The following is a 501,131-nucleotide window of genomic DNA, read 5'->3' on the forward strand; positions in this document are numbered from 1 at the left end:
TAAGCATTCTAAGACTCTTTTTAGTTTTTTCTGAAACAAGCCTTTGATGCATCTTTACGTGTTCCAGTAGAACTGCTACAATAACTGGTGCAAAAAGTCAGTCGATCAATCAATAACTCAGTTGGCAAAGAAATAACTAGGCCTATGTATAAACAAATGAGGGGCATGGATAGAGCGAAACATGGTTTGCTTTGATTTTTAAAGAATTATCAGTTGTTGTTGTTGCTGCTGCTGCTGCTGCTGCTGCTGCTACTATGCAGAAGGTTGTTCTTTCTGTGACTCACTGACGGTGAGTGGAGAAGAAATTATGCATACTGTATATACATCATATATCAGCTTTCTACACGATGTGCAGAGCCACGAGCTTGGCGACATCAGACAGGAACATTTTCTGATCTAATGACTCAGAGGATGATGACTATCGTATCAAAAGTACCAAGTTCGGGTTGAGGACAGTAACCACTACTGATGCTTCCCCTGATCAGCTCTATGTCAGAGGTGAGGCAGAGGTAGGGATGTCAGATGTAGGTGTAAAGACCAGCGGGTTTTTCCTATTTTTGCATATGCCCTGATAAATTGCCATTCTCATTACACCAGAACTGTTGATTTGTTTACTAGGAAAATCAACAGTGTATTTTAAACACCTACTTATGTCAGTGCCTTTATCACACTGGTCCACTTCACAATTGTGGGGTTGAGAAGAATGATTCAAGTCGTCAACTGTGAATTACCTAGGTATGTAACTTCTTGATCACTGGTTCGTAATCTATAGTGTTTAATATGATAAGTCAATTAATATAGACGCTCAGTAGATTCTTTTAGATACCTTCCTTTCATCATTTTACAACCTCATAGAATTCACTTGGAGATAAGGATAGCAAAAAAAAAAATTGATTAAAAGTCTAAATTAAACAAATTGTTTTCACAGCTAATACTGTAAAACTATGGTTCTGAACTGAGCTAAGACAGATTTGTGAGCACTGTGTGAGTGAGAGTGTCACATAAGAGACATTGTTTAGCTTTGACCATACATTGCAATAATTACCTCATCTGCTCTACTTTGCAGCTTTTTGTCACAGCAAAGAAGCCATATATAACACCCTGCTAATTAATAAATATGCATTCATATGTGTATGTATATGTACGTATGACTGAAACATTTATGTCAAAACATTTGCCAATTGAATTATATTTCTGTGTAGGACAAAACACCACAAGTGACACATTCCCTTTTCTGCACTAATCCTGCATCTCTGACTCTAAGAGGTGACGGATGATGGATGAATGGATGAGCCTTCACTTTAACAGAAACCAGCAGAGTGAGTCACAAACACAAAGAGCCACACCACCGGTTTTACACTAAGTCTGATCGATTATTTTTTCTGTTGCTATGGGACACTGTTCAAATAATGAACTATCCATTCAGCAGGACTGTTTGTTTACCTCATACAGTAGTACAGATGTTACGTTGCGACTGATATTTCTTGACTAACAATTTGACAGTTGAACTGTGGGTTTTGTGTGTTTTACATTCTTTTTATTTTACTCAGGTGCAGTGATGTCGTCCAATCAGACACCTCATGATGATTCTGTGTGTTACATTTACATGAAAAATGTCGTCCCAGTCCTCTACTTTCTGATGTTTCCCATTGCTCTGTTGCTGAATAGTGTTGCGGCCTGGGTGTCTCTGCATCTCAAGTCCACTTCCACGTTTGTGGTGTACTTGAAAAACCTAGTTGCTGCTGACTTTACTTTGACCATAATCATTCCCATCAAAGTTGCCAGTGACTTGTCAGGAGGAGCTTCTCCTGTATTATTTGAACTCACGTGCAATTTTTTCGGAATCATCTTCTACAGCACCCAGTACACGTGTATCACTTTGTTGGGCCTCATCAGTCTGGACCGTTTCATCAAGATCATGCTTCCTCAGAGCAAGTTGCTCGGTCAGAATCTGACTTTTGCCAAAGTGCTGTGTGGCTCAGTCTGGGTATTACTGTTTGGAGGCTCAGCTTTACCAAATATTTTAGGTAAGCAATCGGTAGCCAATATGACAAACCCCACCTCATGTATGAAATTTAAAGGACCAGCTGGACTTCAGGTCCATAGCGCAGTTGTGATTTTCCTGAACGTTCTCTTCTGGCTCGTCAGCGTGGTTGTTGCAGTTTGTTACATTTGCATTGTAAACAAGGTCATTCAGTCTTTTCGAAACTCCGGCAGCAATAACAATCAGGGAAATCGGAAGATAAAGCTACATGTCTTTCTGGTTGTCATTGTGTTTTTTGTATTGTTCACACCCTACCACATCATCAGGATCCCATACACTTTTCAACAAGTGACAAATACCAAAACTACTTGCCCTTACACAAAGGGTAAGTTCAGCAAGGAGTTAAGCCTGTGGCTCGTCAGCACAAATATCTGCGTGGACCCACTTCTCTATGTGTTTTTGTGTCGAGAGTTCAAGGAGAAACTGGTGTCGATGGTGAAAAGAATTCCTGTCATATTTAAAGTAGCTCCAGCAGCCAAGGCAGCTGCTGCTCCCACACGGAGTGAGTGACTGAGGTCAAGAAGTTGATACAAGGAGTGAGCTCAGATGGTCCTGCAGAATTTGTAGAGTCAGATAGATTATTATTATGTACTTTTTATCATTTATCACACTTGTACTCTTGTTGAGGTTTGCTGTGTTGTTTAGTGGAAATAGAATAAGAATAGGAGACAAACAAGAAGGTGATAGTGTTCGTAGTGAGAATATCTGTTGTTTATGTTAAGGAAACACACTTTCACAGTCACTGTGGAAGATAATAGGAGGCAAGTGGAGAGATGTAAATGACGCTGCCATGCAAAACTATTTTAAGTATCTATAGTTAACATTTGCATCACCCACTGAAGTCCTATGTTTGTGGCAGCAGTAAAATCGCTCCATCAGCAGATGTTCAATGTGTCTCATGCCAACAACTTGTGGCATGCTAATCTGATAAACTGCGAAGTCTGATCGACTATGCTGATATATTTTTACTGTATTCATTTGTGTTTATCTGAAATGTTCAAAGCTGTAAACCAAGTAAAGTTGTGATCAAACCTATAATAAACTCTTAATTTGAAGCATTATTCTTCTTTGTTTTGTATAACCTTTGAAATTAATCTATAGCTCGAAGTCACTTGTTCCTCTAATTCCAGTTGAGCAAGCAGTTTTTTAACCAGCAAGCAGCCACCGATGGATCTGATGAGCTTGTTAAACACACCACTGCTGGCAAATGTGGTCATGTGGGGTTTATATCCTGATACAATGAAATGTAACAGAAACTAAAAATGAAGTGGTTTTCTTTTTCACATTAAATTTGAAATTATTTACTCAGGCCACAGACCCATGCACGTGCTTGCTGAAAAAAGAGAAGAAGAAGAAAAACACAAGTCTCTGTGTCATTTACAGTAAAACACATTCTGATTAAACAGCAAGAACAATTTCTAAGTTCACTTCTCTGGCAACTTTTCCACTCATCTGTCACAATCCCTGGCTCAGATCCAAACAATATGACACAGGAAATCATGTTGTGTTCTCAGAAGGCACTATTTTTAGCAGGGGAGTACAAAAGGGAATAAAACTGAGAAAAACAGATATGAGTAGAAGGGAATATAGTGGTAACAGATTAACCATCACAAACATAGGCTACAAAAGAAGGCCTACATCTACCAATAACACAAAAACTCTTGCACAGAGTTGATTCCTCTGTCGTGGCCAAGTTTGCATATTATGTGAGAGGAGGTTAAGGGGAAATATAAAACCACTGTCATGAGAAGTGTGTTCTATTCTCATTCACTGAAACCCACAGTTGCGTGTAATTTTCTAACTGTTGCTGTAAACATGATGAGAAAAAAAAGAAGAAAAAAACACCGACAGATAGAGGTGGCAAATGAGCTGCAGGGTGTGAGCGCGGAGCAGCGGGGTGCAGGAGGTCGAGATGTGCGTATAGAAACGAGCCCATGGCTTTGGTGTTGGCCTGTCAAAAGCCACAGCGACTGACGCACGGCCAGCGGAGGCAGGAGGACTGGCACGGAGCAGAACAAGGCTCTCTGCAGACAATTGGAACAGGAAGCGAGGAAGGAACGGGTCTTTCACCCCGGAGGAAGACTGGCAAACTCATTGGGATTGTGACAAGACAGCCACACAGTAGCTCCAGAGACCACCCATTGTAAGAGCATCAAACGCACACACACTTAAGAGGGAGAGAGAGAGAAAGGCAGAGAGAGAGACACACACACACACAGAGAAAGAGAGAGAGAGAGGCAGCCACACACACAGAGAGAGAGAGAAAGAGAGAGAGAGAGAGAGACTAGAACCTCCTTTAGGTCAGAGTTGGTGGCTACTTCTTTAAAGACTTTAACTGAATTCAGGAGCTTCTCAATTTTGTGTTTTCTTTTGTTTCATTTTCTTCCTGTGGTTAAAAGGGAGGAAGGGGAATTGAGTATTTCAAACCTTCCTTTTTTAAATAGGGCAGTTTTTCTTTGCTTTATTCTTTATTCTATACAGGCAGAGACATACGGACGCAACAAGAAGGTAGGACTCAATTATTTGCTCACATCACATTAACACATCACTTAGTCTAATCTGTATAATGACATAGTTTTTAGCAATAGTTGTCACTACCAGTAACTTAATTAACTTCACTATGCAGACTGAAACAGACCAAGGCTTCAGAGTATAGCATATGCTAGTTTCCATAGCACCTGCTTCCGGCCTCAGTGTTATTCTAAGCTGTTCAAGATTTCAATGTAAAGAGAGGCAGACAGATATACTCTCAGACAGGAGCTGCATTCAGAGCAGCATTGAGTTGTTGGATGTCGTCATTGCTGTATATTAAGTCTGTCCTGTTTAACGTGTGAACTGACTGTGAGAAAGGTCAGTTTAACTGAATGACCCTGTGTCTAAATGCTGTAAAAAAAAAAAAAAAAAAAAAAAAATTGAACAGTTACACCATAGTGTTTGCATAAGAAGAGGGTTTTTATATTGGTGACACCAAAGTGGCGTAAAGCGGTATTTTACGTATTGAATTGAAAGACAGGCAGGTACTTTTTCCTTCTGACTTAATTTTGACACAGGTTATATGAAAGAACTATTAAATAATTCAAGTGGCTCAGCTACTGTCCAATGGAGGAATTTCTGGGAAAGACAGAAAATAATTACAACAGACACAGTGTTACAATATTTATCTTCTCTTTTTGTTCTGAAAACAACACATTTATACAGTATGTTCCTACTTTGAATAATGTAGTGATTATTTTCTCTGATCTGTCTCCCCTGTCCCTCCACCAAAGGTCCACCAAACATCAGAAAGATGAACACCACCCTGTCCAACTCCTCCGTCAAGTGTGTTCAGGACACCAGCATAACATCCGTGGTCTTTCCTTGTCTGTACAGCATCCTCTTTATAGCTGCCCTCATACTTAATTCCATGGCAGCATGGATTTTCTTCAACATCCCCAGCACCTCAACATTTGTGGTCTTTCTAAAAAATGTGGTAAGGAATGAAGCCTTTATTAAAAAAAAAAATTGCCGTTTTTGTAAATCAACCAAATGAAAAAACAAACCAACCTGATCCTTCAACGGCAGGTGGTGGCTGACCTGCTGATGACCTTGACCGTCCCTGTGAGAGTCTTAAGTGATGCGGGAGTGGGTTCCTCGTATTTGCGAGCCTTCCACTGTCGATACTCAGCAGTTCTCTTCTACATCACCATGTACATCAGCATCCTCTTGCTCGGCCTCATCAGCCTGGACCGCTACCTTAAAATAGTCAGGCCTTTTGGGAAGTGTGCCTTACAGCGGGTCCGTGTTGGCCAGGTGCTGAGTGCATCTGTCTGGGTGGTAATGTTATCTTTAGCACTGCCTAATGTCATTCTGAGTGATAAGCCACTGCGGGTCATTGGAGGCAAACTGAAGTGCTCCTCCATGAAGGGCAATGCCGGCCTCTTATGGCATGAAGGATTCAACTACTTCTGTCAGGTAGCTATTCCTTTCTCGTAACTATTATGTCTTGCCTGAGTGAGATGAGAGGATCAATACCATTCTCATACCTGCACATTTAACATGAAACTGGAGCTGGTGGCTGGTGAGATAAGGTTATCTTACTGTAAGTACTGGGCACAGTCTTGCTCTGTTCAAAAGCCTGTCAGCTCCTTAAAGGGATAGTAGCATTTTTTAAAAGTGTGGTTGTATGATCTACAAATAGCCCCTAAGTACTTTAATTGCAGTAGAAGACTCTCTACACTCCTCCCGTTAGCAACGCCAGCCCATAGCCCTACCCAGAGATTTACAACATACATTGTTGTGAATGGACCCAAAGAAATGGCCTATTTTCGTGGCCTAAAAGAGGTTTTACCTGAAAAAAAAAACACATTTCCATTGTTCACTATAATACAATTTTTTCCAGCCCCTCAAAGTGCAGGAAAAACGCAGTTATTATTTGGAGCTAACCAACTGCTGATCGGCGGACGCTAACCCTGGGCCGGAGGGATACGTGAGTTGGTTAGGTCCAAATAAAAACTGCGTTTTTCCTGCACTTTGAGGGGCTGGAAAAAATTATATTATAGTGAACAATGGAACTGTGTATTTTTTTTTTCAGGTAAAACCTCTTTTAGGCCACGAAAATAGGCCATTTCTTTGGGTCCATTCACAACAATGTATGTTGTAAATCTCTGGGCAGGGCTATAGGCTGGCGTTGCTAACGGGAGGAGTGTAGAGAGTCTTCTACTGCAATTAAAGTACTTAGGGGCTATTTGTAGATCATACAACCCCACTTTTAAAAAATGCTACTATCCCTTTAATGAACATCTTACATGAGATTTGTCTAGTCTTGTACTTTTTGTGACAAAAACCACAACTAGTCATTTTTACTCTGATTTATTTACACATGGATTAGGCAAATAATAAGATATAGTTTAAAAGATATAGTCAAACATTTTCAGTGTACAGACACAAGAGTGGTCTCAATCTTCTCATCTAACTCTCAGCTGGAAAGCAAATAAGTATATTTCACAATGAGCTGAAGTTTTCCTTTAATATATTGACATTGTGATACCTGCACATTTGCAGAAGAGACCACAGTTGAGAAAGCCAGTGCAAAAGTCTTTGCCGTGCTTAATGTTTTGTTGATGTACATCTGCAGGTTGTTTTTTGGGGCACCCTGGCCTTGATGGTGGTTTGCTACACGTTCATCAGCAAGAAGGTGTATGAGTCATACAAAGCCTCAAAGAGCAGATCTCAAGCAGCCAGTCGTCAGACAAAGGCAAAGGTCTTTGTGGTGGTGGGGGTGTTTTTCATCTGCTTTGCCCCATTTCACTTTGCTCGTATTCCCTACACCCTGACCCAGACCCGTAGCAATGCAAGTCACTGCCAAGCGCTCTTCATTGCCAAGGAAATCACCTTGTGGCTATCGGCCACCAATATATGCCTGGATCCGCTCATCTACGTGTTCCTGTGCAAGGTGTTTCGGAAAAGACTGACGGCTGCGCTCTGCCGTAACCCACTCCACAAAGGTACCATGGAATCTCCCACGGCAACATCAACTCAGCTGGAGATGTCACAAATTGTCCACAGCAACAAACTGTGAAATAAGGAGATGCCACAGGAACACAATGGACAGTGCACAATGGGACACACTTTATAACTGTAGCAGTCAAGGCAAGACAAGACACTGCCTGAAAGAATGCGTGGTTTCACTTGTAAATATCATTTATCTTGATCAGAAAGGTTGTAAAAATTCTCAAATGAAATGGAAATCTCTTAAAAGAACTATTCTGTGTATTCTGTGGAAGTCGAAACGTGTCTGTCACTGGATTATGACGTTCCATTCCAGCAGTGAATACAGTTTTTGGTACAGGACTAACCAAGCACTTCTTGTGCCTTCTTTGCCAAGTCATCCAACGCATTTCCCTAATTGTGCTCATTGTCATTTCCTGCTTCCTCCTCTCTAATCTTGCTCACACTGCACTTTCCCTTCACAAATCTTTGGCTAAAGGGTAAACATTTTGACAGCACATTTGATTACACAGCAAACAAAATGTGACCAGGGACTGAATGATAACAAAATCAGCAGGGAACAAAAGACTGCAGTAACTATCTTATTAGAACTGTACATTTTGTGCAATATTAATAACAATGATAATAATATTAATAAACATCAATATTTTTCATACTACACTCGCATAGTGTTTGTTAGTTTTGTGCTGGAAACTATATATTATAGGTCACCAAAAACAGCCCATATTACGGTGTTCAGAGATGCTTCAAGATTTGATTGAGGGGGAGGGAAGTGAAATTGCAAACATGGTGAGATAGCATTTGAAATGACATCTAAGACGTCAACATGAAAGCAAATGTTTGCATGTAACCACATTTGAGCTAAAGTGACTGCAAGAAAGGCAGCCAATAAGAGTGGAGGATAAAAAATTGTTGCCTTATCACAACACAGATACTGTACAGTTCTCGAGCATGCACTGATAATTATGTCATTTTTATTTGAAATGTTGAACCACTTGCGGTAGTTTCTCTTGTCCTTATCACACACTTGTATTGTTCTAAGCCACTTGTAGTGATCAATATCTGAGGAACTTTTGGTTATTTTCAAGCTGAAGCAACTGTGCAAAAACTAACTGCAGACTCATAGTGCTCTGCTGGAGATCAGGTATCTGATAACACTGACTTTATGCCATATTTAACAAGGAACCGCAGGTTGCAAGTAGAGCATACAGCTCTTGACAATATTGCAGTGGTGTTTGAACAAGAGGAGAACAAACAATTGGGGCCAAAAGGTCTGAGACCACTTAACCATAAACCTAAATGAGAAAATGGTCTCAGACTTTTGGACCTCATTGTTCATAAAACTGAAATAAATTCACTGCAGCATTAAAGGACAGCAGCTTTCAGAGTATTCACACATTGAATAATGACATAAAACTAACAAAAAATAAGAAACTATTAACAAATAAACCAAAATTTTGCAACCACACGACCAGCAATAGTGCAACCAGTCTTCTTCCCCATACTGTACTCTTCATAGAAATGGAATAAATTCACTGCAACACCAGAAGACAGGCTTCAGAATATTCACAAACTGGTTCTGCAGCAGGATTAATGTCACCTCCCACCTGATTTACAATCGTGTCTGCATGTGGGTCTGATTAATGTAATAATGAAATATGATCTTCCTCCATCCCACATTCTGTCGCCTGCGACAGAGGATGATATTTGGGCAGGAAATTAATGAGCTACAGAGCGGTCGGAGCGGTGACTGCAGCCAGGGTATGGACCGTTCGTCACCCTCAGATTAAATCCTTTGGCAGGTGACCCCGCAGTAGTGAATTATGAGAAATTCTAAATGACATTCATGGAAATTAAATAAACCCTGGAGATAGTGTTGCCTAGCAGTAGCCTATGCACAGACACAAGCCAGGGGCAAAAAAGAGCCAGATAAATAGGGGGCAGGCAGATACTATGTGGAGGACCTGATGAAACATGGTGGTACAGCTTACATGTCAGAGAAACCTGTCAAGTCTACACGTCAGTGAAGCCCATCAGCAGTGGTCCATAAACTGTCATGTCAAGATGACCCAGCTGCTTCTATGCAGCTTATTAGAGCTTTAGACTTAAGCTGTAGGTCTGACGGGTCATTCAGACACATTGTCCAAGTGGTCACTGAAAGAAAAAGGACGGGGCTGAACAAGCTTACCTAACTGGCTGAAAAGAGGATACATTAGACTCATCCAAATCTTAAGTGTTAACGCATGCATGCTACAAACAGAGCTGGAGAAACAACAAAGGCAGCAATAACTTTGTAATGCATGTGAGAGCAGTGGGGAGAAAAGCCAGTTCAGAGAACGAATCTGCAATAATCAACACTGGCCACTAGGGGGCAAAAGAACACCCATAGAAAAAAACTGACAGACACATTCACAGGCTTATAGAGTGATATGACTTCTTACACCTTGAAAATGCAGAGCAACATCATCTTACCATGGGAAACGCCTTTCAGTCTATATGACAAATCCAAATGTAATCCATGTGCTCCATGTTTGTTGCCTGGCAGGAGTGGGCTCAGAGATTACTGAACATGTCTGCTTATTTCTACTGAATAGAAGATAATGACACTGCACCATACAGTAATGTACGGGCTGTCAGACAAAACTAAATATTAAACTTTAAAATGAAGGTACAGTAGGCCTAACTAAAAGTCAAAACTAGAGTAAAATACTCAGTAGGCTAAATGTATTATAGGCTATAGGCTATGTGACATTTCTTTGTAGGTTATATCCCACATAAACATATTCTGTGTAGCCTTATTCTTTAGCCTATTTTAAACCTCTGGACTTTATACAAACCAGAAAGTCAGTAACCATAGCTACTACTACCCACTATTGACAGACATTGCGACAATACCAGACAGGCCTCAAGCTGTCATTTCACTTTACCACAGCCTAGACCCATTTTTAATAACCAGTAGCCTACTTTTAACCCTTTTTTAAAACTCTTCACACAGTTACCACAACAACAGCCTGTGTGGGCTATAGCTACAACACACGTCTTGTTCTTTTGAAACAAAATACATAGGCTACATTTTACACATTTAAAATTTGTTTTAATTTATTTTACAGACAAGCTCAACTAAGATAAAAACATTAGCTAGATGTTAACTGCTAAATTTCCAATTGCTTTATAGCCTACTGTTTGTCAAAACAGAAAACCTCATAATCAAAGCCAAATGTAAAGGCTAAGGCTGAAGTGAACAGCACAGCAGTTTACTTGAAACAAATTTGTGACCTGTATTTTGTTTCATTGCTTTTGAAAAACAGTTGACTGAGCTCATGCAAATACATCAATCACAGCTGGTATCTATACATCTAGGAAACAGGTGCTCAGGTTCTTTCAGTCACATGACCTAGCTATTTGGGCTGATCTTGTGGAAGAAAAAAAGATAGAAAGACAAGAGAGAGAGAAACAGAAGACCTGGCAGATTAGCAGTGACTTTGTATTTTTCATTTTGTAAATTGCATTTTCACATTATCTGTGAATGACCAGCATGAAGATTCTTCTTTTTCTGCAGTAATCTTTAGTTACCTTACTGTAGACAGAGTAATTAACTAACCCTGGCCAAATGAAGATGTTAGATTAGCTACTCAGATAGATACCAATAAAACACTTGGTTTAATTTTTTTGAGTTTCTTGTCGAGCGCGCTCCCGCGAAGTGTTTGAACTTCTCGGCGTGAACGCGCTGACTTCATCACGGCTGGGCGGGGCGACAACGCTACGAGCCTTGTGCTGCATTCAAGTTTTATAGTTTAAACCAGATTTCTAGCTATTTCGAGCGGGTAAACATGTTCATCAACATAGTATACTTTGTATTTCAAGTCTAAACATAGGCTAGGCTACTGGGAATTTGTGACATCGAAAATTTCTCCCATTCTGTTGAAAAATACCACTGACATGTCAAGAAACTGTTAGCAGCCTACGTCTAATGTAAATACTCGATTAATCTGCTTTCACATAACAAACGAACTGCGCAAACACAATAATATTACGTTCATTTGGGCTATTTATCTGGTGTAACTAACACTACTAGCACCTATACAGTCTAATATGACTAGCACCGGACACCATTAATAAATACACGAGCACCGAAATAACTGCTGTATTAAAAACTTTCCCATTCTGCCGGCGAGCCCTGAACGCAGCACGCCGCCACATGACGTGCCTGGCGGGTCATATGATCTATCGCCTACGTCTTCCTTGTTGCCGTCAACTTTTCCCACCACCGCTGCTCCCAAACAAACGAACATGGCGGCGGACTATGAGGAGCGGCGGAGCCTGCTGGGAGATGACGACGAGGGGTCGTTCGCCGGCCGACAAGGAGCGAGGGGACCCGGCAGACCCATGCCGGCCATCTGCGACCCCAGCCGGGCCCACCACCGAGTGGTTGTCCTGATGTTCATGTGCTTCCTGGGGTTCGGTGAGCAGTAAAACAAAACAAAAAAAAATCCCTTAGAACTGGTGTGTTATTGTGAAGATTTGGCTGAAAATGTAGCTACAACCTCCCTGAGAGAAAGCTTGTACTTTCCCCCCCCGTGGCTCTTATAACATTAACGAAATGGAGAAGCGTTATGTTAATGTTTATGTCTGTTATGTTAATGTAGATTATATTTTATTCCAGGAAGCTACTTCTGTTATGACAACCCGGCTGCTCTTCAAACTCAAGTTCTCCAGGTAATTCATCCTCTACAAATGCAAAGTTGTACACCAGGGCATTGTAGCTACAATCAGTGCAGCAGTTCACGGTAATGTCAGCCTGAGAAATAAGTCCCTACTTAGTGCATTGTGTCACATAAAAGACAGATAACACTTCTGTATTCTGTGGAGCATTGGTGCATCAAGTAAAATCTACATATTCAAATTACCCTGCATAGACTTCACCCTGAGTTTCACATCTAGATTTTAAGGTAGAACTGACGCAGATAAAGTGATAAACAAGAGTCACAGTGGTTCCTTCCCCCTGTCTGTACCAGGACCTGAACCTGAACACTGCAAAGTTCATGCAGCTCTATGCCTGGTACTCCTGGCCCAACGTGGTCCTCTGCTTCTTTGGGGGCTTCCTGCTCGACAGGGTCTTTGGCATCAGGTACAAAGGCCAATAAGTCATGTGTGTTTATTGTGTGTGTTTGCCATAAGTGAAAGTGAAAGAATGAGAGAGGGTGTTGTTGTCATTTTGATCAGTGTCGACTTTCTTTGTCTTTATAGGCTGGGGACCATCATATTTTCCCTTTTTGTCTGTATTGGACAGGTGGGTTTACACTGAAATCTGCTTGTGAGAGATATTCAAAGAATAAAAGAGAACCAAAATGTATCTTTTGTTTCTTAAATAATCTTAAGTATATTATAACAGACCAAAATAAGATTGTTTTCTTTTGTGTGTTTTATTTTTCCACCTCTACTCAGGTAATATTTGCCACTGGAGCTCTGATGAACCGCTTCTGGCTGATGGAATGTGGACGATTTGTATTTGGGTAAAAAAACAAAGCATTTAATTTTCTTGCCCCACATACTGTATTTTTCACACTCTCAGTCTCCAAAACTCTCCTTAACAAACAAAAATAGAGCCCTGTGGGTTTCTTTTTAAACCGTAGTTTATAATCTAAGATTCGTTGATCTTGTTCAGTCACATAGTTTACCATCTACGCCTTTGTTGTTTTTCTTTTCCTGGCTAGTATTGGAGGAGAGTCCTTGGCTGTGGCCCAGAACACATATGCAGTAAACTGGTTCAAAGGGAAGGAGCTCAATCTGGTGTTTGGCCTTCAGCTGAGCATGGCTCGCCTGGTGAGGACACCGCCACAGGAACATTGATTTATACTTTCTTTCAAAAGCCATGTTAATGTTTCATAATTGATGTTATTGATGCAGAGAATTGAAGTGAACTCCCTCTCCTTTCATTTCCTCTCGTCTCAAGGGCAGCACAGTGAACATGAACATTATGGGCTGGGTGTACAACGAAGTCTCAACCCTTGTCAGCACTGGATACACCACACTAGGCATATCTCTCATGATAGGTAATAAATATCAGACACTGGCGAGTGTTAAAACTTAAGACTCTGGTTACATGTGCAAGAGATACTAGATCCTCCCGGTGTAACTCATGATCTCAGATAACACAGCAGACAGAGAGAAGTGAGATGGAGAACTAAAAGTGCTGCTGCTACAGATGAATCATATGTGTCGGGAGAAGTGTCAGTTCTTGTATTGTCCTGCTGTTTCAGAGATCAAGTTAAAAGTGCTTCTGCTTCTGCAGTCGTGAGATTTCTCTTTGAGTCAGTCTCCTTTTCCACTCTCAGTTAGATTAAATAAAATCAATTCAAGGAAACACAAGTCAATAGGTAGTCGACAGGGATCCTAATTTGATTTTTTTGTAGAGTCTTATAACCAATTACTGATTCTTAGATTTTTCTTTATTTTTTTGTCTTGTTGTTTTTATTCAAGTATTTAAGATTCTTTTTTTTTTTCTTCTTTAGCTGCTGTAACCTGCCTGTTTTCTCTAATCTGTGCCTTGGTGTTGGGATTTCTGGACAAAAGGGCAGAGAGGATTCTCCACAAAGAACAAGGCAAAACAGGTAATGTATTGCAAGAGTGTGTTTGTGTGTTTTTGTTTTTGTTATCTTTTGTTTTTCCTCTTTGACCCAACACTCATCAATACCTATTCGAATGCCTCCTCAGTCAGTGTGGACTGTCAGGCCACGTTTTGTTTTTGTTGTTATCTACCTATAATTGACATCCTGGCTGGACACTTCATTGGCTTCAGCACTTTCTCTGCTGTGGTGAGGTTTCTCTCCGGGCACAGGGAAGGTTCAGTTCGATATGTGACACATCACTGAGTTTTCCCTTCGCAACCCACAGCCAGACAATTCCCTGTTTTGCTTTTGCAGTTGTTTAAAGCAAATGATGTTCTCAGGCTCATCTTTGTGCGTCTCTGTCTGTTAATCGCTCATATTAGGAGAGGTGATCAAGCTGACAGATGTAAAAGATTTCCCCGCCTCCCTGTGGCTCATCTTCATCATTTGTGTCGGCTACTATGTCGCCATTTTCCCCTTTATTGGACTGGCACAGTGAGTACTGAATCAGCTTTCTATCTCTCTCCCTCTCACTTACTTCCCCCTTCTCTCTGTCTTTCTTTCATTTGGTCAGTGAGTACTGCATTAGCACTCACTCACTCCCTCACTCACTCACTCATGTATTTTTAGACCGTCTTTATGCATGAAGGCCGATTAATACTGTATACGTTTTATATATTTCAAATACACAGATAATACTTGTACTTTGTGGGTGTCTTTAAGAAATATACTTTTAAAGTTGTATGCTTGTACAGGTTTCTTACCAGTGCTTAAAACAGCAGCACTCAACTACAAACCCACTTGTTACTGCTTTACAATTGATCACTAACATACAGCTTAATTTTTCATAAGGATCAGTAATTTAAAATACTAACCACTGATGGCAAACTTCACTCAAACAGGAACAAATAGGATTTTTATCTGCAGATAAATAAATCCATGGTATGATGAATAGACAGCAGAATGTTTGTGGGATTGATTCAACATAAACCACAGTGCCCATGTTCATGTAAAGAAGGAACATGTCACCCAGTGTAAATTGATTTGGTATTAATAGTTCATGGACAATCTGTTTGCATGTACGTGTTAATAGGATCAGTGCATTGCAGATTTTTTTTGATGGGATTTGTTTGACAATAAAACAATATAGAATCATTTCTATATTTGGCAGCTTCCAGTGACACCAATTACCAACAGGATTATCTCATTCTGTACAAACACAACCATATTCCATCGGAGGAAATGGGAAAAATGCTTTGATCACACACAGATTTTAACCACAGGCATTTCATGCTTAAAGGGATAGTTCAACATTTTGGCCCATTGCCATAATCGCTATAGTCATTGCAGTAGGTTCGTTACCTTTATTTGTCGGTGTAAGTTTAGTTTAGTATGTTTATTTCTGTCTCATAAAAACAAATACAATAGACAAATATAAAGGTATAAATACAAAACAAAACAAATCAGAACAAAAACACAACAAGCAAAACAATTTACTTTGACCGAAAAGGTGTAGGCTGAAGCATCAGCTTATTTTGCCTACCCTTCTTAAATTAACATTTTCCGTTCACTCAATTTAAAAATTTTTTTACAGAGCAACAACAAAAAGAAAAAACCCCTGCATATTCTACATACTATATACTAGGTATTTTTAGAACGGCGGAGCGGAGCAGCAGGCTGCTCAGGGCTACGCTATGGAGGCTAAGGGAATTTCTTGGTTTCCCTCATCAAACTCATCAAATACACAACCCAACAACTCCAAAATGCTGTCGTGGACAAGTTGTGAGCTGCACAATCACCACGCTATGAGATAATAACGGAATGATACGAGACGGAGCTGTTTTAGAGGTAAATTCATGCAAAACCGCTGATGCGTGTTGCGTTCAGGGACAGTTTTTCAGCAAGCAGACTCTGTATTTACCTCGAAAACGGCTCAGTTTCGTAACGTTCCATTATTATCTCATAGCGTGGTGATTGTGCAGCTCACAACTTGTCCACGAAAGCGTTTTGGAGTTTTGGGATTTTGTATTTGATGAGTTTGATGAGGGAAACCAAGAAATTCCTTTAGCCTCCATAGCGTAGCTCTGAGCAGCCTGCTGCTCCGCTCCACCGTTCTAAAAATAGCTTACACCGACAAATAAAGTTAACGAACCTACTGCTATGACTATAGCGATTATGGCAATGGGCCAATTTGCCAAAAGGTTGAACTATCCCTTTAATTTTCTGATACAGAAACTGCACGTGTGGTTGTACCTGATTTAAAAAAAATTAAAAATAAAATAAAATCTGGATCACAACCGTCTAAACAAGATGCTAGTTGTGTTAAACCAATTATGTTGTGATTCTGCTACAGTCAGATTGCTTGGTATGAATCAGAAAAAGGCACCTCCATTAGATTAGTACAATGCTTGTCGAAGGAAAGATTCAACAGTGCAGCTTCACAATGCTGCGCTATCATCAAACCACAAAGGCAGGAAGGAAAAGAAAGTGGCTTGACAAACAGGTTTGCAGTGAAAGAAACCAATTGAACCCATCACAACCTGTATTTCTTTCACAGAACGGCACTCTGGAATCACTTAGCAACTGACGTGTTATTTCCACAGAGGGTCAGCGCTTACAGAGCAAATAGTTGTTATGCACATGTGGCAGAAAACAATATAATACTGAGAGCCACCTGCCGCAGGAGTTGATGCGATTTTTTTTCCTTCCTCCATCAGCATAAAGGCTGAGCAGCCTTCTGTACTGCGAGCCCATCGTCTTGTCTTTTTATTTACAGGGTGTTCTTCATTGAAAAATTCAACTTTTCCCCGGCTGAAGCCAGAGCTGTCAACAGGTAAATCAGATCAGGTCTAATAGGCCATCAAGACCAATGTACCTTAAGGCGCTAACACCATTACACTCCACTGTTGCTGATGTATCTTGCATTTCCTTTGTGTGCTGTATTTTTCTTATTCCAATGGATCATTGGCCAAATTACATTTCCTCTGCAGCCACAGTGGAATTTAATAGCTGAGAAATGTTCAAGTACCTGAAGCTGGGAACACAATAAAACAAATAACCTGTCACCACATATGTAAAGACTGGCTTTCACAGAGTGGTTGTCTCAAACTACAAAATAACACTCGGATGTTTGCAAGTCCTAATTATAAAGATACGACACACACCTTCATGCTGTTCTCTCTCTCTCTCCCAGCATTGTGTACATCATCTCAGCCCCCGCATCTCCAGTTCTGGGATTTATGGTTGATAGGACGGGGAGGAACGTAGTTTGGGTAATAATTGCCGTGGTAACCACGCTTGCCTCTCACATAATGCTGGCCTTCACCTTCTGGAACCCGTGGATCGCCATGGTAATGCTCCCAACAAGCTTTTGTACTATTCTCCCTAAGTTTTTGTGCAGTGTTGTTGTGCAGCACATTGATAAACCATCTTAAATGAATGTGTGAATGAAATGTGACGTTACAGTCCAGTATCTGGGATTCTGTGTCTGTACGGTGACTGGTGTTCAGGGTAGGAAGGTACAGTGAGTTCCTGTGGCTGTGGATACATACGAACTGAATTCAGAGTTATTGTTCCTTTTTTTCAGTCTTATTGTTGTAAACACTTCTTCAGAAACCAAATTTGTTTTGATGCACCACCAGCCAAAAAGTTAGCATACTGTAGAAAGTAATTAAAATGACGTAATTTCTGCAAGTTGCTGAAACTTGAGCACTCCTCTGAAACATACCTAATGTTCATGACTAAATAAAGAACAGTAAGATTTTTAGTCATTATTTATATTTATATAAGAACTGAACACTTAAAGCTCAGTTGATATGCATCAGCATCACTTGACCAAACACCGGTGATCAGACAGTTTAATTTGAACTAAATCCTGATCATTGCATAGATGTAGATGGCAGTTTTTTTCTAACTAAACCACACCCACTTCAAAAAAGTAAGAAGAGCTCAGAGGAGAGAAAAAAAGCAGAAACCTCCCAGATTTATTGATTAAAGGTATAAATGAAGGATCCTGTTAGCATAGTTCCTTGAGTTCCACAGTAGCGTGTCAAATGCATATTCTCATACAATAAAAAAAAAAAAATGGTATATTTCAGGGATGCAAACAGCGCGCCGAAAAGCGAAACTCGCTTTTTTCATGACCAATTAGGTGACTTGTGTGAATCGTTCAGATCCGAAGAGTTTTTGTTTTTGGGAGGGGGGGGGGGGGGGGGGTCTCAGCGTCTCAGCTGGGGTCAGTAAAATGTTTTTCTAACAGGCTGACAGTGACAATCACGTGAAACTGAGGCGAACTCATTCATGGTTGTCTCTGGTTATAGCACATTATATAGGCCTATATGTCCATTACACACTTTTAGGCCTTAAAATGTCTTAAATTTGTTGAATTATTGTGTTCAAGACTTAAATAAGACAGCTCTTAAATTTTCGTATGCCCACCATGGGCGAGCATTTCGCTCGCATTTGCCCCTAAAAAAAACAAAACATGTGTGAACCAGGAAAATCACAAAAAAGAAAGAGCACAACCTGCGATTGGTCAAAAACTACAAATCCCACAATCCTCTGGCCTCAACAATAACAGTAGTTAGTGTAAGTAAGGGAGAGTGGAGCTGTCGGTGAAAAGAGGAAACAACGCCACGTCTGGTCCTGTTCTATGTTGTTGGTTCACACCGTCACCGTTTATTCGTTACGTCCGCGGTGTAAAAGGCCGTGACGCAAAGACGCGATTAGGCGCGAGACGCGGTAGACGCGACTTTTTTTTTTTGCGACGCAATACACCCGATTCTTTTATGGCGACGGGACCCTCGCGTCTTCGTCTATTTCATCGTGTTTGGTGGGAAGACCCAAAGGGGCTTCCCACTCAAACACGAGGAACGCTTTTTTTTCGCGCGAGCTTTTACGCGCAACCAAACGCGAGATACGCGAGATAAGCGAATTAGCGCTCGTTTTCACTCGTTTCAAAAAAAATTCACGAGCCCGCCCATTTTCACTACAACAATTTTTTTTTTTTTTTTTTCAAAGGAGGTTAAATCGAAAGCAACTGGACTTAGTTATTTAGGCTACTTATTATAACTAAGTCCAGTTGCTTTCGATTTAACCTCCTTTGAAAAAAAAGTCTAGGAAGACGTTTCACCTCTCATCCAAGAGGCTTCATCAGTTCATGTAGCATCTGACCAGGCTGGGACTGGTCCAACTATCTGGTGTGGAGACTCAGTATAAGTCCAGTTGCTTTCGATTTAACCTCCTTTGAAATACTATGACCTGGACAAATGAGAATATGCACAGGCCTACAACAACATTTCTGCTCTCACCAACCATGGTAACGACGCACAGTATACTGTTATGAGACACATTATGCATCCCAACTGTCTTTTTTTTAGAGGATTTTTTTTTTTTTTTAACCAAGAATGCGCCCAAAAAAATCATGATCCAGGGGCCAAAATTCGAAACAAATATATATATTTTTTAATCATTCTCATTATTCTCCTGATGTCGGTTTAATGTAAACAGATTGCGCTGATATGCGTCATGTGACAGCGGGGCAGAGCTGCAGCTGCTGTGCTGTGATGGACCTGATCAGACTGGTGGTGGTCCACAGTCAATCAGTCCCAGAGCCTTCCTATTCACCTCCAATGTAGACGCGACGTGCGCGCTCGGTACCCAAAGCGGCGCGTATCCGCGTGCATTCGGTGCGACGGCGCCGCCGTTTTCCCCCCCGTGCATGTCCGTTGCTGTGTCAGGCAGGTGTCTCCCACGGAGCTCTGCCCCGTTTCAGAGGTGAAGGAGAGACGTCGCCTCCGCGATGTAGAATGTGTTCAATTAAAGTGAAACTAACACATTATATCGGCCTATATGTCCATTACACACTGAATGGGATGTTAAATCCCATGTCTTTATTTCTTCAGTTTATTTTAATAGTAATAATTATGACTAACATTCAGTGAAGACCTAAAAATCAGTATCTCCAAATATTGCAATGGTTTTTATTTTTTTAAAGCATTTTTAATATAGAAATGTTGGCCTTCTGAAAACTGTCCATCTATATGCACTCAATACTTGGTTGGGGTTGAACTACTGGAAATAGACTTTTCTGTGATATTGTTAATGGTGAGCCCCCCCCCACCCCCACGACAATTCCTCTCTTTTTTGGTCCTGACCCGTTTGCATCCCTGATATTTAACCTAGGAAATCTGTGAAGAGGCTTGGGACATGTCAAGTAACAGCATGTGTTTTCTTGCTTGTTTTGCAGTCCCTGCTGGGCGTCTCCTACTCTTTACTGGCCTGTGCACTGTGGCCCATGGTGGCGTTTGTCGTGCCTGAGCATCAGCTGGGGACGGCCTATGGCTTGTATGTACTCAAACTGATGTTGATTGTCAAACTGTTTTTCTGGTTGTGGAGGTTGTTGTGTTTTCTCCTTTGCAAAAACCGATGTCCATCCTTTGCCTTGGGTCTACAGCATGCAGTCCATCCAGAACCTGGGACTTGCTCTTATTGCCATGGCAGCAGGATCCATCCTTGACAGCAAAGGATACCTGGTTTTGGAAGTGTTTTTCTGCGCCTGCATTTGCAGTCAGTATATATATTCTGTTTTGTCTATGTTAATGTGTTTTTTGGTGTCTTAGGCCGATGTTAGATACTGTGGAGTGACATTGTTTTGGATTTCCAACATTGTTTTCCTTCTGTTTTCTTTGCAGTTGCACTGATAGCGGTGGTGATGTTGTACTTTGTGGATTATCTCAGAGGTAAGTAAAGACTCTCTCACTCCTCTTCTTTCCCTCTCTCCATATTATCTTAGATAATACCCCCCCCCCCAGCCTTCCCCTCTTCTCCATTTTCTCATGTGGCATTCTTCACTTTACTTTGTCGCTGTGAAGCACACCCCCTCTCCTTTCCGCCAGACTCACTCACTCCTTCTTAATCTCTCCATCTCCCTCTCTCCTGCTCCAGGAGGAGATCTGAACCTGTCAGCCGCAGCCAGAGCCAGACTCCAGAAAGAAGCCACTTCGGATGCAGAGTGAGTAGCTTTGACCCTCCATTACTGCTTTTCCCACCCACTCACCCAACAATTAGACAAGCATCTCAGAAACATAATGAACAACCCACTCATGTAGTGAAGGGACACAGGCATATTTTGGATAGAAACACTCGCAGGAGCTCCGGTGCTAATTTACTGGATGTGAGCATAGTGTGTGTTTTCAGTGTGATAGTTCCAGTGCATGTTGATGTTTACCTTTAGTGACTCACAGATCATGTTGTTATGAATATACACTTGGAGCCCATTTTTCTACACTCCCACCACCTACCACATGACTCTTGTCCTACATATACCTGTAAATCAACAGCTCCTAGTTGTAATATTTTACAAGGGTCAGGAGAGTGAAGAGGTGATGAGTCATATTACAATCTATTTACTGATTAATTGAGGTTTGATGTAGTGGTTGTTACATAAGTAAGTTAAGTACAGTGTGTTGAATACCACTGTCAATGTTCACGTCGTCTTCCAAACACTCAAATTCAGAGATCAGTAGATTTTTGTTCTGGCCTATTTCTGCTTCTCCTGGACTTATAACAAACAAATTATAAACATTAGTGATGTGGGAGTAAATACATCAGTGCTGCAGACAGTTTAATTTTGCTGTCATAAATGTACTTCTCTTCTTGGATGACAGTGACATGCTCATCCAGAGCAATTTTGTGGAACTAGAACAGAATTCTTCTGAAAAAGTCAAACTTGACCACAGCATGGAGGAAATGGTTTCTGTATCGGCTCACAAAACCGAGAACATTTATTTAGGTCACAGCTTTCGTTTGCATATATATACTGACTGGGCTGTGTCAATAGCACACCACCTGTGGTTGCTTTATTTAGTCTGTGCTGTCTTAAAACAAACCTCACGCCTGCTTCTCTCTCTCTCTCTGTGGATCTCCATCTCTCTGTTATCTGTCTCTGGCTTCATCTATATACATTATAGTATATATTTATATATTGTGGCTTTTGCTGACTTGACTAATATTTTCCGGTCCATGCCTGTAATTGATATTTTCCAGATGATGATGATGATGATGAGGGGAACACACACATGGTCCTGGGCTTCAGAGCCAGCATGCTGCACTGTCCACCCCAAATGTGTCAATCAACTGCCACGGGGCGGGACTGCGCTACTGACTCCGCCCAGTGCTGTCATCTGTGGCTCTTCCCACCAGAACTGACTGTCTGGCCCTGGCTATTACATCATCCAGTAGTAATAGCTGATGTCCTCATACTGACTTTTACATGCTAATGAAACACATAATATAGGGTTCCTATATTAATCATTTTGTTTTATATGTGTACATATTGGATATATGTGTATATTTTTAATGTTTTTTTGTATGTTTCTTTTTACAAATTATTTCCAGCAGGACTCTGTTACCTTATTACACCTCAGCAGTACATATAAGTACATATCATTTGCCAACCAAACCTTTCCTCACTGGACTCTCCTCTGGCAGAGCGACTTCATGTTCAGTTTTAATCATATGCGTCATTGACCTTTTATGGTGGATAACCTTTTAAAAAAGAGCATAGCTCTTTAGTGTTTGAACTTTTATTGCTTAAATCTTTTATTTCTTAATTCCTTTATCTGCTCTTCTCTGGTTTCAGAAGTTCATAAAAATTTATTTTCTGTTGCATCATCAAACGGTACAATTACTAAAATGATAAGAAAGATAAGAAAAGTGAGAGGCACACCTTGGTGCATTTATCCATGTAATGTTATGCACAGTACCAACTTTTTGCAAACTGTTTTATTAATGTGACCTTTTAAAAAATCAGTTTTGTAGATCACGTGTTGCTCGTTTATCAAGCTCAGGTAATTAACTTGTTGTAAGCACTGACCCGACGTTGTTGCTTGCTTCGTCTGAGCAGCACAACAAAATGCTCATGTACTCTGCTTAACTCTCACCATACTGTGGAAAGAGATTTGTTCTCCCTGTGTTGTTGTCAGGCATGCACACTGTGGATGATTAACATTCACTACCTCAGTTGGGCAAATGAGTCCCAATCAAATTCTTAACAACCCAGTCAACACATGTAAGAGATAACGGTCAGTAGCATAATGGTAACTGTCATGTGCACACTGACGTGACGTGATCAATGTGTCGTGGCCAGAAACAAGCTGCTCTCTTCAGCTGTCACTCATTTGCGCTGTGATGTTGTGACAGGCTCAGCAGTGCAGTCTTTTTGTCTAATGGACAATATTTGTGTTAATTTGCCAAATGTTAACTGTTATTGATCTATGTAAAAGAACTGATATGATTGAGACGTTGCAGAAGATCCACTGTACCATCAAATGTCAGTGACGTTTGAAGGAAAGTCTCTTAAAAGAAATTATTTTGTTGAACCAAATTACATTTGTTCATGGAACAATTACATTTAATTAAATGCAAACTTTTTGAAAGCACTTGAATTTTCTTTTTTGTCATTGTACCACTTTGTTTCTGCAGTAGTTTTTTTTTTTCCCAACACCAGTAACTCATCCCACAGCTACAGGCTGTAGATGATTAATCCTGTTGGTAATATTTACATAATTGTGCTCATGTCGGTCTTGGCTGCAGAGATGATAAAGATGGCCACATTATTATTCCTGCAGGATTAAAAGGCGGCCCAGTAGGCCAACAGAGGGTGAGCTTGCTAGGCTTGCACCCATGTCTGCTTTCGGCCTTCGCAACCGCTACCTCTCCAGGCTGGGCGCACAGGTATGCACACACACACACACACACACACCGCACAATGATTAAACATAATTCAAACAGAAATCCATTTATTTATGAGTTAAGCCTCTAACCTTGATGCAGGCAATACATTTGTTTTGTTTTTTTAATGGAATGCCAGGAGGGCTGGTTCTTCTGCTATAACACCAATTAAACACAAGTTACTCTCCTTCTAAAGCTACGCTCCCTTTTTCCTCTTTACTCAATCTGTCATGTCCTCTCTGCTCTCAGCTCCCAGACCACTGCTCTACCCATCTGTCATCGCTTGCCCACAGGAGTGTACTGAAATGATGCCCTTCACTCGGCTGCATCCTGCTCCTCCACGTTTAAAGGGCTCCAGACAAGTATGCACTAAAAAAAAAACAAAGGATGCTCACAAGGTGTCCTCTTCTCTAACAAGATGTTGTTGCACTTTTTCTTTTTTTTTTTCTTTTTTTTTACCTCCAAGGTATTTTTAACCTTCACATGACTGACTTGTTATTCTGGGTGTTTACATGGGTTCTGGGTTCTGACTTTAATTATTATCACAAAGAGATGTTATTTCAGAGAAGTTGTTTTCTATTTGCCCCACTGTTGGGAGAATTACTATGTTTCCTCGCCAGGGAAATAGTGTTATAAACTTGGCTTGGTGCTTTATGGTGCCTGGATACTGTTTTAGTGTCTGTTTTAGAGACTCAACCATCTGTAAACGACAGAGGGCAGTAATTCCCACAAATGTTTAATATCACCTCTACCCACATTATCACTGTTTTTTTAATAACCACCTCCAGCAACCCTCAGTATGTGCAGTATCATTCCGTTTTCTTACTTTGGCTGATGCTCCAGGTTTTTATATGAAGCTGCTAGAATAACTTCTGAAGAGCTGCCTCAGAGTCAGGATTTTGTGTGACCTGTTGAATGTTACCAAATGCATATATTTTTTATATATATATTTAAACCAATAAAATTAGTTATTAAATTGGTTCAGTCTTTACTCTTATTGCTGTCTATATAAGCTATATAGACTGATGGGTCCTCAGTTGGATGTCCTCTCCGCATCCACCAGACACACGCAGGGCTGCACCCTCTTCCTCCTGCACAGCCAGGCCCGGAGCTCCTGGCGGTGCCGGTGAGAGCCCAAAAAGTAGAGGAGGGGATTTGCGCAGCAGTTGAAACTCACAACCGGTTTCCATACTTTATAGGAGATCATGACCACGTTCAGGAGGTGACACCGTCCGGGTACGTAGACCCGCACAAACAAGTAGACGGTGCGAGCGATGTGATAAGGCACGAAACACACCACAAACATGAGACACACAACTATGAGTGTGTACAGGGTCTTTTTACGCACACGAGCTGTCCTGGCGTTGGAGATGCTGCCCGCGACCCTGCAGTAAAGCGTCCTCATCATGGAGCAGTAACAGGTGACCACGACTAGGAACGGGACCAGAAACCCCACTACGGCCAAAAAGAGTCCGTAAGGGAAGTACACATTAAACTGCTTCGGGTCGGTCATCTCAAAACACACCGTCATGTTATTGATCACACCCGTGTGCGCAAAGACCAGTGTGGGTAAAATCTCCGCAGTGGCCAGGATCCAAACCGAGCCCGACGTGAAGAGGGCGAGTTTTTTGGTCCTGAGGCGCACGGCGGCGATGGGGAAACACAACCCGACGAAGCGGTGCACGCTGATGCAGCTGAGGAACATCATGCTGCAGTGGAGGTTGACGAAGAAGAAGAATCTGACGGTTTTGCAGATGATGTTGCCGAAGGGCCACAGGTCTCCCATGGCGTTGCTGATGATGAGAGGGGGCAAGGCCAGCACGTAGAGCAGATCCGCCACCGCCAGGTTGGCCATGTAGATCACCGTGCTGCTCCAGCGGCGCGTCCGAGCGCACAGGCACCACACCAGGGCGCCGTTCAGAGTCAGGCCCAGCACGAACACAAGGCCGTAGGACGCAGGTAGAAGGATCCTCTTGTAGTAGTTAGTTACTGGACAGATGTGGAAGTCCTCCATTCAAATCAACTTCAACGGTTTGCAAACGTACAGACTTATCTATACCTGATGGATGAAAGTTTCCTAAAACCTCACCTTGCCAGGTGCTGCTGTGTAAGGGATGACGTGTGCACCAGATGACCAGATGCAAGGTGTTTGTTCAACATCTACCTCCTGTCTCCTGCCCACACCTACTGTGTCATGTAAACCCAATTGACAATGCCATATCTAGGATATGAGCAAATAGATTTGGCACACAAGTGAAGCATATGAAAGCCCTGGTACAATCTATGGGTACAATGGGCTGAGATAGGCCGCTGTACGACTGTCCTTCCCCAGAGAGAAGGCGTGTAGATAATCACCTAATGCTGTGATTAAAGCAGATCGCCAACTTAAATGACATCGTCAACACACACACACACACACACACACACACACACACACACACACACACACACACACACTAGCTAGAGCGCAGTATTAAAAAAAAAAAAAAAAAAGACGCACACACAGCCGGGATACACGGGCGCGCGCACACGCTCAGCATCCCATTGGCTGGCGAGAATTTTCCAAGTCTGGTCTCTCTCCGTCTGCTGTAAGTGTTCACTTCATCTCTGTCTGACCGCGGAGGAAGAGGGACACAGAGACACAGAGAGCTCATCATGCTGAGGAACGGCTCGTACAGGTTAGTGCCACATCCACGCTCGTCTCCATAACATGCAAAAAGGGGGGGGGGGGGGTAAAACACTGAGGACGCACGGTGAGCCTCCCCACGCAGGCTGCCTCTACATGCACTGATGAGTGATAAAATAAATAATAAAAAAAAAGAAAATCCTGCATAACGGTGCTACTCTCTGCAGCATGCAGGGCAGAGAACAGGAGAGGACAGGCTGTTCAACAACACAGTCGCATCTTCAGAGCACATTTCCAGATTTTGGGCGAGTTTTGTGTGTGTGTGTTAACTTGAGCGGTGTCCTTTTCCCAGAAGCATGTACCAGGGAGAGGAGGCGAGGCTGCGCAGCGGGGGTCTGGCTGTGGCTCGGGAGAGGAAACACCTTGCTCTGTGCATTAATAACCAGGTAAGAGGAGGGGAGAGGGGCAACATACAATAGAGTCTGTCAGAGTTGTGCTGCATGTCATGAGTGTGAACTGGATTGAACACATCCCTCCACCTCTCTGCTGGTAGATGTCGGTGTCTTGTCTGCTGGTGAGGCAGCAGAACAGTTCAGCAATGATGTAATTCACTTTCTGATCTTTTTTTTTTTTTTTTTCTAGGAGCAGGAAGTTGACGCTTGTGCTGCTCAGTATAGCAAAGAGTGTTTAGAGAAAGTATAAGAGCAGATCTCATACTGTGCATGGATCTGTTGTGAGCGGCAGAATGACGGTGTTTAGGAAACCTTTCCTCAGTGCATCAGTGCATCAGCACCGTGGACAGAGAAAGCTGCTGTTACCATTTTGGTGAACGACAGTAAATCAGCTCCTCATGCATGTTCAACTTCACTGCTCTGATTTCTGCTTTCCTTCATCACTTGTGAAGTGTTCAAATGTCAGAATTCGGTTTGGTTTGGGGAAGTTTGCTTGAGTATATTTCTTTCTTCTTCTTCTTCTTCTTCTTCTTCTTCTTGTGGTCAAGGCAGCAGCTGAAAAGGTCTCATTAATATTATAGCACAATAAAACACCTCTCAATGACTTCATTTGCAGCAGGGAATTGATGATGAGATGAGATGAGATATGAGAAAAAAAGATGCATAAATAAAATTTCCATGCAGCAGCAGCAGCAGATAAAGAAAATGTTAAGACATTTTTATTTCAGAGAACAACACAGTGCACGTAACATACTGTATTATATACAAAACTTTAATTAGAATGGGACCAAAAGTACTTGATACCCAGTAAAGTATAGATAGTGGTGATGGTATAAAAAAAAAAAGTGACTAACAAATGACAGAACATGACAGATTCTCCTAGACAAATAACCGAGTCCAGTTGCATTCGATTTAAAATTTCCTTGAGATAACTATGACCTGGACAAATGAGAATATTCACAGGCTTAAATGACAGAACAGTGTTCAGTATTAAAGTATATAGTGGTTCTAGTGAAGGCTGAGCTGAGGGGGGTGTGCCCTCCTCTTCCTTCTGGAGTTGAGAGCAGAGCTTATGTAGCTTATAGCTGGAGAAAATAAATACACTCTGACAGTTGGTTGTTGTAATTGAATTAATTATGTAAATGAGTTTTGCTTGCTTTTAGCCGAAGTATGAAGTGTTTTTCCCTCTATGCTCCTCAGTGAGTGTATAGGTGCCCATGCAGGCTCACCTGGATTTATTGAGCTTCTGAATATTTAATGCCAGTGATGTGGCGTTGCGCATTATTGTCAGCAGCTAGGGGATATTGAGCGCGTGAGCTCTGAAAGCACTGTTTCCATCGCAGCTTTTGACTTACTCTGCAATATATTATAATGCTGCGCCTCCCCTCCAACACATAACCACACAATCACACACTCCTGTTCGCTGCATGTTCTTCTCAACTTTCTCATTTTGACTCCAGATCTGTTCCAATCCGTTTCCACCTGACAGCTGAGTTTCATCATCCCTATCCACGTAAAAATGACATTTCCAAATTGATCATGCTGAACTGTCTTGTCTCATCAGAGGAGCTTCACATGCATGTCCATAGACTTGGCAGAGGAGGACACCAAGAAGCTTGTTAAAGGACCAAAAACCAGTAATTGGTGTGTGAAATATGAGTGAGAAATAGAAATGCGGGTTATTGGATATGGAGGCTGCTCCACTTTGGCTATGTCTGTGTGAGTGATTCAGATTCATTGCCGAGGCATGAACCCCCTGAGAAACGCATTAATCTATCCAGCTATTACCCTGTAATCAATGGGACAGCGGGATTTTACGGCCACGGGCCCATGTTGTTAACCATTTCACACAGAGCTTATTTAAACAGCATGCCAAAGGGAGGGGGGGAGGCTAAAGTGTGTGTGTGTGTGTGGGGGGGGGGGTCACATTTAATGGTGTTAAGCATGAAATACACAGCACAGGTGACATTGTTGACACAGCACTTGCAGCTGGAATCATGAAATCATCCATCAACATCATGCATGACGCCCCCTTGTTGCTCCTAATTAAACAGACATGTAATGAGGGGGGAAAAAAATCCCATGATGCCACCTTCTTAATGAACTTGTGTTTTTGTGCACGGGGCAGCATCAGTTCGCCAGTATAAACTGTAGGAGTCCTGGATGCAGCGTTCTCTAATATGCAGGAGGATGTACTGTACATAGTAGGGGAGCGTGGCGGTGCCAGGGAAGGGTGTCATATTTCAGAAGTGCATTATCGTCTGTCCCCCGCAGTGGGACAGAGCTGTGCTGAGTGCTGTTTGCACCAGCTCACTCAAACGCATCCCGCGATTGAGTCATAATAACCAAGAGCGTAGATGAGCCTGCACGCTGACAGAGCGGTCTCTGCCATATGATGAAGAAATATATAGCCTATACCCTGTGCTCGGGTTCATTGCCACATTAAAAACACAATGTATTTTTTATTTTCTATCTTTCTTTTTTTATAGATAATATGCACCATAACACCTTCAAATTGTCCGCAAAGCTGCAAGACACACACACACACACACACACACACACACACACACACACACACACACACACACACACACACACACACACACACACACACACACACACACACACTCCCCTGACAGTTCTGTAGTCATTTTCCATCCATTCCCATCACCATGTCTTAGAAGGCTGGTTGGGTCTAAATGAGTGAGCCTAGTCTTTGATCACTGTAAAAAGAAAACCCCCTCACCCATATCTGTGTGCGAGTGTGTGAACATGCTCTCACTCCCTTCCTCCCCATATGTTAACCAGAGCGGCTCTCTGCTAGTTAATAGCAGCAGAGGGGGGACTAGTCCCAACTGCTCCATTTTGCATTTTGATAGACTTTGTGATCACTCTCACACCTCCTTCATCTCTAGTTGTCAAATCTCATCCACCTCCGTACCTCTCGGGATGTCTTCTTCTTCTCCTCCTCCTCCATTTTAGAATAACCTTGTGCCCTCCTCATCATACATCCTAGATCTGCTTTTTCCAACCTCCTTAAGTGTTCATATAAAAGGCTCAAAACACAATAGGTATTCTCTATGTATTAGTGCGATAGTGATTTATTTATCAGATAGCAGCAGAAGAAAGATCCCTAATGATGATGGTAATGAATCAGTCATTATTGATAGAGCAGAAATGCCAAGCATGTGCATGTTCCAGCTTCTCATATATCAAGATTTGCTTCAATTCTCTAATTTTATAGCATCATCGTGTGAATATTGTACAAGCACTATATCTTTTAGATTTTCTAGAATATGGTCAATTAAAATATTCATTGTTAATGAAAAAAATTAAAAGAGCAGCCCCTGTTAAATGCTGTTAAATGAGTGTTCTGTTTTGTTCTTGTTCTTTATATAAAACCTGTATATGGCTCTAAAAGAAATGGGTCTGTCTGTGTTTGATGAACTGTTTAATTATAGATATGGAATTAACCTCACATCTGTATGGTAAGCCTCCTTGGTGTCGCTGTTCCTTTATCCGTGCCATATAGGTCAGTTTACGGCATCTGCTCCAGCCATGGATTGATGGCTGTGTAACTGCAGAGTCCTGGGGACTGTGTGAACGTATTAGGTCTCTACACACTGTTATCTGATCAGTATGAAACTGCTGTCTCACTCTGAATCCAGTCAATGCAAGTTTATCATTTTGATTCTTATGCCCTCCAAACATGAGTGTCTATTTTCTGTCTCTGTCTCGCTTTAGTTAACTTTGTCTCTCCTCGAATAGGATTTAAAGGTTTGAGTAAAGTATCATAAACTCCACCCTGAATCCATTTCCCTTAGTAGAAGGCACTTGTTTCACCCCCGTAGCCATGAGAGGAAATAGAATTTCAGATCATGTAATCACATGAACACATCAGTAACACCGACATCTCACAGTGGATTTCTCTTACACTCAGGAACTCAGGCGAAAGAGTAAATGTTGACTTCCATATTACTCCTTGCACGCACTGCACATGTAAATTGATTTCCGATGTTGCAATTCACGAGCATCTCCACTGGTACGGCCCTTCTCCTGATTGGACATTTCCCCTGGCTGATCGGCAAGTCAGGCTGCCGCTAAACAGCCAATAGTCTGATGCAGATGTTTCAGCGCATCACCACACTGCAATCAAATCCCCTGAGATCAGATTGCTTTGTGCATGTGTGTGTATATGTGATTGTGTATGTCAGTATGTGTGCATTCAGGTGTGTGTGGGGGGGTTTTTCTCACCGAAAGAGAGAGAGACCACACTAATCTGAAGGCCACAAAGAGCTGACCATCTTTCACACACCGGAGGGAATAAGCTTTTTTGTCTTGGTGTGTGTGCCTGTGTTTCAGTGTGGACCTTCAGCTCTGCCTGCCATCGATCTCTGTGATAGAACTAGGACTCTGAGAAATTATGATTTTAATAACTCATCAATTAAAGGGAAGCAGACTTTCTGCTATGTGCTGCTGTTTTCTCGCCCCCTTCCTTGCTCTTTATCTCGCTTCCCTCATTTTTCAGTGACATAATTCTTATTACAGTCTACCCTCACCTTCCCTGGCTTTTCACTTTATTGATTGCCCTTATTTTGATATTGAAAATAATGTGGTTAATCTGTTTACATGTCCAGCAGAGAGGTGCTCTGATAATATCCCTGGCTTTTATGCAATCATGTATTCAGCTATTGATTTAAGAGATTATCCTCTAACCTATAGCCTACAAGTAATGTGTTTCTCGTGTCATCAGCACCAGCTACCTTGGTATTTCTATTGCTCTCATAACTTTAGTACATTTGATCCAGTCCAGAGGCCCAAGATTTTACAGTTGGTTGTAAACACCCAAGTCGCTGTAAAAAACAAAACATGACCGACACAAGGTGAGCATCAAGAAAGTACTACAGACTTTGAAAACTTAAAGTAACATTACCATGTTACATTTTATTTTACTGTTATTAATGTTTTATTCACAGTATTAATGCTCTAAATTCTCAATCATATAGCTAGTGTTACTAGACAATTTAATCATGATACTCTCATGAAGATGAATTGCTCCAGCTTTAGATGAGACATTTCTGCCGTTTTACACACACTCTCAATTTATATTTCAGCATATAAAACTTTTGTCTTGAAAATATATTTTAATAACTTTTTTTTTTTTTTTTACACTTTAGCTCAAGTGTGAGAATGCAGTGTATACTTAATACAGCACAGCACTTGTTGATACAGTTACAATTTAAATCCTTATTGGCCTTTTGCCTGGCATCCTGAGCACTTAATCCCTACTGGCTTTGCTGTGAGGAACAGAAAGAACATTGGGAACTGTTCAACTAATACAGTTTTAGAACTTGTAGCAAAACATATATTACATAAGCTCATATGCTTTTTGGTGTTATACAAACATACACACACACCTGATATTATACAATGGATGGTGACGATTATGCGATTCCATAATATATTTAATTAAGTCTCATAAAATTTTAGAGTCGGTTTGTGTGATAATGTTTGAATTGGGGCTTGCGGATGAGTGGAGCAGTTGGAGAAAGTCACTAAAACAGTTCAAACATTTGCTTATTCTATTTATAGGATCTATCTCATCTAGAGACAGTGGTGATATTTGAAAATGTAAGTTTTTCTGCATTTTATGCCTAAGCCAAGGGCAACGTACTCCGCTGATTTCGAGTTGCGTGTCTGTCCACCTGACACAAATAAATCAAATATTCACTCTTTATTTAGCTCATATTTGGTCTTGTCCAACTCTTGAGGGAAATATGTGGTTCTTTAGCTGCCAAATGCTCTGCTATATTCACCAGCTGTTTGCTTTTTTTTCTGAACCAAGTTTACAGTGGTTTCATCATAGCTTTTTCCCTTAAAACAGCTGTTTGCTGCAGCTGGAAGTGCAGGACGATGAGAGCAGTGAGACCAGAGCAACAACAGTGAAGTTCTGTGCCATGAAACAAAAACAATCCAATGAAATTAAAAACACTAAAAAAAAAATGCTTTATTGAGCTGAGAAGAACTATAGGGTCGTGCGATAAATCTGTCTGTTCACTGGCACGAGGGTCGCCTTTCTCATTGCATGTAGTCATTATCCTCTGCGTCATACTGATCGGTGAGCTTAATGCATCCTCACACAGTCCAAAGCTCATGGACTCAAACCTGAACAAATACTCACAGCTTAAACCCTGTTGGCTAATGCAGAGATGTCTGAACACTAAAGATGGAGCTGCTTTGCTGCTCTGGGAGCACATCCATCTGCCCGGTCCCATTGAGCTTCATGGCATTGGCCCCTGAGCTGCATGAGATGGGCCTCACCCCCTGGCATGCAGCCGGTGTCTGGCTGTTTGGCACCTGCAGAGCACACGTGCTGTTCTGCATCAGCAATAGCACATCATGTTGTTGTTGTTTTTTTCCCTTGCCTCTCTGTGTTAATGGTTATTTATGCCCATGTTAACAGACCCAGACATACTGCTGCTCTTGAGGTTAATAAACAGAAAACAGAAACAAATGATAAAATAAGCAGTTTTCCTCTGTTTTGGCCCAGTTGTGCAGCTTACAGTATGCCAGACGTGCGTGGGTGGAGAAGCAGTTACACATACAGTGTGCGAAATGCTACAGGTTTATTATTGTATCTTATCGAAGCACAATATCATCCTGTATCGTATCCTTTGCACAAAAAAAAAGACCTTGTTTACATATCAACACTATTTACCACACAGGAGGAGAAGAGATATCATCGCTACTGCAACCACAGTGGAGGGCAAGCAGTTCCCAAAGTGGAGAGGTAAGCCACTTCACAGTGTCCCTGCTGTTCCATAAAAAACTTTATTTTATGCACAGTACTCAATCTCCAATGAGAGGGGATACTGTCCTATAATGTAAAGCCCCCTGTCCTTAACCATAACAGTGGCTTATTTTCTATTAGAAAGTCCTGACTGTTGCACAGAAACTCCAAGTGCTGTAATAAATGTATAAATTAATACATGGATGCAAGTTGCCATCAGCGTTTGCTTACCTCATATTTCTGTTGTTCTGTCCTTTCTTGCTACTGTTGTATAGAAACCCTCCTAGGAGTGAGGAGGAAGATGATAATAGCCCTCATCGCCGTGAGCAACAGCAGCATCTGGAAATGAAGGCTATTGTGTGAGTATCAGTTGTGGTTTATTTGTGTATATGGCTTTTTTTTATCTGTTGATTTTTAATGAGTTTTACACTGAGTGTCACCAATGTTACCCATGACCTTAAAAGTGCATTATGTTTGTTGTGTAGGACTGATCAATGTACACTTGGCTTTCTTTAATTCAATCTAACCTGTGATTAGGTTTCAGAATCAGGGTCATAGTTTATTTTGAGAGCATGAACTCTCGTAGACTGCCACCTAACGTCATTTTCTTAAACATGATGGACCAAAGGTTTTCTAGGTGTAAGACGGAAGGACAGCTCTCGCCTCAGGCTTTCACTTCCTTGAAAGTCGAGGGTGGAGAAGCAAAAGCCAATGTTACTGTGTTGAGGTAGCCTAACATGATTGGGGTTTGTAAAGGTGTGATGGATAAAAAAAAATCCTGGATGTCACACAAATTGCAGAAAAGCTTTGAAAGAGGGTGAATGGAGAGATAGAAGAAGCAATGTGAGCACAGAAGTGGAGGAAAAATAGGGATGGAGGAAGGAGTGGGGGGTGGGGGTATTGGTTTTAGTTTTGGAGCTAGGAGTTATGGCGTAATTCAATTTGTTCCATTTGGCTCAGCTGTCTCTCTGCTCCGCTGGAGGTAAGTGTGTTTCTCCATCGGGTAATTGATCCTACTTTCCATCCCTGGACCTTGGCTTTGGGGTGACTAGCCTACAGGGATGAAAGAGGGTGGAAAGTGAGAGACAGAAGATGGTCTGTGGAGGTAACAGGGCTGGGAAGATGTCGAGAAAATACTGTACCTATGTGTTATGTCTACAAGGGGGAAAAATGTCAAAATTGACTCAAAATAGTGGGGGAAAATGAGAAGTGGGATAAGGAAATAAATCCCAAAGTGTTAGGCTACACTTGTTGGTGTTGTAGAGTCTTTACCTGTAAGTTAGGGCAATAGTTTTGAATTATTTAAATCCAAATTATTACATTTGTTTGGTATAGTGTAGGCCTGTCTATGCATTGCACCCAAAAGGCCCTCAGCAATTTGGTAAAATAAATGAGAAGAGCCAGCCTACGCCGTCTCAATATTAGAAATTCTCTGGTACCGCTTAATGTTGGGACAACCCATCTGACTGGGGGAGGGGGAGGGTCCATGGATAAAAGGTTCAGACCCCCCCCCCCCCCCAAAAAAAAAAAAAAAAATGGACGCTTCCAACCGTGTAACACAGGTGTAGTGAAGTAACGTTAGGCTAATCAAAAAAGACGGAGAGAGGATAAAGTAGTGTCCTATTCTTAACACAAACTAAATGAAAAACAGAGAATTTGGAGCAAGAAATGTCAGGGAAAAATAGATAAAAAACCGCGAGGCTGAAGCGGCAAAATGTTAAACTTTACCAATATAGTAGAAAACAACGTTTTATATAGCTAGCCTAACGTTATAAACAACGTTATATAGATGCTAGCAGCTAGTGTTAGCTCGACGTTAGCTGCATGAACATCATCCACCGGCGCCAAGTGAGGAGAAGACAAGCTGCTGGATGAAGATGTAGAGACCGGTAGAGACACAGGTGGATGTAGCCGAGGGCCTGGGGCAGGAGGGGCAGGCTGACGGGCTCCCGGCCACAGTAACATGTAGGCTAGTGGCGGTGTTAACGGAGCTGGTGGGAGCCTGCACTGTGAGTTTGCCTAAAGTTATTTTGCATGCCCTAAAAATCACAGTTGGATTAAGTTTTAAAGACAGTCCAAACTAAAGCACTACTGCGTCCAGTGCAAGTCCGTGCAAACACTTTCTTGATCTGCTGAAGTCCAAAGTGGAACCACCAGAGCCCAGAAAGACACTGATGTGAACTGCAACTGCTGAGTGTGTTTGGACTTTTATTATGGAGATGGGGTTGGTAGTTATTAACGTACAACGATGTTACTGATGTGCCCATTTTATCCACTCATGATCATCCCAGGATCCAGCGTGCCTGGCGTGCAAGCATGTCCCACAGAGGGACCTGGCAGGAGCAAGACAAGAGCCTCACCAGCAGCCATCAGGATGAGAAGGTGCCACCAGAGAGCCACCAGGACCCTGTGTTGACTGCCAGTATTTCAACGGTAAGACTGAAGAATATTAATTGGAAAACCATATGGTGTGACGTGAGAATGAGAATCTAGAAACCTTTAAATGATCTGCTTTCTACTGTAAGTTATCAGCTTTGATCTGTTGTTTCCGCTCAGACCCCTAAAAGGAGTGGATGAATGGATGCATGGATGGGTAGAGTAATAAAGAAGAGAGCAAAGTAATGAGGGAGGGGTGTTTACCTCTAGTGTCATCTGGGGGACGGCGGGGGTCGTATTGGTGGAGACGGATAGGATGCCAGCTGGCACTGTGCCCAGATCTGTAATTAGCCATTAATTAGGTAAATTTTCAAAGCTGGTTGATTGATTAATGAAGTGCCTCTGCCCTTGTCGCCCCTCTTCTCACCCCCCTACCCCTCTCCTCACCAATTCACTCTCCCGAGGGAGCGCAGGGGAGAATTAAACAGTGCTTACAGGGCATGGCAGCCAAACAAAAGCCAGAGGAAAAAACAAACAAACAGTACAAGTAGCAAATAAACAGTGAGAGGAGAAGCAAGAAAGAATCAAAAAGTCAGGGGGGGAGGAGGAGGCAGTGACAAGGAGATGAATGCAGAGATGCGAAAAAGATGCCTTTAAACCGCCTCAAGTTCTCAGTGACAGACAAGGCACAAACATACACACATGGACAGTCTGCTCTGCTGGTTTCCCATGGATGGATACAGTCTGTGTTGGCTCTCACAGTGTAGTAATCACACAAGCTACCAGCACAAGCCTGCCTACGCTTCTTTGCAGAAACCCAGCACAGAAAGATATGATGTCATGTCTGCATACTGACTAGTGTGTGTATGTGTGGGTGCGTGTGTGTGGAATATTTTTTCCCCCCTCTCTTTTTAAGAAGTGCTACAGGAAAGCAAGACTCCCTTAGCAAACAGATGGGCTGGAGTCCTGGTGAGACTCTGTCAGTGTGTGTGCGTGTGTGCTGTGTTTTTAGGTTGTTTGTTCTGCTTGAAAGAGTTTGTTGTTCATTAGCACAGCAGCAAATGTCTTCCTAATTAGGAAGTTAGTGTAACCTAAAAACCAAGATGACAAAGAGCCCTCCCTCAATCTCTTCTCTCTTACTTTCCTTTTTCAACACTACTTTTATTGAGAACATAATTTTGCAATCTTGAGACAATGTGGAGAATTCATAAGTTTATTTCTATCTCCCTCCCATCCAACGCTTCTCATGCAGTGGCTGCTTAAGATAATACTATTTTCTACACAAAACAAATGACACACTGTTATAGAAGAAACTTATAGTTATCATAAGGAGCTATATGTGAGACTGTGGCCAAAATTGTTGCTGCAGTCAAATTCAAAACACTGCAGCGTGTTGTTTCCCCTCCTCTCGTCCTCAGACTCGGGGTTGCCAGATAACCATGCGCTAACCTCTGCTTTTCTCGCTCACACAGTCAGACTCAATGTAAAGATGACCATGCCTCTTTAAAACATGTTAGACTGCAGTAGTTACTACCTGCGGTCAGAGGGAAGGATATCTGTTATCATAGTAAATATATCTCCTATGTGTTCGCGTTTCTGTAGTTTGAGCAGGTTCTTGATGAACGTTTAGCTTTTTACTCTGTTTTATTGCTCTGTAGTAACTACGAGTAACTACGAGCGGAGGTCACGTCAACCCAGGTGATCTGCAGGTTATTGTTTCACTTCACCGCTCCAACGCTACGCCCCATGTGTGTGTCAGCATATGAGACGTGTTACCGCAGAATAAACGACACAAGCCGCTCCGTGTTTCCACAGTCGGAATTTTCTCAGTCTGAGTTTTCTCCTCCTCTTCCTGACCGTCGGATCACAACACATGACGACCCAAGACAGGCAAACTGACCGGGCGGGACTCGTCTCATGAACCGCTCCACACATTCACCGTCACTTTATTTACCATTGGCTCCATTTCCTCCCTCTTTTCCAACTTTCACTTTGTAATTCTTCACTTTAAGCTTTAGCTGTTGCAGCTCTACCAATATCTGCTCTGGACAGGAGGCGGCCTATCAGACGGAGTGACAAGCCGCTTATTTCTCCCGTGTGATATCAAAGAAATTTGACCATAGCCGATAATTAAAATCAATAATTTTTTTTATTGCGATTCAAATTGGAGATCGCTTTATCTCACAGCCGTAGCTGCAGCTCAGTAGCTTAACTGGCAACCCGGAGGCCGAAATGCTACCAACGCTGTGATGGGGAGAGAGCGGTGGGTGGCGCCACATGCCAAGACACAAAACCAGAACATAAACATGATTTGCAGGCTACAAATACAATTTTTAAATGCGAATATCCTGGCTGTACTATTGTTGTCAGTTAAATCAGTATATTACAAATTAACATGATTCCTTAGTCTCTGGTGTCAAATTGAGTGATTTTATGATTACTTGCTGTACATTTCTTCCATACAGTTCCTTTAAAATAATTTACATCTCCATTAGCTACAGCAATGTGCTACTTGCACAGTATGGCACCGGAATAATTGTAAACGCTGATGTGAATACTTCTTCCATAGATTTACACCTGCAGAGCTGTAGCCACCAGTGTAATGTTAATACTTCGTATATCTCATCATCTCCTTGTTTGCCGCAGCACATCCCTCTTAGTTTGTCCATGATCTGAAAGCACCTGTCTCTATAGTCGGTGTTGTTTTCTGGCACTGACTTGAAATATAATGTCAGCGAATAAAAGTCTCTTGTGTGCAGTAAATGCCTCAGATTACATGTTCGACTCTAACGTGATTGGCTGCTGTTTGTTCTGCAAGATGCGCACATTACAGTAGTGATGTGCAGCTCAGCTCTGATGACATCCAAATCTACATATATGCATGATTAATCCATCAGCCACCCACGCAAACAAATTATTCTCCTCAATTTGAAGACCTGCTCCCCATCACACCTTAGCGTTTTTCTCAGTGGGATGTTATGCATGATGTAAATATACTGCACTAAAGGAGGCTTGTTTCAAATAAACATTTATTTAAACTAAAAGTTTAACTTAAACTGTTTTAGGTAAAATGAAAATGGCAAACTATACAAGTTCAGCAGTTGAAACACAGTTGAATAAGTGCATGACTTAAAGCGAAGCTTAAAACCTGTTGACATTTTAGAGATTGTAATGAATCTTTTTCCCATACATTATATTTTATTTCACCCTTATCCTAGTCTTGTTTGAGATCAGTGCTGGACAGTGACTCCCCAGCATCACTCAACCTTTTTGCCTTTTCTCTCCTCCTCTCTGTCAGTCATGCTCTCTCTCTTTTTCTTTCTTCTCTTTCTTGCTGCCGTCGTCTGTCCTCATTCGCACTGTATCGCTCTTCTGTGGCCGTTGAGCTCTCTGAAGGACAGACATTCATCAGAGTAAGGCCAGGGTGCCACATTATGTCGTGTGTGTGTGTGTGTGTGCTCATGTGAGTTCATGTGAAGGACCTTGCAACAGCCTGAAGGGGATGGTGAGGTGTGGAGGGGGTTCAAACATACTTCATGCATATTTCATGGAACTCTGATATTGAACACTACACACACACTCACAGAGAAGCATAGGTAAGACGCTGCAGCACACACTGAGGTTTTTCAGCCTCATCTGCTCCAACCCAGAAAAACATACTCAAACACACGCATACCATCTCATAATAATTCAACTCTGTTCAAATCAATGTCAGGTTGTCTCCTCCGTCTGTTTGTGTGCATCTTTCATACAGTGCAGTGGCATCCCTAGTAAGGGTTGGCTCAAGCCTGCAGTAACCTTAGACCTGAATGTATTATTTATACACCGAGGGGCCAGGCCCTACATGTCCTGCACTGGTCATTCCAAGCTCGTTGATAGTAAATCAATAGCTCTGACTGTTCTGACACTGCTGCTGCGTGTTGCCTGATCTGCTGGGGTTGCTGTGTAGATGACTATGCTGGAGGCCTGGTGTGGAGCCATTTCAAGACTATGTGAGCATTTATTTATTAGTTGCAATGTTTTAACTCCTGACAAAGTCATAATCAATAATGTTAGAAAAACCCCTCAGGTGATTCTGTGATATGAAACAGTTTATACTCAAAGGAGTGGTTTACAATTTTGGGATATGAAGATTAATATGGCTGTTACATCTGTGTGTTCAATGTGATGCTGACAGCCAGGAGACTGTTAGCTTAGCTTTGCAGGGATACAGTGGGAAATTGCTAGCTCGGCTCTGTGGAAAGGTATCAAAATCTGACTACAGGACCTCTGCAGCTCACTTACTGATTTGTTTAAACTGTACGAAAGCTATAAATTGGCTTTAGATGGTGGGGTGATTCCTAATATCTCTTGGCTGTAGCTTTATACTTAGCATGCCGATGTGAGAGTCTTGTAATCTAACTCTCCATTTATCTTCCTTTTTTACAACTTAAAATACTGACATTCACCAAAATACTTGTTTCAGACAAGAAGCTTAAAGGCAGTACTTGTCGTAGCATAAGTCGTATATCTAAATTAGCTTCAGGGTAAACTTAACCTTCCGCATATCCACTTATCCAGATGAATTTGAGGAAGATAACCAATAACTGACTGGCTGCAGCTTTGAATACGAATAAGGTCTTGGACACAGTAGAGAACGTAAATCAGTGAGCTCTAACAGATGAAAACCTGCAGGCTTTTCTAGATGTAAGGTTGACTTAAAGCAGATATCAGTGGAATGTTTTTGTTAATATAAGTCCTAAATAGTCCTATTTTCCGTCAGCAATCACTTACATGAAGTATTTCAGCCTAAACACGAGTCTCTCCGTCACTCTGCTCTGCTGTAACCCGAGGAGAAAATTTTCCTTGTGGGATACAAGTGTTATCCAATGAGGAGAGAGAACGGCATGAAGGGCTGTGTGTGCAGCCAAGGGATGCGCGTGAATGTGGTGACGTAGCACGAGGACCAATTGATGCCTGACAAGGGCGGGGGCTGCTAACTCATGGTGCGTTCAAAGAAACTCGTACTTTGTGTTTTTCCTTCCTGTGAAGTCATACCAGTTCGATCTGGTACGAGTTCACGGGTCGGAAGTTACGAGTGGCCGTTATAGGGAACTTTCACAGACAACAGGATGGTAAAAACACGAGCTACGGGTTACCTGGAACGCTACCAAGTCGTAGTTGTGACTTGAAGCTGTAACTTACGGTTTCAAAAGCCTGCCTTGAACGCAGCATTAGCCGAAACGGCCGTGAAGCTGATATCTGCTTTAATGGTGCTTTTTATTAACAGAATTGTAGATCATTGTTTGCATAGTTTTCTCTGTAGCTTAGTAAGTCTGTTGTTTTATAGTGTGAGCTGACTTAAGAGTATTAAAATTAATTTACATGTGAGTGGCCGTGTGTGCTGACTTTGTTGCTTCAGTGGACAGTGATTCACAGCTGGGTGTGGTCCTCTGGGACGCTGGTGATGAGTTTTGAACCAATCAAAGCTAAAGGAGATGAGCATGGCAATGAAATGCCTCAGTGCTGAGCCCAGCATTACTAAAAACTAATACTGTTGCTATGGGCTGCCTGATCACAAATGATGATTGATCATTTCAGAGATGGATAGTAAAGAGAGGGACTGCCAGTAGAGGAGGAAGAAAAAGGGGGAAACAAAGTTGAACGTGAAATCTAGATGAAAACACATTACATCATCTATGGTTGCGCTGTGCTAAAACAAGTTTGTGTGTTTGTGGCTGCGCTTTTTTTTTTTTGCTAACAGTGTTTGTGGACATTGATCTGTTCCTATCTCTGTGACATGTTTGCACATTTCTTCCCTCCTTTTCTGGGGCCCAGGCGGAGAGAAAGTGTTAGCGTAAGCATTTCTGCTGCCTGCGTGGGAGATCATTCTCTCATCTCTCACCGCCAAGAATCTCACAAAGCGAAGTGACGGCTTCATCCATGCCTCCACCTCTACCCCCCCTTAAATCCTTTTCCCACCCTCACTCTGTGTCATCCCACGCTTTCCCTCCCACTGCCTCTTGATGCACATACGCGGGATCCACTTTCACAAACACACACCAGTCCCCCCGTTTCTGCAGACAGATGCTAACAGATTACTTGTTTTATTGGTGTCAGTTGGTGTCTCATTTGAAATGAATTTATATACCTCTGCCCCGGAGTTGACATCGATCGGGCTTAACTCATTTAATAGCCATGACATTTGCCTATTAGCTTATTTACTGTCAAAACAGGCCCAGGCTCAGCTGGCTTCCTGAGAGACGATAACTCTCACATTTGTATCCGTTAGAGAAGAAAATGTGATTGCTTGTGCAAAATGTAAACGCTAGAGGAAAATACAGACATAGACTCACTCATACTAAAATTAACACCCATACATAAACACACATTTACTTTTTACTGTACGTTTCCAAAGGCCATTTCCTAGGCTGCTTGAACCCTGCAGGTTTACATTATACATATACCTTTGATACTCAGCTTTTTGTCTTGGTAAATGTACAAACTTGCACAGTAATTGTTGTTCATTGCTTATGTCATCCCCTCTCAGATTTTCAGTTTCTCCACTCGCTTGTTTGACTTTGTTAGATCTCTTCCCAAACAGTGATTGGTCAGTCATAGCTAAGCATTTTCTTTATAGCCTTTTCAGAAAGAAATAGTGACAAATAATATTAATAGCTTGCATTTCATCTCCATTCTGTGAGACATTTATAGGTTTACTCCAAAAATAAAAACCCTTTTTGAAACCTAGAACCTAGAAATCTTCTGTCTGGCTTGTCCAAGTAGGTAAACAACCAAACAGTGAATCAGCCTCAGCCTGTGAGGACGAGAATGTATACGGTGTATATACAAAGAAAGAGAAGAAGTGGTCACAAATTTAAGTAGTGATTGATATCTGGTTAAAGATTGATTGGTGTATAAAGCATGATTATTGAACAAAAGCATCACAATATTTCTCACGCTACCTTTCTGAGATTCAGAAATGTATTTAGATTTTTTTTTAGCATTTTAGAATCTACATAAATATATATATCCATTGAAGCACACAACCTCATGCCTAGAAAGTGATACTCCAAAATAGCCACTGATTTTGAAAAATCCCATTGTGAAGATATCTTGGAGATCTATCATGGTAGAGAGTGAAAATGAGAATAGGAGAGCGCCGATGTCTACAGGAGGTGGAGAGATAACGATGGATGGCTGGATGGAAAGCTGAAAATAGGAGGTGGGAGAATAGAGAGAAGTCGTGGTGGATTTTGGAGATTATGAGGATAATAACTCTGCATTAGAGCCTCCATGAACCTACATTTGTGTGGGTGTGAGATCGAAAGTATGCACAGGCACTGGTATGTTTGTCTCATTTCTTCTTCATCACAGTCTCTGCCCAAACTGTCCAAAGACTAATGTTGACTATTATGTGTGTACCTGCAAAGATGCACACACTTACACGCTCACATCAGCTCATGTACACAAATATAAACACACTAACAGTCTTCAGAGACACATTAAGAGCATCTTATGACCCCTCTGGAAAAAAAATCAATAAAAGCTGTTACACAAATGGAGAAGAGCTGACAAGTGAAAAAGAGCAGAGGGCAAGATGGATCTTGATCAAGATACAGGGGGGAGATGGGGAGAATGTGGAGTGAAAAGGGAGTGAGCATTTCAGCTCATCTTAGTCTTTTCACTTCATGTCATTTACTGTTGTTTTTGTGAGCCACCTGATTGGATATTTACAGCAGGCTGCGTGTGTGATGAGAGGGAGAGGGTTTGCAGCTGGTGTATGGGGATTTGATTGGATGCTGTAGCTCACCGCAAACTCCCTCTGAGCTTTTAATTGGTTATTTATTGAGAAAACATGCCATTTAGCTGACATTACTTAAACTAAACAAGCATATAGCAGCATGCAGACATGGATGTGACACACATATATACACACAGACACTATAGCAAAACATAAATCTGCTGGAAGCGTCTTCCAAACCATCTGCAGCAGTAATAACAATCTGGTACCGTAGGCTATATGCTCGACTCCTCTATTACAGCTTCGTTGCGCGCACACACACTCCCCCCCCCAGTTATCTCTCTTCTTACTCTCTCTCCATTCTGCAGCCCCCATTTCTTTTAGTCTCCTCATCCTTTCTTCCACTATCTCTTTCAGCCTCCCTCGTTCACACCCTCACTTACTCCCTTCCTCTTACACACAGGGCTCGTCCCAGTCTTTAGCCCATCTCATACGCAGAGTGGCTCAGTCCTCATGGCCAGTGAGTCTGCCATAATGAGATCCCTGGAGGAGAGAGGAGTAGCGTAAAGAGAGGAGAGGAGTTGGGGGTTGATCTCCTTTCTGACCTGGCTCAGATAGTACACCCCTGGAACTGTTCACCCCACCCCCCCCCCCCCCCCCCTCTCCTCCTGTTCATCAGCCATCTACCATTACTGTCCATTAACCAGATCAGAGACATTGTAATCCTTCTCCGACAGCATCCCTGCTGTGTGGACTTGGTGGTGGTGAAGATGGGAGTTGGTAGCTATCATCAGAGGAGAGGGAATCAGTGTTGTAGAGTAAAATCAAAAGCGTGCATACAGTATGCAGGAAGAGGGTGGGGACAGCAGTGGAGGAAGGGAGAAAATCAAGTCCAAGTTATGAATTGCATGTTGTATTTCATATACTGTGCAGCCAGTCCTTACTGTCCTCTCCTCTGATCTGATCATGGGCACCGAGCTTGTCACTTTACCACAAGCCCTGGAGAGATGCAGCAGGAGAACACAATTTCAACACTAGTGTTTTCTTGACCTTAAATTTGATTCAATAATAACATGTGGTATGCTTTTTAGTTTCAGTAAAGGACACCAGCAGATTAACCACCAACTACAGAGAAAGAAGCAATTAGTTGTTGTTGGCTGAAGATATTAGGCACCTCTCTGATATCTTCCAAGCTGTCACAGTGTGACGCTCCTTATCCTGTGCAGAACTGAACAGAAAGGCAAACAACTTATCAATAGTCAAACAATGTGTTACACTTTAGGCAGAGTTGGATAAAAGGGATTATTAATGAAATGTTTTTTGCCATTTAAAGGTATGTTGTTTTTGTGATGGTTTCACATGATGATGCATAGTTTTCTTTATTTATTCTATCAAGCAATCTATTAAGCAAACACATTGTGATGCACGTTCATGGTCTTGAAAGTGATTATACTAAAAAAGCATGCAAATGAGTATTTCAGTACCCAACGCGTGATGGTGTGTCAGCTGCAGGATGCCTTGCTGTAGCAACCCATTGATCTTTTTTTGTTTTGCTCAGTGTGTGGCTACGTGTTTATTTCTTTGTTGTTTTCTAAATATATTTGACACAGGAATTACACAATACAGTTGCAAATTCCTGCATCATTTTATTGGACTGAAGTAACAGTAGATTTGTGAGGCAGCAGGTCTTGGCATGAGCTCCTCAGAGTTTGCTTTGAGATCTGGCTCGTAGCTGCAGGGCTCAGTCGATTCTCAGTCAATGTTTTCCAAACCAATATCTCATATTGAAAACTGACCTTGTGAGAATTAGGCTGGCTTCTGCAGAGCTGACCTTTAGCCACTCATCCACGTTTTGTATGTGCGTGTGTGCTCTTGTATTGAAGTGTGAATTTGTAACATTGGATAGGAGCGCTACGTACGCCAGTGGAGGCTGTGGAGATGTCCTGTGGGTGGATTTCTCACAGGCCCGTTTGATCTCTGTCTGCCCTTTCTCATGTCTTTTTGATCTATGAGTCAGGGATGAAGGGAGGAGGTGTTGCTCTCTAGTTTGATGCACATAATGAATATCTACCCTTTACTGCTTCACAAAGAAAAGAAAACAACACATTAAAGGAGTGAAGATGGCTGCATTCCAGGTCTGTCTCTAATGCAGTCCATGTGTACATGTTAGCAACTAAAAACTGTGTTACAGCTGTCAGATGTGAGTTTGCTTTTAGTGTGCTGGAGAATCTTCTCAGCCAAGAGCCTTTGCTTTGAAGTTGTGCCTTTTGTCTGTAATAGATTGTTGAATCTTTGAAGCCACTGCGAAAGCTCTTGTATTTGCATGCGTTTACGTCAGCTGTAGAGGCCGGGGACCATATATGCAAGTGTTTGTGTGTGTCACGTGCACCCATGTACAGAGCACCTGTCTTGGTGCCCCTTGAGCAGTTTAAACACTGGCCCAATATGAGACCTTATAATCTTCTAGCAACACCATGGCAACAGTGCTTAGGATGTCCTTATTTGCTTATGCTCTCCAACCTGTCAATCACAATACAAAGTACATATTGTATTGTATTGTATTGTAAAGTGTATATTGTAAAGTTTCAGCCAGAAAGATGCCGGTCTCTGTTTTGTAGCCTTGTTTGCCCAAAGCACTGCAATGTTCTCTCAGAGCGTTTCTAAAAGTTTTCAAAGCTGTGGTAAATCTCACATCAACTCACAGCCATGTTGAGTTTAGATTAAAATGTGTTCTCTCTCTTGTCTGGTTATGATATACTCCATGCTTTTCTTTATGTTGTTCTTGTGCAGATTTTAGCATAAGACCTACATTCACCTTAATTTCACCATAATTTGTTTGTTTGCTTGTTTATTTCCTTAGTTTTACATGACACAAGGACTAGACAGGTTTGGGGAAATTAAGAGAGATTATTTCCTGCTGTCTGGCGTGAGCTAGACAAGCTGCAGGATCTTTCAAAATCTTGCAAATGCTAAAGACGTTGTTGTTATTGCCTTCTTGTTCTTTGTCATGAATCATCGAGCCTTGCCTTTTCAGCCTGGGTTTGTTTATTCTCTTCTTTTTGACATACCAGAATCTCCTCTTTTTCTCATAGCCTGCCTTTTTAGTCGCTCTCCTCTCATCTTAGGCCTTGTCCACACGTAAACGGAGCTTCACCCGAAACAATCTTTTTTTTTTTTTGTTTCGAGAAATATATGCGTACACATGGATCCACTGAAAATGGCGCCAGGCCTGTGTGGAGCGTGTGTGGCGCTGTGGCGCTGCTATGAACCAAAAACAGAGAAGAAGTCTGGCTGTCTACATGAAAATACTAGGGCGGTGTTTTCAGATTTTCCTATTTCCAAAAAATACCATTTTCACCCCCCCCAAAATGCTGAAACGATAAAAAAAAACTTATGTGGATTCATTAAAGCTGTATCTGTGTGGAAGGGCTCTTAATGTTTACGATCATGCTGATTATCCATACTGGTCTGCTTTGTTTCTCTCCACACATGCCATCTATTGCATATCTTTCTGCCCTGGAAGAGGGAGCCCTCCTCTGTTGTTCTTCCTGAGGTTTCCCTCAGAGAGAGGGCGATATCTTGAAACTACACAGTTTGATTAGATGGGAATAGCCAGGCATTAATAACCTGGAAAGAATGAGACAGGGACAGGCCAAAACACATACTGCCATGAAGCCCATATGCTGTTCACCCTCTCAAGACCTTGAGACTCAGGATGATTTGTGCTTGGCTACTCAATGTTTAACCTATAACGTCTTTACGTCTTGAGAAAAGGTGCAAGACATCAAACTGCTCCCCAGGTCTGATTGCATCACCTTTGAGAAGCCAAAGGTATTCAAGAGGGGAGTCAGTGCCCTCAGTTGGGTTCAAAAGAGCACAAGGGAAAATCAGCAGGATGGAGAGTTCTTCTCCACACCACAGTCAGTAAGTTGACTGGAAGGCATGCCCAGCTGGGCAAAGAGAGCCAGAACATGCTGGTGGGATTATACATTACATCTAGGATGGGAATTTGTTGTGATTGCCCAGAGGCACAGGAGGAAGTGGCTAGGTAGAAACGTTGTCTGGGCTACTTTTTCTTCGCCTTCTACCTACCTCTTCTACCATCACCCTAATTCACAGTATTGTAACTAGGGCTGAAATGACCTCTTGGATTATTCAAATAATTTGATTTCTTGAACTGAAGCTTCATTTCATTAATTTCATTAACATTATATAACATGCTTGGTTTTTGTTTCACATGGATCTTTATTGTTGACGCACCACCTTGTCAGAATTCACTGGAGCGATATTTGAGATGGAGCAAAGTCAGTCAACAGATTGACAGTCAGTCAATGTCAAAGGTGTGGGACCATTTCAAGTTGCATCCACTGTAAAATGGACCTCACATACCATAACAGCGTATCCTCAGAGAACCACCCAGTCTAAGTCCACTGAGCAGAGCGACACAATGTAAGGCAGCATAACATAACGCACAAACATGTTCATTTAATGTGATTGCTAATCAAGATGAATGCTAATAACGTATGATAATTGTGGCTATTTGTAATGCTAGCATAACGTAATTTTATTCGTGTTTGGTTGTGAGTTGGCCTAATTGTTGGCCTAACACTCACTCACTCACTCACTCACTCACTCACTCACTCACTCACTCACTCACTCACTCACTCACTCACTCACTCACTCACTCACTCACTCACTCACTCACTCTCCCTAGTGATGGCATCAAAATATCGGGTGGTTTGTAAGAGTAAAGAATGGAAATGCACTGCAATATTATACATATATGATATTTGTTAGGCATATCAATCACAATAATCGATCATTCATTTTCAGAGAGATGTCTTTTTTGTCATTTTTACTATTACTATTTAATAAGGACAAAGACCTTATTTGATTACTCGATGAATCGATGGAATATTCGATTACAAAAATAATCAATAGTTGCACCCTAATTGCAACAAGTCAATTTTGAACCATGTAATTGTCACCAAATGTCTTCAATAAATCATCCTGATCTCCCCATGTGACCCTTCACAAGGCAATTTAGAAAAGCCTGATCAGTAATGGCAAACAGGAAACACTCTTGGTCTGTAGCCACTGTTTATTGTCAATGACTACTCATGAGTTAGTGTTCACTGCAAACATAATGGTGCTTGTGTGTGTGTGTGTGAGGGGGAGAGGTTTACGATACTGTTTACAGTAAAACATTTAGTTTCAAGAATGATATCATGCACCAACACCAAATGTTCCTCCTCCTACACTCATTTTGTTGATGCTATTTCCTGCCACAGAGGGAGCAGAGAATGAGAGGGAAGAATTAGTGTCAAACTCAAAATACAAAGACAGTGATAGGAGTGGCGCAACAAGGAAGAGACAAATTATTTTTGTGGTCGCTACAATGACAGCTGAAAGATGAGATCTAATCTCCGTCTCTTCCTTTTTATTAAGAAAACCAATATTCTACATCATCTTAATATAAAACACAATACATTTTTATGGTATTATACATTTTGATAAGAATATAAGTGTGGTTTGAACTACCAAAACATCTTTATATAGTTTTTGCAGCTGTCTCTGAGTCTGATGACGGCCAGGTCAATTATAGGTAAAGGCTGTCCACACTAAGGGAGATAATCAGTTCCCTCTCCTCCCCTTGATTTTTTTTCAGCAGTGGTGTTGTTGTTGTTGTGTCCATGGGGATACAACTCTTGCCTGTATTCCTGTGAGTCAGAATAACTTCAAATTAAATGACCACACTCCTCTTGCTCCTCTTCACCTGTCCTCCTTGCTGCTCTCTTGCCTCCTTTCTTCTTTTCCTTTAGATGGGCAACATGTAACCAGCATTTTATTTCATTTCATTTTATTTATTCCATAAATGGACCTCCCGTTCCATATGGACATTTGTACAGTAAGATTCAAAAGAAACTCATTAGCAACTCATTAGCTTAAAAGACTAATGTACGCCCCTAATTAGCTTTGCTAACCTCAGCTTCTCCATGGTCACCATTCTCCCCTCTCTTCCTAACCAATCAGTTTAATAGACACATTTGGAAATTGAAGTGTAATTGACTTTTAAGATGTAGGCTATTGGCGCACAAATGTGTAATATGCAAAAGCAATGATTGTACTGTCACTGATGAAGAAATGTCTCAGACTTTCAGGGTAAACTTGCTTTAAACAACTGGTGCATGAACTGAAAGAAAGAGGAGAAAACATATGGCTCAACAAAAGAAAGTTCGAAGTCACCAAGAATCACCAAGAAACACCAAAGATGAATTCACAGTGCTGATAAGAGGAAGTTCTCAGCTGACTGACACCTGTCTCACAGTGGTGCAGAGAAGCATCACAGCATGGCTGACGCAGTGGGAAAAGGGACACTGTGACCTGCCCAACTTTGAAGCAGCAAAACTACTGCAACTGCGAGCAGTTTGTGCTCGAAGTCAGGGCACAGAGATTGATTCTGTAGCTGCAGAAGGCTCATGAATATTTGGGCAGTGCACAGGCAACCTCCAGATCAATGTGATCAACACTGAGGATGCTGAGCAAGAGCAGAATGAGATCTGGTTCTAAGTGTAAAGTTGGAGCAGGAACAAATAAGTGACCAGCATGACGAGGCAGCAGAGAGGCAGGGCACCGTCATTGTTGTATCAGAGCTCCGAGTGCAGCAGCAACAGGACCAGAGGGTGGAGGATGACAAAGTTCTCCTGTGTGAAATACGGCACATCAAAGAAACTTAGTGCTCAGAAGCCCCTCGGAATAAAAAATTAGACAGTGGCCCTGGAAGTGGGCTGAGATTCACCAAAAAAAAACTTTGCTGTGGAAGAGGCACAATAAAAAGTAGGTCAACCAGAGAAAGATCTGCTGAAGATGAAAGAGGAGGCGCAGGAGGAGACAGAAAAGGCAAGCCCTCCTATATTGTTCAGCTGGAGGCTGGAAAAGGTGTAAGGTGCTAAAGTTACAGAAAGCAGAGGATCAGCTGCAGGTCCCACTGAACCAGTGGCAGGAGAGGAGGGCTTTTATCAGGAAGCAACTGAAGGACTCCAGTGAATCCTTGAGTGCAAAATGAAATATTGGACAGAAAGCCCAAAAAGAGGAAAGGCCAAGCTCCTCACATATACTTTGGTTTCAAACAGTAACAGTTTAATGGAGGGGGATCTTGCATAAAACCAGGTGCATCATGTGAAATTAATTAATTTAGGGCACGATCAGTCAGTGCTGAAATCAGCAGACTAAAACGCTCTGGTATTTCAGAGAAAAATATATTCACTGGCTTCTGATATCACTATCTTTGCAGTGATATTGCTGTTCCCTTAGCATTTTGTCTGCTCATCACAAACCAATGGTAGTCCTGATGACCCATTTTAAGTTACAGCCTCTGAAAAATTAGCTGAGGATTTCTCTGTGAATTTAGCGTTTTTCATACTTTGACAGTATTTACAGTAAGTAGACTTGTTTAAATAGACTTGCTTTCTGGTCAAACAAAACACAGAAATCTCAACTACAGCATGATATATTTAATATTTCAAGGACATTTTAATAATAATTCATCCTGATTCAAACAGCAAAGTTAACAATGTCAAATCCCACCAAACTACGAAAGATGAAAAATTAGGTATAATCATTGAAAATGACATGAATTGCAGTTATTTGTTTTATTTCAAATGAGCAAAGTTGGTCTTCCACCACTGTAATTCTTCAAAAAAAAAGTTCAATTTAAAAATTGTCCAAATTATTATTCTCAAGTAAAATGTCTGAGGACTTATGACTGCCATGACTGATTATTTTTTAAGATGAAAGGTTTTAAATGTTTTTTGAGTAACTTTGCAGTTGTATGTTTGAATGCTCTTTAATATAAAGTTATACACAGAAATTGTTCTTTCTCAGATGTGATGTGGTATTACTTTATTTCAAACTCAATCACCCTAGATTTAGTTTTCTACTGCTGGGTTTTGGGGATTCTTGGGGATTTTTAAGAGCCTAAGATAAAGTCTGCACATTGATTGTTTTGTCTGTCCAAAATATTTGACTTTCTTTCCTTGATTGATGACTTACATAAGGCAATAATGAGACTGTCTATTAATTTTGTGTCAAGCAACTCATAGATTAATTGATTTGTAGCTTCAGCGTTGGTGAACACAGATACTGTACACCAACACTGAGATCTGATAGGAATCTATAATGTACAGTGAGCAGGGTTATGTATTGCATATGCATTTAAGAGCAAGAGAAAGTTGAATATCATGCAGGGTCGCCACTTTTTCTGCAGTTATTGTTTAAGCACAAAAAATGAACATGATACATAATTATATGTATTCAGGGGGAAGTTGGCTTCGAGTCAGAAGAGACTTGGTTGGCAGAAGGGTGAGGAGATAAAACGCTTAGGTGAAGAATGGGGATATGAATCTGTAAAACTGTAATATGTAGCTTTCAGGAAGAAAAATGAGTCATAAAATAATTTCATTATATCCAATTTACAGCCACATAGAAGCTTTTAAATGAGACAACAATGAGTGTGTGTTATCCATATTAAATACAGTAGGACAGTAGCACTATTACAGCATAGCAGCTAATTACTAACCCCAGATGGCATTCTGGAGAGCCAATTTTTCCTCAGGATAAGTTTTATTTACTCTGCAGTAAATACAGTCAGTTGACTTCCAGAAGTTTCTCCTAATACATTTTTCTCCTTTTTAATTGGTGCAGTGGCTAACTACCGTAAATTCCGGACTATAAGCCGCTACTTTTTTCACATGCTTTGAACCCTGCGGCCTATACAACGATGCGGCTAATTTATAGATTTTTATTGGCTAACAGCCTCCAGGGGGCACTCTAGCAGTGAGACAGACACTTGGGGAAAGATTATGCACCGAAGAAGACAGCAGTTTTGAGTTTTGGTGTAGTGTTTTATTTTCTAACCAGGCATGATACTGTCGTGTTGGTGCTGTGTTGATGCCGTACTGCCAATTTTCAGGCACAGTTTGAAAGAAAGCATGTTTTAAAGGGGAACTAAGCAGGATTTCTCCCGTGGCTCTGCTACATTTTTACCTTAATTAAAAAGCTCTGGAGTAATTGTGATTGTTAACTACATGACTTGTGACTAACGAGCGAGAACGGAGGCTCACTGCCTTCACCTGGCGTCTCACGGCTGAAAACCAACCTTGCAACATCAGTACAGTACCGGGTCGCCGCCCGGTGTCCCAGCTCTCGTCTCTGCACACCGCGACACAAACGCGCTCCGTAACCCGTAAGTTTTTGTTCACGACGGTCAAGACTACACAAACACACGCCTCAACATCTTATATGTTATGTAACGTTGTCCACCGCTGCATTTATTGATTTTTCGCCAGTTTCGTTGTCAACAAATGCACATGGACGAGAGGAGCGTAACCAAAACAGCGGAAAAGCGAGCGGACTTGCATAGTTCCACAAATCTTCCATGTACTGTCTTTCTGTGTAAATATCTCATGTTACAACATGAAAACCTCCACTTATATTCAAGTGCGGCCTATATATATGTACAAAATTTACTTTCTTTTAACGTTTAGGTGGTGTGGCTTATATTCAGGTGCGCTCAATAGTCCGGAAATTACGGTACTCTACTGGTGACTGCACAGGTCCATTTACAAGGCAGAGCAAGAATTCCTGGGCTCATAAGTTCAGTTTTAATTATCTCTCAATTCACAATCTCTGCATCTTTTTACATCTCTTCCTCTCTGTTCTCTCACACTCCTATGTGTCGACTGTTGATTGCCTTGTCTGTCACCCCAAAAATACTTCTCTCTTTGGTGCGTAAGGAGTATAAATATCCATTTTCTTTTAGCCTCAGTCTTTCTTCCTGGTCCCTTGTTTGGCTGACATGAAATCAGGGAAAGTGCACCACAGTTAGCCGTAAAAGGAGATAGACTACTGTTGTTTGTAAAAAAGTGACACCTGCTTTTACAAAAAGACTGAAAGATCCATACCCGAAGAATGTTTCATGTTTAAGAAGTGGTTATCTAATACACAGTATGTGGCTCCTCAGATAACTTTGAGAACATTTGGAAGCCATTCATGGACTACATTAGAAATAGGCCTTAATACCCCTCTTTTCATAATGCACCCCAGATGTTGAGCTGTTAACTTCTCTTGAAAAAATAAAAAACAATACAAATATAAAAAACAAACCATGTCTACCAGCTCTTACTGCTTCTCTCTCTCTCTCTCTCTCTCTCTCTCTCTCTCTCTCTCTCTCTCTCTCTCTCTCTCTCTCTCTCTCTCTCTCTCTCTCTCTCTCTCTCTCTCTCTCTCTCCTCCAATTTATACCTAATTTCCCCTCCTCTCTCCACACTTCAACCAAAAAAGTATGAGGCCTCATTAAATCATTTCTGGCGCCTTGTGCACCATTCACAGTGGCACTGCTGGACAAGGTCAGAATACTGATATATGGAGCAACCACAGACAGACAGACATATCTTTTGCATGGTATAGAGCTCGGACATTATGAGATAAGGACGATTTTGTGTGTTGAACTAGAGTCTGAATGTCAATGCTGCTTTGTCTCCACCAGAAAATGCACTAATTACCTCCTTGCTACCTGTGATGAGGTGTGTGTGTGTGTGATCTCCTAAAATATTAAATTTCCATCCACTAGAATTCTTCAAAGAGCACCTCTGATAAAAAGTAAAGGTTTGTAACCAGGTCAACACATCATGGCTGTCATGCATTTTCACCTTGGATCTGCAGTTTGTGAGGAGCATACCTTTGTGGAATGAGCAGCACAGCTACAGTATAAACAAAATTATATACAACCAAACTTTTTTGAGGAGTTTAGTATTTTTACATATAGTTAGAAACCTGTCTGGAATTTAAAGACTTGGATACTCCACAGTGTCTCAACACCTCAAATGAGACTGAAGCTTCAAGATTAGTCCTAAAGATAAAACAAGTGACATTAAGGATAGGGAGGGTACAGGTAGCTTTATATGAACTCATTATCAGTTGCTACAGAGATTATCAGTCGGTACAGAGCTTGTTCTGCTGCATCTCAAAGTCTGACCTTAAAGGAATAGTCCATAGTTTTGGGAAATATGCTTATTCATGTTATATCTTATTCAGTCTGTACAAAGCCAAGGCTAACTGTGCTGGCAGTAGTTTTACATTTAGTATCAACCTCGTCTAGCAGGCAGGCGAATACTGTAGGCACATTTCTCCAAAAGCAAAAATATCATGGCTTCAGCTGAGCTCCTTTGTGATAATAGTGAGTCAATAAACAGGGAAACAGACCACTCTCATCTACATCAATGGCCAGCAGACAGCATGAATGAAGAGCATCAGAAAACATTTCTGTAATTTCTCCTGTCTGTATAGCCAAACACACTTGAGCTAAATCAAGATAATTCGGTAGCCTGTTGGAAGGAGCTCGCCTGTATCAGTGACAGGAGGGCTTTTGGCTGTAGTAGCATGTTGTAATGGTTATATTTAGCTCCTTATCTCCCAGACGGCTCTCTGAGCACACAGTCGCCTGGCACAACAGACTATTCTGGTGAGAACTGTGGAAACGGGGAACACTTAATGCCGCTCTGGCCCAGACAAAACCGTAGCCTCAGTAATAATCTTGTGTTTGGACATGAAAAATTTGCTCTGCATTTCTTGCCATTGTGTGTATAATGACTTGCTTTTCACAGTCGTCAGTTTTATTTGACTCCAGCCACACTGGGAGCACAGGAAATATATATTTCCCCAATTTTCCCTCATTTCTCCTCTTCCATCACTTTTTCAGTACCTTTGTGTTTTCTCCTCACCTGTATTGTCTCTTTACCGTCTCTCATTCTCTCCCACAGCTCGTTTCCCTCAGTAATCTGTCTGGCAGAATAAGAGTTGGAAAGAGCGTATGCGTTTTTTTGTGACAGTGTGTGATGTTCCCACTGATCCCTCCGAGTGTTTGAAGCTGCATTACATCAGACTCTCCATCCTGCCTCCAAAGCCCGTCTGTCATTGTGTAGCCTATCTGTGTGTGTGCGCAGGAATACTGTTGAGCTGAGGCACTGATGTTCCCATACATCACACATCTTGTATAAATACGAGAAACACACGCAAGAATTTTTACTTACCCACAGGATTGCACATAGGCAAAACACATGCATGAATGCATGGCCACTGCTTACAGGTACTGTATGCGCGCAGTGCTCAGGAGGATATCAGTTTACTGCTGCTGCTAAAATACTGGGGCTTTCTCCTCTGCATTATAGATGAGGAAGCTGCGAACAGCTTGTTTGCTTTCTAAATTAAGTTTTTCTCTCCTCTCTCTCTCTCTCTCTCTCTCTGTGAGAGTTGTTGCACGATGGCTCTTTACACCTCAAGACGAGCCAAGTCTGTGCATGTCAGGGTGTGTTTGTGTTTTCCTTCATGTTTACACATGCGTCCACAAGTGAAAGGAGGCTCTCTGCTGGTATTTGGTGTGAGCAGCTCTCATCTTTAATGCATGCTGCCCTGTGTATATGGAAGCAACACCCTCTAAGCTTGAGGCTTTCCTGCTGGTTAGCCTCTAGCAAATCTTAGCTAGTCACTAAGTACACACGCAAAATTCCCATGTAAGACTCTGCAGTGCACAGGTGAGCACCGAACTGTTGTGAAGATACAATAGACTGTATTGAAGTCAGTGGTCCGATTGGAGACACAAAGGTCTTTAAAGGGAAACATACGTAGGTGAGGACACCTTGACATGGCTCTAAGCTTTCACACTGAAATCTGTTGGTTCATCATCAAATATTAGGTCCACCCGGGATCATCCCCGGCAATCAGAAATCTAGCGTTCAGCGATCCCTTCAGGACCCTAGTAAGGTAGTGTCAACAACACTCTGTCCACAATCCACGACCCTGCTCTCTGACATTTTGTAGATCACAAGATGTCGCACAAAGATAAAGAAAACAAGGAGTGGAAAGTGGGTAACAAAGAGTGTTTTTGTTTTTTGTCAGAAACAATGATCGGAGACATGTGCATGTTTCCTTTTATGTCCCTGTTTTGTTTTTTTCAAGCAGAAAACTATTTGCTGAAATTACAAGATCAGATACAACAACAGCAGAGCCATCTGAATGACATTTATTAACAATAAATTAAATGCTGCAAGTTTTCTGTTACTCAAAATATGTTTTCCCCTTGCACTCATATAGTCAAACAGACACATGCATGGTGGGATTATCTTGTCTCAACTCAGTTACTCGATGTCTATTGAATCCAGTAGTGGCTCCAGTCTGGGTCAGTTGAATTGCACAAAAGACAACTAAACTTTTATTAAAATTAAATCTAACCGGCACAAGCTCAGTTGGAGACATCTTGGAAGTGCATGCAACAGGCTGCTGGAAAATTAAACTGGATCTCTTAACCTGATTTTCTACATAAACTGTGGCGTATACAGTCTACAAACTCAGACAGATTTTGTCCCTCATTTATTACTGACAGAGAGATTAGTATGGGTCAGAGGCGATTGCTGTAAAGCTGTGTACACACCAAATTTGTGGCGCGATGAAATTACATACAAAGTCAATGGAATGACGCAACAACCCGTTTGATGGCGCAGCGGACCTGTAGCACGACAGAGTTTCCTTTCTCGTAGCATCACAGTGCATTAAACCTGCAGCGCAACTAGACGGTCATTGGATAAACGCTGCAATTTTGTCCCACCCATGGACACTCGGCGTCTCTGGGAGCAGTGGGGCTTAGGCATGATGATTGGAGGATCTGTCTAAAGTCCTGGTAGCTATTCTGAAACATAGACTGGCACCGTTGTGGAGTCGAAAGACAAACTTCAGCTCTTTTCTTGGTATTTGCTTGGCCATACAACGCATTTCCATTGTACGTACTGTATCATACACTGTAAATAAAATGCAATTATAGAATTTTCTTGTTTTGGTTTAACATAATTCTGACATTTCCTTGTTCAAGTTTAATACAGTTTCGTTAGTTAGTTTGTTCATTCATTCACACTGTAGGCTAAGTCGGTGGTGGTGACGTATTACTAAATGGACATTTTTGCCGAAAATGAGCTTCTCCTCTTTAAAAGACCAGCAGCCACTGGTATGGGTAGATTGGTGTGGTGTTTCCGTCAGCCTCTCTGTCTACTGACTCTCATCTGTGTCACCCTACTCAGCCCTTACTGAGGTCTGTGTGGGTGGATCAGCGGTTCGCACACCTCCTTGTATAACCTCTAGCCAGGCTGGACCCTGATGCTCCTTCCAGTTCCCTCTGGCTTAATTTCTCTGGTTAGGCTTTGACTGTGCTGTGTTGGAGGCCATTGATTCACCGATAAGCAAAGAGGAGGGCTGAGGGAAAACAACTGCTGTTACTTCACAGTTGCGAAGAGAGGTCCAAAAGTCTAAGACCATTATCCTGTGGTCTTTGACTGCTGGATCCCTCTGTGTCTGCTTGGGTTTTCCAATAAAGACTTGTTTGTTGATCTGCTACACCACAAACACAAATCAGCGCTTTTCCTGTCTGCTCGACTGGGTGGCAGTGATTGTGCTGTGAATGTCTCTGGGCTTGTCTCTATCATGAGTTGAGGTTGATCTCTAACCTTGACTGCGCCCACACACACACACACACACAAGCATAACATGGTCTATGGGATCCAGAGAACATTATTATGGTGTGTGATATGTCTCTCTTGGAGGACTTCTCTCTTGCCCCAGACACCCTATTCCCAGTCAGGCACCCCGACTACCCTGAATGTCAAGGAGAAATGACTTATCAGTCTCCTATCCATCTCTTTGTCTCCCTCTCTCACCCTCATTCCCTTGTTCATGCTGTCCATCACCCTGGCCCCCAGGAGGGCAGCTAGCCAGAGGTCAGACGTGCCTCTTCTCCTTTTCACTTCCTATACAACTTTCTGCCCCCCCCTGCCCAGTGGGCCAGAGGGGCACTGACTGACATTTATCTTCACGGGAATGGAGTATGCTTTCAGACTGGGAAATGGCTTTTTGTCCATGCATTTGTGGTGTGTGTGTGTGTGTGTGTTTAAATGAAGATGGTCACTTTAGCAGAGTTTAATCATTTCTGCAGCTTGTGCACTAATGGTCGGAAAATGTCAAACCCTGTAGCCTCTAAAGCGTAATCGGGAAACACAAATCAGTATCCATTGTGAAAAATCTACCAAAGATCAGAGTTGTACTTTTAGTGTTTCTTGAACAAACATAGCTTTAAATGTGCTGTGACTTTGAAGAGGCAAAACTCTCAAAGGTGGATATTTCAGGAATATACTCCTGTGTGATTATTTTGTAATATTTCAAGGTCATGTGTGTACTTTGTAATTTGGGTGAATTGACCCCTCTATAATCACTCCAGCAGGAGCAACGTTAATTCTGGTCTTGCAGCTTGTTTGATTGATTGGAACAGATGTATTGTGAAGCATGAAACTCGAATCTGTCACAGGATGCAAATAATCATTTTCACACATTGTTTAGCTTCAAGATGATGGAGCCAGAAACAGTTTATGCCCAAATAAATATCCACAGGGTGAAGTTTTGGGGTTATCAAAAAGCTGTTAGAATTTCATTCACAGCAATTTAGAGTCTGCACATCTATTATTTGCTGTAAAGCACGAAAGTTCATTCCTGACCTTGGCAATAGTTTGTCTAAAACAACATCCCAGCTCAAGGTCGACTCGTTTCTTTCTTTTACTAGTCAAGCACTGTGTGCCTTGCTTGTCCTGACCGCACGATACTGGCTCCTAGTTAAAAAAAAAGTTAGTCTGGAGCCCTGGTTGCAAGCTCAGTGAACACTGTCAAAAAGAATAGTTTCCCAACAATTAGGGTTTTGATACTTGTTAGGCTGTTGAACAGTTATTTCCATTATCAATGATATAGTAATATTATCAATGTGATTTACTACATTAGAAAACATCATATAACATCATTTTGCCTTTTTCTTCTTGTTTCTTTTCCAACTAATGGGCAACATTTTACCTTTTGACTTAGTCATTCACATAATAAATGATCAAATGATTTTTACAGCTGTTGCCAGCTAATTTCTATAATTAACGAATCATTTCACCTCTCCTTGGAGAGAGCACAAGAGAGATTTGGCCAGTATGAAAACAGACCAAGACAGAGATGGGCACTTTATTTGACCCTTGTTAAATCCTCATTTACTAATTTAAAAAGAAAACTAGTAAACCTTGCAGCCTCATGCAGATTGCCTGCTGAATGCTGAAATGTCATTGTCCACAAAGCGTCTCAAATCGAGCATGTTTGATGGGAGACTCCCTCCAGATGCAGTCACGTCACTTTTCAGCAGTAAGGTCATAGACCCTCTCACAGCAGGGAGGCAACAAAGGCCTGCCTGCATGTTTGTTATTTGACCTGAGTCGCTCTGGGGGAAAAAAAAAACTCTCTCTAACTGTGTTGGTGGTCTTGATTATATCCCATAGTTGCCTGTTACCTGTATCCTAATGTGTGTAAACTAAGTTCAGTAATGTGGGGCAGAGCTTGGCCACGCTGCGATAACACAATGACGATTTATCTACTCAAAGGTTACCCACAGTGCTGCTCTCAGACCAGCAGATGGTAAAGTTGCTCATCTACTGCACATTTAACTGCTGCAACACACACAGAAACACACCACAGTTGCTGCCCTTTTTCTCGGGGGGGGGGTTGTGTTATGGGCTGATTGAGATTCTGGACCAAGCGCTGCACTCATTGCTTTTATCAGTGGACTTTTATCCCCCCCCCCCCCCCCCCCCCCCTTCTCCACACCCTCCATCCTCCCACCTCAACCCAGCAGTCAGATATCACAGCACTGCCCCTGAGCCCTGCAAGCTGCCGGGGTGGCCAGCTGCTCACTCTGGTCTCCACCCACACCACGTCCACTAGTATCATCAAATGAAGCATCTCACCATTGGGGATGAATTATGTGACGTGACGGACAGTATGGAACAGAAGCCGAAGCCGCAGCACCTGTTCATGTGAATTCTGGTTCTTGTTTGCAGGCAGGTGTGTATGTTCAACCTAGTTAAAGGGGACGATGAGAGTGATATTGTTCCGGCTTTGTTTACAATAGCGATAGAGTCAGGATGGCTTTATCAGAGAGCTGTTCTGCAGGCAGCTCATGTCTGAGGGCCGTTTAATTAGATCTGGCCAATTTTCTCACTTGCCCTCCCTCCGCCGCTACATTTTCTATCCTTTTGCATCTCTCGATCTCTTATCTCTCTCACAGTCATTCGCAATAAGCATGCATTGACAGGCCATTTTCAGCGGCTGCCTCTCAGAGATGACCCTTGTAGCTGGTTTAGCGTTTGAGTGCGGCTGAAGCGGAATGTGTTATTACATATGCCTGTAATGTGTAAATATGGCAGCTGCATAAAGGTGGGTGATATAAAGGGCTACCGATTGGTTAAAGAGACTAATATGTAAAACGGGTCACGTCAACAAGGACGTGGGCGTGTCAGTGCAAGTGTGTGTGTGTGTGTGTTTGAATATTTGCTGACATAGGCTCTGTGCCCTCTAGCTGTTCTCTCTGCTTACCCAACTCTTATTAAAGCAGTAAATATGGCTGGAACATAAATTTGACGTCATGATTTAATTCCACTCTCTCTCGCTCTCTCTGGGTCGATGTGTTTGAGTGCGTGCCGATGATCATTAATATGGCATTAATGTTGCCTTCTAATTACAAGAAGCCAAGAATTGCTGGTGGGCAAAGTTTGATGCATTCTATATCAGGGTGCTGCTTGCTCTTTTGAAATATGCCCACCTTTCCTTTCCTCATCAATCTCGTTTAGAGGTGGTGATATATTGTAGCTTGTGTGAGTTTTTATGAGGGTGTGTAATTGGAGTTTTATGTAGATGTTCTTTGGCTGTTAAAGAGCCAAACACGCTCCAGGTGTTGCTGTGCCCTCTGCTCCCATCTGAAAGGTGCTTTGGAAGGCTGCAACGCAATGCGATACAACAGGATATACACACTCAGGAGATGCAGAAGGAATGCGCCGCATAATCAAGCACACAGCCCTTGATTTGTTGGCTCTGTTGCAAAAGATGGGACCACAACCCATAAAAAACTGACGGATTTGTTGTAAAGATAATTAATTCCCTCTTTAATTTAGAGTTTGGCTCATAACCGCTTCAAGTAAAATCCACATCGCATGCACCTTCCTCACGACATGTTTATGACTCTGAAGAAGAAAACTTTTAATTTATGTTGTAATTTAGTTCATTTTAATTTCTGTGCCATGCCAGACAATTACAAAGTTGACTTTATACCCAATATAATACAGAACGGCATCTTCTGGGGAAATAAATTAAAATAGAAAGGTGTGAATTATACAATGCCTTTACTTTTACGTACAAAGTTTTAACAAAATTATTCACCAGATCGAGTGTACTTCAAAAGACTTGAGCAGGTTATGTGGGTGTGTCAGCCAGGGACACTGATGAATGATGCTCTCAGTCTGAATCAGTGCAGGATCCAGTGTTCTGTGACTGGGAGCTAAAAGACACTATATTTCTATATCTATGCTTTTTTGGTTTTGTATGTGAACCACCAAATTAACCCCCATTAACATACTATATGTTTTCTTTTACAGCACTGCTGTATTTGATTAATTGCATACTCTTCTAAGCTCAAGAAAGTTCCCAATTATTACTTGTACATGTAGAATGAAATGTATTTAATACATGCAAATGTTATGTGCACAATATGGCCAGTAAGGGAAGTAAGCAATTACTAACATTAATGAACCAGTGTTAAGGTTCTCCACATAAGAGCTTGTGATACAAATCCTCTCTTGAAATGAATTCTTGTGATGGCTCAGTGAGAAGCCACTTTGGTCCCGACAAGTATTTACTCCAACATTTATGAGCCCATTAAAATCATATCAAGCTACAGATCTGTCATGAATAACACTACTCTCTTAATTCAGCCAGCATCCCAGCACTCTTTATTAGTGGTAATGGTGCAAGACACGAGAGGAGATGGGACTGGAAAGGGGATATAAGGTGAGTGGGCTGGGAGATGAGAGAGGGAGGAGGGTGGGAGTGACACAGAGACTTTATATTGAGATTGGCTTTAATGTTATAACTAATGCATTCAGAAAATATTCAGACCTCTTCATTTATTTCACATTATGTGATATTAGAGCCTTATGTGCTTAAATTGCTGACATTTCTGCAGTCAGTATCCCATAACCACCACTACCGTATTTTCCCGACGCCCCTTTTTTTAGTAGTTTGGCTGGCCATGTGACCTATATTCAGAAGCAACTAGTATATCAAACATATACGCTATGTCATCTATGACCACAAGAGGGCAGGGAGGCTTTTATTTCTAAATCCCTCCTCATTCAGTAGCTCATCTTCATCTTCCTCACGTGCTGTTCTCTTTGCTTACTCCCATTCAAGTCAATTCAGAGTATTTTCACAGCGTGTTCTGCGGTCCATCTTCGGTCTCTTCTCCGGTCCCGCCCGGGCTCCGGGCTCCGGACACAGAGACCCTGGTCCGACAGTGCAAGGCTGTCCCTCTCTGGATGAGGTCGGCTTCACTCCCGTCAGTCTTCACAGACAGTGAAGTTAAATGTTTCAAAAATAAATGCGATTTATAGACCGATGTAGGGCTGGGCGATATATCGATATAAAAAATATATCGATATATTTTTTAATGGGATATGGAATTTGACCATATCGCATATATCGATATAGTTCAAATTTGCGCTGTGATCCTTGCTCCATTCAGGCTGCTGATCTGGAGCTCCCTGCACTGCTCGCCGCGCTCCGCTACGCCCCTCCTCTAACTATTTTATTCATGCTTATCAGACCGCTGCTTCACCAGCTGACTGAGAGGAACGCACCGAGTCCACGTCGACCTCGTTGCCGTTAACGAGCCGAGCCGCGGCTCTAGAGGCTCAGTCAGCTGCTGTAGCACGGCTGTTAGCCGTTAGCTGTTATTAGCCGTTAGCCATTAGCACGTCGTCCCCTGCAGCAGCGTCAGAGCTCCAGACCTCTGTGAGCCGCGGTGCTTTCACCAGGTTCAGCTCGTAAGGTTCGCGTTTACCCCATGGATCTATGATAATATAATACATCCATGGTTTACACACGTTTGTTTTCACTCTGGTCCAAACCGTGGGTCCGTGAGTGTCACGTGACGTTTCCATGACGACTGACCGGAAAAGACGTGGGGCACGTCACGTGACTCCAGGTTAAAAAAAAAAAAATCTCTGAGAAATAACAGAGACACAAGGCAGTTGTTGTTTTTTAGTTTTTAGTGCAGACAATTGATAGTTTTTTTTTTATTTCAAGAGTGCCTTTCTATAAGACTCTGCTATAGCTGGTGTTTATGTTACAGAAATGTCTTATAATAAATTATACATGATAATGACAATATTTTCAAATTTCCAGCCAACTTTTAACATTGATCTTAGAAGAGGCCTTATGGAATCACGCCTTCTAAAATCCATTACTCCATTACTTTGATTTCAAAAAGGTACTCTTGTCAGGCAGTATTTATGTTTATATTTTGTTATTTGAGCAACTGAACATTTATTCATGAACCAGATGAAGAAACCTGTTTATTATTTATTCATTTGATTTTGCAACTGTTCAGTGAAATAGCCGGTTTCAATACTAAAACTATACAATACAAACTACCTGTGACTTGTCATATTTGGCTTTAACTTTGACTGAACATTTGCTCTCACTTTGCGGAAAAATATCGGGATATATATCGTATATCGATATTCAGACAAAATATATCGGGATATGACTTTTGGTCCATATCGCCCAGCCCTAGACCGATGCGACTTATACATGTTTTTTTCCTCTTCATGACGTATTTTTTGACAGATGCAACTAATACTCCTATACATAGTCTGGAAAATACAATTTAGCACGTACTGTATGACCTGGACACATCCTCTTCCTCTGTTTCTGTACTAACATTAGAACCTGTATATGTCCTTCAGGGATGGAATGATTCGCAAAATCCATGGTTCGATTCCTTTCACAGTTTTGTGATCCCAGTGTTTGTGTTTTTTTGTTTGTTTGTTTTTTTCTGTTTTTTTAAACCAAAAAACAAACAAACAAAAAAACAGCACCCATATGCTATTAGCTGCCTCCATTTTTTAAGCATACTGTTGTCATGGTTACATATTGCTCTAGTACTGAATCCAAAATGCTCTCACACAGCAACCTGCTTTGCCTCTCTGTCTTTTTCTCTTTTTCTCTTGTCTTTTCCACAACTGACCTACTGTGTTTGACACTTAACCCATTTGCCTCAGAGTCACATAAAAATCAACTATGGGCTACTGGTGCAAGGTTTTACTTTTGAGGACCCACATACCCTGGACCGAGACAAGCGAACCGAACGCCACAGAGTTTTTCATGGACTGTTCCACCCTAATGTCCATGTCAAACACACATACTCGTTCACAGACATCATAGAGTTTCCTTGTCAAATAGATGTGGGGAAGGTTTCTCTCGCTTGTGAAGGATCCATTTGGGGCAGTACAGAGATGAAATGGGATGAAATAATATAAAAGAAAGAACATTTTGCTTCTCTATAACCCTACTCCTTCTTTTGCTTTAGTCTGAGATGGAAGGAGACATTGAAAGAGAGTGAGAGTGAGAAGGGCCAAGAGGGTAAAAGCTGAGCACCTCAGGGCTGCAGACATAGTTTTTATTACACAGCTGATAGTAGGAACAGATTGACTTTTCTGTGAATTGTTCAGTTGAATATGATCCTATACGATGGAAATAAGACCGTCCAGCTTCAACACAAAGGACAAAGGGTTAGAATGACTTTCTGTTGAGGTTACCTTGTAAATTAATGTAACACATGTCGGTTTTCCTTTGTATTGTTGAATATTCCCTTTTGAGTTATTGCCTTTTCTCCTTATCTGTCTTCTTTTCTTCTTTTCTGCTTATGCTCATGACTTCTAATTTCCCCTCCCCCTCTCTCCTTACCTCTCCTCCATCCTTGTCCTGCGGTTACCTGGGAAACCTGACTACCTTTCCTTCAAGAGTGAGAGTAACTTTCTCTTCCTTTGGGCTTGATGCAAAAGTAAAAAAAGTCCTGTTTTTGACTGAAACTCAACATGTTCTTGATCCTACCTACCTTTTGTCATACTTCTTACAAGTCACTTATTTGGCTTGCAAGGGTGTTTTTTAGTCTGTCCTTCAGTTTCATACCTTGCATTGTGTGTCTGTCAAAATATCAGCTGTGAATGTGTGATTTATCTATGATCTAATCATTGAGATAACACAGGTGCAGAGGCGTGATAAACACTTGTCCATTAAGCCCTTATTCAACATTCACCTCCATAAATAACATCCATGCTGGACTGGACGACAGGACTCTACCAAACCCGCTCTGCTTATTTTCTTATGCTTCAAATCCCACGGGTTTATTCTGAATTTGGAAAGTCTGCTTTAAGATTTTGTGCACTAATTGCATGGAATTATCTTCAAAATATACTCAAGATTGATACTCTAACCACTCCTGGACATTTTAAGACTTAGCTCTCAAACCATTTCACTTTAGTGTGCAACTCTTTTGCTGAGTACTGAGTATTGTCTTCTACTTCTACAGTTTTAATTCATTTTTTAAAATCTTGTTTTATTTGCATATTTCTTTGTATCTCGTCATCATTGCAAATGAGTTAAACCTCTATGATTTTTGAGGCTTGAATAAAGCGGTTTGTCAGCAACTAGTGGTAAAACCGATTTTTCTTGATAATATAGAGCTATTTCATGAATGTACTGTACTACTTTGCAACTTCAGTTTCCAAGTAATGGTCTTCCTTGGCCATTAGTCTACTAGCACAGCTAGTACCACAGCTTGCTTTCTCTGGTTGTAGACTTCAAAAACCACATGCACACTCTGCAGTGCCCCTTACTGAGTCATACACAGTAAGGAAGTGAGAAACTATGAGTAGATACTCACATAAATGAACACATTAAGGTTGCATTTAAAGAGCATGGAGACAGGAAGTTGCAGTTTAAAGACCTGGAGGAACTAAAGTGCCATCAAACACCTGTCGGCAATTAAACCCACAGTAAGCACAAGCTGATGCACCCTGTGTTTACTACTTGTGCTTATTTTAATTTGTACATAATCTCATGCATGACTACTAATTCACCACCATTTACTGCACACCTTGAGCAGCAGTGGTGAGGCAGGTTTATCGCCCCAGTGTGTGCTAACTGAGCCCTGTCACACACTCCCACAGTGAGGTGAAACACTTTTCACTGCTCGCTGCCTTTCTTCCCCGTGCTCCTCGGGCTGCATGACCATCCAGGTGGGACAGCACGCAGAGAATACTGAAACCCCAAAGATGCGGTTGTCCGTGCAGGTTTGCTTGTATGCTTGACTGTCCATTTTCTGGTGTATGTGTGTATGCACATGCGGGGTGTGTGTGTGTGTGTGTGTGTGTGTGTGTGTGTGTGTCTGTAGCAGCATGATTTTATACCCGTGGAGTGTGTCCAAAAGCTGAAACATTGCTGCAGGCAAGCTTTCTCAATCCAGCCCCCCCGTCACAAGGCCTTCCCCCTCTCAGAGTGATATCTATGATTCGTTTTAGTACAGACATGGTATTTCTTTCCTTCTTTTTTTAATGGAGGTGATATCATCTATAGTTTTGCCTTGCAACACGTTAGCCCACCTATATTGCTGCGCCTGGTTGTCCTATTGCCCGTCATGTCGCAGCCACTGCCTCATTAACTCCATTATCAAGTTGCATGACTAATAGACTAATATTACACCGATAACAATCCTGTTTGTGGCGGTAATTGTATGAGGCAATTTCCATCCGTATTAGCCCATCTCTCCTGAACTGATAAGAAGCAGAGGAACCTTCCCATTAACAGGCTAGAATTAGTCATTCGATCAACAAATCTCAGGTATCATGGTTGTCACTCCTAGTGGATGTCAGAAATATGTTGGTGCAGATGTGAAGTGTCTGTAAACTGGTGGCAGCTATACAGTATTGTCTCAGTCGCAGTTTTAGGAGAATTGACAAATTATGCAATAAAAAAATAAAAAATAAACACGCAGGCATCTGTCAGTGACATGGTTGAGGAATTGAGACTTTTTTTTCTTAATAGCAACAAGACGCATACATTTCCTTTCCTTTACATTTTTTCCCTTTTACAGCTGCACATAATCTCTTATATTCATGAATTGTCTAAGAAAACAGAATACATAACTATATACATTTTTTTTTTAAAAACCCAAAAAGTAACATCTTAAGTTTGGAAGTTTAAGACCTCAGTCCACCTTAGGTGATTGTTAAGTTTTAGGTCTAATTCCAGGGCGTTTTTTTTTTTTTGGCATGCCATATACATTTTATATTATTTTGTCAAGGGGAAATGTTGGTCTGGTATTTTCACAGGCAGCATCTGAAATAAATAGAGTAGTCCAGGCAGCACACTCATATGGACACTTCCAAGGGCCATCTTTTCAAATCATTACTAATATGCCGGATTATTTTATTGTAATTTAGTTAGAGATAGGGGTAAATAAATACTTCTTCTTCTTTAAGCCATCTGAATCTGCTCTGTAGCTTAACAACCAGTGTTGCTACAAAAGATAATAATAAATATTCATCAGAGCAGCTGTAAGATGAATCTGTCTTAAATAGCTGGTTGGAAGGTGTATTGAAGACATCCCATCAGGCAATCAAACATGTATTGTGGTAAACACAAACACACACACACAGATGATGGAAACATGTTTACTTGGACACCTGAAATGGTAGATATTAAAATCAAATTGTGCACCCGCATATTTTTTATTGTGTGTTTACAATGTTCTTCAGTATATCCACACACACACACACATTCATACATGCTGCTCAATCATTTGTGGAGATAAGCTGCAGGGCTTATCATTAAGGAGCACAGGCTGAGACACGGCAGCCAAGTAACCTGGCTGCTCCCTAAAGACGAAACAATAATGACATTCACAGAGCACACATGGGCCCATAGATATGTATGCCCTTCACCGCAAACACAATGAAGCATACAGTGTGGACAGACATGTCCACTGCATTAGGATAATGACCCATTCACTAACACAGTCAAATGTACATCTCCAATCCAGCGTCATACTCTTGTTCAGGATTTATCTAAATTGCAGCAGCACATGTTCCAAGAATCTCCTGCATTGGCTTCAGCGCCTGAGAGGAACGCACCGAGTCCACGTCGACCTCGTTGCCGTTAACGAGCCGAGCCGCGGCTCTAGAGGCTCAGTCAGCTGCTGTAGCACGGCTGTTAGCCGTTAGCTGTTATTAGCCGTTAGCCATTAGCACGTCGTCCCCTGCAGCAGCGTCAGAGCTCCAGACCTCTGTGAGCCGCGGTGCTTTCACCAGGTTCAGCTCGTAAGGTTCGCGTTTACCCCATGGATCTATGATAATATAATACATCCATGGTTTACACACGTTTGTTTTCACTCTGGTCCAAACCGTGGGTCCGTGAGTGTCACGTGACGTTTCCATGACGACTGACCGGAAAAGACGTGGGGCACGTCACGTGACTCCAGGTTAAAAAAAAAAAAATCTCTGAGAAATAACAGAGACACAAGGCAGTTGTTGTTTTTTAGTTTTTAGTGCAGACAATTGATAGTTTTTTTTTTATTTCAAGAGTGCCTTTCTATAAGACTCTGCTATAGCTGGTGTTTATGTTACAGAAATGTCTTATAATAAATTATACATGATAATGACAATATTTTCAAATTTCCAGCCAACTTTTAACATTGATCTTAGAAGAGGCCTTATGGAATCACGCCTTCTAAAATCCATTACTCCATTACTTTGATTTCAAAAAGGTACTCTTGTCAGGCAGTATTTATGTTTATATTTTGTTATTTGAGCAACTGAACATTTATTCATGAACCAGATGAAGAAACCTGTTTATTATTTATTCATTTGATTTTGCAACTGTTCAGTGAAATAGCCGGTTTCAATACTAAAACTATACAATACAAACTACCTGTGACTTGTCATATTTGGCTTTAACTTTGACTGAACATTTGCTCTCACTTTGCGGAAAAATATCGGGATATATATCGTATATCGATATTCAGACAAAATATATCGGGATATGACTTTTGGTCCATATCGCCCAGCCCTAGACCGATGCGACTTATACATGTTTTTTTCCTCTTCATGACGTATTTTTTGACAGATGCAACTAATACTCCTATACATAGTCTGGAAAATACAATTTAGCACGTACTGTATGACCTGGACACATCCTCTTCCTCTGTTTCTGTACTAACATTAGAACCTGTATATGTCCTTCAGGGATGGAATGATTCGCAAAATCCATGGTTCGATTCCTTTCACAGTTTTGTGATCCCAGTGTTTGTGTTTTTTTGTTTGTTTGTTTTTTTCTGTTTTTTTAAACCAAAAAACAAACAAACAAAAAAACAGCACCCATATGCTATTAGCTGCCTCCATTTTTTAAGCATACTGTTGTCATGGTTACATATTGCTCTAGTACTGAATCCAAAATGCTCTCACACAGCAACCTGCTTTGCCTCTCTGTCTTTTTCTCTTTTTCTCTTGTCTTTTCCACAACTGACCTACTGTGTTTGACACTTAACCCATTTGCCTCAGAGTCACATAAAAATCAACTATGGGCTACTGGTGCAAGGTTTTACTTTTGAGGACCCACATACCCTGGACCGAGACAAGCGAACCGAACGCCACAGAGTTTTTCATGGACTGTTCCACCCTAATGTCCATGTCAAACACACATACTCGTTCACAGACATCATAGAGTTTCCTTGTCAAATAGATGTGGGGAAGGTTTCTCTCGCTTGTGAAGGATCCATTTGGGGCAGTACAGAGATGAAATGGGATGAAATAATATAAAAGAAAGAACATTTTGCTTCTCTATAACCCTACTCCTTCTTTTGCTTTAGTCTGAGATGGAAGGAGACATTGAAAGAGAGTGAGAGTGAGAAGGGCCAAGAGGGTAAAAGCTGAGCACCTCAGGGCTGCAGACATAGTTTTTATTACACAGCTGATAGTAGGAACAGATTGACTTTTCTGTGAATTGTTCAGTTGAATATGATCCTATACGATGGAAATAAGACCGTCCAGCTTCAACACAAAGGACAAAGGGTTAGAATGACTTTCTGTTGAGGTTACCTTGTAAATTAATGTAACACATGTCGGTTTTCCTTTGTATTGTTGAATATTCCCTTTTGAGTTATTGCCTTTTCTCCTTATCTGTCTTCTTTTCTTCTTTTCTGCTTATGCTCATGACTTCTAATTTCCCCTCCCCCTCTCTCCTTACCTCTCCTCCATCCTTGTCCTGCGGTTACCTGGGAAACCTGACTACCTTTCCTTCAAGAGTGAGAGTAACTTTCTCTTCCTTTGGGCTTGATGCAAAAGTAAAAAAAGTCCTGTTTTTGACTGAAACTCAACATGTTCTTGATCCTACCTACCTTTTGTCATACTTCTTACAAGTCACTTATTTGGCTTGCAAGGGTGTTTTTTAGTCTGTCCTTCAGTTTCATACCTTGCATTGTGTGTCTGTCAAAATATCAGCTGTGAATGTGTGATTTATCTATGATCTAATCATTGAGATAACACAGGTGCAGAGGCGTGATAAACACTTGTCCATTAAGCCCTTATTCAACATTCACCTCCATAAATAACATCCATGCTGGACTGGACGACAGGACTCTACCAAACCCGCTCTGCTTATTTTCTTATGCTTCAAATCCCACGGGTTTATTCTGAATTTGGAAAGTCTGCTTTAAGATTTTGTGCACTAATTGCATGGAATTATCTTCAAAATATACTCAAGATTGATACTCTAACCACTCCTGGACATTTTAAGACTTAGCTCTCAAACCATTTCACTTTAGTGTGCAACTCTTTTGCTGAGTACTGAGTATTGTCTTCTACTTCTACAGTTTTAATTCATTTTTTAAAATCTTGTTTTATTTGCATATTTCTTTGTATCTCGTCATCATTGCAAATGAGTTAAACCTCTATGATTTTTGAGGCTTGAATAAAGCGGTTTGTCAGCAACTAGTGGTAAAACCGATTTTTCTTGATAATATAGAGCTATTTCATGAATGTACTGTACTACTTTGCAACTTCAGTTTCCAAGTAATGGTCTTCCTTGGCCATTAGTCTACTAGCACAGCTAGTACCACAGCTTGCTTTCTCTGGTTGTAGACTTCAAAAACCACATGCACACTCTGCAGTGCCCCTTACTGAGTCATACACAGTAAGGAAGTGAGAAACTATGAGTAGATACTCACATAAATGAACACATTAAGGTTGCATTTAAAGAGCATGGAGACAGGAAGTTGCAGTTTAAAGACCTGGAGGAACTAAAGTGCCATCAAACACCTGTCGGCAATTAAACCCACAGTAAGCACAAGCTGATGCACCCTGTGTTTACTACTTGTGCTTATTTTAATTTGTACATAATCTCATGCATGACTACTAATTCACCACCATTTACTGCACACCTTGAGCAGCAGTGGTGAGGCAGGTTTATCGCCCCAGTGTGTGCTAACTGAGCCCTGTCACACACTCCCACAGTGAGGTGAAACACTTTTCACTGCTCGCTGCCTTTCTTCCCCGTGCTCCTCGGGCTGCATGACCATCCAGGTGGGACAGCACGCAGAGAATACTGAAACCCCAAAGATGCGGTTGTCCGTGCAGGTTTGCTTGTATGCTTGACTGTCCATTTTCTGGTGTATGTGTGTATGCACATGCGGGGTGTGTGTGTGTGTGTGTGTGTGTGTGTGTGTGTGTGTCTGTAGCAGCATGATTTTATACCCGTGGAGTGTGTCCAAAAGCTGAAACATTGCTGCAGGCAAGCTTTCTCAATCCAGCCCCCCCGTCACAAGGCCTTCCCCCTCTCAGAGTGATATCTATGATTCGTTTTAGTACAGACATGGTATTTCTTTCCTTCTTTTTTTAATGGAGGTGATATCATCTATAGTTTTGCCTTGCAACACGTTAGCCCACCTATATTGCTGCGCCTGGTTGTCCTATTGCCCGTCATGTCGCAGCCACTGCCTCATTAACTCCATTATCAAGTTGCATGACTAATAGACTAATATTACACCGATAACAATCCTGTTTGTGGCGGTAATTGTATGAGGCAATTTCCATCCGTATTAGCCCATCTCTCCTGAACTGATAAGAAGCAGAGGAACCTTCCCATTAACAGGCTAGAATTAGTCATTCGATCAACAAATCTCAGGTATCATGGTTGTCACTCCTAGTGGATGTCAGAAATATGTTGGTGCAGATGTGAAGTGTCTGTAAACTGGTGGCAGCTATACAGTATTGTCTCAGTCGCAGTTTTAGGAGAATTGACAAATTATGCAATAAAAAAATAAAAAATAAACACGCAGGCATCTGTCAGTGACATGGTTGAGGAATTGAGACTTTTTTTTCTTAATAGCAACAAGACGCATACATTTCCTTTCCTTTACATTTTTTCCCTTTTACAGCTGCACATAATCTCTTATATTCATGAATTGTCTAAGAAAACAGAATACATAACTATATACATTTTTTTTTTAAAAACCCAAAAAGTAACATCTTAAGTTTGGAAGTTTAAGACCTCAGTCCACCTTAGGTGATTGTTAAGTTTTAGGTCTAATTCCAGGGCGTTTTTTTTTTTTTGGCATGCCATATACATTTTATATTATTTTGTCAAGGGGAAATGTTGGTCTGGTATTTTCACAGGCAGCATCTGAAATAAATAGAGTAGTCCAGGCAGCACACTCATATGGACACTTCCAAGGGCCATCTTTTCAAATCATTACTAATATGCCGGATTATTTTATTGTAATTTAGTTAGAGATAGGGGTAAATAAATACTTCTTCTTCTTTAAGCCATCTGAATCTGCTCTGTAGCTTAACAACCAGTGTTGCTACAAAAGATAATAATAAATATTCATCAGAGCAGCTGTAAGATGAATCTGTCTTAAATAGCTGGTTGGAAGGTGTATTGAAGACATCCCATCAGGCAATCAAACATGTATTGTGGTAAACACAAACACACACACACAGATGATGGAAACATGTTTACTTGGACACCTGAAATGGTAGATATTAAAATCAAATTGTGCACCCGCATATTTTTTATTGTGTGTTTACAATGTTCTTCAGTATATCCACACACACACACACATTCATACATGCTGCTCAATCATTTGTGGAGATAAGCTGCAGGGCTTATCATTAAGGAGCACAGGCTGAGACACGGCAGCCAAGTAACCTGGCTGCTCCCTAAAGACGAAACAATAATGACATTCACAGAGCACACATGGGCCCATAGATATGTATGCCCTTCACCGCAAACACAATGAAGCATACAGTGTGGACAGACATGTCCACTGCATTAGGATAATGACCCATTCACTAACACAGTCAAATGTACATCTCCAATCCAGCGTCATACTCTTGTTCAGGATTTATCTAAATTGCAGCAGCACATGTTCCAAGAATCTCCTGCATTGGCTTCAGCGCTCCTCTGGCTGTGTTGCTGCCAGTGCTCCTTGGAATATTGAAATATTCACCAATGTAGCAACGACACCAGAGATTATATTCTTCATTGAGAGGCAGCTGAGCGTGAGCCTCGTACAACATTGCAGGTGGTGTTGGCAGAGTGCCTACTATCATAATGGAGAGAGGTTGTGAAGGTGAGCTGGGTTACACTGAGTTCAGAATTAAAGGGCTCTTGCAGGCGTTTGCATAAATCCACCCCCCTCACTTCCATCCCCGTGTCGGTCCCCAGTCATAAATTCTGAAGATTCTGTGAGCACAGTCCTTCTACCCATGAACCTGCATAAATCTTGACGCTACATGCAGCACTTCTAAATATAGGTGATTGTTCTGAGGGCTCTGTACTGAACCTGTATCACTTGCTGTATAGTGTATATGATCTGATCCTATTCACCGAAGCAGGCAAGCAGATAAATGGTTTTCTGAACTTATGCGGCATGAATAATCATACATCATGACCTCGTGCAGACATAGTGGCAGCATATAAAACGCATGTCAGATCATAATACACATGTAGTACAGCATTGCATATAAATTCTACCATTCCTCTGATTATTCGAACAACACAGTCCTATCTCATGGTTGCCTGTAAGACAGAAAACGAGGGACAATTTACTCATGCACTTATTTAAATCCCAATTCTACACAAACCACGTGTTTTCCCTCTGTTCCATCATGTCCCACTTTAGTTAACTTTCACATAATTACAGTATATCACAGTTGTAGAGTACGTAGCATATAGGACAGTGTAAAGCATGAATAGATTAACTAGAATTGTCTCATATTTGTACCATCAGATTAGCCTTGAAACAAAAATCCCCATCAGGATAGGACCAATCAACACGGAGGTAATTAATATTCATTCACAGCAACTAATCAGACGCAAGACTACACAGTTGTGCACACGCCAACTCCATGGTTGTCACATAACACACACACAAACACACAGACACACCACTCTCACTTGATCATCACGTTGAGCTCTTTTGGCTGGTGCAGCCTCATAGAAGGTTGTTTCCCAGAGCACTGAGCTCTCAGTTTAGCTACAACGGAGACACACACGTGGAAGACTGGCACTGACACATGGCACACAGGCTCCACTGGAGCTCTGATAGTGTGTGTGTGTGTGTGCGTCCCTGCCTACACCAGTGAGTTGCCGAGTGCAAAGATGTCATACTGGGAGCAAGATGGGCTTTTCAGCGGCTGTGATGTGGCCCATTGCACATCCCCTCTTCACTCAACCAGTTCATCCCTTCCCTCTCCATCCATCTTTTCTTGTTTCCTCTTCTTTCATTTACTGTCCCTACTTTCACCCTCTCTACTTTCTTACCTTTTTTGTTCCATTATCTTTTTCACAGTCTTTCCCATTCTCCTGTTCTTACCTATATATGAGATCTTTTGTGTCTTTTTTCTATATTCAGTCTTTCTGATAGTTCACTATAGTACTTATACAGTATATTTCATTATACTTTGCGCTCCCCAGGCTCCTCTTTGTACCTTCACTTCTTTTCTTCTCCTTTTCTTACAAGCTCCAGTCTCTTTCCTGGAGGGTCACTCTCTCTCTCTCTCTCTCTGCTTTGTGTCCTACCTTCCCCCTCTTTTTGGTTTTGAGCCATTGCTGTAACCACTTATCACTTGACTCTTCTCCTTTCTCCATCCCCAGCCATGAGGACATGAACCCAGCTGCATAACAATGGGCTCCTATCAAAAGGCAGGGCCATCAGATAGAGGAAAAATATTCTCTTACCTCAGTTTTGAGCTGTTAGTTTTTTCATGATTACAAAATTACAGATACAGCATAACTGCAGTAAATCACAGTAAGTTTGTGTAAAAAAATACAGTATAAACCACAACCAGATTACAGACAGTGATGTGAGTTTCCCCATCTCCAAACCTATGACACTGTCACACATTTTTCTTCTACATTTCAGAAAATGGGATCGTGTCAAGATGACTTTGTATTCAAGTAACATGAGTGAATTGTCTAATTTTTGTTCCTTGAAACCTGTAGATGATCAGGTTGGACCCAGCGCTACAGTAAGAGAATACTTATAGTGAATGAATGCCATGTTAATGAAAACAATGTATTTCAATACAAAGACTCCAGCTAATGCTTTTATCATTGATTGTTTTACCCATTTGTTTTTTGATGAATCAATTATACATACATTTAATGAGTAACAAACCAAATCCCCAAATGTTCTATTTTTTTTTTTGGAAGCAGAGAGCAGCAAGTTTTTGCTCATTATATGATGCATATATTTACATGTTGATTTAGCTCATTATAACTTATCAATTAGGTGACTAATCATTTAATTGCTAGTACATACTGTATGCACTTTCCACCGTCACTTGTAACAAATCACAAAGCACTTTAAGGACTTCACAGTAATTCAGACCATTAACTCCTACTATGTTTGGCTTTACATTCTCCACATCCCTTTTGTGTTTTGTTTTATGTCCGCCCCCTCCCACCTGTCCCTTTGTGTGTTGTCTAAGTGACTTCATGGCTCTGCTTTAATCTCCTCCTGCCCTGAGCATCAGTCAGTCACCGGCAGTCCAACCTGCCACCTGTGTCCATTTCCGTCACCACACCGTGTTACACTTTCCCCCTCAGCTGGTCCTTCATCTCTCCTCCCATCTCACCCCATCCCCCTACTCTGTCTCACCGCAGTCTCCTGTCCTACTTCCTGATTTTATATTTCTTGTTCACATTCATCTCAGGTGCTCAGGAGGAGGAGGAGGAGGTGGAGGAGGGTGTTTTGGCTTTAAGTAGCTTATTTGTTTTCTGGTAATTTGTTTGACCTTTGCATAGCCCTGCCTTCCAACTTATCTGATTTGTGAAAGCCTCAACATTGAGCATAGAGGTGGGTATTTGACTGCTGACTGCTCCATCCATAAGACATTATTAATAGTTTGAATTAGCCGCAAGATTGAAAAATTATCTATTTCATATGAACTTGACCTTGAAATTAGGCTAATGTGATGTGGAGGGTAAAAATGGTGCAGACAGAGAGGAAAAAACACTATCCATCACAGGGGGTGGGTAGAAATAGCAGCAGAGTTGTTTGGGGTGAAAAGAATGATGGGTGGAGAGACGTGAAGCAAGAGGGATGAGGGAAGGAGGGCAGGCAGACAGGTGGGAAGACAAAGAGGTCTGGTGATGGGCAGAGGGCAATCTGTGGGAAGAGACAGACAAGGGGAGAGGGAGAAAGAGATTGCTGTTTTAAGGAGATTAGCTCCCAGATAAAGTGTGTGAGACAGAAAGCATGAGAGAGTGAGGGACGATGGGGGGGGAGAGTCACAGCTGTAAGGGAGGGAAAAGAGAAAATGCAAGTGTGTGAAGAGGCCGTAAATGCTTACAGGGTTTGTTTTAGCCCCGTCTGATTGACGAGGTTGTTTGCTGGCTGTAATGTCCACGGCGTAGAAAGTCCTGATCAATTGAATGTCACTCGCGGGTGAAGATTCACCGCAGGGATGTTAGAGGCCACGTCTTCTCACTTTGTACCCTAACATCAACCAGCAACCAAATGATGCAAGTCAGCGTGTGTGTTTTCTGACCGAAAGATCACAGCATCTTGATTTACGGGACTGTTCCATCTTTAATTATGGTGCATGTGCACAGGTGCATGTTGGAGTTGTGGTTGGGTGAAACCTGACCTGTTTATGAGGCACCATAACACAGGATTTATATAAAGGGATAAACGAAAAGCCAACAGGAATGAGGATGAGGCGGGTGCTGGCAAGATGGATGGAGAGATGAAGCGCTCGAAAAAAAAGAGGGGGTCAGTAATCATGCTGAACTGCACTTTCAAACATTACAATTTCAAACAAAACTCAATATTTACTGTGTGTACCCACCGCTCGATACAGCTGAGTATAAACAAATGCAGATTTCATTCTGTGCCAGTTTTTTCGATACACTTATTCTCAGAGAAATAAATGGATCAGGGGAGAAATCCATTTTACTACCACACCCCTCGCAGCTTATCGCCATCAGAGTTGTTTTTAGTTTTTCTTTACTTTAGCAGCAGGTTTGTCCTCCAAAGACAGCTGCCTTCTCATTTGATATCGGCCAAAATCAATTCCTTGCGTGAAATCCTCAAGTCCCACACAAATACCAGCCTTGACAAGCTGCTGTTTCTATCTGTTGTTTTTACCCTTTATTTTACCCGTAGGGCATTATAGGATTACACCTGTTAACGGCATGTTATAAACAAACTTGACCTCACTTATCCAAACTGAACATCTTCCCTCAATGTACCTTAGACTGTTTTCCAGCTTTGTTTTTAGCCCCCCCCCCCCACACACACACACACACACACACCCCCGCCCGTATATCTTCCCTCAGCCATCCTGTTGTTTTCGTCGGCTTTCGAGAGTTGCTATAGCTACTGATCCAAGAGAAAAGGGCTACTGTTGTGAAGCAACAGGGGGGCTGTGAGGCTGAGATTTAAATGAATGCCAGGCTAGGACCTGCTGGAGTGCCAGATGTGGTACACAAGCTTAAGGCACACATTAACACATACAAACAAACTTACACACACACACACACACTCTCAGGAAAGTCTTTGGGAGGAGAGGACAGCTTGTGGAAATCCAGATAAGTATTGCACAGTTTAGGGACCTGAGACAACCAGGACACACTTCATCCATATGTATGTATACTTTACACATATGTCTATACATGATACTGTATGGCCAAGCCCGTGTGTTGGTGGGTGTAAAAGGAAAAGCTTTACTGATCTTGTATTTACCATTTGAATTATTCATTCTGGCAGCATAACTCTCTTTCATCCTCCTCTGGCCAATTCCTCCCCTCAGTCTCCTCTGCCCTTTCAGTTTGACTAAACACAACACTTTTTCATGTCCATTCCTCCCTCCTGCCCGTCTCCTGTCCCTACCCTATCCTGTCTTCCCTCCCTCCTTTTCACATATTCTTTTTTTTTTATCATCCCTCTGTCCACTTCTGCTTCCACTATCTAACCCTTTCAGCTCCTCATTTTCACCCCTCTTTCTATGGTCCACTGCTCCCTATACTTTTTTCTTTCCCTCTCTTTAATTCAGATTTTCATCACACTTTGTTCCCTCTGTCTCGCTCAGACTCCCTTTCATTTTATGTCTTTTGATGACAATCTTTGTTTTTCACTTCCCCATCTTTGTCTCACCCTGTCTCCGTCTCTCTGCACTGCCTCCGTCGCTCTCTGCTTCCCTGACTCGCTGACTCTCCTCTATTGCTTCTCCTCTATTAGTATTCCCCCAGGGTGGCTAGACTTGACAATGTGCTGTGTGTCACCTCGCCAAAAAAACCAAACAATACAAAAAAAAAAACTGAATTTCTGAAGAAACCCAGATGTGTCGCTCCATGTGAGGTGAAGGTGGATTAAGGACAAAAAGAGAGAGAGAAGGGGGCTGGGGGGGGGGTTGATTGAACCAGAAAAATAGACGAGGCTTTATATTTGGTTGTTCATGGATGGTACGGAGAAGCGGGCAGACAGACAAACTGACCTGGAACATGCTGACTGCACGTGTGGAGTGAATAACTGCTCATTTTCTCTGCTCCCCATAAAACTGTCCCTGCTGCCGCTGAGGTGTGCTGTGAATGTATGTGTCTCCGTGCTCCTGCACATCTGTGTGTGGATGCGTTTGGAGAACATGTTACTGCCCCGTGCGTTTGCTTGTGTTTCTGAGTACGTGTACTTTTGTGACCTTTTGTATGCCTTTTAAAGGGACATTTTGTAGCATTTTCAGTTGTTTATTGGCCAAAATCGATGTCTGCATTCATATATATGTCGTCATAGTTGTATTTTGACTTCCGCCAATTATCTGACTAATTCTCATAAGCGAAGAATTCCAGATCTGTTTGTACATGGGGCGGGTAAGTCGAGTGGGGAGCTCCATGATGGTCTGCATTCTTGAAGCTACTGCCGCCAGCAAGGGACATACAGTATAGCATGACCAGGGAATAGCTCCGCCTTCAGTGTTTAGAGAGCCAATAGGGGCTTCGCTACTACCGCGGTTTAGTTAGATGTGGTCCGTTACCATAGGCAGCATAACCGTATAGAAGAAGTAGAACTTGCTGCCTCGTTAGTACAGGATTGACGGAATAAGAGTTGCATACCCGCTTCCTCCGTCAGTAGTTTTCTTTCTATCCACCTTTTCCCTGACATCGCATTCTTAGCCATGATTTGTAGTGAAACCGGTTATACTCCTCCGGTTGAACTGTATGTTTACGTGGTTTCAGTAGCTTTTATAGTCGCTGTAAACAGTGGCTTTCAGTCACGGTAAACACCGGCACCTTATAGTCACGGTAATTGATGGCTTTTAAAGCCTACACTTGGTAAGTAAAATTATAAAGGTTTGAGGTTTTTTTTTTTTTTTTTAGAAGAAAAAGACTGTAATTAAAGCCCTTAAGTGACAGTACATTTGCTGTACAGTTAATGTTTCTGTTACAACCATGCTAGCTGTCTGTGTATGTGCCAGTGCATGGTGCTTTGTCAGACCCAGTTTTCTCATTAGAGCAGTACTGATGGTACAGAATGAGCAGGTGCACTAATGGTGAGCATTTTCCACTACATTCCTTCTCTTTGTGCCAAACAGTAGTTGGCAGTTATAACCCTGGACAGTCCTGTCATTTCACAGGGTATTCATGAAATGCACAAGCAGCCGTGAATATGAAATGCATGTATTATTCACTGTGACTGTGATCCAGTCCTGTACTTGATTTGAACCTCATGCCTGTCTCTCTACAGTAAAACACTGGTGGCAGGCTCACTCCTTTTTCATTTGCTGCAGAAATATACCGGTAGTCTGTGTGCTGCTAGAGGGAGGTCCTTTTCTCTACTGCTTTTCTTATAGGCACCCACACATACATTATACTAATGCACAATCTCACACACACACACATGCAGACACTCAGAGTGCATGCAGCAGTCAGCAGTCCTCCTCTGTGTCTCACAAACATCTAGCAGCATGCACTCAAGGTCTCGCTCCTCATAGGGGATAAGGTGTGTGTGTGTGTGTGTGTAAGTTAGAGTATGATATAGAGGGAATGTGTGTTATGTGACGTAACCGGAGCATTGGCTAGCGATGGTGAGGAGGAGAATGAGGGAGGGAGTGAGGGATGGAGGCGAGAGATGAAAGGCGAAGATAAATAGAGGATGGACAGAAAACACAGGACATAAAAGCAGAGCATCGTCACACACCTTCTCTCCTGGGGCCAAAAGATCACTCCATCTTCCTCTGTGGTACTTGAAAGACACACAGCGTGACCACGCGGCAGGTCCCTCACAGGTACACACACACACACACACACACACAATAATGCATCTCCAAACAGTCACACATAGAAGCATCAAAAACACAGACCACCCACAGTTTCACAGTTTCACCCCCCCCACACGCCGGTAGACCAAGATCACAATCATCAGTGTGTGTGTCACACTTGCCGGGGCTTTTTAGAAGGTTTTCCAACTTTAACATTGTTAGTGATGTCATGTATCGTGATGTGATGTGATGGATCTGACAGCACGGCTTCCAGCGGGAGAGCTTAACCCAGCAGGAAGTTAACATGACTGGAAAGACAGAAAACAATGAGACGGTGAAAGTGCAGTAGTTGTGGGTGTTTGTGTCCTGCAATAAGGTGCCCTCCTACACATAACAGCACTCGCACACGCACACGCACGCACGCACGCACACACACACACACACACACACACACACACACACACACACACACACACACACACACACACACACACACACACACACACACACACACACACACACACACACACTGACCTTCAGTGGGTACCTTGGTAGACAGGTGGTGGTGCCATTGCCTGTTGCTAAGCAATTACCAAGTCCATTACCCCTGCAACATGCCCGTAATGTGTTTTTTTTCCCTCTGTGTGTGTGTGTGTGTGTGTGTGTGAGCAAGCTTTCATTAAACCCACCATAGTGAATAAAACACAAGCAACAACTCAACCTCTCAGTGTTTTCTTGCTCACCGACCCTTTTTGCCCTCAGCACATTGTCTTTAACCTAAGCTTCAGTGATGCCTTTGTGCTGGAATGTAAAGCTATCAGACATCTAAAAAGCCTATCATAAATATATCCAAGAAGCAAGTCAAAGTCAAATTCAATAGTTCAAACCAGGTTTTGACAGACACTGAAGAGCTCCAGGTGCATTAAAACCTGGAAAAACAAAGACAGATGGCTGTCAGGTTTGCGATCTGTATAAGTAGAGACTTATATGTGTGTATAACTGTCAATGAACGTTAGGTTTGGTCACAAATTTGGGTAAAGTAAAAGTTCAAATGCAAAGACATAACAGGGTTGCTTGCTTACACAATTTGAAACAGCAGTTGTTTTTCTGATCAGTAATCTAAAGTAATCAGTAAACCCAGCAGTGCAACTTTCGCTTTAATTTGTGACGTTTCTGAACAAATGGTGAATTTAAATCCAAATTTCACCCAGAAATGAGTCTGCTTTGGGCTTTCTGAAAGAAATATTTGTCTCTTTAGCTGCGAAATGCTCGACTGTATTCACCAGCTGTTTGTCTTTGGTGCTGGTCAGGTTGTGTTCAGTTATTTTATTTTATGCAGGAAACAGTTGTCTGCTGCATCTGAAGGTGAAATAATCATTTGAATGACAAAATGGACTACAGGGCTGCAGAGTCAGGCGATGATGAATCACAGTGGGTTTGTAACTGACTGAAACCATTCACCTTCCCTGTTGTAATTTGACCCTATATACAAACATTTATTACATGTACTGTAGCTTTAAGGCTCTGATATTTTCACGTTTCCTCTGTGGAAGCGTACTGCTATAATGTTTAAGGGTATTTTATTTTTATGTATTTGTAAGAGCAAGCAAATTAAGAGATGGGATTTATTGTTGCATGCCTGCATCAATGTTCAGAACATTACGACGGTAGGCACACAACATAAGTGTGTGTGTGTGTGTGGGGGGGTCATGTCCCCGCATTCTTGACACACACAGCTTGATCTACAGCACACCAGCTAAATGCAGCAGCGTGCCTCGGCTGTAAATATTCGGCAAGCTATTAGAAAAGGTTGGACAACTGTAGCTGGTGAGAACGCTGTGCGGCTCTCAGGCACGTGGACGACGCGCACCACCTTGATTTTGTGCATTCACACTCACAGGTACATAGACAGATGGTCAGATGAACAGACACAAGCTGTTACACCCCCACCCCCACCCCCCCCCCCCTCTCTCTTTTTCTCTCAGCCAGGAGACAGAGTGGATGAGGTTTGATAGCCACTTGGAGTCAGACACCCTCCCCTAATTGTCAGCCTATTGCGGGAACCCACTTTTCCCCCCTAATGCAGAAATGATTGATACTCTGATGTGATTACCTCTTCCTGGTATTCTAAAAAAAAAAAAAAAAAAACGTTGAGGGGAAAAGAGAGCACTCGCCTCATGTGAATGCTGCCTCCTGCCCTCCTCCCTCATTCTGTTTTCACATTTATTTCAACTCTGCTCATTCTGTTGAGGGTAATTAAAGTTGACCTTCACCTGCACAAACTCATGGACGTGATTGGGTGCACAAAACGACAGCGTGCACGCACAAATCAGGAACAATCAAGAGAAAAATATACATTTATAAACTCACATAGTAATCTCAAGTAATTATAGTTTAATTTGGTAACAATTACAGACTGTGTTGAGTGGTAGAGTCTTTCCAGTAATTAGCTGAGTGATGAGCTGGTTGCTATATAGCCCTACTATCCTATTCCTAACTCCATCCCACTGTTTATTCTGCTCTTTTTTTGTTTTGTTCCATTGATCCTTCATCTCAAGTATGCAAAGACACTCATTCATAAGATCTGACAGTGTTGACATTAGATGACAAGTTGTTTGGTTTCCCTAATCATCTGCCATGATTCCAGTTTACTAGATCTGAAAAGATGAGAAGATAAAAAGACAGTTTTGGGAGTGCAACACGAGCAATGCGGAAAGCACTGCTCCATGGGGCTTTAAATCAGTTTCTGTTCATGAATAAATAAGGTGTTATACTTCTTCAGGTTATCTGATTAGTTTTTGAGCGTCTGGTGTTTCCAGACTCAACAAAGTAAGCCTTTCCCTGATACCAATCAAAGCTAGACGTAATTTGTAGAGCATTATATTTTTACCAGGTAATTGAGGCAATAGTTCAACTTTTTTTCTTGTTTGCTTTCTTGCCAAGACTTAAATGGAAACATCGATCGCACCCTCATGTCTGTACCTAAGTTTTAGTGCTCAGCTAAGGTAGGTACCTGCCGGCTGTAGCTTCATATTAAGTGTATGAGAACTGTGTTGCTCTTCTCAAGAAACGGTTTGAAAGAAAATGAAGAAGCTCATGCTGCCAATATTCCTTTAAAGGTAATTCCAGTGTTCATCTGTTACTGCAGCTTTAACTAGAATACATTTCCAAATTTCCAATCCGGAGGGGTTAGATGTGACAGCTCCTGTCTCTCTTATGTTTTTGTGGATGTATGTATGTGACTTTGGTGTCACATACAAATTGGGCTCGTTTCTTATTCTTCACTGTTCTTTTTACACCTCTGTTTCTCAGAACTTCATGTCACAGCTCGTCTTTGTGATTGCTAGCTCCTCTTTTGCCTCTTCTCTCCTGCTTCGCTGTCCTCTTCTCTCTCTCTCTCTCCACTCCCTCTCTTTGAGTAGTGGCCAATGCTGGTGGAAAGGGGATTTATGGTGCGTGGCTGTAGGCTCTAAATGGGATGTTTTATTCAGTGGTGGGAGGAAGTCGCTTCCTTTTCCTACTCCTCTCCACGAGCCTTTTATTATAATACAGGCACATGTACTGTACATGCATACACACATAACGTGAAAGGAAAATTTACAGACCAGCACCACCACTTCCTTCCCCATTTGGGGTTGACATTAGACAGGCAGAGATAGAGGGACTGACAGGGATGCACGGAGTGGCAGCACACGTGCAACTGACAGAGTCAAACACAGGGGGAAGAATAATGACAACTTCTGTTGTTACCGTGGAGCTCACTACTCTGTGCGTTAGAGCGTGTTGAAAGTCAAGGTCACCTCAGTGGGCTGCATTTCTCTCTGTTGTCAGCTCACATACGCAGAAAGTTGCGAGCAGCAGAAATGGAAATGTACCTGTCTGTTTGACTGTCTCTGTGTCCGTCTGTCTTTCAGTTCTGTTGGCTTGCATCTCCAAATCTGTTGGTTCAACAAAGTTAAAATGCAAGCTTGCGGATATGTATGTTTGTGGATGCATAGAATGAGCATTGTAGCTACTTGGTTTGTGTGTGTGTGTGTTTGTTTCATGCCGGTGTGAATAATGCAGGGAAAATAATTGTGAATATTCATTAGGGTTGTACCAGTGACAGTTACCCATGTACCTGTCATTCAGAGTCTCATGTGGATAAAGCACACACACACACACACACACGCACGCACACACATGCACACACACACACAATGGACTGATGATGATGTGCTGTGTACTGCTTCTACGTTGGGATAGTTGTACACTTTTTATTTTAAATCCACACTATGCATTCATGTTTATGCCAGCCTGTGTGCTGGTGGTGGCCGTGGGGTTTCTGATTTATTTATTGCATCTGTCCCTAACAGTCATCATGTAAGCAGGATAGACTCCAGCCTGTCTCCTCTGTGTGTGTTTGCAACCTGAGGTAGATGTCTTGTGGCCAGGGGTGTGTGAGAGTTTTTTTCTTGGGGGGCCAGGTGGGGGCGCAGACTGTAGAAGGGTGGTATAGTGACATTATAATTAAAAAAGAAAGAAAAGAAAAGCTGTACAGTCTTATGCCACATTTCCAGCTACCAGCTGGACTTGACTCAACTCATTTTTGCGTTTCCATTAGGTAAAAGTACCTGGTACTATTTTTTAGTACCTCCTAGACGTGAAAACACTGCAGATCATCTATGCACATCAATGCACGGCATGCACAAATATTCTGCACAGCTACAGTAAAAGCTGTTTTAATTCCCGTGGTAGGGCTGTTAATATGTCACTTTGTTAAGTTTTAATTTCAAATCTCGCGGGTTGTTTTAGTGGAAGTTTATTGGTTGGAACCATAACCACTGTTAGCCGTTGTTGCTGGCTGGACCAGGTGTGCTACGGTCAAGTTCCTACCATATAAATCGCCCCAAAATGACTCTTGCCATTTGAAATAGTCCTCAAACATATTTATACATCTTAGGATTGCTGTAACGTTTGTTTTTTTTCCACTTTTACAAGCGCAGGCTAATAAATCGCATAGACTTAAAATCATTATGCTACGGTAGTGCGCTGTGTTTAGCCCAAATAATTTGTCTAATAAGAATATATTTTTATTTGATTAACTGATTGACAGCTCTGTTGGGGGAGGCCAGGCAGGGTTGCCAATCATATTCCAGGGTGCCCCCCCCACCTCCCCCGGTGGCCACACCCCTGCTTGTGGTGGAGCTCCCAAACTCTCGGCTTTAATTCCAGCACAGGTCCTGCTGGAGAGACAGGTTCGCTAAACATGACTTATCCCTCACCTGAGTCCCCTGAGAAAGGACACTAATTCTAGGCACTAGGCGTGCTCTCACACACACACACACACACACACACACACACACACACACACACACACACACACACACACACACACACACACACACACACACACACACACACACACACACACACACACATATCGCTGGAACTAATTTCAACTTCATTCTCCCTCTGCGATCCGGACAGCAAAGACAAGTCATGCAATAGCTCAGTGTGGAGCCGTAAACAAAGCGGGTGAAATGATGCTTGGAGAGCACACAACTCTCCCTGAGCTCCCCAAGAGTATTCAGACAGTTTTCAGTTTCCATGAGATTGGCTTCGGGTGATGGCCACTCACTAGAAGAAGAGACAGGGAAATATCAAATTGGGGACCCACACTGAGAAGGGAATATGTGTTTGTGTTTAACATTACCATTCCTCAGTCTGTCATTGAGGCACAGAGTAAGCAGATGGGTTACAGAAGGAATCACTACTGTAGGTGTATTTCCTACAGCATGTACTGTAGGTATTTAAAGGGATAGTTCAACATTTTGGCAAATTGGCCCATTGCCATAATCCCTCTAGTCATAGCAGTAGGTTCGTTAATTCGTTTAATTGTCGGTGCAAGTTACTTTTAGAACGGCAGAGCAGATAGCTGCTCAGAGCTACGCTATACGGAGGCTAATGGGATTTCTTGGTTTCCCTCATCAAACTCATTGAATACACAATCCAACGCTCTCATGGACAAGTTGTGACCTGCACATTCACCACGCTATGAGATAATAACGGAACATTACGAGACAGAGTTGTTTTCGGAGACTGCTTGCTGAAAAACTGTCCCTGAAGGCATCAGCGGTTTTGCATGAATTTACCTCGAAAACAACTTAGTCTCGTAACGTTCTGTTATTATCTCATAGCGTGGTGTGCAGGTCACAACTTGTCCACGAGAGCAGATTATGAGAATGGGCCAGTTTGCCAAAATGTTGAACTATCCCTTTAATAATGTGCATTACCTGGTAAAAAAAAAAAAAAAAAACATAGAATGCCATATTTTTTTCTGAAATAATGAGAAGAAGGAGAAAGCATCAAAGAGAGAGTGAACAAAACAAGTGACTTTCGTAGGAAAAGCTGAGAAGATAGAGAGAAAGGATAATTGGATGAAAGCAGAGGTACTGTATGGGATCTCTGTCTTTCTTTCTAAACTCTAGAGTTAACCTTTGGTGGAGAAACAACATTTTATGATCCAACTACACATATAACTGCCTTTATGCCTTTTGAAGTCCACATGTCCTTCAATGTCTTTGTGCATTTCCATCTCTGTTTTCCATATGTCCTCTATTACCAGTTCCCTCAACAGTGTTTGTGTCTACCGTATGTACACGGATGCATTTGCATGTTCATTTCTTTGTGAGTGTGTATGCCTTTTCGGGCATTGTCACAGCTTGTTTTGTAGTGATAAATCTAGCTCAATGTTGCCGTTGGGTCGGATAGCAGAGACAGTCCCACTATTAAAGCTACTAGCTGCTACTATTCTTAGCTCAGGCAATCACACCACCCTCATTATTACTCAATAGGGTGGAGGCATGCAACTCATCATCTCTCATCATCTGTACAGCCCCTGGCAATAAAAGTCTTTTCACACACACACACACACACACACACACACACACACACACACACACACACACACACACACACACACACACACACACACACACACTGCTCAATTGCTTATTATCTTCTATTGTATTTGATGTGTCCTTGTATTGTTACAGAAATGGAATAAGTGGAGGAGAGGAGAGGACATAAGAGGTTTATCAATACCAACTGCAACTCCAGTTTTATAGCTGATAAGACTTTTTAGTTCTCACACTCAACAGTGGAAAATTATTGTAGATTTAAGATACTCTGGCTGATACTGGCTGTATTAATCACCTGCTGTGAGGGAGGATGTCTGGGGATTAGTGAACATGATTGAAAATACAGGCTCTGTTGATGTTATAGAAGAACTGAGGGTGAAAATGTAGTAGTCATCTACTGATGGCCCTGTGGCCAGCAGGGGTTTCAGCAAACAAATTGCAAGTCCGTAATTTTGTTTGGTCATAGGCAAATTTCATCATGTTTTTACATTTGCATGTAGGATTTGCAATGGAACCTGAACTGGTCCCTACAGTAGATTGAAATGGCTTCCCTTGCACTTTGATATCACCATGTGGATTTTCATTTGAATAGTGTGTTGTTGAACTATGAAAACTACAACTATCTATAACACACATATTATTGTTAGTTTAGTTTAGTTTATTGTTTTATTGTACGTGGACAGTCCCAATTAATCAACTGCATTAAATACAGTAAAAAGGGCAGCTTTAGCCAGCATGGCTAATATCCTGCTGTAGTCCCCGGCCAGATGACAATGGGCATAAAAGATTTTAAAAAAATATTTTGTCCAAATCACTGACTCAAATAACTGATGTATTAAAGTGAACAAAACTACTTAGTTTGTATGATGATTTGTATGTGTGAAGAGTTTTATCACCTCATAATGCTATTTAATGCACCAAATGCACTGTGAAGAGGATTAAATCATTAAATCCACAATTGTTTTGTTAAACAGCCATTTCTTATTTAAACAAGTTGCTTGTTTCTTTCATGTTCTTCTTTCATACAATGAAAATATAGTTTTTTCAGTCTTGCAGTTGTCTTGAAAATAATATAATGGCCCCTAACCTTTAACCTCATTATAAGAAAAAAGACAATTGAATGATGTGCAGACCTGTGACATGACATCACCGACAGCTTCAGAAAACCATGTGTGCTGGGGGTGCTGCTGCATTTAAGTGTGGTGATCTGTAGCAATGATGCACCACTTTTTACCCACCCCCTACTATCTGAGCTTGGCACTGCAGGATTCAGATAGCAACACTTTTGAGATTAAAAACCCAAAGATCTTTGGATTTATCTAAGTATTGCAGAGATACGGAATCAGAATAGAGATAATGAGAGAGCGAGTCGGGAGATACGAGCGCTCAGAGCTCAGCCTCCTCCCTCCTCCTCCCTGCCCCCCACTGCCATGCCCGCGTGTATGTGGGTGTGTTGGACGGGCAGAATGGCTTGTTTATGGGCAGATTAATTGCTTTTATGGCCTTGTTTCTGCCCGTGAAGAGTGCTGGGTGTTTTAATGAACACCCATGCTGCCTGCCTCTCCGCCTGCCTTGCCATTCCTGCTGCTGCTTTTTAGAGCATAGCCAAGCTTTAGCTAGAGCCTGCCACAGCTAATGCCTAACGCTCACTACATGCCCCTGCACAGGTGACTAATTTCATTGGTGTGTGTGTGTGTGTGTAGCCTTTCTAAGAGGCCCAGCACAGGTGGGTGGTTACACCCAAGGCCCACAGGGCTGAGGGCGGCCAGCAGTTAACTGGACCGTGACTTTAATCATTTCCTGCTGACTTGAGGAGATGTGAGCCAGGCTTTCTAGAGTGTTAAGCCACAGTCAGAGATGCAAAGACTCTTCAAAAGACTTTCAAAGAAGGAAATAGAGTGATAGCTTTGAGAGGAGACCGTTTAGTAGAGAGGTTGAAGGAATTAAGACTAAGTAAGCACTTTTCACATGGCAGCTTTACATGGATCAATTAAAAATCTAGAACAACCCCCCACCCCTCTCTTGTTCCCCATGCCTTCCTTTATACTTCATCACCTGTAATTATGCATTACTTGTCTCTCCCTCTTTTCGACCCCTGCTCTCTCTTTTTCTTCATCACTATTCCTGTCTTCCTCTCTCCGGCCTCCTCTCTTCCCCTCTCATTAATCAGGTCTGCAGGTTTCCTCTTTCTTCTGGCTTTCTACTTCATTAAGCCTGAAACAGCTATGGACCACTGCTAATGGACAGTCTTAGCTCTAACTCACAGCTCAACCCTGGCTATAATTGTGTGTGTGTCTGTGTGTGTGTAGGATGGTGACTCAGTGTTTGTGAGTACGCTGTGAACCTCTGCAATACATTGTACAGCAAAAAGGTGTTCTGTTTAGTTCATTGTGTATGTGGTTTTACAAAGGTGAAGGAAAAACCAGATGGTGTAAAGAAGCAACCATCAAATCACAATGACCATCACTCTAGTTAATACATCTTCTAAAGGTTTGGGCCACCAGTTTAATGCATTGAAATGAAAATGAATATGCACTGTTCCTTTCAGGGAGCTTTGATATGGTGACATCATCTGGGTATCTCAGCTTTGGCTTGGAGATTACAAATTTCAAACAAGAAATTTAAAGTTAATGAAACTAGAATTTAAAAGAGCTGGGCTCATACAAGTCATATCATATCATCGTATCATATACCGTATATATATCCTATACATCAAGTATCTAACTAGGAACACTAGCAAGCAATAGCAAGTTGAAATATGGAGAGCATCCTGTATTTTTGGAGCCTGACTGATAATATGACTTAAAGGTCAGAATGAGACGGCCTCCACTTTCTTGGTTTGACAGCTCTTCCTCCAATGATAAGTTGGTAATGAAAGACTTGAAGCCAAACGGCATCTTTGAGCGATATTTAGTTTAGTTTTACATCCAATTTAAAGGCTTCTCTTCGGTAAGGGTCCGAGTCCTTTGACTGAGAGATCTGAAAACTGATTTACAAGAACTGGGGCAGCATGAAATAAACTTGAATACACTTTAGAGGTCTTTAGTGAACTTGTTCAGAAGCAAAATAAAGTTCTAAATAGGATCATATCACCTTAACTAAAACCTCCCCAGGGAGCTCGTATACCTTACTCTGCATCTCTTTTACTGCTCTTTCCACTACTGCTTTTACAATCGTATTAAGCAACAATGCCGATCCCCCTATTTGTCCATAATGCCCAATAAAAGAGACTTTATGGTTGCATACATTTACCTGCAGTTCTTTGCATATATATTGCTATCCAACCAGCGGTGTAGTCGTTAGTACAGTGATGTTCTGCTTGGCTGCCGTGGAGGACAGGTAGTATTGAGTGGTGTTGTAAAAGGAGCTTCTTTACTGTGTGTTTGCTCTGGCATGTTAACGGCTGGCTTTACAGCTCTGATTATGCCCCCTAGGGAGAGGGAGTGCTAACTACACACGGAAAATGCTGCAGGCAAAAAGGACAAGAGGAAGTGGTAGTATACATTTCCTCGGGGTGTGAATATCTTTGCAGCGAAACTCAAAAATATAGCTCAGGGTTTTTCCTGCATAGAGAATTTGATGGCGGCCGCCACCGCTAAATTCCTCACCACCACCAGCTCACAAGTCCGTTTTTTTTCTTCATCAGGCTTATTATGCATTTATTTTGAAAAGACAGCTGGAGAGAGAAGGGGGGGGGATGAGAGGGGGGGATTGATACGCAGCAAAGGGACTATTGGGGGAAATCGAACCCAGGGTCGCTGCAGCGTGCTCTACCAACACTCTCGGCTCTATTATGGAGTTTCCATCGAGTGTTTCAGTGATGGTGAGCGGCCTGACACTGCTTCATTATTACCGTCGCTGCTTTAGAGTCACCTGTTACCATTACCATAGCAATGAGCTAATGTGTACTTTTTAGTTTATAATCTCCTCTCCTGTTTTCATTAAACACACCTGGAGATGGTGCTGTAACCCAGCTACGCAGCTGTTAGGTGTTTGCCTCTCACTCATATCGTCCCGGGATGTTTCAGCGTCCCACATCCTTGAGTTTTACAGCTGCATCTTAATAAACTAGAATAACATGGAAAAGCCTATTTCCAGTAATTGAGGTCAAATAGCCCCAACCAAGTATTGGGTGCATATGGAAATATTTTTCGGAAGGCCAACATTTCCATATTAAAAATGTTTTTTATTAATTTGTCTTTTTTGTAATATTACATTTTTTTGAGATACTGGATTACATTAAATATAAGCCATTAGAAATAAAATAAATTACATAAATAAAGATATTAAAAGTTGTTCCATTACCACCACCACCTAAATTTCATCCAGGAAAAACCCTTGTCATGAACACTTTCTCTCCTAATGCAAAGGAAATTGAATTGATTTCTGGATGCCATCTTGATAATGACTTTTTTGTAATGATCTGTTTTCATGGCCGCGCTGCCTTCTTGTACTGAACGTCCTGTTGTCCGTCCTTATTATGCTTGTCACTAACACAGATTCCTGTGGCATGATTGGAATTGAAATAAAATACAAATACACTGGAGCAGCAAACTCCCTGCAGGTTACGATAGAAGGCATAGTTTCTAATTTAGTATAACCACAAAGACAACAGACAGGCATGAGTGACAGCTGTTTGCACTTGTAGTTTAATTCATTCATTATTTTTTTACTATCAACAACTATGTGGAATTAATGAGGCACACACACACACACACATACACAGTGGACCAGTATCTGCTCCAGCCACACAGATGCTCATTCTGTTGCCTGGACAACCAAGGGACTCTGCAATATGTGTGTGTGAGTCTAGGTGTCCTAGTGCTGGCATTGCCCACAGACTGGCTGGTCTCCATGAAGCTCACCCCCTCCTCTGAATATACTGAGTTACCGTGGGGTCTTAGAGGAACTGTTAACTGTTGTGTATACTGAGGCAACATAGCCTACAGAAAAACACAAGACTTCCTGAAATGTTCAATTCCCTTAACCCCCGTTGTCCAGCTACATTGTTGTGGCCATCAATATGCCATTTATTGGTTATTATCATTGTTTGTTTCACATTGGGGTGAGTTGTTGTTGTGGCTCTGTATTAGTTTGTGTGATTGTCTTTAGGTTTGTTCCTGCTCCATTTCCTCTTTCTCAGTATGCAGCTCTTCTCCTCTCTGTCTCTGTCACCGTCAGTCATTAGCCTAACTCTCAGAGCAGAAAGATAGACTGTGTGCTTGTGTGTATGTGTGCGTGAGTGTGAGAGAGAGACAGACAGTATGTCTGAAACTCTGTGTGTGTGTGTACAACAGAGTGCAACAGAGAGAGAGGATGCCAGGCAGCTCTGATTGCAGGGTCAGTCAGGGACGACATTGCCAGCGTCTGGATGCTGAATCCCAGTGGACACTGGCAAATCTACTCTCACACACACAGACACACACAGACACACACACACACACACACACACAGGTGCCAGAAGATACAGCGTCTGGCCAGGAATGGCTACAGATAACAGCACCTGTCCTCGGTTTTTGCTATCGCTCCAACACACATGCACACACACAGACACACACAGACACACACACACAAAAAAACACGGTGCACTGACAGGTTATGTGCCCCTGTGGCAGAGTAGAGCGATGACGATGTGAGTGTGATGGCAGAGATGGCGGCGGGTGGCTGGCGAGGCCAAAGGACCCCGGGGAGGCTTGACTGATAGAGGCTGCCTCAGAGTCCTCTGGGTCGCCTGTGTGCGAGAGAGAGAGAGAGAGAGGGGGTGTGGGTCGATGTAGTGTGGCAGATGGTATGATGGTGTTTAAAGCAGTTAGGTTAGCATCAGATGAGGGCCGGGTCATGGCAGGTCTTTGGCTGAGAGGTGACAGGAATAACTCGTAGCCTCAAGGTCATGCCAACAGTAGGTGATGAATACCTGGTCACGCTGAACCAGAAAGCAACAGTGAACTGTAACTAAGCTCCTTTCTCTTAAGCACTGTGCCTCAGTACACACACTTATTGTACTGCACCATATTCTATCATTATACTGTACAATTATTTCAATTTTATTCCATACTCTTCCTTTACTACATGTCAGAGGGCGTATATAGTGTGTAGGCTATATATATATATACAGTATATACAGTATATATATATATATTGTATATGTGTACATGTATATTAGTGCTGTCAATCAATTAAAATATTTAATCGCGATTAATCTCATGAATGTCATAGTTAACTCGCGATTAATTGCACATTTTTATCTATTCTATTTTTTTTTTTTTTTTAAAGCAGAAGTGAGTGATATATTTGTGTTAATATAAGTCTTAAATAGTTATATCTTCCGACAGCAATCACTTACATAGAGTGTTTGGACTGAAACACGGGTCTGTCAGTCACTCTGCTCTGCTCTGAGCCGAAGAGAAAACATTTATCGTATCCTACAGTTTTTATCCAATGAGGAGAGAGAACGGCATGCAGGGCTGTGTGTGCAGCCAAGGAACGCCGTGAATGTGGTGACGTAGCGACGAGGACTGTTATGGTGCGTTCAAGGAAACTCGTATTTTTCCGACCGTGAAGTGGTACCAGTTCGATCTGGTACGAGTTCACCGGTCGGAAGTTACGAGTGGCCGTTATAGTGACTTTCACCGGTAAAACAGGTCGGAAAAACACGAGTGGGTTGCCTGGAACGCTACAAAGTCGTAAGTTGTGACTTGAAGCTGTAATTTACGATTTCAAAAGCCTGCCTGGAACGCAGCATTAGCGAAAACGTCCGGATCACTCACTTCTGCTTTAAGTATATTTTTTTGGCGTTTTTGCCTTTATTTGACAGCACATAGTGAGATAGACAGAAAAGGGGGGGGCAGAGAGAGGGGGAATGACATGCAGGAAAGGTCTGCCCGACGCGGGATTCGAACCGGGGACGCCTGCGTTGAGGACTGTAGCCTCTACATGGGGCGGCCGCCTTAACCACTGCACCACGCACCGCCCCATTTTTATCTATTCTAAATGTCCCTTGAGTTATCATACTCTTATCAACATGGAAAAGTGGATAGGCTTGCTTTGTGCAAATGTTTTTTATTGAACAACATGTAGTTTTATATTTCACACTAACATTCTCACTTTGAGCAGTCATCCACATTTGAAACAAAATCTATCAATTGTGTGTGTGTGTGTGTGTGTGTGTGTGTGTGTGTGTGTGTGTGTGTGTGTGTGTGTGTGTGTGTGTGTGTGTTCATCTCTTGCTCTCTATTAGATAAATAGCTCGAATTGACGATTCTGCCCCTCAGCTGTGTGTGTTGTTTATGTGTATGTATTGTAGCTCATACAACCCCACTTAAAAAAAGCTGAACCATCCCTTTAATACTTGAAAGTAACATTTTCCCTTAAGGACTGTCACATACACTCCATGGCCAGTTTATTAGGTTTAAAAAAAACAAAAACTAATGCAGTCTAAAACAACACCCTAAAGTAAATTCTACACTGTTACACGTTTTCACATAATGTACCCATTATTGTGTTGATATGATCCAACAGCACCACAGACTACAGCCTCCAAAATAACCACACATTTTCAACACACCATTATACACGAGTTAATGTTTGGTAACTGTGCATTTACATTGTGGCGCTGCTACTTTGAGTAAGAGATTTGAAATTCCTTCACTGCTGCAAAAAAAAGAGGCTTGTACAGTATTGTTCATGGTTGCATAGCATGAATATGAGTGCAAATGTGCAGTACTCACACTATCCATTTAAAATTTTATTATGCATCATGTTGATGTGTGATATTTGCATACGATCACCTTTAATTGAATGCATTGTAAGCTGAACCTGCAATATCTGCTCGTGTGATTTCAAGCCATTAGAAAAAGTACATTATAAAGGCTTAGTACAGAGACATATTTATCTTTAATTCTTAGCAGCAAATAGATGTTTACACCTGCTTTGTCAATGGGTTATTTGATTTAAGACGTTGCATACACACAAATGATGTAATTTAGTTTTCTTATGTGCGTATATTTTTATTGTTTTAATTTCATGGCTGTCTGTCCCTTTGTCTTCATTTAATTTTGATGAAAAGTCCGACTTTGTACATTGTTGCATGATGTTGGTCTTCACCGTGCAGATTAGGTACAATTATCTAGTGTCTAGCAATGCATACTGTGTGTGTATGTGTGTGTGTACCATATGAATGTCTATGTGTGCAGCTTTCGGAAGAGCGTGTACCAGAGTTAATTGAGTTCAACAGGAAAACAAACACAGCTGGCCAATGTTCTACAGTGCTGGAAGACGACAGAGTGACGACCAGGAAGCCGTTGCCAGCACTTCACATCAGGAAGCTCATCAAGTATTGAAGAGGAAAACCCACCCAGACTGAGAGACTGTGCAAGGCAAACAAGAAAAGATGAGACAAAAGTAGAAGACACAAGTGGAAGTGGAGGAACACCATCACATTATATTGCGACTGTTACATTGAGGGAAGAGGAGGAGAAGATAGTGACCTTAGAAGAGCAACAGAGTTGATAATATAGTGCACCGATGAGGGAAATAGATTATGACTGTGTTTTTATAGGCTCTTTAGATGTGTGTACGTGTGTGCATTCGTCTCCTCTCTTTGTCTGTCACTCTGTCCCCAGAGCTGAGTTAAGGGGGCATTTAGAGGAGCAGGAGAGCTATTTAAATCATGTGTGTGAGTGTTAATATGTGTGTGTGAATCAGTTGGAGGTGCAAGGGACAGATTTACACCCCATGTACAGGAGAGATGAAGGCCATTTCCCAGGCAGGCCATTTCTCTCTTTTCTGTGTTTCTCTGGCTGGCTGGCATTGGTCCAGTTTAATTTCTTCAGAGCCCACAGGCTTGTTCTTTCACCTCCATATCCCCTCTTCTCACCGCCAACGATGAACCTACTTTCATATTTTCTCTCTCTCTCTCTCTTTTTTTTTTTTAAAACTTCCTCACTGACTCTAAGCAGGATCACTCTCTGCCTCTGCCAAGTGCTGTGTCTTTATCTTCCCCCTGCCCTTTGTCCCCTACAGCTGAGGTATCTCACCTCTCAGGACGTCAATCATCCAGCCCCTCCCTCCCTCTATCTCCTACGCCGTCTCTTCCCCGTAACACAGCTATTTTCTTGTTGTTTGAACCTTCCTAACCTCCCTAACCTCCCTTCACAAGCCAGATGAGTCTTCTGACTTGACTCTCCAGTGAGAAACATTTTGCAGCACCTAGTCACCTAGCATCGATCAAAGCTAGTCACATGACAAATTAATTACCGTTTGTACAGTATGTGACCTGAACACTATTTACAGTGCAGCCACTCTGAGCTAAATATATTTATCTTTTTATACAACGTAGGTGACCACCACTGATAAATCTGCATTCAGAATGATACTCTGTTTCTTATTCGTTGTTGTGTCCAGCTGTTGTTTTCATTTAGAAAAACGTCAAAGATCATCCCAAATGATAAAAAACCTAGTTTTTTTCTTTCATAGTTTGTTGCTTCTTTCCACACAAGTCAGGTCAGGTCATTTTTTTTTAAAGTCCTATGATGGAAAGTGTGATGTGCTGCCTGGTTTTAAAATGTAACAAGACAGTAAGACAGCAGGGACACACCACACACATCTTTAAGACAATAAACGCCGTGAAAACAATAACACTTCTAAAAACAATATTAAAACAATAAGCAGTATAACAACCACGGGATTATATGCCAAATGTTGGCACACAGTACAAATAAAAGGCGGAGGGAGCGGCTGTTAATGTACATGAGCTATCCCATTTATAGTGTATCAATAGTAATACAATACAAAGAGTGGTTTTGTCCCCAGAGCAGGTGATCTATAGCTGTGGCCTAAAGGCAAGAGCTCATATTCTTTGTTCAGTCTGCGCAGTATGGGATGGCTTTGGCCTCCCCGAAGACCTGCTGGTTGTAAATCCTAAACTGCTTGCAACATCAACAGCCCTGTCAAGCTTCTACCTAGTGCCCATGTGTTCAGCCATCAGTATAAAAGAATAAAATGATTTCTATCAAATATAGGGACAGACAGGGCAGCAAAGATACGAACAAATTGATTTGAAAAATTCTCCACCAGAGTAAAGGACACGTTGAATTTATACATTTCTATCAACATACAATATATTGGGTAGTAAACACTGTCTTGGAGGCTATGAGACTGATTTCATACTCAGCCATTTCTTGATATTTTCAATTGAGTGACATGAAACTTAAAACAAAAAAGATGTTAGCAGGACCCCGCATGCACAGCAGAAATGGCAGTTGGCAGAAACCTTTTCATGGATTCCCACAGGAGTTGCATAAGAGCAAGGGCAGCGGCCAGGAGACCAGCGGTCTCTCTTCCCCGGCCTGCAGGCCCTTGAACCTAGCACCTGACCTGCTGCTTCCTTGCCTTAGATAATGAAGAAAACCTCCCAAACAACTAATCCAGGGGACACAGGGTTGATGGAGTAGAGAGGCAGAGACAGAGAAAAGGCTCTTGTGGTCTGTATCTGGCTGTCAGTAGCTCTATTTCCTCAGCTGTGAGACGTGCTGTGGGTTCAAGGTCCCATCTCCATCTGAGCCTCTATCTTCTTCCTTCTGATCTGTCTGACTCCCATAAATCCACCAAAACACATATTTGCACGCACATACACAGTCTCACACACACACATATACATACACCAATCAATATGAGCCTGCTTGGCACTGCCAAAGCCCAAAATGACTATAGATTTTCTGTCAACTCTTCCACTAAATTATGCAAACCTCTGGTTTATGTTCCGGTACTTTTTTTTGTGGTGTTCCTATACTCCAGACACGGGACAGTGTTTTCCACTGAGGTAGAGAGGGAAGGATATAGGTGTGAATAGCTGAGGAAAAGGCTTTTTAACTGGACCAAATACATTGTCCTTGACAGCAAATTTTTGTTTGGTATTCAGTGGTTGCAAAATGTGTACTGCTATAGATTTTGAAATCAATACCTTGTATTAATACGATTGTAAATGTCTTGCTGAAGTCAAGTTTTTTTTTTTTTTCAAAGTGATGAATAATGTGCTTTGGATATCACTGATGGAGCATTAAGTCTTAAATGCATTCATTTGTTATTTGTAAGGTGATATATTAGACAGTCCATACTGTGTTATGGCCTTCAGCCATAACTTGTGTTAAGGGAACAAGTAGAGAGGCCAGGATGCACAGTAAATGGAGATGTTGTGTGAGGTGTACATGAATGTATGCATTTTCTTTGTGTGTGTGCTGACTTGAAAGTCTGTTTGTGTGTTTGTGAGGTGGGCTAATAGGTTGTCTGGCCAGACCTGTGACAGAGTCATCAGTAACTCTAAGGGGAAATTGAAATGATCAGCTCATTCAATCTCCCAGCAACTCCATTACCCAGAATCACACACACACACACAGACATCTCCTCCCCTTGTTTATACTTGGCTTATCTCTCCATCATTGTCACTTGCATCGCCTTTCTCTTGTCTCTCACTACCCAAGCCTTTCTTCTGCATCTCTCTGCCTTCAAGTTATTTTAGTGTCTTTTAAGTTCATTCCTCTTTCTCGATTTCTCTCACTTTTGCTCTCTTTTTTCATCGCCACAGCCTCACTGCTGTCTGTCTCAAAATTCCCAAATGGGGCCTTTTTAAGTCTGTTTTAAAAGTGTCTGACTGGATGTGTATGTGTGAGGGGTAGAGGACTGTAATGGAGAGACAGCTGTCTGTCTTGGATAGCATTAGGATGGATTTGTGGAAAGCTGAGGTGACATTGACTCTTAAAGTAGAGGAAAATCTGGGGAGGTGTTGTACTGAATTCACAGCCAAGCCACAGTAATGTTTGCACAGATCCTCTTCCCATCAGAGAGGAATGGAGAGAGGAAAGACAAAAAGACAGACAGAGATGAAAAACAGCTCCTTGAAGCAATCATTGATCACTAGTCAAAGTCCTTGATTCTGTCTAATGAGCTGCTTGTTCCTTCTGGGAGGCAGAGTAATGAGAAAAACAACACTGCCTGCTACAGTGAAAATGGGCAAACGGCCAAACAAAATAGACCTTAATATCAAAAAAGAAATGATCCTGTTGTGACTTTGTGTTGGACTGAAAATTCACTGAGGCGCTGTTTAAACGCACACATACATACACACACACACTATTTGCTGCTATATGCGGCATGCGGCTCTTGGCCAATAAGAATGTTTCTCTCCAACTTAAATAAAAAGAGACAGAGACAGAGCTCCATGGATGTGGCTGCACAGCTGTAGCAACTGTGTTTTATAATGGCAAGAAAAAAAAGTCGATCATCCTTTCAGTCGCCAATAGATGATCGCGTTGCACTCAGATCTTATCAGATAACGGTTACTAATCGGTTAACAAGCGTCGGTTATTGGTCAGAAAAAACAAAACAAAATGTGCATCCCTACACGGAACCAATTATCTAGTGGTGGGGGGAAGAAGGGGGTAAACGATCTGCACTGCACACTTCTGCGCCTTTCTGTCTGATACTGTATGTGACACATCGTTAGCACATTTCAAAGCTTCAAAGCTTCAGCACAGTTCAGCATGCTCCATTGAAACATAATAAACATAATAAAATAAAAACAGCAATAAGATAAAAAAAAAAAAAAAAAACTTTTCCCACATTATGTTTTTTGGATGCTGTTGCAAATGTTTATTTGATACTGTATATCAGTGAGTGAGTGAAATAACATGGCCACACTGGTCTTAGAGAGTAGGCTACTTGTAGTGTGATGTGAATCTGGCCGAGCAACATGTGTATGTGTTGACAAAGACTGGCCTGTAGTCTTGGGAGCTTAAAAAGAAACTTAACCCAAAATTGATAATTCACCAATTTTCTATTCACCGTCATAACCAAGGAAGGGGTTTGGAGAACTGTCGGAGTCATCAAAACGCTTTTGGAGTTCCAAGGGGGGTCCGGCTGGCAACGGATTTCCATATAATGGTGGCGGATAGTGTTCCCTTATGTCGTCCAAAACACAACATTAATTTGATCTCTGTTTTTAGCTTTTTTGTAGTAGTAGCTCCCAGTGACTGTGCAAGATGCGCGAGATTTGCTGCAAGATGTTCTTCTGTGTTTACATCATACATCCAGTGGTTTACAATGACGAACAAACATCTTGCAGCAAATCATCAACAGATCCACTGGGAGCTACTACTACAACAAGGCTAAAAACAGAGATGACATTTTTTTTTTTTCCAAACAACTTTTTCATGGCTTCAGGACCTTTGGCTCAGTATGGACAAGCAGTATGGAGGTATTTGGATGTTTCCAAACCCTTCCTTGGCATGACAGTGAGTAGAAAATTGGTGAATTATCGATTTTGGGTGAAGTAACCCTTTAAGCCCATTTCTGTCAATCTCCTGTTTGGTGTATATTGTTAATATTTCTCATTCTGTGTGTGTGTATACGTAGCCTATATAAGGTAGAGAGAGGGTGTGTGCGTGTATAATGTGGCTCTTTGTAGAACCACAATAAAAATTCTGGCTCCAGGTCCGTGGCTGGTTGGCCAACCCCGATATACAGTATGTGCCATTCGGGAAAGCATATACATTGCTATATAATGAATATTAACCATGCAATATATTTCTTACTGTGAATTTCATTATAAGCCAATTTGCCATCAAACAGATGCAGTATATCCTTCATGCATACTTCATTACACAGTAATGGGACGATCAAACAAAAAGTAAAAAGTGTGGATTTTTGCTCATTTCACTGTGCGCGCGCACACACACACACACACACATGCACCAACATGTGTAGCTGGTAGCTGCTCAGTGCCCTGATGTGACCCTCTTGGCTCATCAGGAAGAACTGCTCCACTTAAACTTTGTTGCTCCCTTGTAATTGAATTAGTCTGCTCAATTATGTAGAGGCAGGCCTGTCCTCATTACACAGCACTATTAAAGCACAAGGATGGAGCTGAGGGGAGGAGAGCAGCAGGTGATGAACAGAGAATGGAGCTTGGGAGTCGTTTTAATGAAAGTGTAAAGTTTCACCGCTCTAATCTTGAATGTGTCTGCCACATCTGTACATCTGTACAACACCTGCACCTTGGTTCATGAATTATGGTCCTGCTGTACAGTATCTCCTCTGCCTTCCCTGTCTCTCTCTGTTTGACTCCTCTCTTTGACTCTGTCTGTGCTTCGGGGGCCAAATGCCTGGAAAAAGGCTGATGCAGCAATTTGGCAGAGTTTTTCCAAAGCTTGCTTCACTAACTTCACAAGAAAACATCTAACTGAGCCAAAATGCTGTCAAACCACTTGCTGTAGGGGTCCCTGAGCTCAGCACAATGATCACACATCTGACAAATACTCACTCCTATTTGCACACACACATATACACTGTAGGGATTTCCTTTTTCTGCAGAAGCTTCTTTGTGTCTGCATAGCATAGACTGTATGAAGATGGTCGTAGCCTCCGTCACGTTAACCATAGGTTTCTTTACTGCGCTTTTGACGCTGTGACTTTGGTAGGCTACAGGTCAGTTTGTGGTAAGCATGAGTCATATCAAAAGCCACCCACTGTACAGTTGCTATACAGGGAGAAATCCTTTGAGAAGCTGTACTGTATGTTACCTGGCTTAATTTTTCAGACCCGCAGGTTGACGGGTAGTCAAAGCCATGCATCTGAGATGTCAGCTGCCTTCTTACGTCTGTCACTTTGTCTCTCCCCCCCTCTGTCTCTCTCACACAGGACCAGCTGAAGGGCCTCCAGAGTGGCTTCAAGCACACTCATGATGCAGGTTTCCAGTTGCAGAGGTACGTTCACATACTTACATAGAAACAGACTCAAATAAACACAAAACAGAGACAGAATGAGCTGCAGAGTCCTGTGCTGCTGTAAAAACCCATTTCCCTGCAGATGGGACCAAGCCATTGCTGTTTAATTACCGATAACCCTGACTGAGATTGGACCTGTGTGTGTGTGTGTGTGTGTGTGTGTGTGTGTGTGTGTGTGTGTGTGTGTGTGTGTGTGTGTGTGTGTGTGTGTGTGTGTGTGTGTGTGTGTGTGTGTGTGTGTGTGTGTCCTCTGCATGTCCCCTACACCCCTTCCCTTTCTCTCCTGGCTCAGTAATCATCTGACCATGGACCTAGATAACAACATCAATATCAACATGCCGCCCTTTGAGAACAAGGTGTTGATGTAAGTATATATTTTATCTGTGGTTGAAAAAAAAAAAAGCAATTGTGGACTTTAATTCTGATTACAGAGTACGACACGTGAAACTGAAAACTAACTCCCTGGGTACTTTGTATAGTTCTTATCTTTTTTCCAAGCTTTGTTGTTCCCAACTTGGGATTCAGGACCATAAGGACACAAGATGATAAACACAGAATCTATTAAACAAATTTCCTTTCATATATATTACTGTATATATTTTCTACTTTTCCGGAAAGAGAGTGATATGAAGGTCTCAGTATTAAAATGGAAAATTCCTCTGGAGGTGCTTATAAGTGTAACTTTGTCACAAGTACACATAGTTTTATTTTAAAAACTTATTGTAAGAACGTTCTGTGTTTTAAAGAAAATTCACCTCATGACTGATTCTCAAGTGAACCGACCTGCCGCAGTGTTACCCTCATGCATTATGCTCACAAAGTCTCTTCCTGTATCTATGTGATGTCTCTTCTTTAATAGCATTCAGAGAGCCTGGCGTGACTTCCTCCAGAGACAGGAAGCAGAGAAGAGAAGCCCCTCCCCACCCTCCCTCTCCTCCTCTGACAAAATGAGCATGTCAATCAGCATGACAACCCTGTCAGATGGCAGCACCCCAGTAAGTCTCGTCTATGTTGAACATCACAATCAAAGCATTCGGACAACACTATCACACTGACGGTGTTGCGGGGGGGGTTGTGTGTCTTTGCTCAGACAGTTGAACAGATAATGTTTTAATTTATCTTTTTTAATTAAAAAATCTTTTGTGTGCACAGACTTGTGCTAAGTGCATGTTATATGAAGATATTGCTGTTGTGGTGTCCAGGGTTTTGTGCAGCCCTATGTAGTGAATCTAGTATGGTTGACATGGTCTGGTTCCTGTCCAGAAGGGGGCAGTATCTCTCAGCTAATTTCCTCAGTATGCAGACTCACAGCCAGCCTCCTCTTTGGGAGCAAAGAGTAAATATACAAGGATTTGGTGTGACACACACACACATACACTCTCTCTCAGCAACCCACAGAGAATTAAAACCAGTGGAACAGCCATTCTCATTTAGCACATCTTCCCTTCATTTAACCAGACCACAGTAAATCCCCAGGATTTTCTCTCCTGCGTCTGTTCTGGTCATTATAATTCTATACTGACATCGAATGCAGCCTTCAGGCTGAATAGCAAGTGTGTGTGTACACTTCTCTACTAATCTCTGAGCCTGAAGTCAACAGGCAGGTTAAATCACAGAGACGGCAGGGAGAGCTGTGTGTATGAGCACACTTAGGTGGTACTTGTCCACTCAATCACTTCAGAGGAAAGCTTTTACAGTGAAGAAGACTGTTTGATTTGGATTCCTGTGGATAAAAGAGGGCAGATACTGTAGGATGTCAGCGAAGAGAACTCGGAGCAGCAGAGACACTGGAATGAATGTGCTCCCTCCATTAGGTTATAGCAGCACATGATGTGAGCAGCTGACTGCCAGTATTCAGGCCAAGAAGGCTGTAGATAAAGTCATCAAAGCAACCTATACGTTTACGCACGCACACGCACACACCACACACACACACACACACAGAGTAAACATTGGTTGTGTTTGATATCCTTTGGGATAGCCAGGAAATGCTTAGCTCAGTGACTCAGACCTGCTGACAAGGGCAGATGATCATCACTGAGAGAAAGAGCGTGTGTGTGTGTTGGTGTGTGTATTATGAGCGTGCGTGTGTGTGTGTGTGTGTGCGTGTGTGTGTGCGTGCGCTGAGACCCTAAGGTCAACGGAGATAGAGGAGAGTGGTAGAGAGGAAAGGCAGATGAAAAACAGATGTTGGTTCACCGGTTGAATGTGCTGATACTGTAGATATATTCCCCTCAGTGGGTGAGAGAGGTTCAACTTCTCCTCTCATATGAAATCATAGCTTTTTTTTTTTTTTTTTTAAACCTGATTGAGAGCAACAGTCCACATGAAATCTGTTTGACCACCTTAACTCTGTCTTTCTTCACACGCTGACTCTCTGTGCCCTTTTCTCTCTTCATTTGATTGTTCTTTCTTTGCAATGCTTTTTTTTTTTTGCTGGATGTGACAGCTCCGCCCTGTTTGAATTTCTAACAGTTTCATTTCTGTCGACCCAGCGAAACATTTTCAATCTGCACCGGTCTCTATACATTCATGGATGCATGCACCAACACACACACACACACACACAAGAATGCCATGGAGTCTTATTTTCCTGAGACACAGTGATGTGGAAGTCATCTCTAAAGTGATTGAATTTGTAACCTTTGTGCCTATAACATCAGTCTGTGAGAAACATTGCTGTGTGTGTAGTGTAGTGTATGCCAAACCAGGTCTTTATGCGTTTCTATTCAAAAGCTTACTTTTTCTTATCATGTGGAATGAGTGTAATGTTCTTCACAGTGTGTGACTGAGATATAGTTGATGCGACTCTTTACTGTGTAAATTATCTTTCACACTGTAATTTAGCTTACTCATTGCCATGGCAATCCTGCAAAAGAGAGCAGCTCTGGATATCTCTCTTTATGATCGATCCCTCTGCTCCATAGCAACACCATAGAGGCAGGCAGAAATTATAGGTTTCATTAAAGAGGAACCTAACAAAACTCGGCCTTTTATGCCCAGATATGAATCAGCTGTCCAAATTTTATTGTTTCATAATACTGTACCATGTCAACCCCCCACCTCCTGACCACCTACAAGTACACACACAAAAGCACAAAAACAAAGGAGAACGAGCGCACGCACACACACACACACACACACACACACGCACAGGGACAGGCGCATGGACACACAGACCACTGCAGCTTCAATTTCAGACTGTCTAGATGATAGATGTCTTTTTATAACCAGACATCAATCAATACTGTTTGGGGACCAGCTGAATGTTTTTCTTTCTAAATTACTTGAGAAATGAGAACGAAAACAAACACCTACTGTAGAAAATCTCAACATGTGAAAAGTGTTTTTTAATGTTATTATTATTGTTAAAACTTTGAGATGTTTTCTTGCCTTGCATCTCTGCTCACTGGCAGTCGGTCTTGGCTGGTTGGGAGCTGTTCATTGCGTTGGGTGCTGATTTATGATCTATGATGCAGTTGCTGAGTCTCCACACTAGAGGGAGACCCAGTATCACAGTGGTGTTTTTTTTTCTTCTTCTTCTTCTTTTCTTTTTTTTTTATCTCTTCCTGGGGAGTGATTGTAGCTGTTGTGGTAAACAAACATTGACATTTTGGTGAACAACTCCCATGTGAAATACCTAGTCGTGTGTCACCCACTGTGTTTATGTGAAAATAATACAGGGCACAGATTTATCATATTGTCCTGTATCATTTCGCAAAAGTAATTCCACCCAATTGATGTACAGAGTATGTTGGAGACTAGTACAAAGCATACATGTGCTGTGAATGTGTGTACTATGTTTGTGTTTGCTGGTGAAGGGCACACAGGGGCAGGGTGGTCCATCTGGCCTGCTTAGGTGCAGTGAGACTGGGCCAAGCAGAGCAGGACTCCCTTCCCCATCTGCCAGCTGTCTTGCCTACCCGTCTCTGCCCTCTCCATCGGCGCTATCTTAACATCCCCTCCTCTTTGTCACGTCATCGTTTATTTTTGCCTTTCCTTTCCATATTTAATGTCTTTCTCTTTTTCTCATCTAACATCTTTATGCTTCTCTCTCAGTGCCTCTCCGCATCTCCTTCACTCTGGCTCTCTGTTTCTGTCTCCCGTTTCTTTATCACTTACTCACCCACCTCCTGTTCTCTTGGCTTTATCAGGTCATGCAGCTGCAGCAGCTAAGGATGGCTGACAGGAGAGACAAAAAGGAGGTTAGGTGGAGTTCTGGGAATTTTAATAGAGTTCCTCTTTGTCTATTCCTCATGTACAGCACAAGTACATCAAGCATTAGTTGACTCAACAGAGATAAAAGACATTAAGCAACGTCACACTGCCTATTTAGATCTGCTGTTTAACCTCTGAGTCTGCTTGGAGTTGTCCTGAAATAACCCACTGACTTTTTCGTAACTGACTCATATTTGTCATCGCACAAAGCAAGCATTAGAGCTTCAGCAGATTACTGAGCCAACAGGCTGCACAGACTGTGCCCTGCAAAGCATTTAACCCCTCACATTCTTTTTCAGCCATTTAATCTAATGCAGGGTACAAATTGTTGCCCTGTCACTGAACTCATGTAATTTTAATCCTCTACGTCTCTTCTATTCACTGCACAAGCCAACCTTTCATTACTATAGATGGAAGAAAGCAGGAAAGGTCACATATTGTGAATAGTTATCATAGTAAGGCTTCAGCATTGTTATTGTATAAATGGCTCTCCCTTGGGCTCAGCATGCCCCCATGCCCCCATTCTACTGTACATTAAGCTCATGCTGTACCGTTCATTGATAGATACACAAAGGCAGCCTCTCAACCTCCAATTAGTCAACCACTGGAAAGGAAATTCATTCAATGTCTCTCTCTTCTTAAGGTAAAATCACAAAGTATATTAAAAGAATGATTCTTAAGCATCATCAGTGTTAAAGGGATATTTCAACATTTTGGCAAATTTGCCTATTTCCATAATCCCTATAGTCATAGCAGTAGGTTCCTTATCTTTAATTGTTGGTGCATGTTGTTTTGAGATCGCCGGGGGAGAGGCGGATGTCCTCGGTATTTCCACGTTTCCCTCATCAAACAAAATGCACAATCCAACAACTCCCAAACACTCTAGTGAACAAGTTGTGATGTGCACATTCACCACGCTATGAAAAAATAGTTTTCGAGGCAAATGCATAACCGAAACTACATTTCAGACAGGGCTGCTGGGCGGAGTGATTTCAAAAGCACGTAGTTCTGAGTATTTGCTTCATGTGTCGTAATGTTACATAATTATACGTTATTATTTCATAGCGTGGTGAATGTGCAGGTCACAACTTGTCCACGAGAGTGTTTTGGAGTTATTGTGTATTTAGTTTGATGAGGGAAACGTGGAAATACCTTGCAGCTCGTGTCTTTCCCCCGCTGATCTGAAAACAGCTTACACTAACCTACTCCTAAGACGAATTTGCCAAAATGTGAAATATATAAAACAAAGTCACATCAGTTTTCTTTGTATCGGCTAAAAATCACATATTTCCCTCACAGAGTATTACAGTCTGCAACATGCAGTCCTCAATGCATAGACCCTCATTTAGGAAAGGAAACTCTCCCCAAAAAGCCCTTAATGGGCAAAAGACCAACTCCAAAGCAAATTTAATTTTCTTTAGTGTAGAAAATGTTCTAGTAAATCAGTAGCAGTGCACAGATCATCACTATTAAAGCCGTTTTAAGAATGTCAATTGAGATAAGTATGCAATGCAGCAGATGCTTAGCAAGTGAATAGCCAACAGCCCGTTGATGCTGCAGGTAATGTAGACACAGATTTGTATAAACCTTTAGATTCCTAGACACAAGGACATGTCTCTGCTGCGCCCTCAACATTGTATCAATGACCCCAAGATTATCCTTAATAATTACAATGCTACAGTAGCTAGCTATTAAATCATGTATTGCATGTTGCCACAATTCCAAGCGATGGCAGTAACCTCTCCCACATCTCCTTTTACTGTGGACCAGGACATCCCTGTGATGATTTATGGTAATTATGCAAATGCAACATAAGGCTTTGGAAATTAATGCTATCCCCCCACCCGTCTCTTCGTCACCAGAGGATGGGTGTAGCTGAAGCCAGTGCTTTTACAATCCTGTTACTGTAATACCACGGGCGATACAAAAAGCCTAGGTCAGGCGATTAAGGATTCCCTTGAATTAGCTTGGGTTTATGGAAGCCTCATGGATGCAATTCATGTGTTTAATCATTTTTCTTCATTCATTAGGTGCAAATTGATTGAAAAGACAGCTTACACATGGATTTATACTCTTCCTTATTCCTCAGGAGTGATGCCGGCTCTGCTTTTGTAGGCTGCAGATTTTATTGACATAATCCCTCTTGTCGCAATCTCTCACCCAGATTAGTTGTACTGTATGGTGGCAGTGCAGGTGTGGGTGTGCTGGGTCTCCACTGTGTCTCAGGTGGGCCGGGAAGAGTGACAGCCCTGCAGGATGTAGGAGGACTGCTGTGACACACCAGCCAAGGTATTGATTGACAGAATCATTAGTGACCCCTCACTACTCCATCCCCACCTTAGGTGGAGAGAGTCAGCCTCTAGATCTGGAAGATACAGTTTAATTCCTCTTGTGGCTGCAACCAACCAACCAACAGATAGAAAACTAATATTAGCTTTTTTCTGTCTATGCACCTCAGCTCTAGGTTTCTTTTTAAATGCTTCAAGCACGCTGCAGCCATCTGAAGGACATTCATATGACTCTTGTAATTATGTATTAGGGAGACAGCGCCGTCGTTGCAATAATGTCTGATGGGGGGCAGCGGAGTCTGACTCTCAGCTAATCACCTGCCAGCGCCATGTCAAGTCCAACATGAGCCCTCTCACACCTGGGACAAGTCATGTCATACACTCTCTGTGGTGTGTCATACACATTATAGCCATGTGACATGCTGGGCGTGTGTGTGATGGAGAAGTTGAGGGTGGAAGTGAATGCACGTTGAGTCTTAATTAGTCAGACTGTTGAGCATTGTCTCTGTCATACGTGAGCTTCACAGAAAAGCTAGAAAATTCAATATCGCATCAATTTGTTTTGCTTTGGACTCCGCATTATGGCAAGCCACACAAGGACAGTTGTTTATAAATCACAGCTTGAGAGTGACATCATGTTGCATTTGTATCAGCTTGTAAAATCCACAGGGGGTCACTGTTCTGCTTTGTTGGGACAGACCAACCAAATAGCAGGGAGTTGTCCTGCTCTAGTAAAACCCTGGGTCAGAAAGCCAGGCTGTGTTCTGGTGGGGGATGAGGGATGGGGGGGGGGTGCTTCTCTGCATCTTTACTGGAGATAAACAACATAATTATTCTGGATTATTCTGGTCTGTCATTTTCAGAAATTTGCACCAAATAGTTGGAACTGCAGGGACTCTTGTTGATGTTGTTGTGAAGAGGACACTTTCAGTCAGCAAACGAGCCACTCTCTGTCTCTCTAGTCAAGGGCCTCTTCTTTCAAAGATAATAACCCATTATCAGCATATTTGTAATTAAAAAGAGAGGTGAGCTGCTGCTTTGTATTATAGTTGCTTATCTATCTTCCTTTCTCTCCCTCTCCCACTGATTCTCTTTTCTATCTTTCGTCCTTTGCCTCTTCTCCTTGAGCCTTTTAATTTCATGACACTTCAATTAAATATTAACGTCTTTCAGTATTACGTCAGACTTGTGAACAAGCTGCTGGGTTTTTCCAGCCTGCCTTCTATATATAAATTTCCTCCTTCCCCTTTTCTTCAATTTCAGTTTCACTGTGCTTTGCTGTTTTGATTTGTAAATACAATTTGTGCTGCCAAAATGAAGACACACAGAGAATGATGCTAATGATAATAATCTTCTAACTGTAAACAATACTGCCGCAAACCCTTCGGGGACTAGAAGCAGGGTTTTATTCCCTGCATTGCTCTCCAGTGACAGTGATATCATACCACGACATACAATATGTCTCATCAATTGTGCTTCATACAGTCTTACTGCAAGTCACTTATGTAAAACCTGAAGGAAGAAGAGTGGGCCACTGTTGTGCACATCTGGTTGATGTAAAGGTATTTTTTTCTGGTAACAGTCCTCAGTTTATGCCTTCCAACCCTCCACACCGACTATTTACAAACATAAAGGAAGCTTTTCATTGGTATGGGATCATCCTATGGTCCAATACTATTACTTCAAATCTGCTCTCATTTAAATTTCCTCTTTTCATCCTGTGCCTTCTGGGTTAAGGTACTCTCTCTTTCTCTGTCTCTCCCTCCTCCCTCTTTGTCTCATACCGAGAGAGCCTTTTTCTCCTCTTCGATCCCTCAACCGCCACCACATTATCTCATTGATCCGTGCTCACCCAGCAACATGGCCATAATTGATCATTAATGTCTGATTGGGGACAGGGGTGATGTGAAAAGCAGCAGACTGGATATAATTACGAATCATATTTGCTGTGGAATCTGTTGGTTGTGGCTTTTCAGAGGTAATCAAGATCAGATTAGCCACATGCTACCAAGCATCATACTTAAGTCTGAAGATATTATGTATGTAAGATTTCTGAGCTAAAAGTGGATCAATCTGCTGATGGACTCGAGACACAATTTGCTAATGAACTTACAGTGGATTTCTCATTTGGTAATATAGTGGAAAACTCATTTTAGTCACCATAGGCACATTCTATCTGTTCTGTCTTTGTATTTTAACATAAATAATTAAAGGGACAACGAGGAGTTTCTATTCGGTTATAAAAAAGTCTCACGTTAAAGCAGAAGTAAGTGATATATTTGTGTTGATATAAGTCTTAAATAGTTATATCTTCCGACAGCAATCACTTACATAGAGTGTTTGGACTGAAACACGGGTCTGTCAGTCACTCTGCTCTGCTCTGAGTTGAGGAGAAAACATTTATCGTATCCTACAGTTTTTATCCAATGAGGAGAGAGAACGGCATGCAGGGCTGTGTGTGCAGCCAAGGAACGCCGTGAATGTGGTGACGTAGGGACGAGGACTGTTATGGTGCGTTCAAGGAAACTCGTGTTTTTCCGACCTGTGAAGTTGTACCAGTTTAATCTGGTACGAGTTCACGGGTCGGAAGTTACGAGTGGCCGTTATAGTGACTTTCACCGGTAAAACAGGTCGGAAAAACACGAGTGGGTTGCCTGGAACGCTACAAAGTCGTAAGTTGTGACTTGAAGCTGTAATTTACGGTTTCAAAAGCCTGCCTGGAACGCAGCATTAGCGAAAACGACCGGATCGCTTACTTCTGCTTTAATGTGGATGAATCTCCGCTACCCACACTTGTTAATGGGCCCATTTTCGATAAATATATCGTTCTGTCTCTATCGTTATTTTGTTATTATTAGTGGTGGCGGAGATGCTGGTCGAGCCGACCAGCGTTTTTTACTTTCGGTTTCGCAACGAGTCATGAGAATAACGCAGCTGAATCGCCGTTTATGGTGGGAACTACGACGGTATCTGAACCTCTTTGAACCTCTGACTTTAATTCTTGATGAATGAAAACATGAGTCCGTCTTGCGCCGGTCAAAATAATTTTACGGTGCGCGCGGAGGCTCATAAATGTAGTGTGAAAACGCTTTGCTTTTCCAAAACTCCTCGTTGTCCCTTTAAGTTGCAACAACAGAGCTGATAGTCATGCACTCCATTGAGCGCCACTTTTCTAAAAGGTGTTTTCAGTATTCATCACAAAACACCTACATGTAGATGTCTCATTTTCAAACCAAACATGATATTTACCACACCAGGTGCCACCTAATTCCAAAATCTAACAACAAACACTCTGCTGTAGCTTGTGCCATATTTGTGTTTGTGGATTGAAGAAACATTTTAATATCGTACAGTACCTGAGCAGAGTCAGGGGTACAAACTGCTTCTTGTTCCTGTAAAGGTGCTGCTTTCCCATACCGTGTGCTTAATGTTTTATTAATAGGTGGATGCTCAAGCTCCCAGCATCACACATACACTCAGGTATTCACACACTCACATTCATACACAGGCACATAGGCGGGGAAGAGGTAGGGGAAAGTGTGTTCCCTTTAATTTGTATGCAACAAGATTTTGCACATACTGCATACCTCAAGAGCTGTGAGATGTGTGGGCGCTGGTGCGTGCGTGTGTGTGTGTGAGTGTGACACTGGGTGCAAAGGAACGGCCTGCAGCACTGTGCATATCCAGCCTCATTTACCAGATCCCACTCTTCCATTATCTGCAGGATCATTATCCTCTCTCCTCTCTGCCCTCGCTCCCTCACTTCTACCGGGACTCAAGGTGGCACACCAAAATATCAACACACACATCTCACTCACACTCATTGAGAATGCTCATCATTATTCTGCACTTCTTGTACACATAAATCCCCCCCAAAAAAATAGGTAGATAAAAATAGTTACTGCTGAGTGTGTATGAGCACAGATTGGTGCAAAGTTTGCCACAGTTTTCCTGTGGCATGTTTTTAAAAAAATGACAAAATGAGGTTAGTGTGCATGCCCGTGTGTCTGCGTGTCATCCTGTCTGGCATGCCACCGTCACTCATATATCAGTGTGCATCAGTGTAGAAGGGTGTGGAGATGGAGAGATGGATACCTAATAGGAGATTAAGGTTTCAAAGTGCCACCAGTGGAATACCACTCACTCATTGTCTTCTTTCCTGAGCGTTTCTACCGCACATTTGAACCTAACAGAAAGCTGTTGGTCTTGAACAGCAAGGTCATATATACGTTTTAATGGCTGAACACATCTGTCAATGTCCACAGCTGGGGAAAACTGGAAATGGAGCATTAACCACTCCCCAGCTCGCTGTCCCATCACCATGATAATTACTTTGAACAGTGACGAAAAATAGATTAGCCCAAACCATTTCACTACTGCTCCCGTGTGTTTCACTTGTGAAGTAATTCCTCCTTCACTTGTGCAGCTACACCACTACATTTCCCTCTTTCTTGTCAAGATAGTCAAAACGAGAGTCTTCTCCCACTCTGTTTCTGTGATTTTTCACTGCCTGTCTGTACTCCCAAGAAGATCACCATGTTGTTATTCAACTTGAACAATCCCACTGCTTATCCAGCCCTGTGAGATCCTTCTAATAGTCACAGAGGCTGCTGAGGTGTGGAACAGTATGGTTACACTAAACCGACTCTGGAAATATAAAAGACTTCACGCATACTCGCCGCCGATTGTTGTGTATGTGTCTGCATGTGTATGAGGACGTGTGTGTGCTCTCTCAGATGTGACCATCGAAGCTATGGTTTTTATTAAAATACTGAACATGCAGTCTGTTTGAGAAGGAGAGAGCGAGAAAGGGGGTTTTGTTTCTCGGTTTATTGGTTTGGCATTTAGAGACTGTAGAAATCCCGGGAAGAAGATTGGAGAGAAATGTATTGAACAGAAAAAAAGGGGGGGTAGAAAGAGCCTATTCTCTTTCCCAGTGAGTGGCCGGCTCTCCAGAGAGAAACAAACTGATTTGTGATTAATGAAAAGATGGAGAAGAGACTCCCTCTCCCTCTCTTTCTTCCTCCCCTCTTCCGTCTCCTCCTCTAACCTAACTTTCTCACCAGGAAAATTCATCTCGGTAATGATGTCTGTGTGTAGGGAATGATCAGGGAGCAGATAAAAGAGAGGAGTCAGCCAATAAAAGGAACACAGAAACATTCTACAATATTATCATCACACAGCCACTCTGTGGGCAAATGGAGATAACACGTTATCATGAAGTAAACACCTGACCTCTCTCCAAGCACAAAGTCATAAACCCTGCTCCTCTGTAACTTTCTCTCCACTTTAATAACAACTATGCATAATTGTTGTGACCAATTTAGCAAAGCGGTAACAAATGAGTGAGTGAGAAAAAAGCCCTGCAGGCTCTGTGCCTGAACGCAGGCAAGTGATGACGCAGCACAAAGTGTCAGTGTTGATAGAATTAAAAAGGCGGTTAAAGGAGACATACAGATGGAGGGAACGAGGGAGATCCAGAGTTGTGGAGCTCCTTCATGCCTCATTAGCTCAGTAAACCGATATCAGCTGCTCCGTCCTTATCACCACCTCTTCTGCTGTATACTGTAGCACAACACTCATCCCTGCACTCACTGATATTAAAGGGCATCACCGTGGCCTCCCTTTTCAGCCGGTGACATACAGAAAGGACAAGGTGAACAAGGGACGTGGCTGACACCCAGTGAACTTTGTTTTTAAGCCACGATCACAGGAGAATAAGCATCGGAGTGTAGCAGGGGGATAAAAAAAAAAGTGAAATGGAAGACATGAGGTATGTTAGAGATGGAGCAGGGGTGAGCAAAAGTATCATCACAGAGCCACCTGGAAGATCAGAAGCCACGATGCAACAGCGCACCTGCCTATCACGAGGGAGACTTTGCAGCGGCTGCAGAACAAGCAGTCATTCACACGACATTACGCAGAGAGAGCAAACTGTTTTCAGTGTGTCAAGAGTGGGGACAGGGTACCGGAGGCATGAAAGGAAAGATGGTAATTAGGAAGAGGAACAGCGTTGCTCTTGAAATGCAGGATGTCGAGGAGACAAGCGCTGATTTTACGCATACGGCCACTGAGAGTTAAGGTGAAAGGAAGTGTCATGCAGGGGTGAGGCAGTGGCAGCAGAGTCACAGAAGGGTAGGGGAAAGGAGGGAGGAAAAAAATAAATTAAACAGGATAAACCAAGAAGAGAATAAAATGAGATGAAACAGGTTCAGAGGGGGGCCACCAGGGGTTCCTCGAGGGTCCTTAGGTAATTTGTGGGAAGATGAGAACAAATGCAAATAACAAAATAAAATAAAATAATTGTATTTTGGGCATTATTATAAAATCTTATTTATGCTAATTTAACATATTGAAACCTTATTTGCCATGCTCATCTTTCTAAGACAATGGGGCCAGAAGCTAATGCTATTGGGGGGGGGGGCTTGCCAAGGAAAAGTTTTGGAGCCCCTGGGTTAAGAGGTAATAAGAAGGTGCATCAATTAATTTAATTCACAGGACAGCTTAAATGCCTTCCTCATTTCCATCAGAAACAATCGTGCCTTCAGACCCAGTGAAGAGATTCCTCAAGTTTTTCATAGATCTGCCTAAGGGTCTCCTCCCAGTCAGCCATGCCCAGAATACCTCAGTAGGTCAACTCCTCAGGACCATCCATAATGGCTACCCCAAATCGCCCAATTCCACTTGTGGACCAGGAACAAAGACTTCCTGGGTTTTCAAGCTTTTTTATTCTGTCGCATCAAGATCTTGCTCGAGAGGAACAAGTCCCTTCATGTTTTTTCACTTTCACTTTCTTTGAGTTTAACCCGGAGTTCATGGCTGTTGGCAAAGACAGGGACAAGTATTTAAACTGTAAAACAAGCTTTTCTTTGCTTTTAAGCACCATCTTCTTCACAGCAGGCTGATGTGTTTGCTCACAAAACTGCAGCTGCTGTATCTAAGCAGCAATCACTCCGTTTCAATCACTCACAGCCTATCCTCCAGATTTTATGCGCAGCTGTTGTATTAGACTACATCATTTTAGCTAGGTGTGCCCAATAAATGGCAGCTGCATGTGGAGTGTGTGTGTGTAGAGATTGTCAGAGTTGAGTCGAGTATAATCTATTTTAACATTATCAAGTATTCAGGCTGTGCTTGGTTGTGTATTCAGTAGTATAGTGAATGTTGCCTCAAAAACAGATGTGTACCATCATTCTACGGTGAATGACAGCAGACTTACTGTCCCCGACTACGATGTCTGCACATTCACATCAACAGGAAACGATTCATGCAGGATTCATAGAGCAAACAGAGGATGCCTGACAGCTTTGATATGACAACACTTTTCCCCCACAAGTAGAGCTCCACGCTCTCAAAATCAGTCATTCGCTAAGTTCATGAACTCTGAGAAAACTAGAAAGCAAGAGAGAGAAAAAGGCGATGCGAGAGAGGTGCAGCATGTGGGAGAAGAGCGTACGAGAGAGAAGACAGCGAATGTGAGGAAAAGAAGGCGCTCATTCCTCTACAGCTCTTCAGTGGCTTCTCAATCTGGCACAACTCTTCAGTGGCTTCCCACTCCTGCAGGGAGAACAGAGGTTTTGCTGAGAAAGGAGATCAGTTCACTATTAAGACAAAGGCATTTAAACTACTTTGTAGTAAGCAGATCTCCCCTGGGAAAGGCAGAGGTAGAAAGTTCAGCAGGTACAAGCAAGGAGAAGCTAAGTAGTTCAGTAACAATGAAGTTTTCAAGTTCCAGTAATGTTTTATTAATTGCAATTCTGGAAATGAACGTCTTGCCAGACATGGCTTCTATAGGTTCCTCTCTGTCCTACATTTGTGTCATTAATTCATTGTGTCCGTCTCTGTGCATACCAGCTGTTTTACTCTTCATGTGGATAAATATTTCAGTGGATGATTTCCATTCTCCAGTAGGCAGCTGTCTCTTTGCCATAAAGGCTGGAATATGGAAATGACCTTTCTGGCACAGTAAATGTAGTCAAATCACACAACATCAATCACAATATGTATCTAATACACTTCTATACCACCATCCCTTATTTGCATATGTTTCAGAGTCTTTTACAAATTTAATATTGTGCTCTTACAAGTACCATTTTGAATGGAGGAACGCTCTCTGCATGCATAATGCAGCACAAAGATCCTTATTTAAAGCAGCTGTGTTGAGTTTCCAGTGCAATTCCACGCTGCTCAGCGAATGGAGGTGGCAGAGTAGGCACAGCTACCATATTTCAGTCAACAGCCGTAATTAAATGACAAATGACTAAGCAGGCACTAATTTGTTGAACAGGAGTTGATTTGATGTATAACTGGGCGTAAGAAGATATTCATGATACAAACATGGTGCAGCAGGAGCGTCTGCTGGGAGCCATAAATAGTGAAATATGATGAAATCACATTAAGGATATCCTATTCTAGTCGAGTGCATTCAAATCAAGATTGATTTATGTTAACATTAGATGCCTTTTTAGTAATAATATGAGATATCCCAATTCTGCCCTCACAATATATGATGTGAATGTAGTAAATTAGAAACGCAAGGTGTAGATAAATACACATGTAACATACAGTGTACTTGATCATATATTGATATGAAAAACCTCATCTCACTGGATTAAATGCATTCAGACTCAACTTTATTTAATTAAAGGTGTAGGGATCAGATAAATCATAACTTCCTTTGGACGTCTATTCCTGTCCTATAAGATACAGAGATCAATTTAACAATGACAATTATCTTAAATATGTGGGAGAGAGCTGAAAAACAAAAGCACAGAAAAAGAAAATACAATACAAATAGTCAAGCAGTATTTGAATTTATGTGGCCTGTTGTAGAGTTTATGAATGTAGATTTTTTTCTTTCTTTGCTTTCAATCTTGTGTGCATTGTTGGAAAGCTGAATTGATAGCTGGGTGAACTGTGGTGTCTCGGTGTTATGAGTCTGATGTGACACAGGGAGTAAAGATTGTTGATCATTTTTTATTGAATTGTCTTTTATTGTTTTTCATCTCGGATCAAATTTATCCAAGATTTGAGAAACTATGGGCAACTACAAGCTGAGACAAATTAAAAGAGTTTGACCAAAGCAAACTTTACTGTGTGAAGTGGACACATATTCCATCTCACTTGGCCTTTAAAGTCCTCTGAGTGGTGTGTGTGTGTGTGTGTGCGAGCATGTCTGTGCGTGCACAAACACTGTTTTACTCTGTGTGAACGCTTGTAGGCTATATGTGCTACTTAGTTGAACTCACTGGACCATGCCTCCATATGTCTGGCCTCCGTGCAGCCAGTGTTTTTGAGCGGTGCACTAAGATGAGCTAATTCGCTTCTCACCCAGGCACGAAAGCACAGTTTGTTCTGTCAAGCACTCTATTCTCTCCCTGCCATGATGGACTGGACTCCGTATGCGGGTGTGAAAAAAGTGAAAACATAGCCAATGACATTGAATGGTATGCAGTGTTGATGATATACACAAAAAATCAGCTTCAAATAATATAATATATATATAAATACCAGGGTTTATCATAGAGAAGAATAAAATGTCTTATCCCCAAATATCATAGCTGTTTGTTCTCATCTTGTGCTGCTTTGTAGAAGCTGAGGCTACAGTACTTATCTGTAGTTTAGCACAGTCCATCAACTGAAACAGAGAAATGAAGCAGCGATGTCTGTGTGGATACTTTAGTAACACAGATGTTCACGCAACAAACTCACAGAAAATGGGAAGAAAGTCATGGAGTCTGTGATGAATTACTTCACAGTGTATGAATCTGCTTACAGAGATGAAAACAACTGGACCCGGGGGGGGGACAACACATTCTGCATGTTTTCCCACCCGACCTCAAAATCACTTCCGTGTAGTAGTTCCAGCACAAGTGAGAAGGGTGGAGAGAAACTGTGAGTTATGGAATCTGTAATAAATAGTCTCTGTGACACCACTAGCTGCCAGATTGCATAGCCTAGCTCAATCCATCACTAAAGGGACAATTTTGACTCTTCAGCCACATCTGAAACATGAAAATCACAGCGACTCTGTCCTGTTTTAATACTGAGGCCATCAATTCACTGGCCCCTATCTCACTGCGGCCTTAATTACATGCTATCTCCTGTGCTATCTGCCCTCCCGTTCGAGCCTGATCATCATTCAGTATAAGTTGAGTGAGATGAGCCCATTCTAATTAAATAAGAAAGAGGGAGACGGAGGGAGATTACAATACCAATGTGTGCAATATGAGCTGGGTGTAATAATGTCTACATTCGGCTGTCAGTGGATTTATGAACTGCTTAGATGTGAAGTCACACAGCCGTTATATAAGATGGCTGACAAAAGATATAAAGGCAGCCTTAACAGAGACATCTGCACCTGTTTGTTCAGTGATTAAAAACTGAAATATGGCAATATTTCATGCTTCAAACAACATAATGGAGTACATCTATAAATTATTTATATGTTCACCTTTCACCACTCAGAAAACAAAAACACGTGATGTATGGTTGCACATGCCTGATCACAGCAAAAGCTTTTTATGTTAATAATGAGGTTTGGAGAACTGCATATTTTAGCAGTGAATATTCAGCTTGTCTTGCTTTACCTCACCGTTCTGTAACGCTTCCTCTGCACAGTCACACGGAGAAATGAAAGACTTAACAAATTCCACTGCCTTTGTTGTCAACCTAACAATGTGACATATAATTGGTGTAATTGATCAAATAAAATGAATGTTCTGGTGCAGCATGATGTGTTGTGCTTAGATCAGTGTCAGACTAAACTAAACTTTAAAGGGACAATGAGGAGTTTTGGAAAAGCGAAGCGTTTTCACACTACATTTATGAGCCTCCGCGCACCGTGAAATTCTTTGACCGGCGCAAGACAGACTCATGTTTTCATTCATCAAGAATTAAAGTCAGAGGTCCGAAGACGATCACATACCGTTGTATTTCCAACCATAAACGGCGATTCGGCGGCGTTATTCTCATGACTCGCCGCAAAACTGAAAGTAAGGAAATGCTGGTCGGCTCGCCCAGCATTTCCGCCACTACTAATAATAACAAAATAACGATAGAGACAATACGATATATTTATGGAAAATGGGCCCATCAACAAGTGTGGGTAACGTAGATTCATTCACATTAATATGAGACTTTTTTATTGTCGCAGAATTTTTTGTTCTGCCGCTGGAGAAACTCCTCGTTGTCCCTTAACTGCATCTATTTGACCATAGTAGAAAGCAGGCACCTGCAGAGTAAGGAAATAGCTCTGTTTTTGTGTGAGTGCTGCCGGAAATTCCCGGAAACAGCTAACTCATGGTCTCAAACAGTAAATATCTATTATCCCTGGCACTTTCAAGAGCCTCTGTCCAGCTCTAACCCCCTGCCTCCAACCAATCAGTTTTCCTCCATTTGGCATCTGTGTGTGTTGGGGTGTGTGTGTGTGTGCGTGCGCAAGTGTAGGTGGTCCCTGCTTGAAGGCATACTGTAGGTCCCAATTCTTCAGTGTTATCTCTTTAACAGAGCATGGAGCATCCTGCAGAGCTGATCAGCTCTCTCGCAGTGGGACGCACTCTCACACACACACACATACTTGTTTTTGCTACACTGTGAGGACCTCGAAAACTTACCTGACATCTTTGGCCCTGTGGGGCAACACAAATCATTTTAAGGCAAAAATAATAGTCACAGTCAATCCTTTGGTTTTTTTGGAGCACTTTGAAGCACTTCTGACAAAAAATCACCAAAATTGGGGAGCTGTTTTTAGCTCGCTCGGTTGAGCAGGCGCCCCATACGCAGAGGCTATAATCTTCGCCACAGCTGGCCCCGGTTTGAATCCCCCGGTGTGCCCTTTGCTGCATGTCATTCCACCTCTCTCTGCCTCCCCATTTCCTGTCTCTACTGTCCTGTAAATTAAAGGTAAAAAGCCCACCCAAAAACAAACACCAAAATTCCCAACTTTTTTCGAGTTTATTTTTTCTGTTCTCATGGGGACACTTCTTCAGTGTGATACCACAAACCATCACCAGGTGTCATTCTTTCAAATTTAAAAGTTTAGGTCCAGGTAGTGTCATTCCAGGGCCAACCCCGATGGTGCGTGTCTCCACTGCAGGAACCTTCCCCATCGGGCCGCCTGGGGGTAGGTACTCAGATCGGCCCTGAAAATGTCCCGGTGGGGCTTGAGATTTACAGTACTGTGCTGATTGGTAGGGCTGCGTACCGAACTTCGGTTCTTTTGTGGCACCGACCGAAACGCTTCGGTAGTACCGAGTATCAAAACATGCCTCGTTTTTCGGTGCCAAGTTTCGGTACCCAGAGGTTAATCGTGATCAAGATCTGATAATGCTGCCCGTGATCAGCTGTAACATTACGTAGTTGGAGCATGCAGGGTGAACGTCCTCTTCTACCGGCACATGTCTTTTACGTCCTGTCCAGGGCGTCCGGGTTTGTTTGTTTGTTCATTAAAATGTCCGGTTTTCATTGTTTTTCATGTGCTTAAATTGACTGGCGCTTTGCACAGAATGCTCCGGTATTTCGTTGACGTTCATTGACGTAATTCCCGAGAGGCTGCCTCTCTGTGCGGCTCTGCGACGCGCACATACAGATTATGATCTCGGCAACTTCATGTATGTTATCAGTCCCTCTTGCCTCTTTCTGTCGCCTCTGTATGTGCGGCTCCGCGACGCGCACAGAGGGAGCAGACATCGGAGCAGCGTTGCCTCTCCTCGCAAAATTCTGGGGCGCAAGTGTAGCTGTACACAGGGGCGGACTGGACATCTCTGTGTTCTGGAGGATCACAACACGGCCGGCGGCCACCACGTGACCGTTTTTTTTTTTTTTTTTTTTTTTAAATAGGCCTACCTGACAGTAATGTTTAGGGGAGACCAGGAACAGTTGTAACACTTTTTGCATTTTCCCTCAACAAATCAGAAACCTTTAGCCTATTTAAAAACCTTAATATGTCAACTACAAAAAAAAATGTATGAAAGTGGTTTTAAGTAATATTTTCAGGTTGCAAAATTCATCTAAATAAAGTGACTGCAATGTAGTTTGTACCCTTAGAAATGGCGTTATGAGGCATTTGCCGGTGGAGACCTCTTTTTTTGGTCCCCATGGTGAAACAGGTCCATACTGATGGGTGGGTATTCAGGTTGAAGTCCCCACGGGAATAGAAAAACAAGTGTGCACACACACACACACACACACACACACACACACACACACACACACACACACACACACACACACACACACACACACACACACACACACACACACACATTCACGCACCAGTCAGAGACCCTCAGTGCTTTGCTTTTCTCCCAGAGCAAATTGAAGAGCTGCAGGTATCCTTTAGGGGAAACCAGGTGGAAAGCAGGGATTAGAGTGAGGAAAAGTCTTGAAAGCTTTTGTGAATGCAGCTTTATTGAATGCAAGGTTTTCCTTTTCCTTTAAAAAAAAAAAAGAAAGAAAAAAAATTAATATCGCTGATGCACATTCCTCCACCTATGTCCCCTCCATTCCAGCACATTGCATCCTGGATGTAATCCCAACCAAGGTCACCAACCTGTATAAAGGCTGTTGTGATTTAATCTGACCTGCAATTTGTCCCAGTTCATACCACACATCACATGATTGAGGCTTGACTTCTAGGGTGAGGTCAAAAGTCAAACCACTAAGTCCTTGACCCCCCCAACACCCTTTCATTGATTTAACAGAGCCCTATGTGGATGACCTTGGAGGGAATAGCAGGGGAGATTTATGAGTTTTTCTTCCTTGCAGGTAATATGGGTTTAAGTGCAGTGAGATACACAGCAGTAATTCTCCCAGGGATGCACTACACTATCATCTCAGGTCAAATCTTTTATTTCAGTTTGCTTTAGCTTCTTTTCATTTCATTCAAACTACACCTATCACCTCATGTCCACCTCCATCCACCCTACCGCCTCCTCTGCTCCCCCGGGGTTTGTTCTCTGAGCTCAAGACAGACGACCATCACAGCTCTGCCATAGACAGTTTCACACAAAACACTGGCTTGTGACTTCACAGTGCTGAAATCAACTCAGATAAGAGGATTATGGGACCGAGGACAACTGAACAGAACATTTAGTGTCAGTGCCCAGAAAGAGCCAGATCAGCAGCTAAGGGTTATTAAGCAGATCCCAGACTTGGAGACTCGCTCTGTCTTTCATTTGCTGTTTCCCTCTTCTCCCATTTTCTTCTTTTGCATTTTCTTCCTGCAACTTTCCCATTTCCGCTTAACTTTTTGAGCTTTATCTTAACACAAATTTTTGTATCCTCAGTTTATTCTGCATTTTTGGACCTTTTCAGTTTTTTCTTCCTCTTCTGTTGTTCTCAATCACTCGTCAATGTGGCAGCATGGGAATAATATTGATGTTACATCATAAACTTGCGGTAATATTGTATCTGTGTGTCCATGTGTATGTGTGTTATAATTTTTATGAGGTGAGTTTAAAACCATAAAAATATCTCTTTTTCTGCGTGAATGTGTTTGGAATGGCTTGCCATCATAAAAGTATAAAAAGAAGAGGTAATGTAAAAAAAAAAGTTAAAACTTAATTGCACCGTATCTAAAAGGAGCGGGCAAAGTGATGATGCCCCAAGGACCGCCCAATACAAGAGAAGATAATTAGTCAGAGAAAGACAGAAAGACAGGCGCCACCTTTTCCCCCTTGTGGAGCATCAGTCATAGAGCCTGGATATAGCTCCAGGTTTTGTTGTAAAACCATGAAGGCCAAACAAACCAAGATGGGGTTTTGGGATTATCAAAACTTTCTTGTTTTCCATTTGAGATGTAATGTTTGATACTCCACAGTCAACTTGATGCTGATGCTCAGAGTGACGTTTAACGCCAGTTGGTCTAAAGGAACCAGCGTAATGTTGAATGCTGGCCTCACTGCTTCTTGTTTTCAGTTTTTGTTTGTTTAAGCAAAAATCATCACTGCACAGCATGGTTGTGATGCAGTCATTTGTTCTACCCACTAGAAATATTTGATTACAGATTCATAAAAATGACCTTTTGCTTGTCAAGAGAAGATCAAGCATGAATGCTGCATCAGCAGTGCACTACTGTACCTGTAATGCACAGTACATCCATACATTCCCAAGAAATCAAGCATGAAATTACCACAAAATGAACATGATTGTCATGGATATTTAACCTCAATACCTTTTTGACTTAACAATGAAATGTGTAGCTGGCTTATGGAAAACGGTAAATTACCATTTGCCTCAAATAGTCTTAGTTACATACAAGGGCTGCACAATTTTTTTTTTTCCCTTTGAAAATATAAATATAATTGATCATGTGATTCTTTTTATGGGGTCTTGTAACAAACAAACATGTACCTATACATCTTGTGATTTGTTTGCCAGGTCATCAACAACACTCAGGCTGCTAACAATGTACAACAATGTTGTGACACATTTCACCTTTTGTAAATTAAATAATAATAATAATAAAGATGAGTAAGCTACATCCACAACATTTTATGAAATGACAGAAGAATTAATCAGTAAATTCAAACAACATCCAGCGCCACTGCGCTGTTCGTTTGCCAAGCAGCAGGTTGACTGTCACAACAGGTACAGTAGGAGTGATGTAAGCATCTAATTATGAAAATATACTAGTCAAGGTCCTCGGGCAACTGCTACAGTAAGTCACTACACTAGTCATTGTGCTTTGGTCTGTGTGCAACTTTCTAAGTAGCCTTTTACTGACCAGGCATTTGCTGTGAAGAGATGTGCAGTTGTGACACAGACTTCTTTGTTCGCATATTAGTGTATCAGTGCAGTCTCATTTAGCTTAGTGCTCAGTCTTCAGAGAGACTCCGGAAAACACAACTATTTGCCAAGCCAGCAACCTCCAGTCCTCTGTCACAGGGACGTGCACATGACTATAGAGGGGCAGGGGCTCAACATCAGAAAAGGGCAGTGTACAATTTTTTCAGGCCTTAATATCAAAATTAATTAATTAAAATAAATTACAGTTACTATTTAGTCGGTAGAGAAAGCCTGCACGCCTTCAGGACTGCAGTCAACATGCTGAACCAATTTCCCAACTTCCCGAAACAGAGTCATGACTTCTGAACTGGCTAAGGCTAATATGGTATTGGGTGCACATTAACATGGCTTGCAGAAAAAAAAAAAAAAAAAAGTAGGCTAAGCCTACAGGCTACACACACAAAACCAAGAAATGACTACTGTGACTGCTACTGTGCATATTTACCAACAGCAGCAATATTTACCAACAGCAAAGTCACAATTACCAGTAACTCAACATCTGGAAACAAATTCAAATAGTCAGTGAAATCAAGCTGAGTGAGTGATTCCTCCTGTTGCTGTTGTTCACTACATTCAGGTGATGTTAGACAGAGGACGGGGTGGGGCTTAACTCTTAACAAGCAGTCAGCTAAACAAACACAAATGGGCGCTTTTCTTAAATATGACTCATATTAAGCTCGTTGAATAAGTGGAGGGCGACTTGTCAGAACCGACAAGGAAGTGATGTTGGTGGATTTATAACTCACGAGATTCGACACAAGTCGCTCCACTGTCACGTCTCATATATGTGCGGGTTATCGATGAGGCAGCAGCTTCTCTCTCTCTCTCTCTCTCTGGACGTGCTGGACGTGCATGTGAGGGAGCGCGCACCGCGGGGCAGCCCCAGCCCCCCGCCCCTCAGTGAGGGACAGAGCGGAGCAGCAGCGGACAACACACACACCAACGTACATACACAATACCGTGTGTATTACAAGGAAAAGCGTACGGTAGATAACCGTGGCATTTTTACAGCGCGGTTGTTTACATCCTCATGCACAACAGGAATGCATTCATTGAAAAAAAAAAAAAACATAAAAAAGGGCACTTTTTAATACGAGGCAAAAAGGGCAGGGGCTCAAGCACCCTTTGGGCCCTATGTGTGCACGTGCCTGCTCTGTCATGCTGATGACAACAACACATTTACTTAAGTACTTTAAAAACAGAGACAAATCTAAAAAACAGAGCTGGGAAACCAACCAGACAGTAGATAGAAATAGTTTGTTATTTGTAAAGAAGAAAGAGGGAGATCGATGAGAGGATACAGCCAGATATGGCCAACTATATGCACAGGAGAAGAGAGGAAGGGTCAAGTTTATCAAGAGATGAGGAAACGTCTGCTCCAGTCTCTCATGTTTGATGTTAACCAACCATGCAGACAAATAACCTTTTTCACAGATAGAATGTTTGATTTTGCACATACACACCCACACAATTACAAAGCACTCAGTAAGCATTTTAAAATCAAAGCCCTAATCTGTAGCTTGTGATGTTTTTTTTGTGATGCATTGCTTTGAACACATTGCAAGCATACAATGCATCTTTAAGCAAAGCTTTCCAAAATCAAAACCTTGTGCTGTCTTGTCTATGGTGTTTTTTGCATTTACAAAAGCTACAGTCATTTCGTAGCTCTCAGTCAGACCCCGACAAAGCATTTACTCACCCAGCAGGAGGGAGAAGGTATTCATTCCCTATTCCAGTGGCATTGTGTGACTCCAATCATCTTTCTCTTGTACCACATCTCTGTAATTTAGACAAGAAATAAGGAATTTAGAGGAAGTCCAATAAACTGTTCTGTTCAGGTGTTAAAGCCTAACACGTGGCACTTCATGTGCACTGAAGTGGACTGTGTGGTGAAGTGATGTTCTTCATCTTCACTTAGCATTGGGGTTTAATGTTAACCAGCGCTGTTGTAAGGTCCTGTGCCCTCAATATGTTAGTCTTGTTGACAGTCATGTAGGCACAATCCTCCTTTTATCTTCCGGCCCGTCATGTGAAGTGATATTCCCACAACAATAAAATATAAAAAGCTTTTCTAAACGGAAAAATGTCATCTAAGGGCAGAAAATTATTTTCTGATTTTTCTATCTCCTCAGCCTAAGAAAACCAATTTCGTTTTTATTGTCATATTTCCAGCAAATGTATTGAGTTTTTCTCTCTGTGAAAAGTTCTAATCCCTATTGCTACAGGCAGAAAAATAAATGAGTCAGGGAGAGGTCAACAGACACACACACACGCAAAGATAAAGGCACCCACATAAACTAGCTTTCTGCCTCATCTACATACTTGCACACTGACTCAACATACATGTGCTGCAGCCTGCATACATGACATGTAAATGTATGCAGACCATCTCCCAATCCATAAGTGGTAACTGCAAAAATTAATCACCGCGGTACTAAGAAGCCCACCGCGGACACACTGGCAATAGGCAACGTGGGCAAATGCCGCAACAGTCGCCTGATGATCCGGCCGCTCAGCCACAAATAAATAAATAAAGGGGATGATCACAACGGCACAGTGTGTAGTGTCAACACAGCAGCGACATGCAGTCATGCACCCTCACAGTCCTGCTCTTGGCACATCCGACCCACAGGTGCTCCAACACAGCCCAACCGAGAGAGAGAGGAACAACCCCGACCCCGCTGTTGGCCGGGCCGAGTCAAAATCCATGGCTGCTTTTTATTCCCAGTCCATCCCTGATTTAGTGCAACAAACGCACCACCTGAAAGAGTTTTCAGTGCTGCTGAAACTATTGTTACCCCTCTCCGATCCTCTCTGAAACCACATAAGGTGAATATGTTGGTTGGACATAGCCTAAATCATAGGCTATTTTCTCTATAGGGTCAAGAAGAATTTTTTTTGTGTGTAAATGTGAAATTATCTAATGCCTCGTTGTACGTCTCATTTTTGTAGTGTCTTTAAAAAAAAACAACGAAACATTGCAATGAGATTAGTAATTTAGTAATTACCAAACAAATTTGCTAAATAGATAAAAAAAAATGAAAGGGGGTGGTGCTATAATACCGCCGCGTTATAGAGCTGACTCACCGCAAGGGGGAATTCCTAACCACGACAGCCCTATATACTGTACGTACACGGTAACCAGTACATACACACAAATATGAAGATTTCTGCACATACTGTAGTGGGGCAGCAACTGACAGTTATTTTCATCATCATTTCATTTGTTGACAATTTTAACTTAATTGGTTATTCTCTTAAATGTCAAGTAAGGCTAAACAAAAGTAAGATGCTGCAGCCATGCAACTCTGACGCTGTAGAGGCACATGCTAAATCTGTACGATACTATGCCCACAGTGACACCGCCGTCATTATAATGTTAATGACGAAGTTAATGTTCAGTAACCCTGTTCACGAGTTTAGCACATAGACTGTAAAAAACATGGACATAGCATCCATGACGTCTAGGGCTGACCCAAAGAAATTGAAGCTTCGTTCGTTGCCATGGTAATCGATCATGAAGTCCGTGATCGATTGTTTGTTTTTTTTCTTCCCTTTTTTCCTTTTTGACACCGGTTCTCATCGGCAATTGTTACATTAAAATGAGTAGGCGACTTGGCATCCTGGAAACCTGCCTGATTTTGGAGATATGCAGTGTTTGTTCAAGGTGCTACAGTTCAAACTGCAGGTGCCACTAGAAGGAAGTTGGACACCAAGTCCTTACAGTTCAACCACTGTAGAACATGAATTTCTGTACAGAATTTATTGCAACCATATGTTTTTGGTCACGTGACTCACTCTGCTTTTTTGGAACTCTGTTATCCAGTTGATATCTCAGTGTTTACATGTATCTATTCCATTGTCACCTAGTATGTCAAAGCAAGTATATAGATCTTGCTATGTTGGCAGCCAGGAAATGTATAACTTGGAAATTGATAAATTAGAAAGAATCCGAACCCCCAGTAATAGTCCATACTGGTGGAATGAACTCTCAAGCTATCTTACAGTGGTCAGTATATACTGTATTACAGGAGTAAAGGCAGCTCCTCAGACTTCTCATATAGAATTTGACTTAAACAGTGCTCTGGGTTATTTCCCACTTTTTTTGTTTGTTTCATTTGTTTCTTATTTTTGTTTTGTTGTCAGTGTCTGTTGTGTTTCGAGGGTAGATATTTGGATATTATTTTGGTTCTCTGATTGCTGTGAAAGGGGCCAGCCCCCATTTAGGATTGGAAAAAAGATACATTATGAAGTGTTTCGTTTTTCTAACAATTTTTTCTAGGTTATCAAGCTTGTTTTATTGTGTGTTTTGTTTGATTTATTCTGTGTGGGAACATGAGATGTGGGGGTTTGAGTTCTGTGTATATACTTCGTAATCAAATATGAAAAAATATAATATAAAATATAATACAATTTACATTTCAGTCTGAGTTTAAGTGATGCTGATTGACAAATGCAGCCATCCCTACATCCATGCTGCAAGCATTGTTTAAAATTCCATCACAGTTTCCCACAGACTAACATATTGCTTTTTTGTCCAAACTGTCTAAAAATCTTAAAAAAAATAAAAATAAAAATAAAATCTATTTATATGTGGGAAAAATAATGATAGGTTAGAGGCTGCACATATACACAACTATGGGCTGGAAACAAAAAATAACTCCTAATGATGTGGTGTAAGACATAGTGTTGTGTGAAAACACTGAATTCTGTAGAACAAGTAGAGTACCGAGGCACCGACATGCTCGCTGGAGCAGACATCAACACTGCTCCAGTCTTACTTTAGTAATATGTGTGTGCAGACGTGAATCATCAAACAGTGGCGGCCCCGGCTGATTGTGGTGCCGGGGGAAATCATGCTGAACGGCACCCAGCAGGGACCCTTCCATTCCATTAGCTAAAGTACAGGTAGATCAGCCCTGCCTGTCTGACCCCCACCGTCACGTCCAGAGTGGCAAACGTCTATGTCCATATTTGCAGACAGGTGTGTGTGTGCATGCTCCTTTGATGGCTGCGTAGTGTGAATACTGGCACAGCTATGGTCACGCTATCTTGCTTGCACACACCTACCTGATATGTGGCCATTAATCATTGAGTAGACCCTATAAATATCTCCTAAAGGGATTTCTCCTGTGTGAGTGTGCGTGGCTGTAATCAAGCAAAAGAGGCAGCCCTTTGGTCCTTCCTCTCCTCTTTTCTTCTTCATCTTCCCTCCTTTGTTGTAGAGGAGAGATGAGGCTGTTATTGAGGCTTTTGCCCATATCTGTCCTTGCCTCCTCTCTCTGATGAACACTCCCTCAGACGTGGAAAAGAATACTTTGATTGAAGGTGACAGCTGCCAATAGTCATGGATTTCCCCTCCTTTGCAAGCGCGCGCGTGTGTCTGTGTGCATTTTTACACAGTCGTGCATGATTGTATGTTTGCGCTCGCCTGCATGCATGTCTCCCTGTGCTTGTCCATATGCTTGAACGTGGTCGGGTCCATCTGTCAGCCAGGTTTCAGTCATTAGGATTGCATCCAAGTCACACCAAGCTGAACCGCTCATCTCTCATTTAGCCTGACGGACACCCGCTCAGGGAACCACGGAGGGGAGACACGTCCCGCTCCGACTGTCCTTCTCACTCACTCACCGTGTTTGTTTAAGCGTGCATGACTATACGTGCTTGTCCCTGAATTGCTGAAGGGCACTGAATGCATTAAAATGAATAAATTATTTAGATGTCCATTGTTAGCGTAACAGCAAAGAGCATGAAACTTAAAATTGAACGGATAAGTTATTCCAGCTGAGCCTGGTTGATACCATCCAGTGTCATTACTGTCTGGTCTGCCCATACCACTCAGCTCATGTTCTATGACTGTATGGTATAATGAGCTGTGGGCGTAATTACACGAAAACGATTAGAGACAGAATAGGTCACCTGTACATCTCGTGGAATGGCAGCAGTAATAAAGCAGCTTAGGGAACAACCACCACTAAGCCACTTTCAAAATGTTACCTGGCTTTAAGCCTGATATTTAACAGCTGTAGTATAATAGAAAGGGTCATTTTAAATTCCTGCCTAGAGTTGGTTTTGAAAATTAAGTGGAAATATCTTTTTTTTATACTGTAGCTTCATCAAGTAAATGAATGAAGCGTGAATTTTCCCTTTGAGAAGAATGTCTGCAAGCATCAGCCTTAAAGGAACAAGTTAACATTTTCAGAAATACGTATGCTCAGAGTTGAATTGAACTGCAGATAAGGAGATTGTCCCCACTTGTGTGTCTGTCCATTATACATACAGTACATGCAGGACAGGCTAGTATAGTGTTAGCTCAACTTATATACTGTAGCTTAATTTATCAGACTGGAAACAGGGAAACAGACAGCAGCAAGCAAGCAAGAAAATGTCTCACAAGAAACCCCTGTAATAAACGTTTCATACACCTTATTGTCATCATACATCTAACTAAATAAATAAAAAAAATACCATATTTCCCAACGGGTCGCTTTCCCTTCAAGATGTTTTTGGGAAACGATGGCATTGGTATTTACTAACTGCTACTGTACCTTCCTAGATTGACTCTGAAAACATGAATGGGCTCAGTCCATCACCACAGCCTCCTCTGTGTGATATCCTGCCCATATCAGAGACAGCACAAAGCAAAACAATGGCTGCAGGCTGATCTGACATCAGCATAATTCATGAAAGCTCTGCAGACATATCAGTGTCAGGCATATGCCGATGCTGTTTAATTACTCGACAGAGATAATCCACAGGTAATTACTCCTTTTTATTAATTTCTATTTTTAATGTCCCCATATCCATTCATTTACTTTGTTGCAGCTGCTGAGGGGCTGTGATGGAAGACATTATTTATTTAGAGAGCTTCATTTCAACTTTTGTGTTTTCTCATTGCATGGAGAGGAGCCATTAGACTGATGTAAATAATATGGTAATTTGGCAAAACCTCAGACTTCAATATATTTTATATCCAGATGCAATAATGTTGGCACTGTGCCTCAAGCAATTATGCATCAACACTACACACAGCCAAGTCTTGGTTCCACATAATAAACTCCGTAGTGTATTCCTATTCTTTTTCTTCTCTTACCTTCAGATGTCTCAGTCTCTGTGTTCTCAGCTGAAAAACATTTTTCCAGCCATGTGAGATCAGCGGTTTGAAGCTTTTTGGAGCCTGACCTTCTCATTCTTTAGCAGGGGTCTATTATTATAAAGTATTTTACCAAGGTACCAAGTGGGGGCAAAGACTGAACCACATGGTCACCAAAGAAAATTATCAAGACAAGACAATGGCAGAGTGGCACAGAATGGAGGAAAGTTAGGAAACAAAGACAAGAAAGTATGTTAGGAAAGAATAGGTTGTGGAGAAGTGCGGGAGAGCAAGGTCATTATGTTTCACCACAGAGTACCTGGCTCGGACATCATTCTCCCGCTTCCAACACTCGAATCAGACTATAAACATGCTAACAAAGTTCGTAAAAAGCCGATATAACTCACGATTTGTGTCAGGGCAGGCTCAGGATCACAGGGTTTCCCCACAAACTTGGTGTCGTTACATTCAGAAAAGTCCAGTAAATCCAATCCAGTAAAGTATTTAGTCCAAAACACACGGTTGTACCGGTAGATAACCTCATCCCGCTGCTGCATCTTATGAAATTACGCATTGTATATCCAGTAAAATCCGTTTATTTCTCCTCATAAGTCCGGCGTTTACATGAAAACAATGTTTATTTCACTTTTCAAAATGGCGCTGCCCTCTGACCTTTCGATTGACAGCTCACTCGACCAATCACAAGCTCCCTGTCCCCGGCTGCCGCCTGCAATAGCGAATGAGTGGCTGTGTCTCATGAGGAACATCCCCTCCGACAGCGCTGAATGGCTTCAGCCAATAGGAACCGATCCCGATGGAAACTGTAGCATTGAATAGCCAATGAGATTACGAAACGAACGATGTGCTGCATTCACGGTCCCTGGGAAAAGGCAGCACTGCCATCTTCATGCGTAACTTTGCAAAAGCTGCACTTTGGCGCATGTATTGTTTCTCAATGGCAACTTTAGGAAAACGCCTAGATATACACTTAGAAAAACATGTGTAAAATACTCATTTTTAGCAGGATTGTTATCAAATTTGAACTGGGGCCAGGTAAGGCTTCATGCTGTAGTCCCATTGTGTTTTCCAGCTAAAATTCTCAGCCATACTCATCTTCAGGCATCTGATTGCAACAAAAAAAATTCAGGCGAGAATAAAAACATTCTAATTCAGTGTGCTCCCACTTAGATTACTCAATGATAGTAGCACTTATAGTGATTATTTCAGTTTGGGGGAAAAACTTCAGAGTGATACCTTTCAAAAGAGACCAAGCCCATCCATATTCTCCAAACAGTTCAAGAACAGCATTCAATTTACTTTGGGTACGCCTTGGAAAGGCGAATATTACAGAATTTTAAGCCCTCCAAAAACAGATCCTTGCTGATGGGAGGGCAGCGCTCGGCTAAGACCTTCAGTGCCTCCCGCTGGTCCAGTTTCCCTGGATGGGCAGTGGATCAGTGCAACTGCCGCACTCATGTGTCTGAGGGGCTGGGACCTGCTTTGTCAAGTTGAGGGAGCTCCAGCTGTTCTGTTGCTATAAGGAACTCAGGGCACATCCTTTACCAGGATAAAATGAGCTCGCCCGGAGAGAACAAGAGCTGGAGGATTTATAGCAGGCATTTTCAGCACAAGCCAAATGGTTCTGTGATGCAATCAGGCCTACCAATAGGAAGAGACACAGCTCCTCGATGCTTTTTGTCTGACACATACCCGTGCATACAGTGCACATAAAGATATCCACAGAGACCTATTTGCCTCAGGTGAGCATACAAGCACACACTCCCTACACATAAGCACAGATAGCTCACTGTATCTCCCTTATACACTTTCTCCAATTAAGCTTGCACTTCCTTTTTACGTTTATAAATAAACACAGTGTACATGTGTCAACAAAATATGGAAAATACAATACAAGTGTTGCCAGCACAAACCAGCACCATGTCAGCTTTGTTTTGTTTTTTTTGGAGTATCAAACATTTCTAGGGCTGTCCTGATTGTCATATTTTGATAATCGAATATTCGCGGACATAAAATCGATCAAAATCGAAGCTTCGACAGCAATCGTAACATCCGTAGCGGAAATAATGAAAGTTATGGCAAACAAACATTGCATCTCCAAAATCAGGCAGGTTTTGTAACCTTGAAGTGGAAGGCATCTGAACCCCCATCAACAGTCCATTGGTGGAATGAACTTTCAAGCTATCGTTCTTTAGATAGTATATATTACAGGAGTAAAAACAGATCCTCAGACTGGAGTGTCTTGGGCCAATATAGGGCATAGTGGAGATGGTATGATCAGTGTGTAATGATATGTGTTATTGTTCTGTTGTATTGTGTGTGGGTAATCCCCACCTTTTTTGATTTTTTTTTTTGATTTTTGATTTTATTTTAGTTATGTTTCGCTGCTGGTGCTTGTTTGTTTTGTTTTGTTGTCATTGTCTGTGTGTTTGGAGGGTATATGACTGGTTGTTGTTGTTTTTTTGTTGTTTGTTTGTTTGTTTTGTTTGTTTTGTGAGGGAACCAGGCCCATTTGGGATTGAATGACTGTGATATGAAGTGCTGTATTACATGAGATTTGGTGATCTGAGTTCCTGTCCTGTGGTTGAAAATGAAAAAATATTTTTTTAAAAATTAAAAAAAAAATTAAAAAAAATCAGGCAGGTTTCCAGGATGCCAAGTAGCCTACTCATTTTAATGTAGCAATTGCCGATGAGAACCGGTGTCAAAAAGGAAAAAAGAAAAAAATCGATCACGGACTTCATGATCGATTACCATGGCAACGAAACATTTCCTCTTCTTGCATCATAAAGTTTTTCAAGGTGTGCGGGAAACTCAACCATGACTAAGCTCTTTGTTGATTACTCATCATAATCATCCCCACTGCCCACCCAGATTTTTTTTTCCCTCTCTCCATAAATCAGTGGGTCTGCAGTAATGTGATAGCCTAATCATTGGCTCTTCTTTCATTGCCCTGCCTGTACCCTCAAAATGAATTCTAAGGCAGATGAATTTGATCACAGAAATGCACAGTTAATTTGAGATTTCTTCAATGTGCTGAGCTCTCCCAGCTGAGAAATGGGAGTGTACTCTATCGTGTGCATGTGTGTGAGAGAGAGAGGGAGAGCGAGAGGCAGAGATAGCGTTCATATCAAGCAACAATGTGTGGAGACAGAAAGTTTTGTTGCTAGGATGCACATCTCTCTCAGAAGGAAATGAAATCTGGATGACGGCACAGCAGCAATCAATTAATCCTACATGATGTCAGGAGAGAGTCATGCACTCACACGCATACACGCCAGCACACACAGATAAATGGCAGCGATATGGCACTTTCTCACACTGTCCTTTGTGCAGTTAGGCAACTGAGAGTGGAGCAGTTAACAGTTTCTATTTATACCCCTGACCTTTGCTACTGAACGTTTCCAAAGCTGTGTGTGTGTGTATTTTCATTCATGCACTGCTTTTTTTTGTCTTTCTTTCTTTTGGCCTTTTCCAGATCTGTGCCTGGACACAATGCTGTCTCTGTCACATTATCATGATGGGGCATTGAGTGTAGAGGGAGAATGATAATTTAAGCGATGTAAGCATAAAGCTGCAACATTGTAAAAAAAAAAGAAAGGGGTCTGAATACTTTCTGAACGCATTCCACACAGGAGCAACATCAAGCCAGAAAAACTGCAGGAGAGAACACCCACACAGTAACACAATTAGTGTTGAGTTTATGCAGTAAGTTATTGGCCTTATTGAACCACAGAACAGAATGAATCTAAAAGCCAGATGGTTCTAGTGGCTTGTGAATAATGATTCTCCCTGCTAGGTAATTTGATTTATCATTGCATACTTTTAGCTAGAGTCTACTTTTTCTTCATTTGTGAATTGATTCCCAAGGTTGAGAGATGGAGGGATGATCGTACTCTGGGGCTTGTTTGAACTCTTTTCACGTGGGAGAGATTGAAAGTGGCAGAGAGATAGAGGCCTGGCGATAGAGTCTGGCATAAACATAAGAAGCGATCCATCAATATCACAGAGGCACTAATTATTTTCATAGAAAATGATTTGATGGCACGATGCTTTGTCTGCTTCACTTCCTCTGTCCCTGTCTGCCTGCTTGATCCCATTTAATACCTTGTCCACAGTGTATTATATTAACTCTGCAGCCATTCCTCTACATCAGTCGTTCGACTACTGATACCTTTGTCCACATAAGATATCAGTCCGATCCAACACAGAGACAGAAAATGGAAATATATATATATACAGTAGTGGCACCATTTATGACAGCCAGAGAAGCTTTCAAGGAAAGAAGATGCAGTAATCCTTCTGACAGACACAATGCTACTGAAGCACAAGGGCTTTGTATCCATATTGGGGAAAAGAAGCATGCATGGTGTATTTTGGGACTGATTCCACTGAGGTGTATGTATACATTGGCAGGGAGCATAAGATAAACAGTGAATATAAGACGAGCTTGTTCACCAGCGTATCCTCCCAAGAGTATGGTTCCCTTTATACATGACAGAAATATCAAAGGCCTGTTTGATCTCACCGCTGGCTTTTCACCCTCCGAAACAAATCGACACGGTTCAGGGCTCTTTTTTTTTTCTGAATAGCTGCTCGTTGGGAGTTTTGATGATGAAATGTTGCAGTCTGTTCAATCACTCATGCTCTGAAGTTCTCAGCTCCTCCCTTTGGTGTTCCTTTACCAGTTCTGTCTCTAAAGTCTGGCATACTTCACAGTTCAAGATCTCACCTCATGTGTGGATTTGCAGGCTATTTGCATCTGGTTGTTGGCTTTCAGGCCGGCAGTTTGTGTAAGGAGGAGACAGCGGAGGTATGGGAAAAGGGGGGACAGAAGGGCATAGCAGAAAGAGATAAAAGTAATGACAGAGGGAAATGGAGAGCAATGTGGCAGCTTAGTTAATTGTAAATGCTTGGCATCACACTCCCATCCAATCTTATTGCCACACACTCACACTGTTACAGGCTCTTAACCGTTCCGTCTGGTCCAAGTTACTCTCAGTGTGCTTAATGTCCGCCAATTAGGGCCCAGGCTCGTTTTGGACTGAGCGCGTCAGATTATTTGTCATTTTGTCCCATCAGAGCTGTGTTGCTGGACTCATAACTGCTACTTAATTGGCTAGGAGACAGAACACTGGGTCTGTATGGGTGCTTAGGCTGGCTACTGACTGATGATGATGGCTAGTGAGGGACCAGGGAAGCCTATCTGTGGGGTAATGGAGACTGAATAGATGGTGCCCTGCAGATGTGTTACATTTTCTGTTTAGTCCACATAAGCCCTTGCGTCTAGACTGGAGGTGCCTATTAGTGGTATGCTGCGTTGTTGTCTGCACTCCATGATCAAACCTAAACATGGCAACCACAGCGCTCTGCATGCAACTGGAGAGTCAGTATCTTTTTGGACAGGGCGGACAGGGAGCACCTCATCAGACAGATAAATGAACAGAAACCTTCTGTTAACTGGGCAGGGGAAGAGGAAAGACTACAGAGGTGGGCAAGTAGCCATTTTATTTCCTCGTGGACCAAACCAGGGCGAGGAAACGCTCACAAAATAGCACTTAGTTGCCCTTTAGTAAGACACTCACAGATACCCCGCGGAGCTTTCTTGTTAACAAACACCGTTATTGTTGTTAAAACGATCAATTGATCCCACTAACAAGTTATTTGTCTGTGTATACCTAAATCCTTAAATAGCTTTCCCCCCTATGTGCTAGACCTCCACTGTTGTTCAAAATATGAATCAATGGAGACATGTTCCTTTGATACCCTCAATATGGGCACTGTAGTCTACTTTGAATCAGTCCCACATGGTGCTGTTAAAACCTTTGATAAAATTACAGTGCCCAGTTATTTTCGGCAACAAAAATCAAAGTGCATGTATAAAGAGTATCTATGAAATGGGCTGAGTGCCTTAGACAAACTTAGGAAGTCTGAAAGCATCAAGAAACAAACTAGCATACTGTTGATTATGATCTTTTGGGTTCGGTTGACAATAGAAACCAGTATCAATAAGAATACTGCTAGCTGTATCTTTTAGATGAGCGGTATTCTCCTTCTCTGCGGAGAAATGACAGGAAAGCTGGGGATGTCACACAGTCTCTATCCAGTCTTTTGGGTTAACACTTGTTTCATTCATCATCACTCACTCACTTGCTGTCTTCTTATTTCAGTTTCCTGGCTTGTATATTTGATACACCCTCCTCTACAGTCAGCAACAAGCTGTATAGTGACGTGCATCCTCATGTGCACATGTGAAGCAAAGCAGCAATCAGTTGGTCCAATCATTGCTCCGATAAACCATTAGCGGCCAAAAATTCCACAGGGTACCTTAAACTCCCAGTGGATCTGCTCATTGGCCGCTGGTGGACAATTGTGTTTGCCTTGGGTATGAATACATATGACTGTGTGAGTTTGATATGCAATGCTGGAAAAGAAGATAAGCACTCAGCCAACTTTCCCGGGTTAAATAATTATTTCAAATACACAGAGAGCTAATACTTTGTCGATTTGGACAGATGGACAACACCTCAGCAGATAAGACGCCAAAATGCAAACAGATAAACAGTCAGGCTGATAAGACCCCTTGGATCAAGCTGTGAATAACTGGATCTTGTTCAGCGGATGAGTGAGGGAGCAGAGGCAGTGGAAGGAAGGAATATGGTGTGGACATAAAGGACAACAGAGATGGGGCTAGGCTGTTTCCATAAATAGAAAAGTAGTCAATATGTCCCTGACTGCATGTTGGAAGATGACAGGATGAGAGAGTGTGAAAAGAGGAAAGCAGTGGTGGGGAACAAGGGGTCATAACTGTTACAGCTTGTATGAAGTCAGACTGAATCTCTTTATTTCACACCTCGCTTCCACGTCCGCTCTCTCCTCTTCGGTTTCTTCTTCTTACGAGTCCTATTTTATTAGGAAACATGAACATATTCTCCGAGCCACTTTCCCATGTACAGTTACCATTGATCACTGTTCTGGTATCCCACCCTACACCAGTGCACTGTGTGTGCCCTGTTTGACTGCAGGCCATTGTTTCTTTCTTCTTCTTTTTTTCACTTTCTTCTCCCCAGTCTGGTGTGTTCAGCTCCCCTGTATTGCGGTCCTTTTTTCTGCTGAAATTGGAGAATGTGAAAAGCCTTTGGTTTCCTCTGATACCTACATGTGATGTTACCAGTCAAGTTCTCCACCTGTCATGAAAGAGCTCCAACAGGAAGGCGCAACACGCTGAGATTCTCTTTTTCTGAGCAATCAATAGTCTTTCGTTCAACAACAATCCATAAGTGGAGTCCCACTAACAAAGACTGTTAACTGTGGTCTTTGAAATACCAACCGAGTGGATGTTTTACTGCCAGGAAATTAACTCCACCTATTGTTGGGGTTGGTCATTTCTTTTTGCCCTTGTGCCATTCCAACAAGGCCTCCAACATAAACGACCATATAGATCGTTACCGATGTCCTGTTGTTTTTGTGGGGAAACAGACCAAGTCAGGAAGGGACATTTTTCACAGAAATTATGGACTCAAAGATGTGGTGCAGAGGGTTGAGTCCTCGCTGCATTCGGCCCCAGTTCGATTCCTGCATGAGGCGGCCATTTACTGCACCTCATTCCCCCTCTCTCTGCTTCCCCATTTCCTGTCTCTCTCAACTATTCTATCAATTAAAGGCAAAAGCCCCAAAAATATACTAATAAAAAAGAGAAAGAGAGAAAATATATATTTTTAGGGCCAATTCATTAAGAATAAATGTGAAAAGAACCAGAGAGAGTGCCAAGGGGCACAGCTGAGTTTTGTTGGCCCGGTGGCATCCTGACATGTTACAGTGGTCAGTAGTAGTTGGTGTTAGGTCACTGGGTGGGTTTCACATCAGGGTGTGAAAGGTGAAGGATTCTGAGGGACTAAGTTGAAATGGTCCTCTTTTCTCTGTCGGACAAGAAATCAGGTGGTCTTCATCTTCTGGAAGGACTGATGCCCAGCTTTGCCCTCATTACTATGGCTGCTAAAGGTCACAGGGCAATAAACTGTAACTATGGGTCATTATAAGCTGCTTGCACAGACGACCTTTGGGTGAGTTTTCTTCAGAAAGGACAGTCTCTGCCACCAATATACAACCTCAACACAGACGTTTTAAGGCAGCTGGATGTGACTCTGTCATCGCTACAATGAGAATCTATTTTCTTAAGTCCCAATGATTGTTTTTGCCTAAAACAATCAAAATGTTAAATGGAAATGAACAAATGAACAAAAGTTCCATTGAAGTGGTTCTGAGATATCTGAGACGTCCACAAGAATGAAAAGCAAGGACAACGTGAATACAATAAACCTCCAGCTCTGGCTGTTGCTGGCAAAAATCCCCTGTGTTTCCAAAAAAAACATTTAATCTACAAAATCACCATTATAGAAGAGGCACTTGTGGAACTTTTCACAGGACCCCTCTGACTTCAAGACTTCAACAAGATCAATCAATACTCTTTAATAGTGTTTTTATGAAGGTTTTACACTTGCAAAACTTTACAAAGCCAAGAAGAAGTTTTCATGTTTGATGATGCTGTGACATCATCCAGTAAGGTGCCAAAAACTTCCCTGACTAATGCACTTGGCAAAATTTTTTTAAATGAATTGTAGTTTACTGTTCTTACAATAAACCCATGTCCCTCATGAGGTAAAACCAGAGGCTCAGAGCTGCAGTGCAATATGTGATCAAAAGTTAAACAGTAGGCCTATTGGTCAGTAGTAGTGTTAGTCATACAGTACAGTAGTAGTAGTAGTAGTAGTAGTAGTAGTAGTAGTAGTAGTAGTAGTAGTAGCTGTGCTAAACGCAGAAATAGTAGTAATCGAACTTTCAAGGTATACGATTCTCAGAAAAACTGAATAAAATAGGATAATAGAATAACTCAAATATTAACCTTTTTCCTCTTTCTCCACAATAATACAGGGCACAACATCTACAGTTTTCTAGTTGCATCAAGTTTTTCGTTGTTTTGTTTCATTTGCTAAATGTGGAATTTTTGTTGTGCTCAATTTGGTTAATCTGCATCTAAGACTTCTTCACCTTTAGTTTAGTTTAGTTTAGTTTATTTCGGTCAATCATGTCATTAAAAGAAAAGTTACAAACCAGAAAGAAAAAAGTAAATAAAGAAAAAACATCAATCAGAATAAACAATAAGTAAACAGAAAAAGAAAATTTGGACCGAAAAGGCATAGGCTGAAGCATAGCTTATTACGCCTACCCTGTTACAACTCTGATTAATTAGAAAATAAAAAATAAAAATTTTAAATGTACAATTTGTTATTTATTAATAAAAGAAATAAGCAATCACAAAAACAGTAACCTTCAGCCTATGGAGCTACAGGAAAGGACTTTACCTTTGTCTGCATTTATGTGTCTCTGTGTCTCATCAATGAAGATTCTTGCCATCATGGTATCCATCTCATTGCCATGGGATGATGAGAAGCATTGGAATGAGATCAGAAAGTAGAGAGGAGACACAGAAATAGATAGAGACATAGGTGGCAAAATAAATGGCAGATAGAGAGACGCACATAGAGTGACAGTGAGCTGTGTGGGTAATACCAAAGACACTCTTATGGAACTGAAATGTGAAAAGGTCAGCTTGTCTATTTGAGAGAAGAATCCCCGCTCCACAACTTGATCTGTGTGTGTGTGTGTGTGTGTGTGTGTGTGTCCTTTCTTTTTGTGGTTTAAAGCTGATCTACCTCTACTATCCTCAGGCCCAGCCTTGTGGCAAAAAGGGCGCAAGAAAAGACACAATTTCACAGTAGAACAAGGATTGTTCAGTGGAAGTGACATAATGCACGAGGGTTAAACCATACCTTACATGTAAACAGCAACACGTCTTTTTCATCCTCTGTCCTTAAATCCTCTCCCCCCTCCTCTCCCTCTGAGACACTTACCTCTGCCAGACAGACAGCAGACTGACTGCTACATCTTTTTTTTTTTTACTTCTTCTCCCCCCTCTCACTCTCTCCCTCTTTCTCTCTCTCTGGCTCTCCGTTCAGTGGTGATGTCACTGATGCAGAGATAAATATGTTGCTTTAAAGACCAGCTCACTGCTGAGGGACAGTCCGCACTGCGGAGAGGTAGAGGAGGGAGACGAGGAGAGGTTTAGCAGAATGAAACGGTGTGAGTAAGACAGACAGACGGAACAACTTTGTTTTAACGCAGCTCTGCTCTATTGATGCAGACTTGCTATGATGATTGACGGACAAGCACAGAGTGAGTGAGTGGCAGAGAGAGGAGGAAGGGGAAATGGCATTGTGTCAGTTCATGTTTTAAATATGCCTGACTGCTGTCACAAATCAGTGGGCTAAGCTGTGGTGGAATCAACAGAGGGGATCCTGTGGTAAGAGATTTAAATAATGATTCACATCATTTACACACACACACACACACACACACAGCCACACACACACTGCCACACCCTTCCATGTGCACACAGGCATTCATAAACTTCAGCAAACACCCAGAGAAAGAGCAAGCTGAGTTTTGGCACGTGGAGATGTCTTGCAGTAGAGGTGATTTATAGCCCGCCAGCTCATCCCTAGATGAATTCTCCCATGAATCATTGCACCTGCAGTGGTGATGGCAGAGAGGGCTGTGTCACTGGCTGCTCCTTTTGTTTGGCCCCATATGACTTTGTTTAGAAGGAATTGTTTTGTTTTTTCTTTTCTCTCCATGTCTTCTCTCTAAAGTAAATTCTAGATAGTACAGCTTGTCTTTTTTCTCTCTGACACGTTCAGGTGCTCGAGTCTGCTTGACCTATATTATTCTAGATTGTGAAAATGTGGGTATGGGTATATATCTGCAGATCAAAATTTACCAAGAAGGAAACAATGGCAAACAAAATTCTAACAGTCAAAGGCCAAAAAAACAACAACAACAACCACAAAAAACAGACAACATCCAAAACACAATCAAGATAAAAACAGGGAGGCAAAGAACAAAGCACTGGGAGCCACGGCCCATGCCAGACAGACAGTCCAACAGGAAGCAACTGGACACAGACCAGTGTACAGTTCCTAGTAGGGAGCTAATGAGGAATTTGGGGACAGGCATGCAGGTGAGAGGAAGGACAATAGGAGAGGAAGAGGAGGAGGTCAGGTGATTCACCTGGTGGAGGCAGGCAGGTGGGAGTGGCAGGGTCTGAGAAGGCAGCAGAAGCACAACCTGTTCGCACAAACAACTGTGAAGTAAACTGTAAATGTAATCAATCTGTTGAGGTATTAAACAATCTTACAACACGGTAAGACAGATGCAGTGCACCTGTTTCTGGCAGCCTGTATGTTGTAGTGATAGTGAATGTAAGCGCCATTTATTATTGTATTATTATTATTATATAAGTTTTGAGTATCCTTTGAATTTTGAGCCACCTGTGTTACGGTTTGGGTCTCATGCGGCTTCCGTAGAGAAAGCAGGAAGTGAAGTGTTGTTGTGAAGAACGTGTTGAATGTGTTGAATAAATGAGAGAAATGGCGGAGCGACACAGTCGTCTGCGTCGGCACCCAGCCAGCTCAACGAGTAAAGCGGTCTCCTGTCATATCTCATGAGTGGTTAAAAGAATAAGAAATGAAGAACCAAGGAAACAACGTATGATAGCCACTACAGTGAACATAGTGATTCTTAGGGTCTGGTCTACTAAGATCCCAAATAAGGAGTGTTGTGGTACAATTTTGCGTGTTTGGTTAGCACACATTTTGCAGGTGATGTACACAGGACTAAGATTAAGTGACTACTGTAAATGAAATGACAACACGCGCAAACTGCAGTACTGAAATAAGGGTTTTGTGCGTTGTAATCGTTTCCGCGATGGAGAGTTCGAAAGGATGGCTGAATGGCCACAAACGCAAAATGAAATTTGATCCAATACAATAATTAAACATCTTGTTGAGCAACAGCAAAGAAGGAACGTGGGAGATTATCTGTGAGAAAGTGAATGAAAGAAGAGAACAGATGAAGTAAAGAGAAGATGAGGAGATTTGGAGAAAATTTGGTTTATCATAAAACCTGAGCAAACGGAGAAGAGATGCTCTGGCCAGTGTTGAGCAGCAGGTGCAGCCCACTGTCTGTGATGAGCAGGGAACTGGGATACAGGCTGTCATTCACTGGACCGGAGGTGCTAACTACGACACAGAGCTTAGGCAGGACACACTCGGATCTACATGCTGTCGCAGGAAGAATCAAAGACGGGGTGAGTCGGTCCTGGTTCCAGAGCTGAGCAGCCAGGTACTGGAGAGGAGAGGAGCGCACTGGTGGAGACACGTGCGGCGTGCGTAACTTTTGACTTTTCACACCTGAAAAACTGCTACAGTTCGCTGGAATGTCACAGACGCGAGGAAACCCAGAGATGAAAGAGCTTTTGCCCTGGCCGGTATTAACGAACTCTGTGTGAGTGGCTCCAAATCAGCCTTTAGTTCATCCAACAGCTCCAACATGACATGACTGGATGCGCAACTATTTTTTCTTACGACATTTCAAAAATTTTGACCAAGCAGATAAGATTCTCTCTGTCGCTTTTTATTTAAACTACGCCTCCTCCTCGCCTCGATGACCGCTGCCATTTGTGCGTAAAGCTGTGCCAGTTACGACCTGCCTTTCAAACCTGCTAAATAAAGTCGCAAAAACAGCCAAACCAATCTGTTTCAGGCTTAGTAAATCATATTGCATGTGCTAAATAAATCTATTTGCATTCCTCCCAATATTTTGCATGTTCTAGCAGAGACGGCCTTATTGCATATTCATTAAGGCAAACGCCAAAATGGATTGCACATGTTATTTTGCCCGTTTGATAGGTGCAATCCTCTGCGCGCCCGGTTCGTACATCAGCCTCAGCGTGTTTGTGCGTGTCAAGTTTGCCAGCGTTTTTACACACACAAACCTTTAGTAAATCAGGCCCACAGTGTCTGTACCATAATTGTGCCCTTGCTTTGCAGCACAGCCCTCTCTGCCTCCTATTTGCTGTGTCGTCAGCCAGCGGCTGTGTCCTCATCCTCAGTGTGCGTTAAGTGCTGAGTTGCGTTAGTCTAAGCCCAGATAGACCACAGGCCTGCACACACATTTGTTTAGAAAAACGCAGACGCAGCTCAACTTGGACACTCTTGTCAGAGTCGGTAAGGAGTGGGAGGCTGAAGAATTTGCTGAAGGATTTTCTGCCTCCCCGTCTTTAATCACAATGCTAATTAAAGTTTACTGGCTAATTGTGGCTGAGATAGTATTTCTGTATGGTGCCCACTTCTCTGAACTAGTGCCTGGCTAATTACAGAGCTAATGGTCTATTGGTCTGCTCTGCTGTGGACACAACACTAATGCATAGACAGTAAACTGATGGATTACAGTTCATGTTCATCACTTCGAGTCCCAGCGGAGCTTCCCAGGAGCTTCAGGCTTTTTGCTCGTGCCCAGTGATGAAACTGGGGCACCGAGATCCCACCTGTCATTCTGCCACAGCCAATCAATAGTTGTCATTTCATGCCAGCTCATAAGTCTTCTTATCAACACGTAGTCTTTTATACAATTAATCCACCGGCACACATAAGCTTGCATGTGACAGCCGACTCCTTTCATGCATGGTCACCTCTCTCCAGTCAGGTTACAGCATTGACAGCTGGTACTGACGGGCTAATATCCCGAGGCCGGCGCTAGGTGTGTGAAATGTTTGTGCGTTCGTCAGCCATAACAATGATTAACAGGGTTAATTTGGCACAGTGAGGCTCTGATTATACTGCAGGATGACAAGGAGCTGCTGGAAAGCTGTCAGAGTGCTGTTGGCCCGTCGCTCTCCACCTAGACATCATGTCTGACTTCTGTCCTTGCAAATCCCAGCAGAGCAAGTCAGGGTGACACACAGATCTTCAAACACAGATTACTTCTGTGCGTCTCTTTGTCTGTGTGTTCACTCGGTTTAACAATTTTCCGTAACACCTTGTCTGTGGAGAGTGTACCATCTTGCCTTGCGGTATAGGTTTACAAATAAGACCAGTGGCCTTGCAGGCAGCTGCGCACATGAACAAAGAGGTGGACTTGCCATGGAGATAAAACACAAATTACAACACCAATGCTACATTAGAGGTCTCACACTCTAAATTCCACCACATTGTCATCCTCGGACTCGCCATAACTCCAGCTAGATAACAAGGTTTTGCCAAGAAACGAAAGCACAAAGCTTCCCTTGAAATCCCATCATTCAATACATGCAGTCTCATATTCTGAAAGAACTGATCTGGCCTGTATGTTGGATGTGGAATTCATGCAAAAGTCTGAGGTTATTCAGTTTGCTCTGCACAAAAGCACGGGGATGGCACTCTCAGAAGGCAAGCCTATTATAAACACGGCTTCCTTTGAATGCTCGTCTGCGTATGTGTGTCTGCGTGTTTGTGTCAGCGCATTCGTGTCCTTCGCCTTTGTAATGGGATCTCTGTGATGTCTTGACTGTTTGTCAGATGAACCAAAGCCCTCTGTAGGCAACAAATGATAAACAGAGGGGTAAAGAAAAAGAAAGAGGGAGAGAGACCTATTTGAATTAGGGATTCATCTTTCGTCGCTGCATGCTTTGAAGCTGGGGAGAGGGCCTGGTGATCGGATCAAGGATGCTATAAGAAATGGGATAAAGGAGGGGAGGGGAGGGGGAGTGGTGGGAATGAGATTTCCCTCTCTCTGGGAATACGGGGATTGTTCTGAGATTCCTTCACTTGTGCACACTGACAGCCGCACTAAGCGTGTCATCATGATACTGCCGCATGCGATGCGCGTATGTGTGTGTTCTGAGCTGATACTTACAACACACACTATCAGAACTCTTTTGATGCTCGGCGAAGATTGGGCAGACCGACTCACACACACTGAGGGATACACATTTCTAATGGCAAATCATGTTTGAGTCCTCATCCGCCGTATCAGATCCTTGATTGAATTAGATCAGCATGTTTTGGCCTTAAGAGGATTTCTCCACATGCATTTTGTATGAGACTGTAATCGGCACTGTTACTATCACTGCTGCTATTCAGGGAGGGGATTATTAGTGTGGATTACAGGCAACTATTTAAGAGAATCTTTAGAAAAAAAACATCATATACCTCCCACAGCGTGAGCATACAGTACATACAGCCAGCAGAGGGATAAAACGGCAGAGAAGAAAGTAATATGCTCAGTGTTTAGCCCCACCCCCTACCCCTGATATACAGTATAATAGCTTTGATACAAGATATGAGATTTTTCTTGCAATTTCAGCCCAGTTACTTTTTTGTGCTGACCCCAATCCTTTTCTATCTGCGTTTTTTACTTTAACATCCACTGTTAACTATGTGTCTGTGCCATTACTGCAGTGCCCTGCCTCGCCCCGCTGTCTGACGTATTGATCAGGGCAGCCTCAAGCTCTCTGCATTGTACTTCCCTGGAGCCCAGATGCTCTATACGGCTCTGTGCACGAGCCAGAGGTGTAACGCTGACTTGAATAATCTGTTGGCGATTAGATGTGTACACGTACCTGTGTAAATAAACTTGCATAAATCATCTTTTATTCAAGCTTTTGTCTTTTTTTTTTCTTCAGGCTCAGCTTTTATCTTTTTCTCCGGGTGTCTGTCTTTAATTCTCTGGTTAGACTACAAGTGCAGAAGCGAGTTTATCTCCCTTGTGCTCCCTCTCTCTCTGTCTGATCCCTGTGGTGTGTGTGTGTATGCGTATGTGTGTGTGTGTGTGTGTGTGCGTGTGTGTGTACCTGCCTCCTGTGTCTCTCCGTGTGCCGTGAACTGTGCTTTGGAGTAATTACCTGGAGAGGCAGAGAAATGAGAGGGAACACCTGACCTTTAAGTCTTTATCAGCCTGCAGGCCTGGAGGGGACAACACAAACACACACACTCACACATATATAATACATATACACATACACATATCATACACAAATGTTGTCTGGCATGCAACTGAGATAAGCACACGCTCACACACACAAATAGTGCCAAAAAACAATAATGAGACACACAAGTAGGAGTGTTTCTCAAATGAGCCCAGGCATTTACACACACACACACACACACAATAATTTTCTCCTGGAAACAAATGGCGGTGTGTACAGTGGTGACAGGCCATCTCAGTGAGGGATTCGGTTACATCAGCCATGCGCATATGGCAGGCCTTAATTACACTTGCCCACAGATGCACGTAATTGATCATGTAATCAATTAATTAATGCGAGCCCCCCTTGTTAGTGGCCCATGAAGCCCATTTGCTTTTACAGGTCATTAAAATGATGAAGGACTGAAAGCAAGGTTATAAAAGAATATACTGGTGGAGAAGTAATGGCTACAATAAGGTAAAGGAATAAGAAAGCAGGGAGTAGGTCTGTACAGTGTGTGTGTGTGTGTGGAGATGATTACCTATTCCTGTTATTACTCTCACAGCGACTCCTAAATGTGGAACGCATACACATAACACATTAAAAAAAAAAAAAAAAACTGTAGATACACACACATACTACACGCACAAGACCTCTCCCATCTACTCCCCCTGCACAGCTGTCTACAACTTCATGGAGTAATTGTCTGCATCTCCGGCACATGGCCTATTTCTAACGTTGTCCCACTTGTTTCTTCTCCTCCCCTCCCTCACACTCGTTCACGTTTCCTTACTATCAGTAACTAGCTCTCCTCTGTTTGTCTGTCTGTCACTACTTCCAATTCATACGGCACCCATCTGGTTGCACAGAAATCACGCACACACCAGTCAGAGGGAGGCAGGTGTGTGATTGTGTTGACAAATGGAAATTAATGAGGAAGAAAGTTTTTTTTTTTTTTTTTTTTGCAGTGGAAAAAAATGGCTGATTATTCAAATCAGACTTGGCTTTGTAGTGGTGAAATGAGCTTGGCAGTCATTCAGAGGGATAAGGCAGTGGAGAAGGAGAGAGAGAGATGTAAGAAACTTACTTTTTTCTTTTTACAAGGATTTCGCCAAACCATCGCATGTGTCAGATAGTTTCCCTGAGGAGGGATGGAGGAGTGTGTGGGGGGGGGGGGATTCCTTTTAGCTGAGGAGAAGAAGGGAATTGTCTGCCCATACCTGTCTATCTTGTTTTCAGGTTACTCAACACTGGCTGCAGAGAGCGGAGGAGACTGAAGCACTGATTTAACACCTGACTGCTGTCTCACTTCATCAGTGTCCTGTCATCTCCCATTCAACCCCAACCCATATACCCACAATCCCATTCTCTTATTGCTTCATCATCCACTCAACAACCCTGGCTGGTGGAGATAGTTACACAGTATGTGTCAGTTTAGCCCTCCAACCCCAGGCTAAAAGGCTAAAAACCTAAAACATGAGTTTATATTTTATGTTTTTCCATTATAAATCACACAAATCAATGCTTGATTTGATAATGTCGTTAGTGCAGCTTTTTGTAGTTGCTCCATTTATTTATCAAGTACAGTAATAACCGATTAGTGACGGGCTCTGGGACGTTCTGTTTGTCTGCTATAATGTGTTTTATCAGTGGGGAAGGGGGGATCTTAAAACTCTATATACATCATCAAGTTGTCCAACCAAAACACTTGGGTCATTTATCCCCACCCTACACCACATTTTAGTTTTGGGAAAAGATCATTATTCTAAGTTAAAATAACTACATTTTGAAGGTTTTGTCACATGGTTACATAAACTCATGGTCAGTGTTGCCAAATGATCATACTGTAGATACTGTAGATTTGAGCAATTTCCAGTGGACTCATAGCCTAGAAATCTAGACGCACCCTAGCGGCAGCAAAAATATTTGCTCCGTATAGGTGGGTCTAGAAACGAGCCATAGGAACTTTTTGAGTCTCGAACACCGATTGTGTTCACCAATCACAGCTCTATCGCTCTATCTGTTTAGAGAGTCGTTGGGCGGGCTTAACGCGATGACGACATACATTTTAATTGGCTTGTCAGGCTAACGTCATCCTGCTCTTTGCTCTGATTGGTCGTAGCGCTACCCTATTGCGTGCAGAGGCAGTTTGAAAGACAGCCTTCATCCCGCCCCCTGGATTGAGCCGAGGTCTAGCGGTCGTTGCCAGACTAGACATTTTAATGATATAGTCTGGCCTGTCAGGCTAGTGGACTCATCCATCCACAGTCTCATCCAACTGTAGACTTTGACACTCTTTGTCTACATCACCTGACTTCCTCCTTTGCTCCTGTCATGATTAATGTGATTGGCCACAAATAAAACATAACCATTGTAATAAGCTGCCCTGCTCAAACAGATAAACTATGGGCTGCTTTGTTTCCCATTGTGTCTCGTGATCCTCAGCAGATTGAGTCCAATTCTAAACAATAAGGTCTTGTTGTTCATGTTGGCTTCCAGGGGTGGAAAGTAACGAGTTACATTTACTCAAGTTACTGTAATTAAGTAGCTTTTTTGTGTACTTGTACTTTTTTGAGTAATTTTTAAAATCAGTACTTTTACTTTTACTTGAGTACATATTGTTGGAAGAAATTTACTTAGTTACATTTTAAAAACTTAAGTTACAAAGTAAAAAATATATAACTCTGTGTGGGTTGTCAAAAGTAGCTACGCTGCTGCCGCCTCTCTCTCTCTCTCTCTCTCTCCCTTCACAGACGCACACAGCAGCAGCAGGTACACACCTCTCCCCCCCTCACCGCTACGTGAGTTTGTGCATAACAGGGCTCGTCGCTATGTTGTCGTCTTAATATTAGCCATTAGCCGCAGCTAGCGGTTAAAAGCTGACGTTAATGATTAAAGACAACGTTATCAGGCATGTCCATCTATTCGGCTACGTTTATGGTGACCGTGCCAGACACACCGGGGCTGAAGGCCGGACCGGCGGTCCGTTGAGTTAAATGTAGGAGCCCAGTCAGATCCATGGCCATGCTCAAAGGAACAGACAAGCAGCCCACTGCTTCAGAGCAGTTACAGTAAAGAGGCAAGAGAGAGAGAACCTACAGTAACCTCCTCCTCCTCCTCCTTCTCCTTGAGAGCAGACAGGAAAGACAGTAAAAAAACAGGTGTGTGTGAGTGAAAGAGGGAGAGAGAGATTTTTCTTTTCTTTTTTTATGCGTATTGAAAATGGTATTGAGTATCGATATTATTGAGTTGAAAATGTTAGTATCATGATCATGATCGTGACAACCTTAGTGCCAGTAACTGTAACTGTCCATCTGATTGGCTCTGGACAACTGCAGTGTCAGAAGGTCAGAATCAAGTTGGTGCCACAGGAGCTAAAGATGATGGAGACCAGTGTGTCGATGGAGAAGGGACACATTTGAAACACAGAGACATGCACGGAGAATGTTAGGCCAATCTCTGGCCATTATACCCCCCCCCCAAAAAAAAAAAAAGTAACTAAGTAACTTGTACTCTGAGTAAATTTTAAATGAACTACTTTTTACTTTTACTTGAGTAGATTTTTACACCAGTACTTTTACTTTTACTTGAGTAAAATTTCATCAAGGTAACTGTACTTTTACTTGAGTAGATTTTTTTGGTACTCTTTCCACCCCTGTTGGCTTCAAAGCTTAGACAGAAACTTCCCTCTTGAACTTGGTGATAGTTTTTAACAAAACAGTCACATCTCAAGGTCCATTTAATAGCAGCCGAGGACGGGCCAAAGTCCATCTGCTGAGCAACTTGTGGTGAAACTATTTTGTTAACTCTACACTGAACTGATGGTTTGACTTTTTCAAAATCTTATGTTGTTACTAACAATTTCAGCTTCCCAGCAGCAACTGAATTTCCAATCCTGAAGAGAGCTTGTTAGCTCCAGTTTGAACACCCACGATTGTCATTTTGAGTTTTAGTTTCCATTGCTTAAAACTGATGATAAAATGTTCTTTTCTCTAACAGTTCAGAATTGATTAAGTGTTTAAGAAGAAGCTAATTCTGAAACCCACAGCCTTACAGTGTTACACAAATAATTTACAAGAACTATTTTAATGTGCCGAGTGTTTTCAACTATGCTCTTACATCCATTCTATTCATGAGCTGAGTTTTCCATAGTTCATTTGAACTGAAAAGTTGCCTTTATGTGTATTTACATAAATTCAAATGAGTTGAATTTCAGTGACAAGCTTGCATTCATCTTAAAATATATTCTGTAAATGTGCTGGTTTGTAAGCATTAACTGAGCAATCTGTCAGTGGCAAGCAAAGGAAGAATTATTTGAGGTGAATCAGGACATTAGCATGACGAAGACACTGTATCATTATTCAGTTTGTTCTATTGTCCATAATCTTATATATTTCATAGTCTTTGCTGCTGCAATGACCCAGTTTCTCCAGAGGGATCATTAAACTTTCATCCTGTCTTAATTTCTCATGAAGCAAAACCTCCAGGCTCTCCTGAGCTCACTCCAAGACACACCGGCCCGTGCAGCCGCATTCAGCCACAGCGGCTGAAAAACCCAACCATAGTGTGCTACATTAATTCCCCTATCAGTGGAGACAGAGGACAGCCAAGACCGGGAAAGAAACGGGAGAGAGAGCAAGAGAGAGGGGAGTCATTATAGCCAGCAACAGTTCTGAATGACTAATGATCTATCGACTCAGCGCGACTAAGTCAAACAGGGAGGAAGTTCGGGTTAACGGGTGCGTGGAGGGTTATTTGCACATTTGAACGCTTGTGCCAATAATAAACACACAGGCACAGAGATCCACAGAGCGCCTTGCCTGCCTTCCGCATGGCTGTTGTCACATTGATTCATGACAGTACGTCCTGCGTACATACAGTCGATCTGTAATAACATTATCTGCGGGCTAAAGAGATATTTCATCCACAATTTGTATGAGAATATAGAGTAGTTAAATGTGAGTGCGCACGTGTGTATGTGCGTGCTGCGCGCATGTGCCTGCGCGTGTGTTTGTTCAGCACACCTGGCAGACAAAGTTAATTGCCACTGAGACACCTCTGGGCTTTTGAGAAAGCTGAAATATGTAAGACACAGTGAGCAGAAGAAAGAGCACGAGAGAATCACTTATAAGAGTTGGATCTTGGCAGGGTGTGTGTTATGGGCGAGAGCTCATGCCAACTAAAGCTCACCTGGCCTTACTGAGAAGAGGAGAGGAATGAGGAGAGGAGAAAAACAAAACAGGGGATCTTTGCCACAAAACAGGATGACACAATGTCTTGTATAGTAAAACAAAACGCTTGAAGAAAAACGAGAACAATAGAAAAGAAAGACAACAAGATGCTGCCTTTGAGGAGGGTAATAGCTCCTGAAACAAGAGAGATAGAGACTGGATACAAAACGAAAAACAATAAAGACATTAAAGCCTGCACAAACTAAATATCACACATTGAGATCAATGATCCCATTAAAGCCTCCAGCAGATGCTCCTTGTTAAGCAGAGACCTCTGCACATGACAAGTATTGACCAGCAATACAACTCCAATTTAGCATCCTGGACATGATGTCAAGTGCGAAATTATTATAACATATAGTGCTTTTACGAGTAAAGGCCTACATATCTAAGACACATGAGGAGAGAGATAATGAGCGCAATCGACCAGCCAGCCTCTTCCTCTTCCTGTGTGTTTGTGTGCTGCCATGTCTAAACTGTGATGACAGACGTGTGGCCGCTGCCCTCTCTGACATTTCAGCTCAGTAAACTCTGAGATAATTTCTTCCTCTAGTGCTAATTACAGTGTAAAATTAATAAAGTAGTGTGGTGTATGGGAAAGAAAGTCCTTATAAGGGAGCAAATTTCATGCGTTGATGTTCACGATGGGAGCAAGAGGGCAGTGGTGTGTGAGGAAACGGAGGGGTGGAGGAAATTAATTAGGAGAAGGGAGGAGGGGGGGCTGATGGGATTTTTGCTGTAATTTATGCAAACACTTGTCACCCCTCCACACCTGATCCTCCCGGCTTCTTTTACACTGTTCTCTCATTTCAGAGCCCAGTGGACACAGTGTTTGGATCATTGCACAAAAGAGACAGTTGTTACTCATTTTAAAAGTGAACAATTACACTTGTTACTCCCTGGGAGCAGTAATTTTAGCTTTTAGTTTTATGATAGGTGCTACTCAGTGTGTTTTTGTTATTATGACTGAGTTTTTATTGTATGTTCAATTCAAAACTTGGATCTCTGGAACAACTGTAATGTAGCAACAGCATTTTTTTTTTCATCATAAGTGAACTGATTGACCCTCTGCATTTCTTTAAGCATCTGCTCCAGTTATTTAAAGTGGGTACTTCAGACGGGTGACATTGTGTGTTGTTTGCACTGGAGAGATTTTACAATTGAGAACCGTGTTATTGTAGTCCCCCATAAAATCAAGGTACCTTGAATATTTTCACCTAGAGAAAAGAAGCTTTCACATCACAGAGGGCTCATTCTTATGCGCAACAAATAACAAGGCATTTTCCTCCTTTCAATTAAAAACTAATTAACAACTAATTATAGTGACAATGACTCAGAGACTGAAAGTTTAATATTTGTTTCTGCTAAACCCTGATAGATAAATAAATACACAAACCCTCACTTTCACTGACACACACCTACACTGTACAAATAACAGGTTTCCTGTCTTTTTCACACACCATTAAGCATGCATGTACACCTGCTTAGACTTCTGTCTCCCACCTATACACAAACCCACATATGGATACACACGTGTGCCCGCACACACACCCAAAACAAATCCTTCAGCAAATGACAGTGGCATCAATGACATGGGTGTCTCTCTTTCAGAGTTTGACTTTTTAAATTTGTCTCCATAAATCACACAGCACTGGGACACCTCCCACACCCCCTGACACAAGATATCTGACAATCAATTCATCATGATAGAGTCTAGATGGTGTATGTGTGTTGTATTTATTTATTTATTTATTATTCTGAAGATCTAAAAGTTTGAACAGATCACACAACATCATTTATGTCTTCACGCTTTTATTCCACATTATTGTAATGTAGACGTGGATTGCTGCAGAACAGGCAAACATGAATTACCTCTCCATATATAAAACCACCCACTTACAAATAAAGGGCGCTCACAGCGGACTGTTAAGAGGCTGAGACACACAAGGACAAGGTGTCTCATTATCAACTGTCCTCTCTCCTCCTCGAGGGTCAAGGTTCACGAAAACATGCTGAGGCTGCGCTCAGAGCGACAACATCAATGCTGGACTGGCATCGTGCATGCAGGCTCGTGTCTACATGGGCTTCTACAGTAGTTGTATCATATCAAACTATAGCATGAGCAAAAACACACACAATCGAAGGTAACACTCCTCAGCTAATAGGCAGAGCCCCTGCAGGCCTGGCGTGGCCTTGGGAGCCTAGTTAAAGGCTACAGGGAAAGGGTTTGTACTGTATGTAAATGGGTCTATATGCAGCAAGGGCAGGGTCAGAGGGGTCACGTGCTGCTTAACATTACCAGCAGCACCAACCATGAGTCGAGATGTCAATGCTCCACCAGCCTTTAATCACCTGTAGGGAGACCATTAGAAGTGTGTGTGTGGTTGAAGAGGGAGGATTTTCTGTCATTATTTATAGAATAGCTCCCTCTGTGTGTGGGTGCTGTAGGATACTGCTGAACTCTTTGTATCTCTACAGATCTCTGTGTATGCAAATGTTTGTTTTGTTGTGTTTGTTTGTTTGAGTATTTATTCATCCATTTTCCTTTGTATTACCGTCTCTACACTGTTAGTGTGTCTGTCTAAGCCTTTATATTTACGCCCTCCCTCTATGTGCCCATGTTTGTTTGTTGCGTGTTGTGTTATCGACAGAGCGCAGCATTTAAAAAGGGAGATGGGAAGGAGATGAAAATAAATATATAGCGTCGATGAAAATGATTTCATCTCATCCTTTTATTGCCCCTCATTTCCATCCATTTATTGTGTGGGTGAGAGTGTATAGAAACACAGAGGGGGAGAAAATTTGAATCATTACACCCCAGTGTCAACATTAGTTTGTCTTCTTTTATGCCTCTGTTCAGTGTTATTCATTCCTCTCACCGCACTATGAGCTCTGTTTCTAACAGTAGTACAACGGAAATATATAACACAATTCATGAAAACATGTTTCCCTTCTGCTGAACAACAAACAAGTAACTTGCAAAGATCCACAAACATTTTTCATATATATATATTCCTGTCGAGAATCTGACATTTACAGCTCATCACCTTCCTCTTTGTCCACCATCTTTCTATGGCTGTGCACTCTCTTTCCTCCTGTCGTATTGTTAATTGGTTTGACATTTCCTGCCTTTGACCTAAAGAGAAACTGTCATTAGATGAGCCGACCAATAGAAGTGGTGGAATTAAGTGTGTGTGTGTGTGTAGGTGTGTAGGTGTGTTGGTGGGTTTGATTACGAGTCTAAGAGGTCAGAAGGTTTTTACGGGCCAGATTGTTCTAATTTCCTCTCCTCTTTCCACCACCAGCATGTTAAGTATCGGCACTTCCTGTGCTATAGCCTCACGGTGCTGTATTGCTTCCTTGTTGATGATAATGTAATGTTAGATGTAGTTGGCAGGGCCAGAGGTCACCTGCTGGAGTGAGGGATTCTGTCAGTTCTCAAGTAAAGTACCCTGTAAGTGTCCACAGACGTTTTGCACACAAGAGCACGGCTTGAAAAAAGTCGTGTAGAAGCTCGTAAAAAATAAAAAAAAGACTTTAAAACTAATTATACATAGCAATCGAAATCCTTGATTTTGATTGGCTGGCATGGTGCGAATTAACCTTTGGTAACCACATAACGTGAATGAACAGTTATTACTTAGGATAAAGACAGCAGAAGCAAAGCTTAGCTACATATATTTGAGTAGGGTTATTTGTGTAGCTAAAAAGATTAAAGAGATAAATAGATGCTCAATGACAACTGCACAAATGTAATTATGAAGTGATAAGTCCACACCAACAAACGGCAGAACCAAATTTAGTGTGAGAAAACACTGGCGCTGGCAACGGACTTTCATATAGTAATGGCGGCAGATAGTGCTCATTTTTGAATCGTCCAAAACACACACTATGAAACATCCAAATACCTCCATACTGCTCGTCTGTACTGACCCAAGTGTCCTGAAGTCACGACATAAGAAAGTTGTTCGGAAAAAAATGATTTGATCTGTGTTTTAGCCTTGTTGTAGTAAGTAGCTCCCAGTGGCTCTGTTGATGTTTGTGCACATGCACATGATTTGCTGCAAGATGTTCGTTTGTCGTTGTAAACTATTGAATGTATGATGTAAACACGGAAGAACATCTTGCAGCAAACCCCGAAGGTTCTCCAAACCCTTCCCTTGGCATGACGGTGAGTAGAAAATTGGTGAATTATCGATTTGGGGTGAAGTAACCCTATAAGATTAGATAAAGATTTGATTATTCTTTTTTGATGTGGCAGTTCAGCGGCTCCCTCTTAATTAAAGTTGTGCCGTGTGTGAGGTCAGAGCCTTAACATTAGGACCATTACCCCAAGGAGCTGAGAATCGATGTGGAGGGAGAGAAGCATTCTTCTTTTTCTTAAACTCTATTGATTCTCATTTACCCCGACCCATTCACCCAGCGCGCGCTGTCCCAGCCCAGTATCACAAGGACGAGTGTGCACACAGCAACCAGCGGTGAATTCTTGGTTTTTGCAAGCACATATTTCTGTCTGCAGGTGGATGGATGTACAGACATTGCATTAAGCTGTATGTATTATTTACAGTGGTGGGAAGTAACTAAGTACAATTTAATAGTACTTGTATTTGAGTATTTCAATTTTATGTCACTTTATACGTAGAGAAATATTGTACTTAGTTTTGCACTTCGTTGACTTGATACAGTTGATAACAGCTCTTTAAAATACAACACATTGTCAAAGATTAAACCAGGGTTTTTAACCTTTCTGGCTTCTGATGTCTCACAAAAAACAGTTTGTGGTTGGAGTCACATTTCAGATGTGTGCGAGTTGTTAACGGCTCCATGAAATAGTGTTTTTTCCTTCTACGTGGATTTCTCACACGGTTTCATTTCAGTAAATGTTGAAATCCAATATCTCATCAAAAATCAAAGATTAGAGAAAAAGTCCAAAAACTCAAAGCCGAATAGCATCTTCTCCCACTTCCCATTTTATCATCTCACAACCTCTTAGATTTATCCGCTACCGCTGTTTATAAAACTGCCTCAAATATGCTTCAATATGACTACAGTACTATTACACTTATATGGCTCAGTATAATCCTTTCATATTGGATGTTGAATGTTATTCATTATATCATGTATATATTGCTATTCTCGTACTTGTTATTTTGTTCTTATTCTTACTACTTGTATTGTTGTGTGTCTGCTGCTGTGACACAGTCATTTCCAAGTCTAGGATTAATTAAGTACATCTAATATAAACTAATCTAACTTTGAGTGTTGAGTGTTTTCTGTTTTGTGCTGCATAAATGAAAAAACACCATCAGACATAATTATAATCCATCAGAAGGCTCAAAGCAGTTCCTTCACTTTAATACTTAAATTCATATACTTCTTCCTTCAGTAGGATTTTTCATTCAGAACACAGGCCTGTAATGGAGCGTTTTTTACATCAATGAAGTAAAAGGTTTTAATACTTCCTCCAGCACTGGCTATTCATTTATTGTTTATATTCTTAATGAGTCCTCACCTCATTTCCCTCAAGCTCATCACCTGCTCTGGTTCACTGCCTGTTCCCTCACACTCACTCTATAGCTGCCGTACAGCTGGAGGTGGAGAAACACTATGTGACAGTATGTACCGTGTTTCGCCTCAAGACCCTCTCTTGATCTTACCTGCGCACTTATGTTACTCTTCCCCCCAAATCAACTCTTCTTCAAAGCTGCGTGGTACGTCTCCCCCATCTGTCTTTACGATAAAAACAGGAATAAAAGGAAACCTCTCTACCTTTTATTTTTTCTTGGCATCTATCAATCACTCACAGTCTCAGATATAACACATTCTTCATGACCTCCCCACCACCACTCTCTCACTCCCTTTGACTATTTTCTTGGTGTGTTGGTATTATATACCGTGCAGTGCAGCAATTAGGAGAGCAGGCAGGAGCCTGGACCTTTAACTTGTGACGTGGTAGATTATGTGTGACATCTTTTACAGCCTTATTCTTTGTTCAACAACCTCAATCTCTCTCACAACTAAGAGGCTGTTACACCTCTGAACTCAGACAGCCTATGTACAATGTGACATTGTATGGCATCATATTATATAAATTGTATAAAGGCAAACAATAAAAGCATAGTCGTATGTAGGTAAAAGCTGGCGAGAAGCTCTCTATGTAGAAGGAGACACAAAGTCCATGACTCACTCCATGCAATTTCGCTTGTATATTTTCCCCTCTTGATTATATGATTGATGGTCAGGCAACATCAGTATGAGATATCAGTATTATTAATATCATCAGTCATGCAGGCAAACTGACAGTAAAAAGTGGGCTGCTGGGGCCTCTATAGCAATATTAGCAATACCCTTCACCCAGACAGACACTGTGTTTGTGTACTATAGGTATGCACTGCTGGTGTTTATGCTTATGTTTGCTCCTACAAGGTTATATGGGAGAATAGTGCATACATATATTAGCCCTGGACCTGATCACGTATTCTACAACTCCCCTGCAATCCAGAGTCCTGGGACTTTAAACAGCACATTTTTCTTTGAGTTGGGGAATAATGGCCATTATTCAGGGCAAGGTTATCAAATCTGACTTTTAAATTGTATACAAACACACATCACACATTCAGTGACATATCCTTTCCTCTGTATAGCCTCAAATGCTTTCCGTTCTATTTTCTCTATTTGCCGTTTCTCCAGGGAGAATTCGTATGAAAGGCCCACAGCCCAGGGACATGCTCTGTTAATAGCCCCCCTAAATGAAGTCATCCATAATGTTACAGCCCTTCCATACACACACACAGACATACTCACACATCCACACAGAGGCACACACACACTCCCCTCCCCTCTTCGTCAGGACATATTGGAAGCAGAGTCCGTTGGGATCGAGGTGTAGAAAGGTAAATTTGACTGGATAAGAGAGCAAATGATTGAATGAGCGACCTTGGAACGGTAACAGAGACAGACGGGCAGGTTTTGATTAAAGGTTGCAGTGGTTGATAGACAAGCTTGGGTTCAGCAGGGGGAGAGGAGTGGCAGGGGATGGACACGGGTAATGGCAAAACTCCTTCCAAGAGCAGGAACAGATTGAGGAGGAGATGTTCTGAAAGAGGGTCGACGAGGTAAAGTGTGATAGAGGAGAATCAGAAGATGTCAGGGTCCACAGAGAGGCATCTGCTTCAGTTGGTACTTCTCTACCTCTGCATCCCGAGGAACAAACTATTTTTATGGTTTTAATCACTATGCACATGCATTTTGATTCTTTGTTTGAAACAGCCATTAAACCATGATGCAAATTCTGCATCAAACACACATCAAACAATCTAATGAGATGTAGCGAATAGGATATTTTTGGACTTGGTTTCTTAGGAAACTTCTCCGTTTAAGACTAAATTTGCCTCATTGTTTCATAACTTTTGGAAATGAATATCAAAGCCGGCCACGCAAACAAGGTTTGAAACGGGGCAGAGTTCTGTGGGCGTTGTTCCAGCATTGCAGCTGCGTTACGTCACCAGGAGCTGGTGTTTCTGTTCCTGGTTCCTCTCTGAATATTTCACACTGCCACTGCTCCTGGGCTCTCTCCGAGAGAAAGGGAACCATAATAAATTGTGCTCTGCCACGTCGCCCTACTTCCCTCGACCCTCTCTCCTCCTCCTTCTCTACCTTTCTCTATCACTCTCTCTTTCTCTCTCTATTCTCACCCACACAGTTTCATTATTCCAACCTCTGGCTCTCAGTCTCCGTCCCTGTCTGTGCTACCACCTCCTCCCTTCTTCCCGGTCGAAGCGGTAATGGGTCTGAAAGATGTATGTGATGTAATCCAAACAGACTGCAGTTGTGTGTCAGGGATGCCGCTCCCTCAGCTCCTGCCAGCTGCCCCTCATCCACCTCCACCCACCTCCATCCTGCAGTCTCTGCTCAGACAGGAGGAAGCGTCTCCTCTGTGCTGCTGTGTCTCTCTGGCTCTGCTGCACTTGTGTTTTACCTTTTTAATACAAGACGTCTGTGCAATCGGCCAGCTGTTCTCAGGCCAGGACCTTTGACACTATTAAATATGCCACCGAATTAGGCTGAAATACCACTTCTCATATCCTCTTGTTGGAATTGGAGGTCACCTTCCGGAAAATGTAGATAGAACGTCATTAAATTCATATTAAAAAGCATATAGTCTTCTCCCTGAGTGTGGGGGGAAAAGGTGAATCTCTACATTCAGGATCAAAGTCTTGTTTTTGATGTTGTTGTTGCATAGTAACAGTTCCTCTGTTGCAAACCTTGCGGCTGTATAATATCTCAGATATTCTAGAAATGAGTGGCAGATTGTTGCTCGGCTGACCTTGTGAACTTCGGTGGCCCCCGAGGCTGCAGACGGGTCCTCGGCTGATCAAAGGCTCCGTAAACGCATTGAACTTTTGTACCTGCATATATCACCCTTCTCTCTGTCACATACTTACCAACTTTCTCTCTTTCTCTCTCTCTCTGAGGGGAAAGCAGCCGAGTATGTCTTGTCAAAGAGCGACAGCACTTTTATCTGTTCAAATAGACAGGCGAAAGCGTTTGGGGGGGGAGAGGGGGAGATGATGTGGAAACAAAAAAATGTGTTTATGCAGGGACCGGGAGGAAAACTAATGACAGGGAGAGACCAGCAATGAGGGAAGAGATGGAGAAGGAGAGCAGATAGTTTTAAAAGCCACATGTGTGAATAATATGTGGTTTATATGGTGACAGCAAGGAATGTTAGATTACTTTCCCCCCCAGCACAGGGTGGGTGTTAGAGCACATATTTGCATCTCAGATGATTGAAATGATTGACCTTCATCCAGACAGACAGCTTCACTTCCTTTTTGGCTGGACTGCAACGAGCCTCATGATTGACTGACTGATGCTCTTTCAAAATGAATGGGTTGTCTCTGTATTTCAGCATTTGTGGCCAAACTGAATTAAAGCTGTTTATTCCATCATTCTCATCTTGTTGCAATTTAGTATTAACCCCTTCACTTTAGTGGCTCGCATGTGTCAGCATCTGCTGTTTGCCATATGCACGCCAATAAAAACCTAAATATTTAGGCCAAGCTGTGAATGTGGGGCGGCGATGCTCGTTGCCCTAAATCTGTTGCAGGCCATGACACCATAATTATGCCTCAGTAATCTGTTGGCTCATTGACGCGCTGCTTTCCTGTTGCAAAGGTCTGAGCCAAGCACTGACTCAAGTGCACAATGCATAGACAGGGTGCACACTTATAGGCTCAGCAATGAATAATAGAACCTGCACATGAACTTATTCATTAGCACCTTGGTGCATGCAGACTAAAATAACCCCTGACTGTGTTTTTTTATACACACAAACACAAATAATTTCCTCTGCTCAAAAGAGGCACATACACAACACAAAAAAAACATTTTTTTTTCGTTCTTCCCAAAACACCAAAAGCCCCCAACAGTGCTTTGTAGCAGCGCAATCGAATTTGGGTCAAGTGCTGGATGGTGGCCGTATGACTTTGGAGCTGAGTTGTGGCTTTTTAACAGATTGGATTTGGCCTCTCAACTGCTCATGGAGGGGCACTTACCGCAGTCACATAATGCTCTGACAGAGTGGATTGCAGCAGGGTGAAGCATGCCATGGAGTTGGACTACGCCTTTCAGGGAAGTTTCTGAAGTAGCTGGCAAGCAAAACAATAATAACACAATAACTTTAGGCCAAAAACAACACAGTGGGTTGTCATGGTTTTGTACTTGAAATGTCAATGGGCTTGTGTAACAGTGCACCTTATTTTTAATTTAAAAACTTAGAGACTTATAACAAGAACTGTAAACAACTGAAAATGTTTCATTCATTTCATTTCTTTATTTATTGAATTGGGACAGTGCACATTCATCAACACTGACGCATTAAAGCAGAAGTAAGCGATCCGGTCGTTTTGGCTAACTTCCTGTCAGCCGATGGAGTTAGCAGTCCCCGCCCTCGTCCCTACGTCACCACATTCACGCGCATCCCCTGGCTGCACACACAGAGAGGACCGCCCCTTTATGCCGTTCTCTCACCTCATTGGATAAAGGTTGTAGGATACAAGGAAAGTTTTCTTAGATTTCAGACCAAACACTCTTATATAAGTGACTGCTGTGAGAAGATATAACTATTTAAGACTTATATTAACACAAAAATTCCGCTTACTTCTGCTTTAAGCATCAGTGTAAATGTGCCGGACTTAGCACAACTGCTAAATTTCAGCCACAGTCCCAAGGCAGGTTTCTGTAACTACTAGATGCATTTTAAAAAAATCACATACCTTAGAAAATATGTATGATGGACTTGCACTGTATTCCTTGATGTAACCCTGTCCCTCTTTGCTATTCTTGGAAAATTGGGGCTCTTTTTGATCTGGAGATGCAGCGAACAAGGTTCTTCTGTGGATTCTGTGAAGAGATTTCACTAGAACAGCCCTGTTTGCTGCATTCATATTCTCAATTGTCCACTGAGCCTTAACTTCAGTGCCCCCTGCCTCCCACTTTTGGCCGTCTCCACCTGTTTATCAGCTTTATGTTTTTTAACCTCCAATGTGTGATGAAGTTTCTGGGTCTATTTCATTCGGGGCCTGGCTGTATCTGTGCTGGTATTGTCCTGTGGGTTTCTCTGCGATGCTGACAGCTAATCGTTTAACTTCTTTTTTCCTTCCACACTCAATTTCACTTGTTTCAACATGTCAGACAGAGTGAATCAATGTGACAGCAGCACTCTTATTCGCCTTGGCAGAAGATTTCATGACAAGGGCAAGTGATACAGGCCTTTTTTTTTTTTTAAATAGGACAAGTGGTTGTCGACAGGGGCAACGGGACCACATAAATACGGTTTCCCAGCAACTGGTATTGTAAGGCAGTGCCTTTTCTTGTTTCTCAGAAATAGAGCAGTACATTCATACACACTTACAGTACAATACACATGACAGTGACTATATAGGATCTGATTTAGCAAGTCTGAAGCACTCAGTCAATCGCTGTCCTTGATTTCATATTAATAGATAATATATATGATATTTCAGAATTTGGAGGACATTATACTAATGTCAGATCTTTAAAAGCTATTAAAGTAATTTACTGCAGTCCTATTTACTGTATTGACATGAATATAAGATGAAAAAAGGCTGAAAAAGACAGGTCATCTTACTGTATATGGGATAGACATTTACAGTATACATGCAAACCAACAGCTTTTGCCAAACGACTTCTCCCCAAGCTCAGAGCTTTTCTTCCTCTCACACACACACAGGTGACCTAAAGAGAAGCAGCCGCAGCCCGCAACACACGTCTGCTACCACAAGCACACACAATTTGGATATGCGTCATTTTCTACTGCTGTACCTAACTCTAGATTGCAGTGTAGGGCTTCATTAGCATGACCAATTTGGGAAAAAAAGTTCCTGTTTTTTTTTTTTTACATGACTTCTGCTTCCATTATTTGCCATAAGGCACAACACAGAGATGAAACCAGGGAGCTACCTGCTGATACTGTAGGTCTTTCCTATAGACTCTAGTCCCTCCATATCGTTCTGCTTGGTGGGAGTGAGACACGCCACCTCAGGTAGATGTCAATGGTCAACCCTGACGGAGGTTTGGATATGGTACAGTCCACCTTAGGGGTGTCTGAAAATTGTATTACAAGAGGAATACCATATTACATTTTCAATTACATAGTCATGTTATGAATATTTCAACCACTGCTGTTTTGTTGCCATCTAGTTGTTATTTATCTGATATTATTTTTTAAAAGATTCATTTTGTCTTTAATTTTGTCTTAAAATTTACTTTTTCCAGAAACGCGTCTTGAAAAAGAGGGCTGGTCTTATATTCAGGTCAATACAGTGTTGATTGTAGACTAACTTTGACATTTACTACAGGCATGAAATCTCATGTCTAGTTTAACTTGGCGATGGCTTTCACTGAAGCAATTATGTTTATCTGACCCAATCTAACTATGGGCTGAAAGACGTGTACATACACATTCACCTCCAACACACACCATCATATAGTCACACCTATCGCCTCTGTAACTTCTTTCTGGCAAGACCTCAAGGCAAGCCTGTGTGATAAACACTAGTGCTATCTCCTCTCAGTAATAGATAAATCAATGCCACTCTCGCTGCCAATCAGAATGCTGCTTCAGCTCCAAACTGATACAGCGAGCGTTCATCTCTGCTTTAACGATTGGCCTGCTTTTGCTCTGACAGAACTGATATAATGTTGTTATAATGTTGATGCCGGGTTTATCGATTTCCTGTGTTTCGCGGACAGGAGAGAAGTGGAGGAGGGAAGGAGAGGAAGCCAGAGAGGGAGGAGGTAAATGTCTTTTCTCGGTGTCAGAGAGCTTTCGATAATCAGCGTCTCTCAGTGAAAACCTTGACTTCACAGGATTAAGAAAGACGGCGCGAGCAGGAAAATAATAGAATATAGAGGGTTTCATTTTAATTCACCAACTAACGCCATCAGCTGCTTCATTTCACCTCAAGGTTGCTTCATGTAAATTGAATTTTGTATCATCTGATTCTTCCCCCCCACCTCTGTGACATTGCAATAATGAGCTGCACTCATGCCAGAGTTCAAATCAAGTCTTGAGGCTGTTTGGTGGGTGGTGGAACACACAGAGTTGGAGGAGAGCAGAGCGGCTCAGTCAAAACACTGAGGCTGCGCTTCAACACCAAGAAAAGCCGTTCAGTTCATGCTCCTTTTTCAGGCAGAACATAAAGCATCTTGACTTTACACTCGTGAAGATCCAACAGGAGCACACTTAGAAAAAGAAACGGCCTTACCGAGTAGAAAAGAGGTTTTTATTTTTTCATGACGATACATTCTACGGAGCTGTAGAGAGCAGAATCCTTTGAACTGATATTGATAGTGTTTCAACATGGATTACTTGTTACTTACACTGACAATTGAACCTGTATCCTTGGACTGACAGACAGGCTCTTAAATCCTCACGTACATACTCCTGTATTATCAAAGGAAAATTGCCTTGGCTCCATCACCAAATGTCTCTGGAAGTACTATTGTTAAGAGTGCGGCCTAGACCTTTGCTATATGAAAAGTTCCCTCAGATAACTTTTGTTATGGTTCAGCCCCCTGGTAAAATTGAATTGAATTTAACTGAATTGAAAATATGAGGATTGTGTGTTCATGAATTGTATGAATGTGTCAGCACTACTGTAGTTAAGCAGGTCACCTACTGTGTGTGGTGAATTAGCAGAAAAGTGTTCACTGACAGGCTGCTGAAGCTACGAGCTGCAATGGACACAGTTTCCTGGGAAACCAATCCTCCATTAAATGATACAGATTTTTTTTTTTTTTTTTACAATGCTGTTACTTTACCTCTCTGCCTCTGTTACCCTGTGCCCCCCCCCCCCCCCCCCCCCCCCATTTTACTCTGTACTCTGTCTTGTCTGGGCTTCCCCCAACCAAAGAGTTTCCTTGTCAACAGGTAACAGGTCCGTAGTTCAAGCCCCTTATACTGGTTTGAGTCTTAGGCTGAGAAAGAATCACATTTGCATCACATTGTGAACATTTTGTTGGGCTATGTGTCCCTGAAAAGTTGTGGTAAGGCATGTCACAAGTGCCACTTTTCATACATGTAGTACGTATATAAGGTTATTAGGCCAGTTGAGCAAACCAGGATGCTTTGTTACATTACTGTCTATTTATTGTCTCAGAATATTTTCTGAAATGGTTTTCTTGAGTTCACTTACAATTTCACAGTTTTGTAAATTAAACTCTACTCTCAGAGTCAGTTCTGAGCCAGAATCCGAATGGCTTGACACAGACCTACACAGTCAACCTTACCTAGCTCATGTGACTGCCTTCACATGCTACAAACATACAAAAAAAGTATTTATTATTTGAGATGGGTGACCTATTCTTTATTTTCATTTTCATTAATAGTTTAAGGTTAATGACTCACAGTGTCGTTGCACAACATCTCAGGCTAGAACTGTGGAGCAACACCTAAAGGTTGACACCTTAAAAAAGAAACAAAACTGGTTTTCAAAGATGTTGCAAAGCACATTTTTGTGTTTTAAAATAACCTGTAGACTACTGGGGGTCAGGAATTGTTATTGTAAGGACACAGTAGTGTCTGCTCCACATCCCATTTATATGTCAGTTTCCCAAGTTTGAATGAAAAAGCAAGGCTCTTTTATGTTGTATGTTTTATGTCAGACATTCTTCATCATTCTGCAGAGGATCCATGAATAGTAGCCTGCAGGGGGAGGACTATGAAAAGAATAACTCAGGCCGTGAATATGACTGTCCCAGGCCACTGTGTTCATACAAACCACCAGGCTGATGAATCTGTGTGCTCATGCTACCTATTGATGTAACAGGTCCTCGGTTCATTTAAGGAGGAAAGTTATCCAGACGAAAGAATACAAATAATACTGTTTCTTTTTAATTGAAACATATTGCTTTCATATGATCACTCTATGCTGCATTCATTAATTCCTTCACAATGATTCTTAGTGTGTTTGACCAGGGTCCCGTGCTCCTAATGGGCTGTCCTCGTGAGGTAGCCTGTTTTCATTCTGCCGGTTCCTCCACTTTTCCGAGCCAAACTCCGCATTGACAGAGACAAACTTCACTATTGATCTGCTGAATGTCTCCCCTCCCCTCGTATCCCAGAGGAAAATTAAAGCAGGATAGAAAAGCCTCATTTCTCCCCCCTTCCTCCGTGTTTCTCTTCTTTGTCCTCTCTGCACTGCTGCCCCAGACAGCCCTGCAGTAATTCAGAACTTTGACACATGCACTGTTTTTATGCCACCGTCTTCCTCTTTCTGTGTCTGTGTGTGTGTGTGTTAGCAGCTCTAATGTGTGGGGCGTGAGTCTTTTACAACATGTTCAATATCACACCACAGGGCCTCGCAAACCCAGACAACAGCTCTAACGATGCAAGGAGCGAGATGAAGGGATGTGAGGAGAGATGGCACTGAACTATCAGCGCAGAGTAAACCCATTTGTCTTCCTCCCCCATATTCGCAACACCCCCTACAGCCTATAAAACATACCACACACAAACATACCCACGCACAACAAAGAAACATTATATCTTCCAAATTCCACATTATACATCCTACAGACGCTGAACCACTCGGATTTCTAGACGCATACAGTATATACCATCCACCTCAAGCTATGCTTCAATTACCACAGCAACAGGGCTGGAAAGTGGAAACAGATATACAATATTTGGACCATCTGTGTTACCATGCATACCATATTTGTAATCTTGCGATGTAACAAGGTAAAAAAAAAAAATTAAAAAAACTACCCACATATAGCTTACACAATAATGTGTAAGATCTCATTTGCTCTGAAAATCCAAGCAACAAAGACGGTTGTGGTTTCCTCCGATATTTAATGCGCTTGACTGTGTTTCACATCAGAAAAATGTCCTCCAATTAACTGATCTTCGGATGTTACAAATTACAAATAGCTTGGAGGCATTCAAATGGCAATATTTTGTGAAATATCATCATATAACTGTAGGACTTCAGATCGTTAAGAAATATTTTCAGTGTAACTCGCTTCATTTGCTCACACTTATTGTCCTTGTAAAACATTCACAGCTCCTGTTGTAAGAGGGTTAACTGGCATGGTGCTCTGTGGACATGGACATAGTTTGTGGGCAGATTAAATGTCTCTGTACGGACAGGCCCGGTGATAGTCTGGAAGGCTGGCGGACTGAGAGGAGATGTGTGCTAATATTTGCCCGGTTATCCATTGATCCATGTGGATGAGTGTCGAAGCTTTGTAGATTAGGTGGCCTGCCTCAGGGCTCTGTGGAAATCAGCAGGATACACTCTCACATCAGACCGTCCTAACTGGTCTCCGCTTAGAGGAGGATTTAATTTCACTATCGTGAACCCAAGTAATAAAGGTTTTAAAACAATGGAAATTTGTTAGAATGACTGGATGATTAACAGTGACTCCCAGATGGTGCGGGGGGGGGGCAACCAATTCACTCTACACTGATACTGATAAGTAGTTAGATGCTAAGTTGTGATGTGAGGCCCCGCTCTCTGTAGTAGCGTGATTTAGCTAACCGGCTGATGTCTCCAGTGGTCGTAAATGTGCATAAACACTGATCATTTGATAAGTTGGGCTGATTGCTCTTCATTTAATAGTGCTAAATCTGCCCATGGGGTAAATTATCATGGGAGGGAATATGATTATTGTGTTTCCCACTTAGTGATTTGGCTTCCACCAAAGGGTGGTTTCTAATATTGATGCAGTGTCAACAAACACTCCCTTGTTTTGTTTTGTTTTGTTTTTTCTTCTTTTAAACAGGATTGCTTGCCATGCAATAAACACGTGCACTATCATCATTTCCATTTCAGGGTCAATTAGAAACGCTCATTGACAGGGCGATGGTCAAGTGAGCACAGGCGAACACGGCCATAGGGAGGGGTGCAGGCTGATACAATTATACAAGATGGCAGCTTGGTGTGGGAGTGTTGTGAAAAAAATCAGAATGGACATCACAATGGGGCACTGCCTCCTTTTTTCTCTCTTGTGAATGGCATTTATTAAATAGTGAATGAGTTGGTTGTGTTTTTGCGTGTATGTGTGAATGTTTGTGTGTGTGTGTTGGATATGAAAACAGGACAGACTCTGAGTACCTCTCAGCTCTCCTCATTCACATGTGTTCCCCAGAGATGCATATACAGTAGGCTTGTTTTAGTGAGCGGCAAAAGAAATGTGAGCAAGAGAGGAAACTGAAAGAAAGCTGAGGATTTTGTTTTTTCAACTTCTCAGTGTGAGGTGAGGTGCATAAGCAGAAAAATAGAGCCTTGGTGTGTTTTCTGTTTTTTTTAGCTGACTCAATGAGAGATCAGTCCAGCCATACCCTCTTTTCTCCTCTCCTCCCATCTCTTCTTCCTCTCTCCTTCCTTCTCACGCCCACGATGCTGCCCTCACTTCTTCTGTTCTACCTGCCTGCCAAGTTTCCTCTTCTCTCGCCCACCTGAGCCCAACACCTGTGTGAACAGTGAGTTCCAGGAAAAAGGGGCCAGGATGCTGTCATAAGCAGCCTGTCACCAGTTCTCTCCCACTGGGTCGCTACCTCACACAGTCCTCCTACCTGCTGGCTCCCCAGAGGAGGAGGGGGAGGAGGGGGGGGGGGGGCAGCTGTGGTTTCTACACACCTTGTACGTATGTAGGAAACTTCTCTGTTCCTCACCGCCGTACACACATAACTCAAACACAGCTGCACACACACACATGGAGAGACAGGGGACATAATGCTCTTTGCAAACCTGTTCACCAGTGTGGGCTGCTTCGTGGTAGTGAGTCATGATAGCCCTCTCACTGCCACCAGATGGCCTGCTCTCACTCATCAGTGTAATAATCTGGCAGCCAATCACAGGAAATGCAATATTCATGAATGAAAACAAGGCTGAATGGTTGAATAAAGTGTTTGGTGGGGTGTTGCAGACATTATGTTTGTTTTTCCTATTGTTTTTTACATTGGGAGTATTGTTCCCACAATTTATGGCATTTTGGTGTGTTGCTGTCATCACTAAGTCCAAGATGTGCTCATCAGTTTGTGAAATGTCACCAATAGTTAGATGCATTAAATTGGGCTCAGTCGGCCCACAGCTGAGTAAGAAACATTACTCAAGACTCTCTCTCAAAAATGATACTGAACACAGCTAAGTTTGTCATCACACAGGCCATAATGCTATACGGTATTGTATCATTTAGACATTATGTGGAGAACTAATAATAAAACACAAAGAGCAAATAGGCAAAGGCAGTAATAACATGCTCCATAAATGCAGTAATAGAATGTTGTATTCATACAATAGTGAATGCATTTGTTCAACATCAGGTCAACAGATTCATTTTTCTAAGACTATTTGTACTCTAGATATTTGCAGAACTAATAACAATCCCATCAGCCTCTGTTGTATTTTGTGATCAGCACTGCTCAGTAAATGTTATCATACTAACCCTCTGAACTAGCCTGAGTAACATAGTACCTTTTAACATCATCTTATCATTATGAGTACATTTGCACCATGATGTTACAGTAGCATTTAGCTCAGCACAGCCTCAAAGAGACAAGAAGCAATTCCCTCCATTTCAGAAACTAGAACCACCTAACAGCAATTAATTTTCAGTTGGCTGTCGTATCGATGAATCAACTAATCATTCCAGCACAGCGCATTCATCCCAATGAGTCTGTGTTTACAGCCATCATGGTAATTTATTTTTATTGTCTTATATATCATTTAAAACATGCACAAACCCGGCAGAGAGCAAAGCAATGGAATGTGACACTGCATTGTTATCTGTGGCAGCCAATTAACTTCATACACTCCCCTCCGCACAGACACATGAATAAACAGATACACAAACAAGCCCACATAAAAACACACATAAACAACGTGAAGCTGTAGTGTTATCTGTGATATGCAATTAGGGGAATATTTACCATTGTGCTGATGGTAGCAGTAATGACTGGAGTATTAATCTATTAGTATGCACAGGGTGTCTGTGATTTGCTCTGGAACACCACCTTGCATTAAACTGATGGAGAATAAAGTGTGTGCCGCAGTTATTCTCTCTTGTTCTTTGTTTCTTCTTCTCCCTTCTCTGACCAAATAACATTTCTTCCTTTTTTTTTCTTTCTTCATTGTGATTTTTTTTCACTTTCAATTTCTTTGCCCCATTCATTCTGTCTAATTTTCCCCTCCTCTCTGTTTCTCTTGTCAAGCTGAAAGCTTTTCATTTCCATTCTTTGTATAAAATCATTTTTAAAAGAGATTTTCATTACTCAGTTTTACCCAAGAACAGACAATTGATCATTTCATTCATCTTTTTTTATATATATATATAAAATCAAAAAGCAGAGTATTTCATCTTTGTGTGATTGGAATATTTTGTTTTCCAGTCAACATTTTTACTTCTCTTCTCTCTGCCCTCTCCTTCCTCTTGCTCCCTCGTTCTCCCTGGTGGAATGACTCATCTAATGCGTTCAAGTCCAGTTTTCCATCGTACCACTGCCCTCACGATCACGCACAAAGTGAGCTTGGACGTAATCTGTACACCACAGCCAGTCGTCTCCCTAAAACTAGGAAGCAGTCCAGCCACAGGCAGAGCAAGAGCAAGAGCAAGAGCTAGAGGTGAAGGTGAAGGTAAAGAAGAATAAGAAGAATTGATCAGTGACACAACAAGTGAGACCATAGAGAAAAGAAGGAGAGCTTCTAAAACTGAGCACAGACAGAAGGAGATTGAGGCAGAGTTCAGCTCTATAGAGAGTGAACATGCATATCTACTTGTTATTCTACATTGCTATCAGGCTTGAACATGCTGTTAACTTCAAACTGTGCCATGAAAGAGAGAAAGAAGAGCTAGAGCGATATCGTCCCTGTTGACTTATCTTTGAAGGACAATGTAGGATTGAAGGGATCACTGTCTCTTTTTCTGTCCCCCTCTCTCACACAATCTCACACCCACACACACATTGACGGCCCACTCCCCCAAACCCCCCCTCTTTCTCTCTCTCCTCCCTCTTGCTCACTCTTTTCCTTCAGTGAGTCATTGGTGATGTGTCAGAGCCAGATCGATATGCAGTGTCTCTTCCACAGATAGAACGGCAGGCCAAGAAACCCGTTGGAAAGGAGGAAAAAGTTGGGCTATGAAAATGTGTTCAAGCTTGACTGCTAATATTACCATTGACTCATTCCTCGGGGGACCCATCCTGCAAACACAAACAAGATTCGCAAATGAAAATGCGAAAATGTGTGTTTCTGGAAAATGTCAACTTCTGAGTGGCTAAGAAATACAGCCTAGAGACACAGGATTTTTTTTTTTTTTACATAATCCAGTTGGGTTGGAGAGGTTTTATGAGCACAAGGCGGATAGGAGAATTTTCTCTAAAGTCATCCTCATATCCATCATTAACTTCTATTAGGAGGGTTTACTGGACAGGAGGAGCAATATAAATTGATTGCCCACTCAAAATCAAAATGACATTTGATCATTATAAAAAGGTTTTTTATGCTACTTGGTGGCAGAAGAACAGACCATAATGTTGATTGGGCTTTGCAACAATTGCCTTTTCTTGCCTTTATTTCCTTGCCTATTCAAACTGTATATCCGGCACACTCTTCAACATAAGTGAGGAGTGGCAATTGTGTTTCTAGCACCTGACAAATCTAAGTTCAATATTCACTCTCCTAGCTCTGCTCTGCTTTTGCCAACAGCAGGGGGAAATGTGTGGCTATATAAGCTAGTAGATACATCACTGTGCCCATTAGTCAGTTGCTAAGTTTGTTAGAGACAGTGGGTTTATCAGAGTTTGAAGCAGCTGGTTGCTGAAGCCTGAAACAAGATTAATGGGAGTGAAACAGAACAGTCAGAAAACAAAAACAGTGAGCTTAAAGATGCTAAAATGTACCATAGAGATCAGGGAATATGAGAGTTGATGGGTTCGGGACAGGTTTTTTGACATATGCTCATTAATAGTCGGTATACCTGCAAGGCCGACTGGCAGTGTTGGCAGACTAGCAGAGCTGTGCCACCAGAACCTGTCCCCTTTAGTGATAGCTCTATGAACCTTTCACAAGCGTGCATCTTTGACCCACTGTTAACAAAAAAGGTAACCCATGCAGTTTATTTTCTGTCAAGGACACTCTACCTTCAACTTCTCAGAGCTTAAAGGTCGCATTGTATTGACTGAGATTTCCATGTCTTTTTTGTTGTAGAGCAGGTCTAGGTGCTGTATTACGTAATACTGTGAAAGCATGAAAGCACTCACTCATTGCATTCAGAAACTGTTTTAATATGAGCCATCAGGACAAACCATGACCATGAAGCAGTCACCACTCGCAGCCATGTCCCAAGCCCAGCTCACCCAGAACCTTCGGGATTTAGCCTTTCTGGTTGATTTCCTGGAATCTGAAATATTTCAATCCGATTGAGAACCTCTCTTCTGATTGGCTCACCAACCCACTGTTATAGTACTTGAGCTCCAGAGAAAAGCTTGGACAGGATAGTCGAGATGATACTAAAACCAGAAATATTTTTTCTTATGGACATCAACAAGGGAACTGTAAAAACATTAGAGCTTTAAAATTTCAGCTTATGGTGTTATGATTCCAACAATATTTGTAACAAATTTGTGTTATAGTGTTAACAGCAGAATTGTGTAAACTCAGTCAAACAGCCTAGGTTACACTCTCAGTCTAATCAATTGAATCATACTCATTTGCTCCTCCACTGTAGCTTGTTAACACAGCTGCCTAATATCTTCTCATACACTTCACACCTGACTGACTGCACTGGGAAAAAAACATCCAATGAAAGATCAATACTACATCCATTCAGCCAGTCCTCCCCTTCGCAATCTAATGCACCTCAGTGACTGCCTCGCAAACCCAGCGGTACATCGCTTCCTGGAAGAAATGCAGGTCATTGGTTCATCTAGTTCACGGCTTCCTCTGACTGACTGGACACTTCACCAGCTGCACACTCTCCCTCACGTCTCCACTGTGCAGTGTTGGGGAGACTTCAACTACATGTAGTTGAACTACATAGCTTAACTACAATTTGCTGTAACTTGCTGGTAGTTGAACTACATTCATATTTTGTGCTGCATCAAGTATTTCAACTACTTTTTGGCTCATTTTTTGTAGTTTAACTACTCAATTTACAAACTACAGTTTTGGCTAGTAACATTAAATATTTATTAAAAAAAACAAAAAAAACAGATATAGCCTTATATATTTTTTATTTTACCATTATTATGTTCCAGAAGTCTCTTTGAAAAAAGGCATGGATCATGTCATGACATGCCAAGTCTGGTTTTAAACATTGTTGTTCAAGACACACCGAAATGAGTATAATGAGTATAAGAAGTTGCTAAAGCTACTTTTTTTTTAGCTGTAGTTTTACAAACTACATTTCTCCAGGGGTAGAAATGTAGTTAGTTCAAACTGCTGCCAGGCTGAACTACATGTAGTTTTACAAGCTACGCTTGCAAAGTAGCTTCCACTAGCTTCACACTGCCACTGTGTTTCTGTGTGCGTGTGAATGGATTTGTGTCCTCTGCAGTGTGTTTTCCGGTGTTGAAGGATGGACTGTAATTCTGTATTGAGGATGAGCTCAGACAGCAGGAGGCCTGCAGCCATTTTTGTACACAACATTTCTAATCCACGCTCTTCTTTGGGCCCTCTCTCTAACAAGACCCCTAACCTGTGTTTCCTCTAATATCTAACTCCCGACCTTAACATGGTTTATTACCATAATCATGTCTGTGGGCCATGTATATTAAAAACCATTTCTGGAATTCTTGTCCAAGGCTTTTAGATGTATTTGAAGATGCCCACCAGGGTGGAAAAGTAGCTGGGGTTTTTTAGCTCCATGTTCTGATTTTTGTTTTGTTTTTGTTTTGAGGAAGTTGCTGCTATTCAGTTTGAATTTTGATTAGACTCCTCCTAGACTTTTTTTTCTTCTGTAAACTATTGATCACTTGTACTTTCCTTCTTTAGAAAGGCCTGGTCCTTGAGCAACATGTATATGAATTTATCTTACTATTCGATTTTAAATTGTACAGTAATTAGTAGTTTATGTTTTTGATGCTCAGCATCAATCAAGTTTCCACTATGCAACTACGTTATTATATTTAAACCAATTTTCACTTGTTTTTATGCGTGTGCTCAGTGCTGCAACAAGGCACTGTTGTCCACTGTGTCTACTGTCAACAAGGTCTAATGAGAACAGGTCAGTAAGTGTTCCATTTATAGACTGGGAAGAAATTAAAAACATGGAAACAGAAACAGGCTGCTAGTTTTGCACAAGAGCTCCACTGTGCCTATGTTGCAAATGGCATTGTTAAGTCAGTGTTGAGATGTAGATTTTTTTAATTCTTATGACCTCTAGTATCTATCAAAATTCAATATAACTAATTATGTCTTGGATTGCTCAACTCAACTCAATAGGAAAGCCTACAAGGTGAACTGTGGACAATGTATTTCTGAATATTTCAGTCAGTTTGGGTGAACTTAATCATAGCTCTGTCCGGTATCACAAAAATGAACTGTGGTTTGGTCTGTTTCCCTCCTCCACTGGCGTCCAGAGTGTCTGTCTCCAGAACGATGGGAGCCCCCTCTATACTGCAGCACAGTATAGTATTTGATGGAACAGGCTAAGAGGCATAGAGCTGTATTCACAGTGCGTGACAAAGCGTGTGAAAATTAATTGTAAGTGTAGTTTGGAAAAGACAGAACGAAGAAACAGCAGACGAAGGCACAAAGAAGTGTGAGAAGCGGATAGATACGGTTTGATGACTATTCATCATCAGACCTTTTCAGTGTTTAGATGAGAATCTGCATCATCATCGTCATAGCCATCTCTCTCTCTCTCACTCTCTTTTTTTTTCAAAACTCATCTGCGTGTCACAGGCTGCAGCTGCATGAAACTGGAGAGGCAAAGCGCGTCATTTAATATGGAAGTCATATCACACTGTAATCTGATTCATTTAACCTTCTCTTTCCACTCACTTTCTCATTCACATGCTTTTCATCATCTTCTCGCTCTCTACCTACAGAGCATCTACTCACACACACTTACACTTACACACACACACACACACACATACACATAGGCCTGCCACACCTCTCATTTCTGCAGTGCTGGCTGGGCTGAACCACATGCCATTGATCTGTTCTAGTGATTGATTGCAGTGGCTGATGGGTTTCAGTCAATTTTCTTTCACCTTCACATGAGCACTCATTTGCACATCACTACACTTTTCTGCATTGTTGCACATGCCAACACACACATATATTACATTGTACTCTGCATTTTTAGCGAAATTCACCATACTCAGACAAGCTGTTTGGTGGTAAAAGAGCTCTGTGATTCAAGTCCCTTGTGTAGACTTTGTTTGTATTATGCAGAATATAATATATTATGCATTGTGTGGACGGTAGAGCTGTGCCGGGAACTGGGACAAGTAGATAATACAGTATATAAATTAAGGCTCAGAAAAAAAAACAACCTCACAAACAACGAAAGCTTTTCCAATTCTGTGCTTTTGAAGGACATAAGCCACAGGCAACAAGACATGGCTCCGGCTGGAAGGGTTGATGTGAGACACATCACCACCAGAGACAGATAAAATGCCATTTGCTCATGCTTACAGGGAGACAGAGGGCAGAGGACGGTGAATTTATGGGACATGTCTGTTGATGTGGCAATTTTCTGCAAACATGCTTTTTGAGATTAATGATAACACCAAACTGCCTCTCTCTGTTCACTCATAACACTCCTTTTCCCCTCCATCTCTTGTTGTCAATGCCGTATGTCCTCAGTTTGATGATAAGTGAACTAAACCAATTCAGGAATCTGTATGTAAAGGGATTTAGAGTTAGGATTTGGTGTAGAGTTTAAGTCAGAGAGGTTAGGTCAGAAAAACAAATTAATTTAAAGAGAGCATCCTCAAAGACATACAAATCTAGGGTCCTCCATTTGTAAAGCAAGGATGTCAATCAATATTGACCTTTGAGCCTTTTTTCCAACAGTTAATCCCTGACTCCAGGCCACCCAGGACCTGACTCGTATGAACTCATCAAACAACTCCCTGTCGCCTCGCCTCTGTCGTCTTCTCTTTTCATGCCTCCTCTCATCTCAGTGATTGATGTTGGACTCGAACCAGTTTCTCTCCAACTCTCTCTTTCTCTCTCTCTCTCTCTCTCTCTCTCTCTCTCTTACGCTTTCACCACCGCTCCTCTCTTGTACCTTCCCTCACCTCTTCTTTTTAAAAGCATGATAACATCAAAATAGTTGTTCTAATGTTTCCTCTCGTGTTTTATCTGCCAGTCTCCGTCTGGCTGGCACAGAGTTCAGGTTTTGTTTATTAAAGGTTCCTCTGATATCAAATGCTCAGGCAGATGAAATAACAAGGTAAACTTATTTGGAAGTTTCCGTGTCAAATGCAGGATGATTCAGTCATCCAGATCCTGTTTTTGTTTATAAACTGCAGTCGCACAGTTTCTTCCCTTTATGCTGGCCAACAGCAGCATGAATATGGTGTCGATTAGGCCTGCACGATAGCAGCAAAATGTCAGATATGCGATGACGCTGTTCAATATTGCGATGACGATATGACTTAGATAAATTAGCCAATATTCAGGTGTACGTATGAATCATACAGTTCTGTGTCTTCAGTGTCTTTTTGAAAACAACTCAATACACTGTAGTACAGGCACTGTAACACTGCCACACAAATACACCAAAATCAGAGAAGGAGAGTGGAAAGCTTGTGCGCTGTACTGTAAACAAACTTTATAAATTGACCACACAAAGGAAGTCGTGCCACTACTAGAAGTTATCCAAGGGACCCGACGAAAGTCCACAGTTGTTGTTATGTTACTTTCCCTCTAGCAATTTAGCTCAGGTTACAGGTAAAAGGTGTATGAGTGTGGGGTGAGTAATCAGTCATTAATCGTAATCGAGGTAAAAAGTTAAACTAATCGTTATTTTTATTTTTTGCCATAATCGTCCAGTCTTATTTAAATGGATGAATTATTTTGCACATCTGTTGACATTTAGTTACCTCTAAAACCACCAAGTCAAGTCTTAGCTTTGTCAAGTGTTGCATTGCACACTTGGATGTGGGCATTTTTTTATCCCATTGTTCCTGGGAGATCCTCTTGAGCTCCATCAGATTGGATGGGAAGTGCCTGTAAGCTGCCACCTTAGGTCTCTCAACAGATGTTGAACAGGGTTTACTGTAAGTCTGAGTTTTGGCTGCATCACTCAAGAACAGTCTCTTGAAGCCGCTCCAGCATTGTATTGTCTTGGCTGGATGCTTTTGATCATCCATGTGCTGAGAGGCAAATCGTCACTTCAGCCTCTGGTCGAACGAACCCTGAAGCAGGTTTTCTTCAAGGACCTCTACGTATTTGGCTGCATTCATGATGATGCTGCCACCGCCAGGGATGAGCTGTGCTCGCCAGACATAGTGTAGAGTTTTTTTTTTACCAAGAGGTTCAATATTTGTCTCAACAGACAAGACAAACTTGTTCTTCATTAATCCCAGAGTCCTTTTAATTTTGTCAATCAAACTCCACACAGGCTGCCACGCGCCTTTTACTCAAGAGTCCAGCCACTGGAACATAAAGGCCTGATTGATGGAGCCTTGCTGAAATGATGGTTATATGCCGCAGGTTCCCCCAGTTCACAAAGGACTCCTGAATCTCTATTAGAGTGACTGTTGAGTTCTTGCTCTCCTTTCTGGCCATGTCCCTTTTTGTCCAATTACTCAACTCGAGGAAGAGTCCTGCTGGTTCCAGATCTTTTCAGTTTCACAATTACTGTGGCCACTGTGCTCCAGGGAATAATCAAAGCGCTTATAAGAGATACAGTAGATTTATACATCTGCCCTAATCTACTATATGCCTCACCTGAAGTTTGTTTCTCTTTATGTTTATATTTATTGCATGTTATCATTATTTAAATTGGTGTATGTACTAGCAAAAAAAAATACTGTTAAGTTTTTTTTTTTTTTGGCTTTTTGCCTTTATTTGACAGCACATAGTGAGATAGACAGGAAAGGGGGAGGCAGAGAGAGGGGGAATGACATGCAGGAAAGGTCTGCCCGACATGGGATTCAAACCGGGGACACCTGCGTTGAGGACTGTAGCCTCTACATGGGGCGGCCGCCTTAACCACTGCGCCACGCACCGCCCCCCCCCCCCCCCCCAAAAAAAAAATTTACAGTTGTATTAACTGATTTTTTTCAATATACTTGTTATTGTCTGACTTTAAAGCATCTATTCAGAAATGACAGCGTACAGCCTACAGGGTCCTTTGGTTGTCATCTCATTGTGGTAAATGTTCTCGTGCCTCCCTATCATGAGCTGTCATGTGCTGAGGTCTTGGGTTTTGTCATCTGCACTCCGTACTTCTTCCATCTCCCCCTTCATCTGGGGTTAATAATAATGACATCCAATTACCACTTTGTAATTACGTTCATCCAGAGAGGGTTGGCGCTGATTGGCTAATCAAAGAAGTGTGTGTGAGATGAGGATTTCTCTTTGCTGGTGCCACTCATTTCACTCCTCCGTCCTCACAGTGGTTAGAGTTAAATGTCCGAGTTTTCCGTGTGTGTGTGGGTGGGGGGGGGGGTCTGTGGGGGGGGGGGGGGGGGTCTGTCTGCTTATGTGCACACATATGCATACCACACTCACATATGTTTTTGCCAGTTGATCATTACCAACTGTTCTTCCCATCAGGCCCTGGCAAAGTGACCACATCTTTCAGGTTTTGTCGGGCAGGAATTTCCGCTTTATAACAAACGCATAAATACACAAACAAAAACACACAACAAATCTGGCCAAGGTGTTCACTGTGGACATTTGCCTGCGCGCCTGCATGTGCGCATTCTCTCCGTTTGCATGCTCTCACCTCCTCCCTGCATCAATCATTGTCCACCCTCTAATGAGGGCGAAAGAACAGACTCATTAAAGCACCTCATTCCCACACCAATAGAGCTGAGGGAAAGAATGGGTGCTACAGAGAGAGAGAGAGAAAAACTCTGAGATAGTGGTAATGAAATAGAGAAACAGATTAACATATGGAGTGGAGGAAAAGGTGTGACGGGGAGGGAACTGCTGGCGAGACGGGCTTCGGAGATACAACAGAGTTAAAGGTGGAGAAGACAGGCGGAGACGTGAAGGGCTGGAATGGGAGACAGACAGAGGAAGGGAGAGAGGATTCCTGGAAGGCGATAGAGAGAGGGGTTGGAGGGGGGTGCACATGGATGATAGTTTCATTTGTGCAGGCCTCCTCTGTGGCAAATTGAGAAATCGGCCAGATTTCCTCTTTTCATGTGCTGTGTTTCTGATGCGGAGCCAATCCGTCTGCCTGGCCAAAACTCAAAAGACCCATATTTACTCTCCTCACTTCTCCCTCTCTCTCTCTCTCTCTCTCTCTCCAGTTTTCTCTTCTCTTCTCCGCTCTCTCCGTGAGTCAGAGGCTTGTCGAGAGCTACTTTAAGCCCCTCAAGCTCAATGTAGGCACGAGGTTTTCATCTGGTTTCTTATAATCCCATCAGCCACATAGTGTCACACTGCTGTACACTATTTTCCTATTTGTGCCAACACTGTATCATAAGATCGGCTCCCAGACTCACTGCACTGTTCACATTATCTTCCTCATTCATATGTTGGGGAGTGTTATTAATTTTTTTTTCTTTTTTTTTTTTTACCAGGGATTTTTGTTTGTCACATTGCCCCGCTCAGACCTGTAATTGTGTCACATTTGGAGTGGTATTGTTGTGTTTGTAACCAGGCTGCAGTGTGTATATGTGTGTGTGTGTGTGTGTGTGTTGAAGGGGAGCGGATGGGAGGTGAGTACACAGTGATCTGGATGGATGGCACCAGGCCCAGTGTTGCCCTGTGGAAGACAGAAACACAGTGCTAGAGGATTAACCGCTGTTTAAGCCCTTATGTCTGGGACTGCTGCACTCTGTGCTCTCTGTGTGTCTGTGTGTGTGTGTGTGTCTGATTTTGTGCACATGTGGAGGGTTGTGTGGCGATGTGCAAATGTGCGCTGGCATGCCAATGTGTCTGTGCAGCAATGTCTGCTGCTAGCAGATTAGCACGGAGAATGAAAACAATGGCCAAAGCTTTGAGACAAGAGGAGCGGGGGAGAAAAATCACAGGAGAAGAAAGAGAGAGAAGGAAAATGGAGAGCGATGGAGAGAGGGGGGAAATAGATATTTGGAAGTGAGTAGATGAATAGGAGAAGGATGGGATTAAATAGGAATGGAAAGGGGGGTACCTCTCTGTGCAGAGTAAATGAGGTTAGGAAAGGTTTGATGAGATTTGAAAGTGGAATGAGGTAACTTACGAAGCAATGATATTTATGAGGAATGCAGCGTGAGGGTTAGATAGAAGTTTAGAGACCAGGGTGTGTGTGAGGGAGATGGATGGAAGGATGAAAGCATAAAAGGCTGCAGATTTGGGCTCACTTATCTGTGAGGCAGCAGTCAAAGTGCCCGGGGCTTCCCTCTCTCTCTCTCTCTCTCTCTCTCTCTCTCTCTCTCTCTCTCTCTCTCTCTCTCTCTTCCAATCCCCAACCAAAGGAGCCTGTTAATTCTTTGGGATCCAGCGCGCTCATCGCTGTTACGCATGCATGCACACACAGATGTCTGCTTAATTCATACATTTTCAGTGTGAAGCTGTACATGTGTGATAGATTTGTCTTTACACAAACAGCACACGCAAATACAAACACACACACACACACACACACACCTAGATGCCACCATCCATCAGCGCCATCCCCAGTGCGCCCTGTTCTTGCCCGTGGCCAGCAGGTGTCATATCGAGAGGAAACTTGGCTCTTGCTGAGCTGTTGGCAGTCAACCAGACTGTCCCCATGTCAAACACACACACACTATGCTTGCACACAAATATGCACTCGCTAATAAACACACACACACATGCACAGAGGAGGTGACACACACACAGCTGTTGGCGTGCCTCAGTTTTCTGACAGGCTGACAGAGGCCTGCTGGCTTTACACCCACACTACTGTGCTACCCACTGGCCTTCAACTCCATCAATCTCTGTAACATGAAACATAAGCACATGAGCCCACTGGCACACACTATTACAGTACAGGGGGTGAGCAGAGGACAGGCAGTGTTGTCGTGGCAGAAGTAAATATCAATTCATACATTTTATTGTTGGTATTTACTACTTAAAGGTCTTAGCTACAAGTTTAATTCTTACTTCCAGTAAGTGTCGCACTCACATTGCCTGCTCTCGCTCCAACCCTCAATTGTACTGGTTGCCAGGTAACACCTATAGGGAGCGGCTAGTAGCTAAAGCTAAGCTAACGCTAACTGTATTTAACAAGCAGCAGCAGCTCCGGTTTTGACAGCGGACTGGAAACACATCTGAATCATTTCACTCTACTGTAACTCACCTGCAGACGAACCCGATAAACCCACAGCATCACGCCTGCACCGGAAACGCTGACCATTAGTTAGCATTAGCATTAGCACAATGCCATTTCTCCACAGAGTGACATCAATGTAGCAGCCTACTAATGCTGTTGGTGCAGAGATCATTTCATGCCAACTTAACCAGATGTAAATAATTATATATTTTGGACCCGTCAAAATGTATAAAACAATTATTTATATACCATACTATTGAAAAAAAAAATCTGTAAAATAATTTTATTCTGCACCCCTCTAGACATTCTGTGGATGTATTATGTTTGAAAAATTAATCGTTTCGATGAAAAAGTTGTAGCTCTATAACCTTTAATGTGACGTCAAGTTATCCCCACGTCCCCACTCTGCTACGGTTGCTGAGTTACAGCTCTTATTCTCTGCAGTGGCTCTAAACTAGTGAGCGTCATTCAGTTACTTGTCTGACAGATTGCACATATTTTTGTGTGCTGTGCTGCTTGCAGGCCTGCACATCACCACCCACATCTCAAGTTTTTTATCAAGCAGTTTAACTTGTCTCCACTACTGGAAAAGCGCCAATCCGTGCCACGTTGATAGCATTATGGTGATGAACTTCCAACTGTCCCATGATGCAAAGCAGGGCTGGCCAATACAACCTAAAAAAATCTCTGATTCATGGTTTATATTGCTTAAAATCAGTGTGCAGATGACAAACAAATTATTCACAACAAGTTTTAACTTTATTTTGTTTTGATTTTGAGTGCACATCACAAAAAGAAGGAGAAAAAAAGCCTTGGGTGAGCCCACTCTGAACTATGGGAGCTTAGTGGGGGGTGTTGTTAAAGAGAAACTCATTTTTCATTAAAACAAACTGACCTAAACAACAAATTCAAATGAATTGATAAAATGGATTTATCGCCCAGCCAAAGTGCAAAGTATGAATAAAGGAAAAGGTGTAATGTGGTCCCCATGGTCTTGAATTAATAGGTGGCAAGGATTCAGGAATCGTTTTTGCTTTCATGTGAACAAAGCTCGTTTGCTGGAGATTGTTCAACATGTTACAAATAAGACTTTCACTACACCTATCCACAACATGTAGCTCTTTCATTGAAAATCACACTCAAAATGACATGGAGTAGAAACATGAATTGATTTGCAAAATAACAGAGGTAAAAATAACAGAACGAATAAAGAAAAAGCCCATGTCATGCTGATCAAGAAGAATATCAAGCTGTCAGCAGGAAATAGTTTGTTTGGTTTGGTCATTAGCATCCACACGGAGTGTGCAGTCCGCAGAGTTTGATATCAGCAGCAAAGGGTTCAGTGTTTCTGCCACCTTCTTGCCACATCACATATCCTCTTTTACTGCACTTAATAAGCTGATAATGTTTGTCACTGTGAGAAAACACTGGAAACAACCAGTTTTACAGAGTATATAATAAAAAAATGTTTTTTACACACACAAGTTCCTAGAGGATGCTGCATTATGTCTTAATCCTACAATTTCACTGGTTCTGATCAGAGCAGTAAAATCCCCTCTATCCTCTCTTTGTGGTGTGTGCAGCAGTCATGTTGGTGTGGATACTGTAGTTTGCACTCTAAGGAGCAGGGCATTTTGTGACCAATGAGCTCCTCAATCCTTTTTTCAGACTTACACACACACACACACACATAAATGACAGGTGTCGCACCTTGGCAGCTCCCCACGAAGGGTTAGAATCGGGTTAGTGGCCCTCTCATTATGTGCCACCACCACAGAGGAAGTGGCAGCCGTCAGAAGTCTGCCAGGAGACCATGAAAAGGAAATCCTGCTTCATTTAGTGGAGAAATCGCGGTGGCAACTCTCGTTCCTGTGGTCAGTACTCTTTGCTATTCTGGAGCTTTGTTGTTGAGGTTGTTGTTTTTTGTCAGACTCCTGGCTGGAGAACAGTCAGTAAAGCTCTTCATGCAGTGCATTTGACAGTGACAGCAGCTGGGCAAAGTGATAGAGCAGAGGTAGAGGGCTGCAACTGATTGCCTGGCTGAAATAAAAGACTATTGAATGCTGCCTTCAAGTATTGATTTAAGCAAATACATCCTCCATGAATATTGTTATTATTTCAGTATATTTCAGTAAACTATCATGAATTAATTAGCAATATAATAACACTGATTTAAAACCAAAGGCTTGAAATTTAAAAAAAAAAAAAAAAGAAGAAGATTGAACAGACAATAAAGGAAAAAGAAAAATCAGTTATATGGTATTTGGTAATACAAGCCAGAAGACAAAGAGGCGGTGAGGTGGAGGACAGGTTGTTGTTGATTGCATTGAAACAGGTGTTATTGTGACAGGTGCTGAAGTTGTGTTTGGGTGAGCCGGAGGTTAGGAGAAAGTTTTATTCAAAAGGGAAATGGAGGATGAAAGACAGTAGTGTAAAAATCATGACAACCTAAATTGTTGATGACATTGCTGGGGCGAACAAAGTCTGTAGAGCATCCAGGTGTTTTAGAGGAAGTGACACATGCAAACAACAGTTGGAGAGAAACTGTGGTTTGCTATTAGACTAGGTAACTAGAATGATTTCATTAGGACCTTTGACTCATCACCTGAATGTCATACAATATTTAAACTAAAATGCTACAGTATCCCCATTAGTCCTAATCACTTGTTTATGTGGATTTGAAAAAAAAATCCTACAAAAAAGTTCAGTGATATCAGAGATTTGAAATTAAAAAAAGAAGCGTCTGTCACAAACAAATAAAAGTTTTACACTTTTACACTTGGATCAGATGGGAAAGAGAGAATCAGACTGTTCAAACAACAAACATCCACCAGAAAACCAAAATAATGAAATAACTAAAGAATGAGGGTTTGTGTAACTGCAGTGACCCTGATTTAACTACAGACGTCTGTACACATTGATCAGAGGATGCAAACCACCTGAAAAGCAATTTGCTACTCTTGCCTCAAATCATTCTGTCATTGTTTTCCAAAGTCAAACTATCAGGAATTCATTTAAAAGCTCTTTTTGGCCTCAACCATTTTAGTATCCACTCCACAACACATGTCCACTGCAAGGTGTCTCTGCAGATTTCAACATGATATCGTGTTTTTTTTTTTTGTTGTTGTTGTTGTTTCTTCAGTTCTGTCACTGCAAATCAGTGATTGGAGCAGAGTCAGAAATAATCAAATGGTTGCTTTTAGAAAACAAGGATGGAAAAGAGTGTGTGGTGAACTTAGCAGGTATAAAGTGATGGGCACAGACAGTGGGAATATGAGTGAGAGGGAGGGAGGGATTTTCTCTGCAGTGTTGAAGGTGAATACCAATGCTCCATGGTCCAGATAAAAGTGCTGGCCTCTTCTTATCCTTTTGTTCCATCTCCCCCTCCTCACTCTCCCTCCTTCCTCCCTCCCCTGTCCTCCTCCCCACTTCCTCCCTGGGTTTTTCTCTTATCCAGCCCTCTGTCTCATCGCTTTCTCTGCTCTGACACTTCACCTCCCTGCATTCATTACCTCTCACTCTCCTCTCCTCCTCCGTCCACCTTCCTTTTCTTGTCACTTCTCTCTCCTGCCTGCCCTATAATTCCCACCCGTGAATTCCCCCTGTTTTCTCTTTTTACTCTCCTGGATCGTGTGAAGAATCGCCCGTGCCCTGGCTATCTCCCCCATATACCTCCAGCCTTTCTCTACCTCTCTGCTGTGTGTGAGGGACTGTGTACATTCAGTAGCCCAGCTATCTCCAAATAGCCCATAAATCACCGTGGCGTGGCATGGCATGGGAGAGACGGCCAGCCGGGGCAGAACTATTAACACAGCTGAACCGCACTCATCATTGCCCCTTCTCCTCTCTCTTACCTCTTCTGTCCCTCACTTTCTCCCTCTCTGACTCCTCTGAGTTTTCTACTTTCTTCTCCGTCTCACATCAGTAGCAGTGCTGCTTCTGGAAGATTAAAGCAAAAGGCTTAACCTTCTCTTTTGATCATATATAATGAGAATAAAATATTCTATGTAATGGTGATACATTATTTAGTACCATTTAGTACCATTATCGTCAGTTTCAGGTCATTTAATAGCTGTGATTTGTTACTCCAGTCTCTGTTTAGTTTCTGTTTGTTTGCTCATCATCAATCCATCTGAAATAACACATACTGGTTAAAGCTGAGCCGCTCTGCTGATATCATGAAAACAATTAGTTTGTACAACATGTTAACAGGTTGGGCAGTAAAGGCGTGTGGGAATGTTCACAGAATGTTAATTGGACTTTTAAGACATGAAACAGGCTTTTTAAACATGCAGAGGTTGTGCAGACCCACACGCTTTTAAATGTATTAATTAACCTATATTTATGGCTGGCACAAGCGCATGGCTGCTCATGTCCATGCCAGCGCCTGTGGCACCAGCATCCACTTGCAGTCTGTTCGCTGTCAGTCGCATTTTGTTTGCTGCCATCATCTTTCACCATTTATATATGAACCACATCTTCACTGCACTGGATATGAAGAAAATGATTTAAAACGTTGGATTCTTACTTCAAAATATACACATCAGAGGGGAAAAGGCAAATACACCTCAATCTCTGGCTAAACTAAATGTTGTTCACAAAGGTCCTACGAAATTAACTCTTCTCTTGGTACCCACACATTACATGGTCAACTTATTGAAACTGTCAACACTTACAAATACTTTGGGCATTTGGCTAGACTCCAAGCTTTCCTTTTGTAATCACGTGGATCCCCTTCTCCACTTGGAATGGTCCCCCCATATTTAACTTCACTTTTAAATTTCCGCTCTACAGGTCTCCATACCCACTCCCAGTCCCACACCAGACTCCACTTCCCAAAAACCGCCTTCTCCTTCTATGCTCCATACCGATGGAACAAATTACAGGACTCATTGAAATTTGATAGACTCTTCTCAATTGAAGCTTTTTAAACTCTACTTCACACCACAGTACTGGGGGTTCAGACCTGTACTTGCTTCATTTCTGTTCAAATTATTTTATTACCTTGGCTTTATACCTGTGTATGTAGCTACAGTACTGTGTTGAATTGATGTTTTTGTAATTTCTGTGTTCTGAGCTCTGTTGCCACAGGGCGTCCTTGAAAAAGAGAGCCCGCTCTCAATGGACCTACCCTGTTAAAATAAAGGTTAAGTAAAATAAAAATAAAAACATTTTTCTCAGATAATATAAGAAAAAAAAGACAGGTTAACAAGAGAAGAAAAACAACAGTTAGTTTCAGGCTTATTTCAAAAAAGGAACATTGCTGTATGATTTGGTGATGTCTGTTTATACTTGCAGTGCAAAAACCATTCAGTCCTCCTTTTCCATCGCAAACCAGAAAACGATTCTCCTCTCCAAGCCACTCAGTACGATATGTCTCACTGCAAGGAAGCCAACATGTTGAGCTCCAGCTGAGCTCCAGTCAACCAACAGATGGATTATACTCTGTCACTGTGATGCATGGCATTAACTTAACCAGTTTGCTTAATGTGTGCTGTAGTCACTCATTGGTATTCATTGCTCCTAAATGCCTCTCTATATGATGGCCATTTTATTAGGCTACAATGCTAACGTGGGGTTCTCCCCGCCTAGCTAATCCCTGTGTGGGTGGAGGATAGGGAGCCATAATGCCAGCCTTTTATTGAGCTGTAATCCCTCACACTATCCCTCCCTCCATTTTTCCACATTAAAACGGAAAAGAGGCAAATAAATTAATGAAGCCATACGCAACAGCAGCATTTCAACAGGTGCATCTGAATAGCAGATACTGCTGCATCTCTATCTTTCAGTCGCCGTTATTGATCTGTTAGTATTTCTTGTTTATTACCTCTCCAGAAACCTTTGAGCAAAAAAGAAACTAACAAATACTGTGGTGCAAAACTTTTACAACTTCCAACTGTTCTCTGAATAGTGTAAGTTTGTGACCCATGACAGAAACGAAAAAGAAGAACGGGGGAAAGAGCACTTCAAGCGGTTGTGAATCTTTTTTATTTCTTCAGCTCTTCAAACAGATGCTCTGCTTGTCAGCTTGGGACAGATACACTAATACACTGGTCTGGATGTGTCAGAGGTATGCAAATTCATATTCATTTAAATATGTGCTTCTCATCGTCAAATCATGGTGCGCACCCTCTGACACTGCAGTTGGCCCATCTGTTAGTACAATACATATTCATATACACTTGCACGGTATACATGCACCCTCAGATATTCTCTCTCTCTCTCTCTCTCCCTCTCTCTCTCTCTGTCTCTCTTTCTCTCTTTCTTTTTCACACTTGTAAATGCACAACCATATTAAAACTCTTACATCGAGTCATGGGAATTTGATGGGAACAGGAAGAGAGATTACTGATATTGTTTAATTTCCCTCGGGTCCACTGTCTTGGAAGAGCCCAGAAGCATACGACTGCCTGTCTGCTGCATTTTAAGTCTGCCTATGAAGACCGTTGTGCCTTTGTTTGTGCTTTTATATGCATTTGAGTGTTTTTTTTTTTTTTTAAACTGTAGGCGGATGGATATATGGATGCTTTTGGCAAAATGTCTCTTTTTCCGGCACGGTGGGCGTCTTCTGTCTCGTCAGTTAGTGAGGCAATGTTAAGTGTTCATCTTCAACACGCCCTGTCTGACAGATGGGTCAGGTTCTTCTCGGTGACCTCTCTGTGTGTACTGAACCTGCCAGCTCGTGCCTTTCAGTCACCTGTGTCTTCCTGTGTAGCTCGTGTCCCGTGGGACTCGGATGATTGATACGTCAGGGCGGTTTGCTGCCATTGAGGTTCCATCCCTGTGGTCCGAGGATGACTGATTTGTCAGGCACTTCCTCCGGCTAGAGTTTTTTTGCACCCTGTTGGGACTCATGTGAACAGTTGAACAGACTTTCTGGAGGGCTATATGTCAACTTTCACAATACGTATGATAAATACTATATAGTCTCTCTCTCTCTCTTTTTTTTAATATCAGCTCCCTTTTTTATTGTCTTGATTTCTCTCTCCTCTTTCTTCCTCACTCCCTTGTCATCTCAGGCTCTGAATCTCTTATTAGTTTTTGACTGAAGGAACTGGCATGCTGCATTATGATTTGACTCAGACATAGTTGCTAGTTCTGCAACCTGTCAAATAAATGTATCCAGACTCATGATCACGCACAGGGACTTTTTATACTTCATCTGCATGTATTAGTATAACGAGAGAAACACATCATGCTCTTGCTTAAAAATTGGGCTTTTGTTTTTGTGCACACTACATGCATGCAGCACATATGCATGTATATGAATGAATGAATGAATGAATTAATTAATTAATTAATTAATTTTTTATTTTCTTGTCATGCTACCACTGTGGCCCATCCCATATGAGATTACAAGACACAATAACAAATACAAAAACAAAGACTAGACAGTCCTTCCTGTTGGTGTTACACAAGTGTGACATAAATAAACAACTTAAGATCACTTTCAGTATTCAACTATACATCGCTCTTCGTCTCATTGCCCAAGCCTTTTCAAGAAATAAAGAAAATGCAAAAATGAAAAAGATGTTTTAGCTTCTCAGCATCGTCTAACCACACAAATTCGTTATTTGGATCTACTTTACTAAACATTTTTTGTCTTATGGAGTCATAAAAAGGACAGTAGAACACAAAATGAATTTCATTCTCCACCATAAATTACAAATTCTATCGTCTTCTGCTGTGCCAACATATCTGCCTGTCTCGATATGAAGACCAAGAATACCAGCTCTCAATTGAGCACACAGGGATCTTTTCTTTTTAGACAAATTATACAAAACATAGTTTTCTGGGCCAAATACCTGTTTTATTTCACAGTAAGTACGCAGTTTTGGCCCATCTATCTTTACTTTGTTGAAAAATAATTTATTTTAATACGTTAATCTCAACTTTCTCTTTGTTATAATAATGGTCTTCATATCATAAGATTATGTATAAGATTCTCATGCATGTGTGATTGGTTTACCTGACAACCTTGTTATCACTTGCATACTAATATGATTCAATAGTCCCCCGAGGCTGGGAGATCTGTCCATCATCTCCCAGTTGCAGTCCTCTTGGGGATCTAAGTGCTGAAGTACAGTAGATGAAGTGCATGAGAAGAGCTGTGGATGGAGTGGAGGAGAGAGGAGGAGAGAGGAGGAGGAGGCTTGGAGGTGGTCAGCGGGTTCAAAGAAAAAAGCAGCGACAACCTGGAACATGGAGAGTCAGTGTTTACTCTCATCCTCACTGAAAACCTGTGCACAGATTAGTTAATAGTTGGGGGCTCTGAAGATGCGGTGCAGGTGGAGTACCCTTTCTGAGTCACAGATAAGTAGTAGACTGGAGGCGTGTTTGCAGGAATAATGCTGCCTCTCATCTCCAGAGTTCAGATAGGAAAGAGCTGCTCGGTCGGACCTGCTCGTTAAACATGAAACACACGCGTGTCTGTTGTTGTCCTTCTCTTTTCTGTTTCCCAGCCTTCAATTTTGTCCTCTAATCTGCTGCCACAGACCGACGGCATCGGCCCCTCACACATACGTCTCCTCCTGCTCGCACTGTAACACAGAGGAAGCACTTTGTGTTGAATCCTCTCAGTGCTGCTGTTGATCAGTTATGCAGCAAAGGAGAGTCTGCCTGGAATAACACTAGACTGATAGTGGAGCCTTGTTGGCAGAGAGGGCAGCGATAGAGTCACACACTCCCCATATGAATCTGAACTATTTGCCTCCTATGATATTGTGAAAGCACTGGCCAAGAAATAGCAAATAATTATAATTGTTTCACAGCCTTATCTATATATACACACATTCTCATGCACACATTTAGAAAGAGACTGACTGAGAACCAGCCCCCCTTTATAAACATTGCATGCTCCAAAATAAGCCTCAGCTAAACTTGAATAAGTGTGTATGTGTGTGTGTGTGTCTGTTTACATGTCACATTGCCCAGGCTCAATTTAACTAGCAGCTGTCCTGTGCATGTCACCCTGCCCTCTCCACACACCCTGACTAGTGATGCAGATACTAATAACCACACACACACGCACATTTACACTAACATGCACACGCCACACACACATACCTTTTCTAAAGTATCCTCCGGACAGTGGGTGTTAGCCAGCAGCAGTTTAAGTGAAATTAATGAGCTCTTGTAATGAGTGCATCACCAACCTGTGTGCTGTTGCCTTTGGGAAAACAACAGAAACACACATACACACACATATTGCAGCCCACAGGGAAGACTAGATTAACGCACAGAGATGGAGACTGCTCAATCACTATGGTTACACAGATGGGGTCCAGAGAGAGACCGACCAGCGCTGAGGCTTCAGGCAAATGACACACACACACACACACATACACACACATACGTAACTCAAATAAACTGACAGACACTGTACATTACATATCTACTTGAAGGTGTCTCAGTTCCTCATCAGAGTTAAGAGTCTGTGGGACATTTCTGTCTCCTCTAATTAGTATTCACCCAGTCTCTTCAAAGTCAGGGTTGATTTGACATCAGTGACCTCTGACCCTATAGTTTGTTTTGTTTTTTTGTTTCCTCGTAATTGCTGGGACTCACTCAAGGCCAAATCATTTTTTCTCTGAAGCGTCCCTGTCCCTGTCTGTCTCTGTGTATTTAACGGAGCCCTCAGGCCCGACAGAATAAGGCCTATGACAGCACACCAGACAGAAACCCTTTTCTCTTCACACTATAAAGTTTCATTGTCCCTTTTCTCATCAGGGAATTGTAGTAGAGATAGCATTAAAGTGAACGATATCGCTTGTATGTGCTCCATATCCGCCGGGACAGGCAGAAAATATATCACTTTGAGGAAAGGGGAATTGGGGTGGGGGGGAAAGATAGTTTAGGACTTTCCTTCTCTGTCTTCACTCACATACTGTATTACCTTGTGGGGTTAAATCACATCACACTCCTGCACTTTCTTGCCTCTTTCGCTCCGTCTCCATCCCTCTGTTCTGCTCTCCTATCTCCTCCTGTCCCTCGCCAGTCCCAGAGGGGACACACGTTGTCATCCCTCCCGCCTCTCAGGGCTCCGCAGCCTGACAACCCAGCAGCCCCGTTGTCCCCTGGGGGGGGGGCTCTGGGTGCTGCAGGAGCAAGAGTAGAGATACATATAGGCCCAAGGAGTCAAACAGGAGATAGGAGAAGAATCTCGCTGTGGAATGGCTGAGATAAAGTTCAAGATGGGGCGTGTGTGTGTGTGTGTGTGTGTGCGAATGTCTGAAATCTGTGTGGATGTATATAAACACATGGGCGATGCATTGAGTTCCTGCTGTGTGCGAGCTGAGATCATGCAGCATGTGGGAGCCGAGAGGACACTGCTTCAGACACATGGCTGACTATTCTTAGCATGGGGACAGGACACTGAAACACTAGCCACAGTGTTTATCGGGCAGGCTGCAGCTACAGCTACACCTGTCTGCACTGGGGCCGGGGCAGACACTCTCTGAGGGAGAGAGGGAGACTTGACGTATATGCTTAGAAGCTGCATAGTTTTTAGGCCATGTGGTTCATTGTGATTCTTTTTGCCGACTTTATTGGAGTCATCTATTTTCATCCACTTCTCCTGTGCTGCTTTTTTTCTTCCCTAATTCAGTGCAGTGCTTTATTTATCTTCCCATACATCCACGCATTCCTCCTCACATTTATTTGACTTATACGGTGTCGTTCATCATCATTGCCCCCTTATCTGAGAGCTGGGGAATAAATCAATAAAATATTGATACTGTGATATAAGATTAAATATATTCCTGCATTGGTTTTCATATTGTCAAGATGGGTGGCAAATCAAAGGAAAGTATTTTATTCAAGCGTCGGGGACACTGTGAGCCTCAGCAACAGCAACAACACTCCCTTGGCATAGGTCCTAAAAGTGTCTCAACTCTGCCGGTGAGAACGAGCCAAAAAGTATTCCCTCATAGACAAAGATAGATATGGTGTTTTGGGTGTTTTAATGGCAGTGGTGCAGAGCTGTTTCTATGCCTCCACACACACACACGGCGGCGACAGCCAGGGCCAGAGGCGTTCTGTTTTCAGGTTGTCTCTCCCTCTGTCAGGCCCATTTTCCTGAATGCAATATCTCAGTAACACCTTGAGGGAATTTCTTCAGATTTGAGACAAATGTCCAAAAGAACACAGGGATGAACTGATTAGATTTTGGTGGTCAAAGGTCAACTGCTTGAAGGGATAGTTCAACATTTTGGCAAATTGGCCCATTGCCATAATCCCTATAGTCTTAGCAGTAGGTTCGTTACCTTTAATTGTCGGTGCAAGCTATTTTTAGAACGGCGGAGCAGAGCCGCAAGCTGCTCAAAGCTACGCTATGGAGGCACTTATGTATAAGGATAAAATGCAGTGATGGGGTCCACTTCATTGTGACATCATAATGCTCTGCAGCTACACTTGTGGCCATTATTGCTATCTGACCACTTCTAAGGACTTAATGTGGTGAAAATATCAATACCGATGAGTTTTTGAAAGATAAATGTTTTTATTAAGGATGTCACAATACATTTAGATTCCATACTGTTGACTGAAGGTTTTATTTATACCACCAACCCTTCACGTGGCCCCACATCCTTCCTCTAATCACCCATTCTTCCTTACATCCTTCTTTTCATCCATCACTGCATCCATCCTTGTACTCATTCCTCACATCTCCATATAGAGCCTGTCCTCCATCCGTGTTCCTCTCATAGATCCATATATGCCTTCTTTTATTTCCAGTTTGCAGTAAGTCGAGGTATATAGGTGACAGTTAGAGACGCTGCAGGAGGCCAAATGAGTCCGCCTAGCCGTGAGCAGACCTGGGGAAGTGGTGGCCCTGTCGTCAGCGTGTGACACCTACATCGACTGGAGCTGCCAGACAAAACCAGTCAAGTGCAAAACTAATCTACCTATCCATTTGTCTGAGAGCTGCAGAGGCAGACGGCGGTGGTATAATTGTGCTCGGTGTTATATGTATTGCCGCCGCTTTTTTGTTTCTCACGGTTTCGGGGGCCAGATTTCACAGTCCATTTTTGCAGCACTCAGATCTATTTCTAAGCGGTTTTAGATTGCACAGACATGCTGATAATTGAACGCAAAACAAGTCCTGCGTAGGTAGAGGTGTGTGTGTGTGTGTGTGTGTGTGTGCATTTTATGAGCAATAAGCTGCTGTTTGTGATCCTCTGTGGATGCATAGATAATATGTCTTGGTCAGCAGACTGGTTGTCTGTATATTATAAAACCGTGCTCAGGGTAATTGACTGAAAGAGGCGAGACAGAAGAATAGAGGTGAAAGATAGAGCTGTTTTGGGAATAACAAATACACTGATGACACCATCAAAATGTAACACGTTGTGGATCTGTCCAGTGCGAATATGAGTTTACACTTTAACACCTCCAGGATGAAGAAAATGTGTCACCCAAGTGAATAAAACCTCTGACTGTATATAATCTTTGCATTACATTAGCATCTTTTTTCTTTCCTTTGCCCTTCTGGCCAAAGCACCCAGGTAGTTAAAATGTTAATGAGTTGGATCAGTTTAATAATGTCACCAGAGCCAGACTCATCAATCATGGCTTCATACAGAATTGAATAATGCTGATGTGAATACAGACTCAGTGCAAATTAAAAGCCATTATGCCCCCAGCTTTTTAAAAAAAACTGTTTTTTTCAGGTTCATAAAATTCTGTGTGTGTACAGTATAATACTCTTCCATCCTCCGTACTTCCATCCTTTTATATTAAGCTGCTCTCTCCCTCTCTTTCAACTCCTAGTGCTGCTTTCCTACCTGCATCTTTGGTGTGTGCTTCTTCTCTCCAGGCATTTCCTCCTGTTTTGCAACTGCATCTCGCTGTCATTTCTTCCTTCACTTCTTGTCTGTCTGACAGGGCCTCCTGCACAGACTGTTTCACATATTTCCCCACACACATTACTGTATACACAAGCATGCACAGACAGACACACTCACATACTAGAGCTGCAGTTTCAGTCTTTGTTGCAATGACACTACTGTCACTCCCATCTAGATGTCAGCCTAGATGGGCTGAGCCAAGATGGCGTAGCATACTACGTCTCTCTGGTTCTCTGTACTGTTGGTTTGAGTGACCATGCGCATATGTGTGTGTGTGTTTGCCTCAAACATTATAAATGTGTTAATTGCCTTTACTGTAACTGTTTATACAGACAAACAATATTATAGCAAATAGGAATACATTATGCCAATATAGATTTCCAGGATTTTGCATCTTTGCATCAAGTCTTAATTTTTCAGATGCCATCTGCATTAGCCAAAAACTGAAGCCCTATATTTATCTGTACATGGTCTCTCCACTGAATTTCCAGAAAATGCACTATATCACATGTATACATTAGAGTTGGGGGGGAAAAATCGATCCAGCAAAATGAATGCATTGTTTTGTGTGGAAAAATTGTATCGTATTGTAAGTATCATTCTTTTATCATGTAAATTGCAGCTTTTAGTACTAAAATACTAGAGTACTTTTTATAGCTGTGTTGGTCAAATCACCTGCTTGACTATCCTATTTTTTAAGTGAGATGAACAACTTTATAGTATTGGATGTTTTCTGTCTGTCCAGACATACTGTACGTCACAGTTGCAAACAGGTAATACATTGCAGTGTATCACATGTTATTGCAATAGGAACAATTACAATTATATGGTATTGCGGTGCTTCAACTGTAAATACATGTCATAAATACTATATATGCATCACCATGAAACTCCCTCATTAAAAACGTCTGCACAAAAATGTAATAGAGTCATCAAAAATGATTTTGATGAAGCATTTTGAAGTCACTGTCATGCCTCTGAATAGCATCTTGGCAGCTGAGGTTAGTGGGTTTTTGAGACGTATCATATCGAATTGACACACAAAATGCGCTTTCACAAAAATGAAGCTCAAAATAATGACAACTGTCAGACGTAACATCAACATTTATTTGTTTTTACTGGTATGGTAAGCCTCCTGTGGGTTTTACCCGGTGCACATTTCTATATTGTAATATAAGATGTTATTCACATGTTCCTGCAGGCATGAAAGCACACACAGGTGCACTTCCTCTGTCATCTCAGACGCACGGACAGAAACAAACATTTGAGTTATGGTAACAACAGTAAAAGCAGATTAAGCTTGGACCGGAGGTCAGCGGTTCACTCTCTGGTCATGTTCTCAGTCCAATCACAGTCTGATGAAAATCCATAATCCCAATTTCTCACTGCAGTAAGTTAGTTAGTCACACACTAATCTTTCCCAGGAGCACCACTCATCCAAATAAAATGTTGTGACTTTCCTACTTTGTTTGTGCATGTGCGTTGTGTTATAGGTCGATCATTTTTTATCTCGCAGTCCCATTTCCTCTCCTCTCAGGCTGTGCTCATTTCAGGTTGAGATTACTCACCTGACTTCCTGCCCCAGGAGAGAGAGTGTGTGTGTGTGTGTGTGTGTGTAAGACAAACAACTTAGTCACATAAGTGTGCATGTGTGCGTTTAAAGGCGGTATATTTATGTGTGTAGTTTCTTCCGCATTTGTGTGACCCTCCTGGTGTCCTGTACAGCATGCAGCAGGCCTCATCCATTCCTAATTAGCGAGTGATCGATGGCTGGTTGTTGTGATGCTGTGCATGGGGAGTCGTGTCAGAGCGGGGGAACAGTGACATTTCAGTGGACAGGGATTACTCTGTTGACCTTATTGTTGTGATTAGAATTCAGCCCCAGCTCCCCAGGAGATGACCTCACCTTGCTCACACTGCGCCGGGATGCTGGAAGTTTTTCAAAACTCGTTCCTGTCCTCCACCCTCCCTCCTCCCTCCTCTTCACCTCTGCTGTACACTTCTGAATCATCCTCTGCCAGCATTTTCTTTCATGTTTTTTTTTTTTTCGTATTTTTTTCAACCCCTTTTTGCATTTGCTTCTAAGGTATTGTCACTTCCATCTTTGCATGTTATTATGTTACTGAACCTTCTACATTTGCCACTTTTGTTACATAGTCAACTTCCACGAGATTTGCAACTTTTCTTCTTGTATTTGCTTGCTTTTGCGTGTGTTTTTGCAGAAGTGTGTGTGTGTGTGTGTGTGTGTGTGTGTGTGTGTGTGTGTGTGTGTGTGTGTGTGTGTGTGTGTGTGTGTGTGTGTGTGTGTGTGTGTGTGTGTGTGTGTGTGTGTGTGTGTGTGTGTGTGTGTGTGTGTGTGTGTGTGTGTGTGTGTGTGTGTGTGTGCATAAAGCCACATCAGTGAGATCTTTTTGTGAATTTTTTCTCTTTCTTCTTTCAATAAATCTGTATGCTCTTTTATTTTCTTCTCACTGTCTAATAACTGATATGTTCTCAAGTAATCTCCATAAACATTCAGAGAGACAAATACAAGTCTGCCACATTCTTCCACCATGTTGTTTGCTGTTCAGTGTCCTCGTATAAGGTAGGAGGTTTCAAAAGTAAAAAAAAAAAAAAAAGACAAAAGAGAGGAAACAACTATCCCTACTCTTGAAGAAATAGTTTGTCCTCCATTCATTGTAGTCTCCACTCTTTCCTTGTTGCTTCCATTTCTCCAAGAGTAGTGATTATAGACCATTGAGACTGTGCTGTGTGGCAGACATAGAGGAAGAAAGAAAGAAAAGGTATAAAAAAAAGGGGGCGTCATTGTTGAGACGATGAAAGAAGTGTTGTACTGTGTCTGAAGGCCATTTTTGATTATCTGTGCATTATTCAATAACTACATTTTTCTGGAAATGTATGTTGTTATTGTTGTAACTATGTGCAGAGACTGATATGGCTATGGGTAACTGGATTCGTGTGTGTGTGTGTGTGTATTTGTAATAAGGGTGAACTAAACAGTAATGGCTGGCAAGACAGTCTGAAATGAACACAAGGTTTATGTGTAATTCATACAAGTACCGCTTATGTCATCCACAAGTGCTTTTAAACTGGAGGATAATCATCCGCGGGTGGGAAGACAGGTTCCCTGTGTGTGTGTGTCTGTGCAGCTCCTGGTTTAACAGGTGCAATGCCACTGCAGTGCCACACCATTACACACTGTGGTTACCTTGAATAAATCGTGCACAAGCAACACAAGGCTGCTGCAAAATGAATTTACTTCTGTGCTTCATATTATTTATTTTTACTTTTAGGTCTCTCATTTTATTTTACTACAGATTAAGTAACTGAGCATGTGGTGATTGTGTGCATCACTGTATTGCATGAAAACATAATGCCCAGATTTTCAATGATAAATTCTGCAAATCATCTGCTTTTGGCTGCGTAATTGTTTTGCCATCTGTTGGCACCTCGTCCCTCTGAACCTGTAGAAACAAAACCCCTTTATTGTTTGAATGAGCTCATCTGCACTCTGCTCTTATTACGAGCCATGTTTGTTTCCATCCAAATTTAGGGCAAATTAGGGTAACGCTTTACGATACAGGCTGCAATTCACAGTGTAATTTTTTTTTTTTTGCATAAATCAGGTACCAATAAAGTAGTTACAAGTTCCCTCTGGTATTTAAATGTAGGTGCAGTTACCCAAATTTGGAAAAATGCAATAAGCTTCCATCCACTACTGCTAGATGATGATAACTTATGTTTGTTTCATGTATCCACTTGAGGAATATTTCATTTCTTTATCAGCCCACATGGATGGCATGTTTTCATCTGCTACCATTTTTAATATCTTTTGTGCTAAAGAAACTTCAGTGGATGCTTCATGCAGGTCCCAGTTTGGTGACTAAGTCTGTTTTCTTTGCACTTCTTCAGCGATTTGCTGTTACAGTAAGCCAACTTTTCTTCAACTCTTTCAACAACTTCAACTAAGTGTTTAAAAAAAAAGTATTTTTCAATATGTCAAATATGATTGTCTGGTATTTTGACTTTTGGGGCAAATTGAAAAAGACAAGTGAAGGAAGTCCTTTTGATGTGATTTAAATAACTTCTTTAAAACAAGATAGAAATAACCTTTGTTTCTGGCTTGGAGGATTTTTTATGGTGGGTGTGACTTAGATTCCTTTCCCACCTATTATTTTGCACACATTGCATTAAATGTTCATGAATGAATGTAGCAAACACTTGGATACGGGCACCACAGGCTACAAAGCGGTGCCTCCTCATGCACATACTGTAACATGTACTGCATCAGCCCAGCAGCTCATTTGTTTATGCTCACTAAGTTACATTTCTTGTGAAGGCATGCCCACTCGTACCAGGTCATGGATACTTGTCTGAAGGGTTTAGCTGTTGAATTGCAGTGTAGGGTTGTCATCAGCATCACTGCAGAATCACTGGGTGACTGGCACACATATCTGGGATACGGCCCTGAGCGGCCCAGTAACTGCAGGGGCATATAATGGAGCGCCAGCAGCAGGTGAGGATACAGGATTGTGGATTTAGTCGCAGCGATTTGGCTCCGCTGGAGGGGACCAAGTCAGTTGGTGGTGGGAGAAATGCAAACCTGTCACACCTGTTTGAAGTCCGCTCTGCTTATCAGAGAGTTTTTCCAGCTCAGAGAACACAGCCAGCCTGTCACTATGGAGAGGAGAGGAGAGGAGAGGAGAGGAGAGGAGAGGAGAGGAGAGGAGAGGAGAGGAGAGGAGAGGAGAGGAGAGGAGAGGAGAGGAGAGATGCGATGGTGGTGGAGGGGTAGATGGTGATGGGGCAGCATTTTGGGCGTAAGAATTCCTCTGTAGCCTCCCACTGCTGCCAGCCTCGTGATAACATGCATGAGTAGACCTTGGGTGAAAGAAGATGGGAAGATGAGGAGAGAGGGAGGATGGGAAAAGCAGGGCAAAATTGACAGATTCAAAGGAGCAAAGTGGTCTGAAAGCCTCCTACACCCTCCCTCCCTTCTCCATCCCCTCTGTTCCTCACTGGGGAAGGGGGGGGGGACGCCTGCTGAGGACGTTATGTCCATTAAAATTGCAGCATGTTTACATAAAATGAACGCAGCCTTGTGCTGTCTTTACCTCCTACCTCATCTCACCCTCCTACATAACACACGCAAGTATAAACCATAATTCAATTTATCTACTCATGAACAAGCCAATGCTTTCAAATATAAGTTAGCAGACAGTATCGAGCATTTATCCTCTATTTACATAAGAGACACTGACAGACCTCCCCTCATAAACACCCAGTGACCGGACTTTTCTATAAATTACCAATGTCTGGATCCATTCATCTGCTGCAACAGAGAAACCTCCTTTATATTATCTGCTGTTTTTTTCTGAGCTGACTTTGTCAAATGCAGCACGAAGTTGACAAGGACGTGCACACACCCAAGCACAAATGCTTACATTCACCTTTTAGCTGCTTTATTGATGCAGAAGCTGCCCTGTTGTTTTGCTTTTGAATGATTCAACACACTCTATTGCAAGGCCCATTTGCTGACTGATTCCTTTTGTTAGGTTGGTTTTGTCAATAGTCTGATGATGATCCCACTTCTCTCTCTCTCACACACACACACACACACACACTCCTCTGTGCCAGGGAGCTGGGGGCTTGATGCCCTCAGTGCCTATTTACCCTCACAACCTCTTCCGCATGGAGCATCAGAGATGGCCTGGAGGAGAGAGAGGAAGAGACACGGTGATTGTGGAATACAGAGGAGTAAAAAGAGACACACAAGTGTTTTTGCTGCGTTCTGATGAAGGAGGAATATGAAAAATGAAAGGGAGCACATGAGTAGTGATGAGAAGGGTGGGTGGGGAGGGGGGGCTCATCCTGACAGAGGGGATAAGGCCCCTTCAAGGTGCATTCTGGCTGAGGTGGCAATGTCCCTCTTCAGTTCCAGGCGCTCTCTGCTCTCTGCTTGCATCTTTTTCTAGAGTGGCTGGTTACTGTTATGACTCTCTCAGTGGTTCGGGCTGGATCGCCTTTTGTACACTATGTTCAAACCTTTTTTTTCTTGTTTTTTTTCTCAACAGAACCAACCCCACACTCTGCTCTGGAGCAAAATCATTATAATTGTAAATATTCCATTTCCGCACATTAAAACGGGGCTCTATGCTTATTTGCTTTGCCACTCCACCTGCTGAGCTGCAATGGCCAAGCCAGTGCCAGCGGGTCTGATATTTACCCTGGTCTCCTCAGAATGGTTTTATTAACAAATGACAGATGTAATTACGAAAACCAAACCATCATTTCATACAAACTCTGGCGGTCTATTCACCGATTCTTCCATTATCCATGCTCTGTGGTCATGGATTAGTACTAATCATCACTGTTGTATTATATAATCCACTTGAAAAAGAAGGCTATTATGATTTAAACTTCCATAATCTGATCTCCTTTCCTACACTGTCTCCTCAATTACTTCATCACTTCATCACTAATCTCTGAATGTGTCTTCTATCTACAAATTACAATGAGGTGTGTGAATGTGCTGCATTAGAATTATCAGTTAGGTTTTCATCACTTTCAACAGCTCTGGCACGTAAAGTAAGTGAGAATGATCCAAATGCATATGTCCACAGCCTCCTATGACTGAGTCCTGCAGGCACAGAAGTGTAAGGAAACAGCATTTAAAGAGTCCCCAAGGAGTTTGCTTTTGGTTATAAAAGAGTCACATATTAATGTGGATGAATCTACGTTACCCACACTTGTTAATGGGTCCATTTTCGATAAATACAGTATATCGCTTTGTCTTTATAGTTATTTTGATATTATTATTTAGTGGTTGGCTTGCCAGCATTTCCTACTTTCGGTTTCCTGGACACTGCCCAGCGGGTCATGGGAATAACGCCACCGGATCGCCGTTTATGGTCGGAACTACGACGGTATCTGATCGTCTTTGAACCTCCGACTTTCATTCTTGATTAATGAAAACATTCTTGGCAGATGTTTTCGCTTTCGTCCGTCTTGCGCCTGTCCAACAATTTCACCGTGCGTGCGGAGGCTCATGGTAAATGTAGTGTGAAAACACTTCGCTTTCCAAAACTCCTCGTTGTCCCTTTAATAAATGTATCGGAGAGAGGGGGAAACTGTTAAACGCTGTGTGGTGGTTTCTTTACCCTCAATGACCACTTGCAGGAAAAAAACAATAAACAAAAGCTGTGAAATACTAAAACCTCAGAACCTGGCTTTAGCCATTGATTCAAAGATTATATACTGAATGGTAGACTACACGGTGACATGATAGTGAACAGAGGAGTGGCAAATAAAATGGACTTTTTTTCAGGTCTTTGTGGAACAATGTATCAAGGATGCAAGAATGTAGACCTGATAATGTATTCAGAAAAAAAGCCTTGTGAAGGTGCAATTATTCCAAGGCAAAAGAACATACTGCTAGAGGTGGAGGATTTTTAGATTGAAATGGCAAAACTAGTAGTTGGAGGGGAAATGACAGTATGTTAATTGCTGCATTTGGGAAGGAGCAGAAAGGACAGTAAATTAATTTGTGCACACTATTAGGCCGAGGGTAATTATTTTGATTTGCATGCTGCGAGGAACTAAGGAACAATTCGATTGGCTATTACCTGAAATGATATAAACAGGACTGATACTCAACAGCCTAAATACCATTATATTATATATTTTTTTAAAAGGTAATATAAAAATGAAAATATGAGAGGAAAAACCTAACATAACCTCTTTCACAGACAGATATTGTGACAGTTTAAAGTGTATACAATATTTAAAATGAGAATGACGCCCACTCGCCCAGTCAAGAATTATGCTCAAAAACAGATTTAAGGAAATGACAGTTGAAAACCTTTAGAGACTCAAGTTTCTCATATTCAGCAAAAGAATATGTAAGAGACACTGTAAATGACCTTTAATATGAGCATAGTATTTTTATAAATGTGTTTTTATGTTTACTTAGTAACATTCTTTAAAGCCAGGCTTTTATTTTTTATATATTAAGCAGACGGATATTCAGTGCTTTTATTTTGAAAGCGTCTCGCCGAGACCTCGTACACATCCGGTGCTTCGGAGTTTACCGGCAGAAGGAAAAGTGTGTCTGCAAGGCTAAGAGAGTGTCTTCAATGCTAAAAGCAAGCAAAGTGTGCTTAACTCACATGGAACGCCCTAGCACCTGGCTAATAAGGGGCACAAGGTTTGTTTTGTTACCATTTCATGCTATATTTATGTCCGGCTCGAGTTTGGTTGCCGTGGATATTTTCATGCATAAAACGCATTGTGGTTAGCGGTAGCTACTATAGCATCGGCGAGCTGCCGTGTCGGTCTGTATTGAAGTGAGATTTAGCTATAAGCTAACTGGTTGGTTGTTTTATTAATGCAACAGGACGTATTTTGTCTGTTTTATATGCGGTCTGCTAAGGTTAAAAACTGTTTATTGGGTTAAAAACGAACGGTTAAAAATGCTAATTTCATGTCAAATATTGTTTTATATTGCACTCTATGTGAGGTTGTCTTTCAGTTAAAATGTGAATTTTCCCTCATGACTGTAACATCAATCGTAGCAGTTAAAATATATATATTTAAATTCATGGAGTAAAACCTGTGAGTCTACAATAAGTTTATTAGATAAAAGGTCAACTTACATGATTGTGATAAGGGCAGTAAGAGTAAAGGTAACTGTATTTTGTTTTCTTCTTTTCATAGCTCTTACGGTGTGTTTGCATTGAATACGGTCCAAGGAATAAACCATTGTGAACCATCAGTTTGAGAGTCCGACCATCATTTAGCCGGGGATGCTACAGACACACAATGCTTATGTAGAGTTGACATGTGAAATCCTTATGGAGGAACTGCAGCCAAAAGCAGAATGAAGAACTGGGTTAGTTGCAGTGATCCTCTCATGACTGTGATGAACAAAGGTTTTACAATCTGCAGAAGACTGCAGATTGTTCTCTGTACAGGCCAGTAACCAGCTGAATGTAACTACTGCTCAGCTCTGCTTATGATTATACCATATTTAACTAAATACAGTACATAGCAAGTGTGGAGACTTGGTAGTCTAAGAGATAGTTACGTACAAGGTTAATACTCAAAATAGATGTTTACCTAGAAAGATAACAGCCTTTGTTATTGTCTTTAGTTAGTGCTTTTTGTCGTTCAAACAAAGACCAACTTCAGTTACAGTAAGGAACTTTTCACATTTTAACATTTTTATGTATGTATATGAATATTTACGTTTGCATGCTTGCGTGTGTTTAAGAATACAGTATGGCACTGGTTATAGTTTGTGGTTATGATGTGTATTTGTTTTAAACAGTGCCCAAGTGACAGCATGTATCTTAGCAGTATCCCTGGAAACCATTTTCATAGTTGATCTGCAGGGCACAGTTCAAGTCCGATGCCAGTGGTCAGTGCCAGTGCAGGAAGTAGTCTGCCCTTTCTGTAGTGTGGCAGACGCTGAGGGTGTGGAGGTCAGGGTGGGGGTTGGGGCTTTCGCCACGTCTGATTTTCATGCCAGAAACTAGAATACTTATCAGACACACACTAATAAAACCCTAGTATTTGCATTACAGAAACAAGTTGTTTTAGTTACAGAAAAGAAAAATGAATTTGATTCTACTCTGGGTCATAAAATTAGTGTAATAACTCATCTATCAGACGATGTAGGTCAAACTTTGTGCAAAATTCTATTTTCGAGTAAATCTGGGATGAAAAGTGTGGTAGTTTTTTTTCGCATTGGATAATGCAGGCGCACGGATCATACGTCAGCCTGCTCTCGATTCATCAGCCACTGATATTGGATCCGTCATCTGTCAATCAAACGTCTGAGACAACACACACACACACCGAGCTCAGTCTCGCCCCAAACATTGAATATCCCGCCCGCTCGATAACGATCAATCAAATTCATTTTCCTTACTCGGGTAAACTCGTGCAGCAACTTGTGGAAACTCGTAGGAGGCGCAGGACAAACGGCCATTTCTGAACACATTTAACCATTGCAAAAGATCTTAAAAAGCTAAGATACAAACATAACCGGGGTTTTTTTAGAATAACCAACATCAGCATTCTGTGTGGTGATGGGGTTGTCATGTATTTTGTGCCACAAGAGACAGCTGTGCTTCACCCTCATGACACAGCACAACACAACACGGGGGCTGCTCAGTACAGCTCTGAGACGATGAGTGTGATGCAGTATCTCACACCTAGCAGTCCAAGGAAAGATCAATAATTGATCTAGACAGTGTGCCACCACCTGCTTCAGTCTCTCAGGGTTTACATGCCCAAGTGCTCTGAGAACACACACACACACATACTGTATGTGTCTTTTCCTCCTGTTACTATAATGATCTACACGTATACACACCTTCAACTCGGGTATAAATTGAAGTTGTCACTCTGTCACAGCGCAGATGATCAAAAGTCAGATTGTGCTTAACCCCCGACAACTCTCTGGTGACCTGGCTGACATGGCTGCCTCCGAGGTCAAACTGAGACAAGCTGTAAGGTCATCAGCAGATAATGCTTGGCTGGTACTGAAAACTGTTTCACCTGCAGCCCTTGTGCTCTGAGGTGGAATCTTTTCACAGATGTGCTGTGAACGTAGGAAAAGGCTTTGCTGCAAAACTGGAGAGAAGCCTCCTGTTTTCATGTCGGCCATCAACTTTTCACCATTCCCTTTTCTATCTCATTCAGTCCTTCCTGGTTTCATTTGCTCCTTAAATCAACTCCGGCGGCCTCGCTATCCCCCCCCCCGCCCCCCCCCCCCAATCTCTGGATGTTTAGCCGTTTATGAGAGAAGGTGGAGAACAGCAGGTGCGAGGACTGCACAAAACACCAGAGAAGTGATCCAATTTGGAGTGGGCAGTAAATTGTGTGGACATCTGCGCACTGCATGGTGCGGAGCTGAGCACAGGGCAGGGTGGATGCATATCTCTGCCTGGCTGTACTGCTGACAGGGCACAGAAACAGCCGTGGAGGCGAGCCAGGAAGGCAGCAGAGAGAGAGAGAAAGACCGGGGATTGGGACCTGACACATTCTCAGAGTCTCCGTCTCCATATCTGACTCGGCTGTGGAGGTTTTCTGCCACATTGCAGAAAGAGCAAAAGGGGAAGCTAATATGGTGTAGGGAAACATAAAGAGTGAGAGAAGATAAAAACCATATGACCTAAAATTCATCCAGCATACCAGAGGTGTGGGAGGTTTGAAAATTTATAGAAACATACTTTAAATCTCACCACGGCCATCACATAAAGCTTCAGGTCTCTTCCCTTTGATTCATGAAAATGGTCTTCAGTAACAGCACGCCGTCCTGGGCCTCAGTCTCTCCTCAGCCCCACAGGACGCCTCTCCAGACTGGGCTAATTGAACAGATTACAAACCTCCCCTTCTTTCTCACTAATTAGCATTCGTGTGCCATGGACTAAATGGGTGTGTAGTCGGTCTCGGCCCTTCCACTCGTACAGGCGATTATGATCTCCTGCCACAGCGGTGTCTCTGGTCATAACTTCATTAACGACTTGGCTGACTTTTCCCAAACTCTGCTGGTCCCAGTCCCCCCCCCCCCCCCCCCCCCCCCCGGGGAGTTTGGGTCTGAGTTTATCTTCCCTATAGCACACAGATTTTTGCTAGGATTCATTTTTCTCACAGATTTCTCAGCTCTCGACTGTTATGTAAGCGAGAATGCTTCTCCCTTTTTTATTTTGTGAAATGTCTGCATTCAGATGCATACCTACAGACCATATTGGTTTTGATTAATCGTGCTTGTCATCATGATCATCCCTGCAACTCACAACAATAGTCTTACAAACTATCATTTTCATCAGCACAAGCATGGCTGTAATCACTCTGATTTCTGTAGTGATTGTCGACATTATTATGATTAGCAACATTTTCATCTTCCTCACCTTCCTCATAATTCTCTTCCTCCTCCCCTTCAGTAATATCATTTCCACCTCCTTCAGCACATTTACCCCCCCCCCCCCCCCCCCCCCCCACACACACACTTCCTTTATGGTTATGCCCATATGTACATATACTGGTCTTTTCTATAATTGCTAGTTTGGATTTAAGGCTTCATGATGAATGCAAAGCTGTGTGAAATGCTGTCTACCACTGAACAATCCATTTAGCCTCTATAAACCCGAGCTAGATTAAACAAATTTGGTAAGTCTGTGTCTGTCCTCGCCGGGTGACAAGCTGTACACTGCATACACTATACTGCAGACTGTGACCCGACGTGCTTCCAATTTAAATGAATCTAATAGCTGTGAGTGCTTGTATATACGTTGGACAAGATGTTGCTCTCACAATTCATTTCACACTTCGTTAGCAAGTGAAATTGCTGGCTGGATATACAGTATGGAAGGGAAGATCAATATATTACAGCCAGGTATTAGTGGTGCAGTCCAATTCAGGCGCTGAGGTTCAACAAATTGTGTAAACACAATTACAAAAACATGATACAATGGTGCATTTTTATGCCTCATGAGCCGATTTCAAACACGACTGTACATACATCTGAATGTCTAGGAAATGTCTGTTGCCTAGGAAATGGGGAACACCCACAAATTCACACATACTCCTCTTTTCTCCTCCTCTTCACTCACCCAGTGATTTGAATGGAGTAAATCATCATTGCGTGTGGGAAAGAGATTGATGGCCAGTCTCAATGGTTTGCCCACCCATTCTATTTAGAACGGCAGGTCAGTCGGCCAGTTAAGGCTCCGACCTCTATTGTGGCTATCTGACATCTCTATTCATCATCACACAGTCTGCATCCTGCTGCTGCTGTTTCAAGGCATGGGCTGCTTGGTTTGGCACTTTGTGTACAGCAAATATGGGGTGCATAGAGTTGGTGATTTAATGGTATTGAGAGGAGAATAGTGATTTGTCAAATATCTGAGATTTTGCCATGCCATTTATACTGTGGTATCTCTCCCTTCAATAACTTCTATTGCATTAGGTAACTGTGAAAAATGTTATGTTGACTTTTTTTATTTTTGTATTTTATTGTTTGCACTGACAGACGTACAATCATTATAAAAGATCAGTAAGAAAAAACAGTTAAAATATGTGCAGGAAAGATCATAAAGACCAACAGGCTTATAAGGCACTAAATAACTTTTCTTAAGACTGTGCATATCTTCTTCTTTTTTTTCTTTTTTCTTTTATTAATGCACATTTAAACACACATTACAAGACAGTTACACAGACATGTACAAAACCGTATGGGACGAAGGGCGGTTACAGGTATATTGGGTATATTGGAAATAAAACAGAGAATAAGGAGGAGTAAAGAAGAAGGAATAGGAAGGGGGGGGGGGGGGGGGGGGGGTGATGAATGATGTGAGGTAGTGTTTTCAAATCAGCTCTAGACAAATTGTATGAATAGTGACCAGGTTTTATTGTAGTGGGTGATATTGTCGTTCATGGTTAAGGTAAGCTTTTCCAAATTTGAATGTTCCATTAGCAGATTGTACCAATGTTGTAGTGAAAGTTTTGTTCTGTCTTTCCAATTGAGTAATATTATGATGGAGAGATGAGGATGAATGTTTGATGATGTTTTGGGATTGGTAAAGTGCATATCTTCATCTCATACACAGATATATATATAATACAACATTTAACAATAGTAGCCTATATAGCGAAATGAAGATAAAATACATACAAAACCCAATGATGCAAAAGTGACTAGATCTGTAGGGATTGTTTGAGCTTTTTCCATCCATATGATGAGGTACCTTGATGCATCTATTAGTTGACATTTGGCTGTTTGGTTTGAATCAGCCAAAAAGTCACCATGATCTGTCTATTGCAACATGCTATTGCAAGCAGGTAGATGAAACTATTTCACTAAGTAACATTAATGTGTATTTCTTATGGTTCATTTAAGCTTGATGCAAGAGATTATAGTCAATTTACACATTTGGTAGACATTTTTATTCTAAGCAATGCACAAGTAAGAGACAACACTGAAGATTCAGTGCAATATGAGACCTTGGTGTAAGTACTACAGTAGTACATCTATTCAATAAGTGCAACAAAACTGCATAGTAAGTGCTAGTTAGGCACATTAGGGCGTTAGAGGTGTTACAGTAGGAGAGGATGAGTCTTGAAGATAAACAGGGATACGACTGCTCTGAGAGCTTTTTCCACTGTCAGGAAAACATAGATGAGAACAGCCAAGACTGTGATTGCCTTGTGTGCAGTGATGACAATGCTAGATGATGTGTAGGAACACAGTGGACAAGACAGAGCATAAGGCTTTATGATTGAGTTCAAATGTGGTGCAGACTCAGAGGTCACTGTGAAGGCAAACTATAGTGACTTGAATTTGATTCAGGCAGCTATGGATAACCATTGTAGATCAATGAGTAGAAGAGTGACATGTGCCCTTTCAGCCTGATTGAGGAGCAGAGAGGCTGGTGCATTGTGGACCATAATGGTATCCCTCTGCATCAAGGGAGGCCTGCCATAGAGGCAATGCAGTAATCAAGGCGAGAAATAATCGTGGCTTTGATTAAGAGTTGGGTGGTGTTCTTAACTATCAGATTTATCTTAAGCTGTATAGTGCAAAGAGGCACAACTGGGAGATGGTGCCTCGTGGTCAGAGATCTACACCGAAAACCACAGGGTCATGTGTCAGGAACAACACGTATAGTTGAGTGCTGTTCACATAACAGTGGTATGTGAAGCCATGCAAGGAGATACTTGGAGGTAGGTATGGAGCTCACATTATTTGTTAATCATTTGGTGATGAATCTCTTGTTTCTGGAACATGGCTACCACTATCAGTCGGTCCACTGTCCAAAGCAAGAAAGTACCCCATGAAGCCACATGTGAACTACACAACCAGATATCTATGATACAGTAGATACAGTAAAACATCTGGTTGAGGTAATGATCTAGTAATGTTGGTTTTTGAAACTTCTAAAGACAGACTTACCAATAAAGTCTGGTTGGACACTGCATCGGTGCACGAGTGGAGAGTCAGGCCTAGTGGATAAACCCAGGGTTTATCGAACTCACACATGCTTTAGCTGTTTTATATCACTCTGCATCACCTCCTTTTTTGTCTTCTCCAATAATGTTTTTTTATTTTATTTTACCGAAAGTGTTTCAACAGTTACTCTGGTTGTTCCATCATCCACCACTTCCACTTGCAGGGGAAAGGTACTGATAGCTACAGAGGAAAACAAAAGCACTATCTTCTCTCTGTTTGATTTCACAGTCTGCTTTTGTGCTATGAATCCAGTCTTCATTTTTACACAAAACTGCATGAAAGAAGTACGAAAGTGATAAACATTTTCTTCATAATGATGAAGTAAAATGCAGATGATGTCTGTTGTCACTTGAAAGTAGAATGAATGCTGTAGTACAATGTGGCCAGATTACCTCTTCAACTTGGGTTGTAAACATATTAAGCCCTGTGATGATCAGGAAATGTATCTATGCCAGAATTCAACAGTCAGAAAACTTAAAAAGGTTTTCTATTCTTTTATCAAAATCCTCTACTTGCAAGGCAGAACAAGACAGACGAGAAATCTTTCACTGACAGTAATACACTGGTACATCTTTACAATTTTCCATTTACCCTTGCATTTATGCAGCACTTTCTTAGAGCAGGGTACATTGGACTCTTGGCATTGGGTAATAGATAGTAAGGATAATCTGTAGAAGCTATAGGGAGGCACATAAGTGGTAAAGGTGTTTGAGGGGATACATTGAAAAGATATGCGAGAAATATAAAGCTGTCTTTTATGACAATGGGGCTCGGCTCCTCTTTATCTGAAAATGACATGACATGAGAGACCTGGGTATTGAGTCTATTGTCTGGCCTCTTGTGTTTCTCATAACCAGGTAGGACATTTCCCATCTGTGGGCTTGGCCTTGTACTGCTGTCAAGTTCGTGACGCTTAATTTTCTGTCATTTGGCTTCAGCCTGAGTCTTATTTCAAGGTTGTCTTTTCCCCTCTGCCCCTGAGAAGAGAGAGGGAGAGAGAAAAAGTGAGAGCCAAAGAGGAGAGAGAAGATCCTCCAAGGTCACTTTCAGTGTCTATCCGTTAGAGTTTGTGAGTTCCTGACAAGGCAGAGACAGTTTCAATTTCTCACAGACTGTCAGGAGCTCCGTGTTTTTTAAATGCCTGTGAGACAGATGTAAGCAGAGGAAGATGTTCCCTGACTTTTCAGTGTTATCTGAGGAGCATTCTTTTCTCCAGCCTTATCTCTCTGTCAGTAATGGGCCTTCAGTGATTCCTGCCAGATAGCTGCTGCGGATAGACTGTTAGGCAGGCAGATAGAGCAAAGCTTTCCCAGATACTGTAGATCTAGACCAGGCTGTTTTTCCACATGTTTCTGCCCCTTGGTGATTGGTAAATCCCATTGAATGGCATTTTGACTGACACCACACCTCTGCTTCTTAGTGGAATGGAGGAAGAAGAAGAAAAAAAACAAAAAGAGAGGAGTGATTGATCCGCAGTGCCTGAAGTGTTGCATGGTGAACTTTCTTTGACCACCTTCTCAATCAAAAGTACAGAAAGAGTCATCTTCTTCTCCAAGCTGTGATGAAGACATGGATCAGAGATCTTTGATGTGACAGATGGTGGATGTCTTCATCTGACCCTCCTGACCCTGGGCTTGTTGCTGCTTTTATTGTTTTGCGAAACAATTCACTGAGGAGAAGGATGCTATGTCAAAAACTGTTTTTAGAGGCTGTGACGCTAGAGGGAAATGGAAACATCAAAGGGTGCAAACTGCGCGCAAGAGTGACCTAAACAATATCGACCTCCTGTTGACAAGTTAATGATAAGTTAATTGCCTGGTGAGCATATGAACTTATAGTCCTCACATTCTCTCCCTGATAAAACACCCAAAGGTAGCTTATCCTCCCCACAGGCATCCAGTTAACTCTACAACTTCTTGCTTTAATTCACTATGACCGATTAATGTTTTGGGAATTGGCGAGGAAAAGCAGAAAGGGGGAGTGGAAGGGCTGATAAGAGAGTTGAAAGCAGCAGTGGGGAATGGAGTTGTAGTAATAAGCCGGACTCCTGCTGTCTCCTCTTTGGGGAGATCCCCACTGGTGCTGTCCCGACTACAGCGTGAGGAGAGGCTCATCCATGGGTCTTCAAAGTGCTGCTCTCTTATGGATAAACTCCTTTGTACTGCTATTATACATTCAACACAGCCTATCTGAAGACAGCGCCCATCCCTCAAACAACTTCAAGTGTAGGCTGAAGACCCAACAACATTATTGGAGCACAAGTCGGTGCTTTGGTATTTCCAGTAGTTTGGGTTATGCCTCAAAAGATGCAGATGCAGCATCTGATCATCAACTGCTGTGGATGAGATTGGTTTATCACTGACATTTGATTTGATCTCCGATTTGGGGCTATTTAAATTACCAGCTGCTGCAAGAGGAGGCAGAATACAACATGAAGATATCATGCTTTGTTGGTGTTAACCCCTCTTTAGCTCAGACAGTGTAGCTGACATCCCCCTATTGTCGCAATTTCTCAAAGCCCCTAAAATAGCTACAGTAAAAAAAAAACACTAAGCTCAAATATATTCTTTTTTCTGCCAATTATGTTCAAGAAAAGCAGCCATTTTCATTTTTATCTTTATTTTTTGAGAACCAGTTAAGTGACATTGTGGCCTCATTGGACTAGTGGACTGATAAACCTACAGTAACCTATGTAACTGAGTAATAGCCTATATAGCTTTACTGTAATTCGAAAACTAAGGGCTAATACTTGTTACTTTTCCAGGCTGTATTTGGTTGCTGTTTTGCACTGGGCTGCAGTAGATGGGTCATATAATGTTGGACAGCACTAAAAAGCACAGTCTGTGAGAAAGGAAGTACGTCAGAAGTGTTGAGAGCCTCTAATGGTGTATAGATTGTCGGAGAGGCGGTGAGCTCCTCTTGCACTGATGGAGATTGGTACTGCTCTGTTAATCTAATAGAGAAGTCTCCAAACAGTTTGATGGCTCATGTAGGTGTTTGATGATCCACTTGCCCTTTACAGTGTTTTAAATTATATAGACTAACGCTATATTTTTCTACAATAAAAGTGTGATTATTTGTGGTTGTGCTTACCTTTAAACGGTGAATGCAACCTGCTGTCTGTGCCCACCTAGCTGTCATAGTCTACAACAGATGAATTCACCCCTGTGTGACACAAACTGAACATAACATCTGTCTGAAAGGGAGGATTTATTGCAGGGCTGTTGCATTGGGTTGCATTAGATTGTACAGGTGTAACAATAAACAGGCAATTCAGTGCAAGATGAAAATGACAGCCCTGGTTGCCACAGCAGAGATCCCTGAGGTTTTTCTTTATATATATGTGTGATAGAAAAGCGGTCTAGATATATTCTAAATTGAGAACGCCTGAAGTGCGTTTAATAATTTACCCAGATAGTTTCCCCTCTCTCTCTTTCTCTCTCCATCCCTTTCTCTCTCCCTGCTATTTGCAAGGTCAGTGGGTGCAGAAGGTTGGGCTTTAGTTGTGTTCTGTCGTCGTCACTTTTCTCCTTCGGAGCTGCAGGCTGCGACAAAGAGCCGGGGCTTATATGAGAGCCGCCACCAGCACAAGACCTGTGCCCGCCACGGAGCAGCAGCAGCAGCAGCAGTAGTTGTGCTTCTCTTTGCGTTTAGTTTGGGAGTCTGAGTAATCACTGAATGACAAACTAAGGCCGCCCGGCTGTTTGACAGCTCTCAAACAGTGCGCAAGCTCACAATATAAGGGGGACGCACTTTTACTCCCGAGTCTATTCATTTTTCCAGCTGACGTGGGAGAGAGGGAGCGCAGGCTGAAGTGTTGGCCGGGCATCTGTCTGTGTGAGTCGGGGAGGAGAAGAAGGAAGAGACGCTGACCTGCTGGGATTTTAAGCCATTCCCGTTATTTCTTCCTTCCTTCCGTTCTTCTTTTTTTTTTTTTTTTTTTTTTTTCCAATCAAGACCCCAGACTCCGGCTGGCTCCTCTGTGGACAGACTACACTCAGAGCGATGACTGTACTGAATCATCCACCGGCTCTCTGTAATTTCTCCGGCGAAGACAGCCCCACCACCACCACCACCACCTCCACCTCCCGTCCTTAGAATTAAGCTGCTGTGAAACAAGTCAGCGCCGCCACCGTTGTCGAACAGCTGGGATTGTACACTTTACCATGTCTTGAGACACGGAGGGGGAAGCTACACAGATGATGGCAGTGAGTATATATAGAGTGGATTAAATGGCACTGATGTTGCATCCAGGCTACTTTTAGCTCGTCTCCCGGGGCAGGTTTTTTTTTTTTTTTTACCCAGGCAGCCGGTGACTTTAATATTTGACCGTTAATTGTGTATTGACAGTCGGGAGGGGAGAGGAGGAAGTGGGGGGGTGGGGGGGTCCATCTGATCACAGCTGTAGCGGGTGTCATCCGCCGTGTGATAGTGTGTGATATAGGGCGTTTCTGTCACCGCTGTTGCCGGGGGGATATCAGGTTCCTCCCGGGACTTTTTGGGGAACATTACATCATTTGAGTAGCCTATGAATGACTCTGCAAATTGAAGCCAAGGCGCGTGGTGTTTTCCTCTAATGTTTATAGCCCGGATAACGTCTCGATTTCAGCCTCTGCGTCCACTGAAATGAATCAATGTCTTAGGACGTATGTTGCCAGATGTAATCACGGAACTGTCACGCGTGCACTAATGCCCCTTGGAGTGGCGCTCGACGCACGCAAAGACTGGGCGTGTGCGATCATGTCCCTCACAAGCCATCTATCAAGAGATCGACGGGCAGAGTTGTGAGGGGTAGTGTTTGACATAAATTAAACCTCCCCCCTCCCAACCCACCCACCCACCGCCACAACCACCTCCAAACAACCGGCCGGCTGCGGGGTGGGGATCGGTGCAGCTGTCAATTTGCATGTATTTTGTTGGCCAAATCCAGTCTGTATGGTCTGCCTGCCTGCCTGCATGCGCGTCGGTTAATCCCATAGCGGATCAGCTTTACCGCTCCAGCCTGCCGTCTTGCAGCGCCTTCCCCTCTCTCTCTCTCTTTCTCTCTTCCTCGTTCATATACACTTTAAATGATTGCATTATATTAATCGGGCTCATGTGACCGTCATATATTGACGCGATGATATCTGGAGACCAGGCGCTTTTAGGAGGCAGCACGAATCGGAAAAACACTTCAAGAAAAAAGGGATCGGTGACCGAGATTTGAAAGGCGATAGCAGCTCGGATACTCTACTTGTACTTAGCGATCTGCCTACTTTGGAGAGGAAAAACCCACCCAGTTCCTGAATCCGGGGTTTTTTAATGGCAATTAATGGGTGAAGAAGCTACGATGACAGGCTGCTTCATACACGACAGGGACTGGTGACCGGCTATAGTGATCCAGCGCGTTTGATGAGCACGTCGGTAAGGTTGTTGGAGGCTGTACACAGACATTAACGCGTTATATGATGAATCATGTAATGTTTAAACCCTGAGTATTACTCTTTACTAATGCGTGACTGTACTCATTTAGCTGTAAATAAGGCTAGTCCAAGTGATTTCGAGTAGCCTATTAGGCCATAACCAGGCCGGTGTGTGTGTGTGTGTGTGTGTGTGTGTGTGTGTGTGTGTGTGTGTGTGTGTGTGTGTGTGTGTGTGTGTGTGTGTGTGTGTGTGTGTGCCCTTAAGTCCTCCCCCTTCAGTTGTAAATCCACGGGGGCGCGGGGTCTTTATGTCAAGAACACACAGATTGTTAAAGTGATCCCAAGAAGGGAGTTTACATAATATGACTCCATATTCAAGGGTAACATATAAAGCAGTTATAATATGTTCTGACTTCGGTCTTATTCCTTAGTGAATAAAATAATGTAACTCTCCCTCCCACATTGGGGTCTCCACACCCCTGTGAAAATGCATCATGTTACTGATGGGTTTTTAATTGCATTGTTTTAATTAATTATCCACAGACACCTTGCCATCACGTCCTGACAGAGTTTGGCTCTTTTGACCCCACCTGTGCTCACCGTCCTGCAGCAGCTTCACTTCTGCTCTCTTTGACCTGTTAGCTTTCCACAGAGAAATGCAAGTTTCTCAGCACGGAGTGGCTTATGTCTCAACACTGCATCAGCAATTTGTGTATCTAGTCTCTCTCTCGAGATGCTGAGTCACTATGCTTTTCTTATTTTGTGTATTGTCCTTTGACGTCAGCAGCCGGTGTCTGCACAGGTGTGATCTAGTAGCCATAACTCAAGGAAGCTTACTCGCCTTAGAATGAATACTGTGTGTTTTGTAGTTTCTCTCCCTTGAATCTTTCTGTCAGAGGCAAAACAAGTGTAAATCCTCATGGTCCAACCCAGTAATGAGCAATCTTCATAATTAATTTATTTTCCAGAGCAGCTCATAATGTGGATCACGTAGGGAAGGTGTCGTTAATTTCTCTTTGCCCTGAGAGAATTTTTGCTTCTCCTTGCTTTTCATTAACTTTTAAAAGTGGTATGAGACGCTATGATAATGTGCTCCTGAGGAGAAAAGACTGATAACTCCGCAAGAGCAGGCTGGAGTCAGGTGGAGATTTGTCTGGGGTTGTAAACAACACCAACGTTTTCATCAGCTGTAAGCTAGTCAGTCAGGCAGTGATTGGGAATCCATGGGAGCAACACACAGTCAAGGTTACACGACAACTCTGGACTCATCTTCTGTCCGTGCCACAGTTTGGTGTGTTGAGTATTGACACGTCAGTGTCACTCACTCTCGGCCCTAACACCCTGTTTTGTCCCCGTGGTGCTGTGCAGATGTAGCAGTATGTGGTGGGATATTGCTCTGACACATCCAGCCACACAGACTCTGCCTTCCCTGTGTGTGTCAAGTATTTCACAAGCCCACACTCACACACACATGCACATATTACAAATACAGAGGAATGCAAAATGAATGAGATAAACGGTGAGCAAAATCCAGGAAGTCGTGGAAGCTTGGAAGCAGTGCAGCTGTAACAGGGAAGACTAGGAAATAAGTCCAGAGGACACGGTGACTACAGAATCTGTGCAGAAAGGAAGTCTCTGTGGGACAGGAAGTGCTTTGTGGTTGCCTGTCTGAAACCACAACACTGCTGTGACTAATCTAAGTCTACACACTTCCCTAAACTCTATTTTGATTTTCCACTTTTCCTTCCTCATTGTCCACTCTGTCCAACTTATAATATATATCTTTCAAAGCCTTTGTTCATTGTACCACCTTTCTCTTCACAAGCTCCTGTTGCCGGTCCTCAGTCTCATTCCGTCTCTCTGTTTCTTTGTCACTGCAGGATTACCGGGAGGATGGCATGGACCTGGGGAGTGATGCATCCAGTCGCTCCAGCTCAGAGTCCAACTCCAACAAGGTCACACCTTGCTCCCCTTCTCTTGACCTGGCTACTTTAGAGGACTACAAATCCTCCCCCTCTCTGGACCTGGTCACCCTAGAGGACTACGAGGAGGACGAGGACTACCAAGAGTACAAGAAGAAGGTGATAGAAGAGTGGGAGAGTGAGTACGGAGAGGACTACACCTCTCCACAGCCTCCCGGTCCGGAGGAAGGCGGAGGAGGCGTTGTGGGAGTAGACGGCCTCGCCAAAGGCTGCAGGAAGACAGTAAACAGCCGCAGCCTGGCCGAAGAATTCCAGGATGTGAAGACCGTCCCGCCCCACCCGTCCCCCGGCGGACACACTGCCACCTCAGTCGCGGCCGTCCCCGAGGAACTGAAACAGAACGGCAATCTGATTTTGCCCAGGAGCAACCAGCTCCACTCCCCCGGTACACCACAGGGGGGGGCAGGGACTCCCAAGCTCAGCCGTCGCAGCTCCAGCCAAGGCAGAGGGAGCCGTAGCGGCGGCGGGGGTGGCGGCGGCGAAGGCAGCGGAGGAGGAGGCAGTGGAGGGACCGGGGTTCGGATGGGAGGATACAAAGAGGACGAGGGTGTAGAGGAAGAACCTCTGCCAACCATGGACTGGGCAGCGCTGGAGAGGCACCTGGCCGGGCTGCAGTGCAGAGAGCAGGAGAACCAGAACCTCAACCACAACCAGAACCACATCATGGGCAAGACCAACTACACCTCAGTGAGTGTGCAAAGGATGTCACATGTTATTTCTACAATCTTTTCTGTGGGTGTTTTTTTCAGATTCACCATGCACTGGTGTGCTGCTGTAATCCAGCCGTTATCCATGTCAGATGGGCCCTGAAACATGAGGTTAGGTTAGCTACAGTAAAGAAAGAGGGATTAGTCGGCTAATGTAGCGCTAAGCTATGTGGCCCAGCTATTAACCTGACCATCATGTCTGGGATCCACAGCTGGAGGGAAATGGACGCTGCAGGGGCAGCAAGGAAACTGAGTTTTCAGTTTCCTGTCGCCATGTCGCTGCAGATTCAAACACACAATAACAAGTGCAGTGGCTCAGAGAGACTTTTAGGATCCAGCAGTTGATGCAAATTGACAAATACACTTTGTATCCCTCTGAAATGCAGAAATGTCACATTGTATAACACATTGTTATAAATAGGAGTCATGTCAGCACGTTATTATTAGAACTTTAACTGCAAAGATTTGTTGCTGACAATAGAGACTTAATCTCTGTGAAACCTAATTTTTCTTTAAAAAAAAAAATCTATATGATCTTTGCCATGTGGCATTTCTACCAGAAGAGGTCAGTGTTGCATTGACTTTCCCTCAGTGAGCTGCTGCAGGCCTTTTAATTGCTAACACCAGCAGCAGCACCACTGCCACAGGCTGTTAGATTCACTTGCGATCCCGTGACCTGCCATGGTTTATAGTCAGTCTGCGGGTCCTGATGGGTGTAGCTTTTTAAATGTTTGGGAGAGGCAGGAGAACATCGATGACAGCAGCCTCAGACAGTTCCACTGCAGACATGTGTCAGCGGTCGAAACTAGCGGAGGGCAAATGTGTTTTGAGAGAGTGAGAGGGCGACTCTTTTAGTATGTGAGAACCAAGACCTTTTCCTCAGTGCACACAGACAATGGCTGCAGCCAGTGCCATTGTGCGTGTGTTGTGAGTCTTTGTTTGTCTGTCCTGGAGCCCCCCTCTGTCTCCCTGAGGCATGCCAGGAATGCAGCAGAAGAAGTGGGGGGGATGAGAGGTAGGAAAGCAGGAGGAAAAGGACAGGAAGATGGTATCTTTCTAGGCCACGTGGCTCATGTGTTTGTGTCAATGTTCATTACCTGCTGTCCATCTTCAATGGGAAGGTCACCTCCCGGTTTGCTTCAGTCTGGGGGGATAGTCTGCTCTGCGTCTCCCTCTCTCTCTCCCCAGGCAGTGGGATATGATATAATTGACCTGGGTGGAAGAAAATCTCATGAAAGAGATCCTCTGTCTCCACATGCAGCCCCTAGCTTCTGCAATGCACACACACACACACACACAAGCACACAAATTCACACACATGTTCACCGTCATGGATGGATACATTCTTGGTCTCTGCTGGTGTCTCACATGTGTGTTCACGAAGGTGGACTAAGCCTGGTGTGGTAGACAGAGATAGTCCAGTCTAGATGGCGATAGAGCCGGGGGCGTCCAGCTGCCTCTCCCATTACCAGCAAAAAAAAACAACCCTCAGAAAAAATGGACCTGTGAGTTCGATGGCCCTGCGTCGATAAGGAAGTGGAATTAGCCTTGTAATCCCACCTGAGCAGAGAGCAGGAGAGATACACCAGAAAAGACTTCATTATCTTGGACAATCCCACTCTTAAAATCATGGAGGTGCTATTGCTACTTCTGTGTGAATCATATCAGTACAATCAGTTGCTGAACGTATGATATGTTTTTTTTAGCTTTTTGGCTTGTTCAGTCCTGTCTCTGGCCCTCTGCGCATTGTTAAAAGAGGACAATGGCCGCATTGACCTTCTGCGAACCTGCTAACAAGAGCATAAAAGCAGTCAAGTGGCAATTCGGGACGTTCCCACAAGACATTCTGGGTCGCTCTCCATGTCAGGGGGCATCTGGATTTCTTAATTCTCAAATTTGCAGGACTTAGCAGACGCCCCGGAGGGAAGGGGAGGGCTGGTGCTTTTAAAATGTTGTTAAATATTTAGACATCCACTCTGGCGGGACCCACCAGCGAGACGGTGCGTGTGTTCATGTATAGAGAGGGTCTGTCTGTCTGGGATGTTGCCCGGGTCCAGTGGGACGGAGATATTCATGCTTCAGTAGAGCTTCAAAAGCATCTGGTGCTTTCAGAAAGATGGGACACAGAGAAGCTGAAAGTTAATAATGTGTAGCGGTCGCTGAGTGCCTGGAGACTGATTTTGCCTCGTCTGCTACTCTTTTGAGTAAGAAATGTAAAAAGAAAAAGGTTTGGAGCAGTCAAATCAATGGTTTACTAGACAGACAGGATCCACACTGTCTGGCAGAGGTTAGGGTTAAATTACAGTACAGGGGAGTCTTTGAAAAGTACGGAAGCCGAGAACGGCCACGTCCATAATATTTTTTTTATTATCGTTTTCTCGTGATAACGACTTATTATTTCGTTATCTCGAGATAACAAAGTCCGTTTTCTCGTGATAACGAATTAATTTATTTCGTTATCTCGAGATAACAAAGACCGTTTTCTCGTGATAACGAAATAATCATAGAATGTGTCGTTGGCATGGTTGCCTAGCAACATGTTTCCCCGGTGCAATCGCTTCTATTTACGGGGTTAATATAATCAAATACGGTTTATATAATACATCCATGGTAGCAGCTGGTTAGCCGCTGTATGTTCGTAGCAGGTGGCTACTAAAGCGAGTCTGTTGGAAACACTACACATCTACAGATATAACGTGACAGAAGAGATGTTTTTCGTGGGATAATTGCCCAAAACCATGTGTAGAACTCAAATCAGTGAGCTGATTAATGTGATCACATCATCCTGATTTCAGCCTTCAAGAGCTGCCACTAACGTTAGTCTGCTCTGAGGAGCTGTCAACAATGAAGTACCGGTAAGTTACACTTAACGTTAGTTTGTTTACTGAGCTGGGTTTATTTAAGGGGCTACAGGTTAGCATAAACACATGAGTAGACTACGTTATGGCAGCTTCAGCTAAGGTAATGTTAGCTAGTTGCTGCTCTTTGCTGGACTTTGTTATCTCGAGATAACGAAATAATAAGTCGTTATCACGAGAAAACGGTAATAAAAAAAATTTATACGGACCTGGCCGTTCTCGGCTTCCGTAGAAAAGGCTTTTTTTGCCGACATAATGATCCTAAAGCAGGGTATGGATTTTTCTTAGCTGTGGGCCAAATTGGAGATTTAATTAAATCTTTCTAGACCGCACTGCACAAGCTTAATTTTTCTTACCTTTATGTCATTTCATCCCCAGCTTGAGCAAGTAGTCATGTTATTGCAGGTGTGTTTGGTCAGGGTGTGGTTTCAGACTGCTGTAATCTCAGCGTCTGCCTGCAGGCTGTGACTGTGGCTGTGGCGGTGGGTGTGAGTTCAGGAGGATTCATGAGGATGAGGGTCGTGCTGACCTGTTCGTAATTTGTTTCTAATGAACTCTGGAGGCGCGTGGCAGGGACGGGCCCACAGGGACTTCAAGTACACCGAGGGTAACACTACCCCTAACCCTCCATTTATAGCCGCACACCCTTGGAAGATAAACAATAATATTATTCTTCCGAGCCAGTCCCGAGGTGAAAAAGGCACAGATGGGGGTCAGGCTACACATATGGCTGGCTGTATACTCAAACCTTTACCTGTGTGCTAGAGCACGTAGTGGAGCAGTCCTAAATCTATGCCTACAGGGTGCTACTTTTTCAATCTCAGAGTGCAGCAGCACTCACACAGACTCACTCACAGCATAAAAAAACACCCAGCGGGCACATTTTGGTAACAAAACCAGGATTTGTGTTGGGACCTGCACCGTCATTCCTGCTTTGGAAGTGCAGAGAAGAGTTTTCTCTCTCTGGCTCACACACACACACACACACAGCTACTATTTGTTCTAGGTCTACTGAACATATCATAACCATACCAGAGCATTTACCACACATGAGTGCATAGTTTCATATCAAGTGCTGAGCAAAGCCAGCGCCTCGCATACAGTGATAGTGTTCAGATGTAGGCTCACACTCTGACTCACCAATGCTTTGTGACATGTCTGGATTCCATATGTGGCGCAGTCCAAAGATTAAACTCACTGCTCCTAAACAACCCGCCAACACTTCACTGGCCTCTTTATACATCTGAAAAACACAACATGTGTGAATGTCACTCACAGCAGAGATGGACTCTACATCAGAACTGTCCTCTCAAATATTGTCTCAATACAGTCATAACCTACAACACTCAACTGAGTTGCATTCTGGGAGGTGTAGGATCTATATTTAAATTAATTTAAATAATTGTGTCCACTTTTTTCACTTACCTCTTGTGTATCCAATCATTTTTGTGTAAATGCAGTACATAATTGCTAGAAATGTCCATTTAGAGATAACATATCCTACAAATTCATTATCCTTTGAGAAGTTGGACTAGCTCTAAAACTGTTATCTCTGCACTGCTCAGGCAAATGTGACAGTTCACCTTTCTCTGTTTGCAGCAGTCAGGGGAAGAACATGTCGATGAACATCTACTTAATAGGAAGGTGCTGCTCAAGCACACCATATAAACAGTAAAAAGGCCAAGAGCCAAAACAAATTGTACCAAGTGTGGAGTGCTCTGCCCCAGAAAAGCACTCAAGGGCTGTGGAAAATAAATGATGAGAAAGAAGAACAGAGAGGTTAGAGAGAAGAGCAGAGGCAGAGAGCAGTTTTCACTCTGTGCTCTGTGATTATGTAGAGGTTCAGTAGTTGAACTGTGCTCGCCACCCTCCACTAACAACCTAACTACTACCTTCACAGTACTCAGACTGTGCCACGTAGAGGGAGAGAGACGGCGAGGGAAGGGGAAAAAGGAAGAAATTGCAGGGTTTGAGTGTGGTTATAGTGAATATAAATAGGCACAAACAATGAATGTCAAGCAGTTACACTGGAATCAGGTCCTGAATGGGGGGGAACAAAGCAGGCAGGCCTGAAGACAAAGATAGCTGGGATCAAAAAAAAAAAAAAAAAAAAAAAGCACCTGGAGGAGGAGGGAGGTTAGATGAGGAATGTGGGGTCAGAGTGTGTTTTGAATGAAAAGGGTGGGAAGCTGCAGGAGATGATAATCAATGTATATATGGGAGGGAAGTGGGAGGAGCCTTTAGAGATGGGGAGGAGGAGGGGGGAGGGGGGGGCAGGGCTTAAACCAGGTGTGGAGGGCGCATGCTGAGGCTCTGGTGTCTGGTTCAGCCCCTTCAGGCTTTACCGCAGCTGCTTGTGTGTGACTGTGTGCATGTATGTGCCGGTACCAGCTGAAACACGCCCGGCCCTCTGCACACCAACATTCACACACACTCATACACACACACTCACACACACTCTTCACACAAACTGACTACACAGGCTCTGCCACAGAATCAAGCAGATTTCTGCCTCCTGTTAGTCCACACACACACATGCGCACATTCACCTCACTAAATCAGAGGATATCTTTTTCTCCTCATGGTATCCTGACAGTCTGCCAGTGTTGGTAGATTTTCTTCAGTTTTTTTTTCCTTTTCTTTTCTTTTTCTTTTTCTTTTTTTTCTTTTTTTTTACCTGTGGAGTACTTTTCATCTCAGCTTAACCTTGGATTCCTCACAGCAAGTCGGGCACTTAACTCAGGTAAAACAAAACTAAGACCTGAATATGAATGTGAAGTGTGTGCTTTGTGTCCAGTTTGTCCGACTCTTTTGAACATCACATGCACATGTGTTGTGGCTGTAGTCAAACCAAGACAAAGCTTCAGACAGTTCCGGTTCAAAGTAGATAAATTGTTTGGCAAAACGACTGAGGATGTAATTTTAGCCCAGGGCACTGCATTCCTCTGCTGTGACATGTGGTCTTTTGAGTTTGTATGCCACAGAAAAAAGTGAAATATGTTGAGAACAGGAGATAAAGTAGAGCCAGCTGTACATCTGTCCATGCATCTCGGTTTCCTCACGACTGCGTTCTGTGTGACCCTGGTTCACACACACAGGCAGGACTGTGACCATATGTGGGTTGCTGCTTGGTAGCGCTCTGTTTTCTTCCTCTCTGGCACAGAAAATAATCAAATATGCAGTGCATTTGCTTTGTGTTTTAAATAAGGAAAACGTTGTTGCTGTACACCTGTTTTGAATGTTCCTCTTACCTTGAGGAGCGGAGAGAGTTTGTCCGGCACATCAAACAAAAGTTCAAGCAGTGACAACAAAGGCCAAAAGATTAAAAACTTTGGGATACCTCACGTCACCTCAAGCTTCTGTTGAAATGTGATCTCTGAACATTGTATACACCTGCATGGGGAAAACAGGGAGATCGTCAAATCCCCCCCCCCCCAAAAAAAATGCATAAGGCAAATCAGAAGCTGTGTTTAAAAGGTCCTGTTTCCTACACTTGAAATATAAATTGCTAATAATCTAAGAAGGCACATCTGAGACGGTAATGCTTGGTCTGCGATTGTCAGTCTTCCTTATGAAGGAAGAACAAACTACCATAAATGGATAAAGTCAGAGATTTAGAGGGCTCAATAGCCAGTCAGTAAGCTCAGTCAGTAAGCTCCCTCTCTGTTGGCAATTCAAAATGCTCATTGGGCCAAATGTAGCAGGCAGCTGACTGTCAGGTTGGTGTGTCAGGAGTGGACCAAAGATATATAATAGTGTTTCTTGTTTTGTTTTTTTATCACTGTGGAGCCTTGTGTTGACCCCTGAGCAGCTCAGCAAGGTGATCTGCTATATTACGTTATCATGAGCAGGTACCATTCACCTGGATGCACATCAAATCAAAGCTTTTGCTGCTTAGATGGACCTGCGGGCTTGTAGGTAATATCAAAATGTCTAAGACATTCTTCAGGTCATTAAGTCCATGACAGCTGAACGGGAGTGGTACAGTCTGAATTGCTCTTATCTGGTGTCAAAGTACAGTTTAATCAGCTGCTCGATAACCTCCTCTCGACTGGACTGGTAACCAAACACAACAGTACACAAACCTGTGTGAACTGAGACATAATAATGAGACAATAGGTGGAGATGAACTGACAATGACAGACCAGCTTAAAGGTAGTTGGTAACTGCAGGATTTCAGCCACATCAATGCGTTTGATGATCCAGAGTGATGTCACCCAGCCAGACTGAGGTGCAGCTGTGACCGGAGATCAAATGATAATGTCTCAAGTGGAAACACACAGCCTCCAGCTACACATGCCTCAGCTTTTTATCGATTGACCATCCCGATAATCAGAAACTCACACAAGCACACCCTTCCTCTGATTCATTGGACCATGATTCACCAGGGTCTGAGTAAGGCACATAAGTCAGCTTAGAGGCTCACACTCATTCCACTGCACTGTTGCCAATTTCCACCTTCTCCTCCTCCTCCCTTTCTTTTCTTGCCTCCTTATTCTGTCTCTTCCAGACATCCCCTATCCTTCACTACCATTCCCGCTCTTGTTCCCTGATAATTGTCCGCTTCCTCAAGCTGTCAGGAAGCATTATAGCCTAATGTTCTCACACAGCCAAAATACAGCAGGAGACCATTTTCCCCCCTTCGCCTGGCTCCACTTCTCCACCCTATGAAAACTATCAAAGAGGGAGCGCGGGGCTGTGAGTGGCAGAGCGTGCTGTGGAGGAAATGGGGATTTATGTAGCAGCGAGGAGACAGCCTCTAATGTTATAGCTCCGTGTCAGTCCTCATACTGCACAGTCACTACAGAGACACAGCCAAATACACACACACAGGCCAGCTTTATAAGTTACAGGGCTGAAGGAGGTTTAAAAAAAAAAAACAAGATTTATTGCAACAAGAAGAAGAGAGAGAGATGGAAATTGAAAATGAGACAGAGAGAGGGTCAGGTTCGGTTTTCTAAGCAGTGAAGGAATTAAACTCATATCCATCACCTCTCCTGTGTCCCGCAGCAGAAATAAAGGGTTGAGTCACACACACAGACAGTGGCCGGTGTGTGTGTGTGTGTGTGTGTATGCTTGTCTGGACATGTGTGTTCATTTGGGTGGAGTTGAAACATCAAACACTGTTCTTCAGTGCGCCTAATTACAGAGCGTGTGTGTGTGTGTGTGTCTGTGTGTGTGCATGTGTGTGTATAAAAGTGAACTGAACTCGGTCTGTTTATTCCAGGCTAAAAATACATGGCATGTTTAACATACAGCGACACACCCACACAGACCCCAACACACCAAGGGTGTTTTGTCTCTGTGTTTCAGACTCTGTTAGTCTGTTTGTGTGTGTGTGTGTGTGTGTGTGTGTGTGTGTGTGTGTGTGTGTGTGTGTGTGTGTGTGTGTGTGTGTGTGTGTGTGTGTGTGTGTGTGTGTGTGTGTGTGTGAGAGAGAGAGACTTTGTGCCAGATCATGCAGAGAGCTTCATCTGTTGCAGTCGAGGACAGGACATAAAACAAGTTTATCTCTTTGCCTATACCCACAACACAAGAACACAACCATTTCATTAGTCAGTGTAGCACTCAGCAGGACAGCAACTAATGTTTACTTTTTGATCACTTTATCAATAAAATGTCAAATAATAGAGAGAGAATGCCAGTTTTAATTCCCTTAGATCTGAGATGACGTCTTCATATCACTTGTTTAGTCCAACCAACAGCCCCGAAATACTCAGTGTGTGATGACATAAGAGGAACAAAGGCAGTCATCATCTCATCACAGAGCCTGGGGCCGGGAAATGTTCGTCGTTTATTCTTATAACAAGAATTTGGTTACTAAATCATCTATGGCTCTTGATTAATCAAATCATTTTGTTCCATAAAATATGAGAAATAATAGATATTCTTTTTTTTCTCACAATCACAGTATTGTTTTATCCAACCAGCTCTTCACAGTCCAGTCGATGTTCAGTCTTTAGTGAAAAGCAGTGAATCCTCCCGTCTGAGAGGCTGAGATTGATTTTCTGTCGTTCTAATTAGTGATTTATGGATTTATAGTCATCAACTAGTTCTTTCAGCTCAAAGGTTAGTTCTTTCCACATTTCCATGATTTCATTTTTGCTTTCCACACTTCCGTAGTCAAGACAACAAGAAATATATTAAAAATCGTGTGTGAGAGCTGCTTATTATTCAGTGTGAGTCACAACTCTTGTTTCATAATGTACTGTGCTACTGCTCAAGCGTTACTGTGGTCAATTTGTCATTTACTCATTTGGTACACAAATTTGTTGTGACGCATCTAAAACTGTGAAACAAATATTAACACAGACTGGTGGTCACAGCACGCTCAGTCTCTCCACCACCGACTCTAGTCCTCATTAGAACAACCTCTGGCGGCGGATCACAAGCGCAAACACACACACACATACACACACATGCACTCCCCAGCCTTCCACATCAGTTCCTCCCTGTCAGAGCGAGCTCATTACCGCCAGAATCTGGCCCTCACACTGAGCCAACCTGCTTTGCTATGCAGTGTTTTTACACTGGCACAAAATGTCAGCTCGCTAAAAGCATCTGTGCTCCCCGTCTTCCTGCTGAGACAGAGAGGGAGGCAGGTTGAAGAGAAAGAGATGGAATGAGGGGGGAAGATGGAGAAAAGTGGTGAAAAGAAAGCAAGTGTAGTTACACTGAGAGGCCAGAGGGAGAGGAAGGAGGGGAAGGAGGGGTAGATGGCACACAGGCTGAAAGGAGAGGGGGGCAAGCTGTTTTGTCGGCGAAAGGGAGGAGGCGTCACAGCATGACTGGATTTTCCATGAGCTTTGCAGAGTGTTATGCAGCATTATTTACCACCTACAGCATCATGTCCCCCTCCCTCTGTAACCTAGAGGGAACAAGGACGTTATTCACTCACCGATACCAGTGACTTAACGGTTAGGGATTCACTATTTTAGTTTGCATCTATAAATATGCCCACATAGCAGAGCTAAATACACAGAGCCCCACATGAGTGTTGTTTTGATGTGCAGGATGAGAGGAGCCGCTCTAGTGCGCAGTGTTCACCATAGCACATACTCACAGCATGAGTGACTGAGAAACAGCACTTCTCCTACTCTGTGCATGAATAATTTACTTACTACAGTTGGAATTTGGTATTAAAATCTGCATACAGCTGCAATTTAGCAGCCACTGAAGCCACAATTTGCAGAAATTCACTTGTCTTCCAGTTAGTAGATTTACTGCACCCAGCTCAGAGGAACAACTCATGTGGGAGGTCGAACTGCAGCTTGCCTGCCCGTTTGTCTGTCTACAGTTAATAATCTTTGCTCTGAGTCTTCACTGTGCTGATTAAGGTCTCTTACATAATCACAGTTATTGCAGTTTGTTTGCTGTGTCTGTTGTTCAAGCTGATTTTTTTGCTGCTAATACACATATTATTTAAGAATCAGTGGTTACACACTCTACAGTCTGGGTTGTGTTGGATGTTGTTGTTTTTTTTTCCAATTGTGGATGAACAGGTGCTGTTTCTGTCTCCACCTGTACTCTGACTCGGATTGCAACCTTGACAACCATGCGAAGGTCAGCGGGGGGTGTCTTCAGAGTGACTGCTGCCATGGTGATAGAGGAGAGAAAGGAGGTCGCTGTGGTGTCTTGTATCAAAGCGTAGTTCACAGATGTTGGACATCAAAGTTATTCTTTGCTCCTCTGTGTGTGTGCGTGTGTGTGTGTGCGTATGTGCATCAGAGAGTGAAATCAGTATGATGCATTTGTATTCAAACAGCAGAAGCATCGAGCTTCAGTGACCCTGAGGCTGTAAAGACTTTAATAGTGGAGCTAATACATCAGATCATTGACTCACTAACACTGGGTGTTGGCTCCCATTTAGATATTCTTCTCTCAGGAAGCTTACGAAAGCAGAGGAAAGAAAGACAGTGTGGCTGTAGTTAGAATGAAAACAGATTGTTTTATCTGTTAGGAAAAGTTACAAGGGGGGGGGGGTTCAGTGTGTGCGGGGTGTTGCATTTCAGATACTGTTGGGCAATCAAACAACCACATCATCAAAGAAACACACAAAGAGAAACTCAATCTGAGCATATCCCTGGTATCACTTAAGTATCCATCATGTGATTGAGCGACTATAATTCACCACTTATTAAACTTGCCCTGAAATTTTACATTTTCCTTGAGCGGATGTTGATCACTAGATGGCAGAAATTACTCACCACCACAATAACATAGCAACACTAACCGGAGATGAATCAGTTAGTCCGTATTAGCAGACACATATGTCTAAAAGAAACAAACATAGACAGCAAAATATGTTGGACTCCCCAGCAACTTTATAATCTGAAATTTCTCATGTCTTTCCATAAACTCAGCATGAGCTTCGGAATCCCAGCCGGTAGCTTTCACTGAAAGAAAAAACAAGTTTATCACAGGTCAATGTCACACACAGATAATTATATCCAAGGTTAGTGTGACAGGATGGGCGGTGTTCCAGGCTGCACCAGCTTGGCACCACGCACAAGGCCAACTCACAGCCAGTGATGTGCAGGCCCGAGCAGAGAGAGATCAGAGCTGAGAGTTCATCGATCCACTTCCAGCTCATTAAACCCAGGAGTGGTCTTATCGGGAAAAGCAGCGTCACCCAAAAGAGATCAATACAGGATAGAGAGATCTGACCTGGGAGGAGGGATGCAATCCCAGGTGGTGTGTGGAGCTGCTTTGCCAAAAAATGAAAGCTGAAACAGATGTATGAGTTAAATGGATGTCACATTCTCCACATTCTTGTATAAAGCTGTTCCACTGCTTTAATAGGCGTGTTGATTGAGGAGCAAAATAAAAACACAGTAATTGAAGCACCAGATAGAATACAAAAAACTAAAAAACACTGATTTGTGAAATGATTAATGAATGTCAAATGTTGTGAGTCTCTAATTTCTCGTGCGTGATGTTAGTTTTATGTTGTTCAAAATCTGAACTCTTCATTTGACAAAACAAATATCATGGAAGCCATTTTTAACCATGTTTCACTATTTTCTAAGATAAATTAATAAATGGTTAAAATAATCAGTGGTGATAATAATAATCAGTTTCAGCCTCAGGAAAGGTAAAAAAAAAAAAAATGATGCAGACAGGACTCAAAGATCAAAAACAATGGACAAACCAGAAAACAAGAGATTTAGCACAGTAATGAGTAGACGTCAGGATGGAGAGATGGAAAAGGGAGCGATTAACTCAGCAGGTTGGCCTGCATTTGGATTATAGACCAGCCATCTGCCACTATGGGATTATAATCCGACAAAGAGACCGAGAAAATGAGGAGAAACTGTGCATGGGGTGCAGTGTCTATGCAGGCAGTGTGTTTTTTTTTTGTTTTTTTTTTGCCCAGCGAGGCGGCTATGTTACCAACTCCCACAGTGTGAGTGAATGATGCTTTTGATGCCCGGCCATGATTTAGTTTGTGTTTCACAGCATTGCAGCATCCTGCCTCCGATGACTATTCATGCAGCACAGATAGGGATTAAGATAAAGATTAAAGTATGAAAGTCATTCCTCTGCCCTTCTCCCTCTCCTCCTCTCTGCCTCCCTGTCTGGCATGACTCCAGATAAAAGAGTGGAATGACATCCCGACCCCGACCCACACCCCCCCCCCCCCCCCCCTCCCTTTTTTCCACCGTCCCCCTCTTCCCACTGGCCGACTCCACATACATTCAGCCCCGCAGCTCCTCCCCCTTTTCAGTCTGAAAGAGACAGAGAAAGGCGACCGGGAGCATAGTCACTGCTTTCCACCGCTCCCCTCCCTCTCCCTGTTTCTCCCTCTCTGTTTCGCTCCCTCGTTCTCACACCCCTCCTCCAGTCTATCACTCCCCTCCCTCTTTTCAGCTTTGGGGAAGCGCCGATCAAACCCTGCCCTTCTCTCCTGACAAACAGACAGAGCAGAGAACAAGCAGAAAAGAGAGATAGAAAACACACTGGAGAGGCAAGCAGCAGAATTGATTTTTAGTTTGGATCCAGGACTCGGCGGGATCCCTCCTCTCCTTTTTCTTCTTTTTTCTCCTCTCCTCTCCTCTCCTCTCTTCTCCTCACTTCTTCCTCTCTGCTCTCCTCTGCTCCCCACTGGAATACCACTGCAGGGCTGGGAATCTGGTCCCAGTCTCGCTCCTGCTCCCCCAGCTCAGCCAGCTCTGTTCTAGGATGCTGTGAAGGATGGTGCACCAGGAAAACTGTTCCTACCAGGTAGTTGCAGTGCTGATCATGTGAACATGTTTTACTTCTTCACTTTATCATTAATAGTTGAATTTCAAGTTGAAAGTGAGGCGTTGTTGTGTCACTGCAGAGCTGTGTAGGATTATCGTTCCGTCTCTACTGGTAATGTGATTGTGCTGTGAATCTGATGGCTGGCTGGTTGCTAAGAGAGCACTTGACTCAAGGGAATAATGTCCTACAGTACCTCCTCCGCCTCCTCATCCAGCCTCATCAATCCATGTCAAGGAGGCATGAGGTGTGCTGTGCAATGCATGCAACTGCACATTTATAAGTGTCACGACTGAACTTTTGTGTGTGCACAGATGCAAGCAGCGAGTTGCATGTGTTGGATGCAAAGTGTTCGTCGTATGGTGCAGAAAACACAGTGATGGAGAGAATTTAAATGTGAATGGCTGCTCAGAGGGTTGTGTACATTTGTGTTTATGTGTGTGACTGTGTATGTGACTGTGTGTGTGTGTATGTGTGTGTGTGATCCCTGTGGGACATGTGACAGCAGTGTCCCACTTTTATCTAACAAGGAATTGGGAGGAATGAAGCAATCATGATTAAAGGAAAAGCAAGCACATCGCAGCTGTACATCGGCTTTTCTATAACCAGCTCTGAGAGTGAAAGAAAGTCTGCAATGCAGTGGAGATGGAGAGTGGGAAAAATCGGGGAGGGAGATGAAAGGCAAAGGAGCTGAGTAAAATATGCCGGGGGAGGCACTGAGGGAGAAAGATGGAGCTTCTTTGATGGGAGTGGGGGGGGCAAGTGTAAGTAGTGCATGAGAAGCTGGAGAGGAAGTGATGGAAGGAAACATAAGAGTTTGGGGAGATGGAAAGGCCTTGTGGGTGTACTTCACATGTTTTATCAGTGTGCAGCATGAAACTTGGGAGTCCACGTTCTGTCCTCCCAAAATCATATTCTCTTTTCAGCAGAGAGGCATATTTTGTATGTGCATCACAGAATATGACTGATCTAGTGTGTGCTGCTGTTTTCTTCAGCTGGTTTATTATGAAGACTGATTTCTAGTCAGTTCTGTGCACAGACTTGTGATTATTCAGTTTAGGTTTTTGGAATTAATGAACCAGTGGATGTCCCTCAGTTCAGCTCTGATATTGTGTTTTTTAGCATTTGAAAAACCCCAGAAAGACTGAGATCATCTAGATAAACATTTGTATAAACCTCAGCGCATCTTCTGCGTGCTTGTATTTGCTTGTCAGGAGGGCGGTGGTGAGTTTGTGTGAGTGAGGGAGCGGTTGTGTAATGGGATAAGGATTTCCTAGCATGTTTCATGGGAGATAAAAGAGAGATGGGGCGACACAGAAAATGGCAGGAATGAAGGAAAGTGAAGCAGATAAGGCAGAGGAGCAGAGGAAGGGCCAGCGGAGACTGTGGATGAAAGGCAGAGATGAAACAGTAACAGAAGAAGTGTTGACAACACGAGCCGAGCAAAGCGAAGGGAGAGATGAGTAGAAAGAGCAACGAGAAAGAGAAAGGTGTTCACCTCTCTGAAGCAGCTGAGATGATAAGTGAAGGAAAAAATAATTGGCCCCAGTTCAATCTAGAGGAAGAAAATTCAGGAGGATGTTGAATAAAACAGTCTATGTTAAAGAAATTGAATTGAAATTGCCGTGTTGAAGTGTTATATGACCTTAATGCAAGGGGCGTGCTGGGGGGAAAAAAAAGAAAGATCGAGCAAATATGAGAAAGAATGAGATCGGTAAGCGGAACAGCGGGTTCAGGCTCTGATAACAGCAACTCTCCAGAGGCCCCTCAATTAGACTGGTAACCTGGCAACCAGCAGGCAGACAGCGCCCCTCACACGCATATAACACACACACACACACACACACACATGCTCACACCGAGGGATGGAAGGAAGCAAAGGGCAATGGGGGGAAGAAGAGAGGAAAAGGAAGGAGTGAGGGGTTAAGTGAGGGAATAAATTGGATAAACAGATAAAGAGGTAAAAGACGGAAGTAGACAGGGTGTTGTCCCTGCGTCTGAACGTGCGTCTCTTGGGAACGTCGGTGTCTTGGGACGATCTCTGTTTTGTTTATCAGCATCATTGTTGTTTTCCTGCTGTAGTTAAGGTGTGGTCCGTTTGCCTGCAGGAGGAGAGAGGAGATGTATGGCAAAGGAAAGGAGGGAAGCGGAAAGCTGTTTGTTCATCCCATAATGTTGGAGGCAGGCTTCCACTTAGTGTCAGGAACCATTAGCCAATTAAGTCGCAGGATGACCCCGGGAGAACCTATGAATCAACGACTTCAACCAACTATTGATTTGGACCACCGTCAATTTCGCAAATAAACCATCGCAAGAATAACCATCATAATCATCTGCTGAAGCTGCCTGCTCCATGTTGGCGCTGCACTTCATTTTATTAAGTGCTTAAGTGAGCTAAAAACACGGTGTTTCTCAGTGTATTTACTAGGGGCTGAGGTCTCAATATGTCATCCCCTTTTCAGATTCGCATGCACATCCATAAATCGTGCAGTGGCGTGCTGTCAGCAGCAGCAGCATCAAGAGGCTGGAGAGGAGGCTGATTTACAGATTTAGATGGAGTCTGTCATCTCGGGCTGTAGGTTCACTCCGTTTGCCAAGGCCTCACAAACTCTGATTGAATGCTGAGTCCTGTGTTTTATGAGATGTTTGTGAGGATTGATGTGTATTTATGTCATGCATATGTATCAGCTCATGCAGTTTTTCCAGACTTGACTGGCGAGGGAGAGGAGGAGAGCTCCAGTGTCAGTGTAACAGAATATGAGGTGTGGCCTGATGAATTATGAATGAGGACGAGCGGTACAGTAGATATCAGTGACGGATCATGTAAGAGTGACAGACCTGATCAATAAGGGTGTTATTAAATAAACCCAGTTTTATGGAATTACTGACACAATGAACTTGTCTGGTTTGCAAAGAAGTAGTCGCAGCCTGAAACGTGACCTGTCTCCTTCCCCCAACGTAGGCTACACACAAACAGATGAATCTGCTTATTGTAGTCTCGTATGAAGCTCTTTTTCCAAAACATTGAACAGATCCAACACAAGAAAGTAGTTATTGTGTTAAAAACCATAATTACATCACATGTTATAGAGGAGATAACCAGTATGGTATAGGTTTTACATCAACATTTTGGCCAGCTGTATTAATCTGATGGCCTTTGTTAGAGCTCAACCAATATGTTTTTTTCAGGGCTGAAACTGATACCGATTATTAGTAATAAAGGAAACTGAAATTTACAACCAATATTCATTTGCAGTAAAAAACAAAAATTACATTTTGGTGTCAAAATTTAGAATAACGCACCTTTTTTCTTTTTTGTACACTGTCAAAATCTGTAATAAAGGGACTTTTACAATTTTATACAATAGCACAAACTCCAACACAGATCTTGGCTCAGTGGAGGCTATGGGCAGGACATTGTTACGCAGCCCGGAGTGGTGAAGAAAATGGCCGATTACAGATTGTTGTAAAAATGCTGAATATCAGCAGATAATCAGTCTATCTCTAGCCAGTTTAAAACAAAACTCAAGTACAGTCTAGAGGTTTCCATGTTAACTGCGGTTAACTTGTTATTGTATGACTTGGGTCCGCTCCATCACACATTTGCTGTGCAGCGAGCAGCGTTTGTGTTAAAGACAAGTGAGTGCTGTGTCCAAAATATTCTACAATTTGTCAAAACTTCAGCTCCCTCAAACACTGGCCTCAGTGCGAGTCGGCAGGCTTCCTGATGGGCCGCCCTGCGCTTCTGTAGCAGCCCAATTTGTTTGGAACACAGAGCATTGCCATGGAGAAATTCTCAGCATGTTGCTATGGTAGCAGCCCCCCCCACCCCACCCTCTTCCTCCTCTTCTTTCCGAAATAGGATCAGATCTGAGTCTCAAACATCTCTTTCATATGTGTCAGTAAACGCAGTCTGGTATCACACTAGCGTACACGTAGGCATTAAGGAGCCGTGAGCCTGTTTGCTGATACAGAGCGCACAAACAAACGGGGAGTGGGGCTGATTAAAAAGAGCGAGTGCATCGCAGCCACGGTGCCACTGGCCTTGGATCTCAGGCTTACAGGAGGTGCCAGGAACCCTCTCTCCCACAGTCGCCCTCTGTTCACTTGGAACAATGAGCTATTCTGTGTGTGTGTGTCCCTCTCTCTCTCACACTCGCTCTCTCAGCTGACCCAACAGCCGAGCCATCATCTACACCAGGGGAATTAACCTATGTTTGTGTGTGCGTGCGTGTGCTTGTGTGTGTGTGTGTGTGTGTGTGTCTCATGCCCTTGAACTGTGATTTGTGTGTTTGTGGGTGTCTGTAGATGTTTTCGTGCGCATACAGTAGGTAACCCAGGTAACCCTTCCCTCCCTCCCGCCTCCCTATCCCATTTGAATCAGCGGTGACTTCACCTTCACTATTATGAAGTCAGCCTCGGTAATGAAGCGGCCGGGGAACCAGGAGAGCTGACTCGGCCCCACCCTGCAGCCCCAAACAGGCGGCTCCCACTCACAACCAGCACAGCTTTTATTGGCCTGTGTGTGTGTGTATACGTGTGTGTGTGTGTGTGTATCTGTGTGTTGTCTATATTGTCCCCAGCAGCAGCAGCAGCAGCAGCGGCCGTCCAGTGTGGGTGGATCCAGGAGACAGCCAGACAATTCTCTGTACTCTACCCATAATCCCTAGGGATCAACACAGAATCAAGCCCACTTCCTACTTTTTTATTTAACTGCTTCGTGGGTGTGGGGGTGGGTTTTTTTTTTTTTTTTTTGCGAATGCACTTTGATGTTATCATGCAAATGCATTATTCCCCAACTGTCTTCATTTCTAGTCCCTTTTTTCTCATGTTATTCTCGTCTTCGCTCTCTCTCTCTCTCTCTCCCTCAGCAGAGAAACAGATGAATGTGACTCATGTTTATCACTCAGTATCACTTGGCATTCTTTCCTTCTCATCACTCTCCTTTCATCTCTGTTGTACCTCTTTGTCCTTGGCTGGGCTGTTTCATTTTTTATCTGATCTTATCCTCTTGCTTTGCGTCAGATCCCTGACTATTTAGCAGGATTCATCCTCTGACTCTGTCTGCAGATGGAGGTTTGATTTTTCAAAGAAAGAAAGAAAAAAAAAACTGAACTTTTAACTTTTAACAAGCTTTGCCTCACCATTAAGTCAGGGTTAATGTTTTGTGTGTTTCAGTGTCATTGGTTCAGTTTAGTCACATTGTACTTCCAGCAACTTCATTCTGACTTTGCAGCAGGTCGTGTGTGTGTGTGTGTATTGACTAAATGTTAGGGGATGACCAGGGATAGATAATCAGGGCTAAATCGGTAGTATTTAAGGAGCAAATGTCTCATGAGAAGCTAAAGCATTTCCACCTACTACCCACCTGGGTTTGAACCTCTCAATACCACTGCCAACATTATATCTGAATTTCCGGATCTGCAAGGCTGCATGATAAATAGGCTAAATAGAATCAAATATAGGAACAGTGGAAACAAATATGGAAAATAAACAAACACATCTGAGTTTCTAGCCTGGCTTATGGGACAGATGCAAAAAGTGGTTAAATTCAGCTCCCAGCCCTGCTAGGAACTGCTCCATAGTCGTATACAGTACAGCCATGTGGTGTTGAAATAATTAGTTTTACTTCTTCTTGAACTTCTTTTACTTATCTAATCTAGGTATTTGCTGCTTTTCTCTATGTATTTGATTCTAAATGGATATATCTTTCAAATGTAGATCATTAGTCAAACAAAACAAGCAACTTGATGATGAAAGATGTTACCAGAAGCCAAATTGTGATATGTGGTATTTTTCCCTATACGTTCTGACATTTCACACACAGTTTAGGTCATTTATTTAAAAAATAATAATCAATAGATCAATCAATCAAGAGAAAAAATGTGTTACTTGGATAACACATATACTAAATCAAGAGAAATAATCACTTGAAGGCTCCAGTGCGTAAAAATACATGTGCCCCTGCAAATGAATAATGAGTTTATTTCCACCTCAACATGATAATGGTTTTCTGATTCCCTGTCATGCCTATCATTTTTCTAAGTAACCAGTTGATGGCGTGTGTGTGTGTGTGTGTGTGTGTGTGTGTGTGTGTGTGTGTGTGTGTGCGTGTGCGTGTGCGTGTGCGTGTGCGTGTGCGTGTGCGTGTGCGTGTGCGTGTGCGTGTGCGTGCGTGCGTGCGTGCGTGCGTGCGTGCGTGCGTGTGTGTGTGAGTGATGTGATGTTGCTCCTGCAGTGTGATTCTGCAGCCATATGTGGATATAATTTTCTGTCTGGGCGGCTATGACAAATATATGAGTCATGGGTCGATAGCGTCTCGCAAAGATGAGATCATTACACACCGTGGAGAGCTCGGATTGAAAATGTAAGTCATTGATACAAGGCTAAAGCATTCGCTGTGTTGGTGTGTGTCTGTGTGTGTGAGTGAGTGAGTGGCTGTGTGTGTTTGTGTGCCAGACTAATGGTCCATTGTGCTCTGTCAGGGTTTATTCAGCTGGCTGCATGGGGCTATGGGCCTGCTGGCTTTGGAGTCCAGACAGGGCACTATTTTTACCTTGTGCAGGAAGGCAGCACACTGGCTCCTCTGTTACATATAAACACAAGATTTTCACGTTCATTTCACCTTCTTAAAATCTACATTTCCAGTCAATCTGTCCTTCACAAACACACACAGAGTTATGAGCTATTCTACAGTAGGTAAGAGTGTTAGGAGGCTTTGAAGGGGGGGGGGGGGAAAGGAGTCCTGCGTGTAACAGAGAGAGAATAAATATAGACAGTGAGTGATAGTGTCCAAGAGTGATGTCTAAACACACACACACACAGTACACTGCCACACAAACACTGTTGTTATCCCACGGCTGAGGTGTATCTTTCCAATCCGGTGGTGAGCAGCTGCTGTCCTCACGTCAGGGTGTTAAAACAGGAAGAAAAAAAAACCACCAGTGTGAGTTTCTCCCTCTCCCTCCTCTCATTCTGCTGCCTGCGGCTGTGAGAGGCCGCCCTGTCCGGAGGGTGGAAGGTAGGGAGGGTCTAAAGGGGCCTTACCTCTGACCATTGTGCTTTCACAGTCCCGTGGGAGAGGTAGGAGAACCTATAGAGGGAAAGTGTAGCCGTCAGAAAGTGAAGGGAAGTGAAAGGGAAACAGTGTCACAACATGTTAGAGAAAGACGAGCCAGGAGAGGAGTAGATTTTTTTTTTGTTTTGTTTTTGTATTTATGGCGGGGGCGAGTTGGCCCGGGAACATGATGTGTACTGACTGGGCTCAACCTCAAGAGTCAGCGTGGACTAACCTACTGAATGGGGAGTAGAACGGAAAAGACAGGAAGACAGAGAGGGAGGGAGGGATGAAGGAGGCTCTAGATAATATGGATGGATGTGGTGGAGCGGATGATGTCATCCGGCAAGCGTCCAGCAGCCTCTGCCTCACTGATGACTACAAAGAGGTAAAGGTCCATCTTGTGTTTGTACGTTCCTTATTCTATGGGTTATACATACATTTTTCATTATCGATTCACTGAAACTGATCCGTGTGGTTGTCCGGCTCTGTCCAGAGACACCTGAAGTCATCTAACAGGCCCCTCCACAGCTCACCAATTATATCTTGTTAGTGTAATCTGTGTGCTGAAGTTGTGGTGGGTGAAGTGCCACTGGCCAGAAGCAACGATCAGCAAATAGACTGTAACTACCAGTCGTCAGGCAGTCACTGCTCCCAGCCAAGAAATAGTTCAGTACATTACCCAGCTAAATACAGCAACATGTCAATTAACACTTTTTTTATTTTTTTACAGAATTAAGATAAGGAATATAGCTTGTTAATATGTGAGTTATAAAAAAAAACAGATAAATATGAGATTTGTATCGACCCTCTCATTTAACTCCCTGCTAGAAAGGGAATAGGCGTATTTCTGCAAATTCCTTAGGTTTGGTGTGCTGTGTGCAGCTATGTGGTACAGCCCACAGACTGGGCTTGACGTTATGCTGGAAATATGGGTATTACAGCGCTTAGATATGTGGGGCAAAGCTGTGACATAATGGTGTGAGTAACCAGGCTTTTATCCTTAAATCTGCTTCATTCACAGGGACAAAAAGCAGATTCCTCCTCCTCTGAATCTTTCACCACAAAACCACATAGTCTGGGCCTTGTAGTAGAGAGAAGCTCAAATGTCACTTGGAGACCTATTGTCCTGTCTAAACCCACTTCATGCTCCCCATCTCCCCCTCCCTCCCTTTGTCATACTACCCTCTTTTCTTTTTTTTCTGCATTATCCCAACATAACCCTCCCCCACTTCTCTTACCACCACACACACACACGGTCACATTCAGCCTTCTACCCCTTGCTGAGCTGTTCTCAGTTCAATCTGAGTGACAGGCACAGTCTTGCACTGACCTGCAGCTGAACTGCATGAAGGGTCAGAGGTCAGGTCCCTTATCTGGGAAGGAATGCTGCACGGCCGAGACAGACAGGTCTCAGATAGCACGAGAGGACGAGACGGTCTTACACAAAAGACAGGATATGGACTTCAAGAAAGGTTGAACATTTTAGAAAACATGGTTATTTACTCTCTAGTCGTGAGTTGGAGGGTGAGATTGACACCACTCGCCTCCTAAATCCAACCCACATCCCTCTTTTTGGAGTTTACTCCTTCACTGGCAGGTTGCAGGGCATCTTGCTTCAGTCGCCTCTAGGAAGTCACTCACTGAGCCAAGAAATAGTTCTGCAAACGACCCACCAGAAAGCCACCAAATGTTGTTTTTACACTTTATTTTTTGGAAAGTTTAGCCAAACAAGATGAATCAGTTAGACTTGGCTTATTTGTTACCACTGGGCATAGGCAGACTTTCTCTAGTTCTCCAGTTTTTACACAAAGCTAAACCCACCTGCTGCTGTAGCTGTCAACAAGACAGTGCTATAAATGTTCTGTCAGCAAGAAAACAAATACTACAATTGACTTTAAATAGGTCATAACCTGAACATATTGGAAAAGCAATTTCAGAAATATGTGCAGGTGCTGATTTCCTTAAAGTTGGCCAATGAAGAACATCTGTGAACTGTAAAGCTACAGCACAGTCAAAACACACACACACACACACACACACACACAGGAGACACAGTGACCTTGTATCTGTTTGTAGAGCTGTGAGCTCAGCAGCAGCTCACTGTCAGGCCTTGAAAACATATCAGAGTGAAGCCGTCCCTGTCTGGATTCTCCACACCATAACACACAGATTGCCAAAACACAACAAACACACACACACACACACACATACACCAACACACACACAGACTTTCAGCACAACCATAACACAATGAAAAGCTCTCTGAATTTTTCTGAGCACATTCAGTCTTATCCAGGTAAACGATAATGTGATTCTCTAACTCTTACTGTGCTTAAGAAATGTAGCCTGTGTGATTGTGTGTGTGTGTGTGAACAGTGCGCTCTTGTCTCCAACTAGGGACTGAGGTTGGCCGGTGAAAAGCCTCCATTGTACAGAACAAGGGAGAGCACTTACTGAGAAATGGAGGAAAAAAGAACATATTTTTTTCAGATACAAGGCGCCTGAAATCAGAGAAGAGCAATGGGACAGACAACTGCTGGCATGCAGAGATACACACACGTTTATACACATCTTAGATCCTAACCACTTCACAATTTCGGGCCTCAGAGCCAGCCAGGGAGGATGCTGTTTGTTAGCACGGATAATTAAACTCCTCTCCCACCTCTAATATAGATTTTCAAGGAAGATTTGAAGGCTCAGAACAAGCACCCTGTTGTCCGATGCCAAGGCTAAATCACACTCTAGGCCTGCGGAGATGAATGCTTGTAGTGCGGAGCGGAGGAGAAAATGTCTTTATCAATGAGGGTTTTTCAGCAGAGGAAATTGCTCAGTGAATTTAAGGGGAAAAAAACACAAATTAACCAAATTGTGTTCCTCCCAGTCTGATTTGGACAGCCTCTGTTCCCTCTCTCTTTCTCTCTACTCCCTTTTCCCCACAGTGTTAATATAATTGACCCAGCGACAATTTTCCACATCATAATCATGTGGAAACAGGCATTTGGATAATGTGCCATCGCAGGATTTTAAAAGATTTTATATGAGGCTCCAATGGGAAAATGATCCAGTAAAGAGCACAAAAGGTTACGATAATGTCTCGTTCATGAGGACTTGAGTGAGTGAGCCAATCAAAGAGCCGAAAGTCTGTTTCCAGCTAATGGCATAATAGGTTTACATTTAATTGGCCCAAAATTTTAACGGAAACTGTCGCCTTTCTCCATTAAAGAGGCTCTGAAAGTTCATCTACTTATATCTACTCCAAGAGAAGTACGTTTTTGAGATTGATGTGAAAGCACATCAGTTTTTTTTTTTTTGATGAAGATGAAGTGTGTAGGAAAGGAACAAGAACCAGGGGCTTGTGTTTACTACACATCTCAGCCCTCCACCTCTCAGTGGTAGATCCCACACCTTGGTAAATAGTTTATGGCGCTGCCATGATGACTGTTACCACACACAGCCCACCCAGGCACACACACGCACTGTATAACAAGACGATGTTGACACAAAGACAGGAAGTTGAGTTGTCAGGCAGGTGTGAGATGTAGAGATGCTAATTCAGCTGCTGTTGAGCATCTGTTCGGTTTTGGTTGTTTTACAAGTAAAAATGTTAAATCTTTATTTGAAGATAAACTTTTTGCAGATGTGATAATTAATTAGTGAATTAGGAAAACAGATTAATTGATAATGAAAATAATCGTTAACCCATTGCCAATTTCCAGCCTGATTTCCACACAGCTCGCATCACGTGAAGAGTCAGAACAGGAACACTGAAATCCATATTTAGCGCTTTGTTAAAACGTTCCTCTAACAACCAGCAGCTTTGTGCAAAAGTGCATGTAGTACATAACATAAGTCACAAATATTATCCAAAGATAGTCACAGAGCAGGCTGTCCTTGAGGGCTGATGAGTTTATCAGTGGCAGAGTGTGAAGTGTTTTTCATTTTAAAACATTACAGAAACATATGCTCCGTGTCCTGCCTCGTATATTTCCATAACTGATCACTGAACATAAAAACGCAGAACGCACCAACTGTCTCCGGCTGTTTATGGCCTCGTTTTAACTGCTTTTGTAATTGCAATAGAGAAACTTTTAAACACATTTTTGATTGAGCCAGTTAAACTGTTGACACTTTCAGCTTGTTGATGACAAGCGACTGAAGATCTGACCCTCGTTATCTCAAAGTTACATTACCAGAGGGAGAAAAGCAGCGTACGTCTTTGCACCGGCACACAGCCCTCGAACAGGGAGTGTGTGTGTGAGTGTGTGTGGCTGTTTGGAAACTGCGGATGCTGCTGATGTTTTCTGACCCATCCTCTCTGTGTCGCACCTCCTTCCCATCTGCACCAAAACCTCACCGCAATTTCTTTGTATCTTTTCCTCCACCCTCGCCACACGAGGAGGAGAAAGCAGTTAACGGTGCTCAGTGAACCCGCTGCCTCTGGTTTTTTGTTTTTGTTTTGAAGCGGCTGCTCAGTGCAGAAACTTGACTGACAGTGTGTCAGCTGCATTGTAGTGGAGCTTGTATGAGTGATGTATGTTTACATGAACGTGTTTGACCTGCGCTCCGCCACACAGGCTGCTGTTGAGCCTTTGAAGCAGCCGATTGAAACTCGAAAGTGTGTTCATGCCGACTCCCCAGGCTATCACACACACACACACACACACACACAGACACTCAGGAGCAGTGCCAGGTCCACTCCTCTACGTGCCAGTGTGTGTGCTGGCGGTGCCAAGTGCGTCTTGCGAGCTCTTGTGTGGAGTGGGATTATGTTAATTTGTCCTTGGTGGAGGCACTCTCACCAAATGCCTGCGTACTATTGTCAAGAGACACTGACAGAAGGAAAGAAGCGAACAGGGGAAAGTAAAAATGAGAGGGAGAGAGGTGAAGGTGTGAGTGATTTGGAGAGAGAAGAACAGAGTCGCAGAGACCTGGGGCTGAAGGAAAGAAATGGGGATGGAAGTAGATTAACAGAATAGGGGGTATGAAGGGAAAGGAGAGCAGGACAAATGACTGGTGAGAGTGAATCAGGTGGGTAATGAAAGCATGGGAATGTGAGGAGCGGTGATAGATGAGAGAGGTGGAGGATTTGTCGAGGAATAAGTGGAATGGGATGGAGGTTGCACCTAAGGTCAATACCGCTGGCATCTCTTCTACACCCGCCTCTCACAGCGTTTCTTCTCTTTCTTTCTTTCTTTTTGACAGTTTAATTTTATTTAGTGTGAAAGTACAGAGAGACTCCGTCCCCAAGGTGTCACAAGATAATGGGAAGATGGTTAACAAGCTAAAAAGATGCAGAAGAAAGAAGAAACAAATGAATATGTGTAATGATGTTCTTTCCCCTGGCTGGATTGTGAACCAAGCACAGTCACTGTGACGATTATTACTATAAACACAATTCTGCATTTCTTTGTTGAAGTTTCACTTAACTCTTCACGCTTCATTGCGTAAAACTGCCATTCAGAGTGACTGGTTTCTGTATGAGGAAAAGAAAGTGTGAGGGGGTTTAACAGACAGAAAACAAATGACAAAATGACAAAAAAAAAAAAGCTCTGTCTGGTGCTCGTGTGCAACAGTAGCATCTGCAGAAAGTTCCTTCCGTTTTGATCAGAAACCTGAGTCATTCATTAGTCGTTCACAGCTCAGTTGGACGTGTTTACCTGCTATTAGTGCAGACAAGTTGTCCTGTGGGGACTGGTGTGTGTGTGTGTGTGAGCATGTGTGAAGTGCTGCCAAAACTGAGGCTGTGCTTAGTTAGGAATTCAGGATTGGGAAGAAGCCAAGTGAGAGTCACTCTGAAATGATGTTGTGTTGGTTAGTCTTGCAGATTTCAGCATGTATGAAATGCTTATTGCTGCTTTTCCTCAGGAGTTTCCCCTCCTGTAAACTCAATCCTGTGTGAGAAGACTTTACACTACTCCTGTGTGTGCATGTGTGTGTGTTCTCTGAGGAAACAGCAGCACCTGCTGGTGGATACTGGCATTGTCAGCCTGTAATGATCCCTACTTGGATATTTCACGCGTTTTTTTTCTCATATCACTTCATATCAGAGCGGGTTAAGATAACACTGAAGCGCTCAGTGCAAATTAAGAGGAGGTTGCTGCTATTGATATACTTGCACTCGTGATTTGGAGAGTCAGGGTGTGCTCAGGGTAACAGCTTTTCTATTTGTGCATGCAGCTAGTCATGTGCGAGGGTGTTGGGATGATCCAGCATGTCTGGCAACTGTATATTTAAATGCCTGGGTTGAAAGCACCAAATGTCTTTGATAAAGACATGCAATCCCTATCAGCCTGACCTCTGACCTCATAGTCAAACTGCAGCTTCAATCATAAAACACATCATAAAGAAAGTGACCCAATCTCGTTAATCTTCTGTTTTTTAGGCCCAAAAGAATGAGAGGGAGTCGATCAGGCAGAAGTTGGCCCTGGGCAGTTTCTTTGACGATGGGCCAGGCATCTACACCAGTTGCAGCAAGAGCGGCAAACCCAGTCTGTCCTCACGGTAAGACCACTGACCTCAGTCACATCGCCGATACACATGTGACTTGTACTTGGAAAACACAAGTGGCTGGTTTACCCATATTTGTTTTGTTGGGCCCATATGTTTTACTGAAAATGAATCCCACACAAAGACAAGAGCAGTAGTCATATGGCAAAAAGAACATAAACTTCCACTTTATGCAAAGGTTGAACAAAACGAAAGGAAAAAAAAAAAAAAAGCAATCTAGAAGTTGCTATGTAATAGTCTAGACTACTTTTTTTTTTTTAAAAGGGCAGACAGTGAGGAAGAAAGAATGACAGGAAGCAGAGAGGATTTTTGCAGTGTAAAGGAGCAACACGTAATCAGCCCTTGTGACTTCCCAAATTTGCACGCGCAGTGCTACTGTACCACCTCCTACACTATACCTTACTGGAACTGCATGTTCTCTAAACACACTTTCTTTGTATTCTTGTGATTTCAACCACGTGAACTTTAATAGTGCAAATTGATGACTGATTGTGATGCAGTAATGCCACGATGATGATTCATGGGAAACCGTTAAATGTTTTGTGTGAAAATATGATTATTCTGAGACTGTAAATCATAGAGACACTGTTATTTGAGCCAGACAGTCCTGGGATTATGTGGTGAAACCTGTGGTCAATAGTAGAGTGTTAGTCTCAGATTCGGTTTTATATGCTTTATTTCCAACTTATTTTTCAAGAATTATGATTAAGCTGTGTACTGAGTGACATATTAGTATCTGTTTGACAAACTAAGTCATTGAAATTATCTCAAACACATTTGGCATTTCTGGCCATTTCTCTCCACCTAACGAGTGACATGTTGACCAATACTAAAGTGTCTGCACCCACACTGTTCATTATGAGCAATGTTTCTTATCTTCAACATTTCTTGTAATCAACAACGTTAGTGGACACATTATTGGCCTCTACGATCCATTCAATTCAAGTTACAGTGAGCTTTTTGATGCTGCTTCACAAGGGAAAAACCAACAACGATCGACCGCTCAGGTCCTATTTTAATTGGAAGTGATAGGATCCATACTGTGTAAACAATCAGCCCTGTTTGTAATTACTGTATTGAATAAGCAGATTATTGATCCACGGTGGGCTGGATCTACACCTAGTGATACCGTGTTCCTCTGTGGCACAAAAACACCCCCACTGGTCCCAGGCAGATTGGAGCAGACCTACCGGAGGCAGCCTGGATCGATCCATATTGGAGACAAGAGGGGAGATGATTAAAAACACAAGCCCTCTTTAATTCTTTCTTCAGCTGCTCCTTTGCTGTTGTGATGAAAGCAGCTTGTGTCTGTTAGGATTTTCTTTTTTCCTTTTTTTTTGTTCTTGTTTCTCTGTTTTTTCACACTGCCCGAGATCCTTCATTTACACAACCCACTTGCATCGTACTAGCAGCAGTGCTGTTGACACTGCGGTGTGTTTTGGCCCCGGTCCGATTCAATTACTGCAGAAGCAGCTAATGTTGAACTGACTTGACTTTTATCTGCATAACATGAAACTGTCTCCCTCTGTCTGTCTCTCCCTCAGGCTGCAGAGCGGGATGAACCTACAGATTTGTTTTGTCAATGACAGCGGCAGCGACAAGGACAGTGATGCAGATGACAGCAAGACAGAGACCAGTCTGGACACACCTCTGTCCCCCATGGTACGCTCGTTGACGCCCAAGTGTGCACTCTGAGGCCCATGCAGTTATTGTCGTATTTCTCCAGAACGAAAGAGATGCACTTCAGTCGTTTAAATCGATCTAAAACACGTGTCATGATTTACAGGATTGACAGTGTGAAGATCTGACTGAGTAAAAGTGAGACTGAGACAGAGGAAGAATGAAAGCAGTGAAATGGCTGATAGCTGGTGGTTTTGATGCTTTATGAATGTCTTTTCTCAAGTTTTCTGGCCTGTTAACCAATTCACGAGCAGCAAATGAGAGGTGAATTGGAATACGCTCACCAAGGCCATGGATGGCTGGTCCCATTAACCTCCTGTCAGCCTGACACACATTTAACAGAAACAGAGGGAGAAAGAGAGAATTATCATCTCCTTACATGTTCATCCTCACTAACCCTCACGTCCTAGCTGATGTACAATGAAGCTCCTGTCATTGTGGAAAATCCACATACAAAAAAGACCAAGAATACATAAACATTAATCCTCTGACCTGTCTTTCTTATCTTTCCTTACCTCATTCTTAACGCCCTCCCTCCTCCCTTCACCACACATTTTTTCCATTTACTTCCTCCCTCATATTTCTTTTTACATATTCATATTCATTATTTCCATTTCTCCCTCTCCCCTCTACCACCTCCTCTCTGCAGTCCAAGCAGAGTTCGTCCTACTCGGACAGGGACACCACAGAGGACGACTCGGAGTCTCTGGAGGACATGGACTTCCTGAGTCGACAGAAGAAGTTGCAGGCGGAGGCGAAGCTGGCCCTGGCGATGGCCAAGCCCATGGCCAAGATGCAGGTGGAAGTGGAGAAACAGAACCGTAAAAAGTCACCAGTGGCCGACCTGGTCAGTACCGGAAATCTGATCCTGATTCTGCCTTTGACTTCACAAACAAATAGGAAACACATGTTTTCTTTTTTATATATATCACTGCCATGTTCTTTTAGATTACTATGTACATAAAACACACCAAGAGATTCATGGATATTAATGTTCAAGAGGAAAAGGAGGAAGTATGCTTACTACTTTCAGATTCAGTTTCTGTTTATTTGTGGTCTTTATTAGAATCATTGCTCGACTCTCTAGTTCACTTCAGCTTTATAGTAGGAAAAAAAATGCCCAGCACCAAATAACCAACAGACAGTGTTAATTACAAGCTGATGAAGAAAGAACATCTGGAAGTAAAAACATTAAGATATTTTTTCCTCTGGGACTGGTGGGAAGGAGTGGGATGAGTAAAGTAACTACTAATCAAGACATTTTCCATTTGAATTAAAGGGTATATAGCAACAACTTATTCACTTTGTTCAGTTATTTCACTGTTTTTTTTTTTTTTACGACAACACATTATTTTCTCTTTTATGGAGTGTATCAATTCACCTGACCAATCAGCTGGCACACCTGGTAGTTATATTGTTATTATATACTTATTAGACTGTAACTGTAATAAAAAATCAAATCCACAATTTTTCAAGTGAAGGTTAATATTATAGCGAACTGTAGCACAGATCCCAACCCCGAGTCATATGAAGAAACGCTGCATATGATACAAAGTTTTCTCATCTGCTCTTTATGATATTGGAACAAAAGGTCAGACATTTGTGTGTACTGTATATATACATATATTACTATATATCATATATTTATATACATGTTTCACTTTTACCAAGTTTACATGATGTCATCCATCAGTCAACATATGTCAGAGCAGATGTGTGGGTTTCAGTGACATATGAGTAGTGAAGAGCTGTATGTTGTGATGATGTCACAGGAAGCCTCCCCCTCCCCTCCTCCTTCTCTGCTCCTGTTTAGAGGAAGTAAGGTGATGATGCCCTGCTCATCATTATTTCATCAATTTTCATCTGCCTCACTGCCTCTTCCGGAGCGCACACACACACACACACACACTGTCAGACTCACACCGACCCTATCTCCACCCGGACTTGCAGGCAGAACCTTCTTTACTTATTCAGAGAGGAGAAGGGCAGCTCGACCGGGTGCATCTATAATTCATACACCGGAGAGCTTTGACTTGGGTGTTTAGGGACGTAAGCAGTGCTCAGCAGTCAGAAGACATCACTGTCACATCCAGGCCAAACACACAGTGAATATTAAGACGTATTAAAGCTGCAGCCACCACGCAGTGTCCACAACACCTATTCGACATCTATTAAACCGCAAACGATTCATGTGATGAATACTCCGCTGGAACAGTTATTCCTAACCAGGCTTACGTCTACTGTTGCCATGGGGACAGGTGGAAAGATTGAGGATGTGGAGTAGCTCGGCTAATTGGAAATGAAAAACAGATTTGTTTGAGAAAATACACCTTTCCAGATACTCTCAGAAAGTGGTATGTCGCTTATCTTTAGCAGATTTGCCATCACAGTACTCGTCAAGCTCCCAGCTATGACAGCACACTGAGTCTCAGATTAAACCTCTGATAAAGCCATGTCAGAGTACATTAAGACATAATAACTGGCAAGTGAGTAGTCGAAATAATTATCTGGAAGTGATAGAACATAGAAAATTAAATATTTAGGTAGAAGGCACTAATTACAATAAGTATGGATTAACAGGAGTTAATTAATAGTTAGGGGAATATAAAAGCACAGATAAACGATTAGCTGAAATAATTAGCCAAAAGTAATACATGTATAACTAAAAGGGATAACGAAAGTAACAGATATGGGGAAATAATGGATAACTGGTTCTTTGTGACTGACGTTTCAGTTTCAGGAGAAAAAATGTATTGTATCGACCCACTCCGTGTCAAAGATCTTGACATTCACTTTCAAATCAGTTGAGATAAACACATTTGGAAGGTGTCAGTGATGTGAAGAGGTGAATGATCTGATAAAGAGTTTGGGCGATTATACCAGACAAATAAAGATGTGAGAGGCTCTGCTGCTGCTGTCACACTGCTGCCTGTTAGTTTAACTCCAGGTTCCAGCTAAACCTGATTGTCCTATACACTTTTCAAGGGCAAACAGTGAGACTTGACCCAGCACAGTTGGCCTGTATCCCAGTGTCTGTGTGTGGGAGTGTGGGTTTTCCTAAATATGTACACAATGACTGAAAGAAAACGAGATCATCACAGACAGTAAAGAAATTAGGGGGAGAAATTTAGACTTTATCGTAAAATCTCCACTTCATTCAGAGAGGAGTGGACTTCCTCAGTCTGATAAGTCAGAGCAGGAGGTTGGTTTGCCGATATTAGTAACTAGTAGTGCCATTTATCTACCGCAGAAATCCACTGTGGTCAGCAGACTCACACATTGAGTCTTACACAGCTCTACAACCTTTCCCGTTGCCTACTCTCGTTTTTGACATCACAGTCCTCGATGTGTCACTCCAGACTCGCCAGCCTGTGCCTATCTAGTCGCCTGAAACTGAAACTGACACATGGCAGTCTCCAGCAGCGCTGCATCGGTGCCAAAGGCCAAAATGCGAAAGTGAAAGAGGGGTGAGAAACCAGCGAGGAGAGGCAGCCACATAGCCAAGCATGCAAACACCTACAGTGTGACACATGCAGAGAGAGAGAGAGAGAGAGAGAGAGAGAGAGAGAGAGAGAGAGAGCACATTGTCTCACCCGCTGTTTGCCCAGACTAGGAGATGACAGTAGGAGGGAAAGAGAAAGAATGTGGACTGGGTAGATGGGAGCGCTGCATGGCAGAGGGAGAGTCTGGTAAACAAATCGATGATTATGTGCCTGCGTGTGCTCTCTCTGACACACACACGGCCACATGCTTTATGTAATTGTACTGTGACTGTGTTTGACATGGAGCTACAGTACGGCTGGTGGTTAAGGGACACGTAACTCTGAACACACGCACACAAAGCCAACAGAACGATAATACAGGAAAATAAAGGTACTTTTTGGAGCCGTGTCCTCTCAGCCACTGTTTAATAGAAATAGTTTGCAACTCCAAAAACTTCCAAGACACTGCAATTAAATGGAAGCTTTTCTTTTTTTTTTTCTTTTTTACTCACAGGGAAATCGTGTGTAATTTCTCACCATTTTGTTGTTAATATAAATATAATTCACCTTTGCCTGTGATAACATAACATCCTGTTTTCACCACTGTGGATGAGAGATTTAGAGATATTTAGAGATAAATTGAAAAATCCACAGGAGTTGAAAAACCATCTCATATTTCAAATATACAAAGGGAGAGAAGGTCAAAATGACCATGTTGGTGTACTGTGTTGTTCACAATGGGGTAAAAACACTGATTAAAGGCAGTGTGTCCAGTGGACTCTGGTCACCGAGTTCGCTGCTGTTTATTAGCTCCAAACTCTGTAAATGTGTGTGTGTGTGTGTGTGTGTGTTGTGTCACCACAGCAGCACCTACATGAAATCCCCAAACTTTACACCAGGCTCCAGGGTGCTGACCTCCTCAGAGAAAAATAGATATTCCCTTTTGTTTCATCAGGGGCATTATGGGAAAGAAACCAAGAGACCGAAAAGAAGTTGTTTCTCACGCTGTCAGCAACAGAGGAAAATGTAAACGAATCACTCTTGCCCAGGCAGCGTTTCGCATCCAGTCAACACATCTGACTTTCACTTACTAATTAAGATCCATTCTGCTGATTATCCACGCAGCCTCGACCATTTGACCATATCTGATAAGATTGAGAACCACATACCGCATTTATATTCGTCACAAAATAACATGTTGATTATTCCTTTTTTCTGCCAATAGACTGTTTAATATAAAATAAGAGAAAATAATGAAAGTAATTACTTATTATTAATTACTTAAAGAGATAAAATCTGAACATTTCAAATTTAAGAATCTGGCAACAGCTAATTTTTTTGGCACTTTTGCTTAATAAATCGTTTAAAAATTCATAGTCGTTGATCAGCCCATCAGTGTTTTAGTGAAAATAACCCGCTAATTGTTCAGGAACTCCATCTCTGCCAGTATTTGTGAATAATGCACTGAATTCATTGTTAATAACTGATTTTAGATGAGATCAGGTTGACAGTTGCTCTGTGTCTCTGTGCTGCAATAATGGTTTTAAGTGTATCACTGACTTTTTACTTGTTTGTGGCTGTTCGTAGTTTTCTTCTCTGATGTGCAACGTCTCTGTTTTTTTTCCCGTCAGCTCCCTCACATGCCTCACATCAGCGAGTGTCTAATGAAAAGAAGCCTGAAGCCCACCGACTTGAGAGACATGACGCTGGGTCAGCTCCAGGTGATAGTCAATGATCTGCACTCCCAGATCGAGAGTGAGTTGACCACACACACACACACACACACACACACACACACTGTCACTGACCTCTACTTTCAATTGCAGAAATGAGCACATGGGGAAAAACATGCACATGTATACTGAACCCGACCATTTCATGTGGATGTGAAAGTACTTTTATATATGTTAGTCAGTTCAAAGAAGTGTACCAGCTAACAGCTTCCCCTCAGCACTTACTGTTACCACTCTGTACACACCATTGATCCTGGTATTCTGTGATGAATAATCTCTCATTTTACATAAAACGGCTCCAAAATTCCCCATGAGTCCAAAATGATGAGCTCGTTTTTTACTTACAGCGCAGACTTTCCCCTCAAAATATCTGTTGTTAGTGATTTATATTTTCTGGCAAAGCTCAGGGAACAATAGTTGAAGCATGTGATGTGACAACAACCACAACCGCTGATGTGTGGTCTGCAGCCAATACTCATAATGCTTTCAATGGCTTTGTGAGGTTATTTCATGAACCCATCGTGGGTGATTTCAGCCTCTCACATCCAGGTGATTTAACGTCTGTCTATTTATGAGCTCTCGTTAGTAATTAGGGGTGTAACGGTTCGGTACGTACCTCGGTTTGGAGGTCACGGTTCGGTACGGGTTCAGTACAACAGACACTCACTGAACGTTAAACTAAAAACCATCTTCTGTTATTAAAGTAAAAAAAAAAAAAACAGAATAAAAAATATAACAAGTGCATTAGGAGTGTTATAATACCATGCATTAATTCTAGAGGAAAAAATACTTGCACTTGACAACCGGCAACTATTATAAAAAAAATAAAATAAAAAAAACAGAAATTAACATCAATGTTGGTTTACACAGTTAATTTAGGCTGGATACCAGTTGCTTGGTGATGTTTTTGGTTCATGTCAAGAGGCTTGAAAGCAGCAGGGATAAACGTTGTTGCACACAACTTTACTTTTCCTCGCACCAGTAATTGACGTATTGGGGCGATGCCGTCTTCTATGTGTTAACGTGTTTGATGCATTTCTAGCAACGCACTGTGCATCTGTGAAACATCGCCGATGGACTTTGTCCGGTCGACCATTCGCGAGCCGTCGGCGTTGTGTTTCACGGTGATCTGCGCAGCGTCCCATAGAAAATGAACAGGCAGCCGCGTCGCGACCCCAGGCGCCATAGACCATAACTACACACTCTCATCACTTCTCTGCTTCGTCTGTTATGATGGTTGTGGCAGCTTTAAGGCTCATTACCGCCACCTAGATTGGAGTGAGGACTCGACTTTTTTTCTTTTTCTTTTTTTTTTTATATTCACTCAGACGTATTCGTCGTGTGACTGTGTGCACCGAACCGTGACGGCATGGGACGAATACACATACCGTTACTCCCCTATTAGAAATGTGTAATGACTTTGTGAATGTTGTGGTATAATAGACCTGTAGCCTGACATCAGTTCATATTTTCCACCACTCCAGGTCTGAATGAGGAACTTGTACAGTTGCTGCTGATCCGAGATGAGCTACACATGGAGCAGGATGCCATGCTGGTCGACATAGAGGACCTCACCAGGTGATGAGCCAGTTAATGAGGAGCTTATTTACAGCACTCGGTTACTGTCATTTCACTCATCTATGAGGGAGCACCAGGCAAAAAGTGTAAAAAAAAAAAACCAAAATCCACATCTCTCAACACTTTCACTTTGTTACTCTTTCTGTGCCTCAAGCCAATTAGTTTCTACGGAAGATGTAAATATTTTAACATGCCGGCATGCCGAAGATATACAGTAGTTTCGATTTTCTTTTCCCCAGGCTAAGTGATTCCCTTTAAACCGTTAGAGACTGTCAGTTTTTTTCAGTGGTTTAGGATGGCATGATTTTTAGAGTGACAATTCAGAGTTTAAAAGAAAAAGTAAGAAAAACAGAACAACACAACACAACACAACACAACACAACACAACACAACTACCAACAGATCAGTCAGAGATGAGATGATTAACTCCCCAGCCCACAATGTTTTCCGTTTTTCAAGCTCTAGGTTTCAAGCTGCCTTTTCTTGAGCCGCACCAGATTTAAAACTGAAGCAACCACAAATGCAGCAGTGTTCCTTAAGGCCTCTGATGTGTAAAATCCCCTTTAACGTGAGTTACTCAAACAATAGCGAGTAGTTCATTTTCAGGGCTATTCTCATCTGTAGATGTTGTGCACCAGTGAGATTTTAGGGGACAGTGGTTTTGTGGGACTGAGTCACAATAAAGTACAGCACCCATTTTCATGGAAATAAAGTAAACAGTTACTGGGTAGTGCACAACACTGTGTCAACAACACTACAGGTGTATAATAGCACAAAGGAGGAATTGGCTAGAGCAAACAAACTGTGTTAGTGGGATCTGTTCACCGCTGCTTTTGTTCTTTTCCTGGGATTCGCCAACAATGAGAAAATCCAAAGACTTATTTCCTAAACATCTGTATTTTCTCTTTGTGTTTCCCAGGCATGCTGAGAGCCAGCAGAAACATTTGGCTGAGAAGACCCTGTCCAAATAAAATGCCCGTCCCCTCTGCTCCCCTCTGCTCCACCCTGCTCCCCTCTGCCAAGCTTAGCCCCTGATCCAAACCCAGACTTTTCCCCTCTGGCCATTCCACCTCTGCCCCAAGTTGATCCAAATCCCGCCCGCTTGTCCCGAGTATTTTTCTCCTCGCTGCTCCTCTGCCTTCTATTCCCCCCTCGTCGACCTCCCTGTCCACCCACTGACTCCAGTAGCAGCAGCAGCAGCACAGACGAAGGCATCTCTCTGTCATTTCGCTTCTGTGGTTTTCTCCCAGCGCTAGGGACGGAGGAGCACTTCCTGCTTCGTGGGAGAAGAGGATTGTGTGTTGTCATGGATTCTGTCCCCAGCTTCCTGTGCAGTGATTGGCCTTGCTTCGCTATTGTTTCTTTTTAACTTTCTACATTTGCCACTAAATTATAACTGTTCAAATGCAAAAAATTGTGGGAAAAAAAAATAAGATAATAGTGAAAACTTTAGTAGAAAGTCATTCATGAGAAAAAAGAAACAACATTGTATAAAAAAAATGATGGAAAACTAACTTCTTCAGACCATTTTAAGTTGGACAGTAATTTTAAAGTATTTCAAAGTCGGCCTGTTTTTATTCTGCACAAATGGTAGTTTTCAACTGAGAAATGTTTATTTGAAGGTGCTAAAAGAGTGTAAAGGAAACATGCCTGCCTTGTAGTGGAGTCGTAGCTTTTGGTAATACGTTCACTCTAATTGCTCTTCAACATTTTGTGAATGTTGATTTTCTGACACGAGTCATTTTAAATGAATAAGTGTGTTAATATCGTTTTCATCCTATTGTATTCAGAAACTTTATTTGAGGAAAGAAATGTTTATGTACAGATATGTAAAATAAAGAATAAACTTTGTTTCATATATGCTGGCTTGTTGTGCCATATGTTCAATCAGTTTCTGCTGCAGTTCTCCTGCATGTCCGCTGGATGAAGTTGTTCGTTCAAATGAGCTTCCTCTTTCTAATGAACTCATGAAGTGTGACCAGTCTCTAGTTGCGACTGCAACAAGAGAAAAAGACATCATCACATTATACGTAGTATGACTCAACACACACACTGTTTCGGTCTTGCCTCATCATTACACTGTCTCACTCGTCCAGTTGTGGTTGCTTCAGTGCTCTTAAAGGGACACTGTAATAATTTGGGCAACCCCTTCAAATCACCATTTGGAATTTTTCTTTCACTTGATGTTTAAACTTATGAGGATCGGTTACTTTTGGTTTAAGCTACAGTAAATGTGCTGCACTTATTCAATATGACTGTGTGGTTTGGTTATGAATGCTGTGTCATTTTTTCATGTAGAATATGAGGAAGTCCCCCACACAAACCCCACCCCCTTTCCCTGGTGGTCATCTCTATATGTTAAGCCTGATGGCAAGTTTGACTGGTTGATGGTCCTGCTGTGAAACCAGAGAAAGGCCAGGAAACCCCTCTCAGCCGCTCAGTGGACACTGCAGTTTCAGAACGTGTGAAGGGATCACAGATCCTACAAAAACAGGGACTGGAGGATGTAGAGAGAGGATGACATCATGCTCAATGTATCAATAACAATTTCACATCACTCTCATTCTGAGCCATGAGAATTTCTCACATACTAATGAACAGACTGCGAACATGCACCAGCATGTCCACTGATCCTTCTAATCCTCCATTGTAGGTGATCCCGTTTTGTCCATTCTAGCTTGATATTTGATAGTCAAATTTCTCACTAGACTTTGATATTTACTTTATTTCTTTTTATATATTGAACACATAATATGTCCCTATTTAATCAAGCAGGAAAAAGTAACAATTAAATTCTATAAATATGTGGGATGTTATAAAAGTATATAATATTAAGAGTAGAAGAGTAGTTCTCTAACTACAGTACTCTTATATTGTCTTCAACCTCTACAAACAAGGTGTAACTTTTTACCACGTGCCAGATAATTTCAAACAATTCCTCTGAAATATTATTTAAATAAGAATTGTTTGGAAACTTTCCCTTGAGAAGTTAATAAATAATTAAACCACAATGTAAAAACCGATTGTGTCAAGCAAAATTCCTTCATTCAAACAAAAAGAATTGTAACAGTGTGTAGCAGGAATACGTCTTGTTATAATATAGACAATGGATATGACATTTGTTTTCCATTTCAATTAAACTACAACTTTTAAATAGTTGGATACTGTAAATTCTGTAAATAGTCTGTGCGCAGAAAGTGAACAGTCACAGCAGCAGAGGGCTCAGTTGGTTCCCACCACTGTCACACTTTTCACTTGGAAACTCTGGGATTTCTTTCCTGGCGGATGTTGCGTGCGAAGAGAGCAGAGAGCAGTCACAAACACACCGCCCCAGCACCGCGCTGGGCAGAGGGAAAAACCAAACACATCCACGCTCCTTTCTTACGTGACTATAGCAGCACTGACTGGACCTGCAGCGCGCGGCCCACACACATTCACACACACGCACACACACACACACAACAGATGAGCCAGATGTGGTCACTCGGGGAGGTGAGGGAGTCAGTTTGGGGGTTATCTGCCCTTTCATTGACCGCTACAGTCTCATTTCATGATGATGAATTTATCACCAATTATTCCGCAGTGGTCCAACTTTAAACTCATCACACACACACACACACACACACACACACACACACACACACACACACACACACACACACACACACACACACACACACACACACACACAGCGGCTCGCACTCCTGCATGCGCTGCTCATCTACGTTTACAATATCTACACAAGAGAACGTAAAAAAAAAAAAAACAGATTGACATGTTTTATGAATCGCAAGAAATAACTGCACAAGCTGCCCTATATGTCAGGCCTGAGACTGACTGGAGGTGTAGATCATTGATTTATTGGTGTGACCAGATGGGAGATGCTGCATGCTTTAGCCTATACACTCGCATCCAGACTTTTCCTAAATCTGGATCAGTTACATTACAATATGAGTTTCCTTTCATACTAATAATACATTTCATTTAGCACGTTTCATAAAAACAAATCTCAAAGAGTCAGAGTAAAATGGCACATAAAATCAGCAGGAATATGCCTTTAAAAAAGACAACAACAACAAGTTTAGTCCTCGGGGTTTAAAGGAGGATGAACGGAGGGAACGTGAGGAGGATGTGAGAGGAGTGAGGACATTGTTTCTACCGCAGCTTTTGTGCTCAAAACATGAAACAAAGATGATAACTTCCCCCTATTTTTTCAAATTTTTCTTTTTTCTTTTTTTATGCTCAACCATTGACTGATGGGAGGACCGACGAGGAAACTACGTGTGACGCTTTAGTTTTCTTCTCTCTGCTGCAGAGGGAGGGAATCCCCCGATAGTGCCTTTAAAATCCACCAGATAAGACGCAGCAGCTATTCACTCCCGCTCCTTCACCAAGGCCGCAACAAAGACCTCTCCCACTGGAAAAGATGGCAAACTTGAACTCCTGTAAGTCAGACAGAGGCTGACACGCTCTACACTCTCATCATGTCATCATCTTTCTTTTTCTCATGCACAATGAACATGAGATTATGGATTGTGCGTCTCACTGTGTGTGTGTTTTTGTGCCATGCAGCCTCCTCCAGCTGTGTGCTGCCGCTGCTGCTGCTGCTGTTGGCCCTCAGCTGGCACACGGGCACCGGACTCCCTGTGCCGGATCTAGGCGCGCAGCGGTGCGCACAGTGCCCCACGCTCTTCAAGAGCCTCCTGCTCAACATCACAGAGCTTCTCCAGGGTGTGAGTATTCATTGTAGTGTGTTTACAGTAACTTCAAATACGGTGTCATTTTAGATAGATAGATAGATAGATAGATAGATAGATAGATAGATAGATAGATAGATAGATAGATAGATAGATAGATAGATAGATAGATAGATAGATAGATAGATAGATAGATTCAACCCTCTGTCTGTATGTAATCATCAATGATGAAAAGGTCTGTTTTCTATTACAGGATGTTTTGTGCTATAGTATCCAGTCTGATAAGGTGGAGGTGAGGAGTAAAGCTGATACATTACTGGCCTGTGCTCCCACTCTGACTCAGGTTTGTTGAATTATCAGTGATATGAATTGTGGATATTCAAATTATTCCCTTTAAATACCAAGTGGGAAATCTATCTTTTCTGTGTGTGTGTGTGTGTGTGTGTTTGTGTGTGCTCATATTTAAAATGTTTTCACCCCACAGAACTCAAACTGCATGATCCAGAGAAACTCGTCCTTCAGCGAGGTATTCTACTGATGCTGTTAAATCTTTCTAAAGTTGTTACATGTAGTCTCTGTTTTACACAAAAGAATAATTCAGAAACAGGTGGTATACACCCGTTTTTAATGTCATGACATGATTAGATTTTTTTGTTTTCAATGTCTCTACAGAGTGAGTGTTTGAGGAACATCATGAAGGACCTGACTTACTATGAAGCTGCTATTAAATCCTACCTGAAGTCCCCACTCAGAAGTCCTGAGAAAGAGGAGGCGTGTCTGAAGCCAACACTGGAAATAATAAAAAGCCTGAAGGTGTGTTTATCATGCGTGTGTGTGAGGAGTGAAACAAAAAGACAGTGTCATGGTTTAAAGACAGAAACAGAGAATCTCCTGGGAAAACACATTTAAACGTTGAATGATGAAATCTTCCTCGGTTTATACAGAACTGCTCCCTGATGCCGAATGACGACAGCAGCTCATCAGAGGTATTTTTCTATTCTTTCTTTCCTGTTTATTCCCCACCTTAAGAGGGACATTTACATTGAAAACAAATAAAACACGAATGCTGGTGAAGAATGTTTCACAGAGATGAGCTTGGTGTTGAGGTGTTTGAAACTGTCAGTGTGGTGATTTGTGGTGCCGCTGCGTTGCGTTGTCTCTCAGGAGGACACTACACCGATGTGGGGGACGGACACCTTCAGCAACAGACAGGAGATGTGTAAGATGATGAGGGGCTTCCACGTGCGAACCATCACCATCAACCGAGCCATGGGCTACATCTCCTCTGGAGACCACAGGAAGTAAACATGCTGCATCTTCATCACCCTCATCAGCATCACTCCAATCAATACCAACCTGATTTGAAATCAATACAACTGAACCAACCCTCCTGATCATTCACTACCATCACTACAAGAACTCTTTGTGAAGTAGTTCTGTACACTGCACATGCTCTACAACTGCATGGTTACTGCTCAGACATAAGCTAAACTATTGCTGAGGTTAGCAGTGGAGGCCATATTGGCCTATTAACACATATGAATGTATTTCTGTATTTGGTGGACTTTATAGTATTTATTGAAGATCTATTTATTACATTTATTTATTTAAAAATAATGCTGGTGGTATTTATATTTATAAAAGAAATAAACATTTTTTGTATCAAGAGCTGAAAGTGGAACTGATTTTTGAGTGAAATCGGAACGGATGACACTTTATTTAAGGCAGCGCTGCTTCCCCCCCGAAAAGAAAGAAGAAAGGGAGAACATAACATCCAGGAGAGCTTCTGTGATTTTATTCAGTCAACACTTGCTTCCTTATCGCAGAAGGCTTTGGATGATACAAATGAGTGCAAAAAGGACCAACAGGGTTGATGGCGGCGAATTGTTAAAAGAAACAACCCTGTCTTTGAATGTAAACATTACTGCAAAATATCGAGCATTACAGACACTGTTTCTGCAGCATTTCCAAAATAGCAACATGATTGGGAAATGTCTGAAAATTGGAAAACAATAATGACTGACTAATATGGAAACTGTAGGAATGTTAAGAGTATTCAAAAGAAATATTTATATTTTATTCCAGATCTCTACAGCTAAATAATATAAGGAATGCTGTGTGGCTGTGCCAAAACTGCAGGCTGAAAACATAAAATTCATCCCCAGATCTACATGTTATTTGTGTTTTCGAAACTGCACAATTTTGTACTACACACAAACAAAATTCATACTACTGTATACAAACAGATGATGTGCTATCTAGTCTCATAAGAGCAGGAGCAGGTTCATGATTCAAGTCCGACGTAATAATGCCTCTCTGGCTGCTCCATTATTTTTTTTACAGATTCAGATTTTTAACAAAAAAAATAAAAACAGTTGTAAACAGACAAAACATGTTTAAAAAAATAAATGGCAGGTTTGAAAAATCTAGTAGAAAAAGATATGTACAGGACGTAGTGTGCACAAACACATATGACACACAATATCGTTCAGTGATCCAGTCCGCAGTGCGTTGGACAGTCACATGCTTGTGATGTAGAGCCTAATTATTTTATAAAAAGTCCCATTTAAAAGTGAAACAAGTTACACAGGTTGGATTTTTCCTGATTGCAGGTTTAACGCTGCAGCACCTACGTTTACACGTGTCACTAGCTACACAGTTAGCTACTAAACATCTGAATGCCTCTACCTCTTGACGCCTAGCATCAAATTCTGGCTACGTAACGGTACCTTCAGGTACAGTTTGTCTATTCTGTATTCATTACAGAATCAAAGGACCACATTTGAACAAAATCAGGGAAAATGCCCATCTAAAAATAGGACACTGGCTCTTTTCATGAAATGCAGAAATACAAAAACTCATCCATTGGTTTCATGTCCAGAAAAAAATTCAAAAGTGAAACACAAAGTGATGGAAGAGCTGATGTTTTTGTCCAGAGGTCAACTCTGTTGTTTCCCTGTTTTGTTGCATTCCTGAGATCTTTTTTTCTTTGTGGTGCTGAAAGAACAGACATCCAACCATCCATTCAGGTCACATCCCTTTCACTTAGCTGCTTGGTTGTTCATCATATCTGAAAACAGACAAAAAACAGGGTTTGAATGAAAATGAAAAGTTTAGCTGCTTGATACCTTTTCAAATTAAGTTCCAGTGTCAGTCACATGTTACAGTTTGACCCAGTCTGGACAGCACAGTGCTGCATGGCTCACATACCACGACGTTTAAGTCACACATCTTCTCGTCGTGTTACATAACTTGGATACAGCAGCAATACTGGTTCTAACGGTAATCTCATTTATACATCATTATAAGGCCATCAGTGTGTGTTTAATGTCAGTTTAGGCCTGAAACCGACTGAAAGCTGTGAGATTATGAAGGTGCATTATGAGAAGTGTAGGGTCCATTGTTTTTAGAGTTTAAAGGCAGAGTATCTCAGGCTCTGCTGCTTCAGTTACGACCATTTGAATGTGATGACTGAAATGCCCATGCAGGTCCATCAGGTGCGTGTCTGCACTTCATTACCTTGCAGTGTCTGACGGGCCTCATTTGGCAAGACATCCAGGTCCTTCACACTCCTCCACAGGTGTCCCACTGTGGCCTCTCTCTGCCGCCTTCTGCTCTTCCACTCCACCAGCATCTTCAGCTTCTGCATGGTCACATCTTTCTCAGATGCCTGGATGTCGTCCAGGTCCTTGGAGTTCAAGTCTAGATAGATGGCCACCTGCTTCCACTCCTGCCCGAGCTGCTTGGCCACCTGCAGAAGCTGCTTCTCTGACACGTCCTGGACCTGACTCATCACCGTCTTCATGCCATCTAAAAATAAAAACACCACACAGGTTCTTCTTTTCAGTATAATCTTAGCAAACACAGGCAGGTGCTTCTGGAAAAGTTTCTGTTGACTTGAAAAGGGCAAAGAAAAGTTGTGCCTCAAGTTAAATAACTGGATCAGGAGGTTACCTGACTCGTCCTGCCATCGAGCCCTTTTACAGGCCGTTTCGTCCTCTGAGGGACTGCTGCTCCTCTGTCTGCCTATGAGAGAGACAGTGACGTGAGTCGACCTGTAGCGACTGAAAAGCATGCTGGGGTAGAAGAAAAACCAAATCTGATTGAAAACAAGACAGAAGCTCACTGTTTGTCCTTTTCCTTGGCTTCTTTTCTGTGTTATCCACACAGTCGCCTGAGGGAGGAGCAAGAGATGAACATCACCACTTCGTCGTGAAAATAAAACAAGTAAAACACATGGAGGGGACAAACACTGGTACCTTCTCTGATGGTGGCGGACCATACGGTTTCCTCAGAGTTAGTCTCTATAAGAGACAGTTTAAAAGGAGGAGGCTGCTCGAAGAAAGCTTCAAAGTAACCTTTCATCTTAGTCACTGCAAAGGTGAATTTCAAATCCTGCACAGAGACACAGAAACATCATGGAAGTGTGTGGTCAGTGCATAAAAAACTCCAAACCGGAAAGGTACAACATTATGTATAATTTTGTGTTTCCATGTTGTAGGCTGTGCTGCAGATGATTCACTGAGTAGGCACACATGCATGTCCAACTCTAACCTGAGGTTTGATGTCTCCCTCTGGTTCGCTCAGGAGACGATACGTCCCCTCATCCAGTTTACACGTGGGAGGCTTGTCGATCCGAATGTAACGGTTCTTGCAGGCTCGCACTTGTTTGCATATGTCCTAATTTACAGCAGGAAGACAAGAGGTGCATCAGTTTCTTGTAATTGATGAGCAGACTGAATGACGTTCAATAAAAACAACACATTTTCCACAGAGTGAATGGAAAAAAACTGAAGGCGTCTCGTACAACTAAACCACTAGAAAACACACATTTTTTAGGAAGTGTCATTTTTCTGGGTCACAATAAATGCAGTACGACTATTCACCAGCGATATCCTCCCAAACACACATCCACACACAACCACAAGCACATTTCCTGGGTGCCTTAAACAGCACAGTGACGACCCATTGTCATCAGTGTCACAAAATGTTACGTAGTGTATTTACCGTCATACACACACAATGGGATCAATGACGATACACACCCCTTTAGTTTCTTTCTTGACCACAAGTTCTTTAAAAATAAATTTACCGTCTCACTGCACAAACTCACTCCAGCATCTAGGTCAGCACAGCGAAGGTCAGTGATACCAGTAAGTAAATGATCACTTCACCACATACCGAAAATTCTGCTTTGAGATCAAAACATCAGTGTGTTACACAAACCTGGAAAGCTTGTGTTTATTCTATGTGCATTCTGACAGCATCAAAGCCAGCGCAGCTACACAAATGAATGAGAAGTGAAAGTCCCTTTTAGTTTCTAGTCTTTATATAGGTAATTAGGCATTTTTCTGGAGTTTTTTCCAGTTGCCATAATGCACAGTAATGAATGGAAAATTCAGGAGTCCCATGAATGGAATATTTTTTAATAAATAAAAGGAGGGGTTTTGTTCGGCTTCGTTTTGTTTTTGCTCTCACCTGAAGGGAGAAACTCCTCCACTATAAACACAATCTACTGTCGGTTCAAGCTAAAAGTCATCATGAAAGTTGACTCATTCACATTACTATAAAATTGGATCATATCATATTTTTATGTCAATATTCATATTCATGGTGAGTCAGTGTAAACGTCATCACTGTCCTGAGTAGCTCAGTTTAAGATTAAATTAAAAAAAATGTGTACGTACTCAAGCTTGCCACAGTGTTACTGGATTTAAGTGATGGAAGCAACTTTTTAAAAAAACAAGGTTTTGTTTTCGGTCACCACACTGACATGTAAAATTGCCAGAACATCTGCAGATCAAAGTGTCTGTTTGAAATGAAACAGGATCCAACTACAGACACTGTTTTGATCTGAAGGTTTGGAGAAATTTCACCATGTTCCCAAAACCCTGCCCATGCAGGTGCTCGTCAGTCAGCTGATCGAGCCAGAGCTGGAAACAGGAAAAAACTAAACCAAACCGGATGAAGCTTGAACATAAACAGAGCAGGGTAACGTTCATTTCTAATGACAACTGCGCAAAAATATAAGTTGCATTAACCTCTGATGGCTGTTGCACATGTACACACAAAGAGGAACAAACTAACTTTTAAGTAGCATCGTGTTTGAAGGGAGCAACAACAATAACTGGTGTTCACATCTGGAGTGGATTTCCACTCCTACTTCTCGTCAGAGCTCACAAGATCAGTCAGTAAAGAAACTGTGTTCCTAAAGAGCGACCACCAATAACAGAACTGAACCTGTCCACGGCCTGCATCCTCCACACATCTACGAGAATGACCATGTGACTTTCCACAATCAGGTGAGTTCACCACAACATCGACCAGGAAAGAAAACAGCTCCTTCCTGGAGAGTCTAAAGTTTCAGAAAAAACACTGTGCCACACACATGCCACACAATGTCAAACCAACAACTTTAGACATGGCAGATGACTCACTCTTCCTTATTTCACTACATGCACTTTAAGTTTTCAACATCAGTCAATATGACGTTTTTGGGCATTTTGCCTTTATTTGACAGGACAGTGCCCACTGAGCACCCCTGCTCAATATGGAAAATTCTGGATCATTTTTAATCACCTTTTTGATAAAGAGCAGGGGAAAACCAGTGTGCCTCTGCATGGGTTATGTTTGGATGTTTTGTCACATGGTGTTGTTGCCTCATTGCCGTGTGGCAGATGTTGGGTGTAATTGACGTCATGTGGTGTAATCCAAAAGGTGGAATCTGCCAGGGTGATGAAATAAGTTTGTTGTCTTGCTGCCCTTGATCCAGACTGTTTTACTTTCATTTGCAATGCACATTTTTGATGATTGGCTGTGTGAGTGTCACTCAGAGCTCACTCCATCAATTACAGTATATGATCTATGAAGCTGTGTTTAAGAACCAGGGAGGGAGTGCGTTTAGTGTTTGTTCACACATCTGTAAAACTACTTGGCTTATTGTTCAACATATTTCTAATTCTAAGGGAGGTGTTTGTAGATGCCTCTGTGGGCACCTCTATAGTGAGCTGGGGTTTTTCAGGGTTTTATATACACACTTGCATCAGACTGATGTGATGACTAATAGTGGCAGCTTCATGAAGCTGGCATATAATACCACTTCACCAACTTCTTTTTGATCTTTTAACAATTCAGTGAGAACAACATATAGATGTGCTGTATTTTAGAGTGAGTCATATACTTAACTACTTTTACTGCTGCTCTGTGTGTCCCCATGTTAAAAACTTTCTGTGCTGTTGTTGCTTCATTACTGCATAGACTGAAAGAGTGTTTGTTCTTGTGTGTCTTAATATTTGTTGCCTCCAGTTGCCAATTTAGTTAAAGAAAGAAAGAAATCCTTTTATTGTCATTGTATAGACATACAACAAAATTAGGGTCACAACTCCCTTGGTGCTCAAAAAAGGAAACAATAATAATTAATTATTAACTACTAATTAATTAATGTTCATAATCCTCATCATTACTACTAATACTACTACTACTACTACTACTACTACTACTACTACTGTAGCATCTCACCCAAACTCTGCAGTTTAAAAATTAGTGGTTAACAGTGGGACATGTACAGTGATGCTGATTAATTTATATTGTTCCTAAATGGACAAATAAAAAATAAAAAAATCGCAAGATTATTAACTTTGATGTACTAGTATCCCACAAAATGGAAATTGTTATGCCCCCAATATGGCAACAAAACCATCAAATGACAACTGGTTCAAGGCCTGTGCATTCAGATTCCTCAGGGTCAACAGCAGGGAGCTCCCGTGGCAGAAGAACAACCAGAGACACAGGTTTAGTCTTCCACAGGAGGTCTTCATGTGCTTCTCTTGAGACAGGAGATGGGAGTTAATGAGAAATTAACCTGACAAGGTAAGAACTGTGTGAACTGCGGAGGCCTCGGGGCTACACACTGGCTCACTCAACTGGGATTTCCAAAACTACCGCAAATAGCAACACATCAATTACCTCAACCAGATGAGTTCATGAATTAAAATATACACACAACGCCCAAACTTATAGGGGCAGCACTGCAGGGTGAAGGGAAAGAGAAAGCTGAACAAAGGAACCTGCCTGCATAGTCTCAGCCCATGAGTCAGCATGTGTGCTTGCCAGTCACCTGATCAAGCTGGAGCTGGAAACAGGAAACGCCAAAGCTAAACAGGTTGACGCACCTGTCCAGGCTGCACCTTTGTAACAATGAGATGTTACTGTACGCATTTAACACTAACCTTGATGTCAGATGAGCTGTTGGTGGCCAGGTAGACGTGGAAGCTGTAGTTGATGTTGTCGCTGCCCATCTGCTTGTAGACCAGGACCACCCCGTGGCGCTCTACAGACTGGCTTGTCTGTATGATGGGACCCACCGGTGACAGGGACGTCACATTCCACTTGACATGGCTACCCGAGTGGTCCACCGTCGGCTCGATGAGTGGACGGTTGTTCTTTATGTGCAGGACACTGAATGTCATCTCATTGTCTGGGTCTGTGAGGAGATAATAAAAGGCTTTATCCTTTATTTCACAGAGCTTTATAGGATATACCGTTTTTTCGGTGACATATTCTTTATCTCTATTGCAAAAGAGAAAATTATACTCATTAGAATTAAAAGGGACAACGAGGAGTTTTGGAAAAGCGAAGCGTTTTCACACTACATCTATGAGCCTCCGCGCGCACCGTGAAATTCTTTGACCGGTGCAAGACAGACTCATGTTTTCATTCATCAAGAATTAAAGTCAGAGGTTCGAAGACGATCACATACCGTCGTAGTTGCGACCATAAACGGCGATTCGGCGGCGTTATTCTCATAACTCGCCACAAAACCGAAAGTAAGGAAACGCTGGTCGGCTCGACCAGCATCTCCGCCACCACTAATAATAACAAAATAACGATAGAGACAAAACGATATATTTATCGAAAATGGGCCCATTAACAAGTTTGGGTAACGTAGATTCATCCACATTAACGTGAGACTTTTTTTATAACCAAATAGAAACTCCTCGTTGTCCCTTTAACTATTTTCTGTAAAAAAAAAAAAAAAAAAAGGGTTGTAAGTTGGGTCATACCTTAATTAACCCAGGATTCAACATTTATGTCCATATCAAAATCAGTAAGTGGGATCATTATATTTTTATTTTAAAATGTTTTTAAAAATGTTTTAATTAAAGCCCTAATGTGCTCACCAGCGAGGCAGATGGAGTGAGGGAACTGGATGGACTTGAGGACAGACGCGTCCTTGTTGACCGTGTCCACATTAAAGATGGGTCCGGCAAACTTCCAGGAGTCCTGGAGGAATGAGCCGAACCTGGACCAGGACAAGACCGAGTACCTTACGAGAACCCGCTCCGATGCTTCAAAGACCAGGCCGGTGACGGAGCATTCGTATGTCCCCTCTCCTTCCAGCTGCACCCTAAAACACACAGACACACACACACTCAGCGACACCGTACACAATTGTACACAATAGGGACGCACCACGGAATAAAAAACAATATCACACTCACTGCAGTCGTCCCTTAGAGATCCTCCTGGGGGTAACGAGCTCATTGCCGTGGCTCTGTCAAACACACCAAAGCAGTTTATTTACTTGTTTGCCCAATTATAATATCACATTTTCAACACCACAGAAACAACTTAACATTTAAAAGCTGCGGGGCTTCTCCAGGGTGGACAAACACAATAACACAAGTCCGATCAAAAAACATTTAAAATCACAACATTGTGTTTCCGAGCTCACCTGATGGATGGTTTTGCATTTTTCACAGCATAGTTTGAACTGCCTCTCATCTGTCACAAAGTATGACAATAACACATTTCATGTTATTTACAGGTCACATGTCACTGTTTATACAGTAACATCCATTATGATCGGCTCACCTTTCCCATTTGAAAGCTCTGCTTCAGGTCCAGCGACAGGCTCTGTGAAGAAAAAATATTAATTCAATATAATCACATGAAAATCTCTGAGGGTGGAACGCAATTGCATCGAATCAAATTCAGTGAAGAAAAAAAAAAAAGCCAGCAAGACTCCGACATTTTGAGGCATAATTATGTAGCACGGCTGCCAATGTGACTGCGGTTGTGGCAGTAGTTGCCACTATAGCCATGGTGATCGTGCAAAATGACATGGCGGACTAGATGTAAACATCAAAACAGAAAGTTTGAAAAAGCAGGGAGGTGCTGATGTCTTAGAAATAATGTTGCTTCATGAGGTGTCTCACCATTTTTAGAGTCTTCTGCCTCTGCTTCCTCTGCGTCTGCAAAGAAGATGGTGGAGTAAAGCTTAGTGAAACCATCCCTTTAACTTTATAAAAAGGTTTTTGAGGGATCGATTATGGTGTCAAGACTTTCATAATTCAATCATTATTTGTAGCTCTGAGTGTTTTATTTAAGATTTATACCTTTGCATTTTATTTTGAAAAGTCAGCATGACTTCCGGTGTTGCTGATCACGGCAGTTGTGTCCGGGATTCTGACGGAGGCACATGGCCCATTGGTGAGCTGTAGCTAAGAAATAGCCTGCTAACAATGAGTAACAATAAGGATATAATGTGTTGATGCTTGTTTCGTTGGTAAGCAGTCTTGGAAGAATGAGAGTGTTATTTAGCGCTCGCGATTAGCGCCGCTAGTTAGCGTTAGCATTTCCGCTAGCTAGCATTAGCATTTCCGCTAGCTAGCATTAGCATTTCCGCTAGCTCCCGATTAGCTTGTTATGCTAGCGTTGTTAGCATTCTGGGTTGGTGTTTAGCTGGCTGGTACTGACACTGATTTAATAATTTGGTCCGCTGTGTTTATTATAATTCATTGTGTTAATTCATATTAAAAAGGTCAATGTTCTGTTTAAAGTAAAAAGAATGTAAAAAAGTAAAAATAGCTATTTAAAGGTTATAATTTCATGAATACTATTATATGTAACCTGGTATTTGGTTATTCCTTTCAGGTTTATGACCTGTGTTGTGACCTGTGTGGTCACCTGTGATCATTTGTTACAAAAAATAAAGAAGATCAAGGGAAAGCACGAGTTATTCCTTCATGTGCCTGTGTCAAGCCCTTTCGGAGGGCTGAGAATTTAAAAAGTCCGAACAGTCATAAACCAAGGCACCAGCTTTACAGAAAAAATAGACTGGAAAACCTTGAAACACGGACAAAGCCCGAAGACTGTTTCAACCACTCTGTGAGCCAACAGCCCTTAATAACACTGTCTGCTCATCTGCTTGCTAGCCAAGGAAATCAGCTAAAGCCAGAAGAAGGGAGAAAGTCTATAAGTCCAGCAGAGGCAAAAGACTATTAAAACCCAGGTGGCATTAAAAGCTTCAACTTTCGGTTAACGCAAGAAAAGGTGGCAACATGGCAGCATCAAAGGAGGAGCTGGAGAAGCTCAAGCAGAGGCGTTCAGCAGTTCAGACCGCTTTCACCAAAAGAGCCAACCATCTCACCTCCAGAGCGAACGCACTAGGAGAAAGTGAAATGATAGGTGAGTGGAGAAGCTTTAAATCAGAGCACTTAAGAGTCAGAGATGCAGGGTTCGAGTTTGTAACAGCCCTAAGAGAAGCAGGCGAAGATCACGCCGAAGAGATGGCGGCGCAAATTGATGCTAAAACATCAGAGTGCGACCGTAAGTTTGATGAAACTGAACAGATCGTCCTAAAGAGCTTCTGGATCAGGTTCGCTGAGCAGGCAATTACCGCCCTCGCCACTGAGGCTGAATCAGCCATGGACCAGGCTGAGGCAACCAATTACCATCAGATGACCAGGAAACAACGCGACCTGATGAATAGAAACCTGGAACGGGAGATCTTCGAACTCGAAAGAGAGGTAAATGATTGGATGAGTTTGATTCCTAGACCCAAGGTAACGGAGTCAAGAGATTGCATAAGGAAGCTAAAGAAACGTCGCGAGAAATTATGGGATGAGTGGGCGTGGCAAGGCGATAACCAAGGCTGGGTCTTGTCTGGAGCCGACGAGGAAGAACCAGTTGAAACGGTAGAACAAAACCAAGACGGACAACGAAGCAAGCCCAGTGAGGAGGCTGCTTTTGGTGTTCAACCTAACCCAAACCTGTTCGACCCTGGGAAAACTCAACTTCCTGTGGGAGGCATCCAGCCTAGCTCGCCCAACCAACCCCCAAATCTCAGCTACGGTGTATTTCCAGATGCTGCAAGCACGCCACATGGAACTTTCAACGCACTGCAAGGTGGTTCTGGCATGAACTCCGGGACTTACAATGTCAAGCCCCTGATTAGTCTGGAGCGAGCACGTCTGCCTGTATTCTCCGGTGACATGCGAGATTACTATCGTTGGAAAGCTGAATGGGAAGACTTGCAGCGGCTAGGAAACCCACACGGTTTGGAGAACGTGAGGAAATTCCACCTTCTAGGAAGCCTAGACGACAAAGTCAAAAGGGACCTTGTATTGTCCAGCTGCGGATCCGCCGCTGACGTGTTCAGGGTTCTGGACAATAAGTACGGAAACAAGCCAAAAATAGTGCTACTAATCTCGAAAGAAGTTCAAGAACTTCCCCCCATAAAGGGAAATCAACCCAGAAAGACAATTGAACTGATTCAGGCCGTGGAGAGAGCACTTCACGATCTCCAAGTCTTGGGGGAGGAAGATGCTGTGAAGAATCGAGTAGTAGCACAGTCGATTGAGAGTAAGTTGCCTGATTCACTAAAAGAAAAGTGGCTAACTCACAAGAATGATCCTGCAAGCGGCTTTTCATCACGCAATCACTTTGACTGTTTGCTGCAGTACCTGAAAAGGCAAGAAGACATTCTTGAGGAGTTAGATCAACTGCAAATACAGCCCAGCCCAGTGATCAAACCTGAGAGGTTTAGGGAAAAGAAAGCATTCACTAGGGCTACATCGGGTAACACTCAAAACTCTCCATCAACTTCATGCATCGTGTGTGGAGACGATGTGCATGCAGGCAGACTGTTTGCCTGCAAAGTCTTCAAAAGGCTGAACTTGTCTAGTAAAAAGACTCACCTAAAGAAAGCAGGAGCATGCTTCAAGTGCTTGCGCCACCATGGCGAAGATGGCGGTTGCAACCTGAAGTTTCTCTGCTCAAAGGATGACTGTCGAAGAGGAGGGTCCTCTGATCACAACTACCTGCTCTGTCCGAAGCCACCGATCAAACAGAGGGATAAGACGAACAGAGTGCAGAGTGATCCAAAAGAGGAGAAAAGAGGACTTGGACTGACAGACAAACAGGAGGAGCTTCTTGCTAAACTCTCTCCAGAGCTGAAGGCGGAGTTCAAGGAAGCTTTCTCAAACAAGGCTTCAACGACACTATGCGCCAGCAGCAGCAATAAGCTGAAAGAGTACCCAGTCATAATGATGCTACTGGAAGTGACTACAAACTCAGGCCAGCTGATCGGCACCTTGATTGACCTTGCATCGGACACGAATTACATTTCCACTGAAGCCGCAGAGCGTCTCAAGTTGAATGGTGAAAGCATCAAAATGATTGTCCAAGGAGTTGGAGGAATGGAAAAGACAGTTTCTACTAAAAGGTACACCTTGAGGCTAAGAATAAAGACCCCCAAGGGTACAGTAACGGAACACAAACTCCTCTGCTACGGCTTGGATAACATTGCAATGGTGAACCAAGCAGTCACACCAGAGCAACTACAAAGGTTCTTCCCTGATGTTGCAACCAATGACTTGATCCGCCCCAAGAATATTGACCTTCTAGTAAGCCACAGGGAAGGTCGCCTGGTCCCACAGCCAACCAAAGTGGAGGGAGACCTTGTCCTCTGGGATGGACCTCTGGGTAAGACTGTCGGTGGAACTCACCCTGAGCTTTTTGAAGAAGTAGACCTTGCAGTGCATAGGTCTGACACCCACTTTGCGAGGTCAATGAGAACAGCGTCAAGGGCATACAGAGAGATCCTTGTGGACCCGGCAGGACCTGGCGAAGCCCAAGTAGAGAATGGAGAGACAATCATCCGGAGTACTGCGACTACCAACAAAGAAGTATTCGAGTGGTTCAAGTGGGATAGCGTTGGCGCGGCTTGTGATCCTCAATGTGGTGGCTGCAAATGTGGTAGGTGTCCTCCTGGAGGCAAAGAAATGACCCTAGGAGAGGAAAGGGACCTAGAAAAAATCAAAGAGTGCCTCACCTACGTGCAAGCGGACAAGCATTGCGGAACCCCTCACTGGGATGCAGCTTACCCATGGAAAGGAGATCCTGCGACGCTTCCTGATAACCGACGTGCAGTCGAAGCAACTTTTCTGAACACGGAAAAACGCCTTGAAAAGGAGCCAGAATGGAAGGCTGCGTACAGAGAGCAAATCCATGACATGGTCTCTAGGGGAGCTGCCGCTAAACTCACTAAAGACGAAATCGACAGTTGGAAGGGACCTAAGTGGTACATCAGTCATCTGGTTGCTCCTAATCCTCATTCAACCACCACACCTGTAAGGATTGTGTGGAACAGTAGCCAAGAGTTCATGGGAGTAAGTTTGAACGACCTCCTGCACAAGGGCCCAGATGTCCTCAATCAAATCAGAGGAGTCCTTCTGAGGTTTAGGAGTGGATTGTATGCTGCCTTAGGAGATGTGAGAAAAATGTACAACTCCGTTTGGCTAAAGGACAAAGAAGTGCATCTTCACCGTTTCCTTTGGAGGGACCGCCCGGAAGATGATATTGAGGTGTTTGCCGTAGTCAGGGTCAACATCGGTGACAAGCCTGCAGGCTGCATAGCCCAGGTTGCTATGAGAGAAACGGCAAATCTGCCCCAGTTCGCTGCCATGGTTGAAGAACGTCGGGTTCTAGTAGAAGATAGCTACGTGGACGACATCTTGACGTCCCACGATGAAACCAAGGCACTAGAAAAGATCACCAAAGGAGTGGAAGAGATCTTAGAAGCTGGAGGCTTCTCCCTTAAGCCATGGATCTTTTCTGGCCAAAGTGGGAGGTCAGGAGCCACAGCGAACTCCAGTACGACCGAAACAGTCATGTCTGCGCCCAAAACTCTGGTGTTGCCTAACCAAATGCAAGACGAAGAGAGCAAAGCATTAGGAGTCGGCTACGAACCAGAGACCGACAAACTTCGTATAATGATGTCCATCAACTTCTCAAAGAAGCGAGGCAAAATGAGAACGGGACTCGACTTGCGAGAAGATGAAGTCAGAAGTAACACGCCAAATCCCTTAACGCGTCGAGTATTGTTAAGTCAGATTGCAGCATTCTACGACCCCATTGGCCTAGCCTCACCAGCTAAGCAGAAAGGGGTTATGCTTGTAAGGGAATCTTATCAAGAGGCGGGGAAAGACAACTCAACTAAAGATACTTGGGACGACCCTCTCTCGCCAAAACTTCGGGAGGCGTCCATAAGACTCTTCGAGGAGTATGTAAGACTTGGTCACGTCAAATTCGAGAGAAGCCTTACACCACCAGGAGCCATTGGCCGCCCAGTGGGAGTCACGTTTTCAGATGGAAGTGAGGCCTCCTACGGAGCTGTGCTTTACCTTCGGTGGGAAACGCAGGACGGAGTCGTCGTGAGATTGGTTGAGTCAAAAGCCAAACTTACTCCTCTCAACCAAAAGGGAGACGTGATTAAGGCAGAGTTATGCGGCGCTGTCTTCGCAACTCGTCTTAAAAGGTACTTTGAGAAGCATTGCCGCATTGACGTCACTCACTGGATCCACTTCGTAGATAGCCAAACAATCTTGGGAGCGATCCAGAAGGATAGTTATGGCTATCAAACGTTCTTTGCGAATCGCATCGGCGAAATCCAGAAGGCTGGACCAGTAGAAGATTGGAGATGGGTTGAAGGAAACCTCAACATCTCAGACATTATCACAAGGGGAGCATCGCCTGAGGAGCTTGGTGAAGAGTCGGAGTGGCAAAGAGGACCTAAATTTCTAAAGTGGCCAGAAGCTGAGTGGCCAGTGAAGACGGCCAGTGAGATAGTGGCCACCGTTGCTGATGACGTTAAAAGGCTCAAGAGGAAAGCCTTCTCAGCTGCGATCACTAGGGCTCAGTCGAAGAAAATGCCTAACTGCAGCAAAGCTGACGTCAGTGCAGACTTGGGAGTCTCATCGGATGAACATAGTCGTCTCACGCTGCAGCCGCCACTAAAAGATCAAGATCCAACTTCAGCAGCAGAGAGACCAAAGAGGAAACTCAACGGTGTAGCTCTTGTGAGCCTTGTTGAACCAAAGCGGTTCAGTACATTGTCGAAGTTGTGTGGGACCGTTGCCTGGACTCGACGAGCTGCGGAGTTCTGGTTAAATAAAGAACGGCAAATCTCAGATCCAGCAAAGTGGGAGGCAAAGTATTCAAGGCTGTCTGCAGAAGAAAGAACAACTGCCTTCCAAGACCTGGTTCTTGCTGCTCAGGACAGCGTGGAGTTTCATGACACGACTCTAAACCGCCTGGTTGTGTTCAAGGACGACAATACAGGACTATTGCTATGTGGTGGTAGAGTCCAGTCTTGGAATGAAGACGGAACAGCTGTACCATTAATCCCCTTCCAGTCGTGGCTTGGAACCTTGCTGGCAAGAGACGCTCATGAGTCAAATCATGAAGGCGTTGCCGCTACACTGCTGCGTACAAGAAAAAGGGCCTGGGTGGTGCAAGGTCGGAGGATAGTTAAGAAGGTGATCAATGAGTGTCTCACTTGCAGGAAGCAGAGAGCTAGATTGTGCCAGCAGGTTATGAGCGACCTCCCTCGGGAACGCACCAGCAGAGCAAACCCATTTGAGTACACCACACTAGACCTCTTCGGTCCTTTTGAGGTGAGAGACGCTGTCAAGAAGAGGGTCAAGAAAAAGGTCTGGGGAGTAGTGTACTGTTGCATGGCTTCTAGAGCCGTCCACGCCGACCTCGTCGATGACCAATCTTCTGAAAGCTTTCTTCAGGCCTACTCTCGATTCACTGCGCTCAGGGGGCATCCGAAGAGGTTGTGGTCGGACAGAGGCTCAAACTTTGTAGGCGCTAAACCTACACTAAGAGAGCTACACAGACATCTCGCCTGCTTGCAGAAGGATTCTGTTGAAGACATGGCCGCCAAAAATGGCACAGAATGGCAATGGGACTTCCACCCTGCGGACGCGCCCCACAGAAATGGAGCAGCCGAGGCAGCGGTTAAACTCATTAAAAGAGCCCTTCACAGCCTTTGTGGATCAACTAGCTGTTACACCTGGGGGGAGTTCCAAACCCTTCTTTACTCGGCAGCTAACTTGACTAACGATCGACCCATTGATGCCAAGGCGCAAGAGCAGGAAGATGCAGTGGAGTACTTAACTCCTAACTCTCTTATCCTGGGACGCACAGGACTAGGAGGAGACATGCACGGAATCGACGTGGAAACGCATCCTTGGCGGAGGCTAAGGGCAGTTCAGGCTGGAGTGGACAAGTTCTGGTCAAAGTGGAGCGAGTTGGCGGGCCCAAACTTGTTCATCCGGCACAAGTGGCATAGAGCAGAGAGAAGTGTCAAAGTTGGTGACGTGGTCTGGTTAGCAGATCAAAATGCCTTGAGAGGACAGTTTCGACTCGGCCGAGTCATCGCTACGTATCCTGATAAGAAAGGGATCGTCCGGGACGTGGACTTGAAAATCTGCATGGGACTGTCTGTATCCAGGGTACAGAGAGAAACCTCTGACTTACCTACAACCATTGTTCTTCGCAGGGATGTGCGGAGGCTGGTGGTTTTGATTCCAGTTGAGGACTACCAGAAGTAGACAAGTCCTCACCAAGGGTTAACATGGACTCTGTTTAGTTAGTAGGTAACCCTGGGAGGCAACTGAGTGATTAGTGGGCAAACCTACACTCAGTAGGAGGCAAGGTGGTGGTGCCTACCTCCTTAGTTAGCTTTGTGTTCGTGTTGGATCTACGAGGAACATCTAATCTTGAAGGACACTTATTTTGAAAGGCTATAAAGGCTTGGACTTTATGTTTGAGATACCTACTGAGAAACTCAAATGACTGTTAATTGTGGCCTCTTTGGATCTCTGATCAATCGGCCAAGTGGGAGGTGTCAAGACTTTCATAATTCAATCATTATTTGTAGCTCTGAGTGTTTTATTTAAGATTTATACCTTTGCATTTTATTTTGAAAAGTCAGCATGACTTCCGGTGTTGCTGATCACGGCAGTTGTGTCCGGGATTCTGACGGAGGCACATGGCCCATTGGTGAGCTGTAGCTAAGAAATAGCCTGCTAACAATGAGTAGCAATAAGGATATAATGTGTTGATGCTTGTTTCGTTGGTAAGCAGTCTTGGAAGAATGAGAGTGTTATTTAGCGCTCGCGATTAGCGCCGCTAGTTAGCGTTAGCATTTCCGCTAGCTAGCATTAGCATTTCCGCTAGCTAGCATTAGCATTTCCGCTAGCTCCCGATTAGCTTGTTATGCTAGCGTTGTTAGCATTCTGGGTTGGTGTTTAGCTGGCTGGTACTGACACTGATTTAATAATTTGGTCCGCTGTGTTTATTATAATTCATTGTGTTAATTCATATTAAAAAGGTCAATGTTCTGTTTAAAGTAAAAAGAATGTAAAAAAGTAAAAATAGCTATTTAAAGGTTATAATTTCATGAATACTATTATATGTAACCTGGTATTTGGTTATTCCTTTCAGGTTTATGACCTGTGTTGTGACCTGTGTGGTCACCTGTGATCATTTGTTACAAAAAATAAAGAAGATCAAGGGAAAGCACGAGTTATTCCTTCATGTGCCTGTGTCAAGCCCTTTCGGAGGGCTGAGAATTTAAAAAGTCCGAACATATGGGATGTTATTTATTTACCTTCCTCTCCTCCATCCTTCTGAGCACAGGCTTCTAGTGAGAGTGAAAACACAGGGAAAAGGGGAGGGTTTAATCAAAGCATTTTGGGGATATTTGGTAATTTTCTTTCTTTTACTGAGAGTTAGAGAACATCAATAAAACTAACTCTGCGCAAAAAAAAAAATGAATGAGCAGATTTCCAGAAATGAGAAATCATTCCTTTAAGATACGACATGTAATACTGATCTGTGTCTGTCTCTCACCACGATCCTCATCCTCCTCTTCATCCTCCTCTGAGCTCTCTTCAGTCGAAGTTCCTGCGTTTTCTGTTGGACACATGAAGTCAGGGGACTGAATTATGAGTCCAAAGGATTCATTTCACAATGGTAAACAAAAAAATGGATATAAACAAAAAAATAAAATGTTTTGCTGACAACTTACGAAATTTGGTGAGATACTTTTGTGAAATAGTACTTGTGCTTACCTGAGCTACTGCTGTCACTTTCTGTCAGATTATCTGTAACAAAAAGAGCATTTGTTTTCAGGTTAGTGCTGTTTAGTCTGAAAAAAAATGATGCAATAATGTCCAAATGTAAGGAAAAGTTTCTTGTACATTTCCATCTCACTGTTACTACTATCCTACATCATTACATTACATCATTATTACTTGATGTTTATCATGGCATCATTATCACCATTATGATGACGTCACCACTTTCAAGGTTTGATCATTTCTGTGGTTATTACACCATTATGAGAAGTAAAAACGAAAACAAACAGTAGTTGACTATCTGTAACAAACAAAAAAAAACAAAAAAAAAGGGGAAGCAAACATGATGTAAACACTCAGACTTGTTGCTTCATCATGCACCAAAGGTCATTTTAAACAGAGAAAAAACCTGCCGCTAAACCTGTCCAGGGTTTCTGCAGGTACCAGCAAATCTAATTTAATGCCCTTTTTAATGCCATTTCAAACATTTTTAATGCCTGTGACTGCAAATACTATACGTGTGCGTACATACACTTACCTATATACACATTCACAATTACCCAATTACTTGGTTCTGCATGTTTATCACACCAATAGGGGTGCACCGACTGCAATTTTCTGGCCTATCACCAATTTTTAAAAAGCCTGACCTGCCAATTCCGATTTTTGCCGCTAGCGATTAAAAGAAAAAGAAAAGTCAACAGTAGCCTGCCACCACCTAAAAATATTAATTTAGAAAATTCTCAATTTTTTCACACACGTTTAATTTTACTGTAGATTAACTGTATAATCCCCCTATTTTTCTGCTCTTTGTGCTCTATAGGGATGTAATGATATCAAAATCTCACTGTATGAATCAATCAATTTTTTAAATAAATTTTTTAATGCCTTTGAGAATCGAATTTAATTCCTCCTTACATAAGGAAAGTTACACCAGATGGATAACGAATGAAGCATCCGATAAACAAGTACAGAGTTTTATCCTCTGTCAAATTTTGTGACTTCCTTTATCAGGTAAAGCCCCAGTGCTTTTATTTTACTTCTACGTCAGTATAGTGTGATGATTCTTTTTTGGTGATAGAAAAAGCCCCCCCTCCATCATTCCTTTAGCGCCCTGTGAGGCAGCCTGTGATAAGTGCCATGCATTAACATCCCTGCACATTTATACAGATGGGTCCAGAGGAGCTACCGCCGCCCGCCGCAGCTCCTCGCTTCCCAGCAGTGCGCAGTGTCTGTGGACCGACCGGGCCATCTGGCTAAGTGCCTGGCCCGGCTAATGGATGGAGCCCATCCTTCCCGGCCCACAGAGTTTTATCTTAGACTAACAAGCAGATGCTGCCGTCACCGCTCCCCTCGCAGCACCTCCCTCATCAATCTCTCTTCTTCACCTCTCTCTGCACTCACTATCCACCCATTTCCTCTCTCTTTCTCTCTCTCTCTCTCTCTCTCTCTCTCTCTCTCTCTCTCTCTCTCTCTCTCTCTATGCCCTCATATGCCTCCTATGGCCAATCTCCTCCTCTTGCTGCCGCCTCACAGCTGAGCCAGCAGGCATCTCTCTTCACTCTGGCATGGCCGCTTCCCTTCATCAGACTGACAAACAAGGTGGAGAGCAAACACCCGCACAGCTACACACATCCACGTCCACACACACACACACACACAGCTTCAAAGGTTTGGCTGCTTCCATGGGTGACGGCTGCCATCTGCTGGTCTAAAGTAATAGCAAAGCAAAGAGCATTAAAAAGGCGGAAGTGTGGTGTGCAGCAGATGTTTATAATCTTGCGGCTTGTCCCAACTCTTCTTACGTAAAGGTTTCTAAAATCATTGGTTTGTATTATATCTATTTTGCATTAACTTGGTCCAGTTCTCAATACTTAAACGCAAGGCTTTGTGTTTATTTTTTTTTTGGCCTTTATATGACAGTCAGCAGTGCAGAGGCAGACAGAAAACATGGTGGTGAAAGAAGAGTTGTGAGTTGTGACATGTACAGTAACAAAGGTCCATGAGGACGTCGCGCTGTAACAATACAGTAAGCAGAACGCGTTGACTTCATGTGTTTATGTCTGCACATTTCCACTGAATGGAAACACTTAAGAAGAAGGACTTATTACATGCACTAGAATTCATTGTGGTTGCATAAACACATAACACATGATCCCAATGAGTTCTGCAGTGTGGTGTACAAGTTCTAAGTTTAATAAAATAGAGCTCTCAAATTGGATCTGTAATCTTCATTGGCACAGCACCATGGGCTGGATGTATTTTAATCAGTATCAGGAGTGAAAGTCACATGACAGCACTTCCAATGCCCTCGCCTTTGCCAAACTATCTTTTTTTTTTTTGGCACTGAATGTGAATCATTTTCTGAGGACCAAATCAAATTCTCAAATGATCTAGTAACTCACATGGGGGGGGAAAAAGTACCGGTAAATATTAGATTGCAAAAAACAAACAGAATTGTATGCAATGATAAAAATAGCAAATGCAGAACTGGAGACACAGGTAATCGTGTGACTGTGCATAAATCTTGCTGCCCTTTAAAGCAAATGATATGGAAATGAGGGAGGCCAAACCACGAGAGGACAGGAAGGTGGCAGAGAGAGCAGAAGTAGATACAAATAATAGATGGGGATACAGACTTGTATAAATATTGAAAAAGGGCAGCAAAGGAGGGGTGTAGCATGGTAAAAGAACACAAACACAAACATGTGTAGCTCCACACATGCACAGTGAGAAACTAAAGGGAGACGGAGAAGCCAGCAGTGGGAGAGGGGGAGGGGGGTGAAAATGGGTTGATGTTTACCTTTGTTTTCCAGCGCAGGGATATCTCCGTCTCTGTGGGGCAGAAGTGATAACATTCAGACAACTATAAATCACACTGCAGAGTCCTGTGGAGGAGGGACGGGGTCGTGTATGTGTATGTGTATGTGTGTGTGTGTGTGATGAAACTTAAGAAAGAATTTAGCGGTTGGAATTGATGGCTCTTAAAATTGTGCAGCTGCAGACTCTTGTAGTAGGCCACTTCTGCTTTTTGGATGAATTAGAAAAACAGGAAATGTGAACAAGCTGTCTGCATCTAACTTTCTCACACTGATGAAAACAGTGTGAGAACAGCTTCCTGTCCAGTGATAGATTCACCTTCCCACCTAAACTCACACTGACCCAGATTCTGAGCAGGCTTGATGGTGCAGGAAACCGGCCATGGAAAGATAATGGCAGGGGACTTTTGCCATTTAACAAAACTGGTCTGATGCAGTGTCAGATACAGCAGCAGGGCTGAACGGTGAGTCAGTACAATCACTCATCTACTTTCAGTGGTGTCATATTGTGATGATATGACTGTATGGTGTTATTATTTTATCCCCTTATTAATCAAAAACTAACATTATGAGGAACTTTAAATATTGTTTTGTTTGTTTTGTAGTGTAAAGAACTGCAGAGGAACACACTGAATTGCATTGGACATCAGATAATTTTTCAAATTATTTTGGAAATATCTGCCATGTGACACCAGTAACTGAGAATACTCTTGTCTGATTGCGATATTAGTTTTAATGACGTTTCCCACACCAGCCCAGGAGAAATTTATAGCAGTTCTCTGTGACTCCTCAGCTCTGTGGACCTTTTGATGTCTGCTTAATGCTTCCAGGAAACATAGTTTTATAAAATAAACAATGACTCAAGTCCAAAAGTGCAATAGTTCAGATATTGTGTGTGAGCTCAGGACTGGAGCAACCTGTTAACACAGTCTGGGCTTCAACAAGATGCAACACGCCCGAGATCCGTCGCAAAAAACACAACAGAGAGCCAACTCCACAAGAAGAACGAGTTCACCACCAGCAGGCGTGAAAAAGTAGGTCACGTCGCACCTTGTGTCTCTTCCTGTTTCTGTCGCGTGATAATTATTTTGTAGAACTTGGCGATCAAAAGCAAAATGATGTAGGCCTATTGGGACGTTAAGATTATTAAGGCTAAACCGCATAGTATTCATTTATTTACAGTCTGTTTATCATGATAAGGCGCTGTGGTTTCCTTTGTTTTCAAACATCTGTTCAGGAAAGAGGGGTTTCTTCTCTTCAAGGTCAACGACAGCACTGAGTCTCATTAGTTACCATGGTATCCTTTGAAAAAAAGTTTGCTTTCTCATTGACACCATGTTTTCAGACAATGAATAATCTCCTTGCACCAGTTCACTCTCTCTCTCACACACACACACACACACTATCTCTCTCGTCTCTGCTCTGACTTGTTTCTATCATCCTCCTACAAAGACAGGGTAACAGAAACTCCTCTGAGGGTTATGATTTGTCCTCTGGTCTAAAGATAAAGACCACAAAATTTTCTACAGCCTCCCAAATACACCACAGAGACGTGACATCTGTGTGCAGATAAACAACTGTCAGTTACTCTGCATGAATAAAAAAGGCTGTTGACCTTTAATGCCTCTATTTACTAATATTACACTTTACCGATGCCACAATATGGCTTCATTCTTCAAGTCATGACCTTGTAAGTAAAATCCTGCCAGTTCTCAGATAAAGTTATCATAAAGTCAATAAAACTACCGGTGTGTGTCTCACAGTCACATTAACTTCTAACTTCACTGATTATCTTTTATTAGTTTGTGGAACAATGTTGGCATGAACCTGAGCTGTATTGTTCAGTAGGGGACTTTACCCAAACCTCACTACCCGGGTAAATGATACCAAGGCAACAAGACAACACAATGGGATATCACTATCACCTCACCTCACCTCACCTGTCACACATGAGTGGGCCTATTTATAGGCCTAGGTGATTAGAATGAGTTTTTATTATTATTTTAAAGAAGAAAGTATTATATTGTACACTGTGCTGGTTGTACAATGTTTTATAACATAAATATTTTAAATAACAAACTGAAAGCAGGAAGTTGTAGCCTACATGCTGGTAGCTGTTGTGTATATGAGGTCACATCGACAGCAGCTATACGTCACATTCACCCTCTCACCTCATGTATTTCTATAGGGGTTTTTTATTTAACCTACTTTAGGATCAAGCAGTTCAGTAACAACCGTCTCTGCGGCATCATGACGCACTATGAGTCATCACAATGTAACACAACATAACAGCGTGCTGCGCCGAGAGACTCAAATAAACAAAGCGCAACTCTCCTCCACTTTCTAGGCCATCGACCTGATCTCTACGTTCACTTATGACCAGAAAGCAATAATCTATGTGTTCTTCTTTTGTCTTAAAATGCACAAACACACGAGCCCTTTACCGCCTGCAGAGGACACCACTTCCTGTGTTGTCACAAAGCCATTTTAGCGCCTTATCCACAGCGAGCATCGCGTTGTCCAAGCATGCGCGCAAAAAAACAAAACAAAAAACAGCTAAACGCTGACTCAAACCCAGAGGCCATCACTTTCTGTGCGTCATGGACGTAGTAACAAACAGTCTTACCCGTCCTCCAGGTGACAAGCCGCTCCGCAGCTCGCCATCTCTGCCACCATCCTCCCTCCTCCGCCGTCGGACCCCGTTATAGTTTCTGTTGAGACACCGCGGTGCAGCGGCTGCGCGTCAAAGCACCTGGGAGGCAATATGATCCTATCATTGACTGTCGGCCGGTGCCACTTTAAAGCGCTACACACTGATGGTCATCACAGCCCTCGTGGCCAAACAACATTTCATTCACATCACTTTCCCCTTGGACGCAACATCCCACCGTCGGCGCGACAAAACATCTGGATTTGACCCTATATGCTGCTTAGTGTTTCCAAAAAGTCCCCAAATTCAAAAGAAAAAACGGCCAATCGGGGGTTTGCGCAGTGTAGATGTTGGATTTGTTTCCTCTCCAAAATAATGTGCTTGTGTGCAAGGAAGCAGATCACATCGCAGATCTTCACATCATGCTGTTTGGTGCCGCGCGGTTCTTTGTGCAGAGCGCAGCTTTGCAGGATCAGCGGTGCAGCTCTGCAAGTGCGCAACACATGAAGGCCCATCAATGAGCACGTGGGCGGGGTGTAGTATCTCCTCGCCTCAATGTGGGCTGTATACCGTCATGTCGAAGATTTACACTCAGTCTTTCAGTGTGCTTTTTAACATCAGTGATACCAAGAATACTGTAGAGTGAAGCCAGTGATGAGGAGGCGTTTACTGCTACACACTGTAAAAGGCAGAGACCAGAGGCTTGGCTGCATGGTGTTTGTTTGAAATGATAATGGAGGAAAAGTGGAAACAAGTAACATTTTATATTTGTAAGGTCTAAATAGGCTGCAGGGTCTAACATGCTTTCCATTTTGTATCACTAAGTTACATGCAGCCAAAGCCTTAAGGTCTGAAATAAAGCTAAATAGCCCACTTAAGTAAAGTATAAGAAAAAGGAAGTTGATGAACAGCATGCAATCATGTATTTTTGTTTATTTGGCTCTCAAAATAAGATGTCTGAAATAACCTGGAAGATTTTTGGTGCTTGGATTTTTTTTTCTCTCCCACACAGACAAGGAGCTGCCAGCTCTCCACAGTGCAACTAGGCCACTTTGAGCGGGAAAACGTGCTCCACCGATTAGTTGCACTTATAGAAAGGTACCACCAGATGTCGCATCAGACAACAAAAACAACCCAACAGCAAAACGGCCTCTGTAAAATATCCATATCCTTTCATTGGAGACACATTCAGAGTAGATTCATGGATTTGACATGAGGACTGATCAGAGAGTCGTGTTGTCATGTAGTATAATGTTTAGGGAATCAAAGCAGGCCAGTGGTGGCATCATAGAGACTGAGAGGAGGAGACGGGGAGGAAGGGAGGAAGGGAGGAAGGGAGGAAGGGAGGGAGAGCTCTCTGTGGGTGTGTGAGATGTCCAGTGGGAGAAATGAGTGAAGGATCAAGGGCTTTCCTATTGATCTACCACTCATTGATCTGCTCCCTTTCTCCTCTCTCCATCCACCTGTCCAACTTTCACGGATTGATATGTAGCTTGGAGACAGGAGGGAGGGAGGGAGAGAGAGAGAGAGAGAGAGAGAGAGAGAGAGAGAGAGAGAGAGAGAGAGAGAGAGAGATGCTGCAGAATAACAGGGACATTATCCAAGTCTCAAAGTCTAAAGGGAGAGATCAGCTCCACTGTGCAAGAAGAGACAGCACAACATTAGACTCAGTGGCGAGACGATACCCCAAATACAACAGGAAACGAGAGGAGATAAAGTGAGAGCAGAGGAGGAGAGGAAAGTGAGAAGAAGACAGGGAAGGACAGGAGGAGAGGGGAAGGTGGAAGACAGGCTAGGAAGTGAGAGAAGAAATTAATGAAGGGAAAAATTCATTCAACTCGCTTAAAATATGAATATCAGAGCTGAATGCTTTCAATTTCAGTTTATGCTTGAGTATAAAAAAAAATGAAGACTAGAGACTCAGTTTAGACTCACCTGTCTCAAGACTTGACTGAGTACTTGACCTATGATCAATAAATGTTTGACAGGACAAAGACTTACAGCCATACCAGCACCTTTGTGGTAATTCAGTACTTTAAGCTAAATGCTAAAACTTCCTGGTTTGTAACATTGGACAAATTCAGATTTTGATTTGATGATGCAGAAAAGTTAGGTCAGTTGAAGACACATTTTACAGTAATGAATCTCACAGTTATTACAGCCATGAACATCAACATTATGACACCACCACGACCCTGCATTGATGAGCAAGCTCCGATACCACATGTGTATGAGATATTCACTGAGAAATTTCCGACTGATTGGTGGCACTGAAGGAAACATCAGGAGATGACTAAACAGGAGGTCACTGGCATTCATCTGATTCTAATCCATCTAAATTGTTGAGATATTTCAGTTTGGACCATTTACCAACCACCCCAACAAGTGAGACAAACATTGTCATCTACTGTACAGAGCAGTGACATTTCACAAGATGGCGGCATGTGTGTGTGCAGCGGCTTACAGCTCTCCCAGTTTTCAGTGCTTTTAGTTTGTTTTTTGAATGTTTTTATAGTTGACATTTTTATTGCACTGCCCTGCAGAGGCACCTTGGATTTCGTCAAGTTGATGCACCGTGTTAATATGATGACAATAAAGCTTCTATATTCTATTTTGGTTGTATGCTTTATTTTTGCAAAAAATGGTCTTTAGCTTTGACATCAATTCAAAATACTTAAAAACCACCCTGAAAATGTGACACATGTCCCTCGTGTTGTAATCCTAAAAAGATTCATTGAGGTGTGTTTTTAAGGCTCTTTATCAAAAGGAAACAACTGCCTTTGCCTCTGCTGTGGCTCAGTTAAAAGTCACAGATCGACAAACCTGTTTGGAAACGATGATGTCACACACCCTAGAGGGTTAATATGAGCTCTCATTGTGCAGACTCATTATCCACCACACACACACACACACACACACACACACAATGATACCCAGATAGGGAGGAAGAAAACCCACACCTCTGTGCTCGAACATTCCCATTCTAACATACATGTATTCTCTCACACACACACATATACAGTAGTAGGCTTACAGATACACAAAAGGTGTCCTCTTACTCTGGAGATGAGGAACGCCATATCCCCATCTTTTCAATTTCAATGGGTCATTTTGCCATCCATGCTGAGTTATCACTGGAAAGATCCATCGTAACAAAAGAGCCATGCCTGCTGCAGCCCTGCATAAAGAAGCTGGAGAGGGGCGAACAAGGACAAAGAGCAACACCTTTGCATAGAGAAAATGAGAGAGAGGCTCTGGAGATCATCCAGTTATAAGGGATTTCAGTGGCAATCTCACTCAATCCCATGCAACAGTATAATGTATAATGCATCGGCCCGAGTTCAATAGGTTCAAAAGGATGACCTCCCTTTGTGAAAGCACAAAAAACAATAATAATAAAAAAAAAACAATAAAAAACAAAGTGTGATTTGATTTGATAGCAGACACCTCCTGTGGATTAAAATACTTGCGACTACACTCATTACCACATACCCCTGTTCTCTTTGATTTCATTCTCATCCTCTGAGGCCTGTGTTTGTTTGTTCTTTATCATTGTTCGCTTTGTTGTTTTTCAGCATTTACATCATAGATTGAGATGTTTTATGACCCCTTTGCTTCCTTGGGAGTTTTATTTTTCAACTCACCCACACTGTTCACTGTTGTGATCTAAATGAGAAAACATTAGTTTTTAATAATCTCAGTCTGGACCACAGTGGTGGACCAGTTGAGCAACTGACATTGCCATCCCTAGAGTCGTGCTGCTAGCAAAGGCAAAGTTTGACCATTTAAACCTCAGAGTTCAAGTATTTTTATTGTGTTTAATGCTCAAATCCAAGTTTCCAGTAACCATTATATTGAGTGGGAAATTGGACATCAGTTATATATGCAATATTTGATGTTTTTGGCATCTTTGCAACAATCTTAAGTAAAGCTTTGAGGATTTCAACAATCTGTGTACGGGATTAGTTTGAAATGGTTGACATATCAAAGTCAAAGGCAAAGCCATACAATATGGTGGTTAAATTACTCATGTCCAGGCTCATTGGAGTGGGTCTTTTGCCAAAGATCTCAGAGTTTGTCACAAACGTTCAAAGTCATGCATTGCGTGTAAACTGTGTGTTAGGCACATCTGTCCTTGATGTTGTGAGTGTTTGGATTTGACACCTACGCAGTCTTCATACTAAGAAGGTCTTGGGACTCTTTCATTGTTCTCCCATTCACTAGAGGGGTCTGGCCTTAATTGCTGTGTATTTTTACATGTTAACACATTTCCTGTCTCTGGACATCCAGAAAACTGGATAGTGGGATGTAGCACAAGGATGGAGGCAATGATTTAGGCGACATGAGGGGAAAAAGAAAGGTTTGTGTCTGCACAGTCCCTGGGGAACTTGGATGCATCATGTCCTTGAGTTGACTTCCCTTCTGTGGCCGTATCCTCACGTTAGTTTACTCCCTCATGTCTCTCACACAAACCCTCCACGTACAGTATGACTCTATGTAATACTTAACCTGTCAGTGTTTCTGTATAGTAAGTGTTGTGTCATGGCCTCTTTCTGTTTCTCATGCAGTCTTTCCTGCCTTCCCTCTGTGATGTTGATGCACATTCCAGAGCGTTCAGGAAACTCTGTGCATTCAGGGGTCTTAGCAGGACCAGCCTTGGGATGTGAAGTGGGCGTTTGGTAGGAGGGACGCACGCAACTGAAGGCCACAGTCTAGTCACCTTCTGAGACGCAGACACTCCAACCCCCTTCTCGTTTTCGAGTGACTCAGCGGAGTAGTGCGGAGGCAGGGGGTCAAAAATCCCCTGCCCTCCGCCTCCACACAAAACATGTGGGAATGGGAAAACTTCATCCTATATTTAACCTCCAGGTGTTTGTCTGATGCGAGTGTATGTGTGTGTGTGTGTGTGTGTGTGTGTAAGACCCAGGAACTGACTCATCTGCAGCTGAATGGTGGTACACGGTTATCTTATAGGGGAAAATGAGGTCGCCCTTATCATTTGGGCTGGTTGGGGGGATTTTTGTCAGTCTAGGAAAAACCGTGTGTTTGCCCCCCTAATGCTACACACTCACCTCACTCTGATGAGAACTTTCCCCATTAAATCTGTCTGGGGTTTAACTGTGTGTCTATTGGATCTGTGTGAAATTAACAGAGAAAAACTGAGGTAAAAGAGGTAAGAGGATGAAAAATGTCAGTTGCCTGTATGGTTTTACTCTCAACTTTAAATCAACACAGCTTAATGTAACAGTAACTCCCCAACACGATATCAGTGTAAAATTAATATTCAATTAATACATAATGTCTTAAAGAGAGAGTAGTTCCTGTGGTGGTTATGTCTATGGCAGAGGGTATTTCCAAAAAGGTTAAAAGGCCGTGGTTGATATATATATGTCCATAAATTTTTCCTGGCAACATGATGTTCCCATTTGAACAGAAAGCAACGATGCTGAGTCAAATCACTTAGTGCTATTATCCATCAAACCTGTCTAAATGATAGCAGTGTATTATGGCCTAACATCACAGTGCAGGCAACCCTATACCGTTTTTCACTGCACAGTCAAAAAGCCTAGCTCAGCAAAAACCTCACAAGTCATCAGATTTTATTAAGAGCACTGAGCGTGTTTCATCTGAGCTAAAGAACGGATTTTACCCCTCTTTCTTTGGTTGAAGATTTTTTTTGGGGGGGGCTTTCAAGAGCAATTATTCTCAAAGGAAGTCTGGACTCTGATTCATCTCTGAGCCAAGAACGACACAACGCTGGGAGAACAAGCCACATAAAGGTAACGGGCGCACACTTTCGTTCAGGCATATTTACTAGAGGTGACCACATCCACACGCTTGTTCAGTGGAGCTCCGAGGAGAAGCACAACCTTCACACTACGCCGTGTTTCAAGTGAAGTCAATCCCATGACCTGTGTCACATGCCGTCCCTTCTCATTTCCATTCGTCAAGTCCCTCTCTGCCATATTTTGTCCATGGAATACATAAATGGGAAAAATGCTTGAAACAAAGACACCCACACAAACAGACTAAAAGATAAATATAGTTGCCCCATACTCTCAACACATAACACACACACAACCCCATACACATAAAGACCTCTGAGCCAGCAGAGCGATAAGATTAGAGGAAGTACGTGGGTGTTAAATAGCTGTGGTGTGGGACTTTCTGGATTCACACAATCTACACTGACTGCAGGCCCTGCTTTTTATTAGAGTTCAAGCTGATGGGAATACACAGGCTCTGATGACACCCACACACGTATTCTGCATTTCTGGGTCTAAAACTGCACAGATACAGTATTTACACACAGATTAAACAAACACTCATCCTAAACGGTCTGGAAATTCAGACATAGCCATCCGTACGCATGCTTACACAGCAGGAAATCCTTCATGTAATGTATGTTTGGAGACTAAACACTGCTGTGATACTATCAGCTTGATTATATGTCACAACAATGTATCACATCGTTCCTTAAATACAGCGAGTAAAGGAGCTAGAGAGGCTGAGGTTGGTCTCCAGGCAGTAACCCTTGAGTTGTGACTTCTGCTCTGGTGCAAACAAAGCAAAACCCCAGGACCATCACTGGGTCCATTAACCAAGGCCACAACCTGACAAGGCTTTCTTTGTTTCATAATTAATGCAAACGTAATAACCATGACATTGACCGTTGGGCGGTCTGTACATCAGCATCTCTGACAGATGAATATGAACGCTGCCATTCATCATTACACAGGGCTAATGGACCCCATAAGACTGAATTATTAAGCACAACACAAGAGACCTTTGTGCCAGATTAATGGAAGCATACAGCACACCGCCATTTATTACCGTGATATAATACATTCAGTGTGTTATCACTTTAATTGTCTGCCATACAGGAGGCTACATCTTCAAACTATTGGGTTAAGTGAGCAAAGCTGCCTTTGTGTTGCTGGTGTTAACAAATTCATTGTGTGTAAACTTTCCACTGTTTCATCTCCATCATCTCACTCAATTCTACATCTGTCTGCGAGTCAGCTTTCTGCCTTGGTGCATCAGAGACTCACAAATGTCATTACAGCAGATAGAGCACAGAAGCATCCGTTTTCTGTAAATGTGTTTTGCATTATAATGAGGGGGGGGGGGCACTTGTCCTGTTTTATTTCCTTCAGGATGTACTGTAGTTGGTCTCCAATTAATTTGATGTGTTTTCTGAAAGCTGCTCCTAGATGGACGGAGAACAGGACAGAGCAGGGCTAAGAGAGGTAAAGAGAGAATTTATTCAATCAATCTTACTCACAGAAGAACAGCACTTTGTGGTGTATTTCAGGGAAAGAGGGAAAAGAGGCAGGATGTGGTGGGTTAGAAACGGACTTGAGGAGGAGAAATAGTCAGAAAAAGAAGGCAAACAAGAGAAGACAAAGAAAGGATTATTCCTCAATATACTGTCATCAAATCCTTCACAGCGAAGAGGAAAAATAACTAAATATCATGTACTTTGAATTTTCTTCAAGTGGAATAAAATTACTAATTAAATTATTTCCTATCTTACCATTACAATTACTCACATTGGTGTAATTAAAAACCCAAATGCTCTCAAGTTTTCCTCTGCACCGTGGAGACTGTAGTCATTTTTGACTTTCCGGGCACTGCCTAGAGTGAAAGCTGTGATCAGAAATAGCAGTTGTTCCCATGTCAATAAAAGCCAACAGAGTAGCAGAATAGCAGAAGTGCTGGGAAAGCCCTCAGAACAATGGACTGAAAGGGTTTCTGAACACAACTCGCTGTCCACATGCTATTGATTGTGTATTTGTTTATTTGGTTAGAAGGTTGCCCTGCGATCACGTTTCCATAATTGAGGCAAATCACAGAAAGAAATACGATGCTGCATAAATTAGGTTGCATGATGCTACCCTTCTACTGAATTTCACGTCATAATGCCCCAATAATTAGATTTGGTGTCTTGTGCATTAGGCCTTGTTTAGGAAAGAAAGGAATACAGACTGGCTTTTAGTGACAAAGACTAACGCGACGACAGCGGGGGGCTGGAATATTTAAAAGGATTCACCCGAGATTTACACCATGAGGACCTGACAAAGACGGTTGAGACTACGTATATCTCATCACTGACATCCCCTTTATTTAAAATATTGTAAGTCTTCACTGTTCATAAATCCTTTTCACAGGGGAGAAGAAGTCTTAATCCTCTCAGATCCCACAAGGACATATGGCTTTTAGATGTGACCTTGGTCAATCTGTACAACCACTGCAGAAAATTATTGATGCAGATTTATTGAATTACAAAAAATAAAGCAGACTGGTTTAATTAGATTGGTTAGTATTCAGTACTTGTAGAGCAGCTTACTGAGCTGTCAGTCATTCTTGGATGTCATCCAAAGCAACATCTTTAGTGTAAATTAACATGGTGGGCGAGGAGGGTATCATTTAAACTGGAGATTTAGTTTTATGGTTATGATCTTCAGTCGTGCTTCTCCAGGACGTCGCTGAACTAATGTGAATCCAGACACTCTTCTAATGGGACCCATTACAACTGACACTGCAAGAACTATTCATTTTTTATGAGGGGGTAGATCTATCGGCGCCTGGTATCAGGGGCATTCACTACAGGGTTCAGTGAGTGTGTAGGTTTAAGGGATGGTTCTGCCTTATGGGGATGATAGATCTTGAAGTGGGGTCTGGAGACTGCAGGGATCCTTTAGAGGGTTTCAGAGAGTACTGTACTTCAAGGTACTTTTGTGCCATTTACCTTCTACAACACAGCATTTATTTGCCATCTTTAGAATCGTCTCCGGATTAAGATTTTACACATTTGATCATGATTAAAAAATTATATAGGCTACCGTTACAGATTTAACCACCAACTAGAACCTGAATTAGTTAGATAATTCGCTTCACCACAAGTAACTACAAGGGTTAAATGCTTAGTAAACATTAATCCATTAACTATTATAACGTCATACATAAATGTTTAACACTCACTGGCACTCCTTTCTTGCATTAGCCTACTAGCACATTGCTGATAAAGCATTTGGTTAATACACCTTTTTCTTTTTACAAATGTATCTCTATATTATCTGTATGTCTACATCTAACATTATCATAGTATTGTTACTTTATTACTCTCTCCACCACTGAGGACCAGCTTTGGAAACTTTGCACCTATTTGGCAGGGGGTTGATGATATGATAGGTTAGCCGGGGTCACAACAAGCCACTTGGGCAGGATGACCATGACGACGTCACCTATAGAGGAACATTAGTGTGTGTGTGTGTGTGTGTTGCGTTGCTGTGAGGACAAACTGAGACACTGATGAGAATTCTTCACGTATTAATGATGTAAGATTATTCATGATTCTCATCACTGCTCCTTCCAGACGCTGATGTTGCTGCTCCACTCTCCCCACTCGTCCACGCACAGCAGACAGGTCGTTCTCAGCTGGGGGGTGGGGGTGGGGATGGGGGTGGGGGGCACCTGCTGTCCCGCTCCGCGCCGCAGTGGTTGAGAGCACGATACGTGCACAGCTGGAAGGACGGACAGACCTGTAACACCTTGTATAGGCTACTTCCATGTTACAACATCGCGCGCACGGGAGGCAGCAGTAACGCGCATTACTTTCCATCCCGGGAGATCCAGACATGATGCTCCGTCTGCAGCCGGGCGGCAGCAGGACAACGTGCAGGACCACTGGCACCCTTTTGTCGGCATGTCTGGTCTCCGCCTGTCAAGCCCTCCGGAGCTGCGGGGAGGTCCAGTGCGGCGACGGCCAGCAGTGCTGTCGGCCCGGGAACGGCAGCACCAGCCCCGCGGTGCACTGCTGCAAGCTGCCCATCCACATCTTCTTCGACAACGTCGGCTGGTTCACGCGGAAGCTGTCGGGCATCCTCATCCTGCTACTGCTCTTTGCCATGGGTTACTTCATCCAGCGGATCATCTGCCCGCGGCCCCGCCGGCACCCGCACCACGACCGCAGCGAGGAGCCCTCCCTCTTCAACGGGCACGCATCGGCGTCCCAGGACTCCCTGCTGGACCGGTACCCCGAGTACAGCCTGGGGGACTTCACCTCCCCGAACCTGCCAGCCTACGACGAGGTCAAATATTTACCCACGTATGAGGAGAGCATGCAGGAGATGCACAGAGACCGGTCTGATGATAACTTGCTGTCGGAGGTTGAGACGGGCGGTCAGGGCAGAGTGAGAGCAGCGGGACCGAGGGCTGGAGACCAGAGGCGGGATGTCCTGGAGGTGTCAGGACCGCAACACAGCCCAAGGACATCTCGAAACTCTGTCTGACGGGAAAAACAGACATGGGGCACAACCACAGAGACTATACTAGTGTTCTTATTTTGATATCATCAGGGTAATTATCTTGCGGAGGAACAAACTCAAGTGCAATTATAATCCTGAATGTTGAGAATAAAAGAAGAGGCTGAGAAAATGTACGTGTTTTGTAAGATTATAAGGGATTATTTGCCTTTTGTATGCAAATAGCCGCTTGGGTTAAGTGAAGGAGATTATAAAGCGAAGGCGGCTGAAATTGACGCTCTTTGTGTTGTGGATAGCTAATTAGGCTCCGGTACAATCGCATTAAGTTTTACTTCAGCACCTCAATTTTAAGTGGCACCGTGAAACAGTTTTTCTTCTGTCAAATTCTCGTCCTTTCTTACACATAATGCTAAATATTCTGCTGGACCTGAAAGACCTCCTGTTCTTTTATTTATTCTTCATTGAATTTGCATCCAAAAGGAAGAATATTTACATTTCTTTCTCTCAGTAACCTTAAATGTAGGCTGAAAGTGGGAGTGAAGGGATGATTATCAATTTTAATACTTTCTGAGGCACACTTTTTTTTTTATCAGCCAACTTTAGAGCCACTTTAATTTATGCATTATCAGCATGAAAGAAATATTCTCATGCACACACACTGAGAGCTAAGAGATGAGCATTTTATCAGCGAGCCATGTCTGATATGTCTGCTGAAAAAGCTGAAGCCACAGCAGATGCCTGCAATTTAAAAAAAGAAAATGCTCTGATCCTGGGAGCCTCGCTGCCTGAGGCTACATGTATCAGTGTCTCCCAGGTTCTGAATTCAGGAAAAACAATGGCAGAGATTACAGCTGGCATACTGATATGGTGTAAGCTGCCAAGAAACAAAGTTGTATTTTGATGATAGCATGTCAGGCGAGATCACAACTGCTGCCCCGAGCATTACTAACGCAGTACAGCTCCAGACCAAGGGAAGGGAACGACAAAGGGACATCTAACAGGAAACAAGGGTGAGACTGCGACAGTCATGGGAGAGTGGCTTGAGTCATGGGAGAGTGGCTTGAAGATTAAACTAAAAATACATCCAGACCTACTAGTATGTCGACCGTAAGTGTGTAACTAAGGGGTCTTTTTTTTTGCTGCTATAAATCAAAAACCAAGCTGACATTGCACACACACCTCATTACATTAGCTCTGTTTACTTAGATTAATGCATATACGTATATTTGCCATTAACTGTCCATTAAAATGTCTCATTATAATGTTAAAAAGTCTCCTTTGTCATTAGACATTACTTTACTTTGGCATTGACTGGAGTGTGTGGCAAACGGTGCCTCTCTCTCCAGCCAGAAATACTGGCCTCCCTCCTCCTGAGGGCCTCCTTCGGTGATGCAAGTAACAGCTACCTTCATTGTCAAATAACATGGCAGTTATCATCTTGTTCTATAAAAGGACAGGGAAAAGTGAAAAATGTCCACAAGAGCTATACCCAGATGGTGTCCTCTAAGTTGTTTTGTCTGACCAACCACCCAAAACACAAAGCTGATTAATGGATTATAGATGGATAAACAGTGAACTCAATGTAAACAAACAAACCAATTTAGTCACCAAATGTGACTAGGAAATGTAATTAGTATATAAACTTTACAAACCTCTTTAATGGTGCATAACACTCAGTGACCTCATCAAATACACCAAACTGGTGTATCAGAGAAGCTCCAGGGTAGTTATTTGCCATCAGAAAGACCGATGCATACTGATTTTGACAATATAAGTAGGAGGGAAGAACATCAAACCTTCCTAATTCACTACAATAAATACAACTTCCATTTATGTTCAATGTTTATCCATTAAAATATGGAAAACGTTGTTGCCAAAGCAACAAAGCTAGACTTTACAATTATAGACCTCAAGCTTCTCTAATGCTCCTGACACTAAAAGTCTAAGTGTGACTGTGGTGACTTGTGCAATATAATACTGCCAGATCATGATGGCAGAGCCAACAGCCAACACTGATGGCTTTCCTTTCCAGGGGGAAATTTGTGGGTGGGTGGAGTTTGCACTTAAAAGCATTAAATCCATGCTTAAAACCCACTGATGGGTATATGAGGTGGAATATGTGACCCTTAGACGCTTGAAGCCATGTATGAGAGCTACTCAAACCATTAGAGGTGTGAATGTTGCATTTCACTCTCTCATTGTAGCACACTGTGAACCAGCTCCCATAGGCTGCAACAGTGAATCTGAGAGCAGACGGCAAAACCAGTCTGCTACATTTCCCAGCATTAAACTTTAATCAGATAATATAAAGCCGGGGCATCCCCTGCCAGCAGAGAGGATACTGCTATGGTTTTTTCCCCCTCAGTGCACATATTTCAGATTCTAACATACACTGAAGCTATGTGCACAAGCGTATACTGAGTTACAGACAAAAGAAACCATCAGGTACAAAGACAAACACAAGAAGAAATGCACACTACACACACACACAAAATGGATTTGGTGTAACTAACACTAGAATGTGCGTCAGTGATACAGTTACTAATATTGCTCACTGGACCAAAAAACAGATCAACTATAAAAAGGTTAAATCAATAAACATTATCCTACTCATACGCTCTAGATTACATCTGGGAAATGTATTTTGGGGGAGCTTCACTGTCTGGCCATCAATTTACGATATGAGAACTTGCAAGTCATTGAATATTGTATGTGTATACAGCTCTGCAGTTTAATAAACGTAGCATCGGTTTGGTGTTTTCTAGTTTCAAATTAAAAAAATATCACAGAGAGCTAAAAGTCCAATGATTTGCAGTCAAACTGTTACTTTACTATTCTTGTTTTACTGATGAGATATAATTAACAGAGTGTCAAATGAATTAGTTTTCATGACCAAAACGCAGATAAAGGAGGCCTGGTGAGGACACGCTATAAAGTTTAAAAGGGAGCCCGACTACAACACAAATTTATTTCAATCCTCATGTTCAATGTGTGGCCACTCTCAGCGATAATGCATATGAAACCTGACTCCCTGCTGATAAGTCTTTTCATAGATGAATGTTGTCTGGCCTGGATGAGGGTGGTAAAATAAGAGAAAGACAGTGAGTCAGAGAGAGGCCTCGACTAAAAGTGGCTAAATGTTCAGGGGAAAAAATGCAACAGCGAGAGAGAATGAACCCATTGATAGATTTTCCTACATCTACTGTTTTCTCTTATGTTTCACCATCTGTGGCCACTCACGGTTTCAGGGATTACGCCGAATCCTTTCTACCGCATCTGTCCACATCATTGCGATATGGTCTAGCAGTTGGTTTTTGGAGAGCCATGAGACATCCCTCCTGGGCCACTAGAGGAGATGGATAGGCTATAATGGTCCGCTGATGCACTGGCCCTCTGCCAACCAGGGGGTGGAGCTGCATGGCAAGCAGTTGGTTTCACACCTCAGCAGAAAAGGAAATATAAGAATAACTCAAAGAGAAGCACACACTGGACTGTATTGGAGTGTAAAACACACATGCACCCAGAAATACCTTTTGGGTCGATGTGCAAAGCTAAAAAAAATAAAAACAAAACGTGATCTTTGTATAAAACCAGAAGCAACACAAAAAATACAGAGCAATGTAAACGAGGATATTTTACTCAATCTATATACAGTATTTCCATCTGTTTTATTAACTGACATTCTTTGTAGTGTTTACAAAAGGACATTCTGGGATTATATAAACTGTAAAAATGTCTATCCATATAAAAACACAGAGTCGAACATGAGTGACAAAGCAAAGCAATACAGTGCATTTGTAAATGACTGAACATACCAAGTTAGTTTTGACAAATGGAAAAAAGATAACACTCAACTCTGAACCTGACACACTGAAATCACTGAGAAGCTGATATGACAGAAAGGCCATAATGGTGCTGTTGCTGAGAGACACAGATATTCTTATCGCAAGTCAAATCATCCACCCACAGTAACTGCAATGCAATGTTTCTCAAATGTTTTATATTACACAGCATACGCCAAAAGACTGAGACTGAGAAGTTAAGTGTCATATTCTTCATGGTTTACTAATCTTCTCATCTCCAAATGTTTCCTTCAAATAAAAACATTTGAAGTTTATCTCCTTGTAACTAATGGTGGACAACGAAGCCCCAAAACAGATTTTCTTTTATCCAGAGGCCAAAGTTCTACCACCGTTTATTGTAGATTAAATATCAAAAATATAAAAGAAATCAAAAACACATGGGCATTGATTTCTACGACAGCTGATGTTTTGGTGAGAGTCATTAACGTCGAGTGGCCACGCTGCTCCTCACAGAGGCATTAGCAGCTCTCTCTCGTTCTTTTGACAACTCCATCTCTATCTTCGCCTGGATTTTCTCCCAGTCCACCTCAACCTGGCAGAAAGACACACGGACGAGATGAAATGAGTTTAGAAGAGTAATTAGATTTAGTTATCATGCATACAAGACTGATGATGCAAAGCAGCTAGATTATTTGAATTACATGATAAAACTGTGAGTACACTGGAGACCTGAATAGTGTGGTGTTTCAATCCCCCCCCCCCCCTTGATCCTGAAGACATTAGCTTTTTTTTCAGGCACAACCAATCCTCACCTGAGCAATCTGTGTGACTAAACATTTCCATATTTGGTTTATCTCCACAGGCTCTTTTGATTGGCCAGCAGAAAAACTAGTTGAGCTGGAGGGTCTACACAGAGTGCCTTGAAATTTAGACTTTTTTTTCTTCTGGAGTTACTCAGAGCACATAAACAGATGATAAAAAAAGCTGATGAGCTGAAAACCATTGAAAGGAAATTTAAAAAGACACGATTGCAGCTCAAATCAATTAATGCAGTGCATCAGAGAGGCTGTCCGAACATACCCCGTCAGAGTACTGCAGGAATCTTTTATTGGTCTCCTTCCTGCCAAATTTCTGTAGGAACTTCTCCCTATATGCCAGCACAGTGTCCACGTGGGTCTTGTGTTTGACTGCCAGCTCCAGTGCCCTGGACACAAGATGACAACATCAAGATACACATCCATCTTTGATAGACAAACAAGCCTCATCTTAACTCTTCTCAAACCTAATCCAATCCTAATCCCAAAATGATTTGCACTGTCCCTCTCCTTTGAATTGTGCTTCCATACACAGAAACCCCTGTGTTGTACCTTTCCCAGTTGAAAAGGTCAATGTTGACTTGTATGGCCTGGTAGATGAGACCAGCTTGTAACAGAGTGGCCTCGGCCTCCGCACCCTGACCACTGAACATGAGCATGTGGGCCAAGGACGACTCCTTAGATGGCTGCTCCTTTATGAAGTTGATGTACTGCACCCTGGGTAACTGAAACAAGAGATGGAGATGGTTAGGTTCAGATAAAAAAAAACCCAAAAAACAATCAGAATCAATGAACTTTCAGTGAATTCAATTGTGTGTTTACCTGTATAAAACACTGTACACAACTGAATTGGCTGTTAACTAATTCTCTTACCTCTCCAATGGCAGCATAGGCCATCTCTGCTGTGGTCAGCTCCCTGTTTGCCATTGCCATACCAGCGAGACAGGCCCACAACAATTGGTCCTGTAGAGGAGAGGACAGATCTCTAAATAACAATCCCAGCATCGGGCACAATGACCTTGAGTTTTTTTTTATGCGTTTTTGTATGTTCATACATCTACACATGTACAAACCATTGACTAGACATCCCTTAACCTCATGCTTGTAGAATACCAAGAAGCTAAGAAATAGATAGAGTAATGGAAAAAGCTAAGAGAAGATCTGCTGGAATTAGTTTAGTTTCGCAGGACTTTAAATATTTTCTCATTTTTCCCAAAAGTTTTAATAAGAATCCAAAATAGTTCTGCTTTGTGATGATTATAGCAAAGTGTATTGGGGATAGCAGAGAGTAGTTTGAGGTGTGTGTGTGTATGAGTGCAGAGGGACAGGATATGATGATGCTTTTATAGTTTTTTTTCTTTCTTTATAGTCCCCATTACATCCTGTCCGTATCCTGGCAGGCCTCATTATAATCATGCTCCAAGCCATTAGGAAAACATGCATGAAAGACACAGAGGCAAACAAAAACATAGACATTTGCAGTACAAAGTATCAATGAACGTAAACAAATGTGTCACCCCTTTATTCCGTACAGCTGCATTCATTAAAATGAAGCCTTAACCACCAATTGGCCGACAGTTGAGCAAACTTCACACTAGAGTCACCGCTCTGTAATTCCCCCTTTACTCGATGTCCATCACAAACAGCTCTACTCGGAAACCACGCCTTTGTAAAATAAATAACAGTGACAAACTTGATATAAAAACCTGACTCCTTAAATCTCCCCTTGCTGTTTGTGTTGTATCACAGCTAAATTAAAACATGATATAAAACAATATATGTTATTTATTCCTGTAAGTGAGCGTGAATCCAATCAGCTGAGGGTTTACGGACAATATCAAATGTGATTCTGGGAAAAGCCGCCCTGCCACCAAACTTTTACCACAAGTAGAGGGGGGAGGGGTCGAGGAAAAACCTCTGAAAAACCAGTGCCGCTCTCTCCATCCTGTTCGTCCCACCCGCCTCTTGCTACTAGCGTCCATTTTTTCTGAGTTGTGGTTATTGCATCATCGCCCAAGTAAAGACGTAGTGTCCCACTGCATTCAGTGCGCAGTTTACAGATGCATATAGTGGTGTGTGTATTTATGGGTGACGTCTAGGGGGGCTAAATCCGGTAAATGGTGTCACCAGGCTAATTGAAGGCTAATTAAAGCCTGCTGGTCTGGTCCCATAAACCTGTCTGCTACCTCCTCATTTCAGACTCTCTCTCTCTCTCTGTTATACATAACATGTGTGTGAATGACACACACCACAGGATCTAGACTGTGACAAAGCCCTTGAGTTCAAGTATACCTGTACTGTATATACAGTATATATGCAAATCTCACATACATGAAAGCTGTGAACCTATAATTTAGAAGAAAAAAAAACACTTCAAATGACAGCACAAACATCATGACCAGATGGCATAATGATATTTGAGTATGTACAATTAGTACATATTACCATGATGAACTTATAACTTACCTTGGCGAAGCGGCAGAGGCGCAGTGCATCCTCCCAGCGTGCAGAGGTGCTGTATTCGTGAAGCAGGGCTGGGTAGGGAGGCACGCTGCTGTACACCAGTGAACCATCTCCTTGGCGCAACGTCACCTTAGTGCCAACAAAGTTCAGAATGTGGGGTGCACGGCTGAACTCGCTTAGAGGAGGAGAAACACACACATCAGAGTTAGACAGATTGATTTAAATACATCCACACAGTTTTGTTGTCACAAATAACCCAGTAAGAAACACACAGTCTCTTGCCTATATAGTAGAGAACTCCCATGTGGCAAAAAGACTGACCATTCAGTAACACACATACAGTATATAAGTTATACCCCAAAACAAAATTTAACGTGATAACATATAGAGGATGATGGATTGTGCTAATTAAGAACACAACAGTCAGCTTATTGACCTTGCAGTTTATGCCAGTTAGCATATGCGTGCATATGTGTGTGCCAAATGTATAATACAAGGAGTAATTTGTGGGAGCCCACCACATATACAATTTGGCTGAATTGATTAAATAACATACTGACAGTGCTGCTTTTGTAATTTGCACTGCACGCAGTCCAACCTTCCTTCCATCACAGACATCCTAACAACTTAGGCACATTTGTTTATTTATTAGCTCTTGCCACTTGTGCTCAGGTGTTCCCCTTTTGCACGTTGCATAAGAGCAAACTCCCATGAAAAAACAGGGCTGCAGAAATGCCAATATATTCCAAACAAAACAAGAGAAAACCTAAAAATAGCTACACAAATTGATGGTATAAACATATGCAACTTATAATTGCAAAACCTGGTACATTTAAGAGGAAATATAGGTATCTTTCAGAATAACTGTAAAAGTTAAAAGCTGAAAGCCATAAAAGCACAGAGAGTGTCAAAAAATAAAATAAATGTATGGAACAACATGAGAACAAATCAAAAAACAAAACTGTGCAACAAAATGCTCAGGTTAGTGCAGCAGAGACATGCAAAAGAAGTCTAGGTTTGCCTGTATAGACGTGCAGGCACTCTGTTTTAGCACCTCCTGCCTTGGCTGAAACTGAGGACTTTTGGGCAAGAAGCATTGTACAGTCTGACAGCTGCTGGCAAAAAGCAGTGCCTAAAGCACTATGTGTTGTACCTCTGGGAATGAGCTGGAAGGTGCAAAAAAGCTGCTTCTATCTCTCTTCTTCGCTCTTACTTGACATCTTTTCCTACTGCTTCTCTGCCACGACTGTTTCGAGCTCACATGAATATGTCAGGGCACATTTGCACTCTGTGCTACTGGATGCTTGTAGTCCTGTCCAGCCTCTGACCCACCGCTTCTGTCACAGTAACCCAGTATCAGCTGTTTAATGCTAAAATGCCAGTATTAAAGTGAATGTCTACCTGCCGTCCTTCATGTACAGTGTTTTTGGAAGCAGCTCCTTGTCAGTGAAGACAGCACTTGGGTAGTACCACACGGTGAACTGGTTGTCCTGGATTCCACACAGGACGTTAGCATCATCATTCCATGCCATACTGTGAACCATGCTTCCTATAGAAGAAAACACATGCAACAGTGTGGTTCATCCAGGGTGAGCTTTACCTGTGTGTAAAAAAATAAAAATAAAAAATAGAGCCACTACACGTCTTGTAAAGGGAGTTCCCTTCTCCTCCTCTCACCAATTTTGCAGATTTTGGGCTCTCGGCCAAGATGACGCACAGAGGTCAAATAAAGGTCACGGTTCTTGTCAATGAGGGCGATCTTCCTTTCAGTGGATGGGCCACACTGGTCCAGAGCTATCTCCACAACCTCCAACTGCATATAAATACAGACACACACACACACAAGAACAAAGGTAAGAGGGAACAGTGGAGTGAATGATGAAGGAGGACAAAAGATCAGGAAAAGAGAGGAAGAGGGGGAGAGTGGTTTGTACCGTGACCCAACAGCCTTTTTGCCAAGTGTGCGTGTGTTTTTGAGGGAGAGAGACAGAGAGACAGCAAGTGTGTGTGTGTGTGTGTTTGGCCAGAGCCAGCTGGCCTTGTTGCAGTGTCTTGGAGCTGCAGAGTACTGGCAGACAAAGCCATGCTGACAAACAGTAACTACTGCTACCTCTACTTCTTTTCCTTCTCTTCTAATTCTTTCCTTCTTTTTGTCTCTTTCCCTCTTAGTTTGACCTCAAAGCCCTTCCCCCATTCTCTCCCCGAGTCTTTATTGTCTCTCCCCATTCTGGATACATGTTAGTATATTTTTAACACACATCCAAAAAAGACCATTTCCTTCAACTAGATCTCTTTCAATGAAATTTGTTGAATCATCAAGGAGCAAAAAATAGCCACTACCGTTAGCTATAGCTTAAAGGTTGCAGGGGGAAAAAAAAGAAAAACCCACCTCGTGATTCATGGAGAAGATATGGAAAATAAGGAGTAGCATCAATCTTACAGGGCAGGCTGGGTCTGGCTAGCTCAAGTGTTATAGTACAATATTTTAGAGAAAGATGGTTTTGATTTAGCCCAATGTGGATGCAAATCATATGTGGACACACAAAAGTCACACAAAGGTGAAGTTTATGCTTCATTGTCAGGTTTTTTTTTCCCTATGTAACCAGTAACCTATAAAGTATGCTATCAATTAGGGAATATGTTAATAGCACTATGCTAGTTGGCTAGGGATGCTTACACACTTTCTTGGCTCGGGAAATGCAAAAAGAAAAAGAAAAACAAGACAAAACTCTCCAAACTCTTTTGATACAGAGTGTCGCTTTGGGGCCCGATCACTTCAGGATTTAGATCATATTGGAATAAATTAATTTCAATCAAATCAGCATGGTCAGTGAGTTGAGGAGGTGGAGGAAATCTGCAGTCTTCTTTTGGGTGGAGTTCAACTTTGAGAAAAATAACCATGTATTCTAAATTAAAAGAGGCTAGCATATTAGTCACATGAACCACATAGTGAGGTCACTATGTCATCACACTTACAGCACCAATGATTTAGCAGTTAATTCCACTATGAAACTCTTGGGTGCAACCAGGGACGTACGTACCATTGTCCCATTAAAACAGCTTTAGCATAACCTTTGTTTAACAGGAGAGGTCAGTGATTAGAGATGTCAATTAAGCTACAGCCATTTGTCATTGTTTTCTATATTTTATAAAACGCAAATACCAAACAAACTGGGGCTCTGGGTAACATGACCATGTAGTTGCAATGGGTAAGTGCTTAAGACACCATTGTGTTTCTGTTCTCAGTATCAACAACACAGTTTCTGTATAAAGGATGACAGACTTCAAAATACTCAATGAAGCCAAAGAGTTACCTACCTTGTGGGTCAGGGGTTTCCCATCACTAAGGGCTTTCCCAGTCAGAGCATCAAAGAGAAGGATGACTGGTGAGGAAAAAGGGAAGAACAAGAATCAAATAAAAGCGCAGTCCATCCTACATTTTTTATTTTATTTTTTGCATTGTAGCAGTGATAGCTATTCCCTCACCTTTCTCATCACTCTTGTCTCGGATGGCAATGGTGTCGTTACTAAGTGAGACACCTTGGGCATTCAGGATGTCAGCTCTCATGCCAGGGAACTTTGGAGAGGAAATCAGACGACCCTCGTAGGAGAACGTACACAACCCTGCTCCATCCACAAGCAGAAAGTGTCTGGGTGGGGAGGCAAGGCAAGGCAAGGCAATTTTATTTGTATAGCCCGTTTTTACAAACAGTTTGTCTCAAAGGGCTTTACATGGCATCGTAACAACATCCTCTGTCCTTAGACCCTCACATCGACTGAGGAAAAACTCCATAGAAAACCCTTTTAACAGGGAAAAATCGGAGAAACCTCAGGGTGAGCAACAGAGGAGGGATCCCTCACCCAGGATGGACAGACGTGTAATAGATCTGGGAGGGCACCAGCATACAATGGAGAGAAAGTAGAGTATGTTGTATATTATTTTCTTGTGGGTCAGTGGGATAGCATGAAGAGGGAACAGAGAGAGTAAGGAGGGAGATGAAATAGATGAAATGCTAAAAGTAAAAGAATGAGTTGATAACCTTTAATGAACTGGCACAGGCATGTAACTTAAACATGTATAATAAACTAACATGGCATTAACTTACTCAGCAGGACTCACTGAACCCATCTGTGATTACAGAGTGGTCAGTAATCTATTTTGCTCTGTGCTAAGTGTCAGCAACACTGCACCTAAGTATTGCACAAGAGCTTCTCCATATTAATCTAATTTCCCCTGGTGATTTCACTCTCAGCCTTATTGTATAACAGGACAGGTTAAGCTAGAGCACAGTGGCTGTGTGTGTGCATGTGTGTATGCGTTTGTGTGCATGCTCGGTTGGCTGGTTGATGAATGGTCAGTGCTGAGTAATGAGGCATTAGAGAAGCTGATAGCCGATCCAACAGCCTTTTCTCTCACTTGTTGCACTGCTCCTGGAAAAAAGACTCACTTCTCTGCTTGCAGGATGAGGCTAACTGATCCCTCCTTCAGGTCAAAGATGAGAGGAGTATTCCAGTTTCTTGAGCTGCAACATAAAAAAAAATTAACAAACACACAAACAGGGAAATTAGTGAAAAATAATAACTGAAAGATTTCATAAGCTACAAAATATGGAAATGACAGAGCATGAAAAGTATAGCAATAGACAAGGACTGACACACTCATTTCATATACATTAATAAAAAGCCAAGACAGAGATTTTCCACAGACTCGTATAATCCTCTTGCCATCTGTAGCAACTATAGAGGTTGTGTCTGTTCCTGCCATGTGTAAAAGTAGAAATTACCACTTAAATTACCAAAACGTCTTCAAAACATGCAAAGAAGTCATTTGATAATAGCAGCTTGGTAAGAACCGGCACTTAATGGGATATGTTATGTTTTTTTCCCCACCAGGGACTTTTTCCCCCTTTTTTTCCAAGACTTATTATCCGACTATACAGATTTCAAACATTTTATTTTACTCAGATCAAGACTTAATCAGCGGGATCTGGTCAATAAATGTAAAAGATGAGCAAGTGTTGTGTAAAGCCCCCAAAAGATCATTAGATAAGACATGTCAGTCCTGTGTGCATGGGAGATGAGAAGGACCAGAGGAGACGAGTAAAAGAGGAGTGGGCTACTGACTTGTAGACATAGCACTGGAGGGAAGTGGCAACCACAAGGTGACCGTATGCCAGTGAGGCTTTGATGACTCGATCTCTGAACTCCAATACATCCACGGCGTCGTTCGTCACATTCCTCACCTGAGAAAAAGGAAGAAAAAAGGAAAAAGGGGAAAAAAAGATGAATTAATAAAAGCAAAAAAGTAGGGATGAATCGGGTGCTCAGAAATTACTGAGCAGGCATAAAGTTTATACGACTGAGCAAACGCTTACTCAGGCAACAAATGAGAAACACTCACGTACAGAGTGGAGTGTATTTATCCGTAATATACACAGGAAACAGTCTACAGTATGTCCGAGTATACGTAGGGTAACTGTGGTCCGAGAAAGACGTTTTTACTGTTTGAAGTGTGTGTGAGCAGTGGCTGGTGCTCATATTTTCACCTGCATAGATAAATACTTCCTTCCAGCTCTCTCTCTGTAAATGAATGAAAGGGCCTTTTCCAGCACCAGGTGAAAGGTGGGGTTATTTTTACAGCTTTACAAATCTTCCTCCTCTGCTCCCTCCAGCATGCCAAATTTACATGCAACACAACCAGGAATAAAAAACATTTGACCGCAAGGTGGTAAATTTAGCTGGCTGATTCACAAACCACTGGCAGATGTGCACTTTTAAAACAGACTGCGAGGAGGAGAGGGGGGAGGAGGGAGACAGAAAAGCGCCTGCGAGGCTGAAAATAAATGGTTGATGACCCAACTTTGTTTGGTTTACGCAAACTGCACTTGGTAAGGATGTGTATGGCAAATGAGTGCACGTGTGTTGGTACACATGCATGTGCATGACCTTGTTTCTGTAGGTGTGCGTGTGTATCCATGACTGAAAGTATACAAGTGTGTGTGTGTGTATATGTACATTAGGGTGTGTTGACCACATTTAAACACTACCTTGTGGTTAGCACGAGTTTAAACAGTAGAGAATGCTGGAGCAAGGGAGGCAGCTAGACAGGCTGGTCATTGTCATTGCAGGGCTGCACACTGGCACACAGGGAGGGTCCCACTACACAACCAGCCAAGGCCTGGAAAGCATTTGCTTTTCTACATAGCATACTCACTCATCTCTTCACAATCTGCCTATGGCGTTGCAGTAGTACCTATTTAGTTTTTGTTGATTAACAAAACTTGTCTCTGTTAAAGAGGAACTAAGCAGGATTTCTCCCGTTGTTATGCTACATTTTTACCTTAATTAAAAAGCTCCGGAGTAATTGTGATCGTTAACTACATGACTTGTGACTTGTTACGAGTGACAACGGAGGCTCTCTGCCTTCACCTGGTGTCTCACGGCTGAAAACCAACCTTGGAACATCAGTGTAAGTTACTCGGCCGCCGCCCCGGTGTCTCAGCTCTCGTCTCTGCACCCGGCGACACAAATGCACTCCGTAACCCGTAATCTTTTGTTTCTGACGGTTAAGACTACACAAACACACACGTCGTAACCTCGTATATGTTATGTAACGTTATCCACCGCTCCCTTTATTGATTTTCCCCCGGCTTTGTTGTAAACAAATGCACATGGCTGAGAGCAGCGTAACCGAAACAGCGGAAAAGCGAGCAGACTTGCATAGTTCCTCTTTAATGTCTGGTGAAACTTTATTTCCTTTTTTCAGTCATCTTCGTTTGGAAATCTGTAAACTATCCATAACTTTAACTGTTAGGGCAGACCAGGAATCAAGACACACGGCCAGCATTATTATTTAGTATCCGCACATAACTGTCCCATTGGTTTTCTGGTATTGCTTTGTATCAAATCAAATTTTTATATTTTGTTCCGTCAAGTAAACTATTACTGTGGGCGCTGTGTGGGGCAGTGGGTTGAGCAGGAAGTCGGCCCCAGTTCAAATCCTGTATTGGGCGATCCTTTACTGCATGTCATTCCCCCTCTTTCTGCCTCCCCATTTCCTGTCTCTCTCAACTATACTGTCAAATAAAGGGGGAAAAAATCCCCCCCCCCCAAAAAAATATATATATAAAAAAAAGTAAACTCAAACTAAACAATGAAAGACTAAGGTGACTTTCTTCAATGTTGATGGTTCAAAAAGAGCTGATACTTAAATGTACAGTGTGTGTCTGTCTCTTTCTACCTGCATGGTTCTCTTCTTGGTGAGGGTGATCACAAAGTTCTTCCACTCCCAGTGCTGCTCCACCACATGAGCAAAGATGACATGCCCATTGCCACAGGCCCCAGCCAGCTGGGTGCCGTCTGCAGACCAGGCCAAGGTGAACACACTGCCTGTGTTGGGCTTCTCCAATGCATAGGACCACTGGATCAAAAGAGAAGAGTAAGGAGAGAGAGAACAATATGGTTAATGGCTACAGATCTTTATCTACAATCTTAAACAATTACCCAGGGAGGGGGGAGGCTTAGGAACTAGAAACAATGAGAAGAAGAGAGGAGAAGCATTACAAAGCGTGTGTATATGTGTATGTGTGTGCACATAATGTAAACTCTGCTAAAAAGACAGGGGCCCAGTCAGTCAGTCATTGAGCTGTGATGACCTGTGAGAACTGCGAGACACTGAAGGAGTGCTCAGCCCTGCCAAGTCCAGCACTCGCGCTCGTAAACATACACTCTGCTATCCTCATCTATTACATACGCGGAGGGCAGGGGTACAGGGAGGAAAGGGAGGGTTTACACATGAGCCCCCAACCTGAAGCCAAAAGCTGATTAACAAGACCTCTCCCCTCTTATTTTTTTTTTTATAAGAACAGGTTTAAAAGAGGTAGGGCCTGAGAAGGAGGGGGAGAAAGATGTAGAGGAACAAAGTGACGAACAGACTTAAAGTAATAGGCAGATTTTTCCCATTGTCTGCTGTGCTGCATCAGCCACACTATGATTCAGATTCTGTCAGTGATGGTGAAAGACACATCGGAGAGCTCTGCAGCCCTTCACGGTATCTAAGACAAGAACACCTCTTCCATCTTTCCCTGTTTCCCTGAAGTATCCCATCTCTCTGGGTAGCACTTCTATTTTTTTTTTGTCTGTTTCCAGTACTTTTTCCCTTCGCCTGCTATTGTCTTTCCACACTTCTGTCCCCAAAGTCTTCTGCGTAGTATCACAACAGAGCAGCAATTTTTGTGCTCTGATTCAATATGAATCAGTCGAGACGGTCTGGATCTGCCAGCAGATTAAAGTTTTCCGATTTGTCCTTTTCCTGCATAGCGTCTCGAGAGGACAGGCAGCAGCTAGATTAGCAGAGTAAGCTATAAACAAGTTTGTGTCTCATACAAATATTATTTGCCGTTGCCCTCTGTGGACACCGGGCCTCTTTCTGTTATAACTAAGGATGATTTTCCTCACACGACAACCACATCCACCATCAACTTAAAACTTCCTCCTCCTCCTCCCCCTGGACCCCGTCTTTTGCCTTTTGGTGCAAGTGGCTGACTGATCTGAGCTGGGCAAGGGGTTTCTACACTGTGATCTTCCAAACAAATACATCCATTCACACTGTAAACTGCTTATGAAGGGAGAAAAATTGCTAATGTTAGCCTAGTGCTGCCTGCTCGCTTGGGATGGAGAGACAAGTGTGGTGCAACAGGCCAAGTGCTGCGGTGAAGCTCGGAGAAAAGGCCTCAGTGTGTTCGCTGCCTCATACACACGCAGCTGCGGGATGTGAGGTGTGGCGTTATTTCCTCTCCGTTGCCTTTGACAGGGCTAGATGTAACAGTCGGCAGGGTACAGGTTACAGGCCGGCTACTTTGATCTCTCTGCCTCTCCTGGTCTGTCTGTCGGCCTTATACACACACCGCTCAGCTGATTTTAGTTTTTCACCACCCTCCCAGCAGTTAATGTCATATCAGGAGGACCCAATATAGCTGCAAGAAAAAACAAGACCCATACAGTCATGCTGACAAGGGACAGTTGTTAAAAGTTAAATTAATTGCCATGAAACTTTTTTTCCCCTCCCTTTCCCCTATGGTTTCAGCTTCCTTACTTATAAATCTAACAGCAATACTGCTTTCTTTAAATAAATATTATATTACATACAAGATTGATATGCAACATACTTTTATATGATTATTTTTCTCTTTTCCAAGCCTGAGCAGGGATGTGCTTGCACAAGCTCCACAGCCAAGCAGCTTAGGCCAGTGTTAACAATAATGAGAAACCTCATCTTCTCTTCAGCTAACATCTTGAGATGGCCCGCTCTGTGTTAAAGCACCCCAGGGAGAAAGGAAAAGGGGTGGGATTGAAGAGAGAGGGATGGATAGATGGAGGGTCAAAGATGCAGCTGAATGTATACACCAGATTGTAATGAAGCAGGACATACGATATCGGCCCGAGGAACACTGCTGGATCCATGCTTACCTAATGCTTTTAACACATTGAGCCATTTGACTCCTTCTAGAGCCGGCCGGCAAGCCAGCAAAGTGAGAATATGAGTGTGTGTTGGAAAGGAGGGGGATTGTCTTTGTGCAGGTCTTGTGTGCATAAACGTCTGCATGGATGTACTTGGGTATATGTGAGAAAACAAAGATGAGATGGATAGATTGTATACACAGCAGGTGTGTTAATGGATTATAATAAGAAAAGAACACACCAAGATAATAGAAGTGTGTGTAATAAAAAAGGAAAAAAAAAAGAAACTTCACATTTCCCTCTCGTGTGTCCAATGTCTGTGTTGAAGGTGTGTGTGCATGTGTGTAAAAGAGGTAGGTGAAAATCCCCTGGCTTGTCAGAGCTGTCAGCCAGTGTCTGACTATGGGACACAGGGGGGACTCCTATTGCTCTCCTGAGATGGACGGACTGGGGCAGCAGAGGAGAAACCTGGGACATGAAAACCTTTTCCAGAGCAGCATTCAGATACAGGATATCTGCATCTCTCCCTCCTGAATCCTAACCTTTCTTTCATTTAGTGCCTCTCTCCTTTCAGGTGAAGAGTTTAGATTTTCTTTCTTTCTTTCTTTGGATTTTCAGCTGGCCGCAGCAGAAAAAGAAACTGTTCAGGAGAAAAACGGCAGCAGGAAGTTCTTCAAATGAAGGACAGACAAAGAATTTGAGACAAATTGGTTAAGGGCCTGTGTACACTGAGGTAGATATAACAAATCAACAGCAGAAACACTATCTTGTCTTCTCTATTCTCTGTTATAATCTGTAAAAAAAAAAAAAAAAAAAGTGTATTATGGTGACCATTTTGTAGAATTTACTGCTTGTGCACTTCTGCTTGTGCATCCCAACAGGCTGAACCTTTGTTCATGATCAATTCTTTAGTTTAAGTCAAACAGAAACGACTGTTTTATGGCAGTGATGCTGTCAAACAAAATATACAGAAATATATATATCACAATCAGATGGTGAGAAACGATAAAAACGTGTCGTTTTAATTTTCCTGTAATACAGCATGCCCGTTTTGGAGTTCTCACACCATTGAGTGACGTCGGTTGTAAAAAAAAAAAAAAAAAAAAAAAGGTGGTGGGGGTGATGGTGGACTGTTCAGAGGACAGCAGAGACTGAGAGAGGGGGAGGCAGCAGGAGCAGGTGAATCAGTCAGTAGCAGCAGATTTGGTCACTGGTTTTATTGCAGCTGAAAGGGGCTCTAGAGTGGAGGGAGATGCAAGATTTGAGCAGAAACATGCACAGAGAGTGTAGACAGGCCACCTGAAGGTTTAGGAGGGGAAGCGGCACGTGGAAGGTGAGCCTATAGGCCTTCATCCTGCTAGAGTCCAGTCTCTGGTCACTGCGCCCTGTCTGTCCATAATGGGCAGCCTTGTGGCCAGAGAGAAGGTGGCAGACATGACATGTAGTACTGAGCCAAAAGGGGGGAGAGGGGGGAATTTCCTCAACTTACAATGAGCTTATACAAACAGACCAGATGTACCTACAGCAACAGGCAACGCATGGCTGTGCATGTGAGTGTAGATAGACAGTGTGATGCAGACAGAAACAAACATGCCCACACAGTGCAACACTTGATGATGACCAATCTGAGCGCCAAGCTAAGTATCCATATACATGATGCATCCTATGTGCAAATGTGTATGTTAATGTGACAAACCCCAGAGTGCTGAACTTTATAATGTCCAAGTAAGCTAACTAACTAAACTAAACAAAATAGCCCAGCGAGATGCTTCAGTGCCACACACTGTAATATGATAATGCTGTTCTACCATTTGACAGGCTTTACCATATTTGCATAGTGATGTAATACTGTATGGATCTCTTCTTTTGGTTTAAGTGATGATCCACATGCTCTGACTTGCAGTATGCAACCTACACAGACATACCGACAGCTATGCAGCCATTTACACACACACACACACACACACACACACACACACACACACACACACACACACACACACACACACACACACACACACACACACACACACACACACACACACACACACACACACACACACACACACACACAGCCTCTTTAAGGAGTGCGCTTGCCCTCTCCTCCTTTCCTCCTCCTCACTCTCTCTGCATTTCCCGACATATGTTTACCATTAAGACTGGCAGGTGTTATGGGCCTGCCCCCTCTCTCTATTGCTGCCCTGCAGCCGGAGCCAACATGGGGAGGCCTGCAAAAAGGTTACGTAAAAAAAAAAATAGCTCAAAGGCAAAGAGGTTCTTATAGCGAGAACCCCCAAAGTAATAACCCAAACTTGTTGCTAAAGCCGGGCACCCTCTGCCTTTTGTTCTATATGTGCTCCAACTCAACTTTACCCTGTTTTTCCTATGGAGCTAGAACAGTCTCATAATGAATAAATGCACACAGAAATTAATAAATGCACAAAAGAAGATTCACAAATGTATTTGGGAATTTATATACGTATATGTGAATCAAAACACAAATAGATTTTCAATACACATACACAAATATGTTTAATTCCATATATAAGTAAAAAATATTCACATACTGTATAAAGAATAAGATTCATAAACATATTTCCATCAGGAATGCGTGGAAGCCATCGGTTGCCATCGGGTTACATTTCGTCTTTGCATCGCTTTTTAATATAATTCTGGAAGCCATAGCTACGTGGAGTGCTTCGTTTTTAACTCTTTCGCGACCACACTAATTCCTCAGCACATCCGCTCAGGACCACATGTTTTTGGCTATTTGTTTACCTTTTATCTCACGTCGAACCGAACTCTGTACATCACCTAGAAACAAACGGTCTTCACGTGGTTGAAGAGTGACTTTCCAACGTGCTCGTCGAAAAAACGGCGAGTTTTTTCGCCGTTTCGTTCGTGAGGACGAAGTAGAAGAAGAGAGCTGGGTTTCTCCAAAAACGGAGCTCCCGCTCTAGTTTCAGAGAAAAACGCACTTTTGTGTCAAGTGGCAATCTGCTCATTTTACCGGTACTCTGCAGTGTGGCATGTCTCCCAAATCATTTCTACGGCTAAATAAATATATTTGTAGGCAAATCTGGGGGGTGTGGCAGCCTGGAGAGCAGCGGTGCAGCGGTGTGGGTCTCTGGCCGTAGCGCAGCAGCTCCGGGACACTGCTGTGTGACTGGCCGGCGATGAGTGCTCTGGGGCGGGGGCGGCCGGTCACAGCCCCCGCTGCAGAGCGCCCGCTCTGCTGCACAGCGCCGTGAAAACAGCCGTGATAACGGGCTTTCAAAACCGAGTCTCCAAAGCAGAAACGTTTGTAACAGCACCGGAAAAACTCGCCACATTTGTCGTCGGTCGCTTTTGTCAAAAGAGGGTTTGGAAAGTCGCCAGATTCAGCGAGAAAGTGGCAACACTGTAGCTGACAGCCGCACAGCGCTGCACGCTGTCCCCAGAGCAGCATTCAAGGAGAACGATTACTCAAACAAAACCAAGATCACACAGTTTATAAAAAACATTATGTTTTGATTTTAGTTTAAAACAGTTTTACATATCAGAGGACTACCATATTCACACACAGGGTACCTCAGAGGGTCTATTATCGTAATCTGTAAAAAAAACGGTTTTGACGAGTTTACTCGTCAATGGTCGTGAACGTTCGGCAGGCTGTGACGAGTTTACTCGTCAATGGTCGCGAAAGAGTTAATCTCTATGGTTTCTCCATTCTGTCATTTCCTGTTTTCATGTTTCAGATTACTGGCACGAGACTAGCGGCACCCGATGTTAAGGAGACACGCTGCTGTGTAGTCGGCAGTAGTTGAGGCGGTTTGTTTCAATAGGCTCGTTCGAGATGAGCCAGGTCTGCGCAGAATCGATCCCTGGCGGCCACAATGCACAATGCATGCCGGGTTTGACTTGTGTCCGACTTGATCCCGACTTGCTCTGGTGTCATGCACGCGCTGGCAACGATAACCTCACGAGATCAAGGCGGCCGCAGTTTTTAGAGCCAGGTGCCGCAGTTGCTCTCCACCGACTGCAAGCTTCAAGGCATGATGGGAAGTGCCTGGCTGTCACCTGATCAAAGAGATGATTGTCTCTTAGTTACGACTACAAACACTACGTCCAAAATTTCTGTTTAATTGTTATTGCAGGCGGAGTTCATCGCGAACGAGCCTAATGCTTCCTATCTGCCGACTGTGTCCGACGAGAGGCAACAGAGTTGGCGGATAAAGGCAGTCAGCCGTCGGCTCCCATCGGGGCGGTGTGTGGGGGCCTTAAGAGGGGATCGTCTGTAGCCAATCAGATGTCTACTTCTAACTATGAACCCTCAATTACTGTGAAACCATCTATTTAGTATCAAATACTCATACCCAGCAGCCTTCAAAGGTGGCAGTTCAACATGGAGTAATGTCTGTGTTCAGTTTGAGTTATGTTGGTTATTGTGCATTCCAACAGTGACAACTTTGCATCGGAGAAAGAAGAAATGAAAAAAGTAAAAGTACCGCATCTTGATCTTCCATGGTTAGCTAGTTATGGCAAAAACTACTGAGCATATGGCTGGATAGCAAAGACGTGGATTGTGCTGCAGAAGTGAGAAGTTTTGAGGTTTTGATCGTGTTTCTACTGTGAAAACCATTAAAATCCATTGTAGTTTACATGAGGCAGACCACAGCCCATATATATCGTCTTATGATATCCACCTGTGGATTCTACAGAGTGCGTATTTTAATATACAGAATATGGACGTGAAGCACATCAAACACCCTTATTGTAATTCAGGAGAACGTAGGACTTGGAAAAGGGAAAATATTAGAAGCAAAGTCAAAGGAGAAAATGAAAGTATGTGTCTGTGCAATTGGTTTACCCCTTCCCCCTCTCCCTCTATCTGCACCACCTGAAACAGTGCTGTGGTCTTCATGGCCAGGGCTGAGGGGTGTGGGGGTCGGCGGGGGTGGAGCTCGGGCCAGGGAAAGGGTTAATGACACATGTCTGGACTAATGGCTCCCAGTGGAGCTATCTGCTGATTCAGCCCCATTACTTCACAAGCATTAAATATGTCTGCCCTGACCGCTCTCTGCCCCCCCAGCCCTAATGCAAGTCAACAACTTACTAATCAGAAGGGGGGGGGGCATGAGATTTGCAGACTTTCTGTGCTTTTCCAGCCCTTCATCCCTGGCACTTCTGTCACATTGAAGCAAGCATCTAGCAAGAACTTGTAATTGCCATTAGCGCTAATGGGTCAAGCTGAGTCCATGACCCTACTAAAATCCTGCATTTTATGGTACTATTTTATGCTGCTACAGCACCGCTGGAGCTTTGGTATAAAATATTAAATATGAACAAAATGTACATGTAGCACATAACTATAATGAGAGTTAAAGTTAAAGCTACTTTATTAATCCTTTGCAGGAAATTACATTGCAGGAAATTCCTGAGGACTGCACATTACTGTATAGTAAATATTATATTCCACTAAATTTTCTATCTATATCAAATTCCACTCTTCTCCACTGCAGCAATGTTTGAACATGACTGTCAAGTATACAGTAAGTCAAATTCTACATGTTACATGACAGAATGTTGCACATACTGTACGTCAATAGTTCATACTCTATACGTGTTAATCTCTACTGTAAAAAACAGATTCTGTCACCCACCTCCACATGTGACATACTGTGTGTATGAATGAGCATAAGTGGATTAAACATGATCAACAGTCCAGGTCAGGTTATAATATGTTTTTTTTTTTACCTCATAAATACACCTGTATGGTGAATGACCATTCTTTCTCTAAAATGAAATTATTGACAATTTAAACTACTTACCGGTATATCTAGAAAATGTTTTAAACAATTTTTATGTTGTAATGTTGCAATGTTCAGTATAGTGACATAATATTTTACACAATATCATTCAGCCCTGGTTAACCCATGTCACCATCTTGATCCAACTGTTTTAACTGTTTTTAACGCGAAATAATCTTGCTCCAAGTGGTTAAAAAAACAGTCTATTTCATTATTGTGGATATTGCCACAAAACTGCCAGCATTGTTTATACCTAAATTAGTGTGCACGCTTTGTACACCAGTGAGAGGAGGGCTCCTTTCTCTGTTAGTTTGTTTCTGTGCTAGTGGGCTAGTGGGAGCCAACCTAGTCCAGGGTTAACAGTCTTACATAAATCAGAACAGATGGCAGACTCTCTGCAAAGCCAGCTGGCTTCAGTTTGCCTGTGTGTCTGTGTGCAGAACAGGACCTGGCAGTGCAGGTACAGAGTTTAACTCCCTGCATATAATAAACACAACACACGTGTCTTAGTGTAATGGACACTAGACATACAGGTGAGTATCCAGTTATAGAGACATGAGGATGTACATGTATACAAATATTGACACAAATCCACTCTTCAAGACAAAACCCATTCCCAAACTAATTCTAAAAGATGAAAAATTATTCATGAGTCCAAGTAAAAACAAAACCATTCGCTCTGAAGGAAGAAGGAGGAGGTTTTAGATGAGGGTTCATCAATCTCTCAGCAGATTAGGAGGCCTTGTAAATGTCAGCCTGCAGTGACCCCTGCATGGGGGATGGGACTGACTATAAGAATAAGGACAAGCTGGGCCTACATCCAGGACTGATCAGACCTATATCTGGGAACTACCCTGGCTGAGAATTGGCTCCTATAATGGCCTACATGATCTAAATCACCACATCCTCTAGAGATGATGTTCTTACTAAGAACTGAACTACCAGTAAATGAGTGCACATGTTTTACAGTGGAGTCAATATTATGACAGCTAATTCTATGTTTCTATGAAAATAATCAATATGCTTATGCTACAAGACAGCACTCTCTGTTTGTGTGTGTGCACGTGCACACACGAACAGCAAGTCAATAAGCACTAACTTAAGATGAATGATTTATCACAGGAGTGCTAAGGTAAATTATCAAGATGGTCTTTGGGAGGAAAATGAGGAGCATCTAAAGCACTGTGCTCTATAATGAAGCTTAAACTCCCGTATCAAATTACACACTATCAAACTGAGTTAAGACCCAGGCCGCTGCTTTCTACTGTTCTGTTGTACTGTATAGTCTAAGTTTCTGTGATCACACAGATTAACACTTGGACACACACAGCTATGCAAACACAGTCAACACTCGCAGATTATCAGGGAGGAACTGGCCATCTAGATACAAGGCTCAGGTCTAAATGCAGCTATCTTCAAGTCTTTAAATCAAATTTTGAACTGTGATGCACTGAAGTAGGCCTTTGAGAGATTTGAGGGGTTGTGATTGCAAGAAATAACTGCAAATTGAACAAGCACTGGATTATAGTTGAAGTCACATGTCAAACAAAGTTTACTTTACAACAGCAACCTTGCATTTCTATCAACTCTGCTTTATTTCTCCAAAAGGTGTCTTCTTGGCCAGTAGATTGGCGAAACAACTGCAATTATACGTGCAAATGTGGAGTACAAATAATTCAAAACATTGAGTGCAAGATAAGATAGAAATGGAATCTCATTTCTTTGTAACACAACACCATGTACATTTACAACCGGTAGAGAGTATCCAATATACATTAAGTGAGCTTGCCAGCACTTACAGTGTTTCCTCTGCCTGCTGCACAATAAACCATTTGCATTCCCTGACTATGCAATAACACACAATAACTATCATATAAGCCCATTTCTAAATATAGGCCAGTGAGAGGAGCACTGCAAATCTCTGGTATTGAAATACCCACTTGGCTCGGCTAAAGAGATACAGAGGCTGAGCCTGGGACGAGCGTGGAGTGGCACAAGTTGGAGCTTTGGCAGTGCGAGGGGAAACGAAGTGAGGGAGAGAGAGGGTTGGGTGAGTGAGGGGATGGGGGGGGGGCAAGACAAACTAGAAGATAGTGAGCGAGCGACCGAGAGAGAGAGGGAGAGAGAGAGAGAGAGAGAGAGAGAGAGAGAGAGAGAGAGAGAGAGAGAGAGAGAGAGAGAGAGAGAGAGAGAGAGAGAGAGAGAGAGAGAGAGAGAGAGAGAGAGAGAGAGAGAGAGAGAGAGAGTAATGATCTACACATGGTTTCATGCTGGAGCCTCAACACAGTAACCATAGACACATGCTGGGGCCTCCTGGGACTCATCAGCAGGACACAGCTGTGAGCTGGACAGCAGAATTCTATTAGCACCAACTATGCACACATGTGCTTGCAAATACACACATGCACAGTCACACATACACATACACACACAGGTAATTTGGGGGGGTTGACTGTGTTTTGGCATGGTACAAATGGCACCACACATAAGACCCTTTACCCTCCATTGGACCTACTATACTCTACTAATGTCAGGTCTAGAATATAACAGATCACTTAGTTCATCTAAAGGCCTTCACACAGGTTGAAGAAGTTAGGCAATGACCTGAGACAACTTCCTTGCAGGCACAGGAGGTTTACTTTATGAAACACTGACAAAACAACTCTTGTAAACTGTTCTTCAATAAGTAGTGTAATACCTGTTGATAACAGCTAGACCAGATTGAATTCATCCTTCACTCTTCATGTAGTAGTGTGATAATCACGTACACTGTACCCATGAATACTGGTTTCATTGGACTTAAAATAAATACAGGCATCCAAACACACACACACACACACACACACATTAAGCTAAGTGCATATGCGATGACAAGACCATTAATTCTCTGCAGAGGCACATGTATATAACAAATTATACTAAATGAAGGAGCCAGTCAATAAATTAGTCAACGTCAAGGCATAGCACAATTCTGATCCATGTGGAAGCCAACAGGAGGAGGGGGGTGGACCTGGGGCGCAGCCAAAATGAAACCCCTTTCAAATCATCCTTTTCTGGACCTTGGTCGATTGCCTTCAGCCCAGCCCTTGTCCTCAGTAACAGGCCTTAATGAACTCAGGGTTGGCAGAAAAGATCCCAGCGATACCCCAGCTCCAAACATGCTCCGCTTTTCGCTCATTTGCGTGCAGAACCAAAAGCCCTCCACTTTGCTCCTTGCCTTCATCACCCAGTATCACTCTCACTACTTTTACCATCTTATCCCTCTTTCGTCTATTTCTCCCTTCTTTTTTCCCCCCCCTCTCTGCGAGTGTGACATGTTTGTCGAGCTAGTAGAGGTAGTGATTTAGTGGCGCTAAGAATGATGACTCTGCCAGAGGGGCTGGCAGGGCACTGTCTCACTGTCATATGCTTACTCCTGTCGTGGGGGGAGGGAGGGGGGGCGAAGTAAAGAAAAGAAGGGAGAGGGACGACAGCAGAGAGAGAGAGACTTGAGGGAAAGAGAAACCACCGTCTTTTATGGAGACCAATACTCCAAGCCTCACTGCCTAGGCCAACTTTACAGGATATATTGGACAGTTCCACACCACCCCGCCCCCCACCCCTCCAACTGCTCCCTTCTCTCAGCTCTTTTTCATGCTCCCCTCCTTTTTGGTTTCCAACAAGGCAAGCCTTAAGCCGAACTCTAGAGAGGTGTAAAAGTAATACCATGTCAACAAGTGCCTTTTACTCTAACCCACTTTACGCACACAGGCACCGGCTCACACACAAACACACAAGCGCTTGCACTAAAAAAATTGGGGTCAATCATCTGCAAGAAGGACCTTAGTATACACTGTTCCACAGAGTGTGCCAGAATAAGTTCAGCAACACAGAAAACCAAAGCCTGTTCTGCACAAAGGACCTAGAACACAAAGGAGAAACCATTATTCTCGCATTCTGCTATGGAAACTAATGAGCTCCTTGGGATGATAGATTAAGCCTACATGTATGTGCTGCACATTACAGTCTTATGCTGTTCACACATTCTAAACTAGGCTTCAAGAGGGCTGGCAGCCTCATCGAAAAGTGTTAGAGAGAATCAGTAAAATGATTCTCATGAAAGCAAGACAGAAAACAGGGGAGGAAGACAGCTCCGAAGGGCGAGACAGACCCCAATTGCCCCTTCCAGAACGTGTGCTGCTCTTTATGGGAGCACCCTTACTACAGCGAGAGAACAGAAGAGAAGAGAGCAGAGAGCAAGAAATAGCATGCAGAAGCACAGATTTGTAATGAGAGGGAGGGAGGGAGGGGTAAAGCAAGTGGGAAAAGAGAGAGAGAGAGAGAGAGAGAGAGAGAGAGAGAGAGAGAGAGAGAGAGAGAGAGAGAGAGAGAGAGAGAGAGAGAGAGAGAGAGAGAGAGAGAGAGAGGAGTAGCCCTGCCCAGTTGCCTGGGGAGAAAACTGCTCTGCTGCTGACTCAGGACTCTCTTTGTTTGACAATGCTCCCTCACTCTTGCTCACTTTCTCTCTCTCTCTCTCTCTCTCTCTCTGACACACTCACACTCTCGAACTTAAACCCAACTTTTTTCAAACACTCAGTCAACATCTTTTCTGATGTGCACGTGCTCTATCTTTGTCAGACTTGTGCCAATAATTTCTTTGACTTACTTACATCTTCTCTCCAGTTTGACGCCCCCCTCTTTTGTTTTTCCACCCCCTATCCTCTATCCTCTATCCTCTATGTATGTGTGTGTGTGTGTGTGTGCGTGCGTGTCTGTCGGTCTGTCTCTCCTACTTCTGTGGACTTTCTCTTCATTTACAGTGACATTTTTCTCCATCCTAACTACACACGAACAGATAAAGACTCACAGTCTAATAAATCTACAGTGGTTTCTTTCGCCTTTTCATGCTCCACTAACAGTGGTTCACGATCAGGACCAAAACTCTGGGCTGTTTTATTCTCTTCCAGCAGCTGCAATTTCCAGATGTTGGCCGGCCAGTGGTTGGCAGCAAACTGCCAGCACAGGCTCAGGTATATGTTCTGCAATGATAATGGGACTGATAGAGGAACTCATTAAGAAGACAGGGAAGCCTGATGTCTGGCAAATTAGGATAAAGATGGTTATGTCCTTGAGGAGGAGAGTCTAGTCTAAAAAAATGATAAATTAATTCAAAAAAGGACACAAGAAGACAGGCAGTTGAATAGACAATCAAAAGCATTAGACTCTCAGAGAGAATAATAGTTGGCAGCTATAAGGATGGCGGACAAAGATCCTATAGAGAGTGAGGCTGAATGTTAAAGAGGGAGGAGAAAAAACACAGAGCAACAAGAGCAGTGGTGATTCCAGTTGGATACGGACCCATTCCCAGAGTGGCAATGCTGAGCAAGGCTCACACAGACCCTAAGGGGACCCCCTGGACTCACCCAGAAAAAAAGGGAGGCAAAGAGGGCCTCGGGGAAGGCTGGAGGGAAGGGGAGCCAAGAGGGACAGCACTGATAAGCAGGAGGTAGTCCAACACACCCTGACACAGGGAGGGAGGAGCGAAGCCATAGCAGGAAAAATAGAGAGGGATTTACACTTATCCTCAAAATGGGTGAATTCCTTCTTCAAAAAAAAAAAGAGGAACCTGTGGTTGCATCTCATGCACAAAGTGGTAATTACAAAGAAACTGTGGCAGTGTTGTACTGTATTGTAAGTGATTGGGTGGATGGGCAGATAAAAGAAGAAGGAGTTTATTCCAAAGACATTGCAGCTGGCAGAAAATCACAGCTAGAGATAATAAATCATTGATTGTGATGATTGAGGGCCAGTTGGCCACTGTGTGAAATAACAAGCAGTATCCACAAGTAGATACCAGTGGTTTTACACTTTTACAAACCCTACTGTTGAAAACAATGCTGCCATTATGAGCAATACATTTGATAGATGATTTATGACGACTCATCATCCCAAAACTTTTTGAGGGTGACAGCTGTTTTCATATTGTGGGAGGAAAAAACTGCAAGGTTGTCGGTAAGAAATAGGGCTCAGTCTGAGGCTACCATCAAACCATCTGATGATTTGGACTAAATTGCCTGTGGTTAGGTATAACCTACAGATGGGGAGGGTGGAGAGAAGAGAGGAATCGAGGAGATGTATACTGATCAGTGGAAGTGTGACAGGAATCTGGATCATACCAGGGTTAAGCTTAGCCACATCTTCATTGAGACCTCATTTAAACCAGACCAAGAGAGAGAGAGAGAGAGAGAGGGGAGTGGTAATCCCTATGTTTAATTGAGGCCTGGTTCTGAGGCCACGTTTAGATCGACACTAGTCCTGCATGAAAAAAGCTGCTTATTCATTTGAATGAAGCCAGTCTCACATATTTAGGGCCATCAAGCAAAAAAAAAAAGAAAAAGCTGCACCCGACTCAACTTTTACCACAATGCAATGTGACGTCTTCTGGCAAGACAGTGTGGTGGCCTGTGTTGTTTTCAGTCTGAATGCCCACTAAGTCCCAAATGAGCATCAAACCAAGCGTGGTGGAAGAGTGGTGAAATAATTATGAAATCTGGCCTTGAAGCCCTGTGTTTCAAACCTTCTTGATTACAAGATTCTGTTCTGCTTATATGAATTTGAGCAGAACACCAAACAGTAAAGTTTTTGAAACGCTAAAAATCTGTAGAAATTAAGTGATTTCTCATTCGACCCGAAAAGTTCTAAAAAAGATGGGAAAAAAAGGAATACTATGCAGGAATTGGAAAACCGAAAACCAAGCAGCTACTTGTGTATATGTGTGCATGGGTGTGCAGTGCAGAGAGAAAAAACAAGTGCAGGGAAGAGAAGGGGGAGGAAAGTGAGGGGTAAGGGGGGTGGAGAGGGAGAGAGAGAGAGGGGGTGGAGAGAAAGAAGCTAGAGGGTGCTCGCCTGGCACAATGAGTCCTACTTGTTAGCCAGTGACAGTGTCAGGGATCGTGACAGGGTCCAGACGCTAGACACCAGCTGCAGCGCCTCGTAAATAGACTGCTGTCTCGCAGGCACATTTGCACGGCAATGGTTGCACACACACACACGCACACACAGATCCACACAGACACAGGCATGTGGGCACATGCATATACTATGGCAGGCACACAGACAGACACTGACTTATTGTCTCTCCCAAATCTTGTAAAAGGGACAGTGAACCTCTTTGTGTCTTGTGTCCTGTTAAAGCTCATGTAAAAAAGTACTTCATACACATGAACTGCAAATTCAACAAAAACCACCACCAAAATAATTAAATATGTGCAAATAATGTAATAGAGTATTGAATAATAACTAAATGTTGAGGCTTCATGGAAAAACAAAACAAAACAAGCTGTGCTCAGTCCATGGGTGACTCGCTGGAACTACAAGACTAATCTTTCCCAGTACTTTTGTATCGATGTAAACTTTGTGTGTGTGTATGTGTGTGTGTGTGTGTACTCCCCCTCCTTCCATGGTGATAATGAGAAGTTGAGGTGGGGGAGAGGTAGGGGGGGGGGGGGGGTAAAACACTACATCTTCCCTGTGGTGCATGGAGGGAGAAAACATGGAGGGGAAAAGGGAAAAAGACTAGGAGAGAGCTGAGAGTTTTGGGCGAGAGGGGAGCAGAGCTGGACGGGAGGTGAAAGGGTTAAATGCGCGGGACTGATCCTGCTGAGCCAGCAGCAATACGTTAAAGTGCAAGGTTTCATTGTAGCAGATACAGAATGAAACTCCTTCCCATTAGTCACGCTAGTAACTGAAAAGACTCTTCGCACTGCTTAACCCTTTACTGCAGCGCAAACAAACCACAACAACAACACCACCACCACCACCACAGGTAAAGCCCTCGTGATTGATTAATGGCTTTCTGTGTTTGCCTGTGAAACTCAAAAAAATGTACAAAAAAAATGACAGTAAGTACAGTACAGTGACAAAGTGCGCATGTGTTTACAAATTGAACTTCACCTAACTAATTTGATGTGAGGTGAGTCTATGTCTAAATTCACATATAGAAAACAAGTCAGATGGAGTGACCTTTGAGGGAGATTTTCTTTTTCTAAACTGTTTTCCTTTTTTTTTCTGCCCCCCCCCCCTTCTTGAGCAAGCCTCCCACGCCATGCTACAGTACACACTGTCTCTGAGGGGCTTAGGGAGGAGAAGGCAAGCATACCCTTCCTCCAGTTAGAGTGGGGCTGAACCATAATCATCATCATCATCATCACACTGCCTTAACCGAGACACACCACAGCAAAGCAAGTGGTGCAGTGACGAAAACAATGGAACAAACTAACCACGTAAACAAACCCATAATAGGGAGGGTGTAAGGTGAATCGGGTCATTACAAAGAGGAAGGGAACAAACCGTGTTAAATCCTGTCCGTCGTAGATTTAATAGCACAATATATTTTTATTTTATTTTTGTTGACACTGAGTAAATGGATACAAGCTGGCTTCATCTGAATGATTTCATCAGCTCACGGCTATATTCTGGCAATTTTCCCAAAAACTACTGAAATCCATGCACAAAAGCAAAAGTAACGGTAAAAGATAAAAGACTTCCCTAGTGTTTCATGAACTACATGACATTAAAGTAACCTCTGCAAAACACATACAAACCACACACCTTATCCTCTGGAGAAGACATATGTGTTGGCTCAGACCTTTCTCCAGCCCACTTGTCTTAGTGCTCCAGAAAAAAAGCCATTTGATCCTAATTAAATCAAAATGGAGCATGAAATGCCTGGTGATCAGCACAGAAAAAACCCCCAGCCCTGGCTGTTTGTTTTCATTACAACAGGTCTGATACAGCAATACACTGACATCTCCACGTTCACTCAAAGAAGCCCTGAATGTCCCGTGAGGGCAAAGTGGAGAACTAGAAATATCATTCCTGGCCAAACTTTCAGCAATAATAAAACAACAATTACTATTCATCATTCTCTCATTTCCCCTCTCATTACAAGTCCAGTTACCATTGGCACCAGGTAATAAGAACTCATGGCATCCAGCCTAATGTGGTTTACAGAAATGAACAATGTATAGAAAACATAAGACCAGTGGTAAGCTACACCATATGAACTATATAAACCAAACTGCACTAGAAAAGCTGACAGTAAACTAGATGGGAACGGACTTGACTGACCACAAAGCATGAATGTTATATTTTTTTTTTAAATAACAAATATTTATAAGTATATAAATATTTATAATATATAATGTATCTCTCTACATATAAATATAAATAAATCTATGTATTTATTTATATATTGAGAATAAACAAATAATATACATAAAAGAGAGGCTTACAATATGTAGAAAATACAAGCTCTATTTGCATAGTTTCTGCAAAGGCTGTAAGAGGTCATGGTGTGCTGAGGTCGGAAAGACACTGTTCCTGTATCTCGTCTGAAGCTGGTCCACCCTGATAAGTGCTCACAAACCAATCAAGATGAGGGATTTGTTTAGGTTGAGAGTGCATGCATAATTTTCTTTTGTGCAGGACTATGTCTTACTAAGTACAGAGTATCCACATGTATGCTTTTTATTCAAGGTTATAGCCAGGTTATTGGTTAGGCTTCAAGAATCATCTCCAACAGTGAGTAGACTGGAATTGGCATAATTTCATCAACTCACAACTACAACCTAAACTACAGAGGAGACACCTCCCAATGAAATTAACCTTTAATAAAATGAAAACATCAATTACCATCTCACACTATAGCACACTGCAGTGATAGCTATCTTCTTTTTAACAGTCCTCGATCACATGTTAAAGGGGGATTAGACTGTGAACGGCTAATTGCATTTTTAATGCAAGAGCACTTGAGCGCTTGTACTGGTAGTGAATTGATTGCTGGTCTGAAAACACCATGCAATATCGGTGATTATCTGGTAATCAGCGGATGTGGCACACGACTTGTGCATCTTGCTTCCACTGAAATTATATTATACACAAGCCAACAAAGTGTTAAATTAATTAGAGGTGCCAGAAAATAAAAATTGATAGCAACTGAACAACATTTCAATAGTTTTATCAGTTAGGCTGCTATAACAGCTTCTCCTCCTGATATTTTTTCTATTTTTTGTTTTCGACTTTAACAGTAAACCCCACTTTACAACACAGAGTTCTTACTGCAGCTAAATGCTGACAGTAATAGAATAACTTCACCTTTCACAGAGAGTCACAGTGGGATTGGACAACTCTAAAATAAGGTAGTGATGTAGAGTAAAAGGGTTTTTCTTACTCCAGTCTTGTCACAGAGCCGCAGGGTGTTGAAAGAGCCCACAGCAAACACCTCTCCATCTGGAGCCCAGGATAAAGAGGTGACCGGGTAGTCGTGAAATGATGAGGAGTAAAGCAGACGGCCAAAGCTGTCCCAAACCTGTTGAAGGAAGACATGTTTTTTTGTTTTTTTGAAAGGTAGAAAAACATCAACACACCACAAGACATCTAAAAGTATACCCAAACACCCCTCACCTTATATTTGCAGTCTTCTCCACCTGACACTATTAGATCATTGACTGAATTCCAGTCCACCTTCAGAACAACCTCGTCATGAGCCTTCCACTAGAGAGAGACAAAGTGAGAGAGTGAGACAACGTTATGTCAACACAACATAATGATGCTATCCATACATAACTTCCCCCTTTGTTTGAAGGGAGCAGGGGAGAATTTCTCTAATAATATCCCAAACTCTAAATTCCCAGAATCCAAAACAGTAAACATGAATATGGGCAGGATACACTTGGTCTTACACTTTATGATGTGTTTCATATCAGCCTCATTGAGAGAGTACTCTCTCCATTATGTGTTAGAGTGTAAAAAAAACAGAGGGTCTGTCACCAGCCTTATCTAACTGTGTTCCTATCTTGTTCCTGCTCTCACTACATGCCTACACTCCATTTTCTATTTTGTACACAACTTGTTCACTCCATGTACCCAAGGGGAATGCACATAAATACACACACATATGCTGTGTGTTTCTGTGTCTTTATAAGGGATTCCAGAGTTTAAAATGGGTCTTTGGGGGGCCCTATACCCATAGTTGTTTGTCACAGCCCTTTCATACCAGATATCCATGCCAGGCAATGTCCATCCCATGTTTAACTCTGGCTGCCACACAGTTACCCATCCCGATTGACCCCACAGGGGGTAACTTCACTGTGTTGTTCTCTTGGTCATAGATTCTCAACTGGTGGGTCGCAAACAGCAGGTAAAAAAACAACAACAAAATTGCAGCAATCTAGCATGGTAGCCATGGTAACCATCATCTGATTGTTCACTTGTTGTGTTGATGTTTGGAGGTGTGAAAACATCTCATGTTGTGGCTCTTTCTTTTTGTTTGAGTAGTTTTTATATTTATTTCATTCTCTTTTGTTCATGCAGTTGTCACGGTCCTCCTCAGTTTCTTATTAATTTGCTCTGAAATGCACTTTACACATGACAATGTGTGTATTTATCTTGAAAAATATGACACACTTGTGTTTTCAAAGGCTATTTTTTAAAGATAAATTGGCTTGGTTTGAATCATATGAAAGTGGGTTGCGACTTTAAGATCATGGGAAAATGTGGGACCAGGAAATGTTAGACCAGTTGGGAACCCCTGCTCCAGGTGATCTCAGGCAGACTAGATGAGGTTAGATGTGTGTGTGGGAGTGTGCGCTTGTGCCTGCACATGAATACATGTAACAGCTGATAGATAGAAAAAGACTGAGAACATCCACATGAAGCCCACCACAGTTTATCCAAGGTCCCCGGCATATTCAACTTCAGGAAGAGTAATAGACACAAGAACAAGAAAATTCACTAGTGTGCAAGGTCCTCAGTGCTGCACCCTTCCTAAACACTGAAGCATGACTGCACATTGATTTAGCCTTCATATTGCAATGCAAATAAATAAAACTTTAAATAATTCTGGGAGACCTCAAAAGAGTCAAAAGGCCCAGTGATGTTAGGATGGTGGACAGATAAAAAAAAATACAAAAAAGAACAGAACAGAGGGACTTGGTGTATCCAAAGTTCACAAAGTAAAAAACAATATTTTGTATTCTATTGTACACAGATAAACTTAGTTAAGATAAACCAAGAACTTGCAACAAAACCTCTCCAGATCCTGACTCAGCACAGCAAAAAAGCTACAACTACGACTTCTGCCGTGAAATCAGTTTTTATATTTACAACACAGAGAGATTTCACAGGAAATACATTAATATTAGTGGTTCTTTCTGCCTGTTGACCTATAAGTCCCGAAGTTCTACATGTCACTGGTGTTGGTTTTGGAGTTGGAGTCACATGGCCTGAACACTTGCATGGAGTATTTATTTAAACATTTTTATGAAATGAGGAACAGTCTCGTTGACTCTCATAAAAAGGGGGGAACTCCATTTGCCTCAATTTGTCACAATAATATCACTAAAAACTTTTCAGTTCTCAGTATCGCTACTAAGTGAATTAGTCACACAAGATACACATTTCTCATTGTATTAATAGAGTTAAGGATATCATGATAACATACAAAGTATAATCAACAAAGCAAATTTGGTTTAAATCATTAGCATTAATTAAGAGCTAGTGGGTCACATGACCAAGAAGTCATAAATAAGTCCTTATAGGCCATGAAAAAGGGTATTCCTAAGTAACCCATGCATCTTACAAGAATACATACAACAAATACCTGTATGACTTTTGCGCTGGGTTGTAGAGGCTTGATGGCGAGCTGTCTTCCTGATGTGTAGAGGATCCTGTCTGAGTCTGGACCCCAGGCCACGGAGTACACAGGAAACCCTAGAATATATGTAGAAACACAGGGAGAACAGAAGATGCATACTTGTACGATCACAAGCCAAGAGCAACAGATTGGGGATTCATCACATTAGGACTTTGACTCTTAGTCGATGTAATATTCAAAAGATGTGAATTTAACTTGTGAGCTAATCTATCCCTCTCCCTTTCAGTTACACAAGTTAAACGAGCGGTAGCTCCGAGATTCAGCTGTGCTAATTCCTCCTCTCGGAAGGGTGTCATATTCCTTTTGAGATCTCACCTCATTCACCCTATGGAACAGCATTTAGCTTGTACCAGCTGAAAAAACTTGCTTAACCTCTCCAGTATTTAAGCACGTGTGTGTGTGTGTGTGTGTGTGTGTGTGTGTGTGTGTGTGTGTGTGTGTGTGTGTGTGTGCACATTTATGTGAACATGTGAGAGGGAAGATGAGTGTATGAGTTCGGTTGTGGCTACGCACGTGTGGAAGGGGGGGGTGGGGGGTGGGGCTGACATTTAACCTCACTACAGGTGCATGTGGTTTCTCACAAATGCCAACTGGTCACATGACCTAAATCTGACAAAAGCGATGAGAGCGTTTGAGACAGCTTCCTCTCTCCACCCTCTTGCTCACTCACTTCCAACTTGCTCCTAGAGCCCGCTCTCCGTCTCATAAATGGGTCATAGCGCCCAGTCAGAACAACCTACCCCTGCACTGCGTGTGTGTTTGTGTGTGTATGGAGTTGAAGGCTGTGCAGAGAAACAACACCTGCAGTGATTTGAGTGCCATGTGGAAGATGGTGTGTAGCTGGGGCAATGCTACCATAACCAGGTGTTATACAAATCTGTAAGTCTTGTTGAGCAGCCCGCCACCCGGCAGCTCATTCTCCAAACAGCCAGCTAAGGAAAAAATATTTCTACATACTGGGGCTGAATTGCTGCTCATTTGCCAGTTTTTCCACAGCACCCGTCATTCAGCAGGAGTGTGCCATCCATTTCCCCAGAAGCCAAATTTCGTCCCCCCCCCCTCCATCTTTTTTTTCTGTCCCACAACTGAGAAGAAACATTTAATAAGTCAAACAGCACCATGAATCAATTAATAAGAAAGCCATATGTAATGAGATTGCTGGATAGAGAAATGTATCATTAGGAGTCTTTTTTTATGGCTTTTAATAAAACTCCACTCCTATAAAGCTTTGAAACTTTATGGCACTTTTAATAAAAAAAAACAGAACTGGAAGACCGACTCCACTTATGGTTGCACTGAGCACAATTGCATTCTAATAGGCCTGACACATACACACACCACACACATGTTCACACAATCACACAGCCAAGGTGAGGACAGTTATTTAGAGTCCAGTGTCAAACACGAGCCGGGTGGGTTGATGAGGTTGTGAGGTGTAGCACTAACAATTAAGTGGTAGAGGAAGGCTTCAGTGATTCACACAAATGAAAATTAAGTTCCATCAGGTCTCTGCCACTTGCTTTTGTTCCCTCTGAAGTATTTTCTGAGCCAGAAAGTCCAAAAGCGATACACAGTACTGTGTGTGTGAGAGAGACAGTGAGGATGTAATAGGTGACAGAGTGTGTTATGCTTACTAAACACCTGCAGCGTTCAGTCAGTCAGTGACTGGCTTCCTGCTGTAGGCTGCCAGCCCCTATGGTTATGATTTGCTTTAAATTCTGGCCGTCTAAAAAATTCTGATTAAATCTTTTTCACATTCACAAGAGGGACGTGGACTATTGCCAATCTCTATGTACAGCTCTAAGTCGTGCGCATAGTTGCACATAGGGTTTGATTGTTATCACTGTTATTGCTATCTTCATATTTACTTAATTACAAGGCACTTTATCATGTTGCATCAGATAATAATTTAGAAACCAACAGATTAGACTGAACAGTGCACCATCTTAAATGTCTAGCTTTGTTCATAAAAAAGCATGTGTGAGAATATTACATTCAGGCAAAATGTTCAAACTCTAAACATAGTCATTGTTAAACAATGTTCTTTTTGTTTTTGGTAGTTTCAAAGTTTACTATGTACGAGTTCCTGCAGTTATACTAAGCTAGCTGATATTGCACTACTAACCTTAACCCTGTGAAAATGTTGATCTGTAATCTGAGAGAATGACTTGCAATCTTTTTTATAATTCATTCTCCATCTTAAATACTGAAACCATACAGTGTTGCGTTTCCTTCTTCTTGTCCAAGCGTAACTAGTGAAAACAGACTCACAAAAGTTTCATTTTTGTAGGCTCACAAAATTAATCATCAGAGCTGCTGCAGTTTGATATGGAAGCATATTACATTCACTTGAAAAAAAAAGAAGCTATGTTTTTCTGAGTGATATTTTTCTGAGTTATTTTTTTCTGACGTAATGAGATTTCAAATTCCTGCAAGAAGCTCCCACCTGCAAGTAATGTTTAACCGCTGTGGTCAAGCCTCCACTTCATCGTGGATCTATAGGATCTATTAGATCTATGATCCATTACTTACACCGGCATTGTTTTGTTTAGTAAGAACATATTAGGACTGATTTCAAAATAAAGGTGACCTTCCAAAACTGACTCAATTGCATAATTTGCAAGGCGATATAGATTTTCACAGGAAAAGCCCACATTTTTTTCTTACTTTCACTGTGTTCCCTGTAAATTTAGATTGATATTGAAATGGGTTTATCTATTTTTACAGAACAACACCTCAGAGAGTGTCACTCAGAAAATATCAGAGCAGTCTGATGTAGCACCTTTATTTTGAAATGAGTCCTTACGTGACATGCAGGTGGGAGATTCTCTCAGGATTTTGAAATCTCGTTAAAGGACAACTTTGTATTACAGCTCTGTTTACAAACATGTCGGCTTTCTTGAAGTAAACAAACCCCTTGGTGTATGTTTGAATAGCCATCTGACATTGTCTGTGGAAAAAATTGCTGTTTTGTGGGATGTAAACAGCCTAAACAGCGTAAGATCGGTCTGCTCCCCTTATACGCTGCCGTGGCGATGCAGGGACAGACAGAACTACTGCATAACAGGAGCAGTTACAAAGAAAATCTTCAGATTCATTCTTTTAGACCTAAAATAGGTTGAATTTGCCTGGAATAGTCCTTTAAGTCAGAAAAAAATACTGAAGTAAAAATATTACTCAAAAAACAGAAAAACATTACTGAGAAAATTTGAAAAATAAATTACTCAGAAAAACAGAAAAATATGTATTTTTTAAGTGAATGCAATACACTTCCGTAGTTTGAAATCTGCAGTCTTTCGAATTGCTAGTATTTGTCAGTACAATAACACCTTGCTCTTAGCATTCTGTCGATCATGTATTACAAACAAATGGGCATCAGAAGCCAATTATTGTCAGTAACACAGTGCAGAGGATGTGTGCATAACAAAAACATATGCTCTGCTTTACTCATTCAGTTTTGGTTTAATAATGACATTGACCATTTATAACCATTAACAGCAGTTTCACAAAAGCTCTAGATACATACAGTATATGTAGCTCTAATCAAGTGAGGTAAAGCAAAGCTCTTTTGTCTTACCCTGGCTGGCTAGTGTTGAGCGCAGCATACCACTTTTAGACCAGATCTTGATCTGCCCATCTTCTCCACCTAAGCAATTAGAGAAACGGTTGAAATGAACGTCAAGTAAATAAAAATTTAAAAGGAATTCACAAAGTTGTGATGAAAATGCATACGCCCCTGTCATACCTGTGATAAGAGCAGTCCCATCGTAGTTCCATCTTCCAGCCAAAACAGCCCCTTTGTGCGCTTCAACACTCTTCTCAATGCGTCCTAACTTAGAGACAAGGTGGAATTTCCCTGTACAGAGACAAAAAGAGACTTTCTGAATGGGAATTCCACGCTCTATGCCCAGGTTGATGTAAGTGTTTTGAGTCTATGGTTCAAGAAGACTAGAGGCTGCTGTAATTCAGGATTTATAAAGAGAGCAAGTCACAGTACTTCACGTTGCTGTATGAGGCAAACAAGTTTTTATGGCTAATCCAAAACACCAGCCTGGAGAAAATGTACACTGAGCATGAAAAACTTTACAATCCTCCACTATAAATAAGTATAATAACTATCAACCCCTAACACACAATTAGCATCACAGCTATATTTTCTACTCCCAACTAAATTACAAACTTGCAGCAGAAAGCGGATGAGTAAAACTGAAGGGTTTTTGTTGGTCGAATTAGGAAGCAATTTTCTAGACACAAAGTGTGATCAGGCATGGAGTCAGTTATTGAAGACGCTAGCCTAACATATACTTTGTGGCAGTGTGTATTAAAAAATTCTGAATGTTCCATGTAATTTCTGGTGGCCTAAAACTGCAAATCAGCATGCTACTGCTGCTCTCTCCCATTTCTAAATTTGGACATCCCGACAAAAGTGGATGTTACTTGTCCAGCAGGTAGTGAGCATAACAGTTAGACACAGCTGTATAAAAGGACTCTTTGAAATGAAATTTAAAAAAAACTAAAAACTTTAAAAATCTATTTTCTATTTCTAACCCATGTACACTCACATCTTCACTCACACCTTCATACAATGAGTTGAATGTTGTCCTTAATAAGGAACTGCAAATTTTACATGACTGGATTTCTTGTAATAGGTTAGTTCTTAATGTTCCTAAAACAAAAAGCATTCTAATAGGTTCAAGACATAAGCTATTTTGTAGCCCAAAGTTGGATTTAAAGTTAAATAATGTACCTGTGGAACAAGTAGAGACTGTTAAACTCCTGGGTGTAATGGTGGATTCCAGGCTTTCCTTTAATAATCACATTAATCAAATTATCTTAAAAATGGGAAGAGCTGTTGGTATTGCCAGGAAATGTGCTTCCTTTGTTGCTCGACCCCTCATGTGTCAGATTGTACAGAGTTTGGTGTTGTGCCGCCTAGACTATTGCTCTGTGGTCTGGGCATCGGCTGCAAAAACTGAGCTCAAAAAGCTACAGATCGCCCAAAATAAGGCTGCACGGTTGGTATTGAGTTGATCAAATGTAAGCCGCATGCATGATTCCCTCTCATGGCTGATGGTAGATAACAGGTTAGCATCGAGCACTGCAGTAATGTTTCAGTCAGTCTTGATCAGTAAAACACCTGACTTTTTATTTACTCAAATTGTTTTTAGAAACACTGTGCACAACTATAGCACTAGAGGGTCCAGCAGTGGTCAGTTGGAAGTGCCCCACCCAAGAACTAAGGCCTTGTCACGATCTTTTATCTATAGAGCAATGACTCTGTGGAATAATCTACCTCACTACCTCTGTTGTATTGAAAGGAAACAGGTATTTAAAAAGAAATTGAAATTTTATTTTTTATGAGCTGTATACGAGTAAGAGTGGTTCCACTTTGTTATCTAAGAAAAACTCTGTTTAAGATGTGTGGACATTTTTTAATGTTTGCTTTAACTTTTTAACATTTAGGTTATTGTGATTGACTGTAAATGTAAATGTATGAGTGTATATGTATATTTTGTGTGGACCCCAGGAAGACTAGCTGGTTACTAAGGTACCAGCTAATGGGGATCCTTAATAAACAATTCTAAACATCAACAGTCCTCATCGAGTGCAATGCTATTGTGATTGATTGATTGATTGATTTGTCCACATGCTTACTGTCTGGTAGGTGTTTTTATGATCTCTTATAATAATAACATATTAAACCATTGTTATTTTACCACCATTCATATTTTGTTTGTTGAGAAATTCCTGATGATACATCTGTGTGAAATTTATTTTCACACGACCACATTGTATTGTCCCTAAGTAAGAGAGAATGAGACTAACAGACTGCTGTTCCAAACACATGGCCCTGCGATATTCTTCTTGCTTAATTTGGTCCTCACATATACTACCATTTGACATATTATCTTTTTTGGTAGAGTGGCAGATGATACACCAAAGCTGTGCTATTATACCTCTGGGGAGATATTAGAAACCCAGAGTAGTGAAATACATTTGTTGAATGTAGTATTAAGTGTTTTAAGCAGAGTACAGAATGCTGTAAATTACTAAACAAAAAAAACATAGTGTTCATAACTTGAAAAAGGTCAAACTGTATTTGCACTTTACAAAAGAAAAAATAATCTGGCCAGAGAAAGGAGGTCTGACTAATCAAATAAAGTTAGGAAAAGCCACAGTATTAATATAAAGTCCTCCTACCAAATAAAACCCTTGGTGTTGGACTGCTTTCTTGTCAAGTTTTTCCTCTCAATAAAAAAGAAAGAGTCATTTCGAGCAGTGGGTACAGCAATACTGATATTTGTACTGTAACAAGTCAAGAAGCTGAAGAAAGTTGCAAAAGTGAATTGTAACAGAGTTTTCACGACTCTGGTTTGCCAGAGAAAATTGCTGCTTCAGTTTGTGGGTGTGTTTATGTAACCCTACACTGCCATTAGTGTTGTGACCACACACTGCCTGCCATAACAGTACATCCATATTATATGTGTTTATATCTAATATAGGCTGAAGAAGACACATGCAGGGCCGTATAGACGCACATCACACACAGAGACTGTGTCGCCAAGTTTAGCATTACAAAGATAAAACCAGAACATTGAAGGTCTACTAAAAACTAGAGCAGAGAATGGCTGACTCTTTACTGTGATACTAGAATAATGTTTTGAAAGTAAAATTGTGAAAATTAGCCTGCCTCTCTTTAAAAAGATTCTGGTAAAATCAGTTTTACTGCAGGTATAAAACTGATGGTGATTAGTATGAAAAATAAGTGATTGTTGCCTGATCCTGATCCTTATAATGACTAAGTAAGAATCCCTCTCAGTAAAAAAAAAAAAACAGACTGAGGAATTTCAGATCTAAAGCAGACCAAAGAGTAACAATTATTCTGTCACCACTGTTTAGTAAGTTCATCTATCATCTGACAATTACTACAGTTCATCAACACCGTTTTTTGTTGTTGTTGTTTGTTTTTACACTAGTTGTATCTCCTTGTATAAATAAAACTGAAAGATTCTAAGTCGTAGCTGCTCACTGAATGAATAACTTGCAACATAAAAATGATCTATAGAGTCTGTGGGGGGAGTGCAGGAATAAGATACTTGCCATCAGTGCTGGTAAGGACAAAGATCTCAGCCTGGGTCTGTTTCTTGCCACCAACAGTTTTGGGGAACCAGTGAAGGTCAATGGGGTAAATGTAGTCGGGCAACTTGACAATCAGACTAGTCTCCCTGGTCAGCAGGTTCCACTTCAGGACCTGATGGTCCTCACTGCATGAGTACAGCTCATCTGCCGTGGTCCAGCCAACACAACTTACAAGTTCTTTATGTGTTATGCTGTTAAGGAAAGATCTATTTTTCGACCTCACTCATTCCGTCACCACGGTCATTACCTTGAATGATGCCCTCATCTCCCTATCCTCGAGACCTATATATCAACAATGTCATGTGACTGACCTTATGAGGCGTAGCTCCCCGCCCATATAAGCCCCAGGTGAGCACGCTTTCTCTTTGCTTCACTTGCCTCATCCGAGACCTGCAGGTAAGTAGTATGTGGTCGGACTCCACTTCTAACAATCCGTCACGTGTGTGCAGGTGCCTTGTGTCAAGGCGAGTTATTAGCGTGGTGGGGTATTTTAACCGCTATTACAAAATGCCAATCAAATTACCAAAGTACCCCAAGAAACACAACATTGGTGCTACCAATAACAATAATAATAGGAAGGTGCAATTGGGTCACTTCAACGAGGACTAAACCCAAAAGAAACTGGAGCACTCGATATAATACAGATAGATAGATAGATAGATAGATAGATAGATAGATAATTTATTAGTACAGACTTTGGGTCCAGTTAAAAAGAGATTTAATACAGGTGCACAACACCTAACGTTTCGACAAACCTTGTTGTGCACCTGTATTAAATCTCTGCATTTTATTGAGTGCTCCAGTTGTTTCTTTTGGGTTTAGTCCTCGTTGAAGTGACCCAATTGCACCTTCCTACTTACTGGTCCTGTCTGAGAGCACCGATTTACCGGCTAAAGCGCAAGAGCACCCTTCCTTTTGAACAATAATAATACTTTTGAACAAGTTTTTGAATTGTGTTGCATAATAATACATATTTAAACTGTACAGAAAAACAAATATATGGCAACACAGTAAACAACATCATAGCAAGGATATGTTTGGGTTCCTTTAGCAGCGATGTTTTCAATCTCATAGTGGATGTCTGCTATGTTGATCCCTAAACAAACAAGAATCAGTTAGTGACAGTAAATCTCCTCATATTACGGTTAAAGTTTTATCGACGCATCTAAATAAAAACAATACAGAGGAGCAAAACCATGAAACCATACCCCGTGGATTAGCCGAAGTAGTTGTTGGCATGCTCCGGTAGCTGCAACGGCGAGTTAAACAAGCGTCTGCAGTTGCTACGGTACCTATCACTGTTGCTAACGTGAATCCTCCTCAGATGTCCCCAAGCACTGCCTGTATGCTGCCTGTGACAGATGCTAACGTGAACATAGTTTTCTGGTTAAAACAGACATCGTTCTGCCGTCACCGACTTTACTGCGGCGCAGCCAGACATGTATGCGTATCGTTTACTCCGGTAAAAGATGTAGTAGTTCAGAACCAAGCAGGCATATCCACCATTTATCAGCAATTGGTCGCTTTAGTTACCAAGGCTAACTTTTGGTAGCCATTTAATCTAGGTCATAGGCAGCCTGAAACTGAATTATCGCGAGAGTTGCAGGTCTCGCTCCTTTCAACGACTATTTCCATTTATTCGCCTACAAATTCAATCTTTTTCATCAATATATTCACAATAACTCTTTATATCTCACAATACGTTACCATTATTTGCTGCTTCATCGGACAATATTTCCTGAAATGTAAAATATCACTCAGTCGGGGCGGGACTCCGTCTTACTGTAACCAGGCAACCGTTTGAACATGTCGAAACAAAATTAGACTTTGAATCTCACAATAACCTTACAAATTGCATAAAACTGTAAATAAGAAGTGTTTTACTTGAAACACCTTTCCTTGTGGTTATTTTTGTCATGTGGTTGTCTTGTATATTTGGAGGAAGGCGGAGTTGGCTTCGTCCCCTTTTTTGAATTTCGTGTTTTTTTTCCCCTTGCCCTTTGAACGTTCCATGGTGCCTTGCGTCAGTATATAACGAATTTGGTTCGACAGCACAGTTTAGGCGCCATTTACACGTTTTTTCAAACAGGAGAGCGACTCGGAATGACACGGGGCTAAATTTTGTGGATTATATTTGCCGAATTTTTGGATTTACGAACAGTTTTTCGAAATTGTGATTTGGCTCTGAAAGGAAGACTTTTGACCGACCGTACGCATGTTGTGGAAGGTACATAGAATCATTTTAGCAGCGATTAATGGCTGGGTTCCGTCTATTTGCTGAAGAGCATAACGATATTCTAGACCAGATTTAACATTAACGACACGTTAAATTCAGCTTTAACTTGCGTAACAACCGTGTAAAAGTACTGGCGAACGTAAATAGTAATCGGGAGTGCAATAAGAGTTTTTACTTTTTCTCATATTTTGCATTTAAGGCAATCTTAGCCTCTTCGTAGACACTTCTAACAGTGACGTGCAACTTTTCAGATTGTCTAATTTACGATAATCTTACTGTTGCGGATGGTTGCTTAACTTCGATCTGCAATACCTTTGTGTGCTGAACGTCAACTACTTTAGCTTTTACTTGTGTTCATTGAACAATTGCTGGGTTTAGCATCCCCTTCTATACCAATAACCCCCACTTTGAGTACAGGTAACGTTTACAGTGATGCGTTAACTTAACGTTACAGATCCACAGCGCAGATAACCTCGCTAGTCAAAGTTAGCCCTTACGTTAGCTTTAGCCTCGCTGCAATATTTAACATTAGAAAGTTAGCTACAGCAGCTAACCTGACGTTAACATTAGCAAAGTGAAAATAGCGTTAAAACGTGGCAAAGTCAACACCGCATGTTTATGTTTTTTTTTCCACCCGTGGTGTAACTGTTAACACACTTATTTGGCAAGCATACTTATAATTATTATAACGCTTCGATGAGTTCATCGATACAGTTGGGTTACACTCGTCCTTTGAATGTGCTTTCCAATTAGCTGGCGAGTAGGTTGCCCCGTCCACACCTCCGCCCCCAACATAAGTTGGGGGGGATGAAAGTTAATATTGGTGTCAGTTTGAGACCTCGATCCATTTAGGATGTTGTGTCTTTACCACCGACCAGAGACCCTGTTCAGCTGCGTTTGTTCCGTAACTTAATGGCAATCCAACACAACGTTAGGGCTAGGCTAAGAGCTGTGGAGAGAGGAAAACTTGGTATTTGCACATTGACAGTATTTATTTTGACGTTACGATAATTTTTTTTTTTTTTTTTATATTTTTTCTTTTCCATCGTTGCCAGGGTTATTAACCGCTCATCACTCACACGCGCTAATAAAGTGCCTAACTTACTTTAGATGCAAGATGTTACTAAAGCGATACTGTCACTGGAGGAGGACATTGATTTCAATATTTTTTTTTGCGTTTAGTATTAGAATAGCGTCTCAGCCTCTACAATCATCGCGCAGATTTGGCAGCCATCTCATTTTGCGTTATCAAACTGATAGCCCTCTTAATAACTCAGTTTGCTCAGGTCGCAAACTTATTGACTGCATGCGATCGATGCTGTTGTTTTATTCTATTGTAGTGACAAATACGTTACGTTATGATAAAAAATATACAGACTAACCGGTAGATGGGCGGCAGTGAGATATGACTGTGGTAATGATTAAAGCCTGACAACAGGGCAGTTGCGTGTGACCGACTAAAAGTGGAGTTGGGAGATTGACAGGCACAAAAACCACTCATGGATATTCCTTTTTTTTTTTTTTTTTTTACCAGTGACCCCTTCAGATTTCAAATCATGCCATCTAAAACTGCAAAGAGCTCAACTGCCTCCGCTAAGCCAAGAGGGAAAGGGTCGCAGCCTCGAGATGACTCCGAAGACGAGTTGGATGTACCCCCTCAAGAAACCAACTCTAATGGCCAAGAGGAGGCACCGCCGACAACTGGCAAGTAACAAAGGGTGTTTTGGTGTCTGTGAATCTAAATAAGTTGTGTTCACTCAATGGCGTTGCGTGTATGGCTGCTTTGGTAGTGGCCAATTGGCACAGCTGTGAAGCTTTTTTTTTTTTTTTTTCGTACTTGCATCTCAACACGTAGTTAGAATGGCTGATATATTTTTTTCTGAAGTGCCAGTCATCAATAAATGTGTGATGATTTTTGGGATGATTTTGATATCGTCGAGTACACGTCTCCCACGGATCTCCTCAGCAAACGAGGTAATTTATTCCGGATAATGAAGTGTTTTATGTGGTAAATGAAAAGGGCTGTTTGACTTGATTCTTTACTACTTGGTATTGAATAATTTGATCGCGAAGCTTAATATGCACACTGGCACTGAGTGATGTTTGTGTTCTTTACGAATATGTTGAAATGCTTCACTGGGATTTAATTTACAACCATCGACTCCTTAGCTTGTTTATGCTTTATGTGAGCACAATAGATTTTGGACAGGTCGTTTGTGGCTTCGTGTGATGGCAAAAATAATCGATTTTACGTTGTGCATTATTATCTCAAAACAAGACTTTAGTCGTCTGTGTTTTGAGCACAGTTCAGCATGAGTGAAAATATGACGTTGATGATCGAAATTCACACTTCAGTTATTTACAATCGACGAAATGAATGTGGCGCATCCACTCTCACGTATCAACGCTTCTCGTGGATAGCGTTTGTATAATAATGTGAGTTCCGTCATAAGCGGCCATGGTCTCTTTCTGTGTTTTTGGGTTGGCTCTTGTTTTCAGAACAAAGAAAAATAATGCCTGTCAACTTTCTCGGGAGTCGTTTGACTGCTCTTTCAACTTGCTGCCTGTGTTTTGTTTGTTTGTTTTTTTTGCTCCACCACCCCTCCCCCATGCACCACTGTCCCCCACCTGAAACGACTCGCACAGAGGAATAAAAGTTGTACTTTTTTCATGCCACAGATCCGTCTCATGGGGAAGCAGCCGAGGCGGTTGATAATCGAAGTTTGGAGGAGATTCTCGGTAGCATCCCTCCACCCCCGCCCCCAGCAATGACCAATGAACCGGGCGCTCCTCGCCTGATGATAACGCATTTAGTTAATCGCAACTTTAAATCATACGCAGGCGAGCAGATTCTGGGGCCTTTTCACAAGGTACGACCAAAATTGGTTACAAATGTACATTCTCCCTGGGAAATAGATTGTAAACGTGTTGTGTTAAGTTTACAGATTTTCCATCATGTCTAGTGTTTCTCAATTTTACTTGTCTCAAATTTCTTTTGATGCAGTTGCAAACATGTTGCTTTTAGTTGTGGCAGACAGACAAAAAGTACAAAATTATTCATGATACAGCACTATGACTTTTATTGGGTTAAAAAAAACAAAGTGGAAAAAAGTCACACTCCTCCATTTTGATTTAGTGAGTATATCTTCTAAGGCATAGTGATCTAATGGTGTGCTGATGTTTCCTTTTAAATTTAGATTTTCTTTAAAGCTTTGTCTGTTCATCTTTTTCTGCTCCCTTTGTTGCTCTGCAAATATAGGTGTATTAAAATAAATCTTAACTACACCCCCCTAGAATACATTCACAAGTACAAGCTTACTATGCTGAAATGTTAATATATAGCCTCTAATATAATGACATTAACAATATTTGTATGCAAGTGCAGTATATTTTAATATAATTGATTTTATATGTATTTTTTAATCTTTTCTCTTATCCTTTTCTCAGCGCTTTTCCTGCATCATTGGTCCAAATGGAAGTGGGAAGTCCAATGTGATAGATTCGATGCTCTTTGTGTTTGGATACAGAGCTCAAAAGATCAGATCGAAAAAGCTCTCGGTGCTGATTCACAGCTCTGATGAACACAAAGATGTGCAAAGCTGCACTGTGGAGGTGTATTTTCAAAAGATTATTGATAAGGTATATATATCTCTATATCTATATCTCTGTCACACAGGTGCACACTACACTCACTCTGGCCTCACCTAAATTAATCAATACACACAGTCCTAATTGAATGGAGTGATCAGACATATTTTCTAGTTGACAGATATTTTTCTTGAATTTTAAATAATTTTTTTTCTCAGTGCCCATGAGATAATACTGATACTCGGTTGTCACCCCAGTGACTTAATACAGACTCAGATCAGTCATGAAAGTTACAACTAAGACCCACACGTGGCATAGTCAATTCATAATGTACTAGAATTGATCTCTATATTTTTTTTTAGATATTTTTCACATGTCCCATTATGTGACTAGCTCTATGAGTTTGATTGTGCTGTGAAAAGTCAATGAAAATGGGTGTATGTAAGAACAGACAAATTTTGTCCATTGCATTAGATCACAAAATATTCTGAAAACTGACTATATTTCAAAGAATTAGAGTTAAATGTGTTTGTACATTTTATCTGCCATAGATGGTGTGAGTAGGTTTTGCCTTGCTCACTGCTGAAGATCATCAGTTCACCCAAAATTAAAATCAAATTGTTACACTACTTGTGTAGTTCTGTGAACTCTACTGGCTTGACAGCCTGCCACTTCAACAACTTAGAAACTTAGAAAAAAAGAAGTGATGTACACAACTTAACATATTAGACTTGTCTCTAAAATCAGTTCATTTTTAGGCAAATGACATGCCTTTTGTATTGAATTGATAATCTCATCATTTTATTGGACATTTTGGTTGAATTTTGTAAATGTAATGTGATAGCCATACAGATATTGATATGGTCTATTTATTATTAGTGTTACTAAACAAGCCCCTTTCTTAATTGTTTTTTAATGAGGGTTGTTTTTCTTCAACCACCCTCAGTGGATTTGTCAGTTTTATGAGTATTATCTGATGTGCAGAGCTATTTGAGTTTCTCCTGAACTGTTCTGCTCTAAGCTGCTGTGTCTTCTACCCCTCCCCCCTCTGAGCCAGGAAGGAGATGACTACGAAGTTATTCCCAACAGCAAGTTCTGTGTTTCCAGGACTGCCAACAAAGACAATTCCTCAGCCTACCATATCAATGGCAAGAAAGCCACATTCAAAGAAGTGGGGGCTTTACTCCGAAGCCATGGTATTGACCTAGACCACAACAGATTTCTGATCTTACAGGTAATTGTATTTTTTTAATGTAATTTCCTCCTCTACTTCTAACTCCCTTTTTTATCCCTGCTGTGACCATCCCATTCTGTCAGAGATTTCCTGCTCTCTTCCCATTTCCCAATCCTCTTTTAGTCAAATGTTCATGGCTACCTTAAAGCCATGCCTCTCTGTGGGAATAACCTGTTGCACTGGAATTGGAAGTGAGAGGATGTGCCCTCTTCCAGCCCTTAGACTGCTATAGCAGCGCATCATGGTTTGAAACAATGTGAATATAGTGCAAACCATAATTTGCTGCTTTAGAATTTTAAGGAAAAAATACAGTTTTACTCATTCATGGACGTAAATGCCTATAATCTGTCAGATAACCCAGATTATATAGTGGGGGGTATTTTTGATGGGGTTAAACCACCAGTGAGGACAGGTTGGATTCCTTCCCCTCCCTTTCCCATGTACCTGCCACGCTTTAGCAGCACGTAAATATTGGCGTGTGAGAACAAGCCCCAACCCCAATATTAGCAGTGCTGCTTCAATGTGGCCGGATCAGACACCCCCCATTACCATGGCTTGAATATTGGTTCAAGGTTGTTGTGTTTTTGTTTAGTTTTTTTTGCCGTCACTGTGAAGTAATGTAATGCATCTATGTATATTTTCTTTTGGTGCTTGTTAGATTTTTTTTTTTAATTTTAATTTTTTTTTACTCTGTTGCACTGAGTTTGAACCTGTTCACTTGTTACATACCTACTCACTGTGATTGTATTACTTGTGTGACCTATCCATTACTGATTAACTGAAGGCTTATGGGGGATGACTAATGTCAGAGCTGGAAAATGGCTGATTAAGTCTTTGTTGTAGTAATTAAAAATTTTTACTTAATTATTTTTTACAGTATGTGGTAGTTTCAGGTGAACTAATAGGATTTTTACTCTCTATTGTGGTTTTGTGGTTAGCTGGTTGATTACATGTGCCCTGCTTGACTTTTTTTTTAATGTGTGTGTGCATGTCCATTCTCACTCTCCCTGAATGTTAGATTTTCAGCTCTCTGTCTATGACATGGCTGCATGACTATGGGAAGAGGCTTTAGCTTGTTCTCCAAGGTCACTTTTCCAGGCCTCTGGCTAAAGGGGAAGCTGTCTATTTTGTGCACTGGTCAGAGCAGTGGATGACGTGGGATTTTTTCCCCCCTTCCTCAACTGGCTTCTCCTTTCTTTTATACATAAAAGTAATATGTGAGCTGCTTTTTTTTAACCCTACACATGGAAGAAACACATTTTGAGATGTAATTATGAACATATCTGGATCATTTTGATTTTATCTTGAAAAGTGTTATGTAGCAATATTGTTGTTCTAAATTGGCCTTACTCAAAAAAACAAATCACTTAAAATGAACACATGTTCAGACATATGTAATTACACTGGAGAGACTTGGGGCCGAATAGTATATAAATGCAGTATTTAGAAATTCAACCAAGGTGTGGCTGCAAAAAGTCAGAACCGACATGCTATCAGAGGTGTTTTTAAATCGGTTTAAATTTAGCAAATACATTTTAACACAAGTGCTCGAATGGGAAGTCATTGTTGGTGGTGCTGCTGGCTGGTGAGGCATAAAATTCATATTTCTAAGTGCTCTGAAGCATGTGAAACGTGTGATTACACCATTTATCTGTTCATAAGATTAAACATGTATACTTTTTTTTTTTTTAAAGAGTAGTTGTTCACTATTTTAAATTTAATTTATCATTTTATTATGCTGCTTAGTTTCTCCGAGTGGGAAAATCTATCACATTCTCAAAGTAGGGCTCGAAAAAAAATATTTTTTGGACACTGAGTATGATGTAATGTATCTGTAAAGCTGTGTGTGTGTGGCAGACCAGCATTATTATGAGTGTAAAGTTATGAATTCAATTCTTAATAATGAATTGATATTTTTATGACATATTATAGGAGTTACTGTTTTATTACATGTTATTGCTCTTTTTTCTGTGGATAAAAATTGCATACATGTCTGTCCATGTGTTGTGACCTGTGCATAGGGCGAGGTGGAACAGATTGCCATGATGAAGCCTAAAGGTCAGACAGAGCATGATGAGGGCATGCTTGAGTACCTGGAAGACATTATTGGCTCCTGTCGCCTCAAGGAGCCCATCCAAACCCTGGCCCGCCGCGTTGAGCTACTCAATGAGCAGAGGGGAGAGAAGGTGACATACACTCATACTGTATCAGCCCACACAGTCAAGAGCTAACCAACTTTCTTTCCTCACTTAACTTGCTGTACAGTTATGGTTTGAAAAGACTTTGTTTTGTTTCAGCGTGTGTTTTAGATGCTTTTGATGCACATAATCTGAGCTGAAAATAATATTTTTTTTTGCTATTGTGTATCTGCAGCATGTAAGATAAGTTGGTACTTGGCTGAGCTTGCTACACCAGACATGAGTCATGGATTTTCATAGGAAATCTTTAGTGTATGCGCATGTATTTCCTAAGATATTGCTATCTTAGTACATAAACGTGTGTGTGTGTGTGTGTGTATGTTTCCTTTTTTAAATATATATTTTTTAAATGTTTCACTGCAAGTAACAACATACAGAAGTAATTAGAAGCTGTTGTTGGAGCTAAAAATTTTAGAAAGTTTTGTTGTCTGATATCAAGTATTGTGTTATGTTTACTGCCCTAGCTTAACCGAGTAAAGCTGGTGGATAAGGAGAAAAATGCATTGGAGGGAGAAAGGAACAAAGCTGTGGAGTTCCTCACCCTGGAGAATGACATCTTCAAACACAAGGGTCGGCTTTGCCAGTATTATGTGTGAGTGAACTAGCAAGTCTCTATTCTGTACACGACAAATTAAACAATACAACCTCATTAAATTTCAGTGTAGACCCACCAGTAGCTTAGAAAAGGACACAATGATTGTGACTTTTTATACTTTTTGTAAAAAAAAAAAAAAAAAAGACTACACAATGGGAGAGTGACCCTTCTATGACCTGTTGCCCTTTTTATGTGTAAATTGTTCTACATTATTTTATCTCTCACTGTTTTTTCTTTTATCTCTTTATCTCGTCTCTCACTCATTTAGTCATGATCTGCAGAAGCGTGTGGTGGATAAAGAGCAGGAAAAGCAGAAGATCTTGGATAACACCACGGAACTCACTGAGAAAAATGCAAAGATATCGCAGGAGATGGAGAAAATGAACCAAGAGCTCAAAAATGTGGAGAAGTAATGCATTTTTGTTCTTTCCTCCCTCTATTTACCAAAGATACTAACCTTTCCCCTCATTCAATTTTTTTTCCTGGTTGTTGTCAGTAACTGATGTTCCAGTTCAGGTCTGGGAAAGTAGAAGTAACAGTTGTCATGTGCATGTCTTAAAATATGATTGTTGCAAAAAAAAGAAAAAAAACATTTGCAAAAAAGAAAATGTAATCGCTTAGATGCCATAATTATATTATTTACACATTTTTAAAAGTAAAAAAAACGCCTTTTTGATTTGAATTGTGTAGAAACTGAAAACAGGCTGAGCTTTACTATGAAGAACTTGCTGTGTTATAGAAATGAAGCCTTTCGTGTGTATGTAGCATATGCATGAATACAGTTGTACTGTTTTCAGGTTCTTGTAGTTAATCTGACATTTTAGCTGATTTTTCCATGACTGACTTGAATGTACTCAAAACTAAAAATGCTGTTTGTCCACCAGGAAACAAAATAAGATCAACAAGTACATTGAGACCCAGAAGGAGAAGTTCACCCAGCTGGACCTGCAGGACGTTGAAGTGCGTGAGAAGATTAAACACTCCAAGAGCAAGAACAAGAAACTACAGAAGCAGTTGGAAAAGGACAAAGAAAAGGTGTGTTGGCCTTTAAATTGTGGTCCACTATTACACACAGTTCACCAACTCAGTTTAACTTGGCATTAATGTTTGCCAGGCTATTGTAGTTTTTCTTTTTAAATGTAAGCGTATAATTTCATTTTGACAGTATTACAGTCGGCCTTTCCAGTGTTCGAATGTGCACACATAAGATTGTACAAAGTCAAGACAAGCTAGCACAAGTGGTATGACACTCCAGTGTTACTGTGTTTATTTTGTCCCGTGTCCAAGAAAGAAACATGGGCACTAAAAATATAATTTTTGTTGCTTATAGAAAACACAAGGGCTGTTTTGAGCCCTGGAGAAATGAACATTTGTCAAGGCTTTACAGAAACATGCATAATGATAAATGAATGACAGAATTCAACAACTGCATTTTAACTTGCATCCGAGTCCTATGTTTCTTTTGCAATCACACATACCAGAATCACATCTAGATTGAGAATGCTTTTTTCCCCCTGCAAAGCGTCGGCCATTTGGTAGGTTCAGTGTACAGTTGAAACAGTACACTGTTTGTGTTCAACAAGTGTGTTGTAATTTTATGTTTTTTATACCTTAAATGTCGGTATTGCAGGAGTTACCATAATAAACATAGGTTGTATATTGACACATTTCCTAGAGATGCAAACATAAATGTTCTTAGCCAGTTTTTTGGTCTAAAAAAAGTTGAGCATTCTTTAATTTCTAAAGATATAGTACACATTTTGTAAGAAGAACTACATGTTATGTAATAGTTCAAACAAAAAGACAGATTTATGGTAGTTATTCTTTCCAGAGAAATGTGACTGACATCATTCTGCATGCTAGCAAATGCTACACAAACAAGACTAATTTGGCTTTCATTCAAAAAAAAAAAACTTGCATATGGCATGATAGACATGATGTACACTATGACTAAAAAAATCATGCTGTGTCATTTGTAGAGTTGTAACATTTAACTTTTCATATTTTTGCACCTCAGGCAAGAGAAACCCCTGCATTTCCTCTAAATTACTTGACATTATCTAGAGGGGGAAAAAATAAAACCTGTGTAAATTGTAAATCAAATTTCATGGCAGGAAGGCCTATCTGCCCTGAACTAGCCACTAGGGGGCTATAAAGTAACACACAAGTTGATTGTTAGTGTGTGTGCTCTGTTTCACTGTTAATCATGGTCCTGCCTCTTAGACTAATGTTTTCTCTAACTTGAGCACTTACTTAAATTTGTTTTCACACAATCCTAGAGTTAAGAGTTCCCTCATAACAGTAGGTATATCTTCTCATCTCCTTCTTGGCTCTGAAACACCATCTGCTCCACCTACAAATGACTGTGCTCTGGAAGTGTCTTGGTCAGAGGGGGTGCTGGGCAGAGGCAGCAGACCTCTGGGGAGCAGTGTTCTGCTGTGTGGTAGTCAACTATGGCCTGGCTTGTGTAACACTCCCAGCAGCCACATTCACATTTCACCCGCAGTTAACCCTACAAAACATAGACTACACACACACACACACCACTCCTTGCCTTGTTTCAGTCCTTCCAAACGGCAGACTGTTATGCCAGTCTTAACCAGGGCTTGCTCATTCCTGAATGTGTGTTTATAGTTGATTACAGTTGTGTGTTTTGGCCAGCCTCTGAATGTGTAGCACAGTTGCTTGTAACTGGCACTGTCAAAATGTATTCAGTCCACCTACTTTACACCCCTTGTCTCTGAAAGTCTTCATTGATGTCTTTTCATCATTCAATTTAAGAGATAAAGAACCATTGGACGGTTCTTGGCAGGAATGTGTATTAATGAATTGTGTCCTCGGTTTGAACCTAGACAGGTGTAGCCACTGCTGCTCAGAATCCAGTCGGACACACATCTTCTGTGTTTTTGAACATTCTCCTGTCTTGGCTCATCTTTCAGCTGGAGGAAGTGCGCGGTGTACCAGCCAGCAGTGAAAAGGCCATCTCTGAGGCAACAGCTCGCAAGGAAGAGCTGGAGAAGCAGAAGGTGAAAGAAGAGGAAAAACTGAAGGAGGTGATGGAGAGTCTGAAAGAGGAGACCAGTGGCCTGCAACAGGATAAAGAGGTGTGTGTGCATCCTCCTTGGTGTTAGTTTGCTGCACGCTTTGTTTAACTTAAAACAGTCATTTCACAACTTCACCTTTCCTCTTGTATTCTCCAGACCAAAGAGAAAGAGCTGATGGAGCTCAGTAAGGCCGTGAACGAGACCCGCTCTCGTATGGACCTGGCCCAGTCAGAACTTGACATCTACCTCAGCCGCCACAACACGGCTTTGACACAGCTCAACACGGCCAAGCAAACAGTTCAGACGACCTCTGACACACTGCGAGAGCGCCGCGCCGCCATTAAAGATTTGGAAGTCAAAATTCCCCAGAAGGAACAGGAGTTAAAGAAGGTAAACTAAACATTTTGTTGGCAGCATTTTTATTAAACATTTCACATCCCAAAAGAATAAGTTGCCTGTGTTGAAACCACAACACGCCTCTGTATTCACTACAGCTGTTTAGTGTATCTACCCAGCAGATGGCATTTACTATGAATATTTCCTTGAATCACTTCTCCCTTCCAATCTGCAGGAAGAGGAAGAGCTGGAGAAGCTGATGAAGATGGATAATGAGACCAGAGAAGTGGTGAGGGAAATGAGGCAGAAGGTGGATGAAGCAAAGAGCTCTCTGTCCTCCAACCGCAGTCGAGGAAAGGTCCTGAATGCTCTCATGCAGCAGAAGAAGAGCGGCCGAATCCCTGGCATCATTGGAAGATTGGTAAAAAAAAAAAAAAAAAAAAATCCATATATTACAGGATTTCTCTGCAAGGATTTTATTTTTAATTTTATTTAAAGGTCAGGTGTCTGTATTGGTTGTGTTGTACTGATTCTTGTTTGTGCTTGTAGGGAGACCTAGGAGCCATAGATGAGAAGTATGATGTGGCAATTTCCTCTTGTTGCGGTGCCCTGGACAACATTGTGGTGGATACCATTGACACAGCTCAGAAATGTGTCACCTTTCTCAAAGAACAGAATATCGGTATCGCCACCTTCATTGGTCTTGACAAGGTAAAAAAAAAAAAAAAAAAATTACACTCAATCATGAAGCTGCAATCCAATAAGCTTGTGTATTACTGCTTGTCTAATGTAGCACTAGCGATACATTATACAGTAATGTATTCTACAATTTACTACTTAACACTATATTTTAACAACTTGCAGAAAGTGTTTTTTTGTCTTAGTTTTCTTCCACTGAAAATTATAATTGGTTTCTTTTAATATCCTCTTCCTCCTCTTTTTCAGATGAAGGTGTGGGAGAGGAACATGGCTCCCATTAGTACTCCAGAGAACAGTCCTCGTCTCTTTGACATGGTGCGAGTGAAAGATGAGAGTGTGCGAACAGCTTTCTACTTTGCCCTCAGGGACACCCTGGTGGCCCAGGACATGGACCAGGCCACGAGAATGGCCTTCCAGAGAGACAAGCGCTGGAGAGTTGTCACCCTGAGGGGACAGATAATTGAGATGGCCGGTGTGTGGTTTTGTTGCATATTATATTTATTTATTTTTTTAACATGGTATACTAAGGTTGTCCAAGTGAAGATGATATATACATGCATACGGTACATACTATTTTTGTTGTTGTCGTTGTTTTTAATCTTCCTGTGGTCTGGTGTGTACTTGACAGGAACCATGACTGGAGGAGGGAGAGTGTTAAAGGGCAGAATGAGCTCCTCTATTGGCACAGAGGTCTCCCAGGAGGAGGTGAGTAAAAAAAAAAAAAAACATTATGCTCCTAATTATGGATTTTGCAATCAGTTGTAAGTTTTACTACATTGTTTGCATTTGTTTCAGAATAACAAACAAGAAATGTGGATATATTATATGATTTTATATATTAACACAATTGGACCTGCTTTACAGCTTTGACTGTATTCATTTCACCTTAGAGCCCTGTTTGTAGTCTGCAGTGCATTTTTAACATTTTATTAAAATGTTTAATGGTGGATAAATGATTGAACAAACATCATCTTTGATGTTTTAGTCAAATGGTTCACTGATGTAGCTGTACTATAAGGAAGAAGGACATCATTGCCAAAGCATTAGCTAAATTATTGCGTTCAATAAGAGTTTTAATACATTACAGCAAAAGAACTAGGCCAGCTATCAATCGATAGATATTTATTTTCAAAGGAGTTGTTGTTGTTTTTTTTCTTACTGAGTGGGTCATGCAGGCTTCACAAATAACTAAAGGTTGCTGCGGACCTTGTTGTCAGACAATCGGAGCAGGTTTTTAGTGGATGATAATTTTCATGTGTTTTCTGCAGCTTGACCGAATGGAGAGCAAGTTGAACGAGAAGGTGTCAAAGCTGCATGGCTGCCAAGAGAGAAAGCTGCAGCTGGAGGAGAACATCCAGCGCCTGCGGCCACAGCTCCGAGACATGAAAAACACCCTGGAAAAATATGCCAACAGCATGAATGTATATCAAATACTCTTTCTCCTTTTTTCCCGAAGTTTTTCTGTCACTCATGTCATGTGGATGATATAAGTAACTTTTTACATTTCAAGTCATTCACAAAATGTCACAGTCTTTTCTGTATCAAACAGTTTTGCTCCCAGCACACCTGTGTGACTTTTTACCTTTTGTCTATCAGATTCTAGCTGATCAGGAGGCTCAGTTGAAACCCAAGATTAAGGAACTTGAGGCTAATGTGCTGGCAGCTGCCCCAGACAAGGCCAAACAGAAGCAGCTGGAGAAGAGCCTGGAGGCCTTCAAGAAAGGTAGGATCCTCCTGTAAACTGTTGATAAGTAAAAGAATGCTATATCAAAATGTAAAAAAAAAAAGCAAAAACAAACGAAAATATTATGATATGATCTGCATACTACCTATTGCTGTAACATGTTTGTCAAATGTCATAAGTAAAAGAATGTTATATCAAGATGATGTGAAAAAGCAAAAACAAAAGAAAAAGATTATGATATGATCTGAATATGAAAAAGATTTTATTCTGTGGGTAATGGGGGCGGGACTAGATAAGCTTTTGCTTCTCCCGCTTTCCCTTTCGGCCATGTGTATTGTATTATTTGAACTAAGATGAAGTGTGATGATGATTATTTAAATTGACATGCCCGAAATAAACAAATTGATTGATTGAAAAGAAATGTTCTTGTGAATTGTTAGACTTGTCATTAAATGAATGTTGATCTCATAATGGTAATTTGTGGAAGATTCATACAAGTTTTCCCACATTAATCCATCTGAAGATGTAGCAACATAAATGTCATCCGTCCGTCTTATTCCTCTCCCCCTGCTTTGTTCTCTTAGACTTTGAGGCAGCATCCAGTAAGGCTGGGAAGGTGGAGAACGAGGTGAAAAGGCTTCACAACCTGATTGTGGACATCACCAGCCACAAGCTGAAGGCTCAGCAGGACAAGCTTGACAAGGTCAACAAGGAGCTAGATGACTGCTCCTCCACCATAACAAAGGCTCAAGTAGCCATAAAGACAGCTAACCGGTGAGGAAATGATTCACATTGAAGCTCTTTAATTAGATGTGTTTGCATTGTTCAGACACCCTGTGTAAAGTTTTTGAATTCTTTCTTTCTGTAAGATGTTATTTATTAACAATGAAATGTATCAGACAGACATTTTGAGCCATATGTAGCAACTTAAAGGGATAGTTCACCCTAGAATGATATTTCGCTCATTATCTACTCACCCTCATGTTGACTAAGGGCTGGAAGAATTTTCAGAGTCCACCGTCCCTTCTCTGAGTTACAGGGGGTCTTGGCGTAGCAGTGCATTTCAATGCAACAGTTGCAAAGGGACACCAGAGCTCTTCGTAAAAAAACACACACAAAAAAAACATCCAAATACCTCCATGATGCTCGTATGTAATGTCCGTCTTGTGCTGAAGCCCCAAATTGCGTAATTGTCCCGAAAAAAAATTAAATTAAATTAATTTAATTCCTGGTCCGTCCAAATCTCGCGTGATTCGCAGTAACCGCACTGACGCCGGCGCAAATCACGCGAGATTTGGACGGACCAGGAAGAGGAGCTTCGAGAAGCTTCCGCTACAAACAAGCTTAAAATATAGACTTATTTATTTTTTTTCGGGACAATTACGCAATTTGGGGCTTCAGCACAAGACGGACATTACATACGAGCATCATGGAGGTATTTGGATGTTTTTTTGTGTGTGTTTTTTAACGAAGAGCTCTGGTGTCCCTTTGCAACCGTTGCATTGAAATGCACTGCTACGCCAAGACCCCCTGTAACTCAGAGAAGGGACGGTGGACTCTGAAAATTCTTCCAGCCCTTAGTCAACATGAGGGTGAGTAGATAATGAGCGAAATATCATTCTAGGGTGAACTATCCCTTTAATTTGAGGCATTTGTTGGTACTTGGTCTGTTTTTTTTTTTAATTGTGCATGAAACTGTCATTATTTTATAACCTTTGTCTCTCCAGAGTTTTAGTTCAGTCATAATCGTCACAGTCCACATCGCCTGTACAGTCTTACAGTTGCAAAGACATCTCTCCTGATTGTCATTACGGAGTGAATATCTAAAGAAGCCAACAATTGTGTCAAGGCAATGCCTTCTTGACAAAAAAAACACACATAGCTTTTAACTTGTTAGGTTACAGGAAAAGTCACTAAACATCTTTCTTCTTCCTCTTGTTCTCATTGGTTTCTTTGAGTTAATCAATGTTGTAGCGGTTGCAACAGAAATAGACATCTAGTCATCGGCATCTGTAGCTGGAACATTAAGATTGATTGATTGTGTGGGCAGGATAGGCTGAGTCTCCTGTAGCAAAACAACACTGGTGGCTGTGACGTGGATCGTTAAGCTTGATGAACACAGTGGAGTTTATGAACGATGACAAGGAAAGCACTTCCTCCTTGATCTTTTCAGCTCCATCCATAACTGTCCTGCAGCAGACGAGAATATCTGAAAGGCAGGAAGTTGTCACCTCAACAGATGAACTAACCACCAGTGTAATAACCATTTTTACTCTGTTGGGGGTTGTTGTGGCAGTTGCACAAACGACTGAATCAGTGATATACAGTATGTGCACACCACTAATATAAACCCTTTTCTTTAATATCCAATATTTCTAAATGTAAGGGTGTTGGGTGAAAAAGTTAAAAAGCAATGACACAACCTTTCTCAAAAAGCAGAGAAAATATGAACAAGTCTTAAATTTAATTCACAAAGCTCTCAAGTATTTTTTGCAGTTGCAGTAGTTTTCTTGTATGTTGAGAGATGTTTTACATTAAGGATTCGTGAAACTGTGACAGTGGAGTGGGCTGCGGCATTTTGTAGCTATTTAGTTTTACAGCAATCAGTCTTTTCTATTACTTCATACATTTTTGTAACATAATTTAAAGATTGTTATAAACTTACAAAATGTGATATCAATTTTACGGTAGTAGCTTATTAAACAGGTGATTGTGGGCATTATTGTCACTGGTCTATATAGTATGAAAACTGATGTGATGGACCTTTTCTCCTCAGTTTGGCCTTCATCCACATTACACCAACATTTTCCATGATCATGTACTGAGTGTAGCATACGTGTTGTCACTGGTGTGTTTCTATTTATGTTGGATGATTTCACAGGTATGCAATGCCACACTTATGTGACTGGGGGGTCCCAGAGCAGCAGTGCAGAGATTACTGTTAGCTTTGTTAAATAAGCGCTATTTATGAGTCAAATCACTATTTTTTTTGTGCCGTCCAGCTGTTCTGACACATTTTTCTGTTTCTGTGGAGTGTGCAGTTAGTGGTGTGTGTGTGTGTTAAAACTGACACCATGTTTCATTATAACTATCTCTCTGACTGAGGCTAATACCTTGTCTTTTGCCGTCACTGTCGCCTCTGCAGCAACCTCAAGAAGTGTGAGGAGAGTGTGAATCGACTGCAGGCTGAGCTGGAAGAGAACGAGAAGTCGATGGCTGAGCTCACTGAGCAACTGAAGAAACTGGAGGATGAGGCCGGGGCCGTCATGACTTCCTGTCAGGAGGCTGAGGTTGGCACATTTTAATTCATGCTTTAACAATCATAACTACTGTGTGGGTTTTTTGGGGGTTTTTTTTTAATAGATTTTCACAAAATTATTTCAAAGGTGTAGTTTCTTGCCTCCAGACAACCTTTGTGAGTGGTTTAACAAAAAAGTGTCCATCTTGTAATTCTAAATAAAGTGAATAATAAGTCCCACACAGGAATGGAAAACAGTTTTATCCGTTTAAATACAGTGTTTTTGTGATTTTATTTAATTTGTTTAATACTTTTTGTGAAAGAAAAAACACAAAATAAAAAAAGTGTAATTGTAGTGCTTAAACTTTTACTTCACACTATAATAAATATTATTCATGGAAGTGTGGAGGTGATTTATCTGATCTTTTGGTTTAGGTGGTGATAACTGATAATTCAGGACCATTCCTGGGTTTACTTGCAACTCATTTTTAATGCTAAAAAATTTACATTATTTATTTTATTAATGCCATGTATAAATATGTGTTATCTTCTTGTAACTTATACAAAATATCTTGTAACTGTATATAACCACCACATCTAAATGAATCGTAAGTAAAAGCTGAAACAAGTTGAATACAGCAGTTGTTTGTCGTCCTCTAGGCTGCGCTGCCTGAGGTGCAGGAGCAGTATCAGGAGGTGGTGAAGGAGATAAAGGTCCTGCAGCAGCAGGAGCACGCACTGAAGGAGGAGTCCCTCAGCGTCCGGCTCCGCATCCAGCAGATAGAGACCAACATCACTGAACACAACAACAAGATCAAACACTGGCAGAAAGAGGTGGGTGACAAACGTGTGCACGAGTAAAAACAAAACATCCAGATCATGTAATCATTGTTTTTAATTGGTTTAGTTTAGTTTGACACTGCTCTTATTGTTTAACTTTTCTTACTTCATCCACTTGTTTAAATTGGCTGGTAATCAGTGTCCTGCCCTGATTTTATTACATGTGCTTCACTTAATTATCTCTGAATAACTTGTATTTAATACCGAATGGTTAAGATTTCAGATGCATAATTTAGTCTTTATAAAATGCTGTAGATATTTGTGTCTACAATGAACTGTAGCAAACATCAGGCCTAAGAAATATATCGTTGAATGATGCAGGGATGCAAACAGCGCGCCGAAAAGCGAAACTCGCTTTTTTCATGACCAATTAGGTGACTTGTGTGAATCATTCAGATCCGAAGAGATTTTGTTTTGAGGGGGGGGGGGGGGGGGGGGGGGGTCTCAGCGTCTCAGCGTCTCAGCGTCTCAGCTGGGGTCAGTAAAATGTTTTTCTAACAGGCTGACAGTGACAATCACGTGAAACTGAGGCGAACTCATTCATGGTTTCTGATCATACTGATAACTGCCGACCTCCAATGTTGACGCGCGACGTGCGCGCTCGTTACCCAAAGCGGCGCGTATCCGCGTGCAGTCGGTACGTACATTACTGTGTCAGGCAGGTGTCTCCCACGGAGCTCTGCCCCGTTTCAGAGGTGAAGGAGAGACGTCGCCTCCGCGATGTAGAATGTGTTCAATTAAAGTGAAACTAACACATTATATAGGCCTATATGTCCATTACACACTTTTAGGCCTTAAAATGTCTTAAATTTGTTGAATTATTGTGTTCAAGTCTTAAATAATTTTAGACAGGTCTTAAATTTTCTTATGCCCACCATGGGCGAGCATTTCACTCGCATTTGCCCCTAAAAAAAAAAAGACATGTGTGAACCGGAAAATCACAAAAAAGAAAGAGCACACGATTGGTCAAAAACTACAAATCCCACAATTCTCTGCCTCAACAATAACAGTAGTTAGTGTAAGTAAGAGAGAGTGGAGCTGTAGGTGAAAAGAGGAAACAACGCACGTCTGGTCCTGTTCTATGTTGTTCGTTCACACCGTCACCGTTTATTCGTTACGTCCGCGGTGTAAAAGGCCGTGACGCAAAGACGCGATTAGGCGCGAGACGCGGTATACGCGACTTTTTTTTTTTGCGACGCAATACACGCGATTCTTTTATGGCGACGGGACCCTCGCGTCTTCGTCTATTTCATCGTGTTTGGTGGGAAGACCCACAGGGGCTTCCCACACAAACACGAGGAACGCTTTTTTTTCGCGCGAGCTTTTACGCGCAACCAAACGCGAGATACGCGAGAAATGCGATTTATCGCTCGTTTTCACTCGTTTCAAAAAAAATTCACGAGCCCGCCAACAACTTTTTTTTTTTTTTTTTCAAAGGAGGTTCAACTGGACTTAGTTATTTGTTTCTTAGTTAGTTACTTGTTATTTGCGTAGTTTCACCTCTCATCCATGAGGCTTCATCAGTTCATGTAGCATCTGACCAGGCTGGGACTGGTCCAACTATCTGGTGTGGAGACTCAGTATAAGTCCAGTTGCTTTCGATTTAACCTCCTTTGAAATACTATGACCTGGACAAATGAGAATATGCACAGGCCTACAACAACATTTCTGCTCTCACCAACCATGGTTGAGGTCACAACGCTGCTGTAGCTGCTCTGGAAGTCCGAGACACTGAGGCCAAACGCCGCCGTCGCTTCTGATCCATGACGGCGAGTTCCAGTCAACAGTAACATGTGCATTTGTTTGGGTTGCTGCAGATGTGCACATCAGCTGACACCGCCGGTAAAAGAGAGAGAGATATAATGAGTGTTGTCTCGAAAAAAAACAGTGAAGGAGAACTTGGACAAGTGACTGAAAAGACGCGTGGTGCGTAATGGGGACACCAGGCAGCTGGAGCGGACCGTGGTCACGGTGCGGCCGCTCTGCTGCTCACCTCTGTGTGTGCGATAACTCATTCATGGTTGTCTCTGATTACACTGGTAACATCCTTCCTATTCACCTCCAATGTAGACGCGACGTGCGCGCTCGTTACCCAAAGCGGCGCGTATCCGCGTGCATTCGGTGCGACGGCGCCGCCGTTTTCCCCCCCGTGCATGTCCGTTGCTGTGTCAGGCAGGTGTCTCCCACGGAGCTCTGCCCCGTTTCAGAGGTGAAGGAGAGACGTCGCCTCCGCGATGTAGAATGTGTTCAATTAAAGTGAAACTAACACATTATATAGGCCTATATGTCCATTACACACTGAATGGGATGTTAAATCCCATGCCTTTATTTCTTCAGTTTATTTTAATAGTAATAATTATGACTAACATTCAGTGAAGACCTAAAATTCAGTATCTCCAAAATTGAAATATTGCAATGGTTTTTATTTTTTTAAAGCATTTTTAATCTAGAAATGTTGGCCTTCTGAAAACTGTCCATCTATATGCACTCAATACTTGGTTGGGGTTGAACTACTGGAAATGGACTTTTCTGTGATATTGTTAATGGTGAGGCCCCCCCCGCCGCCCGCCAGACAATTCCTCTCTTTTTTGGTCCTGACCCGTTTGCATCCCTGATGATGATGAATTGTTGTTCATGTCCTATAGGCCAGCACACTGTCCCTTCATACCATTGAAGACAAACCGGCAGAGGAACTTCCTGTTCTCACTCCTGCTGAGCTTGAAGAAATCTCTGATCCCAACATAATCATCAACAAGATGGTCACATTAGAGACCCAGTGCTCTCAGCTCAAGCCCAACATCGGGGCCATTGCTGAGTACAAGAAGAAGGTATGAAAAATAATGTTGTTAACTTGAAATGTTTCCAGTCTTAATTGAAAGCATTTGCTCGTCCTCGATGCTCCTAACTTTAAAACATTAGTGAGGAGTGGTGTAAAAATAATTGAGGAACACTGTTTAGAATTTATGAAGGGGAAATGATTTCAGCATGTCGCTGCGTGTTTGCAGGAGGAGCTGTACTTGCAGCGTGTTGCTCAACTGGACGAGATCACCACAGAGAGGGACAGATTCAAGCGTGCCTACGAGGACCTTCGCAAACAGCGGCTCAACGAGTTCATGTCTGGATTCAGCATGATCACCAACAAGCTGAAGGAGAACTACCAGATGCTTACACTGGGTGGTGATGCAGAGCTGGAGCTGGTGGACAGTCTGGATCCCTTCTCCGAGGGCATCATGTTCAGGTAGCAGATGAAGGAAAATGAACAAACGCACCAGTGGCACATAGTAGTCGATTCCTCCCGATCGCTCATTCTGTCTCTCACTTTTTCTAGCGTTCGTCCTCCGAAGAAGAGCTGGAAGAAGATCTTTAATCTGTCGGGAGGAGAAAAGACGCTCAGCTCCTTGGCTCTGGTGTTTGCGCTGCACCACTACAAACCCACACCGCTCTACTTCATGGACGAGATAGACGCCGCTCTGGATTTCAAGAACGTCTCCATTGTTGCCTGTTACATTTATGTGAGTGTGGAAGAAACGAGCTGCATGACAGCATTGATACGTCTCTCGTTGTCAGTATATTTTAATTAGGGTGGTGTTATCTGTGAGTCATGAAGAGCCTCTTTATTCCCAAACATCTGCCTAATTTTAGATTTCTGCAATAAGCCACTGAACCCAGGGGGTGTTGTTGTATCATCCAACGACTCCACTAAATTACATTAGCCAGTTAATTTTAAGAACTCTGGCGCTAATCTGTGCGGTAATGACTGACTCACAAGAACCCAGTGGTTCTCTTGTGTAACACTGAACAATGGAGGAGATCAGAATAATCTTTCATTTTTGGGAGCTGGATCAAAACAAAGTACTAAGCCTTTAAATGCTGGCCTCCACTGTGCCCATTATTTTTATAGCCCCTTGGATAAAGATTGCATTGCATGGTTCTTTTAGGTTACGATTTGACAGCACTTCAGCAGTTTCTCACCAAACAATGCTCAAATCACTGTCTCTGCTCAGATTAGTCATTTTTTCTTTCTCTTCCCTCATCCCTGTGCAGGAGCAAACAAAGAACGCCCAGTTCATCGTCATCTCCCTGAGGAACAACATGTTTGAAATCGCTGATCGGCTCATCGGCATCTACAAAACCCACAACACCACCAAGAGCGTGGGAATCAACCCCAAAACCATCGTGTTCAAAGAGCACGATGCCGTCTGCGCTTAGACCCCAAGAATCTGTGTCTTTGTTTGGCTGTTTTTTTAATTTTCCTTTTCACACTTCTAAATATTTTGATCTTTTTATCATCCATGTTTTCCATGAAATGCTGCTATTCTTTTACTGTCTGACCTAATAAATATTCTCTGGTAAGATCTTTTCCGTAATGCAGATACTCATTACCACTCACACAGGAAAAAATCCAGTAAAAAAACTTGTTTTTATTGCAGAAACAATGAGACTTTGACCAAACTACAGGGATGCAAACAGCGCGCTGAAAAGCGCAACTCGCTTTTTTCATGGCCAATTAGGTGACTTGTGTGAATCGTTCAGATCCGAAGAGTTTTTGTTTTGGAGGAGGAGGGGGGGGCTCTCAGCTCGGGTCAGTAAAATGGTTTTCTAACAGGCTGACAGTGACAATCACGTGAAACTGAGGCGAACTCATTTATAGTTGATTATACTGATAACAGCCTACCTAGCTTCCAATGTAGACGCGCGATATAGATATTTTTGTACCTTATTCACACTGCAACTACAAAAAATTTGAACTCTTGTAACTTGGTGGGCCAGATTCCTAAAAGTATGTGCACTGACCTATGTAATCAAAAGGGATAGTTTTAAAATATGTTGTAGAAAAAAATAGCAGCTCAAATGATGCATACTGTACAGTCATGTGACAGCTTGGACACTATACTTCACACTGCAAAGACAAGTGTAGCGACCATCAGCTAATTGGGCTTACTGTGAAGGTGACGTGACATACTGCACAACATTGTCAACAGAACAAAAACGAAGCATTTCAACTAGTTTATTGTAACTTTTTAAAATACAGGCATTGAGAAGTTTTATAAAAACAATACAAGTACTGCAACAGTCAGTTCTGAGTAACAGAAAGTGAACTAACGTGTGGGAGGCAGCATAGTGCTGATAAAGCTTTTCCAAAGGCTATAATCATATTTAAAATGGACTGTGTCATTGCACCACTTTGGATTAAAAACTATTGGTCCTTATGGAGTAACCAGTCCTCTACAGTAAAGCTATGAAGTGCGGGCGAGGTAAAGGTGTGATGGCTAAAGGCACAGTCAGAGCATCATCACAGAAACATGATCTGTGGCGGCTTCAAGTCAGATCCACTGTGTCTGCTTCCACTCAGCAGGCTCTGTCACTGTAAATGGATACGCAATCAGCTGTGTTGCTGTCCCGAGCTCTTGAGACAACAGGAGCACTACTGAAATGTCCCACTGCATGATGGGAAAGGTGACTTTAGAAATGAAAACACTGCCTACAAACTCTAGTGTTTCCGCCTTGATGTTTGGAGTAGTGTTGAGTAGTTGGGCAGTATGATGATGAGCATGGAGACAAATACCACACCAAAGAGGAACAACACTGGACAATAACACAATCTTCTAGAATATAAAAAGATTTACAGCTACATGAACCGTCTAATTTTCAAAAAAAAGAACTTAACAGCATTTTATAATATGGAAGTGAGTAAATCATATCCTGTGCTTTTCCCCCGGTCTGCATGGGAATCTTTGAAGGAAAATGATCATATACATGTTTAAAAGTGGAGGATAATACATTATAATAGGTCATTTTGTGATGAAATTATATGCTCAGTCTGGTTATATTCATTTACATTTTTGTAATTCAGCTTTTTAGCTTTACCAATTTTCCATACACTGGCCTTCAGTGTGTAGTTATTTGTTCACTCACTGTGGTGAGTAGCATTAATAAAAAAGGAGAAGGGTTGCAATGCCCTCTCCTGTCACCACATATGGTTCAGTGTTGATCTACATCTAAAATGAAACATTTACTATTTCACTGTGACGTTGAAGGCAAAAATCAGATGTCTTTAACATTTTTGACTGTTAGGTAGCAGCTGTTAAAAGACACTCATTGTTGATTTTGCTTCACTACAGGAGACAGGGAGTGAGACTTTCTCAGCTTGTAGATAAAAAAGGTTTCAGTTGAGTGTCTTTCAATGGGATGTCAGAGTTTTAAATAAGGCAGCGAGCTGCTGAAAAGCCTGTTCCCCAGCTGAGGAGAGCTGTGTGCTCCACCGCTCTACGCCTGCCTGCATCACGGTGTACGCCGACCCCGCTGTGTCCCAGACAGATGCGATGAGTTCGCTGCTCAGGCCGTGGACGACCTGACTGAACCGAGACAGCAGGGAGAAGCCCAGCGACGCCCCCCCGACCGGGTTCACCCACAGCAAGGCCAGCAGCAGCAGCAGCCCCAGCAGCACCACGGAGAACGTGGGCTGCAGCTGGCACCACGCGTCGGAGCGATCCCTCCCGGCCTCGCCGCTGCCACCGCCTCCGCTGGCACATCTGGTGCAGCAGCAGCTCACCTTAGGGATGGGTGCTTCCTCCAGGCTGCCGATGGTCACGGCCGGCCAGCGCTCCTGGAGGAAATCTGCTGCCCGCGGGCTGACGGAGAGGTTTACCACCGAGGGCAGTGGGGTTTTCATGAACTCCTCCACCCTCTCTCGCAACATATGCACCTTCTCCAGGAAGACCAGCGGCGAGTCCTCTTCCTCCACCGACGACCCCAAGGACACCAGGTCCAGCTGCTCCTCCTGGAGAACAATCACTGGTCATCAACAATCATGTCCTTGTTTGACTGTTGGTGTAACTTGCCCCAAAAAAATAACGAACATTGTTCATTCTTATATGCAAAACTTCACACAATATAAAACAGAAATATTTCCAAAGTGGCGCCAGATAATTTAAAGGGATAGTTCAACATTTTGGCAAATTCACCTATTGCCATAATCCCTATAGTCATAGTGGTAGGTTCATTATCTTTTATTATCAGTGCATGTTGTTTTGAGATCAGCAGGGCAGAGACGTGAGCTGCTCAGTGTCCCTTGTCAAACTCATCAAACACACAATCCAACAACTCCTAAACGCGCTTGTGGAGAAGTTGTGAGCTGCACATTCACCACGCTACGAAATAATCATGTATAATTACGTAACATTACGACACACAAAGCAAATACTCTGTACTACTTGCGCTTATGAAATCACTCGCTTATGAAATCACTGTCTGGAATGTAGTTCCAGCTACGCATTTGCATCAAAAACAACTCTGTCTCGTAATGTTACATGATTATTTCATAGCATGGTGAATGTGCAGGTCACAACTTCTCCACAAGAGCGTTTTGGAGTTGTTGGATTGTGTATTTGATGAGTTTTGAGGGACAGGGGACCTGTACCATTCACCTCCATTGTGTTCACTGAGCAGCTGGCGGATCTCAAAACAACCGCTAATTACCGTAAAGGTAATGAATCTACCCCTATGACTATGGAGATTACGGCAATAGGCGAATTTGCCAACATGTTGAACTAACTATCCTTTTAGGTGCAAGAGGATAAACAAAAACAGCGACGCTGAGAAACAGACCTGCAGCTCCTTCACTCTGTGGATGAGCGGGTCGTAGGCCCGGGACACCTCAGCTCCAGCTTTGTCCAGAGCCTCCAGGTAAGCTTGTCTCTTCTTGGCCAGCACCACCTCCAGCGACTGGAAAAACTGACTGACTTCCTGTCGGTCCTGCCTCACCAGCCCCTCGCAGCGGGACTTCTCCTGCTCCAACAGCTCCCCGAGCTCACACACCTAAAGAGAGAGCGAGAGGAGAGAGGGCAGCGAGTGCAGTGAGAAAGGTTTTGGATTTTCATGCGTTTGCCACAACTTAGAAGCTGACCACACCTGTTGCCATCTCTGATCAGAGAGGCCGGCCAGCAGTCGCGACGGCGTCTGTTTCTCTCTGACGAAAGCCGCCTGCAGGTCGTCTATGGGATGTCCCTGATGCTGCCCGACAGTCAGACACAGCCCACAGATCAGCTGCCGATCCTGGATGCAGTACATGTTGAGCGGCTGCCTGCTGTGCTCCTGACAGGACGGGGGCCTCGGCTCGTTGTCCCTCTGGTACTGAGATAGCAAATGAGTGAGCAGACGGGGGACACACACAAGACAAGATGAGCACAAGCTGAAACAGCGAAGCCGGTTGAGAGGACTTCAGCTGAATCAGTCACCAGCTGAACACAAGTGATTCTCTCCTACTTTCTCGATGATGGCCCTCAGAGACACGTTGGTGGGCAGAGCGTCCACGCCCGCCGGGGGCAGCTCCATCACGTTGCGACAGTTGGGGCATTTAAGCGGGAGGCGGAGCGGACGCCAGATGGAATAGTTGGTGGTCACCTGAAGCAGGTTGTCCAGGCAGGTCTTACAGAAGGTGTGAGAGCACGGCAGCACTCGCGGGTCAGAGAACAGAGAGTAGCACACAGAGCAGGTCAGGTCTTCCTCTAGGTTTTCCATAGCGGAGACTTTGGGGGGGACCCGGCTCAGGACTTGGTCGCTGAAGAGGAGGAGGAGAAGATCTGGCAGGACAGCAGGACGGGTGAAAAGCTGCGTCACACCTGTCCAATAAAAACAGTCACGTGCTACAAACGGTACAGTGAGTGAACATAACCTGGAGGAAACTTTTAAAGTTGAAGGTTCCATCTTGTGAAATGTGTGATCAACTGGATGCTTCATTCCTGGCAGATATCACCGTTAACTAAAACATATTCGTTATTAATAGCTGTTTTCCATGTCTGATTGCGAAAAATATTCAGCAGATTAATCACATCATATTCTCAACGCTTGGGTGTGGCCTTTACTCTGACTAATCTGCGGGCCTCCAGGCTTTGACCAGCAGTGCAACCATTTGTAAACCCAGTGGCCCTTTATCCTGTACACATGGCAGAGGTGCTGTGTCCAGCAATTCACACTGAAACATTGTTCATTAGTCGTTTTTGTTGAAGCTTTTGTTATGTTTTGTTTGTTTTCAGCAACATTAACAAATATACGTCACTTCCCAGTTACAATTCTGACTGCTGATTGTTGCTGAGCACAGGGGACAATGGGATTAGTGTATATCTTATCTTATATAATGTGTTTGGATATATTTGGGTATATTTCTGAACATATGCAGGGTCATGGTTTAGTTAGACTAAATTTCGGCGAGTCTCTTTCTTCTGTTCCCTGTTGACACACATCAGCACAGCAGAGTGTCAGACACATCTGACCAGTACAACCACACCACCACTGTGACCTCAGTGCTAAACTAAAATTTAATTAACACATCTATGCCACTGCCAAAAAAAAAAAAAAAGACCACTGTAATCACAATAAAAGTAGACTTCATCATGGCACAACAGTTAGGCTAGATGTTAATTAATAATATAAAAATATTAATATAACTAATAGGGATTGCTACATTGAACTAAGTCGAGCCAGTGTGTGTGGAAAAGCAGATCCTGTACAGAAAAACAATTAAAGAGCCAAAAAAAAAAAACAGCTCAGCTCCTCTTACAGGATCAGTTATGTTGTGGTGTGTGTGTGTGTGTGTGTGTGTGTGTGTGTGTGTGTGTGTGTGTGTGTGTGTGTGTGTGTGTGTGTGTGTGTGTGTGTGTGTGTGTGTGTGTGTGTGTGTGTTGTCGACTCTAGTTACAGGCAGCACCGCAGCGACAATAGGGAGGCCTCATGCCAGCATCCACCCAGTCCCAACTCCCACAGACACACACTTTGTTACCAGGGACAGGCTGTTGAGCTGTGCGGCCTCTCACACACACTCACTCACACACAACCTGATGCGTTTATGGAGTCGAGCTGCAGCCGAGTTGGCGCCCAGATTCAAACAGGTGACAGGTGTCCTGCTGCGGCCTGATTAGCGTTAACACCGTCGATTACACTCACTAGACTAGTGCCAATCGACTTGCAGTCACATCCATATAACCAACAGGTAACTTATATCTGAAGATGGCCTTTTCAGAGCTGTCAAGTTACCTGAAATTTTAACCTCACCGTTGAGTCAGTTTTGCTCTTCACAACATTTTAACTTTTCAAGTCAAACTTTTCTTCTTTTTTTTTTTACTATTAAGCTTTTTCTTTCAAGCAGATAAACTCCCATTTTATGGCTTCATGTAGCTCAGCTGCACTTCAACAAGAAAATGTTGAATAACTAGGATGTTAAAAAAAATAAGTTACTTTTCATCCTTATGACGCTCCCAACACTAGAAACCAGTTAACAAATGCAGCGGATACTTTCCCGGCGACACGTCTTAATTTATCGTCATTTGTTGTCCGACAGTCCGTTTTATCCAAGTTACTGATCATTTTCAGTCTTGGTGACACAACTGTACAGAAAAAGAGATAATATATCAAGTGAGGACTCTTGTTAAACACTCACCGTCTGCTCGGAGCAAAGTGTCTCTCCAAAACAGAGCTCTTATTTCCTGTTCCTTCTTGTGATGCCTTCAAGTGCTCTCCGTAAATTTGTACTCGTAAATACAGCCGCAGGCGGGCAGGGCATGTACCAAACGTTTGGAGCACAGCACAGCCCCACACTGTTCATGTAAGAAAATACAAAATAAGGTAAAAAATCGTGTCGCAGTGTTTGCTTCTGGTGGCTCAAGATAATGTTCTATTCGCAAATAAAGTGCAGTAGTTCGCCCAAATAACTCACTCCTCCCTCCCTCCCTCCGTCCCATTTTCCGACAGCTGCACCGAATGCATCGTTTTTATGGCCCGTAGTGCGCATGCGGGTAAACGGTCTCTCTGACCAATCAGGGGCTGTTTTTTCTCGATTTGAATGCAAGCTCAGCCGCGGAGAGAAACGAAGATATTTGGCTTTTACTCACTTTTTATGCCTAAAAAGAACATTTTAAAAAAAGGAAAGAAAAGAGAAAAAAAGCTTTAGTATCACACCACTTCTCCACCACAGACCACACACACACTCAATCTCTCGATTTGGGTTTCACTATTTATTTTCTCGAAGACAACCTATCCTGTGTAGCCTATCTCCCCAAAAATAAGGATTTGGGGCAAACCACCTTTTCTTTTCCTCCTTTGTCGTAATTTTAGAATTGAAACCACATGTTTGCTAACAAGGAATGCTGCAAAAGAAAAAGAAAAAAAAAAGATACCCCTATGTTCAACAGAAGGTTTATGAGCACAAAATGTAATCATTTACTACAGTGTTTGAAGTTAACACAAAAAATGGAAAAGGGTAAGCTTGTACACCTAGCTGGTATAAGAGGAAAGAGGAGTATGGGGCTAAGGACTTCCAGGTACTAAAGGTACAGCAAACTTGTTCATGGGTTTATTTATTATTCAGGAGAACCCACTTCGGACAACTCCCCAATTCCCCTTTGACCTTGAGAAACGGGAGGTTAAGTCCTCTCTTAGTCTAGCTGAGATACATTAGCAGATTCATTACTGCTGCTCCTGAAATAAATTCATTATTTTCTCAAGTATCACTAAAAAGCGTCATTGGATTACTCTAGAAATACAACAAAGATTGTGGTTGAGTGATGCATATTGTAAGAGGTTGTTGGCAGGTCGAAACCTATGAAACCGACCAACACACCCTCAGTTAGACGTCAGGCCTCACTTTGCAGTACATGTGCAAAACCATACAGATTATTTAGCAAATTGGACACAAGTGAGGGGGTAAGGGAAGGGGAAACATGTAACATTTAAGCACAGTTTTACTTAAAATGAAAATTACACTGTATCCACAGCCTAAGGAAACTAAAATACCCTAAAAATAACTGTGCTATAGTTTAGTACATGCAAAGGTTATGATTCACAATCCTACGTGAAATGGCCATTGTTCTCTTCTCCCTTGGTGATAAGTCAAAGCTATGGCAACAATACTGCAAAGCAGTGATTTTGCTGTAAATTGAAGGACAAATAATTAAGTGTCACAAGGGGGAACAGGTCATTTGGTTGATTATAGTGATGGTGTCAGAATTTCACAGCATCAAGCCCATGTCTGGTGCGTAGGTTAGGGATCTGGTGTGAGGGTGGAATACGATCGTCGTCAATCACCTTTACAGAAGCAATGGAAACTAAAAGCTTAAAATAAAAAATATCATAAAAAGAAACACACTGGAGGCAAAAAGAAAAGCCCAAAAGCCACCATATGCATCTTAATACAATGCACTGCTGCTCCACACCTGCCATTAACATTGTCCAGTGTCAATTAATACTAACTTAACAATAATTCAAAAAAAAAAAAAAATCCTTGTGATGACGATGATTTTTCTCATATCCAAAGTTCTTCCTTTTAGGGATTTAGAGGATCAGCCTCTTTCAAAGGCAGAATTTCTTTCCTGAAACCTTTGATAACATCGTTGTTGCGTTTCTCAATTTTTGTTTCTCTTCAGATGTTGTATTTGTATCTTTTTCCCGTCTCTGCATGCGTTCTCACCCAGCCTTGCATACTCCCAGTCACGCACGCAGCCAAGCACACACAACTCATCCGTCCACTCTCTCGCACATGCGACACGCGCAGCCGGACTCCTGGCCCCGCCCACCAGGGGGAGAGGATGGTGCCCCATCAGGGCGTCTTGTTGGAGGAGATGAACCTGGCTCCTCAGCACTGAGTCCAGACATTCATACACAATGGGTCCATTCACACACATGTCTGATAGCGTGGCCGATTGGGGGAGGGGCACATTGAGGGTGGCGCCCTCTCGAGTCGGAGGACCGCAGAATTGTGATGGTTTGTGGTTCATCTCAGTTCATAATTATAGTTATATTCATTTCTGCATTTTGTTGTATTGTAATATTTCAAGATCTCTTGATTTCATATTTTTGGATGTCCTTGGTTCTCCCCGGGCAGACATCGAGTTTTTTTTTGTTGTCATTTGAAGTAGTTTTCCGAAGACGACAGCTCCAATAACACAGAAGTTATGTCGGCATGTCTCTCAACGCATTCGATGTAGATGTTTTGCTTGTTTGCAACATGTAGCCACTCATTCTCACTCGCACCCACTCGCCATCTCAAACTTCATTTGGGCTGGTTCCCCTGGAATGCCAAATGAAATCCACACATTTTTCTCTCAGATAAGATGCAGCCATGGATCCCACGAGCCAAGCACAATGGATCAAATTTCTCACACTCTCGCTCTCTCTCGCTCTTTCTCTCCTAATTTTTTTATGTTGAACAGAGTGCTGCATCGTGAACAAAACTCCAGAATACCCCAGATGCCTTCTAGAACTGGAATCCCTCGGCTGGCACGTTGGCTGAGTTAAAGCCGTAAGTTCCGCCCTGGATGGCCTCTGGGACGAGGGTGGTGTCTTCATCAATCTGAGGGACAGACAGACAGACAGCGCATAAAGACACCACATTAGCAATTTGCAAAGTAAATGACCAGTGGTGCTAAAAAAAAAAAGAAAGAATAATTCATGACCCCTTATGCTGGTGACCCCTGAATTACATAGGTGAAAGTACTGAGAAAAGTTCTCCAGCAGGGAAACAATAGCAAAAAATCCCATTCATCATGTTCAATTTAGTGATACTAAATTCTGCTGATTAACACAACTTGATAGTTATTTGGCGTTCAAACCAAACTAATACTTAGCTAAATGGAAAACTGAAGAGGTAACACACACAGCATTACTTACATCATCGGATGAGAAGAACTGATCAATAATTTCGTAAGCCAATTTGTAGATATCTTCATTTTCATGATTCTGCAGTTGCTCCACCTTTTCCAATCCTGTGGGACAAAAACACCAGTTTTCACACAACTTGATCAACAATCCCACTTAATTTTAATAAGCAGGAAAAACCCCTTAAAAAACAGTACTAAATGGATCTCACCTCCACATTCTTCAATGAGGTTAGCAATAGTTTCAGCCTCATCATCGGCCATCTTGAGGATATTGCTGAGGCCATCGAGGACAACCTGCACAACCTGAGCATCCTTCACAGTCAGCAGATTGCAGAACGGAGGGATCACCTGCTTCTCAATGAGGTGGGCCACCTGGAGACAGCAGATAGGATGATATGATCAGTGATATGACGAAGGATGGACATTCAATATGATATGATCAGTGATATGACGAAGGATGGACATTCAATACTTATTTGGATTTTTTTTTTTAATTTAGCCACTAAAAAAGGAAGGTCAAACTCATATTGGAAGTGATGTTTTATTCAGCTAATGACTTCTCCATTGCAGTTCACAAAAATCAAACGGTGTTCAGTCATGAAAGGCTGTGTAAGGATTAGCAGGTAAAGTACACAAAAAGGAAGAGGAGTCTATTGAGTTCAGGCTGAAGCGTAACAAAGAAAACATTCTTACCTGATCTTTCCTCCCACTTATTGTCAGGTTGCTAATGGCCCAGGCAGCTTCTTTTTGGGTGCCAAAGTCGCCCTAAAAAAAATAGATGCATTCAAGTTAGGAACACATACATCTGTTTACTCAATTAAAAACAGCATATCACCTGTTTATGCACTTGTCACGGTGCACAAAAAGCAGATGGATACAAACCTTGTCAAGCAGATGAATGATCATGGGGACTAGCTTGGCATCAATGACGGCCTGCACCTGCTGTTGGTTGCCTGCTGTGATGTTGGACAGGAACCACACTGCCTCCTACAGGACAGAGAGCACAAGTGACATTTTTTGTTCATTTGTTTAAAAAGTGAATACAATTGTTATTATCTAACTTTAAATGGCAGGTGGTTTAATTCTCAACCAGACAGAGAGAGGCGTTCAGGGAAATCACACTGTTGACTGTTATTAGAATAACATGACTGCCCATGCCCTCAATTGGGGGCAGAAAACACGTCAAAAACACATCTTTTTATATCTAATCTGGATCAGAATCCAGAGGGTCACTCAGAGAGTTTGCCCTCTGGTCGAGACAGAGTGCTGTGGGTGGGGCCAGGGCAATGTTGAGGCTCTAATCATCGTCCAGGTCACAAAGGGGGCCTCTTGTTTTATACGTGACCGGACTCAGATGCACTCCGATATCAGCAGGAACACATGGTCTCAGCACCCTTTGGCCACCAACCCATGAGATCACACACACATTCAATCACGTGCACACAGACTAGTAGCCACCCGCTCCACCCCCTCCACCCCCACTAACTACAACTAGCCAAGCCACCGAGGTCCTCTTCTTCGTCGTCGTTCGTCCTCGTTCGTCCTCGCGATTCTCCATGTTGTGTAGTCCTACCATTAGCTGTCTGTCCCCTCTATTATCTCTCACACAGCATTCACACTAGCACCAAGTCTCTGATTTCATCACCTCCAGACGACTGGTGTGGCAGTTTGAGATTGTAGCAAGTGTGTGTGTGTGTGTGTGTGTGTGTGTGTGTGTGTGTGTGTGTGTGTGTGTGTGTGTGTGTGTGTGTGGATGAGGAAGAAAGGAGAATATTTTACCTTGTTGATTTTCTCCTTCGGGTGAGTGAGCAGGGCAGGGAAGTGGCTGAGGGCATCACAGTTGAGCACCACCTGGGTCTGTTCATCTGTGCCGGTCACTATGTTTCCAACGGCCCTGAGGGCAGCAGTCTGGATGTGGAGAGGAAGTGTGAAAACAGTTTGATAATAATAATAATAATACCTATTTATACAGAGAGGATTTATTTCTACATATTTAAAGATGCCTGTTGCCTGATGCTGAATTAATCCAAAACTCAGGAGACAACATTTACTCAATAATTTGCAAGGAGAGTTTTTTTTATTTGTTATTATAAAAACATATCAAACTTTCATTAGTGCGATTTTAAAAGCTTACACACGAGTGTTTATCTATTAATGTTTCCAATGATGTGATATAAAATGGTACTAATAGAGCTGTTGGTGCATGGCCGTTTGTTTTGATGCATTATAAATTATAATCATTACATGCTGGTCGACTGGTTTGTAACCACTTAAGAATTCCCAGATCAAGCTGATTTCATTACAAGTGAACGGGACCTTTCATCTCTCCATACCTGAACTTTGACCTCTTGGTGACTGAGCAGAGGGACCAGGTAGGGGACGATGGCGGAGTCGATGACCATTTGGATCTGCTCATTCCCAGCGTCTGTCAGGTAGGACAGAGCCCACACTGTGTCTACCAAGATCTGGAGGCAGAAAAACACCAAAGCGTTGTAATAAATATATTTTTGCTCTCTGTACAGCTTTCATTAGATAATGATAATCTAGCAGGGGCTTTCATCTGGGAATACACCAGAGGGGCCAAGGCACCGCAGGCCGCTGAAAATTAGTATACTTACACTGACATCAGTGTGGTGGATCAACACGCAGAGAGCTGGCAGGATCTGAGAGGAATTCAGACAGAAGAAGTCATTAGGTGGAGAAAACGATGATGAAAACACATTGCTCCGATGGCTGCAGAGACGTTTCAGCAATACCCCCTGCACCTTCCTCCATTTATGTACCACACAGAAACACAATAAATGTACCCTAAATTTACTAGCACGGACCACTGATGGAGCTCTAATCCTCCTCGCTTCTCCCACTGTCAAACACCTACCAATAAAAACGCTCATCTTTCTCCTATGCTGGGAACACACTGCCTGTGTAGCTGCAGAAGCTGCAGAAAAGCACGTGTGCGTTCACACCCGCCACATATCTGATGAGCTGCCGTTATTGCCGGCTTCATCTCTCGACACAGAGTTTGCAGGCTGCTGGAATATTAGATTTCAGATTCAGCCCAGGCGTAGACAACTACAGTGGTAGGTAAATAATGTTTCTGGTATGATGCCGTTATGACATCAAAAGATCTTATTTGTGTCTATTTCTGCTGCAACATGTGTGCATCACATTTTAAAAAAAATAGGAAAAAATAAAACAGTGGGTCTAGATCACACCCATCAATTGTTTGTGTCCACTCTGACCCATTTACATGCACTGAAAGGAAAACCAAGGCATTCCACAGCTGGCACACACACACACACACACACACACAACACTTATCCAGTCTGTTCCTGCTTTTAGGAGAACCGTGAAGGTTTTCACTGTAGCCAAAAAGCAACTGATTTCTGAAAGTGCACCTGACATATTGTTGTTACCCAAAGTTCAAAAACATTTATCTGTCAATACTGGCTGCTGTAGAGACTCCACGCACTTTCCGAGCTCATGGCTAAATTTAGACAGTTTCCAGCAGCTTCTTTAGTGTTGTTCCTGATGGGGAGTTTTTCAATACTCATCCCTGTTTAGACTTTCACACAAGAACGGACAAGGACACGTTCAATCATTCGCAGCCATCCACTACAGAGGACAGCTTACTCCAAAAAATGGTTCAACTAATGAGGAATGTTTTCTTTAACAGGTCCATAAATTATAATTAATTTAAAAATAATCACCTCAGAAGTTTCCTGGAGTAATTACTGGTAAAACAGCGATGAGTGGCTACACTTCTAGTTTTTTTTTCTAACACAACTTTGAGACTTTTATTCAGAGGACAGCAGGAGAGCAAATCTTGTGTTTCTAATAATAAATGAACACATACTAAATCGTCACTGTGGTTTACACTGAGCAGTTTCTTTGATAGAAATTCATTTGAAAGTCAACATTAAACTTACTTAAGTGAACTATGTCTCCACCTTTCCTATATCTATTATAAAACTACAGGGATCTTTCCCAGAAACTTTAAAAAATAACAGACCTGTAAAACAAAGCACTGCTGAGTGAATGTATGACATGTAAACCACGTAGGAGTTGCAAATGCAGTGAGAAGGAGTATGATCCCTCACTGTCTCTCCACCCACAAACACCTACCATACTACATTTTAAATATCACCCCTTTACCTGAGGCACAGCTCACTCATTTTCTCCACACACACACACACACTGTACGCACCTCCTGGATCGTCTCCATGGGTGGTGGAGGGTCCTTGTGGCGGCACAGATTGACCATGACCCAGGTGACATTGCGGAGGAAGGTGATGGGGATGGAGGGACTGATGAAAGAGAGCAAGGGTTTCACCACGCCCAAGCTGATCACATAGTCTCTGCACTGAGGGCCATCACCTGGAGAGAGCGCAAACACACAGAAGGAGAACATGTAGTCTTTGGTCTGACTGTGTGTGTGTGTGTATGTATATATATATAAATAAATACTAAATAACACACTCGTGTTCACACCAGCAGCGACTCACCTATGATGTTGCCCAGAGCCCAGACGGCCTGTTCGCACACGTTCTGGTGAGGAGAGTGAAGCAGTCTCAGGAACAGTGGCACAGCATCTGCACATAAGGAGAAGATACATGTTGATTAATTAAAAATAAAAAAAACATCTCATGATCTGATGTGCTGCATATCACATGCACAAATTCGACGAGTGGGGAAAAAATAAAATCGATAACAGAAATGTTAAAGGAAAATCCATGACAACATCTGCTATTTGAAAATGCTTTGAATTGTATTTTAATCCCTTTTTACCGAAATGCAAAGCCATGGTAAATATAAGTAATATGACTGGATGCATCGATTTTTTTTTTTTTATGTTCGCCATCAACTGTTATTGAAGTAATTTAATAAGAAAACAATAAGATTACAGATGCAACAGACAAATATTTCTCAAAAGCATTGCCTACAAACACAATAAATGTTTAATATTTACCCTTGTAACATTGGAAAGATAAGAAATGAATAGCGAGCTGAAAATATGATGTGCTGTGATACGATGGCACTTACTGGACTGGACCACAGCTTGGGTCTGCTCCGAGGTCCCAGATGCTATGTTGGTTAGAGCCCAGGCCGCCTCAAACTGGAGAGATGGGCTAAAGAGGGGTGAGAGAGCACAGATGGAGAAAAGGTAAAAGTGAGTGTGATGGGGAAGGGGCATCCAACAGTAAGAACAAGCTGATGAGTCATTTATGTCCTACCACTCCTAGAAGGTGAAAACTAGGACACATTTACATAACTGCAACACTGTTCACTTGTAGGCTGGGCTAAACCCTGTTGGCTCATTTACATAACTTTGAAGTGTACATACACTTAACATGATCAGGGGAAAAAGGGCTAACTTGTACTATAATTATCTCACATGAAAACGGGATGATTCACTGCTCCATGCGGGCAAACAGAATTACAGTGCGCTTACTTGTCGTCTCTGTCCAGGCAGTGGACCAGTATAGGAAGGATCCCGGACTTTATCAGGTCATCTATGGGAGGGTTACGGTCACTGGACAACAACTTCCTACAAAAACAAAGGGGAAACAGAAGACCATTATTCACGCTCTCATACCCACATAGCTTTACTGATGCATACCAACAAAAAGAAGCAATTACAGACGCACAGAAACAGCTAAAGAATGTGAAGTATCTCCTCCCTGTCAGTCAGTCAGTCACCTAACTTATGACCCAGCGCCTACAGGTGAGGTGTGATGACATCTTCAAAGTGTCAAACTAATGCTGCAGGGTAGGCACAAAATCAAAAACAACCATAAATCTTGGAAGGTTAAAAGGTTTCCTGAATTCGACAACCTTGTACACCTGACCCAACTTCTAAAAGAGCTGAACTGCTGAACTGCAGTGTCATTTACAATGTCCATTAAGCAGACTGGGCTGACTTACTGTAAATCCCTGCTGTCTAACCAAACTGGAAAAAACATTCAGCCCGTTTAAATTGCAACACTGACCCTGTATTTGAGAGCCCATCAATTTTATTCAGAAACCCTCTTAAGACGAAGTGTAGGTGCACCAGATCAGAATCAGTCTTATAAAAACACTCGGGAACCAGATTGATTACACATGACACAAAATAACCTTGATATTAATTTCAGAAGTAATAGGTACCATGATGTAGTGTAAGTCATTTACAAAAATGCAGTCTTAAAATATTCAAAATCTCATGCTGTCAGATTAAACTAATCATTTAGCATCTGCAATTTTAAACATGTGTATGATTTGGTGGATTATACAGATTGAGTTTACACTCTGCAGACAGATTCGGTAGCTTCTTTCCTTTTGAATTCACACTAAAATCTCTAGAATATAATTCTGTGGTTGTTGGTCCCCTTTGTTTTCACACCATAAACAAAATGCATCAGCATCCGTCTGCACCCATGTATAGACTGACAGCGTTGCAGTGTACGCAACAGGCTAAATAACCCGATCTAGAGCGGTTAGGTGTGAAAGAGCTCTTCAAACTGTGATCAACAATTTTACATAATGAAAAATCTGTTGTTCAATGGTTGCGCAAAGACAAACAAACATTTAACTGTAGGACTTAGGAGAATGGAGGATTGTGGTCCTACCTGGCAGCCTGAACAGCGCTCAGCTGGACGCCCTGGTTATCACTGGTGGCATTCTACAAAAAAATAAAAACACACGTTCAAGAAAAGTAATACGCAGCATTTAAAATAAATAATTATGTCTCAAAATCCAAGCAATGTTTTTTTTTTTTAAAAAGACCACTTGGAGATGACCAAGCTTCCTATTTGTGTTAAATTATAATATAGTTACGCTGCGATCAAGAGTTAAATAATGATGCATAATATACACAGGGATCAATATGTATAGATAAATATATCAAAAATCCAACTTACTTGTACTATTGCTTCAAGAGAGGTGTTTTGCTGAAAAAAAGGCATTTGGAAAAGTTAGCGACACAAAATCACACTTAGACACGTTTGTAAAACACATGACGAAGACCAACAGTTACAAAAGGATCCGTACGTAGTCGATTTTAAACTGGTGGTTTCACAAGAAAAGGTTAACACTGGTAACACAGCAGTGACCATTAGACAAAAGCCATTAGAGTACTCTGAACCATAGCAGGACCACATGAGGCGAGCCGATCTGTTAGCTTCTTGCCCTGCATTAACAACAGTTTTTCCTAAAACTGCTTTTGAATGTGACGTTGACAAAGCAGGATGGACGGTCACATAAGCAGGCTGGACATCGAGAAATGTCAGCAGGACAAATTAGCGACTTGCATTCTCGATTGAACCAATGTGGTGTTGTTGTATAACAGTAAGCAGGCTGGTCGTGCAGGCCAGCATTCAACACAATAGTTTGCCAACTGGCAACCTCACCTGGTCCAGTACAGAGAGTTCAGAGGCCGGTGTAGAGTAGACTGCCTCTGGTAGAGACCACGAGTATCATTTTCAATCAACAAACGACCGTGACTTTGGGCACTATTGAATAAAGTTGGCCAGTACTGCTGCGCTGATAAACCAGCAGTTACAGCTAATTGCCTGTGCACCCTCAAGTAAAGTGGAGGCAGGGGACTTGCAACAGCCGACAGAGTAGACCAGAAAGAAAAGGCACTCAAACACAACCCTGCATGCAAATATGTGTCCTTGCAGCAGATTTATACTGTGTATTTACATTCCATGACTGTGAAAGGAGATTAAAAAGATAAATGGGGAATAGAGAAATTAAAAATAGCAGAGACGAGAACTCAGACAGGAAAAAGAGCAAATAGAAAAAGAAAGCTGAGAGACAGGGAGGATTTAGAAAACATCTGCCATGTCAAAAAAGGGCATCTATTAGTCTCACAAGCCGAGAGCCCCAGATTATTCATTTTGAGAGAGCTAACCACAAAATGGGCAAAATAATGAAAAAGCGACTGTCCTCCAGGCAACACAATCAATGAGTTATTTTAGGCCGACTGAAAACAGTCCCACAGCACCAATTGGTTTGTTAAGTATTTAAACTAGATTGGCCGGCCACACTTTCCCACAAAAGCCTCTCTAATGTCTTGCAGTGAGTCAGAGCAACATGTCATTGTTGATATATTGCTAAGCAGCCCACTTAGAATCAGCCCTCTGCGTCCCACCGGGCCGTTACTGTGATTGAATCTCTGAACTGATGAGTGGCCATTTTAATCCAGCAATGCCACCGAACTCAGAACCGTAGAGCTGATGGGATTCCTGATTGATCCGAGTTTCTGTGTTGTTGTTACTCTAAAATATGCCCGTTTCATGTCTGACAACATCGCATACATTAAGACTGAGACATTTACTGCTGAGCTTGAAGCCACTGGGGTGCCTGAAGCTCAACTCAGAAATGAAGGACCCCAACAGTATGCTGCACATATAGCCACAATAATGCATCACTACTTTAAGTACAATCTTTATCAGTTAATATTTATATGAATTGATATGTGCCTCAGAAAGCCCAGATTGAAGGATCAATTGCAGGCTAACATGTCCAATACAAGCCACCATGAGCAGAACTATTATTACCAATTATAATAGTTTTGTTCCCTGATGCATTCACTGTACCTTCTCTCTTTCATCTGAAAGTGACAAATAAAACTCCACGCTGGGGTTGGTGTGGAGATCACACAAGCTGGCAACAAGCAATACTCCAAAAGAGGAAGTTTCTCAAACAAATATTGTGACCCAAGGAGCTTAGACAACATCCAAAAGGGAGCACAACCCCGATAGTTATACTAGGTGCATTGTCCCAAACAGCCCACAGAGAGACAAACTGCATGTTTGTTCGCGCTCATACCCCACCCAACAGGCACTGGGCAAGGAGAGCTAAGGAGGCACCATCACATGAACAAAACGTCACCATGTCCTAAACCTCCAGAGTGTTTAACCAGTGAGACGAACCTAATGTGAAAAACCCCATGGTCAAACAGACTTTATACGCCAAAGTCATCATTCCTACAGCTGCTGTGAGACCTTACAGGAGCTGTACACTCCTCTGCTGTAGGGACACAAGTCCTAAAAGTAAAAAAATAAATTGACTTGATTTTCTGGTGAAAGCACACATTTTGAGAGAGACACAACCGTACCGATCTGAAATCTCCGTCGACATCAGAGTCCTCGCAGATGTCCTCATGGGGCACATTTCTCCTCTTCAGAAGGTGCTCATCTCTTTTGTTCTGTGGTGCAGGGAACAGAAAACATTACTTGATGCGTACTCTTGAAGAAATTAAGGATAATTTCTGTGTCTTTGAGCACGTTATTTTAAAGATAACAATTCAATTCTGTTTCAAAAAATTGTAATTACTGAAAGTCACTGGGTGTTTGTAGGTGAAAGCACAACGTAACACAGATGCGATTACCTTTCTCAGTTCCACAACCACCTCAGTCCTCTGTCTTCTCATAGTCTGTAGGAGAGATAGCATATCAACGTTATACAACATACAGGGAACTTTAATCATAACCGGCTTTTGGCTCAGAGAGTTAACACACCAGCTAAGACATTAAGTCCAGGCACAGTCTGTGATCAGGATTCAGTTTATACAACCAGAGCCGACGAGCAGTCTCAGTCATACCTAGAGCATAAAGTCAACAGCCCACACACTGCATATGACAGCACCCAAACACACTTAACACCGGCCTGACCTAATATGACTCAGCTTAAGTTACCGTGAGACCAAACCATGTGTCTTGTCCGCCAACACTCACTGTATTCCTTAATACAGCTTTTTTTGTCAGGTTTAGAAAAACATTCAACACTGAAATAAACTCGGTTGCTACTTCATTAGACACGTCTGTCTAACTAATACAGCTCTGTGATGACTCCTGCAGTCCTGACGGGCAAAATGTTCCAAGTTTTTGTTGAAATTCTGGTCTGTGGTCTTTATTAGAGGCCTACGTTGTTTGTGTCTCTTCTCTTCACTCATGTTGCATAATAATAATTAGTTTATCTAATAATAATAATTCATTTTTAATTAATTTTCAACTCTACACTTACACTTTAATTTATATTCACTTATTTTATGTTATGTTCTTGTGCTGTCTATGCTCTGTTGTTACCCGTTTGTTTGTTTTTTGGCGATGAGCTACCTGACATTTGAATTCCCCTGTGGGGATGAATAAAGTTTTACTCTACTTTACTCTAGTCTTCCCAGCACTGTTGTTATATGTGTGTTAGACAAAATATAAGAGACATATCTGAACATACATACACCAAACTCCAACCTCTAAAATCCCCGTGAAGTTGACTGGCCGCCCCTTGAAAGCAGCAACTTCAACGTTGCTGAACATTGAACCCTTCAGAGAGAGAGAGAGGGAGGGAGTGGGGGGGGTGTTTGCTGCAGGCCTGTTGTGTTGGACTGCACTGGTTCAAGATGGCTACACTCAATCAACGGACCACTGAATAATATAGCTTTATGATGAGTTTAGTGCCGCTGTAGCTACAGTTGGATGTTAAATCTATCCATAACGCCTGTGTGTGTGTGTAGAGGTTTTAACAGGCTACCACCAGGCGAGGCGGCTCTCGGCCTAAGTTACCGGGCTGAAGCAGCGACTTGTCAAACAGGATGTGTGAGTGTATCCTGCATCTGGAGCGAGCCCGCCTGAAAACAACCCCATCAACCTGGTGGTTTTCTGCTGAGGCTGAACTCCCCATGTTTAAAAAATGTTACTGTGAACTTGTTTTTAGGCCCAGCGTGTGTAGTTAGCGCTTTGATCCGCCTGTCATGTGGAGTCGACGCGTTAACCAGCTGGTTGTGATAACCTTGGTTTACCGAAGCATGTGTGTGTCACCGTTAGCATCGCAACAACGCAGGAAACATATAACATTTAACACCACCCCACGATGTAATAAAACAGACAAGAAAAAAGAGAGAGAGAGGCAGGTAACTGGCCAGCACGGAGACCGACTGGTTTCCGCCATTGTTTTTGGTGATAAGACGGGGGAGGGGTGGTACTGCAGCCACCACCAGCAGCACCACCGAGCTCAGCGTTAGCAGCTAGCAGCACGCAGGTCGGCTAACTAACTGCAGCATCAAAATAACGCTAATGTGCCGCGTACAAGCAAATCTCCCACCAAATACACCCAAAGACACCCCGAGGGCCAGCTATGTGTGCTGATGGATGTACAGTAATCACGTTGAGAAGCTAACACACCGAGCTAAATCGTCCCGGCGGGTGATATGTCTCACTAAAGGTAGCATGTTCCCCGTGTGGGCCTGGCTAGCATCGGGCTAGCAGCGGGCTAGCATCGGGCTAGCATCGGGCTAGCAGCGCGCAGCGGCCGTTGAACTCCTCTGACATGTTTTATAACCAGCGCGGCGGCCGTGCGGCGTTACAGAGAAAAACCCCGTGAAACCATCGAGGGGGGAAACCGCCAGGCCACGGCCGGCGACCTAAAAACGGCCGGTCCGTCGAGGCCCCGGCCGAGGCTCCGCGCACCAAGTCCCCGATGGGGTAAATTAGAAACGACGTCACAGGGCAGCCGGGCGGCGGAGCTGGCCGACAGCGGAGCGGCGGCGGCGGCGAGGAAAACAGCACATCACCGCCGCCGCCGCCAATCTGCGAAAAAAAACTTTTACCTCCAAATCACGGCCCTTATTCTTGAAATTCTTCAGCCGCTGGTTGTCCAGTTTCTCGCTGTCAGCCATGATAGCAGTTGTGGTTGCGGTAAAATACAGTTAACTGGTGAATTTAGCTGGTGAGCTACAGCTACCCCCTTTTTTTCTGGTTCCCTTTTCTCAGCCTTTCGTTAGCGGACTATTTTTTACAGCTCTGTCCGCGGTGCATACTGGGAATGCCGGTGGTGGAGGGCAGCCTCGCTCTGGCGTGGTGGAGGAAGGGTGGGGAAATCCCCTGTACTCTCATTGGTTTCACGTCCATCTGCAGGGTGCGCCACATAACAACACACAATAATATTTGAATATCACATTCAAGCACAATTGACATCTATTACACAAAGTGATTTTATTTTATTGGCCTGCGCTTGCTCAGCTGTGCTGCAGTTTATAAAGAGATGTTCCTCATATTTAGAGTTGCCTGCATATGCAGCAGCTCTTATTACATAAGTTAATTATTTAATAGAATATAGACGTACTTACAATATTGTGATTATTTAATAGCTCAATTTTTCTTTTGCTGGGTTGTCAAGCAGATGTCTTATAATGCCATAATATTACACTGAATTAAAAATTATAGTTGACTTTAGTAGTTTTAGTCAAATTCTACACTTTGATATTTATTTATTTTATTTTATTTTTTTTCAAAAAATGTTAGATAATTAACCACTCAAACATACCGGTAAGTATGATTTGATTTTTTTTTCAGCAGTTTGCTTGAATAGCAAACCTCCATGTTTACACATTTCCTTTGTCTTGCAGGTAAAACAAAAGGGACTATTGTGTGTTAACAATACACTTGGAAGTCATCCACTTGATTGGATATACTCAGGCTGCTGAAGATCCATTTGAGCTTTAGCTGAACTTTGAAATGTATTTTTACACAAAACAAAGACCATAGATTTCATTTTTTACAGTCTATGTTTCACCCCCAGTCTTCAACACTGAAATCACTATGACTCTCGAAATGTTCATATTGGCATGAGGGCCTTGTTGAAAAGGTGGGTGACTTGATAAGATGGGCTTCTCTCATACAGGCCCAATTTCAGGATTTTTACATACTGTTACTTTGTTGTAAACTTTTATTTGAAGGATATAAAAACATTTACTGGTGACTTTATCACAGAAACTCAAAAAGACCCGCTTCACTCAAGTCTAGCTATTTTGTAACAACTTTATTACAGTTTATTTAGTACAACAAATAGACAAAATAATACTCAAAGAGCACATTTTATTAAACATGTTCAAATGAGCTGACAGATATTTGATACAATAAGATCACTTCAGGATTATATCTATTTGAATTGCTGAAGGACATCTGCAATAATTTAACATTATTGTAAGGAAACACTGATAGTTTCCAAATGATCAAATAAAGCTTGTGTGAAATAGTAAGCATTTGACATCTTTATGTTAATAATAATACAACAAATAGGCTACTGCACAAATGGAAAAGATAATTTCAGTTTTTTATCAGTGAGCTTCCTGTGGACAGTGTGTACACTGTCAGAGTGAATAGTCTGGGAGACATGTTCACTGTTTTCTCAAAACTACCCTGATGATCCAAGATTGCAAACAGAATCCTTGTGGTTTATCATCAAAGACACGTTCTCTTCCCCATGATCCAGTTAAAGATATAACTTCTGGCTGGAGATTAATGCTAATCACCGTGTTAACGTCTTCTTTCTTATTGCTGCCTCCTCTCATTTGATCTTACAAATGCCACAGCGTGGCCACTTGCCAAAGACTCGCACAGTTAGGCGAGAAGGGATCCAGCACATAGCATGAATGAAACTTCAAAAAAACATTTCCATCCATCATCTGCAGCAGATCAGCTGTTTCACAGCTGTGATACTGAGGCCCTTTGACCTCATCTTAACTTTAATGTCCTCTTGAGTCTGTTTCAGCGGGGTCTTCATTAGATAGACCATCCTCCTGAAACCTTCTTCCAGTCCCATGCCGGTGATGGCTGAACAGGGCTGGATGAACCAGGCTCTGCCCTCACACAATCCTCTTAAGTCCAGTTTCAGGCAAAGTGCTTCTGGGCTTAGTGCTCCTTGAAGGTCCTGTTTGTTAGCAAAGACCACGAGGGGAACTCCTCTGAGACTCTCATATCTCAGCACCTGATGAATGGAGAAAACAAAGTAAAGAAACCTGTACAGTGTAACAACAAGATATCATGAATCTTCTGATGTGTTTGCTATACATCCCATCACATGAACACTTTACTTTCCCCTGTGCAGCATTCACAACAATATAATAACCCCAATGTTACACAAAATCCTCATTGGAAATTATGATACAATGTTATACAATTATTATCTGATTATTAATAGACCTCTCTCTCAAATTCCATTATCTGTGAATATGCATTTAATAGTAAAATAAGTAAAAGTAAAATTGCTGGACGCACTGAAAGGTCCATTCTCAATCTGTGTGCATAATAATAATAAATCAAGCTGCATAATAATAATAAATAATAACTTTGATTTATATAGTGCCTTTCAAGATACCCAAGGACGCTTATTGGAATATACTATACTGAAATATGCAAACTAGTTGTGATTGTTACAAAATCTTAACTTAAACTCAGACCTGAGATGAGTGCTGAGAAACTCTTCCCCCTTCAGGACACAGTCCTCTAGTGTCAAAATGTGCACAAACGTCATTTTGCACAGTGGAGGTCAAACATCCATGTGAAATAATAATAAGCAAAACACATTTTTAGATTCTTAGATATTAAAATTAAATGAGGGTGTTCAAGTAAGGTGTATTTCTTAAAAAATAATTGAATATTATAAGTACCCTATGGAGTTCCTTGCGGGCCTCCCCCAGCCGCTCCTCATCCCAGCTGTCCACCACAAACACCAGTCCAGCTGTATCAGTATAGAGATGCTTCCAGTGGGGCCTCATCTTCTTCTGGCCCCCCACGTCCCACAGCGTCAGACTGGGGCTGCTCCTGTCGGTCTCCAGCGTCTCCACATTGAAGCCCACAGTTGGCACCGTTACCACGTTCTCATTGTACATGAGTTTGTAAAGTAGGGTTGTCTTCCCTGATCCGTCCAGGCCCAGCATCAGTACCTGTGCATGCTTCTTCAGCTTGGATCCAAACATACCCATGGTCCAAAAAATGCAGGCTTTTGTATATATCCAAAAAGATCTGTCTCTTTCCTCGTCTTCTTATTCTTCTTGTGTGACTGTAAACTGAGCTGCCTGCTGCCTCTCTACTGTCTATCTGCAGGCTTAGTGTGTCTGGTCTCTTGTGGAGGCTGCCTACCATCAGTATGCTTTATGTACACACAAGCATAGTGATCCCTCCCCCTCTGTTGTGTTGGGATTCCTTCAGTCGCCTGCGTGGCTTTCAGTAAAGCTATTTATATCTAAAATGACGGTGCAACTAAGTGGGGCGACAGACATGCAGTTCTCTGGTTTCCACAGCACCGTTAGTGCCGTCACATCACACCTGCCCCGGATCATCATACACACCAGCAGCCAGGAAGTCCATGTTTGGAGGATTGTGTTTCTTCCTGCCTTGATATCCCATAGCAGTGACATGACTGGGACAATTTGGTGGCCTTGCATGGTTGATGGGCAAATGTGGTTTTATTTTTAGAGTCATAATATGAAGAGTGCATGAAGCTCCAGGGGATTTGATAAACAACCAGTATAATAACAATAAATGTAACATGATGTACTTTTCGATAAATATCTAGAGATTACATTTGATTTCTCTACTGGCTGACCTTTGATTTGTTTGCCCTTATTAACTCTGTACGGCCAGTTTAATTTAACCTAGACTTCTAAACCAGACTGCTGCCTAATTTATTGATTTAATATCTGGACCTGTCACTAGTTGTTGTGGCTGATCAGTCTTATTACATGGGATTCAGACAACTTATTTTATTGACCAATTTTATTTGATTAAACTCACACTGGTCAGATAATCATGGAAACAGTAGCAGAAATAAATCCAGTTTATTGCCCAGCCATAACACATACGTCGTGGTAAATGTGGACTTCTGTGATGAACATCCTCTAATCACCCAGCAGGTGGCACAGGCTGACCAACATCAGACTGAGTTCAACGTCACAGTCCCATTTGCCTTTTCTCCTTAAACACAATTTCTCTCTTAAACAAGATGAATCAAAAACAGAGCAAAGAAGTAGAGAAAAAGAATGAGCTGATCATGATATTTGATGGTAATACTGATGGTTTGGTTGAAATCTGTACAACATCTCATTTTATCATTAAGGTCATTATTCATCTTTAATTTGATAAGGGATATTATCACCACACAATATATACACTACATAATGATACATCTGCTTGAGCTCCATTTCAGGCATATTTTCTTTATTACCAACAAAAACAAATGAAAAAGAAAACAAAAATGATATGATCATTTATTCATTTTAATGTTACCTTTTGATTTACATTTTTAAAATTTCTTAATTCTTTTCTTTACAGTTTATTAAAGTCAACAAAAACAAGTACAAATGCCACATAAACATTCTGTAACGTACGTCAGCGAGGGAGAATGTGAACTGAAAAAGCACAAACAGTTTTATCTGGCATATCTCTGAAGTTAAACAATCCAGGAACAGGCGCATTGCTTTCTTCACTGCTATATAAACAGCGGAGGGGTGATACTAACATGGGGACAGTATGTACATTCATCTTACAATTTCATGTCTCTTGGAGACATTCTTTCAACAATGCTATTCTACATGTGAGTTAACAAGGTGTGACACCGAGGTCGTGCAGTGTGCAAGGTATGATCGACTGCATTACATTAAAAACTGACAAGTAGTTTTGGCAGCAGACTTCATAACAGGAAATGAACAGTTAAAAAAATAAGGCAACAATAACGCATTTCATTCAAAGGCTTGTTACATTGCAGTTCAGAGAAACTGAGATAAAACAGTAATGATCAGGATGAAAGACTTTTGTCTTGACGTAAATGACATTAATACAAGACACTTCAACAGTAAGTTGTCAGTTTGAGCACATTTATATCTTGTGTGGATTGTAGTAAATGATAATGCAGGAAAAGTCAGATCACAGAATAGCATGTCAATATGTAAATAAGGCCTTTTTAAAAAAAAATGGTTGTACATCCTACTGTAAATCCCTCGATACATATTAACATTATAAATCTCATCACCTTCTCTTACACATTTGACCTAACATTCATTATATAATCATTACTTTATGAATGAATCAATAATAAACAGCTTTGGTTGCAATGTGGTTTCACTACAGTATCACTGCATAATCTAGAAATGTATTACTGTAAAAGACTGCATTACATTTGTTTACCCATTTAAAGGGACTCTTCATTAGACATTGACATGCTACAGTATCATCTGACAGTTACTACACAATCAGTAAGTTACAGTCAGATCCTGATAAATTGAGGCTGGACAGTATAGTGGTAGCAGAACAGACCAAAACTAGCCTCAGCTTTTTTTTTTTAAGTTTTAAAAGTTATCAACAATCAAAACAGACATGAGACTTTCAGCACAGAAAGTATTTTTAAATGGATGATGACATTCAAAAACTAAACTCACAAAATGGGGCGACTCACTTTACTCAAACACTTAAATCACTCTCATGTCGACAATTCTCATGTTGAGCAGATGTGATATAACAATGGTCGTCGGTTCTATTGCTGTACAATGGTGATATTTGAACAAGCATAGGCATATTATCATTTGCACTGTTCATGTATAAAGGGAATAAATTCATATTCATGATTTGCACCAGTGGCATGTGTCTGATTGAGGAGAAATGTAACCTGCCACCCAGTTAAATATTCAGTGAAGTCACTTGGTAGATGGTTAATACTGTTAAAACGATGTGGAAATCATTAGGAAACCAAAAGTATGAAATTAGTGGTCACAGATGTCGAGTGAACGACATGGTGTTTGAGATATGGAAGTGGAACTCCATGCGATCATGTGTGCACTTTTAATCTGTCGTTATCGTCTGTACAATGAATCTGTTAATGTGACACTTTGTGTGCAGGTTTTAAGACGGACATCGATCACCATGCCTCCTCTCACTCACACACACACACACACATACACACACACACATTTGTACACTCATAGTCATACATACAAATGGGTGCAGAATCACGGGCGTACCCCATAGCTGCACAAAGCTAAACCTGTTTATTTGCATAACAGTGACTCAGCTCACATTACGGTGTCTCAAAGATATGGCTAAGCCTTAATGAAAGAAAAGTATCACTTTTACAGCAGGAAAATTAAAGGAGGGGGGTGGGTGGGGGGTGGTTTGATGCATCGAAGAACTAACTTCTGGAAATATCTGTGATAGAAATAGTTCTTGCTCAAAAACAATTGCGGGCTTGGTTTTTTAAATCTTTCATCTTATGTCTAGTCATACTTACAAAGATAATATAGATATTGCATGTGGTAGGTGGTTGATCTACTACTCGCTGGCCTTGCCTTTAAACTTCACCACCATGACTGTGATGTTGTCAGGGCAACCACGATAGAAGGACTGGAGGACGATACTCTTGGCACCAAAGTGAGGCTCATTCAGTCGTTCCCTGATGAAGCGAACGGCCTCCTCGTTGCTGAAGGTGTCCCACAGGCCGTCGGACGCCAGGATCATGAACTCCGGCTGCAGCTTGTTCAGGTCGAAGGACATGATGTCGGGATCGGGGATGACCACGTTGAGGTTCTTCAGAGGGTAATCGCCCAGAGAACGCGACATGGCCAAAATGCCCTGGACACGCCACGAGCCATTGAAACTAATGAAACCACCTGAGGAAGAAACCAGAGGAAAAATGGTTGGAAAATGAGAAAGCAAGCAGCGAGATGTTGGAAAAATAAAGAAAAAACGGAGCACAAGAGAGGAGAGGGGAGGTGTTAGAGAGTGGATGTGTTGGGTTAGGAGTCTGACAGAACAGGAAGGAGAAACACAAAGGTAAGAAAAGGAGAGGAGAAACCAATGTCTTCTAAAGGGTGTTACTCTGACCATAACACAAAAATAAGATGTATTTTTCTCCCTCTGAATCAGCTCATTTCCACCTCATTTCTATCCGGTCTGAGGCTGCTGTGTTCACATCAAAACGCAAATCATAATAATAATGATATGGATGGGTGCCACTGACATGTTTTCACTCAAACCATGCTCACATTAATGCTCATGGAATGAATTGTTTATGTTGGATCTATTTCAATTCATGTCACATCCTGTGAGTACAGCTGCGTGCCGTTCCTTGGCTCCGACAGAGTCACACGCAGGGAATTGTAGTGGAAAAGACTGGATAAGATGAAGACTTCCATACTAGGTCAGGATGCCTCCCTAGTTCTTCCTGAACAAGGCCATAGCCAGGGTTTTTAGACAAACTGAGGTGGGAGTTCAGGCCACTGTGGGCTATAAAATATTGGTGTCAGCCTCCCAGAGAATCCCATTGTGTGTAACTTTCTATTATAAACTGCACTTAAGAAACTAAAATCCCAAAGCAGAGGACACGGCCTCTGTATCCTCAGTAATGGCTACTTCACCTCATTTGCTTGCTGCCTTTATATAATTATTGGGAGATGTCATGTACCAAGTGAATAAGAAACAAAAGCAACTTTAGACACTGCTAACGTCTAAAATACTATAAGGTATTAACCTCAGCAGTTAGCAGCTGCAGACAGTTGTAATGATTATTACATTAATGAACTATGATTTCTGCACTCACATAATAATTGATTGATTATTTATCCTACTGTTGCTTGTATTTGAATATTGAAATCCATTATTTTAGTATAAAGTTAGTATACATTCCTTTTCATTCCTTTCCACCGTCATAACTCTTAGGTTAGCGGCAACATTTCACTCTGTAAGGTATCATTGCATCACTATGTCATCAACAGCATGAGTGCTTGACCCACAGGCTGTGACAACCAATCAAAAGTCAAATCACAATTACACAATCAATGATTTATTTAAAATTTCTAATATGACACAAACAACTACCTGAAAAATCCAGAGAATGAAATCGGAAAAAAGGAAATTAAAATGGTGGCTAAGCAAGGCAACATCAGGAGGATCATGATATGTTGCATACACAGCACTAATAGTTTGAAGAAAACCAGGTTTATCCTTGTTAATATGCAAATGTATTCAGTGAGTTGCTGCAAAATCTAATCAGATCATCAGCTCTACCTGGGGAACCTGTGGTGTAGGTATAAAGTTTCTATCATTAATTGTTCTTGAGTAACTGTGTTTACATGAATGTGTGAGAGAGAGGTGGGAAAAATAGCATTGTAACAAGTTAATGCCATCACATCAGAGAAGGATAATAGATAAGTAGTTTTATTAGTATACAATTGATTCCCAGGCGGGAGAATTTCTGATTAAAACACTATAATCAATTCCACCCTGCCTTACTAAAGCTCAGTGGGAAATCTCAGCGTCTGCAGTATCATGAAGATTGCAAGCGTGTTACAGTTTGTACCCAATCAGTCCATTAGATGGAGATGGAGAGCTACCAACAGAGTGACCACACTGACTCATCTGGCAACTTGCCATCAAACTCTCCTCAGTGCACTGTGTATGGAGATAGAGTAGGAGGGAGAATTATGCCTACAGATACACCTTAAATACTGTGCACTGTCTGCTCTGGAAACAGATTGTGTTATCAGTCACCAGGTTTTTATGTCAGCCCGAGCACAGAGGCACAAGAAAAAAAGGATAATGGCGTCAAGCTTTGATCATCATCATAAGAGGACTTATTTTAATGTGTTCAAGACAACAATCTTAGTTTTAACAAAAACCCTATTCTGCTGCTCAGAGAGTGAAAAACAGGTCTATTGGTCTGGAGTGCAGCTGTTTTCTCACCGGCTTTCTTGATCCTCTTGCGTTCTTTGAGCTGGTAAGGTTTGTGGTCATGTGACAGAGGAATGGCATTGCCGTCTTTATCGCACAGAACTCCACGTGAGTCTCCAACGTTGGCCACCGTTAATTCTTTATCAGAGAGCAGGGCCACCAGACATGTAGAGCCTGAAACAGAGAGAGGGAAGAAGAGAACGGGAAGGGGTGGGAAAGATGGGAGCACAAAGAGGACAGGAGACAGACGAGTAAATGAGAATCAGAAACCAGCTGTGTTATGTTAATCAGAACCACCAATATGTATTGCAATTTTTCTTTTTTTTCCCCCCTCCCAACAGAAAAACAATTTATAGGTAAAAATAACCAGACATCGGTGTCTGTTTTGTGTTTTCAAATCAAATACTTAGCAAATCAAGGTTTACATTTATGCAGTTCTTAAGTTCTATGGCACACTATAACAATACTAATATGCTGATAGTGAGAAGGTTTAATGTTTTCCATGTTCACCATCTGAGTTTAGCCTGATAGCATGCTAACATTAGATGATAAGTGGCTGATGGAAATGTCACTACCGCCATTAGTATTTGGTCAGAAACCAATGAACTGGACACAGATGGACCAGATTATGTCACTGAAGAAAAACAAATAAATAAGGTGGACCTGCATTTTTCTATCAATGCTCAAGACACTTGATCCAATGAGACATTTCCCTTAAAACATTGAATGACAGTCTTGGGAAATTCAGAGGATCACCAAAATCAGCAGGATTGATCCTCAGGGGAACTTATATGTCTGCACAAAATTTCACTGCAATTTCACTTCAAACAGCTGTAAAATGACCCCTGACCCTAACCCTTCACCCTTTGGATCAATGTGGTGGACCAACCATTATAATAACATCCACAGAGCCAATGTGCTAGTGTGGCAAGAACAAACAGAAAAACTATTGCCATAGTAATAGTCCTGCTTAAAAGCAAACTGTACACGCTATTGCTATTTATTTTACCATTCACATCACCCAACCTGGAGCTCATAGCAACCACCAAAGAAAAACAACAACAACAACAACAAAAACTTAATGTTAAAAACTTAAGTAATCTGAGGTGGAAAAACAAAAGCACACCATTCTTCTGATACACACACTTCCCTCCTTCACTGAAGTGACACAGGCTGGCACGCCATGTGCGAACAATGCAAAAACTCTTTGAAGCAACTTCTCTTCCTTGTACTGCTCCTTGTACCTCGATGCTTTCATTTCGTCTCCTCCTTCCTCTCTTTGTTTAGCCTCCCAGCCAGGCAGAACAGAGCCTGGACTCAGAATCTGAGGCCTATTGTGTGCGATCCAAAGTCCTGTAGTGAAAGAACAGATCTGCCTGTTTGGCCATCTGCTCACACAGAGCAAAGCTAAGCAAAACTGAGAGAGAGAGAGGGGAACAGAGGAGAGGAGGGGAAAAAAGAGGAGAAAGCTAGGGGGGAGGGTGGAAGTGGGGTACTGGCCTGGACCACCCGGACAGAGAGTGGCGAGCGGCACAGACAGAAAGACGAGTAATGGGACATAAAATAGAGACAGAGTTGTGTGATGTTGACTGGCTGAGAGCTTACAGGTGTCTGGCATTGTGCAGAATAAAATAAATCCATCTCCCTCATTAAGGGTTGCTCCATTCACCCCACAGTCACTCTGCTGTAAAGCCGGTACAGTCAGTATGTAGGGAATGAGATGGCAGAGGTGTAAGACCAGCAGCGGTGCATGCAGACAGAATGAAAGGCGAGAGTGCAGGAGGGATAGAGCGCTTGAAGAGGAGCGATATGAAGAACGGAGGAGAGAAGAGATTACTTCTCAGCGGGACAGTCATTTTATTATTCCCCTGTATCTTTGGGTGACGAAAAAAAGTTATAAACAGAATTTTTTTTTTTAGGGGGGCAGAGGGAGACAGAAAATAAGGAAGGGGAAGAGCACCAGCTAGAAGCAGGGCTGAGATGAATGAAGTGAATATTGCTGCCACTTAAAGCAGAAGTGAGTGATATATTTGTGTTAATATAAGTCTTAAATAGTTATATCTTCCGACAGCAATCACTTACATAGAGTGTTTGGACTGAAACACGGGTCTCTCAGTCCCTCTGCTCTGCTCTGAGCCGAAGAGAAAACATTTATCGTATCCTACAGTTTTTATCCAATGAGGAGAGAGAACGGCATGCAGGGCTGTGTGTGCAGCCAAGGAACGCCGTGAATGTGGTGACGTAGCGACGAGGACTGTTATGGTGCGTTCAAGGAAACTCGTATTTTTCCGACCGTGAAGTGGTACCAGTTCGATCTGGTACGAGTTCACCGGTCGGAAGTTACGAGTGGCCGTTATAGTGACTTTCACCGGTAAAACAGGTCGGAAAAACACGAGTGGGTTGCCTGAAACGCTACAAAGTCGTAAGCTGTGACTTGAAGCTGTAATTTACGATTTCAAAAGCCTGCCTGGAACGCAGCATTAGCGAAAACGACCGGATCACTCACTTCTGCTTTAACTGTAAACGACTTACTAAATCTTTTACACTGTTTGCGAAAAATCCATTTCTATTAGTTTCATCATTGTATGCATCCCTAATCCTGCTGCTTGTGCCTATAGCTGCTGTTGCACTGCGCCATGCTGTCCAGCTAATTATCCTTATCTAGTTCCCATGGTGATAGAGATAATGGACTGAGGTGCCTCGCTAACACACCCTTCCCCAATTAGCCCAGTCATGCCAAGTACACGTAAAGATTAAAATGGGACCACGGCCTGAATGCTGCCTCTGCTCATGCTAATTATTGGCTTACTTTGGCCAGGCACACCTTCCGACTCTCCAACGAGATTAACATCTCAGACCCAGTTAGTCTCACACTCCCAATTTCTATCACTGCACTGATTGACTCGTTCAGGGTTGGCAAAGACTTGTTTGTGCTACTTCTAATTTTCTAATTTTAACACTAATTCTGGAGAGCTTAAGTGTATAACAAAAGATCACATCTAATGGATTTATGTTCTTAACGAAGCTACTTGGCATTTAGGTGAAAAATGTGACTGCTGTCACCTAACTCACCCTGACTCACCGTCTGCTTCAAAGCCTTCTAAAAAAACAAAAACAAAAAAAAACTAAGTGCAATCCTGTCTCTTCTGCCCTCATTGGACTTGCACTCTCAACGTTTATTGCTTTACTATATTTGGAATGTGGATCAGCTTGGGCTGCTTTACGAAGTTGCTGAATTAACATGTTATGTCACTATGATGCTTTATTCAGTCGCTGTTTTCTATAATGTAGTTTATATTCCATTCATTTCTTTCTGTCCTACATACATACAGTATATTCTTCTTCTGCCTTAAGGCCAGCCTGAGCCTTTGTGCAGCCCAAAGTGAGATTTTGCGTTGGGCTGCAGTGTCTATTAGAGCATCCACTTCATTTCTTCACTGTGTTTTTTCTTCTTCCTTTTACAATGTCTAGACATGATGCAGTGATACAGTCACAATTTGCCCTTCCAGAGTTTAAACACTGAATAATGGCCAGAGGTGATTTTGCCTGATATGACAATGTCACAGTGGGTGTCTGGATATACGTAAATGTTATAATGTCATCATTTAATTAAGAACTAGAACTGTTTGACTCTATCATTATTAGTGTATTTATTGTTGAATTTAAAGCAGTACTAAAGAACTTTCAGTTTTGGTCGAGTTTGGCGGCGCCTGTGGACCAAAGCGGTAGTGTTTTGCCTGAAGGAAGACTCCATTTCCCATGAACACTAGTGTGAAGCCCTGTAAATATCCTGCATTAAAATTAACAGAAGACAAAACTAAGTTTCTGTTTCCAGTGGATCATTTCAAAGTGAAAACACAAACATAATCCATTGCTAATGTGCCGTTTTGCCTGTTCCCTCCTTGTTGTGACTCGCAAAAGTGAAAGTGAAAGTAAAGTGAGAGCCGGGTTCCTACCATGCTCCTCAAAGCTGCTTAGTGCCAGTGAAGGCGATACAGACCCCCTCAGACCACGACAGAGGTGTCATTCAACTTGTTGTAAGTCGATGTATCATCACAAAAGTTATGAAAATATTTTATGAAGGTTGAAAAGTTACTTAGTGCTGGTTTAAGTTAACCCTCTATGGTACGCATTATGATGCCAGTGGGGGAAAAAATGTTTGGAGTGTTTTTATGTCTCAAAATAGACTAAATAAACATAATCTAAAGACATTTTTAAAAATTATTTATTTTTGGAAGTTTTTGGGATTTGTTGCCTGTAGGCAACATTGTACTATTACGGTTCATCATATACTGTATTAGAAACACCAGTCTCTGTAGACTTTCACCTTCACTGGCCTCATCCTCATCCCAATTCTCATTCTCATCTTCCTCATCATCATCATAATAGCCTGATGTTTACTTTACTGCATCCAAAATCAAATTTATTAAGGATAAAAAACAAAATTATGATGAATTATATGTTTTTGAACATTATATTTACACCTAAACACACACTATCATAGTCTCATAATGCAATTTTGATTCCATAATGGTCCAGTGTTGCCTCAAGGCAACACTGCAATTTTCTATAATGGTACGTTGTTGCTTTCGGGCAACAGGTGCATTTTAACAAGTTTCCATTATTTAATAAGTAAATAAATTGCATGGAACTATTACAAATTAAACTTTACTAATCTATTAATGTAAATATATTTTTTTCCAGATGAAAAAGGGCCAGGAAGTTATGTTTTCAGACCGTTTTAGTGGAGCAAAATGGCAAACCTGTTTCCTTTGAAAAGGTCTGCAAAAAAGGGTTTCAGTATGGCTTCTTGAAAGTCATGTGATAAATTAAAGCATTGTTATTGGTTCTCTAAGGTCTCCTCTCTTTTTTAAAGTATTACAGCATTAAATGGGATGAATTGTGGAGATGTGACAGGCCAAAAAGTGGTATGTTGCCTGAGGGCAACATGGTACCATAGACGGTGAAGACACAGCAAACTTGACCTTTGACCCAGAAAATCTAATAAGTTCATCCTTGTGGCCAAGTGAAGATTTGTACCAGATTTGAAGTAATTCCCTCAAGGAGTTCCTGAAATATTGCGCTCCCAAGTACGGGATGGACGGACAACAGCCTGTCACGGCACAGAGCCGTCTATTATAGCTCATCTATTATTCTTTGTTTAAATCTCATGTGTAAATTACCCACAGTACTACTTGACTGCTGACAGGTGTCTGGGTTTTCTTGTCTATTTCACTTCTTTCTTACTCTACACCCCCAGAATTCTTTTTTGTCATTCTTCCCTTCCAACCAGTGCAATTTATCAAACCTGAAGAAGCTCCATATAGAGCCAAAAAGTCTTCTTTTTTATGTGGAAATATGAAAACCTTAATTTCACACATTCAGTAGTGCTCCCCAAGACCAGTCAGCCAGTGGAGTTCCCCTTCAAAATAATCACTCTCTTAGTCATCTTTCTCTTCACACATTGAAGACTGAGGCGAGTGCAGAAAAATAAAAAGCTTTGTGCCCCATACACACTTTAAACAGAAAAACCGTAAAGAAAATCCTGGAGTTTCACGTGCTGAAGCCAGACAGTTGGAGCACTTTTACATCCAATATCAAATTTGCAATGCAATGCAAGCAACATTGCAATGATGAACTGATCAACTATAACTACTACAACAATGGGCTAACTGTCATATATCAGATGTCACAGCGTATCGAACAGGTTTGGTCTTTGTCAAATGTTTAATAGACATTCCATATGTAATTAGCGTACATAGTTATACTAACTAAGTTGCAGCTAGCTAACTAGTTGATAGCATGCCAAGACCAAGCTTTATGTTTACCTCTTTACATAGCTTCTTTTTTTTTTTTTTTTCATTTTGACAACTTTTATAGTTGTGTGTAAACACCTCATTGGAACCTGTGCATTTTTAGTGAGTGAACCACACAGCAACATGCAGAAATAAACAACAGTCATCAAGGTGACAAAAACATTTGATACCATTTTGTCTACACCACAGGGCTGTAAGACCAGTGCTTGCATGTGTCATCGTTCCCTGATCAAACAAAGTGAACTAAATGAGAAATCACAGCAGAATCTGAACACACTACTGCAAAAATACTTAAATGGAACAAATATTTTGTTAAGGGGAATTGGAAAGTATAATATCTTTTCTTTAAGTAATCACATAGCCAACACAAACATGGAATGACTCATAGCTAAAAATATGCCTTTAAAAATTTGGGTAAAATAAGGACAACAGCAAAAAAAATACAAAGCTTAGAAAAATAAAAACAAAATCACTGGTACTTAACAAAATAAAGCTCCACTCTGAGGGGAATTAAATGATGAAGGATTTTAAAAATCGCAGTGTTTTGAGAGCACTTATATTGTCTATGGCTGATCAGGAAACAGACGGTAGACTTAACCAGGGAAAAGTAATGTACATTTTCTCATAATTTAACATCAATATTCTGGCACCGGTAATTCACAACGTGTTGTGCTTCATTAATGAGGCAGAAATCTCTCTCTCCTTTCAGCTTCAGTATTTGATTTCTAAAATATTCTGAATTCTGGCATTTGAACCTTTTGCCAGCTTGAAATGATAAAACATGTGTTTATGTATCTGTGCTTGGTTTTTTAAACTCTCCCACACTTACTATTCTTGTTTCATTTCTGTTTTTTGTAATTGTCTTTTATTTATGGTGCAAATAAATAAATACAAATACAAATACTTGTCAGGAGGGCTCAGTCTCTACATTCTTAACTCTATCAAACACAGAACACTTTGTAATGAAGCCAATCCAGACAGTAAACAGTATGTTTGACTCCTGCATTGTGAAATACATCTGCGTGTTTAGAACTATATGTTTCTCTCCTGAAACTGTGGTGGATTAGACATAATGCAAGATGATGAGGCTAACAGTCCAGTATAGTGCTGCTTCCACCATTAACTACTGCTTATTGGACTACAGCACGGCTGGACACTTTAGAGCGTTTGCGTGGGTGCAAATGTGTGCTGAGAGACACGGCCCACTGCTACATAAAGGTTAGTAGCAGCCGAGTACTACATCACATTAAGGAGACTGTTTCCATAACAGACTCTGGGCATTCAATCAAAGTCCCATCTCCCTTATCTTTCTTTCAAGCGCTTTTGTTTGCTGATAAACAACAGAGGCATGGACGAACAGGGGGGTAAATCTGATATGCTGTTGTCCTGGGGACTCAGGGCTGAACTGAGAGTGTATCGCTCCAATTCTCTCTGGCTCTGCCTTCCCTGCCAGCTTAATTTAGACCCTGATTACAACAGAAAGCAGGGAGCTGTTTGTCCTAAATGATGCGATTGTTGAGTCAGATAAAGGGACAAGAATGCACAACAATCACCTGATCAGCAGCTTCTCCACACCACCACCACCACCACCACCGAGACACTGACAAGAAAGCCAATTCAATCCCAGACAGTCTAATGCTCAGGACTAGACAACACAGAGGCATTTTTGTTGTAATGAAGCTTGACTGTCAGTTTATCTATAAGCACAGTGCCAGTACTTCTTGCTGTGCTGTGCTAAAACCATGACTGAAATACAGAGGGATAAGGAAAAGATGTGAACAGATAGGCAGTGGTACGAATCTTTGGACCCGGTGGAAGCAACAGGTCACATAGCTTTAGAGGAGAAGTTGGCCGAGGGATCAGGAGGGGGGATTTACTTGGTGGCTGTTTTGAGAGCAACATAGATCAGAGAGCTGATGCTTATCAGCAGCCGGGGAAGCAGCAAACGAGAGGAGGACAGGGATAAGAGAGGATGAAGTGGTCAAGAGCAGGGTGTCAAACGGTAGGTACCATAATAGTAACTGCAGCATATCAACCTTTTCTGAGAGGTAAATTATCAGCTCGGGACTAGGCGCTTCCAGGTCTGGAGATTTTAATTCTCCTATTTAACAATCAGTGACCCATCATTCTCACGAGGATGTGAGGCTTTCTCAATGGCCCTTTCATACCGCTGACTGCCTCAACAACTTACATGTGAGTCACATATCGGCTGTCTCTGCAGGTTTTCGTTCAGACTACTGCTGTTCAGATGGAATCTAGCTGTGAGCTGCTGCTGTTTCTTTACCTTCTTTTATTTTTGTGAGGGAAAATTTGCAGTTTATTACAACTACTAACATATTGTTTTTTGTCGTTTTGGTCTACATTTCTATTAGCTCCAACAACAATGACCTTTAAATAATTGCTGGAATCTGGTGGCATTCCTGCAACGGGCCGGCCGAGGCGAGAAACAGAAGAGGTCAGATGATTTGTCAGGCTGAGCACTTTATTTGAAAATGTTTCAATTAAAGTGGGCCCCTGGTGGTCTGGTGGGAAAGATGTCAATGATTAACCACAACATCCCCTGTTCAAATCTGGCCAGAAACTCCCTGCAACCTTCTTCCTCACTTCAGCTTTCTACTGGAATCTATCAAATGCCCATGACTACATGGCCATAAAAATACTTACAAAACATACAACATACAAAAGACAAACTTACGGTTTACCAAAGATAAACTAGGAGGCCAATAAAATGTAAACTGTGATTCAAATTTGGATTTTATTGCTCACATTAGTTATGTCTTAGCTGGAACTTTGTTTTAATGTTGGTATCATAAAATAAAAAGCATTAAATTTAGTGGATGCAATACTAAAAACAAAGTCTTAACCAAGATTATATGAAACAAAAATGTCCCTTTGAGGAATGATACTGCATCATATTTCTACCATTAGTTATTCCATGAACTAAAACCTTTCCATTGTGTTTCTATTCCTCCCATCCTCACTCAGACTCTAACTGACCGCCCCACAGGAGCGCTAAGTCTTGAGGCTGAAGGATGTCACTACAGCCTCATCAATCATCATATAATCTATATTCCAGCTCCCTCCCCTGCATGTTCAATAAGCCATTATGTTTCTGCCATTCACAATGTCCATTGTTAACGTATGGTCTTGGCCTTGTCTAATTACTTATGCTCCTGCATATTGTCCCTGTAGTGTTAAATTGATGGAGGCAGAAGAAATACCAAAGCACAGCAACTGTCTGTCTACTCAGAAACCTAACTGTGAACAAAGTCTCACAGTTAGATGAATGAAGCCCTTATGTCTCTGCATTGCACTGTATGATTCAGCAGTGGGGATTTTTTTTTGTCCTTCTTTCCTACCACCCCCAAAAAGACTTCTTGCCCTCTCTCATCACCCTGTGTTTGGTTCATGCATATCGGTCTTTTTCATCATCCTTTGTATCCACGCTTTCATTCTCCTCACCCTTTGAATGTACCGCCCTGTTATCCTCGTTCCTATTTCTCCTTACCTTTTGTCTCAGCAGCCCATCTCTTTTATTGCTCTCCCTTCATTTTGCTTATCGTACCGGGCTCTTGTTCCTGTCTACTGTATACTGTAGCTCTAACCAGCAAAATGTCCTCCTTCCACACATGCATCCTTCCCTCTGACCCTTCGCTACCTCTTTCCATCCATCACTCTCTCTCTCTCGTGTCACCCCTTCCTCCCTCGCTCGCTCCTTCCCTGCCTCCCTCCAGAGATAATTACTACAAGCCTTGTGAAGATCAGCTTGTATTTAAACAGCTGAATAAGCAAGGCCTGGGGCTGCTGACAGTCACTGTTCAACAACAGTCAAGTGAAACAGTGCAGTAGAAAATAATAGTTTGCGAGCAGTATTTAGGGCATATTTAAAAGCATTACAGCAAACAAACAGTGTTTTCTGATTGTGTTTCCACTGCTGAGCGACACCAGTGGGTGATATCCATCAGCATGTGGCCTCCAGTTTTGTACTCACAGAATTCAACTTGATGTACTGCTTGTACACATTTAAATCGCTAATTAATGAACCATTGCAGCATCTAGACGGACCAAATCAATGTAGGAATTTACCATACTCTTGAATATACTGCAGCTAGGTGTACATGCTTTTACAATTCAGCTGGGACTTTTTCTGTTTAGGTATTTAACAATCAAACAACACACACACACACCTGCTTCATTGTAAGTTGCAGACAGCTTTTCCAGCATCTCTCTGTCCAGAGTCAGGATCTGCTGCTCCAGTATGGAGGGATAGGACAGGCCACCCCTCTCCTTTTTTTCATCTTTCTCTTTGTCTTTTTCTCTGTCTCGCTCTCTCTCCCGCTCGTACGTCAGTAGCTGCTGGCGGAGAGCCTCGGGCAGGTGGGCTTTGGCAAAGTCAGCAGCGGCCTGATAATGGAGAGCAGAGGGACACAGAGGTTGAATTAGATGCAGATAAAAATTTGCAAGGTCGAAAATGCCACGATAGAGCCATAACCCAACATGTACTGTCACATTCTGTAGATGACTAGTGTTTTTCCTTTACGCAGGACATCTGGGTCCCTATTTACCTACTGCTGATTAGGCATTCTGCAACTCATATTCAACATTATTCATATTATTCTATTTTCATATTTAAAAGGGAGAAAAGCTACTTTATCTCTGAGGGTAAAAACGAAATTTGCACCTTTAAAGTTCACAAATTAAAATGTTACTTTCCATACAGCACCCAGAATGTTAAAATGGTAGCTGGACATGGATAAGCTTATTACCCAATGAGTCATATATACTGTATTTTTGATTCACACCATTGTATTGTAGCATCAATTGATTAAATATATATATTTTATTTAGACATAATTATGCTCACAGGCTGCCTCTTGCAAGTGCCCCAGACTGCAGGCTAACGTGGCAGTAACCTGCTTGTCCTTTCTGCCTTGCTGAAGCAGATAAATCACAGATAAATGGAGATAAAGAAAGAAAAAGTGCATCGGCAAACAAATCCACACAAGCTCACACTCGCACCCCACAGTGGGATATAGCTGAGCTGGAGAAACTGTAGCCTCACCTCTATCCATAGGATAACACCGACCAACCCAGTTTTTTCACACATTTCCACTCCTGTTTCAGAGCAAATAATGCCTCCCTCTCCTGGCTCAAGGCCAAACAGGCAAGACAAGCCAGTCCAAGGTCACCAAGTTCAAAAAGTTCTGAGTACAAATGTCAGATAATGTTCTGCTGACGTGCAACTGATCTGCAGCATCCCAGATTTATATAGCTCCCGTTTCATAGCTTTCACTTGCAGAACATTGTCTACAGTAATGAAATAACCAGTGAATTAACAAAACAAAGTGAGCCATTCAAGGCTGTGGGAGAGAGACTTTTTTAATTTCCTGGTGCTGAAAATAATGATTTGAGGCCAAAGGACAGCGTCTCTTATATGAACGTCATCTCTCAGTTGCTATACCTCGCTCTCCTCCTTTCGAAGTCTATATCTCATTCTGCTCAGGGAAACTGCTTTCAAGGACTTGGATAACCCTGTCTCCCTTGCTTTCTCTCCACACACATAAAAAAAACAACTCATCTACTCCTCGCTTGTTATATCTCATCAGTGTTGTTAAAGCCGTCCTCGGAAAGCTCTGTCACTCTTCCCCTATCTTCTCCACAGACACCCAAACACTTCTTATCTTTTTCTTTCTCGGATGCATATGAACCCATCTTTCTTTCTCTCATTTTCCCCATCTTCCACACTCCTCTCTCTGCTTCCATGGTGATGTTCGAGTCCTTTTTGGACATCACCGTGACATATCTTTGTCCTGCAGTTACCATGCAAACATCAAGAGTCATAAACTGAACAGGAAGTCTTTTGTCAGTTTGGGTGATACTGTGCCAATTACCAAGCAGTTTAATTGTCTGCTTGTTAGTCCTCAAGCAAGGACAAGGGTCACAAACCCTTTTTTCTAGCTGCATTCCTTAAACTATTTGTCTGTGTATGTGCCAATCAGTATGTATGAGACAGGGTGACTGCATGTGTGTCTGCACTTGGGAACAGCAGACAGCTCTGACAGAAGAGGAAGAGGAGGCCAGGTCTTATCTGACCATCTAACCTGCTGGCTAGCTAACCAGATTGACACATCAAACACCTGGCTGCAGCATCTGCACCAGCTTAGAGGATGAAAGGAGGGGAAGGCGGATGAGGGAGGGGATAGCAGGGATGGACGGGGGATGAAGACTGTGGGATCGACAGATGAAGACAAGATGGCAAGGATCAAGGATAGTAATACAGGAGGGAACAAAATGGAGGATGAGATTAGTGGTTGGCATAAGAGCACAATGAGGAATGCAGGAAGAGATAAAGAACGAGAGGGCAGAACCAGAATAAATGGAGTATACAGGTCTGGGTCTGGCTTTACTCGAGCTGAGACAGAGAGGTCCAAGCAGCAGGGGTCAAGAACTAAGACGCTTTACTACCAGATGCACGGCAACACAGAAAGTGTGCTGTGCAGAAAGTAAAAATGGAATGAAACTGAAACTGGAGTGGAGAGGTGATAAGTTTATACAGTCATGTGGAAAAAATAAAGAAAAATATGTGTGTGTGTGTGGGAGGGAGGGGTGGGGGGGTAGAGTTTTAGATTTTAGATTTAGTGTTAGTCATCAACATAAATTCTTAACAAAAGGTGAGTGCATTTCCTTCCCAGGAATGCATTGGAAAAGCATTCATTGTTAGCGATGTTTGCTTGCAGCCAGTCCTGTTCTTTCCTGCCTTTGTTGGCACCCTGCTATGTTTGTTGGTGTGTTACTGCTACTTATCAATTGTGGATCAACGAAATGCTGTGAAAATACCGGCATGGTGTGAATTGTGTCGCCTCGCCTGCACGCTCAAATATACACAGCACAAATAAAACATAGACTCACTCTTAAAAAGATTGCTTCACTCTCATAATTACTCATAGTTATTTGAGCCATTGTTATTATTAAATTAATAATCATTGCATCTTTGAGTGATTAATCATGATGAATAATTATTTTTGAGATTAAGAAGTTGTTTGGTTTATAAAATGTAAAAATAAATTGTGAAAAAAAAATGCTAAGCCCAGTGACATTTAATCAAAAACAATACAAAAAATGTGATGCTGGAACTAGCCACTGACATTTTTGCATGATAAATGACCTGAGTCAACAAATATCTAAATCTCTGGATGAAGTAATTGATTTATCAACCAAAAGACCTTCAGAGCTTCTTTTTTTCCTTTCCTTTTTTTTTTGCAGAGGAGAAAATGATTATTGTGACTCCTGGTCTCAACACAGGCGAGTTGGCGCCGAGTGCAATCAGTCACGGCTGTGCAGAGTGTCACATTGGGCTCTCCTTCACACCAGACTTCACTTGCACCACACACACGCAAACACAAAGGCCTGTGCATAAATCCACACACCTTCCCATTAAAAAGAAGGGCCATCTACACACTTTTGTATACCTTGTTACACAAACACTCCCTCCTGAAGTGTGAGCCAATCAGATGCATAGTCCAACAGAAATAGTCAGGCCTTTTAAACACTTCCATCCATCACATCGCTAGGCCGACAGAAATGAGGCAAGTCATCTGAGTTTTCCTTTAGAATCACCCTAAGGGAGCTTCGTAACCGAAGTAGAAAAATCTCTTTCTGACAGATCAAGCAGGCAGATGGAGAGAAGAAGAGGAAAAAGGGAAGGGAAGGGAAAAGACTGAGGAGTGCAAGTACCATTCATTAGCATCACTCAAGCACATCATTAAAGAGAGAGAGAGAGAGAGAGACTCTAGTTAAAAGACAGAGCCATAGATAAGTGACAGTAATACAGAGAAGACGGTGGAGTTGGAAAAGCACTTTTTAAATATTTCCCTTTGTTGTTTTGATTTTCAATTCACAAGTCTTAAAGTACAATCACAAAATCCATCAGTGAGGGAGTACATGTGCCATATTACAACCCTATAGTATGCATTGACTGCTTCCTGCTACACACAGTAATACTGAAAAAGAACTACAAGATTAAAACAAACTGATTACATTCATAATGAAAAGGCAGGAAAGGAACGAGGCCAGATGTTCAACATAACGCATGTGTTCACTGCAGTGGTGTAGTGTACTTCTCTGCAGGATGACATTGCAGAGCTGAGGACAGTGTGATCACAGCACCGTAATTTCATTACCTCACACCTGCACTTTGTATGTGTCAAGGCTATGCCAAGTTTAGGCAATGAGTGGCAGTGTGTGTTTGCGTAGGTTGATGCGATGTTGTCACTCACTGCATTATAAATAGAGCCCCTCTTATCTTGTGTTTGTTTCTCAGGAACAGCAATGATGTTCCTGGGTCAATTTGACCCGACGCACGTTTATTATTCAACAGAGTCAGAAACCAAAAAAATAACATTGTTTATATCTCATTACTAACAATTCCATCAATATTTAATTCAATGGTGTTCCTTACCTCTCTTTACTGTAGCTAGAATATTTCCCTCGTTTTTCATTAAAGTTTTTGTGTACATTGGAAAGACCAAATATAAAATATAATAGTTCTATCACAATGATTTTTGTTAACAGTAGACAGTACAAACAGACAGTACATGACGGTCATGGTCGGGAGTCAAACCAGTGATCTCCTGCACAAGGGCCAGAGCCCATATTGGATTTTCATTTTATATGCTGTTTACACGAATTTAACCAATCAGAGGAAGGTTCATGCTGAAAAAATACTTTTAACTATTTTTTAAAGACTTTGAAACTTTAAAAACAACATTACATGAGGGTTAAGAGGAATGTGGATGCAGGCAAACAACACTGGGGTTATGTATACACGAACACACAGGCCCACACACACAGCCAACATTTGAAATGCTGAGACTGAAAGTTAATTCTTGACATTGAAAACAGAAAATCTATTTCTTGTCAAGGTCTATTAAGCAGCTCGGGCTCAGCCTTTAAGACAACAGAGACTGGAGGTGCTGGAAAGAAATGTATAACTATACTGGACAAACTCACTCTTTAATCTTATTTTTAGTTTTGACCTTGGAGATGGTTTTATAGTTGGACAAAAGTAAATAGACTGAATAAATAAATGAAAATCAAACTAGGTCAATTCCACTTTCTCCAGGGCTGACAATTATGGAGCTGTTTAACCAGATCTCCTCCCTGATCAACACCATGAGATGTGTGACACAACTAGAAAAACTTAAAAGGTCACAATTTTTCTCAGGTCAAATTGTTCCAACAGTCTCAATATGAGTTTTTTCTTCCATCAGACAATGAAATAAACCGGTGATAGGTGAAAGTTTATCACTTGTGAATGAAAATAAAACCAACAAATGAATACATTTTCCAGAATTCACTAAAAGATGAATGGTGTTTTCCTGATTGTCCGTAGCGTATTATTAATGCAAATAAATAAATCACCCATTTTCATGACATCTCACTTATGCTAACTGGTTAAAAATAGTAGTATAAAATAGTGACTTGAAATATAGGATTTGCCGACCACTTTCATTTGTTTTAGATAAATTATGTTTGTGTGCAGAGTGATCCTGTAGTCAGACCAGCCAAATGTTTGTGGGGCCTTGAAAACACCACTTGCACCCAAACACACAGATTTTAACCAGGATTCCCAAAACTATTTTGCTCTCCCTGCCGTTAAATCTCACTCGAAAACCACAACAAACATTTGGCACAGATGGGTTTGGGAATGGAGGGTTGGGGCGAAGCCGCAGTGGTGGCACTGTGGACTTTAATTCTCCTCAACAGAACTCACACAGAGTTAGGCCGATATACAAGCACACATCAGCATCATCAAGTAAAAAAATAAACCATTTGGAGCAACATTCGTATTCAAATGGCCGTCATGTCTCAGAGGGTATATGTAACGGTCAACAACTGTGGCAGACAGTGTAGAGAGGACAGAAATGACTTCTGTAAAGTGGATGAGGATTTCTGAAGTGAAAGGCAAGGGCTATAAAAGTGGATCAGGGCTGGAAAGCTGAATAGAAGTCCATTAAAAGTGGCAGGAAATGCTTCAGTGCCTTCAGAGAGAGAGACATGAAATACTGCCTCTTGGCTAAACAGAGTCAGCCCCAGCTCTTTTCTCTCTCTGTGAAAGAACGGAAAGTGTAAGACCGGTGTGATAAGAACATCTGGTAACCATGGTTACGACCGCCAAAGCCTCCAACTGGCTGAACATCTGTCCCACCTCAGCAGACGTCTCATTTCAGGTCCTCTCAAACTTGCCGGCCCCCCCAAGGACAACAGACCGCAGGTTGTTGGCTCATTCAGGTGCCAATAAAGTGGATTTCACAGCAAAGGTGACCGTCAAGTGACTCCAAATCTACCACTGTAAACACACACACACACACACACACACACACACACACACACAGAAAGGTACACTCACACTCACACAAACGGAGACAAATGTTGCGACTCTTTACTCATACAGTGAAGGGAACTATTACAGAGGTGATTCGCATTCAGGCAGTGAACAGACTCTGAGCCATCAGTCTGCCTCTACACTTGCAATACACACAACTCCAAGTACGATCTCCCAGCTTGTCCTTCCTGCGACAGCCGGGTCTATTAGGGGAGGTGAAAACTCATATTAAACCTAAACAGTCTATTAGAATGAAGCTGTCCTGTTGATCCATTGCTTCCTATAGACTGAGCACGTAGTGAGCACCTCATCTGTGTCTATGGCCTGGACATCGACTCAGTAATAGAGTGATGTTTAGTTTACAGAAGGATGCTCAGCATCATCACCAAGGCTTTGTGATGCCAGGCCATGATTCATGCAACTGCTGAGGTACGTATACAGGGAATAGAGCTGCTTACTGCAGCCTGCCCAATACATATACTTTCTTAGGGTACTGATATTAATATTTGAGAGTCTAAAAAAATATATTACATTATTAAAGCAGAAGTAAGCGGAATGTTTGTGTTAATATATAAGTCTTAAATAGTTATATCTTCCGACAGCAATCACTTACATAGAGTGTTTGGTCTGAAACACGGGTCTGTCAGTCACTCTGCTCTGCTGTAATCCGAGAAGAAAACTTTCCTTGTAAGTAAGTAAGTAAGTAAGTACTTTATTTGTATAGCACCCTTCTCAGTACGAATACACAGAGTGCTTCACATCATAGATAAAACCATCATACACTACATCACAATACGCTTGTATCCTACAACCTTTATCCAATGAGGAGAGAGAACGGCATAAAGGGGCGGCCCTCTTTGTGTGTGCAGCCAAGGGATGCGCGTGAATGTGGTGACGTAGGGACAAGGACCAATAGATCCATGACGAGGGCGGGGACTGCTAACTCCATCGGCTGACAGGAAGTTAGCCAAAACGACCGGATCGCTTACTTCCGCTTTACATTCTTTGTCTATATGTACCACTAACAGGTGTACTTGAAAAAATGTGGTAGTTTTTGTTCATAATCTTTCAACTGTTCCGACTCTTCAGTTACAACCCAGGATAAGATGTTTAAACTCAAGTTTCATGAACAAATGAAAGTGATTAAGTACGTTGTTCTGAGACTTGAGAGATAGAATCAGATTTGTGTATAACACTTTACATTCACATCCCTTTAGCTAACTTCCACTCAAGCCATGACATTTTAACTGCAAACATACGTTTTGCAGCGGTTAAAAGTGAAACGCAAGATGTCTGTGTTCATTTACACTCTCAACTGACTTGGTTAGGTACGGTACGGGTTTAAAAAAGCTAATACAGCTGGGTTTGGCTATTGATGAAGATCTCGGTTGCATGGCATCTGATACATGTTGCATGGCATGAAAAAGATCATTGGAGATGTTAAGTGGAAAGGTGCAGAGGCACTGATGCCCACAGTTCTCTAGTCTAGCATTAAATAACATGCACACTTCCTTCTGGCTATACTCTTTTTTTCCAACTCACAACGCACAAACATATACATGACAGACAACACATCAAATGCATGAAAGAGCAACCACAGTGTCAATGTGGCCCCTATGAAATGTAATGCTAAGCACTACAGCCCTGTAATTTCTAGGGTAATAATCTATGTGGACCCAAGCGGCTACATTGCAGAGGCATGGCCTCGTTCTGTGTGCGCACGTGTGTGTGCATGTGCCAGTATTTATGTGTGTGTATGTGTATGTCACAGACAGGTAGACCGAAACAGTTATTACATCTGGTCCAGGTGCTCCACACATCACATGCACTTCTCATAGAGCAGAGGGGTGGCAATTAGCATAACGACAACTGGCATAAATCAGCACGGGCCATAAATACCATGGTGAGGGATAAGAAAGTGATGGAAATAAAAAAAATGAAATGAGAGAGCGAGAGAAAGAGGTGATAAAACCATTTTAGATGTGTACTCAGGTGAGAAAAAAATGAGGGGAAGGAGAGGAGAGGGTTGGAGAGAGAAAGAACAAGAATGGAGAATCGCTTCCTACTCAGAACTGTTTCCAAATGTCTTGGAGGTGTGTGACTGATTAAACACAAACACACACACGTCCTTGGATTACTATATTTATGAGGTCCCATCATTAAAAGTGTTTCTCATATATATATATATACACACACACACATACATAACAAACAGACTGTGTGTGTGTCTTTGTTGTTTATATGCTTTTGTCACATGACTGCTTTGCACAGAATAATGACAGTAATAAAGCACAAGTTCTTACATTCTTCCATCTTGTGGGAATATGTAACGACAACAGATGCATGTAATCATAAAACCTCATTGCAGTGCTTGTTGTGGTCAATCTCACCATTTCTGAGTGTGGACCACAGCAGGGATTACTTTCAAGGTGTCACTTGGACAAGGTAGCTTTCTCTCAAAAGTGAATCAAAGAGGTTTCCTGCAAAGCAACACTTCAGCCATGATTAGGGGTATATAGGCTAGAACATGGTATTACTGTGAGAAGATGGTGTTTTCCTGTTGTGACCTCAGCTCTGACAACACTGCACTGGATACTTTCTCATCCTCCACCTCCAGTAAGTCTATTATTACCAACAGCTACCAACAACAGCCCATAATCCCACGCCCATACTACTGCTGCATGAAAACAAACGATAATTCTGAACAAATATTACACATTTATACAACATTACTCAGTACAGGTGACTTCCCACGAGTCTCCTCGTGTGAGTGTCCTTTAGAAAACAACAGCCTCTGATCACATTCACCGGATAAGGGGAGGAGGGGACTGCAGTAACAAATGGAGCAATGTCACCAGGTTGCAGGGTGAACATTTCCACTGCACAGACAAGCCTCTGTCTTGCATGCAAGCAAAATGCATTATTGACTGTTTAGTGTAAGCTGAGGATGCATAAACCAAGACCCACATGAGTTATTAATACAACAGCATAGTTATGATATGGTGATGTCTTAAATGTATTCATCAGTGGAGAGTTGAAAGAATAGTCGATTGATCGGTTAATCAATGGACAGCCTTTGTTGACCATCAATCATTTTTCTGCCAAGATAAAAACACATTGCACAACTCATTTCATCTATTCCCTGTACAACTAAAGGGCCACAACAAATATGTTTATAAGAAACGCATTTGCTGGCTGGACTGTCTTCAAAGGCAACATATTTTCTGAATGAATGAAGTGTTGCATTTTTTATTTGCTACAAAGGCGCCAGGACATGGTTAGTGTGGGATGGTGGGTGTAGCAAGCTCACAACTGTCGTAGCAGAGACCGGGGGTTCACATCCAGAGTCCCATCTGTGATTAGGTTTAGGCAATAAAAGATCTTTGGTTAGGGTTAGACAACGGTCGCAGTTTGGTTGAATGTAAATAAACAAACAGTGTCTGAACTCACTGTGAACTTCTGCTGCCGGTGCCTGAATGCAAGTATTAGATATGGATTCATTAGTTGCATCTTCCACCCAGATAAATGATCATAGGTTGCAAAAGATGGCATGTCAAAACATATTCAATTACTGTAAAAAGTCCAAATCAAGGTGTTAGTGTTGAAAACCCTTCATCTGGTTTACTTTGGGATCTTCAACTGTTTTGACAAAACAAGTCATTTCAAGACTTGGGGTTCTGGACAATGTGGACAATTCTCTGTCTGAATATGTGTATTAAGTAGCTACTTAAGGGGAGGCTCAGTGGTCGAGTCCCATCCCATATTGGCTTCGTCCGAAACGGTGGTCGCAGTCTCTCTCCATGCTTTCCTGTCTCTCTTCACTTTCCTATCTAATAAAAAAAAATACGAAATCATCAACAGATTCATTGATAATGATAGTCCTTGCAATAATTAAGGAAATAAGATACTGAAAAACTATACTGGTAATGTGTATTGAATCCATATGGACTCCCAACACTGACTAGTAGAGAGAAATTTGATTAAGTCTGACTATTGCCAAAGCCTTGTGGAAAGAAAAACACAGTTACATTTGATGCTTATCATACAGAATTGTGACAGGAAGCAGACTAAATTATTGCACATTTGCAACTTTCTCAAACGAGCAGATGTAAGGATAGAATGATGACTCTCTGTTCAGGACCCAGAGGGTTTGGCTAAGCACTTCTCAGATATCCATCGGCTCACAGATGTCCTTGTGTTGAGGACAGAACACAGCACTACTAAACGTATGTTTCTGAAGTACATTTTTAGATAAGAAAATGGTTTCTATACACTTGAGGGCTGCAAATATATGTTTGAATCAGGTTGAAGAAGAGAAGAGAAGAGAAGAGAAGAGAAGAGAAGAGAAGAGAAGAGAAGAGAAGAGAAGAGAAGAGACACTAATCAAATATAGATGCTTGGCGTCTCCATAGGATTGTCCTTTGGCATCTATTAGAATTTCATTGTCCTTCAGACCCCAACACGTATCTACGCTCTATTTATATACACAGCCCTGCACAACTTCTCTCTCCATGTGAACTTTACTGCTGACGTTTAGTTGTCTTCACTCACCTTTTGCTAAAAGAAGGTAAAGATGTAGGGGAGTAAGTTTATTTATATTTCAGTCATCGGCTACAGTATTCTTTACCTTCAGAGTTAAATGTTGGCCTGTCCTGTTTTCCAGAGTCATCTTTTTCTTTATCAGGTTCTTATTTGGGTTCAGTCTACAATGTTTACAGACCTTTGAAATATTAGGCGAAGGTAAAAACATGCTTTGGGAGGTACACCTTTAAAATCAGATCAGTTCATCCTTGAGTCCAAGTGGACGTTTGTGCTAAATTTGAAGAAATTCTCTGAAGGTGTTACTGAGATGTCATGTTCATGTGGATGGGTCTAGTGGATAGACGGAGGGACGGATGGATGTGAATAATGACATAATAATCATAATGCCTCCAACCGCAGATATCAGGAGACCCCATTTCTACATTTCTACAATAAGAGACCTTTAAGCCACTTCTGCTCATGTTTGGATGACATTTGTAAAGTTTTAGCCTGAACCTAGATCGACTTCCTACATTTCACTTCTTTTGTTTCCTTAGAAAATTGTAGATACTTGAGCTACCAATAATTACTTTGACAAAAATAAATAAATCAGTAAATCAGCAATTGCAGCCAACAGCATATGGGCATGGGAGAAATGTGAATTTCTCCTTTGGTTCACATGATTATTCTGCAGCTGGTTGATTAGCACCTCATCTAGCTGCTTTTTTAAAAAGGTCCTAATTATAACATTGGTATTTCACAGTCTGTTATTTCACTGTACTGTCACACACTGAGCTTATTTTGTCCATGGGCTGGGAACAAACAGCAGGATGTTATACAGCGACAGAGTTGTAAAGACAGCAGGCTAACGTAAAGAAAAAAAAGTGTGAGTGCTCCTCTCCCTCTTTTGAATGTGGGGCACAAAAAGCCTAGAGGAGAAGAGCTAAGTAAATGTCAGCTACGCCTCTCTTTCTCTCTCTGACACACACACACATACACACATACACACACCTATCCCAATCACACACCCTCCCAATTGCTGATGCACTCCGGGGCCTATAATCTCCCACCGCGCCCACACACAGATCACAAACACACATACACACAAACACTTGGCAAGTGTTCTTATTTGTATTCCTGCGATCTGGAGCCTGCATTCTCTGGCAGACACTGATATATCAATTGCATGAATATTCATACACCAGTCAGGGTGGCAAGCTTCACCCCCTCTCTTCTTCCAGCGCACACACACACACACACGTACACATACACAGTGTGTGTGGTAATGCATTCCTAAACAATGCTATCCACATGCACATATAGTATGTGAACACTGAACTGCTGAGAGCTACCACAGCGGGGTCTTTCATCATAAGCTAATGAACCATGTCGGTGTGCGTCTGTCACCCCATGCACACACACATCCCCCCACACACACACACACACACTTCTAAAAAAAAAAGTGCATCTCCATCTCTTTCATGCTGTGATTGAAGCCACTTATCAATCATTTCCTGGTTGATTAATTGGTACAGCGGATCTCCTGCTAGATTCATCACCTCTGTCTGAAAGCGTTTTCATGTTTTGGCAGCTTCAATGGAGGAGCTGAAACCTGTGAATGTGCTCAGACATACACCTACATTGCATAAAGGGGCGCTCAGTGGTCGAGTGGTTAAAGGGATAGTTCACCCAAAATTCAAATTTCACTCATTATCTACTCACCCTCATGGCAACTAAGAGCTGTGAGAATTTTCAGAGTCCTCCGGCTTGTATTGAAGCCCAGACATGAGAAATTGTTCCGAAAAAAATTAAATAAGTGTATATGTTAAGCTTGTTTGTAGCGGAAGCTCCCAGTGTCTCGGTTCAATGCTCTTCCTGTGTCAGCATCCAACTGATGATGCGGTCAGTGCAAATGTCGCGTGATTTACACTGACCGGCGGAACAATTTCTCGTGTCGGGGCTTCAATACAAGAGGGACATTACAGACGAGCAGCATGGAGGTATTTGGATGTTTTTTGGTGTGTCTTTTTGGACGAAGAAAGTTGGTATCCATTCACAACCATTATATGGACAAATACTGCTGCACGGACCCCCCCCCCCCGTAACTCAGAGAAGGCAGGGGGGACTCTGAAACTTCTCACAGCTCTTAGTCGACAATGAGAGTGAGTAGATAATGAGTGAAAAATTTGAATTTTGGGTGAACTATCCCTTTAAGAGCTCGTCCTATGTTGGCAAATCCTAATGCAGTGATCGCTGTGCTGATCTGCACTGCATGTCATTCCCCCACCAGTCTCCCTCCACTATCTCGTCAATCAAAAGGCAAAAATGCCCGAAAAAATATCTTCAAAAAACATTGCATAAGGAGAATCACGTCAGATGCACGCAGACATTAGCTAGAGTCCTGTCTCATCTAAAAGAGGCTTTACAAAATCAGTAAATAATTTAGAGGACGGTGTCCGAAAATACATTTTGCCTCAAAAGTTTCATCACCATTATTGAACTTTCAGTTGGATGCTGATTCTGTCAACTTCATTCAAGTGAGAGTATGAATCTTCCTCACTGTTTTTTTTCCTGAGTAGGCAGCTATTAAGGTGCTGCTGGTGGAGAGATAATTCAAGACCTCTGTCACTCTGCATTCGTCATCTCCGCTTACCAGCTTTCTCTGCTGCGTCTTCACAGCTCATTGCTTCCATGTTTTGCCCCCACCCCCTCCACACACACACACACACACACACACACACACACACATATGCTGTGGATATCAGCTTGCATTTCTCTCCACTTCCCTGCGAATACAATGCACATCAACATAGGGATATCATATCACTCACTCTCAGTGAAACCTTGCCCTCGTTCTCTTTACCCTCACTCTGCTCAGCTTTGATTGAAGGGGTGATTATGTATGTGGCTTTCATAAAGCAGAAACTGAACTTTAAACTTTGCTCTCCTTCCCCCCCTCACCCCACGCCCACGCCCACTCCCCCCCCCCCCTCCCCCTCTCTACCTCTCCTCAGGTGGATGTGTTCTCTGCTCTTATCAGTGACATGACGGCAATGCAAGCCTGGCAAGAAAATGAAAGTGGAACAAACAGAGTTGGAGCACAAAGCTTGCACTCCTTGTTCTACAGAAGACAGAGAAAACAAAGATTTTAAGATGAAAGGAGGAAAGGTGAGATAAGAGAATTTCCAGTGGTAATACAAAATCTGTGGTTTGAGAAGAAAGCAAACAAAGTATTCTGTTTACAGATTACCACCTCTGTTGTCCGAGTGCTTTATCACACCACAATGCCTTCACTGTGGGCCAAACGGAGAGATAGGAAGGAAGGAGCCGTTTACATACTGACGGAAAACACACACTGGGCTACCGTTCCTTCAGCTCCTCCTTTTCCCTCTCTACTTCATTTGGACAGAAATAAATGCCTTCTACCATCCAAGAAGGCATGTAATGTTTAAGTGTGAGACTACATCCCATTGTGGCATAAACAGGGACTATATTACTTCATTAATGTTTTAATGACTTGATCCTGAATCAGATGACAAAATGGGAGCTCACATTATACATAAATGCTGACTCCCTTAATCCTCCATTGACCCTCCACTATTTCAACATGACATTACATTTATTACCTTTAAAATTTAGCTTCAAATGACGAGCAAGAAAAAAAAAGTCTCATTACAAGTTACTCATATCATGAATGATATGATTCATAATGTTAAAATAAGCTCACTGTTGTTTGAGACCGATCTTTTGACAGCAGTCGGGTGGAAAATTGGATTGAGAAACCCCTGAAATGGCAACAAAGCTGACCAAAAAAGAAAATCCATCCGACTGTCCAGCAGCCAGACCGATGATGATGGCTCGGGCAACATAACACCCCTCAAAATGAAAAGCTACGAGCTACAGCTAATCTATCAGAAATCAAGCTCAATTATAAAAATCAGTTAAGAGCAGTTTGGGCCTTTGAATCAGGTTCAATCTGTCCTGCTTAATTGGTTCTCAACATGAATTAAAGGACTACAAAATGATCCACCATATCTGATAAAAAGGTGAATAAAGTTTTTCTTTTGCTCCATCGTTTTTTATGAATAGATGTACATGTTTTGTCAGAAAATGGAGAAAATAATAGTAAGAGTCCCACACTTTTAGTGCTGAATATGAAAAGGAAAAATATCAAATACATATGTACATCCCTGTTTCTCCAGAAAAATATTATTGCTCATCACAACAGTTACAAAGTAATTTCCCTATTGACTTCTTGATTTTAAACCAGCTTATGTGTTTCAGCTCTATCACTGATAGAAATTGAACACTTGAGTTTTGAGATACAAATTGAGTCGTCACAGTTGTTGCCATTCTGAAAGGTTCCTACTTGCACAAGGCACACTGCACAACACTCACACAATTGCCAAGAGCTGCTTCCGCCCATCCTGAATCAACAGCTTCCTGGACTCCATTCATCCCTTACTGTGTCCATCCATTCATGGTCGCTCTCATCTCCATACAGCTGGCTCCCCTGGCACAACAAGTCTTTCAATTAAACAACATTTCACACATAAAAAATGAGCCAACAGTGGGCATATGGTGTAAAATAACCATTCCATATTTCACATGCACCTAATTTCCATATACATATACAGCATGTTGAGCACCAGCAGGCGACGGGCCCTTAATTGGGGCATCCATAAATAAGGAACAGAGCGACACCTAGACACCTGCTGATGCATGTGTGAATAAACTTATGGCTTTTCATTTTAATAACAATGCACATACTTGCCGCGCCCACCCCCACCCTGCAACTGAACGTACTCCTCCTGCACCAACTCACAACTATACCATCTTTCACCTCTCATCAGCTGTCTCTCATTTATGATTATATGCCTATACCACTGTTTCGCACATCGAGACAGATGTTGCATTTATCATGTCAATGACAAATTGCTTCCTCCCTTGGTCTGATTAAGGTTAGGCTAAGATGTAGGGGGAAAAAAAAGAAAAGAAAAGAAAGAAGCAAATGCCACTTCATCAAGGCTGTCATAAATGCAGATACACAAGGTTATCCAAAACCAAGCCTGACCTCTGTCCTCTTGACTGTTCATTGTATCAAAAATCTGACTTTCCATTAGTGATTCAAATGCGGGCCTCCTGGATCCTGGCTCCTCTGCATTTTCGTTCATCAGAAAGAAGAAAACACACAGCGATCAATGCAATGCCTGTTTGTGTGCATGTCAATGAGCAAAACCATAAGCATTAGCTGATAAACATACAGGCATCCATAAAAAATCAATACTTATGTACTCCATGCACTGCTGTCGCTCTCATAAAGCTGGTTGACGAAAAATAATGGCTTCTGTGTACATGCCTGTGTGCGTGTATATTCCTTATGTGGGGCAATAGACCTCTATGAATCAGAAAATTGATTTGATTAGATGGACTCAGGATGTTCAGCGCATGAGGAGGAGGAGGATAAGGCTTTGTGTGACAAAGCTGTGAATATGTGACTGATACAGTAGAATAGGACACGAAACTAAACTAAGGAGAAGTAGCTTCTTTCAATGGATCTCATTCAGCATAACAAATTTGTGTGTAAACTGTGCAGATGGAAATTTACGTGGATTTCCGCATTCATCAATATTTTAGTAGCTCTAATCTTTTATCTCCACTTCACCCAAAATGACTCAACAAAAAACGACTGCAGGTTCTTATATGGTGGTGAGGGTTTCCTTATAAGGCTATTCATGGGTGCAGGGATCACGCTGTCAATTTACGATGGGTTGGGATTACGCATAAATCTCAAATCTGAGTTTCCCGCAACGTTCATGAATCCGGAGTAGGTTTTTAGGAACGTGGGCTTTTTGTGTGCAAATCCACACACCGATTTACAAACTTCTCATGAATGAGACCCAATGTGTGAGTCATGCCAGATACAAGGACAGAGACAGTGGTAGGTCCCGCATCACATCTCTGTGTGACAGCCTTGTGGGAGAACGAAGCCATCTATTCCTATACACTCTGGCACAGAGGATACTGGCTGACAGTAACAAATGTCTCTCTGAAATAAAAATCTGATCCAGGATCACTGGGCCTCCTAATGTTAGTCTTTTAACTGAACCTGAATCAATTAGTGTCTGGAAGCAACACAATAAAATTCTCATTGGCTCAGTTGCGCCACTGATCTTCATTTTCCTTTATTTATACCTACAACTTGCCTTTTTCACACAGGTCGGATTCATATGAGTGGTAAACAGGATAATGATAGATAATGAGGTGGTGATGATGACACTCTCTGCTCCATGATCACTCAAAACTGTGACACAGCCAAGTTCCCATACAACATAATGAGGACAGGATGTGTAGCCAAAGACCAAAGCCAGTGCCCATTTTCCAAAAGAATACCAAATGTTGCCCATTACAGCTCAAAACTACACTGTGGGTATTTGGGCTGGACATTTTCAATAAGTTTTACATGGAAAGTTTCCAACAACTCTGCTTCCCTTATGTTCCAGCTAATGAATTGAATCAATGCTTCTACGCTGAATAAGCTTGACCATGTGGGGTATAATTTTGGATTAAAAATGCTTCTAGTCATTTTTTGTTCGCTCTCAGTTAGCAAGCTCTTGACAGCTTGTACATTTGTTGTCGTGCCCGCCTGGTGAGCGAGGGCTACAGGCACCGTGGCAGAGCCAGCGGGCGTCAGGCCATGGATCTCCAAGGCAGCCCAGTTTCCACAGCAGGTGCAGTGCCATCATGGAGCAGACCCACTCTACTTTGGTCTGCTCACTATTTCCAGCCTTAGACACCATTGCCCCCCAAGGGGCCGCCTGCTAAGAATAGAGCCAGTATGAGCCTCTATCTTTCTGTGTACGCCGGGTTTGTGTGTTGAGTACACAATGCGCATCTATCAGGCGGTTTATGCATTGTGTACCATGCATGAACTGTACAAAAACATAGATTCAGCAACAGTGGCATCATCCAAGCATTGGTTCATCTTAAGCTTAGAGCTGACTTCACAGTTCAGCATCTCTTCCCAGTAATTTGGAGCCAGCAGATAAGGAAGCATGAATTCACCACTGTCAAGTGTGAGTCAGTCCCGCCTTTTTGGCCATTGGATGTGTAGGATTTAGTGTTTTTGAAACACAATCCATATTAGAAAGGTAGAAATGTTGGGATGTCCAGGCATTTATTTTTGTTAATCAGTCTAAACTCTATGTAAGTTCAATACTAAATTGAGTCCTCTATTTCAGATGACCCACTAACTACCCATCAAGTAGCTTGATGACGCTTGTAATTTATGCAGAAAAAGGTACCGTCTTAAGTTTCCACTAAGTCATTAAAGGTGTACAGAAAAGAAAATTGAATTTAAGCCCACTCTGGGTCATAAAATTAGTGTAATAACTCATCTATCAGACGATGTAGGCCAAACTTTGTGCAAAATTCTATTTTTGAGTAAATCCGGGATGAAAGTGTGTATTTTAGTGTAGTTTTTTTTTCGCATTGGATAATGCAGGCGCACGGATTATACGTCAGCCTGTACACGATTCACCAGCCACTGATATTGGATCCGTAATCCGTCATTCAAACGTCTGACACGCACACACACACGGAGCTCGGGCTCGCCCCAAGCTTTGAATATCCCGCCCGCTCGATAACGACCAATCAAATTCGTTTTCCTTACTCGGGTAAACTCGTGTTGCAGCTCGTGACAACTCGGCGCGACAAACAGGACAAACGGCCATTTCTGTACACCTTTAACTGCACTTATGGTAGTTGTTCATAAGAGCTGGGACTCTGCAAGATCAACCATGTTAATTGGTGTCATGGAACTGGCGTGTGAACTACTAACAGACAGTCATTCTGGGATACATGCCCACAGCCTCTCGGACAGTATACAGGGTCACAAAGGGGGTGAATCTGTCTAGACTCTTTGTTCGGCCTGTCAGGCTTGAAAGAATGAGAGGAGACTGTAAAACGATGTAGTGCTGCAGATGAACTGCCATCTTTAAAATACATTTTGATTTAGGTTATGTGTGTATCTGTGTGAATGCGTTTGCACGTGTTGGTGTGTTGTCGTGGACTCCCCTCAGGACTGGAGGCAGTAGACGCTTTAATATTTCAGAGCAGTGATAAATAAGTCAGACAGACTGCGGAGAGATAAGGTGACTCTGCGGGTAGGGGTGAGGGGTTGGGGGGGGAGGAGGAAGAGGAGGGAGACAGGGGGAGAAATGGATGTAGTGAGTGAAGGAGAAATATATGAGCGAAATAGAGCGAAAGGTCAGAGAATACATAAAGAAAGAACAAAATAAGTTAGAATTTGAGTGCATAAAGAACTTTGGGACTCAAGGAAAACTTTTCAAGATGTGTTTCATCAAAAGTACAGATATGAGGACACACTCAGAAGCAACATTATTCAATTTACTTGAATACATAAATTATACTTGGTTTTTGATGCTTTCTCTCTGAATTTATTCAACAGTAAATCATGATGACAGCCATCACAATATACTGAACAAATACTGAAGGTCAGGTCATGGTTCACAAATGAGCTTCAGTTACTTAGAAAATGACATCTCACTCTGTATGAACTGAAGAGACTCTCAGTTTGTGACATAAGAGGCTCCACTATCTCTGACCATTGTGGTTTTCAGAAAGTACACAAAATCAACAACAGCCAGAATTATTAGCGCAGCTGATGGTGAATTTACTGGCATAAAGATGTTACAGTACTACTTCAGCTACTACAGCTCAGAATTCATAATCACAGCCACGTCACCATACTAGCCTGGACACACTCAGGGTGTAATGACAGATTTTGATTTCCGAGGACAATAGAGATCATGGGAGGATCAGAGGGAGTGAAATCAGAGAGGAGATGAGGAGGTAAAGTGGGCGGGGAGGGAGCAGAAAAACAGAGACGCTCACTGTAGAGAAAGGTCAGTAGAGACAGAGAGTAAGTGTGAGAGAGAAGATGAAAAACAGAAGAAAAGTGGTGGAAAAGTATGTCATGCTTTCTCGGGGGAGGAACACCCCCACGGTGCCATGGACTTCAGTCCGACAGACTTATGATCAAAAGATGAAAAGGCTCCACTGGTACTTCAAGCACAATCTAACACACAGCAGCTTGTTGCACGGTTAGTATGTTTATCCGCTATCTGGCAACTCTTTTCTTCACACAGACTCTTTAAGCCTCTGAATCTACACACAAACTTCACTCTGGTAGTTTCCTGACGAGCAGGAGTTATGCTGCAGGCCGGGGAAATCTTCAAGCGATGGGCAAGGCGGCCCCTCTCAGCATCCATGTTTTTATCCCCATCTCCTTTGAAAGAAGTTACTTCACCGCCTTTTCCCCACCTCAACTTTAAGCTCCCTCTTCCACTATCTTCACTCATGCTTCTGTAAGCCTGTAGCAATTTTTATTTCTTGGCTGCCTTGTCAACCCCACACCCCCACGCCCCTCCTACTCGGCATCTCCCCCCCTCTAGCCTCCTCTCTCCTGCCCTGACTAAGGGGCCTCTCCATGCCATCATTTTCCTCCCCTCTCACCCTCAATAAAGCATCTCTCCTTCACCGATCAGCTGTAAGTATGGATGCCAGTTCTGCTGCTGGATAAGCTCATTAAATCAACTCAGGAAGAGGGGCAGTACACGAGCTTCTCAGGATAACAAACACTGCAGGTACTGGATGTGTAAACACCTGCTGGAGAGAAGGGAAATCTAAATATATCGAAAAGTCCAAAAGGAAACCGAAGAAGAATTAAATGAGCAGGTTACAGATGACTAAGAGAGGGAGGCTGGAAAAAAAGAAACTGAATCCATGGAGAGAACATAAAGTCCCAATCTCCCCACTGGGATTAGTGTAAATCTAATCTGCCCCGCTGTCTCTCCTACTCCTTTTAGCCTCGGCATAGAGACGCTCTCAGGAAGTGAGCAGGGACCCTAAGAGCCTTGAGCTGTTAGCATTAGCTCACATCAATGTAAGCTTTCACTGCACCACACTAATCAATTACCAACCCTGCTTATCTGCCTCTAAACTTCCCATCCACTCCAAGCCATCAACAGCCCATGACCATCAGCACACACACATGCTGCAAAGCTCTTTAAACTGAGACCCATTTACCATCAGCACAAACAAACACACGCCGCATCTGGTACGAGTTGTCCAGTTTTGGTAGTGAACTTATTGTCCATGCAAGGCTGACATTTAGTCTATACATGCTCCAATAATCATCTTTGATGCATGGCAATATGAGAACTCTGCAGACAGGGAAGGGCAAGAGAGGACCAAGCCTTTGCATGTGTACCCATTGACCATGATTCCCTCAGGGATATATACATTAATAACCATTATACAGTTTCTGCATCTTTACATACATTTGCAGTACTGACATACTGAGTATGACCAAAAGTACCTTGACATGGGGCCCACCTGCCTCGAGACTAAGGTTTGGGGCTCAAGCAACAGCATCCCACGACTTTGGACTGAGCCTGAGCATCTGTCTGTTGAATCCACTGTGGGGCGCCTTTGGCCCTGTGTTAGGTTTTGTTTGAGGCCCAAGCTTGGTTCATGGAGTTGTTGGGATTAGGTTCATCCATCAACTGCCGTCATTATTTGTGCCCCCATTTCCTCACATGTATTCATATAAACACTGTATGTATTGCATAACACTTGTAAACATCTTCAGGTTCATCCCAAGTAAATTACTTTGATGTTATTTTCTCCCCACCATTTCAAATGAGTACAGTCAGTCTACTACTGCACTTTTTTCTTTTAAGTATATCTTTTGGGCTTTTTGCCTTTTAAAGGAGTATTATCGCAAAATTCGGCCACTAGATGGAGCCAGGCGGAGCTTATCAGATATAAACAAGTGGGCAGCTGTCAGAGAGAGAGAGCAGCCTCGTTTAGTCCCCCCCCCCCGCCCCTCCTCCCTCACCAGGCCGAATGAACGTGCAATCGCGGGAAAAAGAAAACTCGCTAGTGGAAGCGGCAGCTCTACGTCGCGCACAACCACAACAACGACAACAACAACAACTGAAACGTCCTCCTCCTTAATAACGCTGAGAGGACAGCTGAAGAAAGACACAGGGACGTGGAGACAAAGTGTTCTACCAGCGATTCAGTGACTGTGAGCACCCTAACACTGCTACATTACTTACTGTTGCATATTTGTCCGGTTCGGAGGTCTGATTTGCGAGTTCCGAGTGCATTTTAACGCAGCAAGCGCCGGGCCGGCTTGGATCATAACAAAGACAAATGCTGCATTTGCCCCACGGACACTATACTGTTGGCGATTTTTTTTGTAAATTTACTTATGGCTCCCCCCGACCGATCTTTTGCATATGTCAGCTTATTTTATGCTATTACTGCTGTATTTGCGATAATGCTCCTTTAATGATACGATAGTTGAAAGAGACAGGAAATGGGGAGACAGAGAGAGGGGGAATGACATGCAACAAAGGGCCACCAGATTTGGGAGGACTGTAGCCTTTGCATATGGGGCGCCACCGCCTACTCAACCCACTGAGCTATACAGCGCCCCTATACTGCACTTTTTAAAAACAGGGCCGCTGATACGTTATTGAATTAACAATAAAGTAGGGCATCAATGTTATCCATATCAATAGTGTATCCATTTGTATAAATTACATGTTAGAATTAAATGCTGGTATAAAGTAAGATACAATTGTCCTTTTAATTAAGATGAATAAAATATTTTAGATCAACATATGCACTACTGTAAGACCCAAGCTTGGAAGGAAAGATGTGTGTGAAAGCCATTATGACAGTCAGGTCAAAGCAGGTGAACAACTTTGTTCTGATTTTCTGAATGAGGCCAACAGTATCTCCAGAGGCCTTAAACATTACGCTGTGGCAGTCAGTAGATAGCCTATCTGTGCCTGGGTTAAGTGAAGGTTTTACACTCTGCTTGGTGGTTGTGGCCCTCAGCCACTGTTGATATAGCCTACTTTGCGATTACAAAACAAAAAGGTCAGACAAATCCTGATTAGAATCAACTTTAAATCCTATTTGAAGACTAAGTTATTGCAGTTACTCTAAAACTGGGGGCTTCATCTTGGGTTTGTTGGTAAATAACTCTCAATCTACTTCTTCACCTTTCTACACCATCCTCATTCTCTCTTCAACCTCATCAGTTTTCTCCTCAGGACTAGCAACTCTAACCCTTACACAGCAGATAGCAAACAACTGAGCCTATCCAGTGTTAGATTGCCCCTCTGCCAAGCGCCCTAGAAAAAAAGACTGAACCACAGAGGAAAACAAGAAGGTTAAAAAAAACCTTGGGGTCATAAATCTCAAAAGGACCATAATCACAGTATATGGTCCAGCAAGATCCAGCAAGACCTTGGTAAACAAACAATCACACATACTCTGGCTGAGAATGTATGCTGAGATCCCTCTTCCTCCCAATTTTAATCACAAGCACAAATTAATGACATGCCGTGGAGTCCGATCCTCTCCCGTATCCCCTGAGCCTTCATTACAGTGTAAATTAAAGACAACCTGGCCCAGGATTAGTTCACCACAGTGTGTATTTGAAGCTTTGTAGCTCATAGTTCTTTCAGTGAATAAAAACCACGTGCAAATATCAAACATTTGTATCAGCTGCATTCCTCCTGTCCGGATGGATCGATGTCTGCAAGACTGTGTGTGTGCAGCACATGTGTGCGGCAGACTGGCTCCAGCATGCTAACTTTTAACATACTCACAAACCTGGGCAGAGCCATACAGTCAGTCACAGTATGTTTGAATAGAAAACACAATCTCTGACTAAAAAAAATAAGCCATGAAATATTACATTTTTCATATGAGAGAGGCCTTTAATTTAAAAACGATCTGACTGGCCACATTCAACTTCTGGGCTTTATGGACTGATAAGAGATGGTGGCAGGCAAATACAACCAGGACGCCTGCTTCCATTTACTAGGATGCACCTGCGTTACCCACAGGCCCATCTGGCCAGTGTGAAGAGAGGAAGAGCCACAACTGTGAGCGTTAGAAAAATCAGAGGCCAGTCTCTTTGCACACACAATCACACCAATGTTGCTAACTCCAAACAGCTGCGACTCTCTACCTTCCCCTCAGCCAACATTCTTTCTTTGCTGTCCTCCACTGCCAAGACAGCGATCAGGCAAACGCCAACTGACTCATCTATTTTCTCAGTCACACACAGACAAACAAACAAACAATTGTGGCACTGGTGCCTATATACACACACATATGCTCCTGTAGTTGGCCTGAGATTGTAGATGTCATTGTGCAAGCATTCTTTCATACCAGCATTTTATATAACTGCTGGCTACATGAGCAATGTCCCCCTTTCAAAACAAAGTGTAGATTATACCGAGCAAACCCAGTCAAGTCCAACCATGTGATTAGATTTAGAGACTGCTAATCAGCTGCAGGCTAAAAACACACATAAGACTAAACAATCTAATAGTCTAGTGCTGCTGCAGGCGAGCGTCATGAATTCAGGGCCACACTTGCTTTGCAATGTCTAGAATCGGCTTTTAAACCTACACTTCCAACACGATCTGCATGCTCGGCATTCAAAAGAGGGAACACAACACACGGTAACTCAGTATGTTGCACCACTTGGAGCGACTGAGGGTGGCGAGCAGCCGAGGCCAGTGTGCACACACAGTGGCGTCGGACAGGATGCTATAATGGGAGTGGGACAGCAGTTTGACATGGCCTCAGAGGTGGAGGTTTTGTGGCTCATTCATAATCTGCCAAGAGAGCAGGACACAGGGAGGGGAGGGGGGACATAGGTGAAAAGAGAAAACAAATTGATGGTGGGGGGTGACAAGAAGTGGTGGGGGGGGGGGGGTTTGTTAAGCAAAGAAAACAGCTTTACCATCATGTCAGCTCAAACTAGCCCTGCTGGGAGAAAAGTGGGCGATGTGGAGGAGGACAAAGAGAAGCCAAACACTACGGAGCTCAGAGTTCACAAACAACTTTCCAGACAAGACCTTCCTCCCACAAAATTCCACATACACACTGGTATGTGATGTGACGATGTGATGTGCGTGCGTGTGTAGTGAGAACAATGACCTTGTGGCCTCGGTCTGATTGAAGGTGAGTATATATTTAGTCAGGGGGTTTTAGCAGAAGAGTTTGACAGAGAGGGTGTTAAATTATTGAGCAGTCACTGCCAGCAGGGAGGGACAGCACACCGAGGCTGAAGAAGACACTCTTATCTGGCGTTACATGCTGTTGGCCAATACACACACACAGTCCTGTCCTGTCACACAAACACACACACAGGCAAACACTTATCAAACCAGTGAAGTGCATGTTTGTATTAACCTAGTGAATGTTCTTATCATTTACAGCGAGCGGAAGGTTTTAACTTGCCAAGACCCACGGAGGCAAAATAATATTATTACAGTCGGGGGATTTTTGAATGAAGCTCACATTTATTCTAAGGAAAAAGGTGAGAGTGGAAAAGAAGAGATTACAGATGTTTACTCCAGGGCTAAACATTTAGGTTGCTTGACATGCAACAGCCTCATTCATCCATTTATTTGCTGTGTCTCGCTCTGGGACTCCACTCCTCAGTCGCTCCCTGTCAGACCTCTCACTACAAGGAAAACAAACCTCACCACCAGGGACAAATTACTGAAAGGTCAGAAGACTTTCGGTAGAGCCCTCAAGCTCTCTGGTCTCCTCTCTGCTGCACAAGTATTTTCCAACAGAACATGACCTCCTGTGTGCTCTCCACTTTCTGCTTCACGTAACATCAAGGAACAGCTGAAATGCTGAGAGTCGGCTTTCACCACAGTGACAGAAATGGGTACACGAGGATATCAGTTTGGGTTTTTTTTTGTTTTTTTTTCAGATTTTGCTTATTAGATTCAGTGTTTTTCCACTGTGCTGTGAAAGTGCAGAGTAAACTGCTGGTGCTGTGAGGAATTCAGTCCTGTTCAAGGACACTACTTCTGCTGCTGCTGCTGTTAATCCAGTCTTCCTCTTCACTGTACAATCATCAAAAGTTCCTACTCAGTTATTTCATAGTTTATAGAAGGGCATTAACTGGCAAATGAAACCATATCAATGACTTGATTTCCTTATAGCTGCAAAATGTGGTCACTTGGGGGCAGTGAAAACAAGCTGGAAACACACAGCAGAAATATATTATCTGATACGCTGTATATTATTGATAAGGCAAACTTGTTGACAATCACATATCTAGCTGCTATCTTGTTCCAGGCCACTAACTAGATGGAAGTCCATTATTAACTTTCCTTTTAGCTGTGTTGCTCTCCACCAGCTCCTGGGGGAAAATTGTGCTCTTTAGCTGCTGAATACCATAGTTCACTGTGTGCCTGCTGTTTGAGTCTGCTTAGGTAGTGGACAATGAATTGTTAGAACCGTTTTGCAGAAAACAGAGACGGAAAGAGACTGTTTCCCACAGCTCCATAGCATTGTGGGAAATAGTCACACGAACATGATATAGGCTACCCTCAATATAAAATTACTTATTATTATTGAGCAGCTCTAACAGTTTCAATATTCTCCATCTACACGTATTGAGTTAATACCATTCATAAAAAAAAATGGAGTACATGCTAGATCTATTTTACAAACTGGCTGAGGGCGGTGTTTGAAGATGTGATATGCAAAAGTGTGACGCAGGTATCTGGTGCTAATAGGCCTTTGGCATTTCAGTCACACAATGAAGTAAACTCTCACTGGGAGGCCAGATAACATCCAACTGCCACACACACATACACATACACACTCGTCCTTGGTCTTCCCACAACCCCCCACACCCCTCTTCATTTGCTCTCCCTCTCTAATCCTGTAATGCCAACAGTGCAATTAGTCACATGCCAGCTCTTTCTTTCATCTCTCTTCTGAGAGGGAGCTCGGGAGGAATTCAAACTGCTTAGTATCTAAACTAACCCACCTTCCTCTTCTGGAATAATACACAAACATGCACATAAATTAATCAAAAGGCCTCAGATTCAGACACTGACCTTTCTGACTATAAAAAGTCCTTCATTTTGAAAAGACAGTGAACTATGATGAATGACTGCTTCACTCACTCTAAAATGTCCTGTGTGTTTTGCAATTTAGAAATGAACGGTGAAGGTGAAAATTAAATGTCCATTCAGCCTGAGTGTAACACGAGGATAAACAGAGAGGATCCCTCTAAAGATGGCCATCATTCCTGTGGTTTTGGCATTTTTTCCTTCTCATTTCCATCACCTCCGTCACAGACACTAAAGCTTCAGTCATTGTTTCTGGTTGTGTGTGTAATGTGCAACCAAGAGTCAAACAGTGCAGTTACAGATGGATTTTTTGTTGGGAGGGATTCACTGTAGGATTTAAAGGGGACATATTATGGAAATATCACTTTTTGAAGGCTCTTTAACATAACATGTTTGTCTTGCCTTCTTGACCCCAAAATTTGAGAATTGACAAAAAAAAAAAATCTGTAATTTGTAGGCTCCCGAGGTTGAAATCGTGGTTTTACGGACTGTTCCCTCAGTTGTTCAACTGAGCAATGATGTTAACTAGTTTTCAAATTTGCAGAATACCACCCCTACCTGGTACCAGTAGAAGGGGCAGTGGTTCATTTGCATTTAAAGGGACAGGCACTGAAACCTGAAAACATTTGAATGCACATGTCCAGCTGTTCAATGCTTCAGTGCTTATAACATAACATGCTGTTCTCTAACAAGGTGATTAACCACAAAAATCACAACAAGTGTCTGATCCATGAATCCACCACTAAATGTTCTGGTTCAATGACGGTTTGTATTGAAACAGTCTTTGTATTGAAACAGTTTTCATTGTGCTGTTCACATTTTGACACCTAACGATCCATCAACAACACCTGGACATGTCCAGGCTTCAGACGATGGGATGTTGTCAGAGGGAAGTGTTCGCTGAGCCCAGAGTGTCATTAGCAGGTTGAAGAGAGAAATAGAGACTGAAAGAGTCACAGAAAGACAGAATTGGACGTTCACGACAAGTTACTGACATGTTGACATTTTTTGTTGTGGTATACCCACCATTGTTGTTAGCTTTTGTTTCAATAAATTGTCCGTAATTCCACTAAAATGCCCTACTTTCATCATATATCACTGTAGCATGAACTTTTCCATAAATTTCAGCCGAAAGTCAAATATCCCTAACTTTCCGTGAGTAGTTTATAGGCCTACATCTGATGTGTGTATAAACTGACAGATAAATGGATGACAGTCTGGTTTCTGTACAGCAGAGCTCAGCAGTGTTTCCAAGGGCTGCTTCATAACTAGAGATCGACTAAAGCTGTTAAACCAACACTGGGGTTCAGCTGCTACAAGCCCATCGTAAATGTCCTTTAATTACATCAGGTTTCCAAGCAAGCTCTTATCTAATCAGCTTTTTAGAAGATGGTATCAAATTTCCCGACATGCTAAAGACATGAGTAGTGAATCAGATATAATGTCTGAAACTCGTTTAATCTCCCAGCAACAGCAGCCGCTTCTCTGGTTGTGTAGATGTAGCTTATTGTAGTAATTCAGTTGTGACACAGCCCTCGGGGCATGGCAGCAGTGTTACCACATGCAGATGAAGCATCACTATGACAGCCTGGTATGTTGGTGAACCAGCTCCGCTCAGCCAATTATGGGTGTAACTCTGTTTTTTCTATTCGAGTGGTATCATTCATAAAAAAAAATGCTAATGCCCTGAAGCCCAACCTGACAGTTAGGCAGGGAGGAGCAGAGTATGACAGACTCTCCACATGTCAGTAACAAACAAATAGCTCATGTTGCTGTTGTATGGATAGAGAGCCCAGAGTTATCACTTTCAAGCAGGTTACTTCCATGTGTCAGCTTAAAATCAATCTTCATTTAACAGATAAATCCCCTCACTATAGGGCAACATCTAATATGACTGAGGCGGTTGATGGATATGTTCACATTAAACACTGATTTTAAACACTTTGAAATTTGAATTTGCGTTGGTGTGTGGTGCAGAGAGATAGAGGGAGAAAAAGAGATTCACAGATGTTATCTAGAACTGACTAATTATTTATCAGCTCATTAAGTGATTGGTTCCAGTGAGGTATAGCCGAACAGTGACAGGGTCGAGGTTTTCAGTTTCTTTCTTCACTTACTATCCTTTCACCTGCTGGACCAGCTGGGTATAGTTATAGATATATGATTTTTGCTTGCTTGGAGACAGAGAGACGAGAAGCTTAATACCACTCATGTTTGTATGCAAAGTATGCAGCTAAAGCCAGGTGGAGATTAGCTTACAGTCGCATAAGGCCTGGAAGCAGCCTGCCTCTGTTTAAAGTTTAGAAATACCTCGACTGATTATATATGTCACATGTACAGTAAACACATATGATTAAATCACACGCAAAAAGAAATCTAAAAGAGATTGAAGTTTGACAATTATGAAAATAGATCTAACAAAAATAGTTAACAACTGCTGGGCAAAATATCTTCCTAAAGTCTTATTCCATTGCCAGGTTGTCAAACAAAAGAAATGCTGTTTAACCTGCTTCCATCCAACATTACAATCCATGTTCAGAGAGAGAGAGAGGGGTTACACCCTCAGAAACAAACAGTAAATTGGAAACAGCCTGCCTACAATACAGTTATGAAAAGCAGGTGCATGTGGCGTGAAGTTATGGAATGCATTACCTGAACTAAAATGGCTACAGTAAGAATGTGCCAATATTTAAAAAAAGACACAAAGACATGATGATAAATAAATACAAAATAAATACAAAAGATAGATGTATGTATGTATGTATGTGAATGCATAATATACCTATGCATGTAGGTGTGTGTAGGTGAATATACATATGTTTGTACGTCGGTATGTATGCTTTTTTTATGGATATGTAAGAAAAGGGGGGGCTATATATAAGCTGAAGCTTCCGCCCCTATCCTTTGGTTGTGACCAGAGTTTATACTCTCTAAGTAACCAATAAAAATTTCATTCATTCATTCATTCTGTGCACAGTAATAAAATATAGTTTATGAAACAATAGTTACACCTCTCTAAAACCACCAATTTTTTCTTTCATATTTCTTTTTTTGTTTTTGTTTTTGAGGGGATTAAATGAAGACATACCTACAATGTAGACAAATGGTAGATTTTGTTACTTGTTCACAGAGCCATAATAACAGTTTCTCCTTTTTTATACTAAAAACTAGCTCTTCACCTCTTGGCTCCAGTTCCACAATAAGCTAACACAACACTGATAAAGATTTCATCTACTTCTCAGCAAGAGAGCAGATAAGCATGGTTTCCTGTCTCCGTTTTAAATTGCACTTTGCCAATAATATATCATTTAAGATGCAATAAGTGTGTTTAATACATCATATAGAACTAAATATACATGACCGGTAGCGGCCATTAAGAAAACAATACCCATGAAACTGATGGTAGCATCAGTTTCATGGGTATGATTGTTTTGGGGTCAGGTCCTAGATGCAGAAAATAAAAAAATATTTCTCAAGCTAAAAAAGGCAAAATGATGGAAGAATATTACATTTCCATCAGAGCTTGCAAACATATAATGTCTCTATGCTGAAAAGTAAGTTACAGCCATTTGAAAAAATGCCAAACATTATTTCAAGCTTCTCAATTATTAAAACATATAGATTTACTTTGTCTAACATGATAATAAAATGAATACCTTTGGATTTTGCAGTGTCGGTTAGGTAAAGATGTGAACTTTGAAGATTTCCCCTCGGGTTGTAGGTAATTAGTAAAGGTATTTTCAGAATTTTCTGAGCTAGACGAAACATTTACTTGATTAACTGAGAAAATAATCATCAGATTCGTCAATAATGAAAACATTTCTTCGTTGCAGCTCTAATTTCATTTGGATCCACCAACTGTTCCCTTGGGGGTTATGATCAGTCACTGCTCTAATTAGCTGATGTGCCAATACCCCAGTATTTTAAACTTCTGCTCACTAAATTTCAGGCTTTGTCATCAGTGTTCAAGACCTGTTGATGCTGATGCAAACTCTTGAATGCTAGACAGATGTTTACACTGTGTGTGTGTGTGTATCTGTGCGTGCGTGCGTGCGTGCGTGCGTGTGTGCGTGCGTGCATGAAAATGAAAGTGACTGCTGTTGCTGTGTCCTGGGCCACATAGCATCCCTCTGTTTCAGTGTGCTCTGGTTAATATAAATCAATAAATGAATAAATAAGTAATCTAAATCCGCTAAACAGAGGAAGTTGTTTCTACAGTCTACTGTCTGGCAACCATTTCTCAAACTTCAAAAGAGGGCGTGGGAATGCAAACAGACCAAACTGTTGCCCATGGACATGCAGTGATAAAACAGCCACTCGCCTACATGGGAAAATCTGAACCTTCTCTTCTTCCTCTTCTTACGCTCACTATTGATGCTCACCCACTCATTTTCTCCTTTTTCTGTCACATATATAAACATATATCTCCTATGCACTATTTATTTCTCCAAGTCTCCAAACCAGAGGTGTGGCAGCTATAGCTGGGCTCACAGGTTAGGCCACTGGTCTCTAGAAAGAAAAGAACTCCACAGAGAGGGAGAAAAAAAAGCACAGGGGAAAAGGCCGCAGGGGAAAACAATCCAATGACCACTTTTGGTCAAAAGCTGCAGCAGTCAGCACCACAGTCTAAAATTTAATTTCCCCTAAAAGAACAGCTATCCTCTATGCCTTTGGCTGCCTATTTTTAGCATGTTATCGTTCTGCCTCTATCAGACCACAGCAGTCAAACTCTGAATGAAGACAGAGGCTGTCAGGCCCAAAACAGCATGAAGCTCTGCAGCAACCACAACTGCCTGATCAGAAAGCAAACAAAAGTAATATTTAATGTACAACAGGGGTCTTCAACATTTTTCAGGCCAATGACCTGCAAACTGATGGAGAGATGGAGCAGGGACCCCCTACTATGTATAATGTATAAAATTGTGTCTTATATTAAACTGGGCCCAGTGCCATGTATAAACATATCTTTTATCTTAACATGTGCAGGGTACAGGGTGGTCGTGCCACTGCCATTTATACTAATGCTAATATCAACAATGTCTGTCAATTGCATAATAATAATCATAGGCCTACATACAAGCTATTCAAAACTGACATTTTTATTAAAAACATAAATGTGGAAATGAAAAAAATAAAATTCTCTCATCATCCAAAATTTCCACAACCCTCCTGCAATACCTCGACCCCCTGTTTGAAGACCTCTGATGTACCAGAGGAGAGGGAAGAAACTGGGATGCTTCGTCTCTATGTGACTCTGTCACATCAGTTCTATACTGTGAGCTGAAGTCATGGTTCCAAGAAACAATGCCAGTGTTCAAGCACGACTTCATGATAGATCAGCGTTTTCATGCTCACGCCCAACTGGTCACAATCTCAAATCTTTGTCCCTTTAACTCACAACTTTTTTTAAGGGTCTCATGTTAAAAGACAATCACACCAAGGAAGCAGGAAGAGGGGAGCTATATCCAAGCCGTCAACGAGTACTTCGACCTGGGGCGGACAGTGAACCAGCAGATCAGTGATCAATGACTCACTTCAGTTATGATGCTGCACTCATATTATTGAGCTCATCTACCAGTATATGAGCCCCTGAATCACACAGATTTGAATTCATCATCTTCCCTCCAGCTATAATCTTGTTAGACCATGGGGACTATGCTGTCTGCATCCTAAAAATGTCATTCTGTCCATAGAACATGAGAAATGCATATTTTCAGCTTGATTTTAAGTTGAAAATAGACACATTGCAGTTCCTTTGCCATCTGGAAGAAAACTGTGAGTGTGGGCGAGTGTGTGTGGGGCTGTGGTAAGAAATGATGGACTCCTACGCACAGAAAGCCACTGTGGGCCCTTTCTCCACTTATCTACCAATTCTTAGTGACAAATACCCAAGGGTGGATTACCAGTTGCCTCTGCAAGGGCTTAGTGTGCCTCACCTGGTTTTTACAAACTCGTACTGAAAACTTGTTAAAGCGCATTATCAACTGAGAAGACTGGGACAAGACTGTGTCTTGGTCTTTGAAGCAAAATAGGTTGTAGACCTTTGTTATTTCAATTTTTGTAACGTATCATCTCGCATACAACAAGTCTAGGACCAGGTACCGGTAGTTAGTATTCTGCTGTGGGGGCAAGAAGCACTGGCTGCAGCTGATGTTTACCCCCCAGGAAGATCTGGTCCTGCACACTTCATAGGAGTTTAACATCATGTTAGAATTGTTTGAATTAGCCTATCTAGAAAACAAATCAGTCACTATAGACACTTTCATCTTATAAATGCCCTTTTCAAAAGTCTCAGGATGAAGTCTACAGAGTAAAACCTGCAGTCCAACTGTGATTCCAGCTTGCTCCACTTTGCTTCACTCATGGTTTTAATAAAAAAAGCAGAGCCAGGAAAAGCAGGCATAGTTATAGCCATGGCCACACAATCCTGACAAATACACTCACTTAAGGCTGACCTGGGCACTGAAGGGCCAGATCCAGCCCAGCCCACAAGATCAAAGAAGAAATGGTCTACAGCTTTTATTTTATTTTATTAAACGACCACATATCACCTGTCACACATGACTGGCATGAATACTGTTCTCAGGTCGCAGGCTCACCTGCTGAGCCCAAGAACTGAAGGATGGTGGCGTGAAAGACTCCAACAACTTGAGACGCCGCTTGCAAGTACTTCTTTGGACAAACCTTCATGCAATGAAGGACATTAATTCTAAAGCTATTGTAAATTACAGAACATGAGTAACTGTCACTCAAGAGTCCTTGCCAAAGATGCAAACAGGAGTACAGAATAGGTTGCGTACAATCAACATGTTTGTTCTGTGTGTAGAGGACTGTGCAACAGGAGATTTATCAACAATGGATTTATCAGTTGATTTTTGTTTTTGGCACTGAGAATCCGCAGCGGATTACCAAAAAGAAAAGAAAAAAAAGACTAATATTCTCATTTAAAAATAGCAATATACATAGGCTACAGATCAAATCAGGGTAAGTTGTACTGGCTTGGATTTAGATTTTTGGATATTTTTGTTTGCCAACAGTTATAGTCAAAGTTAAAACAGGAATGCAGATGGGATGTTTCTGTGACTGCAATGACTGCATCCAAGACTCCTACACATTGTTCATAAGATGCTGCTTCAAATGATTGGTAATAAATGCTGAAGAATGCGAAGAGCATAGGCCTACATGCTTTTCCATCTTAGTTGTAAAATTGAGGTACAGAGTGAATGTATAGGCTACATGTACCTATAGATGCCCACCCCAGATTTAAGGCATCTTAACCAATAGCCTACTTCAGGGGCCCCGCACTAGTTTGGGGGGCCCAGGGTGCCCACTATTTTGTGTATGGGACACCCATGCAGGGAATAATGTAGACTGTAAGTGGGGAAAACACACAATAAAGGACATATAGGTGCCTTTTAGCCCACTTGCCTCGCCTCCACACTGCACTCACCTCTCCTCCGTGGCCGTCAAAGATCCCAAATATAGACGGGTGAGTCTTGTTCACCATGTCGGTGAGCACCTCGAACCGGTCCTCCATGTGGTCTCGCCGGCCTTGGATGGAGTACACGGCCACGTTGTGGCTCTTGAACTCCCAGGTCTTGGAGAACTCCGCGTCCAGGACGTCCAGCCCCCCGAACCGCTCATTCTGCATCATCTCCGCCACTTTCCCCTTGACCATCTTGACCGCATCCCGGCTGGACTTGACGATGGTCTTCACTTCGTCCGTGTGGAAGAAGTAACTCCACAGAGCCAGGCTGATGCACAGCAGGAACAAAGTCTCCGGTCTGAGCAGAAAATAACGCATGATCCGACCTAACAGAGACAGCAGGGTCATCGTATCCTCTATCATTTATTTGTTCACACGCAGGGAATCGCGGCAGGTTGTGTGTCGTGCGCCCCCGCCGCAGGTTTCAGTCCATCGTCGTCGGCGCGAGTGGCTTGGCGGCGATGTAACAGGCACATTTAACAACCGAGCGCCTCTCACCGGGGAAGCACTCCGGTTATAGCCTACTGACCTAACCGGTGTCACTTCACTGCATTGTTAACCGGACCCCACCAGTCAGGAAGGAAGGAGGTATAAGGTGTTTGCAAATAAAACAGGAGGACGCGGTGCTCCGGCGGTCGGTTCGCCCCCCCCCCCCTCCTTGACGCGCAGCAGCCCCGCAGTCAGTGAGCCGCCACCAGCCGCTGTCCGCTGAACACCGACACCCCCCCTCCACCACCCGGACGGAAAACAACGCAGGAAGCTCGTTTGGACTTCAAATTAAGCCAGTGTTGTGCAGCACTGGCTGTAGTGAAACTGTAGGCAGAGTCGCCGCTGTTCCCAGTCCTGAAAATAGCGGTCTATCTGTCTGTGTGTGTGTGTGTTGAAGCTGAAGCCCTCTGCACATTCCCAGCTGCCACACTGATTGCGACTCTCTCTCTCTCTCTCTCTCCGCTGCTGCTGCCTTTCTGAACCGTGGTGCTGCCTTCAGGTGCAGTCCGTAATGTCCCTCAAACGACTCATTGTGCTGACAACGAACAGACTCACATTGCATCGGGCCGTTGTTGGGTAATTAAATTACAGCAATGGTAAGATACACCAATACAATGAAAAATCTCATAGGCCTATCAACAGTCCAAAACCAAACCCAGCAGTGTCATTTACAAAATCACTGGGTTTCAGTGAATTATTCATATGAACAGCCTACTAAGAGCCTAATAAGCAGTGATTATGCTAGGCTACTGATGTGAACTACTTTATAGGCTATTTCAGTGTTGTGGTCCAGGTGAGGTCAGCCTCCTCATAAGGATCATTAGTAAGATAAATAGGCTATGGGTTGGGGGGCACTTGGACTTAGCTCATAAATGGAGTTTTAAAGAACAAAAACAAACAATGGTGACTAAAGAAATGGTGTGAATATAGTTGAGAGGGAAATGCTATCTGGTGAATTTGAGGGTCATACACTGAGCAGTAGCCTACTGCAAGCTATCACTGCTTTGTCATATGTTCTCATGGATTGTTGTTGATTGTTGGATATTGGTAGCCTATTTTAAGAGTGCTGGAGAAGGCAGGGCAAAATGCATTTAATTGGACACTGTGGGCTACTATAATGCAAATTACAAATAAACTTGGACTCAAACTTGAAAATAATAACTGGTGACGTGCGCTCGTCTTGACTTTAGATATTTCCCATAGCACCTGAAGGCATCAAGAGAATTTCTATACCACAGGTGCTCACAGGCTATGTACACAAAGTGTTAAAACATGTAGCCTATGCCAAACTTTGATAATCTCCATATATTGATTGACAAAATTAGCATTTACAGAGAAGCCCCATAGATAACATAAAGCAACCTATAGCTCATGTTTTATTACCTGATCTATAACACTGGGGAAAGGCCTTGTGTTAGAATCTAGTCTTAAGACCCTTATTATTTCAGATGGGTTTGTGTTTACATGCATGGTGCATACCCCCAAAATAATTTAGCCTAGGCTACTACACTGCACGGGTCTTGTTATAATTCAGTGTTTATCTGGCATGGTTTGAAGGTAGGTAGCCTAAGTAAAATGCAGTGCAGGTGTGAATGTTGATACTGAAACCGGTGTGTAGTTTGAATTGTAAAGGGTGATAACAGTTTGAATGAGACAGCAATACATAACTCAAACAAAACTTACTTAATTCAAATAAATATAAATTAAACTCTGTGTTTCCTTTCACATAGCTGTTAAAATTATGTAATTAGATTCAGGCTTATACTGTATAAGATTCTACCCAACTTTACTGTCCAAGTTATGGCATAATGCGATACACATTTCCATAGAACATTATCCTCTTTTTTTTGGTGGCTTAACCTGGGTTGGATCATCATATATTTTTGTATGACCTCTTCATATTATGTTGCATCAGGGCTGAATTTCACATTTCAATAGAAAAGGGTGTAGTTATAGTTCCTTTAAATTGCCCTATCTCTTTATTTCTAAAAGGTGCTCGCTTCTCTGGATTATCTCCATAAATTCAAAGTGTGACATGTTTCGTTTTTATAGATCATCGTCATTATTTTCATTCAATTAGATTTTATTTTTTTTTAATGGAAATTTATTCAGGCACATGAAGACAGTCGCGACGTCTTTGGGGGCCTGCGAGACGTCATCACGCCTCGCACGCACGCACGCTTCCTTGGTTGGGAAAAAACGTGGAGGGTGCCCACACCTCACAGTCTGTCGTGGATTTGTGACCAAAATAACTTATGTAAGTATTGTCAGACTCGCTTTTTGAAGTTGCAATGATCGTAAAAGTCTTGGTTGACACCGTGTGCTTGTTTCGTGTGGAGTTACTCATCAGAAATAGCAGTTTAGCCCTTGATGCTAACTGAGTCTAAAGCATGGGCTAGCATCATTTTCAGTGATGTAGGAGCATGTCTGACTGTTCACATGTGAAGAACTCTTGTAAACGACTAGATTTATCGTGGCTATTTACCACCTCGACATACGGCTGTTAGTTGTTAACCAGCGTGTTGCTACAAGTTAGCATCATGGGCTCTGTTGGCCTGTCTGAGCGGTGTTGATGCTGTCAGATGATGAGAGCCTCAGCCAGTTAAACCTCCCATGTTTCTGTCCTCACAGACACACACAGGTCCACTGACAACTGTCCACGCTGTCGCAATGGAGTACATGCAGGCTCCTGCCACAAGCAGCCAGGGGAATATGTAAGTGTAAAACATTTATGTTGAATATGTATGTATGAATTTGCTGTGTGTGTGTGTGTGTGCTGACATATAAACATTCATTCATAACATATTCATATAAACAATACATCCATAATTACTTACGAAGTTGATTAAAGAAAAATCTGGATCACATTATTTCAGGAAACTTAAAGGCTCTACATTTTTAAAGTTTCTACATTTTTAAGAGTGTTTTAACCTATGTATAACCTATGTTTTGAACAGCCATTACACACTCCCTCTTAATCTAGTCCAGTTATGGTAAATGGTCTGTATTTATATAGTGCTTTACTATACCTGTAATGATACCCAAAGCGCTTTACAGTACATCACATTCACCCATTCACACACACATTCACACACTGATGGTGGTAGCTGCCATGCAAGGCGCTAACCACGACCCATCAGGAGCAAGGTGGGTAAGGTGTCTTGCCCAAGGACACTACGGCAGAGCGGGGGTTCGAACCGCCAACCCCTCTGATCATTGGACGACCCGCTCTACCACCTGAGCCACTGCCGCCCCAGTTATATATATATATATATATATATATATATATATATATATATATATATATATATATATATATATATATATATATATATATATATATATATGGTAGAGACCCCTTGGTTTCACAAATTAAAACTATGTTTTAATTCTTCAGCCTCTATGGACTTCATAAGTGTTAGTGATTTTTGCTCAGGACCCCACTCTTTGTGGATGACTAAAAATAAATAATTAATTAGATAAATTAAAAGATATAAATGACAAATAATATAATTGAATTTCTCACAAATTTGAAAGTCGGCTTCAAAGAATGTCAAGGTTCTACGTACAATACCTTACAATTGACTGCGTTTACATGCACTTCAGTACCCCGGTTTTAATCGGGTTTTTTAAGTACCCCGATTATTGATCAAATTCGGGGTATGGTGTTTACATGAAGTTAGAAAACCCCGGTTATTCAGTATTCCTGTATACATGATAAATGTATCCCGGTTTCTGATTACTGCGTCTTACGTGCGTAGGCCTATGTGTGTTTCATTCATGTTTATTAGACAGGAAGCGCAACTACTAGGAAATATGTCCGAAAATTTACAAATTAAAAATGCTGCCATGTTATATAACTTAATAAAAGAAAGGTAAATTCAATGCAGACTGATCGGTTCATTGTAAAACATGCTTTTATTGATGTAAAAGTGGTGATTTCTGTACACACGTTAGGCTACAGAGCCTCCAGGCAGCGCTGCTCCTCCAATACACACATGAAGCTTCACTTTTACTTCAAACAAACTAAGGCAACTGCCACATTTATTAGATTTTGTCAATGAAACCAGCATTTACGTATCTCCTAAAAAGACTATAACCAGCTGGCAGTAAACATATAAAAACCTACGGGTAAGTTACTTAACGACCGTCTTCTCTCCCGAGGTGACGGAGTAGTCTGGCCGGGACATCGGCCGAGCGAGACGGGGTTGCTGCCTCTGTGATGTCCCGGTCACAGCTCACACACAGTCAAGTCTTAATAATTTTAGACAGGTCTTAAATTTTCTTATGCCCACCATGGGTGAGCATTTCACTCGCATTTGCCCCTAAAAAAAAAAAATACATAGTGAACCAGGAAAATCACAAAAAGAAAGAGCACAACCTGCGATTGGTCAAAAACTACAAATCCCACAATCCTCTGCCTCAACAATAACAGTAGTTAGTGTAAGTAAGGGAGAGTGGAGCTGTCGGTGAAAAGAGGAAACAACGCCACGTCTGGTCCTGTTAGTTGTTCGTTCACACCGTCACCGTTTATTCGTTACGTCCGCGGTGTAAAAGGCCGTGACGCAAAGACGCGATTAGGCGCGAGACGCGGTATACGCGACTTTTTTTTTTGCGACGCAATACACGCGATTCTTTTATGGCGACGGGACCTTCGCGTCTTCGTCCTTTTCATCGTGTTTGGTGGGAAGACCCACAAGGGGCTTCCCACCAAACACGAGGAACGCTTTTTTTTCGCTCGAGTTGTGACGCGCGACCAAACGCGAGATACGCGATTTATCGCTCCTTTTGACACGTGTCAAAAAAAAATTCACGAGCCCGCCAACAACTTTTTTTTTTTTCAAAGGAGGTTCAACTGGACTTAGTTATTTGTCTAGGAAGACGTTTCACCTCTCATCCAAGAGGCTTCATCAGTTCATGTAGCATCTGACCAGGCTGGGACTGGACCAACTATCTGGTGTGGAGACTCAGTATAAGTCCAGTTGCTTTCGATTTAACCTCCTTTGAAATACTATGACCTGGACAAATGAGAATATGTACAGGCCTACAACAACATTTCTGCTCTCACCAACCATGGTTGAGGTCACAACGCTGCTGTAGCTGCTCTGGAAGTCCGAGACACGTCTGAGGCCAATAGGCCTAACGATAAGTGACGCACAGTATACTGTTATGAGACACATTATGCATCCCAACTGTCTTTTTTTTAGAGGATTTTTTTTTTTTTTTTACCAAGAATGCGCCCCAAAAAAATCATGATCCAGGGGCCAAAATTCGAAACAAATATATATATATTTTAATCATAATTCTCATTATTCTCCTGATGTCGGTTTAATGTAAACAGATTGCGCTGATATGCGTCATGTGACAGCGGGGCAGAGCTGCAGCTGCTGTGCTGTGATGGACCTGATCAGACTGGTGGTGGTCCACAGTCAATCAGTCCCAGATCCTCCACCGTCAGCAGATCCCCCGAAAGCCCCCGCAAATAATACATCGACAAGAAGTTAAGTGGCAAGTTGCACATTTTCGTCGGTTTATTATTTGCGGATTATTATTTTTTTATAGCCTATATAACGTCACTGCAACATGCGGCTCTCAGTGCTTGTCGGTATTGTGTCTATAAATTGTGAAATAACTTTTCCTCGATAGAAATATGAGACGTGGTCGACAGGTTTCATTCATCCATGTTTTGGCAGACGATACAAATAACCAATGATAATCACGTGGCTGGAATAGAGCCAGTCAACAGTAACATGTGCATTTGTTTGGGTTGCTGCAGATGTGCACATCAGCTGACACCGCCGGTAAAAGAGAGAGAGAGAATGAGTGTTGTCTCGAAAAAAAACAGTAAAGGAGAACTTGGACAAGTGACTGAAAAGACGCGTGGTGCGTAATGGGGACACCAGACAGCTGGAGCGGACCGCGGTCACGGTGCGGCCGCTCTGCTGCTGCTCACCTCAGTGTGTGCGACAACTCATTCATGGTTGTCTCTGATTATACTGGTAACAGCCGACCTATTCACCTCCAATGTAGACGCGACGTGCGCGCTCGTTACCCAAAGCGGCGCGTATCCGCGTGCAGTCGGTGCGACGGCGCCGCCGTTTCCCCCCCGTGCATGTCCGTTGCTGTGTCAGGCAGGTGTCTCCCACGGAGCTCTGCCCCGTTTCTACGGTGAAGGAGAGACGTCGCCTCCGCGATGTAGGATGTGTTCAATTAAAGTGAAACTAACACATTTTATAGGCCAGGCCTATGTCCATTACACACTGAATGGGATGTTAAATCCCATGTCTTTATTTATTCAGTTTATTTTAATAGTAATAATTATGACTAACATTCAGTAAAGACCTAAAATTCAGTATCTCCAAAATTGAAATATTGCAATGGTTTTTATTTTTTTAAAGCATTTTTAATATAGAAATGTTGGCCTTCTGAAAACTATGTCCATCTACTGTATATGCACTCAATACTTGGTTGGGGTTGAACTACTGGAAATTGACTTTTCTGTGATATTGTTAATGGTGAGCCCCCCCCCCCCCCCCCCCCCCCCCCCGCCAGACAATTCCTCTCTTTTTTGGTCCTGACCCGTTTGCATCCCTGTAAAACAAACTTGCTTGCATATATTGCAAAAATGAACTGAGAGGAGGGGTTTTTTTGAGTCTCACTGCTGTCCCTTCTTTCCTCTCCAGCCTGTGTTGCACTTGTGGCGTCCCTATTCCTCCCAATCCAGCCAACATGTGTGTGGCCTGCCTACGCACTCAGGTAGACATCTCAGAGGGAATCCCCAAGCAAGTCACTGTGCACTTCTGCAAACAGTGTGAAAGGTTTGTGTCATTGTTTCTTTGCAGAAAGCATTAACCGGGGCACAACAGTGCTTATTGTTTTGGAAAGTGGAGGTTTGACTGTTCATGTGTTTTCCTCCAGGTACTTGCAGCCTCCGGCCACCTGGGTGCAGTGTGCCCTGGAGTCCAGGGAGCTGCTGGCACTGTGCCTGAAGAAAATCAAGAGCTCCATGACCAAAGTTAGTAGGATTCTTACTAGGGATGCACTGATTGCAATTTTTTTGGCTGATCACTGATTTTTGAAAAGCCTGACTTGTTGGCTGATGCCGATTTAAAAAAAAAAAAAGTCATCAGTACCGCCACGTAAAAATATTCATTTAGAAAATACTCTTCACCCACATTTAATTTTACTGTAGATTGTGTAGATTGTGCTCTATAGGGATGTAACGATATCAAAATCTCACAATATTACAATACCTCAATAACAACAGGTATACATTTCAAGTTTTCCTTCATATCTTCCTTATCCTGGGGATTTATAGATCGATACTGAACGGTTTTTTTTTTTTGCTCTCATTATTAAGCCTACATATTAATTTATAATTATGCCTTTTTCAAAAAACAAGTAAGTGGTCTCTGTTTCAAATCAGTAAGTGACAAATTAATTGTAGTATCTCATAATCAATCTCATAAACAACTAAACTGTTACTTGACTTACAGTTTAAAAATAACCATGAAGTTGAGTTATTGCCTTCAGCACTTTTAAAACTAAAAATAGATTCATAATTTTAGTACTCTTCGCATTGCTAAACAATTGCAGTATCCAAATTGCGGGAGCTACAATTTTTTCGGAGACATATCTCAGTAACAGTACAATTCAACAACACCCCTCTCCTCTCAGGTGCGACTCATTGACGCTGGTTTCCTGTGGACAGAGCCGCACTCCAAAAGGATTAAGATGAAACTGACTATACAGAAAGAGGTAAGAAAACAGAGAGGAAGTGATAAGTGTAGGAGAATGACATTCAAACTGAAGGATTAAAACTGATCAGTGACCTGAGATGCAACATGTTTTTCATCTAAAGGTCATCATATTTTTCAGATGGCAGTTCAGTTAATGTGAAAACAATATTAATGCCAAACATGCATCCAGTTACAATGAGTGGCAGTCTGTTAGAATGGAAACAATACATGCTGCAGACTTTACGAAACATTGTTGTCTGTTCTTGACAGACTTATGTGTGTTTGAGAGAGGTGAGTGTTGCCAGCGGCTGCCATCTCATCTCTTTGACCTTTACTGAGAACCTGAGCCCTGTGCTTCCTGGGAACAGCTTGATTGTTTGTGCCATCAGAGGCTCTCAATAATACTGTATCCAGGTCCCAGGGGTCTGATATTTTGTGAATGTCTCAGAAATAGAAACATGGAAAACCAAACGGTGTCTTCTCGACAGGCGTAGCTGCTGAATGACAAACACGTTTCGTTGCTGCTCGCCACGCAGTTCCAACATATGGTGTAACCTGTTGCTGTCTTTCCCTCTCCAGGTGATGAATGGTGCTATCCTGCAGCAGGTGTTCGTGGTCGAGTTTGTCATCCAGTCCCAGATGTGTGACGACTGCCATCGTGTGGAAGCCAAAGACTTCTGGAAGGCCGTGGTGCAGGTTAGGCAGAAGGTAGGCGTGAAAATGTTTTGTTTATCTCTCTTTTTCACCTTTTAACAGTATTCTTGAATACGCTGTGGGTGCTTAATCTTCTGAAGTATTCAATCAGGTGATACGTTATTAGTGTTTTTGTTTTGGAAAAGAGTACTTTCAGAAAATCAGTTTGTCAGATCTTAAGCAGATCTTTGAAAATAGGCTAGAACCGTGGAAAAAACTAAAATGAAGGTATTTAAAATAGATTTTGGCCAAATCAATTTTTTTTGCTGCACCCTCTAAATATGAGCCCCTACTCACTCATGTTGAGGTGTTTTATTTAATTTACCTTTATTTGTTATAGAGGGACAATGTACATTAATGAACATTTTAAAAAATAAAATGTAAATGCACCCAACCAATTACAGCCAAACGGCTCATTTCCATTGGTCAGTCCCCCTGTTTTGGTTGCTCTAATTCTTTCTGATTTAAATCTACCCTTCAAGTTTACCCTTCCTTTTCACCATCCTGTTAGTTTGTGTTAATTTTGCAACTGCATATTAGGGTACGAACCTGAGCCCTGTAGGTTTTTATGTAAAACAAATATAGAGCTTGTGGTATTTGGCAGGAAATACCACACTTAATCCCAGGGTTGCCCCTTTTCTTCTCTCTTCCTCGCTAATGTGTGGAGGTAAACCAAGCTTAGCTCCGGCCCTGCAGTGACTGTCGACTTGTGAGAGCCGCTCAAGTGCAGATTTAGACCTTCTAACCTCTGTTTACATGACACTAAACAAAACAACGAAACCATGCGGATTATATATCTGAGCACTGTCTGCAGCTACTTCACAGCAAATGCCAAAGTCGTTTCTCTTCACTGACAGGCTTTTACTGTGTGAAACTGCTATCTTGGAAGTTAATAGTCACAGCATGAACATCTACTTGTTCTTACTTGTTTCCAAACAGTCCTTTTCACAAGATGTATTTTTCTTTTACCAACTTCATTTTATTCAGAAGAAGAAAAACATGTAGATGGCTGCAAGCAATTTAGTTTTTAACTGGAATATTTTTCTGAAAGGTCTAAGGAAGAGGCTGGTCAAGGCAGATGCCAAACCGTTAGTCCAATATTTACAGCAGTAAATGATGCATAATTTGAGCATCTGTATCACTATGTGTATGTTAATGATGCCAAGAGTGTTTTTTTTTTTCTTCTTTTTAAACAGACCGCTCATAAAAAGACATTCTACTATCTAGAGCAGCTGATCCTCAAGCACAAACTCCACCAGAACGCCCTCAACATCAAAGAAATCCATGGTAGGTCGATCACATATGATTTGATACATTTAAAGGGATAGTTCAACATTTTGGCAAATTGGCCCATTGCCATAATCCCTATAGTCATAGCAGTAGGTTCGTTACCTTTATTTGTCGGTGTAAGCTATTTTTAGAACGGAGGAGCGGAGCGGCAGGCTGTTCAGAGCTACACTATGGAGGCTAATGGAATTTCTTGGTTTCCCTCATCAAACTCATCAAATACAAAATCCCAAAACTCCAAAACGCTTTCGTGGACAAGTTGTGACCTGCACATTCACCACGCTATGAGATAATAATAGAACGTTACGAGACAGAGTTGTTTTAGAGGTAAATTCATGCAAAACCGCTGATGCGCGTTGCGTTCAGGGACAGTTTTCAGCAAGCAGACTCTGTATTTACCTCGAAAACGGCTCCGTTTCGTAACGTTCCATTATTATCTCATAGCGTGGTGATTGTGCAGGTCACAACTTGTCCACGAAAGTGTTTTGGAGTTTTGGGATTTTGTATTTGATGAGTTTGATGAGGGAAACCAAGAAATTCCATTAGCCTCCATAGTGTAGCTCTGAACAGCCTGCCGCTCCGCTCCTCCGTTCTAAAAATAGCTTACACCGACAAATAAAGGTAACGAACCTACTGCTATGACTATAGCGATTATGGCAATGGGCCAATTTGCCAAAATGTTGAACTATCCCTTTAATTAGATTTTTCATGTACGCTAGTATACGTAGTGTCTCTAAAGGGAGGGGCCTGCTGTTTTCCAGAGAGCCTGTAGCTGAATTACATAGAAAAACAGGAAACTTTATTTGTCAACAGCGTAACTAATGTGGATTAGAAATAAGCGGAACATAATGATGTGTCGAGTGTTAATTACCGCTTCCCCGTACCAGACAGCAAGCCATGCATGCATATCACTGGCGCCAATCACTTCATACAGCTGTCCCCGTGTGGGCCTCAGAGGAGCATGCGTCGTGAGTCTAATCAGCGCGCTGTAATCAGAGCAGGCATTTCCATCCCAGATTCCTCCGGAGCGAGCCAGCTCCATGCCCTGCTCGGAGATGCTCGGGCCCACACCGCGCGTACGCTCAGACACACACACACAGGCTGTGCACTGAGTGACAGCTCAGCAGCACAGGGTTCCTACGCAAGTATGGAAAGTATGGAAAACTATGGGATTTGATTTTATACATTTCCAGGTCTGGAAAAGTATGGAAAATGGAAACTATTGTATGGAAATAATAATAATCTTAATATTTATCTGGGTTTGGTCTCATCTGAAGTTATTTGGGTTAATTATTTTGTATGCGCTATTGTACCTAGCTACAATCTCCAGGAAATTATTTGGTGTTTTAATGAAAACAAACGATAAATTGCATGCTTTTTTTTATATTATGCACATCTATTTACTCAAATATTACAAATAACTTGAATTTTTTTACCGGGAAGTCTGGAAAAAGTATGGAATTTGGAAATTTCAAATGTGTAGGAACCCTGGCAGCAGCTCCTCCTCCTCCGTGCTCTTGGACAGCTCCGTGAAGTGGGGTTCGGTCCCAAAAGTGTAATTCAAATCATCTCCACATCTCGGCAAGACTTAAAAAGCTTTGTGAAGGCTACAACATGTGGTTGCCATATTTCCTCTGGTCGCCATGTGCCTTCTCCCCGCCGCGTGTGTGTTGTTTGCATGCATATGAATTCTTGCAACGGCGATGACCCGTGAAGTGCGCCTGTGATGAATTTATCGGTTCAGGGTTTGATGCTATGCTATTCTCTCCCTTCCTTTCTCAGAGGGAATTGATTTCTACTATGCCACCAAGCAACACGCGCAGAAGATGACCGACTTCCTCCAGTGCACGGTGCCCTGCAGGTGAGCACGCAGTGTTCCACAATGGAGATAATAATAGAAACTCTGGCACAATAATGTCCTGCTTTCTGATACCTCATCTAAGTACATGCATCATTATTAGCAAAGAAAAATGAAGGCCTGTTGTTTCCAGAGAGTCAAAACTAAAACATTGCATAATTAGTCTGCTGATGCTGAGCTCATCATGTCAACATGACCTCCAGCTGAGTGAAATTGTATCCTCACACTCTTGTACGCTTGTCTTTTCCTGGTCTCTTGTGTTGTTATGACTTGTCTGTTTGGACTCTGCTGCATCTCTTAATGACATCTGTACTTTAAAAGCAAACATTGAAAAAAAAAACTTTCTTTTTTAATTTTAAAGGTCAAAGACTTCCCAGCGTCTCATCTCCCATGACATCCATTCAAACACGTTCAACTATAAGAGCACCTTCTCTATGGAGATTGTACCTGTATGCAAGGTAGAGAGTTATATGATTTATTTATTCTTTATTTTAGTTGGCTTTTCGTTTTTCCTTTTTTTGTTTTGCTCTCAAATGTTCCACTGAACTGAAGACGACAAGCCCGTACTTTTACCTCTGAAACATTTGTATTGTTATTTCTGTAGAACTGAAACCTGTTGAGCCTGTATATTTGTTTTGGACAGTGACAAGTGATAATAAATCAAGTGTACTGAATAGCTGTAGAGACTTGATATACTTTAACATTAAAACCAAAGTAGGGATACTGGTTCTGAGCAGGCATTTTTAATAACTGCTTAATCCCATTTGACATGCAGCTTTAATTCTGTGCTTTATAAGCATCGGTACATAAATGTCAGGGACCATTCAGGGAACGTTCAGAAAATGAAAACAAGAATTTGAATCCACAGACGCATTGTGCACTTCTACGAGTCCAATGTCTTTTTTACGTTCACTGTGACCCCAGTTTAACCCTGTGTTGTCTGGTTGCCAGGACAACGTCGTGTGTCTTTCGCCACGTCTGGCACAGAGCCTCGGGAACATGGGCCAAGTGTGTGTGTGCGTCCGCGTCACCAGCACCATCCACCTCATCGATCCAAACACCCTGCAGAGTGAGTATTGGAGCTGCCCACTGAGTTTTAACCGACACCACGGTACAGTTCAGTGGCACCTTTGAATCTCTTTTTATTGAACACATTTAGTTTCGAAGAAGAAAAAAAAAAAAAAAAAAAAAGAGAAAACAAGTTGAAGGCAGGGAATATCTTATTGAAAAAAAACCATGACCGCCTCCACAATTCATCATCCCCAAAGACCGAAGGACCGAAGATCGGTGGAGACGAAGTACAATGGATGAAATCAATTACAGTAATATAACATGGACGATATTAGGAGACACGTTAAAAAAAAAAAAAGAACATCTCTCCAGTTCCCCTCTTATAAAATAGTGTTTCTGAAATGAAATTTAAAGGGATAGTTCACCCTAGAATGATATTTCGCTCATTATCTACTCACCCTCATGTTGACTAAGGGCTGGAAGAATTATCAGAGTCCACCGTCCCTTCTCTGAGTTACAGGGGGTCTCGGCGTAGCAGTGCATTTCAATGCAACGGTTGCAAAGGGACACCAGAGCTCTTCGTAAAAAAACACACACAAAAAAACATCCAAATACCTCCATGATGCTCGTATGTAATGTCCGTCTTGTGCTGAAGCCCCAAATTGCGTAATTGTCCCGAAAAAAATTAAATAAGTCTATATTTTAAGCTTGTTTGTAGCGGAAGCTTCTCGAAGCTCCTCTTCCTGGTCCGTCCAAATCTTGCGTGATTTGCGCCGGCGTCAGTGCGGTTACTGCGAATCACGCTCCGGTGTCCCTTTGCAACCGTTGCATTGAAATGCACTGCTACGCCAAGACCCCCTGTAACTCAGAGAAGGGACGGTGGACTCTGAAAATTCTTCCAGCCCTTAGTCAACATGAGGGTGAGTAGATAATGAGCGAAATATCATTCTAGGGTGAACTATCCCTTTAAGGAGGATACTGACTCAGGCAGGTTGTTCAGAGCCTCGAGGCCCATCTCCTCTGGTTTTCAGTATCACCACTTGTGCGTTTTAGCTGTTGACACTCAACAGTACTGAAGTCTTAATTTATTTATTTAGGCTCTACAGTATGTGTAGACATTGCGAAAGACCTGATGTACAGCAGGTCAGATGTTTCTCAAACATTTCCATATGCGGGGAGGATTTCAACCCATTATTTATTATATTGTCAATTGTAGTTCAGCGCAGCCAGCTGTTGCCAGGGGCATTCATTTTCAGCATAGCAATGAGACCCTTTGTGTGTGCCATTTTTGTGTCCCCAGTGTCTCTTGTAGTGTCTTATATTGAAAGAACATCCAAACAGTGTAATTATTATTTGTGAAAACAAAGCACTGTCTGATGGATCTGGTTTTCCACTGAGCAAACAGATGGTCCACTCAGAATTTGGCATCGGCAGCTGAAATCCATGGACTCGACGTGCCTTGTGTCAACAGTTCAGACTGCCGGTGATGGTGGCGTGCCAAACGTTCATGATTTGAGTGCCGCGGTTTAAATGGAGTATTGTTGTTGTTGACGATGTTCAAAAATCATCTTCAGCGGCCTCCCCAGTCCCCTAGTAGACCTGAATCCACTAGACAACCTCTGACAAACATCCTTGAAGGACTGCGGCTGGTTTGAGAGCGCTGCACTAAACTGACCTCAGTCTGCTGACCACATGTTCATCAGTTGTTCAACAGCTTCCCTCTGTTCCCAGTCTGTTCCCAGGCACGAGACACACAAAAAGAAAAAAACAACAACACATTTCCAGTCGGCGTTATGGCTGCTGCGTTCAGTCGGTGTATTCAGAGAGGTTTTATAATAATTTCAAATGTGGTGACAATTACTGACGATGTGTTTCCTCTGTATCTGGTGTAATCATTCATTATGTGAGAGGCGGAGACGCTCCTCAACAGAATTCTGTCATTTTGGAGGCAGCGCACACGTTTTTAATTACTCTTCAAAGAGCAGGCTATTTTTGTTGCAGAAAGTTTTTTGAGCGAGCTGAATAGCAGAAACAGCCTGGAGGCAGAGCTCTGCTCGGCGGATTTAGGCTGCAGTCGGCAATTAACTCTAGTATTAAGAAATATGTGCATTGCTGCTTGTCTGCTCGTGTTCACTTTAAATGCATTGTTCCTGCCTTGCTTGTTTGGAATATGTTAGTCAGTTAGTTAGTTAGTTTAAGTTTATTTCGGACATGTTAAAAGAAATAAAACATAATACAGAAATGGACAGACATAACATATAAAAACTTTGCAAAAACAACATATGAACAAAAAAAGAAATATATATATATATAATAAAAAAAATAAAAGAAAATAATTGAAAAATAAAGGTAATTTGATTTTTTTTTGTTTTTGTTTTGTTTTGTTTTGTTTGTTTCATATCCGTATAGTAATGCCAGTGTAGTACATCGGCATTCAAATCAGATTTTTTTTTTCAGCCAAGGTTTTTAGATGATGGCTCTTTAACTGTCAGGTTAAATGAGAGGATACTGTTTAATTTGTACTCATAGTCTTTGACTGACCGCCCTAATGACTAGTCTTAATGATCACCAATAAATGCATGAATAATTTCTTACACACTAGTTGCTGAGGTGGATGGAAACACATACTGGCGTAACCCCTTCAACAGTCTCTGTCACCCACGGCAACTGGAGGAGTTCATTGTCATGGACACCGACATCATCAGAGACCAGAAGCTGGGTGCAGGCGCAGGCCTGAGGTCCAATAAGGTGAGCGTATATATACGTATGTGTGTGTGTGTTGTTGCAGAACAGATTGCATTATGTGAGGACGTTGCTCTTCTCTTGGAAGTAAAATCAATAGCGAACCATTACATTATCCCCGAACCTGTATGCTGCATTCAACAGCGGTGTTTGTTCCAGTGACGGGGGGGGGGGGGGGGTTGTAGGGACAGTGCTCGCTCCCCCTCCTTCCCCCTCTTTCCTCTGTCTGAACGTTGCATTGTTATCGATGCAACCATCAGAACAAATTGGAGGAAGAGGACAAGAGTAATGTTCTTGAATTGGGTGGAAAGTACATTTATGTTCCCTCTTGTGTGCACTTGTGTTTGGGTTGCAGCACACCCTGGCTGAGGTGTGGGTTCAGAAGACGTCAGAGATGGATACCAGTCAGCAGTATCACTGCCGCACATACCTGGGCCACCTGCTCAACATCGGAGACCTGGTGATGGGGTGAGTGTGAAGGGTCGACGAGATGTTGAGGCGACGGTCAGGTTGGCTGTAAAGACTGGTCAAAAGCTGTGATGCTAAGAAAAAACATTTATATCTGACCCTGCAGATTTGACTTTGCCAACTCCAACGTCAATGATGAACACCTGAATAAGATGAACCCTCACCGTGTTCCTGATGTGGTAAGACCTAAACGCACTCTGCAACTCTTGTTGGCTAGATTAACACTGACCTCTAGTGGTGTAATGAAGTAGCCTACCGACTGTAGATTAAATAACATTCTTGGAAAAATACTTCATCTCAACATAGAATCATATGAGAAAAAGTGTGAGGACAGTCTGTTGCAGAGTTTTGATTTGTACAACGTGTGGCTCTCAAAGGTGCTGATCAAGAAAAGCTACGACCGCAGCAGGAGGGTGAGGCGCAGGAACTGGAAACTACAGGAGATGTCCAGAGACCGTGAAGGCATGGATACAGATGATGAGAGGTAGGATAGTAATGTGAATGTGAAGCTCGTATGTCATTCTCTTCAAGTGACTGAACCAAAGCTGCAAATAGAGTCCGTCCTGGAAACATACTGTCATTTTCTAACGAGCTGTCCAATTTCCATCCTTTGGAGGTGATGAAGGAACATGTCAGCCAGTCCAACAGGGTGACTCACTGATGTGTATTTAGTAAAAATGGCACAAATGAAAAAGCTATATATATATAGCTAAAAAAAATATAGTTTCACTCCCAACTAAATATTTAGACAAGAAACAATAGATGCATACATTTAACACATCTCCTCCTTAGAAAATAACCTTTGATATAACAATGTTTTGTTCACAAGTGCATTTTGAAGAAATTAGGAGCATTTAAAGTGTGTTTTCTGAATACATGTCCACAGTATTAAAAATAAGGAAAAACACTTAAGATACAGTACCTGAAAAAGTGACTAATGACCTGGCATTGTTTTTGGCTCGTTGGTGAATAGTTTGTTCTTGCCATATATCCTGTTGGGATGTTTTTTAAAGTCTGTAATGCCGTGCCACCTGGGTTTGGTCTTGATTTGTTTCTCTGTCCTTAGACAATACCAGGACTTCCTGGAGGACCTGGAGGAGGATGAACATCTGAGGAAGAATGTCAACATCTACAGAGGTGAGCAGCCGGACACTGCACCTTTTTCTCCTAAATCAGTGTCCCGAGAGATTACAGCCCTTGTGTTCATGTATTTATACATCCATTGTCAGGCTACGGCGCATTTACCGTCAACGCCTGCTTAAGTTGCTGACAGAAGTCGTAGCACTCGGTTAATTATAGCTGATGTGTTGGGTAGTTAATGAAAAGAGGTTTGTGTTTTAAATTTCAGATGCATCAAAGATCCCAGTGGAGAGCGACAACGAGGACGACGGAGCACCACGCATCTCCCTGACGGAGATGCTGGAGGAGCTCAGCCTATCGGACGCCACAGGAGGAGAGGGTGCTGACATGATGACAGAGTAACCCGTCACCATCCCATCCCGTCTGTGTGGCCCTGACAGCTGATCCGTCACAACGCAGGTCCGCCGATGATGCAGTGCTGCAATTACAGACCCACAATTTAGAAGTGATTGGTAAAAATAATGATGGATTATATTTCAAAATCCACCAAACATCTGACTGTCGTGTAATGACTCATTGCAGTGGGAATCCATAAACATATGGATTATATCATTGCCACAAAGTTACTAATATGTTTCCTCAGAGAAACTGGACATTGAGTTGTTTTCAACTGATCATTTACTGGGCCTACAAAAATGAATTTTTCGCCTTCCTCTATTGTACTCATTTAACTCTTTGATGTAGAGATTTTGAAGTGATGTGTAAATGAGCTACTTATAATCCACTATATCAAAATAAATATCTGCCCCTATAGATATTTTATGCCTGAGGATGAAAAAGACATTTGTTGTCAAGTGCTTTGCTGCGTCGATCCACAAGAGGGAGCTTTTGGCCACTATGAAACAGAAAGTAAGGCCGTCAAACAGCCACACATTCAGCGAACAGATTCATGTCTGTTTATAGTGTCATTTGGCTGCCATGGGCAATATTCAAATACTCAACCCACCAGCGACACCTGCTCGGACAGAGTGCCCTCTGTACTGAGATGCGGGCTAAGTGAGCTTTAAAACACCTCGGGAGCAGTTAAAATCGAGTTAAACATTTCTGGTGATTTTGGGAATGCTCACATACAACTTTCCCTGCAGCTTTAACCCAAACCATAATTTAACTCACTTTAAGATTATTGTGTCAGCAGGTTTGCTTGCTCCTTGGCTGTGCAGCCACGCTGATATAGAGCTTTATGTAATCTAAGACACCATAGCAATGTGTGTATCAGAGAGTGAATTAGTCTTTGTGACATGTCTCACATTCTGACTCGAAGAGGGAGGAGGAGGAGGAGGAGGAGGAGGAGGAGGAGGAGGAGGAGGAGGAGGAGGAGGCCGTCTTGTTTTTCACAGACCTGAGCTGGTTGTTAACGGTAATCAGATCTACTTGGGAAAGTGAATGAAGTGAATTCCCTCGGGGGGGTTGTGTGCGTGTCAGTGCGTGTGTGTGTACGTGTGGGAGAAACAATGTAGAGTAGTGGGGTTCTCCTCTTTTTTTCCCCCCGATCACCCTCCTGTTGACCTTATTTTTCTCACTATCTTTGCATGTGCACAAACCTCGTCCTTGCGACCCAAATACTTTGCCTCCAGCCACCATTACTTGTAATTTCTAGTATTACAGAATCACTTCCCACATATACAACAGCCAGTGTCATGTTTTTTTTTTTGTAATTTTGCCCCTGAACGACTGAGTCCTGCGAGACAAAGAGGCGGTTACTCTGATTTGAACAGTGATTTCCAAAGTACCTGCAGCGGAGCAGGTTTGAACAGTTCATGTAAAGATCACAGGCGACAATTACTATTACAAATGTTTTACAAAGTGCCGTTCATTATGTGCACAGTGTGTGTGTGTGTGTGTGTGTGTGTGTGTTCACTCCTAAACTGTGTCTGGCGTTTCAAACCAGCCCTCATCCTCTGTGACGCTCACACAATCGTCGAGTGCATCCATGCATGACCATGGAGCGCCATGGCGGCACTGCCCGTGTTTACACATCAATAATGCACAAAGTTAAGAGCAGGTCAGCAAACCCTGGGAAGAGAAGATCAGGTTTCCTAACTGTATGTCTGATTGCTCCAAAACAATGAGGCACCTTCTCAGATTAGACTTGAATTTCTTTTCCATGGGTGTTTGGGAGTTGTAGGTTTTTTGTGGTTGTTTTTTTTAATTTTATTTTCTCTTGTCTGTCTGTTTTTAAAGCGTATTTCAGGTTACTCAAATAATCCAAAAAATGTTTTGCTCAGTCTGGTTAGGTGAGGACTTGGAAGAGAAAAAGGGCAAAATTACTACTTATCTCTGAATATAATGTCTTCTACCTGTTTTAGAGAAAGTGAGCTCGTTCTGTGGCTTCTAGTCTGTATTTACAGATTCAGCACCTGGCCAGTCACAGACCTCAGTCGGTTCACCATCTTCAGAAAGTTTTTAGTCTGTTCACATATTGTAATGTTGTAGTTTTATGTTAAAACCATTTAAATTCACATATCCCAAATTATCTACCCTCAATATCCCATCATAACAAGGTGGAAACAGAATTTTAGAAACTTGTGCATATTTATGGAAAAGGGGAAAAGGTGAAATATCAATATCAATATGTATTCAGACCCTCAATTTAGCTGACTGGACTTGAATGGGAGAATAAAGCACTGCTGAGAGAGAGGACTGTGTCTTGTCACCGATCTGGGCAAGGCCACAGAAAAAAAAAATTCAGATGCATTGAAGGAGCTGTTTGCATGGTCAACTTAAACATGCAGGAGGGAGCCGTAGATGTATGAGCATCCTTTCAAATCCAAAATTAATTTAGAAGTTACCACAAGTGAACTCCAGCCAAGGTGAGGAAACAAATCAAAATCGGTATCTGTTCTATTTAAGTGTGATAGCTGTACTTCAATTTTTCCTTTTGGAGGGAAAAAAAAACAGTAACATTTCTGTGTGTGCACTGTAAATCCAAAAACAACCTAGGATGCTGAGAGTAGATTGATGAGGGATAAGAATATTTTCTGGATTTTTAACCATAAAGTAAAACGAATAAAATGGGTGAAGGGGGTCTGAATATTGTAGATACCACATCTTGAACCCTTTACTCAGGTTTACTCACAACTAATAGAAACTACAACATCCTGAGGCTGCGGTAGAAGTGCTCACAGTTGTGCTGACTGTGTGTGTTGTTGTTGGCGCCGGTGCAGCAGCAGCGGTGGTACTGCGGCGCAGTGTCTGGCTGCAGCATGGTGGGACGGATGGAGGATGCGACACGGTCTGGAGAAAGTTTAAAGATGCTGCACCGAGCGGCGGACTTTGCATGGCCGAAATAGAGCCGCGACCCAAGCCATCAACTCCTCCTGTGCCTCAGATGCAAGGACGGTTCCCCCCCCTCTTCTGGCAGCGTCAACACATGCACACATACAAACGCACGCACGCACGCACGCTGGCCTTTACGCGTTAAAGTCCGCGGTCTCTCCTCCACCTGCATGATCTGTGAGCCAGGTGAGTTGTGAGTGTTGAGCACGAGCAGTGGGTGTGGTGTCATTCTCACAGTGTGTAGGAGCAGCCGTGTACATATAGGCCAGGGGCAAACTGGTGAGGCAGCTTTTGGTTTTACACAAAGCAGCGGAGGAGCAGCGGGACGCGGGGCTGTTGTCTGTGGCTCATCCTCTAATAGCCTCCATCATTAGTAGATACCCAGGGGATCTCACGTCGGCGGCTGAGGTGAGTCCACGCCAGGATCCACTTATGCACAGCACACTGCAGCAAGCGATTAAGGGTAAATATCCTCTTTATAACACGTCTATCAAATCAAATCAAATCAATGGTGAAGACTTGTATCGTTGCGATGCGCTTATCATTGTTCAGTAAGCATCTATAGATTACCATGTGAACGGGAGGTAGGCCTGCAAGTCTTTGCCTAAGTTCCTATTTTTTCCAGATTTGTGGCCAAACTTGTTGATGGAGACTCATCATCAGTTGTGGTGCCATCCTAAATCACTTCACTGTGCTGTGGTCCGTGCAGTGCTACTGTGCTACAGTCCTGGTTATTATAAAGTGAAGTTGATTTGGTTGCATCCAGTAGTAGACAATAGCTAACCATGTATTGATGGCGCACACGTCTTGCCTTTGCTCCGCCGTCTGCTTTAAATATGTTCTAGAAAAGCTGCTGAGTGCACTTGCACCTGTAGCGCACCTGTTGGCCCCGCCCCCCTCTAGTGTAGCAGGGTCTGTTATTGCCTGCGGCCATGCACAAACCTTACTCACCAGAAACACCAGCCTTTAGCAGATATTTGTTATTTAATCATATTACAGATATCTTTAGGCTTTTTGTTATTAACACTAAATATAAACACTTTAACACAGTGGGCGTTGTGGCCTGTTACATATTTTGTGTAGGTGGAAAGCTGTTGCTCATCACCCTCTTCACACATAGCACATATTTAACTGTCCCATGTGTATTAATAAGTGTGCCAAAAAAAATAAGAGAGGGCTTTTTTTTTTTTTGCCCATGAGGGACCCCTGGCTTGGTGTTTCTGCACACCTTGAATCCTGTAAGACCCTGAGTGCCCATAGGGCTTTATTTGATTGCCCCCTTAGGGCTCTTCTGTGGACTATAAGATGGTAGAGGAGTGCTCCCAATTCCCATTTTGGCCTCCTTATTAATAAACACAGCGACAAGGACTTCTTTTTGATTGTGGTTACATCATTTTCTCCCCTGGGATAATGGTGAACATAGGACAGAACAGAACATATCCTAATCTCTGTGTTAGCATTCATGATTGAAAACTATAACTAATATGTTACTATAAAAATAATGGGAGCAGTTTAATGAATTTACAAACTAAACAGTGTTTTAGGAGGTAAATCACGATGTAAACTTACTGTATACTTGCTCTGGTCTTGTCCATGTGCTCATGATGAATGAAAGATTGTCCTTTCTTCTCCTATTACAACTCTTGTAACCGCTCTCCTCCAATCCTCTGTCTTTCTCCTTCACCTTTGCCACTGTGATTTTTATCCTCCTCACATCTCCATCAACAGCTCTTTGTTACGGCGTTACGACTTGAATCTCTCACATCTCCCCACCTCCATTTTTCCTCCGTCCAGCCTGCAGGATGAACTTCAAGAACTTGAGGGAGTACCTGGCCTGGTTGTACTACCAGTACCTGCTCATCACTGGCATCTACGTCCTGGAGCCCTGGGAAAAGTCCATTTTCAACTCCATCCTCTTCTCCGCCATCGCCATGGTGATCTACACCTCATATGTCTTCGTGCCCATCCACATACGCCTTGCGCTGGAGTTTTTCTCCGGGATCTTTGGCGGGCAGCCTGAGAGCACCATGGCACTAATGAACTAACAGAGGGATGAAGTGTGGAGGTAAAGAGGCAGTGAATGAGTGGATTAGCATGAGTCCCCAAATCCTTTCCTATAACTCAAGACTGAAAACATGAAGATTTTAATGGAATTATCTGGAGAGCAGAGCCTTAATATCTTCTTTACATCCCCGACCCTCCGGCCTTACCCCATGGTATTAGACACGCGGCTGTACATCACTTTCACACCCTCGCTGTGAAACGTCTTGTGAAATGTTGTTTGTCCTATTTGTTTTTATTTGTTCTCACCCTGAGTCCTGTGTGAGTGCATACCACGTCTTGGTTTTGCATGATAGGATCATACATTAATAGTAGATTTGCATGCTCATCTCACCACAAGATGCTACTAGACTCTCCTCTCTCTCCGTCATAACTTCTGAGCTACAGCCATTAAAGTGGCATTCCAGCAATTTAGCGAGTCACCTCTTTAAAATTTAGAGACGTGTAATCAGAGGGTTGATATCCTGACTTTTAATAGAAAGGCAAAACAGCTGGATCCTACATTTCCCATAATGCAACTCAATAGGATCTTTGGGTGTGGTTAATACCCACACATCTATTAAATCCAAGATCTCAAGTTTGCAACAGAACCCCTCTAAAATTGTGTAAGCTCCACACCCAAGCTGAGATAACCCTGTTGACATTATTTGTCACATTACTGAATTTGATGGTTTCCAAAATCATTACTAAATCTGCTATTTTACAGTTTTTAATAGTTAATTCCGAGGGTTAGATTTATGCACTTTATAATTCCCTCCAAACTTCCAGCAGTGGGACAAACAAATCAGTGTCCATTGCATGAACTCAGCACTCTGCTATCAGTCTCCCAGTGCAATGTGGGATTTATAGAATCGCCTGTGAGTGATGTTGCAAATGACAGATAGTCATAAACGTCTGCACTTCTAAACTAGAGTAATGACTAAGTGAATAAGGGAGTGAATTTAGACACATGTGTGTTTTTGTGTTTTTCTTCTGCATCTGTGACACCATGTTAACATCGCCATTCACTGACATGCACCTAATGTTACTGGTTGATTTATGGTTTTGTATCAGAACCACTATCACCTTTTATAATTGCCTTTATGCACTGTAATGCTGACTGGCGGACTACATTACACGTTGCATTGTGTAGATGATCTTCAATGAGAGGGTTGATGGGAAAAGCCCAAGCTATGCAATGAAGTGTCACGATCAGGGATGTGCTACACATATGGACTGTTTGTACAAGGCCTACAGTACATTCGCTGGTTTACTGGTCATTGTGAGTGATGTATCAATAACAGCATCAATTTGTGTGCCGATCCCTCTCTTTATCTCCTTTTTTTATTTTTTCTTCTACCGTTGGTATGTTTGAAAGGTGTGTTCAGCAGTGAGCATGAGCAAATATTGGTATAGCACACCATTGTGTTTTAGGCTTGGCTTTGTGAGCGACGTAGCTTTACTCAATCAACAGCCTCTGAACTCAAAGCAAAAATGTTTGCTGTGAAATGCAAAATGCAGTCAAATTGACCTTGAATGGAGAGAAAAGCCTGACAAACAAATACAGTCTTCCTTACCTATAGTTGAGCTATAGAGAATGAACCAGAGAGAGAAAACGAGTGTCTGTGTATCTGGTGGTGGTGATGAGCATTGCATTTAGTTGTGTGCTTAAGATCATTTTTGATTATTTGTGCTTTGGGTCAAGGGCTTGCTGATTACAGTCTGAACATGATCTCTGAGTTAACCTTATTTATATGGAGTTATATATTTATATACACTGGTAAATGCTTGGCTGGTTACAATGTCAATTACCAAACTTTTTTTTTTTTTTGGATTATTTATATCTTTGTTCTCTTGTGGCCATAAATGATATGTGTTCCTAATTTAGGTTATCCACCTGAAAGTGCTATTATATTGTTCCCAGTTTGTGTCATTTCACTTTTGTTCACGGTTTCGGTAGTCGAGACATTTCCTTCAACAAGAATCAAGAGGTCTCTGAGAAGGCTTTTTTCACTGTTCACCAAAGCTTTATTTATACATGATAGCAACACACCACTGCAATATTAAGAAAATAAACACATTTGCTGACACTTGGACAGCTGCTCCCTTTCTCATCCTGGTTTCAATTTTGAGATATGCATATTGTATTTTGAAATATGTATTCATGCGACATGCACGTCTGTTCTGCCTTCTGTCGAGCAGAGCAGTTACTTTGAAATGGAAGAACAAACAAAACAAAAGCTCGTGGGCGGGACATTCCTGACACAATAGACTGTACTAAATAAAATGAATTCACACAATAAGAGGCAGAGCCACGAAACCAGTTCTCCATAAACAGTACAGGAATGAATGCCCAGAGGCTTTGATTTCCCTCCTGCAGGTACTAGGTAACCTGGACATGCTTACAAAACTATGCTGATCTGAAGTCTGCACCGTGTCCACACACTCTGTCGGACCAGAACAAATTCAAATTAGAACCACAATCAGTCTGTGCAAATATCAGATTTTTTTTTCATTGAGATCCTCACATAATATCCAGAGAGACTGAGAGAAATGTTTAGAAATCTTGCAATATTAAGGAAAATTCTGGACCTGATCCACCAAACTTGCCTCAACTGCACCCTCAAGTTTGGTGAGATTCAGTGTAGTACTTTCTGCACGATTCTGCTGACAAATGAACGCAGACAAATGAAAACATAACCTCCTTGGCAGAGGTAACCAGTGTAAAGGTCAATAAGGAAACCTGTTCACCACAGCGTGTTTATGTCTTGTAACAGGACACCTCCACCTTGTTTTTTATTTGCCATCTTAAGACACAATAGCTGCATCACACAAGTCTACATACTCAAACTCCTCAGTGCCAAATTGCTACTGATTTATTTTCACATCCTCTTCTTTACCGATTTATTTTTTCTTCACTATCTAATTTCTCACGCTTGCTTCCCCGTCTGTCACTTTATTTTCTTTCCGTAGCTTTCTTTCTTCCTGCATTTTCTTTTTAAAAGTTTGCACCAGGGTCTTTGAAGAAGAGTCCTCTGTTTACACTGCACATGTTAATTTGTATCCCATGAAGGGAGAAGTCAGAGGTTATCTCCATGATGACAAGATGTAAACAAAGTTATCTGCAGGCTTAAATGCTCTCAAAACACTCAGAGAGGTGGTGTATTGTTTCTGGTATGTTTGCATGTTGCCTGTGCTTGTGTCTCCAAATAAAACTGGGGTGGACTCCTAGCAACTGTTGAGTCCATGGACAGAGAAGTAGCCCACATGACATCAAGACAAATCTGTGCACATCACCACTGGACTGCCACCAGTTTACAAGGAAACCCCAGAAAGTGTTCAAATATTAATCTCATTGGCAACATATTATTATTACAACCAAACAGCCCCCAGTAATGGGTGCTATTGTTCAACTCTACCTACTAACAGGTGTGTGACATTACAATGAATGACTCCATGGAAATAACCTTCTGACAGACGTGTAGAACAATAGGCACACACGCACACACACACACAATCATTTAATTCTTTATTTAATTTCCATCCGAACAAGGACTTCTCTTGAGAACATCTTATCTAGTTTTTCCCTTAGGTGATAAGAAAAAAAAAAATTTGCAACAAAAAGTCTTATACATACTAAATAGACAATATTCTTTTGATATTTCAATTCATTTTCCAATTAAACCACAATCCAGGAATACTTGTTATTTGCTCTTGTATTGTTGAATTGAAACTGAAGAGTTTCTCTGTAATGAGGATTACAGACAAAAAGGTTCTAAGATACAAAGTGTTTGCTCCACAGAGTAAAAAACACAATTTAAATTTGGACTCAATAGGGTAAAATGATGGTAAAAATGATTTGGGAATGCACTCACATCCACAGCAGAGATCAGATTCAGGATTGCATTATTATGGTTTGAAGACAATTTACGTCTTTCCAAACTGATCCCACTACAATCAGACCAAGTTTTAACTGTGATATTTGGAGTGACTGTGCAAGTATTTCCATTCCTTTCCTTGTTGATCAAAGACAGAGGAGGAATTCACCGTATGCTCCACTTAGTATCTCAGTTATGAATCAGTCAATATGAGCCTAGGAGTGGCTGGTCTGATAAAAACCTGAGTCCAGCGAGGTGTGAACCCCCGGCTGGAGCCAAATGCGGACGTGATCAGTGGACTTAATGCACATGAAAACATCTTTTTCAGCCACTGGCTCACAGTAAGAGTGGGGCATATTTGTGCACCATCATTACAACCTGGATAATGTAACTGTAAAGGTTAAAGTAAGACATAATATGAGCTGATTTAAAGTATACATATTAAGTTTCTGCATAGCTCAAACACATAACATGAATATTTATTTGGGTCTGATCAGGCATCTAAACAGTTATTCTAAATAATTCATCATCTGTCGTCAAAAATACAAGTCTGCCACCAAGTGGACAAGCAGAGAAATAATCTGTCCTCTGGATAGGGAATTGTGCAAATAATCAGTTTAGGGCTAAAGCTGAGGGTGAAGGTAAAGACAGCACGGCTCTTTGTTTTACACTGTTGCCCATAAAGTTGGAATCATTTTATTTTCAGACAAATTCTTCTTTTTATTCCAATTATAAAGGTTAATTGTGGTTTAATTCTCACAGTGATATGTATTGATTGAAAGAGATTGATCAATAGAGTTTTGAGAAGGTATACACTTTATCTATTAAGAATAAATCACATTGTAATAACCATTTCATGGGAAGAGGTAAAAGAAAATTATTCAAACTTTATTGGCAACAGTGCACATGGTTCTTAGGGTGTGTTTGTTGATTTATGGGCACATAAGGGCAGTTGGTGAGCTGGATATGGGAACTATAGGTGTACAGGTATAGCGCAGCTGCAGCTGGGTGGTAAATGAAAGAGTTTGAAGAAGCAGAGGTGGATCAAGAGAATGGATACACCATCCATTCATGTCTGGTTTTGTTTCATATACTTCCACAGATACTTGCAAGCTTTGACTTCTCTTGTTTAATTTTCTCTATTGAACCACAAAATGAACTGGCCGGCCAGGAGTGAGTCACCCGTTCATGTTCAGGCCACACCACACACTGCACTCTGCTTGTAATGACTTTTTGTGTTGCATTTAAATGCAGACAACAGATGCATTTGTTGTCTGCTCCACCTTTGCTTTGTGTCAGGACTCAGTCTGCTTTAATACACCTGTACCCACACATTAGAAACAGTGATCTCACAGTGCAACTCTGAGAAAGCTCCTACATCACTGCAGCAGCGTGAGAAGTCAAAATGCTGCGAGAAAACAAAAGCTACATTTTCAGTGAGTGTAAAATTGTTATTTACAGTAATATTTGGACGATTCGGGAACTACACTGAGATAGGTGGGAAGATCGATACTACTGGTGCAACTCTGTTAAATATTAAGTTACAGCCAGCAGATACAGCTTAGCTTAACCTTAACGTTAAACTGTATCTCAATCTGTAAAAAGACAAAAAGAGAAAAGTGTAAAACAGTAGGGTATATAAATGATATCATACAGATAACTGATCACATATAACTTCATAAAGTATATCTTGCTAAAATTGGCAACATCAATTAATCACTTTTGAACTACCAACTACCAGCAAAACATGTTTAGTGTTCCTCCAGTAATTTCCTTTTGTGGAAAAGGCCATTGTGTTTGCAAAATCAGTGCATTAGAAACCAATCCAGCATTGTCAGAGAGTGTTATGGGAGAGGCAGAAAGTGTTTTTGTATGCTGCCTCACTACATTGAGATGTGCCTTCACTGCCAGCAGATCATTTGCCAAAGTCATTAGCCACTAATTCTGCAGGATCTAGATTTTCTTTGATAAGATCCCACAGTAAAAACCAAAACACAGTCCATGGCCTTACTTGTGAGCACAGTGGGGAAATAATCCTACAGACACTATGGCTGGATGCTGTTTTAGTTACCAAACAAGTCTCACTCTTATTGTCCCTGCTTTCACTCTCTCTATACACATTCACTAAGGCTTCAAGCTCTCTCCTTTACATGAATGGGGTTAATGTAAGGTAATACACGTCCATCCACCCAAGTCATCACTGGTCCTCTCTCTCTGCTTGGCTGCGCCCGCTGAGTGAGTTAACTGTTCCTTATCCCTCGCTCTATAGTTGCGTGTGGATGGAGGCTGGGGGCAAGGCTGGTGCCAGTGTTAAATGAATGGACAGGTGAGCGGCGCCTGGGTCCTCTGTGACCAGCTGGGCACTGTAAGCTGACCGCCGCTGTTGTGTGTGGTCTGAATGGAGCTGAGATACGACAGGGTTGAGGTCGGGCATGGAGAACCCCAGAGGAACCCCCTCTCTCTCACTCTCAGGACTCAGCTGCGTATCTCACACTCCATCTGTTTGTCTTCCACCGAGGGGCAAGTCAGGGATACTTCACCTGAGCTGCTGGGAAGGAGGGGGGGGGGGGAGAAGAACGAGTAGATGGAGGTGTGGGGATAAGAAGAAAGTGGACATGAGACTTTGAAAATAACTTAAATAAACACAGTCTTCTCCTGTTTGGTGGTTCTCTCCTCATCCAGGCATCACCCCTCTCTGTTTCCCAAATTCATTTCCCTTCTTCCTGCTCACTCATTGCTGGTCATAGATCTCTCTGAGGACCTGAGGTCTTTGACAACTGAGGCATGTCCACTGCTCAAACATCCATTGTCACTGGCAAGTCGAGAGTTTCCATCAGACAGCTCGCAGAAAATCACTTTTCGACAAAAACCCAATGCTCTCGGGTTACACTGTAAGAATGAATCATTGTCCGACCACACAGTTCGAATCATAGTCAGAAAATGTAGCTGCCAGCGGTCTGTGGGGCTCATGTGCAGTAAATCGGTCACTGTGACCAGGCAAGCATTGCCACTGCACTTATTCAAGGGAGATAAGTTGGTTTCTCTGACAAACATCTCAGGTTTAGCAACTGTTGAGTGAAGAGATTATCAGTGCTCTTTAGGATAAAGCTTTCTTCTGGATGTTCACCAAGTGCCAGTCGATTGTAAATACTGAGCTCCCTGTGCTGCCCATGTGTGCAAATCTCACAGTAACTCATTTTAAAGTATCTGTTGCAGATGTTGCCGTCTAGGTCCACTTGCAAGATTCTGTGTGGGACTATACAGTAAAAGACGTAAAATAAAAATGGTTTGCACCATTCCTCCTGCAACTACATGTAGAAAGCTGTACAAACCTGCACCTGAAGAAAGAAACTTGTAGTTCCCTGGCATCTGTTACAGGACCCTCTTTGCTTAGCTTTGTCCCACTGCAGGAGTCTGGGTAGTTGGTTGGATGTTGGAGGAATGCCTCACATATCAGGTGACCCATTGCCCCGCAGCCTTTGCTCCTCACCTAGCTTACAGCGATGGAGTGCTCCTGGTGGGCGCTGTATCCCGTGTCACAAAAGCACCTTTCTACACAACAGAGGTACAGAAAATGGTCCACAGCACAGTGGTTCTCCTTGGGTCAACTCCAGCCCGCCATAATTGGATTTCAGACCTCCCCCTGTGCTTCCAACAAACACCCTCATTGGTGGAGATGTTCTTTCGCCCAAGCCTGGCAGAGATATCAGAGAGACCTGGAGCTCCTGGTGATGCTTCCAAGACACTGCTAGAGAGGATAAATGACCATACTACTTATGCATAACTGGGTGAGTCTTTTCAAGTTTATTCTCTATATACATGTTCTCAGAAAGTTGCATTATGAACATAACCGGCAATCTTCTAAGACATTTTATTTTCTGTTTAGGCGTTTGCATATGAGACGATGAAACTATAGTTATTTGATATCGTGACCAAGAAAGTGTAGGCTCTCATTGTAGTTTAACACCTTAACTTCCAAATTCACTGACAAACTACTCGGAGAAGCTGACATATGAAAAGAGCAATGAGTAACAGGCAGAGTGCAGGCTTACTGGGTCAACTGTAAGAAAATTATAGCTCCTGTCTGAGATTTTTAACTGGAAAGATATAAGTGCAGAGAAGCAAGTGAATGCAATCAAAAGCGAACATAGAAAACTTGCATGGAAATAATAAGGGCAGAAATGTCACCACTTATTTATACTTTGTAATATTATCTGCAACAGTTAACCACTCATCAGATCAGTGTGTGCTGTATTTGTAACCAAAAGTAGATGGAAAATGAAATTGGTGCAGAACAACAGAGGAATGCTGTCTTGTACAGACTCATCTCTCCTCAGATCCCTGTCAACCATGAGGATTATCTCCTGTCCGTTGACCCTTGTGGCTGTAGCTGTGGTTACACTCACTGTGTTATCCTGCACTGAGGCTAAGACTACGCCGAAGCCAAAGTACCAGTACACCAAGAAGCCCATCCCTCATGTGACAGTGCACAGCCCTGTGACCACCAGCATGCCCAAACCTCTCAAGACAGTGGCTGGTGCAAATCCTGTGCAGCCCCACCCACCGCCCACCACAGAGAGGAACACCTACCAAGGTCACAACTTTCCTCAGCACTACACTGAGAGTACTGAGCCCCCTAGTGTTGGCCATGAGAACTACACCCTGGATTACAACGAGTGTTATTTCAACTTCTGTGAGTGCTGTCCACCTGAGAGAGGTCCCAGGGGGCCAAAGGGAGACAAAGGCCTGGCAGGTACACGAGTCGTTCATAAAATCGCATAAAATACAGAAAATGTTTTTTTTTTGTTTTCAGTCCTTTCAACCTCTCAAATGTTTACTTGTCAAGGGCCCCCAGGTGAAAAAGGGCTTGGAGGGCCGGCTGGCTTACCAGGACCACCCGGTATGAGTGGTCCAATGGGGCTTAAAGGAGACAAAGGTGAGTGTAATAGTAGTGAAATACAAATTTAGAATTACTTATTACAGTATACTCCAGTGTAATATATTGTGAGAATACAGCATATAGCACAGACACATGGGTGCAGACCTGTTATGAGATAATGGTTTTACAGGAAACTGTCAAAGAGAAGTTGTGGTGCAGGTTCTACTTTCCTGCTTTTATTGCATTGCATTGTAGGTCTCTGAAGTGAGCACTCTGCCATGTAAACTACGTAAGATAAAATTAATGGAAACACAAGAAAATTAATTTTACATCCCTCACAGGTAACAAATTGGAATCTACACTTTTACACTTATGACCAGATTAATGTCAGGTGTGGATAGAAATATAACAGGCTTCAAATAAACTGACTTCAAACAAAGACTCAAACTGGGAGTCCTACTCCTTAAGCCTCTGAATCTGTGCCCCATATTTTGTACACCTTCACCTGTTGCAGTATATAAGAAAATACCCAGATTGCTCATGTTGGATATTGTTATGTCATTTTCTCAGGGGAAAGGGGTGACAGAGGAAACAGTGGGAGTTTTGGCCCAGCAGGTGTCCCAGGAAAACCAGGACAAAAAGGTCAAACTTGTTCAGATGGTTGTCGAATTCTTCTCTTCTCATTCTACATTCTTCTCTGTAGTTCTGAATCAGTGTCCCATACCTTGCAGGTGATGTTGGCTCCAAGGGCGAGAGAGGTCAAATAGGGCTGCAAGGTCTCAGAGGTAACATCGGAGAGAAAGGAGAAGCTGGCCAGAATGGGACTGCTGGAGGGAAGGGAGAGCCCGGAAAAGAGGGGCCAGCTGGACCTCCGGGAGTGGCTGTTGAGCAAGGTCCCAAGGGAGACAAGGGGGATAAGGGGGAGTGTGGCACATTTGGGGAAAGAGGGCCAAAAGGTGAGCGAGGGGATATTGGGTCTCCTGGCATCCCAGGAGGGATGGGCATTCCGGGAATAAATGGCAAGCATGGTTCCCCAGGTCCCGTAGGCGTTCGAGGGGATCCGGGGCCTCCTGGAGCACAAGGAGAACCAGGGGTGAGTGGGCCTCAGGGACCACCGGGCATACGAGGAATGCATGGGCCAAGAGGAGACAGAGGTTACCCTGGGATGAGAGGTGAGCGGGGTGTTCGTGGAATCAAAGGAGCTAAAGGATCAGGCATTCCCCAGAAGCGCTCGGCTTTCAGTGTAGGCATCTCTCCGAGAAAGTCCTTCCCTCCCTCTGGCTTCCCGATCCGCTTTGACAAAATCTTCTACAATGAAGAAAACCACTTCAATGTTACTTCCAACAGCTTCACATGCGTCCATGCTGGGGTTTACGTCTTCTCCTTCCACATCACGGTACGCAATCAACCCCTGCGAGCCACACTGGTGGTGAACGGGTCCCGGCGGGTAAGGACACGGGACTCTTTGTACGGTCAAGACATCGACCAGGCTTCCACTCTGGTGGTGCTGCGGCTGGCGGCGGGGGATCAGGTGTGGATGGAGACGCTCAGAGACTGGAACGGGGCGTATGCCAGCAGTGAGGATGACAGCATCTTCTCTGGGTTTCTGCTTTACTCAGACAAGGCCTGATACTCACCAGTGGTACTGACACTCTTCTTCTATAGTACTGCTGTTCCAACTTGACCATATCTGACAAAAGACCAAATACTGGCGGTGCTACACTACTTTACTTATCACTCATGAGCTGCTCAAAAGTTGAACTGTACACTAGTCTGAATATTTGAAGACCTACTATATCAATATCATGTTTATTGCATTTTTACCTTTTGAGTATCTTCTAGTTTAACCCTCTGAATAAAAATGAGAAAACCCCAACATTCTTGTGTATGGCTGCACAATATACTTATATGTATATGTATGTTTACTCCCTTGAACCCATGACTCTGAAATATTTATTGATAGTTTGCCCTCAGTTTAACACCATGGCCTCCATTTCACCTGTCATTCCATCCTGTGTTCCTCTTTTGTCTGTTTCACTATTTCTTTTCTCATGCAGATGCAGACCAGTGTTTCCTTTGTGGCTGACCGTGGCTCTATAAGTTATGAACTGAAAATTAAGACATAGAAATGTATCATGAATGTGTTGAGCAAACAGAGAATACCACATTCACTGAGCTCTTTAAATGTATTCCTATTCTAATGGTCAACCTGGGAAGAATGACCTTACCTCTCTGCAACACTCAATGCCATGTTATTACACCAATACTTCTAATATGTAAGCAGTATTGCTGTTCAAAGAGAGGGTTGTGTAAAATTAAAAATTCAATAACACATGTTTTATATTGAATGCTTTATTTGTTTTAACCAATATGACATTAGTTATTTTACCCATCACTACTGATTGAGTTACTTTCCTACATGAGATCATGAAGCTAATACTTTCAAATGAATCATATAAAAAGTGGGCATTCATTGGCCCAGTATGATTAGCATCACATATCATCATTCAATTCTGACACAGTATATAATGTGTGTAATGTTTCTGGAGCCAGATTCTTAACACATATGAGACATATCACCTGATTGCTAAAATGAAGAGGCAGAATTATCTGTGGTAGGGGGCAGCAGGTTGGTTAATAGACTGAACGTAGCAAAGGCGCTGGAGTTGGTGTCAGCAGAGGATCTGGGGGTTGGGTGCTCACTTCAGTGGCTTGAATAAAGGCAGGAGCTTCAGTGGATGGGGCTGCTGTTGACTCAGTTGTAGGAGGCAGGTAGAGGCGATAAAAGGAGGGGTAAAAGCCAGGGGATACTGCAGTGAGGAGTTGGAGGCCTCATCATCAGTGGTCCTATTGGGTCAGAGCCAAGTGGGCTTCAGTAGCTGTGCAGCTCCTGTGTGATGCTTCACGCATCTGATGATTAAGGAAGAGGATCATAGTTTTAGTTTTTTCTTTGTCATGGACACACAGCAGATTACATTTACCTACATTTAAATACCTGCTGCTGGTTCATAGGGTTCGGGCTCACTCCACAGGGTGATGTCCAACAGAGGCACCTTGGCCCTGCATTTGTACAGGCCCGGAGACTTTCTGTACGAATCAGTACCGTCAGAGTTTGCTGTTCCTAGTTGTCTGTTGTTCTTGTAGAAATAGAAGAGTATTGGAGCTTTGGCATTGTACTCCACCTGGCAGGTGAGAGTCATGAGTTGTGACCCATCTTGTGGATCAATCTTCATGACGGGCTTTGACAAGACCTCTGAGACAGAGTCACAGAAGAGAAAGCATTAGTGACAGGTACATTTTGAGTTTTGTATGTAGTCTAAGACATTCAATAAGGCTGAGAATTACTGTAAATACTGCATATAGGAGGAATTAGACTTTTTACACAAATACTCACATGTCTGTACAGTAACTTAACGTAAAGACTGAAGACAGGTAACTAAATCTTCAAACTCCTTATACCAACAGGGAATGGTACTTTTTCCTTGTTTAGCGCAGTATTCATAAGTCTGACAAGTCTCCACCAACAAACACTGACTTGGACCAAGTAACAACTCCCATGACAACAAATTGTGATGTTAACACTACATTTTAAATTTACTGAAAAGAAAAGAAAAAGAAGAAGAGACCGCTGATTTTGCTATCTTGGAAAAGAACCAAGGCTTATTGCTAATGTAAAAAAAAGCCAGCTGTAGATTCATATTAAGCGGGAATATGTGAAAGTGTGGTTGATTTTCTCATTTGAGTCTTAGATGTAAGTGCATTTTCTAAAATGTCTAACTATTCTTTTAACGTGTAACCTGCAACCAAAAGCAAACTCAGCATAAGCAGCCCATTATATATAGGCTACATTACTCACCTAGGACCGTCACTTCAGTCTCAACTGACTGGATGGACACAGTGCGTCCATTTGCTTCCCAAGAAACACGACAAGAATACATTCCATTATCATCAAGGGACAAGTTGGTCAGCCTGAACTCTAAGGAAGATTGACTCATAACTTCAACACCATCTCTGTACAGAATCGCCCCATAAACTGGGAAGTTATTCCGGAGTAGACATGTGACCTTTAAGGATTCTCCAACAAGGGCGGGATCATGTGGGACTTGCAGGATAGCCCACCCCCCTGTACAAAGATGACAGAGAAAAGTCACAGCAATCAAACCAAGACCAAAACATGCTAAATCATCTACATTTCTAAACTCAAATGTCCAGGATGCACCATATGATTTTTCAGAGTAGTTTAGGGCGTATAGGAGTACATCTGCTTTTGAAGTTAACAGATTATGAAAAGATTTTTTCAATGTTACAAAAAAAAAAAAAAAAGATTTTACCATCCACACTGATATTGAGAGGCAGACTTTCAAGAGTGAATATGTTTCCCACTGCTGAGTCCCTCACTCCCTTGCAGGTATACATCCCATCCTCTTTAACTCCGACATTCCAGAGAGTAAGGGTCTCCCCAGCATAAGGTAGCTTCTGCTTCTCTCTATACCACCAGAAATTCCAGTTGGATTTGTAGCTATCAGGAACGCTGCATTTCAGCTTGACACTTTGATCAGAGAAGATCCTTGACTCCTTCGATAGGTTCTCTAAAATAGCTCTGAATGTGGTCTCAGGGACAACTATGGAAACAAATACAAATTATCTTTTGAATATGGATGTTAATGCGCAATACAAATACTTACAATCACATCAATCTATTGTTCAGCAGAAACCAAACTAAAAATACAGATTCTATATGCTTACATGACACACTTATCTTAAAAACACAAATGTTTTTTGTGAGATAAATTTATATCTAGAAGTGAACAACAAGAATATTTGGTACATACCACGGGATACTGCATGCTGCAGAAGGGTTGAAAGAACTGAAACAGTGAACAATTGAGGGTAAATGGCCAACTGGACAAGTTTATCAGAATGTGAAGTTTGAGATATTGTGAACAAACTGAAGAAACTTACCAAGAAATGATATGACCTTGTCCATTGTGATGGCTCTGACTGCAAGAAACAAGTGCACAGTGTGGTGCATTTAGTATATCTAATGAGGAGGGAAGTGAAAGTGTCTTCTGAATTTCAACATGCAACAACACAGGACATCCCTTTTTCCAAAACACTGCCGAAACAAGGGATTGTCATCTTTTGTTAAATCAAAGTTTATTTAAATGATGGGCATTTATGCTACTGTGTACAAGTATTGATGTGTCAATCCAATGTCCTCTGTTTTTATTACTTACTCTTTCGACTATTTCACAAATTATATTCTTCTTGCCCCCCCCCCCCCAGTTTCCTAAGGTATATCTCAACCCTGGAAACTTTATTAACAGTAAAAAAAAAAAAAGGAGAAGTGAAAGTACCACCCCATTTCTGAGAACTCAATATGCTGAAATGCATCTGCACTAACTTTTGAGAAGAATAGGTCAAAAACAGGAGAATAAATAATAAACGGTAACAGGAAAAACCAAATTCACAATGTATTTTTGCATAAACACAAACCTTGTACATGGCCTAAGCTGCATAATATCTACACAGTAGCTTTTATATTCTTTAACACATCTGAAATGACTTCATGAATATACTTTATGCATATAAATTATTACATTCTCAGTGTTAACTAATCCTAGTTAGAAAATTCATGACAGACAAGTGAATCAACATGAGCAGGAACCGCACACAAATGCACATGCATTTTCAATTTTTATTAATCATCATCACACACCCATAGATGCAAATATACTAATACTGCCCCAATAAGTTACATTTAAATAAAAGACAGTATTATTACTTTCTCCCATGTGATACGATAACAAACCTATAAGGTTACAAACATGTTTCAAACTTTAAAATACCTCATAAATGGCTTCTGCATACAGTGCAATGAAGTTAATCAAGCTGTTGTTTGCATTAAAAGCTTTTTCTCAAACTAAAATTGGAAAGCAACGACACACCGACTACACTATTGCAAATGTGAACAAAAAAAAAGTTTCAGCTCTAGCAACATAAAGAAATGTTAGCTGATGGCCAAAGGGAAAAAGAATATCCCTTTCACATAATTAATTCATACAACTCTGCCAAATATAAAGACTTGGTTGGAAAACACTGGCGTGGCACAAGCCCTCAACACTGTTTTCACCAATAATCTTCTATCCTTTCAAACTGACAGAGAAATCACTTCCTTCATTCAATGTGAGCTTCAAAATCAAAACAGAAGAAAAGTGCTTTAAAATAAATGAAACTGGTGTGGGGGTGATTTTTATGCCTTGCACATACAGAAACTGCATCATCTTTGCCTTGTTACATAGTTCATACCAAAGCTCTGACAAATTAAGTAATTCTCCTAAAACCTGATTTTTATTCTTAGATGGGACATGCTTGTAACACCTTCTCGAGAAGATAACTTAATAGATCAACATTTTACTATCCAACCATTAAAATTCATGTAACATGTCTTCAAACTATTTTCTTTGATGAGATAACTACTGTAAATATTACAGGATTAATGTCTCCTATTGCATCCAGAAGAATTGATACCTGTCATTCTATAGAAAAATAAAATCACTGTACATCCAACTTAGGGCTGGAGTGAGAGGTCTGGCATGAAAACGAGACTACAACGCAAGCACGCACACACGCACACACATAACAGAGGCGGGGGCGGGGGCAGGGGGGGCTTGATTTATAGACATTAATGGAACATGTCCATGCAACACACACTCGCCCACACTTTCCTGCATGCACAACCGTGGACGGCCTTTGTCTCCGGAAACATTTCCAGCGGTCAGTAACCTACATAGTACATACAGCAGAAATCATGAGCATGGGCTTTCGGTAAGGGGAAGTAAGGGGTTACCCCATTAAGACTTTCCCTTTTCATTTCCCCAAAAACATTTTACTGAACTGCATATGTTATATTAAAAGCTACTTGAGCAGTAGGGTTCCTGTTTGGAGAGTTGTGAATGATAACAACACACAATAAAACATACAACCATTTATCCTAGTTTCCACAAATGTAACAACAATAACAAGGATGAAGGAGTACTGAGGTACTGAAAACTCCACTGAGAGTGATCTTCTTAGATGTTTGGGTTTTACTCTGGTTTGCATTAGAAGGGGGCAGAAGAAGTGGTCTTGACATCTGATCAGGATGCCTCCTGGACGATGCTCTGTGGAGGGTTTGGCTGCACACCCTACTTGAAAGAAGCAACAGTCAGAATATTCTGGGATGAGAGGACTGGGGCCGTTAATAGCCTGGGAGCACCGAAGCACATGGCCCACTACAAGTCTGACACTGTACTAGCAACAGGACGTGGGGGCTCTGCCATGAATCCAAGATTGTGACCATGCTTCATGTTGCCTGATGTTAAAGGAATAGTTTGCCATTTTGGAAAACCCAACCTATTATTTGTCTTATATTTATATTTTTTTTTACCAGTACCAGTGTGCACTGCATGTGTGAATGTATTTGTATGTATGTACTGCTGCTGTAACCCTGTGAATTTCCCCATTGTGGGATAAATAAAGGCATACTTTACTTTACCTAAACCCTGGTGGAGAGTTATGAAACTGAAGCCTGGGGATAGTTCACTTAGCATAAAAAATCTCCAGGTGACAAAACTCACCTGCTAGATCTTCTGAAGCTCACAAATCTGTATAAAAACAGAAATAGTCTGTTGTTCTTACACTTGGATGGATGGATAAATTTCATGACTATTTAACTGTACAGACATGAGTGGCACTAATCATCCTCTTTAACTCTCTACAGGAAGGTCTGTGTCTTAGCTTCCCAAAATGCCAAACTATTCTTCTAAATCAATTGTTCCATTACTTTTAATTGTCAGGCCCTCTGGGATGATGGATGAGATTGAGATGGCTGAAGTGATGATAGTATCCATGTCCGATGGCTGCTGGATGTGCATACCAACAGCCAGGTTTAACAGCAAGGAGGAGGGGGGGGGGGGGGGGGGGGAGTAAAGCCTCTAGATTCTTTCAGAGCAGAACTCTTCATATCACCCAGCAAACACTTGTGGTTGCAGTGGTGGGGGCAGGAGCTCATTCTCAACGTTGTCAGAGTCTATTGCTGATGATGCTGCAGACGTCTCACTAGCTGTGGGTGCGGGAGGGTTTTGTGTCTCTGGTGGAAAGCTCTCCAGGACACTCTGCACCTTCTGCTCTACCTCGTCTGTCCAGTCGATAAGGTCGCTCTCCAGTTGCCGAGCCTTCTCCATAACACGCTCCTGTCTTTCCCCGAGCCCTGTGAGCAGGTCCAGCCCTTTGTGGACCTGACTGAGAGCTGCGCTGCCCGGAGAGCCGGACGAAGCTCCGGAGGCCTGAGGCCAGTTGGGAGACGCCTGGCCCGTCATGTAGAGCTCGAACTCCTCAGAGCTCAGGTTTAGAGACTGACCGTCCAGCTTCTCAATGAAGGCCACTGCACAGCACTGGGGAGAGGGGATGTGGGGGGTTATTTAAAAAAATCATTCTGCCATCAGATTCATTTAGACTAGGGTTGCAAATTAATTAATTAAACAAAAATACTAAAGCAGGTGTTGACCAACACAGCAAAGCAAGTAGCCACAGAGCTAATTTCCTTCCAGCAGTGTCAAATCTTAAACCAAATACCAAAAAACATTAGGGATCAACAGTGTTCAAGACCACATAAAGCTTTGAATGTTTTGAATAGTTTCAACTGACTGACTCACTGACTCGAGTCATTTGTGTCAGTGCAGTTGTCCTTTTTTAGCTATAACTTCTTTTTCTGAATCTGTATTTTTTTTTGCTTTGTAAGCAAGACATTTTTATAACTTGTTTTGTAGCTGACCAGATTGCATCATGGTCTATTGGGACAGCTATCTGACTTGTTACTCAACTGACGCTCACATGACCTGAGCGGGATTTCAGGACTGACTGGTAATAACATCTGGCATTTATTGTTTTTATATACGTATATGTTCAGGTGCTGGTTTATTAGGTACACCTAAATAGAACTACTAAAGTCTACGCTCACACCCTGAGGAAGACCTGTGTGAGGTCGAAACGTCGGTCCTTTTTTAATAAATTGTATATATTTTTTCTACATCAAGGCTATGAGTTGAGCGACTGCTTTTTTCTTCCTTCACTGCTTTTGTTCCGGCTGTCAGCTCCTCTTCAATTCTGGTGTGCGCTCCTACCACGTTCTTTTCAGGACTGACTGGTAATAACATCTGGCATTTATTGTTTTTATATACGTATATGTTCAGGTGCTGGTTTATTAGGTACACCTAAATAGAACTACTAAAGTCTACGTTCCTACAACTTTATGACGACTTAAGCAGGTGTAGTGCTGTAAGCTGAATGGCATCACATGCAGAAGTATTTGTGATTCATTTTACCTTCTCTGATTAAAATAAGATGAAGAAAACTGGAATTTGAAACACACACAACCATGAATCATATAAATACAAGTGTGCACTCATCTCCTCACCAAATTAGTGAAGTAGTAACCATCCTCTCCAGTCATAAGTCTGCTGGGGTTGCAGAAGCGGGTGATGTACTGGATGTTGGACTGCAGTCGCGGAGGGTTTGCTTTCAACACAATGTAGATGAGGGTGGGGAGGAAGTCATCTGCTGACGCAGCCTCTTTCTTGCTGACTTTGATGGCGTTGAAGATGTGCTTGCTGCAACGAGTGATACATGCCAGCTTTTCCTTGGGTACACGCTTGGAATCCATTTCAATCACATCTGGTACGATGCAGAAATATGAGGAGATAAAATTGTTCAAATGAAAATCCAACTGGATCTCTACTGTTAAGATAATGAGGTGTCGTCCTGCCATGGGCTTCTGGAAAATACACCTAAAGAAACTTACCTGTGATGGCTTTGACTACGCTGTCAGAAACCACAGGAATCTCCTCATCAACAGGAACACACAGCATCTCTATGGTGACCCAGTGCAAGGCTCTGAAACAGCGTGTGAAAACAACTCAGATCTCAGCTGTAATAATTCGACCTGCAACTGTGTTTCCTTGTGCTCAGAGAAATGCAGGGACAGTAATGACAACCTGCATATAACATTTATTTAGGCATTATTACGACTTTTCTCTCCAAACCTGATTCTCTTCTGAATGGCCAGGTCCTTATTCTCATCATCTGTGGTCTCAGGACAGAAAACTTCCTTGTAGAGACGAGTCATCATATACTTCTCGACTTCATCCATAACATTTTCTACATGATCTGATGAACCTAACAAAAAAACAAAAAAAACCCAATAATATTTATACATGAGACATTATTAACTGTATATTAGTGACATTCATTGTTTTATAGTTAATTAAATCTCTCAGAGTTTAACAAAACAAATCAGCTGTACGGAGTTAACGGTTGAAGTGTTAAGCAGCACCTTTGAACTGGGTCTGGAGGCGATCTGAGAGGTTCTGGTAGAAGTCTTGCACACACTCCGACAGCTCATCTGCACCCATGTCCTGTATTAAAGGAATACGTGTAAACATTTCACCTCAGATAACATTTAATATCTTTGAAAAAAAAATATGACAATGTTACAAGGGCAGATATCAAACTCAAGCCCAGACATGACAGAATGATACATTGTGCCTGGGTTTTATATTGATTGTTTTATCTGTTTAACTGTAGAGAGTATTTTTTAAATTCACTAATAGTAAATGCCTGACAGACTATGTGAAAAGTGATAACACCTTCTGTTGATCACTGTTGTTACATTTTACCTTACATGTCAGACAAAGGAATTTTAGCTCATTCTGTAATACCAGTAACTCTGGTAGGAGAGAAGTTCTCAGAAATAAATGAGGACAGGTGGCCATGAAACAGAATAACAGAAAGCAGACACAAGTTGCCAATGCACTGAATTTTACACTGGGCAAAAACCTGCTAACGTCACACAAACACTTGGCTTTTGTCATTCATGTGAATCAGTTTGAGTTATTTTTGTCTTGCAAAAAAGGTACACTTATCTGGCAGTGTGAAAGGAGTACATTGCCTGTTTTTAAACTTACCCGCTTGTAGACCATGCTTTCAGTGAAGGCCCGACACTGTTTGAAGATTTCCCTGCCAGACTTCAGAGGCTTGAGAAAATCAATGAACTCTTTTGTTGCATGGTCACTGTCCACCGAGGAATGCCGACTTGCAGAGGAGCTTGGGCTTGGGCTGGACTGTGTGTCAAAAGGAGCACCATCTGGTGGGGAAGACATTACATGGTATTTTAATCAAAGTTGCAAACACATCTTTTTTCTTTCCCTTGTGCTATGGGCTGCCATGTGCGTAAGTCATCTAGGGAAATTGAGGGAAGTGGCTGACCTGAAAAGACAAAGAAATCTTTGAGCTTTTGATTTTGATTTTGGTTGACCACAGTATGGTCTTCTTGTTTCAGTAAAACAGGGATCCGAAACGGTTTCCATAAAAATGAGGACGGACTTAGGTAACACCGGGTCAAATTATGGCAAAGATATCACTTACTTTCTCATGAGTAATGGGAACATTATATGCCATAAAGAACAGAAGTTTAATAACTACCAATTCTATCATCTACTTACAGTAAATCCTAATATACCTTTTTTGGGTGGTGTTTTCGAGGAGGGAATAAAAAACTTGGTCACTGTGTTAACTTTGCTGGACTTTTCCTTAGTTTTTCTTTCTTCAAACTTGCTGAAGGGTGTGATGGTCGGCTGTGATTGGGCCTTCTGGTGCCTGCTTGCATAAGCTTCCTCTTCCTCTCTCTGCAGCCTGCGAGGAAAAACAATACAGTCGTATTAGTTGTCAGGTGGACAGACGGACACCATAGCAGGCCAACAAAATGAGCAGGTGAGTTTATAATTTTAGGTAATTTTACACAGGGCACACGACAGACAGACAGACCTCTCAGCAAGTGCCCAGTCTTCTTGAATCTGTTTTTGTTTTTCTCGCTGATTTTCCTCTCGCCAGCACTTCGAGCACAGGCCCTGCCAACCAGTGTTGCCATAAAAACCACATCCTTTCTTGCAAAGCAGCTCTGATTGGTCCAGATGGATCCCACGCCGCTGGCTCATCATTTTTCATCAAAGTTAGTAGGACTGCTGGGGGGACGAGAAGAGAGGGAACTTTAAAAGTCAAAACCGTGAGTACAAACTGCATATTAGGAACAACAACAAAAACAAAAAAATCAGCATCGTCGTGCGTACAAACCAGAGTCCAAGGGCTCATTATCACATTCAATCGTTACCCGACAAGTTTCTGCAGCTTTAACTTGTGACTGAGTTCAAGTCCCCATCTACCTACACAGCGTTGACAAGACAAACCACCTAATTGGATTAAAACATTGATTTAATGTAGCCTGATCCATAGATAACTTGTCTGCTCTGGCTGGGTTCAGTTTGCGGGGTAATAAGTTACATCTGGTGATAGCGAGAGGAACATCAGCTGATTAGCATTAGCTCGCTGACAGCCAGCTGATGGCTCGCTCAGACGACTGACAGCGCATTACAGCCAACGTCGAAACTAAATATCTATTCAAAACAGCTTTGTGCCTGGGTTGAAATTATTTACTGACATATCTGAAACATGGCTAGACTGTTTTTGTCACGGAAAACGCTAACGTAACGTACAGCTAGCCAACAGAAAACCACCTAAGCTAATTACAGAGCTAAGCTACATAACGAGCTACAACGTTGCATCGACACCGCGTCAGCTGAAACACTCCGGGTCATCGACGTCGTGTCAACGTACAGTCTTGTTCGCAGTGTCGAAGCTGTTGAGTAACGCTGTCGTCGCTCCAGCTCCAGCTTGTTATTGGTGGATGTTTACATTAGCAAGGCAGCTAGCTTTGTCCCCAGCCATTTTGTCTGTCATTTGTTTCTTCCTCTCGCATGTGTTGTCTGTGTTTGGTCTGTTAAGACCCGGGTCAGATGTTCGAGCGCCGCCTGCTGTTGCTACCCTGTACCCATAGCCTCCTGTTGCCATGGTGAGGGGAGGAGGGAACGTATCCGCCATAAAGTCCAGTAATTTTAGGCCAAAAAAGGGGTCAACGTTAAACAAATTGCAACAGAAGCAAACTCAACTGGTTTTGTATCCTCAACATGTCCTGAGTGAGGGAAAAAAAGCCCCGAAGAATCCCATTAGGGGAAAGTTTAGAAAAACACCCAAACATATCCCATTTATGCATATAAAACATTTTTTCACGTGAATAGGGTAACATTTTTAACCTTTAGATATCTCCATGAAAATTACTGAGTTGATTACTTACATTAAGACAAACAAAAAATGTATTACAAGTTTTTTTGAAATTCTTTGTTAACATGAGCAAATTTGCATAAATCTGCATAGATTTGCATAAAATGCACCGTTTTGACGGCACATGTATGAAGTTGCTGTGGTGGTACCGGCATGAAAATTGGAATGAGTTGACTCCATCGGTCAACCGACAAGTTGACCACTTTAAATTTCAAGATGACTGCAATTTTTCAAGACAGCCACATCCTTAGTAGAGCAGGTATGACATGCTCCGTCTCTATTAATGCTCATGGGTAGCCTAAATTGGTTCCATCCCTTAAGCTTTTTAACTGTAATATGTTAACAAGATTGAACAAGACATTTTCACCTGCTCTATCCAATGTTTAGATCAGGTGCTGTATGTATGCAAATTAGCCATACGTAATTGGATTATGCACTATTGGCTCATGTCATACCTGCTTTAGCCTACTAAGGATGTGGCTGTCTTGAAAAATCAACCAAAACCCGGCCATAGCAGCGTATTTCAGTTTGTGCGATCAGGGGATTTTACAGTCATCTTGAAATTTAAAGTGGTCAACTTGTCGTCAAGTCAACTCACTCCAGTTTTCATGCCGGTACCACCACAGCAACTTCATATATACATGTGCCATCAAAACGGTGCAATTTATGCAGATTTATGCAAATGTATGCACATTTGCTCATGTTAACAAAGAATTTCAAAAAACTTGTAATACATTTTTTGTTTGTCTTAATGTAAGTAATCAACTCAGTAATTTTCATGGAGATATCTAAAGGTTAACATTTTTACCCTATTCATGTGAAAAAAATGTTTTATATGCGTATAAATGGGATATGTTTGGGTGTTTTTCTAAACTTTCCCCTAATGGGATTCTTCGGGGCTTTTTTTCTCTCACTCAGGACATGCTGAGGATACAAAATCAGTTGAGTTTGCTTCTGTTGCAATTTGTTTAACCTTTTCTCATAAAATGACTGGACTAATATGAAACTTACCAGTTGACACTTTTTTAGTCCATTCTTTGGTAAGTTGCTTACAACAAAGTGCTAATGGCGATTTAGACGTACTTAAAGGTGATAGCTACAAGTTTATTTCCTTCTGGCCAGTACTGTAGGTGTAGAACTCGCTCCAACCTTCCATGGTTGCCAGTTACAGCAGTAGCTAAAGTTCTAATGCTGTTGCCACAGAGATCATTCCATGCCGTCCGACGTTGCCAATGTAACCAGATGACTTCCGAGTTGTCTTGAACGCACCATATATATTTATTTTGGACCCGCCAAAATTTATTAAACAATTATTTATATACTATTTTTTTTAATTCAGTAAAATTAATACTTTTATTCTTTACCCCTCTAGACATTCTGTGGATGCATTATTTTTGAAAAATTAATCCTTTTGATGAAAAAGTTGTAGCTATAACCTTTAAGTAGGCTATATGGTTAAAATAATATTAGCCTATTCTTGTAAAGGATTAGGCCTAAATCTGTTATAGGGTAGGTCCTCTAAACATAGCTTAGGCTACTGATATTTAGTATCATAATAGCCTATTTAGGGTGGATGAATGACAAAAAAAAAAAAAAAAAAAACTGGGCTGGTTTTGGTCATTTTGATTTAGGCTACCATCTACCAAAACTGGCAACACCACCTGCTCACATTATGTTCAAAACAAAACCAGTTACTAGCCTACTTCAAGGCAAGTTGACATGAACTTCCCCAGTTGCATAGACCTATCTGCAGGATGAGACCAAGCTCCTGCAACTCTGTGATAAAACGCAGTCCGAACATCCTGGTGAGGTCTGCATGAAGAGCCATATATGGTAAAAGACCTCACATCACAAACAGCCTGTGTCTCTCTCACTCAAGTTGGAAGTGAGGGCTGGGTAACAGAATAGCTACAGTAGGCTAGCTACTATTTAGCCTATTATTTACTACACAAAAGCACCAACGAGGCAGTGGATCTGTTGAACTTGACTGCATTAGCCTATCAATGTTTTGTTGTTTTTTTTACAAGCAAAATTTTACAACACATTTCAAAATAATAAACCTCCCCTCCTTATTGTTTCTTTTGCCTGGGGTGTGTAGGTCTATTTTCAATTCATGTTTTGAACCTATATGTCAAAAAGTGAAGAGAAGGAGTTGTGTGCCTCATTCATGTGTCAGAAGAAAACAAGCTTATTTTTACATTCCCCTGAGAAATCAATTATTTCCTGCTTCTTCCCCAGATGGACAGGCAGCCGCATGGGTGAGGAGTGAGTTTGTGGAGAAAGTGTCCCACATTGTCCCACATTGTATGGACCTCCTAACTCACCTTTGGAGTGATAATGTGTTAAATATTGAGCAAAGAGAGTCAATACATGGAGAGAACCCTGTCACTGCCGACAAAGCACGCCACCACATTGATGAGGTGAGGAGAAAATTTGGAGGTGATGCCAGCAGGAGGATGATCGCTCTGGCTCTTCTTTAACCAGGTGAGCTCGGATAGCCTACTGTACTTAATGCAGACAAACACATGGTTTGTCTCAACACTGTTGATGCCACATTTTGAACAGTAAACTCAGTGACAAAAAATAATGAATATGCCCCAGGTTGGGAGAACTTTATTTTTTGGTCAGAATATTTGTCTATTTTTTCAAAGTTACTCAGGACGAAAGTAAATGCATTGGTAGCCTATATAATTTGTGATTATATAGACTAGGCTACATGTTCAAGTTTCGTTTCTGAAGGTTGAACAGGTTATTGATTAACTTTTGGTTTTTGCTTGTGAGGGTTTTTTTTTCTTTGCAGAGACCCACCCTGACCACAAATTCACCTCACTTTCAATTCACAGCTCTGACGAGACACCCCGTGTGTGTGTGTGTGTGTGTGTGTGTGTGTCTTCCTTTTCATTGCATCCTTTTTTATTTTCTTTTTTAACATCTCAGGTTTGAGATGGTATTACGGTGTGACACCCCCACCCCACCCCCACTCCATACTATACACTCACTTCATGGTCGAAACTCCACCTAACGAAAGTTCTTTCGTGAACACACACCCACATAGCCTAAATAACTGGGTATTCTTGCTCCACTGTTGTCAGACCGGTGCGTTAAACTGGTGAAGCCACTTGGGTAGCTAAGAGGCGAAACGTCTCCCTAGATAAATACAAGGTAACCCAGTTGCCTTCGATTCAGTTGTTGCCCAGAGACTCACTCTGTACCGCTGACAGTACTAGGCTATAGGTTGGAGGCGCAAACCAGGAAACATATCTTATCGTGACAACTACAGCGCGCATTACGCACAACACTAAAGCTTCTGGAAATTAGAAGCTGGACAGTTTTCATATCCCACGTGGCACATCTCGGTGGAAATAGTTTGATAGGAGAACTGCACAATGGCAGGTAAGAGTTGAATGTCTAATGCAGCTTGTGAGTAACCACGTCTTACCGAGTTGAGTGTGTTGGCGGTAAAAATGTGTAGTGGACACCAGCTGCCTTCTCCGTGCTGTAATGCGCTGAAGAGGAGTCAGGCATTGCGGGGACCTTTCCTCACTCTTGCCCACGAGTAACCCTCTCTTCTCAGCATGTATTTACCCACTGAACAGACAGTCCTTCCATGAAAAACTGTGGTTTACATAATTTAGGGCAAATTATGAAGGACAGCACTATAAAATCTGTCTCGGAAATGTTATAGGCTATTTGTATAAATGATAAATATAAATGATTCACGTTTTCTCTTCTATCTCCAGCTAAAAGCTGTTATTACAAAAATAACTTTAAAAGGATCATTCATAGGTGGTTATGAAAACTTAGACAAAACCCTAAAAAAGCTTGCAGTTGGAAAGGGACTGGTCAGGCATAATTCCTTCTTCCCTTCCCCCAATTAGCAACAGCAGGACTCAGATAAGATGGGAGGAAGATCTATCTCACTTCTACACAGACAGAATTTGGAAACATTCTGTATCCCTAACTAAATGTGCATGTATCAGATGATCAGAGCATACACCATACCCTACAAGCTTAATAAAATGTATAACTCTCTTTCAGTTTTATGTTGGCATGGTTGTAGGGAGGTAGACACCCTTACTCTTCCCCCACCTTCCTGTTAGGTGTCCAACTCACTCGCATTAAATCTTCAATGGCACAAAAAATGTGTAATTTGCATGCCTAACGACTAAACACGCAATACTTGAACTAAATCAGGATCAGCTATATGTACAGTATATGGTCAGAGTTACCCTTATTTATTAGACCTGTTGAGTTTTTTTTTTCTAAAACAGCAAACAATGTGATGAAACTGCAGTGTAGAGTTTTCAAATTTTGAAACCAAATACAACTTTGTTTATGCTCAAGGATTAACATTAATAAATTGGGTAGAAAAACTTACAGAGAAGGAAAGTACTAAAGTTAGTCTTAGTTATTGATCAACTCCTGGCTAAGATCTTTTACAGACATTCTTGTGAATTACTGTTTTCCATTAAAGGACAGTTGTAATCAAGAACTTGATTTGCTCCACCTCCTTCAACCAGTCATGGCCACTAAATCAGAAATGCAGTGACATAGCTTTTATTAGGCTTCTGATCAAGGCTGCAGGAAGAGCACAAACCATGCAAAACCAAAACCATAATTAACCCATAGGATAAGTGTGCCCCAAACATTTGAAGTCATATTGATATCAGACATACAGAGATGGATCCTGTTTCTCACTGTTCTGTATTCTATCTTGGATTATATGATTGGTTGTGCATGACAGTGATAGCAAATGTCAGTACATTAAATTCCTCAAGTAATGGATTTAAACTTGAGTGGTGTAATAACATGACTTTTTTTTTTTTTTTTTTTTTTTAAATTCTTTCCTTTAGCTGAGGAGCTTTTCAGAGTGAGGACTGACTTCATTGAGACCGTGTCAAAGTCTCTGATCACTCAGCTCCTGGGCGACCTGTTAACAGAGAGAATCATCAGCGATAGGGAGAATGAGTCAATACTGGAAGAGCACAGTACCAGAGCAGACAAGGCAGCGGCTCTCATTGATACAGTGAGGAAGAAAGGAGATGAAGCCAGTGAGAGGATGATCGATTCCCTAAAAAGAAAAGATCCTATAGTTCACGCTAAACTGGGCCTGGGCCGTGCTCAGGCTGTTCCAATGGGTGAGTGGATATATGTATATGATGACATATGTAATTATTATCCAAATACATCATTGTAAATTCACATTGTCATGACTATCACCTCTTGTACCCAAACAGAAATCCTTCCACCTGAGCAGTTGCGTTGAAGTGGTGCCAGCAGCAGAGCCTCAGCCTCACCCCAGGAGGAGAAACAGAATAAATGAACAGCAGTTTTAATTCTAGGCCTATACCGTTTTTAAACAGAATCTTTAATAACTGTATTTTTTTTTATAAAAGTAAGCCATTCAGAAGACACAATGTCCTGTTGCACTGTCTTGTCATTTTCTTGTTAATTCAACTGGAATGACATTTGCATAAGTTTTGTGAATGATGAATTATTAACGTTTGAAATAAAACGATTATTTTATTGGTAATTGGTGAATTATTAGCCTATTATTTTGTGTGTGTGTGTTTTGTTTTTTAAATACGCGTGTGCTTGTCATTAGGCCTACAGGCTATCATCTCTGGTGTCATGGTTGAACTGTTTTTCATCATTTCCTGCAGGAGGGCGTTGTATTTGGTTAATTGTTTCAGTCTTAACTAAACTGAGATGGTACACGGTGACTCACACCCCGACTCCCAGTCCATATGCGCACGCCCCACACTAGAGCTGGAAGTTTAGAATAGGTTGGAGCCGTAAACCAGGAAACTGGGTGAGAACTAGCGCGCATTACGCACGAGTCTCCACAGAAACACAGAAGCCTCTGGAAATAAGAAGCGTGGCAGTTTTCACATCCTACGTGAAAGATCTCGGTTTGAATAGTGTAATACGAGAACTACACAATGGCAGGTAAGAGACCACTGTCTAATGCAGTTAGCGAATAACTACGTCTTACGGTATGGAGTGTGTTGGCGGAAACATGCAGGCGATCATTGAACGAACTACTCGAGCTGCCTTTACTCTGTCAGCTCCTTGACTGGGCTCTGGCAAGAATCGTGACATATACTTTTTATATTTATATGTGTGTTTCCGATAGGCTACGCATAGCCTAAACATCGGACCGCGTTGTAGAACTTTACAGCTCTCACCATGATCTCACTCAGAGTCAGATTTTGTTTAACACCAAGATGTTTGATTTCCTCCGACATCTTCTCCCCGGGGATGCTCTGCGGAGGGGATGTGTTTCAACCAGCGCTGGGAAGTTACAGAGTGCACGTATGCACACGTCTAAGAAAAAATTCCACTGCTATGTGCAGGGGACAATAAAGGTTTTCTGATTCTGATTCTGATTCTGAGTGCAGTTGCAGCCAGCGCGACTCATCCTATTAACCGCTTTTTGTACCACTGCAACAAGTTTAGAAACATTTTGGGTCGACAACCCACATAGTGTCACTCCTACAATAATAGAATGAGTAGGAAACAGAACTGGACTCGGGTGAGAATCATATGAAACTTTTATCTGACAGACACTCACGACAGGCGTTGGTTACTAGTCTCGATCAAACTCTAGTTTCACTTTGCAGGCGCTCATTCATGCTCAGTTTGTGTTTGTTTGTTTGTGTGTGGAAAAAAATAGCAAACGATGCGACCGTATTCAAATCTTGGATTTGTATATAGGCTATAGCTACCTTCGATGTGTGTCTGTTTATGTAGCCTATGTTCAGGAGGCCATATTATGGTTTAACATCAACTAAATGGGCAGGTCAGCCTCATAAGAAGTTATTATTACACAGTTATTATCACACTGATGCTCCAAGGCAAACGCTTTCCAGCTGTTCTAGTGAAGCAGGGGAACATGGTTTACCAGCATGGATTCTTCCTCACAGATAGTGAATATCCCTAATTATTCTAAATTTTTCCTTTCTTCATCTCACTTCCCTTACCTCACTTCCTTTGCTTGCCTCACTATCACTATCACTATCACTGCATGGCTCTTATTTCCATCCCTTCTGATCTCATGTATGGTAGTAGTAGTAGCAGAATAAGATATAACTTTGAAATGACAACAGTGAGTTCATTGTCTGTCCGTTAATGTAATAAGGAATCAACATTAATAAAGTGAACATACACTAAACAGACAGGCATTGAACTGTCTATGAAAAATATGCAAGATACATCACTGTTGTCATTTCAAAGTTATAACTTTAAAAAAGGCCTCAAAATCTGATTTCTTTTTTTTAAACCTCAAAAGGCTGGATCACATTTCCTGCTTTGTCAACAGCTAAGTCTACTAGCACAGATGAGGCTGCATGAGCGCCTATAGAAGTAACGTATGCGTTATCTAACAGACACTTGTTGTAAATCTGCCAGAGCCCAAGGATCACATGTTGAACTCCTGTCGTCTTTAGTGCCATGATAACACGGCGCTCTCTGATTAACAGCAGCGTCTGGCACAACCTCCCCAGAGACTTTACACTGAGCAGGAGCTATCGATTCTTGGGCCCCTTTACACTTTGGTTCAGTTAAGAATATGACTCTTTCTGACACTTCGATGATTCTTTTGATGCAAGAATCATGTGACACATATTTAACAGAAACCTGAGGATCTTTACAATGAGTGTCTGTTGATAAAAGTTTAGACCAGATTTTTCAAAATTTTGATTTAGAAGACTTTTGTATGAAATATAATTTCAGTGTGTGTCTGTTTAGTGTTCAGAATGAGGATTAACAGTAATATGTCAACAGGTCAGACCATTAAAAGTTTGATTGATCTGATTTTCTTTTTAAACGATGAGATTTTCTCTTACTGAACCCCCAGCATTATGAAACAGATCATATTGATGGTTTCCATCGTCAGTTTCCAGCTGTGAAGGACACAGATGACACATGGCTTCTTATCTGAAGTGAATTTCCCTTATTTCTCTCATTTTACTTCCTCCTTCCTTCACCTCACTTCCTTTTCTTTCTTCATCACTACATGTCTCGCCTTATTCTCATGCATACTGACCCTCACGTATTAGTTCACCTGGTCACTCCAAGGTCATTCTTTGTTTTTCGTCTTTGCATTGGGAGGTAGTTCTTCTGAGGAGTATAAAACATTTAAGTAGTGATTTAGGGGTGTTGTATAGCTCAGTTGGTAGAGCAGGCGCCCCATGAACAGAGGCTATAGCCCCTGCTGCAGCGGCCTGGGCTCAATCCCACTCCTGGCAGCCCTTTGCTGCATGAGACGTTGCCCTTCTTTCTCGCTTCCCATTTCCTGTCTCTCTCCAACTGTCCTGTCAGAATAAAGACACAAAAAGGCAAAAAAAAAAGATTATTGTGGGGGTTCAAAATGTTGCAGATAAAATGACAGAGTAGGTGTTCCTTTCTATAAATAAATGTTCATAAATAAACAATAAATGAACCTGTTTATATATTATAAAAAATGCATTGTCATAAAACTGAAACTGTTCTAAGCTTGTAGTTGATGTTTTGGTGGCATGGTTTTAATGAGCTGGCAGCATTTTGTAAATATTTGATCCCATTCATAACCCCAACCCTTCACTGAAATGCCTTAAGCATTAAGGTTGTGTCATTTAAATTTTTTCTTGAGGAAAAGTTTTGGATGAGGTGACTAGAGTTGGTAGCTATCGATCAACTCCTGGATGATATGTTTTATAGACTGTGTTGTGAATGACAGCGAGTGAGAGTCAGGACTTGATGAGAACAAATGTCAATACATTGAGTTCCTTGATGAATCTAAACTTGTGTGGTGTAACATTACATGTTGTGTTTCTTTTCTTTCCTGTAGCTGAGGAGCTTTTCGGAATGAGAAATGAATTTATTGAGAGGGCATCAAAAGCTCTAATCAAAGGCCTCCTGGACGACTTGTTAGGAGATAAAATCATCAGTGATAGGGAGAATGAGTCAATACTCGAAGAGCACAATGCCAGAGCAGACAAGGCAGCCGCCCTCATCGATACAGTGAGGAAGAAAGGAGATGAAGCCAGTGAGAGGATGATCGCTCACCTTCAAATAAGAGATGCAACACTGCACGACCAGCTGGGCCTGAGCCTTCGTTAATCAGGTGAGCTTCATTTAATTTTTTTTTTTTTTTATCAGTTTAGTATTGTAATTTGACATTGTCATGATCATGAGCTCTTGCACACAAACAAAAATCTCTTATTTTTAACAGTTATGTTGTGTTTGTTGTTCCCACCAAGAGCTGAAGACTATGCAGGAGTGATGGACTTCGCTCATCACCGCCACTAAGGAGTTCTGGGAGAAGAGACGGAAAAACAGAAATATGTCATCTGGTTTAAATGACACATTTTATCTCCACTATACTCCGCAATGGGCAAAAGTTTGAATCCCACTTTTTGAAACAAGATCATTGATAACTATTTTTTATTAGATTTTATGCAGATGACACCGGAGAGTCTTGTTATTTTTAATTCAGTTTAAGTAACATTTGAATCATGGTTTCTGAATGATGAATTAAAATCAATTTGCAAAAAAAACACTCTGGTCTCAAGTTTCAGTCTCAACTACTCAAAATGTGGATGAAGCACAGACAGTAATATATGCTACATTATGCTGCACAGCTGGAGCAGTAAATCTGACTTGGAGCCTCGCGTTTAGCAGGGCCGTCCCCCCTATACACAGAACACGCGCTGTGCGTATAGGGCCTCTGCACTGCTTCTAATTTCATACCCATTAGGCATGGTATCTGTTGTGATCTGTGCACAACTGTTACACAGGTTTAAATGTAGGTTACCTACTAAATGTACAGTATGTGAGCTTTTTTTTTATTAGCGTGTGTTTTTTTTTGTTTGTTTTTGTCACACTGTATTGGTTCTTAGTGCATCAGGGCAAACTTGATTAATGATATCAGTAACCTCCCCCCAGACTACTTCTGCTCAGTCCGTGGAGGTCTGTCCGTGTTACCATATATTCGGCCATTGTGTGAGCTTTGACCTCCAGGACCAAAACATCAGTTTCCTCCTGTAAAATGTTTGTTTTCTTTCTCCTTGTTAATGTTGAAATATGAAATGACAAAATTGCAGTGCGCAGCATCGCCCACAGTGCATTTAAAGGTGAGGAGAGGAGCTAATTTGATTGGTGAATATCTGAATGGCTGTGTTAAACCCACTCTCGCGTCCTCTCCTCCCTCTTTCCCACTTGTGCCGGTACGGGAGGAGTACCTGTGCCGGGGTGCGCCGTGCACGAAACTTGCAAAGTGCACCTGGACACACCCAGTTGGCGCCTGGTCTATGAAACTAGAGCCCATGACCCATGGTCTCCAAAGGGGGGGGTTGAAACTAAGAGGAGGCTCGTGCTTCACTTAGATTGTTGAAATAAAAATGTAAACCTTTGTGACATAAACACTTAACTGCTGCTCATGAGGCTGAAGAGAGGATAATTCTGTCTATGGACTAAGGCACACATGCTTGTTCCATTGTTGAAAGAGGCTGTTAATAGTGTTTTGTAGGACACTCGGGTGACGTCGGATGCTCCGCCGGCCCAGAGGGCTCTCATGCGGGAAAGAAAGGAGGGTTAAGCGCTAAACTCCTCGCCCTGAAGTTGGCTTCATTTTGGTAATGTTGCTATCGGGATGCCCAGCAATATTCCTCTTCTTCCTCTTCAATGTCCGGTCTTTGGTAAACAACATGAATGAACTGCGACAGGATCATGTGTTAAAAAGGATCCGGGACTGTCATGATGTTTCTAATGAGCTGGTTTAACAGCAACATCAGTCACGCTGTTTCCAAAACCACACCGACTTCAGCAGAGAAGTGAGTTTAAGCACATTTTTAGTTTAGCCTACAAATGGAACAGTGGTTCCTGTCATTAGCCTACTTTATATTCAAAATATCATCATGTTGCTGGCCCTACACTCACAAACAAAAACTATTTTAAATTGTGTATTTTTTTAGAGGTTCAGAGGCTGTAGTCAAGCTGCTCAGTTTTAATATAGCCTAAGCCTATAATTTTATGTGATTGGCTATTTTACAAAATCATTTAAATATGGCTGGATGATCAATAACAAATTAAACTGTGGTTTGACAAATTCAAACACACCTATTGATGGTTTAATTTAAAGGAACCACGGTAGCCTATAAGATCATGTGTAAGATCAAATTCAGTGTTAAAGGCGCTCAGGCAGGTGATTTTGAAATACGCTAAAAGTAATCCAGAAAGTACAATTAGTATTACTTTACTTGAGTAATCGAAATGCATTACAGATTACAGATTTTGGGACATGTAATCAGTAATCTGTAGGGGAATACATTTTAAAAGAAACCCCCCCAACACTGATATATATATTCTTGTGTTTGTTCGTTGGTGGGGTTTTTTTTTTTGGGGGGGGGTGGGGGGGGACCAAGGGATGGTTTCGCCCAGGGCGTAAAACTAGCCAGGACCACCTCTGGTTGAAGTTACTTTTTCTTTTTTCTTTTTGAACGAAAACATGTTTTGTTGATTTTTTTTTTTTTTTTTTAAATTGATGACTATTTGTAGTTAGGATTTATTGATTTGATTTGTTCTTACTAATAAATGTTGTCAAATTAAACTGTATACCATTATACAGTCATTTAGTAACTATTATACATTTGCAATTGGGTGAGGTCAGCCGGGGGAGGGCCTCCAAATAAACTTCTGTTTCGGGCCAGGGGCGGCCCTTGTTGTTAGTCTGCATCAGGAACATAAAGCTCGTCGAGCACTGTATGCGTGTGACAGCTTTGGGTTGGAGGCGCAAACCAGGAAACATCATCTGTGACTTTACCAGCGCCCGTTACGCACGCGCCCCCGACACACAAACCACTAGAAATAAGAAGCTTGAAAGTTTCCATACCCTACGTGGCACATCTCAGGTTGGACAGAGTGATACAAGAACTGAACAATGGCAGGTAAGAGCTCAATGTCTGATGCAGTGTGAGAATTACTGCGTCTTACGGTGTGCAGTGTGTTGGCGGCAACATGCAAGCGACCATCCAGGAACTGAACGATGCACGAGCTGCCTTTACTCTGACAGCTCCGTGCTGTGAAGAGGCTGAGGAGGACAGGAGGTCTGATTGTTGGGCTCGGACAAGAATCATACGAAACTCTATTGACTTTGTAATTTACAACGAGTGTCTGTCGTATGAGAGTCTCAATCAGGCTCCTCTTCCTGTGTAGCTATGCCATGTAGGCTACTTATAGTTTCACTTTGCAGCCGCTCATTCATGCTCCATTTGCTTTAGCGGCCTAGTTGTAAAAGAAAACTATAAAACAAAAACAAAAAAACAGACCAAATAGTTTGGTGCAACTTTAAAAATGTTCAAAATCGCTGTCTTTTGTATAAGATCACGACACTGAAGATACAACAACGATATGCCTTATATGGCATTAATGTCCGGTACAACTTTTGTTAAGTGTTTGTTAAGAATAATTTCCCCATTAAATGAGGGCTGTAATCACCCGATTTCCTCTGGCTGAAACCTGTTGAGCAGGTCATAGTGATGATGGCCATACAAACAGTTTCCAGTTGATCAGGCGAAGCAGGAACTCCAGTGGCATAGCTTATATCAGGCTTCTGATCAAGGCTGCAGGAAGAGCACAAGCCATGCATAACCAAAAGACACACAGAAATATTACTGATGAGGTACAGGTATCATGAAATTCCTGTTTCTCATCGTTATTTATTTACTCCTGAATTATATAATTGGTCATGAATGACAGTGATTGTGAGTACATGATAAGAATTTAAACTTGAGTGGTGTAATAACATGACATTTATATTCTTTCCTTTAGCTGAGGAGCTTTTCAGAGTGAGGACTGACTTCATTCATTGAGAGCGCATCAAAGCCTCAATACTCAACACATTGAGTTCCTTGATGAATCTAAACTTGTGTGGTGTAATATTACATGTTGTGTTTCTTTTCTTTCCTGTAGATGAGGAGCTTTTCAGAGTGAGGACTGACTTCATTGAGACCGTATCAAAACCTCTAATCAAAGACCTCCTGGGCGATCTGTTAGGAGAGAAAGTCATCAGTGATAGAGAATACGAGTCAATACTCGAAGAGCACAATGCCAGAGCAGACAGGGCAGCCGCCCTCATTGATACAGTGAGGAAGAAAGGTGACACAGCCAGTGAGAAGATGATCGCTCACCTAAAAAAAAGAGATGATACAGTTCACAATAAACTGGGTCTGGGCTGTGCTCAGCCTGCTACACTGGGTGAGTGGACAAATGCCATAATGTATCTAATTATTGTCCAAAAGAATATTGTAATTTCACATTGTCATGATTATCACGTGTTGTACCCAAAGAAAACTCCTCTTTTTGAACGGTCATTCTGTTGTGTTGTTGCCAGCTGCAGAGCCACAGACTAAGCAGGAGCGGTCCGCATCGCTCATCTCTACCACCAAGAAATTCTGGGAGCAGAAGCAAAACGATGGAAGTGTAAGTCATTCATAAAGACCACGTCAAATATGTGCTCCATCTTATTGATAGATTTACTTTCTTTTTGATACAAATTATGTTATCATACATTTTTCTTATCAACAATGGCAAACGTTTGTTAAATTTTCCTCCTTTATATTTGTTTTCCAGATTTACCCTGTGCCTAAAGACAATAGTAAGAATCGTGTGGCCCTGTTAATCACTAATATTGAGTTTATCGATAAGAAAATGAACAGAGAGGGAGCTGAGAAAGATGAGGAGAACATGGAGAAGCTGCTCACAGCTCTGGGATACTTGGTGATAAAACACACAAACCTCACTGGAAAGGTACTTGAGATAAAAAAATAGAAAACACATTTTCAATCAGAATATTTGATTAAGAAATGACAATAACACACATCTGTGTTTGTGTGTTCCCACAGGAGATGGAGGATGCTCTGATTGAGTTCTCCAAACATGAAAAAATCACAGAGACAGACAGTGTGGTGGTGGTTATCATGTCTCATGGGAAACTTGGAGCAGTCCTTGGGGTCAATTCAGTATCAGATGAAGACACCCAATCCACCCCTGATGAGTTCCACATTGATGACATTTACAAACTCTTAAGCCCCAACAAATGTCGAGCGCTGCTGGACAAACCCAAAATCCTCATCGTCCAGGCCTGTAGAGGAGGTGGGTCCCATCTCGCAGTTATGCCAAACATGAACTCAAAGTCATGTAAAAGTTTGCTGAATGATCACCCCAATGTGCATTATTTTCAAGAGCGATATTCTCATGAATTGTGTTAAAGATGTTTTACATGTTACAGGTCAGCGTGGATCCATGCTTCTTTCTGATGGAGCAAAACCGTCACCTGCGCCTGTCGCTGAGGAAGACTTTGAGTCGGATACTGTGAAAGTTGTGCACAAAGAAAAAGACTTAATCTCTTTTCTCTCCTGCACCCCTGGTCAGTTAAAGTTCAAACGTTGTGACATATAGAGGACACTGAACATCAATAATCTCTAAGTATAACTATCTGAAGTAAAAAATCAATAAAATACAACTTTTGTTTTTTATGCAGACACTGTCTCATATAGACACCCAGAACAGGGGTCTGTTCTTATCCAGTATATTGTTGACATTTTCAACAACCACGCCCATGAGGATGACGTTGAGGAACTATTCAGAAAAGTGAGTTGCGTGAGCTTTTATAAACCTGTTATGTGTGTGCATTAAAAGTAGCATCATTTATGAGTCAAGCAGTAATGATAATTACATACAATGTCTGTTTCAACCACACAGGTCATGCAGCGTTTTGAAGATTTTGCCCCTGGCATCAAAAGACAGATGCCGACCAAAGACAGGTGCACTCTCACCAAACGCTTCTACTTCTTCCCAGGTGTCTGAGACAGGACTCAGTCCTGTTCAACACAGACTCTGTATCCAAATCATGGTTTCAATTACTCTATTGATGAAACTTCAGTGAATAGATAGAGGATACAGGCCCGGATGATCCAGGGATTAAGCCAGAGCTTCTGCATTAAGTGCCTGATAGGACCTCTTATTGGAAAGCAGAGCAAAGCAAAAAAAAAAAACCTAAATGTGCCAATGATTGCAAAGAGAAACAAAATGATGAACTGATGTAAGGAAAACCTGGAATTACCAGCTGTTCCATATACCAACACAGAAACAGAAAATGTGATTTTTTTTTCAAATTTTTTTGACAATAACATTCAGTAACTTCTCCAACATTGATCAGTATATTAAAAAAATGTAATGTATGAATTAATTAATGGGGGAAAGATTTGTCCGAGTGGTCATGAGACTCACATGAGAAAACCAACGTGCCAGTTACCAGCTGTAATCAAAATGGGCATAATATCATGGTACAGTGGGGAAAATGAGTATTTGATCCCCTGCTGATTTTGTAAATTTGCTCCCCTGCAAAAAAAAATGGACTGTTTATAGTTTTTATGGTAAGTTTATTAACAGAGTCAGAATATCAACAAAAAAATCTAGAAATAATATCATTTTATAAGTAAAGGTTTTTATAAATTAATTTATATTTGATTAAGTGAAATTAGGACAGAATCAGCAGGGGATCAAATATTTATTTTTCCCCACTGTACACACACTTTCCTTTTGCACTGAACCTCCAAAAAGGGAAGAATGTGAAAGAAATAGTACCTCAATAAATGAGATAGAAGAAGAAACCATGCCAGAAATACCACTTGAACTTTGCCCCGTGTTCTCTGAATATGTATTTGCACAAGTAGGACACACACTAGTGGCACACAGTAGGCTAAATACACCTGGCAGGATTGAGTTTGTTGTAGCCAAATGCACTGTGCCTCGGTTATTCAGCAACAGAGGGGCCAAGGTCTCAGATATGAATGATATGAAGGTAATTGGTGCTGTCCACATCCATACTGTGAGCAGAGGAACACACTGGACATGTCTAATTTTCCTTATGCACATTTCATCCATATTTTCCCCCATTTAGTACTCAACATCAGTTTTTTCACAGGTTCTGTTTCCAGTGTTTAATTGCTTTGATTGATTTACCCAATTCGTTTCAGGCCCATTTCCTGTTTGCTATTCCATTTTATTTATCTGATCTACGTTTAGCTGTCACCTGTGTTGTAGTGCTTGTTTGCTGCTGAACATGGATCAAAGCGCACAAGTAACTGCAGTTTTGGATTTGATTCTTATTCCCATATTTTGCAATAGTGTGTCCTATGTTGTTTTGTTTTGTATATCACACAAGCATTTCACTGTCGCCCTGCAGGAAAGTGTATATGACTGTCCCTTGTGTTTTTGCTGCAATAAAACTCATTGACCTGTGGATCCTCTCTCCCACCTGAATCATCTTCTTCATTTCAACCACTTAAAGATGTTTGTTTCAAAATAAAATTATTATTCTTACAGGGGATAACCCACTAACTGTTGTGAAAGAAACTGCAGTATCACAGTACAGGAATGAAACAGTGGTGGAAGCTCTGCCATAAATACCACTTGAAATTTGCCCTGGGCGGTGCATGTTAAAGGGATAGTTCACCCTAGAATGATATTTCGCTCATCTACTCACCCTCATGTTGACTAAGGGCTGGAAGAATTATCAGAGTCCACCGTCCCTTCTCTGAGTTACAGGGGGTCTCGGCGTAGCAGTGCATTTCAATGCAACGGTTGCAAAGGGACACCAGAGCTCTTCGTAAAAAAACACACACAAAAAAACATCCAAATACCTCCATGATGCTCGTATGTAATGTCCGTCTTGTGCTGAAGCCCCAAATTGCGTAATTGTCCCGAAAAAAATTAAATAAGTCTATATTTTAAGCTTGTTTGTAGCGGAAGCTTCTCGAAGCTCCTCTTCCTGGTCCGTCCAAATCTCGCGTGATTTGCGCCGGCGTCAGTGCGGTTACTGCGAATCACGCGATATTTGGATATTTGGATGTTTTTTTGTGTGTGTTTTTTTACGAAGAGCTCTGGTGTCCCTTTGCAACCGTTGCATTGAAATGCACTGCTACGCCGAGACCCCCTGTAACTCAGAGAAGGGACGGTGGACTCTGATAATTCTTCTAGCCCTTAGTCAACATGAGGGTGAGTAGATAATGAGCGAAATATCATTCTAGGGTGAACTATCCCTTTAACACACACACATTTAGGAAAGCAGAAGCATACAAAATGTTTTAGAGAAATGTACCTAGTGTGTGTGAATGACTATAGTCATGATGGCCTGAAAACTGACCAACATTTCAGTCACTGTCATCCAAACGTTCATTATAACATGGCATTACAACTTTTCTTCTGGACTGACTCTTTAACAAGAAAAAATTACATTCACACCTGAACATTTGTACCCACATATAAGAACTTGTATAACTATATAAAAATGCATACAGTACACATTAATCTAGATATAAAGTAAAACAGTTTGTGGAATAGATACAACTTGAGAGTTTAATTGAAGAAAATATAATAATTGAGAGGGTGTCATATTGTCCGGGATATCTAATGACCTCAGTCTATATTTTAAGGTCTGGTTTATATTTTTCCACTTTGTCATAATACAAAACTCATATTCCATAAGTAAAATGTAATGTTAGTAATGGGTCGTCCTCCCTTGGCTGAAACTGAACCCTGGAATGTTCTTCGCAGCAGTAGCCTATGGGCAAGTAGAGTGACTGCTGCAACATATATGGGTGAATTAGTGCTTGTTGTAAAAGCAGCTGTGGTATGTGATGTTGTGCCATGAGCAGATCCTACTCATGCTCATGAATAAAGCATAGATGGTACTTTGTAATATACAGACAAAGAAAAATAACAAATTTTGCCTTTCCATCATTTTTCCACTATTTGTCCTGCAGACACTAAAACAACCAGAGCATTGATCTTTTCTATTCTAACCAATTATAATGTTGAGATATCCAACACCTGCTATTGAGAAACTTCCTGTGTCTTTCTGCTAAAAGATCAAAGATCCATCAAAGCTGCAGTGGTTTTACAAGACCTTAGTGCAAACGGTAATCATTCTAACCACAGAAGTCATGCAACACTCTCTGTCCAGTGAAATTCATGCTAGTAAGCGTGTGAACAAGTATGAACACGGTTCTTATCAGTTTGGCTGAAGCCCTGACTCGTCCTGCCAGGGCAGACATTTGAGTCAGTAGACTGGTCTATGTGGGCTAGGCCTATAACATACAAAATGTGATATATTAATAAAATATAATACAAAACAATATACTGTATATACATATACGTGTGTGTTTATTATAATAAATAGAAATAAGTAATATAGAAAAAGCTGAGTCAACAACAATATTGACAAAAAAAGCACAGTTTGCTATTCCTATGAGGAAAAGGGAACTTCAGAGTCTACAATGAGAGCTATGAAACACAATGAGAACAAAGCTGTACCACAAAAATGGGAAGTAATGAAATTGTAATTTATATTCCTTGTAAATGTCCCCACTCTTGTTTGTTGTAAAGATGTACTGTATGTAAATGTTGTGCACTCCACGTCTCAGATGGGGAGGAAAGGTCTCAGTCGAGGTTGGACCTCTGGAGTGGTTGAGATTGTAGATGTTATGAGAAGCAAATGTGGGGGAAAACGTTTAAAATAGGGCAAACCCTCAATTCAAAGAAAATGTTATTATTGGAGGAAATATTGATGGTGAAGATAAGTGAAATGAGAAGGACAAAGAAAAGCGTCTGTGAGAAGTAAATTATGGAAAGAAAAATAATGTTTGTGGATGTAGAAACGTTCTACCTCTATCCTCCCTTTCTACATCCACAAATGATGTAGAAACTTCCCTTTCTACTAGAAAGGGAGGATAGAGGTAGAACGTTTCTACATCCAGAAGAAAAAAACAGAAGAAAACACTTTCTACCTCTATTGGATAGAGATGCAGAGCAGGAAAACAAGGCAAGAACAATTACCTTTCTCAGAAGAAAAAGAAGAAAAATATTACACACATAAAGAGCACCGGACTCGCAGATCTCCTCTTTGTTTGTTTCCACAGTTGGCAGCTTTGAAGCTGGATCTGGACCTCGATGGCAACCCACCGACTCATCCTTCAGCTCTACCACCACAGAACTCTGCAGCACTCAGCGAGAGAAGAGAAGCAGACCAGAAGGTGCAATGTTTGATTTCTGTGCATAGACTTCTGCTGACATCAACACAGTCCGGAAACATGGAGAACTAAGTCATGGACACAGAGGGATAGGACATGCCATGGCCAAGCAAGAACTGGGCAAGAAGAAATAGTTAGACTGAGGAAGAAGAGCTAATAAGATTGATTCTCAGTGATGTATGTTACCACTGTGGCCAACATGGACATTGGGTTTGTGATAGTCTCACAAGAACATCATCAACTCCTGTATACAAATGAGACTGAGGATGGTCGGGGGAATGGATTCTGTTGACGTGCTTCACCGGTCTGAGGAAGGTACTGCACCACATTAACACACACACATACAGAGCAAAGTAATACACACTGCTACAAATTATGTTTTAACACTGACACTAGTGATGGAAAAACTCAGTGGTTCATCAGGTAAAATGCTTAGAGATAACATTACCATCCCACTTAAACATGAGGATGGGCCAAATAGAAACTTCTGAAGTCTGCCCCATTAATCTAATGGGCAGAGATTTGATGTGCAAATTAGGCCTTTGACTGCTCTCACCCTCAGAAGGTGTCAAAACAATACCAATACTGGTTTCGGAGCGTACACCTATTGCACTTTTGGGAAGAGATGCTTTGTGCTCCATGATGACACTAGCGTTGAAACCAGTCAATTTGTCCTCCTCCCACACCTCAACTGTCCACTGCACTGGTGTGTCCAATGAATAAGGTCAACCTGTAAATGAACAGGCACAATTCATATCATTAAAACAAGATGTAACACATTTAGGAAGGGCAGGGTAAAATACCAACATAAGTATAAGGACAGATTTATACTTGTCTGAATGAGATTAGTGTTGCTGTGTTGAACAGCCACTGCTCAATATTCTATTGGTTATTAAGTAAATTCAGGGCTTGATATGTGTTGCATTGTTCTGATTCTTGTTGATAAAAATTAAACTTAGTAAGAATTTATAAGTGAAATTTCAGTGTTTTCTGACCAAACTGACCCGCAGCAGATGTTAAAGTGCACTGCTGCGGCAGTGACATGTAGTATGAGCATAAATCTGAATCCTAAACTATTCACTAACTTTTGTTTTTGACCCTCCATCCTTTCCTTCACACAGTTAAGCACTATTGTTATTCCCTACATATAAAGTCTTTCTAGCCTAGCAACAGTACAGCTAACATTAGCACAGTTGTGTTGTGGCTTTAGCATGTTTTAAACTCATTGTAGTGGCAAATGTTGACTAATTGGGTTTATGGTTTACATGTGAGCTGTTGTCCTTAATAATTCACTCCACGTCCAGGTAAAGTTGGAAAAAACAAAAAATCTTTATTCCACAAGGCTCACTCAATTATCCATAAAACTGGCTTTCTCACAATAATACACATTCAGTTGCCTGTGCCAAGGTTTCTGTGAAAGTCCACCATCTCAAAGTCTTGAATCTCTTGTTCTCTCTCAGGCACTGTCTTATTGCACTAACTGCTTGCTTAATAGACCACCCAAAATTTGGGTCTGCCTGACTCTAGCGGGCATTTTACTCAATCTGTTGAAGAAGAAGATGAAAATGGTGCATGTTAAGACATCTTAAGTAGGAGTAAACTGAGCGGCCCTGCTTATTTTTCTACAAAGCTTGATCCCATGGCTGCAGGTCTCCCAAGACGCCTCAGAGCTGTTGAGGCGCCAGAGAAAGCAGTTACAGCTTCCAGAGACATTGTGGGCTATTCTGATGTAATTCTCCATGTTCCACAAGCTTAATCTATGATCCTCCTACTTTCCTCCTTCTCACCTCTCCACAGGACGATGGCTAAGATACAATTCTTTTACAAATGTCTAACATCACTGTCAAAAGATGCAATGTTTTGAACCCTGCCACCCTGAGAAGAACATGACTGTGCTGCTGTCCTCCAACAGGTTTACTCCCCAAGACCGGACCTACAAGAACCACCATTAACTAACCCTGACTTGGTTCTTTTTTGTAGATGGATCTGCTTCACATGACCCAGTTGGTTTTGCTGCTGTCACTTATGAAACACCTGTCTCAGGTTCACACCCCTCTCACTATTCTGTCCTCACTTTGCTAAAGTGACACATGGGTTGGACCATGTGTCAAAAGGGCGGAAGTTGGATGCCATAACTCAACATTGGTTCACCAAAGGTTTTTCAGTTCACAATCAGAAATTCTGTCAGTCGTGTATGGTTTGTGGAACATGTGCAGCACCTTTTCCTAAAAACTGTAATGATGATTAAGTTGTTGTATTTTTTTATGTGTGTGATTAATGGGTATCAAAAAAGGGGGGAATTGTTGATCTCACTGTTGTTTTCACACTTGGGAACCCAATGGGGTTCCAACTCCTGCAAGGCATACCTGAGTAGAGCCGTTTTCCCACTAAAATTAGCGGGTCGACGCAGGTTTCCGATCTTAACCCGCGTCGCTTGCCGAGTCGTTTGACGCGGCTCGCTGCGCCTTTCCAACTGCCACCAAAAGCCGATTGTTAGCGGGTTTAAACAGTTTTTTTGGCCAGTGGAGAAGGGGTATGGGAAAACACAACTTGGGAGGTTGGCTCCGGCAAGGTGTGAAGCCAGGGGCCTCAGATAGATAAAAGGCTCTTTGAAGAGACGTGAGAGGTGTTACCTAAAGTATAAACGTCAATGTTTCTTGATCCTCAGGGTCTTTTCCTTGATAATCAATTCCTT

At 42.1% G+C, this 501,131-nt stretch overlaps 21 protein-coding genes across 32 annotated transcripts; 12 read left to right on the forward strand and 9 right to left on the reverse strand.

Moving 5' to 3' along the window:
• Positions 1-1,558: 1,558 nt before the first annotated feature.
• On the forward strand, positions 1,559-2,554 carry LOC310996358 (P2Y purinoceptor 13-like; the record flags this gene model as incomplete). Its single annotated transcript, XM_083985735.1, has 1 exon — positions 1,559-2,554. One exon carries the CDS (start codon positions 1,559-1,561, stop codon positions 2,552-2,554), a length of 996 nt encoding a protein of 331 aa, XP_083841861.1.
• A 1,740-nt stretch (positions 2,555-4,294) lies between these two features.
• On the forward strand, positions 4,295-8,080 carry LOC310995358 (P2Y purinoceptor 13-like). Its single transcript, XM_083984398.1, has 4 exons — positions 4,295-4,552; positions 5,311-5,513; positions 5,606-5,995; positions 7,158-8,080. The coding sequence occupies exons 2-4, from the start codon at positions 5,331-5,333 to the stop codon at positions 7,599-7,601; spliced, it is 1,017 nt and encodes a 338-aa protein (XP_083840524.1). The 5' UTR covers positions 4,295-4,552; positions 5,311-5,330; the 3' UTR covers positions 7,602-8,080.
• A 3,707-nt stretch (positions 8,081-11,787) lies between these two features.
• On the forward strand, positions 11,788-23,559 carry mfsd1 (major facilitator superfamily domain containing 1). Its single transcript, XM_083985361.1, has 16 exons — positions 11,788-11,993; positions 12,195-12,247; positions 12,547-12,659; positions 12,779-12,821; positions 12,977-13,044; positions 13,246-13,354; positions 13,485-13,584; positions 14,044-14,142; positions 14,523-14,634; positions 16,916-16,972; positions 17,333-17,489; positions 20,387-20,484; positions 20,594-20,706; positions 20,832-20,879; positions 21,085-21,151; positions 22,186-23,559. Exons 1-16 carry the CDS (start codon positions 11,822-11,824, stop codon positions 22,187-22,189), a joined length of 1,413 nt encoding a protein of 470 aa, XP_083841487.1. The 5' UTR covers positions 11,788-11,821; the 3' UTR covers positions 22,190-23,559.
• Positions 23,560-24,904: 1,345 nt separating this feature from the next.
• Positions 24,905-25,885, reverse strand: LOC310996359 (P2Y purinoceptor 3-like; the record flags this gene model as incomplete). Its single annotated transcript, XM_083985736.1, has 1 exon — positions 24,905-25,885. The coding sequence occupies one exon, from the start codon at positions 25,883-25,885 to the stop codon at positions 24,905-24,907; it is 981 nt and encodes a 326-aa protein (XP_083841862.1).
• A 641-nt stretch (positions 25,886-26,526) lies between these two features.
• schip1 (schwannomin interacting protein 1) lies at positions 26,527-256,663 on the forward strand (the record flags this gene model as incomplete). 6 transcript variants are annotated; one of them, XM_083985102.1, is made up of 15 exons in its annotated part: positions 26,527-26,549; positions 26,850-26,943; positions 33,675-33,739; positions 34,015-34,098; positions 36,031-36,172; positions 103,201-103,265; positions 103,579-103,650; positions 104,146-104,281; positions 218,857-219,645; positions 246,208-246,326; positions 247,877-247,994; positions 248,662-248,859; positions 253,126-253,249; positions 254,712-254,805; positions 255,725-256,663. In XM_083985102.1, 15 exons carry the CDS (start codon positions 26,527-26,529, stop codon positions 255,774-255,776), a joined length of 2,175 nt encoding a protein of 724 aa, XP_083841228.1. In that variant the 3' UTR covers positions 255,777-256,663. The 6 variants fall into 6 exon arrangements, with proteins under 6 accessions (XP_083841228.1, XP_083841230.1, XP_083841229.1 ...); XM_083985104.1 differs by lacking the exons at positions 26,527-26,549; positions 26,850-26,943; positions 33,675-33,739; ... (3 more) ...; positions 103,579-103,650; positions 104,146-104,281 and adding an exon at positions 215,154-215,782; XM_083985103.1 differs by lacking the exons at positions 26,527-26,549; positions 26,850-26,943; positions 33,675-33,739; ... (3 more) ...; positions 103,579-103,650; positions 104,146-104,281 and adding an exon at positions 216,453-216,977.
• Positions 256,664-259,998: 3,335 nt separating this feature from the next.
• On the forward strand, positions 259,999-260,807 carry il12a (interleukin 12a; the record flags this gene model as incomplete). The annotated part of the gene is made up of 3 exons (XM_083985737.1): positions 259,999-260,028; positions 260,175-260,315; positions 260,667-260,807. The coding sequence occupies 3 exons, from the start codon at positions 259,999-260,001 to the stop codon at positions 260,805-260,807; spliced, it is 312 nt and encodes a 103-aa protein (XP_083841863.1).
• A 603-nt stretch (positions 260,808-261,410) lies between these two features.
• On the reverse strand, positions 261,411-284,231 carry LOC310995907 (uncharacterized protein). Its single transcript, XM_083985108.1, has 17 exons — positions 284,162-284,231; positions 281,520-281,551; positions 278,711-278,743; positions 278,490-278,552; positions 278,248-278,280; positions 269,720-269,755; positions 269,376-269,417; positions 269,236-269,285; positions 269,003-269,055; positions 268,682-268,908; positions 267,731-267,984; positions 264,057-264,182; positions 263,762-263,897; positions 263,629-263,676; positions 263,457-263,528; positions 263,022-263,312; positions 261,411-262,572 (listed from the first exon to the last, which is right to left on the reverse strand). Exons 1-17 carry the CDS (start codon positions 284,209-284,211, stop codon positions 262,544-262,546), a joined length of 1,575 nt encoding a protein of 524 aa, XP_083841234.1. The 5' UTR covers positions 284,212-284,231; the 3' UTR covers positions 261,411-262,543.
• Positions 284,232-292,592: 8,361 nt separating this feature from the next.
• c15h3orf80 (chromosome 15 C3orf80 homolog) lies at positions 292,593-294,480 on the forward strand (the record flags this gene model as incomplete). The annotated part of the gene is made up of 3 exons (XM_083985738.1): positions 292,593-292,608; positions 293,565-293,732; positions 293,819-294,480. 3 exons carry the CDS (start codon positions 292,593-292,595, stop codon positions 294,478-294,480), a joined length of 846 nt encoding a protein of 281 aa, XP_083841864.1.
• A 3,674-nt stretch (positions 294,481-298,154) lies between these two features.
• Positions 298,155-338,176, reverse strand: ift80 (intraflagellar transport 80 homolog (Chlamydomonas)). The gene is made up of 20 exons (XM_083984714.1): positions 337,825-338,176; positions 337,649-337,712; positions 336,578-336,796; positions 333,222-333,332; positions 333,054-333,122; positions 329,423-329,532; positions 327,226-327,315; positions 326,993-327,130; positions 308,775-308,954; positions 306,659-306,777; positions 305,983-306,057; positions 305,021-305,184; positions 304,853-304,917; positions 303,212-303,347; positions 302,936-303,083; positions 301,538-301,709; positions 299,945-300,034; positions 299,624-299,796; positions 299,337-299,460; positions 298,155-298,848 (listed from the first exon to the last, which is right to left on the reverse strand). The coding sequence occupies exons 2-20, from the start codon at positions 337,686-337,688 to the stop codon at positions 298,738-298,740; spliced, it is 2,334 nt and encodes a 777-aa protein (XP_083840840.1). The 5' UTR covers positions 337,689-337,712; positions 337,825-338,176; the 3' UTR covers positions 298,155-298,737.
• Positions 338,177-338,684: 508 nt separating this feature from the next.
• On the forward strand, positions 338,685-360,880 carry smc4 (structural maintenance of chromosomes 4). 5 transcript variants are annotated; one of them, XM_083985099.1, is made up of 24 exons: positions 338,685-338,843; positions 340,399-340,556; positions 341,532-341,722; positions 342,300-342,491; positions 343,498-343,674; positions 345,696-345,860; positions 346,337-346,464; positions 346,736-346,876; positions 347,352-347,502; positions 349,407-349,571; positions 349,668-349,901; positions 350,083-350,268; positions 350,397-350,558; positions 350,793-351,018; positions 351,175-351,251; positions 351,815-351,967; positions 352,143-352,269; positions 352,815-353,004; positions 355,376-355,520; positions 356,129-356,302; positions 358,954-359,136; positions 359,314-359,546; positions 359,637-359,820; positions 360,353-360,880. In XM_083985099.1, exons 2-24 carry the CDS (start codon positions 340,409-340,411, stop codon positions 360,515-360,517), a joined length of 3,897 nt encoding a protein of 1,298 aa, XP_083841225.1. In that variant the 5' UTR covers positions 338,685-338,843; positions 340,399-340,408; the 3' UTR covers positions 360,518-360,880. The 5 variants fall into 5 exon arrangements, with proteins under 5 accessions (XP_083841225.1, XP_083841224.1, XP_083841226.1 ...); XM_083985098.1 differs by having other exon boundaries at positions 338,695-338,843; positions 340,387-340,556; XM_083985100.1 differs by lacking the exon at positions 338,685-338,843 and adding an exon at positions 339,727-339,822.
• Positions 360,881-361,168: 288 nt separating this feature from the next.
• On the reverse strand, positions 361,169-364,924 carry trim59 (tripartite motif containing 59). Its single transcript, XM_083985576.1, has 4 exons — positions 364,574-364,924; positions 364,220-364,441; positions 363,917-364,126; positions 361,169-363,089 (listed from the first exon to the last, which is right to left on the reverse strand). Exons 1-4 carry the CDS (start codon positions 364,826-364,828, stop codon positions 362,490-362,492), a joined length of 1,287 nt encoding a protein of 428 aa, XP_083841702.1. The 5' UTR covers positions 364,829-364,924; the 3' UTR covers positions 361,169-362,489.
• Positions 364,925-369,069: 4,145 nt separating this feature from the next.
• On the reverse strand, positions 369,070-381,791 carry kpna4 (karyopherin alpha 4 (importin alpha 3)). The gene is made up of 17 exons (XM_083984909.1): positions 381,551-381,791; positions 379,334-379,378; positions 379,061-379,150; positions 376,857-376,886; positions 376,566-376,618; positions 375,410-375,505; positions 375,001-375,086; positions 374,463-374,549; positions 374,165-374,334; positions 372,576-372,620; positions 372,291-372,422; positions 371,737-371,865; positions 370,840-370,944; positions 370,651-370,722; positions 370,167-370,329; positions 369,968-370,062; positions 369,070-369,650 (listed from the first exon to the last, which is right to left on the reverse strand). The coding sequence occupies exons 1-17, from the start codon at positions 381,617-381,619 to the stop codon at positions 369,555-369,557; spliced, it is 1,563 nt and encodes a 520-aa protein (XP_083841035.1). The 5' UTR covers positions 381,620-381,791; the 3' UTR covers positions 369,070-369,554.
• A 1,502-nt stretch (positions 381,792-383,293) lies between these two features.
• On the reverse strand, positions 383,294-384,876 carry LOC310995462 (ADP-ribosylation factor-like protein 14). Its single transcript, XM_083984529.1, has 2 exons — positions 384,392-384,876; positions 383,294-383,709 (listed from the first exon to the last, which is right to left on the reverse strand). Exons 1-2 carry the CDS (start codon positions 384,704-384,706, stop codon positions 383,404-383,406), a joined length of 621 nt encoding a protein of 206 aa, XP_083840655.1. The 5' UTR covers positions 384,707-384,876; the 3' UTR covers positions 383,294-383,403.
• Positions 384,877-385,976: 1,100 nt separating this feature from the next.
• On the reverse strand, positions 385,977-435,557 carry ppm1lb (protein phosphatase, Mg2+/Mn2+ dependent, 1Lb). The gene is made up of 4 exons (XM_083985117.1): positions 434,616-435,557; positions 400,444-400,660; positions 390,453-390,614; positions 385,977-388,381 (listed from the first exon to the last, which is right to left on the reverse strand). Exons 1-4 carry the CDS (start codon positions 435,012-435,014, stop codon positions 388,044-388,046), a joined length of 1,116 nt encoding a protein of 371 aa, XP_083841243.1. The 5' UTR covers positions 435,015-435,557; the 3' UTR covers positions 385,977-388,043.
• A 1,748-nt stretch (positions 435,558-437,305) lies between these two features.
• Positions 437,306-453,302, forward strand: nmd3 (NMD3 ribosome export adaptor). Its single transcript, XM_083985109.1, has 16 exons — positions 437,306-437,397; positions 437,772-437,854; positions 441,824-441,958; positions 442,059-442,155; positions 442,818-442,898; positions 443,459-443,587; positions 444,769-444,859; positions 446,642-446,720; positions 447,079-447,175; positions 447,669-447,786; positions 450,331-450,476; positions 450,826-450,938; positions 451,045-451,117; positions 451,316-451,422; positions 452,005-452,075; positions 452,287-453,302. Exons 2-16 carry the CDS (start codon positions 437,811-437,813, stop codon positions 452,418-452,420), a joined length of 1,515 nt encoding a protein of 504 aa, XP_083841235.1. The 5' UTR covers positions 437,306-437,397; positions 437,772-437,810; the 3' UTR covers positions 452,421-453,302.
• A 3,854-nt stretch (positions 453,303-457,156) lies between these two features.
• Positions 457,157-457,399, forward strand: sptssb (serine palmitoyltransferase, small subunit B; the record flags this gene model as incomplete). The annotated part of the gene is made up of 1 exon (XM_083984446.1): positions 457,157-457,399. The coding sequence occupies one exon, from the start codon at positions 457,157-457,159 to the stop codon at positions 457,397-457,399; it is 243 nt and encodes an 80-aa protein (XP_083840572.1).
• An 8,223-nt stretch (positions 457,400-465,622) lies between these two features.
• On the forward strand, positions 465,623-467,781 carry otol1b (otolin 1b; the record flags this gene model as incomplete). The annotated part of the gene is made up of 4 exons (XM_083984472.1): positions 465,623-466,025; positions 466,119-466,208; positions 466,722-466,793; positions 466,883-467,781. The coding sequence occupies 4 exons, from the start codon at positions 465,623-465,625 to the stop codon at positions 467,779-467,781; spliced, it is 1,464 nt and encodes a 487-aa protein (XP_083840598.1).
• A 724-nt stretch (positions 467,782-468,505) lies between these two features.
• On the reverse strand, positions 468,506-471,335 carry LOC310995322 (Fc receptor-like A). The gene is made up of 6 exons (XM_083984337.1): positions 471,114-471,335; positions 470,984-471,019; positions 470,483-470,773; positions 470,008-470,274; positions 469,147-469,404; positions 468,506-469,061 (listed from the first exon to the last, which is right to left on the reverse strand). Exons 1-6 carry the CDS (start codon positions 471,181-471,183, stop codon positions 469,054-469,056), a joined length of 930 nt encoding a protein of 309 aa, XP_083840463.1. The 5' UTR covers positions 471,184-471,335; the 3' UTR covers positions 468,506-469,053.
• Positions 471,336-471,831: 496 nt separating this feature from the next.
• LOC310995964 (rab5 GDP/GTP exchange factor-like) lies at positions 471,832-479,074 on the reverse strand. 2 transcript variants are annotated; one of them, XM_083985185.1, is made up of 9 exons: positions 478,860-479,074; positions 478,014-478,210; positions 477,709-477,881; positions 477,155-477,333; positions 476,524-476,605; positions 476,234-476,366; positions 475,993-476,084; positions 475,609-475,865; positions 471,832-474,586 (listed from the first exon to the last, which is right to left on the reverse strand). In XM_083985185.1, the coding sequence occupies exons 2-9, from the start codon at positions 478,184-478,186 to the stop codon at positions 474,158-474,160; spliced, it is 1,518 nt and encodes a 505-aa protein (XP_083841311.1). In that variant the 5' UTR covers positions 478,187-478,210; positions 478,860-479,074; the 3' UTR covers positions 471,832-474,157. The 2 variants fall into 2 exon arrangements, with proteins under 2 accessions (XP_083841311.1, XP_083841312.1); XM_083985186.1 differs by having other exon boundaries at positions 478,014-478,207; positions 478,860-479,009.
• caspa (caspase a) lies at positions 477,929-495,602 on the forward strand. 2 transcript variants are annotated; one of them, XM_083985188.1, is made up of 8 exons: positions 477,929-477,959; positions 492,315-492,599; positions 492,736-492,824; positions 492,975-493,151; positions 493,247-493,496; positions 493,633-493,770; positions 493,885-493,994; positions 494,106-495,602. In XM_083985188.1, exons 2-8 carry the CDS (start codon positions 492,521-492,523, stop codon positions 494,208-494,210), a joined length of 948 nt encoding a protein of 315 aa, XP_083841314.1. In that variant the 5' UTR covers positions 477,929-477,959; positions 492,315-492,520; the 3' UTR covers positions 494,211-495,602. The 2 variants fall into 2 exon arrangements, with proteins under 2 accessions (XP_083841314.1, XP_083841313.1); XM_083985187.1 differs by lacking the exon at positions 477,929-477,959 and adding an exon at positions 491,080-491,290.
• On the forward strand, positions 482,427-484,711 carry LOC310995966 (caspase recruitment domain-containing protein 18-like). Its single transcript, XM_083985189.1, has 3 exons — positions 482,427-482,756; positions 484,217-484,501; positions 484,601-484,711. The coding sequence occupies exons 1-3, from the start codon at positions 482,750-482,752 to the stop codon at positions 484,627-484,629; spliced, it is 321 nt and encodes a 106-aa protein (XP_083841315.1). The 5' UTR covers positions 482,427-482,749; the 3' UTR covers positions 484,630-484,711.
• Positions 495,603-501,131: the final 5,529 nt, after the last annotated feature.

This window comes from Trachurus trachurus (assembly GCF_905171665.1).
Source record: "Trachurus trachurus genome assembly, chromosome: 13".
NCBI lineage: Eukaryota > Metazoa > Chordata > Actinopteri > Carangiformes > Carangidae > Trachurus > Trachurus trachurus.

Coding starts and splice junctions, on each gene's coding strand:
- trim59 (XM_083985576.1), bottom strand. CDS start 364,828: ATGGAAAACCTAGAGGAAGACCTGACCTGCTCTGTGTGCTACTCTCTG. Junction 364,442..364,573: donor TGAGGGCCATCATCGAGAAA/GTAGGAGAGAAT, acceptor TTGCTATCTCAG/TACCAGAGGGACAACGAGCC. Junction 364,127..364,219: donor CTGATCAGAGATGGCAACAG/GTGTGGTCAGCT, acceptor CTCTCTCTTTAG/GTGTGTGAGCTCGGGGAGCT.
- caspa (XM_083985187.1), top strand. Junction 492,600..492,735: donor TGCTCAGCCTGCTACACTGG/GTGAGTGGACAA, acceptor TGTTGTTGCCAG/CTGCAGAGCCACAGACTAAG. Junction 493,497..493,632: donor CGTCCAGGCCTGTAGAGGAG/GTGGGTCCCATC, acceptor TACATGTTACAG/GTCAGCGTGGATCCATGCTT.
- LOC310995462 (XM_083984529.1), bottom strand. CDS start 384,706: ATGGGTATGTTTGGATCCAAGCTGAAGAAGCATGCACAGGTACTGATG. Junction 383,710..384,391: donor CCCGCAAGGAACTCCATAGG/GTACTTATAATA, acceptor TCCATTCATCAG/GTGCTGAGATATGAGAGTCT.
- LOC310995358 (XM_083984398.1), top strand. CDS start 5,331: ATGAACACCACCCTGTCCAACTCCTCCGTCAAGTGTGTTCAGGACACC. Junction 5,514..5,605: donor TGGTCTTTCTAAAAAATGTG/GTAAGGAATGAA, acceptor CTTCAACGGCAG/GTGGTGGCTGACCTGCTGAT. Junction 5,996..7,157: donor GATTCAACTACTTCTGTCAG/GTAGCTATTCCT, acceptor GTACATCTGCAG/GTTGTTTTTTGGGGCACCCT.
- LOC310995907 (XM_083985108.1), bottom strand. CDS start 284,211: ATGGTGGCAGAGATGGCGAGCTGCGGAGCGGCTTGTCACCTGGAGGAC. Junction 278,281..278,489: donor AGAGGAGGATGAGGATCGTG/GTGAGAGACAGA, acceptor CACTCTCACTAG/AAGCCTGTGCTCAGAAGGAT. Junction 264,183..267,730: donor ACAGCTCATCTGACATCAAG/GTTAGTGTTAAA, acceptor GCTGTAAATTAG/GACATATGCAAACAAGTGCG.
- ift80 (XM_083984714.1), bottom strand. CDS start 337,688: ATGAGATTGAAAACATCGCTGCTAAAGGAACCCAAACATA. Junction 304,918..305,020: donor AGACAAGAGTGATGAGAAAG/GTGAGGGAATAG, acceptor TTTCCTCACCAG/TCATCCTTCTCTTTGATGCT. Junction 299,797..299,944: donor CCTATGCTGCCATTGGAGAG/GTAAGAGAATTA, acceptor CTCTTGTTTCAG/TTACCCAGGGTGCAGTACAT.
- mfsd1 (XM_083985361.1), top strand. CDS start 11,822: ATGGCGGCGGACTATGAGGAGCGGCGGAGCCTGCTGGGAGATGACGAC. Junction 11,994..12,194: donor CATGTGCTTCCTGGGGTTCG/GTGAGCAGTAAA, acceptor ATTTTATTCCAG/GAAGCTACTTCTGTTATGAC. Junction 14,143..14,522: donor CAAAGAACAAGGCAAAACAG/GTAATGTATTGC, acceptor CGCTCATATTAG/GAGAGGTGATCAAGCTGACA.
- nmd3 (XM_083985109.1), top strand. CDS start 437,811: ATGGAGTACATGCAGGCTCCTGCCACAAGCAGCCAGGGGAATAT. Junction 442,156..442,817: donor TCAAGAGCTCCATGACCAAA/GTTAGTAGGATT, acceptor CTCTCCTCTCAG/GTGCGACTCATTGACGCTGG. Junction 446,721..447,078: donor CAGTGCACGGTGCCCTGCAG/GTGAGCACGCAG, acceptor TTAATTTTAAAG/GTCAAAGACTTCCCAGCGTC.
- kpna4 (XM_083984909.1), bottom strand. CDS start 381,619: ATGGCTGACAGCGAGAAACTGGACAACCAGCGGCTGAAGAATTTCAAG. Junction 376,619..376,856: donor CTCTTGAAGCAATAGTACAA/GTAAGTTGGATT, acceptor ATTTTTTTGTAG/AATGCCACCAGTGATAACCA. Junction 370,330..370,650: donor TAAGTGGGAGGAAAGATCAG/GTAAGAATGTTT, acceptor TGCTGTCTCCAG/GTGGCCCACCTCATTGAGAA.
- LOC310995964 (XM_083985185.1), bottom strand. CDS start 478,186: ATGATGAGCCAGCGGCGTGGGATCCATCTGGACCAATCAGAGCTGCTT. Junction 477,882..478,013: donor GACTGGGCACTTGCTGAGAG/GTCTGTCTGTCT, acceptor TTTTCCTCGCAG/GCTGCAGAGAGAGGAAGAGG. Junction 475,866..475,992: donor CGTAGTCAAAGCCATCACAG/GTAAGTTTCTTT, acceptor GCATCGTACCAG/ATGTGATTGAAATGGATTCC.
- ppm1lb (XM_083985117.1), bottom strand. CDS start 435,014: ATGATAGAGGATACGATGACCCTGCTGTCTCTGTTAGGTCGGATCATG. Junction 390,615..400,443: donor TGCAACTTACAATGAAGCAG/GTGTGTGTGTGT, acceptor TCTCTGTTTCAG/GCTCTACATGTCTGGTGGCC. Junction 388,382..390,452: donor CAAGAGGATCAAGAAAGCCG/GTGAGAAAACAG, acceptor TTTCTTCCTCAG/GTGGTTTCATTAGTTTCAAT.
- smc4 (XM_083985097.1), top strand. CDS start 340,352: ATGGATATTCCTTTTTTTTTTTTTTTTTTTACCAGTGACCCCTTCAGA. Junction 340,557..341,531: donor GGAGGCACCGCCGACAACTG/GCAAGTAACAAA, acceptor TTCATGCCACAG/ATCCGTCTCATGGGGAAGCA. Junction 359,821..360,352: donor TTGTTGCCTGTTACATTTAT/GTGAGTGTGGAA, acceptor ATCCCTGTGCAG/GAGCAAACAAAGAACGCCCA.
- LOC310995322 (XM_083984337.1), bottom strand. CDS start 471,183: ATGCACCACACTGTGCACTTGTTTCTTGCAGTCAGAGCCATCACAATG. Junction 470,774..470,983: donor GCAGCATGCAGTATCCCGTG/GTATGTACCAAA, acceptor TTGTTTCCATAG/TTGTCCCTGAGACCACATTC. Junction 470,275..470,482: donor TCTCAATATCAGTGTGGATG/GTAAAATCTTTT, acceptor ATCTTTGTACAG/GGGGGTGGGCTATCCTGCAA.
- LOC310995966 (XM_083985189.1), top strand. Junction 484,502..484,600: donor TGCTCAGGCTGTTCCAATGG/GTGAGTGGATAT, acceptor GTACCCAAACAG/AAATCCTTCCACCTGAGCAG.